At 39.4% G+C, this 576716-nt stretch overlaps 5 protein-coding genes and 1 long non-coding RNA gene across 23 annotated transcripts; 4 read left to right on the forward strand and 2 right to left on the reverse strand.

Moving 5' to 3' along the window:
* Positions 1-80275: 80275 nt before the first annotated feature.
* Positions 80276-380373, forward strand: MYCBP2 (MYC binding protein 2). Of its 10 annotated transcripts, XM_036296920.1 has the most exons (86): positions 80278-80861; positions 128583-128658; positions 136841-137056; positions 148819-148972; positions 154031-154227; positions 158566-158808; positions 159031-159102; positions 160773-160869; positions 164680-164753; positions 164892-165030; positions 166398-166474; positions 168914-169118; positions 170463-170627; positions 172616-172774; positions 178453-178657; positions 182079-182224; positions 184045-184146; positions 191032-191118; positions 193518-193625; positions 200083-200202; positions 201354-201435; positions 209186-209303; positions 214247-214451; positions 215589-215742; positions 218862-219034; positions 220196-220321; positions 220410-220537; positions 224530-224621; positions 225359-225493; positions 226233-226316; positions 227603-227699; positions 230587-230779; positions 231373-231647; positions 234891-235112; positions 236619-236810; positions 239129-239335; positions 240158-240289; positions 241885-242063; positions 250226-250368; positions 252539-252639; positions 253339-253557; positions 257336-257561; positions 259202-259320; positions 259917-260004; positions 262715-262767; positions 265100-265272; positions 268026-268170; positions 271294-271509; positions 275898-275953; positions 279352-279467; positions 290363-290460; positions 291163-291279; positions 292236-292376; positions 300922-300996; positions 303843-304067; positions 304918-305050; positions 308615-308737; positions 312135-312290; positions 328142-329785; positions 330633-330802; positions 331539-331780; positions 333702-333869; positions 335243-335400; positions 336899-337098; positions 337950-338099; positions 341544-341704; positions 343095-343251; positions 343376-343600; positions 345562-345627; positions 347389-347628; positions 347939-348037; positions 353364-353444; positions 355181-355447; positions 355940-356223; positions 357600-357696; positions 359194-359313; positions 364255-364356; positions 365335-365463; positions 365811-365943; positions 367417-367520; positions 368528-368716; positions 369418-369525; positions 371040-371249; positions 374142-374249; positions 374841-375006; positions 379540-380373. In XM_036296920.1, the coding sequence occupies exons 1-86, from the start codon at positions 80563-80565 to the stop codon at positions 379653-379655; spliced, it is 14352 nt and encodes a 4783-aa protein (XP_036152813.1). In that variant the 5' UTR covers positions 80278-80562; the 3' UTR covers positions 379656-380373. The 10 variants fall into 10 exon arrangements, with proteins under 10 accessions (XP_036152822.1, XP_036152819.1, XP_036152813.1 ...); XM_036296921.1 differs by lacking the exon at positions 191032-191118 and having other exon boundaries at positions 312111-312290; XM_036296922.1 differs by lacking the exon at positions 191032-191118 and having other exon boundaries at positions 262718-262767; positions 312111-312290.
* Positions 380374-390506: 10133 nt separating this feature from the next.
* Positions 390507-417656, forward strand: FBXL3 (F-box and leucine rich repeat protein 3). Of its 2 annotated transcripts, XM_036297310.1 has the most exons (5): positions 390507-390639; positions 395590-395938; positions 399265-399387; positions 402524-402695; positions 415178-417656. In XM_036297310.1, exons 2-5 carry the CDS (start codon positions 395591-395593, stop codon positions 415819-415821), a joined length of 1287 nt encoding a protein of 428 aa, XP_036153203.1. In that variant the 5' UTR covers positions 390507-390639; position 395590; the 3' UTR covers positions 415822-417656. The 2 variants fall into 2 exon arrangements, with proteins under 2 accessions (XP_036153203.1, XP_036153204.1); XM_036297311.1 differs by lacking the exon at positions 399265-399387.
* Positions 417657-422480: 4824 nt separating this feature from the next.
* Positions 422481-432793, reverse strand: CLN5 (CLN5 intracellular trafficking protein). Of its 2 annotated transcripts, XR_004966005.1 has the most exons (5): positions 432556-432793; positions 429315-429480; positions 428192-428417; positions 428018-428091; positions 425096-425233 (listed from the first exon to the last, which is right to left on the reverse strand). XR_004966005.1 is itself a non-coding variant. In XM_036298707.1 (4 exons), exons 1-4 carry the CDS (start codon positions 432708-432710, stop codon positions 424722-424724), a joined length of 1059 nt encoding a protein of 352 aa, XP_036154600.1. In that variant the 5' UTR covers positions 432711-432785; the 3' UTR covers positions 422481-424721. The 2 variants fall into 2 exon arrangements, 1 of the variants encoding a protein (XP_036154600.1); XM_036298707.1 differs by lacking the exon at positions 428018-428091 and having other exon boundaries at positions 422481-425233; positions 432556-432785.
* On the forward strand, positions 429477-432206 carry LOC118650337. The gene is made up of 2 exons (XR_004966006.1): positions 429477-431398; positions 431908-432206. It is a non-coding gene; the product is annotated as an uncharacterized LOC118650337 (long non-coding RNA).
* A 13287-nt stretch (positions 432794-446080) lies between the features above and the next one.
* ACOD1 (aconitate decarboxylase 1) lies at positions 446081-453178 on the reverse strand. Its single transcript, XM_036301607.1, has 5 exons — positions 453060-453178; positions 450862-451023; positions 450026-450115; positions 448635-448840; positions 446081-447797 (listed from the first exon to the last, which is right to left on the reverse strand). Exons 1-5 carry the CDS (start codon positions 453069-453071, stop codon positions 446852-446854), a joined length of 1416 nt encoding a protein of 471 aa, XP_036157500.1. The 5' UTR covers positions 453072-453178; the 3' UTR covers positions 446081-446851.
* A 59358-nt stretch (positions 453179-512536) lies between these two features.
* On the forward strand, positions 512537-551825 carry KCTD12 (potassium channel tetramerization domain containing 12). 7 transcript variants are annotated; one of them, XM_036297397.1, is made up of 4 exons: positions 512537-513762; positions 533320-533354; positions 545108-545133; positions 550955-551825. In XM_036297397.1, the coding sequence occupies exons 1-4, from the start codon at positions 512810-512812 to the stop codon at positions 551003-551005; spliced, it is 1065 nt and encodes a 354-aa protein (XP_036153290.1). In that variant the 5' UTR covers positions 512537-512809; the 3' UTR covers positions 551006-551825. The 7 variants fall into 7 exon arrangements, 5 of the variants coding, with proteins under 5 accessions (XP_036153290.1, XP_036153291.1, XP_036153294.1 ...); XM_036297398.1 differs by lacking the exons at positions 545108-545133; positions 550955-551825 and adding an exon at positions 534484-534575; XR_004965793.1 differs by lacking the exons at positions 533320-533354; positions 545108-545133; positions 550955-551825 and adding exons at positions 525937-526058; positions 531087-531454 and having other exon boundaries at positions 512540-513762.
* The last annotated feature ends 24891 nt before the right edge of the window (positions 551826-576716 follow it).

The raw sequence follows: 576716 nt of genomic DNA on the forward strand, positions 1-576716 counted from the left end.
GCTTTTGCTGTAGCAGATAGCCAAACCTGTGTTCAGTTATAATTATGCTGTACACCTTAAACTTATACAATGCTGCATGTCAATTCTGTCTTAATAAAAATGAGAAAGAAAAAAAAATTTGTCATAGATTTGTACAAACACAATGAGAGGACTGGGAGTCAGGATAATGGTTAAGGGGGTGGTTCTTAGGGAGACGCTACTCAACTTAGACTCATTCCAGACCCTACCATCAGCTACTTTTGAAAATGGTGATATATTGTTGCCTTGCAAGAGATGACTACAGAGGCTGGGCAAGAGAGGAGCCTGTTACATACATCCTCTGTATGGACAGCTGAATGGTTCTGGGATAGGCAGAAACAGACCAAGGCATTACATTTATTAATGGACAAGCATTCTCTCCCCACTATCCCACTCATACCCAGTGACCATATCCTAAATTTAAATATACTGCTTTAAAAACATTCATTTTAAGTAATAATCATCATCATACTCTTTTAAAGATGGTAGGAGTTGATGAGATAAACAAGGAGAGTAGGTAGAAATTTACGTAAAATGTGTAAAATAATTTGTAAAACTGATTTTATGGCTTTAATTACATGATGTAATGTTCATCAAGCTTATAAACAAATATATGAAGTGAATATCAGTATAAAGCTACCCTTGGGCCTATTCTATGAAATTGTCTTTCTGTGAACTAATTTATTTAAATATATATATATATATTAATATATATATATTAATATATATATATTAATATATATATATTAAATCCTGATTTCTGGGCTTCATCCTCTGGAAATTCTGAGTATATATATACAACTTTTTACACTTCACCCAATAAATTATGTGAGGTAGGATAAAGAAGATTCCATTTTATAGCAAATTTCCCTCCACCAAGGATTGTAACAGACTACCATGGACTGGATTCTGGAAAAAAGACCTTGGAACAGGAAACTAAAAATTACTATCATGGTAAAACACTCTAGGTCAAGGTCAGAAACCTGAATCAGAATAACCAGCAAAGTGAAGAGAGTAGTAAAACAGTACGGAAAACAGCCAAAAGAAGCAAAACTAGATTTAGATCCTAAAATACAGTAAGAGTCCAAATAAGGGTTCAAAATAACATGATTACTAGATCAAAATGCCAGGAAAACTAAACCAGTGATAGATTAAGAAGGTCTTTGGACTATCACTCATTACAGAGAATTCTGAGACTTGGTGTTTGTGAGAGATTGCTGAGAGCAGGTGTAAGACGACGGCTTACCATCCCCTTATCAGAACAGGCTAGCTGGTCAGCCTCAAAATAGTCTAAATAGTTACTAAACTTTAAACTTCAAAGAAAACAAAACAATTCCAGGGTATTTTATGAAAGTATATTAGAAAAGCTTTCAGTAAAATCTTACCTTTGCGTAACCTAATCTTATCTACCTCATTCTATAATATGAACCCACTAAACAGATTTACTCATATCTCCCAAACATGCCTTGTATCTTTCTACCTATATATCTTTTGCTAGATCTTCTCCTAGTCAAATAATGGCTTCAATCATACTCCCATTTACCCAAGCATTCTCTATCCAATAGGACCAATTCAAATCCCACATCTATCATGAAACCCTTTTTATTCATCCCAACTTGAAATCATTTCTCACTGCTCTGAACTCGGGTCAGTCCATGGACCTTCACATTAATTTTATTTTCCTGTTCCTGTGATTCACTGGATTGCTAGCCATGTGAGGAGACAGTGATTGTATATCACCACCTCTGGATCTCTATTGTACATTAAAGCACTCAATAAGGATTTACTGATCTGAACTGGAAGTCAAGTCTTAGAGTATATATCTCTATCTTTCCAGGCCCAGCACACACTTTGCTATAAAGCTAAGCAACTCAAAATAATACCCAGTACTGGCTGTGATACGTTAAAATACAAAATTTTCTTTTGCCAGTACATTTCATCTTTCCAAAACAACATCATATTGCTAGAATTTGAAAATTCTCTACCAAATGGAATTAGTCCAAAACTACATACTACAGAGGAAAAGGTAAAAATCATGTTGTAGTGATCTTATTTCCTTATTTCCAAAATCATAAATAATCATTACAGAAAAAAAAGTACATAGAGAAACACAAAAATATATATTTAAACAATTTATAATCCTACCACTCAAAAATTGCCACTATTAATTTTCTGGTACCTAATCTTTCCTTACTAAAGTTATATTATGTGGCCTATCTGCCTAGGTCTTTCTAAATGAAATTACACTACCTACACCCTTTAACATATGCAATTTAGCACCCCAGCTCAGCACCCCAGCCTCGGGTGGCATCTCCCTAAAGGAGGTAATCCAGAAACAAATCCAGACCAATAAAATAAGCCAAACAATAGGCTCTATCTTGAGAATTTAAACTAAAAACAGTTAGCAGTAAGATCTGAAACCAAAAGGTTATGAATTGGAAAAACCATAATGTGATACAGGTGAGTTAAATTTACAAAGAGCAGATTATAATGGGTAAATTGAAAGTACAACAGAAATAAGTCGTACTCAAGGGGAATATTAGAGGGAAGGCTCTGAACTTTGATCCCCCAGAGCAGTGGTCGGCAAACTGCGGCCCCTTGAGTGTGACTCTTCCAAAAAATACCACGTGTGGGCGCACACGTACAGTGCGATTCAAACTTCGTGGCCACACTCAAGGGGCCAAAGAGCCGCATGTGGCTCACGAGCCGCAGTTTGCTGACCTCTGCCCTAGAGCAGTGGTTCTCAACCTTGGCTGCATATTAGAATCATCTGGGAATCTTTTTAAAATGATTTCTGGGCCTCATCCTCCGGAAATTCTGTTTCTTTGTTATGGGGTGGGGCCACAACATTAGTAACAAAGAAACAGAATTTCCAGAGGATGAGGCCCAGAAATCAGGATTTTAAAAAAAATTCCCAGGTGATTCTAATATGCCGCCAAGGTTGAGAACCACTGTCCTAGAACCTCCTTAAATCCAGAACTACCTCTAACTCCATACACAATGATGTCAGGAGATTTCCTTTAAATTTTCTTATGTGGCCCATCACTGAGTATCAGTTGAGTAGTATCTTCCTAAGAATCACCCCCTCAACCATCATTCTGACCCCCAACCCTCTCAGTGTGTTTGCACAAATGTTGTGAATTATTGATACACTCCCCAACAAAGATGAATCTAAACTAATTATGCCAAGTGAAAGAAGACAGACAAAAAGAGTACATACTACACAATTACTCTTATATTAAATTCTAAAACATGCAAACTAATCTATAGTGACAAAAAACAGATCATGGTTTCTTAGGGATACAAGGTATGGAGGGAGGTAGAGAGAAGGGGTTATAAGGCACAAAAAACTTTTAGCTGTGGTAGATTTATTCACTATCATGATTATGGTATATAAATAAGCTAAAACTTATCATATTTTATACTTCAAATATATGCAGTATATTGTATTTCAATTATACCACAATAATGCTGTTAAAAACACACACACACACACACAAAACACACAAAAAATCTTTCCCAGACTATCAAATGGCAAATATCACTTGAAGTTTCAAAGTTGGCAGCAATATTAAAAATTGCTAATATTCATATCAACTTTCTAATTTCTAAATAGTCTGCAGTAGCCTGAAATAAATGGATATTTGGAATTACAATATTTAGAATCACTAAAAATCTTATTTTGCACCATAGTGAAACAGTAAAATGGTAAATTACTACTCTTTCTGAAGCAGTGATATATTAAATTACTACCTTTTATTCTTTTAAAATACATTTTTATTGATTTCAGAGAGGAAGGGAGAGGGAAAGAGAGATAGAAACATTAATAATGATGAGAGAGAATCATTGATCAGCTGCCTCCTACACGCTCCCTACAGGGGATCAAGCCCGCAACCCAGGCATGTGCCCTTAACCAGAATCGAACCCTAGAACCTTCAGTCCACTGGCCTACACTCTATCCACTGAGCAAAATCAGACAGGGCACTACCATTTAACTTGAAAGCCTTGAATGAATTAGGAATGAATGAATGACTATGGAAATCCTGGAGAAGGAGTCTACTCTCCTTGAAGGTTTAGCTTTAATGCAAAAAACATAGTGCATTTTCAGGGGGTTATGCTAGTAACCTGAGCTCTGAAGGTTTTAACCACCCACTAGGTACCTAGTAATCTAATCATTAAATGAGTAAAGAAAGCCATTGCCCTGACCGGTTTGGCTCAGTGGATAGAGCGTCAGCCTGCAGACTGAAAGAAAGCCATTGACTTAGCAATAGGATGGTAATACTTTTATCTCATCTATATTATAGGTTGTTCACTCTACTATGTGCCAGGCCTACTATGTATACCAAGCATACAAGAGTAATTACAAGGTCTCTATCTGAAGCAACTCATACTTTAGCATTATCTTAATATCAACAATCAATGCTATTATGTAATGAACATAATTTAGAAGACACATTGCTAAGAATAAGTTGCAACACTATAATTGCAGAAATAATTGCTTTGAATTTATAAGGAAGATGGTTTTATGCCCATGAAAGAATAAAGATTACTGGAGTATGGTTTTGACTAGGCAACACCCTGTCAATCAGGCACTTTAATACAAAAGAAACCAAGCACAGAACATAAACAGTGCAAAGAAAAATGAAAATCTAACATTGTGTAGTAAATTATCTGTTCACTAGGCCTAAATTAACTTTAAGTTGAATTTGTTCTTGGCAAATGCAAAGATTGCTGCTTCCATATAGGCTTTCTATTGACATCTGTAGGATGTTTCCAAGTTGACTCATTACCTTGGTGATAGACTTCAAATTCTATTTCAAGGCTTTTTAAAATTTTTGCAGATGCCAGGATGAAAACTAACTCCCCCTGTGATCATTTCTCAAATTAGAAAGTATATTGCATCATTCACAGAGATGTGTCCAAGATTATGACCAACAGGTTTAAATAAACAAATGTATCTAATGGGTGTAGTACTGGTAAATGAGTGTGATTAGGCAGGCATTTCCCTGTCATTAGTTTGTAACCTTTCACAACAACCCTCCCTCCTATTAATAAGCCTTTTTTTTAATTTTGCACTTAATCCTGCTTCTGAAATTTGAGTTAAATTCTAAATACTCTAACCATATCTACACAACACAGAGCAAACTGAAAATCCAGGGAAGGAAAGCTTGCTTCAGTAAATCTAAATGATTCACATTCAAGTATATTGCTAACATTTGAAAGCTAAGTCACTATTCAATCCTAAATTGTTTCTTCCACTAGAAGTTAAAAAATTGATTCAGCTAATGCAAATTAGAAATAATTATATATTGTACCTCTGGTTAACATGTCCAATCTTAATTCTAAGAGGTATCTCAGCTCATTCTATGATTTCAAATTTTCATTTCAAACACCAAATACTATAAAAAGAAAGTACAATAGAAAAATTATATTCTGAGTTTAGTAATACAAAATAACATATTATTTTCAAGACTAAGATTAGTTGAGCTAGAAACTACATTACCATACTCACAGAACACTTTTAAAGTGTTTCATTCTCTCATTCTTTTTCTTTTTTCAAAAAGGTTTTCCTTATTTAAAAAAATACTGTTTTTATTGATTTCAGAGAGATGAAGGGAGAGGAAGAGAGAAACATCCATCTGCTGCCTCCCACCGGGGATTGAGCCCACAATCCAGCCTTGTGCCCTGACTGGGAATCAAATCGGTGACTTCTTGGTACATGGACCATGCTCAACCAACTGAGCCTCACCGGCCAGGCAATTCTCTCATTCTTAGTTAACATCAATCATAGCAAGCACAGTGATGCTGTAAAAGCTTATTTTTAACATTAAGAACCAAAGTTAAATCAATACACACTGATTTAGTTTACTGGAGTACATTCTTAGAGTAAATAAACATCAACTTGACTTCAGTTTTTGTTTTCAACTTGCTTACACACTGAAAGCATGGTATACTGTTTTCAATGTTAATAAACTGAATACATGTAGAGAATTACAAACAGTACATTTATTTCTCCTCCAGTGTTCTCTGCCCTCTTAATTATATATTTCAATTGCATTAACATTACCTCTTTGGAGAATTTCCCATTAACTGATCAATCTGTCCATTAGGACATTTTCCCTAAAATAATATTGAGCTCCTGTTCTCATTTGCTATTTTGCCCCCATTAGTGTTAATTAGGTCCCCTTGGATCAGGGAGATAATACTGTCCCATCATGTCATTCTCTTTCAAATGCTAAAGACAATGATGCACAGCTTTATTTATTATGCATTGAATATTGTTAAATTGTCCTGAATAATTCTGTCTGAGATTGTAATTATGTTGACTTTACACTCTTCCTTGATAGTTCTTAAACTTTCTGATCTTTTCAAAGCTAAGGTATATAAATTTTAATATATTAGAAAAAGGTGTCAGCTTTCATACTTCTGATTGTAGCTAGAGAAGAAAATAAAGAAGGGAAGGGAGGAAGGAAGGAAGGAAGGAAGGAAGGAAGGAAGGAAGGAAGGAAGGAAGGAAGGAAGGAAGGAAGGAAGGAAGGAAGGAAGGAAGGAGGGAAGGAAATAAAGAAGGGAAGGGAGGAAGGAAGGAAGGAAGGAAGGAAGGAAGGAAGGAAGGAAGGAAGGAAGGGAGGGAGGGAGGGGAGGGAAAAGAAGGGAAAGGAGAAAGAGAGAAAGAGGGGTGGAAAAGTGTAATTTACCAAAGAAAATTACATAATTTAATACAAAATAAATTTATGACCATTTTAATTATGAGATTGATTAACTAAATCTTGAATTTAAAACAAAAATATTAGAAATTTAAAATTAGTTCAGGTCTTATACTTAATGAGCTTAAATAGTTGATGATTTTGTCTTTTTTCGTTTTTGTCTTCCTCCTTTCCTCTACTGTTATCCTCTCAAAATGTCTTTTGCTCAAACCATCTTAGAAATTCAACAAATATTGGTTAATTTATAAGTACATTTCTGATGGATAAGAAATACAAATAGGATTAAAATATCTTACTTTCATAGGATTTAATGTGTGCCAGGGGTTGCCATATAATTTAAGTATCTATGGGAACCCGTCTTTTAATTGTTTTAATTATTACTAAATTACAGCAAGTTAATGGCATGAAAACACTGAGATAGACTGTTCTAGGCTAAAAGAGGGAAGAAAAGATCTAGAAATCCTATATAATAAAGAGGTAATATGCAAATTGACAATCATGCCCTCGCACAAGATGGCCGGCAGGGAGGGTAGTTGTAGGCAATCAGGCCAGCAGGGGAGGGCAGTTAGGGGCGACCAGGCCAGCAGGGGAGGACAGTTGGGGGGGACTAGGCCTACAAGGGAGGGCAGTTGGGAGTGACTGGTACAGCAGGAAAGGGCATTTGGGGGCAAAATCAGGCTGGCAGGGGAGGGCAGTTGGGAACAATCAGGCCACCAGGGGAGGGCAGTTGGGGGCAATTGGGCAGGACGGGGAGTAGTTAGGTGTTGATAAGGCTGGCAGGGGAGTAGTTAGGGGCAATCAGGCAGGCAGGCAGGAGAGTGGTTGGAAGCCAGCAGTTCTGGACTGTGAGAGGGATGTCCGACTGCCAGTTTAGGCCTGATCCCACAGGCATCAGGCCTAAACTGGCAGTTGGAATCTCCCGAGGGGTGCCAGATTGGAGAGGGTGCAGGTTGGGCTGAGGGATAACCCCCAATGCACAAATTTCATGCACCGGGCCTCTAGTTAAATATAATATGAGAACCTTGCTTGAATCCTGTTTTAAATAAACCAACTATATAAAGACATTTTCAAGGCAATTGGTAAATCTGATTATGGATTGGGTGTTACATGATACCAAGGGATTATGGTCAATTTGTGAGGTAAGATAATGGCACTTGGTTGTGTAATAAAATTTCTACAATTCTTATTCATGCATACTGAGTTAGGAGTTAAATGGTATGCTGTCTGAGATTACCTGTAAGGTATTTTAACAAAGAAAAAAAAAACAAGTTGGGACTATATAAAGTAAATAAGGTAAAATATTGATAATTATTGATTATGATACATGCAGGGTGGGACAAAAGTAGGTTTACAGTTATGGGTATGCAAAACACAGTTTATTGTTATGTTATTATTTATTAACTAGAGGCCCAGTGCACAAAATTTGTGCATGGATAGGGTCAGTAGGCCTGGCCAGCGATCAGGGCCTATCTGTGGGGAAACCAGTGTGGCAATCAAGGGGCCCCTGTTGACATCCGCCTTGGCCGGCTCGGCATTACCTGCTCACCGGCCCCGCCCCCAATTGCCCTGTCACTGCTGCTGCCAGTTGCCTCCCTCTGTGGGGTGACCAGTGGGACAATCGGGGGACCCCCACTGGCACCCGCCTTGAGTGTCTGCTCCCTGGTGGTCAGTGTGCATCATAGCAATCAGTTGTTCCACTGGTGGTTGTTCTGCCGTTTGGTCAATTTACATTTTAGGCTTTTATTATATAGGACTAGAGGCCCAGTGCACAAAATTCATGCACAGGAAGGGGTGTCCCTCAGCCCAGCCTGCACCTTTTCCAATCTGGGACCTCTCAGGGGATTTCCAACATCCCTCTCATAATCCGGGACTGCTCCCCTGCCTGCCGGCCTGATCGCCCCCAACTACCCTCCCCTGCTATGACCCACCTCCTCCACCAGGACCTGCCTCTTCCACGTGAGGCAGCAGAGACACCAAGACCAGCCTCCTCTGCGCCGCATGTAGCCGTGGGACCCACAGGCCTCACCGTGCGAAGTGGCTGCCAGACCCCGCCTCCACTGTGCACACAGCCATCTTGTGGTGGCCATCTTGTGACAATGTTGAGCACGAGGGCCACCTAGGCTTTTATTAGTATAGATTATTGTATTATTTTCCATACAAACAACTGTAAACCTACTTTTGCTATACCCTGTATATAGAGATTCATTATTCTATTTTCTACTTTTGCACACATTAAAAAATTTCATTAAAGAATGTTTTAAATAATATAAAAGTGATACGTATTCAGTATGTGAAAGTACAAATAATACAAGGTATGTATAAGTTAAAATGCAAAAGTTCTCCCTCACCATCACCCAATCCTACTCATAGGAGGAAACCACTATTAACATTTTGGTATGTATACCAATATGAACATTTCTATCTACATATATACTCATATAGAGATATTTAATATTTTACCAAAATGCTTGTTCATTTTTTCTATATTAAAATTATATATTGGATATTTTACCATGTCAGTAAGTTTAAGTCTACATTATTCTTACTAGCTGATGCATAGTATTCCATTTTTTGCATATTTTTCATGGGTGACTTTATTTTTACAGTCTCAGATGAATGAATATTTAGTCTATTCCCAGTTTTTAATTATTGCAAGCAATAGTTCAGGGGAATGTTTTGTACATGCCTCTTTGTAATCGTGTGCGACCATGTCTGTAGAATGAGATTTTACAAGTAGAATTGAGAGGCAGTCTAAATTAGTGGACACTCCAGTTAGGCTGCCTGGGTCCTATTCTTAGAGCTGTCACTGACCATCTGCATGATCATGGGCATGTTGTTTAACTCTCTGAATGTTGGCTTTCCTTCTGAAAATAGGATCAATAATAATCTTATTCACTTCATAACATTATAATAAGAATAAACAATATATAAAGTGTTTAGAACAACTGTAAAATAATAAAAAATATATACATATTGGTCTGTGTTCCCAGTTCCTCCTACTATTTGGTCTTTGATCTCATTTCCTGACACAGAGCTCCTAAAATCTTTGTAACTTCCTGAGTGATAGGAGTATCTCACACAGAAAATCCTTTGGAATTTCCTGGGTAATAGCAACTTCTTTTGTTCTAATGTTGTGACTTGGTGGGCTCCTGCATGGGGGCTGGCCACTAGAAAGACCAAGCCATGATCATAAGCTTGAAACTTTCAGTCCCACACCCATGCCCTGTTCTCTGGAGAGAGGAGAGGAGCTAAAAATTGAATTAATAATTATTATCATGCCTACGTGATGAAGCCTCCATAAAAATCCCTAAAGTATAGGGTTTGGCGAGCTTCCAGATTAGTAAACACACACACTGGGAGGGTGGCACACCCCAACTCCACAGCCACAGAAGCTCCTGTGCTGAGAACCTCTTAGGCCTCACCCTATGTAGCTCTTCACCTAACTCTCCATCTGTATCCCTTATTACTCCCTTTATAATAAACTGTAAATGTAAATAAGGGGTTCTTTGATTTTTGTGAACTATTCTAGAAAACGTATAGCTAGTCATAGAGGTGACAACCTGGGACTTTTTTTTGGTGTCTGGAGTGTGGGTGGTCTTGTGGGATTGAACCTTTTGCTTGAGGGATCTGATGCTAACTCCAGGTAGTTTCAAAACTGAACTGAATTGTAAGACATGCAGCTGGTGTCAGAGAATTGGTAATGTAGCAAAAACCCCACACACCTGGTCATGGAAGTGTTCTGTGTGAGTGTAGTAAGTAAGGGGGGGGGGGGAGGGGAAATACCCATTTTCCCCTTAACTTGGTATAGAGAGTATTTTCCTTCCTATAAAACAGGTCGTGACACATACAGGAAGTGCTCAATAAATGTCAGTTATCATTATTGTTAATGTAGATTGGGTTGATGTACATTTCCACCTATAGTAAGAAAACATTTTTTCTCTGGTAGAAGAAAACTACCTCCTTGCTTCAATTTCTACTTTCTTAATATTTATTGAGGTTGAACATTTGTTTAGAGATTTCCTGACAACTTTTATATTATTTCTGTGAACTATAAATTAATTTCCTTTGCCCATTTTTTCACTGAGACAAAACTTAGTGATGGCACATTCCAGAGAGATGAACAGTCACCTGCAAGTTCTGATCAGACCTGAATTTCCAGGTAAGAGAATATGCATACATTAGCTTCAACCTGATTTTTAAAAATTCCAGAGAACATCTACTTCCAGGTATATAACAGATCAACACTCTCACCATTAATCTAGACAAATTTTTATAAAAGAAATAAACTACTTGAAGGCACTAGAGAGCAATATAGGCAGCCAACTCTTAGAGAAAAGATAAGGGAAGCACATAAATGTGAGATCACCATTCCCCTCCACTTTGTCCCTTTAAAAATTGGCTAATATTTAAGCAGCACAGGGCTTAGTAGCCAGGCAGAGCATTCACCTTTCCAGCTCAGAGCTTTCAGCATGTTAGTGGAAAAAAAAATGATGCTCAAGAACCATTAGGTACACACCTTGGCTTTTCCTTAGAAACCAGAAATGCTGTGTCCCAGCATTGAGAACAAACCAAAATATGCCAGACCCTACATAGACTTAAATTCCACCATAAATCATCTTAATCATGGATTAAATCAAAGAGATTGTCTGCCTTCCAGCAGAATAGTAAATCCTCTTTGGAAGAAATGTAAAATCATCCAAATGTCTATAAATTTTTATAGCTAATATATAACATTCAATAAAAAAATATTAGGCATTCCAGGAGACACGACCAAATTACTAACAACTAAAAGCCAAAAGAACAACAGCAACAGTAGGAACAAAACGGACAACAGAAATGAATCCACAGATAGTCAAATAAAAAATTATTATTTATGACAAAGAAACAAGAAACATTTCCTTCAAATAAGCAATAATAATATTGATGACTGATCTTTTATCATAAATGTTAAAAGAGAAAAATGTCAAGCTATATTTCTATACCCACCAAAATAATCATAAAAAGCGCTGGGGGCGGGGCCGCGGGAGCCGCTCCCCGGGGTCGAGCAGCGGCCGCCCGGCCGGGTGCGCGGGCCGGGGTTGCGGACGGGCGGGCGTGTGCTCAGGGAGAGCTCCTCTGGCCCCCTCTCCGCTCTCCGCTCTCCGCCCGGCGGTGTGCGAGGCGCGGACCCGAACCCTCCGCCGCCGGCCGCCGGGACCCGGGGCCGCCTGCCCGCGCTCCTCCCGCCGGGGAGGGGGTGGCGCGCCCGGGCCGGGGACCGCGTCTCTCGCCGCCGAGCCGAGCCGCGTGCTGCCCGCGCAGCCTTCTCCCCGCGGCGAGGACGGAGAAGCTGGGCCACCGCCGCTTTCTCGTCCACGTGCCCGATCCCGGGCACCGCAGACTCTTGATGAATCTTAAAGCCGCTCCGAGGCTCTCGAGCGGGGGAACTGACAAGTGGGGCCCGGGCGTCGGGGGGCAGCTCGTTCTGGCCTTGGGGTCAGACCTGAGTCCAATCCTGGCTCTGCCCCCCACGAACTCGGTGATCTTAGCAACTTTCTTAACCTCCCCAGACAGCTCGTCATCCGTAAGATGGAGAAAACGCCACCTCTTACACCTGCAATAATGAAAGGAGATGAGGTGCATACATCACCCCGCAGAGTCTCCAGCCCATACGGTTCTCATTAACCATCCTCCTTAAGGAGCCAGGTCACACGTGGTACAGGAGGCTCCTTAAATAATTTAGCCGCAGAAGGGACGCGCAGTCAATTAGCTGAGCGGCTGAACACAACCTCCACGAAAAAGATTGCGTGTTCTGCTTAACAGGAAACCACAGACGGGCCGGTGTCAGCTACTTGTGCCTACCCACTTACGGCTGTGTGACCTGCAGTGAGTTGCCTAACCTCTCTGAACCTCAGCCCCTCAGGTGCAATGCAGGCGATGATGAGCATTGCTGAGAACACAAAAAGAGATAAAGGCTACATGAATGTGCTGAGGGTATTACCCGGCACATAGTAGGCACCGGGTAAATGGTGATGGCCCCTTATTCCTCCCCCACCCCACAGTTGGATTCAGGGTAAAATTAACTGAACTCATTGAGTGAAACACAACCCTAGCATTACTTTATAGGCTTTTGAACGAGAATCATCTCTCCCTTGGATTTCCAACCTTCTCCACCGTGATACAGAGTAATTCTAATACACGGAGGGATTCCTGTAAAAGCAACACGATCAAAGGATATCAGATTCTCTAATTTTACCAAAAGGATGTAAGAAATAGAGTGTTGCCCTGACCGGTTTGGCTCAGTGGATAGAGCGTCTGCCTACGGACTGAAGGGTCCCAAGTTCGATTCTGGTCAAGGGCATGTACCTCTGTTGCAGGCACATCCCCAGTGGGGGGTGTGCAGGAGGCAGCTGATGGATGTTTCTCTCTCATCGATGTTTCTAACCCTCTATCCCTCTCCCTTCCTCTCTGTAAAAAAAAAAAAAAAATCAATAAAATATATTATTTTTTAAAAGAAAGAGAGTGTTTTTAAAGGAACATGGAATAAATGAAACAGCCTACCACTCTCAGCACCTAACATAAAAATTTTCCTTGCAATAGCTTCCATTTTAAAAACCAAGAGGAAAAATAAGAATTTCTCAGGTTGGCTGATTAAGGTACATCCCCTGGAAACATTTGTTTATAGAAAGGTTACTTTGTAAAGGCCCATACTAAGAACAGTTGATGGCTGTGGCGTTCTACCCTGCTCTGCCCTGGTGAGCAATGAACATCTGAGTCAGCCTCAGGGTCCACAGTTGTATGATAACCCCCTTAGACTGAGCTGACGGTATTGTCAATTGCAATGCATTTTAGGAAAATATCCTACTTTGGGAGTTCTTCATAGCCAGTCTGTCTGCTATTAAATTGACTTAAAACAACAACAACAACAGTATATGTTGACAGAAACTAGAAGAAAAATAGATTTCAGATGAGTGGACTCGGGAGGAAAAAGTTTATTTGTGTGCCTGGTTTTCCCACTCAGGATTCTATAAATACAGAATCTCTCTCCATGGCTCCTCACACAGCAGATGGTTACATTGGTCAACCAAAACGGTGGTGCTTTTTTGTTACCTTGTTGGGTCATTTTTCCTCCAGATAGATGGATTCCTAATCTTCGCCTTAGCTGTTGAGGACTATCTCAAATCAAATTTGCTTTGAGCTCTTGTTACATGACCCTGTAATTATTGTATATGTGGGAATTGAATCTTAGAGGAAAATCTACCTTTAAAAATAAAATGCAGGCCCTAGCTGGTTTGGCTCAGTGGACGAACTTCAGCCTGCAGACTGAAGGGTCCTGGGTTCAGTTCTTGTCAAAGGCACGTACCTCGGTTGCAGGCTCCTGCCCGGCCCAGGCCCTGGTCAGGGCTCATGCAGGAGACAAGCAATTGATGTGTTTCTTTCACACCGATATTTTTCTCTGTCTTTCCCTCTCTCTCCCACTCTCCCTAAAAGCCAATGGAAAAATATCCTCCGGTGAGGATTTAAAAATCTTACCTAATAATAGACAAACATGTAAATTGACCATCCTTCCACTACACTAAAAAAAAAAAAGAAAAAAAAATAATCATAAAAAGCAAAGGAGAAATTTTGCAAGATAAAAAAGTTCTAGATACTGGTTTCATGACAAAGTGGATATACTTAACACTACTGAACTATACAGTTAAAAATAGTTAAGATGGTAAATTTTTATATTGTGTATTTTATCATAAATTTTTTGAAGTGAAGAAGAGTTAAAAATAGAGTAAAGAATAAGGTAACTTTTGTGTATGTAAATTATACCTCATTAAAGCTGGGTGTGTTTTTTAAGTGAAGAAGAAATATACATTTTAAAATAAGAAAATTCATCATTAGCAGACCAACATTAAATGAAATAGTAAAGGTAGTTTTTCAGGCAGAAAAAAATAATCCCAGATAAAAACACAGAAATGTAAGACAGGATGAAATGCAATGGAAAGGAACTATATTAATTGTAATGGTAAGAAACAATAATACTCTTGAATATGTACATATATATGAAAATATAAGGAAACTATCAGGAGTGTAGTACATGCAGTCAAAGTATTCTAATGTCCTGACATTGTTAAGATGGGGTAAAAGTACTAACTTTTATACAATACTCTAGTAATCCAAGAAAGCATGTTGTAATGTCAATGGTAACAACTAGAAAATATTATAAAATAACATAAGCAACAATTAATATAGAAGAAAATAGATTTATGAAAATAATTAATCAATTTAAATGAGACTAGAGGGTAATGAAAGAAAACATAAAGACAAATAGGAAACAAATAATAATATGGTAAATTTAAAACCCAAAAATATCAGCAATTTGAATAAAATCTTCTAAATAAAGAAACCATCAGACTAGATTAAAAAATAAAACTCAACTATGTATTTCTTACAAGAGACATACTTTAAACATAAGGACAGAGAAGTGTTAAAAACAAAATATTGGAAAAAGACACAATGCAAAAAAAAAGTTGCTATATCTATATTAATATCTGGAAGAAAAGAAGCATTACTATAAGTAGCAAATATTTTATAAAGATAGAAGAGTCAATCCACAAATTGACTTAATGAATAAAAATGTATGTGCTGATAATAACACAGCCTCATAGAATCAAAGAAAAAATTAGTGCATCACAATTACGTTTGAAGATGTGAATGCATCTCTTCCAGTTAAGGAGAGAACAAACAAAAATAAATCATGGGATTTAGAAGATTTTAACAACATGATTAATGAGCCTCATTTAACTGCTGTATATAATACAATAGCATACATGTTTTTTTCAAGTGCACATAAACCATTTGCCAAAATTAACCAAATGTTGGACCATAAATCAAGTCTCAGCAAATTTCAAAGCATTTAAATTATTAATATTATGAAATAAGGCTGGGAGTAGATAATAAAATATAACTAGAAAAAGCCCAAATGTTTGGGTAAAAGGCAGTACACTTCTTAACCCACTGGTCAAAAAAAAACACAATTAAAAATTTTGAACTGAATTATAACAGAAAATATGACATATCAAAATGTATGAGATGCAACTAAAACTGTGATTTAAAGCCATAAATGCTGACATTTGGGAAACAAAGAGCTACAATTCAATGATCCAAGCTTCTATCACAATAAATGAACATCCGCTTTTAACTTCTCCAGTTTTAAGTAAGTATGTTCTACTTCAATTTTTAAAAGTTTACTTAAAAACTTTTTAAAAATTCTTTATTGTTTAAAGTATTACATATGTCTCCTTTTCCCTTTACCCCCATTGACCTCTCCCCAGCCACTCCCACCCCCCAGCACATGGCCTCACCCCCCTAGTATCTGTCCATTGGTTATGCTTATATGCATGCATACAAACCCTTTGGTTGATCTCTTACCCCCTAAAAACTTTATTTTTTAAAGAAAAGTAAGCTCCCCAAGGTCCAGTCTCTGGTTGTACACCATCAAAAGATCTCAAAATCTGTGAATGTGCTTGATAAGCCAGTCAGCTCTATACTCTCCTTAGCATGCATTTAAAATCTAATGCAGCCCAGCTGTCATGGCTCAGTGGTTGAGCCTCGACCTACGAACCAAGAGATCATGGTGTAAGAAATCACAGTTAGATTCCTGGTTAGGGCAAATGTCAGGGTTGTGGGCTCCATCCCTGTGTGGGGCATGCAGGAGGCAGCTGATCAATGATTCTCTCTCATCATTGATGTTTCTCTCTCTCTCTCTCTCTCTCTCTCTCTCTCTCCCTCCCTCTCTGAAATCAACACAAATATAGTTTTTATAAAAATAAAATAAAATCTAATGCATACTCTAATCTCCTAGTGTGTTGAGGGGCTTTTTTGGTGTGTTTCGGTTTTCCCCCCATTTTACATACGATCTAAGGTTAGGTTAGCCTATTTAGAACCATTCGGCAGCAGAATAAAAACAAAACAACAACAAATGGAAAAAAAAAAAAAAAAACACACAACCAAACACTGCATGGTTCAGGCTCATTGTTCCAGAAACATGCTTATAGAAAAAAAACAAACCAGTTACTTGCAAGTAGTCATCTCACCATACTCATTCAGCAAGAAATATCTGTTTAGCATATGTTATTACATTAGCTTCAAACCAAGATTTGCTTAGTATATTACATAGGCAGTATCTTTAAAAAGTTTCTGACATTTTTTCATAACATAATCTATATAGATAAAAAGCCAGTGACCAGAATGACTGGTCACTATGACACCCACTGCGGCCAGCAAACTGGCCCAATCTGGGGGTGGGGCTGGCTAGTCAATCGCCCACAACCCCTCCCCCAAGCCAGCCCCACCCCTGATACCCCCAATACGGGGCAGGGCCAGCCAGCCAACCTCCCTTCCCCCAGCCAGCCTGCCCCTGATGAGCCCCCACCACCCCAATTGGCCCGTGGCCCCTCCCCCCAGCCAGCTCTGCCCCGATCAGCTGCCCCTACACCAATCAAATGTGGGGATGGCCAGCCAACTTCCCATGGCCCCTCCAACAGCCCCACCCCAAATCATCCCCCCCCACCCCAATAGGGGATGGGGCCCACTGGTCAATCACTCTCAGCCCCTCCCTGCAGCTGGCCCAGCCCTGCTCGGGCCCCGATGGGGTGGGCTGGCCAGCCAACCTCCCGACATCTCCTCCTCCTAACAGGCCTGGCCCCCATCTGCCCTGATTGGGGCCGGGCTGGCAGGACCACACCTGTGCACAAATTTGTGCACTGGGCCTCTAGTAATATATAAAGTTAAAAGTCTATATTAGCTGCATGTTTTAAATTATTAAGCATCAGACATTTCATCACTATAATCTATTGTGATTGACCCTATTAATGTTCCTTATTCATGAAATTGAATATTGCTACAAGAAAAACAATTAATTCAGTATTTTAGTTCTAGAACTTAATAACCAAAGTACTAAAAGATAATTTTCATAATGTACTTTTGAATTTTAATTTTAAAAACATTTTTGGTGTGGCTGTGTGTATATTGTAAAGGTATCCAAATTTCTATCCCCATAAATAGATTTAGATGATCTGTGAATGCTAATTAGAAAGACTTGATTGAAAACATCAGATAAACATTATAAACATAATTTCCAGCTGCATTAAAAATTCAAGAGCTTCAATTTTTCTTGCTATCATTTCAAATACCAGTACAGCACTGGTCCATTTATATCGTTTATATTAAATATAATGCTAGGAAATTGCTTCTTCATTAAAATTACTAACTTCAGCCAGGCAGGCATGGCTCAGCAGTTGATTGTGAAACCAGGAACCAAGAGGTCGCACCAGTTCGATTCTGGGTCAGGGCACATGCCAGGGTTGCAGGCTCAACCCCCAGTGCAGGTGCTTGCAAGAGGCAGCCAATCACTTACCTCTCTCATCCATATTTCTATCTCTCCATCCTTCTCCCTTCCTCTCTCTCTAAAAATCAATAAAAGCATATTTTTTAAAATTACCAATTTTCTACTTATAGAAATAATAGAGGCCCAATGCACAAAATCTGTGCAAGGGGCTTGGCCCTCACACTCCTGTCTTTGTCCAGAAGGTGGTCCAGAAGGGCGATCGGCTGTCTGGTCTAATTAGCATGTTACGCTTTTATTATTATAGACTAGACTCCCGATGCATGAAATTCATGCAAGAGTGAGCCTTCCTTCCCACAGCTGCTGGCACCGGCTTCCCTTTGGCACCTGGGACCTGGGCTTCCCTCACAGCCCCGGCTTCGTCTGGAAGGTCATCCAGAAGGACGTCTGGAAGGTCCTTCAGCTGTCCAGTCTAATAAACATATTATGCTTTTATTATTATAGATTATTAGAAATAATACTCTTAATAAATCTGAGGTCAAAGCTCCCCACTGAGTACAAGCAATGTATTTCCTTGATCATGGAGGGTCAAAGAAACCTCACCCTGCCCTGCACCTTGATTCCTGTGGGACCAGGTCACCTCTGCCACCATTACATGACTTCTTCTTTAGTCAGGACAGAAAAATCGGGGGCAGGGATGGAGTCTCTGCTCTAGCCAGTTCTCCTTGGCAGGTTTCCGAGGCTCAAGACAACGTCCACTGCCCTGGGATGTTGGGAAACTATGAAAGAAAGATGCTTCTTCCCACAGAAAACACACAAAGATTCTCTCTGGAGGTTCATGACAGCTTGGTAAGCAGGAAGGAGGAGCTTATTTTATCCCAGACATTGATCATTGCCAAAGGGAAGATCTGTGCCCTTTTCGCAATATTCATGCATGGAGCACCACCCTTTGTTGAAAGATAAGCATCTCGCCTACCTTCGTCCACCTCCACCTATTTCCTCACTTCCCATCTCCCTTGCACATTTAAACAATTAAGACAGATAGGCACGCTGCTCCTACTGCTCCCACTAATTCTGATCTGACCTGCTCCCTCTCTGGTTTCTGCACTCATTTTTTAATGCACCCTTGTAAATTACCAATACCTTTCAGTGAAGCCTAAAGCTCTCTTTTTAAGCAATTTATCTTTTTAAAAAAGATATCTATTTCAATGCTCCTGCATCAAAATATATTGACTTTTAAAATCAAATATCTGTCCATTTGCAAATAGAGCCCTAAATACAGATAAAGAAAAGAACCCTACATATTATTCAAAGTATTAAGACACTATTTAAAAAGTCCTAAATGACAACACTTTTAATAGTTGTTGTTGTTGTTTTTTCATTTGCATCTCTGTGCTTCATTGAAGTGTCTTTAATACCATGGTAACTCATTCCTAGTTAAATGATATCTTTCAGAAAAAAATGATTATTTTTAGAAAGCTAGACAACTAGCTTAGGAGCAAGTCAACTAATAACACCTTGTGTTTATACGGCATCCTAGTAACACTTCATTTTCACATACGTCCTGTAATTTAACCTTTCAAATAACCACTGGAGGTGGGCAAGGCAAACCTCATCATTTGCATTCCAGCACCAGGGCCATCAGAATCTTGCGGCTAATACAGCATTCTAGTACTTTCACTTTAACACACACTCTGCCTTCTCAAGCATTCATAGCAACTCAAATATTCATAGCAACAATCCTTCACTATAGCTACTATCTAAGCAATACTAAACAAACATGACATCCTCATTTTCTGTAACATCTTTAGATCAGACAGGAAGACACTAAATATGAATTCAGCCCAAGGACTGTAGGACCTAAAGGATATGACAGCTTTGTCTCCAGGGAGGGTTGGGGGGGGGGCTCAATTGCCATAAACACATGACCCAGAATCTGCTATTTATTTTGACAGGTATGGGTCCACATCCTCTGCTAAGGAGAGGGCTTATGAAAAAAGTCATCATGGGTTTAGCCAGGTATGCTGGTTGGTGACTTTATTCCAAAGACTTGAGAGGGAGGAGGACTAGAACCTCAGCATGTGGGTCTATGTGCAATGAAGAGGTCATTTCTACTCTCCCTCTCTACCCCCATCCCTTGAAGAGAGAGCTTGGACTCTATTTTGTGGTGAGGACAAAATCCTAGCAAGGTTAAGCTTGCCTACAGAAGAGCCAAAATATAAATAAGAGAGTCACTCTCACCCATGATTGGAGCCAGTCTAAGAGACCTAAACATGAGTGGTTGAGTGTCTCTACCAAAATCAAGATGCTCCTTATGGCTCTCCAGCCTCCGCCACCCTGAAATCTTGAAGGTTCCTGAATGCATCATGCTCTCTCTGAAGTCACAGGCTTTGCACAAACCTCAGTTTAGAACAAGATTCACCTTTACTTGCCTACCTTTACTTATCCTTTTTGATCACTGCCTCCTACAGAAACCGTGCTTTACAATCTGCATTCCTCACCACCACCTTGCATGCACCTGGAGGACCGTGTGCTTATCTTTAGCATTGTGCTTACCACACTGGATGGCAATCAGCTTGTCTAGTTTACCTACTAGACTCTAAATTATTGGAGGGCACGGGCTATGTCTTATTTTTGTATTCCCAAAGCATAGCATAGACCCGGGCATGTACGGAGTGGGGCAAAAGTAGGTTTACAGTAGTTCATATGGGAAATAACACAACAATTAATGAATAGGAATATAAGAATAAACTGTGTTTTGTGTAGACACAACTAAAACCTACTTTTGCCCCACCCTGTATTAGACACTGAATGGATGAAGGAAAGCAGGAAAGCTTATCTCTGACCCCATTCCAGAAATTCTGATATCTCCTGGCCTTTCAGTTTGGCAATATATACACGTCTCTCTGAATCACTCCCTTTAGCTGTAGCTTTACTCTTGCTTGTACTCGCCCTGTATTTGGTTGAGAGGCTTTTGACAACACAAACCTGGTGGGAACCTCCCAGTTGGGGGAACTTGGTCCTCAAGCCAAAGGAGAGAAATACAAACAGCCCTTCTTGTTCCTTCAAGAACAAGAAGGTGTTAGTCCAGTTGCTCCTCACACCACTGCTCTCACCAGGCAGTTCCACCCAGTCCCAGAACAAACTGGGTTCCAGTTTGGCAGGTTATTCGTAGCTCCCTCTCCTCCTAGTGTGCTTTGTTAAAATAGTCGGGTCAGACACTCACTGTCTGGGGGTGTTTTGCTGTATTATCCTATCTGCACCCTGAGCTGCCAATTTGCCAGAATGGTCCTTCTGCCCGTATTTGCTTTTCCCAGTTTCTGCCATGAAGCTGAACTTTCTTTTGTCTTCCTGCACTCCCGATCAGATGGGCTTCCCTCTTCACAAGCTGTCCTTGAAACCAAGTGTGACCCAAAATTCCTGACGCCGTGTCTTTCTGTCTGTTCTCTTGGACTGCCTTCCCACTTCGCCCTTCAATTTCCACACCCCCTTTCAAACTCGGTTTATGACAGCCAGTTCTGCTCTGGGCCAGGACCTGGACTCCGCTTGGAGTTTTTTCCACTTATGTTTGCTTTTTTAAATTTTTATTCCAAATTCATCTTCTAGAAGCACATTCCCACTGAAGATAAGAATAATCAAACTGAAGGGTGACATAGGAGATTATATACTTCCAAAATACTTAAACCACCCCTACATATTCCCCTTAAAGTAATACAAATTTTATTTTTTGCCCATTCTAAATGGCTGACCCACCATTTAGAAGGTCACATAAATCGGATCAAAATTAAGAGTTTGAAATAGCTGGGGAAGTTTTCTCCGCAAACTTTCGTATGATGACACTGTGGCCATTGTATTTCACGACGGCCGTTTTTATAAGGCTATTTATGAGTCCTGGGAGCCTTCGCCGCCACCGCCTTGGTTGCCAGCTTGGACTGGCTAGGCCGACTGCTGCTATTTTAACCACATCCCCCTTTAGAAAGAGCACAGCCAACAGTTCCAAATTCCTGAGGGAACCATAACTGTTTATACTGAGAAAACCGAATGACACATCGTTGGGAAATTTGTTACTATTTAAGCCACTATTGACTTATTTTTTTTTTTCCCAGAATAATCTTTTAAGGGCCAAAGTGCCATACTTCCACCCGGACACTCAGGGTGATGGGTCCCAGGAATGGAAGACAGTCCTGGAAAAGAGCATGGACAACTGGACACCAGGAACCACCACACCCTAAAAAAGGAAAGTCTTGGGGCTCAGCTAACATTCCCCACCAGGCAAAAACACCATTTTCTCTTAAACACTAACAGTGAAAATGACTACAGCCTGCCATGTCTGGGGCTAAAAAAGTCCAAGAGCTTAGCAACTTTAAGAACTCAAAGTCTTACTTAAGGATCCCTTTGGAGGAGGGAAAAGAACCCAATCTGTATGAAAAGGAATCAGGTGGTTTCTGCTAACCTGTTTCCAAACCACTTGTGTCTGGGATATGTGCTTATCTGGGCCATCCTAACCTGAGGGCTACCCATTTCCTAGTCTGACTATTCCTCATTCCACTCTGAACTGAGCTGAGGTGGCTTTTCTTAGATAACATGTACCTGATAAGCCCTGTTTACTTGATATTTGCCTGGGTTTGCATCACAGCCAAGAAACTCTGAGCTTTGGAAACCCAATCCCTTTTTAAAATATTTTTTAAAATTGATTTCAGAGAGGAAGGCATAGGGAGAGGGAGACAGACCTCCTGCATGTCCCCCACGGGGGATCGAACCCACAACCCAGGCATGTGCCTGACCTGGAATCGAACTGTGACCTCCCGGTTCATAGGTTGACACTCAAACACTGAGCCACACCTGTTGGGCAACCCCAATGTTTACTATAAAAGATTGGTCCGACCCTAGCTGGTTTGGCTCAGGGGATAGGGCATTGGCCTGCAGACTGAAGGGTCCCAGGTTTGATTCCGGTCAAGGGCACGAGCCAGGTTGCAGGCTCAGTACCCAGTAGGGAGCATGCAGAAGGCAGCCGGTCAATGATTCTCAATGATTCTCTCTCATCATTTATGTTTCTCTCTCTCTCTCTCTCTCTCTCTCTCTCTCTCTCTCTCTCTCTCTCTCCCTTCCTCTCTGGAATAAATAGAAATATACTAAAAAAATAAAAAAGATTGGGCAGCCAGAAAACCCGTCCAAAGTTGCTCCAGAGGAAGATATTATTTTTATTATACTGGACAGCAAAAGAACTGACCCTCTACTCCTGAAGTAGATACTATCTACTAGTTTACCCTCTGTTCACTATCAAACATCTTTGAGAAGATCATCCAGAACAAATGGCTCTCAGTGCCTCTGCTAACAAGATACAAAGAAAAATGGGAAACCCATGGGAAATCGCCTTTTAAGAGTAAATTAAGCCCTAACCGGTTTGGCTCAGTGGATAGAGCGTCGGCCTGCAAACTGAAGGGTCCCAGGTTTGATTCTGGTCAAGGGCATGCACCTTGGTTGCGGGCACATACCCAGTAGGGAATGTGCAGGAGGCAGCTGATTGATGTTTCTCTCTCATCAATGTTTCTAACTCTCTATCCCTCTCCCTTCCTCTCTATAAAAAATCAATAAAATCTATTTTAAAAAAATTTTTTAAAAAAAGAGTAAGTTGAAAAAATGAGGGAATGAATGAATGACACAATTTACAGACATCTTAGAAAAACCAGACAGAGCAATGAGTACTCAATACCAATAGTACATTCATTCTCTACTTCTCTAAATAAGCACATAAGCATCTGTCAACAGAGGTCATTTCTGCTCACCAAGATTCTCATTTTACTTTATTATTTTAAATGTATGTCACTCTTCCAATAATTGGTACTCATTTGATAAAGCCTGAAAAACTTAACTTACCAAATACTATCTACTTCATGAAAACAAATTGTTTCAAATATTATTCCATCTCGTCACCCATAAGTTATATGTCTTTTGATTCTAAAAATGTTTATTTCCCAAACTTAAATGCAAGTGACACAGAGACTGAAATTAGCCAAAATGAAGAAGGAATATAGGAAACCTGTACTTAAAGACTGTGCTTCCAACTGCAAAGTAGAGAGCTGACCACAGGCCTTGGAGGGCAGACAGACATAGATTTGAGTCACAAAATTAGTTCACAAGTCCCCTCCATCTTTTATGCCTTCCTTCTTATCTGTGTCTTGGAATATTTTTTTGAGTATGAGTCCTTTTCTAAACAAATTAAGTTATTCCATTCAGAAGTGAGTGACATTCAAGACATTCCAAGCATTATGACAGCTAAACAAAGCATTTATAAACAGTATTCCAGGGAGCACAGTACTTTTATGGTGTTAATAAATATTCTATCATCCAAAAAAAAAATTCCTTGGCCAACTAAGTTTGGTAAATGATGCTGAAAACTGGTTTCTCATTGCATAATTCTTCAGAGCCTCTAATTGGGTCAATGTCATTCTAATTGGGCTAATGAGGTTAATTTATCATTGGATTTCCTATAGGTGGATTAGGGATGCGGTTTGAAACATTTCCTTAACTGGTTTCACCATGCAATATTTTTAACATCAGATGTTTTTGTCTTAGGGACATGCTTTATATTAGGGAACAGTAGAGTTCCACAGAACACAGAAAGACTCTGGACCGGGACCCAGGCTAGATGTGGGACAGGAACCATGAAGGCATTGAGAAAGCTGGGAGTCAGTTTTGCAAAGGACCTTGAATTATGCTAAGATATTTGGACTTTATCTGTATTTGGTATGTTTTGATATGTTCACTTTAGTCCAAAACATATTAAAAGATCCTAGGAAGTTTCTATTGTGTCATAGGTTCCTCCACAGAAGAAGAGATCTATAGAGGAAAATTACCTCTGTAAACATCCAATTTCAAAGCTTAGCAGCCTTCAATGTTAAGAAAGTCTTCTTTATGTCTAAGGATTCCTATTTAGTAGATTAAATTAATTTTACTTTTTTCATCTCTTCTGTGTTCATTGTACTTCCTTTTCTCTGAATTCTAGCTCTACAACTTAAGCTTGCAACAGGGACCAGCTGAGACACCACATCCATTTATGAATTGTCCCAGTCTGAATAAACTCACGCTCCAAGTTTTCATCACTGAGGCTTATTTTCCAAAGTTTGATCATAGCAGGACTATCTTGGATATTCTAAGCAAGTTTCTTTGTTCTGTCATTTAAGGAATCTTTAATGAGCCCCTATCTGATACAAAGTATTGTAATAAGAAATAAAGGAGGATTTAGACATATCCCCCTTAAAACTTGCATACATTTTGGAATATTTTGCTTTAAAATCCCCAATCAACTTAATTTATTTAAAGTTTGACTCATTTGTGCAACCAGCAATGACCAAGTATATAAAGAACAACTCAGTGCATCAGTCAGTGAATATTTATTGAGCTCCTACAATGTGCAAAACATCATGTTAGGTGTTGGGGATGCAGAATGAACATGACAGAACTAGTCCCTGCCCTCATAGAGCTCATTTATATCTAGTTGTGGCTAAAGACAATAAAATGAGTGTGAAATTTTTATTAGTTATTTGTTCTAAACACTTTTAAAAAGCTATTAATTGTAAAGGGAGATAAAACATGATGGCAAAATGTTAACAACTTGTGAACCTAGGAGAACAGGATATTGATACTCATTTTACTATTCTTTTATTATCTTTCTGCTGAGTTGAAAATTTTCTAAATAAGAAGATGGAGGAAAGTTTAATAAGTATAGTAAAAAATAAAACATATGGAGTCAGATTTCTCCCATAATTTAAGAAGACTCTTTGCTTAGTTGTGACATTTTAGTGTTCTATGACTTCTGATTTGGTTATTTCCATATGAGAACCCCCAAGGCAGAAGCCAAGGCATTATCATAAGAATACAAGAAAAGACTTGGATTACATTTTTCTTACCACAGAATGTCTTGCTACAAGTGAACACTGTGTCTCTTGAATTTGACCAGCACTTTCATTAAACGCTCTGTAAAATATGACCCCGTACTCAGTCTGTGTCTAAGTAAATAAGGAGAATTACAGTGACCAGACATGCTATTTGCTGTCATTCATTTGGCATTTCTTAAACCAGCAATTCAACCTTTTTCATCTCATGGCACACATAAACTAATTACTAAAATTGTGTGGCACACCAAAAAATATAATTTTTTGCCTATCTGACAAAAAACAATATGCATAATTTTGATTCTTTCATACCAGATGGCTATTGCTATTGTTGGCTGTTGTCATTTTTTTTTATTTGACAGTCTAAAGGAAAAGAGGTCAGTGCTCCTGACTAAACAGTCTGGTATTGTATGTTTTAAACATTCTTGTGGCACACCAGTGTTCCTGGTTGAAAATCGCTGTCTTAAACCATTCTCAAAGGCATATATATATATAAAATTTAATAACTTAAAACAAAGAACAAGCTCAATGTATTTGGTGTATCATGCTAAAATGCACAAAGCAAAAACTCTTAATTTTACTAAAGCAGGGACAGGATTAACACCAACTATAGTATATCCAAACAAACAATAGGTTAGAGAAAGTATGGATAAATTTTAATGGCTTTTAATAATGTCTTCCCATGACTTTTAACCCCCAATTCACCAAATAGATGTTATTATTTGCATTTTTATTTTCTTGCCATTTCAAGTTGCCAGATACAACTTTGTCTCTGATGCACAATATAGCTGTGTTTTCAGCAAGGAATGCATACAGAAAAAAAAAATTAAGTGCATAAAAGTGAAGGGCAGTGATTAAAAGGGAAAAGGAACATGAAGAAATTTTATGGGGGAAGTAAATGTGAAACCAAAGAGCTGCTACAGGTATTCCTAAAGAATAAAGTAACAGGCAAGTGACATTTTCCCTCTATTCATTTATTTAAAAAATGCATTCCCCCGTCTGCCTTGTGTCAGATACTATGCCAGTGGAGATTAAGCATGCAATATAGTCTCTACCTTTAAAAAAACTAACCAGATCTAAGTAATCAGACTGGCAAAAGAGAATTCAATGTGCATGGTGGAGATAAGAGAGGCGAAGAGAGACGGTAAGTGTAGTGGAAACAGCAACATGGGCCTACGACTCAAACTCAAATTAAGTTTCTGTCACTGATAAACTAAAAACTACTATGTTGGCCAAATTACCTAACCTTTCTAAGCTTCAAGTTCTTCATCTTTAATGCAAATAGTAATATCTGCCTTTTCCTACAGTTAAGAATTAGTCATAAGATATGCAAAATGTTGGGCATACGAAAGTACTCAAAAAACATTACTACAAATATTTCAATAGAGATATGTACATAATAACTAAGGAACACAATATTTGCCCCTCCTAAAATTTTATGACCTGAGAAATCCCAAAAGTTATGCTACCAAACAGTAGCCTAAAGGAAAGAAGATTTGAGTAGAAATTAATGAAGGGACTCTTTAGGGACGAGGGCAGGGTTGGAGGACCCAACAAGGCACACTGAGTCCTCCAGTGGCCAGCAATGCAAGGGGATTATTACCACTCTGAGGCCTGAGTCCAGTGAGAGGAAGACTCTTGGAAGAGGGTCATCCCCTTCACAGACATGACAAAATGAAACCTGAGGGAGCTTTTGCTCTTATAATAATGTGAAAGTAATAGTCTAACTATTGCCCTGATAGTGAACATTGAACTGATTCCAATTGAGTCTTAATTACTAATCAGACAGTGACAAACATCTTTTTGCATGGAGAGGTACTGTTTCCACCGTCCACTGTGCTGACTGAGCAGAATTCTGGAAATCATTCTTTCAAGAATGGCTTCCCACTACCATCTGCATTCCACCACCCTCCCATGTAATTATAAATTGATTGTCTTTCAGCCCGCAACTCAAAGTTAGTCCTCACTCGACATCCACTCTTAAGTTCTCTGGTGTCCCACCTTCTTAGAAACATATTCCTTTCCTTTTGAATTTTCATCTTTATAATAATATCTGTCTCCCCCATAAAATTTTAAAACTCCATGAGGTCAGAGACTCTCTCCATTTTTCTTATCACTGAATATTTAGCCCTTGTCAAAGTGTAAGAACATAGTAGGTACTAATTAATTATTTGCTAACGGCAGGAAAGTGAGCCAGAAGAAAGGAAGCCCTCTGCACAGTAATATATAAAACTATTTCCCACACAGAATTGTGTTACATTCAGACATTCTGTTCCTTGTAATGTGAATGAGTTTACTTCATTTACATGGTACATTAGCTAAGCTTTTTAAAATTGTAACAAACAAATTCTGGATAACTTAAACATGAAAAGTGGAGAGAGGGATTTACTGAATGAATACTCTGTCATTTCACGGGTCCAGTGGAAGAAGCCGACAATCAAACCCCAGGAAGACAGAGGCAAGGTCAACTTGGAAACCCCAGAGCAAGAGTTCATAGATCTTTACTCTGGGTACTGCCATTAATACAACGGGTTTCCAATTAGACTAGTCTACATGCCTCTCTCTTTGAAGTTTTAAATTTTAAGAAGAAAGAGTGTGATTTGTCCAGCTTGTGTCAAATGTCTGCCTATACTTGGATCAGTCAACTTTGGCTGAAGTCTCAGTAGTCACATTGTATAGACATGGCGATTAGAGGCCCACTCCTGTGTTTTGATCCATTTCCAGGAAAGAGAAACTATTGAGAGCAAAGTGGCCAACCTTGATGACATCCCTTTTAGATAAGGACAGGACAAATCATGCAAGAAGGGGTAATTTCAGGGGTCCATTCTGTTAACAAATGAGTATTTGCATTTAGAGGTTTTTTTTATATCTATTAATTATATATTAATATATATATAATTTATATTTATAATTTAACTTTTATTATGGAAATTTTCAAAAAAGTACAATGCCCCAATGTGCTCATCACCCAGCTTTAACAGTTACCAATATTTTATTATCCTTATTTTATTTTCTCTGTATCCCAAAATGTGTTTCCTAGGTACTCTTAAATAAAGCTCAGATATCATATTTTATCTTATAAATATTTCAGTGTATATCTCTATTGGATAAAGAATTATAAAACCATAACCATAATATCATTATCATACTAAACAAAGTAATAATAATTCATTAATGTTAGAAGTAATTGGTATACATCCAGTTCTATAAGACTTTCACCCTGCTATCAAAGAGTTTACAATTTAGAAGGAATAATATGAACTTTACTTAAATAAACAAGAGAAATGCTACAAGAAAAGTAGAGATGAATTGCCACGTGATGGTCAGAAAAGGGAGGCGGTAATGGAGACTGAAGAAGTAGAATATATACTACAATATAATACAGAGTACAGAAGTAATTATTTGACAAAAAAAGGAAGGGGGTTAGTAGACGCTGAAGAAGTGGAAGACTCAAAAATTCAGATTAGCACCTGGAATGAAAGAACTGAGTTACTTGAAGGAGCAGCGGAAGGTCAAAGACCTGGCACAGTCCAGAATCACAGGAATAGAGGACACAGAGGTAAGGGAGGGAGACCCAGCTGTCCTGGTCTTGACTGGGGGGCAAGTAAAAATCCCCAGTGAATGTCCCAGAGGCTACAAGTAATGAAACCCAGAAAAGTTAGGTCTTGGGATTCTCTGCTGGGATGCACTGGTCCATCTAAATCTGTTGTTCACTGCTGGCTTTGCTTCTGATTACATGGGACTGTGATGCATAGGTAGTTAAATATTCAAACATCACTCCTGATTACAAGTAATATTTCCATAACAATGGCTCTTATAGATCAGTATCTATGCTTGGCGCCTAGTGTGGGGCCTGGGACAGAGAAAGCACTCAAATATAATGTACTAAAACAAATGAGTGTATTAGTTTTATATTGCTGTTCTAATACTTTATTAAGCTATTTCTAAAGCTATATAGAAAAATACCATTCATTCATTTACCTTATGATTTTCGAACTCCAACCATGATAGCTTCTAGCTATGTTGAGAGACTTCCTCATTAACTCACGCATAAATTGACTCTAAGAAAACCAAAGAAAGAACATTCTAGAGAAATATTTTTCTCAATATGCCTCAAAAGTATACATTCCTAGTACAAATTAGAAAACAACCTTAAAAGAGAACCTTAAGATTACTACCAAAGCATCATTGCTATCAGGTAGATCTTTCTTTTATTTGCGGTAGTATGAGTATAAAAATTATACATCATAACATAAAATATCTGATAAATAAATGCCCTTAACTAAAAGAGAATGTTCCTTTTTTGAAAAACCATAACAACAGTAACATTTTAGGATTACCTTATTTTTCATAAATCAAGAATTTCCTAAAGATCAGATATTTTTGTCATTTCTTTTTTTTTCTTTTTTTGAGTATATACAACAAATATTTATTTCTCACAATTCTGGAGGCTGGGAAGTCCAAGATCAAGTTGCCAGAAGATTCTGTATCTGGTGAGAGCTAGGTTCCTGGTTCACAGATGATTGTCTTCTCACTGCATCCTCACAGTTAGAAAAGCTATTTTTGTCATTCTAACAGGACTGTGAACTTTCTTAGGACTCACTATTGAAAAAAACACCACGAAGTCAGTGTGACTATCACTTGTTATGCTCACAAAGGTTTAATTCACATTCTCATCTTCATAACTACTCTAATAGTCAAAGGGGATCCCTCAGCAAGCTTTATCTTGTATAAAAGGGCTGAGTCTTTAATTAAGCTTCTAAAACAATTAAAATGAATAAGGCTGGTTAATAATGACTCATTGGGCAGGAAACATCTTTATTACATAAACAAGCTTATAATAGTGCAGTGGTTCTCCAGAAATCACTGAAAGTCAAAATTTAAAATTATATGTACTCTCACCCTGGTCAGTGTTTCTAAGTGGTTAGAGCGTTGACCTGGGCACCGAAGGGTCTCAGATTTGATTCCTGGTCAAGAGCACGTACCTGGGTTGCAGGTTCATTCCTGGGTGGTCAAGGCATGTGCAGAAGACAACCAAGTGATGTGTTTCTCTCATATGGACTTTCTTTCTCTCACTTCCTCTCCCTACTCCCCCCTCCCTCCCTCCTTCCACTCAATCGTTGATAAAAATCAATGGAAAAAATACCCTCAGGTGAGGATTAACAGCAACAAAAATAAATAAATAAATAAACAAACAAACAAACAAAATTATACGTAGTCTCCTCAAGCATCCATCTCAGAAGATGCTTTGGTTTTCTGAGAAGTAGCTATTCATATTAAATTAGAAAACACTTTGCTCCACAACAAAAAATAAAATGTAAATTGTGATTTCCAGAGTTACTCAGAAAGTTATGGCTACCACCTGTATCAGTTAGAATCCTATCAGGATATAGTATAGAGAAAGTTTAATGGAGAGATCTTTAGAAAGGGTGGGCAGTGTGAAGGAAATCAAAAAGTGATAATGAAACACCCATGGCTAAAATAATTGGGAATTATTACCAGCCCTGGATCTGAAAGAGCCAGAGCAGCAACTGGAACCTGAAAAGGGTTCTAACTATATGTTGTGGAAAAAGATACTCAGAAGAAGCTGCAAACCCGGGTAGAGTAAAGCAGATGTGAGGCCCTGCAGAGAAGGGACTGAGTGAATAAATATACTAATCTTACTCCTGCCCTTCAGATTTCCTTCCAATGCTTCCTATTGGCTGAACCCAAGTGGAAGCCAGAGGACAAGGGAGCAAATTGAATCAGTCCATAAACATCAGTCAGAGTAGGATGGACACGGTCTCGAAGGGCAACGGGAAATCTCACACACATCCCCTTCCACCATGATAAAGCCAGTTTGACTAGCCTCACACTATTTTCAACAGTTTCTTTCAACCCTATGATGGTCAAATAAAGAAGCAATCTACTATGTATTTAGGAAGTCTATTTATATTCTAGCACTATGGATTCTTTCCCCAACATAAGGAGTGTGGAACAAATGGGATATATATAACAAGTTATAGATCATGAAAAGACTGAAGATTTGGTTTCAGGCAAGACCATGTGTGTCCTCTAAGGCAGTTTTTAGAAGGTTGTGTTGTGTAAGTTGCAGTTTTTGTAATTTTTATACATAATGCAGGACAAGAAAGTTTCAGAGCAAAGATGTTCTTTGGAAGTGACAGTAGCCTAACATCCTTAGGAACACTCTAGTACAGTGATGGCGAACCTATGACACACGTGTCAGAGGTAACAGGCGAACTCATTTTTTTGGTTGATTTTTCTTTGTTAAATAGCATTTAAATATATAAAATAAATATCAAAAATATAAATCTTTGTTTTACTATGGCTGCAAATATCAAAAAATTTCTATATGTGACACGGCACCAGTTAAGTTAGGGTTTTTCAAAATGCTGACACGCCGAGCTCAAAAGGTTTGCCATCACTGCTCTAGTAGCAATCTGGAGCTTTGCCCAGTCCATTTTGCTGAGTAACCTGTTCCAGGAGAGAAAAGAAGCTAAAGGAAATTGCCTATTCTTTTCGTCCTCTTAACATGAACATTTCCAGAAAGAGCAAAGACTGAGAATCATCATAATACCTGTTTTCAATAGTTGTAAGACCATCACATTAAAGCTAAAGCCAGCATCAACTGGTGAAGGGTATTTTCTCTATCCAAAATTCTTTCCCCACTTCCCCATTGTGCAGATGCCCACTCATTTTTCAAGACTCCACTCAAACATGAACTCTACATAGCTTTTTCTGAGCAGTCCAAGCAAAGCCAGACCCTCCTCTGATCTGCAACTTCTAAAATAATTAAAAAGAGTATCTTTTCAATAGTATCCTGGTTTGTATAATCATTTTTTTAAGTTTTTTTTTAAATTCTTGGGGTTTTTTTCCCTTTTATTAAGATATTACAAATGTGTCCTTATCCCCCCAATGTCCCCTCATCCCCCCAATCCTGCCCTCACCCTCACCCGCTGTTGTCCACATCCATTGCTTATGCTTATATGCATGTATACAAGTCCTTTGGTTGGTCTCTCCCCCTTCCCCCCACCCTCCCCTACTTTCCCTCTGAGTTTTGAGCATCTGATCGATGCTTCTCTGTCTCTATGTCTGTTTTTGTTCATCGGTTTATGTTGTTCATTATAATCCACAAATAAGTGAGAGCATGTGGTATTTTTCTTTCTCTGACTGACTTATTTCACTTAGCATAATGCTCTCCAGCTCCATCCATGCTGTTGCAAATGGTAGGAGTTCCTTCCTTTTTACAGCAGCATAGTATTCCATTGTGTAGATGTGCTAAAGGTTTTTAATCCATTCATCTGCTGATGGGCACTTAGGCTGATTCCAAGTCTTAGCTATTGTAAATTGTGCTGCTGTGAACATAGGGGTGCATATATCCTTTCTGATTGGTGTTTCTGGTTTCTTGGGATATATTCCTAGAAGTGAGATCACTGGGTCAAATGGAAGTTCCATTTTTAGTTTTTTGAGGAAACTCCATACTGTTCTCCACAGTGGCTACACCAGTTTGCATTCCCACCAGCAGTGAATGAGGATACCCTTTTCTCCACATCCTCGCCAGCATTTGTCATTTGTTGATTTGTTGATGATAGCCATTCTGACAGATGTGAGATGGTACCTCATTGTCGTTTTGATTTGCATCTTTTGGATGATTAGTGACTTTGAGCATGTTTTCATATGTCTCTCAGCCTTATGTATGTCCTCTTTCAAAAAGTGTCTATTTAAGTCCATTGCCCATTTTTTTATTGGGTTGTTTATCTTCCTTTTGTTAAGTTGTATGAGTTCCCTGTAAATGTTGGAGATTAAACCTTTATCAGAGATATCATTGGCAAATATGTTCTCCCATGCAGTGGGCTTTCTTGTTGTTTTGTTGATGGTTTCTTTTGCTGTGCAGAAGCTTTTTATTTTGATATAGTCCCATTTGTTTATTTTCCCTTTAGTTTCCACATAATCATTTTTGGAGAAGCTACCTGGTATTATTTCTTACTGTGGGATAAATGGGAGATATATACAACAAGTTATAGATCATGAAAAGACTGACAATTTCATAAAATATATATATGACTTGTTTGCTCAGGATCAAGCCATCGCCCCATGATCGCATCGCAGAGGGAGACCCAGGCCACCAGCCAGAGGGTGATCGAAATTTTAAATGAAAAATATTGTTTCATCATCTATAATAATAAAAGAATAATATACTAATTAGACCAGACAGCCGAACGACCTTCCGGACATCATTCCAGATGTCCTTCCAGACAACCTTCCAGACAAAGCCACAGAGGCGAGGGCCAAGGCAGAGGCGGTTAGGGGCGATCAGGCAGGCAGGCAAGCAGTTAGGGGTGATCAGGCAGGCAGGCAGAGTAGTTAGGGGTGATGAGACAGGCAGGCAAAATGGTTAGGGGCGATCAGGCAGGCAGGTGAATGGTTAGGAGCCAGTGGTCCTAGATTGAGAGAGGGTGCAGGCCAGGCTGAGGGAACCCCCCCCCCCCCCGCATGAATTTTGTGCACCAGGCCTCTAGTATTTGTATGAATTTTATTTAGCTTTTCATTCCATTTAGATTATTTTGCTCTATGTAGTTCCCTGACCTATTCTCCCCAGTTTCATCATGGTTGGTTTTCAACTAAAAAGGTAATTATTGAGAATCTATAAGTACTTTCTGTTTTCTCTCTCAAAACTAACCAGGGTTAATGATGGCTTTAAGTTATGAAGTCATTAGATCCTGTAGGTATGCTTACAAAACAAAAAAGTGACAACCTTATTGCTATGAAAAATCTATAAAAATAAATATCTGGTGGTTGGGTAATAGCTTTTCATTTGACAAAGAATGAGATATTTAATGGAAGAAGAGATTTTTTCTTTCTTTTTTAAAGAAATATATTTTTATTGATTTCCGTGAGGAAGGCAGAGGGAGAGAGAGATAGAAAAATCATTGATGAGATAGAATCATCAATCGGCTGCCTCCTGCACGTCCCACACTGGGGATTGAGCCCGCAACCCCAGCATGTGCCCCTGACCAGGAATCAAACTGTGACCTCCTAGTTCATAGGTCCACACTCAACCACTGAGCCATGCCGGCCGAGTTTTTCTTTCACTGCTACACCAAAAGCTTTCATATTTTAAATTTAGAGTTATTGTCTTAGAAGGTACAATTGTTATTGCAAGTTTTTATTTTTATCTTTTAGAAAATTTTATTAACCATAAAAAAGAACTATTACTACAGGCCCGATGCACGAAATTCGTGTAAGGGTAGGGCTTCGCAGCCTTGGCTGCCTTGTGGCCCTGCACCCTGCCCGCACCTGCCTTGGCCTGGCGCTGCTGGTGTCGGCCACACACCCCTGGTTCCATGGAGCTCCCCGCAGAACGTGGCCTGGGCCTCCCTCATTGGGGCTGGATCCCTAGTAGGGGGCATTCAGGAGGCAGCCGATGGATGATTCTCTCTCATCAATGTTTCTATCTCTCTCTCCTTCTCCCTTCTTCTCTGAAATCAATAAAACATACTAAAAAAGAGAGAGAAAACCAAATGCCAAGCTTTTCCAAAGCCAAGGAAATTATTGTTATGCAAATTGCTGTTGTGTTTCTGTTAAGCTTGTTCTCAGTGAAAAAGAAAAGTTATCTTGAAAAATAGAAATTAAACCAATTTTAAAGTATACAGTGACACTCAACAAAATTGCAAAGCCTGTTTTCTATAATTAACACTTTTTAGTGACCCCATTTTCTCCGCTGTCAGTATACAGTGTCCCCACAATTTGTATTGTGTCTTTTGTCATTCATTAATATTCATTAATATTCAGTAATTTAGTAATTTTGTCTTTCAGTAATAGTAAATCCCCATGATTTGTTAAAACTAATACAAAAAGCAAACAGAAGTTCATGTGGAAGATGAATAAGCATTTAACAACACTTTTAAAATTGTTCCCAAGCCAAAATATAAGGCTAGGATTTTTTAATTTATTTTTTTAATCCTGGCTAATTGGATCTGGAGTTAATTCTGTAACCTATGCTTAGTACTTAAGACAAACTTTTGAATTCCATGAGTTCTAAAAATGAAGAATTTTCCTCACACTCAATAATAGCATCTAGTCCAGGAGTGGGCAACCCCTGGCACGCGTGCCAAACATGGCACGCCAGTAACTTTTGCTGGTACGCGAAACCCTCTCTTATAATCTTCCATTTACAATTTTTTTCTTAATATCAACTTTTTTATTTTTCAGATAAATTCAGTGTAGGTGCATCTTAGATAAATAAATAATTTTACATAACAAGTTATCTTAAAGACCATAGACATGGCTGACTTTGAAATGCAGTTGATTGAATTTCAGAGTAGCTCAATTTGGAAGCAGAAATTTATTGACCTTAAAGTTGACTTGAAGCCGAAACCGGTTTGGCTCAGTGGATGGAGCGTCGGCCTGCGGACTGAAAGGTCCCGGGTTCGATTCCGGTCAGGGGCATGTGCCTGGGTTGCGGGCAGTTCCCCAGTGGGGGATGTGCAGGAGGCAGCTGATCGATGTTTCTCTCTCATCGATGTTTCTGGCTCTCTATCTCTCTCCCTTCCTCTCTGTAAAAAATCAATAAAATATATTTTAAAAAAAAAAGTTGACTTGAAAAACATTGAAAAAAAGGCGATTAGAGACAGGAGTACCAGAGAGAAGTGTCGAAAACGAACTATTGAGGACTTGGAATGCCATTCCAGAAAATTTTTTCTGTTTAAAAAACTTTGCAACAGCATTACTCTCCATGTTTTCATCCACATAAGCTTGTGAATCTTTGTTCTCAGTGATGAATTTTGTTAAGTCTCTTAATAGGAGTAGCCTGACAGATGAAAATAGTAGCTCGTGCATATCTCTGAAGGTCACGAAATATAAACCTGATGTAAAATCTCTGTCATCAGTGATGCAGCAGCAAAAGTCCCACTGATAATATCAAATGGAGTCATAAAGTATTCTGTCGGACTATCAGTGTACATGTATACATTAAAAAATAAATGTATTTTTCATCATCATATACTGTGTTTTTGTCGCTCGAATGAATTTTATTATTTCTTCAAGGTTCTTCACATACGTACATCTTAAGAGATATCAAGTAGGCATAACATGTTCTCAAAAAATTAGGGTTGGCAAGCAGAAGAATTTTGATTCAGAGATTTTGCTGGTTTTGGCACGCACTCATAAAAAGGTTGCCCACCCCTGGTCTAGTCTCTGTGGCTGGTCTTGTGGCCCAAGTCCTGTCTCCCGCATTGAGACAAAGGTTTGTACCCTTTCCTGCTAGGACTCCGGTTCTGATATTCTTGCCGGACCCTCCACTAGGGGAATGGACTGATAGCCAACTTCTGCTCCATATTGAGTATACCTTTGCAAATCATGATGCCACTTCTAGCCAGATGGTTTGAGTATCATCCCTGCCAAGATAATCCTGCTGCTATGCACACTAAGACTACCACTTGCCTGGCCAGCGTGGCTCAGTGGTTGAGCGTCCACCTATGAACCAGAATGTCATGGTTCGATTCCCAGTCAGGGCACATGCCCCAGTTGCAGGCTAGAGCCCCAGTGTGGGGCATGCAGGAGGCAGCCAATCAATGATGCTCTCACATCACTGATATTTCTCTCTCTACCTCTTCCATCCTCTTTAAATCAATAAAAATATATATTTTTTTAAAAGACTACCACTCACCCCCTCCTCACCCCAACTTCCAATCACCCTTCACCTGGCTTCCTTCTCTTCTTAATAGCAGGTACCCTGAGATGCCAGCAAGTCTCATGAAATCAGATGACTTTTGTCACTGTCACTAAGCTCATTTGACTTTGCTAAAAGTGAAAAATGTAGGTATTTTCTGTTTTATGTTAATGAGCATTAACATAAATGAGGCAAAGATGCTAGGCTGGCAAGGCCATAAGCAAAAATAAAAAAGTTGCTTTCTACTAGTCACCAACATTTATATCTTTGTATGATTGACATAAAATATTCAACCCTTCAAACCTTATTACTTAAAATACTTTTGCAATGGCAATAACATTTTTATTAGTTGATAGCCACCAACATTTTAGGATTATTTTCCTGGCATATTTTTTTATTGAGATATACTTTACATACCATAAAAAGAGCCATTTTAAAGTGAATTGCTGATTTTTAGTATAATAATAAGGTTATACGACCATCACCACTAGATTTTTGAACATTTTCTTCACTCCAGAAAGAAACTTCATAATTCTGTAACATCCAGCATTGGTCATTTAGCAAATATTGGCTCACTGGGTTATACAGATCTTTCCAAAGTTAGCACAGTTCATTATATAATATATTTTTAAATATCAGATCTATTAATTTCACCAACAATATCATTAGAAATTCTTTAAGTGTTATGATGCAGTCAGACTTATGGTGGTAAATAAAAGTTTTTCAAAATCCTAATTTTATCAATGGCAATAAAAAATATTTTTTTCCTAGAGACAGACTCATTTCATTCACTATCAAGAAACTAGCCGTAACTGGTTTGGCTCAGTGGATAGGGTGTCGGCCTGAGGACTGAAGGGTCCCAGGTTCAATTCTGGTCAAGGACATGTACCTTGGTTGCGGGCACATCCCCAGTGGGGGGTGTGTAGGAGGCAACTGATTGATGTTACTCCCTCATCGATGTTTCTAACTCTCTATCCCTCTTCCTTCCTCTCTGTAAAAAATCAATAAAATATATTAAAAAAAAAAAGAAACTATCTACCAACTTGCTAAGGGTAAAAATACTGATATGGCTGTCAGTTGTTCTCTCACGTAAAAATGATGTTCTATGGGGAGGGAAAAAGCTGGTTCAGTCTCACTCCAAACAATTGTGCAAGTGTTTTCCTTGAGAGGACTGCATGTGTTGATGGGAAGTAGAAGTGTTTTATTTGTGCTTTCAGTTTCATCACGCCGATTATAAAAAAGCTGCACACTTAAGGGTCAAGATTTAATAAAATTAATGCTTTTTACTCCATCGTCAAAGATATTCTTATGTGAATTAGCTGCTTTTTTCTTCCCACAAGTGTATGGGTGAAGAATACAATGATTCCTACGTACTACTGATACAGTTTAGAGCCACTTCCTTGATTTATGCTAAGGAGCAATTTTAGCCATTATCGCTTTTCACCATGGTCATATGGGCAAATAACTTCTTAGTATTGTTATGGATATAGCAGATTTGCTGCAAGTGTCTCAAGACCCCAGTTGTTCATACGTTGAGAATTACTCCCTTAGGCAGCCGCCAAATTCACGATGGAAAAGAATACTTCTGAATGAGATATATTGGTATGTATACTATCAAGAAAATTGAATGAGTTGCTTTGGAGAGAAGTGGATATTTTTTCTTCTTCTTCTTCTTCTTTTTTTTTTTTTTGTTAATCCTCACCTTAGGATATTTTTCCATTGACTTTTTTTCTTTTTTAATTTTATCTTTATTGTTTAAAGTATTATAGATGTCCCCTTTTTTTCCCATTGACCCCCACCCCCACTCCCATCCCCACTCTAGGCCTTCACCCCACTATTGTCTGTCTCCATGGGTTATGAATAGGCATACGAGTTCTTTGGTTGATCTCTTTCCTCCCATCCTCCTTCCCTCTGAGGATCCTCAGTCTTTTGCATGCTTCCATGTCTCTGGATCTATTTTGTTCATTACTTTATTTTGTTCATTAGATTCCACATATAAGTGAGATCATGTGATACTTGTCTTATTCTGACTAACTTATTTCACTTAGGTAATACTCTCCAGGTCCCTCCATGCTGCCTCAAAGGGTAAGAGATCCCACTTTTTTACAGCTGCACAATATTCTATTGTGTAAATGTACCACTTTTTTTTTTTTATCCACTCATCTACTGATGGGCACTTGGGCTATTTCCAGATCTTAGCTATTGTAAATAGTGCTGCTATGAACATCGGGGTGCATATGTTCTTTCTGATTGGTGATATATTCCTAGAAGTGGGATAACTGGGTAAAATAGCAGTTCCACTTTTAATTCTTGAAGAAATCCACACTGATTCCCATAGTGGCTGTACAGTCTGCATTCCCACCAGCAGTACACTAGGGTTCCTTTTTCTCCACATCCTCACCAGCATTTGTTGTTTGTTGATTTATTGATGACAGCCATTCTGACAGTGTGAAGTGGTACCTCATTATTGTTTTCATTTGCATCTCTCCGATGATTAATGACAACTTCTCCACTTACTTTCAGAAAGAGTGGAAGCGAGGGGGAGAGACAGAGAAACATCAACATGAGAGACACACATTGATTGGCTGCAACCACCGACTGGGGCCAGGGAACGAGCTTGCAACCAAGGCACGTGGCATTGATTGGAATAGAACCTATGACCCTTCAGTCCATAGGCCAGTGCTCTGTCCACTGAGCAAAACTGGCTGGAGGGAGAAGTGGATCCTTTAAGGAAGCTCTAGAATTTAATATCTGCAATTATCTCACCTATTCTTTCACCTACTTTGCTACAGATACTAAGTTCGGGTACCTATCACTTTATAATTGGATAACTCCTTGGATTGTTCGTTTCTCTGCCTTGAAAATCTCCTTTCTCCAGATGCTCTCCTACACAAACTGCAGTGCATAAGTATTCCTAAAACCCACTTTGATCTCTTTGTGCAGAAATTTCCAGTGACCTTTTCTGCCTACCAAATAAAATCTAAATGCCTTAGTTTGATTTCCAGAGTTCCCCTTGTTCTAGGTCCAACTTCCAGTGTTTTCCCACTCACTCTCCATGTTTTCCATCCCCAGAATATACATAGCATCTCCCAACTTGTAGTGTCTTTGTCTAACACCCTTACATGCCTGGGCACGCCTCACCTTTTGAATCTTCATAGACAACAGAGTCTACCTCTCGCTAAAGAACCTACAAAGAATGGATACTTGCTTTTCCAAACAGTGTAGTGGTTAGGACATGGGTACATGAGCAAGGCTCAGCCAGTCCTCAGGATCAAACGCCGGAGCTAGTGACAGAAACAGCCATAAAGACGTTGAGATGGCAGATGAATCTGCCAGTGTTGGGGGAAGGCAACGCACCACATTGGTTGCTCCAGTCGCACCCAGTGTCCAAGGGTCTACTGTGGCGTCAGTGCTGGCAGCAGTGGTGCCCAAGCATATCTGGTGGTGCCAGTGGCATTGGAGCTGCAAGCTGTAAAGCCTGGCTCTTCGCCTCCCCTGCGTGAACTTGGCTGGAGGGACTGCTCCTGCCGAAGAGGACATGGGTTTCGCTGCTGCACAGTAAAGTCAAGTGGCAAAATCAACGGGCCCCAAATAAATTTGTACTCACGTTTGCCATGTAAGAGAGAAAAGAGTGGAAGGTCATATAGAAGATTTTTATCTTCAGCCAGTTATTTCCGGATAGTTTATTCGAGCTCAGAACGAATGAGGGAACAGTCACTATTCTGAAGGCCAGGAAGTTAAGTCAGCTGTTCTGAGCTGTTTGGCCACACACCAGAGGTGGCATGTAGTCGTAGTATAGTCCCAGCATAAGGAAACATTTGGGTCAATGTCAATAGTAAGATCACATGCTAAACGCTTTTTCAGTGAATCAGTTTGAGTGTCTTTATATATGTGAACTAGAGTCCATTGACTACATCTGCCCCTTAAAACCTAATCTTGCAGAAAATTCCACTCATTTCAGGAAATTTGAATCGGCACTCACTTCCTTGCTACTTATACCGGTACACTAAGGGAAGAGAAACATTTCCCCACTATTAGGCTCCCAGGATGACAAACACAAAGGAGCCCCCGGTGAACAAACCCTCGGCCCTAGAAGGCTGATGCGGGCGGTTATTAGGCCTTTACTAATTTCTTTCATTCCCTGAGTTTGCTCTTGTTTTTATGATGCCATTGACCTCTGGATCCCACAAGTATACAAATGACTCACACTGTGCAAACAACAATGCATTAGTCAGAACTTTTGTAAAGTTCTGCTTGGCAATTTTGAGAAAGTCCATTCCAAAGGAGTAGATATAATTTAAAGTTTCATAGTAAGAAGTGTGAGTAAAGGAGTTGAATTTATATGACCTGAAGTAAAAATGTAAGAGAGACAGACTTTTATTTTTGAGTATGTTTTCTATAAGTGATAGAAAACAATTATTTGAAGTAACATATGGCAGACAAAAATTACAGCATGGAGAATTTAAACTAGGTATTAGAAGCTCTCTAAGAATTGTGAAATGTGGATATATATTGCCACAGGATTATAGTTTTTGTTTTGTTTTGTTTTAAATACTTTTATTGATTTTAGAGAGGAAAGGAGAGTGGGAGAGAGAGAGAGAAACATCAACGATGATAAATAATCATTGATTGGCTGCCTCCTGCACGCCCCACACTGAAAATTGAGCCCACAGCCAGGCATGTGCCCCTGACCGAACTGAACCCGACACCCTTCAGTCCGCAGGTTGACGCTTTATCCACTAAGCCAAACCAGCTAGGGCTATAGTTTTTTTAATATATCAATTTTAATTAAAAATAACATCTTTCTAGCCCTGGCCAGTTTGGTTCAGTGGTTAGAGTGCTGACCCTCAATTCCAAGTGAAGGGCACATACTTTGGTTGCAGGCTTGATCCCCATACTAGTTAGGGTGCGTGCAGGAAGCAACAGTCAAGGTGTGTGTCTTTCACATTGCTGTTCCTCTCTTTCTCTCTCCTCCTCCTCCCTTCCCTTCACTGTCTCTAAAAATAAAATAAAAAATCAATGGAAAAAATAGCCTAGGGTGAGGATAAAAATAAATAAGTAAATAAATAGTCTTTCTTGATAAATAATTACAACATTGTATTTTTGGATAACTGGAATAACTCACAACTGAGGGACAGACATTGACTCCCTTTGAAAAAGCAATTAAGTTATATTTTTTTTAAAAAACAGGATAGAGTTGATAGCTATTTTAAAATATTTTTAACATAAACTAAAAATAGGATGATCAGTTAAATTTTCTAAAATGAAAATCCACACCAAGACTCTTCGCAGGGATGGAGTAATGTGACATGTTTCTGCCCTCAGAGAGTTACAATATTGAAAGGAGATTGAACAGAATTAGCCAAATATAAAAGTAACTGCAAAATACAGCAAATTAACAACTGACAAACACCAAAAAGAAAATCCCATATTTCTGCAGATCATGTAATTTTAATAACAACTTATCAGGTTACAACGCTGGTGACGAAAACTATGATTCAGACGTCTCAGCCCAGAGAGCACTGTTTGCCTCTCAAAGTGGAGCTGAGCATTGGTGTAATGACCATTAGATGAACCCACGATAGAAAATAAAAAGAAGCTGCCATTCGACTATGCTGTACAGGAATATTATTTAACACAACTTGGTAAGCAGGGTTGAGCATTTTTGGTTTGCTCATCTTCGAGGAAGTGCATATATAAAGAAGGACGAGGTTTCAAGTTAGCAAAGCTTGTAGAAGGAAGATGTGCTTAAAGAAGAAATTTACATTTCAAAAATTCCAATTTTAAAAATAGGCCTAGAAGAATTATAATTTTAAAGTTTCTCCAGTATGTCCATGGATACGTGACTCTGATCATTGAAAGCATGACCATATCCAAAATACCATAAGGCAGTGGTTCTCAACCTTCCTAATGCCGCAACCCTTTAATACAGTTCCTCATGTTGTGGTGACCCCCAACCATAAAATTATTTTTGTTGCTACTTCATAACTGTAATGTTGCTACTGTAAACAATATGTAATTATACATGTGTTTTCCGATGGTCTTAGGTGACCCCTGTGAAAGGGTCGTTCGACCCCCAAAGGGGTCGAGACCCACAGGTTGAGAACCACTGCCATAAGGGCACTCTAGAGAGGGGACAAGTAGCAATGAAAGTAGTTTTAAAACTTGTTCCATGCTCAGTACTATGCTTTGGATCCTTAGTATGTATATATTCAGATTCACTGAAGAAATATTTACTAAAATCAAATACCCACTTAGAAATGGCATTGCCTTCGAAATCACTTAGCCTGCCTGATCCTCATATGTATGCGCTACAAACAAGCCTTCTGGAACCAAGATGCAGAGAAACCCTCCCGCCCCCTCCCCTCCCCCCCCCCCCACTTTCTAGTGTCCCTCTAGAGCTGGCAAGATCATGGAAACAGCCTTGTTCAAAAGTCAAACTGGAAAAAATAATTTGCATTGAAATATAATTTAACATACAGTTAGTCAACATTCATTGTACAAATTAAAACAGATCAAACATTTGAAGTCAAATGTCTGCAAAATTTTGAATTTGGAAAATTATGTCAACATTTCTTTCTTTCTTTCTTTCTTTCTTTCTTTTTTTTTTTTTTTTTTTTTTTTTTTTTTTTTTTTTTTTTTTGTAATGTTGTAGTCCAAAAATAAACATTGGGTTCATAAAAAAAAAAAAAAAAATACTGAAACTGCAGTAGAAAAGTTGGAAATGGTATAACCAAAATAATGTACAGAAAAGTTACACTTATTACAAAACAAAATGAAAAAATGTAAGCAAAGAAATACAAATAAAACATTTTTTCTATTATATTCAGAAAAGATTTTTAATTGTAATGATTAGCATTGAGAAGTATGATATTTAAAGGAACACTCACAAACAGCTGGTGTCAGTGAAACTTGGTACACTCTTTATGGAAAGCTAACCAGGAATTCAGATCCTAATCCTTAAATTCTATAACCTTGACCAAGTTTTTCTACTTTTAAGAATTTACCCTAATGGTGCAACCATTATGAAAAACAGTAGGAGAATCCTCAAAAAATTAAAAATAGAACTTCCACATCATCCAGCAATCTCACTCTGGGTAGATATCTAAAAGCAATGAAAACATGACCTCGAAGAGATATTTGTACTCCCACATATACTGCAGCATTATTTACCATGGCAAATAAATAAAAATAACTTCAGTGTTCAATGAATGAATGGATATAGAAAATGTGTTATACATATATATGTAATAGAGGCCCGGTGCACAAAATTCGTGCACTCGGTGGGGGGGTTCCCTCAGACCGGCCTGTGCCTACTCAGAGTCTGGGAGCCCTCAGGATGTCCAACTGATGGCTTAGGCCTGCTACCCCCATCAGTCAAACATCCTTAGCGATGCCATGGAGGTGGGAGAGGCTCCTGCCACTGCCGCTGTGCTCGCCAGCTGTGAGCCTGATTTCTGGCTGAGCGGCGCTCCCCACGTGGGAGTGCACTGACCAACAGGGGGCAGTTTCTGTGTTGAGCATCTGCCCCATGGTGGTCAGTGCGCATCATAGTGACCAGTCGTTCTGCCATTTGGTTGATTTGCATATTAGCCTTTTATTATATAGGATGTACATATGTATACATATACACACACGCTGGAATATTATTCAGTCATGACAAGAACATTCTGCTGTTTGCAACAACATTGATGGACCATGAAGGGCAGTATGCTGAAGAAAATAAGTCAGACAGAGAAAGCAAATACCATGTGATATCAAATACACATAATCTATAAAAGCCAAACTCACAGAAACAGAGACTAGATGGTGGTTCCCAGGGGCTGAGGGTGAGGGAAAGGAGAGATGTTGGTCAAAGCGTACAGACTGCCAGTTGTAAGATGAGTAAGCTCTGGGGATCTAAGATACAACATAGTGATTACAGTTAATACTGTATTATATACTTGAGAGTTGCTAAGAGACTAGATCTTAAATGTTCTCATCACAAAAAAGAAATGGCAATTATATGATGTGTTGCAGGTGTTAGCTAGCACTATGGTGAAAATCAATTAAGTATATCAAATTAACACATTGTACATCTTAAAGTTACACAACGCTATATGTAAATTAAATCTCAATAAAGGTGGGGGAGGAGAAAAAGAATTTATATTAAGTAGAAAGATCTATACTCAACAATATTCACTCTTTATTAATAGTGGAAAGTTGGCCCCATAAATGAGAATGCTTTATTTAAGATCACTTTTGTCTACACTGTAATGACTACACAAAAAATAGTTTCATTTCCTTCGAAATTTGGTATGAGTGGGGCTGGGACAAAGGGGTTCTATAATACTTAGAAAACTATATATTAGTATACTCAGGCTGCCATTTCAAAATGCTATAGACTAGGTGACTTAAACAACAGAAAGTTATTTTCTCACAGTTCTAGAGGCTGGATATCCAAGAGATCAGAGAGCCAGTATGGTAAGGGTCTGGTGAGAGTTCTCTTCCTGGCTTGCAGACAGACACCTTCTCTCTGTGTCCTCACTTGATCGGGGGGAGAGGAGGGTTAAGGTTAGAGAAACATGGGGAAGGAGAGAGCAAGAGAAAGAGAAAGAGAGCTCTCTGGGGTCTCTTCCTTTAAGAGTACTAATCCCATGAAAAGGACTCTACCCTCATGACCTCATCTAAACCTAGTAATGTCCCAAAGGCTTCACATTACGGGGTTAGGGCTTCAACATATGAATTTTGTGGGAACAATTCATTCCACAGTTAGCATTATATTAAAGAACTAGGGGCCCGGTGCACGAAATTCGTGCACTGGGTGTGTGTGTGTGGGGGGAGTGTCCCTCAGCCCAGCCTGCCCCCTCTCACATACTGGGAGCCCTCAGGCGTTGACCCCCATCACCCTCCAATCGCAGGATCGGCCCCTTGCCCAGGCCTGACGCCTCTGGCCCAGGCATCAGGCCTGGGCAGGGAACCCTCATTTCCCCCCATCACTGGTTCTGCCCCCAGCCCAGGCCTGATGCCTCGGCCAGAGGCGTAGACCCCCCATCACCCTCCGATAGCCTGATCGGCCCCTTGCCCAGGCCTGACGCCTCCGCCAGAGGTGTCAGGCTTGGACAGGGGACCCCCATTTCCCCCCAATCACTGGCTCTGACCCCCGCCCAGGCCTGAGGCCTCTGGCCCAGGAATCATGCCTGGGCAGGGGACCCCCATCTCCCTCTGATCGCTTGCTCCACCCCCCGCCCAAGCCTGACGCCTCTGACCCAGGCTTCAGGCCTGGGCAAGGGGACCCTCATATCCCCCCAATCCCCAGCTCCGCCCTCCACCCAGGCCTGATGCCTCGGCCAGAGGAGTTGACCCTCATCACCCTCCGATCACCAATCACCAGAGCGGCCCCTTGACCAGGCCTGAGCCCTCCGGCAGAGGTATCAGGCCTGGGCAGGGGACCCCCAGCTCCCCACGGTTGCAGGCTCTGCCCCTGCCCAGGCCTAACACCTCTGGCCAAGGCATTAGGCCTGGGCAGGGGACCCCCAGCTTCCCGCGATCTCCCGCTCTGCCCCTGCCCAGGCCTCTGGCCTAGCGTCCGGCTCGGGCAGCGGGGACCCGCAGTTGCAGTGGCCCCGCGATCGTGGGCTCCGCTTTAGGCCCAGGCAAGGGACCCCTAGTTCCCGGGACTGCCAGCTTCGACCGTGCCCAGCTCCCATCGCTGGCTCCACCCCTACTTCCTGCTATCATTGGCCAGGCTGGCAAAGGCACCTGATTCTCCGATCATGGCCCCAGGGCCGCCTTTGCCCTGCCCCCCAGCTCTTAGCTCCCCCCTGGGTTTCCGATCACTCTCAGGGGCAGGGGGCTTCTTCCTGCTTTCCCTTTCGCCTCCCTGCATTGTGCCTACATATGCAAATTAACCGCCATATTGTTGGCAGTTAACTGCCATCTTAGTTGGTAGTTAATTTGCATATAGCCCTGATTAGCCAATGAAAAGGGTAGCGCTGTACACCAATTACCATTTTTCTCTTTTATTAGTGTAGATAATATTTCTAGGTCAACCTAACTATCCTATATAATAAAAGCCTAATATGCTAAGTGTCCATCTGTTTGACTGTTTGCTATGATTCACACTGACCACCAGGGGGCAGATGCTCCGACAAGTAGGTTAGCTTGCTGCTGGGGTCTGGCCTATCAGGGTTTGGCGAGCGGGGCCAGACATGTCCTAGAACCCCACTGGTGCACAAATCTGGGCACTGGGCCTCTATAGAATAATAATAAATGATAATCATGTTAAATTTTAAGTCATTTATATAAACTAAAGACCTAGCACCCTAATGCAATTCTTTAAAACAAAATAAAGGTACTGAAAAGAAAAATTTTCCCTTTAGTATGACAGAATTAGAAAATCGAGATTTCACAATACCTAGTAGGTGGGTACTACAACCATTGAATGGGAGGCTATTGGGAAAACAGGATATTCCCACAGTGCCCACGTATGTATTACCTCTCAGATTGCTTATTAATTCCAAAGGTAAAAGGCACCTCTGCCATGTGGCAATCTGGCAGTAGCCATCCAAATTTAACAATCACACAAAGTATCACTAATAGCAGGACAACCTGACATTATATGTCTCCTGAAGAGATGTGAAGTCACAACATTACCTCTGTTGTGAAAGAAGGATTCTGGAAAAATAGGTTTTAGCTAAAATTAATCAAATCTAGACCTAAATTTCAGTCTACGTGAAATACAGAATAGGCTTAAGAACATCCTGGAAAACAATCAGGATATATAAAAACACTGGCCTGGATTCTTCAAGGTCATGAATAAAGGGGTCAAAAATTGTTCTGAATTAAAAGAGACAGCCATTAAATTCAATGTATCAAATTCAATGCATTCAAATATACATCTATAAAAAGCATTTGAAAATAATTGGGAGAATTTGAATATGGAGTGGATATTAAATAACAATATAAAATTATTATTATATTTTTCTTAGGTATAATAATGGCATTGGGATTAAATAACACATTCTTATCCTTATGGTTGTATGGTGAAATAGTAAGAGTGGAGTTTCATATTTCTGCAAATGACTTTCATATTATTCAGCAATAAATTAAATTTATGCATGTACATTGAAATATTTCTAAATTTGGTAACGTTAACAATTGTTAAATTTAGTGGGGGTATATGAATTTTTTTTGTATTACTCTTTCAACTTTTCTCTGTATTTAAATTTTTTAAATAAAAAGGTTATCAGTTAATTAAGAACTTTTTCATTTAAAAATAAATACTAAGTAAATAATATATACAGTATGTTGTTATAAAACATAAATACCCATAAATATACCACCCAACCCAAGATCTAGAACACTAACAATGTCATTAAATCTCTCTCTCTCTCTCTCTCTCTCTCTCTCTCTCTCTCTATATATATATATATATATATATATATATATATATATATATATGCTCTTCCCCATCCTATTCCTTAAACTCTTCTCCAACTACCTTGATATTTTTTTAATTTGTTATGGAAATTTTCAAATACATACAAAAAAGCTCTAGCCCCAGCTTTGAAGTTTTTGGGTGTGGCTTTTTATTTTTCATTTTAAGGGTTATGCTTAGAGACTTCCCCTATCATTTGCAAAATGAGTAGTAGTGCCTCTGAGGTTTATACTTTACACGTTCTGTAAAGGAAGACACTCTCAGAGCAATTTAGACCAAGTATCTGAAGGAGAAATCCATAATGCAGGTTTTTTAAACTTTCTGTGGACAGATATACATTATTTCTATTGTGATCAGTGCTAAACATCAGCATTGTTTTGGATAAAATGATTCTTTCTATGCAAAAACAAATAGATTTTTAATATGAAATACAGAATGTCTTGTAACTAACAACACTTGAAGAGCTGATCTAGTATTTCATTCAGTTTAATTCATTACTATGGTGAAATGAGCTTGTAAAACAGAAATGAAATTTAGTTCTCTGTTCTGAGAACCAATTGAATGGAAAGCTAGTAAGCCAATCAGAAGATTGATATTCTTGGCCTTAAGTAATTAAATAGCTAGCACTTAGTCAAGGATAAAAAAAGAATTCTAGTTAGTAAATGAAATGAATCTAGCAGAACATTGAATGATTAAGAACAAGAAGCATTAACAAAATGAAAGAAGGAACTAAGTCAACGTTTAGAGTACTGCTAAATCAGAAATTAGAAAAGGAAGTGGTTTATAAAGTCAGGGTTTTTATGTATTACCTTGAGATTTTTACCTCTATTTACAAGAAATGCACACACATATATATTTAAATATGTGTATAATACATATACGTACATATATTTTTAAATACCACTCTAGTAAACCAAAAATGACAAACATCACATCCATTTTGTCTATCAAGTTGGCAAATTTATTTTATTGTTGGCAAGATTGTTATGACATCGGTGTTTCCATAATTGCTCAATGGAGTCAAAATTGACATCATCTTTCTTAAGAGCAATGTATAGTATGCAAAAGCTTCAAAAAGAAAACCTGTTCATCTAGTATGTCCATGTCCAGGAATCTAGACCTATAGAAATAAAATTTAAGAGCATAATAAAATGTTATGGAAAAGAATGTATATTTAAATATTTTTTATAAGGGATGAAGAATGGGAACAATTGAACAACAGGGGAATTATTGAATAAAACATTGTACTTTCATACATTGCTTATTATGCAGCCATCAAAATAAGTTTCTCAATTATTAATTATATAAAAACGATTACAGCATAATTTTTAGGGGGGAAAGCAAGATACAGTGCTGGATAGCTATACTAATAAAAGCTTAGGCAGCCCTTGCGCCTTTGCGCCCTGGTGCAACATCCTCATGTCGTCACAAGATGACCGGCCCCATGTCATCACAAGATGGCCACCACAAGATGGCCAGCGGGGGGGGGGGGGGCAGCTGTGGGCAATCAGGCTGGCAGGGGAGGGCAGTTGGGGGCAATCAAGCTGGTGGGGAGCAGTTAAGAGGAGATCAGGCTGGCAGGCAGGCAAGTGGTTAGGAGCCAGCAATCCCAGATTGTGAGAGGGATGTCCGACTGCCGGTTTAGGCCTGATCCCACAGTGATCGGGCCTAAACCGGCAATCGGACATTCCCCAAGGGGTCCCAGATTGGAGAGGGTGCAGGCTGTCTTGAGGGACACCCCCCTGCATGAATTTCATGCACCAGGCCTCTAGTCTATATAATAAAAGCCTAAGTGACCGTTATGGAGGAATGACCAAAACAATTGGTCACTATGATGCACACTGACCACCAGGGGGCAGACGCTCAATGCAGGAGCTGCCCCCTGGTGGTCAGTGCGCTCCCACAGGGGGAGGCAGCTCAGCCAGAAGCCGGGCTCACAGCTGGCGAGCGCAACGGCAGTGATGGGAGCCTCTCCCACCTATGCAGCAGCACTAAGGAGCAGTGAGCTGAGCAGTAAGGAGCAGCAAGCAGGCAGTGGTAAGGAGCGAGGGCTCCCAGACTGCAAGAGGGATATCCGACTGCCAGCTTAGGCCTGTTCCCCGTGTGTGCCTGAGCGGCAGTCAAACATCCCCCTATGGGTCCTGGACTGCAAGAGGCGCAGGCCAGGCTGAGGGACCCTCCCACCCCAGTGCACAAATTTCATGCACCGGGCCTCTAGTAAAGTATAATCATTGAATATTTTTAGAAGTGTATACATACATAGAGAAGAAATATTAAACAAAATAAAAATTCACCAAAATATTAACATGTTATTTCTGGGTTGTGTAATTATGGGTGAATTTTTATACTGCATTCCCAAAATTTTCTGTAAGTGTGCACATGTTAATCTATACTAATAAAAGAGAAAAATGGTAATTGGCGTACGACGCTACCCTTTTCATTGGCTAATCAGGGCTATATGCAAATTAACTGCCAACTAAGATTGGCAGTTAACTGCCAACTAAGATTGTCAGTTAACTGCGAACAAGATGGCAGTTAATTTGCATATGTAGGCACAATGCAGGGAGGCGAAAGGGAAAGCAGGAAGAAGCCCCCTGCCACTGACAGTGATCGGAAAACCCAGGGGGGAGCTAAGAGCTGGGGGGCAGGGCAAAGGCCCCAGGGCCGCCTTTGCCCTGCCCCCCAGCCATGATCGGAGAATCAGGTGCCTTTTCCACCCTGGCCAGTGATAGCAGGAAGTAGGGGTGGAGCCAGCAATGGGAGCTGGGCACGGTCGAAGCTGGCAGTCCCAGGAGCTAGGCGTCCCTTGCCTGGGCCTAAAGCGAAGCCCACGATCGCGGGGCCGCTGCAGCTGCGGGTCCCCGCTGCCCGGGCCGGACGCCTAGGCCAGAGGCGTTAGGCCTGGGCAGGGGCGGAGCCTGCAACCGCGGGGAGCTGGGGGTCCCCTGCCCAGGCCTGACACCTCTGCTGGAGGCCTCAGGCCTGGTCAAGGGGCCGATCCGGTGATTGGTGATCGGAGGGTGATGAGGGTCAACTCCTCTGGCCGAGGCATCAGGCCTGGGTGGGGGGCGGAGCTGGGGATTGGGGGGATATGATGGTCCCCTTGCCCAGGCCTGAAGCCTGGTTCAGAGGCGTCAGGCTTGGGTGGGGGATGGAGCAAGCGATCAGAGGGAGATGGGGGTCCCCTGCCCAGGCATGATTCCTGGGCCAGAGGCCTCAGGCCTGGGGGGGGGGGGGACAGAGCCAGTGATCGGGGGGAGATGGGGGTCCCCTGTCCAAGCCTGACACCTCTGGCGGAGGCGTCAGGCCTGGGCAAGGGGCCGATCAGGCGATCAGAGGGTGATGGGGGGTCTACGCCTCTGGCCGAGGCATTAGGCCTGGGCAAGGGGCAGAGCCAGCAATCGGAGGGGTCTGGGGGTCCCCTGCCCAGGCCTGATGCCTGGGCCAGAGGCATCAGGCCTGGGCAAGGGGCAGATCCTGCGATTGGGGGTGATGGGGGTCAATGCCTGAGTGCTCCCAGTATGTGAGAGGGGGCAGGCTGGGCTGAGGGACACTCCCCCCCCACACACACACACCCAGTGCACGAATTTCGTGCACCGGGCCCCTAGTGTATAATAAAAAACTAGAAATCTGATATTTTAAATGTCAAGGTTTAGCATCTTTTATTGATATACCAGTAGTAGTAATAATGATTCCTATTAAAGAATAAAGTCTCAACCTTTGGATTCACTTACTTTTAAAATTTATTTGCCCATAACAACATTTTGTATATTTTCACTCTTCTTCCTAGTAATTATTCAAATCTTCTACTTCTTTTTGATTTGGTCATGGCATATTGTATGTTTCTAAGAATATTTCCATTTCTTCTAGGTTGTCCAGTTTGTTGGCATGTAGTTTTTCATAGCAGACTCTTATGACCCTTTGTATTTCTGTATTATCAGCTGTAATGTTTCCTTTTTCATTTTTAACTTTATTGATTTGTGTCCTCTTTTTTCCTTGGTTAGTCCAGCTAAGGTTTTGTCAATTTTCTTTATCTTTTTCAAAGAGCCAATTCTTAGTTTAGTTAATCTTTTCTATTGTTTTTCTGTTTCTATTTCATTTACTCTTGCTCTAATCTTTATTATTTCCTTCCTTCTGCTATCTTTGGGCTCAGTTTCTTCTTTTTCTAGTCCGTTAAGACATAGAGCTGGGTTGTTTATTTGGGATCTTTCTTTCTTCTTCTTCTTCTTCTTCTTCTTCTTCTTCTTCTTCTTCTTCTTCTTCTTCTTCTTCTTCTCCTCCTCCTCCTCCTCCTCCTCCTCCTCCTCCTTCTCCTTCTTCTCCTTCTTCTTCTTCTTCTTCTTCTTCTTCTTCTTCTTCTTCTTCTTCTTCTTCTTCTTCTTCTTCTTCTCCTCCTCCTCCTCCTCCTCCTCCTCCTCCTCCTCCTCCTCCTCCTCCTCCTCCTTCTTCTTCTTCTTCTTCTTCTTCTTCTTCTTCTTCTTCTTCTTCTTCTTTGTGATGCATTGATTATATATTTTTTATATTCATTTTTATTGTCTAAAGTTTCACATATGTCTCCTTTTTCCCCTCTTGACCCCCCCCCCCCAAGCCATTCCCACCCCGGGCAAGCCCCCACTGCCCCAGTGTCTGTGTCCATTGGTTATGCTAATATGCATGCGTACAAGTCCTTTGGTTGCTCTCTAGCCCCCCCTCCCCTGCCATTTGTCTCTGAATCTATTCTTGTTCATCAAATTATGTTGATCATTATATCCCACATATGAGTGAGATCATGTAATATTTATCTTTCTCCAACTGGCTTATTTTGCTTAGCATAATGCTCTCCAGTTTCATCCATGCTGTTGCAAATGGTAAAAGTTCCTTCTTTTTTATAGCAGCTTAGTATTCCATTGTGTAGATGTACCACAGGTTTTTAATCCACATCTGCTGATGGGCACTTAGGTTGTTTCCAAATCTTAGCTAATGTAAATTTCTTTCTTGCTTCTTAATGCAGGCATTTGTTGCATGAACTTCCTTCTGAGAGCTGCTTTGCTACAGCCCATAAGTTTTGGCATGTTGTGTTTTCATTTTTGTTTGTCTCAAGAAACTTTTTATTTCACCCTTAATTTCTTTCTTTCTTTCTTTCTTTTTTTTTTGGAAGTTTTTTAAATTTTATTTTATGTACAAAAAGATAGCATTCTGCTGCAAGGGTCAAATTGATACTAAGGTCAGAGTCTTTTGTTATGTTCCTAATCACTTTTATCCTTCATTTTTAAAAAACAAACAATTCTATATTTTTTTATTTCAAAATTTGAAGGTAACCACAATTATATGTTTTCCTCACAATAGTATATTCTATTCAAAAGAGTATATTCAAAAGAGTATAAAGGTGGCAGCTTTAGTCTCAATATTAACAAATATTCAACTGTTACAATGGATGTTATTCTTAAAAGATAATGTAACAAATTATCTCAGAAAGCAGAAACAGATACAGCAATATCTTTCCCACTCCAGACAGATAAACACTTCATTACAACATGAACAGCCAAAGAAATAGCAACAGTTTTACTGCATGCAGGCACACACACACACACACACACACACACACACATACACACTCACACACACACACAGAAAAGAACCCTCCCTTCTCCCACTGTACTCTGCTAGCAGTTCACCTTTTTCCCCCATAAAGTTTGTTATGAAATTACTATATATATATATATATATATATATATATATATATATATATATACACATATATATATGTAGCTAATGTGCAAAGTGTCCCTTTGGAAATTCAACCAGGAGAACAGTTCAATTGCTCTCTATGACATGTGCTGACCACCAGGGGATGGCGCGGAACATGACAGGCGACCAGCGGTGGCGGTGGGGTGCTGAAGGAACGAGGGAAGGAGGAGGTGTGGAGGCGGGGAGGGGGGGACCACACAGTGGCTGGTGGCGACAGGTGGCTAGGGAAGGAGAAGGTGGGGAGGCGGGGAGGCAGGGAACCTGATTGGCCCTGATGGCCGGCCAGGCTTAGAGACCCTACCTGTACACATTTTTCATGCACTGGGCCTCTATTCCTATATAATAAAAGTGTAGTATAAATTGTCCCCTCGGCCGAAGTTCTTCTGGGAGTTTGATCAGGCGGCAGGCAGCTGGGGAAAGGGAGGGAGGACCTGGCCAGCTGCAGTGGCAGGCGGCTGGGGGAATGACGGCAGGCCCTGGCTGGCAGTCAGCAATAAGCAGCCGCTAAGGACCCTACCTGTACATGAATTTCATGCACTGGGCCTCTAGTTAATAGTAAATGTCACTGTATATATCCATCTTGGCATCTGCTTCCTAGAGAAACCAAACTGACAAAGAATGAACAGGCAATTTACTAAACAAACAAACAAACTAACTAACAAAAAACTCTCAGTGTAAGTATACAAAGATACATATGCAAATGAAACTAAACCACTTTCTTACACTATATACAAAAATAAACTCAAAATGGATTAAAGACTTAAATGTAAGACCTGAAATCACTCCTAGAAGAAAACATAGGCAATAAACTCTTTAACAGCAGTCTTAGCAATATTTTGGAGGATATAGGTCTCCTTGGGCAAGGCAACAAACCAAAAATAAAAAAGGGAACTACATAAAACTAAAAAGCTTTTTCACAGTGAAGGAAACCATTAACAAGATTAAAAGGCAATCTAATGAATGGTAGAAAATATTTGAAGATGATATATCCAATAAGGGATTAATATCCAAATGTATATAAAGAACTCTTACAACTCAACATTAAAAGAACACAATCCAATTAAAAATTTGGCAAAGAATTTGAATAAACATTTCTCCAAAGAAAACATATAAATGACCAAGAGACACATGAAAAAAATGCTCAACATCACTAATCATCAGAGAAATGCAAGTCAAAACCACAAAGAGATATCACCTCACACTTTCCAGAATGGCTATAATAAAAAAGACAACAAATAACAGGTGTGGAGAAAAGGGAACACTTATGCACTATTGGTGGGGTTGCAAATTAGTTCAGCCACTATGGAAAACAGTATGTAGATTTCTCCAAGAATTAAAAATATAACTACTATACAATCAGCAATTTCACTTCTGGGTATTTATTTTATTTTTAAAAAACTACAATTCAGAAAGAAATATGCACCTCTTTTATTGCAGTATTGTTTATAATAGCCAAAATATGGAAGCAACCAAGGTGTCCATTAACAGATAAATAGAGAAAGAAGATGTGGTGTATATATATACAGGGGTGACCAAAAGTACATTTACAGTTGTGAGTATGCAAAAGAATTTATTCTTGCCCTGCTGTGGTGGCTCAGTGGACTGAGCACCGTCCCATAGACCAAGAGATTCAGGGTTTGATTCTCGGTCAGGGCGCATGCCTGGGTTGCGGGCTTGATCCCCAGTGGAGGGGTGTGCAGGAAGCAGCCAATCACAGATTCCCTCTCATCATTGATGTTTCTATCTCTCTCTCCTACTCCCTTCCTCTTGGAAACCAATACAAATATATTTTTAAAAAATAATTTATTCTTATATTATTTATTAATTATTGCATAATTGATTTATATTATTTGTCTTCTTCATATTATTATTATTTTGTATCCTTACTAATGGTTTATCTTTTAGATAATGATGGCTGGTAATTTACCTACTTTTGTATACCCCCATATATACAATGGAATATTACTCAGTTACAAAAAGAATGAAATCTTGCCTTTTGCAACAATATGGATTTACCTAGAAAGTATGATATTATTAAGTGAAATAACTTGGACAGACAAGGACAAACACCATGTGATTCCACTTATATGTGGAATCTAAAAAATAAATGAACATACAAAATGAAACAGAAACAAACTCACAGATACAGAGTACTAACTGATGGTTTCCAGAGGGAAGGGGAGAGGGAGGTTGTGTGAAAGGGGAAAGGAAATTAAGTGCAAGCTTCCAGTTATAAATTGCAGGGATGTAATGAACAGCATAGAGAATAAAGGCAATAATATTGTAATAATTTATGTACAGTGACAGATAGTTACTAGACTTATCGTAGTTATCATTCTGAAAGGCATATAAAAGTTGAATCACTATGTTATACAACTGAAACTAATATAAAACTGTATATCAACTATAGTCCTATATAATAAAAGGCTAATATGCAAATAGACCAAATGGCAGAATGACTGGTTGCTATGACACGCACTAACCACCAGGGGGCAGACACTCAACGCAGGAGCTGCCCCCTGGTGGTCAGTGTGCTCCCACAGAGGGAGCGCCACTCAGCTAGAAGCTGGGCTCACGGCTGGCAAGCGCAGTGGCGGTGGCAGGAGCCTCTCCTGCCTCCACAGCAGTGCTATGGATGTCCGACTGACGGCTTAGGCCCTCTCCTTGTAGGGAGCAGGCCTAAGCCATCAGTCAGACATCTCCTGAGGGCTCCCAGACTGCAAGAGGACGCAGGCCAGGCTGAGGGACTCCGCCCCCCCCTCCCCCCGAGTGCACAAATTTCGTGCTCTGGGCCTCTAGTTAAAAATAAATAAATAAATTTTTAAGAAAACAACAACACAAAGGTACACATATAATACATACACATAAGTAAAAGTATGGAAGTCATTTTTTTTTTTAAATCTATCTCAAATATATGAAATAAAAGGAAGAACATGGACTTGAACTTAGAAAAGTAAGGCCATCTCCTCAAAAGCAGGATTATTTATGAACCAAGGAAAAGAATATAAAATTTAGTTGTCTCAGTAATTGCAAAGGTTAACATTCACTGAGCACTGCTGTATGAGTCTCCATGAATTAACTCGCAACTATTTTGTGGGGCAGGATGACTACAATCTCCATTTTAGAGATAAGGACATTGAGAAGTGCAAAGATTAATAATGTGACCAAGCTGTTTAAAAATTTTTCATTCAAATTCAGTTGTACACATATATGGTTTAGGGACTCTATTCTACATAAATGTCATTTTTAAATATGTTGGGAAACAGAATGAAATATAGGACTCAGTCACATTTTAATTTTGTGATGTCTGGCACAATTTTTAACCTTTCTGGACTAAGTCCCCTCTTCTAGAATAGAGCAATGGTACTTCATTATTTGCAATTATATTTTGGAACTTATATTTAAAATTATAGCATGCTATACAAATATGAGACATACTATTAGTTTATTAACATTAACATTAATTTAGTGCTGCAGAAGCTAAATTTTAAAACATGGGATAGCTATAAAATACAATAAAATTCAAACTTGGAGGCATGTAATAAAGCCAAATATCAACTGAAAATTAATTTTAGCCAACTATTTTCATTCTTCCTCCCATATATATATATGTGCATGCATGTTTGTATACCTGCAGATTTATAAGTAAAATGCATCTTACCAGAACTGGAATAAGTAACAAAGTTTAAATGTTACTACCTTCCAAGTTCACAGCCTTGGGAAGGGAACCATGACAATGAATCACCTTATTGGGGGTTCTTTTTGACAAATAACTTATCATAGTCATAAAGAATAAGATACCATAATGATGCCATAAGATGCAGTGTGTAGAATGGAATGAGAGGAATGAGAATGGGATGTTTCATGAATTCTTCAAAATTCATGTTATCTCTATGTCCTATCCTCTCACATTTTATCTCTCCAATATGATTATTATCACTTTACGAACTAGGGTTGTTTTCTTTCTGAATTTTAGCTGTATTAAGGAGTCTAATAAATTAAATGGTACAATGGCCCCAGATGTATTTTGGCTTTTTAAATTTATTAATAGGGCTACTTCATGATCCCACACAGTAATTAGCTCATTTCATATAAAACTGTTTACTGTGGTATTCTAAAACTGTATGTTCTATCACTAATTACATAAGAGTATGGGATCATAGCAGTGAGCTTTACATCGTTTGTTATCAGAACTGTGCAATTATATAAAACTAATAAGTGAAAATCCATAAAATAACCTTAATATTTTGAATATTAAAATTGTAATACTACTATTCACTAATGTGTTTATTATTTTTAAATGACTCTCATGCTACACTTTGAATTTGGGGATGCATTTTCCCTGTACAGGATAGGAAGTTGATTCTTTCCTTTGTACTATTTTATGTTTTTATATCATAGTAAAGAAAGTAATGACGTAGGGATGGTGCTCTGTTCCATGATGGTGGCTAGAAAATGAATTAATGAGGCAAGACATTGTACACACACTTTGAGACAATGCTTCTGTTTGTCAACAGAATTAATTTTCTCTTGCATTCTGTAAACATCCTTGGAACAGGCCAATGTTCACTTCTAGAACCTTATATTGCTTTGAAATAATAAAGAATATCAGAGATATAATATTAACTCAAAAAGACTATGCACCCATATTATGAACAATATTGGTGTGTTGTTCTAAAATTTACTTTATTTGGTTTTCTTCTTATATTTTCCTTGGTTCAAAGATTAAGCAAAGTTAACTTTTTTCTTTTAGTCCTCACCAAGGATATTTTCCCATTGATTTTTGGAGAGAGTGGACGGAACGGATAGAGGGAGGGAGAAAGAGAGCAAAAGAAACATCTATATGTGTGAGAGAGACACATTAATTGGTTGTTCCTGCATGCACCCGACAGGCCAGGGATTGAGCTTGCAACCGAAGTATGTGCCCTTGACCCAGAATCAAACCCACAACCCTTTGGTCCTTGAGCCAACACTCTAACCATAGAGCAAACTGGCCAGGGCAAGCAAAGTTAACTTTTTTTTTTTTAATTAATTTTTTTAAGTTATCTTTATTGTTGAAAGTATTACAGATGTCTGCTTTGTTTGTGTGTGTGTGTGTGTGTGTGTGTGTGTGTGTGTGTGTGTGTGTTTTCAACATTGACACCCTCTTCCCCACTCCCTTCCCTTCCAAGCCTTCGCCACACTATTGTCTGTGTCCATGGGCTATGCATATATCATATAAGTTCCCCGATTAATTCTCCCCCCTCCAACTCCCACCACCACAAAGTTAACGTTTTAACACACTGATCTGTATCAAGGGGAGTAAAAAGGTGACAAAGGAAATGAGTATGTCAAAAAAATTTGTAATAGCTTTCAACACTGTATGTTGCCAATGTTTTAAGAATTAATGGTTAAATTAGTCACTATTTGCACTTATAAGGAGCCAGACTAATTTTTCTCTTACCACAACAGAACAGAGGCTGACCTAGTTCCCCAAACTAAAACTGAAGTAGATGCAGTGGTTGGCTTAGAGTGGGGATTTTCTCTGTGGTTGAACGTTCGAGGGGTTTTCACACCAGTCTTCAGCTTATAAACTATGTCAATAAAGCTTGATGAGAACCTGGATTTCTCTTGCCCCTGCTCAAACCAGTTTAGGAGGGAAATGCTAGTGTTTACCTGAGCCTACTATGGTAACAGTAGTTAAGTAATTATGTCTCTTCCGTCATTTTCATGATATACTTCGTAGGAGCCATTTATGCCTTACACCAGTGGAAACTAACAAAGAATCATTTACTCTGTTTCCTGAGCAGAAGCTGAGTGATGATTTATAGAATGGCTTTAGTTTGAGACCTTGCTCCTTTGCTGCTCTATCAGGCCAGAAGGGCAAAATCTGTCCACTAGACCAGGAAAGTAGCATCTTACCTAATAATAGACAAACATGTAAATTGACCGACCCTCCGCTATGCTTACCAGCCAATCAGGAGAGCATGCACATTAACCCAACAAAGATGGCGGTTAAGTTGCATACGTAGGCGTAAAGCGGCGGAGCGAAGACAGAAGGCTCCGGGCCAGAGCAAAGGCCTGGGTCCCGAGTGCCGGAGGAAAACCTGTGCTGGCAGCCAGGGGAAGGGAAGGCCTATTGCACGAATCTCTTCATGCAATAGGCCTCTAGTCTATCTATAAACAAGGAAGTAGCACATGTCTACCAGACCAGGAAGAGAGAATCTGCCCAGCAGACCAGGAGAGTAGCACCTGTCTACCAGATCAGGAGGTTATTATCTCCTAGACCAGGAGGGGAGTATCTGTATACCAGAACCAATCTATCTATCTATCTATCTATCTATCTATCTATCTATCTATCTATCTATCTATATAAAAGGCTAATATGCAAAGTGTCCCCTCGAGAGTTGGACAGGAAGACGGAGAGTTCAATCACTCGCTATAACGTGCACTGACCACCAAGGGGCGACACGGAATAAAGGAAGGCCCCAGCTGGCAGCCAGCAGCCGGGGAAGGGGCCCCCCCAGCCAGCAGCTAGAAGAAAGGCTCCGGCCGGCAGCCAGAAGGCCCTGATTGGCCCTGATCATCGGCCAGGCCTAGGGACCCTACAGGTGTACAAATCACTGGGCCTCTAGTGTCTAATATCTATCCAACAACCGGGAGGACAGCTTCTGCCTCCCAGACCAGAGTGAGTAGCATTTTTCAGAGCCCACGGCACAGGACATTAAGTAAATTTGGTTTTTATATTTGTCTACTCGATTAAAAAATCATGTTATAGGAAATTCTGGTGACTTAATAATCAGACTCATTGATATATTTTGGTATGAAAGTATAAATATTAGAAAGCAAACTTTTAAATATAGAATAATGTATTAAACCAGTATAAGTAGTACAAGGTCACAAGTACAGATTATCAGTACTTTCAGCTCTATAGAATTTAGTTTCAGAGAGAAAATATATCCTAAGTACAGTATTTACTCAGCTTGATATTTAAGGAAAGCTATGGAATAAGTACATTTGTAGGCTGGCTTCACTAAAAGGTATAATGATTTTTTTTCTTGAGGATATCTTAATATGAGGTAAAACACTTTGCAATGCCAGAAATCTAAAATAGTTATGTATAATTTCAGTCTTATTTCAAAAATATGATTATGTAGAAGATAAATCAAGGAATGATTCATATCCAGGTACATTAATAAAATATAAGTTATATGACACATATCTAGACATTCTTATTAATCTGGTCCAAATTCGAAAGTAACACACGACTATTTCTGTGGGAGAAAACACAGTTTTAAAAGATAAATGCCTTATTTTCTATAAGAATTATACATTTTAATAATTGGGGAAATATAGACACAGAACTGCTATTTACTTAATAATTCATTAATTTATATCCCTATAGCGATCCCCTTAGAGATTGGAGTTGATTTGTGTCAGGAGTACATACTCTGAGTTAACAAAATATAAATCAGAGTAAAAAATTAAGATCAAGAAGAAAACAAATATGCAAACTGAAAGGGAATCCTAGAGTATCAGTTCGGTTCCCATAGATCAGTGATCTTTCTCAACACTATTATATGATACTAGAAGCCTGGTGCATGAAATTTGTGCACTCAGGGGGTCCCTCAGCCTGGCCTGCGCCCTCTTGCAGTCCAGGAGCCCTTGGGGAATGTCCTACATCTTTAGCACTGCTGCGAGAGGCTCCCACCACCAACACTGCACTCGTCAGCCATGAGCCTGGTTTCTGGCTGAGCGGCACTCCCGCTGTGGGAGTTCACTGACCACCAGGGGGCAGCTCCTGCGTTTTGCATCTGGTGGTCAGTGTGCGTCATAGTGACCAGTTGTCCTACCGTTTGGTCAATTTGCATATTATCCTTTTATTATATAGGATTTGCTATAAGTAGCAGATGTAGTAACAACTTCTTTACTATCTTAATATAAATTAATAAATATAACATCTTTTGACAGCGGTTCTCAACCTGTGGGTCGTGACCCTTTTGGGGGTCTAAAGACCCTTTCACAGGGGTCGCCTATAGACCATCGGAAAACACATATATAATTACATATTGTTTTTGTGATTAATCACTATGCTTTAATTAAGTTCAATTTGTAACAATGAAAATACATCCTACATATCAGATATTTACATTACAATTCATAACAGTAGCAAAATTACAGTTATGAAGTAGCAATGAAAATAATTTTATGGCTGGGGGTCACCATAGCATGAGGAACTGTATTGAAGGGTTGTGGCATTAGGAAGGTTGAGAACCACTGCCCTAAGATAAAGAAAAACTAAAATGAAAGTTTGTAACTATCTACCTTTCTATATGTAAATATTTTGGTGTTATATATCCTATGTAATAAAAAGGATACTATGCAAATAGACCAAGCGGCAGAACAACTGAACAACAGGTCACTATGATGTGCGCTGACCACCAGGCAGCAGAGAGTGGAACATGGCGGGCATGGGCTGTGGCAGGATGGTGGAGCAGGTGAGTGGGGGTGCCAGACCAAGGCAGGCTGTCGGTCACTGTCATTGGGGCGAGCCTCTGGTGGTTACTGAAAATTCTTTATTCCCATGTGCCATGGTCCCACCCAGCGCTTGCACCACTGCCGGCCTCGATCACTCAGCACTGTCAGCGGTTGTGAATGGAGGCTGCCAGCCCCGATTGCCCCTGAGGGCTTCTCCACCTTGCCCTGCTCTTGAGGGGCAATCAGGGCAGCAGCTGCCACTCACACCTGCTGCTGGCACTGGCCCCAATCGGTCTTCACCATCAGCAATGCAAGCAGGGCCAGCGTGTCAGCACATGGGAGCAGCGGCGGCAGGAGTGGGACTGCTGGCAGACAGGGAACCAAGGGCCGTGGCAGGAGGGGCCGGGCGGGGGCACAGAGGATGGGCCAAGACCTGCCCCTGTGCCCACTGCAGCCTCAAGGCCCACATTTCCTTTCAAGGTGCACGAATTCGTGCACTGGGCTCCTAGTATATTTAATAAATAAAATAAATATAGTTATAGTTATAATTTTATAAAATATAATTATTTTCATATATAAATATGTCTAAACTATATTAAAGTGAAGTACATGCATATATCTATATCTATACTTATATTTAGGCATATATATATAATATTTATAAAGATTTCACTAGGAGACTTAAAGAAATAATCTGATACTTGGATGTAAATGTTGCCTCACCATGAATGTGACAACTACAAAGGCAGACTGATGCTGGTATGTTACAGTGGTGACTCAAATACAATGAATAAAATGCCAAACAAAACAAAGGTCAATTTCCTCTTGACTTATACCTTTGTTATATATTTGGAAAATTCTTAAAACAGGACAAAAATCACTTAGTGTCTACTATCTCTACTCTCCAAAGATTGCCCTTAATATCTTCTCCTTCCTGTATAGGCAAGCAGCCTCTCACATCAAGAGGGGGCGTTTATTTGTCCTTACCTAAATTTGGACTGGGCTTGACCAATGGAAAGCAGCCCAAGTGCTGTTCTGGAACTTCTGAGCCCAGGCCTGAAGGAGACTGGCAGCTTCCACGTGCCACCTTTTGGAACCAGCCACTATGATATGAGACACCCAGGCCATGTAGAGAGACCACATGAGGGAGGCGCTCCAATCAACAGCTCCAGGTCAACTTCCTCCCAAGGGCCAGTGGTTGTTCAAGCCCAACTGCAGCAAGTCAACATCCCCTGGAAGAAAACTGCCCTTCTGAGCCAGTCATGCCACAGGATCGTAGGAGACAATAAACGCTTGTTGCTTTAAGCTTCTATGTTTTGGGCTATTACACAGCAATAAAAACAGCATTTGTATGTAAAGCTGAAGTGGGTTCTAAGTTCAGGCCCATATGAACTGATTTTTTTCATCTATTTGAAAATCTAGTGGAACCTAAAAACGTCTTGCAGATAGAAAAGAGTTCTTCATTACGAGGGACTGCACTACATATGCAGGATATTTATTTTCTCTAGTCCCTACCCTATATGTCAGTAGTGTTTCCTGGTTACTATGACAACCAAAATCACTCCTACAAATTTCCAAAATGCTCTCGAGGGCAGTGATGGCAAACCTTTTGAGCGCGGTGTGTCAGCATTTTGAAAAACCCTAACTTAACTCTGGTGCCGTGTCACATATAGAAATTTTTTGATATTTGCAACCATAGGGAATGGAAAGAGAGAAATGAAATCTAATCCATGCCTTCAAGAAACTCACAGCTCAGTTGACAAGATAACAAAACGAATGACATTATAACAGAATGATAAAGATTTCACAGTGCCGAGAGATATTTCCCTGGCACTGTGGTAATACACAGAACCAGTAGTTAAACTGGCCTTGGGAAGGTCAGGATAAGTTTCCTGGAGGAGTTAATTATTGAGTTGAGTTAGCCAGGTGGAGAAGAGGTTGAATGGAAACTCAGGCAGAGGAAAGAGCTTGTGCAAAGGCACAGTGAGACACTAGCAGCCATAAGGGTAACAAGGTAGGCTGGGGCCAGATGGTGATGTATCTTTAAAGCTTTGCTAAAGAGTTCATTTAAACCTGAAGGCAACTTTGAAGTAATAGCCAGAGATAATGTCATATATTCATCACACCACGATCCCAGCCTCTCTTGCAGTTGGTGCCCTGTGACTTGCTCTGGGCATTGAATGTGGGTGGAAGAGATGTAAGCCAGTTGCAGGCCTAGTTCTTGGTAGCATCCCCTGCAATCCTCTAATTCACTCTTTTCCTGCCTTATGTTGGAGGCCACATGGTCCAGATGGCAAAGCTCCAAGAAGCAAGAAGGCTATCTGACTTGTATCAGACATGTGAGAGGTTTACTTTTATTGTATTAAGCCACTGAGGTTTTGGGGTTATCCCTCAGAATTCTGCCAGGAAACAAATCACTCCAGATGGTTCAAATGAAGAGACTCTAATGAAGGAAATCCTTTCAGAGGTGTGGACAGGGTGAGCAAGGGAAGAAACACGGGAGTCAGGAAGCTGTTCTCACTCTTAGAACTGAAGAGGCAAAGAGAGGAAATAGACTTGTTAGAGCCTGGGAGCTGGTGCCAAGGAGGAGGAGCCAGCAGCGGGAACTGTGGTCATGGAGCATGGTCACCATTGCCAGAAGGAGGCGGAGAGCTGGGCCAATATACCCTGACCTGCCTTTCTCCTGTCCTGTAGTCTCCTGAGAGGTTGTTCCCACTGGCCAAAGGAAATCAGAATGCAGCCCCAAGGGAGCCCAGGCGATGCTCCTGTGGGGGGTGGGGGGAGGGGGGTGGGAGGGTGTTAAAGAAGGTAAGCAGTTCCTGAGGTTTGTCTGTTGTGGCAACTAGCTTTAATTACACTAATACAAAATCACTGGAGGTTTTAAAGCAGATTTTTAAAATGAGTTTCCTTAAACAATTTACACACAGTAAAGTTCATCCTTTTGAAGTGTATAAGCCAGTGGTTTTTAGTATAGTCACACAGTTGTATAATCATCCACACTATCTAATTTTAGGACAATTTCATCACATCCTCCCCCCTCCCCAATCCCATACCCATCAAGTGGTCCCTCCCCATCCTCCCCATTCCCCCAGCCACTGGCAACCACCAATATACTTTCTGTTTCAATGCATTTGTCTATTCTGGATTTAAATGCAGTCTTATAGTATGTGGCCTCTATGTTTGGCTTCTTTAATTTAGCATAACACCTTCAAGCTTCATCCATGTTATAACATGTACTCCTTTTTAATGCTGAGTAATATTTCATTGCATATGGAACAGTTTTCAAAGATGACAGCTATGTAGAGAATAGGTTGGAGTGAGCCAAAAATCAATGGCAGAGGAATGTATGTAAGTTGGGGAGCGATCACATTCTCTAAAAACATTCTCTCAAATTATTTTTAGACCCAGAAATAAGTGAGGGGCGATAAATAGCACTCATCGTCTCCTATCCTAAAATAGCCTCCTTTTCCTGGGTTCCCTTCTCAATGAATGACATCATTATCCACCAAGAATCTGGGAGTCACGTCAGAATCCTCCATGTCTCTCACCCTCCACATTATATCACTTTTTTGCTATGCATCCTACCTCTTGAACATTGCCTTAGTTGAGACCCTCAACAGGTCATGGTGAACTACAACAATAAGTGCCTATCTGGTATTCTTTGTTCATGGAACCCAGGTACAGTCTATCCTCAGGTACAGCAATGATGACAGAAGATGGATGGATGGGTGGGTGGGTGAGGTGCAGAAATCAGGCATTTTATACCTAGCCCCTTCTTCCTTTTATCCAATCGAGAGGTAAGTGCCTTCGGTGAGCATCCAGTCTCTTCCCCATTGCTTAAGGGGGACTGCCCAGCTAAAATTGCTAATATCTGGGGTGCAGCAGAGAGAGATTGATTCTTAGGTTTTCCATTAAGCTCTGTCCTCTCACTTATTATTGTAATGAAGATGAGTTTTTGCCTCAATTTGCTACAGACCATTTTGCTTTTATTTTTTTTCAGAACTTAAAAAGGGACTATAGCAAATTTACTATTTCTCAGTAGCTAAATGTAAATGGAATCATGATCAATTATGAAAAAGAACAGGTTTTAGGAAAAGTAATGTTTTTCTGGGTATTTAAATGTTAGGTAAAATTTGGAACATGGCACGTCATAAATGTCATCAAAACTTCAAGCAACCTTGCCAACACTTGTTTGTTGATTTGTTGATGATAGCCATTCTGAGATGAACAAAAAAGGATCCAGAGACATAGAAGCATGGAACAGACTGTCAAACCTCAGAGGGAAGACAGGGGAGGGTGGGTGGGAAGAGATCAACCAATGAACTTAATGCATATATGCATAACCCTGGACACAGACAATAGGGTGGTGAAGGCCTGAGGTGCGGGGCAGGGGCAGGCTGGAAGAGATCAATGCGGGGGGCGGGGGGGCGCATATGTAATACTTTCAACAATAAAGATTTTTAAAAGCCCACAAAAACAAAACAAAATATTTCAAGCAAATGCAATGACAAATTTTATATATTTTAATCACAGTAATTACCTTAGGTTAACTTCCCCAGGAAGTCAGCTCTGAAACAAATACTTGAATGCAGGAAGAACACAAGGGAGTACACTTAGGAACAAAATCTGTAAAGAAGTGAGGGAAACAGTTTAAGTAGGTTTAGGGAGAAGTGGAACTGAAGATCAGTTAAAAAGAGAAGCATCAGCCAAACCCACAGAGTGCTCTGGACTTGCGATGATCCTTAGAGTTCTCCCCAAACTAAGGCAACAGGGCTAGGCCTCTGTACCTCTTCAATGTTAAGTCATTGAAGCAACTGCACCTCAGGGAAGAGATGTAACTATGGTTCAGGCAGCAACCTTCTGCTGAAGACAATGCTCATAGAGGGGCTCAGCTGTGAGCTGTCAGCAGCCAACACTTCTAACCAATGGGCCATAATTGACTCAGTCCCAAAAGGGCAATAATCAGGGCAATAATTATAGTATCCATTTCAAACCACCCATAGCATTGCTTCTTTAGAGAATTCACTTTATATCAAGGACCCTGGGTAGTCTTTTTTTTCTGCAGAAACCTAAAAGAGGAAGAGAAGTGGGGATGAAACACAGACCTAGTTGCTGGTCGGGACCTAGGTCTCGATTCTAAAACAAATTCATATTGAGCCTCCTCCACACCTGTTCTAGATTGCCTTCACCTCAATTAAAACCATTGCTAGTCTAGGTGCTTTACCTTGTAGGGTCACCTACACCCTCATCCTGATAGCTCTGGGTAAAGCCATGGGGACTGTACCTGTTCGTTTAACATCAAAATTGTGCAAGGAGTACTGAGAGACACACCCATGGCTCACCTAAGTGCTATACATACTCTTCTCTGCTCCCACATGTAACAGCAACGCTATCTACTTCTGATGATAGGGGTCAGTTACTCCTGCCAGTATAGGGACTCCTTTCTTGGTCTGCTGGTCTCTTGGACTGAGGAGCCTGAAGTGACTGAGAGCAACCATAATCTACCAAGCAAAACAGAGACAGTCTCATGCATACACAGAGCGAGCAGACAGCTCTGGTGGTTGTGTGGTGTGTGTGTGTCAGTGGGGAGGGGGGGGCGTTTGAGCAAAAAAAAAAAGAGAACTTATTGCCCAGGGGAGGAGCAGGGGGAAGGGGGTGGGGACTGGGGGGAGAAGGAGGTGTAAGAGGGCATCGAAGGGATAAACGGTGGTGAAAAAAATAAAATAAAGTCCAATCGGGTTCTTACTATGCTCTCTGATGAAAGCATTAGACATTTGGGAACCAGGAATTCTAAAGCTACAGTGCCTGAGCAGGACAAAAAGCACCTACTCTTCAAGGGGTCACTGGGAGTAGGGCCACTTCTATTTTCAGTTCTCAGACTCACATGTTCTACCTATTAGGGACCCAGCTGTTAATTCAAAGTGTATTATGTGTAGCTTGTGTCCCAACAGCATCTGCAATTCTATCAATAGCAGGTTCTGAGCGGCATTTTATGTGATAGAAGTGTATTCAATGGACATTATTAGTTTCCTTTTGCTGCTGGAACAAGTTTACTGGGTTAAAAAAATAACAAATTTACTAACTTAAATTTCTGGCACTCTGAAGTCCAAAATCAAGTTGTTGTGGGGCTATATTTCCTCAGGAGGTCCTAGGGAAGATCTTTTCCAGCTTTTGGAGGCCACCTATATTTCTTGGCTCATGGCTCCTCCTCCACCATCAAAGCTCCTCCTCCACCATCAAAGCTAGCAGCACAGTATCTTCAACAAATCTCTCTTCTCTGCTTCTGTCATCACATCTTTGCTAACTCTTTTCCCACTGTTACATTACCGTCTCTCACTCTGACCTTCCTGCCTCACTCTTATAACAATGGTTCTCAACCTTGGCTGCACATTAGAATCACCTGGGAATCTTTTTAAAATCCTGATTTCTGGGCCTCATCCTCTGGAAATTCTGTTTCTTTGTTACTAATGTTGTGGCCTCACCCCATAACAAAGAAACAGAATTTCCGGAGGATGAGGCCTGAAAATCAGGATTTTAAAAAGATTCCCAGATGATTCTAATGTGCAGCCAAGGTTGAGAACCACCGTCTTATAAGAACTCTTGTGACTATATTGGTCCCACCTGGATAATCCAGTATAATCTCCCCATCTGAGGATCCTCAACTTAACTATACCTGCAAAGCCTCTTTTGCCACATCCTATATAATCCTATATAATAAAAGGCTAATATGCAAATGTCCCCTCAACCAGGAGTTCGACCAGTTCAACCGGGAGTTCGACCAGTTCAACCGGGAGTTCGACCGGGGGCAGGGCCAGTAGGCCAACCACCCATGGCCCCTCCCCCTGGCCAGCCCGGCCTAATTGGCCCCGGGCCTCTAATAAGATAATATATTCCAAGTTCTGAGGATTACAATGTGGATAATTTTGGAAGGAGTCATTAGTCTACAACAGACATATACATGCTGGCATGCCTCATGGTCAGAGACAATGCTTTTTAGGATCCATACAGATCCTTCAGATAATGGTTTTGGTCACTGTGGGCAAAAAGGGCAAATCTGTAGCAGAATATGTGTCAATTCCAGCCAAGTTGAATCACTGGCCCATCCAGGTAGAATATAATTCAACGATCCAGTGAGTGGCTGGCTGGTCCCTTTGCGGGATTGTGCTGCACTGGGGGCTTAGTGTTGGTCTCTTGTGCTGCCATGTAGTGCACTTGGCACTAGCAGGAGCCAGGTCAGCACTGTGAAGAGCCCTCCCTGTAAATTCCACAAAGAGAACCTTCACCCTTGCCACCAGGCAGAGATTCCATCTCCATGGCTACTCTGCATGTGCCCTCTGTGACCCCACTAGGTGGACAAAAGCAGAGTCTAGCTGATATGACTGATGGAATCAGCATGTCTACGTGGTCATTTATTGTCTCTTCCATGATGGTATGTTACCTGATGGACACCACCATGTGATTCAGATAGCCACACTTTGTGCCCATTCCCATAGCTCCATTCACATGCCTCTTCCACGGGCCTTTTCCTCATTCACCCAACATTTCTACTTCCAGGCACCTTTGAAACAGCCAGGCCATATGCCACTACCCAGGAGTCTTACATATTCTTACTTTAGGCCACTTCTCATCATGTGCAAAATGGATGACCACGGGCAGTGCATGAAGTTTGAACCACTGGGAGGATTTTGCTTTATCACTACCAGGTCAGTGTGCAGCAGCAGCTCATTTCAGTTTGCACCTACTTACCAATTCAACCATGCTTGATCCAAGCTCAGCCTTTTCTCTTGTGTCAGTCATAAGGGACACCCCAACCCCATGCGGACATGTATTTGACCAGGTATCATTAATGACATAGTACTCTGGCCACACATTCATGCAGCTTACTTACATTCTGGCCCTGCTCATGTACAATCCTGGGTATATTACCTCCATCTTACCATAGGTTTTTGTTGTGTCCACCAGACCTCATGAGTTGGTGGGTCTGGCAAAAACCCACTTCTGATGGGTAATTATAACCACCTGCCATCTCATGGTGAGGTATCTCTACCAGGGCTGAAATAGCCTTCTAGGAATCATTTTTCAATAGTGATGTTTTTTGTTTGTTGTTTTGTTTTGGTTTTTTTTGGCTAAAGAATGTTTGCCTTTGGCCCTGGCTGGTGTGGCTCAGTTGGTTGGAGCATCATCCCATACACCAGGGCACATACCCAGGTTGTGGGTTTGTTCCCCAGTTAGGGCACGATCGATGTTTTTCTCTCACATCAATGTTTCTCTCTTTCTCTCTCTCTCTCTCCCCACCCTCTTCTCTCTGAGATGAATTGAACATCTTATTTTGCCTTGGTCCAGAACCCTTGGATTTCTCCATTGAAACTTCCCATTCATTCTACACCACCTTTCCCCACCTCTGATACATCTAATAGCATAGATTCTGTTGCATTGTATGGTCTGAGAAGCAGAAATGCTTGCCCCAAAGCTAAGAGATAATGTTAAGCGCTTTCCTGCTCTGGGCACCACTTAAAGTCATTCAGGAAATGTGTCAGAGCAATATTTTCAAGTAAATGTTATGCCTGCAGAACCCAGAGAAGCCTAGCGGGTATTGTCCCTCCTTTGTGGTAGGAAGTGCAAGATGTGATAAATTACCCTTCATGTCTCATGCCATCAGAACCTTAACTTTCAGCATTTCATTGTCTTTCTTCAGTGTATCTTTGGATGTCATCAAGAGAATTCTACTTCCATGTCTTTATAATGAACACTTACCTCAAACCTCTCAAAAGCTTGCAAGTGCATTTCCACCTGCAAGTGTCACATCTTAATTCACCTCCAGTGAAATTTCAGCAGCTGCACAATTCCACCCATCATATGTCAGGCCTATCAATGTTCCATCTACCATTGATGATAGTCTATTCGTTGTCTATTGCTGCACAGCAATATTATCACAAACATAGTGGCTTAATATGATGCACATTAACTAACTGTTCAGTTCCTGTGAATTAGAAGACGAGGAATGGTTTAGTTCTGTCCTCTGCAAGGCTGCAATCAAGGTGTCAGCTGGGGCTACAGTCTCATCTGAGACTTAACTGGGAAAGGAAATATTTCCAAACATATATGGTTTTTGGTGGAATTTAGTTCCTTGCCAGGCTGAGGGACTGGGTCCTTGTTGATTGTTGGCCAGAGGCTACCTTCAGCTCCTAGCCACATGTACCTCTCCATGTGCTGGCTCACAATATGGCAGCTTACATCTTCAAAGTCAGCAAGGGAGAGGGGTCCAGCAAGATGGGAGGGATGATATTATGTAACTTAATCACTTATGTGTCATCATGTACATCCTGTCACTTATTCTGTGTTCTGTTGGTTAGGAGAAATTTGTAGGTCCTGCCCACACATAAGGGGAGAAATTATACAGGGTGGGGATACGAAGAGATGGATATCATGGGGTCTGTCACCTTAGAAACAGTCTGTTACAGACTGGGTCCTTATTGCTATCTAACCACTGGATGATCCAGCTCCAAAACCCCATTTCAGAGTCCACTTCTTCCTAGTAAACAGACTCAGAGTGGAGACTTGCATATAAGAAGTTTTCTGTGGACACCCTAGCTGGTTTGGCTCAATGGATAGAGTGTCGGCTTGCGGACTGAAGGGTCCCAGGATCGATTCTAGCCAAGGGCACATGCCTGGGTTGCAGGCTTGAATCCCAGTAAAGGGCGTGCGGGAGGCAGCCAATCAATGATTCTCTCTTATCATTGGTGTTTCTATCTCTTTCTCCCTCTCCTTTCCTCTCTAAAATCAATAAAATATATTTTTTTTTAAAAAAGAAGTTTACTGTGGAGTGCTTTCAATAATGTTGCCTGTGAATGAGTGCGAAAAACAGGATCAGTCAAGAGAAAAAAAGAAAATGAATGGCAATGCAGTTGCAACAAAAGCCTTAGCTAATTTCATGGGGAGTTCTAGAGCTTGGTTGACTCTTCTGAGTCATCTTGAATTAAGGTCAGAGGGCTAGGTCTTTGCCTACCACATGAGGAGGGTTGGCACTTGGGTGAGACAGCTCCTTAAGGCCCAGAGCAATGTATGGGAAGAGGCACAGCTGTAAGCAACCAGCAATCAAAACTCAGCAGTCGGGGGAATCAGTGCCTCAGGCCTGGGAGGGTATCTGGGAGACACATCACAGTAGAAATTTTTAATAAACCAGAGGTATGATATAAAATAAAATGTAGGGAACTTCCTGATGGTTGACTTGAGTAAAACAAACAAACAAACAAACAAACAAATGTAGGCCCTAGGAAAGAGACTGGATTTTTATGCTTTTTTTATTATTTTCCATAAATACTTCCCACCCCACCCCCCGACAGACTACTGATAGAAGCTAGAGAGTATCCTCTTTGATAAGATGTTGGGGTTGGTACATCTGGTAAAAACATTTTTAATTACAAGTAACAGAATACTTTGATAACAGTCACTGAGACAATTTGGAATTTTTTTCTTGCACAAAAATAAGTTTGAAACTTTGTTCAATTGCCCCGCAATGTCAAGGCTAAGTCAGTGATGCTCTTGGCCTTTATCTCAGACCTAGTGTCTCAGGGCTACAAAATCAACCATCCTGCTCATCTTTAAGAAAGGAAGACAGAAGTAGTGCCAGCAGGCTTTCCTCCATCTGACTGGCCCAAATTGTGTCCCAAAGCCAACCCTAGATGCAGAAGAGGCTTATAGAGAGAATATTTCCTACATTTTAGTTTTTATAGTAGAGGCAGGCAAGGAAGAAGGGGATATAGAATAGGTACAGGTGAGTCTATCCATATTGCTTTCAAAGCATTTTTCTGTTTTTGCTGATTGAGGTAAGATCCATAAACTTCGAAGGCTAGATGAGAAATGACAGATACCATCATTTGGCTTGATAAGTCAAATCAGGTCTATTATTTGAATGGAAGATTCTCTGTATCATTCAGGATCCAAACCGGAAAACAGAGAAGTGCATGCCAGGTCATTAAGAGAGGGAACTGAATACATATGGGGAACTAATTGCAAGAGTGTTAAAGGAGCTGAGAAACCAAACAAGGTACCTAGAGACATCTCAGAGATTAACATCAGCAGGAAGCCACTACAATCCCGAGAGCTGAAGAGACCAAAGGAGGAGATGCTGTTACCAGATTCCAGGAGCGAGGGCTGCCCAGTGAGAACTGGTTCCACATCAGAGTTTACCTGGCTGGAGCTGGATCATGGAGGGAGAAGCTCCCCAGCAGGAGGTGGAACCACAGAGATGATATTGTGCAAGCAGAAAGAGGCAAAGAAGGGGGAGGAGGAACATGATTTCTCCCCTTCCCACTTTCCATCTCACCCACAGGTTGAGCCTAACTTGAAGCTAGCTGGCAAGGGAGCCTGGAAAATGTAGTTTGCAGGAGTCATTCCCCTGCTGTACACAGCAGAGCAGGGAAATGAAGAGGAAGGGACTCAAATGCAAACAAGCAAACTACTGGCACACCATCCCACACTCACGTAGAGATGGACTTTAGGAATACCCGTGGGGAAACCACCGTTTTTTCCTGGAAGCAGTGTGGTCTCTACCACATAAAGAATTAACTCAGTTCCCAATATTTGACATCCTACAGATAAGATTATTCTGCCTAAACTGAAGAAAACCTGTCACATATTACAAATTAGTTTAGAAAAAAATAAACAAATTTTCATAAATTGTGTGTTCTAAATACTTTTAAAATAGTTTCTGGCCCAGTTTGAAGGCAAACCTGACATGATTTGTAAAAAAAAAAAAAAAAGGGTGTGTGTGTGTGTGTGTGTGTGTGTGTGTGTGTGTGATTTGAACTATTTTTAAGAGAATTACTTATGAACAACTAGTAAATTGACTCCTTTTTACTCTCAAAATATAAAAGTAAAAATATTGATCAAAACAGGAAGTTGAACTAGGTGGGGCTAAGATTTTGATGTTATTACAAAAAAATTAACAGAGAATGTGAGTCATGGATGATAATTTTTGACCCTAAAAGTGTACTATAGCCACTTGAGGAGAAATTATAATCTGTTTTAATTATTGTGTGTCAAATTGTAGCCATCAGTTAAAATTGTAACAACTCACCCTTCACCCCCCTCGTGTTGTTCAGTGGTTGAGCACCCACCCATGAACCAGGGGGTCACGATTCCTACCCCCCCCCTTCCACATGCCTGGGTTTGGGGCTCCATCCCCAGTAGGGGTTGTGTAGGAGGCAGCCGCTCAATGAATCTCTCTCATCATTGATGTTTCTAGCTCTCTCTCCATCTCCCTTCCTCTCTCTGAAATCAATAAAAATATATTTTTTAAAAAACTCTAAAACCTCACTATACTGAAGAAGTTTTTGAAATTATAATGATGTGGTTCTTCCATTTCTCTCAAGGAGTTATACTTTTTAAAAAAATATATATATATATATTTTATTGATTTTTTACAGAGAGGAAGGGAGAGGGATAGAGAGTTAGAAACATCGATAAGCTGCCTCCTGCTCACCTGCTACTGGGGATGTGCCTGCAACCAAGGTACATGCCCTTGACTGGAATTGAACCTGGGACCCTTCAGTCTGCAAGCCGACGCTCTATCCACTGAGCAAACTGGTCAGGGCTCAAGGAGTTAATCTTTATATGACTTTCTATACCAGCTGTGAAAGCATCCTATGGTCTAAAATGCATCACAACACTGTGGTTAAAAAAAATGTGACACATTAAATATAGAGTGATCCAAAAATGTATACACACACTTTGAATAATCATAAAGGCAGTGTTTATTAAAATACATTTCATTTTCAAAATTGAGTGATTAGCTGTTTAAGTGTGTATATTTGTTTTGGGGACACCCTGTATATATTATTGAATTCACTACTTCAAAGAATACCCTCACCCACTAACAAATATTTTAGTATAAATTTTCAGCGACAAAAATGTTCATTTATAAGTCAGGCCCCCTAAATATAAATTTTTTACCTGTAGGAAAACTTGGACATATAATTTGTATATATTTAAAACTTTAAAAAGTAATATGAATAAAAATGAAAAAGATTCAGTCTTCATGCTTACAAATTACTGAATCTTCTAAGGCTCTAAAAATACAGCTGTTTAAGCAAGAGTCACGATTTCTAGGGAAGCCAACATATAATTTATGTTTAAAAGAATTTCAATTGCCATGTTGAATTTTCCTGTTCAGTTTTATTTATAAATAGATTATATAAGATATATTTTATTTTAAAGTGCAATATGGTCATATTCGTAAAGGATCCAGAATTCTGTGGCCCTTAAAAAGCAAAGATGACTGAGGGTGAAGCAGTTCTTCACTCTTTAAGCTTGAGCATTTTTTTCCTTTCCACATTGTTCTCAGCTACCCAAGTTTGTGTTAAAATTTTCTCAACTACCAATTTTATTTTTAATACATCATTATACAAACGGGAGAAACCAACTCAGACTCTTGTCCACAGCATTTTCAACAGTCTAGATCAGTGATGGCGAACCTTTTGAGCTCGGCATGTCAGCATTTTGAAAAACCCTAACTTAACTCTGGTGCCCTGTCACATATAGAAATTTTTTGATATTTGCAACCATAGTAAAACAAAGACTTATATTTTTGATATTTATTTTATATATTTAAATGCCATTTAACAAAGAAAAATCAACCAAAAAAATGAGTTCGCGTGTCACCTCTGACACATTTGTCATAGGTTCGCCATCACTGGTCTAGATGTTCCTGATAATATACATGCTTCCTGTGTTTGTAATCTTGAAACATTAGTACAATATTAACCTCTAGAATGAATCTAACAACATCAACCATTGTCCACTTACATACACTTCATGGTTTCTGCTATGTTTTTAAATGGCCTTCTTTAAAAAAAACAAAACAAAAAAACATACCCTTAAAAATACAGAGTGTAAAATCTGTAAATCTGTAGAGAGTTTAGAACATTATATAGTCGCAGGCTTCAAATTTCAATGTAAAGAGTGACAAAATCTGTGACCACACCAACGAAAGACGAGGCCATAGCCTTATATGATCATAGACTAGAGAGATAAATGCTTTTGAGAAATGAACATGATACCAACCACAAAGACTACAACATACTACGCATGTTTTTTTAAATAATAAAATGGTGAAAACCAGGATTTGCCTTAGTCCAATGTTGAGGGCAACTGTGCCCTGAACTCCCGTCTAGCCAATTCTGACACCCAACCTGCCCAGTGCTCGCTCCTTCCATCCACTCTCCCCCAAGCCTCTAGCCCCCCTCCTAACCCAAACGCACACACCCCAGCCTGGAGAGAAGATAAAGCTAAAATGGCAGCGCGGAAAGTGCAGGAGCCGCACTCAGTGGGACAGGAAAAACAAAGCAACGTTCTTTCATTCTGCACATTTCTTTAATAACCAGACCCCACCCACCTCACCTCCAGCACAGCAGCGTAAGACACTGAATAGTAGGGTGCGCAAAATTGGCGGGAGGGGACGCTTGCTTTGCATATTGCCAGAAACCCAAATCATCCGTCAGCGGGAACGGTTCAGGTGATCCTTGCGACTTGCCTTGGGGGCCACCCTCCCTTCAAGTCCCCTTGACAGTGGAATTAAAGGAGAATCCAATCTTTTTTTGTTTTGTTTTTTTCCTTCCCGGCCACCCAGGGAAGCCTTCCAAGGTGCCCAGCTGCCAAGGCAGAAGCTGTAGCAGTTGCAGTGACCGGGGAGTGCACACTTCAGAGGCAGGAAGAGGAGGAGGAGGAGGAGGAAAGAAAACGCAGCGTCTGCTATTAATTTACAGTATCGCTGCCGCCCGCTGTTGCTGCCGCGGTGGTGGAAGGATACACCACCCTCGGTCAGAAACCTAAGTGAGCAAGTGTGGGCATTGCGCACGCCTAGCTGCGCTGCTCAATGACAACGGGTTCCTTATGAAATTCTCCAGTTACCGGGTTTTGTGTGTACCCAGAGGCTCAGGAAAGGGCCTGCCTGGGACTGAAGGGTATGGTGAAGCCCCAGGTGAAATGAAGGAAGGGGTGGGAAGAACTTGAGACCTGTGCAGCCCATAGGGTCAGTCCCACTAGACACTGTACATGGACAATGACTGAACATGCCGCCACCTAAGTCTAAGCTGGAAATGGTTTTCTGGGTACTCATCATCCATCCATCCATTCAACCAATATATATTTCCCTCCTGCTTAGGGCTAGAGCCTGTGTAGAAGGATCTGGGAATGTAAGGGGGGGGGGGGGGGGGGGCTGGGACGACACAGACGCCATACTTGTCCTTATGAAAAATACTTAGAATGTTTTGTTTTGTGCGCTACCACTTGCACAAAGCCATGTGCCAAGGTGGACATCCTAGATGCTTGAGGCCCTCCCATAATATCATGTAGTATTATTTTGACCATTATTTATTCAGAAGTTGAAGCTTGCCCAAAGACACAAATAGAAGGGTTAGGATCCAAACCCTAGTCTGTCAGAGCCTTTTGGCTACCTCCTGGACTTCTGCAACAGCGAGGAGCCCTTACAGCAGCTCCTACATGCAGTTCAGGCCTTTAACTCCACCTGCCGTTAGCTGCCTCTCTACCTGTGTCTTAGCTCTCATCCCAGGGTTGGGGAAGAGGGCGTCCTGTTCAGTACTGAACTTGTAACTCTGCTGAAACGTGAGAACAAATACTAATTGAATACTTTCTATGTACAAGGGTCTGTACAAGAAGCTAAGGAAGACACACAGATAAATAAGAATGTCTGAAGGAGCTTATAGGATAGTTGAAGAAATAAGACAAAAATTGTTTAACAGGGCTACTCACTGTACGAAAATACTATAATTCTGCAGGCCTGCCCTTGGTCCCTATGTTTTCATTATCCCACTTCTGGCTATTTTGTTTTTTAATGTTATTAAAAATGACATCCATCTATCATTTAAAGCCCCAGAAAAAATGGATTCCTTTACCACTTCCTGCCCTCCCCTCCAACTAGAATTAATTTACTTACCCAAGTTTGTTTGTTTGTTTGTTTGTTTATTTATTTATTTTTTATTCTTTTTTAGTGAAGGACGTTCAGGGAAGAGGCACAGACATAGGAGCTAGTAATTGGATAAAGAATATAGTACTGGGAGGCCAGGACTTAATAATTTTGTCAGGAGTATAAATTTATACTCTTCAAATAAAGATAAAACTAATAGGAAACAGGATGCATTGGCAAATATAATTCTAGAGCATTTACTTAGAAGGGGTTCGTAGAATAGCTTGGAACAGGGAACTCAGCAAGTGTTACATTATATAGATAACAATGATAAGATCTTTGGTAGATATGACATTTCCAGATGTTGTACAGACACAGTCACAACTATAGTTTCAGGCCATATCCAAGAATTATCTTTAGTAATGTTAGTCTGGGCAGAAAAAGATAAGCCATTAAGTAACCACTCTTGAGAGATAAGAGTGCACTTTTAGGAGGAATGTGGAGTCGACAAAAGAGTATTTAAGAATAGAATAATGCCTTAAGATTTAACTCTGATGTAAATGTTGAGAACAATACTTTGGGAATGACTCTGGCTTGTGAACACTGTCCTAACTGTGAATTCTACTTTCACAGAAAAAAAAAAGAGAATGCACTAATTTACTACCTGTCTTTTGTAAGTAAATGCCATTTTAAATAGACTTAAATCCTAAAGACAAAAATTCTGCAAAGGGACTTGTAATCCGGTTGGCCTTCTGGGCCTTGAATTCGGCATTAATCAGCACTGCTCAGGTCGGGAGAGGTGGCAGGGTTACGTAACACTCTACTCTGGCGGGAGGCACGTTCCCTCTGCTTGCAGGTCCCAGCTCTCCCACCTGATCGGATACCATTACCTGAAGCCCAGCGTCTGCAGCTGACAGCCTGCCTAGCACTCTCCTTACTCTTCCTCAAGCTGCTAGTAAAGCCCGGAGAAGCGGATTTCTTTCAGGTTCCGTAGGGACTCACAGCCCAACACCCGAAGCCGAGAGGCAGAGGGAGTGGCGGAGGAGAGGGGGAGGGGACGGGGAAAGGCTGGCGTTACTGAGCATGTGCGGGGCGTAGCGCATGCCCAGTGCAGCCGGCAGCTTCCCATTGCGGGCAGTCGGGGCGGTGGGAGCGGTGGTGGCGGCAGCTGCGGCGGCTACGCCTCCTCCTTACACTCCCGAGGTGGCGGGGTTAGATGAGCGGCCCCGGTAGCGGCGAAGGCGGCGCGGGGGGGAGGAGGAAAAGAAGGAGGAGAAGAAGGAGGAGGTCGTCGCTGTCTTTGTAGTCTCCCGGCTGCTGGAGCGAGAGGCCACTGCCGGAGCCGTCGTCGTTGGAAAAGGGCTGTGTGTGCGCGCGCGTGTCTGCCTGTCCGGCCCGCGGGGACCAGGCAGCGGCGGCGGCGAGGAGGATGATGTGCGCAGCGACTGCCTCCCCCGCCGCCTCCTCCTCGGGGCCCGGCGGGGACGGATTCTTCCAAGCCGCCACCATCTCTTCCTTCCCGGCGCCGGGGGCGCTGTTCATGCCGGTTCCCGAGGGCTCCGTGGCTGCCGCGGGGCTGGGGCTGGGGCTGCCCGCCGCGGACTCCCGGGGTCACTACCAGCTGCTGCTGTCAGGCCGGGCCTTGGCCGACCGCTACCGGAGGATTTACACAGCTGCGCTCAGTGACAGGGACCAGGGAGGCAGCAGCGCTGGACACTCGGCCTCCAGGTGCGTGTCCGGGTGCCCTTCCTTGCGCCACATGCTGCATGCGCTCCCGTGTGCGTGTGTGTGTGTGTGTGTGTGTGTGTGTGTGCGCGCGCGCGCGTGTCTACGTACCTACTGACTGAGCTCCCTTTCAGCAATGCCTGATGCTGTGCGGTAGAAACACTCAATTGAAGTAGGAGGGTGCGGTGGCAGCAGTTTCTGCTTTAGTGTGTGTCTTTGTGGGCGGTTGGGTAGCGTGTGATGTTCCAGAAAAGGTGATGGCGCGGGTCGGTTTTGACACGTGTGTGTATTGTTGAGAAAGGAAGAGGGGTGGGTAAAGAGTAAGGGGGTAATTAATACATGGAGAGAATTTGCAAGAGTGGTGAAGGCAGTGGCGTTTCCAGTGTCTGTCGCAATAGGATTTGCACGAATTTCTCACCCCTCCCATCCCCCGTGACATTCCATCCTCCCCTTTCCAACTCCCCCTAAAATAAATAAATAATTAAAAAAAATCTGCCAACCTTTCACTTAGGGGTGAAATGGTATAGGCTAAAGATAGTGTCGTGTGTGTGTATACATATATCCATATATTTATGTATATGACGAGTTTTAGATAATCAGGCAGTTGGATAAGGCATGGAGTTTCAATTTAAGAGAATTAAGCAAGAGGGATGCAGATGGAGATTTATGTGGATGCCAAAGGTATTTGACTCAGATTTTTAGAGATGCACTTTGCTAACTGGTCTTCTAGAAATGTGGTTGCAGCTGCTCTTGTGTTCTGATGTCCCATCAGCCATTTCATTCGTCTGTCACTTACAGGCTTTAGAGTAGAGCGGGTTTTGTGGGAAAAGGGGAACGCTGAACTTCAAAATATGACAGCTGGGTAGGTAGTGTTCAGCTGCCACCAATGAGAAAATTTGAGTAGCTCCTAGATCTTTTCCTAGACTCCCTGTTCCTTTAGCTTCCGTGATATGTAGGAGATGTTAAATCACTTTCATTTTCTTTTTCTTAAAATATGGGTGTCTTTTTGCTGAGGGCTCTTCTGTGGTTTTCTTTTCCATGCCCTTACATGCCACACACCCTGAAGGAGGGTGACTGACTTGTTTCACCAGCTTGGCTTTTGACAGTGGTATTTGGGAGTTAGCATCATCATTTTTCTCACAGCTTCTTGCAATATATGGGGAAATGGGGAAAGCATTGTAGAATTTTGTTAAATGTCGCAGAGCTTACTCTATTTATTGAATGCGCAGTTTGTTAGGCAATAACCAGATGTCATTTTCTCCCATTATGAAAGGGGTAAGTTGTAAGTCAGGTATTGGAATTTTACCAGTATGTACTGTGGCTCTATCTATTGCAGAGTTGAAAAGGTGGAGCTTTGTTCACCCTTTTTTCTGGGTAAACCAGTTTTCTCATATCTGTGATTGTTTACAGGATTAGATGCATGAGTAGTTTATAAATGGTTATAAATGTATGTAACTACCTTATGCTATGTAAGCTGAAGGCCGTAATGGCACAAATCTGTTTCTTGCCAATGTTTTTAAAAATAGAAAACCTTACACTGCTCTGATAATTAGTTATAATTTTGAGCTGTTAGTCTCTGAATTATGGTACTAAGGATACATCTTTACAAAGCTCTTCCAAAGAATTTGAATTTACTTTGTGTGTTATTTCCTGATTTACACAATAACTTTCGACTGGTATAATCCTATTTTAACTTCTTACTATTATACTTGTGTAATGCAATTTCTATATATCTAGAATTGTATTCAAGTTTTAAAATTTGTGAATGTTTTTTTAGCTTTTGGCCCATTCTTGTACAAGCTGTCAGTTAAAATTAATGAAGAATTAGTTCAAGTATATCAAGAAGTACTCATGGAAACTGCCTTAAGTTGTATAATATTACCTTCAACAGCTTGTTCAGAACATTATTGTTTATTATCGATCACATTATTTTTTCTAAGTCTTTGCCTGCAACTAACCTTTATTGAGAATTTGCTTAAAAATTCAATCACATTTCTTACTAAATATGATGGGAAAGTGGAAATGGGAGTTAGGTACTGAATGGATAATATTATTATAACTAGCTGAGTTGGAGGAGCAAATGAGATATTTCAGAGACAGAGAGAGCAAGAATAGAAGACGAAGCTCTAGTGAGCATGAAGTTTAAAGGATGAGAGAAAGGAAACAGGAAGAAAGCTTCAAAAAAATAAAAATACTAGGAAGAGAGCCATGAGATTGTAGCATTTCTGGTCCTAAGAAAGTAGATTGAAAGTCCACAGCAGTGTTAAATGCTGAAGAAAGTGAGAACACTTTCCAGGTCACTGATGACTTTTGAGGAAGTGGTCATAGTAGAGAGATGTGGTGAAGAGTCAGTGGGAGATGCTGAGGAAATGGGGAGATTCACAGGTTATCAGTAAGTGGAGAAGGAGAAATTAAAGAAGTGAGAAGAAGGATAATTGATGGGGAGAGGTCAAAGGGAGATCTCAGGGACTGGTTTAAGATGTCAGGTGGAGCCTCGCAGGTGGGGATCAGTGGTTGAGCATTGATTATGAATCAGGTCACAGTTTGATTCCTGGTCAGGGAACATGCCTTGGGTTGCAGGCTCGATATCCTGTGCAGGAGGCAGCTGATCAGTGATTCTCGCTCATCAGTGATGTTTCTATCTCTCTATCCCTCTTCTAACCTTCTCCCTTCCTCTCTAAAATCAATAAAAATATTTTTTAAAAAAGACAGAGTGGTTACCTGTTGAAAAAAGTAAGGAGCTAGTCTTTCATTAATATACAAGAGGAGGAGGTGTTTAAAAATATAAAAACTAAGAGTTTATTGAGAATAAGAATTACATTCTATTTATTTTGGTAATTCAAATATCTAGAACAATATTTGGCATCCATCTGTAAATATCAATGCCTCCTGTGAGTCAGGCACTGGTTTAGATGCATACGATACAGCATTGAGCAAGATACACAAGGTCTCCACTCTCCACTCTCTTGGAACGTCTATTCCAGTGGGGAGAAATGAAAAACTGATAATATCAGGTAGTGATAAATATAGAGAAAATAAAACCAATTTCATTGATAGACAATTTGTAGGTGGGGAGGTGCTGTTTTAGGTAGGGTGGTCAGGATAGGTCTCTGGGAATTGACATTTAAGTGGAATTGTAATAATGGGAAGACAGATCTAGAGGAAGAGTCTTTTAGGTAATTATAATAAAGGCTCTGAGGTGAGGACAAGCTTGTGTTTAAGGAACAAAACAAGGTGAGTTATCAGTCAGTAGTGAATGAATTCATTACCGTGGATTATTTTTTAGGTGTATAGTAGAGACATTGAGGGATGCAAGCCTAATGGAGTTAATGACTTTGATGGTATTATGGTGAAGTGGGTAAGAGCTTAGATTCTTAAGTCCACTAGTTTTGTTTTTTTTTTTAAAATATATTTTATTGGTTTTTTACAAAGAAGAAGGGAGAGGGACAGAGAGTTAGAAACATCGATGGGAGAGAAACATCGATCAGCTGCCTCCTACACACCTCCTATTGGGGATGTGCCCGCAACCAAGGTCCATGCCCTTGACTTGAATCGAACCTGGGACCTTTCAGTCCACAGGCCGACGCTTTATCCACCGAGCCAAACCGGTTAGGGCAAGTCCACTAGTTTTAAATATTGGTTCTGCCACTTTTTAGCTGTGTGACCTTGCATACATTACATAACTTCTATACCTCAATTTTCTTATTTATTTTAAGGTGAGATGTAATTGGTATATAACATTAATTTCAGGTATATAACATAACAGTTCCTTTTTTGTATATATTGTGAAATGAATCACCACAGTAAGTCTATTTAACATCCATTACCACACATAGTTATAATTTTTTTCTTATGATGAAAACTAAGATTTATTCTCAGTATTTTCAATTACAAGGCAGGGCAAAAGTAGATTTATAGTTGTTCATATGGAAAATAATGCAATAATTAATAAATAATAATACAAGAATAAACTCTTTGTTTTGCATATTTACAACTGTAAACCTACTTTTATCTCACCCTGTATACAATACTGTATTATTAACTATAGTCACCCTGCTGTCCATTGCATCTCCATGACTTATTTATACCTGGAAGTTTGTACATCTTCACCCATTTTGCCCAATCTTCCCTCCCTGGCCCATCCCCCACCCCCTTCTGGCAACTACTATTTTATTTTCTGTATCTATGAGTTTGGTTTTTGTGTTCTGGATTTCACATATAAGTGAGATCATACGGTATTTGTCATTCTCTGAGGTATTTCACTTAGCATCATGCTCTTAAGATCTCTTATGGTGTTGCAAATGGCAGGATTTTTGTTTTTCAATGGCTGAGTAATAATAGTATTTTCTTTATTCATTCATCCGGTGATGGGCACTTAGACTTAGGTTGCTTCCATGTGTTGGCTATTGTGGATAGCTGCTGCAGAGAATAAGGAGGGAGGTGCAGATATCTTTTTGAGTTAGTGTTTTCCTTTCCTTTTGGATAAATACCCAAGAAGTAGAATTGCTGGATCATGTGGTAGTCCAATTTTTAATGTTTTGAGGAACCTCCATACTGTTTTCCATAGTGGCTGCACCAATTTACAGACCCACCAACAGTGCACAAGAGTTCCTTTTTCTCCACATGGCCACCCACAATTGTTATCACTTGTTTATTTTGATAACAGCCATTCTAACAGGTGTAAAGTGATACCTCCTTGTGGTTTTGATTTGCATTTCCCTGATGATTAGTGATGTTGAGTGCCCTTTTTCATGTGCCTGTTGGCCATATGTATTTTTTTCTTGGAATTCTTTACTGGGATTGCTTGTTTTGTTGTTACTGAATTATGTTAGTGTGTGTGTGTGTGTGTGTGTGTGTGTGTGTGTAGGATGTCTCCCAAAAATGTATAAACACACTTTGAATAATTATAAAGGCAGTGTTTATTAAAATACATTTCATTCTCAAAATTGAGCTATTAGCCCTGGCCATTGTGGCTCAGTTGGTTGAGCATTGTTCCATGTACCAGGAGGTTGCAGGTTAGATTCCCGGTCAAGGGCAAATGCCCCATTGGGGGGCATGCAGGAGGCAGCCAATTAGTGAATCTCTCTCATCATTGTTTCTATCTCTCCCTCTCACTTCCTCTCTGAAATCAATAAAAATATATTTTAAAAAATTGAGTTATCAGCTGTTAAAGCTTGTATACATTTTTTTGGCACACCCTGTATGTATGTATGTATGTGTGTGTGTGTGTATATATATATATATATATATATATATATATATATATATAAAAATTTGGATTTGGATATTAACCCTTTATCAGATATATGATTTGCAAATGTTTTTCACATTCTGTAGATTACCTTTTCATTTTGTTGATTTTTTTTTTGCTGCGCAAAAGCTTTTTAGATTGTTGTAGTTCCACTTGTTTATTACTTTTGTTTATCACTTTGTTTTCTTGTATGTAGAATGAAGTTAATAATAATAAGGATTGTTTTTTTAAGTATATTTTTTATTGATTAAGATATTACATATGTGTCCTTATCCCCACGTTGCCCCCTCCCCCCCCCCCCCCCCCGCTCATGCCCTCACCCCCCCGTTTTCCGTGTCCATTGGTTAGGCCTATATGCTTGCATATAAGTCCTTTGGTTGATCTTTCCCCCTTACCCCCACCCTCCCCTACCTTCCCTCCAAGGCCCGACAGTCCAATCAATGCCTATCCGTCTCTGGATCAGTCCTTGTTCATCAGTTTATGTTGTTCATTATTCCACAAATGAGTGAGATCATGTGGTATTTATCCGCTCTCCAGTTCCATCCATGCTGTGGCAAATGGTAAGAGTTCCTTTTTCTTCTTCCTCTTCTTAAAGAATACCTTTCAGCATTTCATATAATGCTGGTTTGGTGGTGATGAACTCCTTTAGCTTTTTCTTATCTGTGAAGCTCTTTATCTGACCTCCTATTCTGAATGATAGCTTTGCTGGATAAAGTAATCTTGGTTGTAGGTTTGTAGGTTCTTGCTATTCATCACTTTGAATATTTCTTGCCACTCTCTTCTGGCCTGCATGGTTTCTGTTGAGAAATCAGCTGACAGTCGTATGGGTACTCCCTTGTAGGTAACTGACTGTCTTTCTCTTGCTGCTTTTAAGATTCTCTCTTTGTCTTTTGCTCTTGGCATTTTAATTATGATGTGTCTTGGTGTGGTCCTCTTTGGATTCCTTTTGTTTGGGGTTCTCTGCGCTTCCTGGACTTGGAAGTCTATTTCTTTGACCAGGTAGGGGAAGCTTTCTGTCATTATGTCTTCAAATAGGTTTTCTATATCTTGCCCTCTCTCTTCTTCTGGTACCCCTATAATTCTGATGTTGGTACGCTTGAAGTTGTCCCAGAGGCTCCTTACACTATCTTCATATTTTTGGAATCTTTTTTCTTTTTTCTTTTTCGGTTGGGTCTTTTTTGTTTCTTCGTATTTCAAATCTTTGACTTGATTCTTGGGATCCTCTTGTCTGCTGTTGGATCTCTGTATATTATTCTTTATTTCAGTCAGTGTATGCTTAATTTCTAGTTGGTCTTTTTTCATATCCTCCAGGGTCTCACTAAATTTATCGGCGGTTTCCATAAAATTCTTGAAAAACCTTATAAACGTGGTTTTGAACTCTATATCCAGTCATTTGCTTTCCTCCGTTTCTGTCATTTGTGACCTGTTTCTTTGTCTCCGCATTTTTTATGCTTCCCTGTGTTGGTAGAGTGGCTTTGTGTGCTAGGTGTCCTGTAGGGCCCAGTGGCTCAGCCTCCCCAGTTATCTGAGGTGGACATTCTTGGTGCACCCCCTTGTGGGCTATGTGTACAGTCTTGTTGTAGTTATGCCTTGATTGTTGTAGGATCACTGGGAGGAATTGACCTCCAGGCCAATTGGCAGTGAGAATCAGCTGTGTCTGCAGTGGGAAAACTTCTGTGCTGAAGACACCCTTCTGGGGCAAGACTTGCTTCAGTGGGGATTTGGTGCTCACTGAGTCTGCCCCCTGAGTGTGTCCCTTATGGATCTGAGGAGTTGTAATCTGGATGGTCCCCCTCTGACCACTGGGAACACTGGCTCTTGGATCTAAGGAGGTGCTAATTTAGCCTCTGCCTAAGGCTACCCAGCAGGAGCTATGAAGAGAACTGCAGATTCCCCTTCCTTTTTTGGAGTTTGGAGGTGCCCTGATGAGGCCCAGCTGTGAAGCAGTGCAAGCTGCTGTGGGGCCTTGGGCCTTCTCTTGTAAGTTCTGGGTCTGTCTGGCCCAGCTGCAATTTGTTAGGTAATTTTCAGGTTGCAAAGGGCCAGGGCATTCATATGCAAAAGCCTCTGCCACAGCCTGGGTGGGGCGGGGTCTCAGGGAATCAAAGGGCGGAGCAAGCAGCTATGGCTGGTCCTCAGCCCTGCCCTAGGGGGCCGCACGTCTCAGTGTTCCGATAATTGCTGCAAGCACCTCTGAGGGAAAGCCACCCTCAAGTTCAGAGTTCTGCCTGCTGCCAGACAGTCCAGTTTCTCCCCGTATGAGTCCTGGGTCCCCAGAGACTTCCTGGAACCCGAGTTCAGAGCAGTCGGGAGCTTGTGACTCCCTCCTGATTCAAAAAGACAGCCGCGTCCTTAGGTACCAGCCCCTTTCCGCACGCTTGAGCCTCCGTACCTTTGCACTTTACTTCCGCAGCTCCTCTGAGTCTCCGTGTGCTTTTCTCTTTTCTTCTAGTTGTAGAATTTACACTCAGCCAGCCTTCCTGTAGTTCTGGATGATGTCTTTGTCTTTTCGTTGTATTTTTGAAGTTGTGGGAGGCAGCAATTTCCCGGTGTTTACCAATGCCGCCATCTTAGTTTCTCAATAAGGATTGTTTTTGTAGAGTAAATGAATCCATATATGTAAAGTGCTTGGCACATTAAGTGCTATTAAATATTAGTTACTGATTTCTGCTGAGAGTGAGGGGGCATATGGAATTTGGGGACTTAAAGAGAAGGCAAGGATCATGTCTTGTTCTTTTATTTTTGGTCTCAGTGACTGTGTTGAACGTGGGAATAAGTATTTCATTTATTCAGTGATTGAATACATATATTTTGTATCAATGAGCCAATCAAAATGAGAACATCAGTTGGGGAAAGAGATGGGAAAGAAATGAATAAAGTTATGTTTAATCAGTTCTGTGTGTGAATGGCAGCACAACAGTGCACTTGGACGAAACCATAGCTCAGTGGCTAAATCTACTCTGGAGACAGACTACCTTAGTTCAAATCCTAGTTCTACCTTTTTCTATCTTAAGTTGAGCAAGTTAACTAGTATTCCTTTGTCTGTTTCTTTACTTGTAACCTTATTAGTATTGAAAGGACATTGTGCCTGTGCACGACAAGTGCTTAGTAAGTAAAGTTAGCTGTTGGCTGCTGCTGTTATCATTATGGTTATTATCATCAAAATCACATATTTAAAATTCTAATCAGCATGGTAAGTTTTTCCACAAAAAAGAGAAATGAAGAAATGGCTAGTTGAGTTGATTCAAAGTTGAAGTGTGGGCTCAAATTAAAAAAACAACAGAGAGCCTACCAGCCATTTCTGCAAAGGTGCCTCTCATGCAAATTACACTTCCTGGAGAAGCCTGGGCTGAACTGCCTGCCTAGACTGTGTTTCTGCCATCTGAGCCAATCCTTACTAGGTGTACCAGTTAATAATGTGGATTTTTTTCAATAGATGGAGTTGCACATATGTTGATATATAAGCGATTTGATATATATGCTATTTTGTTGTATTGACAACAAGCTTCAAAACTTCATATGTCAAATTTGCTGAAGGTGTTAACATCATAGATATTTTTACACTTAAATGTTGAATTTCATGCCAAAAAAAGAGCATTTGCAGGAAGTTATAATTCATTACTTTATTTTGAAGAAAAGTGTTGCTGAATAGTTCGGGAAGCTTATGGTGAACATGCTCCATCTCAAGATACTTGTGAACTCTGGTTTAAATGCTTTAAAAGTGATGATTTCGATGTGAAAGACAAAGATGTCCAGGTCAACCAAAAAAGTTTGAAGACCAACAATTATAAGCATTGTTGGATGAAGATGCATGTCAGATTCAAAAACAACTTACAGAAAGATTAAATGTTTCTCAGCAAACAATTTCCGATCATTTATAAGCAATGGGAGAGATTTTAAAGGAAGGAAAATTGGTGCCACATCAACTGAACGAAAGACAAATGGAAAACTGAAAAGTCAGCAGTAAAATATTGCTTCAACGGCACGAAAGAAAGTCTTTTTTATGTCGAATTGTGACTGGTGATGAAAAGTGGATTTATTTTGAGAATCCCAAATGCACAAGATCATGGGTTGATCCAGGTCAACCATCAACATCGACTGCAAGGCCAAATCGCTTTGGAAAGAAGACAATGCTCTGCATTTGGTGGGATCAGGAAGGTGTGGTGTATTATGAGCCTCTAAAACCAGATGAAACCGTTAATACTGATCGCTACTGACAACAAATAATCAATTTGAACCACGCTTTGATCGTGACATGACCAGAATGTTCCAGAAAACACAGCAAAGTAATTTTGCTTCATGATGATGCACCATCACACTTCAAAACCAGTTAAAGACACGTCACTCGCTGTATTCACCAGGCCTTGCTCCTTCAGATTACCACTTGTTCTGATCAATGGCACACACACTTTCTGAGCAGCACTTCAAAACATAGCAAGAAGTAGAAAATTGGGCCTCTGAATGGTTTGCCTCAAAACAATAATAGTTCTATTGGGACAGTATCCACAAATTACCTGAAAGATGGGGAAATGTGTAGCTAGAAATGGACATTACTTTGAATGAAGCACTTTTGATGTTTCTCTTGAAATTACCATGTTTTCTTTGATTACAAAATCCGCATTATTAACCGGTACACCTGGTATAAAGGTTTCCTGGAATCTTATTTCAACCATTAGGATTGAGGCTTTCCTCATCTAATCATAGCTGTGCAGCTCTGACCAAACTGAGCCACTATACTGACCCATCAGGACAGTGCCTTTTGGACCAGTCAAACTGCAGGGTTTTGGAGTCCTCATTTGCATGAGCATGGACCAATCAGGGACCTGGGGTGGGAACTCCCGTCTTTATGAGCCAGCTTCTTGGAAGTACATTTTTCCCCCCCATTGATTAATGGAGACTGTCTCTGTGTCTGAGCTGAAACATGGAAGATGTCTCCTAGAGCAGAGTTAAGCACACTGGCACAAAGAGTAAGAGAGAAGACCATCCTGGTGCGGGGCAAACTCACGCATTGCAAAGCAGACCAGTCTAACTAGAGAGGGGTCTGGCCCCAGGGCCCTTCTACAGTTGTGCTGTTTTCACAGCTGTGCTGTATCACAATTGAACTGTTTTGCACTAAATCAAGTTTCCTTCTTCACTGCACCCCCTTCCCCCAAAGTTGAAGTGTGATGGAAGATCAAAGAAAAAAACGTGATATTGTGGTTAAAGGGGGGAATTGCTTTTCTTCTCTAAGCTAAACCCACTCAGTTCTGTTAGCTGCTTTATCTCTTTGTTGTTAAAAATTATATTTGAGCCTGTATTTCAGATGCATGGAATTTTGGTTGTAAGAAGTTAAGTAGTCAGTTAATCCAACAAAGGTTCAGGGATTATTACTATTGGCCCTGTAGAGATTTATAAGACAAAGTTTCTACACTTCAGTTTATTGTCTGGATGGGGGTGAAAGATACAAAGGAGGTACTGATAAAAGTGTTAAATGAAACCATTGTGAAAGCCTAGTGTTTTATGACAAAGGGATGGCATTCCCTGCTGGCTCAAAAGCATGAGCAAGAGGTGAGAAAGCATAGTTTGTGTGCAGGTAATGGTAAGAATCCCATTAGAGCTGGAATGTAGGTATTATGAGGGAGACCAGTGGGAATTCATTCTGGAAATGGAGACTGTGGCCAGAGGGCAGGGAAGATTGAACAGCAAGGTAAGAATTTGGTTTTATTCAGTAGACACTGATGGGTTTGAGTTGTTGGAGATTATTGTAGGAGTGTTTTAGGAAGTGATGTAGGATTGATGCTCTGTATTTGTGGATAGGTAGTAATTTATTTCATGTAGCTGTTACATCTATGGAATTGTATATCAACACGTTAAGACAAAAACTGTTCTTTTGGTGTATTGGTAGGTAGAAATATGAAATGAATTACTCTCTTAGCTTACCATAAGAAAAATCTTGCCTTTGCGCTTATAAAGTAAATAAAAATGTTAATTTAAAAATACTTTTGCACTTTAAGATACTTGTTTAAAAATATCAACAGAAAAGTCTTGTTTTATTCAAAAACATTAAACATTCAGGTTTTTGGAGGAGGGGATCCGTTAATCTAGATTTAATTTACATACAATAAAATTCGCTCTTTTAAAAGTATTCATATGAGGGGTCTTAGAGCTATCACTAGTCAAGTATAGAACATTTACATCACTCTAAAAACTTTCTTCAGTTAATTCCCTCCTCCTCCCGTTAACCCACTTTTTGTCACTTAATATTTTACCTTTTCTAGAGTATCTTATAAATCCAGTTCCTTAAGGACAGGTGTCACCAGATATTGTTAATCTCTGTCTTCCATCCATATTTCCTATAAGTGGAAGTTAGTTTTAAAGCTTCATTAGGTTTTGGTTAAGCATTTTTTTAGCAATTGTATTTTGTATGTAGCTATGGGTATTGCATATTGCATCCTATCCAGAGGTTGACTAAGGCCATCAGAGATTTTCAAATTGTCTCACTGTTTAATAATGCTCAGTCTAATTACTTGGGTAAGATGGTACCCTTTAGATCTCTTTTCTATAAATGTATGCCTTTTCCATTTGCAATGAGTAATCATGGGTAATAACTTTTGCATACTGTGTATATCTTTCACCTAATGGGTTTGACATCCTTTGATAATACTTGTCTGAGTCAATAATTTTATTAGGGGTTTCAAAATGATGATTTTTATAATTCTATTATTTCTTCTATAATTCTGTTCTGCAAAGAAGCGTTTCCCTCATCAACTAGTGATGAATTGTAGTTTCTCCTAAGAAATCAGAGTAAATGTTTAATTCTCTCCCTTCGTTAGCCAAATTGGTGTACTAGTCCAGTAGTGGTATAGCAGGTGCTGTGGTTCACCACCCAGATCCCTCTGTTCAGGTACAGGTTCCCCTAGCTGTTGTGAATATTGGCAGCTAAAACTGATTGCCTCCAAGTCCCTCTCCAGGCATTCCCCTTAGCCAACAGAGCTGCTTCCCTCTAAGTCAGTGGTTCTCAACCTTCCTAATGCCTCGACCCTTTAATACAGTTCCTCACATTATGGTGACCCCCAATTTCATTGTTACAAATTGAACACAATTAAAGCATAGTGATTAATCACAAAAACAATATGTAATTATATATGTGTTTTCCAATGGTCTTAGGTGGCCCCTGTGAAAGGGTTGTTCGACCCCCAAAGAGGTCGCGACCCACAGGTTGAGAACCGCTGCTCTAAGTCATGCTTCTTCTTCAGGGTCAGCTAGTAGCCAATGCCTGTATTGGCTATAAATACCTAGCCCTTTTACACTAAGACAGGATAACTTTGAAGATCCCAACTGCAAAGCCCACCAGGGGATTGGCTGAGGCCATCCTGTGATTTTATTGTAATTCAACTCCTTTCTCTGTTCAGATCTTACTTCCTTCACTCTCCCACAGTTGTTGATTTGGGAGGCATTTTTCAATAAACTTCTGGTGTGCAAATCTCCAGTTCAGAGTCTATTTCCTGAGGAACCTTACCCAAGACAATTATGGTACCAGGAATGGTCTGAGGAAGTAGACTTTAAAAAATGGAATTTTGGGGCTAGATTATCTGCTGGTGGCTGGCTAGCAATGTTTGAACCCCACTACAGGTTGTATAAGATGGAGCACTGGCACTGATAACCTTTGGCATGCCCTTTAGCTGTGCAACTGTTAAAACTTTCACAGGTGGTGAATTATAATGGGATACCTGTAAAAGGAAATGTACTGATTGGTATAATATCTCAGGCTTTTAAGAGGTTTGGGGAAGTTGTTAATTATAAGGATACTAGAGGCCTGGTGCATGGATTTGTGTGCTGGTGGGGTCCCTCAGCCCGGCCTGTGCCCTCTCTCAATCCAGGACCCCTTGGGGGATGTTGGACTGCGGTTTCGGAAACTGGCAGTCTGACATCCCCCGAGGGTTGTAGTAGCGTGCAAAGTGGCAGGTGGCCAGGGATGAGCCTGCGCCGCTCTGCTCATCCCAGCCCTGCTGTGCCTGCCACTGAGCTGCTCGTTAAGCTTGCTGAGCATTGCTCCATCTGTGGGAGTGCACTGACCACCAGGCAGAAGCTCCTGTGTTGAGCATCTGCCCCCTGGTGATCAGTGCACATCATAGTGACTAGTCAACTGGTTGGCCATTTGGTAGTTTGATTGCTTTGGCTTTTATATATCCTATATAATAAAAGGCTAATGTTCAAATTGACCGAACAGCGGAACGACCCGTCACTATCACACGCACTGATCACCAGAGGGCAGACACTCAACGCAGGAGCTGCCCCCTGGTGGTCAGTGCACTCCCACAGGGGTAGCACCGTTCAGCCAGAGGCCCTGAGCCAAGCTCATGGCTGGTGAGTGCAAAGGCAGTGGCAGGAGCCTCTGCTGCCTCCACGCAGAGCTAAGGATGTCCAACTGATGGCTTAGGCCCGCTATCCCCATGGGAGCGGGCCTAAGCCATCAGTTGGACATCACTTGAGGGCTTCTGGACTATGAGAAATCACAGGACAGGCTGAGGAGACACTCCCCCCCCCCCCCCCCTGCTGCAAGTGCACGAATTTTGTGCACCAGGCCTCTACTATAGAAGGTAAGGGTAGTGTGTGTGACCAAATGGCTGTTGGTGAGTGACATTGATAGAATGGAGACAGACAATGAAAGGCCGGAGGTAATTGGGAGGGAAAGTGAGAAAATTAGGTGATTTCTTCAGTATCATGTAAAGAAACTTACTTTTGTAGTAGGAAGAAAGAAAAGCTAATGATTAGGCCCAAGACTTAATTTGTAGAGCTCCTGGATGGGTTGAATTCTTAGCAAGTCTGCCATGCCAGTGTCTGTTCTCTGGTTAGAAGTGGGGGTGGACCCTGACTCTTAGAATGGAATATCTGAGTTGTCGAATATGAAAACTTTTTTTTGTTAATCCTCACCCGAGGATATTTTTCCATTGATTTTTAGAGAGAGTACAGGTGGAGAGACAGAGAGAGAGAGAAACATCGATGTGAGAGAGACACATTGATTGGTTGCCTCCCACTCAGAGTTGGAGCCTGCAACTGAGGTGCGTGCCCTTGACTAGACTTGAACCTGGGACCTTTCAGACTGAGGGCCAATGCTCTATCCACTAAGTCAAACTGGCTAAGGCTGAAATCTTTGAAATCCCAAATTCCCCTGAGTCCTCTGGGCTTACAGAAGTGAACTGCTTCCTCTGGATAGAGGGTAGTTGCTTGAAGACTATACTGCTGCTACAACCTCCATCTACTCTTGTCCTAACTACTGCTATCACCAAACCAATAATTAGAGGTAAGTTAAAACAAAATCTATTAGGAGGTGTTAGCCTGCTAAGGGAGGAAAGGGACTGTATATATGTGCTTATGGCCATACACACACACACACACACACACACACATAGATTCTCAAACTGTGTGCTGAGGCACCCCAAAACACCACAGCAGAAACACATGAATACCATGGGATATTTCAGAATTTCAAAGGAAACACAGCAACATCTATTGCAAACTACTAGCTTAAGGTAGTTCACATTTTTGACATTAGGTCATGCTAATATTCCTTTTGAGGATGTCCTAACTTTTCAAAGTTTTTTGGTACTTGCTGTGATACAAATCAAACACTGCACAGAAATCAGTGTGGAACAGGAAAGGAGTATGGCATGTTCAATATGATTCCAAGTTTGGGAAGTTGTGCAGTGCCTAGAAGGTGTACATGTCCTATTATTAAGGAACTATAGTTATTTAAGAATGAAAAAAAATACTGTTTTTCAATTTATGTGTATTTTTTTTCAAAGTTTTTAGGATATAATTTCTTTTTTTAAAGTATTTTTTTAAACATATTTTTATTGATTTCAGAGAGGAAGGGAGAGAGAGAGAAACATCCATGATGAGAGAGAATCATGGATTGGCTGACTCCTGCAAGTTCCCCACTGGGGATCGAGTCCACAATCCGGGCATGTGCCCTTGACCAGAATCGAGCCTGGGACCTTTCAGTTCACAGGCCGACGCTCTATCCACTGAGACAAACCAGCTAGGACAGATATAAATTCTTATTATTTGGATCTAATTAATTAACAATGCTGTTAGGTATTTCTTTTGACCTACTGGTGTTGCAGAAAAAGTTCTGATGGTAGCTGTGCAAGGACCAAATAATAGACCATTATTTAGTACCACTGATCTAGTAACTGAGCTTCTGACAGTCCAGCCTGGCAGTAGCCACCCTCGTCTGTGTTCTGGGAAGTACAGTGCTTATAGAGTATTTGATCTAACGACACAGGGTCTGTGTAATATCACTTCAGAATTAGGGACCCACTTTATGTATAGGAAAGGAGGATCCATGGGATTCATTTTTCTCATCATGCGCCACTCCACCCAGATGCTTTTAACTCTAGAGCAGTAAAACAATCTGTTGATGGCACAACTGATGATGATATCCTCAAGTTTGGACAGGATAGCTTGCAAGGATGAAGTCCCATCCTTTGGTGATCCCAGCAGGAAAAACAAATGGAAATGGGAGTGGTTCTGTTATTGAAGAAAAACATGCCTCATCTTTCCCTATTGTTAGTGGGAGCTTGGGGTACTGCTGGAAAAAGCATTTCTGGAGGTCCCCACGGGAGGATGCAATATAGTAGAAAGCTTTATTTCCATGAACTTATATCCTTGGTTTTCCAAAATTCCATTTCCCTATGTCCAGTCATAGAAGAAGTATAGCTGGGGTTTCAATAAAACTAGAAGTAAAGCCAGTGTCCAGAGTTTCCTTTCCATGTTGGAGCTGTTGGATCAAATACTCTGTAAACACCAACGTCCAGTACAGCATCAGGCTGGTTTGTGAGGGTCTGCATGGCTGTGGGCTACACAGGAGAATACCAGGAAGCCAAGTGTGAGACGTGAGCTAAGAGTGCCAAGAGCGCCCTAGCTGGTTTGGCTGAGTGGATAGAGCGTGGGCCTGCGGACTGAAGGATCCTGGGTTCAATTCTAGTCAGGGGCACATGCCTGGGGTGCCAGCTTGGTCCCCAGTGGGAGGCGTGCAGGAGACAGCCAATCAGTGAAACATCATTGATGTTTCTATCTCTCTCCTTCTTTCCTCTCTGAAATCAATAATAATAATAAAAGAGTGCTAAGAGGAACCAAGAGCGTAAGAACGCAAGTTTCTTTGTTTAGGGGATTATATATCCCAAATTCCTGAATGTTTGCAGTGGCCATGCCCATTCTGGCCAGCCGTCTCTGTCCCCAGATGTGATTGACAGGCAAGTATCTTCCCTATGTCACCCCAACTTTACTGGGCATGTGTTTATCTTTCCTTTGTCCAGTCCTCTTCCTCCAGTGTTTTTCAGGGACCATGCCTATACTGTCTGGCCTTGCCCTTGTTCCTTTTCTATTATTAATAACTAGCTAATTACAATGGTATCAGTTCCTGTTAACATCACTATCAGTGATCCATTGGGGGAATTTATGCTTCCCTTCCCTTTAGCTCTGAGCACAAGGATTAAAAGATTGTGGTTCCCAGAAAGGACTGGAATCATTTCCAAAAGAAGACACAAGAATCCTTTTAATTCACAGCTACAGCTGGGACTTGGCATTCCTTTTCCAAGGAAAGGAGTCACTATTTTGACTGGGCTAATATATCTAACTAGAGGCCCAGCGCATGATTAAATCACGCGCATGTAGGGTCCCCTAGGCCTAGCCTGCCATCAGGGCCATGTCCACAGCCCTGCAATGCCTCCCATGCTCCGCGGACGTCGCCGGGACGTCGCCGGCACCCCGCCCCGCCTGCTGCAAGAGCCGTTTCTCCTTTGGTCATGACCACAGGCCTTTTAGGATATAGAGATTATCTGGAGGAGGTAGGGCTGCTGCTTCACAATGGAGCATGGGTGTTTGGCTCACGGATAACTTATTAAGTGTCTCTTGGTACATCATTGTCCAGTCTTGACGGTAAGTGGTCATGAAAAAGGCCTGATGACCATTTCATGAGAACAGCCACTTGGACCAACAGAAATGCAAAGATGAAGGGAATCTAGAATGGCTAGCGGAGAAGATGTTGTGATTATCAGTTTTGGCCTTGAAACCAGTTGGAGGGGGTGGGAAGATGTAGTTTGTCTTGCTTTACTTCCTCTGGAAAGTTTCTCTAGGAAATGAGACCAACCAGAATTCTGAAGGAGCTTTATTTGAAGCAAGTGAATCCGAGTAGGATAATAGGTAGTCTATCGTAAATGCTGTTCATTAATTTAAATAACTGTTTTCTAGATTCTCTGGGATGTTATAATCATACTAGAGACCCGGTGCATGGCCGGGGGAAAGGCCCCTCAGCCTGGCCTGCCCTCTCTCCCATCCAGGAGCCCTCAGGGCAGTGGTTCTCAACCTTCTGGCCCTTTAAATACAGTTCCTCATGTTGTGACCCAACCTTAAACTTATTTTTGTTGCTACTTCATAACTGTAATGTTGCTTCTGTTATGAATAGTAATGTAAATATCTAATATGCAGGATGGTCGTAGGCGACCCCTGTGAAAGGGTCATTCAACTGCCAAAGGGGTCACGACCCACAGGTTGAGAACCGCTGCCTCAAGGGATGTTCTACTGTCCATGGGGAATGGGCCTAAGCCGAAGTCTGGCCTCCCTCTGTGGGAGGCGACCTGGCTGATCAGGGGAAGGTGCCACCCCCATCACCCCACTGCTGCTGCCACTGCTGGCAGCTGCTGGCCTTCCTTGGCCCCCACAGCCACTGCGGCTGCCTTCCCTTCTTGGCCTTCACAGCCACTGCAGCTTTGTCTGGAAGACATCTGTCTATCTGGTCTAATTACCATATTACCCTTTTATTAGTATAGATTATCATTCTTTCTGATCTCCAGATACCCCTGCACCCCCCCCCCCCCCCCCATTATTTTAATGGCAAGAACTTCACAGTAGTGCTAAACAGAAGTGGTGAAAGTTGCATTCTTCCTTGTTCCTAATCTGAGGGGGAAACAATTACAAATTAGTCTTTCATCCTTCAGTATTAAATATGATGTTAGCTGTAGGTATTTTGATGGCCTTTGCCAGTTTGCGAAAGTTTTTTAGTATTCCTACTTTTGTTGATAATCTATGATAATAAAAGCGTAATATGCTAATTAGACTGGACGGCCTTCCGAATGAAGCTGGGTCTGTGAGGGCTGAGGCAGCTGCTGTGGTTGCTTCAGGCTGAGGCAAGCCACCGCAGCTGTGAGGGCTGAGCCCCTTGCACGAAGTTCATGCATCGGGTCTCTAACCTATATATATAAAAGCCTAAAAGACCATTATGATCAGAATGACCGGTCAACCAGTTGCTATGATGCGCACTGACCACCAGGGTCTAGATCAGTTGTGGGCAAACTACGGACCGCGGGCCGGATCCGGCCTGTTTGAAATGAATAAAAGTAAAAAAAAAAAAAGACCATACCCTTTTATGTAATGATATTTATTTTGAATTTATATTAGTTCACACGAACACTCCATCCATGCTTTTGTTCCGGCCCTCCGGTCCAGTTTAAGAACCCATTGTGGCCCTCGAGTCAAAAAGTTTGCCCACCCCTGGTCTAGATGCTCAACACAGGAGCTGCCCCCTCGTGGTCAGTGCGCTCCCACAGCCAACCTCCCACGGCCCCTCCTCCCCCCACCCCCCGGCTGGCCAACCTCCTGCGGCCCCTCAACCCCTCTCCCGGCCAACCTCCTGCCGTCCCTTCCCCCGGCCAGCCAGCTCCCCTGATGGTCCTGATCACCGGCCAGGCTGAGGGACCCCACCTGTGCATGAATTTATGCATCGGGCCTCTAGTTTTTATTATAAATGTGTATTGAATTTTGCCAAATGCTTTTTCTGCGTTTATTGAAATGATCATATGTTAAGAGAGTAAAAGAAAAGGATAATTTTTGAATGTTAAGTCAGCCCTGCATTCCTGGGATAAAACCTTCTCATATGTGATGCATTGTTAAATTTATTTTGCTTATATTTTGTTAAGAATTTTTGGGTTTATATTCATGAAGCATATTGATCTATAATACTTTTTGTTACTGTATTTGGTAATGTCTTTGTCAGGCTTTAGTATTACAGTTATGTTTATCTTATAAAATGAGTTAGATAGTAATCCCTTCTGTATTTTTTAAAAGTTTGTATCAAAATGATCTTATTTCTTCTTGATATTTGTTAGAATTCACCGGGGACATCATCGGTCCTGGAATTTTCATGTAGGGAAGCTTTTGACAAATTCAGTTTCTTTAATAGATATAGGGATATTCAAATTTTTGTTATTTCTCATGTCAATTTGGTAACTTGTATTTTTTTTTTTGAGAGAGATTTACTTATTTCATCATTTTATCTAAATTGTGGAAAATTTTGGCATAAAGTCATTCATAACATTTTTATCCTTTAATGTCTTCGGGATCTGTGGTGCTAATTTCTTTTTCATTCCTTATGTTGGGGGTTTCCTCTTTTTTTCTTGATCAGCTTAGAGGTTTGTTAATTTTATCTCTAAGTTCAAAGAACCAACATTCTCTATTATTAATCTACTAGGGACCCGGTGCACGAAATTCGTGCACTGGGCCGGGGGTGTCCCTCAGCCCAGCCTGCCCCCTCTCACATACTGGGAGCCCTCAGGGGATGTTCTAGTGACGGCTTAGGCCCGCTCCCTGCTCCCCTTGGGGAGTGGGCCTAAGCCGCAGTCTGGCCTCCCTTTGTGGGAGGTGACCAGGCTGATCAGGGGAAGGCCCCAGCCCCATAATCCCACTGCTGCAGCCACTGCCAGTCACCGCAGCCAGCAAGGTTTTTTCATCAACACGGACTCCAGTCTCTTCACCATGAAAAACTGACAACTTTTTTTAGGCATTTTCAAGATGTGTCTTTCATATAATAATAATTTCTTTATTATTATCTTTTTTTATCCTCACCTGAGGATATATTTCCATTGATTTTGAGAGAATGTGGAAGAGAAAGGGAAAGACAGAGAGAAACATCAAAGTGAGAGAAACACTTTGATTGGTTGCCTCCTGCATGAGCCCTGACCTGGGCCCCGGCCAGGGAGGAGCCTGCAACCTAGGTACATTCCCTTGGTCAGAATTGAACCCAGACCCTGCCATCAGCAGGCCAAGGCATTATCCACTGAGCCAAACCAGCTAGGGCAGGATATGACATTTCTTAGCCCTCCAGCAGCAGACCTTCGTTTTTTTCGCCAGGTGTGTGGTGAAAAACCCTGGATCACCTTTTTGGATTCTTATTACCCAAGTTACTAAGAATATTACCAGTGGCATACAGGGAGCTTAGCCAATGAGTGGTCAGAAAAGGTGTTTCCTCTGTAGTTCACACCAATCGCTGGCTTGCCCCCCCCGCCCCCCCCGGCCCAGGCCTGACGCCTCTGGCCCAGGCTTCAGGCCTGGGCAGGGGACTCCCATCTCCCCCCGATCACCAGCTCCGCCTTTGCCCAGACCTGACGCCTTGGCCAGAGGCATCGACCCCCATCACCCTTCAATCACCGGATCGGCCCCTCACTCAGGCCTGATGGCTTGGCCAGAGGTGTCAGGCCTGGGCAGGGGACCCCCAGACCCTTCCAATTGCCAGCTCCCCCCCCGCCCAGTACTGACACCTCGGCCAGAGGCGTCGACCTCCATCACCCTCCGATCGCCGGATCAGCCCCTTGCTCAGGCCTGACGCCTCCGCCAAAGGTGTCAGGCCTGGGCAGGGGACCCCCATCTCCCCCCGATCACCGGCTTCTGGGGCTTCTGGGGCTGGCCTGCGGCCCGGGATGGCGGCTTGCGCTGTCAGCTGCGCTGTCCTGCCCTGCCTGCAGTATGCAAATTAACCGCCATCTTTGTTGGCGGTTAATTTGCATATTGTGCTGATTAGCCAATGGGAGGTGTAGTGAAGGTAGGGTCAATTACCATGTTTGTCTATTATTAGATAGGATTTTCTATTTAATTGACACTTCTCTCATTATAGTTTACTTCTACTTTGAGTTAGCTTTGCCATTTTTTCTTCATTCTTAGGTAGAGCCTTAGCTCATTGTCATTGATTTTAGGTATTTTTCTCTTCTAACATAAGTATTTAAAACCATGAGTTTTTATCTAAGCACTGCTTTAGTTCTATCCCACAAATTTTGATTCTCAGTATAGAGGGTGGGCCAAAAGTAGGTTTACAATTGTATGTGAAACTGAACTGTAGTACAAGAGTTTATTCTTGTACTATTACTTAGTAATTATTGTATTATTTTCCATATGAATAACTGTAAATCTACTATTACCCCACCCTGTATTCTTCGTCATTTTGTGTGAAATATTTTCTATGTAATCTCAGCTTTGCACTACGTATTGTTTAGAATTATTTTATTTAACCTTCAGATAGTTGGAGTTTCTTTATATATTATTGTAATTACTTTATAATGCACACTAGAGGCCTGATGCATGAAATTCGTGTAAGGGCTCAGCCCTCATAGCTGCAGCTTCGCCCAGAAGGTCATCCAGAAGGACGTCTGGAAGGATGCTCGGAAGGTCGTTTGGTTGTCCGGTCTAATTAACATATTACGCTTTTATTATTATAGGTTTTTTCTGATTTCTATCTTTTTAAAATTTATTGAGATGTGCTTTATCTCCCAGGATATGTATAGTCTTCCTTTGTGATTGTACCATGGACACTTGAAAACAGTTTTCTTCCATTTTTGCATGTAGAGTTGCATGTGAATACTTAAAGTTGGTTGATACTGTTATTTGAATCTTTTATGTCTGTACTAGTTTTTTGTCTAGTCTATCAGTTGCCGAGAGAGGGGTATTAAAAATATTCCACTGTAACTATAGATTTGTATTTGTTCCTCTAATTTTGTCAGTTTTGCTTCATGTATTTGGGGGCTCTGCTATTATATACGTTTATAATGGTTAAAACTTCCCTGGTGAATTACTTTTTTATTTCATTATTACACATCTCTCTTTATCTCCAGTAATATTCTTGTCTTGAACTTATTTTACCTGACGTCAAAATGGCCTCTCCAGCCTTCTTATGCGTACTTTTTGCATGATAAGTTTTCTCCATCATTTACTTTAGACCTATCTGCAACATTATATTTAAGTTTCTCTCCTGTGGGCAACATATGTAGGATTTTGCTGGGTTTTTTTTGTTGTTGGTGGTGTTGTTGTTTTTTAAATCCATCTTGTCAATCTTTGCTTTTTATTTGGGGAATGTAGAATATTAATATTTAATATAATTATTGATATCGTTGGCTTTGGGTAAACCATTTAATTGCCTTCTATTTCCCTCTTTATTTTTTGTTCTTCTTCTTTTTTTGAATTGTATTTTAGTATTATATTTTAATATAATTGTGGGCCTTTTTGGCTTTGTCCTTGTATTTATTTTATTTATTATTTATTATTATTTATTTATTTATTTTTATCTTTAAATTCTTTATTAGTTAAGGAATTACAAATGGTCCTCATCCCCCCCCTATTCACCCTCATCCTCCCCCCCCCCCCCCCCCCCCCACACACACACACTCATGCTCTCATCCCCCTGTTGTCCATGTCCATTGGTTTGGCTTATATGCATGCATACAAGTCCTTTGGTTGATCTCTTCTCTTTACCCCCAACCTCCCCTACTTTCCCTCTGGGGATTAATAGTCTGTTTGCTGTTTCTCTGTCTTTGGATCTGTCCCTGTTCATCAGTCTATGTTGTTCTCTATAGTCCACAAATTAGTGAGATCATGTGGTATTTATCTTTCTCTGACTGGCTTATTTCACTTAGCATAATGCTCTCCAGTTCCATCCAAGCTGTTGCAAAAGGCAAGAGTTCCTTCTTTTTTACTGCAGTGTAGTATTCCATTGTGTAGACGTAACACAGTTTTTTAATCCACTCATCTGCTGATGGGCACTTAGGCTGTTTCCAAATCTTAGCTATGGTGAATTGTGCTGCTATGAACATAGGGGTGCATATATCCTTTCTGATTGGTGTTTCTGGCTTCTTGGGATCTATTCCTAGAAGTGGGATCACTGGGTCAAATGGGAGTTCCATTTTTAGTTTTTTGAGGAAGCTCCATAGTGTTCTCTACAGTGGCTGCACCAGTCTGCATTCCCACCAGCAGTGCAGAAGGGTTCCTTTTTCTCCACATCCTCGCCAGCACTTGTTTGTTGATTTGTTGATGATAGCCATTCTGACAGGTGTGAGGTGATACCGCATAGTCGTTTTGATTTGCATCTCTCGGATGATTAGTGACTTTGAGCATGTTTTCATATGTCTTTTGGCCCTCTGTATGTCCTCTTTCGAAAACTGTCTATCTAGGTCCATTGCCCATTTGTTGATTGGATTGTTTATCTTCCTATTATTTTCATGAGTTCCTTGTAAATGTTGGAGATTAAACCCTTATCGGTGATATCATTGGCGAATATGTTTTCCCATGCAGTGGGTCTTCTTGTTTTGTTGATGGTTTCCTTTGCTGTGCAAAAGCTTTTTATTTTGATGTAGTCCCATTTGTTTATTTTCTTTTTAGTTTCCATTGCCCTAGGAGCATTATCAGAGAAGAAATTCCTTCGACATATGTTTGCTATTTCGCTGCCTATGGATTCCTCTAGTATTTTTATGGTTTCCTGTCTTACGTTTAAGTCTTTTATCCATTTTGAGTTTATTTTTTTGTATGGTGTGAGTTGGTGGTCTAGTTTCATCTTTTTGCATGTATCTGTCCAATTTTCCCAACACCATTTATTGAAGGGACTGTCTTGACTCCATTGTATGCTCTTGCCTCCTTTGTCGAATATTAATTGGGCATAGTGCTTTGGGTCAATTTCTGGGTTCTCTAGTCTATTCCATTGATCTATATGTCTGTTCTTGTGCCAGTACCAAGCTGTTTTAAGAACAGTGGCTTTGTAATACAGTTTGATATCTGGTATTGAGATCCCACCTACTTTGTTCTTCTTTTTCAGGATTGCTGCAGCTATTCGGGGTCTCTTTTTATTCCAGATGAATTTTTGGAACGTTCGTTCTAGATCTGTGAAATATGCCATTGGTAATTTAATGGGGATTGCATTGAATCTATAGATTGCTTTGGGTAGTATGGATATTTTGATGATGTTGATTCTACCAATCCATGAACACAGTATGTTCTTCCATCTATTCATGTCTTCCTCTGTCTTTTTTCAGTGTCCTGTAGTTTTTTGCATATAAATCTTTTAACTCCTTAGTTAAGTTTATTCCTAGGTATCTTAATTTTTTTGGTGCAATGGTAAATGGGATTGCTTTTTTAGTCTCCCTTTCTGTAAGTTCACTATTGATGTAAAGAAATGCCTTAGATTTCTTGGCATTAATTTTGTATCCTGCTACATTGCCGAATTCATTTATTAACTCTAATAATTTTTTGATGGAGTCTTTGGGGTTTTCTATGTACAATATCATGTCATCTGCAAATAAGGACAGTTTTACTTCTTCTTTTCCAATTTGGATGCCTTTTATTTCTTCTTCTTGTCTGATTGCAATGTCTAGTACTTCCAGTACTATGTTGAACAGGAGTGGTGAGAGGGGGCATCCCTGTCTTGTTCCTGTTCTCAGGGGAAATGGTTTTAGTTTTTGCCCATTGATTATGATGTTGTCTGTGCGTTTGTCATATATGGCTTTTATAATGTTGAGGTATGATCCTTCTATTCCTACCTTGCTGAGAGTTTTTATCAAGAAAGGGTGTTGAATTTTGTCGAAAGCTTTTTCTGTATCAATTGATATGACTCTGTGGTTTTTATCTCTCAATTTGTTTATGTGATGAATCACATTGATTGATTTGTGGATATTGTACCATCCTTGCATCCCTGAGATGAATCCTACTTGGTCATGGTGTATGATCTTTCTGATGTATTGCTGGATCTGATTTGCTAGAATTTTGTTGAGTATTTTGGCATCTATGTTCATGATGGATATTAGCCTGTAATTCTCTTTCATTGTGTTGTCTCTATCTGGTTTTGGTATTAGGGTGATGCTGGCTTCATAGAATGAGCTGGGGAGTGTTCCTTCTTCTTGAATTTTTTGGAATAGTCTGAAGAGGATATGTTTTAGTTCTTCTTGAATCTTTAGTAAAACTCCCCTGTGAAGCCGTCTGGCCCCGGACTTTTGTTTGCTGGGAGCTTTTGGATGACTGCTTCAATTTCCTCCATAGTTATTGGCCTGTTGAGATTTTTAGAATCCTCTGGATTGAGTTTTGGAAGATTGTATTTTTCTAGGAATATGTCCATTTCCTCCAGGTTGTCTAGTTTGTTAGAGTAGAGTTGTTCATAGTATTTTTTAACAATTCTTTGAATTTCTGAGGGGTCTGTTGTTATTTCGCCTCTTTCATTTCTGATTTTGTTTGAGTTCTCTCTCTTTGCTTCTTTGTGAGCCTGGCTAGAGGCTCATCAATTTTGTTTATCCTTTCAAAGAACCAGCTCTTGCTTTCATTGATCTTTTGTATTGTTTTTGTGGTCTCTATGTCATTTATTTCTGCTCTGATCTTTATTATCTCCTTTCTTCTGCTCATGCTGGGTTTTTTTTGTTGTTCTCTTTTCAGTTCTTTGAGTTGTAGAGTTAAATGATTTACTATCATTTTTTCTTGTTTTTTTGAGGTAGGCCTGTAGTGCTATAAACTTACCTCTCAGGACTGCTTTCATTGTGTCCCATAGATTTTGGGTTGTTGTACTGTTATTGTCATTAGTTTCCAGGGTGTTTTTAATTTCTACTTTGATCTCACTGGTAACCCAATCATTATTTATTAACATGCTATTCAGCTTCCAAGTGTTTGAGTTTTTTGGATTGTTTTTATTGTGGTTTATTTCTAATATTATGCCCTTGTGATCTGAGAAGATGCTTGGTATGATTTCAGTCTTTTTGTATTTGGAGAGACTTTGCTCGTGACCCAATATGTGGTCTATTTTTGAAGATGTCCCATGTGCACTTGAGAAGAACGTATATTCCGTGGCTTTGGGGTGAAATGTTCTGAAGATGTCAATTAAGTCCATCTGATCTAGTGAGTCATTTAGGATTGTTGTTCCTTTGCTGATTTTTTGTCTAGAGGATTTATCCAGTGATGTCAGTGGTGTATTTAAGTCCCCTACTATGATTGTATTGTTGTTGATCTCTCCCTTGTTATTTTCCAGGAGTTTTTTTATGTATTTGGGTGTTCCTGCATTGGATGCATATATGTTTATAAGGGTTATATCCTCTTGTTGTATCGATCCCTTTAATATTATGAAGTGGCCTTCCTTATCTCTTGTTATGGCCTTCATTTTGAGGTCTATTTTGTCAGATACAAGTATTGCTACCCCAGCTTTTTTTTCGTTTCCATTTGCCTGAAAGATATTTTTCCATCCCTTCACTTTCAGTCTGTGTGAGTCCCTTTTTCTGAGGTGGGTCTCTTATAGACAACATATATATGGGTCATGCCTTTTTATCCATTCAGCCACTCGATGTCTTTTGATTGGAGCGTTTAGTCCGTTTACATTTAAAGTTATTATTGAAAGGTACGGGCTTGGATTCATTTCTATTTTCGTGCCTGTGTTCTTTCTTACCTTTATATTTCTTCTTTTTACAGCATTCCTTTTAGCATTTCTTGCAGTGCTGGATTGGTAGTGATAAACTCCCTTAGCCTTTTTTTGTCTGCAAAGCTCCTGATTTACCCTTCAATTTTGATTGATAGTCTTGCTGGATATAGTATTCTTGGATTCAGTCCTTTGCTTTGCAACACTTTGTATACCTCCTTCCATTCTTTTCTAGCTTGATGTGTTTCTGTTGAGAAATCATTTGATAATCTAATGGGGGATCCTTTGTAGGTAACTCTCTGTTTCTCTCTTGCAGCCTTTAAGATTCTGTCTTTGTCTTGTACATTTGCCATCATTATTATGACGTGTCTTGGTGTGGGTCTTTTGGGGTTCATCTTGCTTGGGACTCTCTGTACTTGTGTAACTTTTTTCTTCCCATTATCTGGGAAGTTTTCTGTCATTATTTCTTCAAATAGATTTTCTAATCCTTGCTGCTCTTCTTGTCCTTCTTGCAGCCCTATTATGCATATGTTACTTCGTTTCATGTTGTCCCAAAGCTCCCTTAGGCTCTTCTCCTGTTTTTTAATTTTTTTCTCCAGTTGCTGTTCAGATTGAGCTTGTTTCTCTGCCTTATCTTCTAACTCACTAATTCAGTCCTCTGCTCCTTCTAGTCTGCTGTTGAAACTTTCCATGGTGTTTTTGATTGTAGCTATATCGCTTTTCATTTCTTCCTGATTCTTGCATAGGTTGTTGATTTTCTCATTCATCTGGTGAATGAATTGTACAACCATTATTCTGAATTCTTTTGCTGTCATGTTGCATGCTTCAACTTCATTAATTTCCTTCTTTGGCGACTCCTCATTGTCTTTCCACTGGGTGTTGTGTCGTCTCTTCATTCTGATTATCTCCCGATGGTTCAAACGTGGAGTTGCATGGGCCTGGGCCATGTGCAGTGAGAGCCTCCCACCACCCCAGTGTCACTGAAGAGCTCTGACACTAAGATGTGTTGTTGTGGGTTGGTGGGAACCAGGTTCGCTCAGAGTCAGTGTTGCCAGCGCTCAATGTGGCCTCGTGCGCGCCCTTAGAATCAGGGAACCTGGCTGCACCGTGCTGAAATAGAGACCCCCCTGGAGCGTGTTGAAAATCAGCGCCCCCTAGCATGCGCCAGGAGTCAGAGTTCCCCAAGAATCCAGTATCAGAGCCTCTGTTGCTTCGCTCCACCTCGCATTGAGAATCAGGGTCCCTGTGTGCCCTTGCACCAAGAATTGGAGTCCCTGGCTCTTAGTATAAACGCACAGGGAGTCAGGGATCTCAGGCGCAGGTGATAAGAAACACAGTCAAGTCACTGGTGCTTGGTGCTGCCTCCTGCCCAGAGAATCGGGGTCCCTGGGCCCCATGCTACGCAGGACAAATTCCCGGTGTTTGCGCGATTGCTCCCAGCCCAGGACTCCTGAAGCGGGCACTACGCTGGACAAGTTCCAAGGTGCTCGTGCACTTCCAGGCAATAGTTCCTGTGGCAGCACTGAGACCTGGGCAAGGGGTGGGTCTATCAGTTACTATGGTGATTCCCGCGCGCCTGCAGGGAGGGGGATGGGCTCTGTTACCCACGGATCTGCCACAGGGATTTCTGAACTTTTGGTGTCCGCAGGTCTGTAGCTGTGGTCACAGGTCTCTGTCCCCAGTGGCTGCAGGGTCCTGGTATGCGTCTGAGATCAGACTGGGTGGTGCTGAGGCCAGGATCCTAGTCTCAAGCAGCTCTGTTTCCCAAGATGGCATGGTTGCTGTGCCCGTGCTGGCCGCCCAGGATTGTCCACGCAGGGAGCGGGGCTCCTCCACCTAAGACTGCCGGTTTAGCAGCCCCTTAGAAGACCTGCAGAATCTAATTGTCCCTAGCTCATACACACACACACCACACACGTCCACACACTCCTCTATCACTTCCTTGCGCTCTCACACTCTCTCCCTCCCTACCTTCCTCCCGGTTGCCATTTTTCTCCCTTCTGTCCTTTTATTTTTAATGCTCTAAGGACTTATATATATACTAGAGGCCCGCTGCACGAAATTCGTGCACGGGGTGGTGTGCCCCTCAGGCCAGTCTGCACCCTCTCCAATGTGGGATCCCTCAAGGGATGTCCGACTGCCCATTTAGGATCGGGCCTAATCCAGGACAGCTGGCTCCCAACCGCTCACCTGCCTGCCTGATTGTCCCTAACCACTTCTGCCTGCCAGCCTGATCACCTCCTAACCACTCCCTGCAAGCCTGATCGATGCCTAACCACTCCCCTGACAGCCTGATTGCCCCTAAGTGCCCTCCCCTGGCTGCCTGGTCATCCCTAACCGCCCTCCTTTGCCAGCCTGATCAACCCTAACTGTCCTCCCCTGCAGTCTGGTTGCCTTAAACTGCCCTCCCCTGCTGCCCCGGTCACCCCTAACTTCCCTCCCTTGCCAGCCTGGTCCCCCCAAACTACCCTTCCCTGCAGGTCTTGTCCCCCCAACTGCCCTCCCTGCAGGCTTGGTCACCTCTAACTGCCCTCCCCTCCCTGCCGGCCTGGTCTCCCCCAACTGCCCTCCCCTGCAGGCCTGATCACCTACAACTGCCCTCCCCTGCTGGCCATCTTGTGTCCACATGGGGGTGGCCATCTTGTGTGTTGGAGTGATGGTCAATTTGAATATTACCTCTCTATTGTATAGGATATATATATACACACACACACATATATATCAATTTGTCCATATATATTTTATATATATATATATATATATATATATATATTTATATATATATATATATATATATATATATATATATATATATATTCATTTTTGCTTTTTAATGCCCCAAGAATGTTTGGATGGACACACACACACATACACACACACCATTCACAGCCTTCTTAGAGTTACTATTGTACTGCATCATTTAAAATGGAGAAAATTTACGGTCATATAGATCCTTTATTTGCTTTCTGCTGTCCCCCTCCCCTTTTATGTTATAGTTGTTACATGTGTTATGGCTACATACTTTGAAAACCTCAACATACAATTATAGTTTTTGCTGTCAAAAGTCATATATATTTTAAAGAACTTAAATGAAAAAAGTAAGATTTTATGTTTACTTATTTATTTCTTTTGTTCTTCCTTCATTCCCGAAGATGCTAAATTTCCTTTCAACCTAAAGTACTTACTTTAGCATTTCTTGTAGAGTAGTCTATTGGGGATAAACTCTGCTTGATATGAGAATGTCTTTATTTGGCTTTCATTCCTAAAGGATATTTTTGGAGCATATAGAATTCTGAGCAGACACTTGTTTCCTTTCAGTATTTTAATCATGTTCCAACTTTTCACTATTATGATTTCTGAGAGAAACTTGTAATTTGAATCATATTTCCTTCTATAGTATACCATTTTTTTCAGTCTGCTTTCAATAACATTTTTTTTTGTTTTTCAGCAGTTTGATTTGATCTGTCAAGTGATTTTCTTTTGAGTTTTATCCTCTTTGGAGAATGCTCAGCTTCTTGAATCTGGAGATTTGTCTTTCATCAAATTTGGGATGCTTTCTGCCGTTGCTTCTTTTCTGTTTGTTTCATGTGTGTGTGTGTGTGTGTGTACCAGTATGTGTGTGTGTTAATCCTCACCTGAGAATATTTTTTCCATTGATTTTTAGAGAGAGTGGAAGGGAGAGAGAAAGAGAAAGAGAGAGAGAGAGAGACAAAAACATTGATGTGAGACACATTGATTGGGTTCCTCCTGCATGCACCTTGACCAGGGCTGCAGGACCAGATTGAACCTGTAACCCAGGTAAGTGCCCTTGACTGGGAATCAAACCTGTGACCCTTCAGTGCAGGGGCCTATGCTCTAACCACTAAGCAACACAGGCCAGGGCCTGCTAATGTTTCCTAAAATATTCTGCCCTAGTTTCTTTCTTTACTTCTTTCAAGATTACAGTGACAATTACGATAAAACTCTTGAGATTGTCCCACAAGTCTTTGTTTATTTTTCCTTTGTCAATATTTTTTTCTTTTTGTTCTTCAGATTGGATTATTTTATTGATTCATTTTTAGTTTCACATTTTCCTCTATCATCTCCATTCTCTTACTGAGTCCAGGGAATTTTTTTATTTCAAATATTATATTGTTCAGTTTTAAAATTTACATTTTAAAAATAATTTCCCTTTGTCTTCCGAAAACTATTTTCCATTCAGTTCAAGTTTACTTGATGGAACATACTTACAGCAGTTGCTCTAGAGCAGTGGTTCTCAACCTGTGGGTCACGACCCCTTTGGGGGTCAAATGACCCTTTCATAGGGGTTCCCTAAGATCTTTGGAAAACACATATATAATTACATATTGTTTTTGTGATTAATCACTATGCTTTAATTATGTTCAATTTGTAACAATGAAATTGGGGGTCACCACAACATGAGGAACTGTATTAAAGGGTCGCGGCGTTAGGAAGGTTGAGAACCACTGCTCTAGAGGTATTGTTGGGTTACAGCATCTGGATCATCTCAGGGTTGGCATCTATTGTTTTTTCCTTGAAATGGATCATATTTTTTCTTGAGTTTTGCATTGTGAGAATTTTGAATTGTGAATGTTATGTTTTATAAACTCTGGCTTATCACAATTCTTTGGAGAATACTGATTTTTGTTGTTTCTAGTAGCAGACTATCAACCCATTTCAGTTCAGATGGCAAATTTGGTCTTGCCTTCTGTGAGTAGTGGTTCAAATTTGAGTTCAATTCTCAGAGCCTTTGCTATGTTTGTACATACCTGTACAGCTCCAAAGTAAGCCCAAAACTTGTGTTGGCTTATAGACAGAATTAGGGAATCCCCTTTTCGATCTTTTCTCCTTTCCAGGTTTTCCTCCACCTTCTCCAGCAGGCATGAGCCCCTTTCCCCCAATTTCTGTGGCCAGAAAAATAGGGTTTCTCTTGGAATTTTAATTTCTGGATTGTTGCTCTGTGTGCAGTGATTGCTTCCTGGCCTTTGGGCAAAACTATTAGAAAAAGAAAAAAAAAAGGAGAACAAAAAACAAAACCAGGATGGGAAGCTCACTCTAACTATGGGTCATTTTTCTAAGTTTGACTTCCCTCCACAATCTGCTTTTGTTTGCTTTTTAGAGTTCTCAAGTAATCCATCCTCCCTTCCTCTCTTTCTCCTTCCTTCTTTCTTTTTCTTTTTTCTTTTTGGTATTTTGTCTAGTTTTTAATTGTAAACAGTGGGAAAGACAAGCTGTATCACATTGGAAATAGAATTCCTTCTCTGGCTGTTTTGAAGATGTTCCTCTTTATATTTCATTTTTAGTAATTTGACTATACAGTGCCTAAATATTTTTTGTGTGTATATCCTGTGCTTAGTGTTCATTGAACTTCTTAGCTCTGTATAATGTGAATTTTTGTTTAATTTGTCACATTTTGGCCATTATCTCCTCAAATGTTATTTCAAACCCAACCTCTTATTTCCTTCTCAGAATCCAGTTATACATATATGAGACTGCTTGATATGGATGAGGGGTCAGCACATTTATTTTGTAGAGGGCAAGATACTAAATAGTTTAGGCTTTGAAGGCAATATAGTTTCTGTTCCAACTATTCTACCCTGTGGTTAAAGCTTGAAAGCAGCCATAGTCAGTATGTAAATAGAGGAGCATGGCTGTGTTTCACTATAATTGTATTTACAGAAATAGGTGGCAGGCTAGATTTGAACTGTACGCTGTAGTTTGCTGACTCCTGAGGTAGACAGTGAAAATTGTTGGAGCAATATTGTGAATACAGGGGTAAAATCAAATAAGTGAAGAACACAAATATTGGCAATAATTAATGTTTGGGGAACTGGGTGAGTGAGGATAAGGGTGTAGAAGAGACTAGAAAGAAAAGTTTAGGACCGGGTTATTATGTTCTAGGTAATGGTTTATTTGAGAACCGTAGTTAAACTTTCAATTTATAAAAATATCTCTAATAACATTGTAGAGGCTGAAAGGGTACAGATTCCCAAAGCAAGACTATCTTTAAAGTAGCAATTACAGTACTGACAGGTGATAATGAATCCTGGGAAATGGCAGTCGGAACAGATGAAATAGAACAAGTTTGAGAGACATTTTGGTATTAGAGGATGAAGAAAGAATGTGTAACAGGTACTAGATTTCAAGAAATAATGCCTTTCCTCTAGATAGCATGGGAGGAAGAACTAGTTTCTCAAGAGTCCATTTTTTGGTACCCTTCTATATAAATTTCTTTCTTGGCTATTTCAGCCAGTCCTAGGATTTCAATTATTGCCTAAATATTTCTGACTTCCTGGTCTGTGGTTGTAGCTAAAACCTTTCCCAGGATACCTGGATTTTGACAGTTCTAATGCTGGGAGTCTCTCAATCCTGTCAGTATATTCAAAGGTTCCTCATGAATATACTATTACTTAGAACCTACCTCTTTTTCTGTAGGTCTGAGACATTATCTTGAAGTTGGCATTAATAGATCATAATGATCTAACACCCACTCACTCCTACCTTTTGTACAGAAGGCAGGGAGAAGCAACATTTTATTGGGAAAGTGAATTGAGGTCAGAGAAGGGACTAGAGAATTTAGAAATTAATGTTTAAAGGGAAAGAGGAAGGAGACAAAGAATTAATTTATCTTTTGGATAAGAGACTTTGTAGCTGGTGTTCTTAGTGTCCTAGCCATATGTCTTTGACATTCATCTCCATACTGTCTACTTACATCTCTGACTTTCTGCCTGAGACCTTTCGTACTGCCTATGGAGACATCCTTGAAATACCAGAAGGTAAATCCCTTCAGAAAGACTTCAACCAGTGATGGGTGAGGAGTTGGTGGATAAATACCTCATTTTTCTCATCCTTTAGTTAGGATAACTGAGCCATGTTCTATACTAGCGGTTCTCAGCCTGTGGGTCGCAACCCCTTTGGCAGTCGAACGACCCTTTCACAGGGGTCGCCTAATGCCATCCTGCATATCAGATATTTACATTATGATTCATAACAGTAGCAACATTACAGTTAGGAAGTAGCAACGAAAATAATTTTATGGTTGGGTCACAACATGAGGAACTGTATTTAAAGGGCCAGAAGGTTGAGAACCACTGTTCTATACCATCTATTAGAGTTCTCCAGTAGGATCATGCTCTAGTTGCCCATCTCAGGATAACTGCATGGTCTAAAGTCAACTTTTCAGAGATTTATTTCCTTACTATCCTCCTACCCTCTTCCCCACCCTTTTGCTTTATCTTTTGTTCTCCCCTCCTTTTTATTTTTTTTCTTCTGCTGCCCTGCCCACTGCAATGGTAGCTTTATTTATAGTTCTTACTCCCACCTCTCACCCCTATGTGAAGATTTCCAAATAAGATTAAGAGACTGAAGCTATATATAGGGAATCAGTTTGCATCTTGCCCTTAGATCAACTTAAAATCTCATTTCTTGTTACTGATTATCAGGCTAGGATGAGTAAATAAAAGTTTTCTACTTAGTAATTAGATGACTATTCCTCCCTGATTTACTTGGTGATGCTTGAACACAGGGATGAAAATATCATTACATTAATTACACAGAAGTCTGCTTCTATAGAAAAGCTTCAGTTTACATGTAGTGTTTTATAAATTACTTGATTTTTAAAAATTGGTGTTATATTCAGTGACTTCGATAATTGACTTCGATAATGACTTCAATTTTTAATTCCTTACTGTTTGTGGATTATTTTAAAATTTCTATAAAAGTAATTGTTATGTTATCCTATATAATAAAGAGGTGATATGCAAATTGACCATCATGCCCTCACACAAGATGGCCGCCCCCATGTGGTCACAAGATGGCCGGCAGGGGAGGGCAGTTGTGGGCGATTAGGCCACTAGGGGAGGGCAGTTAGGGGCAACCAGGCCAGCAGGGGAGGACAGTGGGGCGACCAGGCTGGCAGGGGAGGGCAGGTGGGGGTGACTGGGCTGGCAGGGGAGGGCAGTTGGGGGCAATTGGGCTGGTAGGGGAGTGGTTTAGTGGTGATCAGGCAGGCAGGCGAGTGGTTGGGAGCAAGCAGTCCGGATTGTGGGTCCTAGATTGGAGAGGGTGCAGGCTGGGCTGAGGGACACCTCCCCCCCCAGCCCCCACTGCCAGTGCATGAATTTCGTGCACCGGGCCTCTAGTTTTACAAATAAAAGTGCTTTACTTTTTCCTTTCAACCATTATGACTTTTTTTATTTTTTTATTTTTTTGGCTTGACTTACTTCCAGTACAGTATTAAGTAGATGTGGTGGTGATAGTATAAGTCCATGTGTTTTTTTCCCATACTTAGTGGAGGTATTTAATTTTTCATCATTGAATATAATTAATGTTAGTACAGTTTTTTTAATAGATAATCTTTACCAGATTAAGTAACTTCTTTTTCTAGCTCACTGAGGCATGCCATCATAAATAGTGGTTTTAAAAAAATTTTTCTGCTAATATAGTTTCTAGTTTTTGAAAATACTTTTTATGCTACTATTGAAGTGATCATATTCTTTCCCCTCCCCCCATTCTGGTATTATGTTGAATTCCATCAATTGGATTTTTTATTTTACCTATTTTCCCTTTTGTATGTTTCTGGACATTGAGATTATTTTTAGGTTGATGACTTTTTTCCTCTTATTTTTTAATGAGATATAATTCACATAACCATAAAATATCTACACTAATAAAAGAGAAACATGGTAATTGGCGTACAACCGCTACCCTTTTCATTGGCTAATCAGCGAGATATGCAAATTAACTGTCAGCCAAGATGGCGGCCGGCAGCCAGGCAGCTTGAAACTAACATGAGGCTTGGTTGCCTCAGTGACGGAGGAAACCAACGTTCCCCGCCTGACGCTGCAGGCCTCTGAGTGGGCAGTTTAAGAAACTCTGTAACAAATACCACCGGGCTTCAGCCAGCAGATTCGCAACATTGTAAGCAAAGGCCAGAAACTTACTTTCAGGCGGAGGCCTAAGAGCTGGAGCCAAGCCTCAAAGCTAAAGCTGGCCCAGAATAAAAAAAAAAAAAAAAGAAAAAGAGCGGTTGGGAGCTTCAGTCACCCCCAGCCTGAAAACAGCCCTCAACCCCTCACCCAGACTGGCCAGGCACCCCAGTGGGGACCCCCACCCTGAAGGGTGTGTGACCAGCTGCAACAGCCATCATCCCCTCACCCAGGCTGGCCAGGCACCCCAGTGGGGACCCCCACCCTGATCCAGGACATCCTTCAGGGCAAACCAGCCGGCCCCATCCATGCACCAGGCCTCTATCCTATATAGTAAAAGGGTAATATGCCTCCCAGCACCGGGATCAGCGGAGCCATGAGGCCTCCCAGCACCGGGATAAGCGTGACAGAGGGCAGCGCCCAAACCCCCGATCGCCCTGCGGCACTGTGTGTGACAGGGGGTGGGGCCACAACCTTCCTATCCACCCTGCTCTGTTCGTGACAGGGGAAGGCGCCCCAACTCCCCTGATGGGCCCTGCTCTGTGAGTGACAGGGTACAGAGCCCCAACCCCCCTGATGAGCCCTGCTCTGTGAGTGACAGGGGGCAGTGCCCCAACCCCCTGATTGGCCCTGCTCTGTGCGTGACCGAGGGTGGCGCCGCAGCCTCCCCATCGACCCTGCCTTGAGTGTGACGGGACGGTGCCCCAACCCCCCAATCGGCCCTACCCTGATCGTGACTGAGGGTGGCATCACAACCTCCCAATCTCCCTGCTCTGTGCATGACGGTGGGCGGCGCCCCAACTCCCCAATCGGCCCTGCTCTGAGCCTTACTAGGGGCTGCACCTAGGGATTGGGCCTGCCCTCTGCCACCCGGGAGCAGGCCTAAGCCAGCAGGTCGTTATCTCCCGAGGGGTCCCAGACTGCGAGAGGGCACAGGCCGGGCTGAGAGACCCCCCCCTTCCCCCCAAGTGCACAAATTTTTGTGCACCGGGCCTCTAGTACCTTATAAAAGTATATAACTTAGTGGTTTTTAGTATATTCACAAAGTTGTACAAACAGACTATTTCTTTTTCACCCCAGAAAAGAAATTCCATACCTATTAATAATCACTCCCCTTCTCATTTCCATAGCCCCTGGAAACCACTAATCAACTTCTTGTTTCTATATATTTGTGTGTCTGGACATCTATAATAATAAAAGTGTAATATGCTAATTAGACTGGATGTCCTTCCTTCCAGACAAAGCCACAGCGGGTGGGGGCCAAGGCGGAGGTGGCAGTGGCCCCTGGCCTTGGTGGTGGGCAGGGGCCATAGTGGCGGGGGCCGGGGCCAAGGCCCTTGCATGAATTTCGTGCATCGGGCCTCAAGTTTCATATAAATGGAATCATACAATTTGTGACCTTTCCTGGTCTTTGTTTCTTTCACTTTGCATAATTTTTTTAAGCTTCATCTATATTGTAGCATGTGTCTACTTCATTCCTAATTATGGCTGACTAATATTTCATTAAGTGATGTCTCACATTTTGTTTATCCATTTATCAATTGGTGAACATTTGGGTTATTTCCACTTTTGTCCTGTGTGGCATTTTTTGCTTCTTTGTTTGTGGGAGATATTGGCCTGAAATTTCCTTATTTCAAAATACCCTTTTTAAAAAGTTTTGTATGATTTGTTCTGTATGAAATGTTTCTTCTTTTTATATTCTTAGGAAGAGTTCATCTAAGATCAGTATTGTTTGAAAGAATGTATCAGCTAATTCCTTAAATGTTTGGAGGAATTCACTGGCAAAGCCATCTAAGTCCAGAGTTATCTTTGTGGCAAGGTTTTGATTAGAGATGCTTATTTCACTTAGCATACAGATACTGTATTTTTTCCTTGGTTAGTGTTTGGAAGTTATATTTTTCAAGAAATTTGTCCATCTTATTTAAGTTATGCAACTTATGGGCACATCTGTAGTGACATCCCCCTTCTTATTTCTCAAATTGGTAATACGCACTTTTATTTTTTTCTTGATCAATCTTGCTAGAGGTTTATTATTTTTATTAATTTTTGGCTCTTTGATTTTCTTTCTTGAATGTTTGTTCTCCATTTCATTGATAACTGCTCTTATTTTATATTCCTCTCTTTTTACAACCTTTCCATTTAATTTGCTGCATTTTTGTTTTTACTAGCTTCTTAAGTTGTAAGCCTGGATAATTTATTTTCAGACTTTCTTTTTATTATATGCATTTATGTATTTGCAAAAAGCTATATAATTCCCATGGGCAAATACTTTGGCTGCATTTCATAAGTTTTTATATGTCATATTTCATTTTCATTTAATTGAACATATTTTCTAATTTCTATTGTAACTTTTTATTATATCTCTTCGACACATAGTTTATTTAGAAATCTGGTTTTTAGGTTACCAGACATTTGGGAATTTCTTAATTTTCTTTCTGTTGATTTCTAGTTTAATTTTCCAGTGATCACAGTCCTTGCAAATTTGTTGTGACTAGGTCTGTGGTCCAGCATATTGTTGATTTTGGTAAGTATTCTACATATATTAGAAAATAATGTGCATTCTTCAGTTGTTGGTTGTGTTTTTCTTTATATGTCAGTTATGTCAAGTTGATTGTGTTTATGAATTTTTCTGTATCCCTGCTATTTTGTCCTCTTCTTGTTCTGTCAGTTGGAAGATATGTTAAAATCTACCCTTTTGTGAATGTTTTTTCTCCTATTCTCAGTTTTGTTTCATATGTTTTGAAGCTATGTTATTAATAGATGCATTTAAATTTAGGATTGTTATGTTTTCCTTTTATTTGACCCTTTTAGCATTATGAACTGCTCTGCTCATCTTTAATAATACTTGGAGCCTTAAATATTACTTTGTCAAATACTACTATTTGGGGAGGCTGGTGAATTGAATTTATTGAGGTGATATTGGTTAAGAAAATTGTATAGGTTTTGAGTGTACAGTTCTATAATACATCATCTGTATATTGTATTCTGTGTTCACCACCCAAAGTCAAGTCTCCTGTCACCATAGTAATTATTAAAGGAAGATTTTCCTTTTGTTTTTTTAGTTTGTTTTATTTATTTTTTATTATTGACATTATTACAGATGTCCCCTATTCTTCCCCCCACTTCCTCCCTCCACCCAGACCCCACCTCACCCCATATATGGCTATGCCAATATGAGTATAAGTTCTTTGATTTATTTCTTCTGGTCCCCTCCCCCCCCCCCCCCCCCCCCCCCCACACACACACACCCCTCTCCTTTCTGAGATGTTAGTCTTTTCCATGCACCTGGACCTATTTTGTTCATCAATTTATTTTGTTCATTAGATTCCAAATCTGACTAGCTTATTTCACTTAGCATAATTGTCTCCAGGTCTATCCATGCTTTTGCAAAGGGTAAGAAATCCTTTTTTATAGCCACATAGTATTCTATTGTGTAGATGTACCATAGCACTTTTATCCCTGACTGGGAATCGGACCATGACCTACTGATTGGCACTCGGGCTGTTTCCAGATCTTAACTACTGTAAATAATGCTGCTATGAACATAGGGGTGCACATATTCTTTCTGATTGGTGTTTCGGGATTCTTCTTACCAGAAGGGGAATCGCTGGGTCAAATGGCAGTTCCATTTTTTTTTTTTTTTGAGGAGACTTCATACTGCTTCCCATAGTGGCTGCACCAGTCTGCCTCCCACCAGCAGTGTACTAGGGATCCCTTTTCTCAACATCCTTGCCAGCACTTATTGTTTGCTTATTATTGGCAGCAAACAATAATGGCAGGTGTGAGGTGATATCTGGCAGGTGTGAGGTGATATCTCATTGTAGTCTTTTTTTAAATCTTTATTGTTGAAAGTATTTCATGTGTCCCCATTTTCCTCTATTAACCCTTTCTAGCCCACTCCCACCCATTGCCCCAGGCCTTCACTATCCTATTATCTGTGTCCATGGGTTATGCATATATACATACAAGTTCTTTGGTTGATCTCTTCCCACCCACCCACCCACCCACCCCTGCCTTCCCTCTGAGAGTCAGCAGTCTGTTTCATGCTTCTATGTCTCTGCTTCTATGTCTCTGGAACTATTTTGTTCATCAGTTTATTTTGTTCATTAGATTCCACATATGAGTGAGATCATGTGATATTTGTCTTTCTCTGACTGGCTTATTTCACTTAGCATAATACTCATTGTAGTTTTAATTTGCATCTCTCTAAGTTTGTATTTCTGATAGTGTTGGCATGTTGATAATGAATTATATCAGGTTTTGTGGGTTTAAAATATCTCTATTTTTGTCTTTGTTTTTAAAGGATATATTTGATTGGTATATAATTCTAGATTACTAGATCCCCCCCATACCCCCCCCACTCCCCCCAGCCCCCCGCAAGCACTTTTCAGCACAAAGAATGGAAGTGATCAATCTTATTGTTGTTCCCTTGAGTCTATCTTTTATCTCTGGATGCTTTAAGATTTTTTTTCTTTATCCTTCAATTCAGCAGTTTGTGCCTAGCGTTTGGTGTGCCAGGGTGTAGTTTTTCTTTGCATTTTCCTGATTTTCTTGAATCTGAGTGGTTGATTTCTTCCCTCACTTTTGTAAAATTGTCATGCGTTATCTATCTCTTCACATAGTGCTTTTGGCCCATTCTTTTTTCCTTTTTGTTTTGTCTTGGATTCCTGTTACATAAATATGAGACCATATGACTGTGTCCCACATGTTACACTCTCTATTTTGTTCATCTGTTCTCTCTTTTTTTTAAATATGTGTTTTAAAGAATATATCTTTATTGATTTCAGAGAGGAAGGGAGAGGGAGAGAGAGAGAGAACCATCAATGAGAGAGAGACATTGATCGGGTGCCTCCTACACACGCCCTATTGGGGATCAAGCCCCGCAACCCCCGCATATGCCCTGACTGGGAATCAAACCGTGACCTCCTGGTTCATAGGTTGATGCTCAACCACTGAGCAACACCAGCTGGACATCAGTTGCCTCTTGTATGCACCCTGCTTGGGGATCGAACCTCTTGAGTATCTGTATCATTCTTTTGTTTCTTTGGATGTCTCGTAATGTTTACTGGTATTGTGTGCCTAACATTGTGTTTAAAAGAATAGTTATTTTCTTTCAGAGAAGTTTGTTCTTTGCTGTGTTAGACAGATAGGGCGAAGTATTGACTACCTCAGTCCAATCAAGGATTAAATAGACTTCTCTCTTACTGGGATTTTGTCTTTTAAACACTGGGAGACTGTGAGAAATTGACTTTGGCCTATTAGCATAGTCTTCTTCTTCTTCCTCCATGCCCCATCACTAAGCAGATCTACCATTGGGAAAACTGGCCACATATTTGGGGCTTTTCTTGATTTCAAGTCCATCATTCCAACCCATGCAAGACATCTAAAGCACCAGTAGCTTCTGGTTTCCCTTAGTAGAGTACCTTGTTTAAGCTAAGCTCGATTTTCACTTGTTCCCAAACTCTGCAAATGCCCCCTTGGAAGAATATGAATACCCTTGGAAGTGCTCTTTCATCTCTGGATTTTTAGTTCATCTGTCCTAAATTACTTCCATAGCTTCTTATGTTTAAATTTATCTTTATTATTGAAATATTACAGATGTCTCCCTTTTTTCCCCATTGACCCCCTTCACACACCCCCCAAGCCTTCATGGCACTATTGTCTGTGTCCATGGGTTTTGCATATCCTATATAATAAAAGCCTAATATGCAAATTGTCCCCTCTGGCGGTCGTTCTACTGAGAGACTGGGAGTTCGACCTCTTGCTATGATGTGCTCTGACCAGCAGGGGGTGGCGTGGAACATGGCAAGCATTGGTGACGCACTGTGACCTCTCACCGGCTACCTGGGGGTGGGGGTTATGGGGACGGAGGTGCGGTGAGAATGTGGGGTGTCCGCCGAGTTCGCTGTCACTCCCCCTGCTACCCTCCCCTGGGACACCAGGGTTCGTGCTGGGGAAGCCCCTGCGCTCAGGTGCCGGTGCTGCGAGGAGCCTGCCCCGCACCCATGCAGCCTCTTCAGGGTTAGCTGGACTGCAGCTGCTGGGACCGCAGGGCCGGTCAGGTGTCACGCAGGAGCCAGTCTGCGAGGCCGGCTGGGAGAGAGCGTTCTGCCGGCCCGGCTTCCGTGTGGCACCACTGGGTGGCCCAGAGGCCCACGCTGCACCCTGGCCCGCAGCCAGCTGCGCTTACCGCATCTCTGCATGGGGACTCTGGTGTTGTGACTCAGGTGGAGGAGGGTGCATGGAAGCCCGGGGGCCCAGGTGCTGCCCAGGACCCAGAAGTCAGCTGGGACCTTCCCTTCCACACTAGATGCTTGAGCTTCGATAGCTGGCCAGGCCTTAGGGACCACACCCATGCATGAATTTCGTGCACCGGGCTTCTAGTATACATATAAGTTCTTTGCTTAATCTTTTCCTGCCCCTTTTCCCCTTTCCTCTGAGACTTGTCAGCCTGTTCCATGCTTTTATGTCTCTGGATCTACTTTTTTCATCAGTTTACTTTATTCATTAGATTCCACATATGAGTGAGATCATGTGATACCTGTCTTTCTCTGACTGTCTTATTTTTGAAGGAAGAGTAGTGGCTTGCCCCTATCTAGTATCCTACTTTAGAAAAGTGGAAGTCAGGCGTTAATCTTGGTAAAAAGAAAAGGCAGATAATTTTAGAGTGCTTATTTGTATGAGCATAGTGATGTTTTGAATAGTTTTATCTGAGTTGCATACAGTAGGTCCTCGGGTTATGTCGGAGATCCATTCCTATGGCGTGACGTAACATGATTTCCGCCATAAGTCGGAACCCACCTACGTCATAAGCACCAGCGTCACTCACATGGAGCACATACACAGCAGTAATGAAGTGAAACAGTAAAAAAAAATTAAAAGAAAGATGACAATTCCTGACCTTTACTTGTGGTAAATAAATAATAAAAAATATAAAGCACATATGTACATACGTCAAAATGACGGAACTTTTTTTTTTTTTTTACAAATCGAGATGGCTATGTAACCATGAAACGATGTACATCGAGTCCGACGTAACCCGAGGACTGCCTGTACCATTAATTATGGTGTTTTTTTTCTTTCTGACATGAGCCTGTTAATCAAAATATGTTCTATACTGGGAGTCGTCAAACTAGTCCACAGACCAAATCAGCACAATTCCTGTTTTTGTATGACCTGTGAGCTAAGAAAACATTCTCCCAGAAATAAAGTGTGCTGTCTATGGCTGTTTTTATGCTGTAAAAGTTGAGTAGTTGCAACAGAGATTCAATGGTCTACAAAGGATAAAATATTTGCTATCTGATCTTTTACAGAAAAAAAAAATATTTGCCTTTTCCTGCCTTAGACCATAGACTCAGGAATTTTTAAATTTCTCATTGCTAAGGCAAATTAAACAAAAGATTGAAACCCATGGCTCTGTGGTTGAGCGTTGACCTATGAACCAATAGGTCATGGTTTGATTCCTGGTCGGGGCATATGCTTGGGTTGTGGGCTTGATCCCCAGTGTGGGGCATGCAGGAGGCAGCTGATCAGTGATTCTTTCTCATCACTGATGTTTCTGTCTCTCTCTCCCTCTCCCTTCCTCTCTGAAATCAATAAAAATATATTTTAAAAAAACACCCTCATATTCCTGAAGTTCTTTGAATTTGGATTTACTAAAATCCTAGCATTTTAGAATTAAAAGGAATCTCAGAGATAATCTCCTTAATCTTGTTATTTTCCAGATGAAGAAACAGATTCAGAGAGAGGTTTTACAATTAAATTATGACTAATTTTTGTTTTGTTAGAAAACAGATTCAGTAGTAATCTGGTAGAGAAACTAATGAACTAATCATGGAACAACTTGCAAAATTCATTGGTCCTCATATTGCAGAGTGTTTGGTTTTCCTTAAACAGTGATTGTCATTATGAATGTTCCTTCTTTGGCATTTTTAAAGTAAACATTTTAAAATAAATATTTAAAGCATGTTAATAGCCTTTGCCTTTCATTACTACACATAATTCTTTCAAATCTCATGGGTATGGGGTTCTTTGTATGAAAAGACTAAAAAACTTATAGGATCAATTCCAGACATTCTTCATTAAGCTCCTATTTGATAGAGGATTTAAAGTGCTAAATCACCAGAAATTCCAAGATGAATTGTTCATGTGTAAGACTGCTTTCTAGAGTTTTTCTTTTATCCATTCTCAGATATTATGAAAAATTTATTTAAGCTTAGTTTTCAAATGCAGTCATGTTATGGGATCTTATCCTATCTAATAAAGAGGGAATATGCTAATTGACCCTCATGCTGTTGCAAAGATGGTGGTGCCCACAGCCAATAAGGAGGGAATATGCTATTTGACTGCCCCGCCCTCAAAGATGGCAGTGCCCACAGCCAGTAAGGAGGGGATATGCTAATTGACTGCCATGCCCTCAAAGATGGCCACACGCCTGCCTCCAGAGTCCCCCAGTCCCTTAGCCCCCAGTCTCCTAGGGCCACCTGAGGTTCAGGCAAGCCTCAGATGGCGGCTGCCCAGCCACCCAGGGCCACCGGAGGCTCAGGTAACCAGGGCTGGCTGAGGCTTATGCTGCTGGCAGTGGCAGCAGCAGAGGTGTGATGGGGGCATAGCCTTCCCCTGATTGCCGGGTCGCCTCTCGCCCCTGAAGGCTCCCAGACTGTGAGAGGGGGCAGGCCAGGCTGAGGGACCCCCCCTCCAGTGCATGAAAATTCATGCACTGGGCCTTTAGTACTACTAGTAAATAGCATTTTTATTTTCTAATGTTGAAATGAGTTTTCATTATATAATGTTTAATTTATTGCTGGCTCTTTTTGATAGCCCTCTACTTCTAAAACAATCCAAATCAACAACACACACAGTAAAATTAATTTCTGGGGATTTGGGAAAGCTGATTCTTCAGCTGATCTATATTCAGGAATTAGTAGGTTCAGTTTTATTTAAATTGTTATAACTAATTAAATGTAAAATGCATGGAAAGAAATCTATCTTGTAATTTGAACATTCAAGAAGTCCATTAAAGCCCGCCTGGTGTGGCTCAAGTGGTTGAGTGTCATCCCAGGAACCAGGAGGTCACAGGTTCAATTCCTGGTCAGGGCACATACCCTGGTTATGGGCTTGATATCCTGTAGAGGGTGTGCAGGAGGGAGCCTTCCTCTCATCAGTGTTTCTATCTCGCTCTCCCTCTCCCTTTGTTCTCTCTGAAATCAATTAAAAATTTTTTGAAGTCTATTAAGCAAGGCAGATAAAAATATTGATGTATACTGGTGAAAATTTAAGTTCATGATAACTAGGCTTCAGGAAATTCATCTTAATTTGGATTTATATATTCGTTCCTCTGACAGTTCATTTTGAGTGAACTTTGATGCTTTTATAAATTGCATAAAAGGAGCTAACCTTTTAGCAGTTACATACTCCTGTTGCTCAGATAACTGATTTCACTCAAGTAAACTTTAGTATAAAGGGAGGTTGGTTTCCTAAGTCATATATGAGAAATATTTTCATTAATGTGTTTGTTCATCTAATATTTCTTGAACATCCATGATGTGTCAGACACTGATGCAGGTGCTAAAAGTGTGGAGTTGAAGTAGGCATTCTTCATGCTCTCACATTACTCGTAGTTGAATAGATTATGTAAGCAGGTATGTTTGCTCATGTGTAGCATTTGATAGCTGTTGGTCACTCTCTTTACTTTTGTAGCTTACTCTACTGAGGAAATCTCATTCACATACATGGTTTCCATTACCTTTTTTGCACCACAATCTGCATAAAATAATTCTATGGGTAACTCCTTAATGTACATTTCTGGCTAGATATCCTTTAATGTTTGTTCTATCTATGGATCTATCCTTGGTTCTCTCCTTATTTACTCTTTGTGTAAGGCTCATAGCTATAGCTCTGAATTTTCTTTTCAACCCTTTCTTTCTCCTCCATCCTACTTTGTCTTTCTCAAAATAGTATTGGGTTCCAGGTACTTTTCTGGGCAAAGAGCTAGAGTAATAAAAAAGAAAGACATGGTCTCTGCACTCTTGAGGCATACAGGTTGTGAGGGAGTGATGCATTTAACAGATAATCCCATACACAATTATATTTGTAGATTACACAATGAAACACAAGTACAAAATGAAATGAGGGTGTGTATTAGGGAAACTAACCCAGTCTGGGACATTCCTGAGTAAGTGACTCATATACTGGGACCTCAGAGAATAAGAGTGGTTAGCAGGGAATGTGGGAGAGAATCCCAGGTAGAGGGAGAACCTCTGTGAAAGTCCCTGAAGAGTTTAGCCAGTCCAGACCATTGAAAAAGATGTCTTTGTGGCTGGAGTATGAAGAACAAGTTGGAAATGACTGCAGAATGAGGCAGGAGAGACTGGCAGAGGTCAGATATCCGTAGAGGAGCTTTTAAGCCTTCATTTCCTTTAGACCAGTGATTCTCAACCTTCTGGCCCTTTAAATACAGTTCCTCATGTTGTGACTCAACCATAAAATTATTTTCGTTGCTACTTCATAACTGTAATGTTGCTACTGTTATGAATCATAATGTAAATATCTGATATGCAGGATTGTCTTAGGCGACCCCTGTGAAAGGGTCCTTCGACCGCCAAAGGGGTCGCAACCCACAGGTTGAGAACTGCTGCTTTAGACTTTATCCTAAGAGAATCGAGAAGATATTAATAGAGTTGTTTGGTGTGTGTGTGTGTTGTTGTTGTTTTCTATGTTTTTGGTGTGTTTTTTTTTCATTTGTTTCTTTTTGTCAATAGTTTTAAGTGGGGGAATTACCTACTCAGATTTGTGTGTTAAGAAGTTGGCTTGCGTTTTTAATGTGAAGAATGGAATGAAGGGGACGCAAATATCAATGTGCAGAAATGTGTTATGATGGTTTTGCAGTGGTCCAGGCAGGATGTGGTGGTGACTTAGATTATTAGCTTAGCAGCAGTAGGGACGTAGATAGATTCAAGAACTGTATGAGATACAATTGATAGGATTTTGTGATTATTTTGGTTTATGGAGTGAAGCTGAAGGAAGTGTCGAGGAAAAAATTTACATATGCTTGTTCACATCTATCTTGTTAACATTTTAGAATCTTCAAAAGCTTTTTCATTAGTTAAACATCTTCAAAATCAAATCCATTTTTTTCTTTAGCAAAGTAATTCTTCCTTTTGACTTCCATACTTTTGTGAATGACATCCCTGCCTCTAAATGACTTAGCCTTACTACAGCTTCCACTAATTGGTTACCAAGTGTTATGGATTTGAACTCTGTATCATGTAGAGTCTCTTTCTTCTCCTCTTCCTCCTCCTCTTCCTTTCCCCCTTCTCCTCCTGCTTCTCCGCCCTCTTCACCTTTTGTCTTTATTATAGCAATAGCACCCTCTTGCTTTTTATCCAAGTCTCTGAGCTCCTTGAGGGCAAGAACTGTCTTTTTTAATCTTGTATCTAAATTTAGTACCTAGAAGTGTGTACTTCAGCATGATAGACATAAAAAATATTAAATGAAATTAAAATAAAATGTTTTCTTTGAGTCATATTTCTTCCACTCTAATTCTCATTATTTGCCTCATTTATTTTTTCTTTCTCAGCGTCATTTAGGGACTTCCTTTTGCTTATAAGAATAATTTGGCCTCAGGGCTGTGAGGTAATGAAAAACTGGCTGCTGGATGTGAGAAGTCTATGAGTTGGGGTTTATTTATAGTAATTTGCTAAAAATGGACTCCTGGCCATTTTTGCACTGTAGTCCTCACTACTACAAAGAGCAGATTTTTCTGGGACGGGAACATAGTTGATATTTATTAGCATTTCCATGTTAAATAAAGTTTAAAAACCTCCATTTGATGCCTTTAAATTTTTTTAAATTTTATAAAACTATTTGCAGAATTCAAGTCTTTTATCATTTCCTGTGTATTGCTTAGATAATCTAGTATTGTGTTATTTCAATAGCTACATTATATGGTAGTATCTTACTGTTTCATAGAAAGAAAGTTTGTAGGATACAGATTTAAGTCTCTACTTTGGAAGTACCTATTTTTAATAGCTTTGTATATCCTAATATTGAACTTTCATAATTTTTCCCCGTTTTTGCATTTTTAGGAATAAGAAAATTTTAAATAAGAAGAAGTTGAAAAGAAAACAGAAGAGCAAATCAAAAGTCAAGACAAGAAGCAAGGTAAAACTGCTGGCAGTTTATCAGAAATAAGGAATTTTTTTATGTAGTAATTTGAATTACAATGCCAAGATTAAAAAGGTGTGAATATAATTAGCACACCATTTCACATCTCTGTGTTAAAGTAATTTTTTAGAAGCCTCTTAGTATTTAATTACACTGCTTAGCTTCATATTTCGATCAGTAGCCTAGAAGTTAATAACTAGATCCTGAAAATTGTTTATTATTTATTCTTATTTTTGATTTGGGGGAAACATAACCATTTCTCTTCTTTCTTACACTCTGACTACCTGTACTACAAACTGAGTAAAATTGGCTCGTGAGTTGGGACCTGAATTTGGGTTCATCATATGCCTATGCATGTGTCATGAATTAGGGAGAATCTTGGTGCATCTCTATTGCTCTGAGATTCTTTTGACTGGGTGGCAGTGCAAAAGAAAATGCAATATAGAATATTTTAATTAGGTGGGATCTTAGCAATCAAAGATCTCATTTTCTACCTAATACAAAACTCTTTGCTATAAAATTCATCTAGTTTTTTTTTGCTGAAACCGGTTTGGCTCAGTGGATAGAGCGTCGGCCTGCGGACTAAAAGGTCCCAGGTTCGATTCCGGTCAAGGGCATGTACCTGGGTTGCGGGCACATCCCCAGTAGGAGATGTGCAGGAGGCAGCTGATCGATGTTTCTCTCTCATCGATGTTTCTAACTCTCTATCTCTCTCCCTTCCTCTCTGTTAAAAATCAATAAAATATATTTAAAAAAAAAAAATTCATCTAGTTTTTTCTTAAACATTTTCAGGGTCCAGATTCTGCTTTCTATATGAGTCTCTTTTCTTTTGAACAGTACTAAGAAGCCTAGACAGGAGGAAGAGAAGAGTCATAACTATGATTTCTGAACAGCTCCACTTTTGGTTAATATAGCTTAGCATGGCCTGTATATCATATTTAAGTTCTAGAGACAGTTTCCTGCTCTTTCCAATTAGTGTTCTTGCTATTGTAACTGAGAGAAATCAACTTTAAAGTAGTAAACAAACAAAACACTTCCAAAAGGATAAGGGACAAAATTTATTTGGTGGCTCTATCTTGAGACAGAGATGGATTCAGGGATTAAATAATTCATCAAATCTATGTCTTTGTCTCTTGCTTCGGTGTGGGCTTATTGCCTGTGGCTGAGCACTAAGGCTGCTGGCAGCTCCATCTTCATTTTCTTTGAGCAAGAGACATCTCTCCTACTGGTTCTAGCAGAATGTCTTGGGTATGATTTTTTTATTAACCTGTATTATTTACATTGGTGTTGGAGATTAGGTACTTTGGTTAGAGGTAAGCACCCCAATGAGCAGGCCATGTGGAATGGGAGAAGGGTTACCCTAAGGAAAATGTTGCTGGGTGGGCAGATAATATATTTTCACTCTGTCACCTCTTACTACTTCTGCTTTTGAGATAGAAAAGTGGAGAGCATTCTTAATATACTTACTATATATATATATATATATATTAAAAACAATTAACAGATTTATATTCATTTAGATTTCCAACCTCTACCCCTTATCCACTTTTTGGATTTATGTGCAGAGTCATAGTATGGGAATCTTGAAGATCTTTTTAAGTTCTTTTAAGCTTTCATTTAGTGATATTCCTAAAGGTGGTAGTATATGATATCAGGATAATGTGGGATAGTCAAGGTTTTTTTGTCCCTTTCAATTCTGTCTCTATCTTTGTGCCCTTTGTAATTCTCAGTTCTTGTCTAGCTTCAGGTTTTATATCTGCTATCGCCTTTATAGGAGCAACTTGTAATAAGAATGATATAAAAATGCATTCTTATATTCCTCAAATATTAATTGCATACTGACTATGTGTAGGTATTATGCTAGATATTTGGGATAGGAAGATAAATAAGAAACATTTCCTACTTATGATAAACATATAAAATAGTAACATTTTTTTAGTCTCCTTGCCCTCTGTTACTGTTTTTGGACTATTTTTCATCCACCTTCTTTTTAAAAAAGTTATGTAAAAAATGCCAATGGGCTTTTTTTCCATATTTTTTAAAAACAAGTATTTCTTTTCAGCTAAACAAATAAACAAAAAATCCATTTATCTATACTACCATATCTCCTTTCTTACTGTCATTGACCCCTCTACTAGTATTTTTCCTCATCCATTAGCCATGTCCTTTATTTAATTCCTTCTTATTCAGTTTAGTTACCACAGTTGTTGGTTTTGTTTTTTGTTTTTTAGAATAACTCTTGCTTAATTAATCTACAGTATTAGTTCCCTATGGCTGCTGTACCAAATCACACAAACTTGCTGGTTTAAAACAATGCAAATTATCTTACAGTTCTCAAAGTCTGAAGTTCAAAATGAGTCTCACTGGACTAAAGTTAAGATGTATGTAAGGCTATATTCCTCTGGAGTCTCTAGGAGAGAATTCTTTTTTTTTTTTTTTTTTTTAACCTTTTCCAGCTTTAGAGGCTGCCTGTATCCCCTGGAAAGCTTAGCATTGCAAACTCAAAGCCAGCAATGGTTGGTTGGGTTTTCTCATGCTGCCTCACTCCAACACTTTCTCCTTCTTAGACTGTCCTGACACCCTCTCACATTTATAAGGACCCTTGTGATTAATTGGATCCGCCCAGGTAATCCACATAAATCTCTCCATCCTAAGATTTAATTTAATCGTGTCTTAAGGGCCCTTTTACCAGGTGAGGTAACATAGTCACAGGTTTCTGGGATTAGGGTGAATACATTTTTGCAGGCCATTATTCTGCCTACCACATCTTCCTTTCCTCCATCTATATTTGTTGCATCCATCTTACAAAACTCAGTCTTATATGAATTCAGCTGTTTTCTCTTCTCCTTCAGATGAATATCATGTGCTGCTAAGAGAAGTTTAAAAAAGAGTTTATTGGTACCAGTACATGTTCAAATGAACCTTCCATAGCCAGACTATCTTCTTATTTTTTCTGGTCAATTAGGTCTTTCATTTCCTCCTATTACTATTTCAGACCTTTGCCCGTCTCCTCAGACTTCTGATAAATCCTACCCTCTAGCAAATGACTTTACTTTTTTATAAGAGAAATAAAATCCATTACACAGGAAATTTCCTCACCATCCTGCTTCAAATGGTCTTAGGTCATTATCTTAGTAGCAGAACCTGAGACTGGGATTTGAAGTGTACATTTTAGTGAGTTTTGAATGATACAATCAAGGTTCAGAAAATTTTCATCATCCCTGGGAGTTTCCTCTTCCTTTGCTGCATTCCATTTCTCCCTGAAGCCCTGGATGTAGGCAACCACAGATGTATTTTTTTTGTGGTTATAGATTATTTGTCATTTTCTAGAATTTCATATAAATGTGATCATACAGTGTGTACTTTTCCATATCTGGCTTCTTTCCCTCAGGATAGTGATTTTGAGTTGTGTACATGTTGTGCATATTAACCAGCTTAGTCTATTTTTTGCTGATTAGTTATCCCATTATATGGATATATCCTGATTTGTTAATCCATTCACCCTTTTGACATTTACATGTTGTTTCCAGTTTATGGCCATTGCAGATGAAGCTTTTATGAACATTTATCTAGTAGTCTGTGTGAATATATGTGTTGGTGGGTTTTTTTTTTTGGGGGGGGGGGGTGGTGGTGTAAATATCTAGGAGTAGAATGATTAGGCAGTGTTTCCTTCCATGACTTGCCAGAGGATTCAGAAGACCCAAAGCAATTTATACTAATGACTAAGACTTAGTACAACAAAAGGTACATACACAGTAGGCAGCAGGAAAAAAATGTTTTGAAGGTGTCTAATGAGTTATGGCACAGGTTTCCTAATTTTTCCTTGGACATGCTTCCTCTTAGGCAGTGAACTACAGGGGTATGTGTAGAATGTTTCTGCCCAGGAAAGCTCATTAGAGTCAGGATCCAAGAATTTTATGGGGGTCTGGTCATATAGTCATATCCTGCTGTGCAGCCAGCATGGTAAGTGAATCTCAGGTGATATCACATAGTATATCACAGATTGAAACTCAGGTTCAATCTTGATATTTGTACAAAGCAATAGGACAAGCCAGAATCATCAACAGCTAACAAAGAAAACTCTAAAGACCACATTCCCAAGGATTTACCAAGGATCAGTCATGGTTCCCTTGGAGAATTACAAGGAATAAGAAGTCATACCTGCAATGTTAACTCTTTCCTCACAGGAGTACAATTGCTGGAATTTATTGTAAGCACATGTTTAATTTTATAAGAAACTGCCACACTTTTTCCAAGGTAGCAGTATCATTTTACATTCCTTTTAGCAATGTGTGAGAGATCCAGTTTCTCCACATTCTCACCAGCATTTGTTATCACTGTTTTTTATTCTAGCCAGTATGATAGGTATGTTATATATAAATAAATAATTTTGTTTTAATTTATATTTCCTAATGGCTTATGATATTGAACCTTTTTCTATGTGCTTATTTTATTTGTCTTCTGTATATCTTCTTTAGTGACATGTCTGTTAATGTGTTTTGCCCATTTTTTTGACTGGATTACCTGTTTGTTTTTTACTGCTGAGTTTTGAAAATTCTTTGTATATTCTAAATGCTAGTCCTTTGTCGGGTATGTGGTTTGCCAATATTTTCTCCCAGTCTGTAACTTTGTTTATTTTTAATCCTCACCCAAGGACATGCTTATTGATTTTAGAAAGAGGGGAAGAGGGGATGGGGGGGGGGGAGAGAAAGAGAGAGAACATTGATGTGAGAAGAACATCTATTGGTTGGGATCAAACTTGAAACCTAGGAATGTGCCCTGACCTTTTAATATATGGGATGATGCTCCAACCAACTGATTCAACTGATTCACTCTGACCAGGGCTCCCAGTCTGTAACTGTAATGTTATTTTAAAATTACATTTTCAATTATTCACTTCTAGTATACAGATATATTACTCATTTTTATATAGAGAGCTGGTATCCTGTGACTTGGCTAAATCTACACCTTATTTCTAATGGCTTTTTTTTTGCAGACTTCTTAAGATTCTTTAAGCATCTTCTGCAAATAAAGGCATTTTGTTTTCTAGAAGATACTTTCTAAGTATACTTTTTATTTCTTTTTCTTGGCTTATTGCACTGGCATATCTGGTACAGTTTTGAATCAAATTGCTTAGAATAGATATCTTTGCCTTGTTTGCAGTCTTAGTTTGCAAGCATTGTTTTTTACTGTGTTAGCTACGGTATGCATATGGGAAATTACACTGCTTTTCCAGTGTTGAGCCAACCTTGATTTTGGGTTATCATGATGTGTTACCTTTTTATATATTGTTAGATTTGGATTGCTAATATTTTCTTTTTCAAATATCTCTAGAGGACATATTCACATATTATGTCTCAATTAACATTAGTACATTTTTTATTTAATAAAGAGTTTTTCATTTTTCACCAATTATTTTTTTTTTTTTTTTATTATTTTAATTAAATCTTTATTGTTCAGATTATTACATTTGTTCCTCTTTTTTTTCCCCCCATAACTCCCCTCCTCCCAGTTCCCGCCCCACCCTCCGCCCTCACTCCCCACCCACTGTCCTCATCCATAGGTGCACGATTTTTGTCCAGTCTCTTCCCGCATCTCCCACACCCCTTTCCCCCCCCAGGAATAGTCAGTCCATTCCCTTTCTATGTCCCTGATTCTATTATAATCAACAGTTCATTCTGTTCATCAGATTATTTATTCACTTGATTCTTAGATTCACTTGTTGATAGATGCATATTTGTTGTTCATAATTTGTATCTTTACCTTTTTCTTCCTCTTCCCCTTCTTAAAGGATACCTTTCAGCATTTCATATAATCCTGGTTTGGTGGTGATGAACTCCTTTAGCTTTTCCTTATCTGTGAAGCTCTTTATCTGACCTTCAATTCTGAATGATAGCTTTGCTGGATAAAGTAATCTTGGTTGTAGGTTCTTGGTATTCATCACTTTGAATATTTCTTGCCACTCCCTTCTGGCCTGCAAAGTTTCTGTTGAGAAATCAGCTGACAGTCGTATGGGTATTCCCTTGTAGGTAACTGAGTTTCTTTCTCTTGCTGTTTTTAAGATTCTCTCTTTATCTTTTGCTCTTGGCATTTTAATTATGATGTGTCTTGGTGTGGTCCTCTTTGGATTCCTTTTGTTTGGGGTTCTCCGCGCTTCTTGGACCTGTAAGTCCATTTCTTTCACCAGGTGGGGGAAGTTTTCTGTCATTATTTCTTCAAATAGGTTTTCAATATCTTGCTCTCTCTCATCTTCTGGCACCCCTATAATTCTGATGTTGGTACGCTTGAAGCTGTCCCAGAGGCTCCTTACACTATCCTCGCATTTTTGGATTCTTTTTTCATTTTGCTTTTCCGGTTGGGTGTTTTTTGCTTCCTCGCATTTCAAATCATTGACTTGATTCTTGCGCTCCTCTGGTCTGCTGTCGGGAGTCTGTATAATATTCGTTATTTCAGTCCGTGTATGCTTAATTTCTAGTTGGTTCCCCAATATAAGATCGAGGGTCTTATTAGTTTTCTTGTAGATCTCATTAAGTTTATCGACGGCTTCTAAACAGTTCTTGAGAGACCTTAAAAGTGTGGTTCTGAACTCTATATCTTCCATTGACAATTTTGTCCTGTTTCTTTGTCTCCGCATTTTGTTATGCTTCCTTGGTGCACCCCCTAGTGGTCTTTGTTCACAGTCTTATAGTTAAATCTTGATTGTTGTAGCTAATTCCAGGGAGGGTTTGACCTCCAGGCCAAGTGGCTATGAGAATCAGCTGTGTCAGCAGTGAGAGAACTTCTGTCCTCTAGGGAGGTGCTAATCTGGCGTTTGCCTGAGGCTATCCGGCAAATGCCTGTGTGCAGGGCTTGGGCGGGGCGGGTCGCACAGGATCAACAGGGTGGGCCGGAGAGAGCAGTTATGGCGGCTCTCAGTCCTGTCCCCAGGGGCTCTGCCTCTCTGAGTCCCAGCTCCCGCTGCAAAGCTCGGAGAGAAAGCTGCACTCGCTCTGACCGAAGCCAGACAGTCCCGCTTCTCCCGTTTGAGTCAGGGTCCCTAAAGACTCGCCTGTATCTGGAGCTCAGAGTCTGCGACTCCCTCCCGATTGAAAACGCCAACCGCGCCCTCCGCCGCCAGCCCGCTCCGCGCACTCCGCACCTCAGAATTTGACTTCAGCACTGCGCCTCCTCTTAGTGTCCGCATGCGTTTCTCTTTCCTCCTAGTTGTAGGACTTCCACTCAGGCAGCGTTCCTGTGGTTCTGGGTGATGTCCCTTCCGTTTTTTGGTTTCACTTTTGAAGTAGTTGTTCAAAGCAGCAAACTCCGGCGTTAACCTATGCCGCCATCTTGGTTCTCCTCTTCACCAATTATTTATGGAAGAAGTATAGCATTTTTTGAGATCAAGTGTTTTTGGTACTTGAGTTATCATTTTATTTATCTTGCATACTTCCTAGAAATACTCTAATTATTGGAACTTGTATTTGTAGAATATCTTAAACCAATTGTCTGTATATTTATAATGTAAATGTTGATATAAAAGAGTGGTTGTGGTCTGCTGAATAAAATGCTGGGAGAAGACAAAAATTATTTAATTTTAACGATTAAATTACTAAGCATGTGATTTTTAGTATTTATCAAGACTGATAGCAAGGAAACAGCTTTAGGAAAGTGTATGTTCATAATCTATAGTTTTCATAGTATTGCCACTATTTGAATGAGAATGAAATTTGAAGAATTAACTAAAATTAAGGGTTTTTCTTTTTAGCCCTAATATCTGTTTAAATCCCTATATCTACTTTTAAAAGAAATAAAAATGTAATACAACATTTGTGGTAAGTTATTGAGACTCTACAATACATTTGGTGTCTCTTAGAAAAGCCCCCAATTAATGTCCTTTGAGACTATAGCAGTTAAGCTATATTGGCTCAATTCCCATCATGGGATAATAAGGTATTCCTAAGTTCTTCACCTGCCCCTTTCTAGCCCTTGTCAAATTGGTTATTGCTGTGTTACTCAGAAAGTAATGAAGTATAGTAGAAAGGGCACTATAAGTAGATTTAGATTATTTTTGCTCTGCCAATTATGTGACTTCTGAAGGTCATCTAGCATGTCTAATTCTAATATTTTTATTTTTTTATTTAAAATTAGAATTGATGATGGAAAGGAATATGAAATTGAAGTATTATATCTTGTATTTCAGTCTGAAAACTTGGAGAATACAGTAATAATACCAGATATCAAACTACATAGCAATCCTTCTGCGTTTAATATTTATTGCAATGTACGCCATTGCGTTCTGGAATGGCAGAAAAAGGAAACATCACTGGCAGCTGCATCTAAGAACTCTGTTCAGAGTGGAGAATCAGATAGTGATGAAGAGGAGGAATCCAAAGAGCCCCCTATCAAGCTTCCAAAGGTAAGTCACTAAATTCCACTTAGATGCATAATGTATGGGTGTCTTGGCTATTACACATATATTTGCATTGCTAAAATACCTTGCTTTTTATAAGATTGTGAACTAAAAATGAGGTGGCTTAAGAGTAAAAATAGGTTTGGAGCAGATCAGGAAAGCTCTATGCAACTTTAGAACTGGAGTGCTAACAAAGTTAATAATTGGTAACTCAAGGGAGCACTTGGAAAAACTAGGAAAGGGAGATCAATAAGTTGGAGTCTATACAGTGGAAATGGTGCTTTGAAGGCATGGAGTCATTGCTGATGGAAGTGGAGATCTGAGCCTGTAGGCTGCCATTATGGTGGGCCCAGAAGAAGTGCCAGCTACCACAAAGCCAAGAAAAGCCTGGAAAGCTGGGGTTGCTGCCCGCTGGGGAGGGAGCTCTTGTACATGTGCACATTTTTATTTTTCTTGAAATAGAACTGGAAGGGCTCCTGTCCGTGCAGTACCTGAGCTGAGAGCTTTTACCTTTTTTTCCTAAGGCTGTTGTTGTACTCTTGCTATTCTGGCTCCCTTGCCTAGGAAAAATTACATATGAACCAACAAAACTTTCACATTGTTCCAAGATTGCTCCCTTATTTACCAGAGGCATGTAAGCTAATTGATGTAATAGAAATAGGTACTATAGTAGAACAAACTATTCTTAAAGTACTCTGTTCTATTAAAGTATTGGTATATTTCAAGACTATAATTTTATAAATATATTTTTTTCTTTTCTGTATAGTAGGTGTAGTTAGTAATTCTAAAAAGAATGGGCAAAAATGTAAACATTTAAAAACTGTACCTTTGTCATAAATGATGTATGCATCTGTTTTTTCTAAATACAGACATTTTAGAATGATTTTTTTCATAAATGATTCATGTATGTTGTCCTTTTACCAAACTAATACCTTAAGACTATGCCTTGAAAATGTCTTTAAATGTGCATATGGCATCCTATCTAATAAAAGAGAAACATGGTAATTAGCCGTACATCCGCTACACTTCCCATTGGCTAATCTGGGCGATATGCAAATTAACTGCCAGCCAAGATGGGGGCTGGCAGCCAGGCAGCTTGAAGCTAACATGAGGCTTGCTTGCTTCAGTGACGGAGGAAGCCAATGTTCCCCACCTGCCGCTGCCGGCCTCTGAGCTTGCAGTTTGAAACATTGTTACAAATATAGAAGCTAAACAAAACCCCAGAAACCTGCTTTCAGCCAGCAGGGATCTCAGAGCTGGAGTTGATACAGTGTTTCGATTATAGAACCCAAACAAACCAGATACCTGCTTTCAGCAGCCGAGGCCTCAGAGCTGGAGTCAAGCCTCAGAGCTAAAGCTGGCCCAGAATAAAAAAGAAAAAAAGGAGCGGTTGGGAGCTTCAGTCACCAACCTGAAAACAGCCCTCAGCCCCTCACCCAGACTGGCCAGGCACCCCAGTAGGGACCCCCACCCTGAAGGGTGTGTGACCAGCTGCAAACAGCCATCATCCCCTCACCCAGGCTGGCCAGGCACCCCAGTGGGGACCCCCACCCTGATCCATGACACCCTTCAGGGCAAACCAGCTGGCCCCCACCTGTGCACCGGCCTCTATCCTATATAGTAAAAGGGTAATATGCCTCCCAGCACCGGGATCAGCGGAGCCGCGAGGCCTCCTGGCACCAGGATCAGCGTGACGGGTCAGCACCCAAACCCCCTGATCGCCCTGCGGCTCTGTGTGTGACAGGGGGCGGGGCCACAACCTCCCTATCCGCCCTGCTCTGTTCGTGACAGGGGAAGGCGCCCCAACCCCCTGATCAGCCCTGCTCTGTGCCTGATAGGGGGGAGCTCCCCAACCCTCTGATCACCCTGCGTCTCTGTGTGTGACAGGGTGTGGCGCCCCAAACCCCCCTTCCCCCGCGGGCCCTGCTCTGTGTGTGACGGGGTAGAGCCATAACCTCCCCATTGGCCCTGCCCTGAGTGTGACAGGATGCGGCGCCCCAACCCCCTGATCTGCCCTGCTCTGTGTGTGACAGGGGGCGGTGCCTCAACTCCCCTATCGACCCTACTCTGTGAGTGACAGAGGGGAGCTTCTTAACCCCCTGATGGGCCCTGGTCTGTGCGTGACAGGGTGGAGCTCCCCAATCCCCTGATTGACCCTGCTCTGTGCGTGACAGGGTGCGGAGCCCCAACCCCCCTGATGGGTCCTGCTCTGTGTGTGACGGGGTGGCACCACAACCTCCCCGTTGACCTTGCCTTGAGTGTGACAGGGGGCGGTGCCCCAACCCCCCAATTGGCCCTACCCTGAGCGTGACTGAGGGTGGCATCGCAACCTCCCGATCCGCCCTGCTCTGTGCATGACAGGGGGCGGTGCCCCAACTGCCCAATCAGCCCTGCTCTGAGCCCGACCAGGGGCTGCACCTAGGGATTGGGCCTGCCCTCTGCCACCCAGGAGCAGGCCTAAGCCAGCAGGTCGTTATCTCCTGAGCGTTCCCAGACTGCGAGAGGGCACAGGCCAGGCTGAGGGACCCCCCTCCCCCCCAAGTGCACAAATTTTTGTGCACCGGGCCTCTAGTATCGTATAAATATTTTATTACTTGGAAATAGCAGCTAAGGTACAACCTGTGTTTCTGATCTGGTTTCTTTCACACACTTCACGGTGGATATTTCTAAGGGTATCACTGTCCTTAATTATTACTGTTGATTTCTTCTAACCTTATTCTCAGCACATGACTTGCTTCCTATTTCATAGGGTAATAGAGGTTTGTGACTTTCCTCATTCAGCCTCTTAACAACCATCTTCAGGTGTCCTTATCTCTTCTCTTTCCCTTAGTCCCTGTCTCTTCAGTGTCCTTAATTGTACCTCCTCCAGTAGCTTTTTTCTTCAACTTAAAACAAACTGGCTCATCTTTCCATGTGAACCTCTCCAGTTAGAGATCCTGGTCTCTAATTCTTATTTCTTATACTTAATTAGGGGAGGTTGGGGAAAAATATATTGTTAATTTAGGATATGAGGCTATGTAATATACTTTTGATAACAATTCTATTCTGTGTGTGGGTAATTCACACTGTACTATAATTACCCAGCTTAAGTTTAGCATTGGGAAGGAAAATAAAAACACAGAGAAATCTTTCACACAGATCTTCAGATTTTGAACAGTAAGGTGTAGTTGAAATGAAAAGATACTGCACAGTTGAAAACAACCAACCCTTAGAATGGTTTTAATGAGTATTAAAAAAATAAAATACCAGGCTTTTTTTAAAATAGTTGAAACTATAAAAAGATTCTGAAACTATAAAAAGATTCTAAGTCAAAAGGGATCTTTCAAAGAAAATCAGATAATCCAAATAATTAATAAAGAGTTTTTCATCAAATACTGATCCATCAGGAAAAAGGGTATACAGATTAAGAACATGGGGAGTAGAGTCAAACTGCCTGGGTTCAAACACTCACCATTAAACATACTAGCTGTGTGAATCTGGGAAAGTTATTCAACCTCTTTGTGCCTTAGTTTTGACATGTATGAAATGGGGATAATACCTACTCATAGAGTTGTAGTGTGAAGATTCTGTGAATTAGTAAATGTCAAATGCATGCCTGCTCAATAAATGATATCTGTGGTTATAAATATCAGGTTAGGTACAAATAAGAAAATGTGTAGGTGCAAATAAATTTTATTACTTTTCAAGGAACTCTTCATTTTATTAGGAAATACTTTATATCCAGGGAAATGAAGCTTCTTGTATGCCCACCACTGCCACTACACTAATTCCAACCCCCATTAATACTTTTTAGACTACTGCCATATTGCCTAACTGCTCTAATCTCACCACTCTCTCATGGATCTGTCTTAACTAACAACCAGTATCTTTACTAAAAAATAGAAGTTTGAACAAACTCCTTTGTTCAAAATCTTCAGTAATTCCAATTCACAAGACAAAATCTGAAAGTGGTTACATGACATCTAGGCCCTTCATGGGCCAAACTCCTGCTCTCTGCCTTTGCCCTATTCTACCACTCCACTCTAGCCAAAATAGACCACTGGTACTTTCCTAATGATGCTGTTTCTTCGGCCTAAAAGTGCATCTTCAGTCAGTGTTGCATCCTTATTCCCTGGTGTGTTCCACTATACCTACCATGCCCCTATCAACCCTTAAGACACTAGATGTGCCTCCTATCCTTACTACACATAACTTACTTAAGGGTTGGGACAGTGCTGCATCATTTTGAATATAATATAATATAATCCTATCTAATAAAAGAGAAACATGGTAATTAGCCGTACATCTGCTACACTTCCCATTGGCTAATCAGGGCGATATGGAAATTAACTGCCAGCCAAGTTGGCGGCCGGCAGCCAGGCAGCTTGAAGCTAACATGAGGCTTGCTTGCTTCAGTGACGGAGGAAACCAACGTTCCCCGCCTGCCCTGCCGGCCTCTGAGCTTGCAGTTTGAAACATTGTTACAAATATAGAAGCTAAACAAAACCCCAGAAACCTGCTTTCAGCCAGCCGGGATCTCAGAGCTGGAGTTGATACAGTGTTTCGATTATAGAACCCAAACAAACCTGATAACCTGCTTTCAGCAGCAGAGGCCTCAGAGCTGGAGCCAGAGCTGAAGCTGGCCCAGAATAAAAAAAATGAAAAGAGCGGTTGGGAGCTTCAGTCACCCCCAGCCTGAAAACAGCCCTCAGCCCCTCACCCAGACTGGCCAGGCACCCCAGTGGGGACCCCCACCCTGATCCATGACACCCTTCAGGGCAAACCAGCCGGCCCCCACCCATGCACCAGGCCTCTATCCTATATAGTAAAAGGGTAATATGCATCCCAGCACCAGGATCAGTGTGACCGGGGGCAGCACCCAAACCCCCTGATTGCCCTGTGGCTCTGTGTGTGACAGGGGGCGGGACCACAACTTCCCTATCCGCCCTGCTCTGTTTGTGACAGGGGAAGGCGCCCCAACCCCCTGATCAGCCCTGCTCTGTGCCTGATAGGGGGGAGCTCCCCAACCCCCTGATTGCCCTGCGGCTCTGTGTGTGACAGGGTGCGGCGCCCCAACCCCCTGATCGGCCCTGCTCTGTGGGTGATAGAAGGCGCTACCCCCCCCCCCCCCCACAGGCCCTGCTCTGTGTGTGATGGGGTAGAGCCATAACCTCCTTTTCGGCCCTGCCCTGAGTGTGAGAGTGGCGGCGCCCCAACCCCCTGATCGGCTTGCTCTGTGGGTGATAGAGGGCGGCGCCCCAACCCCCGCCCCCCCCCCCACGGGCCCTGCTCTTGTGTGATGGGGTAGAGCCATAACCTCCCCATCGGCCCTGCCCTGAGTGTGACAGTGGCGGTGCCCAACCCCCTGATCGGCCCTGCTCTGTGGGTGATAGAGGGTGGCGCCCCAATCCCCTGATCTGCCCTGCTCTGTTTGTGACAGGAGGCGGTGCCCCAACTCCCCTATGGGCCCTACTCTGTGAGTGACAGGGGGGAGCTCCTCAACCCCCTGATCAGCCCTGCTCTGTGCGTGACAGAGGGGAGCTCCCCAACCCCCTGATTGGCCCTGCTCTGTGTGTGACAAGGTATGGAGCCCCAACCCCCCTGATGGGCCCTGCTCTGTGCGTGACAGGGGGTGGCGCCGCAACCTCCCCATCGACCCTGCCTTGAGTGTGACAGGGGGCGGTGCCCCAACCCCCCTATCGGCCCTACCCTGAGCGTGACTGAGGGTGGCATCGCAACCTCCCAATCCGCCCTGCTCTGTGCATGACAGGGGGTGGCACCCCAACTGCCCAATCGGCCCTCCTCTGAGCCTGACCAGGGGCTGCACCTAGGGATTGGGCCTGCCCTCTGCCACCTGGGAGCAGGCCTAAGCCAACAGGTCGTTATCTCCCGAGCGGTCCCAGACTGCGAGAGGGCACAGGCCGGGCTGTGGGACCCCCCTTCCCCCCCGAGTGCACAAATTTTTGTGCACCGGGCCTCTAGTATAATATAATTAATATAATATAATATAATATAATATAATATAATATAATATAATATAATAAATATAAGCTAAGCTATAAACTCAAGAACTTTTACTGAATTAAGAAGTAAATTAGTCTATGTAAGTCTGCTTCTTTTAATAAAATATCTGGCATGACTAGCCTCAAATATGACTAGATGGTCAGTGTGACTCCTAAATTTCATTATTACAAATTATGTAGCTACCCAGGCCAGTGTGGCTTAGTGGTTGAGTGTGGACTAATGAACCAGGAGGTCACAGTTAGATTGCTGGTCAGGGTACGTGCCTGGGTTGCATTCTCGATTCTCAGTAGGGGGCATGCAGGAGGCAGCTGATCAATGATTCTCTCTCATCATGGATGCTTCTATCCCTCTCTCCCTCTCCCTTCCTCTCTCCAAAATCAATAATAATAAAACAATTATGTAGCTATAAAACTTGGAACTCTTTAGAGGACCTGGAAATTAGTTAATTAAAGACAATTTGAGCTGTGTAAAAACTGTTTTGAGAAAAAAAACTTAATATAGAAACATTTAGGTGGGGATTAAAAAAAGTCCTTTTTAAAATGTTAATGATTAATGACCCACAAAAAACATAAAGCAAAAAAACCCTGACAAACAAGGTCTATATAACAAATTTATTTTAACTTTTAAAAGTCAAAAAGAGGAAAAAATTGTTTCAAAAGGATACTTTAACAACAACAAAAAACTCTCTCCATTATGTGAGAGAAAAAGGAAGCGAGAAAGAAACCTTAGGTGAGGAGAAGGAAAGTAAGTCACACATTCACGAGGAGCACGAGAGGAACAACAGAGAAATGAAAGAACTGACATAAAAGACTAGCATCTGGAACAAAGGCACAGACCTGTCAAAAGAAAAGCAAAATGCCAGCATTTCTTGCCTACCCTCAAATTCCAATCACTTCAAACCATAAAGACCTCATCATCTCTTCTGTGTCAATCCTTTATGTCATGTAAATGGCTGCCAAAAACATCACCTGTTTCACTCCCCACCCTGCCTTAACCCATAGCATTCTGACTGCCTCTCTCTCCCCTCTAGATTTTTATTTTTTGTTATTTGTAAATGTTGTCTGTACCAGATATTTACTTTATATAAAAAGTTTTTAAGAAACAGTATACTTCACTCGATAGTAGTATATAAATCTTCTTCTGTTTTCCTCTTGAACTTTTAAAAATGTATTTTGGAAGTTCTAGAACTGATAATCAGGATTGTAATAGACTAGGATACAAGTTCTAATGGCAGAGAGATAATTATTAAATCTAAATGTGATGTAATTAAATTCTCTTGTTCACACTTATTAGTGAAATAATAAAATCACCTTTGGAAATATATGACTGTAGGAGAGGAAAATAAAACTTTGAAAGGCTCATTCAGTCATTTTTCTTATGCCAAGTATGTTTTATCTCACTTTTCCCAGTAGTGATATTGGATTGGCTGTATCAGGGAGTTATTTGGATTTTGTGTTCTTTCAGGTATAATAGAGAGCCTTCATGATTTAATTATTTGAAAGCAACAGTAAAGGTAAAATTCAGAAAATTCACAAAAGACTGTTTTCTGAAGAGAAGTGGAAGACCATGTTCATTGGTAGTTATGGTTTATTATTGAACATATTAAAGCTTATTGTGTTATCTGATTATCATAATGAACTATTTAAAAGTTACATTTGTTGATTTATTTTGCTAATTATAAAGTTAGTACATATTGTAGATAATTGAAAAATGCAGAAAATTTTTTATAAGTTAGAACGTACTTCTAAAATCCTAATAACCAAAAATACCCACTAGAAACCTTTTTATATACACACATTAAAAATATATGTCTGCACAAATGAAATCATACTGTATTCGATGTATTACATAGTTTTCTCCTTATACACTCTTTCTTCCTAATATTGCGGGAGCAGGAAGTCTAGTGTGCTGTTCTCAGTGACTGTAAGTCAGGCTTCAGAGTGTCAAGTGTGTTTGCTGCACAACCCGCAGCTGGTGGATGAGTGGGGCCTATCCAGGCGTGAGGCGCAGCTCACCGCCTCGGCCCTGCTGCAGGCCCAGCAGCGCGGCCAGGACGCGGCCCTGCGTCTGCGAGGCCTCGCGGCTGGGCCACGGTGCGCTGCCCGCTTCAGAGACACCTTCACTCGGGAGCTCCGCCGCGGCCTCCGCGAGCGCCCGGGACCCCCTCCACCAGGTAGCCAGCGGGGCCGGGGCCCGGCTGGCCGAGGTCGCCCCTCTCCCTTCTGGCTGGACACGGGCCTCGGCGCTCCCAGCCCTGCGTGCGGCTTCTCCTCCTGACTCCTGTCGGCCTGCAGAGCTCCACGCAGCAGAGAGCCCAGGCCTGGCGGACACACCCGGTGAGCCCTGAGAGCGGCAGGGCGCAGGGAGTGAAGGGAGCCCCGAAGCCTAACAGAAATGAAGATAAGCTAGGCCCGGACCCACCACCTACCACCTACAGAGAGCCGTGGACCGTGCCACAGCCCGAAGGAGAGCCTGCCCTCTGCGTAGGAGACCAAAACTCCTGATGGATGCTGCTGCCTCTGCTCTGATGCAGTGGGGCTCTGCTTCCAGCGGAGATCATGGATGGAAAGCCAACCCAGTAGACGCCAAAACCCTCTGATTAAATGTGCGAGCTGAGAAACGGGTATGAGTGTGGTACTTCTCTGGCAGGATGGATTAGGATTCCTTGGGACTGTAGTTAACACATATTGAGTGCTTACTCTGTGTTGGCACTTGCCAATTGCACTCTGAATGGGTTATCTCACTTAATCCTTACCATTTATAAGGAAATGTAGGCTACTTCTTAAGTTGCCCATGGCCTTACGGAGAAGGATGTGAATACAGGTGCTTAACTCCAGGTCCCAAGTCCATACTCAGCTATCTATAGCATTTTCCAGGCCTGATCTTCAGTGCCTGCCTTCCCACTCCTTACGTCACCACTGGGTGTTTGGACTACTGCCTACTAAGGAACAAGCTACCTGGATTCCTGTTTCCCATTTTAGAGGGTCAGGTCATTTGAGGCTTCTGACTGAATTTCTGGTCACCTCTGGTTAGGCTACACGGTTATTCAAGCAGAAAGCTCAAAGCCACAGGAGAAGCTTTTAGACTGGCAGGTAACCAAACAGAATTTATACGCTGGCTTTTCTGGTAGTCACAGGAAGCTGGAGAGGGCTGGAGACCTAACCTGGGGATGGAGGAGCTAAAGTAGCTTGTCCTCCACTTTCCTTATGGTCAAACTTCTCATTTGGCATCCCATCCTCCAGTCTTCCCATCAGAGGTGCTACTTAATCCTCTTTGAGGCCAGAAGTCCCTTCCCCTAATGACCAAAGTCCTGGTTTGTCATTCTACCCTTCTCTCCCATCAGAGGATAAATCTTTTTCCCAAACTAGAGGCAACTTGTTGGATTTTCCTTGCAGCCTGGCAGCGATGAGCCTAAAGAGCTTGTTCAGTCTACTGTCTTGTCTGCCTCATTGGCCTCAGTCCCACCCATCGGTCTCTGGATATCAGAGTAGCACAATATTAGCCGTCCCCAGCTCAAATCCGTACCCTCAACATAAATAAGCACACTCTGTGTTTTTTTTTCTAGAAGAGATGAAAAGGGAAGAAGTGCAGGAAGCAATGAAATTTCTAGACAAACTGGCCATTTAGTAAGAAAGGAAGGAAATCAAGAGAAGGGGGCACTTGCTTAATTTTTGTGGAAGGAGTGTATAAGAATTAAGATACACACACACACACCCTCATTTCTGTAGAAGGAGTCTGGGAGCAGAGAAAATGGGGTCCTTTCTGCTCCTACTAGATGCCTCCCCACTTCATTGTAAAAGCCTCCAGTGTTTGTAGTCAGTGGCTTGCCTTCTCACCAGTTACCCTATTACTAAAGAAACAGACCAGGCCTGACCTGCTATTGCTCAGTGGTTGAGCATCAACCCATGAACCAAAAGATTCCCAGTCAAGTCATATGCCCCAGTTTCGGGCTCAATCCCCAGTAGGGGGTGTGCAGGAGGCAGCTGATCGATGTTGATATATACCCCTCTCCCTCTAAAATCAATAAAAATATTTAAAAAAAAAAAAGTGTAAAGTGCAATTTCAAAGTTCATCTATACCAGTGGTTGGCAAACTGCGGCTCACAAGCCACATGCGGCTCTTTGGCCCCTTGAGTGTGGCTCTTCCACAAAATGCCATGTGCGGGCGCGCACGTACAGTGTAATTGAAATTTCATGGCCCGTGTGCAGAAGTTGGTATTTTGTGGAAGGGCCACACTCAAGGGGCCAAAGAGCTGCATGTGGCTCACGAGCCGCAGTTTGCCAACCACTGATCGATACTAATAATAGATAAATATGTAAATTGACCATCCCTAAAGAAAGTTGTTATTTTTTCGTGGTGAAGGAACTGGAGTCCATGTTGATGAAAATAGCTTGGTGGCTGCAGCAGCCAGCAGTGGCAGCAGCAGCGGGGTGATGGGGGTGGTGTCTTCTTTTGATCAGCCCAGTTGCCTCCCGCAGAGAGAGGCCAGCTGCAGCTAAGCTGTCAGTAGGACAACCCCTGAGGGCTCCCGGACTATAATTTTGTGCACTGAGTCTCTAGTGTGTGTGTGTGTGTGTGTGTGTGTGTGTGCGCGCACGCGCGCACATATATATATATATGTATGTATGTGTGTATATATATATGTATGTATATATATAATATGTATGAATTAATGCACACATCTCAGTAGAGAGAATACTCTTCTATTGTTATATCTAATGGTATTAATGCTTTGATAAATTTATACTAATTGTTCTTACTTTAACTTTTTATGTTACTTCTCCAAATAATTTAACACCTGAAAATATCATATATCTGGCATTAACTGAGAAGTGGAATTTCATTATCTATTGGTATATCAGTCTGAAGCTACCTCCTTATACCAGTTCATCACATTTCTAATTCTTTAGTTACTGCCTTATTTATCTTTGGCTAGATCTTGATAAGGAATAATAAGATAAAGTACAAGTAGTAGTGATACTTTAGCTAGGCAGTTTTAAATTCTTTTCATGATGCGGCTCAGTGGATAGAGCGTCGGCTTGCGGACTGAAAGGTCCCAGGTTCGATTCCGGTCGAGGGCATGTACCTGGGTTGCAGGCACATCCCCAGTAGGAGATGTGCAGGAGGCAGCTGATCGATGTTTCTCTCTCATTGATGTTTCTAACTCTCTCCCTTCCTCTCTGTAAAAAATCAATAAAATATATTTTTTAAAAAAATTCTTTTCATGATAAAACCTAAAAGAAGAAGGGGCACTGTCTATAAGTAATAATATGACAATTGTGCCATAATAGGTTAGGGTAAGGTGAAAAACTCCTACTTTTGTCTTTTCACCATGTATGCTTTGTTGACTTTTTTTTCTGGCTCTAAGTAGCAATTAACATGATTATGAACAAAAAGAATGCCGATTTGCTTGAGTATAGCCAAATGAACTTTGTAAATTAATAGTTTATTTTTTCTGAGTGAATGCATTCTATAGTACTTAATTCACTGTTACGAACAGTTTTCATGATATTTTATTATGGCTTCATTCTAAAATTGCTTTTTAAACAGTGTCACTATTTTTTAACCATCCATGTAACTGAATGGTTTTTTAAACCTAAATCTTAAAATTAAACATATTGGGTCTTCCTTTTTTAAAAAAAAAAAAAAAGTGTTTCTTTTTGCTTTTAAAATATTGCAGCATTAATAATTTGCTTTGGAAGTAAGCTGTTCCTATTAAACTGTCTGGTTATAAGGTATACTCTTTTTTTTTTCATCTTAAATAGATCATTGAGGTGGGACTTTGTGAAGTTTTTGAACTGATCAAGGAGACACGATTTTCTCATCCATCCCTGTGTCTCAGGAGTCTCCAAGCCCTGCTGAACGTGCTTCAGGGTCAGCAGCCAGAAGGCCTCCAGTCAGAGCCACCAGAGGTCCTAGGTAAGAACTCAGGGGCATTGAAGTCTTTAATGTAAAGAGTTTCTCCTGAAGCACATACAGCAACCTGTAATGCAGTCTTTGTTTAATTATGGTATTGAAACAGCAGGGATATAAATTTTAAGGTATTTTGCTATATTCTACCATAGTTATGGTTCAAGAGTCACAGTTCATGTACAGACAGACATATTTTTATTATTCTGATGATAAATAGCAAAACATAAATCCTTGGTACCCAGAAGTAATCCTCAAGCTTTATAGTCGCTATTAACTTAAATTATTCTTATTAAACTTTTGGCCAAAATATCTAGTACTGACTTTTTCTAACTTTATATGTTGCTCTGGACAATTAAAAAGAAAAACAGGACAAATGCTACCAACCCAAACAGCGCAATATGTTTCTAAACAAAGGGCTTTTAAAAAAATTCATAATAGGTAAAAGTATAGTTTTGTTATAAAGCTTCTAAATTAGTAGCAACTTCTATTAAATAAAAATCTTTGCTTTCTTTTAAAGTGTATTAGAATTCTATAAATACTTGCTTACATGCCATTGACTTAGGAGTTCTTAAGAAATAGAAATAGAGATGGAGACCTAATTCTGAAAATGGTAATTGCTTTTCTCTGAAGCTATCCATCCCTTTGAAGAGTTTGCATTTTTTTAAATCTCAAGCATCAGCATGTATCAGTCACATGGGCCCTATCTGTGGACTTTCTGGTTTTCTAGATTTGGAGCAGGACCCAAGAATTTGCATTTGGAATAGTTTTTAGCTGATGCGAATACTCCCAGTCTGGGGATCACACTGCTGATCTGGACTAGAGTTTGATCCTTCTTCTTTACTTGACTGTTTGGATTTCATTAGATCTACATGTGAGAAGTAACTTCATGAACCTAATTACATGTCAGATTATTCTTTTTTGGTCATATATGATGATTAGTTTTTCTAATTGATGTTTGTTGTTTTATTTTAGTGGGGGAAGGGAATGCTGGCTATGAAAGCAAGCTGAGGATTTTTTAAACAATAGCCATCCCCAACCACCCCCGGCTTCCCACCCCATGTTATTAAATGCTACTACCAAATAAAAGCTGTCATGCTTGTTGGTTATTAACATGGTAGCACAAGTATTACTGTTGTAATGCACTATTTGACTTCATGGCATTTTACTGAAGAATTTATTGATTAATTGATTAATTTTACTTAAGAATATTTTACTAGTTATTCTTAGCTATGGTTTGTCAATTAACAAATTGAAATATTAAAAATATCCACTAACACCTGTATATCCTATTTCTTACTTTGAACAACATGATAGTCATTCTTCTCCTAGACCATTTACCATTCTGTTGTCTTTTATCAGTTGTTATATACTTTTTTCTGTATCCAGCCTATACCTAAATACTCCCTTTCGTTTATTATTTTAAAAATGGATCTTGTTCATAATACTGAGTTTTGAAATTATAATGTGTGCTTTAGCTTAATCATCTTCTATCAAAACTTTCATCTGATTAATTTGTTTGCCTTTATTTTCTTGTTAACCTTTGTTCTCTCTTCTGTCCTTTTTTTTAAATACTTTAATACTTACTCTTCCACATGTATTTTAGGATTCATTTAAAAGGAAAAACCATTTTTGGTATTAAATTAAATTCATAACTTAAATTTAGGATTGACATTTGATGATACAATATCTATTGAGGAAATATTTTTACTTGTTACATTATCTCCTGTATTTTAAAAAATTACATTGCTGGATTTGATTTGCTAGTCTCTTCTATCCTTTAAGTGCTTCTTTCTGATTACTACTTTGACTTATTTTTCTTTTGAAGGATTTATGATCACTTCATATATTTTATTTTGTTTCATTAGATCAAAGATGTAAGTAATTTGTTTTTTTTAAACTAAATTTATATTGAAATCTGTCTGCTTTTTTCTTTTGCTCTAATATAACCACATTAGTTATACTTTTTTTCTATTTTGGTATATTTCATGAAATGTATGTATATGTTTCACTTTTGCTATTGGAATAGCTTGATGATTATTATACACTAAGTTTCTTTTTTTTTTTTTTAAATGGATTTTGGTTTACAAATTGTATAGTTAAAAAAATATTCCTTTATATCTGTACTTCTGTTCAATTTAAGGTTATAATACATGTTCTCAAGTAGTTACTTAAATGTAATAGCACCTCCTATGTTCTGTGCTAAGAGCTATCATTCAAGGGTAATCAATCCAGACATTGTTATTGCTGTTATGGGACTTAGCATCAGATAGTTGGACACATATATGATTTCAAATGTGGAGTAGCATAGGAGAAAGCAGAGGGAATTCTTAGAGTCTATAACAGACTTCCCTCAAGATGTGGCATTTGAGATTTAAAGGGTAAGTAGGAAGCAATTAACTAAGTTTCTAGGCAGAAAGGACAGCATGCGGGAAGGCTCTGAGACAGGAAGGAAAATGACTAAAAAGAGAGACAGCTTTGTCAGAGGTGAGGAAAAAGTCAGGGACTAGATCATGTGGAGTTTGATAGGCCATGTTAAAGGAGTCTGATTAGTGCTCTAGGAGGAATGGAAAATTACCCTGTATTTTCTTATGCTTTTAAACATTATTTTATTTCACTAACACTGTTTCCTTTCACTTGAATCTAACATTTTGATGACAGAAGCATTCTTTGTCTTGTTTGCCAATGTACTATGCTAACCTTGAATAGTTCCTGATGTATAGGAAGAATTCAGCAAGTATTTACTGAATAATTAAAAGATTAATGGGCCGAAGGATAATAATAGAAGGAAGGAAGGACAAAGGATGGAAAGAAAGATAGATGAAAGGATGGAGGAAAGGAAGGATAGTTGGAGGGAAAGGTGGAGGGAAGGCAAAGGGGAAGGTTAGATGGAAAAAGGAAACACAAGTGAAGAAAGGTATGGAGACTAGAAAGAAGGAAGAGGAGCAAAAGGAATTAACAAAGAAGAGAATGGATACTAAGTGAAAAACCAGATTTTTGGTTTGAAAATTCTCTTTGGCTATAAAGAGGAAAAAGTGAATGGTAGGAGCTAAAATTTATGAATACTTTTTAGTAGTCTGATTAAGAGATGAAGATAGGCCCTAACCAGTTTGGCTCAGTGGATAGAGCATCAGCCTGCGGACTAAAGGGTCCCAGGTTCGATTCCAGTCAAGGGCATATACCTTGGTTGCGAGCACATCCCCAGTAGGGAGTGTGCAGGAGGCAGCTGATTGATGTTTCTCTCTCATTGATGTTTCTAACTCTATCCCTCTCCCTTCCTCTCTGTAAAAAATCAATAAAATATATTTTTTTTAAAAAGAGATGAAGATAGCATGAGTTGGGAAGATAGTAATGAGATAGAAAAGTAGAGGAATTAATTAGGAAGCAAAATTGGCAGGACTTAATTAAGGATTAGGTATGGATGATGAGGAATAGAGGAAGCCTAGATTTCCATGAGTTAGCAAAACCCCCCTTACCCCCCCCAAAAAACAAACTGAATGGCTTTATAATTTTAAGAGAATTGTGATACATTAATTCTCTTTTTCTCGTTCTCCTTCTTCCTTCCCCTTTCCTTCTCCCTCTCTTTATCTTTCTCAGTTTTTCTGTCTTTTTCTGACTGAGTAGTAACTCTTTAAAGATTTTCAAATTCCCCTTCCCTTCTAGAGAAGAGGTATCCAGAAGTCTGTTGATTAAATCTTGGGCAGAGTTGTTCAGGGAATTTTGTGTGGAGACTTCTGATAGCCATGGAACATTCATGTGTTATTTTTCCATCTTTGCCACTAAATGGATTTATGATTTAGGAGAATCTTTTAACCTCCCTGTGCTTTCATTTTCATTACTAATCAAAGGAGGAGGACATCGGTTTTTTTGGATTGGAGGTTTTTCTAGGGTATAAAATGAATTACACATCACCTCTGTAAGTGTGAACTGCTATGTTAGCAATAAAGGTAGTCTATATATATAAAAAGCCAGCGACCAGAATGATGTAACGACCAGAACAACTGGTTGCTGTGATGCCCACTGCAGCCAGCAAACCGGCTGGATGGGGTGGGACTGGCCAGCCAACCTCCCGTGGCCCCTCCCCCAAGTCTGCCCCGCCCCTGATCACCCGGCCCCCACCCCCATAGGGAGTGGGGCCAGCTGGCCAACCTCCTACAGCTCCTATCCCTGCCCAGCCCCACCCCAGATCAGCCCCCATACCCAAATCAGGGGCAGGCCTAGCTGGCCAACCACCTGTGGCCCCTCCCCCTGACCAGCCCCGCCCCATTGGGCTCTCACCACCCTGATTGGCCTGCGGCCCTCCCCTGAGTGAGCTCTGTCCCCAGTTGGCCCCAGATCAGGGGCAGGGCTGGCTGGCCAACTACCCATAGTCCCATCTCATGGTTGGCCCTGCCCCCAATCAGCCTCCCCACCCCAATCAGGGGCGAGGGCCACCAGCTAATTGCCCACGGCCCCTCCCCCCAGCTGGCCAAGCCCTGATTGGGCCCCAATCTGGGCGGGCCGGCTGGCCAACCTCCCACCGTCTCCTCCTCCAGATAGGCCCAGCCTGATCCACGCCGGTTGGGGCTGGGCCAGCTGGCCCCCCCCACCTGTGCACAAATTCATGCACTGGGCCTCTGGTTTTATAATAAAGTAAATTACAGCACATATTTCATGTATTCTGTTGTTTTGCAAATAAATACATAATTTTCTGTGCACTTAACATTTTAAGAAGCTCGTATTTTTCCCTTAAAGGTAAAATCAGTGCAATAAATAGTCTATTACTTAATAGGATGTTTCTGGCATATGTGAATGCCTCAAGGAAAGTTTCTTATAAATTACCTTGGATACATTCCATGTCTTTATTGATAAAAATGAGGAACTGAACTAATGTTTTCTAAGGTCCTCTGTATATAAATCTTCTAACTTCTTTGGAAAAAAGGATAACTAGAAGGAACTAATGCAAAATAAGTATTCAAGCTGCCTTAAATTTTTTTTTGTAATGAGGCAAAGGTAAAAATAAATAAACATATGCATATAATGTTCTGTCCATTGAGTGAATATAATTGAATTCTATTTTATCTACAGAGTCTCTCTTCCAGCTCCTTTTGGAAATCACTGTTCGAAGTACTGGCATGAATGACAGCACAGGACAGTCTCTGACAGCACTTTCCTGTGCTTGCCTCTTTAGTCTGGTGGCTTCTTGGGGAGAAACAGGAAGGACACTTCAGGCCATCTCTGCTATCCTCACCAACAATGGCAGCCATGCTTGCCAAACTATTCAGGTATTTCATATTTATAGCTGCTTTGAAAATGATAAGATGCTGAATTCATCTTGATTTCTATCAGTAGGAGTTCCTGATTTTTCTCAGTCTGTGTAATAGTTTGATCTGTCCAAAGTTGATATATAAGTAATGTATCATATTCAAGCTAAGCTACATGTGTGTTTAACTCTGTAGCATTAAAGGTAATAAATGAAATTTGGCAAAAATGCAAATCTTGAGCTTAGTTTTGTGTCAGCACCACAGCCTTATCTTTCTCTGCGGCATCATGCTCTCCAACCTCTCCCACCTCTCTTGCCCTAAATTTTCAAATATGGAATTTCTTCATAGTTTCCAAACATCTTTTCTCTGTTTAAAGAAAAAGATATGGTATTATTCTACTATATTTTTGATCGGTTGATTGTAGTTTTTCATGATTTGTTTCTGAGCTACTTTAACTTGCATAATACATTTTAAGCTTTTAATATTTATGGAATAAATTTTCTGTCATTGTTAGTGGTGGGAAATATCATCCTAATATGTAAAGTTGATTTAATTATTTTGGATGGTTTTGGAAATTGAGTAAGAAGTTACTACTTTTCTCTGGCCCCTTGGATAAGCTCCAGAACACATGGAAAGGCTACCTCCGTCCTGTTTTAAGCAGGCCAAAGATAGCAAAAGGAGTATAATGGATCATTTCTGGGACTTACTCAGTGATATGGAACTCTCCTTATCAAACATGAGTTGTGCCCTTACTTTAATTTTCTATCCTTACTCTTTTTCCTCTTTCTGTCCTGCCTGAAATCCTCTTTTCCCTCTTTATGATCCTTCATTTTTGTTGTTGTTAATCCTCACCTGAGGATATTTTTCCATTAATTTTTAGAGAGAGTGGAAGGGACAGGGAGAGACAGAGAGAGAAACATCGATGTGAGAGAGACACATCATCGGTTGCCTCCCATACAGTCACCCTGGCCAGGGCCAGAGATCAAACCTACAAACGAGGTACGTGCCCTTGATCAGAATCTGAACCCTTGACCCTTCAGTTTGCAGGTCAACACTCTATCCACTGAGCCAAACCAGCTAGGGTTATCCTGAATTAATTTTGAAGTTCCTCTATGCAGTGTTTTTCAAAATATGTTCTGCTGCTGTGCTTTAAGAGTTTGGCAAAAATTTTAATATAAATATATACTGAAAATGTATAAATACTTCTTAAATTTTAATAAAATAACAAACATTCTGATATCATATACCAAATTTTAAAAGTATAGTGAACATAAACACATGAGCTTATTAGGCATCCATGTGATGTGTGTGTGTGTGTCTGTGTGTGTGTGTGTGTTTTGTTTTTGTTTTTTTTTTACCAGGATATGAGGTGAGATTTAAATGATGAGTTAAAAATGAGACACTCCAGAGGCAGGAGGTGTTAGTGTTGGGGGTATGGAGAGAATATTCTTGGTATCACTGTGCTATGGCATTGAGGTAAGAATAAGAGTGGAATGTTGAAGATTGAAAAGCATTTAGTATAGTTGTAATATAGAAGATCAGGTTGAAGAGGTCCTCAGAAAATAAGAGAAAGAGAAGGGAGGTGTGGAGGAGAGACAGCGAAAAGGGGTGGGTAGAGCGGGGAGGAGAGGAGAGAGAATTGGTGAGTGGGAGAGAGGGGGAGAGATGTGTAACATAAAATAAAATTAGAGGATCCAACTAGGAAATCCAATATCTAGGTATCCAGCAGAGAGGAAGAAATTACCTCAGAAAATTTACAAAGAAAACTTATTCACCACAAATATAAACATTTCTTATTGACAAAAAAAAAAAAAATGCACTGAGTGCCTAATACAATGAATGAAAAAGGCTCACACTAGACATACCTTTACAAAATCAGAACAGTGGTAATAAAGAGATGATAAAGCTTTCAGAAAGCAAAAAGACAGGTTGTGTACCAAAAAGATCAAGCAGAATGGCCTTGCACTTCTCAGAAGCAACACTGACATAGAAAATAGCAGAACAGCGCCTTTAAAGAGAGGGAGGTGGGGAAATGATGTTCACCATCCCTAGCTCAATCATCGGTCATGTTTGGGGAAAGATAATGATGCATTCAAACATGCTAGGTATGCAACAATATTTACTTTTATGTTTGCTACTGTCCTTAGTCTCTACTAAAGCAGGGGAAAAATGGAAATGATGTTTTACTTTATTGAGAGGAGTATGGGTAACACTTAAAGATAGTTATAGAGATAACTTAGCATATGCAAAAATGGGTCAGTTGTTGACTGGACAAAACAAAGAAAAATTATGTGAGAAATATATGTTTTATAATTTGACTTAGTTCTTGAATATGATTACACATTCATAATAAAGTGACCTCTGTATACTGATTTAACCAGAAATTATTAACCCATTGTACACCATAAGCGTCTATTGACGCAAGCGGCGGACCTTCCCCACACGCCACATGCGTCCATTAAAAAAAAAATAAAAAAATCTTTTCCCTAAGTGGCAGCCTCGACTAACTTTAAATCATTTTTCCTGAGAATTTTCAGCTGAAAATATTCAAGAACACCCGAATTGTGAGTAATATATTTATTTTTATAATATTCATTGCAAATTGATTTTTAAAATTAAATTCAGAATATCTTGGCATGTGGGGATGGTTTCTATTTTGGATGCATGGTAGTTAACTGGTTAAGTAGCTCAATTTTGAGGATTAGGAAGGGGAGGGGCATCATCTTTCATAGTAGACATCAATAGAAATTATCTGAAACAAAAAGTAAAAATGGAAACTTTCATATGTTGTATGAATGAAACTCTAGGTTCATTGCAAGTGACAAGATTTCATTCTTTTTTATGGCTAAGTAATATTCCATTGTTTATATGTACTACATCTTTTCTATCCATTCATCTGTTGATGAGCACTGAGGTTGCTTCCATATCTTGGCTATTGTAAAAAACGCTGCAGTGAATATTAGGGTGCATATATCATTTCAAATTAGTGTCTTCAGTTCCTTTGGATAAATACCAAGAAGTGTGATTGCTGGATTGTATGCTAGTTCTTTTTTTAAATATTTGAGGAACACCTCTATACTGTTTTCCATAGTGGCTGTACCAATTTACTTTCTCACTAACAGTGCACAATGGTTTCCTTTTTGCCATATCCTTGCCAACACTATTGTTAATTGTTTTTATGATGACAGTCATTCCCACAGGTGTGAGGTGATATCTCATTGTGGTTTTAATTTCCCTGACGATTAGTGATGTTGAGCATCTTTTCATGTATTTGTTGGTCATTTGTATATCTTCTTTGGAAAAATATCTATTTAGGTACTCTGCTATTTTTTTTTTATCAGATTTTTTTTCTGTTTAATTGTATGGGTTCTTTATATATTTTGGATATCTGATATAGCATTTGCAAATATCTTTTCTCATTTACTAGGTTGCCTTTTCATTTTGTTGATGGTTTTCTTCACTATGCAAAGCTTTTTAGTTCCATATAGTCCCATTTGTTTATTTTTTTTGCTTTTGTTCTCCTTGCCATAGGAGACAAATCCAAAAAAAATATTGCTAAGAATGATGTCAAAGAGTTTGTTGCTTATGCTTTTTTAGAATAATTTTTTGGTTTCACGTTGCATATTTTAGTCTTTAATCCATTTTGAATTTATTTTTATATATGGTGTAAGGAAGTGGTCCTGTTTTATGTTTTTGTATGTGTCTGTTCAGTTTTGCCAACAACACTTATTGAAGAGACTTACTTTTCCCCATTGTCTCTTGCTTCCTTTGTCATAGATTTATTGACCATGTAAACATGGGTTTATTTCTGGGCTCTCTAATCTGTTCCATTAATCCGTGTGTCTGTTTTTGTGCCAGCATCATACTGTTTTGGTTACTATAGCTTTGCAGTATAGTTTGAAATCAGGACATGTGATATCTTTAGCTTTGTTTTTCTTTCTCAAGATTGCTTTGGCTATTCAGGGTCTTTTGTGACTCTATATACATTTTAGGACTATTTGTTCTATTTCTGTGAAAAATGTCATTAGTATTTTGATAGGGATTTCATTGAATCTGTAGATTACTTGGATAGTATTGGCATTTTAACAATATTAATTCTAATCTATAAACAGTATATTTTTCCATTTGTTGTGTTGTCTTTAATTTCTTTTATTAGTGTCTAATAGTTTTCAGATTACAGGTCTTTAACATCATTGATTAAATTTATTCCTAGGTATTTTATTCTATTGCTGCAATTGTAACAAGTTTATTTTCTTATAAATGATTATACATGATTAAAGTGTCTTTATTTTGTCTGTTTTATGTTTGCCACATTTAACAATGTCTTTTTATGTTTTTTTTTCCTTCTCTTTTGTATAGGTGCCAACAATACTAAATTCACTACAGAGAAGTGTGCAGGCAGTGTTGGTGGGAAAAATTCAAATTCAGGACTGGTTTAGCAATGGCATTAAAAAAGCAGCTTTAATGCACAGGTGGCCATTAAAAGAAATATCTGTTGATGAAGATGATCAGTGTCTACTTCAGAATGATGGATTTTTTCTTTATCTGCTATGCAAGGATGGATTATACAAAATAGGCTCTGGATACAGTGGAACAGTTAGGGTAATGTGATTTCTTATAGTTCTTAAACATAACAAGTTATATCCACACTGATTTGTGTTCTGTTTGTTTCTAGCTTCATTTTCAGAGTACCATCTAATTTTGATATAATAGTATTTCTTTGAAAAATTACAGTGGAAACAAATGTGTTAAATATCATTCATCTATTTTTTATTGGTTATTAATGATGAAACTATTGGTAGACTAACTTTTGTTATTTTGCAGGGCCATATATATAATTCTACATCTCGCATCAGAAACAGAAAAGAAAAAAAGTCTTGGTTAGGGTATGCTCAGGTAGGAGAATATTGACAAAACTTTTCTTTCTTATTTTTTAAAAACGTGGTTTGTACTTGTTTAATCAATAAATAATATCGCTTCTATTTAAATAGACATGGTATATTTTTAATAATATGTCTGTAACAGTGGCATGGTATAGTGTAAAGAACTTGGCTTAGAATTCATTAAATGCCTACTTTTAGTTTTTGCCCTGCTTCTTACTAGCTATGTGACTTTGGTCAACTCAGTTAAATTATTTGATTGTCTGTGATTTAGCTGTGAAATGGGGATAAAATGTCTTCTGTTGGACTTCTCTTTTAAGTGAGCCTCTAGATAAAAATCAAAGACTGCCTTTATCATTACCAAATCTGCAACAGGAATATAGCTGTGACCTGAGGCCAAGTTAGAACTTCCTATAAACTCGTTTATTCTTCATCTAAACCAGTACCTTACAGGGAACAGTGTATGGTCTCTCCAGTAGATAGCTACCTACATAGAGGATCATGCAAAGTATCACCAAAGAGAAAAAAGAGCTGGGCCTATGTTGCTTTCTTAATGCTGCTGTCTTATCACCTGACTAACATGGCCAAATGGGTGTCCACGATCAGATACATCACTCTTCCTCCTCTAGAGAGAAGCAAATAAACGATGCACAGAGGGGTCAGAAGTGTTGATTTCTATACTATCCCTACTTGAGAGGTGAAGCCAAAGTCCCTTGTGGAAGATAGAGAATAAAGATTTCCCTTGCCTAGCTCACTGTTTGTTGTTAGTATCAAATAGTAAAAGATATTCAAAAGCATTTTGAAAATTAAAGAAATTACTATTGTTAAATGAAAAATAATCCTACTATACAAACTACTGGGGGGCATTTTGAAATTAAAATTTAAAATGTCAGTTTCTCAGTAATTGTCTCTTAAAACTTAACCTGGTTTAAAATGTCTCATCGAATTTTTATTTGCCACTACTATATTTTATCTAATAAATAATGCCATGGAAAATAATCATTACAAAAATATGTTCAGGGGCATATCACTATCTAAAACTACTACTTTATTTATTTTTAAATATTAACTTAAATATTTCTGTTATTTTTCCTTAAAATATTTGTTAAACTAACAGTGGTCATTTCTCTTATTTACTTAGCAAGTGATATAATAATTTTGACCAAAATGTGCTGTCCAGTACAGAACCTATATATATAAAAGCCTAAGCAACTATTATGACTGAACGACTGGAACAGATGGTCGCTATGATGCGCAGTGACCATCAGGGGGCAGACGCTCAATGCAGGAACTGCCCCCTGGTGGGCAGTGTGCTCTCACAGCTAATCTCCCGTGGTCCCTCCCCCTTGGCTGGCCAACCTCCCGCAGTCCCTCCCCCAGTTGGCCAACCTCTCATGGTTCTCCCCACCCCCATACACGAATTCATGCACTGGGCCTCTGGAGTCTAATAAATGTATCTGAGAATATAACAGGTTAATTGATACCCAGTGATATACAATTTCTCCTTATTAAAGTTTACCCATGTTCTTATATTTTTAATCTTTACCCTATTTTACACATCAGTAGTGATGTATTATTATATCTCAAAAAACCATAATACACAACTGTATGACTACTTTTACTGCTAAGTTGGTAATGAAAAAAAAATTTAACACATAATATAGCAAAATTTTTTGTTGTTATCAGGGTTATTTATTGTATAGAGATGTGAATAACCACAGCATGACAGCCATAAGAATAAGCCCTGAAACACTGGAACAAGATGGTACTGTCATGTTACCAGGTATGTTAGTGAACACCTCATTTTTTTCTTCATATTTGATTTTAAGAGATGTGCATGTTAAGCTATTTAGACATATAAAGAATGAGTAGCAAGGAAGAGTGCCTGTTTACAAATAGGTTAAAAAAATCTTGACATGCAAAATATTTTATAGTCTATATAAAGTTAATACATCTAAGGAAAACAAACATCAAGGATATAGTAAAAGTGTTTTCTTATTTTATTTTAAATTATAGCCCATGTGCAGCCTGACCCCCCACCAAGGCTATTTCAGCTGCTGAATTAGTGGGGTGATGTTTGTTGTTCTTGATAAAACCGCAGCTCTGGCTCTCATATAGCTGGAATAAAGAACCTCCTGTTTATTTTTACTTCAACAATGCACTTTGGGTTTTCTTCTATTTTTAAAAGGTTTTCACAGACAAAGATTTCAGGGCAGCTCAGGAATTTTTAAAAATTTCATCATTTATACTTTTAATAATACTCTGATAAGATTCCTTTGGTTTAATTGTGAGGTTTTACTCATATTTATCACTCAAATCACTGAGCTGTCTAAATTCTGAGGGAGTAGATCTTAAATTTTGTGGAATATTGGGCAAATGTATAATATATTCTCAATTGGAAAGTCTTTGAATTTGCTTATACCTTTAGTAGATTCTGAAAGACTTTATATTAAAATATTGAATACTTAATATATTTATCAATAATTTATGGTAAGCAGCAATATTACCTCTTGTGCACTTTGCCATCTGAAAATGATAGAGAACTACTTCTGAAGATCACATTGGGAAGGATAGTTGTTCCAAGCCTGCTTGTTACTTTTTAAATATATTTTTATAACTTCATCAAACATTTCTTTGAGCATTGCTATATATACACATATCCAAATTAGTATAAATGACACTCTGTTAAAGAAAATGCCACATTTTATGTGTGTTTCACAAAAAAAGCTACTTTGGAAAACAGCTGACTTATTAAAACAATTTGTAAATAGTCATCTGTTTTTAGATATCTGTACAGAATTTTTTTTAATATCACAAGTTTGGACCATGTCTCTGGTTTGAATAACAGTAATAATAGTAATATTACATATTTTAAAGTAATAACGTGTGTCCCCATATAAAAGGGATTATACAGGGTGGGGGAAAGTAGATTTATAATTGTAAATACACAAAACACAGTTTGTTCTTGTATTATTATCTATTAATTGTATTTTCCATACAAACAATTGTAAACCTACTTTTGTCCCACCTTGTATTTAATGTATAGTATTATCTAAACAAAACGAACAAAATTCATTGTAACTCCACTTCCCATATATAAATATTATAACATATTGGTGAATGCCCTTCCTATCTTTCTCCTATGTATGTGTACATATTTGTAAAAAAGTGATTTTATGCTCCATACTGCTTTTTAACCTATCCTGTTCACTAATCATTATGAATAAATTTCCAGGCTATTAAATAGTCTTCCACAATATAATTTTAATGTTACAAAATATATTCCATTCATTAACATATTGAGATGGAAGTTTCTTCCAATTTTATGCAATATAAATTACACCATAATGAGTGTCCCTATTGCTATGTCTTTGTGCAAGTTATTTTAGGATAATAAACTGAAATTCTTAACCTTCGTCCAACAGATGGATACTAATATAAACAATTTACTTCTGAGAAACCCTCATTTAATAGAGATTGACTGAGAAGACCATTTTTAAATGGTCTATCTTCAGCTGTTGTATTTATGACACCATGATAAAAAATAACTTACTACTGTCTTCAGCTTACATTATTTAATATATGAAATGTGACTTTTTACCAATACAAGTGTGGCTTTCTGTGTTTCATAAATATGTATCGTATTCACGGTGAAGAATGAAACAAACTTTGGGAGGATAGTCCCATGTTGTGTGCCTTACGAACTGGCAGATGTTGCTTGATATTTCCCGAAGATGCTGTCTTATAACATTACATGATGGATAAAGAAAGGATAAAGAGAAAATCTTTTTGAAACCACACAGCAGGAAGACTTGCCCTCAAGCCTGAAGAAGCCTTTTTCCATCTTTCCATTTCTTTGACCTGGACTGCAATTTCTTCAACAGCACTATTTTTTCTCTCTTTCTAGCTACAGGCAGCTCTACCCTATAGCTTTATAATCAAGTACAAGCAGAAGTGAATTGTCTGGATATAGACAGAATTGAATACCATGTTTAAAATTGATATAAATATGGTAATTCTTTGAGCTTCATGATCCACCTTGTCTTATAGTCTAGTTCATAAATTAGTTGTTTTAAACCTAGTATTGATGAACTCAAAACGTAATTTTTCCCCTATTGTCATTTTAGCCTTTATGGTTGGCATATTTTTTGTATTGTATCCTTATGTCATTTACTCTCCATGTCTGGTGACAGGTTGCCTCAGATCATGAGGGTTTTTGCTACTCTTCTTGCGCCGCTTCAGTCCTCACCCCTGCAATTATATGAATTAAAATGAGTTTTTCTTCTTTGCTTTTTAGTTTAAAATCTTACTGCTTAGAGCTTGAGAAGCATCTTTCTTGCGCCTCTTTGTATTCTGTACAGTGGACTAGGAACTCTTTCTTTCGATTTCTCCTCTCTTTGATTACCAAGTCTCTTGGGCTACCAGTGGGCCTTGTCTCCCAGTTTCTATTTCCAGTTTGTGATCACTGAATTCTCTATTTGGTAAGGGTCTGCCTGTGTTTTGCATATTTATAATAAAGAAGTATGCTAGTATGAAGCTCCTGGGCAAAGATACAGAGTAATCCATCTTATTTGGGTGGGTTCCATTACTGCATTCCAAAAACAGAATTTTATGTTTTGTTGATTCAGGTGCAAATAGAAATTAAATATTATTTTCTTGGTATTGTAAATTAATGGAGTGATTCATCCTAGTTCTCTGCAGTTATTTTGGGAAGCGTGTGTGCTTTTTTACTTGCTTGCTGAACATTTATTTTTCCAAAAGGATACAGTTTATGCTTAGATGTTGATTTTGCTTGTAGATTCATGTTATTTAGTAGCAGTCACTAACACATTCCCCAGTGGTCCTTCTGTAATACTGGTATCCCTTGTTATAATCGCGCTTGTGCATTATTTTGATCAAAGTATGTAGTATACTGTTCCACATACGGACATATTGACAAAATATGGTATTCCAGCCAAAATTTATGAGCACTTTCAGACAAAAAGAACTACATAAGCATAAATTTGTCTGTTCTATGAAGGATGAACATTTAAAAATTGTATAACATGCTAACTGTTAAAAATGCTGGGATTAAGCATGAAACGTCTAAGTAGAAACTGTAAACCCAGTTCTGTTTTATAAAGCAAGGGATATCTGTAGTTGGGCACCATAGACTCAAGTACAGAAGTTTTAGGTCCGTCTGTATTTTTCTGTGACACTAATACCTGTTATGTATGTCCGAGGAAGAGTGTTGTTTACATTCGCATGTGATTGTATTGAAATGATTATAACCTATGACTGTAGTTTGTTTATTGTGGTGCATGTTTATGATCAGACTTTAATACTAATTCATTTTGAAAGTAGGTGGGCTCTGAGTTTCTTGATTATGGAAGATTTATAAATGTAAGCACAAAATGTAATAAGTATTATTAGTTGAATTATTTAGTTCCTGCTAATTTGTAATTCTTTATTAAAAAGCACAGTCTCCCTTTGAGTTTAAGTTTATCCTTATTGCGTGGAAAAGTCTCATTCTGACTTCATCAGAGGAGTAAAGTCATTTTGTGAGGTGTTGGTTTATAGTGTAAAATAATTACTGTTTCTTCCTTCTGCACAGATTGCCACACTGAAGGTCAAAATATTTTATTCACTGATGGAGAATATATTAATCAGATAGCTGCTTCAAGAGATGTAAGTACTCTGAATCATGAGTAGCTGATGTAAATGGAATCCCTTTCTTATATATTACTTGATTTGTGTTAAATGGAATATAGAGCCTTAAAAGATCAATTTATGCAACATAATACTGTGGATGTTTTATTGTTTTAGGATGGCTTTGTTGTCAGAATATTTGCCACCAGCACTGAACCTGTTCTACAACAAGAATTACAACTTAAACTGGCCAGAAAATGCTTACACGCCTGTGGTATCTCGCTATTTGATCTGGAAAAGGACTTGCATATTATAAGTAGGATGGTCAAATAAGCCTTTATTCCATATTTTAATTTTTAAGTTCTTTATTCTTTTGAAGACTAGCACTGTTTTCAGCAGTGTAGCTTATATTTTAGCAGCTATTTTGCTGTTACTTTAAAGCACACTTATGAATTAATATGTATAAGTATCTAGGAAATATGGTCTTTAAACAGTATGATATATGAATGCCATTTTAAGGAAGTGACTAATAATTTTCCATTTTCATTTTCAATAGATCAAAAGAAAATAAGTTTACATTTGATAAGACTTAGATGGACAATGCTTATGGACATCATTAGTTTATATGCTCCGTCTATATTCAATTGTTTAAAATTTGAACACTTCTTTTGTAAAATTTTACTACAGTGATATACATAGTTATCTTTTTGAAACATTTAATTTTGGTTTGAAAATATTTTCAGGATAGCCATAGAATGATCCTATAAATTGTGGAAATGGTAGTTGACCTAACAAATTGATTAATAATCTTTCATTTTGATACAGATATAGAGACAACTTCATTGTATTTCTCAGACTTAGTGTAATTTTCTAGCAGTGTTGTAGTAGTGATTAGTACTACTAGTTTCCGTGGGGTTTCACTTTTGGGTTAAACCTGCTGCAGGGTTAATAGTGCCACTTTTTAACATACAGTGATTTACTTTCATACTAATTGAATTTTGTAGTATTTTTTAATAGAAAAATATTGAATTGAAATTACAGTTTTTAAATTTAACAATGCTATGAGCTAATTAATTAGTAACTTGTATAATTGGACAAAATCATAAAATGTGCCATATATAATTATTTACTACTAGTTTTATAATTTGAAAATGCACACATATGTGCTCAAATTCATAAAAATTTTCTGTAGTAAAAAGCATGGAATGGAGAATTTGAAGTACCTTAATTCAGATATTTGCATGGCATTATTCATGCTCAAAGGTCTGGACAAACCTCATCAAGCTTTATATTTATTTATTTATAAACTAGGCAGTATAATTGTGAGGATCAAATAGAATAAGGTTAAATGCATTCTATAATGTCTGCGCACTAAAAATGTGTTATTCGTTCAGTAATTCAAGGGATATTGCTGGCATTGCTTTAAAAAACTTTTTTATATTTAAAAAATTAATCTGACACTAGTTTGGAGCAAATTAAGAAGTTTATGGTGACCATATCTTCCCTTGGAGTAATGTACCTATTGTTAATAATTTTCAAAAATTCAGGCATATGACATTTTGTCGTACTTGTTTTTGTTTATATTAATTGAATTGACTTTTTAATTACTCAAAATAGTGCAAATTGTGCGTGAAAATATTTCTATTAAAATAATAGAATTTATTAGTCTTGTTGTATTATCAGGTACAGGATTTGATGAGGAGTCAGCAATTCTTGGTGCAGGACGAGAGTTTGCACTAATGAAAACAGCAAATGGAAAGGTAAATTACTATTTTAGGATTAAAGATTAACATTCTCTGCTTTAAGAGATAGTTGGTACAATCAGTTGATTAGTTTATATAGTTCACATGTGTAAATAATCATTTTAAATTTTGATTTAAATTATTTCATGTTATATGGTAAAATTTTGTGCTCAAGTATGAAAGAAAATTGACATTTAAGAATATAAAACTTTATGAAATCTTATATTTTTATAAATATTTACTTTTTAATTATGGGACTCTTTGTGTAATTTTTTGAGTTGGGGATAAATTCACATTTTGTGTTTATTTTGATGAATAGGATATCCATTGCAAATTTCTATAAATGAGCAGAAATACATAGACTACAGGTTGGAGGAAGTAGGAGCATGTGTAATTCAGTTATAGATTGTAGAGGACAATCTATGGAGTTGAAAACTTTTTTCTTACCTAGTGCCTGTGAGGATAAAGTAAGGTAATTAAAATAATTCTAAAATTTCTATGCAAACAGTGTTTTTGTATGTAGGGCTTTTTATACTGGAGAAAATGACTTGAGAATTTTCTGAACTTGTTAAGTGTTTTGAGTTTTGAGTATATTTATTAAACATATTTTTCATATCTATTCAGGATACTTATAAAGTATCTTATAAAATTGAAAGATGATCTGTCAATCTGTGCCATGCTTCCATGCCTGTGGGCCTATTTTGTTCATGGATTTATTTTGTTCATTAGATTACACCTATAAGTGAAAGCATGTGATACTTGTCTTTCTCTGACTGGCTTATTTTACTTAGCATAATACTCTCCATGTCCTTCCATGGTGTCTCAAAGGGTAAGAGATCCTTCCTTCTTTTGTACAGCTGCATAGTATTCCATTCTGTAAATGTATCACAGCTTTTTTTAATCTTCTCATCTACTTTGGACAGTTTGGCTGTTTTCAAATCTTAGCTATTGTAAATAGCATTGTTGTGAATATAGGGGTGCCTGTATTCTTTCTGGCTGGTGTTTTGGGATTCTTAGGATATATTCCTGTAAGTGGGATCATTGGATCACATATTTAATTTTTTTAGGAAATTCCATATTCTTTTCCATAGTGGCTTACCAGTTTGCATTTCCACCATCAGTGTACTAGGTTCCCTTTTCTCTATATCCTTGCCAACACTTGTTGTTTGTTGATTTATTGGTGGTAGCCAATTTGGCAGGTGTGAGGTGATACCTCATTGTCATTTTAATTTGTATTCCTCTGACGATTAGTGCCTTTCAGCACTTTTTTATATGCTGTCCATATGTCCTCTTTGGAGAAGTGTCTACTTAGGTAGACACTTTTAAATTGGATTGTTTGTCTTCCTTTTGTTGAGTTGTAAACCAAGGAACAAAACAGGCCCAGAGGCATGGAAGCATGGCTGGGACTGATGGATCTCAGAGGGAAGTGTGTGTGTGTGTGTGTGTGTGTGTGTGTGTGTGTGTGTGTGTGTGTGTGTGGCGCGTCGAGCCAGCTCAGACAAGGGTTCGAAAGCCTGAGTGAGGGTGGCTAAGGATGAAGAAGTGACAGACAAAGAGAATAAGCTGGGTCTAGGTGGATCTCCTGTGCCTGGGTGAGGCCACAGGGAGAGATCCAGAGGCAAGCTGAGCTTTATTTTATAGCCAGAGGTAAACAAGGTAGTGGTCACCGTAGTTACAATGTTCTGTGAGTTTCACTTGTTTTGGCAGGCTTGCTGCATCTCCCACAGCCTATTAGCTTCCCAAATAAGGTCTAGGGAGCGTCATAAGGTCAAGCCTAATTATGCTAAGAGGACTGTGCCCTCTAAGCTGGGACTTGTTTGTGGCTTTGCCAGCAGGTCAGATCGAGGCTTAACCCTATAGCCGTGCCCTACATATATGTGGAGGGGGAGGGCGGGGGGGGGCGGGGTGTGTGTGAGGGGAGACACAGAGAATAACCAAATAACTTATTTGCATATATGCATATTCCATGGACATAGGCAATAGCTTGGTTAAGGCCTGAGGAGGGGCAGTGGGGAAAATGAGGGACATCAACAATAAAGATAAATAATTTTTCTTAAAAAAAGCTAAATTAAATTAAGGCATCAATTTAATTTTTGTAGATTTTATTTTTGTAATACCCTCAACAATAAAGATAAATAATTTTTTAAAAGAAATACTAAAAAATAAAATTGAGAGACAAAAGATAAGTATTCTGAATAGATAGGAAAAACCTATTATGTCTTTTTGGAAAAATATGCCTGTTTCTCTCCTCAGCTCACATAAGTCAAATAGTATTAAAAAAGAGTTTGGGTTCTTGTTATTTTTGTTCTTCAATAAAACATGGAAGGTTGTTTTTTTTCTGTCAAGTAAAACCTGGTACATTACTCCAAAAGTCATTTTAAGTCCTGTTTTCTATTCTTTCTTCTTCTTCTTCTTCTTTTTTTTTTTTTTTTTTTTTTTTTTTTTTTTACATATCAGATATACTACACTGGAAAATACCAGAGTCTTGGAATCAAACAAGGTGGTCCTTCAGCAGGAAAATGGGTTGAACTACCAATTACAAAATCTCCAAAGATTGTGCATTTTTCCGTTGGACATGATGGCTCTCATGCCCTTTTAGTTGCAGAAGATGGAAGCATATTTTTTACAGGATCTGCTAGTAAAGGAGAAGATGGAGAGTCAAGTAAGTTAACTAATTAACTGGATAGTCAGTAAAAATAGTGTAGAATTTATTAACATGAGGCATATCAATTTCAACTGCAGTTACCTCACCAAGTTAATAGAGGATTTTAAATTGGGGCTTATTCAGTTAATGGTGGTGGTATACTGTTTATTAAAGAACTGTGATTGCAGATTGTATTCTGCAGTTCATATGCATGAATTTTTATATGCTTTATGTTTACTTGGCTATTTCTCTGTTTTTGTCAGTTGTTACTATTTTTACAAACTTACTTATTTCAATATATTATTTTAAATAAACCCAAATTTTGAGAGTAATATATATTTCAGAATAAAGTAAACCTTATGTAACCTTCTGTATTAGTGTCAGTTATTGATGGATCACTGCTCTTGGTGTTATTTCTCTAAGATGAAAGCAAACCCTTAGCAATGAAGTCTTCCTCAAAGAGTCCTGTTTCTCTTTTTATAACTTCGCATTTACTTTATACAGTCTAGCACACTGGGGTAGCATCTTACGAGGAGTAGGTTTGAAGTCAACATCTAATGTAAAAATCATGTGTAAATAAAAAGACCTCGAAAGAAATCCCTTAAAATAGTCAGAAGCTTTAGCACAGCCACTTTTTCCTTCTAGCATTCAGAGTACCAAATAACACAGTTGCTGTGTGTATCTATGTGGACCGTGCTATATGAAAAGATATAATGGCATTTTTAAGTCCCAGAACTGTACCCCGCACAGCAGAATGTTTTATTCTGAAAGGCATGCAAAATTCGGGTTGAATAAAGAAACAGGAAGATGGATATTTCCCATATTTTACTGATCTTAGGGATTTAGGTTTGGAAAGCAGAGGTTGCTTGAATCCTCCACATTGAATTTATTTACTTTCCCTCCTTCTGTATATTTCCCTTTCTTACACATTGACTATGTGTAGCTACTTAATATGTTTTGAATGAATGAGGAACTGATTGTACTTTCAAGGTTCTAACATAAGAATATATGTAAGATAGAGTTTGAGAGAAAAGGGAATTTTTAAACATATGGTAATGAAATGGTTTTGATAATGTAAATAGCTAATCTTGAGATTGGGCTTCCCAGATGTGGTAGAAGATTGTGTTTCCCATTGGGAATTTCATTGTGCTACAAAGAAGAAGATATGACACTGATAGCCTAAATTTAATTAACTAGATGAGGCTTGTAAGGTTGACACATTTTAATTAACATGTTGGGAAACCTAGGCCTTTGTGAAAATAAAGTGTGTCATAAGTGCAAATAACATGTCTTTTTCCCTTGTGGTTTATATACAAATTATTTTTACTTGTACATTGATGCCTTAATTTAACTTTTTTAAAGCTAAGAGCAGACGGCAATCAAAACCCTATAAACCTAAAAAGATAATTAAGATGGAAGGAAAAATTGTGGTGTATACAGCCTGCAATAATGGAAGTAGTTCTGTTATTTCTAAAGATGGAGAGTTATACATGTTTGGAAAAGATGCCATTTACTCTGATAGTTCAAGTAAGTTAAATTTAAATACTATTTCACTTTTATGCAAAGAAAGTTCAAGACTAGACATTATGTATTGCATAGATATGTCTAGAAAACTAATATTTGTAGACTGCTTTCTCTACATTTTTCACATTTACTTACAAATAAAACATTTTGTGATTCCTTCCTGTATTATTTTTGGGAACACACTCTAGTTTTATCAGAATGAATTATGGCACTTGGCTAGTGCAGCTGTATTTCAGCTGTTACTTTATCTGGAAAGCTTTCCCTAAGCTCAGTTAGATGCTCATGTGACATGTTTCTGGTAGTGCTGTGGGGAAATTATTTTTATAACATAACTGATTTATATATGATAAATTACTTATCTCCTCTCCTCCCCCTGTTAGGTAGTTGGGGAGAGATTCTCTTTCCCTTATTTACTACTAGAGGCCCGGTGCACTGGTGGGGTCCCTCGGCTTGGCCTGTGGAGATTGGGCTGAAACTGGCTCTCCAACATCTCCCGAGGGGTCCCAGATTGCAAGAGGGTGTAGGCCAGGCCGAGGGACCCCACCGGTGCATGATCGGGGCGGGGAGGGACCACGGGAGGGCTCCAGCCAGACCCCAGCAGCAAACTAACCTACTGGTTGGAGCATCTGCCCCCTGGTGGTCAGTTTGCATCATAGCAACTGGTTGAATGGTCAAACGAATGATCAAGACACTTAGCATATTAGGCTTTTATTACACAGTACTAGAAGCCCATTGCATGAATATTCGCACAATAGGTCTTCCTTCCCCTGGCTGCCGGCACCGGTTTTCCTCTAGCACCCGGGACCCAAGCCTTTGGTCCAGCCGCAGCGGAGATGCCAAACCTCAAGGCTAGGCTTTTCCCCTCCGGCCGCAGTGAGGCTTGGCTTTTCACCTACTGCTGCAACGAGGCTTGGTTTCTCCACTGCGGCTGCAGCGGAAAAGCCAAGCCTCTTCAGTCTTCAGTCTTCACTTCGGCTGGAGCCTTCTGTCTTTGCTCCACTCCTGCATATGCAAATTAACCGCCATATTTGTTGGGTTAATTTGCATAGTTGTCTGATTGGCTGGTGGGCATAGTGGAGTGACACCAATTTTCATGTTTCTCTTTTGTTAGCGTAGATTATATCCCCAGTGCCCAGCACAGCGTCTGGTGCATAATAGGGGCTCAAGAATTACTTGTTAAGTGATTGAGTGACATGTAAAACAAAAGTTTAAGAAGTGAATATGAAGGATAGAACTAACCAGATAGTTTTTTATTTATGAATTTTGATTTTAAAAACATATTTGTTTGCTAGGTTTTCTTTCTGGCACTTAGAATTGAGTATAATGATTGGGCAACCCACTTAGAAGGTGTTTATATGAGGTAAATATGTAAAGCCTAGGGAAATGACATATAACAAACATTCATAGCAATTATTAAGTTGAACTGTGCTCAGGTGATTTGTGAGTTGCTTAATAATGCAACTGGTAATAATTAGATTTGTAGTTGGCCTTTATGTCAAATGAATCAAAATTTTGGGATGGGCTCATGTATAGTTTAAAAATAATACTCAGTGTAACTATTGCTTGCTAAAATCCTTTTGGCTAGGGATTCATTATAACATTACAATATAATTTAGTACCAGTCTTATGGCCACTTATTTCTCATTTTGGTGGGTTATTTTATCCCAGAAATGAAAAGTTCTGCATTGAGCCCTGGTGTTGTTTGGCTAAGTGGTTAGAGCATCGGCCCTTGGACCCAAAGGTCACAGTTCAATTCCCTGTCAAGGGTGTGTTTGATCCCCGGCTCCAGTTGAGGAGTGTGTGGGAGGCAACCAGTGTCTCTCTCACATCGATGTTTCTCTCCCCCCCATCTCCTTCCCTTCCATTCTCTAAGATCAATTGAAAAAATATCTTTGGGTGAAGATCTAAAAAAAAAAAAAGTTCAGCATTGAGGTGGTAGGCTCAGAAAGGCTTTTTTGTTGTTTCTTATTAAATTCATATCTTTCCTATAGGTTTGGTAACAGATTTGAAGGGCCATTTTGTAATTCAGGTAGCTATGGGCAAAGCACACACTTGTGTTTTAATGAAGAATGGAGAAGTTTGGACCTTTGGTGTAAATAATAAAGGACAGTGTGGACGAGACACTGGTGCCATGAACCAAGGTGGGAAAGGTAGGTGTTACTGTATTAATGTTAAATTGCGTGTAGCCTTTTCATTAGCTTTTCAGAACAACATGGTAAAGAATCTTACTATTTTCAAAACAAATGACTCCTTGATTTCACACTCACAAATTAGGAAAACCACTGAATTTCTTGTTTATTTGACAGTATATCACTGGAATAATCAAATATACTTTACACCTTTAATTTCTGAGCAAGTGTTTTTTACTTGTATGTTTTCTTAATTTTATATAAATATAAGAGCACTTTTTTGATTTAGCATCTTTGGTGACTAAATTTTTCTAAAAAAGCATTTTCAAACCATTTTTGGCAGCAGTCTGTCTGGCAAGTATTATCTTCCCGTTTAACAGTATACGCTGCCTGTAATTCAGTCAGTTCTTAACAATTAAGAATGATCCTTAAGAATATTTGACCCTTTATCAAGTCATAAATTGTGGATACCCCCCATCCACCGTATCCTTTGCTTAAACACTAAAGGTATTGAAGGTAAGAGAAGCACTGATCCATGCTTGTGATTTTGTTTTTGTTATAGTTTGTGTCTACTTCATTCTTGCTCTCAAGTTTTACTGTATCTGCTATCAGTGCCTTCTTATACCCTTCCTTCCAATGTCTGGTTTTCTTTTTTTAATTTTGTGTGGACTTGAGAATAGGAAATATATACCTATTATTAGAACTAAGTATTAAGCTGTGTTTAAAATACAAATACTTTAAACTATGGCCTACATAGGTTCAGGATTAATATTTGTATAAATTAACAAAATCAAGTTTAGTTCTTTGGGGGTCTTCTTGATGGCAGACTCATCTGGATATTAAAGACTACTGGTTTTTTCCCCCCTTAGCTTCTTTATATATGTGTGTTTTTAAAATTCTTTAGTTTTTTTTTTTAATTCTTTTGTTTTTAAAAAAGTCTGTTAGAGAAATATTAATTTTTTAAAAAGAAGGAAGAACAAAAGAAAAAAAAGAAATGGATAACTCCAAAATAGAAATATTGCTAAACTAATGAACCAAACTAAGAGGGGAGAACCCTTTTAGTTTCCTCTGTTTAAGTATGTATTCAAATTACGTTTTATAAGAGTTGTGAGCTGAACAAAATTGTTTCTTTATTATTCTGAAACTTTTGTGAAATTTGGCATACATTTACAACTATATTGTAGATTCTTAGTGTAAATTTTGTAATAACCAAAATTAAATTGTTAAAATATTTTTTATTTATTAGAAGTCACACCTATTCTGTAAGTATTGAATTAGAAAGCATACCAATATAGTAGTGTAAGACACATAATGAGTACAGATTGCTGACTCATGAAGAACATAAAGGGATTTTTAAAAGTTTAAAAAACTTGAAAAGTATAGAAAATAATACTGAAATATTAAGAAGTTGTATGTCTACCACCATATCTTACAATTTTTCAATCTAAAAAATTATAGATAAGATTCCAGTGTCCTGTATTCCTATTCCAAGGCTTAATATTATACTGTCTCTCCAGAACTAACCACATCATGACTTTGATTAATATTCTTTCAGTTGTGTTCTATTTATTTTTTCTTTTTAAATTTTATTTACTTATTTGTTTGCTTCTTTATTTTAAAATCTTTATTGTTGAGAATAGTACAGATGACCTTCTTTTACCCCCCATGTTCCCCTTCCATCCGGTTCCCTCCCCACCCCAAGCTTTCACCATAGGTAATGTCTGTGTCCATAGGTAATGCATATATGCATATAAGATCTTTGTTTAATCTCTTCCCCCCTTATCCCCTTCCCTCTGAAAATCATCAGTCTGTTCCATTTCCATGTCTCTGATTCTATTTTATTCACCAGTTTATTCTGTTCATTAGATGTTTTTAAAATATATATTTTATTGATTTTTTTACAGAGTGGAAGGGAGAGGGATAGAGAGTTAGAAACATTGATGAGAGAGAAACATCAATCAGCTACCTCCTGCACACTCCCTTCTGGGGATGTGCCCGCAACCAAGGTACATGCCCTTGACCGGAATCGAACCTGAGACCCTTGAGTTTGCAGGCTGACGCTCTATCTACTGAGCCAAACTGGTTAGGGCTCATTAGATTTTTTATTTCTTTATTTTGATTTTTAGAATCAATTGTTGATAGGTATTTATTGCCTTTTTATTGTTCATATTTTTTATCTTTTTCTTCTTCTTCTTCCTCTTCTTAAAGAATATCCTTTAACATTTCATGTGATACTGGTTTGGTGGTGATGAACTCTTTTTTTTTTTCTTGTCTGTGAAGCTCTTTATCTGACCTTCAATTCTAAATGATAGCTTTGCTGGGTAGAGTAATCTTGGTTGTAGGTTTTTGTTATTCATCACTTTGAATATTTCTTGCTACTCCCTTCTGGCCTGCATAGTTTCTGTTGAGAAATAAGTTTACAGTCATATGGGTACTCCCTTGTAGGTTGTTCTTATATTTTATGTGAAATACATTGCAAACATATATTTTACAAATAAAAGTAAAGTACTTTATAAGTGCTTATCTAGAAGCAACCAAACAACCAGTTGACTGGTCGACTGGTTGCTCTGACGCTCACTGACCACCAGGGGGCAGACACTCAACACAGGAGCTGCCTCCTGGTGGTCAGTGCGCTCCCACAGCAAACCCACCGTAGTTGGCTAACTCTTGTGGTCCCTTGCCCTGGCAGGCCGAGCCTCCCGCGGCCCCTCCCCAAGGCCAACCTCCCTTGGCCCCATCCGGGGCCCCTGAACGCCAGCCAGACTGAGGGACCCCACCCATGCACGAATTCATGTACTGGGCCTCTAGTCTATTCATATTTTTCTGCAAAATTTTTTTTTTTTGTCTTTTCACCATCATGTTTGAAATATGTCCATGTTGGTACACATAAAACTAGATGATTCATGTTAATTGCTGTGTAATAAAAACCATAACACTACCATACCACAATATATTCATTCTCCTGCTAATAAATGAATTTATTTCTAATTTTTCACTATTATAAATAATTTTAAAACGTTTATACATATTTCTTGGTAAACATGTGAGACTTTTTCTAGTGAAATTACTATGCTATAAATTTCAGCTTTGTGCTAGATTTTTCTTGGAAGAGATTGTACCAGTTTATACTCTTACTAATAGAGTTTGATTTTCCACATTACTCAAGTAGTCAATATTGACAGACTCTGATTTTTGCCAGTGTAATGGCTGTGACGTTGTAATTTTTTACTTGTTATATTGAAGTATAATATATATGCAGAAAAATACACCTAGCATAGGTATGTATTTTTAGAATTTTCACAAACTGAAAATATATTCTTGTAATCTGCACCCAGGTCAAGAAAGTTTCTTAACAGTACCCAAAGAAGGCCCTTTTATGTTCCTCTCCAGTTGCTATCCTCCTCTTCAGTTAACACTGTACATTACTTTTGCATACTTTTGTACTTTATAGATGGAATCATGTAGTATCAATTCTTTTATGTCTGGTTTCTTTTCATTCAGCTTTACTTTCATGAGATTCATCTATGTTGATATGGTTAGCTGTAAGTTGTTCATTCTCATCATTGTGTAGTATTAAATTGTGTAAATATGCCACAGTTTTAAAACTTTGGCTAGTATTATGGACATTTGGGTAGTTTCTAGTTTGGGTTATTATGAATAGTGTTGCTCTGAACATTTCTAGTAAATATTGGTGAAAATATGTTTGCATTTCTTTGGGGTATACAATTAGGAGGAAAATTGCTGGGTCTCTCATTTTTCTTTTAATTTGCATTCCATTGGTTATGAATTGTGAGTTAGACTATCTTTTCAAATTTTTCTAGCTTTTTCTTATTAATTTGTAGGAATATTTAATATATTATGTTGTATGTGTTACAAATATTTTTTACTAACTTGTGGATTCTCTCTTTTATATTTATGGTTTTACTTGTATATAATTTTTCAATTTTGATGGCAAGTTTTTTGTATGTTTTTTTTTTTTATAAATTTTTGCTTTATGTAGTTAGGTTGGGCCTTTTTTCCATATGGATGAGAGTGTGCTTTTCTACTTGGCAATTGATTGATATTGCTTTGAATTTTAGAGATTATTTTTAGGATAATAATTATAGTACAGTTGGGATGATTAAGTAATACATATAGACCCAGATAAGTGCTCAATATATTTTAGCTCCTGTTCTTATGAAAAATAGTCACTTTGGCCGTCTTTGGGATTGCTTTATTTTAACTGTAGACATGCATAGTTATCCAATACATGGTTATCTAATTTTCCAGCCTGTACATAGATTAGAAGTGGCAAAAATAAAAAAGGTTATATATCCCATGAGTTTATTTCTTGATTAGACAGACCTATATACTGAGTCTATTATAGGTGTAAGTGATAAAAGAGAATAAGGTTGACTAAGTTAAGAGGTAACGTGAGTAAGGTAATACCTTGTCTTTGAGGATCTAAGTCTAATAGAAAAGACAAAGATTAAAAATAATTACCTGATTCCCACAGATTTGTTCTTTTATTATATGCTCGTGTAGCACTATATGTTCCTTTATAAGTCTATCAAAGTTGTAGATTTACTCTTTTCTGTATGGTTGTTCAATTAATGTGTGTCTTTATCACTAAGTTATAAGGTTTATAATAAATAGTTCATTATCATAGTCCTCAGTGCCTAAAGCAGAGACCTCCAAGCCATCTGCTCAATAGCCTGTTTTTGTATGGCCTTCCAAGCTAAAAATGGATTTTATACTTTTAAAGGGTTATTTTTAAAAAGTGTGACACAGACTTAATATGACCCATAAAGCCTGTATTATTCACAATCTGTCCCTTTACAAAACATGTTTTGTCTCTGCCATCAAGGGAAATGCCCACGGCATTTAGGTAGGTATTCAGTAAAAAAAGAATAGTTGAAGGAATTATAACACAGTTAAGTTGTAATTGAGGTATAAACAGGTTTAAGAAGATAGTGACTGTTTCCTTCAGAAAAGTGGTAAGTGCTTTCCTTGGAAATGACTTCTGAGCTGAGTTTTTGAGGGCTGAAAACCTTTCTGGTTGAAGAGGTGTAGAGAGGCAGGTATATGAGGTAGAAAGAGAAATGGAGCAGGAATGAGCAAAGGCCCAGAGCATGAGAAAGGACACAGGATGTTTAGAAAGCAGAGGGAATTTAGGTTCGGGTAGAATGTAGTTTGCATCGAAGAAGTGAGTTTGGAGAAAATTGGGAGCCATCTTGTGAATGACTGTATCTTGCTGAGGAATTTTGTAAATTGTGAAGTCATAGGATCCAAGTATATGTTTTACAAAGCTGATTGCTAGCAGTGGGAGGATGTTCTAGTTGGAAGGACTCTTGGCTTAAAGTGTGGTTAGGAATCATTCTTTGGTCTATTGGACAGAAGTGTTGGCAGTGAAGATGGAAAAGAGGGACTAAAATTAAAATCCGAAAAAATTAAAAATATGATTGACAGAAAGCAACAGCAGCTAAGAGATGTTTCTGTCTTCACTCTTTTTGCAGAAAAGGAAATGGGGAGAGCACTTATTAGTAGCCCCTCAACTAAATTTTATTTTTCTTGCTCTTATATTTTAGCATTTCTTTGTATACTCATTTGGATTAGTATATGTTATATATACATACAGTATTTAATTGGGAAATATAAATGTCAGTTTTTTAGACATGGAAATAATCTACTAAAATGTTATAAATTGATCTCTCAAATAGGGTTTGGAGTTGAAAATATGGCCACAGCAATGGATGAAGACCTAGAAGAAGAACTAGATGAAAAAGATGAGAAGTCTATGATGTGCCCTCCAGGCATGCATAAGTGGAAGCTGGAGCAGTGCATGGTGTGTACTGTCTGTGGAGACTGTACAGGTTATGGAGCCAGCTGTGTCAGTAGTGGGCGTCCAGACAGAGTTCCTGGAGGGTAAGAAAAAGAATTAATATTGAAGAAATAAAAAGTTACTAGAAAATGCATACAACACATTTCTTTTCAAAATTATTTCAGAGTATTCTGTGTTATTTCTTTTTTTATTTTTTATTTTTAATCCTCACCTGAGGACATACTTAGAGTAGGGGTGGGGAATTATAATCAATTCTAATTTAGTGTCATTTTTATATAATTTGATCCATTTAAAGCATTATTTTTAAAAAGGCCATCTTTTTCAAGGCTTGGGCTGTGCCTTCATTTGTATTTTTTTTTTTTTAAAAAAAATGTTTTTATTGATTTCAGAGAAAGGAAGGGAAAGGGACAATGATGCGAGAGAATCATTGATGGGCTACCTCCTACATGCCCCACACTGGGGATTGAGCTTGCAACTGGGGCATGTGCCCTGACCAGGAATTGAACCATAACCTACTGGTTCATAGGTTGAAGCTCAACCACTGAGCCATTTGTATTCTTTCTAAGACTGCTTTAATAACACATATGAATTTTTTTCTGAGTAGAATTGTAAAAAAAAACACACATATAGAATGTTTTATTAGGGATATATCCTTTTAAATTGAATTTACTTTTTGTAATTTTAGGAGTTCTAGGAACTATCATGGCTCAAGTTGCATTGCACCTGTTATATATAGTTTTTATTCTTACTGGATCACTTTTTTTTTTTTTTTCAGGGTCTGTATTGTCGTTTTAAAGTTAAGGTGTGAGTTAGGCACAATCAGAATGCAGATTTTTCCCTAGAATGTTAAGGAAGATTTTGATTCTTATTTTTGTGTTGCCATTTTTAGCCAATGTAACATAATGGGGTATCCTTTGCAAGATTGAATTAATTATGGTAGATCTTTGTATTATGATATATCTGATCTTTATAAGATCAGATTTTGATAATTAGCTTACTTTGGAAATTAAAGGGAATCTTGTGGGAAAAATATCAGCCATGGTGAGGACAGCCAACCAACCCCTATAGTTGACCTTCCTATTTGACATCTCCTTAGTATAGTCAGGTGCTTCTTCTCAAATAATGTCTGGATCTACTCGGAGTACATTCCCAGAATTATACTATGGCTAACATAGTGAAACAGATCTTAAATAGCAGGTCTTTTCTCTTAAACTACTGAAACACTATGATTTTTAAACAGTACATTTGATTTGCCTTTTTAGTATATGTTAAAATATTTTGGTTCTCTTTATCAAAGGATAATTTTTCTTTTTTTCCTTTTTTTTTTTGTTAATCCTCACTCAAGGATATTTTTTCCATTGATTTTTAGAGAGAGTGGAAGGGAGAGAGAGAGAAAGATAGACTGGTTGCCTCCGGCACCACATGCCTGGACCAGGTCAGGAATTGAACCTGCAACCCAAGTATGTGTCCTTGACTGGGAATTGAACCTGTGACCCTTTGGTGCATGGGCCAGTGCTCTAACCACTGAGCAGCCAACCAGAGCTAAAGATAATATTTCTTTTATAAGGAGTTGAAATTTATCCTCCTGGAGAAGTCTCAGTCTATTTCCATTAAAATTAAATGTCTCCAATATCTGAACTTAAGTAATCGATGCATATTATAAATGAATTTATAATTCTCTTGTCCTTCCTGAAATTATTCATTCTTCTTTTTTTTTTTTAAATATATTTTATTGATTTTTTACAGAGAGGAAGGGAGAGAGACAGAGAGCTAGAAACATCGATGAGAGAGAAACATCGATCAGCTGCCTCCTGCACATCTCCCACTGGGGATGTGCCCGCAACCCAGGTACATGCCCTTGACCGGAATCGAACCTGGGACCTTTCAGTCTGCAGGCCGACGCTCTATCCACTGAGCCAAACCGGTTTCAGCATCATTCTTATTTATATGCTTCTCCCCCTGAGACTTACTGTCAGTTTTCAATAATTATTTATAGATCAAATGGACAATACCTAACCAAATACAATAATTTCTTTACTAATGAAGCAGAAATGAATACATGGATAAAGTCAACATAGGAATTTGTGCCGGGACACTAAGCACTATTAAAAATGACTTCAGTTATAAAATTATGACTATATATTTTAGAATAAGTTTAAAAATAAACATTATTTTTTAAATAGTGCCCACATACAATTCAGTAGGGCATTTTTAAAAAATATATTTTATTGATTTTTTACAGAGAGGAAGGGAGAGGGATAGACAGTTAGAAACATCGATGGGTGAGAAACATCGATCAGCTGCCTCCTGCACACCCCCAACTCGGGACGTGCCTGCAACCAAGGTACATGCCCTTGATGGAATCAAACCTGGGACCTTTCAGTCCACAGGCCAACGCTCTAGCCACTGAGCCAAACCAGTTAGGGCAGTAGAGCTTTATTTTTTATTTAAATATATTTCATTGATTTTTTACAGAGAGGAAGGGAGAGGAATAGAGAGTTAGAAACATCCATGAGAGAGAAACATCGATCAGCTGCCTCCTGCACACTCCTTACTGGTGATGTGCCCTCAACCAAGGTACATGCCTTTGACCAAAATCGAACCTGGTCCACAGGCTGACTCTCCATCCACCAAGCCAAACTGGCCAGGGCTCAGTAGGGCTTTTTATCCTTTTTAGGATAGGGAGGGAAATGGAGACTAATACATTAAGCTGGCAAGGTGGGCTGTCCACACCTCCCTTAACTTATCTGGTAGGTAGGAATATTCGTTTGTTTACTAACCAAGCCATCCAGACCACTTAATAGTAAAGCTGCTGGTCCTTCAATAATTGTGAAAATGTGAAAAATATTTTTTAATAGCAGCTTTGAAGATAGAATACGTTTGTATTTTCTGTAGAAATATGAGGAACTTAATAAACTTTTGTTTTTAATTATTCATCTATTCATACCTTTCCTTAAAAATTGACACATCATGCTCCTGATCTGAAGGGTTAATTTCATTTTTGCCTCATTTAATTTAATCTCAAAAATGCAGAAAAGTTTTTTTTTTTAGTTCTTTATTCTTGAAAGTATTACATATGTCCCCTTCCCCCTCATTGTCCTCTCTCAGCCTGCCCCTGCTCCCCAGCCCTAGCTTCCCCCCACCCCCCATTGTCTGTGTCCATTGGTTATGAACATAGGGATGCATATATCCTTTCTGATTGGTGTTTCTGACTTTCTGGAATATATCCCTAGAAGCGGGATTACTGGGTCAAATGGAAGTTCCATTTTTAATTTTTTGAGGAAACTCCATACTGTTTCCCACAGTGGCTGCACCAGTCTGCATTCCCACCAGCAGTGTACGAGGGTTCCCTTTTCTCCACTTCCTCGCCAGCACTTGTTGTTTGTTGATTTGTTGATGATAGCCATTCTGACAGGTGTGAGATGGTACCTCATATAGAAAAGTGTTTTAAGGAAAGAGTAGAAGGATTTCAGTTAATTCTTTTTTTTGTTTGTTTGTTTTAAGTATCTGTGGTTGTGGTTCCGGAGAATCTGGCTGTGCGGTGTGTGGATGTTGCAAGGCTTGTGCAAGAGAGTTGGATGGTCAAGAGGCAAGACAAAGAGGAATTCTTGATGCGGTGAAAGAGATGATACCTTTAGACCTTCTATTAGGTAATTTGCTTTATTGTACCAAACATCTTGTCCTCAACTCAGTAATAAGGATAGTTTATACAGTTTCTATTAGGTAAGTGCTAAAAAGTTAAGATGATCCTATTTAATGAAAGGCTAATATGCATATTGTCCCTTTGGGAGTTCGACAGACCAGAAGTTCGACCGCTTGCTATGACATGCACTGACCACCAGGGGGTGGTGCAGAACAGAGGAAGGCCCCGGCCAGCAGCCGGAAGGCCCTGATAGGCCCTGATTGCCGGCCAGGCTTAGGGAACCTACCTGTGCATGAATTTCATGCACCGGGCCTCTAGTAGTTAATAATATAATACCACATGTATTGTAACTGAAAATATGTCATTAATAAAGGGAAGAAATTCTTTTTTTCTTTTTTGCTAAGATTTTTGCATTAAAAATAATTTGTTTTAGACTATTTTTGTTAGCTTTTATGTTCTTGAATTTCATATAGTTCTGTTACGTCTCTTATCATATCTACTAGAGGCCCGGTGCACAAAAATTTGTGCACTCGGGGGGGAGGCGGGCCCCTCAGCCCGGCCTGTGCCCTCTCGCAGTCTGGGACCCCTCAGGAGATAATGACCTGCTGGCTTAGGCCTGCTCCCAGGTGGCAGAGGGCAGGCCCAATCCCTAGGTGCAGCCCCTGGTCGGGCTCAGAGCAGGGCCGATTGGGGAGTTGGGGCGCCGCCCCCTGTCATACACAGAGCAGGGCGGATCGGGAGGTTGTGATTCCACCCTCAGTCACGCTCAGGGTAGGGCCGATTGGGGGGTTGGGGCACCATCCCCTGTCACACTCAAGGCAGGGTCGATGGGGAGGTTGTGGCGCCACCCCGTCATGCACAGAGCAGGGCCAATCAGGGGGTTGGGGCGCAGCCCTCTATCACCCACAGAGCAGGGCCGATCAGGGGGTTGGGGTGCCGCCACTCTCACACTCAGGACAGGGCCGATGGGGAGGTTATAGCTCTACCCCGTCACACACAGAGCAGGGCCCGTGGGGGGCGGGGGGTTGGGGCACCGCACCCTGTCACACACAGAGCAGGGCCGATCAGGGGGTTTGGGCGCTGCCCCCTGTCACGCTGATCCCGGTGCCAGGAGGCCTCGTGGCTCTGCTGATCCCGGTGCTGGGAGGCATATTACCCTTTTACTATATAGGGTAGAGACCTGGTGCATGGGTGGGTGCCGACTGGTTTGCCCTGAAGGGTGTCCTGGATCAGGGTGGGGGTCCCCACGGGGGTGCCTGGCCAGCCTGGGTGAGGGGATGATGGCTGTTTGCAGCTGGTCACACACCCTTCAGGGTGGGGGTCCTCACTGGGGTGCCTGGGGGGCACTGAAGCTCCCAACCGCTCCTTTTTTTCTTTCTTTTTTTTTTTTTTAATTCTGGGCCAGCTTTAGCTTTGAGGCTTGGCTCCAGCTCTTAGGCCTCCGCTGCTGAAAGTAGGTTTCTGGCCTTTGCTTACAGTGTTGCGATCCGGCTGGCTGAAGCCCGGCAGGTTTCTGGGGTTTTGTTTAGCTTCTATGTTTGTTACATAGTTGGTTGCAGCTCTGAGGCTGGCAAGGCAGGCGGGGAACGTTGGAGTCCTCCGTCACTGAAGCAAGCAAGCCTCATGTTAGTTTCAAGCTGCCTGGCTGCCGGCCACCATCTTGGCTGACAGTTAATTTGCATATTGCCCTCATTAGCCAGTGGGAAAGGTAGCGGTCGTATGCCAATTACCATGTTTCTCTTTTATTAGTGTAGATTATATTATGTGTTTGTGTGTGTATAAACATATATCTATATATATTTATAAATTTTTTTGGTCAATCATTAGCTGTCCCAGTGCCTGGGGTTAACATTGAAGAACACCTTCAGTTAAGACAAGAAGAAAAACGGCAGCGAGTAATCAGGAGACACAGATTAGAGGAAGGAAGAGGTAAGATGTAGCTGCAGAGAAAAAGTATTTGAAAATCCATTTTCTTACCCTCCACTGAGACCACTAAAGATACAGAATAGGCTGATTTGGTAAGAAATTGAAGTTAAAGTTAGTAACATTCTAGTACTCGTGAAAATAATGTGAAAATATTCAGGGTATTTATGATTGTGCTAATTAATAACATTTAATTCAGTACAGTAAAGTATTTATGGCAAAAATCAATTGTTTTAAGAATTGTTGTGCCATCAGCCAAGCATTAAAAACTATTAGCAATGGCAATTATTTAAAAACTATAAATTCTAATAACTAGTTCTTCACCCAGATTTTGGAATCATCTATCCTATATAATAAAAGGCAAATATGCAAATTGTCCCCTCGGGAGTTCAACCAGCAGACAGGGAGTTTGATCGCTCGCTAGGGTGTGTGCTGATCATGAGGGGGCGGCGTGGAACATGGCGGGCGACCAGCGGTGGAGGTGGGGTGCTGAGGGAGCAAGGGAAAGAGGAGGCGGGGAAGTGGGGAGGCAGGGAGGCCGAGAGGCGAGGACCATGCGGTGGCAGTGCAAGGGCGGTGAGGGAAGGAGGAGGCAGGGAGGCAGGGAACCTGATTGGCCCTGATCACCGGCCAGGCCTAGGGACCCTACCAGTGTACGAATTTCATGCTCCGGGCCTCTAGTTTAATTATAAACTAGATTTTCTGTTTTCTAACTAATTTGTAATCATTATCATTTGGGCATAGTCCTACTACCTTACATTTCAATCCAGTGCATAGCTATGCTTTTATATGTCTTTTTTGTTTGTTTGTTTGAAAAATCTTATTCTGGTTATGTACAAGAAGGAGTGTATGCAGGTGTTAATTGTGAAGATAGGTTTATTATTTAACTAGTCCTCATTGTTTATGATAATTTTTCAGGCTAAGATACATTTAATGGTGGTTATAATAGGTGTTTGAGTATATATACAATAAACATAAATAAATATGTGTTACTAAAGCTCTTTATGCCTAATAGAATCTTTTTGTTGTAGGATTAAGATGGATTATTACAGAGGTTTGTGATTTTATTTCTCTGCTAGGCAAAAGATTGATTAGAAACATTTATTGATATTGTATATTTTAAATACTTATTAGAAATGATATATTATTTAATACATGATATAGAACCTATTATTCATTAACCATCATTACAAATTGTTTTTTCTAGGCAGTTTTTAATGTAAAATGTAATAAGCAATAAAATATATAGCACAAGTAGTATATTCCATTTTTATTACACTTAAGTTGTAAAATACATGCTTGGATTACTCTTTATCAGAGCCTGATAAGCAGTGTTGATTAATTGGTAACAGTGATAATTTGCTGTTGGTTTGGCTTTGTTTACATAAAATCTTTGCCTTTAAATGATATTTTAATGAGATTAATGTATATACTGTCATTATTTACATAATAAAAATACATGGAAAATTGCACATTAAATGTTTTATAAAAAATAGGGTAAAATTTAACTTTTGGTTCTTAATGACATATGGTAATTGGATGGTAATTCCTCAATATGATTTGCCTAAAGTTAATTATCAGTGTATCTTTTTACTACCTCTTTTTTCTCTTTTTAAAGCTATTAGGTTGAATCATATGAATTGACCTACAAAACTCACCAAATCCTTGTGATGACATTTTTCACTTGCCTAATGTTGTGTATTTTGTTAATCTTTTTTTTATAAAAAGCTGTTCTTCTCTCGCTAGAGTATATTCTGCATGTCAAAAGTAAAGACATTGATTATGCATTGGTTAGTCAACAAAACTTTGTAATTGCAGAATATTCTTTTACCATTTATTTTTAAAATGTAAACTCTAATCTTTTATAAAGATTTAAAACTCTATTATTTAAATATTTACAGAATTTATGTTGTTGTATCTGATTTTATAAGCACAGACTTAGGTTCCAGGTTGGGAGGCAACCGATAGCTGTTTCTCTCTCACATCGATGTTTCTCTGCCTCTGTCCCCCTTTCTCTCTCTTTCTCTAAAAAAAAAAAATAATAATAAAATCAGTAAACATCCTCAGGTGAAGATTAAAAGTATCTATTTATAGATATATATAGAGAGAGATTGGTTCTAAGGCATTAATATTTTAACTTTGTTTTAAAAAATACTTTTAATTGGATGGAGGAATCCCCTTTAGGTACTGTGCTTTAATTATTTCGGCTCAGGGGTTATTAAAGTGCTCTCAAAGGGACCGACTTGACTTGGGCTTTAGTTACAATTGCCTATTCTTGCCCTGGCTCAGTTGGTTGAACGTCATCCCATGCACAAAAGGTCGTAGGTTCAATTCTAGGTCAGAGCACATACCCAGGTTGTGGGTTTGGACTCCTGTCGGAGTGTGTGCAGGAGGCAGCCAACCTTTTTTTTTCCTCTCTCTCTTCCTTTCTCTCTCTCTCTCAAATCATTAAAAATATATTTCAAAAAGTGGACCCATAACAATTAACCAAGAAATGTAGTACTTAAAACACACACACAATTACCTTTTCTCAGGTCCCATCCCAGAATTACTGAATCAAAGACTCAGGACCCAGCAAACTATTTAAACAAGCCCACCAGGTGATGCTGATGGTGCTGAAGTGAGAACCACTGCTCTAGGGATTTTCTACATCAGCATCAAATGGGTCTAATGAAATAGAATTTCTGCACGAGCGTCCTGGATACAGATTTGAGTCACATGTACAGTACTTCAGGGCTCTTGTTTGGCTCCATGCTAGGATTGTTAGTCTTGTTTTGTCCTCATGAGGAACAGGAATTTCAAAAAAATTTAGTGTTCCAACTGCCATACATACATGTTTTTTTTCTTCTTCTTGGCTTCTGCTTGTTACTTTTTTAGATACTAAGAGTTTAGTAATATGTTAATAATTATGCTCATTAGTAATTGGCTTTTACCTATGTTGAAATTTCTTAACTTCAGGGTTATGTTATGTTAAATACTTTTATTTAACTTGTTTATCTTATCTTCTTTACCAAGCTTGTGTTAACTGTTTTAAAGTGGATCAAAATTTCAGGACCACACTTTTAACACAACGGTCTCTGTATCTTTGTGTCTGTTTCTGTTCTCCTTGGTCATTTTGTTTGTAGATTCAGTTGCTAGATATGTGTTTATTGCCATTTTATTGTTCATATATTTTTTATATTTTTTCTTTCTTATTTATTTATTTTTAATTCATCACAGAGAGAGGAAGGGAGAGGGAGAGGGAGATGGAAACATCGATGATGAAAGAGAATCATTAACCGGCTGCTTCCTGCATGCCCCCTACGGGTGATTGCGCCCACAACCCGGGCATGTGCCCTGACGGGAATAAAAACCATGATCTCCTGGTTCATAGGTTGATGCTCAACCACTGACCCACACCAGCCAGTGATTTTTTTCTTCTTAAATAAGATCTTTTAACATCCTATATAATAAAGAGCTAATATGAAAATGGTTGTCACGCCCTCACACTGTAACAGCTCAGACACTCAACACTGGCTAGAGAGGAATGGGGACCAGCCAGGCCCAAATGAGCTCTGAAGAGAGGAATGGGGACCAGCCAGGCATAAATGAGCTTGCGAGAGAGGAATGGGGACCAGCCAGGCACAAATGAGCTCTCAAGAGAGGAATGGGGACCAGCTGGGCTGCGGCCCAGGAGAGGGACAAGCTGTCCACCCCACAGTCCCAGGCGCCAGCGGCTGGGGCTGTGGTCTGGGAGAGGGACAAGCTACCTGCCCCGCGGTCCCGGATGCCAGTGGCTGGGACTATGGCCTGGGAGAGGGACAAGCAGCCCTCCCCGTGGTCCCGGGCGCCAGCGCTTGCGGCCCAGGAGAGGTATAAGCTGCCCGCCCTGTGATCCTGGTCGCCTGCGCTGCGGCCCAGGTGAAGACTCCTGCCCACGGTCCCCTGCAGCTGCGGTCAGCCTAGGTGAAGCTGGCCCGGGTCCTGGGTTCCTGTGACCGGCCGGAGGAGGGAATCCTGGGTCCCAGGTGTGGGGCGAGGCAGAGGCAGTTAGGGGTGATCAGGCCAGCAGGGGAGCAGTTAGGGGTGATCAGGCAGGCAGGGAGGTTAGGGGCAATCAGGCAGGCAGGCAGAGGGGTTAGGGGTGATTTGGCAGGCAGGCAGGCAAGCAGTTAGGAGCCAGCGGTTCTAGATTGCGAGAGGTAGCCGGACATCCCTTGAGGGGTCCTGGATTGGAGAGGGTGAAGACTGGGCTTAGGAACCCCCGCCCCTCCCCCATGCTGAATTTCATGCACCAGGCCTTAGTTTCATATAATATTGGTTTGGTGGTGCTGAACTCCTTTTGCTTTTTCTTGTCTTGGAAGATCTTTATCTGTCCTCTGATTCTAAATGATATCTTTGCAGGGTCAAGTAATATTGGTTGTAGGTCCTTGCTTTTATCACTTTGAATATTTCTTGCCACTCCCTTCTGGCCTGCAAGGTTTCTATTGATAAAACAACTGACAGTCTTATCGAAGCTCCTTTGTAGATAACTAACTGAATTTCTCTTGTTGCTTTTAAGATTCTTTCTTTATCTTTAAACTTTTGCATTTTAATTTTAATGTATCTTGGTGTGGGCCTTTTAGGGTTCATCTTGTTTGAGACTATCTGTGCTTCCCGGACTTGTATGTCTGTTTCTTTCACCAAGTTAGGGAAGTTTTATGTCATTTTTTCAAATAAGTTTACAATTTCTTGCTCTTCCTCTTCTCCTCTGGCATCCCCGTGATGTGAATGTTGGTACACAGAGGCTCCTTACACTATCCTCATTATTTATTACTAGAGGCCTGGTACACGACATTTGTGCACTGGGGGGTGTGGGGGCCCCTCAGCCTGACCTGCACCCTCTCCAATCTGGGAGCCTTCAGGGGAGCCCTCTCCAATCTGGGAATTTCTGTCTGTCTTTGCAATCATATGAGCGAACTGAGCAAATTGTCTGAGACCCCAGCTCAGTTTGGTTTGTTGCTCACAGAATAGTAGAGGCATTTTTTTTTGCTTCATTGGTGGAGATTTCCTGGAAGTTTTAGGATATCTTCCCTTTAATTTTCCTAGACACTCTGATTTTACTTATGTCTCTCACCTTTGCTTTCCCTCCATCCCCCACTGCAACATTAATTTGCTCCAGGCTCACTTTGCTCTAGTGCAGTGGTTCTCAACCTTCTGGCCCTTTAAATACAGTTCCTCATGTTGTGACCCAACCATAAAATTATTTTTGTTGTGCCCTAACTGGTTTGGCTCAGTGGATAGAGCGTCAGCCTGTGGACTCAAGGGTCCCAGGTTCTACTCAGGTCAAGGGCATGTACCTTGGTTGCAGGCACATCCCCAGTGGGGAGTGTGCAGGAGGCAGCTGATCAATGTTTCTCTCTCATCGATGTTTCTAACTGTCTATCCCTGTTCCTTCCTCTCTGTAAAAAATCAATAAAATATATTTAAAAATAAAAATTATTTTCATTGTTACTTCATAACTGTAATGTTGCTACTGTTAGGAATCGTAATGTAAATATCTGATATGCAGCATGGTCTTAGGCGACCCCTGTGAAAGGGCCATTCGACCGCCAAAGGGGTCGCGACCCACAGGTTGAGAACCGCTGCTCTAGTGTCTAGGACATCCGTCTGCCACCAGAACTACGATTCCCAGCATTCCTAGTGCTCCCCATGCTCTGGGCTTCTGGTCCTGGGGCTGCCACCAGAACTACTATTCCCAGAATTCCTAGTGCTCCCCATCCTCTTGGTTTTCCCTTCCTGCTCTGTCTCCGTCCCATGGCCTCCTCTCTGCCAAGTCCTCCAAGCCGCCAGCTGTCCTTCTCTGCTCTCCCTCTGGCAGCTTGGGGAGCCAGGTTTCCCAAGCCATTACACTTTCCGCCAGTTCTCCTGCTTTGCTCTCTACCCAGTGGCTTGCGGGGAGCGACTGAGGGAGTCATGTCCCCACAAGCCGCTGGCTCTCCCACTCTGCTCTTCGCTTGGCACTTGTGTATGCAAATTAACCCACCATCTTTGTCAGGTTAATTTGCATACTCCTGATTGGCTGGTGAGCATAGTGGAGGGACGGTCAATTTACATGTTTCTCTTTTACTATATAGGATTTTTTTCTTTTTGCCATTCTCATTGGCTATTTTTTGCTTTCTTATATTCCAAATTGCTGATTGAATCTCAGCTTCATCTACTCTATTGTTGATTCCCTATAAATTATTCTTTATTTTCATTAGTGTAGCCTTCATTTCTAAATGTTGTTTTTTTTAATGCTGTTGAGGTCCTCACTAAGTTCCTTGAGCATCCTTATAACCAATGTTTTGAACTCTGCATCTAGTAGATTGCTTATCTCCATTTTGTTTAATTATTTTTCTGGAGTTTTGTTCTGTTGTTTCATTTGGGCCACGTTTCTTTGTCTCCTCATTGTGGCAGCCTCCCTGTGTTTGTTTCTATGTATTAGGTAGAGCTGCTACATCTCCTAGGCTTGATAGCTTGGCCTAATATAGTAGGTGTCCTGTAGGTTCCAGAGGCACGGCCTCCTTGATCACCCCAGCTGGGCACTTGTGGTGGGCTCCCCATGTGGTCTGTACACCCTCCTATTGTCGTTGAGTCTTGATTGCTCTTGGCATGTCAATGGGAGGGATTTATCCACGCCAGTCAGCTGCAAGGACTGGCTGTGACCTCCTGCCTCCTTGGAGGTTCAGCTGTGCAGGGGCCCACTACACAGAGCAGGACTTACTTCATCAGGGCTCTGATACCCACTGAGTCTGCCTTGAGTGTGTTGCTTATGGAAGTGGTTGGGTGGTGGTGCTTTGACGTGGTCTGAAGCTGTCAACTGGGTGTGCTGGCTCTGGAGCCTTCCAGGTGGTGCAGGCCAAGGTCAACTGCTGCCTGTGTTCTGCCCAGGGCCACCAGGCATAAGCTACAAAGCGATCTGCAGACGGCTGCTTCTTGTGTTTGAAGGTGCCCAGGCAAGGCCAACCTATGAACCAGGTAAGGCCAGCTGCTTCTAGTGCCAGTCCTGGGGCCACTTAATTAGAGGTACAGGGCTTGCTGAGGCCAGATGCTGCTCATTTGAGAGATTTTAGTTAAATCTGAAGCATGAGCCAAGACAGGCCATTCCAATGGGAAAGACATTGGAAACAGCTTGGGTGGGCCTGAAAGTTGGGTGAGCAGGGTTTCAGGGAATCAACAGTGTGCTGTAAACCCTATGTGCCAAGTTGATGGAGCCTCAGATATGGCTCTGTAAGGGAGGGCTCATCAAGGGAATAAAGACTCTGTCAGCACTTCTGTCTAGGAGAAAGCTGTCCCTCCAGCTCTCACTCTGATCCCAAACAATTCAGCTCCTCCCTGTAGGTCTCTGGTGCCTTTCAAGCTGCTGTCCCTGTGTTGGGGCTCAGAGGATTTGACTCTATGTGCTGGCCCTTTAAGAGGAGCTGCCTGGGACTGCAGCAGCCCTTAGTCTCATTCAGCCTCAATCCCCACTGGTTTTCACAGGCAGAAGTTAAGGGGACTTACTTCCTGGGACTGGGACCCCATGCTCCTCAGGAGGTCCCTCCTCAGGGGGGACCTCCTCAGCCAAGGTATCCCTCCTGATTTTTATCCACCACACATGGGTGTGGGACCACCCCATTGTGAGCCTCTGCCTCTTGTACCAGTCTCAATGCGGCTTCTTCTTCCATTTCTTAGTTGTAGGACTTGGATTCAGCCAGATTCAGGTGATTCTGAAAGAGGGTTGTTCTGTATTTTAGTTGTAATTTTGATGTGGTTGTGGGAGGATGTGAGTACTGCATTTACTTATGCCGCCATCATGGGTCCTCCCCATTTACTACATTTTTAAAAAAGCTCAATTTAAATAGCTTTAGTCTAAAAAGAATTGGTACTGTATTACTGGGAAATAATACAGGGTGGGGAAAAAGTAGTTTTACAGTGTTTATGTGCAAAATAATACAGTAATAAATAATACAAAGCATAAACTTTTGCATACTCAAAACTGTAGACCTACTTTTGCCTCATAGATATTGGATTAGCATATTTCTTTGTAATAATCATAGAATGTGTTTTTTATTCTTGTTCTCTGTATAGAACTGGTACTGCTTGTATTTTTATCTATATCTAAAGACATAATGAAATACATTTTCTGTACCCATTTTTAAATGTTTATAAAGGTTATTTTGGTATTTTAATTTGACATTTGTCAAATTTTATAAAAGGGCAGTAGTTTTCTTTTAATCCATTGTTAGAAAAAGTAATTATAGCTGAAGATCTCTAGAGAATTATGAAGAAAATTGCTTAAATTAAAAATGTTCACTGTTTTACAGTATGTAATGTCAATTTTCTTTTCAAATACTTAACTGTCAAATTTAGAGTGTTTTGAAATTTGTAGGCATATTGCTAAAACTTAAGGAAGCTGCAGTTCTGTTCTATTAAAAAAAAAGAACTGAAAATTTAAGGTATAATTTAGTTTACTTTCTTTTCAAGGGGAAAAGCAATTTTTAAATTTTATTGAAATTAATTTGGCTACACATTTTTTTCATTGAATACTAAAAAGTGGAAATAATGGTACTCTATGTGACTATGTATTTGTGTATGTTTGTGTATATACATAGTGGAGCTTCAGAAGGAAATTATTTTATGAGAGATGACTACTGTTCCACAAATGTTACTGGGTTTAGATTCCCCTCCTTAGCAACAATATGAAGCTCAGTTTATCTTTGTTTCTGATTTTGTGTATGTGGTTAAAGAAATTATAAAGTTAGATTTAATGTTTTTAGAAAGTGATATAAGTGTGTATGCGATCATACTAAAATTTTTGTGTGTTTTTTTGTTTTGGCTGTCTTGTTTCCTTACTTCTGTGACAGAATGTAGTTAAGTCAATAACACTTACCTTAGTTTTGTAGTAAGACTGATATGGATATTAAATCTTCAAGACCCAATTTAAATTTAATCCTGAATTTAAAAATTAGTTGGTTTTTGGCATTGCAGTTTATTTCATTGCAGTATGAAAGATATTTTTTAATGATCGTGTAGATTACTAAGTTTGAATATATATAATGTTAAAATATTTGTAAGGTAAAATATTTCATTTATTCTATTTGAACTTTCTAATTGTTTACTTGAGACTGTTAGTAGCTACCTGATAATTTTATAAGTATAGAAGATAGAATTTGTACTGTATAAACTAAAGACATTAAAGATATTAAAACTTGTGTGTGGAATGGTAAATAGGTTATGGTTGGGGGTGGGAGAGTTAATGTGGGGGAATTGGGAGAAAAGTATGATGTCTAAAACAATAAGGATTAAATTTCCATGCTTTTTAGTTTGACTTTTTTTCATTGTAGTGTTTTCATTTTGTGAGCTTTTCTATGCACATACAAAATGTTTCTCCTCAGGCCCCCTTGTATTTGCTGGTCCTATTTTTATGAACCATCGAGAACAGGCTCTAGCCAGACTCAGATCCCATCCAGCACAGCTAAAGCATAAACGGGACAAGCACAAAGGTATTTGGTCTTCCTTATCACTAGGTGGGACACTTTCCCAATTTCTTCCACTCATTTGAGTTTCATCTCGGGGAAAATGCACAAACCTAATTCTTCCACTTTGCTTCTCTCATTACTATATATAGCCTGAGGAGAAAGAACATGCTGAATGTTGTACTGTTTGTTGACTGTCAATCTTATTTCTTTTTTTGTTGTTAAATTTAAGACATTTTATGGTATATCTTCTTCTTTTCCATTTCTTTTCAATTTTCATACAGTTAAGGGAAGGTGGAAAAAGTAATTATTGCTTTCCATTTTTATCCTTTGTTATCTGTTCTTAATTGACTGCCATCTGGCATTTTACTTGTTTAAAATGCTGTTTATTTGCTTTAGAATTAACAAAATTCAGTTATAAAGTAATAATGAGTTGACTGCGATTAAGCTTTTCCATTGTTTTAATATTAAAGTTTATGTTTTAATATACAACACACATGACTTACTTGATAGTAGAGGGTTAAGTAGTGATAGGTGTAAGAAACAGTTATGTAGACCTACTCTAGAGCTCAGAAAATGACAGAAGTCTAAAAAAGTTGCTGAGGAAGCTGTTTATGCACAATTCTTTGAGGTATCAGAGTTATATATTAATTAAAAATATATAAAGCAAGCTTATTTACTTTTAAACTACCGATTATGGGTCAACTAAGATCAGGAAGGAATTGAATATAGAGAATTTATAAATTGATATATAAATTCTGCCTTGACTCCTAGCATGTGAACCAGGGGTCTTTGACTAGTGAAACTTATACTTGCTATTTTCTTAAATGCCTGAGATAAATACCACCAAATAGAATAGAAAGTTTTAAAATCACACATTCTATATAGTCAAATTTATCTAATGTGTCTGCCTTAAAATTTGGGGGGATTGCAAAACTGTTATAGACTAATTTTATTTTTAAACTTTCACATAAAATATAATCAACTTTAATTTTTTTTTAAATATATTGTATTGATTTTTTACAGAGAGGAAGGGAGAGGGATAGAGAGTTAGAAACATAGATGAGAGAGAAACATCGATCAGCTGCCTCCTGCACACTCCCCACTGGGGATGTGCCCGCAACCAAGGTACATGCCCTTGACCGGAATCGAACCTGGGACCCTTGAGTCCGCAGGCCGACGCTCTATCCACTGAGCCAAACCGGTTAGGGCAATCAACTTTAATTTTATTTGTCTGTCTTACTTTGTCAGTTTGCCACTCAAAGCAAAAGCCAAAGAGACAAAACCCCTGTTTTTAGTACAAAAACAAGTAGAGCAATCCTTAAGATGCTTTATTTACTGAGTGCTGTAACAATACCATAAATATTTAAATATAAGGAATGATATTTGGGATATGCTATGAAAAAATATTTTAGTATTTACTAGAATCTCTGACCTCATATTTTCCACTCTGCCACTAATTAGAAAAGATACTCTCAGTGTCTCCCCCTCTGCCCCTAATTATAGAAAAGTGAAGTTTTTCCAATGCTTTACCTGAGGTTAAATATTGACAATACACAAAACAGTTTAAAACTTTTTCAGCTCCATGTTTCAGCTCCTGTGGACAAACATCTTTATTTTTTTCCAAAAATTTAAAATGAAATGCCAAATGAAGACTAAGGTTACAAATTTAAAACACATTTTACATTGTCAAATTCATTAGCTATAGAAATTACTCAACAATAGGCAGCCCTCCATCTTTTCTGCCACAGGGTTATTTTATAACAAGACTCTTTGTTTATTCGTGGCAGCCTTTTTGGAAGGACTTATTTTATAGTATGGTGGAGGGCCAGTTTTTTTAAAATCAGATTTTATGGTTTCATTGTGTGAAACAATTTATCCCTTTACCACCAAAATTTAAAGTAATGGTGCCCTATTTTATATAAAGAGTATTAACTCTTTCTAACTAAATCCTATATACCCATAAATTCCCTCTCTTTTACCCCTATAGTATTCACTATTAATAACTGGCATTTAATTATCTAACTATTCACTGCTTTTTACTCTTTTGATACATATACTGTCTTTTTAAAAAATTTTATTGGTTGACTTTCTAAATTTTTATTTTTAGAGAGTGAGAGAAAGAGACAGACAAACATTGATTTATTGTTCCACTTATTTACCCATTCATTGGTTGATTCTTGTATGTGCCCCTAGCCAGGGATTGAACCTGTAACTTTGCATATCAGGATGATGCTTTAACCAACTAAGCCACCTGGCCAGGGCATAGTCAGTCTTTTAATAATATTTTTTCTATATATATTTTTTTCTCTCTTTCTTTAACCCTATTTGTCTTCCAGTGAAAAATTCACTATATTAATTGCTGTGTTCTGTTTTACAATCAGTTATGTTGATGGTACAAATTGTGGGATAATGATAATTAAAATTTTCTAGATTATGATTTTTTGGGGGTATATGGAGGGTAAGCACTGTGGATTTATTGTTAACAGGAGTGAGTTCTAAGATGGAATGTTGGAGAGCTTCTGGCTGATTGGAGAGAATTCAGAGAAGGTCACAGAATCCATCCTATGCATGCAAATTTTGATTAGAGGCATAATAGAGTATTTAAGGCTGAATCAATAAGTATAACATATAATCCATGTAACATATAGTAAGTTATTTTTTAAATGTAACCATAGACTATATTTCAAACAGATATCTAGATTAATATATATATTTTTTAGCACTTTAGTGCCTTACATATAAAAGGATATTAACATAATATTTTAATTAGGAACATCTGAATTGTTCTGGAGGTAGTCTTGAAAGGCCTTAGTTTTAATCCTAAATTTTTCATGTACAAGAACTATATGGCCATTCATAAATTTCTTAAATTTTTTGGCTTTAGTTTTCTTATTTTAAAAATAAGAATGATAATTTCTGACTATGTTGATATGAAGATTAAATTAAGATACAGATGTGGATGTATATAAATACATGTATATATATTTTGCAAATAGAAATCCTCCATGAATACTTTAATTCTGTAAATTGAATTCTTTGCTTTCTCTTTTATTATTATTCTAAAGTTACAAAATTTGTGATTTGTTAAATACACAATAAGTTTATTTTTTCAAAAAAGTTTAAAATGTAAGTCATTTGATGGTGGTAAAATGCATGAGCCTTATTTTTTAACAGTCTCTAAAACTGCTCTATTTATAAGCCATAGTTTTCCCAACTGCAAAATGTAATAACAGTACCTATAATTAGATTATTGTATTGACTAAAGAAAGCAACAGTAGTGAATATTGATTGAGCACTTTCCGTACATTATTTTACTTAATCTTCATAAGAGCCTTGTGAGGTGGTGTACCATTATTGCGATTTAATAGATGGGAAAGCTAACTAAGACTTACAAAATCCAGTCATCATACAACTAGCGAATAGGAGAGCCAGAATTCCAATCCAGGTCTTTTAGGCCCTAGTGCCCCAAAGCACTTATCCACCGTGCTATTTAAGTTTTCAGTGTATAGCACAGAGCTAAGTGGTTAGCAAATTGTACTTACTACTGCTTTGCTCTTTTATTTAGTGATTTTGCTTAAGTACTCACTGTGTTCTATATACATTTTGTGATATACATGACCATAAGGTTACCCCCAAAATAAATAGATTTAAAAAAAATTAAAATAAGTTGGAGTCCTTTAGATACTGAGTCTTTTCTCTATGTATGTATACAAATGTGCATGAACTATATATATACATATACATATCCAAACAATATTTTAGATACATCTGTCAAAACTTTATTATATCTGTCAAAAACTATTATAATTTCAGTATCATATAATGTATATATGAACCTACTTATATTAGGGAAAATATAGATATTCTTATACCTAAACGGTCAGTTATAAGAATATTCAGAACAATGATTTTTCTAACAAATGTGAGATTAATTTTACTGCTGCTTATTAACACATTACTGAATAATGAACTTGAGCAGAATTAATCTCCCTGAGTTTCACTTGGAATTTACACTAAATTTTTGCCTACTTATTAGACACATTTTTTATAAACTTTAATAAATTTCTAAATTATTAGAATTGTATTGGATTTAATTGACATCAATTACAGATATCTTTTTAATTCTGCCACTGATGCTGATAATGATCAAAAGCCTCATCCTTATTTTTTTGCTTCTTAACCAACTATAATAATATTTTAACCAACTATAATAATTGAGAAATTATATAGATATAGGTTTGTTTAGACGAACTTGAACAGAATGTTTCTAGTATTATTTTTACTTTTAAATACTAGCTGAAACTCTTTTAATCACTATGGTTTTAATCGGTAAATTACTAGGCTTTTTTTTCTCCTTCCCTGATGCTGTGTCTCTATTGTGGGATTTGTATCTATATTTAATCTCTGACTTAAGGAAGAGGGCAAATTGCTAAATTCAGAGGTAAAAGATTGTACTAGGCCTCAATCCATTTATATAAAGTGGAATGATACTTGTAATATTGAATTTAGTTTAAGTTTGGTAACATCGTATGAACACAATTTGTTTTCTATGTTAAATCAGATTTGGTTTTAGTAATTAGATATTTTTAACAATGTAGATAAAGTTGTGAAATTTCTATACATCTTTCATCTTCTTTAAATAGTCTTTGGAAGCTGGTTGTTTCTTTTGTATTGGCCTTTGTTTATGTTTAACCATTCCACTGTCTTTCCAAGTTGAGGAGTCTTTGAACTAAGAGTATATTTTGTTTTGGGTGAAGTGAAACTAAATGTTGTAATCTTTTTTTTTGTAGTCCATCCAGCCTTGTCAAACCCACTTTAGATAATTTAGCAGAAGTGGAATCGTATTCTTTATCCTATTAAAGTAAAACCTCTCACTAATTCAGAATTTATTATACTACAGATGCAGTTTTTGTGATCTTTTTTGAGTAAAAATTCAAAGTAATTTCTTCCTCTGAATTTTCAGGGTCATACTTATAAGGGGAAACCTGTCTAAAATCACTAGCTTTTCAAACCAAGGGCTCAAGAAATGAAGGATTCCTTCAACGTGCCTTCAACCTCTGGGTCGAGCAATTAATTCTTGTATGTTAAAGGACTTTTATGTTTATGGTACATTTTTATGTAATATAGGCCTATTTTGAGTTATAATATAGGTAATCACCTTTCATTTATTGTAGCATTTAGTTTATAATCTGTACTTCTTCCAGGTAATAAAATTGAACTTTTTCTTAAATGTTCTATGACAGACCTTTTCAGGAAGTCATATAGGCCAAATCTTTCAATGTTATTCCGAATTAGTGAGGTTTTACTGTCCTAGTGTTATAAGGAGTGGAAAGCTTTTCAGAACGATAGTCATTTTGTTATAGAAAGGAAAGTCATAATTTAGGCCAATTTGGTCTGACCTGGATATTACTAATGTGAGAAATAGGAGATAAAAAAAGAAAGGATAACATGAACATGATTTGATGTTATTCTGTTTAGCTTTCTAAAATGGGCAATGAAAATGTAGAATTAAAAATGTGTGTGTCTGTAGATCCACATGTTTACCTGCATGTTATATAGATTTGTTTAGAGTTGCTATGCCACAGTAGAGTGGCTTAGATTGATATTTATTCCCAGGAATAAATTCCTTATACAAATGTACAAGGAATTTGAATCTTGATGATACTGAGGTCATGTTTTAGTGATGTGTAGTTTTAGATTAGGAAAAATAGATTACCTCCCTTTTTTATGCATTCTAAATTAAAATATTTATATTCTGGTGTGTGTTTAACTTTATAGTTAGAATGCCAGAATATTAAAATCAAATGTAGAAATCAGGGAAGGTGTAAAGCAAGCTTAAGGGAGGAAATTATAAGAAGGGAAGAGGAAAAAAGAAATGAAAGCAGAAAGATTTGGTTGAGAGTAGTTAGTGGTTGGGGGCCAGAAGGTGGGACAGGGAAAAAGAATGAGCTAGTTAGTGTTCATACATTTTTTAAAGTTTAATTGAGTTTAGCAATACTGATAGAGAGGGTAGCCTTTCTAAGATTGGGAAATATAAGTTATTTTTGAGTCAACTAGGAATTTTTTTTTATGACTAGTACTAACAATATCACTAAGTATAAAATAATTGTTAAATGACATTGCATGCAGTTATTTTTTGTGCAAACTAAATTTTCCCATACAAATGATTATATTTGTAATTTTATTTTTATAACACGTGGATTTATTTATATTATATAACTGATTAGCTTAATAGGTTTTATTCATAATTAGATTTCTGTTTTTATTGATTTAGCGATATTTGCAAGCAGAACTGTATAGTACTATATCTCTTCAAAATTGCTTCTTTGCAGGTAGATTCTTGATCTATCACTTCTAACAGTTGCAGATTCTTCTTGCTTGTTCCTTTTAACATTTTTCTCTTGTTCTTCCATAGTAAACTGATTTAAAATTTTATTTTGAAGATGAATAATAGCTTACTTACAAATTATAACACTTACAGATGGAAGTGGAGAACGAGGAGAAAAGGATGCAAGCAAAATCACAACATATCCTCCAGGCTCTGTGCGATTTGATTGTGAGCTCCGGGCAGTACAAGTCAGCTGTGGATTTCACCATTCAGGTAGCAGCTGGAACTTTAGGGTATAACTGCATTTTTACAATTGTGCTAAATCAATTATTTGTTTAGTAGAGACCAGTGGTCGGCAAACTCATTAGTCAACAGAGCCAAATATCAACAGTACAACAATTGAAATTTCTTTTGAGAGCCAAATTTTTTAAACTTAAACTATATAGGTAGGTACATTGTTATTAACTTAATTAGGGTACTCCTAAGGCTTAGGAAGAGCCATACTCAAGGGGCCAAAGAGCCGCATGTGGCTCACGAGCCACAGTTTGCCAACCACTGGAGACGAATGTAGTCTGTTAAATGTGTGTTAAAATCTATAGTGTGGCCATACCTCTCAAATATAAAAAAAAAAAAGCTTTGTATTTATTACAGAATTCCTTTTAAAAACTAGGGCATGATGAAATAAGTACTCGTCTAGAGATCTAACTTTTATTCTGTCTTCTGATGGATTTATATTATAATTCAACTCAGAAAATTCCTGAAGATGAAATAATCTCTGAAATATTTTTAGACTCTAGAATTCTTAATTTTTATAATCAGGTCACCTATTTTGTTACTGTTTAATGAAAAATGTATATCAATAAATTTCTTTATTTTTTAAATTTAAAAAGTAATTAAATGCTTAGTAAATTATTGCATTTAGGTTATATAGCTTAGGTTGTACTATTCAACCTTTATAAAAATAAAAAATATTAAATTTTTCTTTGATGCCAAATATATTTCCTTATTCAATAAGGCATTGGCAGTTATTGAAGTTCTGACTGTTCATTAACATTGTACGTAATTATGCAGAGCTCAGATCTGTCTGTTACCTGTATAATTATCCTAGATCTGAGAGAAAAATATTTTATATGTAGTTACTTACTATTACAAACTTTACAGTTGACCCAATGTTTCTTGTTATTCAATAGCATTTATTTAAATTTTACAGTATTTATTATGAAAAACACTGCATTTTTGTAACCTACAAAAATATCTTTCTGACCTAAAATTATATTTTTTATTAAATATAAACATATTTCAATTGCCTATTTTAATGGCTCTATAAATTTTAAATAGTGAAAATTGCACTGCTTTTACTATAGTGGATAGAAATATAAAATGTATATAATGAAATAATAAAACTCTTTTTTTGTTTGTTTCAGTGGTTTTAATGGAAAATGGAGATGTCTATACATTTGGATATGGACAACATGGGCAGCTAGGACATGGAGATGTCAATTCCAGGTACTCTGACTCAGCGATCGCCCACTGGTGGTCCGCAGACAGGTCCGAAAGGTTGGCGACCGCTGCTCTGACTTATTGTTTGAAGATACTGGGATTGTTTTTTTTCTTTTCCTTTCTTTTTTCTTTCCTTCTTTTTTGTCTAAATATATATTTCCGTACTTAAAATAGTATTTATACCACTGTTTTATAGAGTGTGGCCTGTAAAATTATAGGTGATTCTTGATTTTATGGTTGAGTGTTTTTGTGGAGATAGATTTGTAGTTTCAGTAGAAAAAATTATTTACATTCTATACATTTAAAATATGTGATTATGATTATCACAAAAGTCCTATGTTTTTAATAATTATCTTTTTAAAGGTTGCTCGTGGCAATAAAAAAGACAGTGAATATCCCCAGATTGCATTTTTAAAAATCAGTAATGGATTTATTTATATTACTTGATGTTGGTCCAGAATTAAAAAGAAGATATTGAAGCTTTTGAATAATTTTTAAGTAAAACATAATGGTCTCTCAGAGAAACAGTTTTGACTTACCCAGAATAGTGAAGAGCTAATTGTGGTGGAGACAACTAGACATTTCCTAATATCCATTCTTTTCAATTCATTGGGTAGTCAAGTAGTAGTGGTGACATAACAAGGTAGCTAAAGACTTCAGTTCCCTACTTATTGCAGCAAGATAAGGCCTTGAGAACTAAAGAGATAGATGCAACATTAGAATCATGCAGTTAAAAGGAAGGTGGAAGCCCTTCATTTTCCCTTCTCCTCTCCCAGCTTGCTGCCTGGAATCCATGCACAGTTGCAGTTGCAGGAACTGGAGAAGTCGTAATCATAGTGATCATAAGTTGGAAACCATGTATTGAGAATACCAGAGCTACATAATAGAAATAGCCTGGATCCCTGAAACCATGGAACTGCCACCTCAGCTCTTTGCAATTGGATGCTTAACTAAATTAAAAATAGACTTCTGTCTTAAGTCCGTGTTTTTTGGCTTTCCTTATAACAGCTGAATCCATTTCCTGCTTACTACAGTGAGAGTGCTTTTGGTCAAAAGTATAGAAAATCCTTCTTTATTAGTTCAGGTCTTCCAAGAAGTAAATTCTAAGACAGGATTAAATGTTCAAAGAATTTATTGGGAGAAAACTCCTATGAAAGATAAAAGGGAAAAGAGCAGGAATAGGCAGGGAAAACCCTCTAGGCACGATGTAGGTCTGACCCCTGTGAAAAGAATGAAGAAAATGGAGTAGGCAGAATCTAGAATAGTGTGCAGTTCAGAGAGAGTTCAGCCAGGCCAGTGGGTGTCCTCAAGCCAATATGACCTCTGAAAGAGGCCCAGCTTGGGCAGCATGGGCAGTTTAATACCCTCACTGTGCTCAGTCACAGGCTGTTAGCATCCCGGGAAAGAATGGCCTTATGAATCCAAAGAGACAGCCTCTGAGGATCAGTTAGCTATGCTCCCTGCAGCAGATTGGCTTGAAGATCTGAGTGATCCATGTGTGTGGCTGCCCACCATTGAAACCAGGCTTCTTCATCAAGTCTGGAGAGATATAGGGTGGCTTCAGGCCAGACCTGACTCATTAATGCAATTTACCACAAGAACCTTCTTTCTTTTTGCCTTTCCACAATGTCTTATTCTTCCTATAGTCTTAAGATACCCCCAGAATCAACTGGGCCTACATGGCTTCTCGTTTACATACTTGAATTACTCTAATCTATCTATAATAATAAAAGCATAATATGCAAACAGACCCAACTACCAAACAGCTGAACGACCGTCCTGACAACCTTCCTGACGACCACGCTATGACACGCACTGGCGCCAAGCCAGCCAAGGCGGGTGCAATGCGATTGTTCAGGGGGCCCTGCCATCACCCCAAGATCACCCTGCTGAGGGAGGCCCAGGACACCCTCTTGCGGCGATCGATCATGGAGTCCCAGCTGGGTGGGCGGGGCCTCTCTCTGCACGGTGATTGATCGCGGAGCTCTGCGGTCAATCACCCCAAAGCAGGAGGCCCAGGCCACCAGCCAGCGACACTGTGGCGGTGTGCAGGGCCGGCAAGTGATTGCCCCGCAGAGGGAGGCCCAAGCCTGCCAAATGATCACACCCATGACTGTCGCCCACAGAAGGTGGCAGGGGAGGGGGGTAGCATTGCACAAATGGCAAGCAGTGGCAGCGGTGGGGGTGGGGGCAGCTGTTGGCAGCCAGGGGAAGGAAAGCCCCGATAGGCCCTGATTGCCAGCCAGGCCTAGGGACCCTACCTGAGGGGTCCCTGATTGCGAGATGGCATAGGCCAGGCTGAGGGACACCCCCCCCCCCATGCACAAATTTCATGCACTAGACCTCTAATATGTACATAAAGGCCTAAGCGACCGAACGACTGGTCGACCGGTCACTGACACACACCACCAGGGGTCAGTGTGCTCCTACAGTGGGAGCGCCGCTCAGCTGACCAACGGGCGCCATATGCCTGGTTCTCTGCTGGCATGAGCCTCTCTTGCCTCTGTAGCAGCACTACTGAGCAGGAGCAGTGTGGCACCCGACCCAGGCTTGGGCTCCTCCCCGGCTGCCTGCCGCTTCTCACATTACTACATCCTCGGGAGTCCCGGATTGCGAAAGGGTGCAGGCCAGACTGAAGGACCCCACCAATGCACAAATCTGTGCACCGGGCCTCTAGTTATTGCATAAAATCCATATTGCCACTTTGGTCTGAAATCATTCCATTATGGAGACAGGGATGGAATTATGCCACCTACATAGTAAAGATTCATGATTCTTAATCCTGGCTGCACACTAAATTTACTTGGACAACTTCAGAAATACCATGTATAGATTCTACAGCTAGAATTTCTAAGAGGTTTGTGTTGGGGGTGAGGGTTGGTATTAGAGGCAGCTAGTGCAGTCCTATATAGGATGGCAGCAACTGTCTTTTAAAAGCCCCAGATTCTAATGCTCATCCAGAATTGAGAACTCCTGTTTATCCCGAGAGGATTGGGTCAGGTTCATTTGCAATGCACAGAAAATGAGGATGAAACAGAATGTCCTCAGTTACTTTGATGAATGTTGTTGCTAATGAGAAGGGATGATTGAGGTATAATTGAGTTAAGCTTCTCACTAAAAGGACCAGAGCAACATACATTTCACATTATTGTCAAGAGGTTTGTAAGACTGTCACAGTCTTAATGACAAATACTGTGGTTGTAAAGAGAGCAAAAGGTCTTTGGCAAAATTACTTTTATCAAATGTCATTGGACATGACATTTGGATATTGGACACTGCATATGACAGAATATGAATGGCTTGCAAGGTTGAACAATTACTTTCACAGATGTTAGAGGCAGCAGATATTTTGCTTCACCTTTGAATGGCCTCACTGATGTGTAGAGACTGAGTCAGGGCTTATCGTTTGTGTGAAAGAGAATTTAGCAACTTTTTGTTCTGTTTCTCACTGAAGACTCACAACATAGAACAAGAGGGTTTATTATGATGACATTATCAGTATTGCTGCTGTTATTTAGCTGGTGATTATTTTGTAAGTCATGATATAAACTGGGAAAGGTGCATTGTAGTTAGACATGATGGAGCATTGATCATGTGTGCAGCAAGGAGAGCAGTTCTCCACAGATCAGACTGTACTTGGTTGTCATTCCACAGAAAATGGGTAAATTGTTATATTTCATGGTCTTCTTGGAAGGGAAATTGTGAAAATCATGACTATAATAAAAATCACAGACCTCTGGTAACTGTGAAATATAAAGAATGAACAGCAAAAGCCAAGATCCTGCCATACCACATTCAGGTGTAATTGCTATCGAAAGGGAAGGTGCTCATGTCAGTTTTTAATATGAAGAGGTTACCCAAAAACTTGACCTCAATGTCCTGATTATACCAATGCGCACCATCCTTGATTAGCAGTGACTTGTTCAGGTGATAATACCAACAATCTTCTGAGTATGTTAAATAGCTTGAATTTATCATTTTAATGAATATGGTAGCTTTTGATGTTAAAAATAAAATATTAGGATTTGTTAAGAAAATTAAACTCTAATGAGTTTTGCTTTAACTGCCCAAAGTTGTTCTTTTCTAATGTGTAAATGTCCACTTCTGTTTCCATTGATTGAGTTGTAACTGTAAGGCTGAGTATATGTGCTGTATGGAGAGCTAAGATGGATAGCCCAGTGAAATAATGCCTACACACTGTGCCTGGTGGATCAAGCAATTATTCAAAACCATTTTTGCTGTAAACATTCTAGTTACCCTCTTTGTCTTAATGTATTAGGACTTGGAAGGCAGGAGTAAAGAGCTGGTTATTGATTCAAAAAGGAATTGACCCACTTTTATGGTGGAGCAATCCCAGGAGGAACAAAGCCCCTATAGCCAACATATTAACTACCACAAAGCAAAACATTTATAGACAGTTGAAATAAGTATAGAGTTGGTGGGTCTTTTTTTAAGTTTCCAGTAATCAAGTGCTTTTAACTGGAATTTATTGTATAGCACACATTGATAATATGTGATTAATGTCAGATAAATATTGCAGTGTGCATGATGATAAAGATAGATAAATATTATTTGTATTTTCTTTATTTAATGTATTGACTTGCCAAAATGACTGAGCTCAATCTCTAGTTTGGGTCCTGATTCTATCACTTGGTACCTATATGACCTTGGCCAAGTTACTTGACTTTCCTGTGTCTCAATTGCTTTCTCTATTAAATGGGAGTAAGTATATTTCCCTCAGAAGGTTGTTGTGAGAATTCAGTGAGATGATGAATGTTATTTACTTAGCACAGCTCATAGCCCATAGTAAGTGCTCAACAAATGTTAGCTGTTACTATTGTCTCTTCTTAAAGTGAATGTAAGAAAAGTTTATGATGGCTTTTATACATTCACTCATGACATGAGTCTACCAACCCACTTTTTTGCTTATTTTGTCCAGTATGCTTCTAAATTTCTGAATTCCAAATTCTTTTACCATTTTCAATAAATTTAAACCTGAATGTTGGGAAATAGATTATATAGTTTAGATGTTTTTATTCTTCTTTTCCAATAGAATTTTGCTAGTTTTTATAATGTTTCTGAGTTTCATCTTTTTCTTGCTATACTGTTCTCCTTCTGCATTACTATTGTATACCATCATTGTGTCTGGAACAATTTAGACAAGGTTCAAATCTTTGCTTCATCTCTTACTGACTATATGACTGTAATTTATTAAGCCTTAGTTTGAATAAAGATTGTTGAGAAATTAAAATTCATCTTTTACACAACCATAATCTGATCACAATTTCTCCTTCTTTTACTTAGCTTTACTTAACTTTACTTGGCCATTGACATTATCAGTATTCAGTTCCCTATAGCCCTCTGCTTTTTTACTCTTTCACCCTTTTCATTTTATTTATTACCTAAGTTAGAGATTTTTTATTCTCTTCACCTATACTCTTGCCAGTATCCTCAATTTCTTTACCCTCTTGGTCTTGATGCTAAGGCATGGCAAAACTTCAGGCATAAATCAGTCTGTATATTTTTCATGTCTAACTTAGGTTTCAGAAAAAAATTCACACATGTACAGTTTGTTATATGGTTTCCAGGTTCAATTAATTCCACTTATGATGGGCAGTAATCCTCCTGTTTTGTTGTTTTAAACTATTTGGTTTAAGATCTTTTGAGAATTTGATGAAAGATATGTGCTCTCTCTTCAGAATAGATACAAGAGCATATACACAGAAATTGACTTACAGATTTAAGAGATTCACAGATCTCCTGAAGCTCATTAAAAGACTGTCCAGAAGCCCTTTGGATCGGGTTTAAAACTTCTGATCTCAGTATTTTATTTGTTCCATTCAGCATCGTACCTTTTCTGTAATCTTCAGATTCTCTACTCACCTATTTCCTTTTTCATCTCAGCATATGACCTCTATTAGAACAAAAATACAAACTGTTAGGTGGGAAATTCCTTATCCCACCAACTCTACAAACATACTTGCATCTATACTACTACTTTGCTACTTTTTAATGTAATATTTATGAAGCCTATCTACACCTTTTCCTTAGGGATCAGGTTCTGTTTCTTGTCTCCTCTCTGACCTGTATCTTTAGCCTCTTCGTTTTTATTCTTTTAAACTTCAACTCTCCATCATTTTAAAGGACCAAAGTCTCTCCTTCAACTTCATTTTCCCTTTAGCTGGTGGTTCTTTCTTTTTCTCTTTCCCGCTGAGATGCCTGAAGGGATTTTGCGTAGTCTCTGACCCCACTGTTAACTTCTCATCTGCTACAGTGTTGTGCCTACTCCTACCAGAGACTCTTCTCGCTAAAAAGTTGAGTGGTCAGTTGATATCTCTCTAAAGCATTTAGCATGCAGATTATTTCCCCCTTCTTGAAACCTTCTCTTCCAAAAACTCACTTCATTTTCCAGAATTCATTATTCCTCATTGGTATATCATAGATTTCTACTGGTTTTTCTTTCTCTGTCCATACTGACAATGTTAGGAGAGACTCAGAATGAAAACCACAATTTCTTCTTTTCTCTTTTTAATCATCTTCATTCTCATAGCTTAAGAATGTTACCACTGTGTACCTTGTTACATAAGCAAAAATCCCTCCTGGCCTCATATCAATCATTTGCCAAGTCCAATCGTTTGGCTTTGTTTGTTTGTTTGTTTGTTTTTTAGATAGCTGTCAAGTTCATTCATTGCTTTCAGTCCACTCTGTTCCTAGTTTGTGCCTTCATCTTAACTCACCCAGTTATTGTGAAATTTTTTTAACTAGGTTTCTAGCTGTTAATCTTGCTTCTTTCATTTTTCATTGTAGCCTGAAAATTATTAAAAATGTATTTTATGTAATTTTTAAAGTTTAAAGTATCATAATAACATTGTCTCAAAATCAGAGCCCTTCGGTTATGTGTGGATTATATCTATAGTGATAATTATTCTAATTACAGACAATGATTACTAAAAATGGTTAATAAATGGTAAATAGAGTGATACAAGAATCGATATAAGGATGTTATTTGTCATAATTGTTTATCATTTATTAAGTGTTAACTGTGTGCCAAGCACTTGACATATGTGAGCTTCCTTATTGTTCATAAGAACCTTATGGATTATTAGTGTGTTCTGTGTTATAGCAGAGAAAAATGAAATGCAGAAAGGATGAGTAACTTGTTCAAAGTCATGGTCATGTTGGTGTTACTTATTGGAGCCAGGATTCACACCCATATCTTTAAGCTTAAGCTTTTAGCAACTGCTGCAGAGCCTCTCATGATACTGTATTCTGATTCATTAACTACTGTGTTAAAATCTTAAGTTATTGTCCAGTGAAAAAAAGTAGAAAAGAGGACATAAAATCAGTTGTTTCTTATAGTTCCTGGATTGAATTTTGTTAAATTATTGCATGATTATATCATCCAATAAATATTTATAGAGATCTTGAGCATGCTATTCACTGGTAAAGATTAAAGAAATTTTCTTCTACAGCAAAAGTAGCACCAGTCTTTCAGAACAATTAAAAATTTTGTCTATAGTTAGGATAATAAATTCAGGAAATCTTTTAAATAATCTCCTTAAAATCAGTGATTATGTCATTTTCATCTTTGTGTCCTGAGCACCTAGAATGGAGACAGGAATATAGCACTTAAATAAGTTTTTACTGAATATTCATATTAGTGCCTATTTCCTCTTTTCCTTATGCATTGTTTGTTTATGGTTTTTTATTTCAGTTGGGTCTTTTAAGATACTGACTTAATTTTTTTTTAACCTAGGGGATGTCCCACTCTTGTTCAAGCATTGCCAGGCCCTAGCACACAAGTTACTGCAGGCAGCAACCATACAGCAGTACTTTTAATGGATGGACAGGTCTTCACATTTGGAAGTTTTTCTGTAAGGAATTTTTAAAGCATTGATAATATTCATTGTACCATTGTCTTACAATTTGTCTACGTAAGCTATTTTTTCTGGTTTCAGTGAAATTCTTGTATTATAATTATTGCATATGCATATTTCCTGTCTCCACCCTCAATATACACAAAACTTGAATGACATTACTTTGAAATAATTTACTTTTCTAGTTTAGCATTAGAATTTATTGAATTTAACAGCTGTGTTATAATTAGAATGTTTATTCCACGTCAAAGTCCTTTAAGCTTTCATTAGACCTAATTCTGTCATTTGAAAACTCATTTCTCATCTAATTTGTAAAGATTCATTTTTCTTTAACATATAGAATTCTATCTTAGAACTTTTTAAAAGTCTAGTTTTATTAGATTTGTTTGAAATTATAGCTTCCTTTTTCTTCTTTCTCCATTTGCCTGTCTGCTTCATTCTCTTTCTATTGCCTACAGTAGAGATCAAGGAAAAGCTCCATAAGATTGCTAATAAACCTGTATCATCTCTGACATGGATAAATATTCAGAACTTTGTAACCTAAGTCCTTGGGATGCAGTTTGCAACTCTTGATTATTTAAAAATTTTTAATGTGAACTTTAAAAAAATATTTTATTTGGAAATTATTTTAAGCATATAAAAAGGTTGTTTAGTTCCTCTAGTTATGTCCCTGGAAATTTTGAGCTGCTGCCTCTGTGCTGGGAGTGAGTTTATGAGCGAGCGACTTCATGGGCCAGCCCTTTAAGGGGAGCATCTCAGTCTCCCACAGCTCTTTGTCTTTCTCAGATGTAACCCCCACTGGTCTGACAGCCAAATGTTATGGCTAGTTCCTGGGCTGGGGAGCCCGGTTTGAGGCTGAAAGCTCTGAAGCTGTTATCCCTCCTGATTCTTTTTTTTAAAAAAATTATTTCTTTATTGATTTCAGAGAAAAAGGGAGAGGGAGAGAGAGAGAGAAACATTAATGATGAGAGAGAATAATTGATTGGCTGCCTCCTGCACACCCCCTACTGGGGATGGAGCCCACAACCTAGGCATGTGCCCTTGGCTGGAATTGACCAGCTGACGCTCTATCTACTGAGCCAAACTGGCTAGGGCCCTCCTGATTCTTAATCACCATACTGTGAGTGTGGGACCTGCCCAGTCTGCATCTCCACCCCTCCTACCAGTCTAGACATGGTTTCTTCTTTTTATCCTTAGTTATAGGGACTCTGTTCAGCTAGTCTTCAGGTGGTTCTCAGTGTTAGTTGTTTTAGAATCCTATCTAATAAAGAGGGAATATGCTAAGTGACCCTCACGCCGTCGCAAAAATGGTGGCACCCACAGCCAATAAGGAGGGAATATGCTGATTGACTGCCATGCCCTCAAAGATGGCAGCACTCACAGCCACAAGATGGTGGCATCCAGTCCCCTCAGCCCCGCCAGGGTGGCAGGCGTGTGGCAAGGCTGGGCCCACCCCCAGGCGAGCCCAGCCACTCCACGCGCCTGCCTCCGGAGTCCCCCAGTCCCCTCAGCCCTCCAGCCTCCCAGGGCCACCTGAGGTTCAGGTAAGCCTCAGATGGCGGCTGCTCAGCCGCCCAGGGCCACCCAAGGCTCAGGTAACCAGGGCCGGATGAGGTTTGTGCTGCCGTCAGTGGCAGCAGCAGAGGTGTGATGGTGGCGTCGCCTTCCCCTGATCGCCAGGTCGCCTCCCACCCCTGAGGGCTCCCGGACTGTGAGAGGGGGCAGGCCGGGCTGAGGGACCCCCTCCAGTGCATGAATTTTCATGCAATGGGCCTCTAGTTTAGTTATAATTTTGATGTGGTCATGGGAGAAAGCTAGCTCAGAGTTTACTTTCTCTGCCATTTTGACCGGAAGTCTCAAGATCTCTCTCTTTTTTTTTTTTTACATCTACATTATACTCCACTGTGAATATATACTATAGTTTTTTCAATTAATTTTTTATATAGTTAAAGGACAAAATTTTATTCAGGGGTCTGAAAATTTGCAAATCATAAAACAGGAGCAGGTAACACCCAGAGTATTTTGAAGGGAAGAGAAAAATTGATAGTTTTTATAGTAAAAAGTACATTTTGAAATGAGTAAGTCCTATAGTCTTAGCTTCTGGATTAGTTTTAGATTGTAATCTTCCAGATATCTGGTGGTATGGACACATGAACATTCTTTCCTAAATTCTTCAGAGCATAATCTTTAGGATTTATATACTAGTACATATCTCCAGGAATTGATATACACCAGAAAAGTTCAAAAGTTTATGTCTTTGGGCTACTTATCTACACTAATAAAAGAGAAACATGGTAATTGGCGTACAACCGCTACCCTTCCCATTGGCTAATCAGGGCAATATGCAAATTAACTGTCAGCCAAGATGGCGGCAGGCAGCCAGGCAGCTTGAAACTAACATGAGGCTTGCTTGCTTCAGTGACAGAGGACTCCAACGTTCCCCGCCGGCTGCTGCAGGCCTCTGAGCCTGCAGTTTGAAACATTGTAACAAATATAGAAGCTAAACAAAACCCCAGAAACCAGCTTTCAGCCAGCTGGGATCTCAGAGCTGGAGTTGATAAAGAGTTTCGAGAACCGAAACAAACCAGATACCTGCTTTCAGGAGCGGAGGCCTAAGAGCTGGAGACTCAGAGCTAAAGCTGGCCCAGAATAAAAAAAGAAAAAAGAAAAAAAGGAGCAGTTGGGAGCTTCAGTCCCAGCCTGAAAACAGCCCTCGGCCACTCACCCAGACTGGCCAGGCACCCCAGTGGGGACCCCCACCCTGAAGGGTGTGTGACCAGCTGCAAACAGCCATCATCCCCTCATCCACGCTGGCTAGGCACCCCAGTGGGGACCCCCACCCTGATCCAGGACACCCTTCAGGGCAAATCAGCCAGCCCCCACCCATGCACCAGGCCTCTATTCTATATAGTAAAAGGTAATATGCCTCCCAGCACTGGGATCAGCGGAGCTGAGAGGCCTCCTGGCACCAGGATCAGTGTGACAGGGGGCAGCGCCCAAACACCCTGATTGCCCTGCGGCTCTGTGTGTGACAGGGAGCAGGGCCACAACCTCCCTATCAGCCCTGCTCTGTTCGTGACAGGTGAAGGCGCCCCAACCCCCTGATCGGCCCTGGTCTGTGGGTGATAGAGGGTGGCGCCCCAACCCCCCCCCCCCTCCACGGGCCCTGCTCTGTGTGTGATGGGGTAGAGCCATAACCTCCCCATCGGCCCTGCCCTGAGTGTGACAGTGGCGGGGCCCCAACCCCCTGATTGGCCCTGCTCTGTGGGTGATAGAGGGCGGCGCCCCAACCCCCTGATCCGCCCTGCTCTGTATGTGACGGGGCGGTGTGCCAACTCCCCTATCGGCCCTACTCTGTGAATGACAGGGGGGAGCTCCCCAACCCCCTGATGGGCCCTGCTCTGTGCATGACAGGGGGGAGCTCCCCAACACCCTGATGGGCCCTACTCTGTGCATGACAGGGGGCAGCGCCCCAACCCCCTGATTGGCCCTGCTCTGTGCATGACAGGGGGTGGCACCACAACCTCCCCATCGACTCTGCCTTGAGTGTGAAAGGGGGCGGTGCCCCAATCCCCCAATCGGCCCTATCCTGAGTGTGACTGAGGGTGGCATCGCAACCTTCCAATCCGCCCTGCTCTGTGCATGACAGGGGGTGGCGCCCCAACTCCCCAATTGGCCCTGCTCTGAGCCCAACCAGGAGCTGCACCTAGGGATTGGGCCTGCCTTCTGCCACCCGGGAGCAGGCCTAAGCCAGCAGGTCATTATCTCCCGAGGGGTCCCAGACTGCGAGAGGGCACCAGCCGGCTTGAGGGATCCCCTCCTCTCTCCACCCCCCTCCCCGAGTGCACAAATTTTTGTGCACTGGGCCTCTAGTAGTTTATAATTCCCATTACTTGTAAATATCCCTGGGTATTATGATGCAGCATTTTCTGCCCTCTAGAGGATTTTTGGAAGAGGGACACTATGGGGAGAGAGAAAGATCCTGTGCCAGGGGGTGGATAAATATTTACCAATCCATCTACATTCTTTTACAGCTAGTAGCATAGAGGAATTTCCTATTACTTTTCAATTAAGTTCTTACCAAACCAGGTACATATAGACAGGAAATAAGTGAGTTAGCAGTTATTTGCTTAAGACATCATACCTTACTGTTGATTCTGTTGTTTGTATTGAACCATAAATTAAATGACATGATAATGTGAAAATGTACTTTTCTAGTTGTATTCACAGTTGTGGTATTTTTATTTTGGTCTTTTACTCAAATGTTTCCAGATTGTGTGAATTCAATAGATTTTCTGTGATGCTGTCAACTTAAAATGTCAAAGTGATTTTTTAAATGTGCTATTCATAATACTAATTTTTAAATATATTATGCATTTATATTCTTTTCATTTAAATATAAATGAAGACAGTCACAGTATTTCAGGGAGATTCTTACATGGAAAAGTATTTCAAGTTTGTTATTATTTTTTTAATAATACACTTTGTGCCTGGCCAGCATGGCTCAGTGGTTGAGCATCTATTTCTGAATAGAGCATCTATTTCTGAGGAGGTTGATGGTTTGATTCCTGGTCAGGGCACATGCCCAGGTTGTGAGCTCGATCTCCAGTAGGGGGCATGCAGGAGGCAACCAATCAATGATTCTCTCTCATCATTAATGTTTCTATCTCTCTCCCTCTTCCTTCCTCTCTGAAATCAATAAAAATATGTTTAAAAAATAATACACTTTGATTTCTTAGCAGAAGAATTCTAGGAATAATAAAAATTATTTTATACCTTTATAAATATTTGGTATAAATTTCACATGAATTTATTTTAAAAATTAACAATTGATGACTAATAATGTCTTATAGAGCTGTTTTTAACTACTGTCTCACTTTATAAAAATTATAGATTGTTTGTTCAGTAATATTGTTAATATGGTGCATTTAATCTTTTAGAAAGGACAGCTGGGCAGACCAATCCTGGATGTGCCATATTGGAATGCAAAACCAGCTCCCATGCCTAACATTGGATCAAAATATGGAAGAAAAGCTACCTGGATAGGTGCAAGTGGGGACCAGACTTTCTTACGAATTGATGAAGCACTTATTAATTCTCATGTGCTTGCTACATCAGAAATTTTTGCCAGTAAACACATAATAGGTAATACCCAAAACAAACTGACATCCCCACTGTAAATCCTTATCTTGATTAATAGTAAATGGTTCATTTTTCCCTATTATGAGATATAATCTTACAGCTTTTTTGTTTTCTTTCTGTCTGAAGAAATTTAAAAGAAGCTTCTGAGTGTCTTTTTTATATTTGTCTGTTTGCTGGAAGATTGCAATAATTGGGAGATCAAGAAACAAAGTATAAGCTAGAGAGTGGTAGAAATATAAGCTACATTGTAACCTAATTGAAAGGAGGAATTTTTCTATATTGGTTCTTATTAATTATAGAAATTAATTTTAGAGGGTTTCATAAATCAAACTTATCAATCCATACTTGTTTCCATGATATCATCCTATATAATAAAAGCCAAGTGACCAGAAGGACCAGAGACCAGAACTACCACAGCCCCTTACCCCAGTGGGCAGCCCCCCAGTGAGCGGATAGGGACGATCAGGCAGGCAGGCGAACAGTTAGGGGTGATCAGGGAGTCAGGCAGAGTAGTTAGGAGCGATCAGACAGGCAGAGTGCTTAGGGGCAGTCAGGCAGAGAGAGGTGGTTAGGGGTGATCAGGCAGGCAGAGGTGATTAGGGGCAATCAGGCAGGCAGGCAAGTGGTTAGGGTCAATTAGGCATGTAGGCAGAGGCGTTTAGGGACGATTGGGCAGGCAAGTGAGTGGTTAGGGGTGATCAGGCAGGCAGGTGAATGGTTAGGGGCGATCAGGCAGGCAAGTAAGCAGTTAGGAGCCAGTGTCCTGGATTGCAAGAGTGATGTCTGGCAGTTGGACATCCCCTGAGAGGTCTTGGATTTTGAGAGGGTGCAGGCCGGGTTGAGGGCCTCCCCCTCTGCCCCTCTCCCCCACCCCTCTCCCCTGGTGCATGACTTTCATGCACCGGGCCTCTAGTTAATTATATAATAGAGTAGTATAGTGTAGAAATTAACAGCATATGTTGTAGATTTAGACAGCCTGAGATTTTAGTCCTAATTCTGCTATTTAAAGGTTTTTAGTTATTTAACCTCTTTAAGTTTCAGTTTCTTCATCTGTAAAATGGAGAAAATAATAATACTTATAAGTTGGGGAAATATAAAAAAGTAATGCATCTTTAAAATATGTAAATATTTTTTCTCAAGGCTTGGTACCTGCTTCTATGTCAGAACCTCCTCCATTTAAATGTCTTCTGATAAATAAAGTGGATGGGAGTTGTAAAACGTTTAATGACTCTGAACAAGAGGATCTGCAAGGATTTGGTGTGTGTCTTGATCCTGTATATGATGTCATTTGGAGGTAAGCTTCTCTGTTTATAAACTAGAGAAGTAAATACATTTTGATCAAATTCCTTTCTTGTGATACTATGAAATTTATGTATGGATAGATTTTTCATACCTGAGAACTCCTGTTTAACTATTAACTACACTTTTATCATAGTGATTCATAGGGACCTTTACAGTATAGTGTATTGACTAAGAGCAAGTGTTCTGGGCCAAACTGCCTAAAGGTGTATTCCAGCTTCATAATTTACTTTCTGTGTGCCTTTGGAAAAGTTATTGTGACTCTGTGTTCATCACTTTTTTCACTGATAAAATAACTAGTGTCCTGATGCACAAAAATTCATGCAAGAGTAGGCCTTCCTTTCCCCAGCTGCTGGCACCGGCTTTCCTTGGGCACCCAGGACCCGGGCTTCCCTCCCTCCACTGCCCGCAGGCACCCGGGGCTGCGGGCGGCTTTCCCCGGGCCAGGCCCTGGCTTTGTCAGGAAGGAGTCAGGAAGACAGACCAGGTCTGTCTGGTCTAATTAGCATGTTACCCTTTTTTAGTATAGATAATAGTCTACCTCCTAGATTGGTATGAGAATTGGGGAACTTAAAACAGAGGCACATAGTAAGTGCTGTAGAAGTGTTTGCTACTGTCTTTATAATTAGAAGTTTTACTTTCAAGAGTTCTGTTGTTTATTTTAGTCTTTCAGGAATGTTATCTAAAATTGTATAGAATTCAATGTTTATTGATGCCATAAATATCTAATTATTACTAACTGTAGCAGTAATTATGCAAAGACATTCAAGAATAAGATATGAGCTTGCCCTTCAGGAATGTACATAACCAAATTCCCATATTAGTAGAGAAATATGCAGGGTTATTAAACTCTAGAAATTATAAAAAATGGAGAGGTGGATATAGGTACTCAAGAAATTATATTGCATTTGTTTATGATTTATTATGGCGCTTTATATACAAAATGAGTAAAGAAAAGAATTATCCTCAGAAGTTTTAGCTTTGAATGCTATAGGAAGTGTACCCTGCCATTACCAGAGTGGCTCATCAAAGCATTTACTATTTTTTGCCCCTCTTGCTTAGTTTATTTGGCCTGCATAGTTTAGTAGGCCAGAATTCAGATAAGTTGAAAGGTCGAAGTGGTATGAGTGAGGAGGGGGAAAGACTTTTTCATCATCTTCCTTCTGCCCGTGACTGCTTTCACTTCTATCAGTCCACCAAGAGGGATGTTTTTTTTTATCAGTCCTGAGGCCTGCATTCAGAGTGAAGGATTACAGTGCTCCCCAGGTTGCTGATCAGCTTACTATCTTATTTGGGCATTTCATTGGAAGTTCTGGAGGCCAGAATTGAATTGGGTAGTGCTTTTGGATCTCCCTGGAAGCTTTATACAATATAAATTAAATAATAAGAGACTAGAGGTGAGTCATGTGTAGTAATTCTTATGAAGACAATGAGGTACTAAGAACCAAAATTAGAGTGTTTACAGTGCAATAGAATGGATAGAATGGCGGGGATAGAGAGGCGAATTGTGTACAGATAGAACTATTTACTGATTAGAAGTCAATATACAAGAGATTTAGTTTTATTTTCTATATTCCTTATATGTTTTATTTTTAAATGAAGTAAATTTGCATTAACAAAAAGTAAAAATTGGCAGTTTTCAATTTTTTTCTAGGTACATTCACTAAATTAGAAATTCATTCTCTGAACTAGAGATTATAGAACTAAGGTTCTACACAGCCATTTCCCTGGGGTCTTAGCAGAACTCTGAAGTGTGAAGTGTAGTGCCCAGTTAGTTGAACCTTGCCTTTTTCACAAATGGTGGCAGCAATGGGACAGATGATCTTAAATACCTTGCCAGGTCCTTGATCCAAAATAGATATTAAAAGATGAAGGACAGTCTTCTCCGTGTTCTAGTAAACTAGCTAGAATGTGTTTTTCTTTCATTAGGATCAGACTTCCATTTTATTATCCTAACTTCTGGCTGCTTTGTGTTTTTTAGTAGTGTGTTTTTGTTTTACAGCTCTTAAGGCATTTTGGATTTCTTATAATTTTTACTAGAGGCCCGATGCACGAAATTCGCGCAAGAGTAGGACTTTGCAGCCCTGGCTGTCTCGGCCCTTGCAGCCCTGGCTTCATCCAGAAGGGGTGTTCCACTGTTAGGCCATTTGGTCGATTTGCATATTACGCTTTTATTATTATAGACTAGTGGTCTGGTGTATGAAATTCATGCACGGGTGTGGCGGGGAGCTGTGTCCCTCAGCCCAGACTGCACCTTCTCCAATCTGGGACCCCTCGGGGGGTGTTCGACTGCTGGTTTAGGCCCAAACCAGCAGCTGGACATCCCTCACGCAATTCGGGACCGCTGGCTCCTAACCACTCACCTGCCTGCCTGTCTAATCGCCCCTAACCACTCTGCCTGCTGGCCTCATCGCACCCAACTGCCCCCCACCCCCCACCCCCCCGCCAGCCTGCTTGTCCCCAACTGCCACCCCCTGCCGGCCTGCTTGCCCCTACCTACCACCCCCTGCTCACCCCCAACAGCCCTCCCCTGCTGGCCTGATCGCCCCTAACCACCTCTGCCTTGGCCCGACCACCATGGCTTTGTCTGGAAAGATGTCCAGAAGGTCTCCCTGAAGGTCTCCCTGTCTAATTAGCATATTACCCTTTTATTAGTATAGATTGCAGCTTTACTGTTAGTAGGGTTGAACATCTGCATAATTCTGTTTGTGCTTGCTTTTTGAGAACAGCATTCCATGTCTTTTGACCACCTTTGATTGTCTCTTACTGGCTTTCAGGAGCTCTTATAATTGTGGATATTGTTTTACCTCATATTTTCTTTTGACATGTCCTTTGTCTTTCTACTTTTAAAATGGAATTTTTATTGTACACATGCTTCATACCTATATGTATGCATCAGTTAAGTATATTCCTGAAGTATTGTGATCTATATTACTATTTTGTTTAAATTGTTTTACTTATAAGTGGCATAAGTTCTTTATATGTTTAGTTCAGATATGGAAAATAATGAGCTATATTTGTCCTGTTTAAACTGCCTTATTCTCTTTGTATCATCAATTACATTTTACAAATGAAACTGTATGTTGAGGTGCTGTAATTATTCTCACTTGAAAGGTTTCGACCAAATACTAGAGAACTGTGGTGTTACAATGCAGTGGTTGCTGATGCCAGACTTCCTTCTGCAACAGACATGCAGTCCAGATGCAGCATTCTAAGTCCTGAACTTGCATTACCAACAGGATCAAGGGCTCTCACCACCCGATCTCATGCAGCTTTGCACATTCTAGGTAGGGTTGCTATACGATGATCAGATAATTTTAGCTAATTTTCATTGTGTGCCGAGTATTTTTAAAGAGAATTTAATTTTGTATATTATTTTGTCATGTTTGTTATACATTATGCTAGATGTAAAATAGGTTATATCCTATTAAGAGATTTATCCTACAGAAAACAATACCTCAAACTTGTACCAACACCATGAAAGATTCATATATACCAAATATAAAGCAGCCTGGATATAATTTTCCAATATAACTATTGTAGATTTTTAAAACTAACTTTAGCTCAACCCAAATACATAAAGTTTAGAGATCTACACTGGATATTCAAATGTAAAAGTATATTTAATTTATATACATTATTTTAAATTCTATAAAATATTATATTAATTTTATAGATTACTTCTCTTTATACAATACAGTTTTCCACAGCACATCAACTTCATTTCTATTTAATTAATTTGGGATATAGCATTCTCTCTCTCTTTATATATATGTATGTGTGTGTGCATATATATGTATATATATGTTTATATGTGTGTGTGTGTGTGTATATGTATATACACACACACACACACACACACACATATACACATACACGCTGTTGTGGAAATTTTTTACTTTTACGCATAACTGCTTATTCCATTTCTTTAAAAATACCCTTAAAAAGATTTAATTATGTTTATGTAGAATTTTCAATTGTGAAATCGTATTTCTAAGCATAATTACTAGATCACAAATATAATTGCTTGCTTTTTTCACAAATTTCATCTGTTAACCATTGTGAACATCCAGAACTACCATCAGTTGAAGTTATCTCAGACTAATGTGTCTTCTTCAAATAGTATTTTAAAATGAAACTAATATAATTCAGAGTTTCATAAAAGGAAGAAGTTTGTAAGGACTCAGAGATTAAGCAATTTCATCTTTTCAGAGATACGATTTTGTGCAGTAAATTGTCATACCATGTATTTTTAAATATAATAATGACCCAATGGAGAGTGTTTATTCATTGCATATGTCCATGAAATGCTGTTCAACGCTTTGAATACATTTGTTGAGCACACTTACAGTTTATTATTTTAATTTATCCCCTATAGTATCTCATCTCATTAATATAATGGGAGATTATAACTTCAAGGAATTGAATGCTTACTTACTTGTTTTTAGGTTGTCTTGATACCTTGGCAACTATGCAGGATTTAAAAATGGGTGTTGCAAGTACGGAGGAGGAGACTCAAGCAGTAATGAAGGTTTACTCCAAAGAAGATTATAGTGTAGTGAACAGGTTTGAAAGTATGTATATTTACATTTAGGAGATATTGTCTTCTAACTGAAATATGTCTGACTATTTTAAAACATGAATCGTCTTTTTTTTTTTTAGGTCATGGAGGGGGCTGGGGTTACTCTGCTCATTCAGTAGAAGCTATACGTTTTAGTGCTGACACTGACATTTTACTTGGTGGTCTTGGTCTGTTTGGTGGTAGAGGAGAATATACTGCTAAAATTAAGGTAAGCAGTTCATTGACACTGTTACCTTTTTTGTTTAAAGATGTTTTGACTTGGTTCATTCTTTTCATATTGCTTTCGTTTAAAAAGGACTTGCAGAAACTGGTAAAATCTATAAGTATTAATACTTTATATACTACTAAAATCTTCTCTACAATAATACTAAGTCATTCATTAAAAACTTAAAAGTTAAGTAAGAAGGGATCAAATAAGTGGAAGATGATTTTTTTTAATAGCCTTGCTGGATATAGTAATGTTGGTTTCAGATACTTGCTTTTCATTTCCTTGAATACTTCATGCCATTCCCTTCTGGCCTGTAGAGTTTCTGATGAGAAATCACTTATAACCTTATAGGAGCTCCTTTGTAGGTAACCAACTGCTTTTCTTTTCCTGCCTTTAAGATTCCCTCTCTGTCTTTAATTTTTGGCATTTTAATTATGATGTGTCTGGGCATAGATCTGTTTGGGCTCTTCTTGTTTGGGACTCTTTGCCTCCTAGACTTGTGTGACATTTTTCTTCACCAGGTTTGGGATGTTTTCTGCCATTATTTCTTCAAACAGGTTCTCTAGCCCTTGCTCAATTTCTTCATCTCTTGGTACTTCTCTGGTGCAAATATTGGTATATTTCTTGGTGTCCCACAGCTCCCTTAAGCTGTCCTCCTGTTTTTTTTTTATTGTTTTTTTTTTCTCTTTTTGGTTCTCTGATTGAGTGATTTTCTCTACCCTGTTTCCAAATTCTCTGATATAATCCTTGACTTCCCCTAATCTGCTGTGTATTCCTTCCAATGTATTCTTTATTAGTGCTATGTCATTCTTCATTCCTGACTGGGCTTTTATTTGTTACCATATCTTTTCTCATGCTATTGAGCATCCTTGCTATCATTATTCTAAACTCTGTATCTGTTAAAGTTCTTATCTCTATTTCCTTTAGCTCTTCTTCTAGAGAATTTTCTTGTTCTTCCATTTGGGGCTTGTTTTTTTGTCTCCCCATTTTGGCTGCCTGTTTGAGTTTGTGTCTGTGTATTAGATAGATCTGCTATGGATCCCAATCTCTAGTGCAGGACAGTGTCATACACTGTTTGTGACTGGCCCTGAGTACCTTTTTTGGATCTATCAGCAATTCACAGTTGTGGCTCTGTCAGCTGGGACTGGAAACTTTTGGAAAGGACCAATATGTGCACCAGGATCTGCTTTTCCTAGCCCCTAGCCCTCAATTAGATCAGGCAAAAACTCAAAGCCTCCAGAGATCCACATCTCTCTGTTTTCTGATTGTTACTCAGTTTTGATTAGCCTGAGGCTATCCACCACAGGGTGGAGCAAGAGGTTTTCCAACAGGGTGGGGAAATTGCATCTGCCTGCAGGCTGGTTGTTATTCTCAGTCTCTTACTGGGCCTCAGAAACTCCACAGGGTGGGGCAAAGGTGTTTCCAATAGGGTGGAGCAATTGCTTCCCCCTCAGGCAAAACTGCCTGGATGGTAAAGGTCTCTAGAGAAAGGTGTCCTTTGCAGTATGAAGAATGACTCAGCACAAGAAATCAGGGTGTCTGCCTTCTGAGTTCTAACCCCAGACTCTCCAACTCTGGCTTTTGCTCACACCGCTCCATTCCACTCTGCCCTCCCTCTGCCAGAGCCCAAGGTGAGCAGCTACAAACCAGATTTTGTGGCTTGGCCCTTTAAGAGGGTACTTGCATTTCCAACCCCCATTTTTTGTTTGTATCATTCACCCCTGTATGCCCAGTTCCTAGAACTGTATGTATTCAAAGAGGTTTGTTAAAAATAAGCAAGGGAGCCAGGTTGGGGCGACTTATTAAGGAGTTTTATATCATGCTGCAAAGACAGAAATGAGAAACTGCTACATAACTTTAAGGAAGTATGCTGATCAATTGTTCATTTTAAAACATTAAAAGAAGAAATCCTCAGCTTTGTGGAATATGGGTTAGAGCAAGGAGAGAAAGGAGATAAGACTAATTACTTGTTGAGCTATTCTAGCAAGAACCAGTGGATATGGGTGAACCAACCACTTTGGTACCAGGAATAGAGTGGACATAGTGATGGTAGAGAGGTATAGAAAAAGGGAGCATTCCAGGGCTCTTCTCTCAGTAACTAGCAAAGAATGATAGTGCCATTTATCAGAACGTTGAAGGCAGGAGGAGGGAGAGATGAGTCACTTCAGAATGAGTAAGATGGAGCTGCTGGGGGATATCATTGGACTATGGAGATTAAGATCTGCGCTGAAGATGGATTTCAAAGAGTCCTATATAATAAAAGCCCAGCAACCGAAATGGCGGAATGACCAGAGACCAGAATGACCACTGTCCCTTGCCCCAGCCAGCCCCGCCCCCCAGGAGGGACCCCACCCCAATCGGGGGCATGGCTGGCTGGCAAACCATCCCCGGTCCCTGGTGCCCCAGCGGGGACCCCCACCCTGACCGGGGGTGCGGGCAGCCCCTTGCTCCTGCCAGCCCCGCCCTTCAGCAAGGACTCCAACCCCAATCCAGCGCCCCCATCAGGGCAGGCCGGCCAGCCCCCACCCATGCACTGGGCCTCTATCCTATATAATAAAAAGGGTAATATGCAAATTGACCCTAACAGCAGAATGATCAGAACAACCACTCAACCAGTCACTGTGAGGCACACTGATCACCTTTCGGTCCCTTTCCCTGGCCAGTAGGTTCTGATCGCCCAATGGTAAACATGGAACCGGGGGTGGATGGCAGGGGACCTGGGTGGTGCCAGGCCAAAGCCCCCACCCCACTAGTCGCCCCACACACAGGGGGCAGGGCCGGTGAGCAGGCAGGAACGGCTGACTTCTTAGTCCCTTCCCCCAGCCGTCAAGCTCCGATTGCCCAATGGCAAATGGGGATCCGGGGAGGGTGGCGGTGTGGGGTGGGGCCGGCAAGTGGGTGGAACGGCTGACCTCTTGGTTCCTCCCCCTGGCTCCAATCACCCAATGGAAAACTGGGAACCAGGGGTGGGTGGCGGCAGGGGGTGGGGCCAGCTACAGGTAGCTGGGGAAGATTGCAGGCCAGGCCTAGGAATCGTACCTGTGCACAGATTTGTGCGTCAGGCCTCTAATTAGCATATAATTGAAAAATCAAGACATGCACACAATAATTGTGCAGTAAATTTTAATACTCCTTTTTTTCCTTCTGAGTATTTTATCCACCTTTCTTATAGTTTGCCTGCTATAATTCTTCAGAGAAATAGGGAGTTTTTTATATGTATTAGTTCATTAAAAAAATAAACTCTTCCTTATAATTCTCTATTTTTACTTGATCTCATAACCTTTGCTAATTTGATATCTTCTCTTTTATTCCTTTTCAGAAACTCTGTGTCCTCTCCTTTTTTTACAACCATTTTATTCACACTCTTCATCTCTCCTTTTCCCATGCCATATTATTTTGAACTGTTTTTTCATTACTTATGTTTTTAAGGATTTTTATTTTCTATTATTCCTCTCTCTCTCCATAGCTAACATTTTCTAGCCTTTTTTGCTGGGCATTTTTCTGAGCATTTTTCCACAAATATTATTCCATTTAATTTTCACAGTTATTATAGAAGTAGGCTGTGTTAGTATCCATCTCTTTTTTATGGATAAGAAAACTGGTTCCTAGGATCTCTCAGCTAGTAAATGTTGAAGCAAGATTCAACCTCACTTAGATATATACTTTGGTTGAGTGCTCTCTTTCAAATTATAAACTTCTCTCCTTCAGAGGTTTATATTTGGTACAGAACTATTTGGAGCACTTGACTTTAAATAGATGAATATATAAGGAAGGAAAATCGATTAATATAGACTGTAAGTCATGGTATGTGTTTCTTGACTTAATTATATATGTCTGTGTATTTTACTTAATAACGTTTAAAAATAGGTACTCTGATTTTTCACATTTTGTAGTGTCCAGAAAATATTGACACATGCAAAATTATGAGCATATTATTCAGCAGATTTATGTGACGAAAGATTGAGCACAGTATGTTTTTCCCCTTTCCCCAGCTGTTTGAGTTGGGTCCTGATGGAGGAGATCATGAAACTGATGGAGACCTTCTTGCAGAGACTGATGTGCTGGCTTATGACTGTGCTGCTAGGTAATGATTTCTTCATTATTCAGTGAAGTCCTTTCAGATACTTAATGTGAAAAATTCATTATAAATAAGTAAACATAATTTTAACAGGAAGTTTTAAGTAATCAGTGATCACATACTTGAGAAATTAAATTATATATTAGATAATGTGTTGCTTTTAACAATGCTGCATTAAAAATAATATTATTTCTACATTGAAGATAAGATGAAAATATTATACATACATTTTGCACACTTTATTTTTATGCATTGCTTAGAAAACACAATATGCTAACGTTCTATTGATGCGATACAATTACTTACTACTTAACATTATATATATAGTGTCAAATAGACATACTGGGCCATAATTCAGATCAACTGTATACTCTAACGTCATGCATATAATATCTGCTTAATTATAACACACTTGGAGGGAGTAGTCGACTTTACTGGGTGTTTTTTTTAAAATAATTTTTAAAAATTTGGTCTTATTTTAATATAAAAGTTTTATAGCACTTAAGCAAGTTTTAGAATTCAAGATGGAGGAGGAAGAAATGTCATGTTATGACCACAACACAAGTAAATATTATTTGTGTTCTTGTCTAGGCATTTTTAAATAAAGGGTTTTAAATACTTGACACAGGTCTTATAATGCAATGGATTTCATGTTTTATTTATAAAGGATTTTAAAAACAAATGTTTGTAGTGGAAATGCAAAGGCATTGTTTTTGACTCACTATTTTTTTTTTTTTTCGCAGAGAAAAATACGCAATGATGTTTGATGAACCAGTTCTTCTGCAAGCTGGGTGGTGGTACGTAGCCTGGGCTCGAGTGTCAGGACCCAGCAGTGACTGTGGATCTCATGGACAAGCTTCTATCACCACAGATGATGGGTAAGTGGAATGTTTAAGTGTTCCTTAAGCAGCTCTCATTTTTGCTAGTGGAATATTGTTTAGAAATCTCAGAAATTTTTTTGGTAGGATAAAATCTTAGTAAGGCTAGAGGATAATATGACTTCTAAAATTAAATTCATATAATCTTATGCCAAATTAAAGTCTAGACCAGTGATGGCGAACCTTTTGAGCTCGGCGTGTCAGCATTTTGAAAAACCCTAACTTAACTCTGGTGCCATGTCACATATAGAAACTTTTTGATATTTGCAACCATAGTAAAACAAAGACTTATGTTTTTGATATTTATTTTATATGTTTAAATGTCATTTAACAAAGAAAAATCAACCAAAAAAATGAGTTCGCGTGTCACCTCTGACACGCGTGTCATAGGTTCGCCATCACTGGTCTAGACAGTAAAGGGAGATAACGGCACTGCAATTTTTAGCTCTTGTCAGGTGGCATTTGTGTATATTTCTGGGTGTTACATTACTAAATTAGAAATTATATTGAGGAAAGTGACAATGATAGTGAGGAGTTTGGAAACCATAAAAAAAAGAAATATATACGTGCTATAAAATTTGACAGTGCTTATGAAAAACAGTTTATTAATTGCAAAGCTTCAGTAGTATGAAATGGTATGGTGTTAATAAAATGTTGGGGGAACATTGTTGAATTATTACTTTTAATTAATCCTGAACCATGTTGGTTTTGATATCATTGTTATTTTTTCTCTTCTTAGGGTTGTTTTCCAATTTAAGAGTTCAAAGAAATCAAATAATGGTACAGATGTTAATGCTGGTCAGATACCTCAATTACTATACAGGTATTTAGCATACTTATTGTTAATTAATAAGGTTTATTGTTTTGCTATAATGAACTAGGATCACCATAAAATATATACACATTTGAAGCATTCAGAACATTTTAATATAATAGAAATATGGGTGCATTTAACAAAATCATTTAATGTTTTGTATATTTTAAAATATTTTCTGCATCAAGCTTAATTTTAAATTTTACCTCATAACTCAGATTATTCATATTATGCCAGTAACATTTTAATGACTTACACAGGGCAGGGCAGATGTAGGTTTACAGTTGTATGTGAAACAGAGTTTATCTTGCATTATTTATTAATTATTATTTTCCATATGAACAACTGAAAACCTACTTTTATCCCACCCTGTATTTTTAATGTCTTTATTATTTTACCAGTTTCAGAATGTTGTAAACTAATAAAATTTGTCTTAGAGAAATTAAATTATGGTGTTAGATGGAGACTTTGGAGTAGGCCTGATTTATTTGCTACAGTCTTATGTTTTCTTGCTCATCTTGTGATGCAGTGAATTGGAAAATCCCTTACTGCTGAAAATTTTTACCTTTGCTTGATATATTAAATAATAACTTGCTTATGTATAATATTTATTGTATTTTACCAATATGTAAGAGTTTTAATTACATTATGGTAATTGACACATATATGGAGGCGTATGTCTCCACCTACTTGGAGACATTTACTGCAATAATTTTTAGAATAAAGTATGCAAATAGATATAAAACCTCACTAAAAAATGTCATTCTTTATGTAGTAAAAATCAAAGGAAGTACTTCTAGAACAGTGATTCTCTGTCTCCTATATCTTCCTTTCTAGTAATCACTTCAAGAATCTGGATATGTATAAACTTAATTTACCCAAGAAGGGATTTTTGTTTATTTTTATGCTCTTTATTATAGTTACTATTTGTAATATGTAGTATTATGAACATAACAAGTTGCTGGGTGACTTCTGGGTACACTTGTTGAATAACTTTTAAATAGTAGAATTTAGTAGTGGCATTACTACAGAGCATAGGTTACATATATTGTCTAGTAAGAGATTCTTTACTGCCCAGTCTTACAAATGTGGGATTTAAATGCTGAAATGCTCAGATGCTAAAAATTTTGCTTAGCATTGGAAAATGTTTTTTAAAAGCCCCATATTGTAATTTTACCTAACAAAAATATTTAAATACATAATTCAATTTTTTATTATTGCAAAAATGTGTATTATGAACAGAAAAATGTCATTGGCCTTTGCAGCATAAATTTATGTTTGTCTGCTACCTTCAGACTTCCAACTAGTGATGGCAGCGCTTCAAAAGGCAAACAGCAAACAAGTGAACCGGTACACATTTTAAAGAGATCTTTTGCAAGAACTGTCTCAGTGGTGAGCCATTTTTAAAATTTCAGCTTTTCTGTTCAATGCTCAGTTTCATTTTGATGCTTTAGCATTTAGCCACTCATCTCAGTTGTTATTTCAGCATAGCAATAAGCTTTATGAACTCAGATTTGTTTTTGTATTGGCATTGACAGTCTAGGCCTAATAGCATGCACTTTAAATAATGGGAAAATAGAGATTGTGACTGATTTTAACATGTCTTGCTATTTCTGAAATAACTGGTCAATTTTCTGATAAAGCATGTATGAATGAATATATATGCTGAAAGAGTTAGAAAGTGAAGGATAACTTAAGGGTGGTGTTGACCAAAAAGTTTTATTTTATTGCCTTAGGAAATAGAAGTCTCATATCTAACTCTAGGGACTTTATTGAACTACTTGACATCACCATTCTACATTTAAAGATACAACATGCTATTGGGGCTACCTTTGTAGAATGGAAAGTCAGCATGATGTAATTGAAATATGGTATGTTCAGGAAGTCTTGCTCTTTCATTTATTAGTTGTGGATGCTTACACAACTTATCTGCATAAATATGTCACAGCATCATTATGAATTTTAATGACATAAGGGATACAAAAATTCTTTTTAAATTGTAAGGCACTATATGACTGTGATTTACCAATGTAGCTGGTAATCTGTTCTATTAGTAAAAGGCTTTGAGAAATGCTTTTCTTCTTTTTTATTAATTTTTTAAAACAAAATTAATACATATCCCTTGTGAAATAGGGTAGAGTAGGAATAAAACCAAGCCAAATGTATATTAAACTTCCCCCTATAATCACCCTGTTATTACTATATATAACTACTATTTACATTTTGATGTATATTCTTCCAGACTGTATTTTTATACATACACATATTTATTATTCTGCATATACAATATGCTGTGAACCTTCTTATTTATGTTTGATCATACTTCAGGTTTTGCATTTTCCTTTTTAAAAATTTCATAGTACCAGGGGTCCTCAAACTTTTTAAACGGGGGGCCAGTTCACTGTCCCTCAGACCGTTAGAGGGCCGGACTATAGTTTAAAAAAAAACTAGTTGGCTGCTAAGCAACAGGCAGCGGTGGCAAAAACACCCGGCGGGCCGGATAAATGTTTTCCGCGGGCCACAGTTAGAGGACCTCTGGATGCTGTGGACACATTTGGCCCTATTTTAATCTTTTCTAATGTTTGCATCATATTCTATAATATGGTTGTACAGTAAGTCCTCACTTAATGTTATTGATAATAGGTTCTGCACCTTAAGCTAAATGATGAATAATGAAACCAATTTTACCATAGGCTAATTGATAAAAACAAGAGCTAAGCTCCTGCACATCTCATGAATGTTAAAAGAAATGATATTGAATGAAATGACATTATTTGAAGACCCTCTGTATTCTAAATTATTGGACTTTATTCCTATCAAAGGACTGTTTATTTCTCATTTTTACTATTATATTCATACGTATGTCTTTCAAATTACTTATGCATTTATGTCAACATTTCTACTGGAAGTGTCATTTAAAATTTGGTATATTATGCCGCATTAGCCTTCCAAAAGAGATAGGACAGTTTACAGAGAATGTGCTTTGAATAAAAGAGCACAAGAATTTTGCTACTTGGTAACTTGGATCCTTTTAGTATTATGGTCAGTTTGGTATCTTTTGATTCAAATAAGTATCTTTGATTCTGTTGTGAGTGTTTTTTAGTGATCTTTTATTTTGTGCTTAGTAATTTTTTTGTATTTATGTATGAGTGGTTTTATGGTTATTAGGTAATTGAAATCTTTATATAGGAAACTTATAAATCATTTCTTTAAAAGTTAAGGTATAAACTCTTATTCTTGGTATTACTATACGAGAGGATGAGAATTTGGTGGGAGTGAGAGAATAAGTGCTTTTCTTTAAAATTCATCTAGTATCCATTATCATGTAAGCATGATAAAACCTGCAGACCAACTAGAACTACAGGAATGCTCAACCCCCCAAACCCATATTTTGGAATTTTAAAAATATCCAAGTAAGAATTTTTATTATTTTTATAGTCAATTTTTATCTTCTATTAACTTGTTTATCAAGAATTGGCTTAGGTTGTATTGTAAAATTTAATAGGTGGATATAAAATAAGCTTTTTATGTTGTTGATATGCTAAAATGGTTTATTATATTAAAAATTATTTAAGTGTTAAAATACTTTGGGTTTATTTACACATTACTACCTTGAAATTGTAGAGTGTAATTTTCCTTTCAAGTAAACATCCTATATAATAAAAGGCTGATATGCAAATTGTCCCCTTGACCAGGAGTTTAACCCCAGCCAGCCCCGCTCCCGATTGCCCCCCGCACCCCAATCAGGGGCGGGGCTGACTGGCCAACTGCCCACGCCGCCGCCGCCGCCCCCCCCCACTGGCCATGCCCTTGATCTACCCCTCCACCTTGATCGGGGGTGGGGCTGGCCAGCCAAGCACCCATGTTCCCTCCCCCAAGCCAGCCCAGCCCGATGGGCCCCGATTGGGGCAGCCTGGCCAGACCCCATCCATGCACAAATTTGTGCACCAGGCCTCTAATATATTTATAAGTGATTTTCTTTTATTTCTTTACTTATATGACAAACTAGATAGGTTGGTAGCAGAGAAACTTAGAAATGTATTTTTAAATAAGAAAATATTAAAGAATGTTGTTTTATAGATGCCTAACTACTTTACTATTTTTGTCAAGCTTCAGAGGTGCTCCTAATGGTAATTTAATGAATGAACTAATAAGATGTCTTTTAATTGGTCTACCAAAACCAACAAAAAATGTCAAGTTCAAATAAAGCTTTTGATTTGATTCATCTTATAGTATAATTTGGACTAATTTGTATCTAATTCTTCATGTTTTGGATTAGGAATGTTTTGAGTCATTGTTGAGTATTCTTCACTGGAGCTGGACCACCTTAGTCTTAGGAGTTGAAGAACTTAGAGGATTAAAAGGATTCCAGTTTACAGCTACCCTTCTAGATTTGGAGAGACTGCGCTTTGTGGGTACCTGTTGTCTGAGGTTACTGCGTGTCTATACCTGTGAAATTTACCCAGTGTCAGGTATGACCTTTTTTTTAAATGTCTTTGAGGAGAAAATATGTGAGAATTGAGAAGGTTTATGTAGGGATCGCCAAGAGTTTAAGATCCCTTGGTGAACACACAATACAATATACAGATGATATATTATAGAATTGTACACCTGAAACCTATATAATTTTATTAACCAATGTCACTCCAATAAATTCAATTTAAAAAAAGCCCTAACTGCCTCATCTTGCTTCTTAAAAGAGGGGAGAAAGTCAGCTTGCTGGAATGCTTGTAAAGAATAAAATACATGTCATTCTGATAACAAAAAATCATGTTGGACTAAAATTAAATACTCTTAATAAAGTGGTTTTTTAAACAGGTTCTGTCAAATAGAAATTTTTGAACAACTGATTTGGATTTACATGCTGAAACCAGTGTTTTGTTTATTTTTCTATATAGGTTTTAAAAAGAAACAAATTTGGACCATACTTAATTTCTAAATTGTTTCCTTTCTTGGTTATGAGTACTTATGATTTTTAGTTATATGGGAAATTACATGAATTATATTGAATGTTTTCATGCATATTTATTATTCTATTCAATTAGCAGCCTATTTTTCCTTAAAGCTACAGGAAAAGCAGTTGTAGAAGAAACTAGCAAATTAGCAGAATGTATTGGAAAAACCAGAACTTTGTTAAGGAAAATCTTATCAGAAGGAGTTGATCACTGCATGGTAAAGTTGGATAATGATCCTCAAGGATATCTCAGTCAACCCTTGAGTCTCCTGGAAGCTGTCCTTCAGGAGTGTCATAACACCTTTACTGCCTGCTTCCATTCCTTCTACCCAACCCCTGCCTTGCAGTGGGCTTGCCTCTGTGATCTGCTGAATTGTTTGGATCAGGTAATTTAAGTTTATAAAATGTTAATTGATATAAAGTAAGTATGGTATACTTACTTAATAAGTACTCTTCACGATAATAAATATCAGTTGCCTCAGTCTTTTAACTTTTATAAAAGGTAAATCAGGAAATCAGTTTGGTATGTGAGATTTAATAATCAATGTTCAAAAAATATTTTTCTATTTGCTTTATTATTATTTTTAGTTATAAAATTGGCAGGCACAATGTGCAGTTGCTGACTTGCTCTTTAAACCTGTGTGTGTGTGTGTGAGAGAGAGAGAGAGAGAGAGAGAGAGAGAGAGAGAGAGAACAATAGTGAGTGAATATGTGAGAGCCAGTACAGTACTAGAAGGGCAGCCCCCACCACTCCATATCTGCAAAACTGTCAGGAGAGAAAGCTGTGAGTGAACTTGCACATTGACATCCGTTCCCTCATAAGGAAACCACAACCCTCATAAATGCATATGCCCCAAGTCACAGTTTCAAACCATCTGAGGCAAAACAGTTATAAAACTACAGGGAAAAATAGAAAAATTCACATTGATAGTTGGAGACTTCAATACTGCTTCTTCAGTAATTTATAGAACAACTAGACAAAAAAAAATCAGTAGGTTTATAGGGATTTGAACAGTACTATCAACCCCCTTGGTCTAAGTGACATTTAAGAAGCAGAATATGCAAATGCAATATACATATTCTTTCCAACTATATACATAATATTTACAAAGATAGATCATAGATGAGATGGTAAGTCATAAAATGTCTTGGTAAACATAATATTAAAATTTTAAGGGAAATGCTTTCAGAGCACAATAGAATTAAATTAGAAATAAATAGCAAAATATATCAAGAAAAGCACCAAATATTTGGAAAATAGACACATTTTTAAAAACCAATAAATCAAAGAAGAAATCCAAGTAAATTAAAAAATATTTCACACTAAAAGATAAAAATATAACATAAAAATTTGTAAGAAGTAGCTATAACATTACTTATAGAGGAAATGTATGCTTTTACATGCTTACTAGTTAGTATACAAAGAAAGGTTTAAAACCAATGATCTTAGTTTCTACCTTAAGCCAGAAAGAAAAGCAAATCAAATCCAAAGAAAGAAGAAAGTAACAAAGAGAAAGGAAGGAAATAAAGGTAAGGACAGAAATTTGTAAAATAGTAAATAGAGAAAATTAATAAAGTCAAAAGTTGGTTCTTTGAAAATGTAACAAAATTTTAAAACTCTTAGAAAGTCTGATTGAGAGACAAGAGAAAGAAAAAACATAAAATACCATTATCAGGAATAAGAGAGGAAATATCACTATAGATCCAACAGATATCAAAATGATAAAAAGGGAATATTATGAACAAGTTTATACCAATAAATTATAACTTTGAATAAAAAAATTCTTGAAAAATATAACTTAAGCAAGTCTTGTGCAATAAGAAAGAGAAAATCTGAATTGCCTTATATCCGTTAAAAATTGAATTCATTATCAAAGACTAATACAAAGAAAATTCCAGGCCTAGATATTGTCATTGGAGAATTCTTTTAAACATATAAGAGAGAAATAATAACAATCTTTTACAAACTCTTTCAGAAAATATAGGAGGCAACACTTCCCAACTAATTCATCAAGTTAGCTTTATCCTGATACCAAAACTTGACAAAGATATTAAATTTTTTGAATGATTCTTAACCTATAAGAAATTTAAGAGTGTTATCTAAAATATTAGGATAGACAAATATTACTCAGAAACATAGATGGAAAAGTTCTTAAAAATATTATCAAATCAAATCGAACAATATAAAAAATGTATCATACCAAGTGAGGTTTATCTCAGAAATGCAAGGGTAGATTAATATTCAGAATTCATTGTAATTCACCATATTAACTAAGTAAAGGGGGAAAATTATATGATCCTCTCCATAGATGCAGAAAAAGTAGAGTTGACCCTTGAACAATATGAAGGTTAGGTGGGCTGACCACCCACACAATGGAAAATTGCATGTAACTTAGGTCAGCACTTCAAATATGCAGATTCCCAACTGCAGATTGAAAATAGTATTTAACAAAATTTTATTCAGCGATAAAAATTCAGCAAACTAGGATTTAAGGGAACTTTCTAAATCTAATAAAGAATATCTACAGCTAACATAAAAATTAATGGTGAAATATTTATTGTTTCCCTAAATTTGGGAACAATATACAAGGTATCTATTCTCACCACTCCTACTCAACATTGTACTGGAAGTTATAGAGCCCCCTCTCAAGCTCACCCCTCCCACAAAAAAGAAATTCACTGACATCAATCACCAGGGTATCCTAGCCTAGTGGAAAGGTATTCTAGTAATGACATCTCGGTGGGCAACTTCGTTTTTATTTTATTTAGCCATTTAGATACTGACCTTATTTTTCTTGGCATTTTTAAAAAGTGTTATTGTGGTAAGGACACTTAACATAAGATGTACCCTCTCAACACATATTGAGTGTGCAAGTACAATATTGTTATCTGTAGGTACAATGTTATGTGGCAGATCTCTAGCACTTACCTTGCATAGATAAATGCTGCTGAGTAGACTGACTTTGACAAATATTGGTTTAACATTTAGAATATTGTTTTATTTTTAGCCTGTCTTTGTGACACGTGTTTAATGAACTAAGTAATGTGTGCAGTGCGTACACAAATTCCTTTGTGAATTAGGATATCCTGTGCAGATAACTCTTTAAATCTTTGTTTTAAAATTTTACATGTTTGCTACTACTTTTCCTGAATAAACTGTGCAATGTGATGGCATAATTTTGTGATCTTAGTGAGATGTTAACATTAGTGAAATGTTATAGGAGCATAGAATTACAATTTAATTTATTTGAGGAAAGTAGTTTCAGTGCTTGTTACTGGAAATGCCTCAGATATATACTAATTGGGGCCTTTTTTATGTCTTTGAGAATACTGCTGGACATAACTGTGATTCTGAAGATACAGAAATATATATTAGCTCATTTACTAGAGAACAGGAGTTGATTTTTCTTGACCATATTTAATAATTTTCCATTGTCGTTGGGTAGTAAATTAAACAAGTGTTTAAAAGTATTGGTGTAATATTATTCTGTAACAACACAATTACAATGATTGAACTCAAGAAAATTTTGGTATGATTTAAAATGGTGTTTCCCATTTGTATATCCAGAAACTTGGATTATATTGATGCAGTATTTTTTTTAGTGGTTACATATTTTTGTTTTTAAAAGGACATTCAAGAAGCAAACTTCAAGACATCAAGTAGTCGACTCCTAGCAGCTGTTATGTCAGCTCTGTGTCACACCTCTGTTAAACTGACTTCTATCTTTCCTATTGCTTATGATGGAGAAGTACTACTACGATCAATTGTTAAACAAGTTAGCACAGAGAATGACTCAACACTAGTTCACCGTTTTCCCCTTTTGGTAGCCCAGATGGAAAAACTCAGCCAGGTAGGTTTTCTAAAATATCTTTTATATTGAAGCAGTAAAACTGTCAAATGGAGACATATTTAGCTTAGTGCTTATTCTTCTATATCAGTAAATATATTTACCAAATCATTATGTGTTTCACAAAAAAGACTAAAATTAAGGCAAAAAAAGTCCTATGTTTACCTATAAATAAGTACTCTTTTTTCTCTAATTTTTTTTGAATGATTCTTAACCTATAAGAAATTTAAGAGTGTTATCTAAAGCATTCTGTGTAATTTTTTTGGCTGAACCATTGGAAAATTGCAGATATTATTAAAAAACTTGTATCTTCTAATATATTTTATATTGCCAAGATAGAATTCTAAGGAAATAAATAACTTTTAAAACATTTTCTATAACATTTTGTTACATTAAAATAAGCATTACAAAACAATAGTCATAGAACATTCTTTATAATTTTTAATTAAATCTTTATTGTGAAAGTACTACATATATCCCTCTTTTTCCCCCATTGACCCCTTGAAGAAATTAAATACATTTTGCTTTCCATCCACAATTGGCTAAGAAATATTGAGGGTGGTAAAGGAGATAAATAATGTTCATGCTGGATATCAATTAAAATCAGTTATCATCTTTTTCCTTTTTTTTCTGGAGGAAAAAAGTATTTTCCCATTCATCTTTTTTTAAAAAAATATGTTTTTACTTAGAGAAGGGAGAGGGAGAGAGGAAAGGAGAGAGAGAGATAGAAACATCAATGATGAAAGAGAATCATTGATTGGTTGCCTCCTGCCCACCCCCAACTGGGGATGGAGGCCACAACCCAAACATGTGCCCTGACTGGGAATTGAACCATGACCTGTTGGTTCATAAATCAACACTCAACCACTGAGCCATGCCTCTTGGACTTCCCATTGGTCTTTAGTGAGAGTCTGTAATTTCTTATTTTGATTTTTTTCCATTGGTAGGTGTTAGAATTTTTCTGTCTTTGTTTATGAAGTCAAATACATAGAAGTTATAAAACTGTATCGGAATAGTTATAGAATTCCATATTTTTATTACATACACATACAGAAAGAATTTTGTTAGAAAATAGATTTGCAGAGATTACAGTATTTCTTAGTTGCTTTACCTCTAAATATACCAGAAATAATTATCTGAGATTGGAATCTGGTCTATAGAGAAAGCTTTTTAAATGGGAAGAGTTTTATTCTATTTGTCATAAAGAATTGTTACTGAAAAGTTAAGAAAATAAGTTAAAATGACAAAAAGCTAATAAAACATAGCTTGTAAATGTGTGATACTCTTATGATACACAGAGGCTAATAATTTAAAAAGAACTGCTAAGTGAAAAATGGATATAATGACTCCACGCACAACTGGATAGATTTATGGAATTAGACTCAAGTCTGAATTTTAAGGTTCTCTTCTAGAAAGACAAGATTTTGAAACTGAGTGCCCCTGAGAAGGAAAACAAATCAGTATCTTGGAACTGTTTTTGTTGTTGTTGTTGTTTTTAATGTATCACAGAGTGAAGAGAACATCTCTGGGATGACAAGCTTCCGTGAAGTTCTGGAGAAAATGCTGGTTATTGTTGTGCTCCCAGTCAGGAACAGCCTGCGGAGGGAAAATGAGCTGTTCTCCTCCCACTTGGTCTACAATACCTGTGGATTACTGGCCAGCATTGTCAGTGAACTGACAGCCTCAGCCCTGGGATCTGAGGTAATGTTCTACTTTGAGATGGGATAATAAGCACATGCTTAAACTTTCCACATAGTTTCTTTTTTCATATATTTTGGTTTCATAGAAACTGATTTCAGTCCCACTGTTGTTGTTTCTTTACTTTAAAAAAATACATTTAAGCTAACGAGGCTGTTTTCCCCTTTCTTATACCTCTTCTCTGCTCTTTGCTTCCTCTCTCACCAGTTTACCCATTATGTCACACATATACAAATATATATGTTTTCCTCTTAGCTGCTTCATTGCACAACCCCACTGTCATATCCCTGTAAATGCAAGTTTGGCCCTGGCTGGTGTTGCTCAGTTAGTCGAGTATCGTCCCATGCACCTAAGGGTCATTAGTTCGAGATTCCCAGTCAGGGCACATGCCAGGATTGCCAGCTCCATCCCCATTGGGGGGCATGCAGGAGGCAGCCAATCAATGTTTCTCTCTCTCTCTCCCTTCCTCTCTCTCAGAATCAATTAAAATATATAATATATATATATATATATATATATATATAAAATAAAATATATAATAAAATAATTTGCATTGCTGCATAATGAGTAATGGAAGTAGGCCTATTACTAATGAATGCATGGCATGGAAAGGGTAAAAAAGGAGCTATGCCCACTTGATTGACTCTAGACAAATACACATGTAAAATGGGAATAATAATTTTTATCTTACCTAAGTCACAAAGTATTTTTAATGTAGTAAAATATAAATAACATAAAATTTATTCTAATTTTCTGTGTATAGTTCAATGGCATTGAGTACAGTACATTCACACTGTTGTGTAGCCATAATACAAAGTTTTAAAAGGATCAAATATTATGTTTGAGAAAACCATTTTAAGTACCTTTACATTTTGTAAAGTAGCATTATATTTCACTATTTCACTGCTCTATAGTATCTGTTTTATAATTTATCTAAACATTTTGGCTGTATTTGGTAAGTGATTTTATTTTTCCCCCCAAAAGTAGATAGTACATTGGTCTTGAAAATCATGTCATGATATGATGAATTTTTTTATATTATTGGAATGAATATTTAAAACTAGCATATATTCAGTGGTCCCAGGTCTCAGATTTTTTACAAAGGAACTTTTTTCCTCTATTTTACTTTCATAATTCCTAGTCTTTGCATTTTCTTACTTTTAAGTTTATTTTAGAATCTATTCTGAATTAGCCCATTTAGTCTACACTCATTATTGATTCATTGTGACAGTTTAGCCTTTAGGACTTCCTAGTGATTATATGCACCTAAGCAGTTTAGTGTCTCACCTGGGAAGCCTTCCCCCAGTCTTAGTTAGCTTAGGCTTTGGCCTCAGGTGCCACTGAAGCCCTGTCAGAACATCAAAAAAAAATTTTAAGTTATTAATTCAGTCTATATAATATGCTTATCTTCTGTAGTAGATCTGATAGAGAAAGTTTGTAGTGCACACATAGGTCCCACCCAGAATGTTACTATATAGTTATCCCCTATGAACTAACCTGTCTAATGAAAAGGAATGCTCAAAATTACAGGTTCCTAATATACAGCCTTTGGAGTTCCCAATGGTCCTGTCTTAGACATTCGTATATCTTTCTTTCCCAGAGCAGTTTTTCTCTCTCTTCAATTTTCTTTCTCAAATTTCTGAAGCCAACTTAGATCAGCAACAAGGTCTATAATTAAAAAGCGTGGTTTTAAACCAAAATAAGTCCTCTCTAATGAAAGTCTGTGTGGTTGTATTTTTGTGTGTGTGTATTCAAAATTTTTTGAAGTTTTAATATCACTATACATTAGTGTTCTTCAGACCTAAGACAGAACATTTTCTGCAAATGAAGTCTTACTTGTAAACTTACAGATAAAAGGAGTGGTGGTCTGACTGAAGAGGGGAACCTGAGTTTACTACTTTCTTGAATACCTATCTGCAGAATTCCTAGAGCTCTGTGTGGTATAGTTTGCAATTTGTTGGTCTATAGAATATTGATGACGGTTTTTGCTATCTGTTTTCAAAGTGAGTGATCATTCATATGGTATGACTGTAATAACAAGTTTATAGTTCTGGCATTATAAATTAAGTGAAATGCGTCATTTAATATGCCTAAGAGCAGAAAATACTCTCAAGTGATAATGATGTATAAATATAGAATGAGAAAATCTGCTTTTATTGCTGGCTATCTTTTAATAGAAATGTACCATTTGGAAGGTTTTACCTCACTTATTAAATGTAGGTTACTTAACTGAACTTAGAAACCTTTGCATAGATTTTTTTTAAAGGTATGTTATTAACACTCAGGTAGACTACTGTTGTAATTGCTTTTGTTATTCACAGATCGATGGACTTAATTCTCTGCACTCTGTTAAAGCCAGTGCCAACCGATTCACAAAAACAAGTCAGGGAAGAAGTTGGAACACTGGGAATGGTTCCCCTGATGCAATCTGTTTTTCCGTTGACAAGCCTGGAATAGTTGTGGTTGGTTTTTCTGTCTATGGAGGAGGTGGGATTCATGAATATGAATTAGAGGTGCTGGTTGATGATGTAAGTACCACTCTCACAGTGTTCATGTTGCTGTGTGGGTTGTGTATCAGGATGTCTTATCATAGTATGATAGTCCAAATCTTTGAGGGAAGATCAATCATAGATGGAAGATTTTAAGAAAATCGAAAGAGAGTGATTCTACCCAATTGCTATGTGCCATCTTGGATCACTCCTGCCTCATATTTTTTACACTTCCAGGAAAGATTTTAAATGATAAGACTAGAAATTATATAGCTGAGCCTCTGATTACAGTCTTGAGTAAATTTTTTTCTGCTATTGTAAGTTCTCCAGAAACAAGAACAATATTCTAATATCACTACCTGTATCTGTGGTTAAGCAATTTTGTCATAGTGTGCTAATAGATGTTTCTTAGTAAAGATACTTATTGATTTTTTTAGCTGTATTTTGCTATATGCTCTAAATAGAAGTACCTGAGTTTTCACAAAGCTTTATTAATGGAACAGAAAGTAGTTTTTTTCTAATATATAGCAATTTGTCTGTGTTTTATATTTTTAAACAGTTAAATTAATTCTTTATTACATTAGGCTTTATTATTAGATATAGCATAATTCTTATGAAGAACTAGGAATTCTTTGAGGACATCAGATGAGAAAAGTGCATTTATATGATTTCAGTTTTAGACTCCACAAGAAATCAGATAAAAGTAAATAGTTCATAGAGTACAAAAAATTTTGTGTGTGATATATATGAGGAAATGCTAATACCTAATGTTATATGCTTTAAAACAGTTATGGATTATACATCAAAATTGTTCTTGTAATAAAGAGTGTGGTGGCCTTTGTTTTGTTTTATTTTAATTAGAGCGAACATGCAGGAGATTCTACTCATTCTCATAGATGGACATCTCTAGAATTAGTCAAAGGAACCTATACAACAGATGATTCACCCAGTGATATCGCTGAAATCAGACTTGACAAAGTTGTTCCTTTAAAGGTAACTTTACTAATATGTTTCTTTTGTAAATAATAGATATTATTATGTAGTTTACTTAAAAATATCAAAAAGTACTCCTTTATGTGGTGCTTTAAATGTTTAGGGAGTACATTTATATTCTTGTCATTGTACTGTATAATATTCCTAATTGCAAAAGATCTCTTAAAGTCTGGTATAGTAAAAAGTACAGTATAATGAAAGGTATTGTTAGATTTGGGGTCAAACAGATCTAGCTTCTTCAGATACCTGTTCTTTCACATATTAGCTCCAAGATATTGGACATGTTATCATTTAACCATTTTGAGACATACCTGTAGATTGGGAAGGATAATATCTATATTGTAGTGCTGTTCAGATTAAATAATGGAATAAAGTACTTACCTCAATGTCTAGTACAGTTTAGAAACTCAATAAATATTAATTCCTGCCCTTTCTTCTCTTCTGTGCCAGAACTCTTTTAAAAAATAATTAATATTAACAAATAGTATTCACTATTAAAATTACATTATATAACTTAAATATCTAGCAGTAAATAACTTTAACTTTATCAAAACAGAAATTTTACTTAATACTAAAATACTTATTAATAAAGTAATGCTGCAGTCAACTATAATAATTTTCATTATAGTGCAGAATTTTAGGTAAGTTCACCAGAAACCAGAGTTTAGATACCAGAAACCAAAAACCTTTATTGTGAATTTTATATCATAAATCATAAGTTATCAGTATCTGCATCTTACATTTTCTATATACAGTGCATCATATTTTGGACAACTTTTTCCTATGGATATTTCTTCTATATCTGCCTATTTATTTCTGTCTCTGAGTATATTTTCTTAAAATAGAAATATAATGGACTCACCATTATTTTTTCTCTCTTTTAAATTATTTCAAAAGTTAAATTCAAAGAAAAGTATTGTCTTATTTATTTTTAATCTTTTAGTATGGCTAATTCTTGGTAGTATTATTAAGAGCAGGAACTAGAATCACACTGCCTGTATTCAAATCCTAGTTCCATTTTTTACTAGCTTTGTGACTATAGGCAAGTTACTTAACTTCTCTGTGCCTCAAATGCCTCATCTATAAAATAGGGATAATAACAGGACTTCATGAGGTTTTGTTTTGTTTTGTTTTGTTTTGTTTGTTTTTTAATATATTTTATTGATTTTTTACAGAGAGGAAGGGAGAGGGATAGAAACATTGAAGAGAGAGACATCGATCAGCTGCCCCCTGCACATCCCCCACTGGGGATGTGCCTGCAACCAAGGTACATGCCCTTAACCAGAATCGAACCTGAGACCCTTCAGTCTGCAGGCCGACACTCTAGCCACTGAGCCAAACCAGTTAGGGCCATGAGGTTTTTTTAATGATTAATTTAATTAAATCACACAAAGTACTGAGGACAGCTTCTGTTAAAAAATAAATATCAATAAGTGTTAGTTACCCTGTTTGATTTATTAAAAACTCATGTAAACAAATTGTCTATATAAATGACAATGAAATTCAATATATTTGCCCAGTTTACTTCAGAGTTCCTTCTGTATATTTCTACACATTATGAATAAACATAAACATGTTTTACATTTATTGTGAAGGAAAATGTTAAATATGCTGTGCGCTTGAGGAATTATGGAAGCCGAACGGCCAATGGAGATGGAGGAATGACCACAGTTCAGTGCCCTGATGGTGTGACGTTTACATTCAGCACGTGCAGCTTGAGTAGTAATGGCACAAACCAAACCAGAGGACAGATTCCACAAATACTTTACTATCGGTAGGTGTGTGTATAGAAATCAGGAACTATTTTAAAGTAGTAGAACATACATAATTTACTCTCTAGTTAAAATACGCTGAATGGGTAAATTATAATTAAATTATACTTTATCTCTTTCTGGCACATAGTACTTGTGCTAATTCATATTTAAAAAGTCTCGTTTTTAATATCTAAATTCAGTTTAACCTTAAAGGTAAATACTTTGAAATTTTCATTATTTCCATAATATATTTGAAACTTTTATGTTGTCACTTTTATAGTTTGTGGTCTGCAGTTTCTAATTTAAATGGAATGTATTTTTTTCCAAAAATACCTAAAAATGGTGATCAGTCAATTCTACCTGAGTACTAGTATTGCCTTGATTCTGTTGTCCCGTCTGCAGAATATTTTTATGTCTGTGACTCTAGTACTAGAGTATAAAATTATATATTTCTTATGTGTTTAACAAGAACCATTTCTTATGTAAATAGTGAGACATAAAAAAATATTATTTGGGTTTAAAAAGCTTCTAAGTATACATTTCTGAATCTAAATTTTTGTTTTAACAACTTAGCTGGAATCCTAAGGAGTAGTGTGTACCAATCACATTTGTCCTCAACCTGACTTTGCATCAAATTACTGAAATTGCATATCACTTTCAGAGATTTGCTGTTTTCTGTTTCTTCATAAACAATCTGGAGAAACTGCTTGGGCAATTAGCACAAAATAGTTTCCCTGAATGTAGACTTTCTGCCTCCTTTCTCCATGTGAAATAGGATACAAATAATACACATTAAATAGCTACATTGGCATGTTGCTGCTGAGTACAAAAGGTTTTTTTAATCATTTCACCCGTCATGAAAACTTTGTCACATAGCACTACAGTACATTATTCTTTTTTCAAATCATAGAGTAAAAACTATGTTATACACAAGAGAAGATATATCTTTAATTGTCATATCTTCTACATAGTACAGTGCTTCAGATATCTTGATTGTTTTTTACCAAGCTTTAATATAAATACACTTAGCTTCAATTTAAAAAAAATAGTTAAGTTTAAAAAGATTAAAATCTCTTAACTTTAAATACCATTTTACTCTGAGGCTCCCAAGGTTATATCTTTAGTTTTTATCTCGTCTAAGCCCCAGACTGAATATCTAGTTTCCACTTTGATATCTATTTGAGTGACAGTAATAGAAATGATGGTGATAGTTAATGTAGGATGAGCACTTACTGTATGCCATGTTTTTACCTGTGCTGTCAGCTAGTCCTCACAGTAACCTCATGAAGGGTAGGCTCTTTTCCTATCCCTGCTTTACTGATGAGGAACTGAGACAGTGATTAAACACCTTGCCTACAGGCATGCTTCTAGTAAAATTGTGGCCCTGGGATTGCAGGCAGGAAATCAAACACTCACTCTTACCTCTATGTCATATATCCACTTTAAGGCTGCTCTAGGTAGTTGGCTAATAGAAATCTTAATGTGTCCAAAGTAATTCTTCTCGTCTACAGTTTCAGCCAAACTCCTTGGAGTCTTCTTTTTTCTTTTAGTTTTTAAAATAACATTTTTTTAAAGTTAACATGTGCATATAATAGTAAACTGAAAACACAAGAAGTAAAGAACAAAGTCATCCATAACCACAAGCAGCTTACAGTCTGACTTATTTTTTTAATTCCCCTGTGTGTCTACACAACTAAGCTTCCATTTTTATGTAATTAAGATAGTACAGTTATATATCATACTTTTTTTACACATCATGAATATATTCCATTTCAAAGTCCAGAACTATATGAGTATTTTGATAATCCAGAAAACACTACACTAACTCAACCTGGAAGAAAAAAAAGTGTAATCCTGCCTTTTGTGGTGAAAAGATATTGGCAAAGTTACAATTAAAATACTGCATTCCCTAATGCTCAATAAAAAATGAGACACAGAGAAACAGAGTATACAAAGTATGATGCTTCTAAGAGAATTCATTATGATCTATACTTTTAAAATACTAGCAAGGAGGCAGGTTTGACTTAATAACTAACAATGTATTCCGATTGTACGGTACACAAGAAGAGGTGCATGCTCATCAGTAGTCGTGCCTTCTTTTTTTTCTCTTACCTTACATCTAGTTCATCAAGTACTGACAGCTGTACCTTTAAAATGTCAGATTAGGCTTGTGTAGCCTGCCCCCATCCAAGGAACAGCAGCCTCCTGATCACCACACCCTCTGTCTGAGGAACAGCAGCTGTGGGTGAAGCCTCCCCCCACCAGCTAGAGGAGCCACCACAACTGTGAACAGCACCCACCAGAGGAGCTGCTACCAACTGAGGAGCAGCTGCTACCACAACCGCCCGAGGAGCAACTGCAGCCCGAGGAGCCACTGCCACCCAAGGAGCAGCCACTGAACAACTTAACATCTAGATATGCCGGTACAGTCAAACATGGGTAGACGAGAAATCCCCAAAGGCAAGAAAAGGAGTACTCACCAGAAAAGCAGCTAAGTGATACTGAGGCATGCAACATGACAGAAAAAGAATTCAGATTAAGGGTCCTAGAGTGCATAAACCGGATGGAGGAAAAAATCAACAACTTATGCAGGAAGCAAGAAGAAACGGATGAAAAAAAATCAACAACTTATGTAAGAATCAAAAAGAAACGGATGAAAAAATCAACAAATTATGCAAGAACCAAGAAGAAATGAAAAGTGATATAGCTGCAATAAAAAACACCATGGAAAGTTTCAACAGTAGACTAGGAGAAGCGGAGGACCAAATTAGCGAATTAGAAGACAGGGAAACAAAACACACCCAAACTGAACAGCAATTGGAGAAAAAAATTAAAAGACAATAGGAGAGCCTAAGGGAGCTATGGGACAACATGAAACGAAACAACATACGAATAATAGGGGTGCCAGAACAACAGAAAGAGGAACAACGGTTAGAAAACCTATTTGAAGAAATAATATCAGAAAAATTCCCAGAGGTAGGGAAGAAAAAAATCACACAAGCACAGAGAGTCCCAAACAAGGTGAACCCGAAAAGACCCACACCAAGACACATCATAATTACCGTGGCAAATGTTCAGGACAAAGAGAGAATCTTACAGGCTGCAAGAGAGAGATGGAAAGTTACATACAAGGGATCTCCCATTAGTTTATCAAATGATTTATCAACAGAAACACTTCAGGCCAGAAAAGAATAGACAGAAATTTACAAAGTGATGCAAAGCAAAGGACTGAATCCAAGAATACTCTATCCAGCCAGGCTATCATTCAAAATTGAAGGGGAAATAAGAAGCTTCACAGACAAAAAAAGGCTAAGGGAGTTTATCACCACCAAGCCAGCAATGCAAGAAATGCTAAAGGGACTGGTGTAAAAAGAAGAACTAAAAAGCTCAGAAAGAAAACAGCCACACACAAAAAGAAATGGCTACAAACAAGTACCTTTCAATAATAACTTTAAACGTAAACGGACTAAATGCTCCAACCAAAAGACATCGAGTGGCTGAATGGATAAAAAAACATGACCCATACATTTGCTGTCTACAAGAGACCCACCTCAGAAGAAGGGGCTCACACAGACTGAAAGTGAAGGGATGGAAAAATATCTTTCTGGCAAATGGAAATGAAAAAAAAAAGCTGGGGTAGCAATACTTATATCGGACAAAATAGACCTCAAAATAAAGGTCATAACAAGAGATAAGGAAGGCCACTTCATAATACTAAAGGGATCAATACAACAAGAAGATATAACCCTGATAAACATATATGCACCCAATGCAGGAGCACCCAAATACATAAAAAAACACCTGGAAGATATCAAAGGAGGGATAGACAACAATACAATCATAGTAGGGGACTTTAATACACCACTGACATCACTGGATAAATCCTCTAGACAAATAGTCAGCAAAGAAATAGCAATCCTAAATGACTCACTAGATCAGATGGACTCTTTGACATCTTCATCTTCAGAACACTTCACCCTAAAGCCACGAATATACATTCTTCTCAAGTGCTCATAACACATATTCAAAAATAGACCATATATTGGGTCACAAGCAAAGTATCCCCAAATTCAAGAAGATTAAAATCATACCAAGCATCTCCTCAGACCACGATGGCATAATATTAGAAATAAACTACAATAAAAACAACCCAAAATACTCAAACACCTGGAAGCTGAATAGCATGCTATTAAATATTGATTGGGTTACCAATGAGATCAAAGAAGAAATTAAAAACATCCTGGAAACTAATGACAATGAAAACACAACAATCCAAAACCTATGGGACACAATGAAAGCAGTCCTGAGAGGGAAGTTTATAGCTCTACAGGCCTATCTCAAAAAACAAGAAAAAATGGTAGTAAATCATCTAACTCTACATTTCAGAGAACTAGAAAGAGAGCAACAAGAAAAAGACAGAGTGAGCAGAAGGAAGGAGATAATAAAGATTAGAGCAGAAATAACTGACATAGAGACCAAAAAAAGAATACATAAAATCAATGAAACCAAGAGCTGGTTCGTTGAAAGGATAAACAAGATTGATGAACCTCTAGCCAGGCTCACCAAGAAACAGAGAGGACCCAAATAAACAAAATCAGAAATGATAGAGGCGAAATAACAACAGACCCCACAGAAATACAAATGATTCTTAAACAATACTATGGACAACTCTACTCCAACAAATTAGACAACCTGGAGGAAATGGACATATTCCTAGAAAAATACAACATTCCAAAACTCAATCAGGAAGAATCTAGAAATCTCAACAGGCCAATAATGATGGAAGAAATTGAAGCAGTCATCAAAAAGCTTGCAGTAAACTTAAGGACCAGATGGCTTCACAGGGGAGTTTTACCAAACATTCAAGGAAGAACTAAAACCTATCCTCCTCAGACTATTACAAAAAAATTCAAGAAGAAGGAACACTTCCAAGCTCATTCTATGAAGCCAGCATCACCCTAATACCAAAACCAGGTAAAGACAACACAATGAAAGAGAATTACAGGCCAATATCCCTCATGAACATAGATGCCAAAATCCTCGACAAAATCTTAGCAAATCAGATCCACCAGTACATCAGAAAGATCACACACCATGACCAAGTAGGATTTATCCCAGGGATGCAAGGATGGTACAGTATCCGCAAATCAATAAACATGATACATCACATAAACAAATTGAAAGAAAAAAACCACATAGTCATATCAGTTGATCCAGAAAAAGCATTTGACAAAATCCAACACCCATTTTTGATAAAAACTCTCAGCAAGGTGGGAATAGAAGGATCATACCTCAACATAATAAAAGCCATATATGACAAACCCATAACCAACATCATAATCAATGGGCAAAAACTAACACCATTTCCCCTAAGAACAGGAACAAGACAGGGATGCCCACTCTCACCACTCCTGTTCAATATAGTACTGGAAGTATTAGCCATTGCAATTAGACAAGATGAAGAAATAAAAGGCATCCAAATTGGAAAAGAAGAAGTAAAACTGCCCTTATTTGCAGATGACATGATATTATACATAAAAAACCCTAAAGACTCCATCAAAAAACTATTAGACATAATAAGTGAATTCGACAAATTAGCAGGATACAAAATTAACGCCAAGAAATCTAAGGAATTTCTATACACCAATAGTGAACTTACAGAAAGAGAGACTAAAAAAAAATCCCATTTACCATCGCACCAAAAAAATTAACCTACCTAGGAATAAACTTAACTAAGGAGGTAAAAGACCTCTACTCAGAAAACTACAGGACGTTGAAAAAAGAGATAGAGGAAGACAGAAACAGATGGAAGAACATACCATGTTCTTGGATTGGTAGGATCAACATCATTAAAATGTCCATACTACCCAAAGCAATCTATAAATTCAACACACTTCCCATTAAAATACCAACAGCATATTTCACAGGCCTAGAACAAACTCTCCAAAAATTCATCTGGAATAAAAAAAGACCCTGAAAGCTGCAGTGATCCTGAGAAAGAACAAAGTAGGTGGGATCTCAATACCAGATATCAAGCTGTATTACAAAGCCACTGTTCTTAAAACAGCTTGGTACTGGCACAAGAACAGACATATAGATCAATGGAATAGAATAGAGAGCCCAGAAATTGACCCGAACCGATATGCTCAATTAGTATTTGACAAAGGAGGCAAGAACATACAGTGGAGTCAAGATAGTCTCTTCAATAAATGGTGCTGGGAAAATTGGACAGATGCATGCAAAAAAATGAAACTAGACCATCAACTTACACCATTCACAAAAATAAACTCAAAATGGATAAAGGACTTAAATGTATGACGGGAAACCATACAAATACTAGAAGAATCCAAAGGCAACAAAATCTCAGACATATGCCGAAGCAATTTCTTCACTGATACAGCTCCTATGGCATTGGAAACTAACGAGAAAATAAACAAATGGGACTACATCAAAATAAAAAGCTTCTGCACAGCAAAAGAAACCATCAACAAAACAACAAGAAAGCCCACTGCGTGGAAAAACATATTTGCCAATGTCATATCTGATAAGGGCCTAATCTCCAAAATTTATAGGGAACTCATACAACTTAACAAAAGGAAGATAAACAATCCAATCAAAAATGGGCAAAGGACCTAAATAGACACCTTTCAAAAGCGGACGTTCACAAAGCCAAAAGACATATGAAAACTTGCTCAAAGTCACTAATCATCCGAGAGATGCAAATCAAAACAACAATGAGGTACCATCTCACACCTGTCAGACTGGCTGTCATTAACAAATCCACAAATGACAAGTGCTGGCAAGGATGTGGAGAAAAAGGAACACTCGTGCACTGCTGGTGGGAATGCAGACTGGTGCAACCACTATGGATGACAGTATGGAGTTTCCTCAGAAAACTAAAAATGGAACTCCCATTTGACCCTGTGATCTCACTTCTAGGAATATATCCCAGGAAACCAGAAACACCAATCAGGAAGGATATATGCACCCTATGTTCATAGCAGCACAATTCACCATAGCTAAGATCTGGAAACAGCCTAAGTGCCCATCAGTAGATGAATGGATTAGAAAACAGTGGTACATCTACAATGGAATACTATACAATGGAATACTATGCTGCTCTAAAAAGGAAGGAACTCTTACCATTTGCAACGGCATGGATGGAACTGGAGAGCATTATGCTAAGTGAAATAAGCCAGTCAATGAAGGAAAAACATCACATGATCTTACTCATGCATAATAAAGACCATTATAAACTTAGGAACAAAAATAGATACAGAGGCAGAGCTGCCTGGAACAGACTGTCAAACTACAGCGGGAAAGCTTGGGAGGGTTGAGGGGTGGGTGGTTGGGGTAAGAGATCAACCGAAGGACTTGTATGCATGCATATAAGCATAACCAATGGACATAAGACACTGGGGGTTAGGGGAGGCCTGGGAATTGTTAAGGGCAGGGGAAAAAAAGGAGACATATGTAGTACTCTTTGTAATATTTTAAGCAATAAAACAATTAAAAAAATAAAATGTCAGATTACTCCCATGATAAACAGTTACTTCAAGCCATCACTTCTACCTGGATAACTTTAATAGCCTCTAAACCAGTCTCCCTCCTGTTGTGTTGCCCTCCTACAGTCAGTTCTCCACAGCACAGCCAGAGTGATCTACTGGAAATGTAAATCATTTCAAGTTCTGCCCTTGCTCAAAATCCTCTCATAAATTTCCATCCCCATTGAAGTATAAAATGTAAAGTTGTTATTTGGCATACTCATTTCACATGATCTAACTTTCTCATCTTGTCACTTGTTCTCTTTTCATTCCAGATATCCTTATCTGCATTCTGGTCCTTGAACTCACCAATCTTGTTCCTTTCTGAAATTGTATCTTCCTGTTCCTTTTGCCTGAATACTTTTCCCTCAGAATTTTTTAAAATACATAATTCAGGCCTTTATTTAATAGCAGTTTTAAAATAGACTGTCCTTGATCTTATTTAAAATAACTTTATATCCTATGTTCTTTTTTTTGATGCCCTGTTACTCCTTGAAATTATATAATTACCTACTTACTTTTTTAAATTTTAACTTTTTAAACTGTATATGAGGACCTCTGATTTAGATATGATTCCTAGAGTTAGGTCATGTTTTGCCTACCATGTAAAATAATCTAATGTGTTATTCATGTTCTAGGAGTGAATTTGATGGAGATTTACAGTCCCAACTTCTGAGTAAAGCCAATGAGGAAGATAAAAACTGTAGCAGAGCTCTCTCTGTGGTAAGCACCGTTGTTCGAGCTGCAAAAGACCTTTTGCACAGAGCTCTTGCTGTGGATGGTAAGACTTTTACTTAATAATCATCATATTAGGTTAATTATGCACAGTTACTGAAGAGGAACCATCTGGTAGACTTCCAGGGTGTTTTGTTCATTGTAGACCTACACATACACATACAATCATTTTGGATCAGTCATACACTTCATACAGCATTGCAGACTTTTTTAGAATGTTCAAAAGCCTGGTAATTATTATTTTCTTAAACTAGTCAAAGAAAAACTCTTGATTAAACTGAGTGTTTACTTTATCTTTTCATAGTCAAAAAGCATTTTGTTTTCTCCTTTAGACCAGTTTTTCTTCCTATATGTGTTATTTCCAGTAATGTTATTGCCATTTACCCAAAGTCTGAGTAACCCTAGACATTTCCCCTAATTCATCTGTCTAAATTGAGCTTTATGAGTTCTCCCACCGGAAACTCCAGTTTATATTCTCCATTCTGTCTGTTCTCTCCTAGTTCAGGGTGCCATGGTGCAAGCATATGTCCTCTTTTTTATGGGTGGATCACAACCTAATAATCTCACTGCCACCTTTCCCTTATTCCCTGTCTAGTTATCGAGGCCTCTTCCTCACTGGCAATAGAGTTATATTTACAGAAACATTCACTGTTACCCACCCCACCTTGCTGTTACTATAACACTTGTTCCTAAGCCTATTTTCATATCAAAATTACCTGAGAAACTTGCTAAAAATGAAGAATATTTGGCCCATTCAAATGATGGGTTTTGGCTGAGTTAGGGATCTGTATCCTATCCTATCTAATAAAAGAGAAAGATGCAAATTGACTGTACCTTCATGACATCCACCAGCCAATCAGGAGTGGGTATGCAAATTAACCCAACAAAGATGGATGGTTAATTTGCATACACAGACACCGAGAGGCCAGGGGAGGGGTGGGATGCTTGTGTCATCGCCATGGCGACGATGCAGGAGTTCTGCACCACCCCAGCCACTCCGGGCCTCTGGGCAGTGTGGAAAGGCAAAAAGGCAGCTCCAGGCTAGAGCGAAGGCGGTGCTGGCAGCTAGGGGAAGGAAGGCCCATTCTGCACGAATCTTCGTGCAGTGGGCCTCTGGTCCTATTATAATAAAAGGCTGATATGCAAATTGACTGAACAGTGGAACGGCCAGTCGCTATGACACAAACTGACCACAAGGGGGCAGAAGCTCAACGCAGGAACTGCTCCCTGGTGGTCACTGTGCTCCCACAGGGGCATGCCACTCATCCAGAAGCCCTGAGCTGGGCTCACAGCTGGTGAGCACAGTGGCAGTGGCAGGAGCCTCTCCTGCCTCCATGGTAGCACCAAGGATGTCTGACTGCCGGCTTAGGTCCTCTTTCCCCGGGGAACAGGCCTAAGTTATCAGTTGGACATCCCCCAAGGGCTCCTGGGCTGCGAGAGGGCACAGGCCTGGCTGTGGGCCAACCCCCCCCCCCCCAGTGCATGAATTTCGTGCACTGGGACTCTAGTTTTTAAATAAGCACCTAGCCTATTTGGATGCAGTAGCTGACTTAAAAACAAGTATTTTGGAATAATTGATTGGCTTTCAACATAAAAGTCTTTATAATGTAGACTCAGTTTATCTTTCAGCACCATGTTCATGGGTAAAAATGAGTAAAATGTCCATCAGCAAAGTGCTTTTCATGGGAAAACAGAAGGCATTATATCTTAACAGCAAACATTTTTGGAGTGCTTAATATGTATAGGAATTGTTCTAAGTATTTTAGTTATATTAACTCACTTAATCTTTATAACTTCATATAAGGGGAGTACTGTTAGTATCCTTTTTTACAGGTGATTACTGAGGCATATACAGATTAAGTAATTTGCCTAATGTCACAAAAAGCCAGGTGTGATACCAAGATTAGTGGTTTAAAATCATGACTATTACTCTAGGTTTTAATCCTGGCTCTATCATTTTACAGATGTGTGATTTTGGGCAAGGTACTTAAACACTATGTGCCTTGGTTTCCCTTCTAAAAAGTAGGGATAATAAAAGTTTCTTATTGATTGAGATAATACATGTAAATAAAGCCCTTACAATAGTGTCAGGTCCTAATAAGCACTCGTCGACATCAACTATAATTTTGCTTAAAATAATAAAATATAAATTTAGTACAGCATATATTCATTACAGTGAAATTACTTTCTAATTATAGTTTTAATACCCTTTTTAGCTGATGACATTCCAGAACTGCTTAGCTCTTCCAGTCTGTTTTCCATGCTGCTTCCCCTTATTATAGCCTACATAGGACCAGTAGCTGCTGCTATTCCCAAGGTATGTAATTTAATTTTATAACTTTGAATCTTTTTTTAAACGAAATCATTTTTTTAGACTTTGTATCCTTTCTTTAAGAATATTTTAATCTTTGAAGTACCTGGGTTACAGGTAACAAGCAGAGATAGACACGTTAATTGATAGAAATTATTAAATCTCTTTGTGTTACTGGTATTGTTTACTGCATTGTTATGCTTACTTATTGGCTTTATATTTGAAAAATTTGGGAATAGGAAATATATTTTAGAAATATGGCATGTAAGGAAAGCTTAAGTTAACTGAGATTTTTAAATTTATGAGATAGATGCCAAATTTCCATTTTGAATAAAAATAGCCAGTATAAAAGGAGAGGAGTATTTTTTAAATTGTGAAATTGTCAAGACAAGGAAGAAATTATAAACTATTGATGCTTTGCCATAATTATTGAGTGAAACTTAGTTTACTGTAGATCACAAAAAGGCAAAAGTATTTAAAAATACAGACTAATTTATCTTCATATAACATTTAAGACATCTATGATAAATCTTTCTTTATCATTGAACAAATTTCTTGTTAAACAAACACTTAGCTAGAAGAAACTCTAGATGGGAATTCTTAATAATAATAATAACCAATAATTATAGTAATTAATAATTTCAAAGCAACTTTCACATTTATTATCTCATTTAATCTTTTCTTTTATATATGTAAATGTACTAGGTTGCTGTAGAAGTCTTTGGCCTTGTCCAACAGCTGCTTCCCTCAGTTGCCATTTTGAATCAGAAGTATGCTCCTCCTGCGTTCAATCCTAATCAGTCAACTGATAGCACCACAGGAAACCAGCCCGAACAAGGCCTCTCTGCTTGTACAACCTCTAATCACTATGCTGTCATAGAGAGTGAACACCCCTATAAACCTGCATGTGTGATGCACTACAAGGTAGGCACCGATTTTTAGGGAGAGTTTAAAACTTGGTTTGATGTTCTATAATGATATCTTAAAGGATGCTTAGCCTCTGCTCAGAAGTGTAACCTCTTCTATAGTATTTAAACATAGAGAATCACAAGGTAATTAGGCATTGTCAGATACACAAAAGAACGGAATTTTTATCATTAAATAGCAGTTTTGCAGGGTTTATAAGAGTCATTCTCATAGTTTTTACAAGTACAGTGCAGTATATAATGCTTAACTGCATATTATATATTTTAATAGTAGATATAACCATTAAAACTTAAAAAGCATACTTTTGGAACTAAAATTATTTGTACTACAGCCTCAGCTCTCACAATTTATATACATAATGTAGGATTTAAAGTACTCTATTAATGGGAGGTTAAAAGTTTACTGCTGTTGCCAGAAAAAGTATTTATACAGATTAATGGATGAACTACACCTTTTTAATAGTACAAATCAACCTCTTCATGTTCCTTTCTTTTTTTAATCCTCATCTGAGGATATTTTTCCCTTGATTTTCAGACAGAGTGGAAGGGAGGGAGAAGGAGGAAAGAGAGAGAGAGAGAAACATCAATGTGAAAGAAATACATTGATTGGTTGCCTTCCACACATGCCCAGACCAGGGCTGGGGATTGAACCCGTAACTGAGGTATATGCCCTTGACTGAAATTGAACCTACGACTCTTCAGTCCTCAGGCTGACACTCTAACCATTGAGAAAACTGGCCACGGCCCTCTTCATGTTTCTTAACCATTCTTTGTGGGTGGCCTGTTTGCTTTTTAAAGTGTAAATAAAAGTGCCTGGGTTAAAAAAGAAAAAGTACTCTTTTGTACATAATGTAAAAAATACATATGAAACATTTATAAATATTATATAGAGTATTCAAAATCTTTATTTCTTGCTTTTTAAATTGTATCATGTAAATTGAAGAGAATTGAATTATAAGTTTATGTGTTTATAAAGTATTTAGCTTTTTATTGTAGACTATGGTAAACATAAAATGACAAACTAGTACAGTTACCTCATTTTATCCATCATCCTAGATTCAACAGTTAGTTATCACCTCTTGGCCTAACCTATTTCATTTATTTTCTGCCCATTTTGTTCTTTCCTAAATTGTTTTAAAGCACAACCATGGATATTTCATTATGTATCTTTAAAATATGAGGACCCATAAAAAATAGCCATATTATCACACTAAAAAACTAATAGTTCCTTTCTAACACCAAATATGCATATTTTAATTATTTGAATTACAATCCAGATAAGATCCACACATTGTGATTGGTTCTATCTCTTAAGTTCATAGGTTTCCCTCCATCTCTCTTTTTTTGTTTCCTTGAATTTTATTTAAGAAATTAGATCATACGTCTTTGTTGGATAGGAGCCTCTAGCTTGCTTCCTGCGTTCATTAGACACCCTGTTGTCATTCATAGCATTCTTTCTCTCTGGTATGATAAGATGTTCTAGGATCATTTTATACATTTCTTGCTTCATATCTGAAATCAGCCATTTTTTTCAAAGTGCCCTGGTTCCTTTTAAGGGTGATGGGTATTTAAAAGCTGAAATCTAGCACTAGAGATGCTCATTTCTCCTGGGTTGGTCATTGTTTTTAAGTATTTATAGTGCCATAACTAATACATACACTCACACATAAACACATGTTTATATACACAGGCAATTGTTATTTTATATATGTATATGTTTATATATTTCTATACAAACTTATGTAGTCATCATTTAAAAATATACAATATGTGTATATGTATATACACTTATTTTCCTTCTTTATTTAAAAATGGTAGCACAATATATATACTATTTTTACTTTGTTTTTTTAACAATGTGTATAGAAATCTCCCTATATCCATTTAAAGAGATTTTTTAAAAAGTTTATTCATTCAGTCTTATGGGTGTGTGCATTCAAGGTGTTTTTAGTATTTTGCTTTTTTTTTTCCTTTTGCAATGAATAATTTGTGTATATGTTTGGGTGGTTTTTTTTCATGTTGTTGGAAGCATATCTTCAAAGTAAATTTTAGAAGTGGGATTGCTGGGTTAAACAAATGTAAAATGAGGAACCTTGTGTTTCATAGATCTGGGATAGCTGATTCAGAGTGTGAATGCATATATAGTTTTTCTAGTTGTGGATAAATTCCCTTACACAGAGGTTTATACTGTCTGTGTCCCTCCCCCCCGCCCCAACCCCAACAATGAATGAGAGTACTTGTTTTTTCAAGGCCTCCCTTAACACAGAGTATGTGCTTAAATTTGGGGCTATTTGCCAATATAATGGGAGAAATGGTATCTCAGTTGAGTTTTAATTTACATATATGTTATTATGAACAAAGTTGAACTTTTAGTTTAAATGGATAATTTTAAAAATCCTTTACTAAAAATGTTTGCCTTAGTTCTAGGTAATTTTTTAGATTAATATTATACTTAAGAAATAGTTAAGGCTCATTTTATACTCTACAACCAATTCATAGTTTACTATTTCACATGGACCTACTTAACTGTAATTTGACTACCATGACAGAATTCTCTCTGTGGTGAGGTGACCAAAGCTTAAAAGTGGCCTTAAAAATACATGTAATTCTGTGCCATTATAAACTCATATATACAGTAAAACTCCAAGTTAGGTAAATATAAAAATCTAAGTTTTTACCATGTGTGTAAGTTCTGTGTGTGTGTGTTTACTAGTATATTTTCATAATATATGAAGGTTTTTTCCTAATGAAAAGAAGCATTTGTAATAGATACTATGAATGCTAGATAACTTAAAAGTGACTAAAACCTTACATTTTAGTAATTTATTCATTTTCCATTAAATCTTTATATTTTATAGGTAAAATCTTATTTTAATTTATCTACTTATATTCCTTAAATGTATACTTACTGAAATGGAAAATTTATTAAATAAGTAAACTATTCCATAAAAACTCATATAGCTGAATGTTTACGGATATTAAGTAGCTTTGTAATGTTTTTTATGATATCAATGTGTATTTACAAATATTATTAATGTTTTTTTAATCTTTATTGTTCAGATTATTACAGTTGTTCCTCTTTTTTACCCCCATAGCTCCCCTCCACCCAGTTCCCACCCCACCCTCTGCCCTTACCCCCCCCCACTGTCCTTGTCCATAGGTGTACAATTTTTTTTCCAGTCTCTTCCCGCACCCCCCACACCCCTTTCCCCCCTAGAATTGTCAGTCCACTCCCTTTCTATGCCCCTGATTTTATTATAGTCACCAGTTTATTCTGTTCATCAGATTTTTTATTCACTTGATTTTTAGATTCACTTGTTGATAGATATGTATTTGTTGTTCATAATTTTTATCTTTACCTTTTTCTTCTTCTTTCTCTTCTTAAAGAATACCTTTCAGCATTTCATATTATACTGATTTGGTGGATGAACTCCTTTAGTTTTGCTTTTTCTTATCTGTGAAGCTCTTTATCAGACCTTTAATTCTGAATGATAGCTTTGCTGGGTAAAGTAATCTTGGTTGTAGGTTCTATGTAATGTCAACCAAATATTAGGTAGAGAGCAATAAGTATTGCAAGTGGGGAGTAGGAACAGTTTATATTGAACATTAATAACTTGAGTTCTTATATTAATGTACTTTATTAGTTTTCTACGTAAAAATCATTTTTTAAATGTTGAAAACATCGTCTTTGAAGTATGATGTCCTGTTTTAAAGTGAGAAAGCAAAATCTAATTCTTCTTAACAAATGCAAGTGTCCTGTTGCCTGCTGACCTCAGGTGACATTTCCAGAGTGTGTACGGTGGATGACCATCGAGTTTGACCCTCAGTGTGGTACTGCACAATCAGAAGATGTCCTACGTTTGTTGATTCCAGTCAGAACTATTCAGAATTCAGGATATGGACCAAAATTGACATCTATTCACGAAAATCTTAATTCCTGGATTGAATTAAAGAAATTTTCAGGATCTTCTGGGTGGCCTACTATGGTTTTAGTGTTGCCAGGTAAGTTATATTTTTTCTCTTCTGTTTAATATGGTAAAATATATACATTTATGATAATTATGATTAGTACAGATAAATCAATAAAAATGTTTATTTAAGTTTTAAAAGAAATTCTTCAAGACCTACTATGTATCTGGATTACAGTGGAAAAGTAAGGAAAAATGGATAAGGAGTGGCATATCATGACCAAGTTTTAGAAGAGAGAATGTTAGCTTGATTGGAGCAGAGGCTTAATATTGAGGGCGTGCTGTTTATAATTGAGATCAAACTATAGACAAAGTGGATTAGATCTTTTTTCCCAGTAAGTGTCCTGTTGCCTGCTGACCTCAGGTGGCATTACTCAAGAACTTACTAGAATTCCTTTCTTTCAAAAAATTGGTGAACCATGTAGCCTACAAAGCTATTGTTTTGATTTTAAATACTTTTATTGATTTCAGAGAGGAAAGAAGAGGAAGAGAGAGATAGAAACATCAATGATGAGAGAGAATCATTGACTGGCTGCCTCCTGCATCCTCCACAGTGGGGATCAAATCTGCAACCCTGAATGTGCCCTGGCCAGGAATCAAACTGTCACCTCCTGGTTCATAGGTCGGCGTCCAACCACTGGGCAAAGCCATCACTTGTAGTTCTTAAAATGTATGAGTGTGTGTGTGTAAGAGAGAGAGAGAGAGAGAGAGAAGAACCTTTGTTATTGCTATTGCTGGTGTTTTTCTTTAAAAGAAAGTTTGTTTTTAAAAGTATATGTAGTCTATTGTGTTTTTAACCAGCTAGCTATAACTACTCGTATAATCCCTCAAACTAATAACCAGTTTGAATTCAGAAGCTTTTTTTCTTCTAATCAGACCTGTTTTGTTTGTGAAGACATCCGACTAAGTCAAATGCGAGGGTATTGAATAACTCAGTTTAGTAATTGACAGATAATTGATTGCTCATGTAACTTAAAGGTAGGATGTTTGATTAAGGAGAATTTGATCATAAAGAAAAATAACAGTTCACTTGGGTGGTTCCATTATTTCTAGGGTTGTTTTAGCACAGGTTTATTCAAGTAAATACGGGAACCCTTCCAAAATGACTAGGTTTTTATTTTATTTATTTCTTTTTTAAATATACTCCATTGATTTCCCACAGAGAGGAAGGGAGAGGGACAGAGAGCCAGAAACATCGATGAGAGAGAAATACCAATCAGCTGCCTCCTGCACATTCCCCACTGGGTATGTGCCCGCAACCAAGGCACATGCCCCTGGCTGGAATCGAACCCGGGACCCCTGAGTCCGCAGGCCGACGCTCTATCCACTGAGCCAAACCGGTCAGGGCATGACTAGGTTTTTAGAATCTGATTGGCATTGCTACCAGCCCTGGGATGGATAAAAGATACAAGTTGAGCCCAACCAGTGTGGCTCTGTGGTTGAGCATCGACCTATGAACCAGGAGCTTACAGTTTGATTCCCAGTCAGGGTACAGGCCTGAGTTGGGGCTCAATCCCCAATAGGGGGAGAGCAGGAGGCAACCAATCAATGATTCTCATCATTGATGTTTCTCTCTCTCCCTCTCCCTTCCTCTCTGAAATCAATAAAAAAAAATATTTTAAGAAAGTAAAAGTTGTTTGAGATTTTGAATTCAGTGTTACCTTTTTTTCTTAGGAAATGAGGCCCTTTTTTCATTGGAGACTGCATCAGATTATGTGAAAGATGACAAAGCTTCTTTCTATGGTTTCAAATGTTTTGCAATTGGGTATGAATTTAGCCCTGGACCTGATGAGGTAAGAATGAATTATCTCATTCTGTTAAGGAAGATTATGTTTCTGTGGCTCCTATTGACTTAAATTTATTTGTAGCCTATATTTAAGAAGTCTGAAGTGTATTTTAAGCTAGATTATATACGTTAAAATAGTTTGTATTCTGTGCAGTAATCTGTTTTTGCTACTTTAAATACATGAAGAGATTGGAGTCTGTGCAACATGACCCAGCCTTTGACAACTTAGTATAGTTGCACCTGTTCCAAACTAGCTCAGGTGTTTATACCTTTTTGAGTAAATAATTGAACTTGTTAGTAACTCTTCTGAATGTTTTAATTCATACAGTAAAATATAATCAAGGTGAAAAATGATCATGTTTCCTCAAAGAAAATGAAAAATTCTTTGGATGATGAACCTGGGGGCCCAAACTTTATAACCAGCATAAGACATAAAATTTAACCTCTTTCACTCTTAATTTAGCCATTTGCTAGCTAATGACATGCAGTGTCATTCCTTCCAGTTTCAAAAGTTATGCTGAATGCAAGTCACATTTGTTGATTATCCACATTATATTTCAAACATTTTTTTAAAACAGCTGATACGTTTTTGCAATTCTACAGGGAGTCATTCAGTTGGAAAAAGAATTAGCCAACCTTGGTGGAGTTTGTGCAGCAGCTTTGATGAAAAAGGATCTAGCACTTCCTATTGGTAAGTCTAGTCAAATACTAGGTGTTTGTTTATGATTTTTTTAATTTTAGGAATAGAATATGTGTATTATAGAACATTCTGAAAATTGATAAATAGATTGGCAAATGACTTTTATAGTCACACACACTCATGAGCAATAACTGCTTAATATATTGATAGTTTGGGATTTTTAAAATGGAGTCTAAAGACTGAGGCGTATTCTCTAGTCCAGTGATGGCAAACCTATGACACGCGTGTCAGAGGTGACACACAAACTCATTTTGTTGGTTGATTTTTCTTCGTTAAATGGCATTTAAATATATAAAATAAATATCAGAAATATAAGTCTTTGTTTTACTGTGGTTGCAAATATCAAAAAATTTCTATATGTGACACGGCACCAGAGTTAAGTTAGGGTTTTTCAAAATGCTGACAGCCCGAGCTCAAAAGGTTCGCCATCACTGCTCTAGTCTTTTAAATACACTCACACACACACACATGCGTGCGCACACGCAAGCACACACACATCCTCCCTCATGCATATACATGCTTTGTGCCAGGCACTGGTTTAGGCACTAGATACATAGTATGAAACCAAAAGTTTGACCTATTTTTTAAATATTATAGTGGACATACCAAGTGGACAATTGGAACTCGTCTGGAGTTCGGGGAACAAGTCAATGCAAATGTCACATAGTTGATACTTAAACACTTTGGGCCATATGAAAGATGATTAGGAAGAGAATGCAAATGAGAAAGAAAGATAAGAGCCCAGGATCAAAGCTGGGACTTTCCAAAACTTCAGAGGTAGACAGAATAGAAAAAAGAAAGTGCAACAAAGATTGGGAAGGAACAGTAGCCAATGTGGTAGGAGTAAAACCCAGAGAGTGGGATTTTCTCATGCTGCTGAGAAGTCAATTAAAATCTTTCCTTGACTGATAAATTTGCTGCTTATATACTCAGTAAGAAATACATCATTAAGCCCTGGCCTGTGTGGCTCAGTTGGTTGGGCATTGTCCTATCACTGAAGAGTTGCTGGTTTGATTCCAGATTAGGGCATATGCCTGGATTGCAGGCTCAATCCAAGTAGGGGGCATGCAGGAAGCAGCTAATCAATATTTCACTCTTGCATCAGTGTTTTTCTCTCTCCTCCACCCCTCTCCTTTACTCTCTCTAAAAATAAAAATAAATATTTTTTTTAAAGAAATGTATCAGTCAAATGAGAAAGAGAGATAAGCCCTTTTAAAGTTCAGTGAGAGAATAGAAAGTCAGGAAGGGGAGTCAGGCTGAACATGGATAGCTCTTTGGAAGAGTTTTCATGATAGCAGAACAGAGAAATGAGGCCGTGGCAGAAATGGTACCTCCTTCTAAGGTGCAAATATGTATGATATGTAAGTAGACTTAAAATCAAGGTAGCAAAGACAAAAATAAAGTTAAAAATATTTACTAATTCTATGATGTTTATACATAATTTAGCATTTTATCTCATAGTATTTGGGGAATAAAAGGTATTATTATTTGATTTCCCTAGTGCTCATCTCCAAAAGTTTATATGTATCTCTTCCATCAGGGACTACCCTTCCTACTTGATCCTTCCTTTCTTCCCTTCACTTTCTCTACTTTCGTCTTCTCTATTTCCTTTCTCCTTCAGCTCCCTTGTTCCTACTTAATATTGATATATATGTGAGGAAATGAGAAATCTTATGTTCTGTTCATATGAGGAAAATTAGTACAATGTCTTTGGAGGCTATGTGTCAATAACTGTTCAAATTTTACATGCTTATAGTTTTTGATGTAGCAATTTTTTATACATACTTGTACAAGTGCTCAAAAATATATGTTGTAAGATAGATTAATGTAATAATACTGGTGATTGTACTATGTCTAAGTAACCAAAATGCGTATCGTTGGAAACTGGTTAAGTAAGTAATGTTATAGCTATGCATTGAAATGTATGCAGCTGTTAAAAAACAACAAAAAAGTATGTCCTAACCAAGAAAGATGTCCAAATTGTATTAACCGAGAAGAGCAAGTTGAAGGGTCCCATTTTTGCCAACATTATCTTATGTATGTTATTTATTATATATATGTAAGTTGACACATACATATATACATTTATTATTTGCAACAAAATCTCTATATCAATATATAAGAAACTGTTGATACTATTTATGTTTGGGAGGGGGCTAGTAGCAGAATTATTCTGTACCTTAATATAATTTGAATATTTTCCTTTAAACATGTACTACTTCAGTAGTAATAATATATACATTATACTATCAAAGAAAATTCAATAAATATGTTCTATATTAAGCAATAAAAGAGAAAATGACTAGAGGATGCAATCACTATCTCTGTTTTCCTGCAAGTTACTATTGTTTACTAAAAGTATATCTCTTTTATAAGACAACCAAAATAAAAAGGCTCAGATTCTGAATAGTTTCCTTATATTTTTTTGTAAAAAAGTAAGTACTCAAAATTACAAATTTATATGCATAAATATAGTGTAAATCTTTTATACATCACTCAATGGATGCATTTTGAGTATTATTTTGAGAATTATAGCTTGTATTCACACTGAAAATTTATAATGTAAACCACTGAGATTTATCCAGAATGATAATAATTCCTTTCCTTCTGGGATATTAGAATTGTGAACAAAGTATAAAGAATGCAAAAGACTGGAAAATTAAGTATTGCTTTATTTTAGTAAAACTTTTTATTTATACAGCAGGTAATGAATTAGAGGAAGATCTTGAAATTCTTGAAGAGGCTGCATTACAGGTATTGCCCCAAACATTATATGGATAAATTTTGTACATTAATGTAAAACCAATCTATTCACTTAGATCAACCCTATTTTTCTTGAACATAGGACTCATTCATTAAACACTTCATGCTATTCATTGGCAGTTATAAAGATAAATAACTTATAATTGTCCCCCTTGATGGGAGAGACTATGTGAGCCCTTGCTTTACTGCATGATGGGTTTAATTCCACAGTGAGACATATCCTTTGGGAGAAAGAAGCCCTCCCAAGTGCCAAGGGTCTCAGGGAAGGCATTGCAGAGCTGTGGGCATGTGAAATGGGTCCTGAAAGTTTTATTAACCACTTAGAAAAGGGGGAAATGAGGTGTTGGTAATTTAAATAATATCTGCAGAACACTCTCAAATTTACATTATCTATTTTTGCAGTTTTACTTTGAGGTCAGTATTATCTCTTGTATTTTACAATTACAATAACTGAAGTTCAGAAAGTTATACAACTTGTCTAAGAATTCAGCTAATTGGGAAAAAGAGCCTAGCATTTAGGTCTTCTAATACCTACAACTAGTGGTTAAGTTATATTGTATTTCCTGAGATAAACTTATCACAGCAGTAATAATAAAAACAAACATTTATTTGATCTTAATTTTATCAAGTACTATTTCAAACATTTTGCATATTTTTAACTCATTTAGCCTTCAACAACCATATGAATTACTCTTATCTCCATTCACAGAGAAGAAAACTGAAGCAGGGAGAACTTAAATAATTTTTAGGCATCAGACAGCTAATGAGCAACTGGGCTAGAATTTGACCTCTGGCAGTTTGGTGATAAAGTGCATAACTTTGATCACTATGCTTTAATCACAGAGAGTCATGGTGTCCTCATAATGTTAAAAAAAAAAATAGCTTTTTTTATAAAAAAGAAGTTAAATCTTAGTATATTAATATACAAAAATAAAAATTAATTTAATAAAAATTTAATAAACACAGTATTCTAGTTAAGGAGAACCATCAAAGAGTGCATATATTATTCATAATTATAGGGATTATTATTTATAAAATGTCATTTAGGCCAGATATAAATAGATCTTTATTGTACTGTGATTCAACAACAACAAAAAATGATGTCCAAAATTGCCCACCTTTGACGCATATAAAGTAGTTGTGATGGTGATCTAACATATTAAACAACTTCTACTTCTTAGGCAAAGCAGTGTGCATTTTTTTTGTGTTATTTAATTTAACTTTTATAATAACCACAAAAAAGAGATATTATTTGGTCACCAGTTTATAAATTTTACAGATTTAGGAAGGTCTATAACTTGTTAGCTCACGAGCGCACAGCTATAACTTGTCCAAAGTCAGGATTCAAACTCAAGTCTGTTTGATTTTAAAGATTATGATTTTTGAAATTGCATAGATTTTATTTTATTTTTTAAAAATATATTTTATTGATTTTCCACAGAGAGGAAGGGAGAGAGATAGCTAGAAACATCATCAATGAGAGAAAAACATCGATTAGCTGCCTCCCGCACATCTCCCACTGGGGATGTGCCCGCAACCCAGGTGCATGCCCCCGACCGGAATCGAACCTGGGACCCCTCAGCACGCAGGCCGACGCTCTATCCACTGAGCCAAACCGGCTTCGGCATTTTGCATAGATTTTAGAATGCAAAAGTTAACGTTGTATAAATTAGATAGTACTAGAAGTATAATCCTTTTCCATGAAAAATGTTTTGTTTTGAAATTTATAGTATAGTCATTAAAAAGTTTCTAGAGTTTTCAGCATTGAAAGCAGGTCTTCCCAAAACATAGGCTTGCTTGTCAGATAGGTGAGAACTAAAATTTCAGTTTTATCTGCCTCTTTCTTTACTTCAGCCAGGCTTAGACAGACTACTGCAATTTATATGCCACCACAGTAAAGCTTCCATCCACTTTTTGCCCAAGTCTAGACCGTGGTACCCACCCATCCAAGACAGCAGACACAACCTACACATAACAGCTGCCAATAATGGGGAGACAAAAAGAAAGAGACTTCCACAGCTGCCTACAGGGGGGAGCCATGGCCCTGACAAAGGGGATGTAGCATGTAGAGGGCTAGAATGGAAGGAGGAGATAACACCGTTTCAACTGACATGCAGAACTCATAAGTCACTTTTTTGTGGAAGGAGATTGAAAGTATTTTTTCATATTTTTTCCTCATGGAAGATGTCTACTATATAGGCTAAAGGAATACGGGGAGAAAATTATTTCCCCAAAAAGGCCTAGCAAAATTTGTTTGCAAGTTCAAAAATTCATGAATTTAAAGTTTTATATTTTAAAATAAATGTTCTCTTTTATCCAACAGGTGTGCAAAACCCATTCTGGTATTCTTGGAAAGGGATTAGCTCTTTCTCATTCACCAACTATATTAGAGGCACTTGAAGGAAACTTACCACTACAAATCCAAAGCAATGAACAGTCCTTCCTGGATGATTTTATTGCTTGTGTTCCAGGCTCAAGTGGTGGAAGGCTTGCAAGGTAATATGCTTTAAGTACTACGATTACTTTTTTTCAGGGCTTGTCTCAGTTGAAAGGGGAATCATTAGGATGTAAAAATGCTACCTAAAATAGTCATATTTTTGTGTTTTGAACCTATTGAAACATAAAATGGTAGTTAATATTTCAAAATATTTTTTAAATATATGATAGTTCTTAGTTGATTATCTTAAAGTTTTTCATATATGAACTTTTATTTTAAAAATATGTGGAATATGTGGTGTAATTGAGAAGTGTTGTGTTTTGGATAGTGACATTTAATAATTCACTAAACTAAGTTTATCACTATATTTTATTTTAATGATTTTTTTTCAAATCTATACCTAATAGAAGTATAAATTTATAATTAAAATCAAATCATTTGAGATTGTAGAGTTCTCATTTTTTTTTGTTTTTTAAGCTAAAGAAAAAAATATTTTTCAATATGGAAACCTAACTTAGTTCTGATTTTAACTTTTGTGGGGAAGCACGGGGCTTGGTTGGAAAGTCTGTAGGGAGAAATCACCGAAAGGTCGAGGGCCCCTAGTGCAGTGATGCGAACCTATGACACGCGTGTCAGAGATGACACGTGAACTCATTTTTTTGGTTGATTTTTCTTTGTTAAATGGCATTTAAATATAAAAAATAAATATCAAAAATATAAGTCTTGGTTTTACTATGGTTGCAAATATCAAAAAATTTCTATATGTGACACGGCACCAGAGTTAAGTTAGGGTTTTCCAAAATGCTGAGAGGCCGAGCTCAAAAGGTTCTCCATCACTGCCCTAGGGGGACCTTGCCAAAGGCGGTAGCCCTTCCCTTGCCTTTTCCAAACAAGTCTGAGCCCCTCGGTGTTTTATTGGAATCTTTGTTTCGTCTTTAGATGTCCTTGCTTAAAGGACACTGCAGATATATGTGTTTTCTCAAGGATGCTTACCCTGCTGATAGTACCTAGAAGTTAATTTTAGTTTAAGCTGTTGTTACAATAAAAGCCTAAGGAGGTAGGCGAACAGGGCTGTTTGGTTTCTCAAGCCAAGCAGTTCCTTAGTCCTCTCTATCACAGAAACGTGTGTCAGAGTAATCATTCATCCGTTGCTCAGGGTCTGCCTGTCAGCCCTGGCAAGGAGGCTCTGGCTCCTGGCAATCCCCATGGAACTGGGCATTGGCAAGTTTACAAGGATATATTGGGACGTCTGTACTTGGTAAGGCCTGGGGGCAATTAACAGCAGGTTAATCATAGTCTAAGATGCCCACTCACTTATTTACTTAGTCATTATTTGATGAAGTCAATAACTTTTGGATGGATTTTTAATCCCTGTGAGTCACCTATGATGTGAAGGTGACCATAGGTAATTAACAAGGCAACATGTGACAAATGACAGTGACTTACAAGGAGGAGAAAGTCCTGTCCCCAATATCTTGGTTTCATAAACAGAGAAAATATTTTGAGAAAGTTAGAACCGGTGATACAGAAGATGCCAAGAGAGAACATCACTTTGTAAACCTCATTGTGACTGATGCAGCTTTAGAAAATGCAAACTTTTTTTTTTTAATATATTTTATTGATTTTTTATAGAGAGGAAGGGAGAGGGATAGAGAGCCAGAAACATCAATGAGAGAGAAACATTGATCAGGTGCCTCCTGCACGCCCCCCACTGGGGATGTGCCCGCAACCAAGGTACATGCCCTTGACCGGAATCGAACCCGGGACCCTTGAGTCCGCAGGCCGACGCTCTATCCACTGAGCCAAACCGGTTCTGGCTAGAAAATGCAAACTTTTATCATCTTTGTGGCATTATTAGAACTAGAGACTCAAGACTAAAGAACTATAAGCTGTTGCCCTTTGTGTTGGAAGCAATCAGACTACTCTAGTCACTCTCCCAGAGAGGTACAAGGGCAAATCTGAAGCTAGTGATGTGGATATTTAGGAAGAGGGCTGTGGTAATAAACCCTAGCTCACAGGGATTGATGCCAAGGTAGCTCAAATTTAGGGAGAACCAAGCACCTGCTTGGGAAGGCAAAGCAAGGACACACGTGAGAGACCCCTAGTCCTGGAGCTCAGGATGTCCATGGCTGAGATTATCTCCTCCTCTGGCCTTCGCTGGAAGCAGTGTCCTGGATGGCCTGTTGATGGCACAAGTCTGGTGGGCTTGCCTGCTTTGCAGTCTCAGAATATTGCATGGATGAGACAGCAGTTGCCAAGTCAGACTCCAGGGGTAGAGTAGCTTAAGAGGTTTCCTATAGAAAGGCCACTAACCAGGCAAGCCACCAGGAGGCCACAGGAGAACCAGCTTGTATTTTGCCAAGAACCATTTATCTGTGCCTTAGTCCATCATGGCTGAATAGCTAATCTGTGCCTGATGCCAGATTACACATCTGCCTCAGATTAAATCCCAGGTGGGGGGTATAAGGCATTTACCCTTCCCAGAAAGTTGCTGCCAGGTAGTAATGAAAAAGTAGTTTCAGGATTTCCAAAATAAAACAGCTTATTTGAAAAATTTTTGATAGAGAAATGATAGATTTGCAGTGCAGGTCACACTGTAAAGTGGCTGTAAATCCCCGGGGGATCTTGTTTAAATGCAGATTCTGGCTCAGCATGTCTGGGGCAGGCCTGACGTGCTACACTTTAACAAGCTCCCAAAGTGATGCTGCTACTAGTGATCCCAGGCCACTGCTGGCTTAATTTCAGGTTAATCATTGAAGATATTGATGACTTTTTTATTTGTTTGTTTGCTTGTTTTTTTCATTACTGCTAGGTGGCTTCAGCCAGATTCCTATGCAGATCCTCAGAAAACATCTTTGATCCTGAATAAGGATGATATTCGTTGTGGTTGGCCTACCACCATAACTGTTCAAACAAAAGACCAGTATGGGGATGTGGTGCATGTTCCCAATATGAAGGTAATTATATCAAAATTAAAGTAGTGGACATCTATGCACTGATTGTGACTAATAAAATTTTAGAAATGGTAAGTGTCTAGAAGCCATTTACCAGACCTTTACATATATATAATGGAGGAAGAAAAAAAAAATTTGTTTATATTATTAGCATCTGATTCTCCAAGTTATATGTTTTTTTTGTTTTTTACATTTTGCTGGGTGCTATCGTGATGTAAAGGAAGGATAAAAGAAGTGTCCTTAATAAAGAGTGCCAGGCACATAGAAGGAAGGCCCTCAATGCATAATGATAGAATTAATCAATAAAAGAAGACATTGTAAAATTTTATGAGTGTATATATATATATTTTTTAATATATTTTATTGATTTTTTACATAGAGGAAGGGAGAGAGATAGACAGTTAGAAACATCGATGAGAGAGAAACATCGATCAGCTGCCTCCTGCACACCTCCCACTGGGGATGTGCCTGCAACTGAGGTACATGCCCTTTACCAGAATCGAACCTGGGACCCCTCAGTCCGCAGGCTGATGCTCTATCCACTGAGCCAAACCGGTCAGGGCTGTATATATTTTTTAAAACTCAAATACATTCTGCATTCTGTGCTATTGAATAAACATTGAAAATATAATAGTGATACTTATTAAATAAATTAGAAATAAATGAATTTGGATTGTAAAAGAATGAAGAATATAAATAATCATGTGCTGTATTGATGAATATAGTTCTTTGGATACCTTTTCCCCAAGACATTAATTAATAAAGACATTTAGACTATATTGTAATGTATAAAGTTAAGTCCTATGTGATATAATCTATTAATGTAAATATCTCATTTTAAACTTTTATTATATTTCTGAGAAAAATCAATATTGAATGAAAATTTGTAGAGGCAAACCCCAGCTGCCCCCACACCTCACTCAAAGTTACTGTATTACAAAGTGATTTGATTGTTTGGAGTGTAGCATTTATCAGTCCACAAAATCCCTTTTAGTTACATAGCAGATAATTTTACCTAAATATTACTTTTAGTAGAACTATTACAACTACTTGGTATATTCTTTCTTTGATTAATATCACAAAGAAGTACAATACCAGTGGAACCTTTTACCTGACTCATAGTAAAAAAGACAAGAGCCATATGGTTCACATGTATGAAGACCAATAAATAAAACTGTATGGGAAAGTATTTCAACCTGATACTAAACAAAAAGCAGGCTTTACCAGTGTCTTTTAAAGTTTTGACAATGACTCACACCATTAGGATTTGCACCAGGTCCCAAACATACATATATAGGATGGAATATTATATGCTCTTATTTATATACAACATATATAATGCATATTTACACAATATGTTGCACTATGGTTGTTTTCTATTTGACTTTTTTATGAAAGGTAATGCCCCATCAAAATGATTTCATGGCCACTGTGAATTACTCTATGGAATGGAAAAAGAAAATTATAAGGAAAAAATTGCAAAGAGAAAAAAATAATCCTGATAGTGACACACACACACAAAAAAGATGCTTGAGGAAAGAATTTTTACCAAAATACAATACACATTAATATATTGAGGGGAGACTGTATTATTCACTGATGAATTTCTCACCTAATTATATGTAGTGAGTTGTTAAAATCCCGTCTGTGAGCCCACAATAAGTTCCTTATTTGTATGACTACATTGTAATAACATTTTCCAGGTCAGCATAACATTTTAATGTTCATATTGTTATGTGTATAGTATTTCGTTGTAGTTGTATTGTTTTGTTTCCTCCTTCATACCTTTTATTGTATTTTATTCCATTTCGGTATCTGGGTTATTATATCTTACATTTCAAAATCAGACTTTATGCTTTTATCTTTTGCTTTCTTCCTTTTTGGTTTCTTTTTTTGCCCACATGATCTATGTATCTTTCTGGACTCCCTTTTTTTTCTCCTACTGTGTCCTCCTTTATACTAAAGTTCTCATTCATTATACTCAAAATCCATATCAGATTTATCTCTAATTTGGAAGCCATATATAGGAAATTTCTGTAAATACTATTTAGGAAAAGTGATTTCCATACCTATTTAAGTTTAATTTATCAATATATTATCATATTAGCTGAAAAATGTGTTTTTAGTTTTAGCAGCACATGAAGTTTTAGGAACATTTTAGACTTACCAAAATTATTGAAGGATCCTTACATAATAATAGCCAGTTTTTGAAACATAAAAATTTGCAGCTAATATTTTATTGAGATCTGAAATGCTTTTTTAAGCAGCAACTGTTTGTTATTTAGTGAACAAAAAAGTCACATAGGAAATAAAGCATAACAAAAATTCTTTAAAGGAAGCACAGTTTGTAAAAGAAAGCAGAGTACTTATCATTCTATAATATCTTAATACTTAGTGTGTAAAAGTGTTCCGTGGTTTATTTCAAGGTTAATGGACAAATACACTTCTAATGTTAATTTATTTAGGGTGAATATAGTTGTTTAAAACAATATTAAATCAAAATAGCATATATAAAAAGTGGCTATAATTTAAAATCAAATATTTTGAAATATGAAGCTTTTTCTTTTTAAAAAAGTTTAAAGCTTTTAATGGTGGCCATGTATATATGAGTTTAAGAAGTATACTATATATCTTTAAACTTCTGTTTTAATTTTAGATGGATTTTTTTATATTTTTAGGGCATTATGTCAGTTCAGATACTGATCTGCTTGGGTGTTTTCTGCTACCTTCCAACCCACTGATTCAGTCCTCTGCTTCATCCCCTACACTGTTGATTCTCTGTAATGTATTCTTCATTTCAGTTATTGCAGTCTTAATTTCTCATTTTTATGGGTGGCTCATTTTTATAGTTTTTATCTTCATTGTTATGTTTCTTATCTCTTTGTTGAAGTTCTCACTTAATTCATCTACTCTTTCACTAAATTCATTCAGCATCCTTATAATCAGGGTTTTGAACTCTGCATCTCATCTGGCAGTTGAATAAGCTTTTGACAGGAATGCCCAAGATGGACCAATGATAACATATTTATAAAACTATGAGCCCATAATTATAAATTGCTTCTTTTCATATGTCACAGACAATTATATAATATAATATTTGGGTTTTTTTTATAATATCATGGTTAGGTGGAAGTGAAAGCTGTTCCTGTTTCTCAGAAAAAAACATCTTTACAACAAGAGCAAGTAAAGAAACCTCAAAGGATTCCTGGCAGTCCTGCCATAACAGCTGTATCTTCTAATACTGACAAGACTTTTGGTGGATTGGCATCACCAAAGCTAGATGTTTCATATGAACCAATGATAGTGAAGGAGGCCCGATATATTGCCATAACAATGATGAAGGTAATTTATTTTTCTTATCAGAAAAATTTTATTTCTTACCAATTATTCACTTAGTAAACATTTCAGTCATTCAAATTCATACATAAAATTATAGGACTATAGAGCTGTTGGTAGTTGGAAAATTTGTAACATATTGTTGAGGATGGTGTTATTTTTCTTCAAAGAGGGTTTTCATTTGTTTTTGGAAGACATCTAGAAGGGATTGCCAATAATAGATCAAATTGATTCAATCAGAGATTGAAATGGTTGAAAATTATATTTCAGTTCCTACAGAAGTAGAACTTACCATTGCTCTTAGGACATAGCCCTTCAGAGATTCAGTTTACCTAACCAGCCCCCTTCAATTTTGGGATTCTCCCAACTGCCACCTTCATATCTTTTGGTTTCTTCAGGCTTTTTAGCCTCCTGATATCTTCAGACAGATTTTTAAAAAATATTTTGTCCAGCTTTTTAATTCGCTTCAGAGGCAGTTTTAGTCTAAATTACCAACGTGTTATTAATTGAAGCAGAAATTGTTATCATTAATTGAAACCGAAACTGGTAATTTTGCCATCATTAGAATGAAGTGGTAAGCCATTCAAGGCTTTCATTTAGAGGAATGGCATAATTAGGTTTGTGGTTTATAAAGATCATGGTGGATTATAGAGAATGTGATTGGGTAGATGATCAAGAGTCATGGTTTAGTTTAAATCTCTTTAGGAGACTCTTGATTTAGTCTTTTGAGATATGCTGATGCCTTGGACTACAGAGTTGTCAAAATAGATTCCAGAGATATTTAGGCTCAATGGGAATGGTGGCTAATGGGGTTGGAGTAAAGAGAAAGAGATAGGAAATAAAAAATGAAGTTAACATTTTGAGCTTCAGCAGTGAAATCGATAATCTAGGAGGAGAGGCGTCTTTTGGTTGAGGAAAATAATAGTTATGGATGTGATGAGTTTTAGATATCTCTGAAATAACCATATGAAAATACATATAAAAGGAAGTTGGATAGAAACCTGGAATGATCACAGTCTGACCACAAGAACAGAATTTGAGGACAGTCAGCACTTGAACTGCTCAGGAAGGTAGATATCTATTTTCATGCGTTAAAAGAGAAGTTCTAGGACAGGATCCTGAGAAAAACCAGTACAGTGATTCTCAAATTTTGTCTACATCATATAAATGAATAAATAGTTTAAGAAAACAAACTTTTGTCTATGTCAGAATAATCTGAAGCACCTATTTAAAAGAAAAAGATCTTTCATTCATCCAAAGATTTAGATCCATTAAATCTAGAGAGAGGTTCAAGAATTTGCTAAAAATAATATGCATAGTGTTTCAAGTTTAAAACCTAAACTTTGAGAAATATTGATTTACAAAGATAGATAAGAAAAAGAAAGAAGGAAAAGAAAAAGCACACACAAACATTGATAAGAATACCAGCCAAGGAGCTAAGACATAAACTAGTACCAATGATTACTATTGCCACTTTTACCACCACTTTACATATGGTAATTCATTTACCCCTCATAAGAACCCTATAGATTTTGTTTTTATTCCCATTTTACATATGTGGAAACTGAAGCATGGAGAGGTTAAGTAACTTATCTACAGCTAGGAGTCTAACTCCAGATTTAATTTTCCTACCTGACCCTAACTGCCTTATGGCATGTTTTGATAGTCAAGGAAAGAATCTTGCAGGAGTGAAGTTTTGAAAAGGATCTAGCAACAATGAATTCATCAGTTTTCTTGGCAGTAGCAGTTTTACAGGCATAGTGGATTGATAAAGAGGAAGAGAAGTAGCTAAAGGCAAAATGCATATAGTTTTTTAAGATGTCTGGTTATAAAAAGAAACAGGAAACAGAATTGAGTGAAAACTTTTGAGGCTGGGATTGAATATAGAAAGATAAGTTTTAATACTGATGAGGAGAAAATTGAAAGGAATGAAACCATGAAGACAGTCTGGGAGAGATTAAAAAAAAAATAGAGTTTAGGTGGAGAGATTAGCCCTAAATAGAAGGAATATTGCCTCTTTTCTTCAACCTGGAAATAGAATTAATACAGATCCTAGTAAATCTGGCGGTTGTGCAGTAATTTACAATTACTTACAATAGTAATTGTTTTTTAGGTGGGAGAAGGAAGTAAGGAATCTTAGGGTCAGGAATTTTAAACAAAGGGAAAAAATGAAATAGTCATTGTGGAGAATTAAGGAGAACTGATTTGAAAGATTTTCATTCATCCTTGAAGAATCAGTTGAAATTGAAGATCTACAGTGCAATGTGAGTCACATGAACATGGGTAATAAAATTATGGGATTGATTCAGAATTGAATATTGTCAGCTAATTCAACACATAAATAGTGAGAGAAGGGAGTTGAGCACATGGTGGTTAAAGAAAGCAACAGCGACCTTAAACAACACACTAGATCTGATGGAGTTAATTGATATTTACAGAACATTTAATCCCAAAGCAGCGGAATATACATTCTTCTCAAGTGCACATGGAACATTCTGAAAAAAAATAAGTCTTAACAGATTCAAGAAGATTGAAATCATCTCAAGCATGTTCTCAGATCACAATGCCTTGAAACCAGAAATCAACTACGATAAAAAAAAAAACACTTCAAACACATGGAGGCTAAATAGCATTTTATTAAACAATGAATGGGTTACCAATAAAGAAATAAAAAATTACCTGGAAGCAAATGAAAATGAGCACACAACAACCCCAAATCTATGGGACATAGTGAAAGCAGTCCTGACAGGAAGTTCATAGCATTATAGGCCTACCTTGAGAAGCAAGAAATATCTCAAACAATCTACCCCTAAAAAGAACTGATAAAAGAACAAGAAATATTCAGAGTAAGCAGAATGAAGGACGTAATAAAGATCAGACTGGATATAAATGACATAGAGACTAAAAAATAATACAAAAGATCAGTGCAACCAGGAGCTGGTTCTTTGAAAAGATAAATAAGATTGATGAACCTTTAACCATACTCATCAAGAAAAAAAAGAGAGAGGACTAAATAAATGAAGTCAGAAATGAAACAAGAGAAGTAACACCTGACATAGAAATACAAAGGATTGTAGGAAAGCATCATACAAAGATATGCCAACAAATTAGACAACCTGGGCAAAATGGACAAATTCCTAGAAATATACAGTCTTTCAAAACTGAATCAGGATGATTCAGAAAACCTGAGTAAGCCAATTTAAAAAAGCAGTAAACAAAAACCTCCCAGCAAACTAAAGTCCTGGACCAGATGGCTTCACAGGCAAATTTTACCAAACATTCAGAGAAGAACTAACATCTCCCCTTCTCAAATATTGCAAAAAATTCAAGAGGAGGGAAGACTTCCAAGCTCTTTTTACGAGGCCAGCATTATCCTAATTTCAAAACCAGATAAATTCACTACAAAGAAAGAAAATTATAGTCCAATATCCTTGATGAACATACATGCTAAAATCCTCAACAAAATGTAAGCAGATTGGGTCCAGCAATGCATTAAAAAGATTATATACCATGATCAAGTGGGATTTATTCTGGGGTGCAAAGTTAGTACAATATTCACAAATTAGTAAATATATATGGAACCAAAAAAGATCCCAACTATTCCAGTATATTAACTATTCCGTCATTTTCACATTCTCCTGTTGATGGACATTTAAGTTGTTTCTAGTTTTTTTCACTATTATAAACTGTACTGAAATAAACATCCTTGTATATGTTTCCTTTTCTATGTGTGCAAGAGGGTTTTTTTCTCAAAGATATATCTAGAGGTAGGATTGCTGGATTATAGGGCATGGCTGTCTTCAGCTATATCAAATATAATCAAAATTTATACTCCACCAGCATTGTATAAAAGTACTAGGAACTTAATATTCTCATCAGCATATGATTCTTACCAACATAGTTTGATAACTGTAATATGATTATTTTGTTGTTTTAATTCACATTTCCTTCATTCCCAGTATAGTTGAATCAGATTTCTTCTTCACTGACATGTCTTTACACACTTTTCTTTTGTTTCTCTTTTTTGTATTCATTTATTTTTTTATATATTAATGATACATATCACATTTTAGTTATGTGAATTACAAATCTCCTTCTTCCAAGGGAAAACTTATCTTTGCCCTTTCTTTATAGTGTCTTTGTTTTAGAGAAATTTAAATTTTAATGTACTCAGATTTCTTCTAAATTTGTAGGTGCTGTTATTTTTACATTTGGGTCTTAAACACACCTAGAATTTATTTTTGTAAATTGTGTGATGTAGCTAATTGAGGTTTTACTTTTTCACTTATGCCGATAACCATTTCTCTCAGCACCATTTGTTGGATGTTCTATCACTGAATTAAACAAGAATGTTCCTAATGATTTTGTGATTCTTACTGGTCTCTTTCTTAAAGGTTTATGAAAATTACTCATTTGAAGAACTACGTTTTGCATCACCAACTCCTAAGAGGTAAGGATCCTTTCCTCCACACATATCCAAAACATGTGTTGTCAACTGGATTTCAACTTTATTTTCCACAAATAAATATAGCATTTTTAAAGTTTTTAAGTAGAGATCTACTAAAAATTGTATAATGTGTAGATTATCAGCTACAGTACTGCCAATATGTTACATAATTATTAAGGTAATAGAGAACAAATAATATCTATATAGTTGATGTGCTATAGAATTGTACACCTGAAACATAATTTTATTAACCAGTGTCGCCCCAATAAATTCAATTTAAAAAATAAATATAAATTAAGAAAGAAAGAAAAAAAAGAATGTAAAAAAAAAATCTCATGAATAATTTTTAATATTGATTACCTATGGGAATTTTTTGATATATTGGGTTAAATGAAATATATCACTAAAATTAAAAAAAGAATAACATCTAAAAGATATAATTTGGCTCATTGAGGGCTAGGTGTTGTTCTTTTTTCTGTTTTTGCTTCCTTCTCTCCGTCTGATGAGCTGCAGAGCACTTAGTGTTTTTTTTATTATGAAGTCTTAATTTTTCAGCCCCTGATTAATTTTGTTAACACCAGATTTAAGCATATATTTTTACCTACTGTTTTAGTTGGTGGTTAGGAGAAATGCTTTTTAAAATAGATGCTTGGGCGGGGGGTGGGGGGGGTGGAATTTAGATGGATTATACTTTAAAGACCACATCCATAGAATTTAGAAAAAGGTCTAAAGTGAGTCTGAAGAAGTATAATTATATGTTTTATTGTATCATATCACATGACTTACCAGCAATTAGCAGGTTACTATGACTTCCTTTTGATGTATGCACAGTAGAGTTTTAATGCATAGTCTACAGCCCGTGGGCCGGATCTGGCCCGTTTGAAATGAATAAAACTAAAAAAAAAAAAAAAAAAGACCGTACCCTTTTATGTAATGATGTTTACTTTGAATTTATATTAGTTCACACAAACACTCCATCCATGCTTTTGTTCCAGCCCTCCGGTCCAGTTTAAGAACCCATTGTGGCCCTCGAGTCAAAAAGTTTGCCCACCCCTGGTCTAGAGAGTTTTTTGTCAAAATAGCCCAAGTTTTGAGAATGTATCTTTGTCTAGAAATAGGGAAGTAGTATTTTCTTCTCTAGTGTAATTTTAGTTACAAAATGTCTATATAGTGGAAGTATATGCTTTTTATGAAATAAATATTAACTGTATATATGTATATAGCATGTTAAATAAGAACTAATTGACCATTTGCTAGTAAATAAGTTTTCATATACATTGTGCATTTTAAACCTAATTAAAATAGTATTTTATCTAAGTAAATACATTTATTCATCAAATACTATTAAGCATCTGCTCTATGAAATACACTGGTAGAGGCCATTGCATATATTTCTGAACAAGATAGACAAGGTACTGGCTGGTTCTCATAGCATTTATGTTGCTGTAGAGAAGCAAACTATGAATAAGTAACCAAAATAGTAATAATAAATAAGGTTACTTAATAGTGAGGGGGTTGGGGAAAGTTCATTCTAGGCAGTGAAAAAATTGGTGAATGAAGCTTTTGATGTGTTTGAGGAACAGAAACATAATGAGGCCGGAAAATAGTGAGCAAGAGAAAATGATCGAAGATGACACTAGAGAACTATATGATGGCCATATTATATAGAAACTGGTAGGCTATTTTAAGGAGTTGACTTTTTCTAAGTGAATATATTTGGAGGGTTTTAAGCAGGGGAATTATATAATCTGATTTATAATTTTAAAAGATTATTCTGGCTACTTTCTGGAGAATGAATTATAGGGGATCAAGAGTGGGAACAGAGAGATTAGTTTGACTATTAAGGAGTGGAACGGAACTGAAGAAATGGGTGGATTTGGGATATACTTAGAAGGCAAAGCCAGTAGCCTTGCTGCTAGACTAGAAATAGGGGATGAAGGAAAGAGAAGAATCAAGAATGATTATAGATTTCTTCAGCTTTAGCAGCAATATAGCGTATTTGCTGTAAAGGGGTCAACCAACTTTGACCTGCAGACTAATTCGGACCTGTTTTTTAAAATAAAGTTGTATTGGATACAGCCTTACTCATTAGCTTAAATTTTGTCTATGGCTTCTTTCCCACTATGTAGTAATTGTGACAGACTATTTAGCATTGTAGATTAAAGTATTATTACAGAAAATGCTTTTGACCCCTGGTATAGATTATCATGATTTTTACGAGGATCAAAAAGCCTCAGAAATTAACAAGTGTTTTTTATTCTGTTTTGTTTTGTTAGGTGGTAGGATGAGTAGGAAATAAGAGTCCTTCTTAGGATATATTGCAGTTGAGATGCCAGGATGCCTCTTAGTTTTCTAAGTAGGGGTATTTCCAGAGCAACTGGAAATAATCAGTTTGGAATTCAGGGGACAAATAATTTTGGAGTCCTCTATATAAAGATAGCATTTAAAACTGAGTAATAGGTGAATGATCAACTAGAGAGATGCCATTCAAAGGGAGAAAAAGCAAAAAGACCTAGACCAAAATCTTGGGACATTCCATAGTTAAAGGGTGGTCAAGAGAGAGAGAGCCAACAAAACACTTAGAATGGTCAGTGAGATTAGAGGAACCAGGAGCAAAAAGAAGGCATTTCAGGAAATTAAAAGTTGTCAGCCATCAATTGTTACTGAGAGATTGCTGAAGACGAAGAAAACAACTGTTTAAATTGGTGGTGTGATAATGACTTTGCCATAAGCAATTGCAGTGAAGTGTTGGGAACAAAAGCCTAGTTAGGATAAATTGTGGGAGAGAATTGGAGATGAGGAAATGAACATGGTGATTATAGACAATTGTTTAGGTAAGTTTTGATATAAATGGATAAAAAGAGATAAGACTTTATTTGAAAGGGCTGAATATCAAGAAGTGGTTAGAATAAGAGATTCTGAGGTTTCTTTGTATAGAAATAAAAGAGAAAGAGAAATGATCCAGTAAAGTGAGAGAAATTGATGATGAATGAGAGAGAGCAAGGTAATTGTAGCATGGAAGTGCTGAGGGAATGAGATTCACAACACAAGTGAGGGGCTGACTTTGAATAAGACCCAGGATACTTCTTCCATTGTAACAAGATAGAAGGTAGAGGAAAGTAGGTTTATTAATCTGATTGCAACTTTGAGGTTGTATCTCTAGCTTCTGCTTCTCACTGAAGAAAGTGATGTCATGATCAACAGAGGAGGTTTGAAGTGAGAAAGAAAAAAATGAAACTCAGTCATTTTGGAGAGTAGGAAAACATACTATGGCAGAACAGTAGGATTGTCATTTATTGTAATAATTCAATCAGAAATTAAATGTTTGCTGATATATTTTAATGGTATTGTCAGCTGTTTAACTAAAAGTAAATTTTCCAATATTCATCATTTCTTTTCAGACCCAGTGAGAATATGTTGATCCGTGTCAATAATGATGGCACTTATTGTGCAAATTGGACTCCAGGGGCTATTGGACTCTACACTATTCATGTTACCATTGATGGCATTGAAATAGGTAATTTTTTTGAAATAGGTATTTTTTTAACGTTATGAGTTACTAAGTGCAAAGAACTAGAATCAAAATTATCTTTCTGTTCTATTTTGCTCTTTAACTTGTATCATAGACATGGACAAATTTCATAACTTATTTGGGGCTTTGTTTTCTCCTTTATAATGAGCAGCAAATTAGTATATTCATAAGGTCTTAAAATTTTGTAATAATTTATGGTGTCATTATAGCCCTCATAACTCCTTCACTTCATTCCCTGATGTGACTGATTAGGTATGATCTCCTTCAAGCTGCCATATAACTGTGCACATACCTTGCATCCACCTCATGGTATATCTGTCTTCCTTTCCTGTCTGTGAGCAGAGACCTTATCATTCATCTTTGGATCTCCCAATCTAGCTCAGTGCCTGGCACATAATGGCTGCCTGATAAATACTTGTTGCATGAATGAATTTTCTTTATCAACTACTAACTTGGGATAGTTTACTGCTTTTACGTTGGATATTAATCTTTTTTATTTTTTTTAACTATCCATATAATAGGATAACAGTAGAATAAGAAAACTCTAATAAGTGTCTGTCAATATGAATTCCTTGTGGCACCATCTTTCCTAATGCTCCTTAAGAAAAAGAGCTCCTATGATCAGGTAGATTTAGAAAACCTAGTGTATTGTGGTCTCATCTTAGACATTCATACCATGCACATTAACATATTAGATATTCCAAGAAGTTCTGAAATTAAGAATCTTGTCTCAGATGGGAAAAGTCAAGAACCACATGAGTTCACTGATATATAGGATATAAAACTGAAAGCAACAAATGAACAGACAAAATAATTATAAATAAGAACGTATAGACAGAGATAGCAGTATGGTCATTATCAAAGGGAAAGGTGGGATGAGGGGTAGTAGAAGAGTGTAAAGGGGGAAAACCTGTGATAGAAGAAAACTTGACTTTGGGGTGGAGAACACACAATACACTATACAAATGATGTATTACAGAATTGTATGCTTGAAAACTATATCATTTTATTAACCAATCTCACTCCAGTAGATTTAATAAAAAAAAATTATAAAGAATATTTGTTTAATCCTTACATGAAACCCTTGAATGTGAGGAAAAGGGAGACAGGTAGAGATAAAAATAATCCTGATTAACATTCCACCAGGATATCCTTTGGGAAACTAATACAAGTAGTTTGTTTTTACAGTGAAGGTAAAGGGGTACTTTACATTGATGTAACTATAAGGAATATACATTAATGAGATATCTCAAATTCATCTATCTCATTCCAAAGACCTTTATCCTCAGCCTTTGTTACACTCTCCTTTATTTCAACATATCCATAAAACCTTAATTCAGCAAACTTTTTGGTTCTGAGGTGTACAAACTGTCAATAGACTGGGGCCTTATTTGACCATAGAAAAGGGCAGATATTAGAATGAGCTTTAATAATAAAAGTGTAATATGCTAATTAGACCAGATGTCCTTCCGGATGTCCTTCTTTCTGGACAAAGCCACAGCGGGCTGGGGCCACGGCAGAGGCAGCAGAGGCCCCAGACACAGTGGCGGCAGCGGGCAGGGGCTGAGGCCAAGGCAATTGCACAAATTTTGTGCATCGGGCCTCTAGTTATAATAATAATAGCTAACATTTATTTAGCACTTAATATATGTCCAACCTTATATATTTTAAATAATTTCATTCTCACAACAGCATATTCAGGTAGGTGCTGTTCTTGCACAGAGGATCACATAGCAGCAGATGTGGGTACAAACAAAATAGTCTAATGTATGCACTCCAGTTCTTAACCATCATACTGTTACACCTTAGTGATAGAGGTGATTGCTATAGATCAGGGGTCCTCAAACTTTTTAAACAGGGGGCCAGTTCACTGCCCCTCAGACCATTGGAGGCCGGACTATAGTTAAAAAAAAAAAAAAACTAAGCCGAAACCGGTTTGGCTCAGTGGATGGAGCGTCGGCCTGCGGACTGAGGGGTCCCGGGTTTGATTGCGGTCAAGGGCGTGTGCCTTGGTTGCGGGCATATCCCCAGTGGGGGATGTGCAGGAGGCGGCTGATCGATGTTTCTCTCTCATCGATGTTTCTGGCTCTCTCTCTCCCTTCCTCTCTGTAAAAAATCAATAAAATATATTAAAAAAAAAAAACTATGAACAAATTCCTATGCACACTGCACATATCTTATTTTGAAGTAAAAAAACCAAAATGGGAACAAATACAATATTTGTATTTGCATGTGGCCCGCGGGCCGTAGTTTGACGACTCTTGCTATAGATAATGAGTCACACTCTGATCTGATGTTGCGAGATAATGTTTAATCATGCAAGGGTTTCTTTTTCTTTTTAATTTTTTCATTATGATTTCTTTCTGTTTTGGGGGGGAGAGGGCTCGTAATTTATTCTTTTTTTTTTTTTTTTTTTTTTTTTTACTGTTTAAAGTATAAAAATAGTAGTACCTATGTCTCCTTTTTTCCCCTATTTACCTCCCTCGGACTCCCGTCACGTGCCCTCACCCCCCCAGTGTCTGTGTCCATTGGATATGCTTATATGCATGCATACAAGTCCTTTGGTTGATGTTTTATGCCCACCCACACACATACCAACTCTCTCTTGCCTTCCCGCTGAAGTTTGACAGTCTGTTCAATGCTTCTTTGTCTCTGTATCTATTTTTGTTCATCGGTTTACGATGTTCTTTATATTCCACAAATGAGTAAGATCATGTGATATTTATCTTTCTCTGACTGGCTTATTTCACTTAGCATAATGCTGTCCAGTTCCATCCATGCTGTTGCAAATGGTAAGAATTCCTTCTTTTTTTACCGCAGCATAGTATTCCATTGTGTAGATGTACCACAGTTTTCATCTGCTGATGGGCACTTAGGAAGTTTCCAGATCTTAGTATGGTGAATTGTGCTGCTGTGAACATAGGGGTGCATATATCCTTTCTGATTGGTGTTTCTGGTTTCTTGGAATATATCCCTAGAAGTGGGATTACTGGGTGAAATGGAAGTTCCATTTTTAATTTTTTGAGGAAACTCCATACTGTTTTCCACAGTGGCTGCACCAGTCTGCATTCCCACCAGCAGTGCAAGAGGGTTCCTTTTTCTCCATGTCCTCTCCAGCACTTGTCTGTTTGTCAATTTGTTGATCATAGCTATTCTGACAGGTGTGAGATGGTACTTCATTGTTGTTTTGATTTGCATCTCTCAGATGATTAGTAACTTTGAGCATGTTTTCATTCTGTATGTATCGGCCTTCTGTATCGGCCTTCTGTATGTCTTCTTTCGAAAAGTGTCTATTTAGGTCAGTGGTTCTCAACCTTCCTAATGCCGCGATCCTTTAATACAGTCCCTCATGTTGTGGTGACCCCCAATTTCATTGCTACAAATTGAACCTAATTAAAGTATAGTGATTAATCACAAAAACAATATGTAATTATATATGTGTTTTCCGATGGTTTTAGGCAACCCCTGTGAAAGGGTCGTTCGACCCCCAAAGGGGTCGCGACCCACAGGTTAAGAACCGCTAATTTAGGTCCTTTGCTCATTTTTTGATTGGATTGCTTATCTTCCTTTTGTTAAGTTGTATGAGTTCCCTATAAATTTTGTAGATTAAACCCTTATCAGAGATAACATTGGCAAATATTTCCCCTATGCTGTGGGCATTTTTTTTTTTTTTGCATCTTTTAAACTTTATTATATATTACCATCTTTTTTTAAAATTTTGTTTTATTGCTTAAAGTATTACAAAGAGTGTACATATGTCTCCTTTTTTTCCCCCCTTGACCTTCCCCCGGCCTCCCCTACCCCCCAGTGTCTTGTGTCCATTGGATATGCTTATATGCATGCATACAAGTCCTTCAGTTGATCTCTTACCGCCCCCCCCCCGCCCCAAACCTCCCCGGCCTTCCCGCTGTAGTTTGACAGTCTGTTTGATGCTGCTCTCCCTCTATATCTATTTTTGTTCATCAGTTTATAATGATCTTTATTATCCATAAATGAGTGAGATCATGTGGTATTTTTCTTTCAGTGACTGACTTATTTCACTTAGGATAATTCTCTCTAGTTCCATCCATGCTGTTGCAAAGGGTAAGAATCCCTTCTTTTTTACAGCAGCATAGTATTCTGTTGTGTATATGTACCATAGTTTTCTAATCCATTCATCTGTTGATGGGCACTTAGGAAGTTTCCAAATCTTAGCTATGGTAAATTGTGCTGCTATGAACATAGGGATGCATATATCCTTTCTGATTGGTGTTTCTGGTTTCTTGGGATATATTCCTTAAAGTGGGATCACTGGGTCAAATGGGTTCCATTTTTAACATTTTAAGTAAACTCCATACTGTCTTCCATAGTGGCTGCACCAGTCTGCATTCCCACCAGCAGTGCAAGAGGGTTCCTTTTTCTCCGCATCCTCTCCAGCACTTGGCGTTTGTTGATTTGTTGATGATAGCCAGTCTGACAGGTGTGAGATGGTACCTCATTGTTGTTTTGATTTGCATCTCTCGGATGATTAGTGACTTTGAGCATGTTTTCATATGTCTCTTGGCTTTCTGAATGTCCTCTTTTGAAAAGTGTCTATTTAGGTCCTTTGATTGGATTGTTTATCTTCTTTTTGTTAAGTTGTATAAGTTCCCTATAAATGTTGGAGATTAAACCCTTATTGCTGGGGTCCAACCCCAGCATGTCCTGGAGTCCCCAAAGGTGTGGATGGAGTCGGCGAAGAAGGAAGGACACGGAGACAGCGTTCAGTTGATCAGCAGCCTAGCCAGGATCTCCAGCCAAGTTCTGGTCTGGATCTCCAGCGAAGTTCTGGTTCGGATCTCCAGCCAGGTCCTGTGTCCATGTTCTCTTGCTAGGTTCTCCAGGTTCTCCAGCCAGGTTCTGTAGCCATGTTCCCTCGCTATGTTCTCCAGCCAGGTTCTGTCCAGGTTCTCCAGCCAGGTCAGTCACCAGGTTCTAGTCAGGTTCTCTTGCCAATTTCTGTAGTCAGGTTCAGTCCAGGATCTTGTGCCATGTTCTCTCGCTAGGTTCTGTCTCTAGGTTCTGTTGCCAGTTTCTGTCCAGGATCTTTTGCCATGTTCTCTCCAGCGAAGTTCTTCTGTCTCTAGGTTCTGTGTAGGTTCTGTCTCTAGGTTCTGTGGCTAGGTTCTGTGTAGGTTCTGTATTCTAAGTTCTGTCTCTCGCTGTCTTGTTACATCTGTATTTATACCAGTTGATTCAATCCTATCAATCTCTATTACAAAGGTTAGGGCGTTTCTTATCTCCATTCCAGGGAGTAAAGATTATGTAGCCTAAGCATGATTGTTCGTAGTTAAAGTGATTAATTACCCGCCTGGCACTTAGTTGAGGGGTTTTATTCCCTCCCTAACTTCAGGGGAAAATCCCTACCTGGGGAAACAACCTTTCTCAGAGAGGAGACCTTGGTTAAAACACATAGTGCCAAGAAGCTGAGCAAACATTTTAAGAACAGTATGCCATATATGCCAGGTCCTTTGAAACAGCAAGGATGGACCGACTCCCGGCACCTTATCGGTGATAACATTGGCTAATATGTTCTCCCATGCAGTGGGCTTTCTAGTTGTTTTGTTGATGGTTTCTTTTGCTGTGCAGAAGGTTTTATTTTGATGTAGTCCCATTTATTTATTTTCTCCATAGTTTCCATTGCTCTAGGAGCTGTATCAGTAAAGATATTGCTAGGACAGATGTCTGCTATTTTGCTGCCTATGACTTTTTCTAAGATTTTTATGGTTTCCCTACTTATGTTTACGTTTTTTATCCATTTTTAGTTTATGTTTGTGTATGGTGTAAGTTGGTGGCCTAGTTTCATTTTTTTGCATGTTTCTGTCCAATTTTCCCAACACCATTTATTGAAGTGACTGTCTTGACTCCATTGTATGCTATTTATTGCCTCCTTTGTCAAATATTAAGTGAGCATAATGGCTTGGATCAATTTCTGGGTTCTCTATTCTGTTCCACTGGTCTATATGTCTGTTCTTGTGCCAGTACCAGGCAGTTTTGAGAACAGTGGATTTGTAGTATAGCTTGATATCTGGTATTGTGATCTCTCTAACTTTGTTCTTTCTCAAGATTGCTGCAGCTACTCAGAGTCTTTTTTTATATCAGATGAATTTTTGGAGAGTTTTTTCTAGGTTTTGGAAATATGCCATTGGTATTTTAATGGGAATTGCATTGAACTTATAGATTTCTTTGGGTAGTATGGACATTTTAATGATGTTGATTCTACCAATCCAAGAACATGATATATTCTTCCATTGGTTTATGTCTTCCTCTATCTGTTTTTTTCTGGGTCCTGTAATTTTCTGAGTACAGGTCTCTCACCTCCTCGGTTAAATTTATTCCCAGGTATCTTAATTATTTTGTTGCAATAGTAAATGGGATTTTTTTTAGTTTCTCTTTCTGTGAGTTCATTATTGGTGTATAAAAAAGCCATAGATTTCTGGGTGTTAATTTTGTATCCTGCTATATTGCCAAATTCATGTATTAATTCTAGTAGTTTTTTGATGGAATCTTTAGGATTTTCTGTGTCAATATCATGTCATATGCAAATAAGGACAGTTTTACTTCTTCTTTTCCAATTTGAATGTCTTTTATTTCTTCTTCTTGTCTAATTGCTATGGCTAGTACTTCCAGTACTATGTGAAACAGGAGTGGTGAGAGTGGGCATCCCTATTTGTTCCTGTTCTTAGGGGAAATGATTTTAGTTTTTGCCCACTGAGTATGATGTTTGCTGTAGGTTTGTCATTGATGGCTTAATATGTTGAGGTATAATCCTTCTATTCCTACCTTGCTGAGAGTTTTTATCAAGAAAGGGTGTTGGATTTTGTCAAATGTTTTTTCAGCATCAATGATATGATTATATGGTTTTTATTTCTCAATTTGCTTATGTGGTATATCATGTTTATTGATTTGCAGATATTGTACCATCCTTGAATGCCTGGAATAAATCCCACTTGGTCATGGTGTATGATCTTTCTAATGTAATGCTGGATCCGATTTGCTAGAATTTTGTTGATAATTTTGGCATCTATGTTCATGAGGGGTATTGGCCTGTAATTCTCTTTCTTTGTATTGTCTTTATCTGATTTTGGGATTAGGGTAATGCTGGCTTTGTAACAAGAGCTTGGGAAGTGTTGCTTCCTCTTGAATTTTTTGGAATAGTCTGAGTAGGATAGGTTTAAATTCTTCTTTGAATGCTTAAGAAAACTCCGCTGTTAATTTGTCTGGTCCAGGGCTTTTGTTTGTTGGAATTATTTTTATTACTGCTTCAATTTCCTCCATAGTTATCAGCCCACTCAGATTTTTTATTCTTTCTGATTGAGTTTTGGAAGGTCGTATTTTTCTAGGAATATGTCCATTTCTTCTAGGTTTACCAGTTTGTTGAAATAGAGTTGCTCATAGTATTTTTTTACGTTTCTTCTTATTTCTGTGGGGTCTGTTGTTATTTTGCCTCTTTCATTTCTGATTTTGTTTATTTGGGTCCTCTCTCTTTGCTTCTTGGTGAGCCTGGCTAGAGGTTCATCAATCTGGTTTATCCTTTCAAAGAACCAGCTCTTGGTTTCATTGATCTTTTGTATTGTTTTTTGGTCTTCATGTCATTTTTTCTGCTCTGATCGTTATTGTTTTCTTCCTTCTGCTCAATCTGGGATTTTCTTGTTGCTCTCTTTCTAATTCTTCACATTGTAGAGTTAAGTGGTTTATTCTCAGTTTTTCTTGTTTTTTTGAGGTAGGCCTGTAATGCTATGAACTTCCCTCTCAGGACTGCTTTCACTGTGTCCCATAGAGTTTGAATTGTTGTGTTGTCATTTGTTTCCAGGATGTTTTTAATTTCTTCTTTGACCTCTTTGGTAACCCAATCATTGTTTAATATCATGCTATTTAGCCTTCAAGTGTTTGTTTGTTTTTCATTGTTTTTATTGTAGTTGATTTCTAATTTTATGCCATTGTGATCTGAGAAGATGCTTGATATGATATTAACCTTCTTGAATTTGAAGAGACTTTACTTGTGTTCCAGTATGTGCTCTATCTTTGAAAATGTCCCGTCTGCACTTGAGAAGAATGTATATTCTGTAGCTTTGGGTTGGAATGTCCTGAAGATGTTAATTAAGTCCATCTGATCCCATGAGTCATTTAAGATTGCTGTTTCTTTGCTGAATTCTTGTCTAGAGGATTTACCCAGTGTTGTCAGTGCAGTATTAGTCCCATACTATGACTGTATTGCTGTAAATTCTCTCCCTTGATATCTTCCAGAAGTCTTTTTATGTATTTGGGTGATCCTGCATTGGGTGCATATATGTTTACCAGAGCTATATCCTCTTATTGTATCGATCCCTTTAGGATTATGAAGTGGCCTTACTTGTCTCTTGTTATGGCCTTCACTCTGAGATCTATTTTGTTGGATATAAGTATTACTACCCCAGCTTTTATTTCATTTCCATTTGTCTGAAAGATATTTTTCTATCCTTTCAGTCTGTATGAGTCCCTTGTTCTGAGGTGGGTCTCTTGTAGACAGCATATATATGGGTCATGTTTTCTTATCCAGTCACTTGATGTCTTTTGATTGGAGCATTTAGTCCATTTACATTTAATGTTATTATTGATAGGTACTTGTTTGTAGCCATTTATATTCTTTATGCCTGTGTTCCTTCTTCCCTTTCTATTCTTTTTACAACAGTACCTTTAGCATTTTTTGCATTGCTGGCTTGGTAGTGATAAACTCCCTTAGCCTTTTTTTGTCTGTGAAGCTCCTGATTTCCCCTTCAATTTTGATTGATATCCTTGCTGGATAGAGTATTCTTGGGTTCAGTTCCTTGCTTTGCATCACTTTGTGTACTTTATTCCATTCCCTTCTGGCCTGATGTGTTTCTGTTGAGAAATCATTTGATAATCTGATGGGAGATCCTTTGTAGGTAACTTTCTGTCTCTCTTTCTTGCAGCCTTTAAGATTTTCTCTTTGTTGTTAATGTTTGCCTTTGTAATGATGACGTGTTTTGGTGTGGGTCTTTTTGGGTTCATCTTGTTTGGGACTTTGTGCTTGTGTGACTTTTTCTTCCACATCTCAGGGAAGTTTTCTGTCTTATTTCTTCAGATAATCCTTGTTGCTCACTTTGTCCCTCTGGCACCCCTATTATATGTATGCTACTTCGTTTCATGTTGTCCCAAAGCTCCCTTAGGCTCCTGCTTTTTATTTTTTTTCTCCAATTGCTGTTCAGATTGGGCTTGTTTCTCTACTTAATTTAACTCACTAATTCTGTCCTCCACGTCTTCTAGTCTACTGTTGAAACCTTCCATCGTGTTCCTTAGTGTAGCTATCTAACTTTTGATTTCCTCCTGATTCTTGCATAGGTTGTTGATTTTCTCGTCCATCTGGTTTATGAACTGTATGACCATTACTCTGAATCCTTTTTCTGACATATTGCATGCCTCTTTTTTTAAAATATATTTTATTGATTTTTTTACAGAGAGGTAGGGAGAGGCATAGAGAGTTAGAAACATCAATGAGAGAGAAACACCGATCAGCTTTCTCCTGCACACCCCCCGCTGGGGATGTGCCCGCAACCAAGGTACATGCCCTTGACCGGAATCGAACCTGGGACCATCAGTCCACAGGCCGTCGCTCTATCCACTTAGCCAAACCGGTTAGGGCTTGCATGCCTCTTTTACATTTAGCTCCTTTCTTGTTGATTCCTCCTTTTCTTTCCTTTTGTGATTGTTTTGTTGTCTCCCAATTTTGGCTATCACCAGAAGGCCCAAGTGCAGAATTGCAGGGGCCTGAGCCACATGCGGTGGGAGCCTCGGGCAACCCGAGCACAGGCACTGAGGCGCGTGGCTGCCTTGGGTCGGCGGGAGTCACGAGCACTGCGAATCAGAGTCCTCGCATGCATGAGCTGAGAATCAGAGTCACTACTGCTTGGTTCAGCTTTGCACACGTGCCAAGGATCAGATTTCCCACACACACGTGCACCGAGAATCAGAGTCCCCGCTCACATGCACCAAGAGTCCAAGCCCCCGCGTGTGTGCACCGAGAATCAGAGTCCCCGCTCACATGCACCAAGAGTCCAAGCCCCCGCGTGTGTGCACCGAGAATCTGCATCACTGGTGCTTGATGCGGCCACGCGTGCACTGATTATCATAATCCCTGCCCACGCATGCTGAGAATCAGAGTCCCTGTGCACTCATACGCCGAGAATTAGAGTCACTGGTGCTCAGTGCAGCCTCTCCTGCATGCCAAGAGTCAGAGTCCCCATATGTATGCACTGAGACTCTGAGTCATTGGCGCTCCTTGCAGCCTCGCTCAGGTGCCAAGAATCAGAGTTGCAGGCCTGCTAGGAGACTGGGTTGCACGGGCGCCCTGTGTCAGCGGGAGGCCCACTCATGCACTATGGGTTACACAGGCTCTATGCTGCTGCAGCGGGCCAGCAGGAGGGGGATGCACTCTGTGACTCACAGGAATCTACGGCCAGGATGGCTGGAGTTTCGGTGTCCGTGGGTCTGCAGCTGGTAACAGGTCTTTGTCCAGAGAGGCTGTAGGGTACCAGTTTGCATCTGAGGCCAGTCTGGGTGGTGGTGAGGTTGGGTTTCCCTTCACAGAAGTTCTGCCCTTCAAGATCTCATTATGATTTCATGTGTCCAGATAAGGAATGTGAACTCTTTTCCTTGAACTCTAAGACACCAATTTGGAATCTCAGGGCCATTTTTCAAATACTTCTCTTTGTTAACTATAAATATCAGTGACCTTAAAAGAACAGAATTCAGATATTTGTTTCAACTGTTTAAAATAGCCTGTGATAGTTTATACGGTTAGGTACAAGAATCCTCCCTTTCTTGTAGTCTCAAACATTACAGTTCACTTCCTTTTCTTACAGATGCTGGCCTAGAAGTAAAAGTCAAAGACCCACCTAAAGGGATGATACCACCGGGAACTCAGCTGGTCAAACCAAAGACTGAACCTCAACCAAATAAGGTTAGGATAGGATGAAATCAGAATCTGAATCAGTCAGAGATTTCTTAATTTTCTTCATTGTTGATGCAAAGTGGCCATCAAACATCTGATATTTTATTTGACTTTAATATTTGAATTCTAAATCTCCCTCAATAATTTTAAATAGTTGTCCATGATAATTCTAATCATTTCTAAATAGTATAACCTGTACTTTTTGGCTTCTTTGTGTAAGACTTAAGTAATTTATAGGCCTTGTGTACTTTCTGTTCATTGAAAATTTACAACTAACAAAAAGTCTACTGCTCAGAAGTGTATAAAGTTTGCAAAGTTAAAGTATCCTTGCTACTAAGAAAAATTAATTTCCTAACATTGAAAGTAAATAGAGGAATTTTTGTAAACTTTATTAAAAAGGAAACATTGGTAAAGAATTTATATTATACTTTTCTAACAATAAAATTATAGTTCTTTTCTCCTTTTTATCATGTCTTCAAAATTTAGAGAGGAAAATATAAATATATATTAATAATTTTCTAATTTTTTCAGTAATGTACACTTTAATACTTTTGTTATAAATAAACCACTGTTACTTGCACAAGGAAAGCAGCTACCAGTAATTTTAGAAACTTTATTAGAATTAATAATACATTCAAATCTGTTTAATTTTATCTCTTACTGCTTATGTGATCTCTATCCCATGATTTTCCCTATCTTTGCTTTTCTCAGGTTCGAAAATTTGTGGCCAAGGACAGTGCAGGGCTCCGTATCCGCAGTCACCCTTCCCTTCAGAGTGAGCAGATAGGCATAGTGAAAGTCAATGGAACGATCACTTTTATTGATGAGGTAATTTATAACGAGACACCTGGTAATCTTGAACAGAAAGTTTTTGAATTTGTTTGCGCAATAATAAGGTTACTAAATTTTTTGTTAGAATATCTTTTAACTAGTTTAGGTAGTGTTTGGAAAATTGTTTTTCAAAATATGTTCATTGAGTTTTAAGCATTTCATTTATTTTTCTTTATCAATAAAAAAATAACTAAAGAGATAGATAGATAGATAGATAGATAGATAGATAGATAGATAGATAGATAGATAGATAGATTTCAGAGAGGAAGGGAAAGGGAGAAAAGGAGAGACAAAAACATCAATGATGAGAGAGAATCATTGACTGACTGGCTGCCTCCTGCAAGCCCCTCACTGTGGATGGATCCCACAACCCAGGCATGTGCCCTGACTGGGAATCAAACTGTGACCTCCTGGTTCATAGGTTGATACTCAACCACCTAGCCATCCTGTCTGGCTAAAATATATTTTTAAAATGAAAGGAACTTAGTTAACATAGCAGTCAGAATCTGTATAAGCACTCATTGAAAATGAGTATAGTTCATGTTGTTTATTTTTAAATGTGTTTATTGCTTTAACTTTGACAGTATATTTTTCTAATAAAAAACAACAACAAATAAGTTCTGATTATTAAAATCTAAATTGAGGGAAAGGAAGACATGTTCTTTTGGGAAACATCTGGTTTTATGTTTCAAGTTTTTATTTTAAAGTGTAATATCTTTGTACTTTTACTCCTACGTGACATTATTTTTACAATCTCATCATGTGAATTATATTGCTTGGTGTGCCCTTGATGCTTTTTTCCTTAAAGGTTCTCTCATACTTACCTTCTGCAAAACTAGATGCTTAATCTCCATGTCCACCATTATTTGCCTGCTTTGTAGCCTTTCAGCCCCTGCTAGCCTCATAGGAGTTACAGGAGGCCATGGCTCGTTTCTGATGCTTATTTCTCACAGATCCACAATGATGATGGTGTATGGCTGAGACTGAATGATGAGACAATAAAGAAGTATGTTCCTAATATGAATGGTTACACTGAAGCCTGGTGCCTCTCTTTTAATCAACATCTTGGCAAGAGTCTTCTGGTCCCTATTGACGTAAGTAAAGGGTTATTTTTAAAAGCATTATAGGTGCACTCTGTCCTCATCACAGGACTTTAAGCTAATTAAGGCTTTTCAGTTCTGAGGTATACCACAACTAAATAACTTTTACTTTAAAAGTTCTTGAATTCTTGAGAGCTTCTGTGTAATAAAGGTGGAGTTGGCAAGGCTGAGCACCTTAATACTATGATCCATCACAGGCAGAAAGTAATAAATGAAAACTGGGTCTACTGAGTTCCTTTCAAAGAGGTGGGAATGAGAGTGGTTGCATTTTCTTTTATTTTAACTTTCTTATTCACACTACTGTTTGGAATGAATTCCGCACTAAATTTATGAATTCAGTATTATTATATACATTTAAAAAATATGTATAATTATTTGTTTCTTATGTTGGCATTTTGTAATTAGTTCTCTGTGTTTTGTCTAAGTTTGAATGTTTCCTTCTTAGCTTATAATATTGTGTTAAAATAAGATGGATTTTTAGACTTGTGGTGCTCCAGTGTTCTAGCTGAAGCTAGATCTTACTGTCTGAGAGAATTCATTGAACCTCTTTAATAAATGCATTAGAAAATTCACAAGATTGCTACATCACTAAATGTGATAGTAATCCACAACTCTTTATAATTTAAACATAAAAGTATGATTTTTTTCCTTTTCATCACAGTCAAATGTATGTATTCCTTATGACACTGCGAATAAATAGCACTATTAAAATTTTATTTTTAAAAAACCTTAACATGTTAAACAGATGAATTTCTTACAAATCAATGTATAAAGTTAGTGTGATATCAAACCATTCAATATATTGTTTGTTTGTCTTCTTGGTAGTCCAGAGTAATCTTCTCTAATGGGGCAGTTATACATGATGATTCTTTGGAAAAGAAAATACAAGAACTTCTATTTATATTTATTGATCAAATTCTTTTTTATATTTTATTTATGCTTTATAGTAGCACAGTAAGGAGAGATGTATCTATATATTTTTACTAATAGGTCTGTTATTCAAAAAAAGCTTGGAGTGTGTTGGCCTCCTGTTTTACTGAGGTTAAGCTAAAAAATGACAAATCTATAATTAAAATATTAAATTTTAAATAAATGAGATCTTCTTAAATTTTCCACTGATTTGTATCTGCAGGTAAAAATGAAAAGGATTTTGATCCTCTTGAAAAGAGGTACTTCTCTGAAAGAGAAATAAGAATTCTTTATCATCTATGGCTAATAGGTTGGCTTTAAATTGTTTGAAATAATTTTTCCATTATAGTAACCAAATATTCCTGAGGATTATGAAAATTATATTTTAAATGAATAACTGTAACCGCCATTTTATTTCTTCTGTTTAGAGCTTACTTTTAAAATTTTCACCAATTTAGACTTTTGTGTATTTAAGCCCCTAATAAGGCATTATCTTTACTACCTCCCCCATCCAAAATTGTTTTCCTAATTCCTTTGCTTGTTCATTTGAAGAGATGCTTTTGAGAGAGGAAGGCAGTCATAGGTAAAACAAGAGAATAAACAGGAGAAAGGAAGAGCAAGAAGTGCTGTGTGTTGAAGTTCTAAATGCCATGGTTCATTTTGGAACATTGGTGTTCCGTTATTTGACAATTTGAAACCCCATCTAAAAGACCTTTTTTAGTAGACAGTATTCTTGAGGCCAGAGAGAAAAGGACAGTAACAAAGGTAAGAAAGAAAGCTAAATGGAGTGAGCCATACAGATACTTGCTGTGGGTTTTCAGAGTGTTTAGTATCACTAAGAAGACTGAGGTTTTTCTGGTTCCTTTATTTTAAAGATGGTAGCGACTTGAGATTTTTATAAATTGAAGACACCAGTAGGAAAGGGCTTAATTAAAGATGTACATAGAAATCTGAAGACTGAAAAAAGGAGGAGAAAATGGAATTAAGGCCATATTTGGAGAGGTGTTTCTGTGAAGGATGAGGGGGTGTATGTGGCAGTAGATATGTTTTTAGGGAAGGAGGGAAGACAGGGAGAGGTTGAAGGAGGATGCCATGATACTTCATAGACTAGAAGAGAGCAAGCCATCAGTTGGGATAGAAACAAATGAGTTATGTTAAAGGATTCAGAAATGTCATAATTTGGAATAATGTTTGATAGAAGTAGAAGAGGTATCTGACTTAGACACTACTTATTTGGGGGTTATTGGGCCACTAAGGACCCAGTGAGACCACTGGATCGATCCATTCTGGACGACCTTCCTCCCACATAGCCGTAAGTGTTCAGAATTAAAAGAGCCAAGAAAGCAGATTCTAGCACTAACTGGAATTATCCAGAGTGCTGTGACAGAAAAATAGGGTTGAAGAGGAATTTCAGATGGTGATGGAAGAGCAGTTGAGATCACCAGCTGGGATCTGGCCTAAGTTATAAATGTGAAAGGACAAATGGAGGGCCCAAAGGACTTGGGGGACTTAATACAATCCCAGAACAACATAGTGAGTGCACTGTAGTTTAAGAATTGGAAGGATATAGGCAGTTTGTGTGTTAAAGTAGAATATTTTAATTTGACTTAATAGTTAGAACATTTTATTGAATTGATGGCCCATTAATGTGGCCACGCAAAGGTAGCTGAAGTGCAGTGAAAGTCGTTGGAACTGCTTTAGTCTAAGAACTAACAGGCAAGGCAGCTGGATGATCATTCACATCGATAGGAAGACACATATGTGATGGCAACACTGTGACCTGCAAGGTTTAAGATAAAAGTGAGTTTGTTTACCATTATATACAGTATAAAGTTATGGGGCAAAGGGAAATAGTTTGATACTGGATCAGGAAAAAGCATAGAGCAATTTTGGTGTAAAAATAAGAGAAGAGGTAGATGACATAAGGGTTTTGTTTTTGTGTGGTGACTCAAGATGGCAGGATACAGTGTAGCAAAATTAACTGGTCTAGGGCTCCAAACAGATCTAATATAAAGTTACTTCAATGCAGGTGTTAGATGAGGACCAACACAGAGTCAGAACCTGGCATCGGTAAGGAAGGGCTTCTTTTCCAGGGCTTTGTCGTAGGGAATGGGGCAGGCCCTTATACAGTCAATAAGTTTTTAATGAGTACCTTACTCTGCAAGGCTAAACGTGATAGGGCACAGGGGAATAATGATATTTGCACAGAGGAAATAACAGTTCCATCTCATCCCCTAAAGCAGTGGTTCTCAACCTTGGCTGCACATTAGAATCACCTGGGAATCTCTTTAAAATCCTGATTTCTGGGCCTCATCCTCCGGAAATTCTGTATCTTTGTTACTAATGATGAGGCCCAGAAATCATGATTTTAAAAAGATTCCCAGGTGATTCTAATGTGCAGCCAAGGTTGAGAACCACTGCCCTAAAGGAACTAATACAGCCAAATAAATGCATTGTATTACTTTTCCCTTTGCATCTCAAAACATTTACTTCTGGAAAAGCACTTTACACTACTTTTCCTTTTTACTTCAGTCCATTTGTAAATAAATCAAATATAATTCCGGCTTATAATTGCAAAACACTGATAAATTAAAAAATGAAGAACCAATGTCACTAACTTAAGATGCAAAAGTACAGAAAAGTTGCCCTCAGCAATCTTTACATCTGCCCTTCAACCTGTTCTAGTTTAAAAAATTTTTCATTTACTTCAGTGTTTTTTCATATTTGGGTCCTGACTCAAACAAACTGTTGGGAAGAGTGTGGATAAGGATTGGAAATTTAAATAGTGCTTAAATACTTGATTAACTACTATTTTTTTAAAAAAGATGAACATAGTCATATTTAGAATAAACTTTAAAGTTATTTTTGTTGCACTCTCTTGTTTATTTACTCATATTATAGAACTTTTCTTTTCATTGCAGATATGTACTTTAGCTAAATTTTAGCCACCTAGCAAGTTCTATTTAAACATCATTACTTTACTAAGAAACAATGGCATCCTAACTTAGTTCAAATGGGATTTTAACTAAAGTTTTAGCATGTTATGTTCTAATTTAGAGATTTAATGGCATTAGACATTTGTATTATAACTATGTGTTTTAAAAATATTTTTAAGTAATGGGAAAAATAGGGATAAATATGAAGGATGCAGATTCTTTTCTGTGAGGTGCTCATGGTCTATTAGAATTTCTCGCCCTTTTAGATCATCGTGTGCAGTGTTCAATTTTACATCCTACAGTCTTTGTTTATGTTGTTTCATTTGTCCAGAATGCTTTTGCTCCCATTTTTCCCCCTAACCTTGCTAATATTTTCCTAGTTGACAGGGCTAAAAGTTTCCCTTGACATTTTTCTTCTCTGTAATTCCCAATAATTCTGTAGTTATTTATTAATTGTTCATTCAACAAATATTTATTGGGTCCTAATTATGTGCCAAACACTAAGCTGAGAAGTAGGTGTTGGGTGGAGAGGCAGAGGAGAGGGATACAAAATAAATAAGATGTAGTACAGTTTTTGTTCTTGAGGTACTCGCTATCTGGTGTGATCGACATATGTGATAGACATACTATATTCAATAATTAAGTTGCATTTTGATAAGTTTTAAAATGGCTTCACTTAGGAGGACATTTGAAGAGGTCCTAAAGAAAAGTTGCCAAGAAAAAGAGAAGGAATTTCTAGACATAGACTCAAATTCCAAATTTATGGAGGTATACTATGTTTGGGAAGTGATAGTTTATATGAATGAAGCAATGAATTGGGGATGGAAAGCATGTAAGTACTAGGGAAATTAGGTTTCCCTCTCCTTTCTCAGGTAGCACTTTGTCTGTAAAAGTAGAAAAGCCTTACTTCTCTTTCCAGCTACCCATAATGTTGTTTTCTTTTTTCTTGCCTTGAGCTCATTTGTATTTATATACCTTTTATTTCTGTTAAGGACTTACAAAGGTCCCTTCTTACTCATATTTGTTTCTTCCCAGTGTTAAGTATTACACATTTTGCTCAAGGAAGGCTTTCAGTATTTGTTGAATACTAAATTTGAATTCTTGGTATTTGGTATGATCATACTGTTTTAAAGAATACCTAACATATATGCTCTTTATCTTAATTCTCTCACTTAATTCCGTGTGATTTTGTGATGTTAAGTATTTTAACATTCTCATTTTTTTATGATAAAAGGTAGCTCCTCCCCCAAGATCACAAGTAGAAAGTAGTGGAGCTACCAGAATCCCAGTTGATGTGATTAAAGCCCATGCTTTTATGTATAGTCTACCTTAATCTAGTAAAGAGAAAAGGATAAATATAGTTATAAAGAGATAAAGTAAATATACCTATAAAAATCATATTACTTTTATTACATCTCCCAAATTAAATAAATATGAATATTCATGACCTTAATAGTTGAATGAGGACTGTGATATATGTTGAAGGTGACATGGATGAGTTTAAGAAGGCAAATTAAAATTGTGAACATTTGGAAACTACAAAGTGTGAACTAGTAGAATGTTTCATCAAGGAAAATGTAAGTAAAAAGAAGAGAGAATTAGTTAAGCACATGACATGGGAGATATTTGACTGCCTAGGACTAGAACTTAAATTTTTGGAAAACCATTTTACTTCTAGGATAAGGAGATTTGGTGATTTGAAACTTAGAGGCACAATTCTATGGATACTTAGTCAAAAATGAAGTATTGCAACATTATGAAGTAAGTTGAATAGTAGAGAAAGTTTATATCAAGGAAAGTAGACGGTACCTCATTAGAAGTGTTCTAAGATATCTTCATAAAGTCCGTATTACCTGAATTCTTGCAGAAACAACACTAGTCTCTGAACATCTCCATGCATTATTTATACAAACCACTTCTTACCTACTTAAGCTGAATGGAATTCAAATATGGAAAGTAGGTTGATTTTTTTTCCAAAATTGAGAACCCTGAAGATTTGAAGGAGAAATGAAGGGAAAATATTTGGTAGTCTCTCTTAGAGTATTGCCCAGGGTAATTGGTAAAATTAGAAAAATGTTTCTTGCATTTTATGTTCAGTTTCATGCTTTTGGGATACGTACTGGTGTCTGATAGTCACAGCTTCAGCATACACCAAGTTTCTTGGTTTGTTTTGTTAATAGGTCTGTGTGTATGTGTATGCGTAACCTGTTTTTCAATCTTAGTAAATTATAAATATTTACTCAATGTAGCATTAGTAAATGCGCTGTCCTTGATGATTATTATCTTTTTTTTTTTTTTTGCATGAGCATTTGACATGTTTGGTCATGTATTTTCACCATGAAAATTTTTCACTTATTTGATCTCTTCCATGCCTTGAAAGATTATCAGCTTAGAGTTGCGATTTGGTAATCATTAATTTACTTAGGTTTTTAATATGCTTTACTTTTCTTCACACAACTCTTTTTGCCTTTAAAATAATCTTTGAGAATAAAATGATTTAAATTTTGGTAGCTATATGTGTGTATATATACGTGCATATATACTAAACTTTCCTAAATATTCAAAAGAACACTTTGCAAGTACATTTTATTTTTAAACTATAGCTTTCTATTTGGTAAATCTTTTATTTCTAATAAATGCAATTTTGTCAGGTCACTACATTTTGAAAATAACCTTAATACTCTTATAGTAAACCACTGCAGACTAAGAATTTTCTATAAATGCAGAACAAAGGCAAAAAAAAAAGTGTGAAATTTGAATCCACACATAATTAACATGTATAAAATAGAATTTTATTCACAATATATAACTGTGATTAGCAGTTACATGACTTTGACATATCCTTGTACATATTAACTCATGTACTCAGACTTAGAAAATACTTGTTTGCACTTTGAAATTTCAAAAAAAAGGTGCAAGCTTTAATATTGTCAGTCGCCACATTGCTTCTTTATAACTAACTCCATCGGCATTACTTTTCACATTATTTTAATACTAAAAAAATTAAGCTAAAAAATAAAAAATGCTTTAAAAACTCTTGATACTGTTTTGTCAAAGATCTGCAACACCATTCCCTGTGAAGGAGAAAAACCATTGAGCAAACATTTCACAAATTCTTTTTTTTTTTTTTAAATATATTTTATTGATTTTTTACAGATAGGAAGGGAGAGGGATAGAGAGTTAAAAACATCGATGAGAGAGAAACATCGATCAGCTGCCTCCTGCACACTCCCCACTGGGGATGTGCCCGCAACCAAGGTACATGCCCTTGACCGGAATCGAACCTGGGACCCTTCAGTCCGCAGGCTGATGCTCTATCCACTGAGCCAAACCAGCCACGGCAACAAATTCTTATATAGTACATGGATGCGTTAGTAAGGGCATTTCTTCCCTCCCCCCCCCTCAAAAAAAACCATAAACAAACAAAAAAACAAAGAACACCATTTCAAATGCTTTGAAACATGTTTCCAGTTCACCTAAAGAGAAAGGACCCTATCCTCTATCCATTTTTAAATGTGGAAGGGGATTTGGTTTGGGGGTTTGATTTTGTTTTATATTTATTTGTAGGTATATTATTAGAAACTCGTTTTTCTGGCTTTTATGTGTCTTATATTTATGAATTAGCATATATGTATTTATATGGGTGTGTATCTATGTCTGTACACATATATACATGAGGAAATTACAGAACTAGAGCATACTAAATAAAATCTTGTTATCTAAAATGGTTTATAATTGGATGGGAATTATATTCTTTCCTTTGTGTTGCAGTCTTGGGTGATGACAGCTTTTATTAACATTTTGAATGTCCTCATTTTCTCCAAAATAACCATTTATGACAGTATTTACATAAGCAGTAAAATGTATAATTACCACTCACTGGGAAGATTTTAATTTAAGATCAGATAAATACAATAGAATGATATATTTATGTAAAATGTATATCATTTACATTTTCTTTATGGATTTGTGAAAATATTTCTTCTGGGACTATGCTGTTTTAACAAAATATTTTTAGACTTTAACATAGTGACTAAATGATCTGTGTATTTCCTAAACTTTGAAATGGAGAAAACTTGGCCTGTCTTTTGATAAAAGATTCAGATTGTGTGTTTTTCTCTATGCTTGCTTACCAAAATTTGCTAACAGCTTTCAATAACATTTCCAAATGATTTTTTTTCCATTTATAGAAGACAGAAAAATTACTTAAGGTTTTTTTATTTATTTACTTTTTTGGGGGGTATTTTAAGAGGTGATAACTAGTTCACATATACTACATGCCATTATTATTCATAGTAATAGTTGCACTATCTATGCAATCTGTATTCACATTTTCTTTATAAAACTGCACTGTTTTCTGTCATGAAACAAATCTGGCTATTTTGGAACAGATAAGTTGTCAGATAAGGGGTTTTAAGGTTTCCTTCTTGCATTGATGGTGTTAAGCTTTCAGTCAATTTTAGTAAATGGCATGACACACTATATCCATGGAAAGCTTTTGACAAAACTTATTTATCAGAATTTCCTTGATGTGTGGTTTACTCAGGTGGCTTCAGTTTCCCTTTAATAAAATAATATTTCAGTGCTGGTGCTAGAGTACAGAACAATGTTGTTACTGTGAACGCATCTTCTGCAGCTGATATCCTGTTCCCTTTCTTTGTTGATATTTTTCTTTCTTAAACTTTGTTGCTCAGAATATCTTTAATGCTAGCCAAGGAGTCAGGGATTTGGACGTATTTTCATGGACTTCCAAAGCTTTTTCCCCCGAGGTGAGTTAACTGTAAGGAACAATCATATATTATTCAGGTATTTCAGCATGTATAACAATTGTACATGATATCCTTTGAAGTCTTTGCTTAAAATTAGTAATTTTTTTTAACCAAAAAAACCTATACAAAGTGCTGCAGTTGAGTTTCCCCTGTAACCCTTTCCCCTCTACTTCTCCCAAAGAGTGTATTATTAGTTTAAGTTAAACTTTTACATGACTTCAAATTCATTGTTTAATTTTATGACTAGTTTCTCCCACAATTACATCCAAGTCTAGCTTTTTCAGAACTAGCTTATTTAGGTGGGAGAAACTTGACCCTATGATTCTTCTGTTTTTTTCCTATTCTTTCACAATGCCTTCTTGAATGTTTATCTGAGAATGAGGAGGGACTATAAATCATATTCTGGTACCAGTCTTACTTTACTGTGTTGAATTAAACATGTACTTTAGGATTGCTTGAGAGTGAAAAGCACAGTTCTGACTTTATGTCTGTCAGTTCTTTTTATACTGTTTAGTATTGAAAAGTTGGATAGACTTTGTTTTACATTTATTAATTAATATAGTTTATTCAATTAAGTATTTTAATAAAAGTTCTCACATATTACCTTTCAGTGAATAACTTGCAAATATTATTAGTTTTTGCCAACACACCTGTCATTGTTTCCCTGAATAACCAAAAGTTGGAAATACTATTATACTTATAATAAAACGCTCCAGATGTATCATTAAATACCAATGAGATTATTTTTTCTCTAAATCTATTAATATTTGCTTGTGATTTTTGATCTTATACTATGTAATTTTTGAACTTCAGTTGTAATAAGGACTAACTTGCCTTTATCCAACTTTGAAATAGCATGATGTATTTACTAAAATTGATCACCAACAACAAAACGTTATTAAATGTTTACTGAAATCCTTGTGAGTGCAGTAGCACAATTTAAACTTTAGACCCTACTCTCAATTCGTGAGTGCTCTGTATTCATATTGAAGTGTTTGCAAGTATACATGCATGGGTATATAAAATGGATATTTTAAGCTTATTTTAGATTGTGAATCTAGTCTGAATTTTTCAAGTAAAATTCTTATTTCCATTAAATTGCCAATATATAGCTAAAAATTTTAGGATAAGTAAAGTATGATAATTATAGTAAATGTAAATAAATATTGTCCATAGTGCATATTTGTATAATTACAAAGTAATAATTATTAACACCGCAATGATATATACAAAATATAATGTGAAGGTTGCTAGTTGCTCTAAAATTTTCCCTGCCCAAACATACTGAATTAAAGCCACAAGTACACAGAATTATTGAATCTACATTTTTTTTAACCTCAGGATTTTATTTTTATTTCCTACTACATAACGAACATATTTACATAACTCTTAATATGAGACTATTTATAGTGATAGAGCTAATTAATAATATTTTATCTTGTATAATGTGTTACTGTTTTTTTATTTTATTCTAACATTACTAAATATTAATTCTTTAAAAAGTTGATTTTTTAAATCCTCACCCAAGGATATGTTTATTGATTTAGAAAGAGAGGAAGAAGAGAGAGAGAGAGAGAGAGAGAGAGAGAGAGAGAGAGAAGGAGAAGCATAGATGTGAGAGAAACATTGATCAGTTGCCTCCCATACAAGTCCAGACCAGCCAAACCCGAAACCCGAACCTAGGTATGTGCCCTGACTAGGAATGGAACCTGCAACTTTTTGGTGTATGGGATGATGCTCTAACCAACTGAGCCACCCAGCCAGGGCTACTAAATATTAATTTTAACTTCATGTTTGAGTAAGTATCTCATTATGATAATCTTTTACTGACTTTCTATATAGAGCAATTTATAAAGTGCATATTACTGTATTTAAGATTGTAGTTTAAATCTGTTTTAAAGAAGTAATGATGAAAATGGAAGAATTCTTGCTGTGGAACTTTGATTTACAGTTAGTCGGGAGAACAAAACATATGGGAAGGTTGTTATTCCTCTTCATTGCATTTACATAAGGAACAATTCATCACAGCAGTCAACAGAAAATTTAGGGCATGTTCTTTTCTTTCATTGTGGAAATGACTCTTTCATATCCAAATGCATTATATTTATGTAAAAATGTCTCTTTAATGTTAATCTGTCCTCTTTACTAAAAGTATAATTATTTTCTAAAAGTCCTCTTTACTAAAAGTATAATTAATAATGGCCTAATCTAGCCAGACATTTTTATTTATACTATATTAAGAAGTATGAGTAGCTAAAATCTTATAAACATTCTTATTTCATTCATAACTAGTAAATATTAACATGTAGGTATATTTTATGTACATTTCATCATTGTTATCTCTGTTTATAGCTAACCAGAGCCTTCACACTTATTTTCTCTATTTTTAAATAATTATTACAGACAAAAATGGAAGGAAATGAATATTTAGGCTTTTTAACCCATACCAACAATACAGTAATGCAGTAATAATGATTCAAAATTATTCAGTTGGTTCACATAGTAAATTATTTTTGTTTCTCCTGCTGTTAAATATTTTATTAAAAGAAAAATCAAGTACTATTATAGTTCTCAAATTGTGGTATGGTAGTCAAAAGTCTGGGGTTCATTAGCTGTTCTGCTATATTTTCTTCAACTTTATTTTAATTATTATTTAGCATTGAAAAACTGAATGACTCTTTAATGGTAGTATTGACTAATACTTCAGTTATCTTTGTTTGTATATTCTCTTTCTTAATTGACAGTACCTGCATCATAGAATTGTTGTGAAAGCTATTAATAAGAATATGTTGCAAGTGATAATAGATTGTATTTTGTTTATTTTCTTCTCCTATTCAAATTTTCAGGAACCTAAAACTAATACTGATGACTTTTTCAAAGACATAAACTCCTGCTGCCCACAGGAAGCAACAATGCAAGAACAAGATATGCCGTTCTTGCGAGGAGGTCCGGGCATGTACAAGGTAGTAAAGACGGGACCTTCCGGCCACAACATCAGAAGCTGCCCTAACCTTAGAGGTATCCCAATTGGAATGTTAGTTCTGGGAAACAAAGTCAAAGCAGTGGGAGAGGTATGGATTCTTGTAGCTTCATGTCTTTAAGATATTCATTTTTAATGTAATACAACCAAAGCATCTCTTTTTTCCAAAGGTTGCCATTTCTATCCCAGGTTTTTTAATGCTAATGTTATTTATCTTTATTTGTATTGGAAATACTAATGTAATTTTTCTGTGCTTTTCTAATAATTTTGTTCTCATAATTATCCTTGTGAAACAATATTTATATTAACAAAATGATGTGTCTGTATAGATAAGTGTTTGGTATTACATATATCTTTTTATTATTATAAATGTACTATACTGTCATGGATTAACAGCACTTTAAAATATTTGCTATGGATCAGTATGGAGATGTGATATATATAAGAGGTTTCAGTTCTTTGTTCCCATTCATGTGTCTTACTGAAGTCCTGAGCAAATAAAATTACCATTTCATCAATTGTGGCATTTGCCTCAGATGAGGAGCTTGAAGATGTAGTGTGTCATGCTATTTCTTAGTGTCAGAGTCATTTTCAAGTTGCATTATAGGCACTACCAACCTAAATAATGGAGTATGTTGTGTTATGACATTTTAGGTGTCTAAAAAAAGAGCCATGTGTTTTTTGATAACATTTAAAATTATTTAGGGATTATCCTTGTGCCTTAAAAATTATTTTAACAAGTCATAATTAAGCAGTATTTTACATAACTTTTATTGATTTTTGTCTTACCTTGGGCAGTGGTTTTAATTTCAGAAACTAATTTCATGGTAGATATTCATTGGAATGATTACAGTATTCAAACTCTTAAACTTTTGCTGCTTTTCAGCCAGAATGCCCTGAAAGAATCAAGCCAATCAATCATGCTTTTTGTTATGTGCTAGGTAACCAATTCTGAAGGTACATGGGTGCAGCTGGATAAGAACAGCATGGTAGAGTTCTGTGAGAGTGATGAAGGAGAGGCATGGTCCTTAGCTAGAGACAGAGGCGGAAACCAGTACCTCCGACATGAAGATGGCAAGTTGGCTTACATTTGTGATTTATTCTGATTAACCTTTGAAAGCAGAAGTTTAAAGTGTATTTCTTTTATCATAAAGAGCTTTTCACGTGTTTATTTTTTTTAAATTTATTTTATTGATTTTTTACAGAGAGGAAGGGAGAGGGATAGAGAGTTAGAAACATCGATGAGAGAGAAACATCGATCAGCTGCCTTCTGCATACTCCCTACTGGGGATGTGCCCGCAACCAAGGTACATGCCCTTGACCAGAATCGAACCTGGGACCCTTGAGTCCACAGGCTGACGCTCTACCCACTGAGCCAAACCAGTTAGGGCTCGCGTGTTTATTTATTTATTTTTAAGTAAAAGCAAAGCTAAGCGTAATAAAATCTTGCAATTGTTAATATTTATTTGTAAAATACATGGGTACTAAATGAATGCACATCAAAGAAGAGAATTAAAAGAAAATGTAGAACATATGAATCCATCTCTGTAAGAAATGCTTTTCATTAATATGGATTTGTGAGATCATTCTTCTGTGCCAGTCCAGGACTGAATTTACCCTTCCTTCCACTAAATGGAAGTTTGGTTCTCAAACCATCAATCATAGCACTTCTCCCAGGCAGTTTCATTTGATTGAATTTTGTCTCAGGAAAAAACATTGAATAAATGCAAAGCATCTTCTGGGGGTTTCCTATTTTGTTGTTAGAGTTTCAACTTGAAACTTCATTTACCTTTTTCAACAGTGATCTCATTTAATAAAATATTTTCCATTTTGTCTCCCTTTCTATTCACATGGTGGAAAAACTTGTTCTTCAGAGTTCAGCCCACACTGATCTGACAGAGTCAAGAATTCCCTCAGTGTTCCTAAAGAACTGTATTCACCACTGGAGCAAAACTGATACTATATTGAAGTTAATTTTTACTTCTGCATACCCAGATTGTTCCTATGGACAGGCGCAGAGTTTTTTGCTCACTAAGTTTATAACTTTAAGTTGAGGCACAAAAATATTATTAAGGACATCAAAATAAATGGGTAAATTAAGCATATACTTTTCTACCAAATCCCAAAAATATAGAATAATGTCAGATAGATAATACTATATGCTTTTTTATCTAAGAAAGAATAAACTTGAAATATTCATTATCTAAGACGCAATATGGCCATAAATATAAATTCAAAAAAGTTTTGAAACCTGCTTGAATGATAGAGTACATTTAGATGTATTAGAATTATAAATAAAACATTTCCCCTTTTTTCCACAATAAGCCTTTGAGATAGGTTATATAATCTTCATTTTACTGGTAAGGAAACTAAAACTCATAAAATTTAAAATTACTTGCCTACGGTTATACAACTGGATAGATGGCAGATATAAGACTTGAGCCAGAATCTTCATTTCTGTTTCAAAATCTGTGCTCATTACACCATACCTACTGTATCAGTAATTCATTGAACGCAGGGAGAGGTCAATGGGGAAAAAAGGAGACATATGTAATACTTTAAACAATAAAGAATTTAAGTAAAAAATAATAATTCATTGAACATTATTTGGGAACCTACTCCCTTGTCTTTACAGATAAATTTTTCTTAGAGATGATGTGGTCATAAAATGTTGACATGGTAGAACTATTTTGAAAAAGAAAAAGTCTCCGTTTGATGTAAATCTGACATTTTACAAAATGACCTCGTTTATAACATATTACATATTACAGTATATTAACTACATATTCATAAATTCTCAAAGATTTTCATTTTATAGGCATATTCAGATATAAATTAAAATACCTGAAGTGAGATCAGATTTATGTAGGATATAGTTAAATAATATGAGAATGGTTTAAGTGACTAGCAAAGGGTCTTTTCTAGCTTAATAGTCATTTTACCTGGCCATATAGTTTAATATGTAAGAGAGGACTCTGGAGCTGGACTGCCAGGGCACAGACGCCAACTCTACAACTTTTCTAGTTATGAGACCTCAGTCCGTTTACCTAATAGCTCTGTGTCTCAGTTTTCTCATTTACAAAATGAAGATACTTTGTGAGTTTGATATGAAAGACAAATGAACAAATAACAATCACTTAATGCTTTGCTCTTTATCTATACATATAGTCATAATGTGAGTCTTAATATTTTTTTACATAAACGCTGAGGTGAAAAGGAAAGAAATGATAAGAAGTTAGTGCTTTAAAACCACTAAGATTATTTGATACAGTATCCAAATAGTCTGCTCATTGGTATTAGTATGTAACTAATATGGAAATAAGAGGACTTGACATTATAGTAATTTATTTCTATAAAGTAGTATGAGCAAAACAAAGGCTTTCCTCTTTGTAAAAATTCTTTATTGGTCTTTGGTATCCATAGTTAAAACCTAGTAAGCAAAGTTACTGCTATGGTCAAAACAGTTTACACTTGGTGCCAGACCATTTGAGTGTACAGGGTGAAAGCGATGCTATCTTTTCCATTCAGATGACTGTTCATGAGTGTTTTCCAGAAGAAATATTCCACTGCTGAAATATCTTATACTAAAGAGCATTGCCTAAGGGAAGTGCTATGATTGGTTTATTGAAAAAAGTCTAAAAATGCTGGTAAAGGGTAGATTGTAAACTACCATAGTTACAGCAGAATTCTGATTTACTCCACCATGTTCTTCTAGTTCTGTTTTCTATTTAAAGGGATGTTGACTTTTAAAAAATAAATTTAAAACTTTTTATTATTTATAAAGTTATTTTTAAAGAAGTACTTTTCCTTTTTACCTTTCATTCAGCAGTTTTTATTTTTTGCTTTTTTTAGCTGGCATTATATCACTTTAATTAAGATATTAGTGTTTTTAGTATTATATCAGTTAGAATTTTATAGCCACTGGATTGTTAATAGAGGATTAATTTAGCTTACCAATTTTATGTTGTATTGTTGTAATTGGTAAACTAGGTAAAATATTTGCCATTTCTTTCTTGAAATAAGAATTCTGATACATTTGTTGACTTCAGGATGCATTAATAACTCTGACTACATGTCTTGGCTTATTATCTTTTTATTTAGGGGAAACTATCTTTATATAATAAGTAAAAATAAGTTAAAATTTAAATTTTCAATAATTTTTGCATTCAAAACTTAAAATATTTTACAAGTGAAAATTTCTTTTGGTAACATATACTTAGACATTTTGAAGATGTTTTTCGTGTTTGAATAAAAATATACAAAATATTTTGATTTCTGGTTATAGGGCATCTATTTTTGTTTTGTAAAATGCCCTTGTTTAAATTTGTTATAAATATGAGTTTCTGGTCCAGAAATATTAGTGTACTAAATTCAGTGATGTATTTCTACCACAATAAAAGTAAATTGGCTCCATAAGAGAATATCCCATTTATAGATTTTACTGTGTATTTAATAAATGAAAAAAAAGATTTGTTATGTACTTTGTCAGTAACCTAATTGGTAAACTTATTATCAAATCTAAATGTGAGGTATTTTTAAATCTGACTATCATAAACATTTTCTTGAATTATCTCTTTGTTCTTTGAATAGGGAATAACACATAAAAAACTAATTTTATAGCTTTGCCTTTTATTGTAGAACAAGTTCTTCTGGATCAAAATTCTCAAACTCCTCCTCCAAGCCCTTTCTCAGTACAAGCGTTTAATAAAGGAGCAAGTTGCAGTGCCCAAGGATTTGATTATGGACTTGGAAATAATAAAGGTAGGTTTTTAAAAGTAGTCTTTGACATACCTTATTTTAATATTTTTATTACCTTCTCTTGTACGCATTTTAATTATTCTTGACCTACAAAACTTCATTAAAGTTTGTTCCTAGAAAACTAAGAACCAAATGTTTACAAAGATGTTTCTTTAGTATTTGTGTTTTTGTCAGTTTTAGTTTAAGTTTATAATTAAGTTTACTTATTTGTTACTATTTTAGAGACACTCATTTTGAACTTGCATCATAAAGATTTTGTGTCACTATAGTCAAAGAATTCTAATTATTAGGAGTAATGTTAATAAGCAAAAAAGAACTTTCTAAAATGATCCACTTAAAATAAAAACATTTTAAGTAATATTTTTAAATAATATTGTATATCAGTTTTATTAAATTTGTGGGGTTTTGAATGTCTAATCAAGTTATCTTAGTTCATTTACAATTGCATTACATTATATCTTTGGGTTTGGTATGTATAATGAACCCTAAGCCATCTATAATAATCTATAATAATAAAAGCATAATGTACTAATTAGACTGGACAGCCGAAAGACCTTCCGGGCGTCATTCCAGATGACCTTCTGGACGAAGCTGCGGTGGCAGGGCCCGAGGCAGAGGCAGCCGCCACAGTGGGCAGGGGGCCAAGGCAGAGTGGTTAGGGGCAATTAGGCAGGCATGCAGAGTGGTTAGGGGCGATCAGGCAGGCAGGCGAGCAGTTAGGGCAGGGGTGGGCAAACTTTTTGACTCAAGGGCCACAATGGGTTCTTAAACTGGACCGGAGGGCCGGAACAAAAGCATGGATGGAGTGTTTGTGTGAACTAATATAAATTCAAAGTAAACATCATTACATAAAAGGGTACGGTCTTTTTTTTTTTTTTTTAGTTTTATTCATTTCAAACGGGCCGGATCTGGCCCGCGAGCCATAGTTTGCCCAGGGCTGAGTTAGGGCGATCAGGCAGGCAGGCGAGCAGTTAAGGGTGATCAGACAGGCAGGTGAGTGGTTAGGAGCGATCAGGCAGGTAGGCAGGCCAGCAGTTAGGAGCCAGTAGTCCTGGATTGTGAGAGGGTGCAGGCCAGGCTGAGGGACCTCCCCCCGCCCCCCATGCACTAATTTCATGCATCGAACCTCTAGTATGGATATAAAATGTATGTAACTTTTGGGGCTGCATGAATGGAAAAGAGCAGCATCATGGACAGTTGAAACAATAGTTATTTTGAAACTAGAAGCCCAGTGCATGAAATTCGTGCAAGGGGCTCAGCCCTCGCAGCCCTTGCTGCCTCGGCCCTCACAGCCCTGGCTTTATCCTTAAGGTTGTCTGGACGTTCGTCCGGAAGTTCATCTGGACAGTCGTTCTGCTCTTTGTTCTAATTAGCATATTAGCTTTTTATTATTTTGAAATAATTTATACCTGAATTTTAATCAAAATTTCATTTGTATATAAATTCAGACACATTCATGTTCTTTCCTATGAATCTGACTTCTGCAAAATTAGCCATATAGTCAACAGGTAGCATTCAGTTGGATGATAGGTAAGAGGGAGAATAATTCATGGAAATAATTTTAATTTAAAGTGTTATTTAAACTAATTCTCCTGATGATTTCAAGAAATAAATAGTTTCATTATTCCTTTCTTACAGAGCAAGTAAAATAAAGAGTCTATAAAAAATAAAATTACTTCAATGTAGAGGAAATATTCAATTTAAAATAAAGCCACTTCATATATTATTTTCCACAGAATATTTTTATGAAGGAAGCCTAACCACAAGATTTCTTTTTGGTTTGGCTCTCCCTGCTCTGTTGTGCTGATCTCTCCTACAGGTTTGCGTACCATATGCTTACTCATTTCTGGTAGTTCAGATTTCAACTAACTTTAGCTAGATCTTCATATTTAAGTAGGGTAAATTCTTGGTGGTGTTTTCTTTATGTCCCTTTCTAACTTTGTCAATCCTTAAGTTAAAATCTCGACGCTTACTTACCACTACTATACTTCTATAGTAATCTGTTTTAAAGCCATGTTTAGTTCAATTTGTATGTTTTCAGTCTCTAAAATGTCTAAATTGTACTGGTGGCTATTACTTTAAAATCAGTATTTAAAATGTAATTTATAGGGCATCCATAAAAATCAACTTTTAAGAGATACAAACATTGCCGACAACATGTGTTATTAATAAAAATGATATATTACTTTTTAGAAATGTGATTTGCTAATATGGCTCAAAAATAGCATGTAATTATTAATAGGCTTTTAAAGTATTTAGGTGAAGCAAAGAAGTATGAAGAACTTTAATCTGAATAAATATCTAACATTTATTTATTATCATACCTTTAATAATAGTTCCCATTTTATTTAACTCATACTATTCAAGATCAAGAAATTATTTTTCTTTATAAAATTCATCATAATCTTTAAAATCCTTTTTTAACCTACAGCATTAATTTTTTTAAAAAAGTAAAAATGTACAGGTTGTGTGCACAGCTCTTTCCATATAAAGCTATTCCTGTTGGTGCTTCATTTGAAATGTTCATTCATGAGGTTTATTATACATAAGGAATGTGGCTCTGTGAGGTGTTGTTTTCCAGTTGTGCCTATGTCTGGGAATATTTTTTTCTCTTTAGCATCATTTAAACTATTTTATATATATATTCTCATAAATGAGAAACTATTATCTATCCAGTTATATTACTTCATATATTTTAAAATGTTCTTCTGTTATTTTCCTTTATATTTATGTTTAAGGGAAAATGTCAGAATTCATATTTGAGATACTATTCTAATAAATTAGATACCTCATATTCCTTTTTATCTTATTGTCATAGATTTTATATTACTCATTAAAGCAAAAGAGATCATGCTTTTCAAAATGTACAATTTCTTCAACATAACTTTTAAAAATAAAAATTTTAACTATAATATAAATATATTACTAAGTTAATAACATATACTTTGCCACCCTTGAATTCCACATTTAAAAAAAACAAAACCTCATCTTATTTGCTTATTCTTTGCATGAAGTGTACTGTATATGAGGTAGGGTGATATTTAGTTATTGTCAGGTACTACATACAAGACATTTAGATCTTCACTTATTCTTACATGGTGTTCAATGTATCATACGTTCTTCATAGACTTGGTATTCTCACATGCTGCTGCTAGATGTTGTATATGAATTTAAATGGATTTGGGCTATTCTAATAGATTCTGTGGGGTACTTCCAATAGTAAAACAACATGAAACTTTTGGTCCCTAATTTCAGGATAATGATCACCAACTTCCACGTATTTCTGAATTGGCATAGTTTTATTTAGTGTTTGACTATCTGAATGTCATAAAACACGGCTTACTTTGCCATTTTGGGTGTTAATAACAAGTTGTAGTTTTGACTGTTTTGCCCACTGCAGGTGACCAACTGAGTGCCATATTGAATTCAATTCAGTCACGGCCCAATCTCCCAGCTCCTTCCATCTTTGATCAAGCTGCAAAACCTCCCTCTTCCCTAGTCCACAGCCCATTTGTGTTCGGACAGCCCCTTTCCTTCCAGCAGCCTCAGCTTCAGAGTAAGTCTGTCAGTCTTACCTGCCTCATTAAGCTATTGCTGAAGCTTTGTTTTGAGTTGTTTATCAGTTACTAATTATTTATCAACTCAACAGATTGTTTTTACTTAATGAGGACTGTTATTCCTTCCCACATTTTTTAAGCATTTAAGCTATTCTGAGCTAAGACATTCTGCAGCTAAGAAATTTGTTTTTAATCACACTTTTTTAAGTGTAGTTATTAAAATATGACTTACACTTTCTAATTCCTGTATTTGCAAATATGTACTATAAAACATGTTAGAAAAAACATATTTAATTTAAAATTTTATTTTATAATATGAATGACTATGCTAAGCACCAGTTATAGGGATAATGTTCTTTGTTTTCTGTAGGATTTTTGTTACTTAGAGATTCCCCAAGAGAATAAACCTATTTCACTATTCCAGTAGGTGGAGGAGAGAATGTACTGGGCAGGTTTGTTTCATTTAAGTGAATTTGTTGCTCATAAAAATGTATAGCAATTTAGGTTTCCAAATTTTTTCAAATTGGTTTTTCTTCTCTTGCTTTTTATTTTTTTGCTGCTGTTCTCATTCTTAACACATTAAACTGATCATTTGATTCCAGTTCAGCCTCCTAGGATTACTCTAGCCTTTCATCCATGATAATACCTCACACCAATATGGAAAATAAACCCCAAAAAATTACACTTAACTGAGTGTCCCTTTATCTTAATGACCTCCTGATGCTTCCACATAAACTTCTCTAAGTTCCTTACAATATGACAGTATGTTCTTCTTAGCCTTCAGTTCACATGTTGGCTATATAGTATGTGAATACACTCACTGAGTGAGACAGTTTATGAAAGTCTTAGCTTACACAACCATTATTTGGATTCAAATGCATGACCTCTTTGCTTTAATAAACTACATCCACACTGATGTCTAAGTTATTTTTCTACAAAATTACTTTGATAACTGTTATTAGGATTACTTAAGATAATGCTAGTTCATTTAGTTTTTATTAGGAACCAGGGTAGTATATATATAGTTAGCAAATGATGGTATTCACTGTGATATAATTATCTAACTAAGGTAAAACACATGCAAGATTATAAACTTCTAGATTTGTGCTATATATTAGGTAAGTTCAACTAATGAAGTTAGTTTAGAAATATAAGCAGTATCAATTTAGCTAATCATCTCTATATATGACATTCACTTGAGTGTCTCTTAAAAGAATTTTGAGGAAATACAATAGTGTCACATGTATGAAATAGTGTTTTTTCTTTCTTGACAAGCATTATTGAAGGATAAAGAGGAGTAAAGACTAACTTAGTTTATTCATTTTATGGAGCAATAGACTTTTTTATTTAGATGTATTCAGGTTGCAGGAAGTTTTAAAGGTAATAAAAAGGGAAAAAAAAAACAAAGGAAAATAAGTCATAATCAGAAAACTCATATGTATAAAGTTTTAAACAGAAATTACTCTGATAATGTCTTGGTGACAACAGGCAGGAGAACTAAGAATAAGGAGCTGTTTGTTCTATCTAAAGTAGGGGTAGGAAACCCTTTTTTCCCCCCAAAGACCATTGGATATTTATGTCATTTGCGAACCATACAAAATTATCAACTTAAAAATTAGCCTGCTATATTTGGTCAAACATTTAATTAATTCACTCCTAATGGCTTGGCAGGAGCAGTCCAAATTATTTTGTAAGTTTTTTGCAGATGTTTCCCACCCCTGATCTAAAGGATCATTACAAGTCTTCTCAAAAACAAGTGTAATACTATTTTTATTTTACCAAGTTATTTAATGAAATATTTCAAAATGAACTATAAAGACTAAGATAAATCAGATTTGTCTCTTCGAAAGGATAAGTTTCCTGCCGGCATGTGTCAATATAATTTTATGCATATTGTGTCTAAGTGTTATCAATACCCCCCCCCACTTCCTTTGCCACCGTCTTGGGATAAATTTGAAATTGTTGCCTAGAAATGTCTCACCAATTTTCTGAATCATTACTTGCCTGTACTGTAACAGGAATTACTTAGATCTTTTTATATAGCTCTTATTCTCAGCAGCATTTCACTGAAGTTTGACTTCCAAATTCCAGAAACCAGAAGATTTAATCTTTAGCATAACTAAAAAAAGGCTATGGAATCCAAAAATAGTTTTTAATATTTTGGAAATAAATTAGAATTGTATTCATCATATCTTATTAGGAAAATTAAATGTGGCAGAGTGCCCATTATTAGGACTACCTGAGTAAGTTATCCTTTCCTGAACTTCACTGCCATCCATTCCACCAGCATTTCATCTTGCTTTAGAAGGTGGATTACGTATACTCCCTTTACTAGTTAGTAAAATGAGAATCACTTTTGTCTTATACTTTTGTGATACTAAAATAAAACGTATAGAAAATCATATTGTTAATTTTTGCTAGTATGGATCATCACCACTGTGTATTAAACACTGTACTTAAGCACTCTAATGCATCCTCATTTGAGATGATGTCTCCATTTTACAGATAAGGAAACAAGCTTAGAGAAGATAAATGATTTATTATAGAAACAGTCATAGTAAGATGGTATATCCAGAACATGAGGTAGTTCTACTAACTACAAAGGCCATGTTTTTAAATATTCAACTTTGCTTACTGATGATTAATACAAAATCTATTCATAAATACATAATTTCTGCTTACATTTAGTTCTAGCATCTAGAGCAGTGGTTCTCATCCTTCCTAATGCCGCAACCCTTTAATACAGTTTCTCATATTGTGGTGACCCCCAATTTCATTGTTATAAATTGAACATAATTAAAGCATAGTGATTAATCACAAAAACAATATGTAATTATATATGTATTTTCCAATGGTCTTAGGCGACCCCTGTGAAAGGGTCGTTCGACCTCCCAAAGGGGTCACGACCCACAGGTTGAGAACCACTGATCTAGCGTATTAGCCTTAGATTGGTTATTTTCCCCTTTATAGTTTAATTCTAAGAATGTAGCTTGGTTTGAAAGGAAAAGATTTCCAAAATGTCATAACTCAAGTTCCCAGCTAAGTAGATGAGCTCTACAGAGATACACATGAACTACCCCCATGTCAACTTTATCTAACATTTCTATGAGCATTCTTATTAGTAACTAGAGGCCCGGTGCATGAAATTTGTGCACTGGGCGGGGGGGTGGGGAGGGGAGGTGTCCCAGAGCCCAGCCTGCACCTTCTCCAATCTGGGACTCCTCGGGGGATATCCAACTGCCAGTTTAGGGATCGGACCTAAACTGACAGTCAAACATCACTCTCACAATCCGGGACTGCTGGCTCCCAACCGCTCACCTGCCTGCCTGCCTGATTGCCCCTAACCACTCCCCTGCCAGCCTGATCACTGCCTAACTGCTCCCCTGCCAGCCCAATTGCCCCTAACTGCCCTGCCATGCTGGCCCAGTCGCCCTCAACTACCCTCCCCTGCCAGCCCGGTCGCCCGCAACTGCCCTCCCCTGCCGGCCCAGTCGCCCCCAACTGCCTTCCCCTGCCAGCCCGGTCACCCCTAATTGCCCTCCCCTACAGGCTTGGTCCTCCCCTACTGCCCTCCCCTGCTGACCTGGTTGCCCCATCTTTGAGGGCATGGAAGTCAATTAGTATATTCCCTCCTTATTGGCTGTGGGCGCCGCCATCTTTGTGACGGCATGAGAGTCAATTAGCTTATTCCCTTTTTATTAGATAGGATTCTTTAGGATGTGTTTTTTCTGAAGCATAATTTTTTTCACTAATCTCTGCAATTTGAAATAATATGGCAAATTAATTTGTTGATTTTTTTTAATTAGCAAAATTATTTTATTATAAATGTGCACATACCTGTATATATAAACAAGTTACTTCACCAGTTATTCTAGTGAAATAGAATAATTTCAGAAATGAAAGTTATAAGTTTTCCTTGTCTTACCATGCATGAGTGAGAAAGAAGTATGTTCTATAATTTACTTTTTTATTCAAAATTATTTGTGTAGTTTTTAGACCTAGTAAGCAAATCGGCAATAAGATTCTAGTGGACTGAGGTAGAGAATGACATCTGTACCTGCTCTCTTAAGATTTACTCTACAGGGAAAAGAAAACAAAGTGAAACTAGGAGAGATGATGTGACGTCTGGAGATGTTTTTGACTTACTTGTTTTTTAATGGAAAAAAAATAATATCAAGATTGTTTTCTAAGGAGAATGATCCAATAGAGAAAGTGAGAAATTGATGATGCAGGAGACAGGAGAATTGCTTGAACAATATTCTTGCATAGGAGAGAGGATGAAATCTAGCACACGGTTGAAAGGTCAGCTAAGTAGGAGACACATCGCTTATCTGTCCTAACAGGAGAGAAGGAAGAAGGCACAGCGTTAGGAGCTTGAGGATGTTCTTCTGTGGTTTTTTGTTTGTTTGTTTCAGTAAAAAAGGAAGCTGGCAACATCCCAGAGTTAACATATGGAGGGTATGTTGGTAGTTTGAGGAAAGGGGGAAAAGGTATGAAATTGAAATGGTGAACACATTTCAAACATTTACCATATAACAGACACCATTTTAACCACTTCGTATGAATCAGCTCATTTGATCATGCTAGAAAACGTGCTTCAGTTGAGAAACTTAATGCATTTGTAGCTGAGAGTGTTACTGCCCTAGTAGCAGCATTTTAAACTAGGGAGATTGGGGCCATTGTAATTGGTCTTATAAACCATACTTAGTAGATTAGATTTTATCCTCTAAGTATAGGAAATAAGAGGGAGGGAGCAGAGGAGGGAAATATGTAGTTCCACAGAATTTTAAACAAAAGAGTGACAGGATCAGTTTTACATTTATGCAAGAACTGAAAATATTATGAAAAAGATCCTGGAGAAAGGGTGAAAGTTAGAGGCAGGAAGTCCAAAGAAAAGCTGAGTAGGGTTTTTAAACTAAGTAAATTATAGTGGGAATGTAAAGGAAGAAACAAGTTTAGAAATACTTAAGCTATAAAATGCACAGGACATGCTAATCACAGTTGGGGGAGCCAGTCTAGAAGGAAGTCAGTTTTCTTGTTTTTGTTTTGAAAGATAAAACTCTTACCTAATATCATTAACAGAATAAAAAGTAGATTTTAAGAAAAAAATTAGGTTGTTTGGGTAATTTAGCTCCAGTAAACTGTAATATAATTTGAATATGAAAAGCATATTTGGGGAAAAAAGCATACTTGGCATTTTCATAACTAACAAATTGCTGACTGATAAGTTGTAAATACACCATCAAATTATTTCTATGTACATTTAGAGTAAAAATCACTAAAGCATTTTCATGATTTGCAGTTAATTTAATTTAGAATGCTTTTTTTTTCAATCCTCACCCAAAGACATTTTTTTTTTCATCAATTCCAGAGAGAGAGAAAAAGGGGGAGAGGAAGAGAGAGAAACATTGATGTGAAAGAGAAACATCAATTGACTGCCTCATACACCCTAATTGGGGATAGAATCTACAACCTGGGTTTGTGCTCTGACCGGGAATCAGACCCATGATCCTTTGGTGTGAGGACCAATGTTCTAACCACTGAGATACATCAGCCATGACTAGAAAGCAGTTCTCAAAGAATTTAAATTCTACTTTCATATTAGGTCTTCCTTATTTCTCACTCTTCTCTAAAACTTCTACACTGTAGTATATCTCATTGCTTAGACTTAGCAAAATTAAAACTATATATTGTTACAGCTTTATTGAAATTTAAATGTATACATTTTGATGAGTTTGAACATATGCATACACCATGATACCATCACCAAAGTCAACTAAATATTTATCTTTTTAAATGAGACTTTTCATCACTTATCATTAGGGAATGACTTTCTTCTCCCTCTCCCTTCAGTTTATTTAAGAAATATGTCATATGATGGCATAATTAATTGCTAGTGTTCAAGGTGCCCAAAAAGTCATCTAGCTCTTATTTTGGAGATACAAGAATTCTCAGTGACTTGCCCAAAGTTATACAGTTAACTAGTAACTGGAAAACCTAAGACCTAAATAAGAGAGACTTAACTCCGGTAATTTTATTTTTCAATTACATCTCAATTACCTTACATAAACTGTAAAAATTGGAAAAGCCAAGAGGTCATTTCCTCTAACCTTCTTATTTGTACCTTAAATCCCTTGGCAACATCCCTGATAAACTACCAGATGGGAAAGTAACACTGCCACAGGCTGCTCTGGTTGTCTGTTCTCAGTTTGATAGAGAATATAGAAGCAAAGTCCTGCCCCCTGCCTCCCAACAACAATGAAAGAATGGAACATGCCTCTAATTTATCTGTGATTCATCCTTTTCCTGGGTTCGAGGCAGTGACTGGTTCTTGCTTTTTTATTCTTTCTGCAAACAAGTATTTTATCCTGAAAGCCTTTTAGTTTTGTTTGCAACTTTAGCTGTCTTTGTGCTACATACATGTTGTATCCTTCTAAAGGCAGGACATGGTTATGGTTATTGTCAATCACCTGAACAAACACGTCTTGTTTCTCTGATGTATAAAAACTATTTTTTCCTTTGCAACTAATAAGCAATTTTGGAAAACTAGGTTTTTCTTTTTGTGTGTCTCCAGTCACTGTTCAAGGAGCAATCTTTAATCTTTTATTGGAATTTTTTTAAATATTCTAAGGCCTAGGATATCTAATCTAATAAAAGACAAATAGGGTAATTAACCGTACCTCCGACACACTGCCCATTGGCTAATCAGGGAAGTATGCAAATTAACCGCCAACCAAGATGGCGGCCGGCAGCCAGGCAGCTGAAGTGAACATGAGGCTTGCTTGCTCCAGTGATGGAGGAAGCCAAGGTTCCCCGCCTGCCGCGGCCGGGCTCTGAGCTGCACTCTAAGAAACAATGTTGCAATTATAGAAGCCAAACAAACCCCAGATACCTGCTTTCAGCAGCGGAGGCCTCAGAGCTGGAGCTGCAACAGTGTTTCAATTATAGAAGCTAAACAAACCCCAGATACCTTCTTTCAGCAGCCGAGACCTCAAGCTGGAGCTAGCCTCAGAGCTAAAGCCGGCTCTCAGCTAGAGTGACAGCCATAGAAGGTAAATAAATCCCAGAATAAAAGAAAAAAAGGAGAGGTTGGGAGCTTCAGTCACCCGCCAGCCTGAAAACGGCCCTCAGCCCCTCACCCAGACTGGCCAGGCACCCCAGTGGGGATCCCCACCCTGAAGGATGTGTGACCAGCTGCAAACAGCCATCATCCCCTCATCCAGGCTGGCCAGGCACCCAAGCAAGATGCCCACCCTGATCCGGGACACCCTTCAGGGCAAACCAGCCAGCCCCCACCCGTGCACCAGGCCTCTATCCTATATAGTAAAAGGGTAATATGCAAACTGACCCTAAAAGCAGAAAGACTGGGAATGACTGGTCACTATGACCCACACTGACCACCAGGGGACAGACGCTCAATGCAGGAGCTGCTCTCTGGTGATCAGGGCACTCTCACATGGGAGGAGCTCTGCTCAGCCACAAGCCAGGCTGATGGCTGCCAGTACAGCGGTGGTGGTGGGAGCCTCTCCTGCCTCCTCAGCAGCACTAAGGATGTCCAACTGCAGTTTAGGCCTGCTCCCCGCTGACAAGTGGACATCCCCCAAGGGCTGCCGGGCTGCCAGAGGGATGTCTGATTGCCATCTTAGGCCCAATACCCCAGGGAGCAGGCCTAAGCCAGCAAGTGGTCATCCCCTGAGGGGTCCCAGACTGCGAGAGGGCACAGGCCGGGCTGCGAGAGGGCACAAATTTTTGTGCACTGGGCCTCTAGTATATCATATTTTGCTCCGAATTTTTCTATCTCATCCACCACAAACTCTGAAATGATATGCTTTTCCTTAATGTTATATCTCTTAACCATATTTACTAGGGATTTACTGTGTAATCAGTAATATGTTACCTATGTTTTATCTAAGTACAGTTACATCTAGAAGTCATTTAGAGGCACATCATGTTTGAGGGTTAGCCATCTTACATATTTTCATTCCTCTTCCTTTCTGCATTCGTATCCTGTGGGTTACTGTTATTTTCTAATGAAAAGCTTATTTCTGTTTTATCCTTATTTGGAAATTTTGCTCTATCTTTCATTCTTTTATTATTCATTTAGTATACTAACATTTATGTAAATAATTTTTAGTTCCTATTCCACATCTTAGGTTCCTTTATCATTCATATAATTCCACTTTTCTCCCAATACATTTATAGGATTCTGGACATACATATATATTATGCAGTGATATTGCTTACTATCAGTTTACTTTCTTTTTTAAAATTGAAAAACATGAATCTTTTAAAAAGTTAACTATATCAAAGTATATTTAAATGAGCAAACTTTATTAAAAATTATATGCATAGCACAAGTGTTATCTGTAGTCACAGCTTAATTTATTAGGCATTTAACAATAACCTTTTGCCCTAGCCGGTTTGGCTCAGTGGGTTGAGTGTTGGCCTGCAGACCAAAGGGTCCCAGGTTCAATTCCGGTCAATGGCAGTTACCTAGGTTGCAGGCTTCTCCCTGGCCCGGGCCTGGTTTGGGCTCATGCAAGAGGCAACCAATGGATGTGTTTCTCTCACATCGATGTTTCTCTCTGTCTTCCCTCTCTCTTCCACTCTCTCTAAAAATCAATGGAAAAATATCCTCATGTGAGGATTAAAAAAATAAAGTTTTTCTTCTTACTCACTCTGAATAATGCCTAGGAATCCAATCTCTCTAGGCTTTTTAAATTGAAAAAGACTTAAAGTCTATTTTGTCTTCAAAACCTTTTCCAGGAGTTTGTTCTTAAACCTCTGCCACTGGGAGTGACCAGTCATTCCCAGTCTTTCTGCTTTTAGGGTCAGAAAGTAGGGTCCTAATTAAGATAGTATTCTGATTTCCTGCTTCTGTGTCCTTCTGAGAGGCTCACTTTTCACAGACTTTAGCGGCCAAGCCACAAGACTGTATCAAGACTATATCCAAGACATTGGCTTTTGGAATTCCCCTTGAATTAACTCTTCCAGTCAAAAGCTAACATCCTTCTAACTATATTTTCAATGATAGTTGGAGACTATTACATGATATTTAAATAGCATAAGAATTTCTTTTGCAATGCCTGGTATCTTTTGAGTTTTATAGTCTTCAAACAGAAGGATGCTCAAAAATATTAAAACTTGAAAATTTTTTGCCTGACCGTTGTGGCTCAGTGGTGGAGCATCAATCTATGAACCAGAAGGTCACAGTTCGATTCCCAGTTAGGGCACATGCCTGGGTTGCAGGTTTGGTCCCCAGTGAGAGGCATGCAGGAGTCAGCCAATCAGTGATTCTCTCTTATCATTAATGTTTCTATCTCTCTATCCCTCTACCTTCCTCTCTCTGAAATCAATGGAGACATACCTTAAAAAAAAAGAAAAGAAAAGAAAAGAAAAGCACTATAACATTTTTAAACTTTGTTTAAAATGATTTGGTGGCATGTAGTACATCTCTATCCTCCTGCCATTCCCTTTTGAACCCACTGCAAGTTATTCCTGTAGTTGTCCTTACCCACAGAAATTGCTAGAGTCAGTCTTTGGCTTTATTTATTTATTTATTTATTTATTTATTTATTTATTTATTTATTTAACTAAATTCACTTGTCAATTCTAAGATCTCATTTTACTTGATTTATCAACAGTGTTAGACAGAATTGACTTTCTTCCTTGAATTTCCTTCTTTGCCTGTTGAATACTTCTTATCTCACCAACTGTTCATTTCCAGTCTCTTTTTTATATCCTGCTGTATTCTGTATTCCTAGAAATGTCACATAGCTTTGGTCTCTTCTAGACCTCACTCCGTAAGTGGTCTTATCCAGGCATGTAATAGTTTCCAACATCTGCATGCTTATGACTCCCAAGTTTATCACCACTTGATCAAGTGTGTATTTATTTGTTAATTTCTTACTTCACCTTAAGATAAGCTCCATAAAAGCTGGGACTTTATTTCTAGTCATCATTTTATCTTCAGTGGCTAGAACAATGTATGATACATAATACCTACTTAGTATCTTATATGGGATAACTTTTTGGTTTATGAGTAGTTCACCTTTAATCTTGGCCGTAATAATGAATGAGTCAACTATTTTCTGTTTTTAGCAAAATATATGTTGTATCCAGTTTTCTTTATTTCAATAATATTAAAAAAGTTATCTCGTTACCTGAATGTATTTCAGCTCGATTACTTATATTTATTTTAATTGCTAAAATTTAAATTTTAAATAAATGGATTTTTTAAAAGATTTAGATAGAGATATTTTTGGCATACTGCTTTTAAAAGACTATACTTTTGCCCTAACCAGTTTTGTTCAATGGATAGAGCCTTGGCCTGCAGACTAAAGGGTCCCAGGTTCAATTCCTGTCAAGGGCATGTACCTTGGTTGCAGGCACATCCCCAGTAGGGGGTGTGCAGGAGGCAGCTGATCGATGTTTCTCTCTCATCGATGTTTCCAACTCTCTATCCCTCTCCCTTCCTCTCTGTGAAAAATCAATAAAATATATTTTTTTAAAAAAAGACTATACTTTTAAGATTCTATTCTTTCTAAAAGATAAATTATTTAACTTTACTTCATTTTTGGCATGGTAAATCATGACTGTTTAACATATTTCATTGACTTGTAATTTCTTTTGCTGTGTTTGTGTTGTGAAATGTATAAAAAAAAGTGGGTACCTCAATAATAAGATCTATAAAAAAGACACTAAATGTTTGGATTGGTACTAACATTTTTCACTAAAGATAAACTAAGAAAAATAATCATAAATGCTAACTTGAGTCCATTCTGAGATACATATTGGAATCATCATAGTCACATGTCCCTACAGAAATCAAGGGGACAATAGATTCAGTTATCCTATCTAATAATAGACACACATGGTAATTGACCGTACCTTCGCTACGCCTCCCATTGGCTAATCAGCACGATATGCAAATTGACCGCCAACAAAGATGACGGCTAATTTGCATACTGCAGGCAGGGCGGGTCAGCACCATCCCGCCTGCCCCACCGCCATCCGGGCCTCCTATTTGCCACCCAGGGCGGCGGGCATCCCATGTGCGATATGACCCGGGGTGGCTGGGCGGGGCAGCAGTGATCCGCCGGCCTGCCGGGCATTCCGTGTGTGACCCGACCCAGGGCGGTGGGGCGGGACAGCATGGCTCCTCTGTCACCCCAGCTTCCTCATCACAGCTCCCTTGGGGGCCTAAGCCTTTAGTCAGACATCCTCCGAGGGCTCCCTGGCTGCCAGAAGGATGTCTGACTGCAAGCTTAGGCCTGATCCCCCGGGGAGTGGGCCTAAGTCGACAGGAGGAGATCCCCCAAGGGGTCCTGGACTGCAAATGAGCGCAGGCCGGGCTGAGGGACCACCCTCAAATTTTCATGCACCGGGCCTCTAGTAATTATATAATACATCATCTGTATACTGTATTTTATGTTCACCATTCCAATTCAGATTTTCTTCCATCACTATTATCTCCCCTTTATTATCATCTACAACCCCTATCCCTCACCCCCTTACCTCTGGTAATCTCCATGATGTTGTCTGTGCCTATGAGTTAGGTTGTTTTTATTTTCCTTAATTCCTTCACCTTTTCACCAAGCCCACAACCCCCCTCTCTGACATTTGTTCTCTATCTATGAGACTATTCTGTTTTTGTTAGTTTATTTTGTTCATTAGATTTACATATGAGTGACATCATATGATTCTTGTCTTTCTCTGACTGGCTTATTTCACTTAACATAATACTCTCCAGGTCCATAAAGAAAAGCGAGTTTAAGTAGTATTAATCTAAAAAGAAATGCTCAGATTTGATTTATCAGAGCTATAAGCCTTATTTAACTTTTAAATTACCACATTTAAAGCTATCGTTATTTATCTAAATTAACTAATTTGACCTTTGTTTTCTGTTTGAATTTTAGAAAAATATAAACTTGTTGAAAAATCTAGCTGAATAAACTTTATTAATAGTTAAGTCATGCATACCATTTGAAATGCTTTGTTGCTGCTTGTGTTCTCTGCTAACTTTTTTTCCATTGAATCTGTGCTGCTTCTTTGCCACTGTTTTTCACTGTAGAATCTCCATCTCGCAACCTTGCTTCTCGTGAGCGCATTTACAAAAATTATGGTGTAGCTGGGCCTGCCTCTGCTCTTTCATCTCTGTCTCACAAACTGAAGGGTGGGTATGCGTGCATTCGTGGATGGGCCATTCTTAATGAACATAGGCGGTATCAATGAAGACGTTTTAGTTCACTTCAGTCATGTTCATCCCATTCCATTTTTTAAGATTAAAGTTTATTATTTTATTTAAATTTTGATATTTGGGATTAATTTGTGATATATCTGCTCAATGCTATAGTAGCGATTATCCTGACTGATATGCATGTTGACAACATCTATAGGTTAAATATTACTCTTATTTAATTTCAAACCTATATGAGGTCTTAAAAAATAAAATAGTATATAGAAAGATGTGCCTGATTTGAGGAATTGTAAAATCATTATTTTCAGAAAAAAGTGGAATATACAGGGTGGGGCAAAAATAGGTTTCTAGTTGTGAGTACATGAAACAGAGAGTTTATTCTTGTATTATTATTAATTATTATATTATTTTCCATACAAACGGCTGTAAATCTACTTTTGTCCCACCTGCATATGTCATGAGGCACATTGTGAACTATAAGAATATAATATCTTTTGTAACAAACTAGTCTTTAAGTCATTTTTCTGTTATATAATGCAGGATTTACTTTCCTACTTTAGTATTTTATTTGAAACACAGATAATTAGGTTAATTTTTTTTTTTAGCTTAACTTAGTTATCAGTTACCTGTCCTGTCTAACATGAGTCTTCCTTTTAGTATTTTGTTAGTCACTTCATTTTAAAAATTTAAACTTAGTAATGCTTAAACTATATTGACAATTGATAAAATTTCAGACAATTTAAAAATGTTTTAGTTTTCTAAAATACTATAGCTGCCTACTTACATATTTTTGTGTGACAGTAATATTTAAACTTTTAAAATCCTGTATTTTAGGAAAATTTTATTAAAAAATGTTGTAGCAATGGCTAATATACTGTATACATTTTAAAGGTAATATTTAGATTTCTTTTTTTCTTAGAAATGGATAAAACATTTCTTCTTTATATAGTTGACAGTGATACTTTATAATACTGTAGTATATTAAATAGTGTTATAGAAGCTGATCTTTATAGGACCTGATCTCTATAGTATATACTGTTATGTAACCTGATATATACTACATATTATGCATGTAATGTTACAGTGTAAGATATTGTTATAGTATGGATCATACAATTTGAGGATTTACAATTTTGGCATAAAAAATTATGCAGGTCGTTACTGAATGAATACTTAAGATTAAACATGATTACTAATTTTATTTGAATGTACTAAACTTCTATTCTGTCCTGTATTTTTTTCCAAAATTCTTTTGAGGTTAGAAAATGTTTTGCCTATTATTATTTAAATTTACATATGACAAATATGATCATGAAATTAGTTTAATGATGAATTAGTTAAGTGATGAATGTGAAAGTATTATGTGACATAAAGATTTTTAGCAAAATATTTGTTTATGTTTATTGATCTTTCAAGCAGCCATAACATGACAAATTTTAGTAATATTTACTACCTGCCTCAAAATTTTTGAAACCCAAATGAAGATAAACATCGGTTACCATATAGTTTTACCACACATAACAAATGATATATTCTTTTTAAATATATATGGTTCAGCTTCTGAAATAAATGTGATTATGAAGGCATTGTCCACTATCAGATTACAAAAAAACAGTCCTCCAAATATTACACACTCAAAATTAGTGGCAAGGATTCAGTATATATGTTTACAAAATTTTCTCTTTGGTTCTATTACTAGATCAGAAAAATGGGCAGCAATTTCTTAAACTACTTTTATACAATTTGAAAGCACTTAGCAAGTTTGTAACATCTATTTATCTGTTTTGTGACAGCATAAATATCTGGATTATTCTTGTGTGTGTTGTGGTTTGTTTCACCACTTTTCCTCTGAATTTAGCCCAGTCTTTTATATTGGCTTTATAATACATATATGATCAATGAAATTGATGGCAGAATAATAAAGAATTACAAGAAACTGAAGAGCATTATATTTAGTAGTTATTTTTATTCATCCAGAGAATGAGTAATTATTTTAAACACTGGCATGATGCAATTAAAACATGTTCCAAATATGCTGTTTGGCATACTTAGTTATTTCAGAATTACTTAACTTGCAAGCATCTGACTCTTACACAACAACAGTTACTGTTGCCTCTGCCCTGTGGCCTTGGGAGCCATAATTGTAAGAAGTGGATTTTTGGAGAATATGAAGATTTGGGACTAGCAGAAGAAACATTAAGAAAACAAGAATTTATTTACTCATTCAACAAATATTCTTTGAGCACTTATTATTCCAGGGACTCATTCCTGATATTACATCTGTGAAGAGTAATAGATAAATATAACAGTTCTTGCAGACCTTCCATCAGAAGCAACATTGCCTTGAACTGTAGATAGCTAGAGTGTGATTACACACACATATGTGCACCTGCATGCACGGACACACACACACACACACACACACACACAAGCAAGCCAAAAAACATTACCCTAAAAAATACCTGAAATGTAACCAGTTAACAGATGTATTTGAATTTGCTAAGTACCCTTTTTAAAAATATATAAATGCATCTAGCAAGCAAGATTTATGAATTTTCAGTTGTTTATACCACATGCATCACTTTAATCAGATTGCTTTTCTCATAACAACTAATTAATATCACTTGCACTAAGACTGGAAATTTTTATTTTAGGGAGGAAAGGTAATGTCGGTTGTACCACTTACTTGTGACAAATGCCTCAAAGGGAAGCAGGAAATAGTAGAAAGGAGATACACCGATTGAGGCTCAGGATACCCAAAACAGTGGTGTCCATGTAGAAATACCTAGTGTTTTTACTAGAAAAGAGGTAGAATATTTTTCTTTTATCTTTTTATCTGTTATTTTCCTGACTCCTTATTTCAAGGTCCCCAACAATTCAGATTTGAACTAATTCTGAGGATCCTTTTATTCCAAGGGGACACAAGCTCAAAATTCTAAGCAGCTAAGCTTAATAAACTAAATAAACTTTTAGAGTACGATCTTTTTATAAACACTGTCTGAATTACATGTAATTAAATAATAACCTTTGGGCATTCATATGTTAATTATAAATTGTTGTAATTCAAGCATTAAAATTTAGTGTCTCTTTAGCAGTTCTATTTTAACCTCATTCTATCTGTCTGTGGACTTGAAAATGATAAATGTGTTTATAAATTCAGTTTCCTAATTTAACAAGACTTGCACCATTAACATCCCTAATAAGGATGGGAGATATCATTGTACTGGAAATTTAGCTCAACTAATTCATATTTAAAAAACACATATGTTTTCCCAATATTTTATTCCAAAAAAACGTAGTTAGGTTTTTTTTCTTTCTAGCCTCTCACTGAATTTAAATTCTCACTAATTCTTCTAAGGTTGAGGTTCAGATATGGTGGATAATTCATATTGGTGCATAGCTACTGTTTGTTCAGTCTTTTTTGCATCCATGAAAATTGTTTTTGGTGGAAATGGTTGTATAATTATGTAATAGAAAATATTTTGAAAATATTTTCCTTTATTATGAAAATATTTTCCTTTGTTTTTCAAGTCTTTTTGTCTGTGACAAGCAATATAAATGTTTTAGCTATGTTTTTTTTAAAATCAGTGACTACATTATCAGTAAGTTGTAATTTTATTAACAAGTTTTACTATGAAATGGACCACACAGGTGACAGAGGAACTATCTCAACATCTTCTAGACCAGTCTCTACATCAGGAAAATCAGAAATGTCCTCCAAGCACAGCAGATCAGTTAAACCTGATGGACGTATGAGCCGGACTACTGCTGATCCAAAGAAACCAAGGGGCACCGAAGGTTTATCAGCTAGTGAATCCCTCATGTTGAAATCTGATGCTGCGAAGTTGAGGTCAGATTCTCACAATAGGTCGTTGTCCCCCAACCATAACACCCTGCAAACGCTGAAATCTGATGGGAGGGTGTCTTCTAGTTTCAGAGCTGAATCCCCGGGACCAGGTTCTCGGTCATCGTCTCCTAAACCAAAGACTCTCCCAACCAATCGGTCTAGCCCATCTGGTGCTAGTTCTCCCCGCTCCTCCTCACCACATGATAAAAATCTACCTCAAAAAAGTACCACTCCTGTTAAGACAAAACTTGATCCTCCTCGGGAACGTTCCAAATCAGACTCTTACACACTTGATCCAGATACCCTCCGCAAGAAGAAAATGCCCCTCACAGAACCATTAAGGGGACGATCAACATCACCAAAACCAAAACAAGTACCAAAGGATTCAAAAGATTCCCCTGGATCCGAAAATAGAGCTCCTTCTCCCCATGTGGTACAAGAAAACCTTCACAGTGAGGTGGTTGAAGTCTGCACTTCAAGTACTTTAAAAACCAACAGTCTAACAGATAGTACCTGTGATGAAAGCAGTGAATTTAAGAGTGGGGAAGAAGGTTCAAATAAAGTTCATTTCAGCATAGGAAAAGCCCCACTGAAAGAGGAACAGGACATGAGAGCATCCCCCAAAATAAGTCGAAAATGTGCTAATAGACACACCAGGCCCAAAAAGGAAAAATCCAGCTTTCTCTTCAAAGGAGACGGAGCCAAACCTTTAGAGCCAGCCAAACAAGCCATGTCTCCCTCTGTGGCCGAGTGTGCCAGAGCAGTCTTTGCCTCTTTCCTGTGGCACGAAGGCATAGTGCACGATGCAATGGCTTGTTCTTCTTTCTTAAAATTTAATCCTGAACTTTCCAAAGAACATGCCCCTATAAGAAGTAGTTTAAACAGCCAACAACCTACAGAAGAAAAGGAAACCAAGTTAAAAAATAGACACTCATTGGAAATATCATCTGCTCTGAATATGTTTAATATTGCACCTCATGGACCAGATATATCTAAAATGGGTAGTATCAACAAAAATAAGGTGTTGTCTATGCTTAAGGAGCCACCTCTGCATGAAAAATGTGAGGATGGGAAAACTGAAGCCACTTTTGAAATGTCCATGCACCACCCAGTGAAGTCTAAATCTCCTCTTCCCTTAACTTTACAACATTTAGTGGCTTTCTGGGAAGACATCTCTTTGGCTACTATCAAAGCAGCTTCCCAGAATATGATTTTTCCAAGTCCTGGTTCTTGTGCAGTCCTTAAAAAGAAAGAGTGTGAAAAAGAGAATAAGAAGGCCAAAAAAGAAAAAAAGAAAAAAGAAAAGGCAGAAGTTCGGCCCAGGGGTAATTTATTTGGTGAGATGGCCCAGCTGGCAGTGGGAGGACCAGAGAAAGATACCATCTGTGAGCTGTGTGGAGAGTCACATCCATACCCAGTGACGTACCATATGAGACAAGCTCACCCAGGTAAATGAGATTATTAAACATATATAAGTACTTTTTGTAAAAATACTAAATAGGTATTTTTAACTTGAAATGTTCTATAAATTATGTTAAAATACAGAGAAACTGGCTCAGAATTTATAGTATCTTATAACTTAGGAGTTTTTTTGTGAAAAATAGGTAAGGCAATTTAGTACTATTTTATTTTAATATATTACATTTTGAAACATTGTTTATTTTTTAAATGTTCTGTGTTACCCAAATCTTGCTGTTAAGGCATGTCACACAGTAGAAATCATGACATGTCCATACACAGAGGAAAGATCCCAGTATGAGGTTTACTTTGGTTTCAGGTTTTCCTGCTCAAAATTGCAAACTAAATTATGTTATACTGATTTAGGGGAGTGATATCAACTGTTTTATCAGAAGACTGTATTTTAGTTAAATGTAAGGATTTCTATAACAATTGATTAGTATTCCAAAATTTACCCATTACAAGTTTGGTTAAAAGGTTTCTCTTTCTATATATTATACCTGAAACCTTTTATAAAATATGTGATTCCTTAAAATATATCACTTTTACAGAATATTTTATTCCTCTTTTGTTTAATTTTATTGGCATACTTACTTAAATCTAAATGTACCCAGATTGCACATTGTATATTTCTTTCCATCTGCCTGTATGGACCATTTTAGCTATCATTTAATTGATTACTTTTTGGTAATCAGTTTTTCTGACATAGTTAATAGCCATAAAAAAAGTGAGATACTTGCTTCAGTATTTTGCTTACTTTAGAAGGTAAATCCGTCATTAATGTATAAATGGCAGGGATCAGACTACTAAGGTCACTTGCTTTGTTCTTGTTTCAAGGTTGTGGTCGTTATGCTGGTGGACAAGGTTACAATAGCATTGGGCATTTTTGTGGAGGATGGGCTGGTAACTGTGGTGATGGTGGCATAGGAGGAAGCACTTGGTATCTGGTATGTGATCGCTGCAGAGAAAAATACCTCCGGGAAAAACAGGCTGCTGCAAGGGAAAAGGTATTTTTATCCTGTCCTGGTTATACTGTTAATGATAAGGATAAACCTTATAAAAATATTTTTATGATCATATTATATCAGATAACTTCACATAAATTCAATTAAAGACCAGATTTATAACTGGACTAATTTACAAATTTAATATTTGTGCTAGACCAGCTATTTTTATTACAAAAATAAATTATATCTATAATACGACAACTAGCCTGTGGCACATATGCCTTATTAACAGTTGTTTATTATGTAATTCTACACATATACATAGCTTTTCTCTTCACCTTCCCCTCTCTCTCAACTTTCCCTCTTTTCCTTTTTCCTTTTCTATTTGTACTCTTTATCTCCTCTCTCTTTTTCTTAATCCCTAATTGTGTTGTGGAACTCATGGAAACTCAAGATCATTCACAATAGTGCTACACCTGACTAAAAATTTTTGCTGAATATGTACACACACAGAGAGATTATTGATTCTTTTTTTAAAATAATTCCATTTAGATATTACTAGTTAGCTTTTTAATTTTCCCAAGGAGATAAGAGATGTATAGTTTATCTTCAACATAAAATAATTTCAATCAGTTCAGGACAAGCATGAAGTGAATGTTGTTTTAGTAGTCACTGTTATTATTTTTAAATGATTCTACAAGTGTTTAATTTGTATTACAGACTCAAAATACTTAGGTTATGAAATCAGATTTTGAATATAAGTAGGAAAAGACCACTACACATTTTTCGTTGCCAGGTCAAACAATCTAGGAGGAAGCCAATGCAAGTCAAGACTCCTCGTGCCTTGCCCACTATGGAAGCTCACCAGGTGATTAAAGCAAATGCACTCTTCCTGCTGTCTCTGAGCAGTGCAGCCGAGCCGAGCATTCTGTGTTATCCTGCAAAGCCATTCCAGTCTCAGCTTCCCAGCGTGAAAGAGGGTATTTCTGAGGATCTTCCTGTTAAAATGCCTTGTCTTTACCTGCAGACATTAGCTAGGTAATATAACTGGGTTTTTTATTTAATCGCTTGTGATTAACAGTTGTTGTTGATTAACTAATGTCATGTTCTGAATATCCATGCTATATTAACACATTGTGTAGAATAAAGAGACCTCCAGGAATTCATATTCTGAGTTGCCTTGACCAGCATTTGACTGGTAGGGACACACCTGAAAGTACTAGGTGTGTTTTTTTAAAAAAAAAAAAACTTGTAAATAACTATGTTAATTTGTATTATTATTCATATAAAAATATGTCTTAGAAAGTAAGACTTTAGCTGTCTTTTGTTCTTTGGTAGGCTGACTTCATTCTGCTAAAAGGGGGCAATGCTAAAGTAGAAAAAAACTATTTCCTAAAAAATTCTTTAATTTTTTAAAATTATTCATTCTGTTATTTAAATAAATACCAACTGGGTACCAGCTTTGTACTAGACCTTGAAGATACCAAGATGAGTATAATAAAATTCTGGCTTCCTTGTGCTCATACTCTGTGGACATTTAAGACATGTAAATAAAATATTAAAAATATTATATAATCAGTACTATATTAGAAGTATGTACAAGAGGCTCTTAGAGCATACAACAGGAGAGTTACTGAATCTTCCCCCAGGAGATTAGGACCAGAGAATCTGACCCTTTACAATAGTCTTAAAGGATAAATAGGAATTAAATCAAATAGGTAATGGGAGGAAAGTGTTCCTGACAGAGTAAACCGTGTGTGAAAGCACAAATGATGAAATAGCATTACACATTTAAGGATTCACAGGCTTATTAAAACTGGCTACTGGGAGAAATATAGAAATGCCACTCGAAGTGGTTACCCAAGACCCAGTAATGTGGGGCCCTATCGCCCATGCTAAGGTTAGATTTTACCCCACAGAGGAAACAGTGGAAGAATCTTAAATAGGGAAATACATGAACTGGTTTGCAGTTAGATCACTCAGCTACTAATGTGGGAACTGGATGAAAGGGCATCACTGAAGATGGAGGGGAGCCTATAAATAATATGCCATATTGGATTTGGGTGGTACAGTCTGTGCTTTCACACTCCTAAACACTGACACTCTAAAACAGTCTTTCATATACCAAGTTCAGATTTTTTTCATTGGGTGACGAAGATTTTAGAAATTCCCTGCCGGCATAACTTGCCAACCAACAATTTCATTTTGGCAAGGTTGTCCTCTTTGTGTAGCAGAGTTATGTCAGGGTATAAGACTAAATATATTTGAGACCAAGATGGAAATCATCAGATATCCCAAATCTTTAGCTTCATTCAGACCACTTAGTAGACTTAAATTAACAACTCTGTTCCAGTTTGAAAAGGAAAGAATTGTAAAACATGTAAAAATGCTAGCATACCATAATTATGGATTTTATAATTTTAGCTCTCTGGGGAATGGACATTCCCTCAACCCATGGAACATTTTACATATCTAATCTTCCTCAAATTTGACTCATATACGTTCCTACCAAAAAGGTGACTGTGCAAGAAACATGGGCCTAAACCAAGGCAGTGATGATAGAGAATGAGAAGAAAGTATGGTTGTGAGAGGAAACCTACCACTCAGAGGCCTGAGTGATGGGTCATGGTTGAGGACTAAGCCTACTACAGCACTGAGATACTTTAACTTAGGCCCCTGGATAATTGGTGGGATCATTCACCAAAATACCAGAAGAGATAAAAGCTCTCAAAAGGAAAGAAAATGAATTCAATTTAGGTTTTGAAATGTTTGTGGTACCTGGAATATCTATGTGTAAAACTGTCCGACTTTTATATCCTTCTATTTACATCTGTGGTTAGTTTAGTACTTCACTCATATAGATTTAAATGTGCTGCTTTTGCTTTTACGAAGGAAATTGAAAATGGAAACTGTCTGTATTGCCTTCATACTTAAAGTTACTGGGTTTGATTTAATGTAGGCATCATCATGAAAATTTTGTGGGCTATCAAGATGACAACCTATTTCAGGATGAAATGAGATATCTCCGTTCAACATCAGTGCCTGCCCCGTACATATCAGTAACTCCTGATGCAAGTCCTAATGTATTTGAAGAGCCAGAGAGCAATATGAAGTCTATGCCACCAAGGTATTTGGGTTCTCTCCTCTCTGTTGAATAGCCAGTGTTTGGTTTGGAAGAATGACAGCTGGAAAAGAATGGTCTAGAAGTTTTTTAGTACATCCTTCCATCTCAAAAAGGACATTGAGTCAGCTCGGCTATTAGAGCAGTAAGAAAAAGCCTTACATACATGAAGTAAGGTACAAGGTCTTTGATAGCAGAAGCAGACTAGTTGGAAAAAACCACTAATGAAGTAATAGTAAAACTTCCCATTATATGATGTCATTTAGTGCTATTGTAAACCAGAGTAGAGAAAGGTCACTTTGAGGCAGTATTTAGGGAAAGTTACATGAGAGAAGAAGCACTGAAAATAAATCTTGAACTTCTTGAAATATTGCTTACAATTTTCTCCTACCCACTCACCCCCAATTAGGTATAGTAGTATCAGAATAAAGAGCTTTTTGGAAACTGAATAGAAGTATATAAATGTAATACAGAGCGAACTGGGTACCACTAAGACTTTTAAAAAAGAGGAATGACATGGTAAACATGCAAGGATAATCAGACAGTTCAATTGAGAAGCTGATACATTTAGTCAAAGATTTCAGCTAGCTATGTGGAATTGAATAATGTTGACAATGATTATGAAACAAGGTAGATAAATGAAGTATTTTGTAGGAAAAATTAAATTAACATATCCCTATACCCTGGTCATTCAGCAATCAAGCAGCCCAAACCAACATCTAGGCACATTAACCCCAGTCAGTTATGTACAACATTTATAGTCCATTCAAACAAGAACGTACACACACTTAGAGAGGTGGTAAGTTAAGAAAATGTCCAGGGGAGGGGGTTAGCCACTAACTAGAAAATATATAAGATTTACTGAGGGACATAAGATTCAAACATGGCTTGAATGATGGAAAAGAAATAACTCCAGAACTCAAGGTGAGCATAAATGTCACATTTTGGAATGAGGTGACAGAAAAAAAGAACACATGAAAAGAACAGTTTGTAAATTTGTCTTAGAGGAAAAGGAAGGGAAGCTACTTCTCTTTTTAATAAAATGCCACATAAAGGAAATTATATAACCATCTTAATAACTTTACAAGTGTTTTTTAATGGTGGTATAGTTAATAGAAAAAATTGTTAGTTTACTTTAACCTGAATGAAAATCACTAAGTTCTCATATAGACTGTTCTATCTATAATATAACTGCAATGCTAAAAATTAGTTTTTTACCTCTCATTACACTACTTAAAGAGAGAATATTAAGTTGGCTTTGAATTTGTGTTTTTTCATATGAAATACAGGTTCACATATTTGATTACACTATTATAAACTAAATATAGTTTTTCTTCATTTACTTTTTCACCTAAATTTTTATCTTATTTTATCTGCAGTTTGGAAACTAGTCCCATAACTGATACTGATCTTGCAAAGAGAACTGTCTTCCAAAGATCATACTCAGTTGTTGCTTCTGAATATGATAAACAACACTCCATTTTACCTGCACGAGTTAAAGCCATTCCTAGAAGAAGAGTTAACAGTGGAGACACTGGTAAGTATAAAGATAAAAAGGGAAGATTGAATAACCCAAATAGTTTTATTTGCAGATATTTTTTTCTTTTTTCTTTTTTTTAATATATTTTTACTGACTTGAGAGAGAAAGGGAGAGATGGAAACATCAATGATGAGAGAGACTCATTGATTGGCTGCCTCCTGCACGCCCCCTACTGGTGATCGAGTCCACAACTCTGGCATGTGTCCTGACTGGGAATCGAACAGTGACCTCCTGGTTTCATAGGTCGATGCTCACCCACTGAGCTACACTGGCAGGGCACAGATAATTTTTAATATTCAATATTTGAAGGGAAAGATATGGATTAATTTTAAATTGTGGTAGACATTCCTTCTATGTAACATGGCTCTAAGTGTGCCTCTCTAAATTTTGTTTCGTAGTGGGGTTTTTTTAATCCTCACTGAGGATAATTTTCCATTGATTTTTAGAGAGAGTGGAAGAGAGAGGTAAAGAGAGAGAAATATCAATGTGAGAGAAACACATCAATTGGTTGCCTCCTGCAGGGCCCTGACCAGGGCCCCGGACAGAGAGGAGCCTGCAACCAAGGTATGTGCCCTTGACTGGAATCAAAGCTGGGACACTTTGGTCTGCAGGCTGATGCTCTATCCACTGAGCCAAACCAGCTAGGGCATAAATTTTGCATCTCAGTTTAAAGAGACACCCAAAGATCATCCAGTGATTACTCAAGAATAAATTGACATTTAAAATCTTACTTGTTAGGCATCTAAGCCAAATGTTGCTACCATTATCCCTTCAACTAAGCTTCAGTGAACCAGCAGTTCCAGGGACTTATCTTCTCCCTCCCAATAGAAGCTTAAACTCTTTACAGCTAAGAGATAATAAAATTTGTGGTTTTGAAGCTCTTAATCAGTAAAAAAGTTAGGTAACCTGGAGGAGTTGGTATCAAGACACAAATTGGGGATGGTTGACTCTGTCCGAAGAGTAAAGAAAGAAAACCAAGAGAAAAGATAATATGGTTATTAGGTAGGTCACTAGTAAAATGAAGATATGGCTTAATATTTATAGGTAGATGACTTTTTATCTTATTGAAGATCTTCAAGAAAAATATTGAGCATCCCCCAATGATTTCTGTGTTCATTTAACAAATATTTTTGAGCTTTTATTGAGGCATATTCATTACAAAACATTTAGAAAATGTTGGGGATGAAATACAGATTTCATTTAAGGAGGAAAATCACTTAGTGTTTAGTGTTTTCAAAGCATGAACTTTAGATTCAACCCGGGATTCAAAACTTGCCCCCTACAACTTAATAGCTGTATGATTTTAAGAAAGTAAGATATTTAATCTTTTTAAGCCTCAAGAAATATTTAAGTCATTGTGATTTATGTGAAGTGAAAAAAAAAAATCCCAAAGCTCTAAAGTGAATAAGTTAGATACTATTATTTTTAAATATAATCTTAAGTATATTAACCTGATGTACTGCCTATGAAAATTAATACCTTTTTTTCTTAATAGAAGTTGGTTCTTCTCTCTTGAGACATCCATCTCCTGAGCTTTCCCGGCTAATCTCAGCCCACAGCTCTCTTTCCAAAGGAGAACGAAATTTCCAATGGCCAGTTTTAGCTTTTGTTATACAGCATCATGATCTAGAAGGTCTTGAAATAGCAATGAAACAGGCCCTAAGGAAATCTGCTTGTCGAGTTTTTGCTATGGAGGTATGAATACATCAGCGTGGTTATTGATTCATTGATCATACAAATCATGTGATGATTCTATTTAATGATGTCACCTTTTTACCAAACAGAAATTGCAATAAGTTAAGAGACATTAGCCAATTGAAAATATCAAATGTTCCCATCAAAATTAAACTCTTAAGTTTATGAATAGAAATGATTTTAGAGTTCCATATGTAAGCATTCGAAAGAAATTTATTTCTACATTGCTTTATTATTTGAATCCTTGTATTATCTTTTTTGAAAAAGTTTTTCTCATCACAGTGTTATTTCAGTTAGAATGATCATGCAAAGGGGATAAATATGCTTTTGAGTTATAAACCTAACAATTATAATTTATCTGAGTCTCTGTTCTCTGGAAATCATAGGATTGCTGAATATCATAGACTTACATATAGTAAATTTTTTTCTTTATTACACATATGATAACCTACTACTTTATTGATGGGAACAAATAAATATATTTAATTAAATGGTAGCTTGTGTTGAGCTTGAGAAATGGTCTGTGTTGATACTAAATGCAAGCTGGGGGGACAAAATGTGTTTGAGTAAATTAAGACAAATTTTTAAAATAAAATGTGGTTTAAAAAAGTCTTTCGGTATTGCATTTTATAAGTATTATTTTTCCTATTATTATTAGTTTTTAAAATTAGGACCAAAATTTGTGACTATTTCAAGTTCAGTGTATTTCAGTGAAACAAAGGTCAGGCTTCCTAGTCTTCCTTGAAACACTTAATCTGGAGGTACTTTGTTTCCAATTAAGAAAAGCCCTGAATTTTTTTACTTATATATTTTCTTTTCATCTTGAACTCATTTAACCATTATTTATTCAGGCTTTCAACTGGCTTCTATGCAATGTCATCCAAACAACTTCTCTCCACGATATTCTATGGCATTTTGTGGCATCACTGACTCCTGCTCCAGTGGAACCAGAGGAAGAAGAGGATGAGGAAAATAAAACAAACAAAGAAAACGCAGAACAAGTAAGACAGATTTTTGTTTTTTTCATTGTCAGTATTTTTATAGGACAGTAGAAATACCTTCAGATAGTATAATAATTTGCATGAGGTCATGCACAGATTATATAACCTAAAGAAAAGAATACAATTTCAATGCTATGAGCAACATATTAAATATACTTAGTGTTCTCTCTGGCAAAAATTTGGTCAGTCAATTCTGATTTCTCACTAAGCATCATTATCATTAATCAACTGGAAGAAACTGTTACAGTACAATATTAAATAAACAGGGCAACATTATTACATAGATCAGTCTACTTTACAATTCTGTAAGATATCAGCATTGATTCTGTGTAGGGACATGAAATTCCAATGTTTGTTTGTCTTGAAGGGACTTGGATTTTATTGGAGACAGCCTGCATAATGGACAAATATTGAACTAGGACACTGGAAGCCTGGGACCAGCCTGGTTTTTACCTCTGGGCTTCATTTCCATATCTGGAATAAAATTAGAGGACTAAATCTTTCACTTAAATATCAAAACTGTCACAATAGATAGAGAATAAAAAAAAAACGCTAGTATCACAACCCAAACAGTGATCCAGGAAGGTTAAAAGTAAGAAAAAAGATAACAGCAGAAAAAATAGACTTCGAGAAAAATTATTAAGAGGGATAAAGAGGCTGTCTACAAAATTATAAAAGATTAATTTTGAGCATGTATGTGCCTAATAAAGCCTTTAAGAAATAAGTAAAAATTGACAGAACTATAAGGAAAAATAGAAAAAATCCAGTTACAATGTGAGATTGTTACATACCTGTAACAGCATTCTATCCCCACATAACTAACCACCACAAAACTCACTGAGTTAAAACAACTACTTTATTGGCTCACAAGTCTTTGGCTCAGCAATCTGGGTGAGGCTCAAAGAGAAGAATAGCTCATTTCTTCTGCTGATAGATTTGTGATTACACCAGAATAGATACTTTTATGTGGTTTACATTCCTACAAATAATACAAACATGATTAATCTTTTTTTTCATTCTTTATTGTTTAAAGTAGTATATATGTCTCCTTTTTCACCCATTGACCTCTCCCCAGCCACCCCAGCCTCCCAGCACATTCCCTTACCCCTCCTAGTGTCTGTGTCCATTGGTTATGCTTATATGCATGCATACAAGTCCTTTGATTGATCTCTTACCCCCCCGCCCCCGCCATGCCCTCTCTGTATCTATTTTTGTTCATCAGTTTATGTTGTTCATTATATTCCACAGATGAGTGAGATCATGTGATATTTATCTTTCTCTGACTGGCTCATATAGCTTAGCATAATGCTCTCTAGGTCCATCCATGCTGTTGAGAGTGATAGGAGTTCTTTTTTTTTTTTTAAGGGGAGAATGATGATTTTTATTTTTTTTATTGTAAGATATTTTATTGATTTTTTTACAGAGAGGAAGGGAGAGGGATAGAGAGTTAGAAACATCAATGAGAGAGAAACATCGATCAGCTGCCTTCTGCACACTCCCTACTAGGGATGTGCCCACAACCAAGGTACGTGCCCGTGACCAGAATCAAACCTGGGACCCTTGAGTCTGCAGGGTGATGCTCTATCCACTGAGCCAAACTGGTTAGGGCGTTTTTTTGTGTGTTTTTTTTTTACAGCAGCGTAGTATTCCATTGTGTAGATGTGCCACTTTTTAATCTACTCATCTGCTGATGGGCACTTAGGCTGTTTCCAAATATTAGCTATTGTAAATTGTGCTGCTATGAATGTAAGCGTTTCTGATTGGTGTTTATGATTTCTTGGGATATATTCCTAGAAGTGGGATTACTGGGTCAAATGGGAGTTCCATTTTTAATTTTTTGAGGAAACTCCATACTGTTTTTCACAGTGGCTTCACCAGTCTGCATTCCCACCAGCAGTGCAAGAGGGTTGCTTTTTCTCCACGTCCTCTCCAGCACTTGTCATTTCTCAATTTGTTGGTGATAGCCAGTCTGACAGGTGTGAGATGGTACCTCATTGTTGTTTTGATTGGCATCTCTCAGATGATTAGTGACTTTGAGTATGTTTTCATAAGTCTCTTGGCCTTCTGTATGTCCACTTTCGAAAAGTGTCTATTTAAGTTCTTTGCCCGTTTTTTTATTGGATTGTTTATCTTCTTTTTTGTTAAGATGTATGAGTTCCCTATAAATTTTGGAGATTAGGCCCTTATTGGATATAACATTGGCAAATATGTTCTCCCATACAGTGGAATTTCTTGTTGTTTTGTGATGGTTTCTTTTGCTGTGCAGAAGCTTTTATTTTGATATAGTCCCATTTGTTTATTTTCTATTTAGTTTCCATTGCCCTAGGACAGTGATGGCGAACCTATGACACGCGTGTCAGAGGTGACACGCGAACTCATTTTTTTGGTTGATTTTTCTTTGTTAAATGGCATTTAAATATATAAAATAAATATCAAAAATATAAGTCTTTGTTTTACTATGGTTGCAAATATCAAAAAATTTCTATATGTGACACGGCACCAGAGTTACGTTAGGGTTTTTCAAAATGCTGACACGCCGAGCTCAAAAGGTTCACCGTCACTGCCCTAGGAGCTGTGTCTGTAAAGATATTGCTCCAACCAATGTCTGCTCTTTTGCTTCCTATGACTTCTTCTAAGATTTTTTATGGTTTCTCATCTTACATTTAAGTCCTTTATCCATTTTGCGTTTATTTTTATGTATGGTGTAAGTTGGTGGCCTACTTTCATTTTTTTGCATGTATCCAATTTTCCCAACACCATTTATGGAAAAGACTGTCTTGACTCCATTGTATGCTCTTGCCTCCTTTGTCAAATATTAATAGAGCATAATGGTTTGGGTCGATTTCTGGGATCTCTCTTCTGTTCCATTGGTCTATATGTCTGTTCTTGTGCCAGTACCAGGCAGTTTTGAGAACAGTGGATTTGTAGTATAGCTTGATATCTGGTATTGTGATCCCTCCAACTTTGTTCTTCTTTCTCAAGATTGCTGCTACTATTTGGGGTCTTTTTTTATTCCACATGAATTTTTGCAGAGTTTGTTCTAGGTCTGTGAAATATGCCATTGGTATTTTAATGGAGATTGCATTAAATCTATAGATTGCTTTGGGTAGTATGGACATTTTAATGATGTTGCTTCTACCAATCCATGAACACGGTATATTCTTCCATTTGTTTATGTCTTCCTCTATCTCTTTTTTCAATGTCCTGTAGTTTTCCACGTACAGGTCTTTTACCTCCTTAGTCAAGTTTATTCCTAGGTATCTTAATTTTTTACGTGCAATCTTAATGTATGTTTTGAGTATGGTTTGGTCTTGTTTTTTACATTTCTGTTACAGGAGTATCTTGAAAGTAACACAATATTTTTAAGTATACATAAGATTCTTTTGTGGGGGAAATTCCTTTCAATACAACAACTAGTCAACTTGCTTTCAATTTCTGTCTTAGGACAAAGATACAAGAGTATGTGAACATCCACTCTCAGATATAGTGATTGCAGGTGAAGCCGCTCATCCTTTACCACATACATTTCATCGCTTACTTCAAACAATCTCCGATCTTATGATGTCTCTCCCCAGTGGCAGTTCATTACAGCAAATGGCCCTAAGGTAATTTTATATCTAAATATTCTAGGTACATTGGAGAGGATATTTTATGGGCTATTCAAAGTTCAAAATGCTTGGAAGGCCCTTTAAATAGTAAGATATGAAGAATCCCTATATATGTGAATGGTGCCTCCCTCATTCCTATCATAAGTAGAATTGTTCCTCTTCTTAGCTTACACCTGTTTGCTCCTCTATATAATATGGATCTTCTTCACTTTTCCCTCTTTCCTAAACAAAATTACTTTTCTGAGTGCTGCCTAAGAGTAGAATCTTAAATGTCACAAAATGAGAGAGGGAGAATGAAATCTGAAAAACATAAATCAAAACAGGATTTTGAATTGAAAATAATCTTAAGAAAAATGAAGTTATATATAACTAATCTTAAAACTTCCTTGAGGAGCATCACCTCGTTTTAAGTCCAAACCTGCTGAGTTTTTAACATTTACATTGTGAACCTTGTTATCAGATACACATATACTGGAGACTAACATATAAATAAATCCTCTATTGATTTTTATAAAAGATAGGTCATTGCAGTGATTTGGGCTACCCATACCCCTAATGGGTAAGACCAACAGAGGGGGGATTTTGTTATCTCTTCACAAAATTTTTGAAGTGCAAATAGTATGGAATTGTAAGACTAATAAATTTGAGAATCTGTCATAGTTTGTCTACAAAACTGATTTATTACATTTTTTGCTTCTATAGCTTTTCACCTTCCTGTATACAATCCTCCTATATAATAAAAGGGTAATATGCAAATTGATCTTAACAGCAGAACAACCAGAAACAACAGTCGCTATGGTGTGCACTGACCACCGGGGGCAGACGTTCAACACAGGAGCTGCCCCCTGGTGGTCAGTGTGCTTCCGCAGGGGGAGTGCAGCTCAGCCAGAAGGTAGCTCATGGCTGGCCAGTGCAGCAGCAGTGGCAGGAACCTCTCCCGCCTCTGCGGCAGCACTAAGGATGTCCAACTAATGGCTTAGACCTGCTCCCCCCAGGCTGTCAGAGGGATGTCTGGCTGCCTGCTTAGGCCTGGTCCCCCAGGGAGTAGGCTTAAGCCATCAGTTGGACATCCCCCTAGGGGACCCGGATTGCAAGAGGGCACAGGCCAGGCTGAGGGAACCCCCCTCTGCCCCCACCAAGTGCACAAATTTTCATGCACCAGGCCTCTAATTGATCTATATTTAAAATGAGTGAACTTGCCTTAGAACTTATCTCATTTTTTCTTAGAAATTACTTTTACTTTATAAAAGCACCAATACTAATGATTTGTTTCCTGAAGTTTGTAAATTTCCATTTTTACCTCGATCATTACTATTTCTTTAGATGTTAGAATTTCTTAGAAATTCCTGAAAAAGAATTATTTAATATATTGCTTATGTCTTTTTAGATGCTGGAGTCTGAAATTCAAGCAATCTGATCACCAGTTCCTCCATCAGAGCAATGTATTTCATCACATTAACAACATTTTGTCAAAATCAGATGATGGAGATAGCGAAGAGAGTTTTAGCATCAGTATACAATCTGGCTTTGAAGCTATGAGTCAGGTCAGTCATTTAACAATTATCTTGTTTCTATACAACAGCATATTATTTCTCATCTCATGACTGTTTTATTATCATGGGAGATTTCCATTTGAGTATTATAATTACTTATCATTGTTTCCGGTAGGAATTATGCATAGTAATGTGCTTAAAGGACTTAACCAGCATTGTTGACATAAAAACTTCAAGCCGGCCTGCCATGATTGGCAGTTTGACAGATGGTTCCACAGAAACCTTTTGGGAATCAGGAGATGAGGATAAAAACAAAACTAAGAACATCACCATCAACTGTGTAAAAGGAATCAATGCTCGCTATGTTTCTGTTCACGTGGACAATTCCCGAGATCTTGGGGTAAGAAAGGAATTTAATTTGTGGCACATTGGTTCTTTTCAGACAGTTAGTAATCATGTACTCTCATTTCTGAGTTTAGCAAAAAGATGGAACTTTACAACCACACAGCATTTTGTATTTACCAAAGAAACCGTAAGCCTAACAACAGATTAATGTGACTGGGGATACTGTGGAATACCATTTCAAGAAAGAGGTCTTATTACAAATATAGCATGGCTACATCTGAGCAAAATAAATGTCTCCTCTATATTTGTCTACCTCTATCCCCTTGTTTTAGCTAGTCCCTTGGCCTGAAGTCATCCCCTTAAACTCTCTCTCATATCCTCCACATCTCTAGACCCAGCAGAGAAAGCCTCTCCCAGCACCTCCTCTATAAAAATTACTCTTTCCCTTCTCTGAGTTATTTGTATATTACTCTGATGGCACTTAATACATTTTGACCTATCGGTATACTGTCACAGTTTTCTATTCCTAAGCCGCACCCCCAGCTGTCATGGAGGGAGTGAGGGGACTTTCTGTACTAACCCAAGTAATCATGATTTATACTTTACCTAGCCCTGCCTGTCCATATGTTTCAAATGGGTGAAGCACACTTTTAAAAATTATTAAACAAAGGGGAAAGAGTCCTATTTGAGTGTTAAGAACCACTGTCAAATCCCCATACTTCTAACCCCATTCCTAAGGAAGGTTATTTCTGGGAATTATTTTTCCCAAAAAATAGATGTGGCTTGTTAGCAGATACAGTGTTAATAAATCTCCTTGGATCATTACCAAGCTGCTCCCATCCATTTGCATATTTCCTTTTCCAGGGAGAGCCAGAGTAGGGGGTTGGGTCTCGGAGAACCTGGATGGAATATGCCAACCACGGAAGTCCAATACGCAAGTCAGAGCACTCCTTGCCATTCTTAGCCGCTCCGAAGCCTGTCCGTCAGTGCAGATTCAGTTCTTCACTGGAGCTGGCTAAGAAAAAGGGGCATAGCTAATATATCATGAACTTACCTTACTAGAAGGTCAAGTGTAATAAATCAATACATTTTCCTGATGAGAACTCACTGCTCATTACAAACTTATCTTTGATTCATTGTCCATTTTAAGCCAGGAAATATTCTCCCTCAGAACAGTGATTCTAATCAATTTGAAATGTCCACCCTTTAAAGGAGATCATCTTAACTTTTCATTTTTAAAAGTTTCAGTAGGTAAGCTGACATCTGCTTTTCTTTTAAGAAATTTCCTCTAAGTTACGCATCCTTGAGGCTCACTTACTTCTGTGTCCCCCAGCCTGCCCACCAGAGTACCTTATAGACCAGCATTTGTTGATTTGAATTCCATCAGCCTATAGCACTTAAAGTATACAGTTCCCCAAGGAAGTAATATTAATCTGTTTCTTGATGTACTTTACATAAAATTTATTTAACCTTAAGGTCTGTGGCTCCAATGCCAGCATGACTCTTTTCACTAAAGAGTATTGAACTTCTATTGTTTGGCATTTATTTTTTGTATTAATGTTCCTTCTCTGGTTTAGCAAGGGTCTCCAGAGGATAGAACCCATCATTCTCATATATCCTTCTCCAAGTTCATAAAGGCACATTGTGACAGTCACAAGTATTAGTTAAGCCTTCCTTCTTTTTACTTAAAGAGAAAGTGGGACATGAATGACAAGCAGAATTATTGAAAGACTTCATGATAAAGAATTTAAATGTTTAGATTTTGAGTAAAAAGGGGGAATGGCAAGCAACTCTCAGAGCTGATGGAGAAAGGTTGAAATGTGAGATTTAAGGTAGAATTGGTGAGAATAAGAAATTACTGGAGTTGAGAAATTATGGTTGGTTGGATAAATGGAGTGAGGTTAGTTGGGAAGGACCATTAAAGACAGACAAAAAAGTTGATGTAGCCTGTAAGAAATCATTGAAAATTCTGGAAAAGGAATATGGCATAATAACTATTTGAATTGTCTATTTCAGAATAAAGTTACTTCAATGACCTTCTTAACTGGCAAAGCAGTAGAAGATTTGTGCAGAATAAAGCAGGTAATTAAAATTGTGTCATTAAATGTTTTGCTACCTAGGGAGAAATTTCTTCTCAGTCTCCACTGTTGAGTTCTAATTTTGGCATTATAAGAAATCATCTATTTAAAAATGCTAAATTGACAAGTGGACCATATAAAGGAACAGTTACAACCATCCATGTACTAAAATTGTACCCAGTACTGCCCTAATTTATCATAGATTTGATTCACAATTGACACCTGAATTCACCTACACGTCAGGTTAAAACATAGGTTGTTGTCCTCTAAAAATCTGTCACTTATAATATTGCAACAACATCCAGTTTGCAAGTCAATTTACAAACCAACTCTAGAAACAGGTTAGATTTTATCTGGGAATGTATATGAGATTATAAACTCAGATGGGAGAAATTTTATCAGAGCTGTTCTTCTATAGCTACTTTGTCCCATGGACACTGACCATTTATTGTTGGTTTGTAATCATATTGAAAGAATGAATTGAGATTTAGATTAAACAAACAATAAATTTTGTTTAAATTGTTAAAGAATTTGGGGAATCCAAACGGTGTAACTCAGTGGTTGAGCATCGACCCATGAACCAGAAGGTCACGGTTCGATTCCCTGCCAGGGCACATGTCTGGGTTTGGAGCTCTATCTCCAGTAGAGGGCATGCAGGAGACAGCCAATGGATGATTCTCTCTCATCATTGATGTTTCTCCCTCTCCCTCTCTCTCTCTAAAAAATCAATAAAAACATATTTTTAAAAAAAGAATTTGGGGAAATAATCTTATTCATTGAGATAGTGTTTGTTTATACATAATGCTCTTTTTAGGAAATTGACATCAATTAAAATTATATCAAATTAGATGTCTATAATATAAGTACTGTAGACATCTTGGATTATTTCTTGAATATCAAATGCCCTAAGAAAAATTTTCATTTTTCAAGTGAATAGTGTCAAAAACCATTTCACAGTGCATTGAAATTTAATCTTTGAATAAAGGCTATATTCTCAATGAAATATCTATATATATAAAAGCCCAGTGACCGAATGGTGGAACGACCAGAACGACCGGTGGCTATGACGCGCACTGCAGCAGCCAACCAACCTGTCCAGATCCGGGCCCCGATCGGTCCCCCAGTCCCCCACACACACCCCCGGCCAGCCTGGCCCCCAATCGGCCCCCAACACCCCAATCGGGGCCGGCCAGCCAACTGCCCACAGTCCTTCCCCCCTGCCAGCCCCACCTGATGGGCCCCCATTGGGGCAGGCCGGCTGGACCCCACCCATGCACAAATTCATGCACCAGACCTCTAGTTGTAAAACAATCACAAATATGAAGTTACTTATATAATTTTTTAAAATAGTAAAACAGATAACTGCACATCAAAATGCTTATCTTTAAACGGATTTAATGTGAAAATGCACAAAACAGAACCTCGTTGTGAGAGTTTCTACTTATGGTCAGTATAGATAAAGTACAGTCATATAAATTGTGTGTAATGGTTTCACTTCTGTAACTTGTGCATTTTAATTCTCAACTCCATCCCTTAGTGACAATCCTTCTACTTGTGTTAACTTACTTTCTTCATCTGTATAATAGCTACTGTAGTATTACTTATCCTGACAAAGTTTAAATAAGATAATCAGTGTGAAATTACCTAGAAAACTTTACTCTGGATACAATTATGTGTATTTATGCTGTTATTGGTGCTAAGTCTAGGACAGTGATAAAAAGTGATACAGCTATGTCAGGTTTCTGTGCCCTTTCTGCTCTGCCAGGTTGATCTGGATTCCAGGCACATTGGTTGGATAACAAGTGAACTTCCAGGAGGGGATAATCACATCATCAAAATTGAATTAAAGGGCCCAGAAAATACACTGAGAGTTCGACAAGTAAAGGTCTTGGGCTGGAAGGATGGCGAAAGCACAAAAATTGCTGGCCAGATCTCAGCCAGTGTAGCCCAGCAAAGGAACTGTGAAGCTGAGACTCTGCGAGTGTTCAGACTCATCACATCACAGGTGAGTGTCCTCACTACGAAACCAGCACAGGATATATTATTTCAACAATAATATCAAGAGGGTTGACAAAATATTTTGTAGAACTTACTAGAGATTGCTGGCTACAAATGTGGCCCATTTTTCGTCTCATAGCCCTAAACTCCTCTTATATTTCACTTTACCTTCATAATTCTGAAAAGCAGTGGTATAGTGCAGGAACAACATGGTAATATTAATAAAGCCTGCACACAATCAGCTGATGAGTCTTCTACCTTTCACCGTGGTAATTCCTGCCATTAATTTCTTCTCATACCCTTGTCTTCTTCATCAGGTATTTGGAAAACTCATCTCTGGAGATGCTGAACCCACCCCTGAACAAGAGGAAAAAGCACTGTTGTCATCACCTGAAGGAGAGGAAAAAGTATACAATGTATTTATTTGTATTCTAAAAATATTTTTATTTCCCTTTTTCATTTTCTTTTGTTCAGTGAAGTAATCCATGTATTGCTGTGTATTTAAATAGATATGTAATAATTAGTTTTAGGGCGGGGGGATAAAATAGACACATATATAATACCCTTTGTAATACTTTAAGCAATAAATAAAAATAAAATAAAAATAAAAGTAAAAGTAAAAAAAATAAATAAATAAATAAAAATAAATAAATAAAAAATAAAAAAAATAGATATGTAATAATTAGTTTATGTGCAGTTCATATTTTTTACTTTAATTAGAAGATAAAGGAACTATCAAAAGAAATTCATTATTCAAGTGTGATCTAGCTAGTATTTTAAGTAGCAACAAAATTTACTCTATACTTTGGGCTGTTGTATTCAAGTGTTAGCATTTGTAAAATTAACTTAGTCATTTACTGTGCAGTATACCATCAGTCATCTTCTTCCTCCATTTTCTCTGTCTTCACAGTATAGCCTAAAGATCGTCTTCTCCATGAACTTTCTTCATGCTTTCCCCCATAGTTTCCCTCTGCTAAACTTCTTAGTAACCTCTATATGTCTCTTGGTTTCTCACTTGTTATGCTTATTTGTATACATGTTTTATCTCTTCTTCTACTGAATCATAGTCTCTTAAAAACTAAGTACATGTCTTGTTTGTCTTTGTATCCACCATGGCATAAACACCCATGTGTGAGTAAATTTTTATTGGAATAACCTTTTCTTAGCACTATTTTTGAAATTTCTTCTAAAATGCAGTTGTGTTACTTAATTTGGTCAAAAGCACTGTACCTAAGAGGAAACCCTCACTCGTTTCCAAAAAGGGAAGTCAACTCTGATTAATCTCATTATTTTTGTGCCTTTAGATGTTACAAATAACCATCTTGGCAGCCCTTTGAAAGATAATTTAAAGGATTACCTAGTTTAACACTGCCTTCTGAATCACCCACATTTTTCTATTAGGGGTCTGTAAAATAATAAGATTTCATAAACAGGTCATTTCTTTCAGCACCTTTTGCAGATATCATTTTAAAGACTCCAAGACTCTGTAACTACTCATTAAACCAACTGAATTTTAGCAAGTGACAATTCTATCCTTTAAAACCTTGAGAACTGGCCTCAAAAACACTTGCATTCTGTCCTAAATATTAAACCCCTTGCCCCCAATAAATCAACAAGGATACTATATATAGTATATAATTAACTTATTAAATATGTGAAAGAATTGCACTTGTGATAGGATTTCAGAGTACACTGAGATAGACCATTGTGCCCTGGAGTGATCAGAGAAGGCTTTTTGGGGGAATATTGGACATGAGTTAGACTTGAAAGAGAATGGATGAAAGTTAGATTAATTGGGAAGATGGGCCCAAGAGTTCATTGGAGAGGCTGGCCTAATAGGAGAGTACATATTGAGCTGTTACAATTGAATAGGAAAGATTATACCAGCAGTTGGATGCCTATGAAATAACATAATTTTTAAGAGAATCATTTTACATCAGTTTTTTTAAGTAAGGTTTAGACAGAAAAATTTTATCCTTTTCAACTGTATCATTTGATGAATTTTGACCAATATTTATACAGCAGTGAAATCATCACTGTGATCAAGTTTTAAAGCACATCACCCCCAAAATTTCCCTCATGCTTCTTTGTAGTCAGTCCCCTCATCGCATGCTTAGGCCCTGTCAACCACTTTAGTGTAGCATCTATTTGGATCTTTCACTCATGTTTTTATATTGGGTTATTTGTGTTATTATTGGGTTATAAAATCTCTTTATATATTCAGTATATTCAGGCTATGTGTCCTGTGTGTTCAAATATTTTCTCCTACTCTGAAGCTTATGTTTCAGAGAGCAGAAGTTCTATTTAATGAAGTCCACTGTATTTTTTTCTAAATGACTCATGATTTTTGTGTCTTACCTAAAATGTAAAATCACAAATATTTTTACCATATTTTCTTCTAGAAACAGTTTTAGTTATTTTATTTAGAACTATGTACATTTTAAGTTAATTTATCTGGATTCTCTATTTTAGATCTTCTATATATATATATATAAAAGCTTAATATGTAAAGTGTCCCCTCGGGAGTTCAACTGGGAGACCAGGAGTTTGATTGCTCGCTATGATGTGCACTGACCACCAGGGGGTGGCACAGAACGAAGGAAAGCCCCAGCTGGCAGCCGGGGAAGGGAGGCCCTGGCCGGCAGCCAGAAGGCCCTGATCAGCCCTGGTTGCTGGCCAGGCCTAGGGACACCACCCATACACGAATTTTGTGCACCGGGTCTCTAATATATATATGTAATGTTACACCACCATCTGACTGTCTTGATTACTGCAGCTATATAGAAAATCATGGAATCAAATCCCAACCTGGTTCTCTTTCAGTGCTGTTTTCTAGGTCCTTTGCATATTCATATAAAGCTTAAAATTAGTTTCTCAGCTCCCCTCCTGCCCCCCAAAATATATTCTTGTATATTGATTGAAATTGCACCAGATTGATAAGTCAGTTTGGAGAGAATCAGTATCTTAGTAATATTGAGTACTTTTATCCACAAGCATGATATAGTCTCTCCATTTATTTGGATCTTATTCCATTTCTGTCAGTAATGTGCTGTAGTTCAGTGTATAGATCTTATTAAATTGTTCCCTAAACAGTTTATGGTTTTTATACTATTGTAAATGGTCTTTTCTTTTTGCTTTCCAGTTGTTCATTTCTAGCATATAGTTGACTTTTGTGTGTATTGAATTACATCCTGTGATCTTAAGTCCACTTATTCTTGAAGCTTTTTTGTGGAACCTTTGAGATTTTCTTCATAGATAATCATGTACTCTGTAAGAGTTGGCTTTACTTCTTCCTTTCCAATCTATATGCTTTAAATTTTTCTTGTGTCTTTGGAATGTTGAAGAGCTTCAGTACCATGTTGAATAGAAGTGTTAGGATCAAACATCTTTTCCTTCTCTGGATCTTAAAAGGAAAGCATTCAGTCTTTCACCATTACGTGTGATGTTAGCTATAGATTTTTTTATAAATGCTCTTAATCAGATTGAGGATATTTCCTTCTGTTCCTGGCTTGTTAAGAAATTTTGTCATAATGGATATTTTCACATATTTCTCTTTTTGTATTTTCTTTTATTCAGTAAAATAATCCGTATATTATTATGTCTGTTAATAGATATGTAATATAAGTTTATATGCATTTCATTTTTCTTTAGTAAACAAGAAGGTAAACTAGGGGAATGGTTGTTAAATGGTACAGTGTTTCTTTTGGGATGATGAAAGTGTTCGAAAACTGACTGTGGTGAGGTTTGCACGTATCTGCGAATATGCTATAAACCATTGATTGCACATTTCAAATGACATGGTATAGTATGGTATGTGAACTATATCTCAGTAATGCTAACTTTAAAAACCACAAATTATGAAGAATGTTAAAAAATAAGAAAGCTCATTTGTTTCTGTATGATTTAGCTAGTATTTTAAGTAGCAAAAAAATTATTCTACAAATTTACTTTCTTCAATTGATACAGGGCTATTGCAGTTATCTATTATTCTTGAGGGGGGCTATGGTAGTTCTTTATGTAATTTGTCCATTTCATCTAATAGACTGAGTTTATTGGCATAAGTTGTCCATTATATACTCTGGTTATCTTTAATATCAGTAGAATCTTTGGTGGTATATCTTCTTTTCTTATTCTTTTCATCTGTTTACTTTGGGTTTGATTTTTTTCTAGTTTTATAATAACCAAACATAGAGCATAGACTAGGCAGTGATGGCGAACCTTTTGAGCTCCGCATGTCAGCATTTTGGAAAACCCTAACTTAACTCTGGTGCCGTGTCACATATAGAAATTTTTTGATATTTGCAACCATAGTAAAACACAGACTTATATTTTTGATATTTATTTTATATATTTAAATGCCATTTAACAAAGAAAAATCAACCCAAAAAAATGAGTTCGCTTGTCACCTCTGACCCATGTGTCATAGGTTCGCCATCACTGGCTAGAGACCTTTCTTTTCTCAAGTAATGCTGTGATTTTTCTTCTAACCACTGCTTTAGTTGAGTGTCACAATTTTAATGTGGTGTGTGTTTGTGTGGCTTTTTTTTTTTTTCATTTTATTCAGTTCAAAATATTTTCTGACTCCCATTTTGATTTCTTCTTTGACCCCTGGATAAATATTTAGAAGTGTTTTGTTTAATTTCTAGATATTTGGGGATGTCACTCATAGCTTTCTATATTAATTTCTAGTTTAATTCCATTGTAATAAAAATATATACTTTGTATAATTTTGGCTTTTTTTTAATTGTTAAGCCTTAGCTGATTTGGCTTAGTGGATAGAGCATCCACCTGCAGACTGAAGGGTCCCATGATTCTGGTCAAGGGCACATGCCCAGGTTGCAGGCTCGATCCCTAGTAGGGGGTGTGCAGGAGGCAGCCGATCAATGATTCTCTCTCATCATTGATGTTTCTATCTCTCCATCTCCCTTCCCCTCTGAAATCAATAAAAATATTTAATAAATAAATAAATAAAAGAAAATTGTTAAAATTTTATTTCTGGCTCATAATATGATATATTTTAGTGAATGTCCATGTGAACTTGAAAAAAATATGAACTCTGTTTTTGTTCTTTGATGGGGTTCTATAAATATCAGTTAATTCAAGATGGTTGGTAGTTTTGTTCATGCCTTCAAGAGCCTTTAAGCAAAAGAGTGCCTTGCCTCAGTTTTCTTACCTGTAAAATAGGCAGGACATCAGATTTTACCTTATGGGGTTGTTGTAAAGATTAAATAAGAATATATTTATATATCCAATTTACATTCCCAACAACACGGTGCATAAAGGTTCCTTTTACTCCACATCCTTGCTAATACTTGTTATTCTTGTCTTTTTCATAATACCCATTCTAACAGGTGTGAGATGGCATCTCATTTGTGGTTTTGATTTGTATTTCTCTGATAATTAGTGATGTAGAGCACTTTTTCATGTACCTGTTGGTCATCATCTGTATGTCTTCTTTGGAAAAATGTCTGTTCAGATCTTCTACCTATTTTTTAATCAGTTGTTTGGGTTTTTTGCTATTGAGTTATATTTTAGAGATTAGTCCGTTAACAGATACATGATTTGCCATTTTTTTTTTCCATTCATTAGGTTGCTTTTTCATTTTATTGATGGTTTCCTTTGCTATGCAGAAGCTTTTTAGTGTGATGTAGTCCCACATGTTTTATTTTGATACCTTAAAATGTCAAATGTACAAGTTTTATTCACGGAGCTTGCTTTTCTTTTTCCTTTTTCTATCTAAAGGCAACGTCAGATGCTGACCTGAAAGAACATATGGTTGGAATCATATTCAGTAGGAGTAAACTGACTAACTTACAAAAACAGGTTGGTTCAGATCCATTTCATTGTCTTCATCAGTTTTTTATCGTTTTCCAAAATCTATGGAGGCTTTCTTATGCTAACTCTTTTATAGATCCTGCAGAATATATCTGCCTTTTCCTAGAGAAAAAAGAGTATATTGGCATACCTGCATCACTTTAAAGATTTCTTTTGCGTGTTAACTTTCCTACTTTGCTGCTCTTTGTTATGTATTTTCAGGTAGATTATTTCATTTTGGTGACAAATGCCTAATTATATCAGATTTCATTTGCATGTCTTGTGTTCCTTTAACCACCTTTTTTTGTTTGTTGATTGATTTCTTTTTAATTCACTGAGCAATTATATTAACTAAACCAGTGTTAATATTTTTACACTGGTTGTAAGAGGATTGAGAAGTACCACAACATTGTTCAAATGTGCCCAAATAACATAAAAATTAGCCCTTCAGCCCTAGCTGGTTTGGCTCAATGGATAGAGCGTTGGCCTGCGGACTGAAGGGTCCCAGGTTCAATTCCGGTCAAGGGCACATGCCTGGGTTGCGGGCTTGATCCCCAGTAGGGGGCATGCAGGAGACAGCTGATCAATGATTCTCTCTCATCATTGATGTTTCTATCTCTCTCTCCCTCTCCTTTCCTCCCTGAAATCAATAAAAATATACTTTAAAACAAAATTAGCCCTTCAAAAGTCAAGTAAAATATTGGTTTTAAATTAGCCCATTATTGCCTGGCCAGTGTAGCTTAGCAGTTGAGTGTTGACCTATGAACCAGGGAGTCACAGTTTCATTCCTGGTGAGGGCACATGCCTGGGTTCTGGGCTCGATCACTTGTGGGAGGCATGCAGAAGGCAGCAGATCCATGATTCTCTCTCATCATTGATATTTCTCTCTCCCTCCCTCTCCTTTACTCTCTGAAATCAATAAAAATATATTTTTTTTAAAAAAAATAGTCCATTATTTTAACTTTAAATACCATTAAATAAATGACAACTTTATTTGTGCTTTATCTTTTTAACAGCTTTTTGTTGAATCTTAGTTGTAAAATGTACTGTTATTTTATATATCACTTAAAAAGAAAATTTGCTGCGTATTAAGTTGTGAATGCCATTAATTATAAAATACATTATGAATTTAAGTGTTATAATTGAGATGATAGAAGTGATAAAATATGGTCATTTATGTTTGTTTGATGTCTTAAACCAGCAATTTTCAACCTTTTCATCTCGTGGCATACATAAATTAATTGCTAAAATTCTGTGGCACACCAAAATATGTATTATTTGTGGATCTAACAAAAAAATAGGTATAATTTTGATTTATTCACACCAAACAGCTCTTGTTGTGTTGGCTGTTATGTTTTTATTTGGCAATCTAAGGGAAAAGAGGTCAGTGCCCCTGACTAAATAGTCAGGTATTGCATGTTTTAAAAATTCTTGCAGCATACCAGTTGAAAATCTCTATCTTAAACTATAGGCAGGGGCATTAGTAGCTTGTATATAAGTAGATTAAGTAAATTCTGCATATCAGTTGATTTAGATATTCAGATTTTTAATCATGGTTCCCCTAGTTTTTGAAAAAATTGTTTTTTAAGACGAGTTGAGAGGATGATATGATGTAGAATTAACTGGGAGGAAAAGTATTGAGTATCAACTATATTGTCTTTTTATAAGAAAACTAAGAGTAGTAAATCAAACTTACAAATATATTTTTATGTTTTCCTTATGTTGCTATGTCACCTTTTAAATAGGTATGTGCTCACATAGTCCAGGCTATTCGCATGGAAGCCACCAGAGTTCGTGAAGAATGGGAACATGCCATATCAAGCAAAGAAAATGCCAATTCTCAGCCCAGTGATGAAGATGCCTCCTCTGATGCTTACTGCTTTGAGCTGCTCTCTATGGTTTTAGCATTGAGTGGCTCTAATGTGGGCCGGCAGTATCTGGCTCAGCAGCTAACTCTGCTCCAGGATCTCTTCTCACTGCTCCACACAGCATCCCCTCGAGTCCAAAGACAGGTGACTAATCGTACCACTACCCTTTTGTATTAGTATTTTCTTACTTGAAACATTGTTAAAAATTAAACTAGTAAAGTATAGAACTTTATCAATTTTGTTTTATTTTGTTATGTTTTAGGTTTTTGGAATGTATTTTAACTCCATGCTTTTTATTTTTGACTCATTGTGATGAGAATACGGAAGAGGAAAATACAGTTTATTTTACTGATGTGCTGTTGTGATAAGAGTGTTCTGGCTATGAGTTTCTTATTACCCTGAGATCTATAATTGAATTTTCCCTTAATCCTAACCAAATAAAAGACATCTTTTTTCTTGCTGCCCTGAAGTGGTAATTACCATCTGGGACATTTTTTTTAAATAGTGTTTAAATTGTATTTCTTTGCTTCTCAAATATTTGAAGTCATAGAATGGCAGTTATATTCATTTAAAAAGTTGAAAACTTTAAAACACTAACCTTTAAATGGATTTCTTTCCTTTTATTTTTCTTACCAGGTGACCTCCTTATTAAGACGAGTTTTGCCTGAAGTGACGCCTAATCGTCTGGCCAGCATCATAGGAGTGAAATCTCTCCCCCCAGCAGATATCAGTGATATCATTCACTCAACAGAGAAAGGAGATTGGAATAAGCTAGGTATTTTGGACATGTTTCTAGGATGCATTGCCAAAGCCCTCACAGTACAACTCAAAGCCAAAGGAACCACCATCACAGGAACAGCTGGAACCACCGTGGGCAAAGGAGTTACAACAGTTACCCTTCCAATGATTTTCAATTCCAGGTTGGTCATTATGGCTGTTTTATACTAAAATAAAACAGAATGAGCTACTGTTTGGAGAATTCAGACATGAATTCTACCTTGTCAAATTCTACCTTATTTTCTTATTCACCAAATAAACGCCATATATACTGACCCATGTATAATAAAGAATGCTGTATATAAAAATAAAAATCATTTTGGGATTAGTGGGGAAAAGAATCTGCTAAATATATTTTTCCCATGTAGAAAAATAATTATAGGCCCTTACCTCACACCATATACAAAAATAAACAAGATTAATTAAAGCTTTATATATTTCTTTTAAAATTCTACAAGGACAAATCATAGAAGAATATTTTTGTAATCTCCAATTTGGGAAAACTTTAAACGAAACACAGAACCCAAAAGTCAGAGAGGAAAAGATTCACAGATTTGACTACATAAAAATGGAAATTAATTGATAGACAGTACTTTTAAAATACAAGCAACTGACTTGGAAAAAATATTTAACATTTATATAGTGGACAATGAATTATTAGGCATAATATTAGAAGAATGAGTACAAATCATTGAGAAAAAGACAACTGATAAATGACAAGAAAAGTAAATTCAGAGAAGAAAAATTACAAATGCCAGGGAACAAATGAAAAGACACTTCACTGGTAATCAGAGAAATATAGATAAAGCAATAGAGAATATCTTTGCATTGGCAGCATTATTAAGAAATAGGCATTTTTTATTATATGTAATGTAGATTGCTACAGTTTTTTGGATATCAGTTTGATAGCATATCACTATATTTATAATATGCATTTCTTTTGACCTACCAATTCTACTTCTACAATTGTTTCCATCAGAGGTGTCCATACATGTGCACAGATACGCAAGAGTTTTTATTCCAGAAATGTATGTTACAGCAGAAAATTGGGAACATGCTAGTAAAAGAGACAATCCATGATATTAACAAAAAACATCAGAATGTAAATCAGCATATTGCTTCCTTTATCTCCATAGACTTGCTAAGGAAAAAAATGCCAGCTGAACTCAACAGTAGTTTACTCAGTGATATAGTTGACATATTCTGGTGCAAACTCTTTATTATCTCTGTGGACAAAGAGTTTGTGGACTATGGATATACATTGAATAGCACTGTTCTAGAAGATGCATACACAAATAATAGATAAACAAATATTTCAAAGGGAGCACATATCAGAATAACTAGTCTCTTGATGTTGAAGACACAGATAATGGGTAATGTGTTGATTAATATTCATTAAAAAGGCTTTACTTGACTATCATTTAAAGAATTAAAATGCTACATATTGAAATAACAGCTTTCATCTAATTCATCTGTAACCATCACTGACTGGCTTGCAAATGCTGACTTTTCTTTGTAGTTATATTCGACGAGGTGAAAGTCATTGGTGGATGAAGGGCTCGACTCCTACTCAGATCTCCGAGATCATCATTAAACTTATTAAGGATATGGCAGCAGTAAGTTCCCATCCTCCTGATCGTTGTCAATGAAATGCAGTGGAAATCTTATTAACAAAACAAGCAGCTTATTCTACTGACTTAATAGGAGAAGTACATTAGTGTTATTTTGGTTTACTTAGAGGCTCTGTTTAATAGGTTAACCTTTTTACCATTTATCTTTTAGTTATAAATTTGTCCGTTGTGTAAACTACGTTCATTTCAAGCTTCCCAGTTCATTTACTTGAGAATTGTAACATAAGTCTTCCAAGACTTTAAAACAATATGTATATATTCTTTGAACCCTAAAAATTAGCCTGATTCTGAAACAAAAAGGAAAAAATGGGTTCCCAAAGTGGACATTTCTCCTCTTCAGTTTTCATGGTTTATAAAAAATTGTACTCTTTTTTTAAATATGTTTTTATTGATTTTAGAGAGGAAGGTAAAGGGAGAGAAAGAGAGAAACATCGAGGAGAGAGAAACATCCATCAGCTGCTTCCTGCATGCCCCCTTCTGGGGGCAGAGCCTACAACCCGGGCATGTGCCCTGCCCAGGAATAGAACCAGCAACCTCTTTCTTGGTGCATAGGACAACACTCAATTCACTGAGCCACACCAGCCAGACTACTCTTTTTATTAATGTCTGACACCACTATCTTTAGATGTTGGCTTTGTGGGAAGATCTGGGAGTGTGGAGGAAAGGGAATTACTGGGTGCTCCATAACGTTAGTTTACTTACATTCCATTATATCCAGGAGTCTATCCAGGGGAGGGCAAGATACTCAGATTATAGATTCCTAAGAGGTAGAATAGATGGCAGGCCATTTTGAAGGAGGAGAAATTTGAACTGCTCCTTAAAAGACTGATAGAACATGGATATGAGATAAGAAAAGTTATTCTGGGGAAATATAAAATCCTATCACTTTTCCAACAGCATGGACATTTCCTCAATCAGAGAAATGGAGAATTGTTTCAGTTCTCAAATAGGCTTTCTCAATAGGTTCACTAGATGGAAATATTTAGGAAAACTGTTTAGGAACATCTAAATTCTATAGAAATTAAAAAGTGATGGTGATTGGTAAAAATCAAGTTAGCAAATTAAGGTAGTTGTAATTTGAACCCATTTATGCTCTTGGGTTCCAGTAATTCTCATCTAAAGCAATTAGCTGTATAAATTTCATGTTAAGCAACAATGTTTCATAATCAAAATTTCTCAAGCATAGAAACCTTAGTACTCTGTTATATATTTATCAAAATGTAAAAGAAAATACCCTTGAACTCTATAGAGTATTGAGAACCTAATTTATATACTTTGATTTTGTATTATCAAAATAGTGATTAGAAGTTGAATTTTTTAGAGGGTGGTGAAAAATTTTTATTTCAAAACTATGCCCCTTGATTAAAATTCCATTAATAAATCTTTCCTTATGGGTGAGAGATGTTATTTCAGAGAGTAGAATTTGCTACCATGACTATACATTTCTGGTTGCTTGTTAAATTATTGTGCCCTGCTCAATAGGGTCATCTCTCCGAAGCATGGTCCCGAGTGACAAAAAATGCCATTGCAGAAACCATCATTGCCTTGACCAAGATGGAGGAAGAATTTAGATCTCCAGTGAGATGTATTGCAACAACTAGGGTAGGTTTTTTTCATTTGGTCTATATCCTTGCATGTTCTTTTTTTCAGTAATAGGTTTGAATTAATAGGCCAGCTATTATTTTTACCAAATATTTATTTAAAAAGCATGAAGGTTTTTTGAATTATGAAATAAGTGTAGTGGTTATTAATATTCCCTGTTACATGTTCTTTATCACTTGTTTTTGTTATCAATTACGGAAACTCAGGATATACTGGTTAGATAGGGCTAACTTTCCATATATGTCACTATATTATCTTTTTAATGGTGTATTTACCATAGCTTACACAGTAAGTTTAGTGTCGGCATTATGCTGTGATACACTGAGGTCCTTTGAAGACAAGGTCCTCCCTATTACTTTTGGTATGGCCCAGTTGTCCAAAATTAGAGCCCTATAGCATACTCATTGAGTATACAGGCCTTGCTTTTTTAAAAAGCAAAAAAATTTTGCCTGCAGTGGGGTAGGGCAGAATCTTTTAGAGCAAGCATGTCAAACTCAAAGGCTAACACAGGCCAAATGAACAAGGTTTAAGTTTATGTGTGCTGCAAAAAAAAACCAAAAGCTTAAATTTTCATAGAAACATAGGTTTATTTTGATAGAGATGTGCTGAATACAAAAGGCTGAAATAAATGAGTAATCGTTAAAATAATAGAACATTTTAATAAAAATTAATATTTTTTTCTTGAACATTAAGTTATCAGACACTCAATAACTGCACAGATTAATAAGTGTAATGCACATAAACCTATTTTTCTTGTTCTCTGAAGCGAAATATTTTCTGTTGCACACTCCAAACAGGTCAGTACAAGACTAATGACGTGGCAATCGGCTGCAAAATATTCACTGATAGTTTTAGTGGAGAGAAATGGTGTGCCTGCGCGTAAGGGAAATGAATGCAACATGATTACAGTAATCAGTCATTAATGACTGTTGTCGTCATTATTAACTAGAGGCCTGAGGCACTAAATTTGTGCTCTGGGGTGGTGCAGGGGGGCGGGGGGTCCCCTCAGCCCGGCCTGTGCCCTCTCACACTCTGGGAGCCCTCAGAGGATGTCTGACTGATGGCTTAGGTAGTGGGCCTAAGCTGGCAGTCGAACATCCTTAGCGCTGTTGCGAGGCAGGAGAGGCTTCTGCCACCGCCGCTGCACTCACCAGCCGTGAGCCCGGCTCAGGGCTTCTGGCTGAGCGACACTCCCCCTGTGGGAGCACACTGACCACCAGGGGGTAGCTCCTGCGTTGAGCGCCTGCCCCTTGGTGGTCAGTGCACATCATAGTGACAGGTCGTTCCGCTGTTCAGTCAATTTGCATATTAGCCTTTTATTATATAGGATTATGTATAACAGGATATTGTAAAATTTAAGTTATGAAATTTTTATTAAAACATTTCTTACACATCATTATATTGGCTAGGCAAAAGAAATATTCATTGTGGGCCGACAAATTTGACATGCTTGTTTTAGAGAGTAGGATTTCATTCTTCAGATGAGACATCTGCAGGAATTTGTAACCTACCAAATTTCATGTCCCATGTGCTTCCAAAAGAGATTTGAGATCTTGAAGCAGGGCAATGTGACAGCATTGGGAAGAAGTAAACACTGATGGATAGTGCTTAAGTTAATTCTCATAAGTCTGAAAAAGAAGATAAATTATATTTCCCTAGGGCAGAAAAAAACCAATTTGGGCTATGTTGCTAGTAAGTGTGGCATCTGAAGCACTTTTTTTTTTAAGTTTTTTTTTTTAATTAATCTTTATTGTTGAGATTATTACAGATGTCCCTCGTTTTTCCCCCCATAGCTCCCCTTCACCCATTTCCTACCCAGCCTTAGGCTCTCACCACCCTATTGTCTGTATCCATAGGTAATGTGTACTTGTATATAAGACAGGGGTGGGCAAACTTTTTGACTCGAGGGCCACAATGGGTTCTTAAACTGGACTGGAGGGCCGGAACAAAAGCATGGATGGAGTGTTTGTGTGAACTAATATAAATTCAAAGTAAACATCATTACAGAAAAGGGTACGGTCTTTTTTTTTTTTTTTTTTAGTTTTATTCATTCAAACGGGCCGGATCCGGCCCGCGGGCCGTAGTTTGCCCACTGCTGATATAAGATCTTTTTCTAATCATTTCCCACTGCCCTTCTCTCCCCCTTTCCCTCTAGGTATTGTCAATCTGTTCCATTTCCATGCCCCTGGTTCTATTCCATTCACCAGTTTACCCTTTTCATCAGATTTTTTATTCGTTTGATTTTTAGATTCAGTTGTTGATAGGTATATATTTGTTGCCACTTTGTTGTTCATATTTTTTATCTTTACCTTTTTCTTCTTTCTTCTCTTTTTAAAGAATACCCTTCAGCATTTCATATAATACTGGTTTGGTGGTGATGAACTTCTTTAGCTTTTTCTTGTCTGTGAAGTTCTTTATCTGACCTCCAATTCTAAATGATAGCTTTGCTGGGTAGAGTAATCTTGGTTGTAGGATAGTGCTATTCATCATTTTGAATATTTCTTGCCACTCCCTTCTGGCCCGCATAGTTTTTGTTGAGAAATCAACTGACAGTTGTATGGGCACTCCCTTGTAGGTAACTACTTTTCTCTAGCTGCTTTTAAGATTCTCTCTTTGTCTTTTCCCCTTGGCATGTTAAGTATGATGTGTCTTGGTGTGGTCCTCTTTGGGTTCCTCTTGTTTGGGATTCTCTGTGCTTCCTGGATTTGTAAGTCTATTTCTTTCACCAGGTAGGGGAAGTTTCCTATCATTATTTCTTCAAAAGGTTTTCAATATCTTGCTCTCTCTCTCTTCTTCTGGCACTTCCATAATTCGGATGTTGGTACGCTTGAAGTTGTCCCAGAGGCTCCTTACAACTATCTTCATATTTTTGGATTCTTTTTGCTCTTCTGGTTGGGTGTTTTTTGCTTCCTCATATTTAAAATCATTAATTTGTTTCCCAGGATCCTCTAGTCTATTGTTGAATCCTTGTATATTATTCTTTATGTCAGTCAGTGTATGCTTTTCCATTTTTTTGGCTTTCTCACTAAGATCCTTGAAAGTCTCACTAAGTCCCTTTGAGATTTCTAGAAGATTCTTGAGTAACTTTATAACTCTGGTTTTGAACTCTATATTCAGTAGTTTGCTTTCTTCCATTTCTTTTGTGACATGTTTCTTTGTCTCCACATTTTGTCTGCTTCCCTGTATTTGTTTCTATGTATTGGGTAGAGCTGCTAAGTCTCCTTGAGTTGATAGAGTGGCTTTGTGTGCTAGGTGTTCTATAAAGCCCAGTGGTTCAGCCTCCCAATCACCTGAGGTGGACACTCTAGTGCACCCCTTTGTGGGCTGTGTGCACAATCTTGTTGTAGTTGAGCCTTGACCTCCAGGCCAATTAGCTGTGGGGACCAGCTGTGACTACAGTGGGAGAGCTGCTGTGCAGGAGACATCCTTTTGGGACAGAACTTGCTTCAATGGGGCTTTGGTGCTCACTGAGTCTGCCCCTTGAGTGTGTCACTTATGGATGTGAAGAATTGTAATCTGATATGGTCTCACACTGACCACTAGGTACATTGGCTCTTGAGTCTCCAGGGAGGTGCAAAGTCAGCCACTGCCTGGGGACACCCAGCAGGAGCTACAGAGAGATCTGCAGATTCCTCCTCTTTGTATCAGCCAGCTTTCAGGCAGTTCTGGATGATGGTTGTTCTCTATTTGAGTTGTAATTTTAATGTGGCTGTGGGAGGCAGCGAGTACAGGTGTTTGCCTTCACTGCCATCTTGGTTCTCCTGAAGCAGTTATTCTGACTAATCCTCACCCACCCTGCATGTGTTCTTCTCTTTATTCTGTGCCCCCTTTTTTTTAGCATATTTTATTTTTATTTTTCTGGCTTTTCTTTCCCTAATTTTTCCCCTTACTCTTCATATCCAGTGACACTCCCATATACTTCTGAGTTACAACAGTTAAATTATTTTTTTCAGTAATGAAGAAATATTTAATTCTGTGTAAAACTGAAACTTATTCTTTAAGCCTCAGAAAGTGTTGGACTATTTTTTAGGGCAATTTTCTAGAGTTGTTAAATACTTGCTTTATTTGTTAGACATTTACTTATTTCTGACAAAGTGCACCAAGCATAGTGCTAGGTGACTAGGGGCATACAGAGACTTGCGAGTAACTGTTATTACCTACAAGAATTTAATATGAACCCAACTACTCATGGGACTCTACAAAATTAAACATCCATTGTACCACCTTCCTTGGAATTTAATGTCCCTGGCAAATGATAATGGAAGGAAAAATTTGCAGGAGTCATTGGAATATTAAATATGAAAATTCATATATTGCTATATTATTTTTGTAGTAGCCCAATCCTACATAATAAAAGGCTAATATGCAAATTGACCAAATGGCAGAATGACCGGTCACTATGATGAGCACTGACCACCAGGGGGCAGAGGCTCAATGTGGATGCTGCTCCCTGGTGGTTAGTGCACTCCCACAAGGGGAGCGCCGCTCAGCCAGGAGCCGGGCTCATGGCTGGCAAGCACAGCGGCAGTGGCAGGAGCCTCTCCCGCCTCCACAGCAGCACTAAGGATGTAGGACATCCCCTGAGGGCTCCCGGGCTTTGAGAGGGTGCAGGCTGGGCTGAGGAACCCCCCTCAGCCCCCCCCCCCGAGTGCATGAATTTCGTGCACCAGGCCTCTAGTAAAGGATAATTTTATATATCAGGCAGGAAATAGAGTGCTTAATCAGAGAAACGTTTATTCAGTAAATATTTGAGTGCATACTGTGTGCATGGCACATACAGCAATCATGTACGTGTCTGATGCCACATCAGGAAATTTTGAGTACCACTGGGTATTTACATAACTTCAGGTACAGCTGGAATTTATTAAACTATTATCATGTGTCAGACAGTCAACATTTTATAAGTCTTTCCTAAGTATTCAGTGCCTTTCCTTTCAACAGCTCTGGCTTGCTCTAGCATCACTGTGCGTTCTTGACCAGGACCATGTAGATCGTCTCTCCTCAGGGAGATGGATGGGAAAGGATGGACAACAAAAACAAATGGTAAGATGAAAATTATCTTATATAAAATGATCTTGTTTTTCTTTATAGTCAGCAGTAGCTTAGCTTTAAAAAAACAGTACTACAAGTCAAAATACATAATTAGTGGAACTCTTGAAAAATTGTGTCACATTGCCAAAGTTCATCTCACAAGGGTTCCTTCTTTATAGTATATTAGGGGCCCAATGCACGAAATTCGTGCAAGAGTAGGTCTTCCTTTCCCCCCTAGCTGCCAGCACCGGCTTCCATCTGGCACCCAGGACCTGGGCTTCTTCTGGCACCCAGGACCCGGGCTTCCCTCCAGCCGCCAGCACCCAGGACTGGGGCTTCCCTCCAGCCACCAGTAGGCACCCAGGACCCAGGCTTCCCTCACAGTCCTGGCTTCGTTCGGAAGGTCGTCCAGAGGATGTCCAGTCTAATTAGCATATTACACTTTTATTATTATAGATTAGGTATACAAAAGAGCTTTCCCCTTCTCTGAGACATGTTTGCATAGTATCAAAATTTGTTTTTAGCCAGACTTTAATTTCATATCTCAATTTTTGTAGTAAAATGTAATCAATCTTATGGCAAGGAGAAAAAGCAGTAAAAGAGGCAATATGACATACCATTTTTTCAGAAATGTACTTAAAGTAGGTTGGATATTTATCATTTCATTCACTGAAAGAAGGCTTTATATGGCTCTTTCAACACTTTCTTATTAGTGGTTAAAGTTTCAAAAATGAATGTTTGAATATAATGGGGAGAAATTTTCTCAATCACTAAGCAAAGTATCCTATTTATTTTATTAATCATTGATTTAGGCCTTTGAGGAAATTTTATAATTTAATACACTTGCCATCATTCAGTTTAATGTTCAGATTCCAAATTCTTAATAGACTTCAGTTACTGTTACTGGTAAAAATAAATTACATTCAATTTGTGTGAATATTGGTACTTTCTTATTAATCTAATGTAACCTATGGAAATGTTTTATTTTAGCCTATGTGTGATAACCATGATGATGGTGAAACTGCAGCAATCATTTTATGCAACGTATGTGGAAATCTATGTACTGACTGTGACAGATTCCTTCATCTTCATCGACGAACCAAAACTCATCAAAGACAGGTGAAGATTTCTGTCTTATACACAGAACAGTATCTAGAACATAAAGTATATTCAATAACTTTTGTGGAAGACTTAGGGTAATGAGAAAAAATGGACTTGGGAATCACAGCAGCTGTTTCACTTACCAACTGTGTAAATCAAGCAAGTTGTTTAACATCTCTAAAACTTAGTTTCCACATTTATACAAACAGAACTGTTGTAAAGATTAAAGAAAAGATTGGAAATATATGGAACTTTTTGGAATGCTTTCTTAATAAAAGCCATTATTTTTATTGAATAATTAAATTTGTACTTCTCTTTCAGGGTCATAAATAAATATATTTTCCCTTTTCTTAATGATATAATAGGTCTTCAAAGAAGAAGAAGAAGCTATAAAGGTTGACCTTCATGAAGGTTGTGGTCGAACTAAATTGTTCTGGTTGATGGCACTTGCAGATTCTAAAACAATGAAAGCAATGGTGGAATTCCGAGAACACACAGGTAAAAGAGGATTTAAGATTGAACCATGCCTGTTGGTTACCATTAAATTAGATGTTACTTTAAAATTACTTAATGTGATTAATTGAGTATATTCTGATAAGTAATTATCATGACATCATTGATCCCTGTCTGTATTATTATATTTATGAGACAATGTTCAATGGTAGAAGAGCATCAGGCTAAAAGTCAGGAAACCTGGTTTGCCACTAACTAGTTATGTAATCTTGAGCCAGTTATTTTATCTCCAAAACATGTGGGTTTTCATTTTGATTTATTTTTGAAAAAGTAAGTCTGCTATATTCCCAGTTTAGTTATATTAAATCTTACAAATTCTCAATTTTCAGTACCTTTGTCATCTGCCATTTGACTAACATGAATTCCGAATCTTAGAATTAGGTATAAACCTGAACAAACTTAACTCTAGATGGGAGTAACTTTTCATGCTATAAAAGCATCGTCTTTTTTTCTCAGAGCTGATTTTTTTTCCCTATAATCTTACCATGACATACATAACATTAATTAATGTTCTAATGTTGAACCATCATTGTATTAATGATATAAACTACCCTTTTTTTTAAAGAATATTTTTTAAAATGTATTTTTATTGATTTCAGAGAGGAAGGGAGAGAGAGAGAGAGATAGAAATAGCAATGATGAGAATTACTGATTGGCTGCCTCCTGCAAGCCCCGCACTGGGAATCGAGCCCACAACCTGGACATGTGCCCTGACTGGGAATCAAACCATGAGCTCTTGGTTCATAGGTTGACACTTAACCACTGAGCCACACCAGCCAGGCTAAAAAGGATATTTTTAAGTTCAATGTATTACTATTATATTTTTAATTTTTCTATCTGTGTTTATAAAATGATCTTAGTCTATATTTTTCAATCTTCCTGTTCTTTTTCATATTATTCTGTTCTTTTTTTTATGGGTCTGTTCCTTTTTTATTTCAAAATGTAAATTTCTTTCCAAATTATTCTATTATCTCTACGTCCTTGGGTGGGAATTCTGTTTTTCAAGTTTCATATTCTCTGATGAGGTTTTCTCCTATGAATTTTAATATTGCCATTGTGGAAAGGTACTTAAAGCTTTATTTCCCTTTGTTTTAAATACTTTTATTCAGTTTTGTGTTATATTTTGTCTGGTATTGTGTTTTTTTAGTGGGGGGCTTGCCATATCTGCTCAACCTGCTATCTTGACTAGAAGTCTAGTCTATTTCTTTTTACTGAAAAAGTATAAATAAATCAGTTAATAATTCATTTGGCTTTAAGTATAGCTCTTCAGTTTCATATCCCTTTTCTTGTGTAATTTGTAATTAGTGTAGCTTACAACCCTTCGGCTTGTAATTGCCAGACTGATTTCCCAGTGATGACAACTGACACAAACCTGGTTTGCTTGTTTGTTTTTAATGAGTTATATTAAAATATGTAGAAAATATTCTTCAGGAGGATTTTTTTTCTGCTTGAACCTAGGCAAACCCACCACAAGTAGCTCAGAAGCATGCCGCTTCTGTGGTTCCAGAAGTGGAACGGAGTTATCTGCTGTTGGCAGTGTTTGTTCTGATGCAGACTGCCAGGTGAGTATCCCAGTAAGGAGAGCATGTATTCCCACATGACATCTTTACTTCATATAAGTAAGAGTTCCAACTCAGCATCATTCGTGTTCTAAATTAGTGTAGTACTCATGTTATGAGTTAAATGCTTTATCAAAGCTGGAAAATGGGTCAAATAAAGCACTCAAGCCCAAACCAGATTCCTTTTGTGTGTGTTTCCCATCGACCATCGGTATATATAATTAACATTTACTTATGTGCTAGAAACTTAAAAATCTATGGGCTGTATTTTCTTTGCCTCTTATAGATATTTTATTCACTTACTTTCCTAAAATAAATTTCCAGTACCTGAAAGTTCCTTAGTCTTAAACATCTATGCACATTTCATGTTATGCAGATTTTTTGTTGTTGTTAATCCTCACCCATGGATATTTTTTCCATTGATATTTAGAGTAGAGGGGGGTGAGAGAAGATCAGAGAGAGAGAGAGAGAGAATGATAGACACATCGCTTGGTTGTACGTGCCCTTGACTGGGAATCAAACCCACTACCCTTGGTGCACGGGATGATGCTCCAACCAACTGAGCCACACTGGCCAGGGCTATCCAGATATTTGTGATGCCTCAATTTAGTTAACAAGAATTTAGATAGTGCCCAAATAGTGAAAGATATCTGTATTTTATTTCATCCCCATTTTGGCCCGAGGGTGGGTGGTGATGGGGAGATTATAAGGCAGTAATTTTTTGTTGATCTGTGGCTATGCATAATAACAAATAGATTAAATTTGTAATTTACTTTTAATCAGTATTCCCTTTATGTGGAATGAAAATTTTTAAAATCACATTAAAACAAAAATAGACTTTGTTAATAATCCTAAATTATATTCAAAGAATAAAAATCACTTTATTGTAACTTAGCCTTAATATGTATTTCCTGTGGGGAAAATATTGGAAAACTACTATAATAGATATGATTACTAGGATGTGTGCTTTTTTTTACATTTTGTGTGCCATTGTAATTCATTTTTAACAGGAATATGCTAAGATAGCCTGTAGTAAGACACATCCTTGTGGCCATCCATGTGGAGGTGTGAAAAACGAAGAGCACTGTCTGCCCTGTCTGCATGGCTGTGATAAAAGTGCCACCACACTGAAGCAAGATGCTGATGACATGTGCATGATATGTTTCACTGAAGCACTCTCAGCAGCACCAGCCATTCAGGTGGTCTCAGCTTTTAAAGTATTAATTGTGTCTAGATTGTCATTGAGAGAAAATGTCCCATTAATACCTACCAGTTTATTAAAGAGAATATTCTGTTTACATTTTGTGTGTTTAGCTTTAATTTGTGATTTACATAATCAATAAAATGTTCATAAGGAATGAAAAACAGATTATCCAATATCTACTCTTTTCTTAATTTTCAATCCAGAATGATACTTAATAGCATTATATAACTGATCTGTACATAATGATGCAATGATACATACCTCCATGCATAATGTACATACATATTAGTAATATAGATGTTACTATTTGCTAAATATCTTTTATATACTTTTACTGGTTGCTTATTTATATTTCCAGTTCTTGTAATTCCAAGGTAGTAGTCTCCAAAAAAGATCTTAAATCTCTAAGTCAGTAGTTTCCTCTTCTTTTTATAAAATACAGAGTTGAGTAATTTTGCATTTTTCCTAACCCAGCTTACTCTCTATAATGTGTCATTAATATATGTATGCTAAAATATTGGGAGCACCTGAAGACTTAGTTAGTGTCTATGAATAGTGGGAAAGTGCTAAAATATCATTGTACTAAATTGCTTGCTTTTTCTCTTATCTCCTTTCAGTATACATTGAATAATCTGCTAGTTACTGGTGTTTATCACTGTTACCTTTGCTTATATTCTTCTCTTTTCTTTATTTAAGCTGGACTGTAGTCATGTATTCCACTTACAGTGCTGTCGACGGGTTTTGGAAAACAGATGGCTTGGTCCAAGGATAACATTTGGATTTATATCTTGTCCCATCTGCAAGGTATGGAAAGAATCAGAAATTATCTACTTTCTATTTACTTTCATCTTTATCTTCATCTTTCAGAATAAACTGTCAGTGTCTCTCAGTGTCCTTCCCAGCTTACTTTTTTTTTACCACCATACCCCATCTGCTCTCTTTATCCAAGTGGTACCTAAGAATATAATAGATCTATTATGATACGTTTCAAAATAGTAATTGTCAATTAAAAGCTAGTTAAATTAAGCATACTGCATCATAAAATTCATTCAAACATCATCAAGCATTGACAGGCATGCATCTCTGTTTTCAGACCCCCTGAAAATTCAGGTCATGTGACATGACAAGGGGTAACTACCAAAAAGAAGAATGAGTCTGTGGTGCTTGTAGGTACTAATACCTGCCATTGAAGAGTAAAAGCTGAACTATCAGTGCCATTAAAACACTTTTAGAGCTCAAATCAGAAAATTTTTGACACATGTCTACAAAGATAGTAATAAGCAAAGTAGCAAATTGTTTTGGCAAGCTAATAATGATTAACAAAAAAAAACATTTAAGAATGTGATTAGCAATGCCATCTCTATTAATTCCTTTTTTTCCCCCCTATTTAGTTCTCCCTGTTTTCTTCATATTTGCAGACTGATATATATAAGGAAAGGCTTAACACAAACAATCCTTGCTTAGGTAAACTGAGAAATAATAAAAAAAGATTGTAGTATTTGTTCTCCCATCTCATATAGTGCCACCAGAAAAAGTCACATTTAAGTGGTATAGAAAATACTACCTGCTTATTTCTACCACCTGACATTCTACCATAGCTCCAAGGAGCACACAGAGAAGAGGTGTCTTATTTGTGGCAGCAAGGTAATAACCTTTTATTCCCAGAACAGCTAAGGCAGCAGGAGATATGTTCCATACTCAGGAATATGAAGCTAATAAAGTGGAATTTTCACATTCTGTGCCCCACTTACCTCCATTTTCCCTGTGAGGCTTGCGAGAACTTTACAAGATTATTTTTTTTTTAAATATATATTTTATTGATTTTTTACAGAGTGGAAGGGAGAGAGAGAGATAGAGAGTTAGAAACTTCGATGAAAGAGAAACATCAATCAGCTGCCTCCTTCACATCTCCCACTGGGGATATGCCCGCAACCCAGGTACATGCCCTTGACCGGAATCGAACCTGGGACCTTTCAGTCCGCAGGCCGACGCTCTATCCACTGAGCCAAACCGGTTTCGGCTACAAGATTATTTTTAAATGGCATTTTCTTTAGAAACTAGAGGCCCGATGCATGAAATTCATGCAAGGGGCTCAGCCCCCACCACTGCAGTGGCTGCCTCAGCCCCCACCCGCCGCGGCTTTGTCCAGAAGGTCATCCAGAAGGATGTCTGTCCGGTCTAATTAGCATATTATGCTTTTATTATTATAGATTTTTGAGTTACCTCCTAGCACAGTGCTTTGGTACTTTGGTACACACTGTTTGTTGAGTTAATAAATAAATGGCTTTCTTAACAGATGTTCATTTTTTAAATTTCAGAACAAAATAAATCATGTAGTATTAAAAGACCTACTTGATCCAATAAAAGAACTCTATGAGGATGTCAGAAGAAAAGCCTTAATGAGATTGGAATATGAAGGTCTGCATAAGAGTGAAGCTATCACAACACCTGGTGTTAGATTTTATAACGACCCAGCTGGCTACGCCATGAATAGATATGCATATTATGTTTGCTACAAATGCAAAAAGGTATGCTATAAATTATACTAAGAATTTTTAAGAACTAGAGATTATCTATATGATTAAAAAGTTGAATTCTGTATACTGATAATTCAATTCTTACATCTTAAATCTGAAGTTAAAAATGAGAAAGCTTGGTACTGTGTTTCAAGTTTAATTTATTTACTTAATTTGTTTTGGGATATTTGTTAACCTCTACAGGCTATTTCCAAAACATGAAATATTTCTGTACATAAGCTACTTCCCATCAGTAAAAACCTCCTGTTTTCCAAATCCAGGTGGTTCTTGAATAAATTTCTCTTACTTGACTCTTTTGAGCATTTCCTCCTTAAATTCTTACTTCCTTGGTTTCTAAGAAAACACTTTTTTAATATCCTCCTTCCTTTCCGGTCATTTGTCTTTAATCCCTCCTAGGGTTTCTTTGCATTCACCTACCTTTTACCATATTTGTTTCCCCAGCACTCCATCCTTGGCCAATAATACCTCCTTATCTTTGATTTACTTCCTGTACACCCATGCCTTTGCCAACCATCTATAATATTATGACCTTCCAAAATCTTTGAGATTTAGATACAAATGTCCATCTGCCTTTCAGACATTTGGATTTCTCACACATACTTCAAAGTCCACATGTCCAGTATTATATTCAACTTGGACTCTCATCTCCAATGTTAATTTACAAAGTCCTGTCAATTTTGTCTCCAAATGTCTTGAGGGTTTTTTTCCCAAAGATTTTCTTTGGTAATTACAGCAGCTTTCTTTCCTGAACTGCTTTTGTGGAGCCCCTAACGCCTCCATGCCATTGTTTATACTTACACTACTACTCATAGATAACTATTTCTCAAATCTGATTGCATCGTTGTTTTGCTTATAAGCCTTTAACCCTGTCCACCCTTCATCTCATCCCCCAAGCTGCTACCTTTTGCACCCTATGCTATAGAATACTGAACAACTCAGCTTCCCAAACTCGGCCATGTCTACTCACTCACTAACACTTCCATGCCATCACATAGGCAATTTCTCTTCATGAAATGCTCTTCTCTACCTCTCTATCTCCTGCTCTGCGTTTTACTCTCACCTGCCACCTACTTACACACATGCTCAGGTGCAGAGCCAAATCTATCTATCATACTTTTAGATTCATATCAAGTTTCACCTCCTCTGCAATGTGCCCAGGCTTACCCATTACCACCACATGATTTAGAAATCTGGCATACATCCATCATAGCCCTCATTATCCTGCATTATGATTACTGGTTCACTTACTCTCTGCCTCACTTGATAAGTTCCGTGAGGACAAAGACTATTTTTTCATTTCTCTGTCTTCACTACTGGTACTTTATTAGACACTAAGTTAATTAGAAAATGAATAAATGAACAAAGGAATCAGTAAATGGAAGATGCACTCCCCGTTTAGCAAACAAAAAATACAGATAATAAAGAGAAGGATAAATAGATAGATGGTAGCCAGAAAGGAAGACAAATATACATACACCCAAGAAAAACCAATACTGTATGTTTGTGAATTTTATTGTTACAAATAATAATACATTATTTCTGGGTGTTTAATGTACTAAACATCATAAATGAATATTGTGCCACCACAAGGATGGCAATCAAATGTCCAGGAAGCCACACAGGGAATGCAGAGAAGTAAAACAGCCGGAATAGACCCCAAATGGAATATTTCTGAGGCCATATTCAGCTAGTGGAAGACCATTTAATAACTCTGTATCAATGCAGCCTGTCTTTTGGCCTGTTTTCTAGTACAGATAATAGATTTATATTGATTCATCTTGTTTATCCTCAATTTTTTGGCTATGGGACATATGCATATAGATTGCCCCAATTATAATTGACCTCATTTGTTTTGTGCCCAGAGCAAATTCAGATAAATTATTTGTTATGATAATTTCATTTATTCAAATATCTGTATTAGATACTGTTCAGTTCTTGCATATAGTATAGCTCTATAAGTATGAGCAGTATTTTGAACAGAATTACCCAATTTGCCTTTGCTTTTTAAAAAATGTTATATGATTAAAATTGATTTTTTTTCTTTCCCATTAGCCTGAGGATTATAATTCTGTACTAATATTCACTTTAGGCATATTTTTTGTTCTCAGTATTAAAATTGGAGAAGTTCTAAACATATTTTTAGAGCAATAAAAAGAAAGATGTTATTTACAATTTCAAAATAATGAAAGACTTTAAAATTTGCTCTAAAAACACATTTTTTCTTTATTACTTAACTAGAGGCTCAGTGCACAACATTCATGCACTGAAGGGGGGGTCCCTCAGCTCAGCCTGGACCTGTGCCCTCTCACAGTCCAGGACCCCTTGGGGAATGTCCACCTGCCGGCTGCAGTCGTACATTCCCTGAGGGGTCCTTAGAACGCATTGAGGCGGGAGAGGCTCCCGCCACCGCTGCTGCAGTCACCAGCCATGAGCCCGGCTTCTGGCTGAGCGGTGCTCCCCCTGTGGGAGTGCACTGACCACCAGGGGGCAGCTCCTGCGTTGAGCATCTGCCCCCTGGTGGTCAGTGCATTTGGTCAATTTGCATATTAGGGTTTTATTATATAGGATATCCTATTTTGATATTTATTTGTAATATTGTATATTATTTTTTTATTTTGCTTTGACAGTACAGTGTTTCAACTTCCTACTGTAAGCATAAATTCATTCCAGAATTGAAAAACCCTTTATTTCTTTAAGAATAAATATAGCTTTATTTCTTACCCTGCTCTGCCCTCTGGGCAGCAATGGGGCCATCCACTTGACATGTAAGGGAGTGTCTGATAGACAATGCTATTTCCTAAGACCTCTTGATCTTATGTCCACTGTGCCCAAAGTATACAGCCGAGTTCTTCCCTGCTGTAATCTCAGTGCATTGTTTCCTAGGCATATTTTGGTGGTGAAGCTCGCTGTGATGCTGAAGCTGGACAAGGGGATGACTATGATCCCAGAGAGCTCATTTGTGGTGCTTGTTCTGATGTGTCCCGAGCTCAGGTGGGTAGACCATTTTATTAGAAATGACAATTTAGAAACATTAAACCTCTAATTTTTTTAAATAATAATATAACCAGCATGGTAGAAATGGCATAGCAGGTTTTCCCACCAACGTTTTCTGGTGTTTGTACAGCAATGTATAATTTTCCAACTTATTCATATATAATATCTATTTTGGATGGGATTTGCATTTTATACTTTTGTCTCCCATAAAATAATTACCAGATTTCACACGTCTAGATTTTCTCCTCTTCAATGAAATCTTCATAGTACATCTATGAGATTGATAAATGAAATATTAATTTTTTAACTTGGCTGACCAGGAAACATTCACAAGGAAATTAAGAAGCTAGCTTATAAGTAAAATTAGTTATAATGGAGCTGGGATTAGAACTTGAAGCTTGTTCAGATCTTTTGGGCAAAGCCACACATTTATTCATTGTTTTTTTAATGTGGGTATCATCAATTTTTGAATCAGTTTTTAGAGTTGTGTATACTCTTAAAATATGAATCACTGAGTTATATATATTGCTACCTTAAGTATAATGAAATAGGTTCACTATAATCTTTATCTGTTTTCTTTTGCTATAGATGTGTCCGAAACATGGCACAGACTTTTTGGAATATAAGTGTCGCTACTGCTGTTCAGTGGCTGTCTTTTTCTGTTTTGGAACAACACATTTTTGTAATGCTTGTCATGATGATTTTCAAAGGATGACTAGCATTCCTAAGGAAGAACTACCACACTGTCCTGCAGGTATGCTTTTAGCTTTTTAAATATGATTATGGTATCCAGTTTTATTTAATGACTAAAGGCCTGGTGCATGAAAATTCATGCACTGGAGGGGGGTTCCCTCTCTTCCATTGACTGCACTGGAGGCGACCCGGCGATCAGGGGAAGGCAATGCCCCATCACACCTCTGCTGCTGCCACTGCCGGCAGCACAAGCCTTGGCTGGCCCTGGTTACCTGAGCCTTGGGCAGCTGGGCAGACGCCATCAGAGGCTTGCCTGTGCCTCAGGCCGTCCCTGGGTGGCTGGGCAGCTGCCATTTGAGGCTCAGCTGTGCCTCGGGCCAACCCTAGGGGACTGGGGGCCTGAGTGGACTGGGGGTCTCCGGGGCGGCAGGCACGCAGCAAGTGGCAGAAACCTAGTTGACACTATCCTGAAGAATCCAAGGGGTTCCTTGGCTCTATGACCTTCTGACTTTCTGAGTGAAGTAAAACGATCCTCATCATGAGTTAGGTTGGGAGCTGTAGTGGAGCAGATTGCTTGGAGGATGAGAAGGAAGTCAACTAAAGATTAGTAAAAGGATTGCTATTTGGCACTAAAGGGCCATGTGACGTTTGAAATTATAATGGGTAACAGAACCATTTAAAGGGATTTTGTGATTTTTATTTTTTTTAAGAAGCCTGGAACAGGCATCATCAAATGGACAACTGATTTAATCTAGAATGACTGGGAACTGGCAGTAGTGAGCATCAGACAGCCAAGGGAATTAAAGAAGCTACTGAAAATACAGTAAAATGATAATCTGTGCAGATCAGGCTGAGAAAAGTCAATATGAAACTAAAAAGAGACTGAAAGTTTGGAAGAGGTCAGGAGGCTGGTGATCACAGTGAGGTGGAATAAGAGGCTTAATGTAGTGGGAGAAGTGGAAGAAGAGCTAAATGTGACCATAGAAGAGAATTTTGCATGAGATGTATCTGAAATTAGTGAAAATACATACAAAACTAAGTACTCCACAATAGACAATGTTGTTAAATCTGGGAAACACACACTTTCATCCATTGCTTATCAGAGTGCAAATGGTAGACCCTGAGGTGCCTCTCAAAATTTCAAATACATCTACCCTTCACCAATCCCACTTCTGGGGGACATACCTACATATGTGAAGAAAAGAAACAAGGAAAAATGTGCAAGGTTATTCACTGCAGCATTGCTTATAATGATAAAAATTCATAAATGATACAAGTATCCACTGGGCGGGGGGGGGAGGGCGGTGATTAAACACTAACTAATATGCACCATTAAAAAAAGACTGAGGATGAAGTTTCTATATACTGATATGGAAAGATCTATAGAAGAAAGTATTAAATGAAAAATTAAGTTTTAAAAAGTACATATAGTATGCTGCCTTTGTAAGAAAGGATAAAATTAATATATATATGTTTATATTTGCATAAAAACACTAGAAAGCTATACAAAAAATTAATAAAATTGGTTAATACTGGGGAAAACGGAAGATGGGAGAGAAATAGGGGAAGAGGTGACTTCTTACTGATTTTTAAACTATGAGAGATAAACAAAGATGGTAAGGTAAAGAAGGTTTTTAAAGTAAGGCTACTGCCCTGGCTGATTTGGCTCAGTGGGTAGAGCGTCGGCCTGCAGACTCAAAAAGGTCCCAGGTTCGATCCTAGTCAAGGGCATGTACCTTGGTTGCGGGCACATCCCCAGTGGGGAGTGTGAAGGAGGCGGCTGATCGATGTTTCTAACTCTCTATCCCTCTCCCCCTCTCTGTAAAAAATCAATAAAGTATATTTTTTAAAAAATAAATAATAAAGAAAGGCTACTTTTTGCTACTTGCTCATGTCAAATGAAAATTGTTACACTGTTCCACACCTAAAAACCTTTTGAAAAAATAGAAGTGGTGGGCTTTAAAAGAAGCAAGATCAGAATAATGTGAGGCTAGAGTGTTTAGGATAATAACCAGAATAGAGACGTGAGCCATCATTTAGTAGGAGGAAGGTCTGGAAGTGAAGGGAGTGAAAAGGGGGCAGGCAGTGTTCTCTCTCATTTGAGCTTAAAAGGAAGAGGGATTATTGAATGAAAGTTGTACGTTAGTGGTCTGGAAATAAAGGAACCAGAAAAGTCGATCTTGCTTCTTGCCCTTATGCCATGCTAGAACTGGGGAGATAAAGAATTTTTAAAATACTAAAAACAAAAAGGAAGTTTGCTAGTCTTGAAACAGGTGTTGCAGAGAACACAGTGGCAGGTAGTCACTGAGAGAAGGAGGATGGGCCAGGCAAAGGCAAGGCCTCCAGTCATACATGCACATGCACGTGATCATCCAGGTCTGCCAAGAAAAAGGACTTTGCCCTATAAACAATTGTGAATCACAGGAATGAGGCAGGAGAGGTGGTAGAAGGAGGAAACTGACGTTGATCCTGGGCATTTTCACATGTATTTTCTCGCCTAATTTTTACAGCCTACCAGGTAGATAGTATTATCCCCCACATTCACAAATGGAAAATCAAGGCCTAGAGAGGTTAAATACCTGGCCTAAGATCATACACTTAGATTAAGGTATGCTTTTCCTGTCTCTCATATTCCGCTCACTCATCCATTCATTTAGAGAACTGTAGATAATTAAAGGAGAACTAACAGTGATATTAGGGGAAATGGTTGTGCAGTTTACTTAGAAAGACAGAAGGATCAATTCTCTGACCACTGTCAACCATTAATTTTAATTAATATGTAGATGAAAACAAGAGTCTGTTTAAGAAGTTAAATAACCCCTCTGTCCATTCCTTTTTAAATTATTTACTGACAACCTTCTTTGGTTCCAGGATACTTGTGCACATGAGCAAAACAAGTCTTTTAAATAATAGAAAAATAGGGGGGTTTTTTTGTCCATTTTTAAGCCTAGTTTATTTGATTATCTACAAATGTATCTTTCCCAAAGTGTTGCTTCCATATTATCATTCATATTTTAGGCTGATTAATTTTTTTTAAATATATTTTATTGATTTTTTACAGAGAGAAAGGGAGAGAGATAGAGAGTTAGAAACATCGATGAGAGAGAAACATCGATCAGCTGCCGCCTGCACATCTCCTACTGGGGATGTGCCCGCAACCCAGGTACATGCCCTTGACCGGAATCGAACCTGGGACCTCTCAGTCCGCAGGCCGACGCTCTATCCACTGAGCCAAACCGGTTTCGGCTAGGCTGATTAATTTTTATTTGCCTATAATCTCCCTCCCATATACTTTTCAAAAGAACACTGATAATATCTTCCCGTTTTACCAATGTATGCCTTTTTTTCAGAGAAAATGGAAGGGTAGCATGGCTTATTTACACTAAAATTTCTTTTTACCTGAAAAATATCCTATATAATAAACCCGAATATCCTATATAATAAAACCCTAATATGCAAATCAACCAAATGGCAGAATGACCAGAGAAACGACCAGTCACTATGATGCATACTGACCACCAGGGGGCAGACACTCAATTGAGTGTTGAGTGTCTGCCCCTCAACAGGGAGGCGACCCATGGCAGTGTCAGATTGGGGGGGGGGGGGGGGCGGCCAGCAGACAGCGGCAGGCTGCCAGCCTAGGTGGGTCCAGCGGGGGTCCCCCAATCACCCTGCCCACCAGTTGCCCCACAGGTGGCCCTGATCACCAGCCAGGCCTAGGGACCCTACCTTATATATTGGGAACAGTCTCTTAGATTTAAAAATTAACACCTGGGAAGGCTACTCTAACCCTGAAAAAACAGGATGATGCAGCGATGACCTGCATAGACTCTGGCTTGCACATTTTGTGGTCAGCCCTGACTCTGATACTTATAACTGTGTGACAAAGCCAATTACTTAACTTCTCTCTGCTTCAGTTTTTCCACCCATAAGATGGGGAAAATGGTACTATTGCCTCAGAAGGATCATGTTATGTACTACTTTTTATAATCAGGGCAAAAAAAATGTAGCTGCCCATACAACAGCAAGATGCCTTTCACCTGTATGAAAAGTATGGTCACTGATGCATGCAGCGTCCCAGATTGTGGGAGAGATGTCCGACTGCCGGTTTAGGCCCGACATCCCCCAAGGGGTCCCGGATTGCAAGAGGATGCAGGCCAGGCTTAGGGACCACCCCCCACCCCAACTCCAGTGCACAAATTCCGTGTACCAGGCCTCTGGTTTTATATAAAAGTCTGTATTTTCTCATCCAGAATAATTTCCTGCTAGACTAAATTGAGGAATTTTTGTGACCATTTTTGTTCATTGCTCTGCTTTAAAATGATGAACCAAATTCATCATTAGGGCTTATCGCTAGTCAGGATGCTATGGTTAAGGGACCATGTCCCTTCTTCGACATATATATCTGGTATGTTGAGTTTTTTATGGAGAACATTTTTACTTTTGTGGTTAGAAAACAAATAACTTTGTTATTTTATATTTGCATAATCATTGTCATATTTCTCTGAATAACTTAGCAGCGACTTATATTTACATTAGGTTTATGTGAATATATTTTAATTATATTCTTTTGCCTCCTTCAAAACTTACACAGGTCCCAAAGGCAAACAATTAGAAGGAACTGAATGTCCACTCCATGTGGTTCACCCACCTACTGGGGAAGAATTTGCTCTGGGTTGTGGAGTGTGCAGAAATGCTCACACTTTTTAAAACACTCAGATTCTTTTGTCTGTGGATAGAAAGGTTGCCTTCATCCCCCAAGCAGATGTGGTGAAGTTTAAACGGCTCAGGATAAGGACGGGACCATTTTTACATCCATGAAAATGAACCATTCACACACAGTGCAAGAAGGATGCCAAATACCATGTACATAATTCTTGCTATGGAAAATTTCCCCATTAGTTTGATTTCTTTTCTTTTGAGCCAAGACATCAAACTTGTGAGGTGTTTGCATGTGGCCATTACCGTCATTGGCCTGTGAAGCATTGGGCACTTATAAGTAATTGATATAGAAAGAATCTCCATGCTCAAGGACTAAGAATGATGTTGGCTTTCAAGCAAAAAAGAAAAATAATCATTGTTTATTGTATACTGCCTTTTTGTAATCCTGTACAATTGCATCACGGGTGGGGATAAAAAGAAGAATATTCTGGTTTATTTCCTAGACTGTTATTTAAATAAAAATTGTGTTAGGATGGCATATAAATGTAATAAGTATCACAGTGTAAATAAAGATATCAATGTTTGTCCTCTATAATAATTACTAAATTACAAATGCAGTTTCATTTAAACTTCTAGGTTATGTTTGAGCCTGAAATTTTAATGAAGTGCAATACTGAGTGTGCCTCATTATCTTGCAGCTGTAAACATATTGGAATGTACATGTCAATAAACCACTGTACATTTTTATACAGTGATAAAGCATAAATATTGTGTGAAGTATTGCTTGAAACAAAATTTAAATATCTTTAAGGTCTAAAACTCCATCCAATTTTCCTTGGAAAGAAAGTTACTAACACAGCACAATCATAACGTGTATAACTATTGGGGAAAATAACAGTAGTAATGAAGTACAATGTTGGATCTTAATTGAACACTGGGTAGAAGATATATGTGTTTAGGAAATTGACCAACCTCTACCTTATTAATCAGTACCTTTTAGTACTTTCGAAAGAGTAATAACAAAAGGTCCCCGTGTCTAAATAAGATGCATCTGAACCATCACTATAAAAGAAATAATGCTTTTTAAAAAATACATATTTCAAGAGAAGATTATACAAACTTTTTTCCTTTGTAGTGTGTAACAGTGCCTTAACGTTACAAGCAATTTCTAATTGCCCAAAGTGTGTGAAAGCAAGACTAATTTGTTGTCATTTAGGGCACTATGGTGGTCCCAAACCAAGCTGAAAGCATTGCGGGCAGAACTCGTTCAAGTCCAACCTCTAAATTACTTTGGGTTAATATTTTGTGGAAAAAACCCTGATACCTGAAGCTGAAAAGGGTCCTAAAGGTATTCACATGTTTATATTCTCTCACATTTTTGTTTTTTTTAATCTTTTTTTCAATTACAGTTGGCAATCAATATTATAGTTTCAAGTGTACACCTCAGTGATTAGACATTATAAAACTTACTAAGTGATCATCCTGAAAAATCTCATACCCATCTGACTCCATACATAGTTATTAGAATATTATTGACTATATTCCCTGTGCTGTATTTAGACCCCCCATGACTACATTATGACTACTAATTTGTACTTTTAAATCTCTTCACTTTTTTCACTCCTCCCCCTCCTGTCTGGCATCCATCAAAATGTTCTCTGTATCTATGAGTCTGTTTTTATTCTGTTTGTTTATTTTGATTTTTAGATCAATTGCTGATCGATATGTATTTATTGCCATTTTATTGTTCATATTTTTATTTATTTCTTCCTCTTAAAGAAAACCCTTTAACAGTTCAAGTAATACTGGTTTGGTGGTGATGAACTCCTTTAGCTTTTTGTCTGAGAAGCTCTTTATCTGATCTTCAATTCTAAATGATAGCTTTGCTGGGTAGAGTAATCTTGGTTGTAGGTCCTTGCTTTTCATCACTTTGCATCTTTCTTGCCATTCCCTTCTGGCCTGCAAAGTTTCTGTTGACAAATCAGCTGACAGTACCTACAAGGTGCCTTCTTGTAGGTAAATAACTGATTTTCTCTTGCTGCTTTTAAGGTTCTCTTTTTGTCTTTAACCTTTGGCATTTTAATTATGATGTGTCTTGGTGTGGTCTTTTTTGGGTTCATCTTGTTTGAGACTCTGTGCTTCCTGGACTTGTATTTCTTTCTTTCACCAGGTAAAGGAAGTTTTCTATTTTTTTTTTTTCCAAATAGGTTCTCAATTTCTTGCTCCCTCTCTTCTTCCCCATGATGCAAATGTTGGTATATTTGAAGTTGGCCCAGAGGCTTCTTACACTACATTTTTTAAATTATTTTTGCTATTTTGATTGGGTGTTTTTTGCTTCCTTATATTCCATATCAATGGTTTGATTCTCGGCTTCACCTACTCTACTGTTGATTCACTGTAAGTTATTCTCTATTTCAGTTAGGGTAAGGTACTCTTCATTTCTGACTGGTCCTTTTCATGTTGTTTATGTTCTCAGTAAGTTCCTTGAGCATTCTTACAACCATTGTTTTGAACTCTGTATCTGATAGTTTTCCTGCTTCCATTCCATTTCATTTAGTTCTTTTTCTGGAGATTTCTCCTGTTCTTTCATTTGTGACCTATTTGTCTCTGCATTTTGGCTGCTTCCCTGTGTTAGTTTCTATGTATTAGGTAGATTTGCTGTGTCTCCTGGAATTGGTAGTGGCCTTGTGGTAGTAGGTGTCCTGTAGGGCCCAGTGACTCAGCCTCCCCAGTCGCTTGAGCTGGGCATTCCAGGTGCACCCCTGTGTGAACTGTCCTATTATAGTTGAGCCTTGATGGATGTTGGCATCACTGGGAAGGATTGACCCCCAGGCCAATCAGTTGCTAGGATCTGCTGTGACCACAGCTGAAGAGCTGCTGTGCAGAAGCCAACCCTATGGAGCAGAACTTGCTTCAGTGGGGCTTTGGTGCTCACCAAGTCCACCCCTTGAGTGTGTCATGGTGGAAGTGGTGGGGTTTAATTCAGTGTGGTCAAAGTTGACCACCAGGTGCACTAGTTTTGGGGTTTCCTGGAAGGTGCAAAGTCAGTCACTACCTGTGCCCTGCCTGGGGCCACCCAAATACAAAGCAATCTGCAGATGGTTACTTGTGTTGGGCTTGGAGCGGCCAACCTGTGGACCAATGTGCAGAGTCTGGGGCCACTCATTGAGAGGTACGGGGCATGCTGAGGCCAGCTGCTGCTTGTTTAAGAGATTTGAGGAAAGGCCAAAATATGAGGCAAGAAAGGCCAGTTGTATGTAAAAACCACTGGAAATGGCTTGGATGAGTCTGCAGGTAGGGAGGGGTGGGAACTCAGGGAATCACAAGGTTGGAAGGAAAAGTGTGAACCAGATGGAGATTCAGATATGGTGCCCACCTGCTGTGTCTGTGGCGGGGAGCATTCAGCAAAGTAACACTGGCCTCTGCCAGTACTTCCTCAGGGAAAAGCTGCCTTTACAGCTCTCACCCTGACTCCAGACAAGTTAGTTCTTCCCCGAATGCCCCAGGTTCCTTTCAAGCTGCTGCCCCAACGCTGGAGTTCAGAGGAGTGAGTCCGAGTAAGTCCAGGTATGGGCCTTTTAAGAGGAACTGCCTGGGATTCCCACAGCCTGTGTGTCACTCAGCCACAATCCCTGCTGGTTTTCACAGCCTAAAGTTTTGGGGACTTCTCCTTCTGGGAATGGAACCCTAGGCTGGGAGGCCTGGTGTGGAGTAGGGACCACTCGTTCCTCAGGGTGCCGGGAGCCGGTCCATCCTTGCTGTTTCAAGGGACCTGGCATATATGGCATACTGTTCTTAATATGTTTGCTCACCTTCTTGGCACTATGTGTTTTAACCAAGGTCACCTCTCCGAGAAACGTTGTTTCCCCAGGTAGGGATTTTCCCCTGAAGTTAGGGAGGGAATAAAACCCCTTAACTAAGTGCCAGGTGGGTAATTAATCACTTTACGAACAATCATGCTTAAGCTACATAATCTTTACTCCCTGGAATGGAGATAAGAAACGCCCTAACCTTTGGAATAGAGATTGATAGGATTGGAATCAACTGGTATAAATGCAGATGTAACAAGACAACAGGACACACAAACTGGAGACAGAACCTAGAGACAGAACCTAGCGAGAGAACATGGCAAAAGATCCTGGACAGAAACTGGCCACAGAATCTAGAGACAGAACCTAGCGAGAGAGCCTGGCTGAAGAACCTAGAGACAGAACCTGGCTATAGAACCTGGATAGAACATGGCAAGAGAACCTGACTAGAACCTGGTGACTGAACCTGGCTGGAGAAACTGGACAGAACCTGGCTGGAGAACGTAGCGAGGGAACATGACTACAGAACCTGGATAGAACATGGCAAGAGAACCTGACTAGAACCTGGTGACTGAACCTGGCTGGAGAACCTAGCGAGGGAACATGGCTACAGAACCTGGCTGGAGAACCTGGACAGAACCTGGCTGGAGAACCTAGTGAGGGAACATGGCTACAGAACCTGGCTGGAGAACCTAGCAAGAGAACATGGACACAGAACCTGGCTGAAGATCCTGACCAGAACTTTGCTGGAGATCCTGGCTAGGCTGCTGATCAACTGAACGCTGTCTCCGTGTCATTCCTTCTTTGCCGACTCCGTCCACACCTTTGGGGACCCCTGGACCTGCTGGGGTTGGACCCCAGCATCAGGGAAACCTCCATAGCCAAGGTATCCCTCCAGATTTTAAACTGCCACACATGAGTGTGGGACCAACCAGTTCCCCTCCTACCAGCCTCGATGTGCTGCTTCTTTCATTCCCTACTTGTAGGACTTCTGTTCAGCTAGACTTAAGGTGGTTCATTTCACTAATGACATAGGTAGCTTAGAAAAAAAATACTAGACTCTAAAATATAAATACTGGAGGGAATTACAGTGAAAAGAAATTATGAAAGAAAAGAGAAGCCAAGATTCGCGATGAGTGTCCAGTAAAGAACCAGACAGTCTTACATCATTGCTGGGGAACAGGCCATCAATTTCACAATAAGTTTCTTAGCTAACAAAGCAAGACAAGAAACTTGTTCAATTACAAATTACAATGTCAATTTCCTAAAAAAATTAAATGCAGATATTTGAGCCTAGTCTTAAAGGAAGTTTTGACAAGCAAAAGTGGGAAAGTATTCATTCCAGGAAGAAAGTGTGGTGAGAACCAAGGCATGATGTGTTCCTCAGAAGTGTAAGGAAACTGTTTTGCTTCATTAAATCATTTAACAAATATTGGAGCACCTGTTCTATACCCACACTCAGCAGTACAGAGTGGTAACTACATTCCTGGTTGCTTAGTAACCATGACTTACACATAGAAGGCGAGTGTATGAGTTAGTGAGTAAATAAAATGTGTGCAGTGCTGTTGCTGGGGGTGTGACATTCACAGAACACAAATACAGAAGAAAATAATACAAAGTTATTAAGAACTATAACCAAGGTTTTCTAATAGAGATAATTGTTTAGGGCTGACAGTGGCCAAGCACTGTGCTGATGCATGGGTGTGACAGGCAGAATAACAGGCCCCAATTACACCCATGTCCTAATCCCCAGGATATATAAATGTGTTGTCTTACATGTCAAAAGGGACTTTGCAGATGTTATTAAGGGTACAGACCTAGAGATGGGGAAACTTTCTTGGATTAACACAATGTAATCACAAGGATCCTAATATGGGAAAGAGTAGGCAGAGTCAGACATTGCCTTGATTTTAGCCCATTTCAGACTTTAGACCTCCAAAACTATACAATGATATATTTGGGCTAAGCCACTGATTCTGTGGTCATTTGTTACAGTAGACACTTCTCCATTATTTTCCTTTTGCAGAGGAGGCAGCTGAATCTCACAGAGGTTAAATTACTAGCCCAAGGTATTGCAAAAAAAGTTTTTAACACATTGTATGCGGGAAACGTATTTATACGTTTTACGTTGACTGGTAGTAGAGTGCGGGACACATATTAATATGTTTTTTATAGACTAGCGGTAGAATGCGGGTAACGTATAAATACGTAAACTAAAGTTACCGTAATTTTACTGAATGTTGCCATTTGCGCAAAAAATTAGCAAAAATGGCCCACGCCACCTGTTAGCGCGCGATAAAAACTACCTGCAAACAATGTGTTAATATCTCAATAATTTAAAAACTGCTTACATACTGAGATGATATTTTAGATATACTAGGTATATCCTCCTATCTAATAACAGACAAACATGGTAATTGACTGTACCTTTGCTACGCCTCCCATTGGCTAATCAGCAAGATATGCAAATTAACTGCCAACAAAGATGGCAGTTAATTTGCATACATAGGCACAAAGCGGCAGAGCAAAGACTGAAGGTGGCTCCGGCTGGAGCAGCGAAGGCTTGAAGGTGGCTCCGGCCGGAGCGAAGGCCTGGGTCCCAGGTGCCAGAGGAAAACCGGTGCCGGCAGCCAGGGTAAGGGAAGGCCTGTTGCACAAATCTTTTCGTGCAATAGGCCTCTAGTATTTAAATAAAATTACTACTAAAATTAATTTCACCTGCTCCTTTTTACTTTTTAAAAAAAAATGTGGCTTCTAGAATATTTTAAATTACACATGTGGCTTGCATATATTTCTAATGTACAGTACTGGCCTAGAATCTCTTTCTCAATATTTTGAATTTTATCACCAATCTTGGATTTTTTTGAGCAAAAGACATGTGGTTTAGGAATATCATTCAGGAAGCGGGTCAGGAGATCACTGAAAATCACTACCCCTGGAGACCCGTTGGAAAGTTCCAACTGATCTCGGGAAGAGTTGATAAAGGTTCTTGTCAGAGTCTCAGAGCATACTTCTTTCCTTTGAGGAACTCACAGTGTAATCTTAGATAGTGTTAAAATTCAAAGTGATGGCTTAAATGGAGATGGTTTAGTTAGGCTAATTCTCTAGAGAGGGGTGTATATGTTGGAGAAACTAAGGAGAGATTTGGGGTTGTTGAAGCAAGATGCCAAGGAGAAGTGTGTGTCCTCACTCATCATGCAGTTAGAGCAACAACAGCAGCAATGTAGCCAGCACAGCCAAGGGTTCAGTGAGCCTGAGGGGGGGCAGCGAAGGATGAAGAAAAGACAAAGAGAATAAGCTGGGTCTAGGTCAGGGGTGGGCAAACTTTTTGACTCGAGGGCCACAATGGGTTCTTAAACTGGACCGGAAGGCCGGAACAAAAGCATGGATGGAGTGTTTGTGTGAACTAATATAAATTCAAAGTAAACATCATTACATAAAAGGGTACGGTCTTTTTTTTTTTTTAGTTTTATTCATTTCAAACGGGCCGGATCTGGCCCGCGGGCCGTAGTTTGCCCACGGCTGGTCTAGGTGGATCTTCCTGTGCCCAGCTGAGGCCACAGAGAGAGATCCAGAGGCAAGCTGAGCCTTTATTTTATAGCCAGAGGTAAACAAGGTAGTGGTCACCGTAGTTACAATGTTCTTGTGAGTTTCACTTGTTTTGGCAGGGCTTGCTCCATCTCCCACAGCCCATTAGCTATCCAGATAAGATCTAGGGAGCATCATAAGGTCAAGCCTAATTATGCTAAGAGGAAGGTGCCCTCTAAGCTGGGACTTGTTTGTGGCTTTGCCAATAGGTCAGTCCCAGGCTTAACCCTATACCTGCTCCCTACAATTAACTACTAGTATATGCCTGCAACTGCCCTATGTGATTAAGTTAACTCATTTACTACTCGTGCCAACTTTTTGGTAGTTGTTGCTGTTATTTTACAGATGAGGAAACGGAAGCACAAAGAACTCAAGTTGGAACTTGTCCAAGCTTGCATTTCCAGTGCAGGCAGAATCAGGGTCAAAACCTAAGCTGCACACCTTCTCCCTCCAGATCTGGAGCAGCTTTGACTAAGCAGTGGAGACTTGTGGCTCTCAAAATTTGCAAGATCCAGGAAGGGGATGAGGAGACAAGAGCTCCTCCTCGATACCAGATTGGAGGAACCGAGAGAAGAAAACTTTAGAAAAAGGAGATTTGGGGAGAGAGGAAAAGAGGTGGGAAAGAACACTCTATAAGGCCCTTTCCTTGTATGATTCAAAGGAATGATTAAAATTAAAAGCTCTGCTCCTCTTCAGCTCAACTGCTTTTCAACCTGCCCATCAGGAAATAACTTCATGTACCTTTCTCACAGTAAGATCTATGGTTCGTCTGTCAATTTAGGCAGAAAATCCATCCAAAGGGGGTAGTTGTCATGCCCATTCTCCTGGGGCTCCATCTAGACTGGCCCAGCCCCAGTTACCAGCATCCCTAATGTTACAAGGCAGAATTAGCCATGGTTAAAGGCAGCTATGGAGATGTCCAGCCCACCCTCACTCCCAGATGCAGGATGCAGTGAGACCAAATTCCACGACTGCCTTTCAGTTAGAAGGAAAACTCATTTGAGACCCAAGGAGGAGCCTCCCAGGTCAAGTGTACACTGGTAAGGAGTTTTGGTTGCAAGCAAAAGAAAACAAATTCAAAATAACTTCAGCAAACAAGAAAAAAAAATGCAATCACTGTGATTCCTCCAGTCAGTGGAAATAGAGTAGAATCAGGGCTGCTCTGAGTCAGCCCTCCTGTAGGTCCTTTCTGCATCTCTTTTGCTGTTGTTCTTTCTCATCACAGGACACCTTTTTCTGCTTTCCAGATGATGTGGTAGAAAATGACCACCTATAGCTCCTGGGTTACAAATTCAAGCACCCAAGGAAGGGATAAAGCTGAGTTAAACGGTTTGCTTTTTATTATCACATGCATTGGCAATACTAAACAGGGTCAGTAATAAAATATTTTTTAAAATATATTTATTTGATTTTTTTACAGAGAGGAAGGAAGAGGGATAGAGAGTTAGAAACATTGATGAAAGAGAAGCATCAATCAGCTGCCTCCTGCACACCCTCTACTGGGGATGTACCCGCAACCAAGATACATGCCCTTGACCACAATCGAACCCAGGACCCTTCAGTCTGCAGGCTGATGCTCTATCCACTAAGCCAAACTGGCTAGGGCAGTATTAAAATATTTTTCCTTGCTGGGCCAAACTATTCAGTAGCTATCCTCCTCCCCCCACCACAATTGATAAATGTAAATAAGTATCTACTGATTTAAAAAAAAAAAAGTACAAGTTTTTGTTTTGTTTTTTCAAAAAGATGAAATAACATTTTTAAATAATAGGAGGAAGCATTTGATAGGTTAAAGTGTTCCAAAATCCTTGTCTTCTTTAAGGAGAGGATAGCTTGTAATGAGGAATTAAAAAGGGACTACAGTTGGAGTTGAAAGTGTTAATGTGGCATAATATACAGGGCATCTCCAAAAAATGTATACACACACTTTGAATAGTTAAAAAGGCAGTGCTTATTAAAATGCATTTCATTTTCAAAATTGAGATATCAGCTGTTAAAGTATGTGTATACATTTTGGAGGGACACCCTATATACTCTTTATGTTTGCTGATTTAATTTAATGTGTTTTGCTGATCATTTATAATGTTAACCTAGCTTTAAATAAATGGGCCTGCATTTGATTTTTTTTCTCCCTCTAATAATTATCATTGCCAGTCTTAAAACTTCCTATTGTCCTTCATCATCCAGTCACGGAGGAACCTAAAAAATGTTGCAAAAACAGGTACAAGCACATTTTTATGTTGCAGAGACTTTGTTCAGTTCCACTTGATAATCAGATCGTCAGGTTTCCCCCCACAAAAAAAACCACTGGCACTGGCCCACAATGAATCTGAATGTAATTTTACACATGACTTCCTAGCTCAGTTTTCCCGGGGAAGTGGAAGAGTGGAGGGCCCCCTGGGCATCCCTGCATTGTAGTATCTTACACATGGTTCAAATGATTGAGAAGACATCTTTAGGTGGAAAATACTCTATTTTTGAGGGAGGCAGGAAGGATGGTGCATGATTCAAGGTATGATTTTGCACCTAAGGACATTATAACTTTTTCAGAAATCCCAGTACCCCCAAATCCAAACAGTTAAAACAAGTAAGTAGCAGTTACAAAGATGCTTGGATTTACAAAAAAGCTTCAGCGGAGGTTTTTCTTTTAAATAACCATCTACTACTCCTTTACCCTTTCCTTATTGGGTTGCACAAAGCTATTCACAAAGTTCAGGAGTCTATCCACCTTACAAAGTAGAGGCGGTTTTTTTAAAAGTAATAACTCCTTTTTAGGAAATACAAACATTTTAAATCTAAAGTTCATCTGTACTCCCTGCGTTAACACAGTCACCTGCTGGTATATTTCCTTGCTGTTTTTAAAAACACCTTCTGTACACAGGTCTGCACACGTTCAGAGCCTGTATTACCTGCCGGGTCCGTGGCGCAGGCGTGGCCGCCCGAGGCCCCGCCCCCCCGCGGAGGTGTGTCCCGGCGCCAGCGGTCCGCGCGCCTGTTTACCCCCGGCCCTGCCCCGGCAGCAGGATCCCGGGGCTCCGGACACTCCCTCCTCCCGTCCTTCCGCCCCGCTCCCTAAACTTTCCAGTTCCCCCCGCACATTCTCTCTTGGGCTCCAGCCCGCCCACTACGGATTCAAATCGAAAGATCCCTAAAGCTGGAGGAGGAACGCCCCGACTCACGCTACGGACCCGGGAGGCGGAAGGACCCGCTGCGCAGGCGGCGCGTGGGAGCGGCCCACTCCCGCCCTCGCGCGGGGACGCGCCGGGGAGAGAGCGCGCCCGCGAGCCCGGCGCCATCTTGGAGACGCTGTCTGGGCCGTGGCGCGGGACCTACGCGGCGGCCGCCAGCTCGCAGAGGGGCGTCTGTCAGCGCGACGAGGACTCCCGGGAGGAGGACGCGGGCGGCGCGGGACCGAGAAGGCAGGCTTCTCGCTGGGCAGCCGGGGCCGCAGAGGTGGAGCCGCACTGGCGCCCGTCGCGGGACCAGCGCCTCGGATGCGGGCGGAGCGCGGGGGGCCGCGTCGGCGGGAGCCGGAAGCGCGGGGCCAGGGGGGTCGCACGTGAAAGCCGCGGACCCAGCAGCCGCCGTCCCTGGAGCCCCGGGTGGTGCGTGGGGGCAGCCGCCCGCGACAGCAGGTAACGGCGGGGGCAGAGCCGGAGCCCGCGGCCATCGCGGGGCCGGGCGCTCTTCCGACTGGGCGGGCTGGCAGCGCGGGGTTTGGGGGGGTCCCGGGCGCGCGCGAGCCGCCCCTCGGCGCGCCGGGCAGGGCTGGGGGCGCGGCGGGCGCCCGGACCTTGGAGCCTGCTCGGGGGCGGTTCCCGCTCGCCTGCTTCACAACATGTCAGCCGGGCGCGGTGCGCGTGCGGGGCGGCGAGCCCTTCCGCGCCGTCGCTGGCGTTCTCGCGGGGCGCGTGCGGGTGGCGGGCACCGTGCCGCTCGCGCCCCGCCGGGCTCCTCCCGGGGTGGGCTGCGCCCCTGCTTGGAGCATGAGAAACGGGGGCTTTGCGATGTCAACACAGTCCAGGGCGGGGCGCCGGAGGAATGTCAGCGAGGCGGCCGGGGCGGCGGCGCGGGGCGGGGCCCAGTGGAAAACTTGGTCAACTTGCGCCCCGCGGGCAGCTTCCCTGCTCGAGGCCACGGAGTGGGATGGGACGCGGCCTGTGAAATGGCCTGCGTCTCCGAGCCAAGAGCTGAAATTTCTATTTTGTTGCTGATGATACCCAGTCGAATGGCCCCGATCTTTATTTTTTTATTTTCATTTTTTTTACCATCCCTGAAATAGCTCTAAAATTGCCATCGCCCCCAATTACCTACAGATGACCACTAGGCAGAACGCCATCACTACGCTTTCCCCGCCGGCTAGCTCTGAGAGTCATCCCTTTCCACGGGCTTATGCTTGTATTCCAGCCGGAGAGTGCGTGTTCATTTTAATGTTAGTGAAGGGAGAGCGTAAATGGGGAGGAGCTGTGATGCCAAAACGAGCTGTTTAGAGCTCAGTCCAGAAGAGCTTCTAAAACGACCAGGAGCCCAGGGCACTGGCAGTGCCTGATGAGACGAGGGGCACCCAGTGAGCGGGGCACCCAGTGAGCGTTCTCCGCTGCTCGCCCCAGCCCCCGGGGAGGAGGTGTGACTGCTCGCTCTGCAACCCCCTGTGCTGCTCCGCTAGTCCGCAGTCTTCCCGCATTCCTTTGCTTTTTGGCCGTTGGTGGGAATATCAGTCCCCCACCAAATGCTCTGGTGGCCCAAGTTGCATTAATTATTTGGGGCCAGGAAAAGTTGCAGTTTGAAATTGAACTGCCGGAGCCCTGAAGAGACTTGGTTTTTGGTGCTCTACAAAGTCTCTCTGACATTTATTGTCCAGCTTCCATCTCTGCGCTTCTCTTTATTTTTTTAAGTATATTTTTATTGGTTTCAGAGAGGAAGGGAGAGGGGAGAGAGAGAGAGACATCAATGATGAGAGAGAATCATGGATCGGCTGCCTCCTGCATGTCCCTTCTGGGGATCATGCCTGTAACCCGGGCATGTGCCCTTGGCCAGAATCGAACCCAGGACCCTTCAGTTCGCAGGCCAACGCTCTATCCACTGAGCCAAACCAGCGAGGACTGCCCTTTTCTTTAAATAAATATATGAGATGCTTCACTTTGGCTAAATGTAGGAAATAGTTCATTGATGTAAATTCTTTGCAGACTGATGGACGCTTTGAATTAATTTTTAAAAATACATGTATATGTATGTATTGATTTCACAGAGAGAAGGGAGAGGGAGAGAAACATCAGTGATGAGAGAGAATCATTGACCTGCTGCCTCCTGCACATTCCCCACTGGGGATCCAGCCCACACCCCGGGGATGGAACCCTGACATCCTGGTTCATGGGTTGACATGCAACCACTGAGCCACACTGGCTGGGTTGAATTAACTTTTGATATAGCAGAGCTTCATATGTAAGTAGATTTAATAAAATACTTTGGAAAGCAATGTACATTTTTGCATTGATAAATGAGATCATCTTGGAAAAAAATGATACTTAAAAATTTTATTAGGTGCCCACTGTGTTCTGTTATTTTCATGCATAAATGAGGACGATGCAGAGACCATTTTTATTGGCATTTGGCTTAGAGTTTTTTCTGTTGCTAGATGTACTATAATTCTGACATCTTACAATCATTATATATAATAAATTACAGATTTTTTTTGGCTAGTTATAAACTAGTAAATGCTTAAAATATACTTTGGTGGTCATTTAGTCTTAATATCTAGATCAGTGGTCGGCAAACTCGTTAGTCAACAGAGCCAAATATCAACAGTGTAACGATTGAAATTTCTTTTGAGAGCCAAATTTTTTAAACTTAAACTATATAGGTAGGTACATTGTTATTAACTTAATTAGGTACTCCTAAGGCTTAGGAAGACCCACACTCAAGGGGCCAAAGAGCCGCATGTGACTCGCGAGCTGCAGTTTGCTGACCACTGATGTAGATGAAGAGATACTACTCCTCAGTGTTGCATACTTGTTTTTAATATGTCAACTTTTCTCCCCTCAACTTGGAAAGGTATTGAAATATACTTTATTTAAAACAGAACTGTAACAGACAAAAGAATGTGTTGTTAGGAACAGCAAAGTATTAACAAAGATATTTGCTTGGATAAGACTGTCATTTTTGTTTGTGTGTCCATATACTTAAAACACTGGTTCTCAACCTTCTGGCCCTTTAAATACAGTTCCTCATGTTGTGACCCAACCATAAAATTATTTTCGTTGCTACTTCATAACTGTAATGAATCGTTATGAATCGTAATGTAAATATCTGATATGCAGGATGGTCTTAGGTGACTCCTGTGAAAGGGTCGTTCGACCGCCAAAGGGGTCACGACCCACAGGTTGAGAACCGCTGCTCTAAAGTAAGATGAATCATTTCCTTTTTAAGTTGAACAGTTCTGGTTTTAGAAGACATTTCTCCAAAAATAGGCGTTCAGCATTCTATGATAGGGAGTAGAAATTATAAACATGGCTTCATTCTTTTTTGAATCTCTGTATCTCAAAAAACTAAAGAGTTTTAGATAGCCAGAAGAGAAATTACAAGCCCTGGGTGGCAAACTCTTTGTTCTTTGACCCAAATTTTATATGCTAAAATTAAAGTAAGCCTTCAGGATAAGCTAAAGCAGAAAAATGGGTCATAATGACAGTGTTATTTCAACCTCTAGTAGGACATCATTACTGGGAGAGATTTTTTAATATTAAAGGTTACATTGTAGTTTATACTATCTTTTCTCTAAACACATTTTAAAATATGCATTCATAGATTCACACATAAGTTTTAGTCTTCCATACAACTACCCTCTTTTTTTTTTTAATATGTTTTTATTGATTTCAGAGAGAGAGATAGAAACATCAATGATGAGAGAGAATTATTGATGGGCCTCCTGCAAGCCCCCTGCTGGGGATCAAGCCCGCAACCCAGACATGTGCCCTTGACCGGAATGGAACCTGGGACCCTGCAGTCTGCAGGCCGATGCTCTATCCACTGAGCAAAACCAGCCAGGGCACAGCTATCCTCTTGCCATCACCTCTGTCATTCTGTTTTTTCCCTTCTCCCTTTGCTCAAAAGGATATACATCATTCACTTAACTCGCATAGTTGGAAATAGGAGCAATGAGGAAAAAGCAGTTTATTGCACATGGGCTAAGACCTCCTGGGCTGATTTTAATGCCATAAAGACCAGGGGGTCTCTGTCATGCCCTTTCCCTGCATTCCCCCTTCCTTTTTCACAAATATTGCTAGCTATTGGATAGAGAGAAAATCTGGAAACATATTTGGTTAAAATTCATGTATTTGCACATCCTTCATCCCACACAGGAATTGGAAATTCTTATATACTAATGTGCCAAGAAGAAAGTTGGAGCCAGTCATTCTTTTCAAAAACAATGACTCCAATTCGAACCATTATCATGCCACAATTGCCGTTTAAAGACAAAAATATTGCAGGCTCTGAAGTAAATAAGACCCATTTAGTTTAGAGTCTGCAATACTTTTCAAAAACAACTAAAAGCCAAATTGAAACAAGATCTTTTTATCTGATTATAGTGTAATTTATTGAAATTAAAATAAATGTGTATAATATAGAGAAGCATATTGGAAAAAAAAAGTTCACCTGTAATTCCACCACTATTAAATTCCAATATAATACAATATTCTATTAATATAATTAATATAATCCCACTATTATAGTTAGTTACAATATTAATGTGGTGAACCTACTTCCAGAGTGTTTCTCATACATAAATGTGTATTCATGCACTCTCACACACACACACACACTTTGTTTTAAAACAAACAGGATCATTTTTTCTATTTTGTGTCATGTACTTTGATGTCTTTAGTACTGGACTGCTTTGCTGTAACTGAGTTTAACAGTTATCTGTCTCCTTTCAAAAGCCCTAGTACTATTTAATTCCTCACAAGAACCCTGTGTGTTATCTTCATTTTACAAACAAGCACAGGGAGGTCAAGTAACTTGTTCAAGGCCACATAACCAGTGAGTCATAGAGCCAGGATTCAAACCCAGGGAGCTTAGTTCCAGAGCCACACCAGTAAAGTGTCATTGCAGGTTCTCTTTTAGTTAATTGACTAGAACTTTTTTTAAAAAAATTGGTTTTAGAGGGAAAGAGAGAAATTGACCGGTTTCCTCCCATGCGTACCTAGACACGGAATTGAACCTGCCACCTTTCGGTGTACAGAACGACACTCCAACTATCAGAGCCACATCAGCAAGGGCAGCTGACTATAACTTTTAAAACATAAATTCTTGGTTTTGTTTCAAAATCATGATCAACTTTCCCCCCAAAATAGTACAATATAAATACAAATGTTTAAGCACCTGTATAAAATTTGTAAGATGATAGTTGGTCTCCACTTATGTTTTCATTATATTTTGTTTTGGTACTCTTGGAATTACTGGCCTAGTTCTTTCTGCATGTTTGTTTTTGCAAATACATATATACACATCTCAGTGACAGAAAAATGACTTTTGAATTTACTTTCTTCAGAAGTTTAAGTATGAAAAAAATTATGCGTTTTTCTGAATAGGATGAAACGAGGAGGAAGCGATAGTGACCATAATTCATCAGAAGAAGATACTGCAGAGAAATCCAAGAAACTGAGGACTATAAATGAGCATTCTCAGACTTGTGATTGGGGTAATCTTCTTCAGGACATTATTCTCCAAGTATTTAAGTATTTGCCTCTCCTTGATCGGGCTCATGCTTCACAAGTTTGCCGCAACTGGAACCAGGTATTTCACATGCCTGACTTATGGAGGTGTTTTGAATTTGAACTGAATCAGCCAGCTACATCTTACTTGAAAGCTACACATCCAGAGCTGATCAAACAGATCATTAAAAGACATTCAAACCATCTGCAATATGTCAGCTTCAAGGTAATACTTTAAATCCTTCTTTTAAAAAAATAAAGCATATTTAGTGACCTTTGTGTCTTAAATCAATTCATCTTCTCATGTCTTTGAAATTGCTTTTCAGGGAAACTGCTTAAAGATTTAGAATTATCAGGTTCCTTAGAAGCTGTAGCAAATAATTATACTTGAGCTTAATTACTCCATTTTATTATAATTACTAATTTCTTAAAAGAGCAAAAGCATCCACTAAATAAGCATAAGTCATTGACCAAAGCTGTCAAACACATTATTGAGGACACTTTGAGGGAAAACAAATATACAGTAACATTTTTTAGATGTGGAGCTTATAACTAACACTTAATTCTTGTTCCTACCTAATAGGGACTGAGTTTGCTTATTAATGGCTTTATGATATGGGGTCTTCAAAGAAAAAGGAGATACAGAGCTCTTATGTAAAAGATTTAAAGCAATGGTTCTCAACCTTCCTAATGCCGCGACCCTTTAATACAGTTCCTCATGTTATGGTGACCCCCAATTTCATTGTTACAAATTGAACATAATTAAAGCATAGTGATTAATCACAAAAGACAATATGTAATTATATATGTGTTTTCTGATGGTCTTAGGCGACCCCTGTGAAAGGGTCGTTTGACCCCCAAAGGGGTTGCGACCCACAGGTTGAGAACCGCTGATTTAAAGAACATATTTTAGAGAGGTATAGAAAAAGGTACACAGAAGAATGCCAAAAGAACTGTTTGGTTCTTTTCATTGCTGGAAGGGACATACTGAAATCATGCAGTGATGAGATAAAGTGGGGTGGCTTTTTGAGATGTCTAGAATAATTTAAGGAATCACGGTGGTTTGTATAAGGTCAGATGTTTGTAATGTTTTGTTTGGGGGATGAATAATGGAATATGGGCATGCTTATTTACTAAATGAGTAACACTGGTAATTGTTGAAAAGTGACATCTGAATACCTGATTTAATTATATGTAGCAGTTATTAAACAGGTAAAGTTAAACCTAGATGAAATCGTGATTCTTACCCAGTGTTCCTTACCAAAACTGAAGTCTTATCTGCTCCCAAAAATGTTATTCCTTCGATGGAGATGACCAGCTTATTCACCCAGTATGTGTCCAAGAATGAGGAGAGAACTGGTGATGGGAATGGTTGGGTGTATAATGGCCTCCTTCCTAGAAAAATGCATAAAGGCTCATAGGCCTCTGAAGGTAGGATTGTTAGACTTAGCAAATAAAAATAGAGGATGCCTAGTTAAATTTGAGTTCAGATAATCAACAGATAATTTTTAGTATAAATATGTCCCTTGCATTATTTAGAACATACTTCATACTTATTCATTGGATGTCCTGTATGTTATCTGGCAACCCTAATTGGGGGAAAGCGTGGGAGAAGGTAGGAGGATCAAACAAACAAAAAGCTGGAAACTTCTCATGTGTTGTCTCTCCCCAGCTTCCTGGTTTAGAAAACTCAAGAGCCTTCCCTTTGGTTTCATTCATCTTTGAGTTGTCTCAGAATGTTCTAATGGTAAATTCTGTAAAAAAAAATTAGTATAATATGTTAATCACATAGGTCAAAAGATCAAGTCCATCCATTGAATTGGCTGGATCAGTGTTAATCTTTTACAGCCCTGTGATAATTCAACTGCATCCAACTTGTATAATCCTCACAAAACCACTTGTCCTATAAGTTTAAACATTTTTATTTTATTGTTTATTTTGCTGAGGAAATAATTTCTGATTTGCAAAAAGAGCCACATCACAGGATTTTTCTGACCTCCCCTGATAAAATTTGTATTTAATTCATTACTAACTTTGGTCCGTTGTTAGTGTAGAACAGGGGTTCTCCAACTTTAGGGGCAATCAGAACCACCAAGAGTGTGTGTTGCAATAAAGATTGCTGGCTCCCACCTTCAAGGTTTCTGATTCCGGTGGTCTGGATTGACCATGAGAATTAACATTTCTAACAACTTTCCAGGAGATATTTGATGCTGCTGTCCAGGGACCACACTTTGAGAACCACTGGTGTAGAGAAACTTAGCCAAAGGATATTATAAAAGGCTCTGAAACTTTAACACAAATCAGTACGGCAGTTGTACAACCAGATCCTCAGAACATTTTGGGGTTAAGGTAATGTACATCAATCTGTAATTAAAGTAAACACAATACTTTAAACTATTCTTTTTAGCCCAAGGAGGAACTTCCTTTTTGAAAAAAACAAACAAAAACTCTTGCGTTTTTTGGACATGTTACCCTTCTACCTAGATATATCTATGCAGAAGTGTGTGTAGGAGCAGCTACTTTGTTTCACATTTTCATGCTTGACTGGTTGGAGTCCCTAATTTCACTTTGCATTCATTTTTTCAGTAATATCATTGACAGTGAATCCCCAGTTGAGATTTATTTGAACCTTCTGAGTAAATACTTCAGTTTCTTGTGTCTTGTAACATGGGTATTATACATAATGTACTTATATGTATGATTGTACCCATTACCAAATATATAATTATTTTTCAAAGATAAATTTTATGCATTTCATTAGGTTATATAGTCAGTTTGGAATAAATAAACTCAAAGCCAAGTTCTTTTAACATTAAATATATATCTTTTCATATTGAAAGTTAAGTTCTGCCCTTATAATTTCTCAGGGTGACTCAGAAAAGTCCTACAAGAGACAAGGTAAAACTGAGAAACAAGTATATTAGAAAAAGAGGCATAGCCCTAGCTGGTTTGGCTCAGTGGATAGAGCATTGGCCTGCAGACTGAAGGGTCCCAGGTGCAATTCCCGTCAAGGGCACATGCCTGGGTTGCAGGCTTGATCCCCAGTAGGGGGCGTGCAGGAGGCAGCTGATCAATGATTCTCTCTCATCATTGATGTTTCTATCTCTCTCTCTCCCTCTCCTTTCCTCTCTGAAATCAATAAAAATATATTTAAAAAAATAAAAGAAAAGAAAAAGAGACGTGTAGGTGTGCCATTTTGGACATTTGGAGCAGATTGGTGAAATTAAAAAATCAAAGAAAAGTGGACAGTGTCAGTATTGAAAGCAGGTATGCTTGCTTATAAACATCGTCTGGTACTGTAAAGATGTATTCTTGAGCAAAGTTAGTGTCAGTACAGCTTGGATTAATTTACAGATTTTATTTAAAGAAAACTTTGGTGAAGAGTTAGGTTGATATATATTCATATTTATGTGAGGGTGGGTGATCAAAAGAATATAAATTCTTTAAGTTATAATGCAATAAACTAATAACTATTTTTTGCTTTTGTAAAGTTAAGAAATGCACAGAATAATGTAAATATACCGATGGGTAAATGGTGTTTTCTCTTCTAAGGTGGACAGCAGCAAAGAATCAGCTGAAGCAGCTTGTGATATATTATCACAACTTGTGAATTGCTCTTTAAAAACACTTGGACTTATTTCAACTGCTCGGCCAAGTTTTATGGATTTACCAAAGGTATCTTGCTGGTTTTCTTTTATTAGCTGTTACTGAGAAATCATTGAAACCCTATCCATTTCTTATACTGACATTGGGAATGTAAGAAAAGTAGTAGTATAATAGAAAATCAGTTACTATGTAGAATGTAAATAGGATTTTTTAAAAAAAAACTTCCTTTTTTTATGAGTAAGGTTGAAGAGTGAATGAAGTTAGATTCTATAGTTTTAAAAGAGACTAAAACTGAGAAACAAGCATATTAGAAAAGAGACATATAGGGATCAGGCCTAAGCCGGCAGTTGGACATTCCTCTCACAGTCCGGGACCCCTCCCTCCTTACCACCCTCTTGCTCACTCCTTACCGCTCTGTTGCTGCTTCTTAGCCTTGCTGTGGAAGCAGGAGAGGCTCCCGCCATTGCTGCTCTGCTCAGCAGCAGTGAGCCCGGTTTCTGACTGAGTAGTGCTCCCCCTGTGGGAGCGCACGGACTATGAGGAGGCAGCTCCTGCGTTGGGCGTCTGCCCCCTGGTGGTCAATGAGCATCATAGTGACCGGTCATTCCTCCATAAACAGTCACTTAGGCTTTTATTATATAGATGGGCCTCGGATGCTTGTACTGTTTTTCTTTTTTTCTTTTCCTATTAGGGCTTCTGTAGAGATTGAAATAAAGTGTTGCTATAGTTTGGAAATCTTGTGAGAACCAAAGAGAACATGAAAGAAGTCTATTTGATCAAAGCTAAATCTGAGGGAAATGGGAAAATGAAGGCAGTGATGTGGTTATGAGTATACTAATGAAGAAATGTGGTTGTATGAGATATAATTGAGTTTGATAGGAAAATATTAGCATTTAAATAGTAAAATAGTTAATCAAAATATAAATAGTAAACAGTTATTTAATTACAGTACAAAAAAGGAATGTGACTAAGAAGATAGTGTTTCATTTTCCATTTGACCCTTGAACAACATAGGGTTGGGAGTACCCACTCCTGAGCATTCTAAAATCTGGCCTTCAGCATGTTGGGATTTCCAGCTGTGGATCGAATATAATTGACCCATGAACAACCCCAATTTAACCTGCGCGGATCCACTTACATGAAATTTGAGATTTTTCAGTTTAAAAAAAATCCACATATAAGTGGCCCTACACAGTTCAAACCCATCTTGTTCAAGGGTCAGCTGTACTTTGTGACTATTAGCCTGCCCTCTTCCCAGTTTACTGCTGAAGTAAATTTATAAAGCTAAAGGGAAGGTCAGATTGGCTCTGTAGAGAAATGTTTGACCAAGTATTGACCTCTCTTTCCCCTCCTGGATTCTTTATCCACTGGTTATGGCTTCTTAGTTTTTATTCAAACTCATATACTTTGACCATGCTTTTGTTTTAAACCTTTTTTTAGAAATCATCATCCAAGGCTATGTTTTTATTGATTTTGAGAGAGGGAGGGAGAGAGAGAAACATTGATTAGTTGCCTCCTGTACTCGCCCCGACTGGGATTGAACCCACAACCTATTATGTGCCCTGACTGGGAATCAAATCCACAACCTTTTGGTGTATGGGATGATGCTCCAACCGACTGAGCCACCCAGCCTTGACCATGTTTGAATTCCTGTATCCCTACAGTGGTTCCTTTAGGTCAGATTCTGTATCCAGCTGATAACTTAGTATCCTATATAATAAAAGGCCAGCCATGTAAGCAGATCGACCAGAGACCAGAACCACCACGGCCCCTCGCTGGGCTGGCCCCGCTCCCAACAAGTGGTTAGAGGCAATCAGGCAGGCAGACCAGCAGTTGGGGTAATCAGGTAGGCAGACAGCCCCTCGCAGGGCTGGCCTTGCCCCCCAGCAAGCAATTAGGGGTGATTAGGCCGACAGAGTGGTTAGGAGCGATCAGGTAGGCAGGCCAGCGGTTAGGGGCAATGAGGCAGGCAGAGTGATTAGGGGCTATCAGGCCGCAGAGGAGAGTGGTTAGGGGCATCAGGCCGGCAGGCACAGGCGGTTATGGGCAATCAGGCTGGCAGGCACAGGCGGCTAGGGTCGATCAGGCCGGCAGGCAGAGTGGTTAGGGGCGATCAGCTCGGCAGGGGAGCAGGTAGGGGCATCAGGCAGGCAGGCAGAGGGGTTGGGGCGATCAGGCAGGCAGAGTGGTTAGGAATGATCAGGCAGGCAGGCAGGTGAGTGGTCAGGAGCCAGTGGTCCCAGATTTCGAGAAGGATGTCCAACTGCCTGTGGGATCAGGCCTAAACAGGCAGTCTGACATCCCCCGAGGGGTCCCAGATTGGAGAGGGTGCAGGCTGGGCTGAGGGGTCCCCCCACACCCCATGCACAAATTTTGTGCCCCGGGTCTCTATAATAATAAAAGCATAATATGCTAATTAGACTGGACAGCCAGACGTCCTTCTGGACAAAGCTGCGGCAGCTGCGAGGGCCAAGGATAGGCAGCCACGGCGACTGGCAGTGGCAGCAGTGCTGGGGTAATGGGGGCGGTGCCTTCCCCTGATTGGCCTGGTCACCTCCCACAGAGTAAGACATACCCTGAGGGCTCCCAGACTGTGAGAGGGGGCAGGCTGGGCTGAGGGACCCTTCTCCAGTGCATGAATTTTCGTACATCAGGCCTCTAGTTATAGATAATTTAACATATTTAAAGGCATTGTAAACTTGGAATTTTATTTAGGTATGATTTTTATTATTTTACAATCAAATTTTATATAAGCTTTCATATTCCAAATGAGTCTTTCCTAGGTTGTGAGTTGATTGTTATTTTAATTTTTAATGATTATGCTAATAGTTATTACTGTTTTAATGGTCATTACTATCAAACCAAAAATTAATGCAATTTAATTGTTTGTAAAACATGAGAGTAGGGTTTCAGATAAGGTGATGTGAAATGTCTGAGAGGTATTATCAACCTGAATTCCAGAATTCCTGTTTTTCCTTACCAATAACTGTGATATAAACACACATCCTGAGGCTTGAAGTCTTTTTTTTTTCTCCCAAAGGTAAAAAGGTGCTTCAACAGAGTGAAGGGGATGCTGTCCCCAAAATAGTTATGAAATAATATCATTAGGGTTCAAATGAACCATGTGTGTATTACAACTCCCTCAATTTGCATTTGTAGAATTGAAACAGTTTTCTTTCTTTTTCTTTTTTTTCTTTCTTTTCAGTCTCACTTTATTTCTGCGCTGACGGTAGTGTTTGTAAACTCCAAATCCTTATCCTCACTTAAGATAGATGATACCCCAGTAGATGATCCATCCCTCAAAGTACTGGTGGCCAACAACAGTGATACGCTCAAGCTGCTAAAAATGAGCAGCTGTCCTCACGTGTCCCCAGCAGGTATGTTTTGTTTTTGCCAGATAACATTTTAAATGTATTGATATTTTTATCAAATTAAGAAAAACTATGATCTCTAATCTTGAAGGTGGATTAATGTGATTATTTCATCTCTTTTTCAAAAGTGTTCTTTTTAAATTATATATATATATATATATATATATATGTATATACACACACACATATATATATATATATATGTATACACACACACACACACACACACACACACACACATATATAATGTTTTTATTGATTTAAGAGAGGAAGGGAGAAGGAGAGAGATAGAAACATCAATGATGAGAGAGAATCATTGATCTGCTGCCTCCTGCATGCCCCACAATGGGATCGAGCCTGCAACCCAGGCATGTGCCCTTGACCGGAATCGAACCTGGGACTCTTCAGTCCGTAGGCTGATGCTTTGTCTACTGAGCCAAACCAGCTAGGGCTACAAAGTGTTCTTAATGTCATAAATCAAATTTTGTAGCATTGACACTTCCAAATTATTTTTTAATCTTATTCAGCAATTTGTGTCCAACCTGTGTTAAAAACAAAATGGATAAATTTAAAAAATGAAAGGCCAAGAGTGTCCTTTAGTAAAATAGAACTTTCTCTTACTGCATTTGAACTAACAGGGTAGGTTTTGAGTCTGTGTAATCTCATAATTGGATTTCTTCTCACTATGTAGAGGACAGGAGTTGTGCTGAGGTTGTTGCCTTATATTTTGCAAGATAATGCTTTTCCTAAGTTGAAGTTTGGAGCCAAAGGACGCTTCAAATGGAGGAATAATAGCATTATAAACTCTCTATGCTTCTCATATAGAATTTAAGTGTTCTACCTTATTCAATTTTATTTCATTTAAATTCCAAATGGCTTGTATTGTAAAGTAACTATAAGCCCGTACTTTATACTACTCTCTGATGCTTCACTCCTGACTCAACCTCCCACTGTTGACTTTCCCCCCAACTCTTTGACTATTATTTGGGAAACCTATTATTTTTAAGGAGCAGTGGTAAGTTCTTGAACTCTTTAAAGAACACTTCCCATTTTCTTGCCATAACTAAAGCCTGGCTTTTTCCCCAAGAAAATGAGTCTCTCTTGGATGGAGATTATTTGTTCATTCTCCCCTATATCCCACACAGAGGATCTTGGTGATGGGAATGAATGGCTAGATTTCTTGCAATACAGTGGGCCCTCCAAGTCCATGGATTCTGCATGCATGGATTCAACCAACTGTGGATTGAAAATATTCAGGAAAAGTAGAAAGGTTATGTTGTTGCTGATGTGTACTGTGTCTGTACTGAACATATACAGACTCTTTTTTGTCATTATTCCCTAAATAATGCAGGATAACAACTATTTACATAGCATTTAGATTGTATTAAGTATTATAAGTAATGTAGAGGTGATTTAAAGTATATGGGAGGATGTGCATAGGTTATGAGCAAATATTACACATCCTATCTAATAATAGAGAAACATGGTAATTAACCGTAACTTCGCTACCCTTCCCATTGGCTAATCAGCAAGATATGCAAATTAACTGCCAACCAAGATGGCGGCCGGCATCCAGGCAGCTGAAGCGAACAGGAGGCTTCCTTGCTCCAGTAATGGAGGAAGCCAAGGTTCCCCGCCTGCCGCTGCCGGCCTCTGAGCTTGCACTCTAAGAAACAATGTTGCAATTACAGAAGCTAAACAAGCTCCAGAAACCTGCTTTCAGCCATCAGAGCTGGAGTTGCAACAGAGTTTCAATTATAGAACCCAAACAAACCTAGATACCTGCTTTCAGCAGCCAAGGTCTCCGAGCTGGAGCTGAGCCTCAGAGCTAAAGCCGGCTCTCAGCTCCAGTGACAGCCATAGAAGGTAAATAAATCCCAGAACAAAGAAAAAAAGGAGAGGTTGGGAGCTTCAGTCACCTGCCAGCCTGAAAACAGCCCTCAGCCCCTCACCCAGACTGGCCAGGCACCCCAGTAAGGACACCCACCCTGATCCGGGACACCCTTCAGGGCAAACCAGCCGGCCCCCACCCGTGCACTAGGCCTCTATCCTATATAGTAAAAGGATAATATGCAAACTGACCATAACAGCAGAAGGACTGGGAATGACTGGTCACTGTGACACACACTGACCACCAGGGGGCAGACGCTCAGTGTAGGAGCTGCCCCCTGGTGGTCAGGGCACTCTCACATGGGAGGAGCTCTGCTCAGCCACAAGCCAGGCTGACGGCTGCCAGCACAGCAGTGATGGCGGGAACCTCTTCCGCCTCCTCAGCAGCTCTAAGGATGTCCAACTGCAGCTTAGGTCTGCTCCCCGCTGGCAAGTGGACATCCCCCTAGGGCTGCCGGGCTGCCAGAGGGATGTCTGATTGCCATCTTAGGCCCAATCCCCCGGGGAGTGGGCCTAAGCCAGCAGGTGGTCATCACCTGCGGGGTCCCAGACTGCGAGAGGGCACAGGCCTGGCTGAGGGACCCCCACCCCAAGTGCACAAATTTTTGTGCACCGGGCCTCTAGTTTTATATAAGGGACTAGAGCAGTGGTTCTCAACTTTCTTAATGCCGCGACCCTTTAATGCAATTCCTCATGTTGTGGTGACCCCCAATTTCATTGTTACAAATTGAACATAATTAAAGCATAGTGATTAATCACAAAAACAATATGTAATTATATATGTGTTTTCTGATGGTCTTAGGTGACCCCTGTGAAAGGGTCGTTCGACCCCCAAAGGGGTTGCAACCCACAGGTAGAGAACCTCTGGACTAGAGCATCGTGGATTTTGGTTTCTGCAGGGGGGAAAGGAGGAGTGGTATGGTATTGTGTGTTTGTCCTAGAACCAATCACCAAAAGATGACTATATTTTTCGAACTCCTGCCTCTTCTGGATTATCACAAAATATGATAATCTAAATTAAAAAGAATGGGCTTTGGCAGTTAACTTCTTATGTAACCTTGGTCACATTTTACTATCTACTGTATAGATTGCTCTGAAAGTAAGGTTCATAATTCAAAGCTTCATCATGTACAAGGCCCTTTGTATCCTGATCTCCACCTATCACTTTAATTATGTTTGCTGCACCCTCACATGCAGCTTTTACTTGAGCCCTATGAAAACTATAGTTCTTTATACCTGTGTGTCATCAGAACATTGTACCTTGTGGAATACCTGTTTTCCCCCACTTCATGTAGATTCTAGATAACTCCAGCTCAGCTTTCAAAATTCAGCTCAGCTGTTTTGATTTTATTCCTGTTTCCTCCTCCTCCTCTCTGCTTTTGCTGCCCTGTCGTTTTTATAGTATTCTCAATGTAACTCGTAGCACTGTGTGGGAGCCTTTGGGTCTCTGGTTTCTCTGTGAGACTGAGCTCAGTATTCTCTTTATCCCAATACATCCCATGTTTATTTTTATTAAATATACACATCAGTTCTGATAGTATGGTATAAGCTTCCTTAATGTGACCTAATGACTTTTGGACTAGTTATTCAGGAATGAGACGGAACACTTGTAATACTTTTTAAAAATCCTCTTCTAAGGATATGTATGCTTTTATTGATTTTAGGAAGAGGAAGGGAGAGAGAGAGAAAGACATCAATGTCAGAAATATCAACTGGTTACCTTCCATACACAATTGGACCAGGGATCAAACCTGCAACCTAGGTATGTGTCCTGACCAGAAATCTCACCTGCAACTTTTTGGTGTATGGGATGACACTTTAACCAACTGAGCCACCTCGCCAGGGCTATAACCCTTTTTAATTTAAGAATATAACTGTAGCACAACTTGGCTGGAGATCCTAACCAGAACTTGGCTAGAGATCCTGGCTGGGCTGCTGATCAACTGAACGCTGTCTCCATGTCATTCCTTCTATGCTGACTCTGTCCATACCTTTGGGGACCCCAGCATTCAAGCCCTGACTGGTTTGGCTCAGTTGATAGAGTGTTGGCCTGCGGACTGAAGGGTCCCAGGTTCGAATCCAGTCAAGGGCACATACCCAGGTTGCAGGCTCAATCCCCAGCAGGGGGTGTGCAGGAGGCAGCCAATCAATGATTCTCTCTCATGACTAATGTTTCTATCTCTCTCTTTCTCTCCCTTCCTCTCTGAAATTAATAAAAATATATATTTTAAAAAGTAAAAACAAAAAAAAGAATATAACTGTAAAGGATTTTAATTTAAAATATAACATGTTTGTATATTTTCTTTCTACCCTTGTTTTGCACATTTGGGCAGTTTCTCTAAGTTGAAATTACAGGCTATTTTCTATTTTGCTTTCTTCACTGAACATCTTATCAAACTTTTTTCCCATTTCCTGTCCTATCTAATAAAAAGGGAATATGCTAATTGACCCTCACACTGTCGCAAAATGGCGGCCCCCACAGCCAATAAGGAAGGAATATGCTAATTGACTGTCTTGCCCTCAAAGATGGCGGTGCCCACAGCCAATAGGAGGGAATATGCTAATTGACTGCCCAGCCCTCAAAGATGGCGGTGCCTATCCTGTCTAATAAAAAAGAAACATGGTAATCGGCGTACGACCGCTACCCTTCCCATTGGCTAATCAGGGCAATATGCAAATTAACTGCCAGCCAAGATGGCGGCCGGCAGCCAGGCAGCTTAAACTGAACATGAGGCTTGCTTGCTTCAGTGATGGAGGACTCCAACGTTCCCCGCCTGCCTTGCCGGCCTCTGAGCCTGCAGTTTGAACATTGTAACAAATATAGAAGCTAAACAAAACCCCAGAAACCTGCTTTCAGCGAGCTGGGAACTCAGAGCTGGAGTTGATACAGAGTTTCAATTATAGAACCTAAACAAGCCAGATACCTACTTTCAGCAGCTGAGGCCTTAGAGCTGGAGCCAAGCCTCAGAGCTAAAGCTGGCCCAGAATTTAAAAAAAAGAGCAGTTGGGAGCTTCAGTCCCAGCCTGAAAACAGCCCTCATCCCCTCACCCAGGCTGGCCAGGCACCCCACTGGGTACCCCCACCCTGATCCAGGACACCCTTCAGGGCAAACCAGCCAACACCCACCCGTGCACCAGGCCTCTATGCTATATAGTAAAAGGGTAATATGCCTCCCAGCACCGGGATCAGCGGAGCCGCGAGGCCTCCCCACACCGGGATCAGCATGACAGGGGGCAGCGCCCAAACCCCCTGATCGCCCTGCGGCTGTGTGTGACAGGGGGCGGGGCCACAACCGCCCTATCCACCCTGCTCTGTTCGTGACAGGGGAAGGCGCCCCAACCCCCTGATCAGCCCTGCTCTGTGCCTGATAGGGGGGAGCTCCCCAACCCCCTGATAGCCCTGCGGCTCTGTGTGTGACAGGGTGCAGTGCCCCAACCCCCTGATGGGCCCTGCTCTGTGTGTGACAGGGGGCAGCACCCCAACCCCGATTGGCCCTGCTCGGTGCGTGACAGGGTACAGAGCCCCAACCCCCCTGATGGGCCCTGCTCTGTGAATGACGGGGCAGTGCCCCAACCCCCTGATTGGCCCTGCTCTGTGTGTGACAGGGTGGCGTCGCAACCTCCCCATCGACCCTGCCTTGAGTGTGACGGGGTGGTGCCCCAACCCCCCAATCAGCCCTACCCTGAGCGTGACTGAGGGTGGCATCACAACCTCCCGATCGCCCTTCTCTGTGCATGACAGGGGGCGGCGCCCCAACTCCCCAATCAGCCTTGCTCTGAGCCCGACCAGGGGCTGCACCTAGGGATTGGGCCTGCCCTCTGCCACCCGGGAGCAGGCCTAAGCCAGCAGGTCGTTACCTCTCGAGGGGTCCCAGACTGCGAGAGGACACAGGCCGGCCTGAGGGACCCCCACCCTCACCCCCCCCCCCCCAGTGCACAAATTTTTGTGCACCGGGCCTCTAGTAGTCGATAAGGAGGGAATATGCTAATTGGCTGCCATGCCCTCAAAGGTGGTGGTACCCACGGCCACAAGATGGCCGGCAGGAGAGGCCAGTTGTGGACAATCAGGCCAGCAGGGGAGGGTATTTAGGGACAACCAGGCTGGCAGGGTAGGGCAGTTAGGGGCCACCATGCCTGCAGGGGAGGGCAGTTGGGGGCAACCAGGCTGGCAGGGGAGGGCAGTTGGGAGGGACCAGGCCAGCAGGGGAGCAGTTAGGCGTCGAACGGGCTGGCCGCGGAGTGGTTAGGGGCAATCAGGCAGGAAGGCAAGTGGTTGGGAGCCAGCAGTTCCAGATTGTGAGAGGGATGTCCACAGGGATCGGGCCTACACCAGCAGTCGGACATCTCCCGAGGGTCCCAGATTGGAGAGGGTGCAGGCTGGGCTGAGGGGGGGACACCCCCCCCCTCCAGTGCACCAATTTTGTGCACCGGGCCTCTAGTAGTCCTTATAATTGTCTATTACTGGACCTCTAGGGACCACTTGACACCTGTGTCTTGCCTCTTTGATATCATACTCCTGATTTTCCTCTTTCCTCTTGCATTGTTTCTACTATGTGTTCTTTGCTGGGTTTTCTTTTCATTCCTTAAACTTTGATGTTTCACTGTCTTCTATATTGGGTCCTTTTTTGTTTTACTGTGTAAACTCGTGGCTCTGTTCTCATCGCCTATGGCTTCAGTTACATTCTATATGTTAATACCTCCTACTTTTGGTGTCTGAAACTCTAGAGCTGTGTATTGAGCTGTGATGGCCCAGTGCCTCTAGAACAGCCGTGGGCAAACTATGGCCCACGGGCCGGATCCGGCCCGTTTGAAATGAATAAAACTAAAAAAAAGAAAAAAGACCGTACCCTTTTATGTAATGATGTTTACTTTTAATTTATATTAGTTCACACAAACACTCTATCCATGCTTTTGTTCCGGCCCTCCAGTCCAGTTTAAGAACCCATTGTGGCCCTCGAGTCAAAAAGTTTGCCCACCCCTGCTCTAGAATGTCTCACAGGTACTTCAAACAAATGAACTCCCCCCCCCCCCCCTTCCCCGTCCAAATTTGCTTTTCCCTTTTTACCACCTTATTGAATGGCATCATCCAGCTGGTTGCCAGGGACCTGATAGACATCCTTGATTCCTCCTACTCTTTGTACATTCCTTCCACTGAGGTCCGGTATCCCTGAAGTATGCTTTGAATCTCTATGATGCCATAGAATGAATATTTGTGGTGTTCCCTCTCCCTCAACGCCAATCTTGTGTTGAAACCCTAATCCTCAATGTGATGATATTTGGAGGTGGGTTGGTAAATAAACAGGTCATGAGAGTTGAGGCCTCATCAATAAAATTACTACCCTTATAAGAGAGACTATCTGTTTCCACCATATGAAAACACAATGAGAAGTGGCCATCTACAAGTGGGGGGGGGACTTCTGGCCCTCACCCAAACCTGATCATGCTGGCACCATGATCTTGGACTTGTAGTCTCAAGAACTGTAAGAAATAGATGTTTATTTTTAAAGCCACTCACTTCTGTTAAATAGCCCAAACTAACTAAGACACTGTACCTTTCTTTATCTCCACTCTTACTGCTCTAGTCTAGGCCCCACAATCTTTGGGCTATTCCCTCTTAATTGATTTCCTGACTTGCAGCCTTGCTCTTCTCTAATCTGATTTCCATGCTACAACCAGAGTAATCTTTCTAAAATATAAATCTGATGGGTTTTTTTCCTCCACTTTCTTTAGAAACTTCTTACTGTTCTTTAAATAAGATCCAAACTTCTTACTGAGGCTGGCAAGATCCTATATGATATTGTCCTTGCCTGTCTGTTGGGCTTCAACCTTTAAAATAATCTCTTACTTGGATAATCTGTGTTGAACTTCTGTCAGTTCTTAGAATGCTTGTGCTTTCTTCCATGTCTGGGTGTTCATACAGGAAATACCGTTCACTTCCTTTCTTCACTGGAGTTTTAAAGGGGTCATTCAATTACATTAGGACTACCTGAATAATCTTGTTTTAAAGCCAACTATGCTATCCTATATATAAAAACCCTGGGTCCATCACATCCACAATGACTGGAGGCTCGACCGAACACCAGGCTAGGGAGCTGAGGGAGGGGGAGGTGATCAGTCAGTGGCAGCGGTGACTGGCAAGTGGCTGGAAGGCAGACCTCTTGGTCCCTCCTCCTGGCCCTCAGACTCCAATCAATCGGTGGTGGAGGCTGGGCAGAACTGGAGACTGGCTCTCTTAGTAGTCCTGCAGGGTCAATCTCAAGAGGACAGGCCAGGCACCAACAGACCAGCACTGCCAGCATGATCCAGACAGCACTGCTGGCCTCCTAGAACTCGACCTCAGGCACTGAGGCTGCTTTCCCTCATTAGACGCGCAGCGGGCTCGGGTGGGAGGGGACTTGTGGCAGTGGGGATGGGGGCAGAGGAGGCAGGGCCTGGCAGAGGGCAGCCTGTACTCCCCACGTGGCCAGGGCAGCTGTGAGTGCTCCTGATGGCCCACAGGTGCTGCTTCAGCTCAGCCTGCAGGCTCCACTTGGCCCAGATCACAGAAGCGCAGGCACCTCCTCCATGCCACACCCCCACTTCCGTCAGTCCCACTGGCTCTGAGGCGCCCTCCCCGAGCTGTTTCTGGCTATTTCCGGGAAGATCCCGCCCTCGGAATGCACCTGGCTCCTGAGGAGGCTGGTGGAACCACAGGCAACATTTGGTGGCCATTATTCTGCCTACCACAGTATGAATCAGAATAAATCTGGAAGGCGGATGAATGTGGTCCATGCCTTAGCAGCCCAAGAACATTGCCCCTGAAATGAACACTAAGCCAGGAGTGAGAAAAGCGAAGGGTCACCAGGGGTTACCCAACAAAACCTCCAAAGGCGCCTGTGTTAATGAACTAAGTACCCCTGGAAGTGGGAGCAAAGCTGGGGCCAAAAACGAGGATTGGTCTACAAAGGGCTCTAATCCTCAGATTTCCTTCTCCACTCAGCACAGCTGGGCAGCTGCCCCAACCCCGCCCCAACAAAGACAGAAGGTTCATTGTCCTGAGAGGATAAAACAGGGTCTCTGAACCCAGGACGCAGCAGGACAACTGGGAGGGGCAGCCCTGTGACCCACCATTTTGCTCCATTTTGAATGCATGAAGCCTGCCTCCCATCCCATCACCTGTGGCCCCCTCCCCTCTGGCTCCCAGACAGTGAAGTCAGGGCTAACCTCTCCAGACAGGACACTCCAGAATTTATTCCCTTCAATCTCTGACTATATTAACAAAAAGTATTTTGTTGTTTCATTTCCTGTTTGTTTTCATTTTCTTCTCCCTGCGTACTGTTTTCTCCAAATTGTTTGATTTTTTTCCTGTTTGTATTAGTTCTTTCAGAGCCCAACTCACCAAGAAAAGAATACCTAAATAGGTTGGCATCAAAGATTTCCCAATGAAACAGCCCAACCCCAACTCTTTGTATTGAGCCTCTGAGCCAACCAGCCCTCAAACCCCCTCCCCCCCCCCATAGGACTACTCAGCAACTTGCTTTCATAAACCGTTTTTTATATTCTTTAAGCAATTATAGGAAAATGCAAAGGTCTTAAGTGGTCAGTATAATGGCTCTTGACATTTGTAGACACCTGCACAATCCATACCTCACTCAAGATATAGCACATTTCCATCTCCCCAGAAAGTTTCGTCATGCCCCAGTCAACACCTCCCCCACCACAGAGGCATCCACTATGCTATTCAATCTCTTAGACATGAGCAGATAATCAGGGGTCATCAATATTTGAGAAAAACCTCTAATATAACAAAAACAAACAATTTTGAGGAAACAATATGCAGGGGGGGAAAAACTTAAAAACAAACTGTTATTACTGTATTCAGGCTTTGGAGAATCTATGGCACATGTGAAATAAAAATTAGATGTTGTTTTTTGGGGAAGAACATTGAGAATGAACAAAACAAAACAAAAAAATTCTTAGACTTAGATAATATCCTAGCAGAAATGCAAACTTACTTAAAAGGAGTCAGCAGCCCTGACTGGTGTGGCTCAGTTAGTTAGGCATCGTACCCTGCACCAGGAGGTTGCCAGATTCCCTGTCGGAGCACATGCCCCAGTTGTGGGCCTATTGATGTCTTTCTCTCTCTTTCTCTCTCTCTCTCTCTAAAAATCAAACTATTCTTTAAAATAAAATGGGTCAGCAAACTACAGCCTGCAGGCCAAATCCAGCTCAACCTGCTTTTTAAATAAAATTTTATTGGAACACAGCTACACCCATTTGGTTTTTTAAAAAAATCTTTATTGTTGAGAATATACAATGTCTCTTTTTGCCCCCTCCACCCTGTTCCTGCCCTGCCCCAGGCCTTCACCACCCTATTGTCTGTGTCCCTAGGTAATGCATATCTTAATAGTAAAGGGCTAATATGCAAATGGTTGTTACGTGCAATCAGCAGGAGGCTTCATCCCCAGCCTGCAGGGCTTGATGTGGGGACCTGAGGCTCTGTCCCCCACCTGGTGGGGCTTGAGGTGGATGGGGCCAGCCGGGTCTGGGTCTCATGTGATTTTGAGGCAGGAACTTGATTCTGACAGGAGGGAGATTTTCATATACATTTCACTAGTTTTCTTTCATCTCTAACACTTCCATTATAGAGAAAGGGCAAATAGCAATATTAAAGTATTTTCTTTAATTCCCTTTTAATGTGCATGAATTTTGTGCACCAGGCCACTAGTATAACATAATCATGGGAGTGGTATCTTAATCACATTCACAGGTTCCAGGGATTAGGACATGGAATCTTAGGGACTACTTTGAGAATTAATGTCTACCATACTGTTTTAGTAATTACTACAAGGTATCTCCAGGTTTCTTTTACAGTGGGGCTTGACTTATGAGTGTCCCGACTAACGAGATACCAGCTGTCTCTCGGCCGATTTTTTGCATTGAGTTGATAGGGTAATTTGAGTTAACGAGCTCAACTAGCTCGGTCTTGGAACGAATTAAACTTGTAAGTCAAGGCCTCACTGTATTTGCATCTTAGGTTACCATTTCCCATGTGTTTTTCTTTTTATATTAGGTTTATGAGATTGCAAAGAATGAAAATGTGTTCAGGTTACCTTGGGTGGTCAGAGTTTATTTTATAGTATATACACACCTTGTGGAGACAGAAACTTGGCAGTGACTGAACATTAAAGCACAGATATCTTGTACTCCCTCTTCTGGTGACTCTCTTAAACTGGCCATTCTGTTTATCTCTTCACTAATTCTGTTGCCTGTATTCTCCTGCTCTTAAAAAATTTTTGGCTTGCCCTGATCAGTTTGGCTCAGTGGATGGAGCGTCGGCCTGCGGACTGAAGGGTCCCGGGTTCGATTCCGGTCAAGGGCATGTACCTTGGTTGCAGGCACATCCCCAGTAGGAGGTGTGCAGGAGGCAGCTGATAGATGTTTCTCTCCCATCGATGTTTCTAACTCTCTATCCCTCTCCCTTCCTCTTTGTAAAAAAATCAATAAAACATTTAAAAAAAAAAGTTTTTGGCTTATTGGTGATCTTAGTATTGTCACTCCTTAAGTAGTAACTACTGTGTTTGAATTCTAGTTGTGCTCTTTGAAGTTAGCTGCTTCAACTTCAAAATAGGATACTTACCTTGCTAGACTTTTTTGAGTATTTGTAGGATAACATATCTAGTACCTGACATATCATTGTTGTACAATAAATAGTACATAATATGATGTGGGTTTTGTTGTTCCTATTCTTGTTTCTGAACACACAAAGGAAATGGTTTGAATGGGTCACTTATCAAGTAGTATACCAGTCTATAGCGTGTGTCTTGCTAGGCCACTTTGGAGATCGGATATTAGCCTTGGTAATCATCTGCTGCTAGGGTTTTGGAGCAGTTTTGAAGCATAGTGCCCTACACATTGGAACCATTTAAGGAACTGCTTTGTGGGTATGTTAGAGCTTTCAAAGTCATAATGTATATTTCCACTAATGTGAGTTGGTAATTACCTTTTGACTTATTTATCTTGGTATTTTTTTTAGAAATGTGACATACTTATTATGTATACTATTTAGCAGTTAAGTTCATTTGATGAAAATCTCTTTACCTTTTTAATATTTTATTTCAAATGGTTTATTTACATAAATCGTATTTCATATGGTTTCTCCCTTATTTTCATTTTAATTAAGATTTATTAAGGTTTTGTATTTCAAAAAATGCCCTTCGGCTTCTGTTGCAATGATCATATAATTTTTCTTGCCTAACCTGTAAGTTTAGTGCTAGTAAACAGTTCCTTAAAAAATATGGATAAACCTTGCTTAGTCATTGTATATTTTTAAGTGACATAATTATTTATTAATTTTTCTGAGTTGATAAGTGAGCTTCATTTCTTTCTAAGGTGTCATATTTAAATTGGGCTCATTTTATTATGGACAAAATTAGTAATATTTAAATACTGGTAACTTACCTTCTGCTAGTTCAATCATATAACTAAATTTTAATTGTATAGCTTTGTATAAAGGAAATATGGTAAGATTTTATTGTGGGACATGTATTTGATTAAATTTTTGAACAGATGACCTTGTGCAGAAATTTGTAAATAATTAGGTCTTTTTTTCTTCCAAGGTATCCTTTGTGTGGCTGATCAATGCCATGGCTTACGTGAACTGGCCCTGAATTACCACTTGTTAAGTGATGAATTGCTGCTGGCTTTATCTTCTGAAAAACATGTTCGATTAGAACATTTGCGCATTGATGTAGTCAGTGAGAATCCTGGACAGACACACTTCCATACTATTCAGAAGAGCAGCTGGGATGCTTTCATCAGACATTCACCCAAAGTGAACTTAGTGATGTATTTTTTTTTATATGAAGAGGAATTTGATCCATTCTTTCGGTATGAAATACCTGCCACCCATCTTTATTTTGGGAGATCAGTAAGCAAAGATGTGCTTGGCCGTGTGGGAATGACGTGCCCTAGACTAGTTGAACTAGTAGTGTGTGCTAATGGATTACGGCCTCTTGATGAAGAGTTAATTCGAATTGCAGAACGTTGCAAAAATTTGTCAGCTATTGGACTAGGGGAATGTGAAGTCTCATGTAGTGCCTTTGTTGAGTTTGTGAAGATGTGTGGTGGCCGCCTGTCTCAGTTATCCATTATGGAAGAAGTATTAATTCCTGACCAAACGTATAGCTTGGAGCAGATTCATTGGGAAGTGTCCAAGCATCTTGGTAGGGTGTGGTTTCCAGACATGATGCCCACGTGGTAAAGACTAAGTGATGTAGGGAATGATGAATAATATAGCACCTTAACTTTAAGCATATTGTATTATAATAAAAGTTTATTTCCTATAGCTCTGATATAATTCTATTTTGTGGAACAGAAATTTAATATCTGTATTGAGTATATAAGGACTGTTTATTGGAAGACCCATGAATCATTTTTGGTCGGAAAACTTTGTTTCTTTAGTCAAATTACAGATTTTTTTTTTAATTTGGTTAAAATCTGAAACCTGTTATAAAGATTGAATATTTTACAGTTTGAAGGAACAAAACCAATATATTATAATATCCAATAAGTGAGTACTAATAGATTTTACAAAATGTGTTGTCTATGCATTTTTTTTTTAAATGTAAACTTGACATTTTAGGGTCTTCAGTTATACATATACCTGTTATAAGGTGTTTAATATAGCTCAGGAAAGTAAGCATTTTGTGAGAAAAAAATGTAGGTTATTTTGTATCTAATGAAAAAGATTGGTTGGATGTTCTCAAATGTTACAAAGCCATTTAATAAGGTATAAATATAATTGTAACTCTTGGACATCTGATATATGTCACGCAGTAGTTATATTAGAAGGATAATAAACAGCCAAGATAAAATTAAAAGAAAATAAACACCAGAAGGGAGGCATTGTCTAGTAGAGTATAAACTTTTAGGTTTGCTCTGTAACCTGCTAAACCTTAATTCTTCTCTGCAATACATCACTCTATGTGGCACTTGAGGCATTCATTGTATGTAAAGTAAGGAATGTTTTACCAATTCTCCTTGGTTTTGTTTGTTTAAACTAGTTTTGAAGTATTAATAATTGAAATGAAAAGTTTATTTTTAAAACGCTAAATTCAAATAATTAAAGGTAGAACTTTAAAATACTTAAAAATTATTTCCATGAAGGAATATATTTTTAAGTCTCCAGTTAATTTCATTTTTCCATTTTGGAATTATATAGTTATGTAAGTAGGACTTTCAAAAATCATAAAAGAAGCATCAGTGTACAGTTCAGCATAAACTGTAAATTTAAAAGGATATATTTAAGTTCCTAATCATATTTTTAAGTAAATATTGCTCAGTAGACTGGAAAATGGTAATAAGACAATGTTGATAGTTTTGTGATTGTTAATTTGGTTGAACTGATATTTTATATTATTTAAGTTAGCATTTTTATTACTTTCCTTATGAATGAAGGTAATCCACAGATTGTAGAATCTGTAAAAATACTAAGTTTTGGGCTAAGTTTTTTTTAGATATTATATAAACTTTGATTCTCAGCACTAGTGCTAGTAGATATTACCTTCCTAAGGGAAATTAGAAGTGATTTACCCCCCGTGGAATATATTAATGCTTCTAGAAAGCATTTTTGGTAATTATGGAAGTTAATAGTCTTACAGATCTAATCTATTTTTTAAATCGAATACCTTCCTAAGAATAAAGTAAAAGGTGACATTCTGCGTAATTTTTGCTTTTTAAAAGTGATGGTATTCTGGTCACATATAAATGATATAGACTTGGAAATTAAAAGTTGTTGTTATACTATTTCCCCCCTTACTAAATAATAAAAAGCTTTGTACAGAAATACCTGTGTTAGTGAATGAAGCTTTTTTCCTTGCACAACTTTTGGAAAATGGATTTGACAGTACATAATCAGTTCTACCAAATAACCAAAGTTTTATTTGGAAATTTACTTTTTGTAAAAATGGAATTATATAATGCTTGAAATATTTTAAGTCACTTTATAAGCAAAATGTATAGCACTTAATTTGTTTATACTGTAAACTATGTGTTAAATGCTTTTGTCAATTTAAGAATAAAGATAGTTACTAATGCTGTTGTATTACAATTTTTAAAAACTACCCTAACATATATACTTGACTGATTTTAAAACATGTTAAACTGAAACTTATTAGTTTCAGATTCATAGTTGATGGATATAATGTTAAACATTAAATAATCTTTATAGTAGAATGTCTTTTTTGTTAGTTAAATGGAATCCTTAAGCTCTGATGCCTAAAGTGATAGGAAATTAAAATTTGACCATGAAATGTAAATTTATTCTTCAAATTTTATGAAGAAAGTGGTTAAGTTGAAAATAAAAAATGGGTTTTTTCTACATTTAGAATAAGAATTTATAAAATAGATTATTTAGAAATATAATTCTTAGGGTCCTTGAACCCAGCTAGCCTTTTTAGAGAAAAATGTCTATATAATTCCAATTAGGATGGTTTTTAAACTTGAAATTATTTTCATCTCCTGTCTTAACAGCTCCCATTAACTTCAATTTACCTTAATAATCTGGGCTATTTTAACAATATTATCAGAAAAAAAATAGGCGTGATTGAAGATTAAATAAATTTACGGCATTTGAACAATCCCATGTAATAATAGAGAAACATGGTAATTAACCGTAACTTCGCTACCCTTCCCATTGGCTAATCAGCGAGATATGCAAATTAACTACCAACCAAGATGGCGGCCGGCAGCCAGGCAGCTGAAGCGAACAGGAGGCTTCCTTGCTCCAGTGATGGAGGAAGCCAAGGTTCCCCGCCTGCCGGCCTCTGAGCTTGCACTCTAAGCAACTATGTTGCAATTATAGAAGTTAATCACCAGAAACCTGCTTTCAGACGTCAGAGCTGGAGCGAGCAGGACCGCAACAGTGTTACAATTATAGAACCCAAACAAACCCAGATCCCTGCTTTCAACAGCCAAGGTCTCAGAGCTGGAGCCGAGCCTCAGAGCTAAAGCAGGCTCTCAGCTCCAGTGACATCCATAGAAGGTAAATAAATCCCAGAATAAAAAGAAAAAAAGGAGAGGTTGGGAGCTTTAGTCACCCGCCAGCCTGAAAACGGCCCTCAGCCCCTCACCCAGACTGGCCAGGCACCCCAGTGGGGACCCCGACCCTGAAGGGGGTGTGACCAGCTACAAACAGCCATCATCCCCTCACCCAGGCTGGCCAGGCACCCAAGCGGGACCCCCACCCTGAAGGGGGTGTGACCAGCTGCAAACAGCCATCATCCCCTCACCCAGGCTGGCCAGGCACCCAAGCGGGACCCCCACCCTGATCCGGGACACCCTTCAGGGCAAACCAGCCAGCCCCCACCTGTGCACCAGGCTTCTATCCTATATAGTAAAAGGGTAATATGCAAACTGACCCTAACAGCAGAAAGACTGGGAATGACTGGTCACTATGACACACACTGACCACCAGGGGGCAGATGCTCAATGCAGGAGCTGCCCCCTGGTGGTCAGGGCTCTCTCCATGGGAGGAGCTCTGCTCTGCCACAAGCCAGGCTGATGGCTGCCAGTACAGCGGTGGTGGTGGGAGCCTCTCTTGCCTCCTCAGCAGCGCTAAGGATGTCCGACTGCAGTTTAGTCCTGCTCCCCGCTGGCAAGTGGACATCCCCCAAGGGCTGCCGGGCTGCCAGAGGGATGTCTGATTGCAGCTTAGGCCCAATCCCCCGGGGAGCGGGCCTAAGCCAGCAGGTGGTCACCCCCTGAGGGGTCCCAGACTGCGAGAGGGCACAGGCCAGGCTGAGAGACCCCCCCTCCCACCCCCTGGAGTGCACAAATTTTTGTGCACCGGGCCTCTAGTCTATATATATATAAAAGCCTAAGTGACCATTATGACCGAATGACATGCACTGACCACCAGGGGGCAGACCCTCAATGCAGGAGCTGCCCCCTGGTGGTCAGTGCGCTCCCAGAGCAGGAGCATCGCTCAGCCAGAAGCCATGCTCATGACTGGCGAGCGCAGCTGCAGTAGCGGGAGCCTCTCCCACCTCCGTGGTAGTGCTACTAAGCCATGGTGGCAGGTGCAGCAGGGCCAGGATGAGTGGCAATGGAGCTATGCCCTGCCCCAGCTGGGGCTCCTCCCTGGCCACCTGTTGCTTTGACATTGCTATATCCCTCGGGGGGATGTCGGACTGCCAGGTTTCAAAACCCCAGCAGTCCAACATCCCCTGAGGGGTCCCAGATTGCGAGAGGGCACAGGCCAGGTTGAGGGACCCCACCTGTGCACGAATCCTTGCACCGGGCCTCTAGTTTTTTATATTTACAGAAAAGCGTTAGGATAGAAGGGAGGGGTTGATGTGAAGAAGGCTCAGGCCTGAACTAAAGTTCTTTAAGGAGATAGAAGTAATCTCTCCCCTATACATAGCTGGGGACAATCTTTGCACAGACTCCAGCCCCAGTTTATCTGAGAGGCTGTTTTTGATTGAATTCATTGTCGTTTTTTTAAATAAAATTATGTTTACATTCATTGTAGTAAACTTTATAAAGTTCTTTGCACAATATAGACTTACAACTGCAAAAACTAATATCACTGGAAATACTCAGAACTCTTCATAAATTAAAAAATAAAACCAAGACAGCCCAGACTGCATGCTCAGTGGTTGAGCATCGACCTGTGAATGAGGAGGTCACAGTTCAATTCCTGGCCAGGGCACATGCCTGGGTTGCAAGTTCAATCCCCACTGTGGAGTGTGCAGGAGGCAGCTGATCAATGATTCTAGCCCATCATTGATGTTTCTATCTCTCTTCTATGAAATCAAAAAATATATTAAAAATAACCAAGACAGAAAAATTGGGCTAGTCCATTTCCGTTTAAGAATTTGAAATATCAGTTGTGAGTCAAGATGATGAGAGATAACTGTGGGGCCATTTGTTTCTAATTTCTAGCCCTTGATCTGGGTTGCATAGACTAGACACAAGGCAGAATGATGCATAAAATACCACTAAAAAGTCCATACTATAGTCCTAAATATCATACCTTATTTGTAGAGCAAGCATGTCAAACTCGAGTCTGGTGGGCCACATGCGGCCTGTCATCCTTGAGTTTGACATGCTTATTATAGACAAAGTTTTAGAAGATTTCAAAATTTCTTTGATTTAGAAAAACTGGTCGTATTTACATAAAAAAGGTCCAGGCTCTTTATTGTAATAAGAGTTTTAAAAATTGAAAATGCATAGTGAAAGGCTAAGCAGCAGCTATGCTGCTGTCTTTGAAGATGAAGGAAGGGGCCATGAACCAAGGAAAGGCAGCCTCTAGAATCTGGGAAAGGCAGGAGGATGAGTTCTCTCTTAGTGTATCCTAAAGGACTGAATTCAGCCTTCCAGTGAAAGGTCATTTTATTAATTTCAGTTGACATTCAATATTATTTTATGTTAGTTTCAGGTGTACAACATAATGGTTAAGACAATTACATCATTGACAAAGTGATCCCTGATAATTCTACTACCCACCTGGCACCATACTTAGTTCTTACAATATTACTGACTGTATTCCCTATGCTGTACTTTACAGTATGACTACCAATTTGTATTTGTTAATCTCATTACTTTTTCTCCCAGTCCTCTAACCCTCATCCCATCTGGCAACCCTCAGTTTGTTCTCTATAACTGTCAGTCTGTTTCTGTTTTGTTTAGTTTTTTTCTTTAAATTCCACATATAAGTGAAATCATATGGTATTTGTCTTCCTCTGTCTGACTTATTTCACTTAGCATAATATCCTCCATCCATGTTATCACAAACAGTAAAATTTCATTTTTTTTTATAACCGAGTAATATTCCATTGCATAACGTACCACCACTTTTTTATCCACTTTTCTGTTGATGGGCACTTACATTGCTTCGATATCTTGCCTATTGTAAAAAATGCAATGAACATAAGAGTGCATATATCTTTTCAAATTAGTGTTTTGCGTTTCTTTGGATAAATACCCAGAAGTGAAATTGCTGGGTTGTAAGGGGTCCTACTTTTAATGTTTTGAGGAACCTCCACACTTTCCATAGCAGCTGCACCAACCTGCAAACTGTGGGACTTCTTTTAATACTACCAAGCAGCCAGAAAAGTTTTACCTGTTTGCTCACACTCAACATTCCTTTTAAAATGGCCATATATGACATGTATAAAAGGACACAAAACCTTTTTCCTCCAAGTGAATTAAGAGCTTATCCTTAGAATAATCAGTCCAGTAAAAGAATATATAATTAATATCCTCTCTTGTTTTAAATAGGGGAGAGGAAATGTAGAAAGTTTAAGGAGCAGGAAGCTACTTGGACAATAAAGGATAAATGTGAAGAAGATGCTGGGAACAAACTGGCCAACCGTTTGGCTGTGAAACAGGGAAAAAAAGACACGTGATTTTGGAGCACTGCTCTTTGTACAACATGCCAACAATTTATTTAAAAAAATGAAGTCATCACCTTAAAGGAACTGCAATCCCAGAGAAGTCATTAAATGCCACCAGAGCAGATCATAAAACGATAAACTTCCTAATACTGTTTTTTCTGATTTCTAAAGAGCCAATTTTGATTGAGGGTTTCAAATACTTAGAGTTCAGTAATTTCACCTTTTGACTATATTCCTCTATAACAGTGGTTCTCAACCTTCCTAATGCCGCGACCCTTTCATACAGTTCCTCATGTTGTGGTGACCCCCAATTTCATTGTTACAAATTGAACATAATTAAAGCATAGTGATTAATCACAAAAACAATATGTTATATATGTGTTTTCTGATGGTCTTAGGTGACCCCTGTGAAAGGGTCGTTTGACTCCCCAAAGGGTCACAGCCCACAGGTTGAGAGCCACTGCTCTATAAGAATATATTTATGCCAGTTTGTGGGTATACTTATCTTAATACTGAGCCAGAATTAATAAGTGAGGGTATATTTATTGTAATGTTAAGCCCTTATATAATTCAAACTTCAACAAAATGGTTTTTCTCTTAAGAAACAGAGGAAATTTTATCAATTTACAACTTAACAAAAAAGTAGCAATAACACTGAAGTTATACAGTATTTCAAAGGTCTGCATTTAATTGGTAAATTCCTGCGTGGCCCAACTCCTATTTTGAAAACATTGTTGAGCCATCTCTATTGCAAAGCCCTACTTCATCTTTTAAGGACAGTTCGAGAGGTTTAGAAAATTCTTAAGAAGTACTTACTTATATGAATGTTATGCTTTTTGTGATAGTCACCTGAGTCTGCTACTTTCACGGAATTTCTTCATTTATTAGTATTCTTAGGAACAATTAAAAATCTTGAATGCTTTTTTAACGTAACTATTAGAATATTGCTTAAAAATTCAAGTTCCATCTACAGATGTCCTCATTCAGCTTTGCTCTGGAACCAAGTTCTGTGGTGCACAGCTAACAAACTTAGCACAGGAGTTTGCTTATTATCCCAATGCAACTCTGTAAATCTAAACTACTGTTTTCCTGGAACAACTCTCCTAAGAACCCAGTAAAAGATGGCCTTACCCAGCTGTAGCAAGTAGATAGAGATAATGCAAAGATCCAAGTTCTCCCTATGTACTTGAGTGAGGCTCTGCAATTTCTCAAGCTATCTGTAGTAAAGGGCTGGGTTTTTCTTTTCAGGCTATCGTATAGTGCCTATAATTTGAAAAATAAAAGTGAATTCCTAGACAAATGCATTATAAAATGACATAAAATACAAGCCCTATTTTTTAAAAATTAGATTCAACAGAAACAAAATTACTCCAACGAGTTGAAGTTTCTAAATGCTTCCTATCAGTATCTGTACTTCTCTCCTAAGGGCCATGATGCAGGCATTGGTCTGAGGACACACCAGTGCTGACAAAGCTTGCTTGAGAGTGCGTCCCGTTCAGTCAGTAGAACTTGGCTCAAACGTGGCTCTTAACGCTCGCTGGGTAGCCATGGAAAAGTCACTTACGCTTTCTAAGGCCGACTTACTCGTGTGGACCAGGTAGGTAATATCCAAGCTTAGGCTTTTTATGAGACCCCAGAGATCATGTACTAACCTCTCAGGAAGCACTCAAATGTTAACAGAAACTGAATATGACTGGTACAGTAAACACTGAACACAGGGTTTTTTCTCTCTGATTCTCGCTTCATCATCTTACTGTTTTTTCCATGAATAGAGACAATGTGTTCAGCTGATCATCAGACACTTAAAGGACCCTGTAACCTTGTTTGGTGGCCCTAATTGGAAGTACAACTACTTGGAGACCCTGCCAAAAACCCGTCCTCTTGATGAGAAGTTTACCCTCTTCCTCCAAGCTGGCAGCTACAGTGGGCAGAGGGGGGGCTACAGTGGCAGTGAAGGAGTCAGGGCACCTATGACCCAGACATGTCTGCAGTCAGTAACGCCCATTAGTTTCATTAGGCAAGATCCAGTTCGTTCTTCGATTAATCTTTATAGCTACTATTTATTGTGACCTACTATGTCAAACATACATGGCTTCAATCTTTACAACAGTCCTCACAGATGAATCATTTTAGAGCTAAGGAAACTAAGTTCGAAGGTATTAAGTTGCCTATATCACACAATGCCAGTTACTAGCTAGTTCTAAAATACTAGCCAAACACTTGTGCTCTTTTTCATCTGGAACCACAGCCACTCTACATATGGCGTCCAGATTAGTGTTTAGCTTTAAGTGGACGGAACAAAATCAAACTAATAGAGCAGTTCCAAAAGCTGCAAGAGCTGTAAAGTCAGTCTAAACTACCAAAGAGTACTTAAGTGTCAAAGGGTAACTACCATACCAGAAGACAATAGCTCCTACCATGAAAACGTCACTGGGGCTAATTTTAAAATCTTGGTACACTATATTCATGATTTTAAAATGTTGGGTATAAAAAGCCTATCTAGCTGATATAAACTGTAATTCTCCATGTTAATAAAGGGTTGGGAGATTGAAATCAAGATCACATAATGTGCTCACTTTGGCCAACACTATTAGAGTTTCAGCTTCTTTCCAAAAAAATTCCTGAGATATTATTATGCAGCAATTCTGCCCCTGTGCATTTTACCCCAAGGAAGAAAGGCCTAAAAAGTACACAAATGTAAAACAACTCCATGAAAGACTGATATGCTGGTGGTAGAAGGATACAAATCAGTAGAATAAAGATTTTATAAACCAGAGATTGTATTGTTTCTGTTAGGTAAAGGGATTTCTTCATATGTTATTTTAATAAAAGGAAATTTCATAGGTAAAAACCAATATTCAAAATTATAAAACAAATAGAACTGTCTGTGTATAACCACTGCATCAAAAATTTTCACAAGACTCAAGAGAAATTCTTTAGTTGACAAATATGGTTTGAAGGGGTAATAAAACCTTTTTATGGCTAAAGCAAGAGTCTCATTTCCAGTTGGCCCAAAAACAGATGTTTCATTTCCCAAAAAAGTAGGTTCTCCACTGTAAAGAAATATTCTTGTGTAGTTGGTTTCTATCTTCTTGAACTCTGCTCCAAGTTCCGCCAACTTCTTATATGTCCTTAACACAAATTTGGAACAGTCGTAGGATTCAAACCATGTCTCTGCCCCTTTTTCTGGGCTGGCTTGGACAGTCCATGTCTCATAATAAATCCCTGTTTCATTGTCCTGTTTTACCCACTGTGCCATTTTGTTAAACATGTTTCCTAGTGAAAAAAAAAAAATCACTTATGTGAATATTAAAATTAATCATGTTAGTTTTAAGTCAAATGTTCTAACCAGATTAAGGCTATAGATGTACATACATAAACAATAGTTTTTGAATTTCCAAACCTGCATCTCACAATAGGACTCCAAGCTCCGCCAGTTTTTATTCCATGTTCAAGGCACTAGCTATTTCTTAATTGTAAACATTAGATATAATAATAGGCTGTATAAAGATGAGTTTTACATACACTAATTTTATAGTTATTTAAGCTATAATCAAAAGCAAAACTATACACATACAGAAGTTGTCTTTCTTTACCCCTCTCAACCTTGTATTCAGAGGCAAAAGAGAAAAAGAAAGCAGGGGAAATTGTGTAAGAGGAAAGAGTGAATGGGGTAAAGAGTTCAAGAAGAACTGAGGAGGGTGAAATGCGGAGCTCAGTCACAAGGCATGGCATGCGTGCAGTCTGCGTGGCTCCTGGGGAATAGCTAGAGAAGGCTGCCTCCCAATGTGATAAGAGGACGCGCTGTACCCCGCCCGCCTAGAACATTTGGTATTTGCCTTCCTTCCTGTACTTGCAGCTGTTGAGATTCTGCTTACAACCTTCCTACCCACCACACATTCTTCCAGTAAATCAACTAAAACTGGAAATGTTTTTGGCCAAGTTCATGGACTATATGGACTCCTGGATGGCTAACAGTCCCTCCTACCACCTTGTACCAGAGCACAGGAGCCTCTAAATCAGCGGTTCTCAACCTGTGGGTCGCGACCCCTTTGGGGGTCGAACGACCCTTTCACAGGGGTCGCCTAAGACCATCGGAAAACACATATACCATTACATACTGTTTTTGTGATTAATCACTATGCTTTAATTATGTTCAATTTGTAACAATGAAAATACATCCTGCATATCAGATATTTACATTATGATTCATAACAGTAGCAAAATTACAGTTATGAAGTAGCAACGAAAATAATTTTGTGGTTGGGGGTCACCACAACATGAGGAACTGTATTAAAGGGTCGCGGCATTAGGAAGGTTGAGAACCACTGCTCTAAATGGTAACAAAGCACTGTACTCTGCATGTTTACATCTGGGCATTTGTAAAGCCTAAAAGAGCCTGGCCCCAACATTTCACTTTGTCACTATAGATGATTCTTAGGTTACTCCAACTGGAATCTGTAAAATCAGTACTTCATGCTATAAAATAGAGTGGCTATTTTATCAATTTCTTGGTGCCCTTGACCGGAATCGAACCTGGGACCCTTCAGTCTGCAGGCCGACGCTCTATCCACTGAGCCAAACCAGTCAGGGCCGATTTTATAGAATTAAAATTTTATAGAATTAAACCTGTTTTCTTAAAACTGGGGAGACTGTTCTTAGCATTCTTCAACTTGGAAAAGCCAGTCCTGTGATTAAAAGATAAGAATGCTTTGAAACACTGTTTTGTAACATGAGAAAAGGCTAATGGATATGATTAATCGCAGAGCAGATGGATAACTTAAAAAATTTAAGTACTGGCATATTACAAAATATATTCCAGGAAATAGTGATCTCTTGTTCATATGACAGTATGTTTATGACAGAAGGAAGAATTTTCAGATAATGAGGTGGGAGGAAATGAGAAAGGAGAGATGTGAACTGGCCTAGAATGAAAGAAAGAGTAGCTATTTATTATACCGAACACTATTTTAAAAAAAATGAACTTTTATATTATTGGAATGGTTTGTAGCAATTAGAAAGTAGAAAACGGCATGGTATATAGTTGAAAGAAAGATTAGAAAACAGCACAGCATATAGTTAAAATATCCCCAGATGACATGTAAGAGACACCAATTCTATTCCTGGTTCTACATTAACCTATGTGACCTTAAAAGACAGGTAGGTCATGCCACCTGGCTGAACTTTAATTCCTTATTTGTAAAAAAAAGTACCTTATCTTCCCCACTGAACACAATCCAATATGCTCTGTAAAGAGCTGTACAAGTGGAAAGCATGGTAATTTCCTCAAGTCCTGTGGTTCATTGAATAGTTCTTATAACAAACAGTGGTTTTGTTATTTTCACTTTTGTGAAGAACAACAATTTATAATGTAGAGTCCTATAAATTATATGGGCAAGCTCCCTACCTCTAAAAGGCTCATCCTCATTCTATACACAAGCAATGAGTCAATAAGATAAAATGTGACCAGTTTCTGATACAAGTTCTGCTGAATTCCTTTCTTTATCACTAACTAAATGCAACACGCACACAGTAAAATTCCAACTGTTTTAGCAACTTTCAAATACTGGCACATGCAAGAGAACAGAAAATCTCAGAGATAAAATATTTAAATTGCTCAAGAGGCCTCAAATATGTGAGATCATATGTTTTAGGAGGCAATGTACAAAGTAGTTAAGAAAAGAGTTAATAAGGCTTGACTGCCAAGTTTGCAGTCCCACTTCCTTAGTTGTGGGACTTTTAGCTCATTGTGCCTCAGTTTCCCTATCTGTAAAATGGGAAAAATAATAGCAACTATCTCAGGGGGCTGCTGTGATTATAAATGCTGTGATATATGTAAAGTACTCAGAACATGAGTGGTGGCTATTATTATTTTAATGTATCATCACTAAAAGCCTCTTCCCAGATTCAGTTAACAGGTCCTTCAATGAATTATTTTTTTCAGGCATTTTATGTATTTCCCTCTATTATTTAAGAAGTCCAATTAAATTGTGTAAAGTGTTTTATCATGTCATTTATTTTTACCATAGGAATAAAAGAGATAAGCTACTCATCACTTACAGTTGAAGTTTTGCATGATTAACAGTTTGGGTCAAAGGTTGGTGGTTCCAGAAGTACATTTTATAAATTGACCCCTATAAAGTAAGACATTACTGAAATGCCTCAATGAAAAAAATTTCTATCATTTAGATATTGATGCAATCATCAAATAATGCCGTATTTTTTTTAACTTACCTGATATGGTTGCTACTTGAACTAACGTCCCATTCTCCTTCCAGTGACCATCATCAATTCCTTCAAAAAAGCAGGCAGCTCCTTGATTACACCAGAATGGGGCATTCATTTCAGGTCGGAGATGGGGAAATGTGCAGTTTCCAAGTTGGAAAAGTTCATACCATTCCATTGTGTAGTTCTTGCCAGTTAAAGTACTCTTGAATCCAATGGCATCGTGCATAATTTTCTGTGTAAAGATCATACAGGCATAAAAGTATCTGTGAAGCAACCACTGGTCCAGGAACCAGAGGGAGAAAATGTGATAGATATACCACAAATGCAGGTCAAGCAGAACAACTGTTCAGCTGTTCCTTCTTCCATGATGCCTCTCGGTCCACTTTATAGCTCCTCAAATTTCAGACCCTCATCCACTCTGATTGCCACTGCAGCTCACCTCAGATCAGGAAAACGTATGCTATGTGGACTGTTCCTAATTTCCTTATATCTTAGAATGAGTGTGAGAGACCCCCATGCCACAGTCTCAGGAAGGAACTCTATGTACCTCACAGGGGGTGAGACACTCAAATGGTGGACTAACCCAGGAAAAGTACATTCAACAGGACCTGAAAATGAAGAAGTGTTTCCTGACTGCTTTGCCCTTTCCTCTGGGCCTCCTCCCTTCCTACTTTTCCAGGAGCTGAGTACAGGAATTGGGTTTGGATTCAGAATATTAAAAGGAATGAGAGCAACTGCATTTACTATTGTCAGGATCACGAAACCTGATAATGTTGGGTTTTTTTTGATTATTCATTTTTTAAAAAATATTTTATTGATTTCAGAGAGGAAGGGAGAGGGAAAGATAGAAACATCATTGATGAGAGAATTTGATTGGCTGCCTCCTGCACACCCCCTACTGGGGATCAAGCCCGCAACCTGGGCATGTGCCCTGACCGGGAATCAAACCCTGACCTCCTGGTTCATAGGTCGATGCCCAACCCCTGAGCCACGCTGGCCGGGCTTGACTACTCATTCTAAATACACGCAGAGCAAAACCAATAAACATAATCTAAACTATTTCCTCAAATCCACTTAATAATGACATAATTTAATTAACTAAACTTGTAAGATCAAGATACATCCTTACCAAGTGTCCCAGGAGGTCTCCATATTTAAATTCCCATACTGGGGCTTGTAACCGAAAGACTTCAATGACATCATCACCCTTCATAACTGGGGTAGGGGAGCCAGTTGGACAGAAAGTGTATTTAGCTTGACAGTAAGGATCTGGTGCCGGACGGAAGGAAAAGCGTCTAATAAAGAAAAAGAAACCATCAACTTAGGATGCTTCTTCTTGCACATTTTAAAACCCAAATTTTAACTTCACTGTCAATAACATTTTTAGAGAAAACATTTAAAGCTAAGCCCATAGCATATAAATATACATTTTATTTATCCTGTGAACAAACTCCAATGATTTCTTTTACAGCAAAAGATACATTTAAAACACGTGGATAATAGCATGCTTCCCTGTTTCTTGCTCCCACTGGGAGAATTTTGAAGATGGGGACCATACCTTAAAGTTATAGCTCTAGATCTTATTTAGTAGACAAATGTTTACTAAATAAAGGAATAGTTTTCAAATGATACTTAATTTCCCAAACAATCCATATGCTAAGTGCTAAGATTATTCAAAGATAATTATGATTAAATAGAATATGTTTACTATTTTCTTAAAAATTCACTAATATTCCTTAAACCAGTATTTATTGAGGACTTACTATGTGTAGGACACTATACTAGGAAGGAGGGAAATAGAAATTATAATGTCATTCCCTTCCTCCAGGCGCTTTGGGTCTGGGCTGGGAAGACATTAAACAATGAAGTAGGTGCTGGCCAGGGGTGGGCAAACTTTTTGACTCGAGGGCCACAATGGGTTCTTAAACTGGACCGGAGGGCCGGAACAAAAGCATGGAGTGTTTGTGTGAACTAATATAAATTCAAAGTAAACATCATTACGTAAAAGGGTAGTTTTATTCATTTCAAACGGGCCGAATCCGCCCGCTGGCCCTCATTTGCCCACGGCTGTCTAGACCAAAGAAATACACAAAGTCCTATGGACACAAAAGAGGAAGAAATCATTTCCACCTGTATGGGATAGGTGGGCGTGAGGAGGTCAAAGAGAGAGATGAAGATGTGGCCTAGGTTTTTAAGCTACTTTTGAAGATTAGGACAGAAAGGGAGAGAAAACACTAAGTATTATAAGCACAACACACTGGGAGAGTCTCTGGTAGGTAATTAAGACCGGCCTTTAGGCTTCCAGGCAGGAGTGGTGAGAGGAGAGGGAGGCAGCCGAACCCCCTGAGTCCTACCACCGGGAGGGCAGAGTCGAGGAGTCAGCATAAAGGATTTTAAGTAGCAGATCTGATATGACTGATTTTGCTGTAAAATAAACCTTATTTTATAAATTAGAAGAAGGTAGAGAGGCCAAATTAAGGCTGAGAGGTCAGTTTTAGGAGGTTACTTAAATAATGCAACAAGAAAAGAAAGTGGCCTGAGAAGGCCTTGGCAATAGGACTACAGCTGAATTCAGCTCAATGTTTACTGGTCACCTCCCATATTAGACACGGGGAGAAAAGGTGAAAGGGAAAGAAGCTACCTATATCTGTGCTCTAAGAAGCCTAGATCCCTGAGGTTCCAGCTAGAGCTGCTGTTTTACAATCCTAGCACATCAACAAAAATTCTTATTTTAATTGAAATCTAGATGTTAGCCAAAAAAAGTAACAACCCTCAGGAACATTGCCCAGATTCAGGTATACTCACCTGTTTGATAGGTGCTTACCTGGTTTAAACAAACGTTTAATTATGTATGTCTCACCTGCCCACTGCAAAACCTATTTTACGTCTAAGGTAATTTCTAAAGCATAATTTAAGTCCACACTTAATAAATTTTCTTGTATACAGGTGAGGTTATTAGATAGCAACATATACTTAATATTTGAAACTGTTTAACATAAGAAGTCATACTCAATACCCTGCCCTTAAATCAAGTAGTTTCGCATTTACACTTTCCTCCTTGTTTTATTGAATATTTAATTTTTACTTCCTATGAACATTTTATTAACATTTCCCAGAGCACCAGCATCAACCCCAAACTTCTCTTTTCATGTACAGCAAGCAAAACAAGAACTGGTGAAAAACACTCCGTGAGCAAAATCCACTAATATCCAGGTTTGACAACAGTTGGCATTTACTAGGTTTAATCCTCCCAACAAAACTAAGGTAGTGCTACCACTATCCCCACTTTCTGACGGAGGACATGTGGGCGCAGAGGTACTCAACAACTTTGCCAAGATCTACACAGCTAGTCATGATGGTGCCGGATCTGGCCAGCGGCAGGTGGAATCCGAAACTCACTCCCAACTCACTATTTTGTCATCTAAAATAGTTGTGTTTTCTTTCTATATATAGTATGATTTTACTTTTTTTATTGATTTCAGAGAGGGAGGGAGAGGAAGAGAGAGATTGAAACACCAATGATGAGAATCACTGACTGGCTGCCTCCTGCACCCCCACACTGGGGATGAGCCCCGCCTGCGCCCTGACCTGAATGGAACCCTGATGGCCATGCTCACCGGCTGGGCTGAGCCTCACCGGCTGGGCTAGTTTTTATGCGTTTTCAAAGCTGCTGGCCTTTCGCGAGCCCCATGTGACAGCATGTTTTCTTTCTCTTTGTTTAGCCACCTGACAGTATCGGGCCAAGTAAATACTCTTCTAGGTCAAAGGCTGGATTCTGCCTCAAGGTTTTGCAGCCCCCGCGCTTGACTTGCGACCAGCGTCCTACCTCCGGGCTTAAGACGGCGGGCGAAGGAAGTGTCACCCGCCCGCCTGGGACTCCCCGGGACATCGGACTTTCAGTGCTAAAAACGGGAAGTCCCCGCGAACCGAGCCCAGGGGATGCTGCTGTAAAGTCTGCCAAAGGTTATGCACTCACGGTAGCTAATGATGGCGTAACATAATAAATGTGAAGTTAAAAGTCCCCACTGTTCAAAGAGTCTAAAAGTGACGCGATAAAATAGCTTTACTTCCCTTTTCTTCCAGCATTCAGGTCAGCCCTGGGTCTGTCCCCTCCTCACTGACGCCAAGAGTCCCTAAGAGAGAGGCCCCAGGGCGGCACGCAACAGGCAGGAGCCACTCCTGCGCTCCCAACTTCCTTCCACACCGCGCCGGGGTTTGCCCACCGCCCCGGGACCCGGACGCCACGCCCCCCGCGCGCGCCCGCCGCCCCGCGCGCGCCCGCCGCCCCGCGCGCGCCCGCCGCCCCGCGCGCGCCCGCCGCCCCGCGCGCGCCCGCCGCCCCGCGCGCGCCCGCCGCCCCGCGCGCTCACCTGTAGGGCACAGGCCACTGGCGCCTGGAGGGCGCGCCCGCGGCTGCCGCCAGCCCGAGCAGCGCCAGAGCCCAGAGCCAAGGCGCGCGCCCCAGGGCCGCGCCCGCGCGCCGCAGCCCCCGGGTCCCCAGGCCGGTGCCCCCTGTCTGCGCCATGCGACGGCTCCCGGTGTTTCCGGCGCCTCCGGAGCCCGGCGACTGCGGAGGGCCGTGAGCTGAGCATGCGCGGAGCCACACCGCCGCCCCGTGGGCTCTCGTGACTCAGTCGCCAGTCTGCGCGTTCTGCCCTCTGCCCTCTGCCCTGGCCCTGGCCCGAGACTCGTTCGCCCGGCGCAGGAAGCCTTCCTGAGCTTGGGGGCGGGACTCTCTCGGCCCAGTTCCCTTCCTCCCGGGTGTCCTGAAGCTCCATCAGGTCTTGGCCTCTATTCTTTCTGAACCCACTGGGTGCTGGGTGCGGGGTGGGATGGGGGGGCGGGGGGCAGGGTTGGGGGAAGGGACTGGATGTGTTGGGTCTTCTGACCTAACTTCTTGGTTTAAAGATCACCTTTCCTTTGGAGCTTCTTCTGACTGCCCCCTTCCCCCCCTTTTTGGGCTCCTTTCTGCCCTGTCCCACAGGCCCAGAGTAGGTGACAACGAACATTTGAGTGAAGGAGAGTCTTTGGGATGTTGGATGCAATGGGAAGGCAATCATGAGATCGGTGTTACAATGGCCAACACTAACAAATACAGCAGGGGCTGCTGCTCCAGGTGTGGGAGACAGACAGACATGAGCAGAGCAAGGAGGACGGGCCAGTTACAGGTCACCAGGGTGGAGCATGGGTACCTGGTAAAGGGAGCATTCTAAGAACAAGGGTCTCCCCCCAGCGTGACTTTTCCTCCCCTGGCATGTCGCTAGTCATGCTGATTTGCCCCTTTAGAGAGGCACAAGGGGGCTGAGGACAGCCTTTAAGCACGAAGCCCCAGGAACAGTGAGGTTCTGACCCTCATCCAATACATTTAGGCCTCAGTTGTGTTTCAGCTCCGGGCTCAGAAAAGCAGCAAAACCCGACAAGTAACTTCACAGCTGGCCACAGGGCCAGCTGCATTGACTAAGACCTGGTGCCAACCAATCAGGGCACACCTGGCAAGCTGATGAATATTCTGTTGGGTCATCCCCTGGGATCTCTCCTAAAATCACCCTTAAAAGCCCTTCGGACAGCGGACCCAGCATGGTCGCCCCGCTCAGGAGCAGGCTGGTGTCTTTCCCTGCCCCCTCTCCTTCCCAGGGGTGCATTACCTTTACCCTCTTCTCCTAAGCTCCAAGGGTTGGTTTTTTGTTGTTGTTGTTTTTTGCCTCTGTAACTTGTTTCCTGAGACCATTTCTTCTAGAAATTACTTTTTCTACCTTTGTGATTTGCCAAATAAACGTTCTCTTATAGTTTGAGTCTTGGCTCTGAATGCTTTCCTAGCCAGAACTCAAGTACTGAGGTTATTGAACCCAGGTCCGATCTGACCCCATGGGTCTAACACCAGGTGCCATTCTCGAAGCCTTCAACATAAACTCTAATCTACTCACTCATTCCCCCCCCCCCCCCCCCCCCCCCCACGTTCTTCCTTGTTTGGCTCTACCACTTCAGTAGGGAAGAAGATTCTATATTATCCTCTTTTCTTTGACACTTCAGCCACCTCAAGAAAACTACAGATCAGCTGCCCTGCTTTATGACTTACTATGCTGTTACACACAGATGTTGGGTTATGTCTATAAATAGAACATTAAAGGCGTCCCTTATAGTCACTTGTTTTACAAGAGATCAGCAGCCTGCTGAGCTGTTAGGCCAGAGCTTTCCAATACCCTCACTTCACTCCGAAAGGAGTTTTAGGGACAAAATAGGCAGGTTTCGGGAGTTTTAGGAATAAAGAGGGCCCATGGGAGAGGAAGGCATAGGTGAGGGCTTGGAGCTGCCAGAAGGCATACATTCACAGAGAGAGTTAAAAAAAAAAGTGCCACAGGATAAGGGGAGAGGAAGACATCCATTCACAGAAGATAAGGAAAAGCCACAGCATATGGGGAAAAAGGGGAACAAACTTTCACAGAGGATAGAGAAATGCCAGCCGATATGGGAGAAAGAGGAAAACAGATTTTCACAGGCGATAGAGAAATGTTACAAGATAAGGCGGAGAGAAAGACAGGGGCACCAGGTGGGGTTTGGGCTTTGAAGGTGATATTCTGCCCAAGGAGTGACCAATTAGAAGGGAAGTATCAAGAGACAAAGAACTACAACCTTTATAAACCTTTACAAAAAAGAGTTTAGTGGTCTACCCCTGGGACCCCCTCCTTATGTGGGAGTCTGTATTTGCTCCCAATAAATTTCCACTCTTCATCTATCACCTTTTGCCCATGGCTTCAGGCTTCCAACCCATCTGGACAAGAAACCTAGAAAGAAATCACCCTTGCATCCTGCTCAGGAAAACAACCCAAATCAACTCACATGACTGAGCCATCACAATGCTTGTAAGTATATAATAAGCGAGGTGACTACAATGGCCAGAGTTGACCACCTAGGTGAGACCATCACTGGCTTCTCCTGGCCTGCCAGGCCTTCTGAGGGCTGATGGGAAGTGGTTCTGCTTCCCTTCCTGCCCCCACCAAACACCTTTGCCCACTTGCTGCACCAGGTTGGGGAGTTCTGTTGAGGTTCAGGCAGGGCCCCATTTTAACACCTGCTTATCTAAGCATTTAGGTGGCTCCAATCCTAGCCCTCCTCCACATATAAGCCTAGTTCAAAGTCAAGTCTAAAGACCTACCCAAGATGAGAGGGAACAAATCCTTGCTGTGAAAGCTGAAATGTGATGTTAGATTTGTAGGGCACCTGCAGGATTTCCTGCGGACTAGCACTTGAGGACGGCTTAAGACTAATTAAAAGAAACAGTTCTTCAACGCAATATTGTATAAATAATGGGACCATACACTAGACCAGTGGTTGGCAAACCGCTGCTCAAGAGCCACATGTGGCTCTTGGGCCCCTTGAGTGTGGCTCTTCCACAAAATACCACTTGCGGGCGTGCACGTACAGTGTGATTGAAACTTCGTGGCCCAAGCACAGAAGTCGGTTTTCGGCCTGGGCGAGTCTATTTTGAAGAAGTGGCATTAGAAGAAGTGGGGGTACGTTTGCTGAGGTCGACCCCTCAGGTTGAGGACATTTCTAGCAAAGGCCAGCTTAGGAGTACCCTAATTAAGTTAATAACAATGTACCTGCCTATATAGTTTAAGTTTAAAAAATTTGGCTCTCAAAAGAAATTTCAATTGTTGCACTGTTGATATTTGGCTCTGTTGACTAATGAGTTTGCTGACCACTGCACTAGACGGTCACAGTCAGTGGAACTTCCAGTCCTGCTCAGGACTTTCCAGAACTACAAAAGTAAACTTCAGGCTGACCTGGATTGGTGATGGGATTTCCTATTTTGGGTCTACAGCTCTAACGGTGAGAAAGGGGTTTCTCATATTGGCCCTAACTTAGCATCTTACTAGCTGTCATCTGCTCTGGTCTGGTTCTGCTTCTGTTCCTCTTGGTGATGACCCCAGCACCCCAGGATAAAGATGGTTGTAGAATATTGTTGCCTAATCCCTCCCTGTGCTGGTTACTTCTCTCTGCTCCGTGGCTGTTAAACCTTGAGGGCCCATTGAAACTAAGGGCCCTAGCAGGTTTGGCTCAGTGGATAGAACATTGGCCCATGGACTGAAAGGTCCCGGGTTCAATTCTAGTCAAGGGCACAAGGGCATGCACCTTAGTTATAGGCTCGATCCCCTGCCCCAGTCAGGGCATTTCTGTCTCTCCCTCTCCCTTCCACTCTCTGTACAATTCAATGAAAAAATATCCTCAGAAGAGGATTAACAAACAAACCAAGATAAACCATTGAAACCAAGGGTCCTTATGACTTTGACACTTTACAACTCTACTGTGTTACTATGCTTTGAAGAAATACTGTTTTCTGCTAATTTTGCAACTGGTTTCTATCTGCCTTTTATTCCTGGCTATGAATTGCAGGGCAGATTTTTACCGTCCAAGCCAATTTTTACTTTCTCACTTATAATGTGATGGTTTTGAATTATTCTTTTAGACATTAAAAAAATAATAAAACAGTCTGCCAAAGAGGTCCACAGAGAAAAGTTAAGAGGCCTTGCTCTGAGCACACTGATTTTCTCTACTAATTTTAGTGTAAGAGGTTAACAATATCTTTTTAAAATATATATATATTTTTATTGATTTCAGAGAGGAAAGGAGAGGGAGAGATCGATTGAAACATCAATGATGAGAGTGAATCATTAATTGGCTGCCTCTTGCATGCCCCTTACTGGGGATTGAGCCCGCAACACGGGCTTGTGCCCTGACCAGGAATCAAACCATGGCCTTCTGGTTCATAGGTCAATGCTCAACTACTGAGCCACACTGACCGGGCAACAATATCTTGATGTTAACAAAATATTAACCACTTCCTCCCCCCTGACCCAAAGCCTATGAGACAGGTATAGTTACCTGTTTTATAGGTGCTTAACTGGTTTAAACAAATACATCAACTATATATAGGTCCTATTTTCAGATTTTTATTCGCAGTTTCACTTACCTACAGCAGAATTTATTATAGATCAAAGATAACAAAGAATAACTTAAGTGTGAATGTAATAAAATTTAAAATTATAATATTTCTTTCAAGGAATTAGAGGGGCAATCTATTTAATATGCAATACTTTTAAAACAAACAACCAACTCTGGAACTATAGTTAACATCTCACCCTAATCCTAAATCAAGTAATTTTGGATTTACACTCTTTTGATACCACTGTAATAATCTGGTCACTATTTAACAGGAAAGGAGTAAAGGGGAGACTAGATAATATAGACATGCTATTTACACAGCTCTGCTAATTTAGCACTCTCCAAGTCTGTTCCCTGATGATTGATGGAGGAAGGGACTAAACAAAGGCAGTTTGGACACATGCCCCATAAGGTCTGAGTGGTGTGGGAAGGTTCCTATTGTCTGTCAGTCACACCTGGGAGTGAGTCAGTGGCCAGAATAGGTGTGGCCACTGCAAGGGCTCGAAACCTAAATATTTAAACTTATGAACAAAGGGAGCTCCTACCTTTTTGCCTCTCTTGGCCTTTGGCCCACAGGCCCTCTTGGGACTCTTGTTGTAGGGGGCTCACTCCCCTGTGCCCATATGGCCCACAGCCGTGAGGGCCCCACACATAATGGCCTAATGGACTGTCACTAGCCTGAATGCTAAACTGGACCCAGCTGCAGCATGGAATGGAAGCTCTGGCATTGCTTTTGGCTCTGCTGGAACCGCAGCTACACCTCTTTCAGGACCAGATTAAGGGTCCTGGGACTTTATAACCTGAGGAATGCAACTCCATGCCAATAAAGTCATCTACCACACCTCACTCTCACATGGGGGCTTCTGAAAATGCTCATTTTAGCTGTACCCCAAGAACCCCATTCCTACTCGTATCTGGGAAATGTGGCCCATTAATTCCTCCGGTAACACTTTTACTTGTTGCATTAAATCTCTTAAACCAGTCTTTACAATTCTGTATGTATTTACTGAATAAACAGGGGTGAGCAAAAGTAGGTTTATGGTTGCATTGTAACATTCTTTTGAGTTAATGCTATTGTAATAATCATAACCTGCATGTTTTTTTCTATACAAACAACTGTAAACTTACTTTTACTCAACCCTGTAAACTGTATTTTTTACAGTTTATTCTCAAGAAAACCATCTTTAGAATGAAAACTTAACTTTTCTTCAAGTATATCAAACAAAAAGAAGCAGTGTCTACCACTCAGTAGAGGAAATACATTAGTATTGAGGTTTCGACACACTGGCATTTACTATATTTAATCCTCCCAAAAACCCTATGACAAAGGTGTTATTACTTCCTACTTTCAGACTGAAGAAATGTAGGCAGAGATATTGAGTAACGTTCCCAATATCACACAAGGTATAGATGTCCAGCAGTCAGACCCAGAACCTGCTCCTAACCCCGTGTCCTGCTTCTCAGGTTCACTATTACATTCCTCCTCCTCTCACCCTTCCACCCATCCTCTTCCTTTGCCTCACCCCTCTCCTTCCCTTCCCTCCCCCTTCTCCCTCTCCCACCCTCTCCTCCTCAAAGAAGTGAGTGGATACATATGTGTATTCACAGCAGGGGATCTTTCCCCTTCCTGATATTTATACCCAGTTTATTTCCTCTTTCTACATGTGGGCATCACTGACAGCCATGTAAGTAGCCTTCTAGTTTAAGAATTAGAAATTGCCTCATGGGTTTGCAATTTTCCATCCATGGATTATTGGGATTTTAACTCAGAGCCGTGAGGCTGTCAGTGTTAGCTCCCATTTGCTTTAGATCCAGAGGTTGCCAACCCTGACAAGTGATGGAATCACCTGTGGAGATTTTACCACATCCCAATGCCCACTCTCATGCTTCACTCACATGTAACTGGTTTGTTTGGGCCTCAAACAACTCTGGTGATTCTAATATTTAGCCAGTGTTGAGAATCATTGCTTTAGAATGGTTTCAAGGGCAGATTTTATTAATCCTTTAATTTAAAAACTATGGTTTTTTTTATTGATTTCAGAGAGGAAGGAGAGGAGAGATAGAAACATCAATGATGAGAGAGAATGGTGCACTGCCTCCTGCATGCCCGCACGCGCATGGGACTGGGAATCAAATTGTGACCTACTGGTTCATAGATCAATACTCAACCACTGAGTCATGCCAGACAGGCTCTCTCATGTTTTTGAGACCCATATAATCTGACCTATAAAATCATATATTCTATTCCATCACCTTAAAAAGTATGTATTATATGGTATATACATGTGTATTTGAAAACCTAACTCTGTTATGATTTCTCTTTCTTCCTTCCTTCCTTCCTTTCTTTCTCTCTCTCTCCCTCCCTCCCTCCCTCCCTCCCTCCCTCCCTTCCTTCCTTCCTTCCTTCCTTCCTTCCTTCCTTCCTTCCTTCCTTTCTCTTTTTTTTTGATTGGCATTTTATTTTATTTTATTGAAAGTATTACAGATGTTCCCCTTTTCCCTCAATGTCTCCATGTCTCCTTCTAGCTGTTCTGGTTTCTTTCTAGAAGCTAACTTATAGCTCTCTTCTCTCTCTCTCTCTCTCTCTCTCTCTCTCTCTCTCTCTCTCTCCCCCCCCCCCCCCCCCCCCCGCAATTTCTTTCTTGAGATTGAGCTGCAGTACTTATTGTTGATGTTGACCTAAAGGCATATATAGTAGAATTACTTAGTGGTTTTCTGACTTTCCCTTCTGATTTAGACTCGGAGATTGATTTGCTTGATTGTTTCACAAAGGCAATGACATCATTTGTTTTTATTTCTGTTTTTGAAGGTGAAGATATGTGCTCCAAATGCCGAGCAGCTGCACATGGTTAATCACTTGAAAAGTAGCCCAAGAGCGGAGAAGAGAAATGCGCTGGAGGGAAGTGCCAGGAGAGCCTGGGACTCACCTGGTCTGGTAGGCCTGGGCTCCAGCAAGCTTGATGCTGTCATTGTGCCTGGTGACTTAGCTGAAAGCGGTCAGGTCAACTGTTCATTTTAATTGCTCACTGACTTCAGAATCCTCTTCCCCAAAGGGTAGTGCAGGCTCAGCTACCATCTTGAACTCTCTGTGTCAGGCTCTAGGTCTGCGGCTCTCAAACTTTCCTGCACATGAGAATCATTCAGGGAGTTTAAAAAATTTCTAGTGCTTGGGCCACACTTGAGATCAGTAACATCAGATTCTTTGGGGCTAGAAACAGATATATATGTATTTCAGAGAGGAAGGGAGAGGGAGAGAGAGGAAACATCAACGATGAGAATCATTGATTGGCTGTCTCCTGCACACCCCGCACTGGGGATGGAGCCCGCAACCCAGGCATGTGCCCTTGACCAGAATCAAACCCGGGACTCTTCAGTCCACAGGCTGATGCTCTACCCATTAAGCAAAACCGGCTAGGGCGAATTTTATTTGCCGCATCAAAAACACACAGCAAAATAAGGAATGGCATAAAAGAAGCAACAGGAGAGCTCAGGCTGCGCTGCTTTGGCTCATTGGGAAGTCAGAGAAATGGGGGCCTCGAGACAGGTTCAGGGGGTTAGTCTGGGACAAGCTGTCACTGCCCATTGCTCCCCTGGTTCCAAGTATCCTGAGGTCCCTTAAAGGGACGAAGTGAGGAAGGAAATGGCTTGGCATGTTTCCCTGGGGAATAATGTGTGCTGGGTCCTTTGTGTTAAGGGTATTCATCTCTCTCTTGAAGGTGGGACTCTTAGGGGAGGTTTCAGGGGAGGGTCCTGTAGATTATTCATCAGCTTTCCAGGTGTGCTTTTTTTATTTTTTATTTTTATTTTTATTTATTTCAGAGAGGAAGGGAGAGGAAGAGAGAGATAGAAACATCAATGATGAGAAGGAATCATTGATTGGCTGCCTCCTGCACATTGGACCAAGCCCGCAACCCAGGCATGTGCCCTTGACTGGAATCGAACCTGGGACCTTTGGGTCCACAGGCTGACACTCAATCCACTAAGCCAAACCAGCTAGGGCCCAGGTGTGCTTTTTCAGGATCATGGTCTCCACTGATTGGTCATTGAGAGGGCAGGGGGTCATTTGTTAATGCATCTGGTCCTGAGGCAACAAAGGCATCTGGTTTTGCTGCTTTTCTTGTCCTGGAGCTAAAATACAACTGAGACCTTTTCAGTTCAAGGATCACTGATAGATAGGTGACCCTATCTTTTAAAATAAAAAATTGACTTACTAGTATAATTTAATTTTTAAAACTTAATTCCCTTCATAAAAAGCTATCCTATCTAATAAAGAGGGAATATGCTAATTGACCGTCATGCCCCCACAAGATGGTGGCACCCACAACCATAAGATGGCGGCGCTCAGTCTCATCAGCCCTGCTGGGGTGGCAGGTGTGCAGCACAGCTTGGCCTGCCCCCTAGCAGGTCCGGCTGCTCCATGCGCCTGCCTCCAGAGTCACCCAGCCAATGCCCGAGGCACAGGCAAGCCTTGGATGGCGGCTGCCCAGCCTCCCAAGGCCATCCGAGGCTCAGGTAACCAGGGCTGGCCGAGGCTTGTGCTACCGGTAGTGGCAGCAGCAGAGGTATGATGGAGGTGTCACCTTCCCCTGATCACTGGGTTGCCTCCCGCTCCTGAGGGCTCCCAGACTGTGAGAGGGGGCAGGCTGGGCTGAGGGACCCTCCCCTCCAGTGCATGAATTTTCATGCACTGGGCCTCTAGTATGTTATATATTTATATTTTCCAAACTAAACAATAAAATCAATTGTATTTTAAAATTAGAGGCCTGGTGCACAAATTTGTGCATGGGTGGGGTCCGGCTGACCCTCCCCAATGAGGGCCAATCGGGGCAGGGCTGGCAGGGGAAAGGGACATGGGATGTTGGCTAGCAGACCCTGCCCCCGATCGAGGTGGGGGAGCTGATCAGGGGGCTAGGCTGGCCGGGCCATGGGAGGTTGAGGGGGGTCGATCAGGGCCCCGATCAGGCTGGTTGGCTGCTGCAGTGCACATCATAGTGACTGGTCGTTCCAGTCATTCCATTGTTCCAGTCGCTTGGTGTTTATATATGTAGATTATTCTAAACATAAACAATATTCTTGAAATATTTGGAGGCAATTTGGAGCTGTTCCAGCGAGAACTGAGAATCATTGCTTTAGATCAGGAGTGTGTTGCTTGTGGATACTTACACATATTTATCTAAATAGGTTGCTTCTTGTTATTTTACATATAAAGTAGTTCAGATATCAATTGCTATGTAACAAATATCACCAAAATTTAGTGGCTTAAACAACAGCTTAGTATCTTCCTGGTTCTGTTGGCTGACTGGGCATAGCTGGGCTTTGCTTGAGGTCTCTCGTGCAGCCGCAGTCAGGAAGCAGCGGGGAGCTGCAGACATCTGAAGGCTTTACTGGGCTGGAAGATACCACAGTGGGTGTGGGCTTGGGCTGGGATTGGCTGGAACAACTGAGGGCTGGCTGGGTGGCCATTCCACCTGGTGAGCTTGGGCGTCCTCATAACGGTAGCCCTTGGGAAACATTTTCTCCCACTCAGATCTTCTTTTCTGATAGGTTTGCTGATGCAGCCCAAGCAACTGCTGTGAAAGAGCCGAGATGCCAACACAGCTGCGGGGACGTGAGTGAATCTGCCAGGATGCCACCAACAAGCGGTGCAGACATGCGCTTTCCTGGCACGGCCCCTCTGCATGAAATTTGTGATGAAATGAGGGAAAGGGTGGGGATGTTTTATAATGTATTTGAAAAATGATGCTTTAGTTATAATATTTAGAAGAAATTATGCACGTGAAAATATTTTTGCTTTGACCAAATGAATTACATACACACCCTATCATGTGATGATAGATACTCTCAGTGTGATCTTGACCCAAAGATGAAATAACCATTATTGAATTTTTTAGACACATAGTGTTCCTATACAAACACATTGTCATTTTTATTTACTTATCTCAAAGGCTTTTTCCGGAACCTCCAGGTTGGTTCCAATATTGAAAGGAATTTTTAAGGGTAAAATAGGCAGGTTTAGGAAATCTTAGGAATTAAGGGGTCCGTGGAAAACGCACAGGGCTACAGAGCAGCAGAAGATACATTTCCATAAGATAAGGGAGCTGGGACCTGCAGAAGGTACATTTCCATAGAAGAAGGGAGCTGGGAGCTGCAGAAGGTACATTTCCATAGAATAAAGGAGCTGGGAGCTGCAGAAGGTATACATTTACAGAATAAAGGGAAGGAAGCCCCTCATTCAGAGAGGAAGAGGAGAGCCCAAAGGGAATAGGAAAACAATAAGGGAGAAGAAGAGGAGAACTTCACACACCTCACCTGAGGTTTGAGCTCTGAAGTTGCTATAATGACCAAATTAGAGGGAATAGTGACCAGTCAGAGGGGATGCCAGGGCACAAAGAACTGCAGCCTTTATAAACCGTGGAAAAGAGGGACTTAGTGGGACTCTCCCTCCCCATGTGGGAGTCTGTGCTTGTTTCTCAATAAATTTCCATCTTTTGCTATACCACCTTCTATCCGTGGTTTCATTCTTCGACTTCACGGGACAAGAACCCGAAAGAACACCACACGTTCCAGTTTAATTTTCCCATTTCAATATGAGCAACAAGTATAACTGTGGTGGATTGACTTGTGTTTAATAATAATGACAACAAAAAGCAAGGAGAATTTTTTAAGTGACAGGATGATATCTGAAGGTTGGTTTCTGCATTTACAACTGAACAAGATGACTAGACTAGTTTTCGTTGTTTCTGCGAAGGTATTTGTTCTGCTCTGTGCTTCAGGTAAGGCCATGATCTATTTTTACGTTACTGTGGATCATATGTACTTCTGAAGTGCTATGTAGCCCTCTAGAGTTTAGCAGGAGCCAGTGCAGCTACTGCTGAAACATCCCCTGCCTTGAAGATGTTTTGAATGATCACTTCCTGTGAACGCTCCCTATGCTATTTTTATTTTTAATCCTCACCAGAGTGAGGGTGGAGGGGCTCAATGGGGGGAGGGGCGGGGGACGGGGACATTTGTAATACTTTCAACAATGAAGATACATTTCAAAAAAGAAACAATTGGCAAAAAATGTGCAAGAATTAGTCATGAAGGAAATGCAAATTAAAATCACCATGAGATACTATTGCACACTTACCAGACTGGTTAAAATGTAAAAAAGTGACAATTCTGAGGGTTGATGAGGATATGGAGAAACTAGGAGAAACTAGACATTGCTGGTGGAAATGTAACATGATAGAGCTAGTTTGGAAAACAGTTTTTTATAAAGTTAAACATATACTTACCAGATGGCCCAGCATTCCCACTCTTAGGTATCTACCCAAGAGACATAGAAAGATATGCCTACAGAAGGACGTGCATGAGATTGTTCATGGAGGCTTTATTCACAATAGCCCCAAACTGGAAACAACGCTACCCATTAACTAATGACGGGTAAACAAAGTGTGGTACCTCTGTTACAGGCAGCCAGAGACCCCTGAAAAGGTATCATCAGACAACCCCCTCAGTTGAAGGGAGAGGGCTGTCTCCTTCTCAATTCTTATCTTCTAGTATAAACGAATTTAAAGGAGAGACCCTGATTGTATTATGACAAAGCCATCTTATTAAAGCAAGCAAATTTATTAAAGAAGCAAGGCAAGCAAGTCTGTTTCAGTTCATTGGGCTCAGAGGGCAGACAGGCTTTTCCAGCTAACCCCGGAAAGCAAATGCCATGTGCGGGTTTGAGGAGTTCTATACTCTATGGGTTTCAAAAATTCCTCTGTTGAATATCTTGGTATAGATTAATTTTCAAGGTCCCTTTTTACTTCTCAGAATTCATGAGAAGCACCTGGCAATTTTATCTTGCCAAGCCTTGAGACTGCTGGCTTCTCTGTTAGTGAGTTAAACAAAAAAAATAATAATAAAACTTCCTTTTGTTCCTTTTCCCTTCCTCCCTGTTTTTCTGCATTCTCTCATTAGGGAGGTTTTTAACCATTTGCTCTCAAGTGTCCTTGGCTGGGAAGATAAAGGCTTGTTATTTACAAGCCAGCTGTAAATTGCCCACACTGTTGGCCTTGTTTTAACTTCTTTATCTCAGTTTCCCTATTCATCTTGCTCTGGAATTTTCCTAGCTTTTCACTGCCCTGCAACATATCCATTCGATGGAGTGTTACTCAGCAATGCAAGGGAATAAAGTGCTCTGTTACATATGTAGAAAAATCTTAAAACTTTATGCTAAGTGAAAGAGTCAGACATATAAGACTACATATTGTATGATTCCACTTACTAGAGAAAATATTTGGAAAAGATAAAACTATTGAGATAGAAAGCAGATTATTGCTTGCTGAGAGCTGGAGATTGATTGCAAGCAGTCATGAGGGATTTCTTAGAATGATAGAAGTATTCCAAAAACTGAATTGTGGTGATGTTTGCACAAATCTATAAATTTACTAGAACTCATGAACTGTACACCTATAATGGATGCACTAATAGTATGTAAAGTTGATATTAATGAAGCCAAGAAACATTTTTAACAATGTGTTCATGCTCTATCTTTTTAACTGAGCATTTAGTCAATTTACTGTTTTTGTAATTACAGATATACTAGAGGCCCAATGCACAAAATTTGTGCACTGGGGTGGTGGGGGAGGGTTGTTGTCCCTCAACCCGGCCTGCACCCTCTCTGGGACCCCTTGGGAGATGTCTGACTGCCAGTTTAGGGCAGGCTGGGCTGAGGGACCCTCCCCAAGTGCATGAATTTTGTGCACCGGGCCTCTAGTTTACTCTAAAAGTCCCTGCTAATGTTACAATTTTAAACCCATAAGACATTTGATTATTTTATACAGTCAATATTTATTTAATTATAGACATATACATTTTTTGTTGTCATTCATATATATATATATGTATATAGTACAGAGAGGAAGGGAGAGGGAGAGAGATAGAAACATCAATAGTGAGAGAAAATCAATAATTGGCTGCCTCCTGTACACCCACACTGGAGATTGAGTCCGCACCCTGGGAACATGCCCTGACCGGGAATCGAACTGTGAGCTCCTGATTCATAGGTTGACGCTCTTGTTGTCATTCTTTTATTATATCTCGGACTCTTCATTCGTTATTCATTTCCCAAAAACCTTTCTTTTTAATAATGAAAGGTGACATAATGCAGTGGTTAAGAGCGTGGCTTCTGAAGCAAAGCCGCTTTGTTTTTTTAAACTGCTTTTTATTTCTGCTTTACAAAATAGAGAAACTATGGCAGAAGGACACCTAGTAACATCTAGTAAGTTGCAGAGGCAGGATTTTAACCCACTAAGCTCTTATATTTAAACTCAACATCATCCCTTCCACCGTGGAGAGCTTCTATAACCCCTGATCTAAGAAATCTGTCGGTGGCACAGCAGACCAGAGCACTTCTCCACTGTCAGCAAAAAAATGTACAGGTTCAAAGTCTTCTCACACCTGAGGTTCATGAAGTTCATACAATTCCTCTGAAAATATTAATTTTATAAGGAAGTCACAGGTGACTTGAAATTCAGCTTTATGAATGCTTGTAGGTCATTGGAACAGTCTTGCAAATGAATAGGACAAGACTCCTTCATAGATACCCAGTTCTGTCTGGACTCCCTCCACCATGCTGCATTTAGTTCTGGGCAAACCAAGAGCAGACCTTTGCTCTGCTTTGCAAAGCCAATCATTGAATTTCCCCAAATATAAAGTCATTTAGATATTGTACTATGGAATTATTAAATGCTAGATAGATTGTGAAATCATCTCTGATGGAGAGGGTCCTTTCAGAAGTGAGGTTAACACAGAACAGTCCTCTAGACCTTCCAGGTTGTCTACTATCTTTATAAGTCTTTCTACTGCATCACAGGACAGCATCCCGGAGGCATTGGCTCTGAACTTGGCCTCTAGGTCCTTCTGGCTCAGTGGCTTCCTCCAGTGACCATAGAAGGTATCCGAGCGCTCCGTGAAGGTGGCTCCATCCTTGAGGGTGATGCTTATCTCACAGTATAGTGTGTTGAAGTTTGGCAGGTTGTCCTGAGGATGCTCCAGCTCCACCTTGCAAAGTAACTCTCTCACCTGCGGCCTGTTGATCTGGTGTTTGTGGAATGATGAAACCGTGAGGCCGCCATCGAGCAGCATGGCACAGGCCACATACTGGAAGGAGTGACGGGCTTCATGCTCCGAGTCTGGGAAAGGCCGGTTTACATACTGGACATCTGGAATTCTGAGCACAATTCTCTCAATGTGGTCAATGGGACACATGGCTCTGTCTGTTACAATGTGCTTCCTCACGGATGCAGCGGCGTCTGCCACCCAGTGGGTGGCCAGATGTGCAGGGAAACTCTTGAAAGCCACATCCTGCTGGTCCAGGAGCCAAGTGTAAGAATCTAGGTTTGGAAGGACTTTGGGGGAGTAGTTGGTATAGAAGGCCCCGAATCCAGTCTGCGTGTCCAAGACCTGCTTGTTTCCCTGGAGACCCAGCACTGCCAGAAAAACAGCTTCTATCCCATGCCTGGCAGCATTGCCCATATGAAGAGGCTTGGTCTGAGTGGCGGCATTTGCCATGGGTGCCCCGGCATGAGAAACGGCAATAGCCAAGGCCTTTTGGCAGTTTGTCATGCTGAGCCCTAAAATCTTGGATGCAGCAGCAGCACTACCCAAAGTTCCTACCACCGACGGGGGATGGAATCTGAAAAGCAAAAAGGCAGTATTAGAGATTTACAAACCTCAACCACCAGGAGGCAGTATAGTATAGAGATCAGGAACTTAGATCATGGGGCTATATGCCTGGGTTCAAATCTCGGCTCTTCCACTTACTAGCTGAGTGATCTTGGGGAAAGTTATTCAACTTCTCTGTACTGTTTTCTCTTACTAAAATGGCAATAATAATAGTATCTACCTTACAGGGTTTTGTGAGTTTTGAATGGATTCACATGCTTACAACAGTGCCGGAGACAGTAAATTCTTTATAAATGGTACTTTTATAATTATTGTAGAAAGGTGAAAGTTGTTGATTGCTGAAAGATCATGTAAGTAACTATAAAAATTAAAGGCCTTTTAGAAACTGTGAAAGTTCACTCAGTATTCCAATTTACACCTTTCCTAGCAGGCTGGACCAAGTGACAAGATAAATATTGTATTGAACCATATGATACAGCCCGCATTTGACCTTTTTTGCCCTATGGCTTGAACAGTCAGGTTTGGGATATTCTGTGTGTTCTCATTAGTCTGAAGAACCCGAACAAATATCAAAGTAGATTCTGCTTTGATGAGATCAGGAATATTCAGGGTACCCACAGGTCCTGGATGATGCTCTAAACCCAAAGGGGAATTTTCATGAGCACTTCTGAAGTCCTATCTTTGTATATATAGTTTGATATGTGACTGGTGACATGACTTATCTGCCAGCACTAATATTAACATCTTCAGTTGAGCCACACTTTATGCCAGAAAGCTCTACAGAAGTAACGATTCATAGATGAAAGGGAATATGACTGTCTCTTCGTGGGGCAAATATTTTCCATACCTTTTCGGTATGTCATTGGCGTCCTTGGAAAAATTCATTAGTCGGCCTTGCACTTCAATCCCAACATTGAAAGCAAGCAGAAGGTCAAGACCAGAAAACTTTGGACTTGGAGGTAGGGCTTCTGATAAAGCCATGAGGACAGGAAGGACAGCTCCAGAAGGGTGGGTGGCAGGATACCACGTGTCATCAAAATCCATTGAGTGAATCTATGAAGGCAGACACACAAACAACAACCAAAACCAAAATGTATTTCTCTGAATGCAATGGCTTTTGGACCAGTAAGCATTTAGTTTAGTAATAGCCTTGTTGGATGTGAGATTTTAGATCTGATTCCTGAAAATAAAACCTATGAACAGGCTGTGATTCTTGATCACATAGCTGGGCATTTGACAGACTGTCCTCTGTCAAAAGCAGGCAGTGCCTTGAGGAGCAGCTAGTGAGCCCCAAGGAACTCGAGTCTTACCCAGGTGACCAGAGCTCTCTGCCATAGCCCCTTAAAAGATCTATATTTCCCTTATAAACAAAGCAGTGGGATTAGGTGGTTGCTTCATCCTTCCCTCCCCTACTTCCTCCTCCACCCTTCAAGAAAGTTGCACTAAAATTTTAATGTCATTTATTCCATGTCAGGCCATATATTTGTGTACTTTTTATTATGAAATAATTTTAGACTTATGGAGAAGTTGCAAGAACTTTTGAACCAAGATTATATACTAAGCTATATTTGAAAATCATTATTTTCTGCTATGAGGTTTTAGTCCTCTTTAACCCCGCTATTTACTTTTTTCTTATATGAAATAGTAATAACCAGAAGTTCATTTAAAATAGATTTTTATGTTTATTGGATGTGTCCGGTGCACTTTCTACTGCTTACTGGACATTTATTCCTTGGATGCACCATTGGGTTTGACTTTCAATATTCTGAGCTACTATCCCCTCAAACCATAAATATATCTCAAAAACCCAACATATTCACGTCCAAATTATATCTTCTAGAAAGCATAAAAATTGTCTTTTAGACAAGAAATGCTGATATTTGTTTCAGAAAATAAAGATATCATATAGCCATTATTTCTTTTTCAGTAAATATTTGTTGAATGAATCAATTAATGAATAAATAAATAAAAGGCTGGTTACTGGATAGAAAGTGGTACTCAAGAAATTGAGTCTGGATATTGGGTTTTATATTCTTTGCTATATACATTCAGAGTTTAGAGTTTGAGCTACCTCAAACTGAGATTACTATATAGGAAGGAGGGCAGTCCATGTCATCTCTATGAATTTCAATGATGTCATTAGTAAAATATGGAAATTTAGCAATTTCTGAGATATTTCCTGACTCTGAAAATTATTGTATTTGTCTAACAGTGGAAAAGACATGGAAATCTCCTTACAGCCACACCGTTGACAAAAGCAGCATATGTCGGTGGGAGTCTCAAGGTTGGCCGCCCCCAAACAGTGCTGGATACATTGGAACTGTAGATCTGGAACAAAAGATATAGTGTGTGAACACAGCATGCCAAACCCCCATTGCAGGAGTCATTCTTCATCTTTGGAGGCATTACATTAATAGTCCTTAATTGAACCCTTTGTGCTATGTTAAATCAAAGCCTTAATCATTAGATTCTTCTCTTCCTTGTAGGACAATACATAACTTTCTCCGTTGAAGTGAGAAGAGATATTGTTGCTTGACCCAGACCATGATTCATAAGTGCTCTAGGGAGTAGAGTCTGAATTTACTCTTATTTACTCCTTGTGGGTGAGTACTAGGAAAAGTGAGCTAACTGCCGATACCAAGCACATCCTCTGGAGGGTGGATGCTACGTCTTCCCCCCACACACCCCTCTCTGCTCAGAGTGCTGGCCCAGCCTTTCCCCCAGAGACTCTCAAAGTCTTTGCATGAAGAAATCATCTGGGGTAGGTACTATTGCTTCTAAGACTCTCAGATAAAAAACGCTTTCAGTCATAATAAAAATATGAGCTATTACTAGTGTTAAGAATGGTAAAGCCAGTGACTTAGTGAAATATATGGGTTAATATTAAAACTCAGATAATAGAACATAGAAAAGCATAACACTATATACAACAATGCTGTATACACCAAGCAGTATCCCTAACACGAGGGGCAGAGCAGTAGAACACACACACAGCTCTGGTACACTCACGGGTACACCCATAAGCAGGCATGTGTGCACATTGGCTTTTACTTCTAAAGCAGGCATGAACTTACTTTACTATATTCGTTGGCTTTGTGAAACACTTCTGTACTGGTTCCCAGGAATCCAACGCCCAGCGTATCCAGAATCATCCTCTTGCTCCTCTGAATAACATGATCTGTCAGGTGTCCCACTTTCAAGCCATGGATCACTTTGGCAAAGCTTTCTGTGACGGACTTAAAAGGGAAGAGGGTTAGAACAGCGATACACTCACTGTGTATCTGCATACGTCTTTTCTAGATGAAAACTCAAGATACTTTTATGTAAAGAGTTTATTCCACTAGAGAGAACCCAATTGATCAAATTAAGTTTAATTTCTAAAAAATGAAACTAGACCACCAACTTACACCTTACACAAGAATAAATGCAAAATGGATAAAAGATTAAATGTAAGTCAGAAATCATAAAAATCCTAGAGAAAAACATAGGCAATAAAATCTCAGCCATCTCTGGCAGCAATATTTTGCCAATATGTCTCCAATGGCAAGGGAAACTGAGGAAAGATAAACAAATGGGACTACATCAAACAAAAAAAGCTTCTGCAAAGCAAAAGGAAACATCAACAAAATAAAAAGGGAACCCAATGTATGGGAGAACATATTCACCAATGATACATCCGATAAGGGGTTAATTTCCAAAATACATAAAAAACTTATATAACTGAATACCAGGAAGACAATCCAGTAAAAACATGGGCAAAGGCCCTAAATAGATACTTTTTGAAGTATCCATCTTATATAAAAACTGTTGTTTGAAATTTTAACCCTGATTGTATGACTTCTGTCTTAAATAATAAGGAAAATAAGACTACTCCCATTCCAGAGAGGCCGTAAACTATGCCCCAGACAGAGGTGTCAGTGCTGACACCCAGACAGTTGCCAGGCCTTGAGATATAGTCTCATGGCCCCTTCCCAGCACACAGGCCTTCTTTCTCCAAAGGCCCGGAAGTCTCATTCCAAATTTGGGAGACAAAGGACTGGAAAAAGCATAAATAAAGAGAGTTTCCTCCATATTGGGGCCCAGAATTTGAAAGAAACATTTTTCTCTGGGCCTGCACAAAATTTAATAATAAAATGTAACTCCTGTAGTCAGCACTGCAGTTCAGCCTCTGCTTTGGCAGGGTGCTGTAACTGTAGTCACTGGCCAGATTAATAAAGGCTCCTAAATTTTGATCTGAGTCCCTGGTGGTCGCCTCTGCGGGTCACCCCATTACACTTTTCTAAAGAGAACATACAGATGGCCAATAGACATATGAAAAAATATTCTAGGTCATTAAATTATCAGAGAGATGCAAATAAAAACTACAATGAAGTACTACCCCACACTTGCTAGAATGGCTACCATGAACAAATCAACAAACAAATGTCAGCATGGATGTGGAGAAAAGGGAACCTTCATGCACTGCTGGTGGGAATGCAGACTTGTGCAACCACTGTGGAAAACAGTATGGAGCTTCCTCAAAAAATTAAAAATGGAACTGTCTGTTGACCCAGCGATTCCACCTCTGCAGTATATCCTAAGAATCCTGAAATAGGAATCAGAAAGAATCTACTGTGGTTGCAGGTGCCTCCCTGGCCTGGGCCCTGGTCAGAGCTCCTCTGGCAGCTAAGGAAGAGGCCATGAGGAAATAGACATGCAGCTGCTCAGCTGTCTATAGACTGGGTGCCCATCTATTTCTAAAATATTATTTTGGTCTTTTTGACTTTCTCCTGATATTTACATCTCTTTTTAGTAAAATACTGTGATAATGTATAAATTAAGACAAAATATGCAGTCTTAATAAATATTTCACAAGTTCTTGCTATGTGTCTGGCATTGTGCTAAGGTCTCTAGAATAGCAAACTGAAATGTTATGGTTCTTTCTGTAGAAATCTTATCTTCTCTGGGGGACTAAAGACAGTAAACATATCATTATAAATACAATCTGGCAAAGCCAATGTTAACATACACAAAACTAGGAGGTTAAAATTCAATGAACGTATAATGATTCATTTTCTTCCTAACCTTATACAGCAGACGTAAGTCTGTCATTGGTAAAACATTGCTAAAAAAAACCAAGGTGTAGTTAATTAGATATCCCAGAGGCTACGAGAAACAGTAAAATGCCATTTTTGAAGTAGAAGCAGGTGGCTCTTCAAGGGAGAGGAAATTGAGACAATAAGAGGTAAGCTAGAAAACCAATTTAAATTAGCCACATAAAATAGAACAATACCTTGAGCTTCATGGTCTAAAGAAGAGGTTTATCTCAGGAGTGAATCCAAGGAGTAATTCCTTTTCTGTGTGATTGCCTTTTATACCCGTCACTCCTCTCAAACCCAACCTCTTTCTCTTTGTTCTAACCTTAAAAATTTGTACCATTTCAACACTTTCCACTTAAACTCATTTTGAGGAACCAGAGGTTTCCAGGGAGATAATGAATGACCTAGGTCATGCCTGATCACAAAGAAGAATAGTAACTCTGATGCAATCAAGTCTCCACGTAATAGGGAAATGATTAACTGGATACCAGCTGTGTGGGCCAGCACATAGCTCCTGCTGTTTCCCTCCCTGCCTCCCTTTAAAACTCTTCTCCTTGGTTCAGAACTTCAGAGATGGTTTTTGGACGTTAGTCCACCATATTTCCAGGCTGCTGGCTTCCTGAATAAAGCAACCTTTCCTTTCCACCCAACACTTGTCTCTCAAGTATTGACTTTCAAGCAGTGAGCAGCTGGGGTTTTCAGTAACAATTTGTCAAAATTAGGAAAAATTCATTCCTTTATGTAAGTATTACATTTCTAAAAAGTTATCCTAAGAATATAAACATGGATGTATGGAAATTTGGGCTAAAAATAAAATTTATAGCCTTGCTTCTTATTTAGTTAAAAATGAAACAGTTTCTTCTCAAGGTGATGGAGCAGGTGAATGCTGCACTCACTTCCTCCCATGACTGCATGCAAATTAAAACTAAGTTATAGAACAGTTAACCTGGATAGTTGACTAGCTGAACAGAAGTCCTATAACTAAGGATATAAAGAAGAAGCCATGTCAAGACTGGTAGGAAGGGCAGAGACTTGAAACAGGCTGGCCCTGCACCTAAGTGTGACAGTGGAGAGTCTAGAGCAGCCGTGGGCAAACTACGGCCCGCGGGCTGGATCCGGCCTGTTTGAAATGAATAAAACTAAAAAAAAAAAAAAGACCGTACCCTTTTATGTAATGATGTTTACTTTGGATTTATATTAGTTCACACAAACACTCCATCCATGCTTTTGTTCCGGCCCTCTGGTCCAGTTTAAGAACCCACTGTGGCCCTCGAGTCAAAAAGTTTGCCCACCCCTGGTCTAGAGCAATGGTTCTCAACCTGTGGGTCATGACCCCTTTGGCAGTTGAATGACCCTTTCACAAGGGTTGCCTAAGACCATCCTGCATATCAGATATTTACATTATGATTCATAACAGTTATGAAGTAGCAACGAAAATAATTTTATGGTTGGGTCACAACATGAGGAACTGTATTTAAAGGGCCACAAGGTTGAGAACCACTGGTCTAGAGGGATATCTCAGCTGTAGAGGTCCCCCTTGAGGAACAAGGAGTCTCAGTCCCATGCTGGGCTCCTCATCCTGGAACACTGGTGTAGGAAGAGGAGTTCACATAATTTCTGCCTGTGAAATGTCAGGTAGGATAGAAGGCTGCTGGAAACCTCTTAAAGGGTCAGTGCAAACACTCTGGCTGGCAGGCACACACTTTGGGATCTAGCAGAGGGATAGTGGCTTGGGTCAGGAGGTGGCGGAGACATCTAGGGAGAAACTGAGTTGTGCGGCTTTGGGTGAGGGCTGGAGGAACAGCTGCCATTGTTCCTGTCTCAAGCCCTTGCCTCAACACGACCAAACCTGGATCTGTATCAGTCTGGTGAACTCTATTAGCTCCACCCTGAAAACTCCCTGAGATTCAGCCCAACATCCAGGCTGGTCTCAGGGTGCCTTTGGCCAACACGACCAAACCTGGATCTGTATCAGCCTGGTGAACTCTATTAGCTCCACCCTGAAAACTCCCTGAGATTCAGCCCAACATCCAGGCTGGTCTCAGGGTGCAATAGGCACCACGATGAAGATCAGAGCTTATTATACTTAGTGTTTTATACACACCAGTTCCCCCAGTAAGTGCAAATTTAACAAAATTTAGACATGTCATATGTTCAAAATGCTCATGACAAACAATCATTTTGCATTCCTGCAAATAAAATTGTTTTATACTGTAAGCTGGAGGTGAGTGTAACTTATTTTTGTAATAAAGTTTTTATTTTTTTATGTGTCATTAATATAAATGTGTGTTAGTATACAGATATTCTGGTTTAAACACTTAGAATTACACACATTTCAGTATGTTTATTTGTACTTACATAATTTTAGAATAGTGGCTGCCAATAGCCTGTAGGTTTCACATTAACTGGTTTTTTTATGTTATCTTAATAAACCATTTTAGTATGTTGTAAAAACAAAACAAAACAAAACAAAAAAACCCCAAAACCTACCTCAGGCCTGGTACTGGTGACAGTCAGCCTTGGTTTGCAAAGTGGCCCCTCTCACCTGCATCCAGGCCTAGGACAGGCAGCTACCAAATGCATATTGCTTTATAGCTCCCAATGGGTAGCCCCAGGCCAGTCACAAGCAACATTTGACATGACCTGCGTTGGAGTTCCTCTCAAGAGGCCTCAGAACCAACACACCCAATGGCTGGATTTAGACCACAAGAGAACATTATGCAATTAGCTATACAAGTGGCACACCCAAAGCAATATCTCAGAAATCATGGATCCTACTGGGGCAAATCCCATTCTGGAGCCCCCTCCCCACCACCGCCCCCCCTACACACACACACACACACACACACACACACACACACACACACACAGCAATTCGTATACTGTTGTTGTGGCCAATTCGCACAGCCAGCCAGACAGAGGGTCAATCTCCCCAACTGATGTGCCAACAGCAATCAGAGCTCAACAGGAGGTCACACACAACCAACACAAGGGACACTCTTGGAGCAGCTGGCTCAGGTAATCAGGGAGACAAAATCCATATTATTTCACTTATATGTGAAATCTAAAGAACAAAATAAACAAAACAGAAATAGACTCATAGATACAGAGAACAAAACTGAAGGTTGCCAGATGGGAAGGTGGATGGGGAATTGGGTGAAAAAGGTGAAAGAATTAAGAAGTAAAAAATTGATAGTTACAGAATTGTCATGGGGATATATGGTATAGTATATAGAATATAGTCAGTAATATTTTAATAACTATGTATGGTGCCAGGTGGACGCTTGAATTATTGGGAAGATCACTTCATCAATTATATAATTATCTAACCACTATATGTACACCTGAAACTAATATAAAATAACATTGAATGTCAACTGTAATTGAAAAATAAAATTTTAAAAGCTTAAAAATGTAAACAATCAAATTCACCCAGAGAGTGGATTGGTTAAGTTATAGTATTTAAGACACATTTTCAGCTTCCCCTTCTACTTCATCCCTGCTGGTTACCATTGTCTAGGGCAGTGATGGCGAACCTATGACACGCGTGTCAGAGGTAACACATGAACTCATTTTTTTGGTTGATTTTTCTTTGTTAAATGGCATTTAAATATTCTATCTAATAAAAGAGAAACATGGTAATTAGCCGTACCTCCACTACCCTTCCCATTGGCTAATCAGGGCGATATGCAAACTAACTGCCAGCCAAGATGGCGGCCAGCAGCCAGGCAGCTGGAAGCTAACATGAGGCTTGCTTGCTTCAGTGATGGAGGACTCCAACGTTCCCTGCCTGCCTTGCCGGCCTCTGAGCTTGCAGTTTAAAACATTGTAACAAATATAGAAGCTAAACAAAACCCCAGAAACCAGCTTTCAGCCGGCTGGGATCTCAGAGCTGGAGTTGATACAGAGTTTCGAGAACCGAAACAAACCAGATACCTGCTTTCAGGAGCAGAGGCCTAAGAGCTGGAGACTCAGAGCTAAAGCTGGCCCAGAATAAAAAAAAAAAAAAAAGAAAAAAAGGAGCAGTTGGGAGCTTCAGTCCCAGCCTGAAAACAGCCCTCAGCCCCTCACCCAGACTGGCCAGGCACCCCAGTGGGGACCCACACCCTGAAGGGTGTGTGACCAGCTGCAAACAGCCATCATCCCCTCATCCAGGCTGGCCAGGCACCCCAGTGGGGACCCCCACCCTGATCCAGGACACCCTTCAGGGCAAACCAGCCGGCCCCTACCCATGCACCAGGCTTCTGTCCTATATAGTAAAAGGGTAATATGCCTCCCAGCACCGGGATCAGCATGACAGGGGGCAGCGCTCAAACCCCCTGATCGCCCTGCGGCTCTGTGTGTGACAGGGGGCAGGGCCACAACCTCCCTATATGCCCTGCTCTGTTTGTGACATGGGAAGGCGCCCCAAGCCCCTGATCAGCCCTGCTCTGTGCGTGATGGGGGGAGCTCCCCAACCTCCTGATCGGCCCTGCTCTGTGGGTGATAGAGGGCGGTGCCTCACCCCCCCCCCCCCACGGGCCCTGCTCTGTGTGTGATGGGGTAGAGCCATAACCTCCCCATCGGCCCTGCCCTGAGTGTGACAGGGGGCGGTGCCCCAACTCCCCTATCGGCCTTACTCTGTGAGTGACAGGGGGGAGCTCCCCAACCCCCTGATTGGTTCTGCTCTGTGCGTGACATGGGGCAGTGTCCCAACCCCCTGATGGGCCCTGCTCTGTGCGTGACGGGGTGGCACTGCAACCCCCCAATCAGCCCTACCCTGAACATGACTGAGGGTGGCATCGCAACCTCCCAATCCGCCCTTCTCTGTGCATGACAGGGGGCGGCGCCCCAACTGCCCAATCGGCCTTGCTCTGAGCCCGACCAGGGGCTGCACCTAGGGATTGGGCCTGCCCTCTGCCACCCGGGAGCGGGCCTAAGCCAGCAGGTCGTTATCTCCCGAGGGGTCCCAGACTGCGAGAGGGCACAGGCTAGGCTGAGGGATCCCCTCTTCCCCCCGAGTGCACAAATTTTTGTACACCAGGCCTCTAGTATAATATAAATATCAATAATATAAATCTTTGTTTTACTATGGTTGCAAATATCAAAAAATTTCTATATGTGACACGGCACCAGAGTTAAGTTAGGGTTTTTCAAAATGCTGACACGCCGAGCTCTAAAGGTTCACCATCACTGGTCCAGGGACACATTGCCAACCGGAATTTCCTGGTAGCTTGAGATGAAGGGCATTGGGAGTTAATCATGCTTCTTCCCAGCTTGTTCTCTTGTGTGTTTGTCAACTGCATTTTCCATATATGCAGATCTCTGGTTCCTGGTCTTCTACTGCCTTTCTCCCTTACCCCCAATCATTGCCCAAATCTGCTTCAACACAGCTTGTCCAAGCCCTTCTCTTGTAATCAGTCACCATGGCTTGTCTTGTCTGGACCTAACTCTGCTCCTGTGGGTAATTGTCATTTCCTTTGGGCTGTCCAGTCTTGGCCAATTGGTTTGTACTTATAGTGGATACAAAAACCACTATACTATTTAATTTAATATTTGAGCCTGTTGATCCAGATGTAGTGGCAGAACATCTTTAGGGAAGATTGCATTTCAATTTTGGAGGAAATATCCATGAACCTTGTTATTCTCCCCCAGTCCTATTACAGAAGGGAGAGTTTGGGACAAGGAATTAAACTGCTCTGCGTTAAAATGTAGAAGGTGGTGTCTCTGGGAGAAGAGGTTAATATTTTTCTTCTCTTGGTTGGAGCCTGTGGAGAAAGAGTGTTGAGGCCCTGAAGAGAGGGCCAAGGCAGGGCCATGGATTGGGGGTGAGGGGTGAGAGGGTGATGCCCTGGTTATAAGCCAGAACCATATGGGAAAGTGGGAGAGGTGGTCAGCAAGGTACTCCATGTGGAGGGATACAGGCAGACACATTTAAGGAGCAGTAAGATAAAATATCCAATTTGAAGTTTTTCTTTACAACATGATAATTCCTTATGTGATCCTTAGGACATTTGTTAAATACTACAAGCTAGTGTCAGCCGTGCTTTGGAGAATGAAGGGTTGAAAAGTTGTTTGGACATGAAGGGCTGGAGAATGAAGCTCAAGGTACCAATCAGAGGGAGAAGTGACTAGCGACTTGGGAAATGGAGGTGCTCTTTGGTTATCCGACATAGTTAAGGAAGAGTCACAGGAAAGGGGTATGATTGTACCTACTTGGTGGTATAAGGAAGAGGGACTCAGAAACATGAGGACTTGGGGACATTTGGATTCTTAAGTCCATTGCTGCTTAAACTATGGTCTAGACTGGGGAAACCAGATGTAGGTTCAGTATTTACACAAATGGTGGTGGTACCATTTCAGATGATCTATATTTTATATCATTGGACTCTAAATCCACCAGTGGAAGGGTGGATTTCTATATTCAAAGAATCGATGGGCATTTGGGCATGAGGTTCAAGAAACATATTTTCAGGTCATTTGCATAGACTCCAGCAAGTAAGAACAATCACAGATTTTGTGATTTATTGCTGGATAGTCTACATATATTGGTAAAAAAAAAATAATAATCTGACTGAGTTGAAAGAAAATAGACATCTGATTTGACAGACACTTAAAATAGAACTATCCTAAGCATGATTCCTGTTGGGATTTCTGGAGTTTTCAGCTTACATTTCTATGCTTAGACATTTAGGGAGTCCTAAGACCACTTTTACATGAAGAATGGGCTATGATGACCTCCACCATCTCACCGTGGACAAGCTTGATACATGAGGAACTTTATTAAATCTGGTGAGCTTTAACGGAGGTTTTCTTTTTCAGCTTCTCTGGAGCCTCAGGTTTTGTCACTATTGACTTCAGAAGAAGAGTTGGTTCAATTATTTTCTGGTTTAATTACTGTGTGCTTTTTATGGAATTGTGATCAATTTAAAGACTAAGGCTCTCTGTAATTAGTCACTTTCTAACTATCTAGGGGCTTAAATAATAAACTGTATATTGATGGCACCTCTCCAATCAAAAACAACTGATGACTTCTGGCTGCCTTTTGCTCCTTGCTCTAAGTAGAAGCCAGAGCAATTGTTTCTAAATGCAAATCTACTCTTCCATCCCTCTCTGGAGGGAAGCAAGGGCAGTGAGCAGCCAGAGATGTGTTTGTCCCTGAAGGGACATCTGGCCATGTCTGGAGACATTCACCAAATTATGACCTCTAGTGGATAGGGTCCAGGGATGGGGCTAAACATTCTACAATGTAGAGGCCTGCACCCTCACCCCTCAACAACAACTTAGCTGGCAAAAATGCTGATTGTATCAAAATTGAGAAATCCTTATGTGTAGGGGTTAATTCTAGGAGCCCTTCAAAATATCCTAAGCTTAAAGTGACTGCATGTTTCTATGGGGCAAAAGAGTTCCCAGTTTATATTCCTTTTAAAATCAGAAAGTTCTGTTTAGTGAGGAATCTGATCTACTCTGTTGATCATTCCTTCCAGGATCTCAAGCAGAGTCCACACATAGTAGGTATTCAATAAATTTTTGTTGAATGAATTAATACAAACCTGATGTTCTCATTAAGTCAGTCATACTAACGCATGAATGAAATTTAACCCCCTGTTTTTCCCAGTAGAAATGTGTCAAGAAGATATATACCTTTTTTAATGGTGATGGCTTGTGTTCTACTATGAAATGCTGCTCTGACAGCAGTAAAATACAGTGAAGAGATCTCTCTTTATATTGGCAAGAGCAACTCCAGCTACAAGATATTATTTATGAATAAATTATTTGTGAATAAATTAAGAATATTTGAAACAACAAGTCAGGAATGTAAGAATGTAGACTATTTCTAAGAAAGAGAAACTATTTAATGTTGCCCAGAGTAGTTGATTTGGGGAATTTGAATTTCAGTTTTTCTTTTCCTGCCTTGTACTTCCTGTGCCACTATTGAACAAAATCTTGATGAGTCAGTCTCTGGATTATAATTATTGTTTCATTTTTTTTGAAAGCTTATGTTTTATCAGAGATCACAGTGGTAGTGTTACTCAAATGGCAAACTGGAGTTCTGATTCTAGGTCTTCGTCCTATGAAGAATAAAATTTGTGGACTAAAAGATTTTAAGCAAAAGAGTAGAAATTTATTGCAAGCCTATGCAAACTCCCCGCCTAGGGGCTGGGGTCCCAAAAAGAGTAACCCCTGACCCTCTTTGTCTAAGGGTTTATGAATGCTGGCTGCTTCTTTGCCTGTCTATGCTACTGTCTAATTGGATCCCTCCTCATTTTATGTCCCCTCCAGTTTTTTCCTAATTGGTCGATTCCCTGCTCTTGTAACATTCTGCTGTCCTCTGTGCTTGTAAGATAAACATTCCAGCCATCTGGAGCTGGCTCCACCCATCATGTATGCATTCCTTCCCCATGACCCTACCCTATCTGCCTCTCCTATCTCTAAATCCTCTCAGTAGCAACCAGGGTGTTTTTTTTTCCCCTGATTAGTTCTTTGTTAATTCATTTGACATATTGAAACATACAATGAAAATATTTTTGTAAAAGAGGAAACTCTGGGGCAAAGTATATTTAATTTCCTTAAAACAACAGCAGCAACCACAATAACTGTGGTACATCTACAGAATGGAACACTACACTGCTGTAAAAAAGAAGGAATTCTTACCATTTGCAACAGCATGGATGAACTGGAGAGCACTAGGCTAAGCGAAATAAGCCAGTTGGAGAAAGAAAATATCACATGATCTCACTCATTTATGGAATATAACAAACAACATAAACTGATGAACAAAAATAGAAGCAGAGACATAGAAGCATTGAACAGACTGTCCAACCTATGAGGGAAGGTGGGGGCTGAAGGGGTAAGAGGTCAACCAAAGGACTGGTATTCATGCATATGAGCATAACCAATGGATACAGACAGTAGGGGGGTGAGGGCATGTGCTGGGGGGTGAGGGTGGCCGGGGAGAGGTCAATGGGGGACAAAGGTGACTCATGTAATACTTTAAACAATAAAGAATTTAAATAAAAAAAAATAACTCTCTATCTATCATTGTTCTGGCTCCATTTTTCCCCAACTCTAGGCAATAAGAGAAAATCAGACTTTTACAAGGATGCTGAAAACTTCAATAAAAGAGCAAAAAGAATATTTTAAAATAATATTTAAGAGAGTGCCTTGCAGAGTCAATGGCTATTTTGTATGTATGTGTTCTCCATATGTTCTTTTTTTTGTGTGTGTATATGTCTGTGTATGATCCTTTACTGCAAGCCTATGCAAACTCCCCACCTAAGGGCTGGGGCCCCAAAAAGAGTAATCCCTGAGTCTCTTTGTCTAAGGGTTTATAAATGCTTTCTTTACCCAGTTATTAAACTTTCAATGGAACTTGTTAAGTGCACAGGAAGTGAGGAATTTAAACTATTGAATTAATGTGTGACTGTAAAAATCATTGCTTAAATACAATCGATTCAACACATTTTCTTGTGAAGAAATCTTTCCATTTGTGAAAGCTCAGGATGGTTATAATTTATTCTCTAAATCACTTTATGTAAAAGAAAAGTATTGCTTGTAGCTTTTCTCATAAGCATAAAATAGCCCGCCTGCATTTCTTAGTTAACTAGCAAATACTGAGTGATTATCCACTGGCTATATTACTCTGCACCAGATGTTTGCTAAAAGCAGAATAAAATGAATGGATATCTTATTTGAATACATCTGGCAGACATTTAAAAAACTTTCATGCAGAAATTGTATATGCACAGTTAACAGACAGAATAGATTCTAGGTAGTTCTTGCTCTTTTGAAGTTATATTTAAACTAGAGGTCCGGTGCACAAATTCATGCACAGGTGGGGTCCAGCCAGTCCGATCAGGGCCCGATCGGGGCCAGGCCAGTCGGGTGTGGGGCTGCAGGACATTGGCTGGCCCTGCCCCTGATGGGGGTGGGGGGCCTATTGGGGCTGGGCTGGCCGGGGAAGGGGCTTCAGGAGGTTGGCCAGCTGGTCCCACCCCCTATCAGGCCAGTTGGCCAGCTGCCATGCGTGCCATAGCAACCAGTCATTCTGGTCACTTGGCTTTTATATTTATAGATAAAGATTTGTCATGGACCTCAAAAGGAATGCAGTTAAGTATTTCAGCAGCAAAGATCTAGGTATCCCCTTTTGATTTTGTTATAGAACAGTAAGAGTTCATCCACCCAGTGTTACCAGAGGCAAACAGTAGACACTGAAAATTGCAGTGGAGAAATATTGGCTATTTTATTATGAATGTTGCGAAGGAGGATGAGAAGCTAATGCTCAAAAGCCCGAACTACCCAATAGCATGTAGATTACAGATTATATTGGGCAACATTACAAGACACTGTGGGTTAGGGGTTTGGGATCCTGCTGAGATGATTGGTTAGAAGTGAGGTAAGTGTAATGACTCATTTCTTCAGGTCTGGAGGATGGCTCTGAGGTCTTTCCTGGCATCCCTCTGTCTGGTTTCAGGGGAAAGTAGCCAGAGGGTTGTTCCACCTTAGGCTCAGGAACTGAAGCATAACTTGGGTCAAGGTATTATGACCTTGTGATCATTAGTTAGGTGTGGGCTACAGTCTTCTGCTGCTTTGGTGGTTGCTGATTACCTGGGGAAAAGGCTAGGTTTCTCTCTCTCTCTCTCTCTCTCTCTCTGAAATAGATTAATTTTTAGAGCTAGGATTTAAAACTCATTTAATCAAAGTCATAAGGACCCTCAGTTTCAATATTCCTATTTCACATCAGAGGCTCTTTTCCAAGTGATCTTTCTTCAGCTCAGAGAAATTTTCTTCTGCTGTTTTCTTGATCCAGTTTCCTCTCTATTCTTCTGAACATATATTAATGGGCCGATTGCATTTATCCTCCATGTTTCCACTTGATTCTTATAATTTCCATATTTTTGCATTTCTGTACAATGCTCTGATAAGGATTGCATGACTTGGTCTTCCAATCACCAACTTGATCTTAAGTTGTGCCAATTCTGATATTCAGCTTTTATAATGAGTTTTTTATTTTGGCAATCATGTTTTTATCTTATAAGAACTCTATTGTTCTCTGGTTAGTAGTTTACATATCAGCCTTATCTTGTTTTATAAACACTACTAGAGGCCCGGTGCACAAAAATTTGTGCACTCGAGGGGGAGGGGGGGCTCCCTCAGCCCGGCCTGTGCCCTCTCGAAGTCTGGGACCCCTTGGGAGATAACAACCTGCTGGCTTAGGCCCACTCCCGGGTGGCAGAGGGCAGGCCCAATCCCTAGGTGCAGCCCCTGGTCGGGCTCAGAGAAGGGCCGATTGGGGAGTTGGGGCGCCGCCCCCTGCCATGCACAGAGCAGGGCGGATTGGGAGGTTGTGATGCCACCCTCAGTCACACTCAGGGTAGGGCCGATTGGGGGGTTGGGGCACCTCCCCCTGTCACACTCAAGGCAGGGTCGATGGGGAGGTTGCGGCGCCACCCCCTGTCACACACAGAGCAGGGCCCGTGGGGGACGGTTGGGCACCACCCTCTATCACACACAGAGCAGGGCTGATCAGGGGGTTGGGGTGCCGCCACTGTCACACTCAGGGCAGTGTGTGGCTTTGCCCCATTTAGTTGAACATAGACCACTAAACAGGATATTTTGCTGATGTCTCAATGATTTTTTTTTCTTTTATCTCATTTCCATTTGCATATTTTCTTCATGGTTAATAAACTCAAGTTCTAAAACTTGGTTTATGAAGTTAGAGAAGAGAGAGAGAGAGAGAGAGAGAGAGAGAGAGAGAGAGAGAGAGAGAGAGAACAAAGAGTCATTGCCAAGGCTGGGCCTCATGTAACATCACCTTTGGGCTCACCTTGGCAGATGATGACATTCACAGGACTGATTATCTATAATCTACCCCACCATTTTTGACATTGTTTCTGTAAATGATGACCTATTAACTAATATGTGACTGCAGATAAACAGCCTCTTTGCTTAAGAATTCTAGGAACTAACTTCAAAAGAATCAGACTCCAGCCTTCAGACATTTAAGCTCTGGGAGATTTGCTGACCTTCAACCAGTTATCTGAACAGACTGTACTGACTTGCATGCCCCCTCCTTTTAATTCCTTTGTTCTGTTTTTTTTCCCCCTACTCCTCCCTTCTTACAAAAACCCCTGCCTGCATCCACTTATTAAGATGGTCTTTGCAATGTTAGTCCCCCATCTTCTTAGGCTGCCAGCTCTTGAATAAACCTACTTTCCTCCTACGAGTCCTTTTTTCTCCAGGCTTTTGAGCGGCAGGCAGCCAAACCTGGGTTTGATATTATATCAATTTTGCAAATCTTGATTTTTATCTGTGCACCCAAAGATGACTAGCATCCTAGAGACTGACTCTCACTAACCCAAGTTATATGAGAATGAGGAGTTAATCACAATTTCAATTTATTAATTTACATCAATCAGAATTTTATAATTTCTAGTGTCCATAGAAGCCTGGTATTTAGGCCCTTTTCTGTATCAAAGTGCCTGAGAAGGGGATTTAGCAATGCTCACTTGGTTAGTAGCAGAGGCATGGATGGAAAGCTGCCTTATACAGATCATGAAAAAGCCAGATGCTATCCTTGCTCCTGAAGTCATCCACCTCTCTGGTGCCCAGCGTATATGGGCTCACCAGGTTTTCTACTAGATGCACTTGGCCAAATTCTTATTTGTTTCTCATAAATTACCTTTATTTTGTTTACCTTTTACTTTGCTCTGTGAAAACATGATACTTACAGCACAATGCAATCAACATTCCATTTAAGTTTTACATCTAAACATAATATCCTGGTCTGTCAGTGGGGTGGGTGAGATTTGTACCCTCCAAGTTTACCACACAATAAAACATAGAATCTGGATATGAAAGGGATGACAACTAACAGGTAAAATATACTATTGTCATGTTTCAATGAAAGAAAACGTCCTGTCAGCTGAAATATCTGTCATGACTCATCCAAAGCATACAAATTAGTTAGGCATTTCCACATCTTAGGATTCCCTCAAACTTACAAATATATTTAGGATTAATGTGACCTCTTGTGTAGTTAGACTATTTGGGTTCTGCTTTTCAGAATTTCTACTGAGCCCTGCACTTTTCCTTCCTCCTTCTATATCCTTGATATCCACAAAGAATATTTTTCCATTTTCTACAGTTTAATATTCACAATAGAATCTAGTTTGCAAAGATTTTCAAACCTTCTGACTATGGTTTCATTCTTTGAATCAGTATTATTCTTTTTTCCACCAACTAAACTTTTTTTTTTTTTTTGCTTAGTCTCAGATGTGTAAAAGATGGGGAGAGGAATGGGTAAAATCAGCAAAAAATCTCCTAAATGTGAGAAGCATTGTGTTAAGAACTGTGGATGTGGAAGAATAAGATGTTGGGGAAATATAACTAAAAGCAAAATCTCTCAGTCCAGAATCATCTCCACAGAGGTAAAAGAAAAAAAAAAAGTCACTTTAAATATTGAATAAGCTTCAAACCAGAATGTGATGAGCATCACAGGCAATCCCCTAAGAGATTGCCAAGAAAAGAATCTCACCCTTATACAGCCAGGCAGACACAACCCTATGACAGTGTGGCTGGTGCGTCAGATGAGTAATGAGGTGCTGTTTGCTGAGTTTGGGACTAAGGAAAGCAGTGGCAGAAATTTGATGGGCATTTACCAAGGCTTCGGGAGAGCTAGATGGAAGTTCCTGCATCCATACAATGGATACTTCTCTGTCGGACTTCATCAGGTGCCAGGTCTACCCAGGACATGGGAGTCAGTCTTTCCACTTCTTTTTCTTTGTTCTTCTTTTAAAATTCTGTGTTGATCATCTTCCTGTTGTTGCAACACTCAGACACATGACAGAATTTTCTTGTTTGTTCACCACCTTTTCAGTGTAGTTCTTAAGAGAATTAAATTTGAGTTCCTGTAATTCGTAAGATGGCAGCTTACTCCACAGCCCGTCTTCCTGAAGTATCCTCACAGTCCCGAGACCATGTCGTACGTCTTAGAAATCGACCATTTTATCTCTTCCTTAGCAGGGGTCCTTGGTGCAGCACTCAGTCGCTTCCTGTGGATTTTGCTAGTTTAACTTTGAGAGGAAATCTATGTGTTCTGGTCCGGGGGGCACCATATGTGCCTCCAGTGTGCTAATAACAAGGATTCAGGCTTATGAGTGTAAGGGGCTAATCATATCTAAAAGTATCAAAATCTTAAGGCAAATAACTGGTGAAAAGTTGAGGAGGAAGAAGGAAACTGATTAGGAATACCATGAATGAAAAAAATACATGTCTGAAAGCAAGGCTGAATAGGAAACAAGAATAGAGAAGAAAAGCAAGATAAAAATATACAACGGAGCCCTAACCGGTTTGGCTCAGTGGATAGAGCATTGTCCTGCGGACTGAAAGGTCCCAGGTTCGATTCTAGTCAAGGGCATGTACCTTGGTTGTGGGCACATCCCCAGTTAGGGGGTGTGCAGGAGGCAGCTGATTGATGTGTCTCTCTCATCGATGTTTCTAACTCTCTATCCCTCTCCCTTCCTCTCTGTAAAATATCAATAAAATATATTTTTTTAAAAAATATACAATGGAGACGCAGTGCCCTGGGGTACAGCTGTGCAGGTTGTGAACTGCTCAGTGATGCCATATGTAAGAAGTCTCCACTCACATCTTAGACAGTGTAATTTTGCATATTTATTCTGTTCATTGCACAGAAGAGGACATAGTATTTTTCATTCTAATGAAATCAGTGTATTTATAACATTTTTCTGACAATGAAAGTAAAGTGTGCTGGACTTCTCCAGGCTCTCACATGTTTCTTCACATTTTGCCAGCAAAAGCAGATTATTTTATTTCAGATGATCTTTTCAAGGATGTGTATAGCCACCAGCCTTGGCGGGCTTACTCCCCCGATAAAAGATTTATGCTCTTTAATTTCAGGGTTTCTCTCCTGTAATAAAACTTACTAAATATGCAGCTGCCACCTGTCTCTCTTCCCATTCATGTGGGAAAGGGACCTTGGGATCTTAGTGCAAGAAAAAGTTGATATCTGGCTACTGCTATTTCTGTGAGTAATAAAGTCATTTGTTTCTGACCCAGGAGTCTCGTATCTACTGCCACCATCCATGAAAGTGTGGCAGGAATCTTGTTAGCTTGCATGGAGGGTAACCTCACAGACCCTTCTCAATTCTTGACAGAGTGTCTTGAAGAAGAGGAGCATTTTTCTGAATAGTAAAAAGACACGTTGGACTACCAGCAACCAGGGAGGAGGCAAGTTCAGAGCATTCATGCAGAGAGGAGAGAAGATGGGGATAAGTTAGAAGGGACAATGTTTTCTTAGCCTTTTTGTTTCACATTTACCAACAGTTGGGTCCCTCACACCTTCAGAGATGAATACTGATAAACTTAAAGGAGTGTAAAACCCTCAACCTTAGTTATCTAATAAATTCACTAGGGGAAGGATTTCAGAAATCTCCTGCCCTGGCAATTCCCCAGGTCAATGAAACAGACTGTCTAGGGGTGAGACCCAGGCATCTGTATTTTTTAAACCTCCCAGGTGATTCCATGTGCAGCCAAGGTTAGAGCCAGTGATCCACCTAAAGTTCTGAGATTTACTGATGACGTTACCACCCCGGTGGGTGGCCAGCACTTACCATCCCCTGACTCACACGCCAGAACTTAAGTTTGCTTCTTCTCCTGACATGCACCTGACTTTGTGGAGACCCTTGGCTTCTCTAGTTCTATTCTGCTCTTGCTGGTCTTCCCTTGGGACCCAAGAGCCCTCTAAAGGCTGTCTCTCTCTTTTTTTTTTTAAATTGATTTTTTACAGAGAGGAAGGGAGAGGGACAGAGAGAAACATCAATGAGAGAGAAATGTCGATCAGCTGCCTCCTGCATACCCCCTACTGGGGATGTGCCCGCAACCAAGGTATATGCCCTTGACCGGAATCGAACCTGGGACCTTTCAGTCTGCAGGCCGATGCTCTATCCACTGAGCCAAATCGGTTAGGGCTAAAGGTTGTCACTTATTGCCTTAGATTTCTAACTTTTGTCACAAGCTGTGTGAAGTTCTATCGGTGAACAGATTAATTCTTCTAAGACCCTAAACACTGAAAAATATGTGGGAGCCTTCTTCTCTTTCTGTTCTCATGTAATAAAAATAAATATTTATGAAGCACTTATTGAATACCAAGCACTATTAAGAGCTTTAAGTATACTAATGCAATGGTTGATTCTCATAACACATCATTGTGCTCATTTCACAGATGATGAAACCGAAGAAATGAGCGATAAATACCTTGCCTGGGATTCCCCAGCTAGTACATAGTACAGCCGGGATTTAGAGACAGGCAGTCTGATTCCAGAGATGATACTAAGCCACACTACACAGTAACTGAGGGTGAAGAAATTGGTTAATGGGATTTTCCCCTTGATGTCTACTTTAGTGCTCTTCTTTTGAAATGTTAAATTATTTCCAAAATATTTTTTTCTCATTATTTTCATGTCCCTGTTTCGCAGATACTGTAATCACGTACCTATTTCCTCAGTTGGGCAACTAAGCACTTTGTTAACTCATGTCAGACTTCCTTGATGCTGAGTGCTGGTGTCAGTGCTTGACAAGGTGTAGAGAATGTATCTGCTTGACGAGGTTTCAGCCAGCAGCTGGCAAGCTCTGTCTCGCCAAAGCCCATTCACCAGTGTGGGCCCATCTGTGTTCCTTTCCTGAGGTCAGACAGTTAACTGAGGGCAGTTAACTGAGCATTGCCCTGTCTGGCCTCAGACCCGGTATCTCACACCCAAGGCAACCTTGGTTCCTTTCCTCATGGGAGCTAACAATACATAGGCCAACTAGGGAAGCAGACTTATTGTCTGCAGTGGTGGTTCTCAAACTGTGTGTTTTGGAGTCACCTAGAGGGTTGTTCAAACTCAGATTAGGGAGCCTCACCACAGAGTTTCTCATTCAGAAATCCAGGGCCTGAGAATTTGCATTTCTGACAATTTCCCAGGTGAGTTCCATGCTGCTGGGCCCGTACCCACACTGAGAACCACCCCTGAGCCCCGGGCTGCTGCAGTGTGGTCCGCAGACCAGCACGTCAGTGTCCCCTGTGAGCTTGCTAGAAACGCAGAAAACGGGTCCCCACTCCACACCTGTAGTATCAGAATCTGTGCTTAACAGGTTTCCCAAAATGTGATTTGTGTGCACATTTGAATCTGAGAAGCATGATTGGCATCATGTGTTTTGATCCCAGTTAGGACTTTTAATGACAAACAAAGATAAACCCTATTTGACAGCAATATCCCAAATAGTCATCACATTAAACTATATTCTGCCACAAAGGAGACCAAGTAAGATTATATGGGTGATTTGGGGAAAATCTATCACCTCTCACTCCAAATGGCTCAGCATGATGTCCTTCTAACAGAGGGAGGTGATGTCTTCAGATCCATGAAGTAAAACTGTCCTTATTTGCAGATGACATGATACCGTACATAGAAAACCCTAAAGACTGCATCAAAAAATTATTAGACTTAATAAATGAATTCGGCAATGTAGCAGGATACAAAATTAATGCCAAGAAATCTAAGGTATTTCTTTACACCAATAGTGAATGTACAGAAAATGAGACTAAAAAAGCAATCCCATTTACCATCTCACCAAAAAAATTAAGATACCTAGGAATAAACTTAACTAAGGAGGTAAAAGACTTATATGCGAAAAACTATAGGACACTGAAAAAAGAGATAGAGGAAGACATAAACAGATGGAAGAACATACCGTGTTCATGGATTGGTAGAATCAACATCATCAAAATGTCCATACTACCCAAAGCAATCTATAGATTCAATGCAATCTCCATTAAAATACCAAAGGCATATTTCACAGATCTAGAATGAACATTCCAAAAATTCATCTGGAATAAAAAAAGACTTCGAATAGCTGCAGCAATCCTGAGAAAGAAGAACAAAGTAGGTAGGATCTCAATATCAGATGTCAAGCTGTATTACAAAGCCACTGTTATTAAAACAGCTTGGTACTGGCACAAGAACAGACATATAGATCAATGGAATAAAATAGAGAACCCAGAAATCGATCCAAACCACTATGCCCAATTAATATTTGACTAAGGAGGTAAGGGCATACAATGGAATCAAGACAGTCTCTTCAATAAATCGTGTTGGGAAAATTGGACAGATACATGCAGAAAGATGAAACTAGACCATCAACTCACACCATACACAAAAATAAACTCAAAATGGATAAAAGACTTAAACGTAGGAAGGGAAACCATAAAAATTCTAGAGGAATCCACAGGCATCGAAATCGCAAACATATGCCAAGGAATTTCTTTTCTGATACTGCTCCCAGGGCAATGGAATCTAAAGAGAAGATAAACAAATGAGGCTACATCAAAATAAAAAGCTTTTGCACAGCAAAGGAAACCATCAACAAAACAACAAGAAAGCCCATTGCATGGGAGAACATATTTGCCAATGATATCACCAGTAAGGGTTTAATCTCCAACATTTACAGGGAACTCATACAACTTAACAAACGGAAGATAAACAATCAAATCAAAAAATGGCAATGGACCTAAATAGACACTTTTCGAAAGAGGACATACAGAAGGCCGAAAGACATGCTCAGAGTCACTAATTATATGAGAGATGCAAATCAAAACGACAATGAGGTATCATCTCACACCTGTCAGAATGGCTATCATCAATAAATCAACAAACAACAAGTGCTGGAGAGGATGTAGAGAAAAAGGAACCCTTTTGCACTGTTGGTGGGAATGCAGACTGGTGCAGCCACTGTGGAGAACAGTATGGAGTTTCCTCAAAAAACTAAAAATGAAACTCCCATTTGACCCAGTGATCCCACTTCTAGGACTAGATCCCACGAAGCCAGAAACACCAATCAGAAAGGATATATGCACCCTTATTTTCCTAGCAGCACAATTTACCATAGCTAAGATCTGGAAACAGCCTAAGTGCCCATCAGTAGATGAATGGATTAGAAAACTGTGGTACATCTACACGATGGAATACTATGCTGCTGTAAAAAAGAAGGAACTCTTACCATTTGCAACGGCATGGATGGAACTGGAGAGCATTATGCTAAGTGAAATAAGCCAGGCAGAGAAAGATAAATACCACATGATCTCACTCATTTGTGGAATATAATGAACAACATAGACTGATGAATAGGGACCGATCTAGAGATGCAGAAACAGCGATCAGACTGTCAATCCCCGGAGGGAAAGTAGGGGAGGCTGGGGGTAAGGGGAAGAGATCAACCAAAGGACTTGTATGCACGCATAGAAGCCAAACCAATGGACACAGACAACTGGGGGATGAGAGCATGAGTGTGGGGGTTGGGGGTTAATGGGGGGATGAGGACACATTTGTAATACCTTAACCAATAAAGAAATTAAAGATAAAAAAAAGATTGTTAATAAGCACATGCTCAATGCCGCCTAAGGCCAGGCAGTGGGGGCAGCAGAAACACGATTTTTATTCTATAAGTAAAACAATGCCCAACATAAATGTACACTCAATTGAAGGGTATTCAGAGTTCGAATGCTTTGAAAATCAGCCAGTTCGAAATGAAAACTGTTAGTTCTGGGTCACTGGTGATGAGGTGGGAAGAAGGGAAAGCTATTCTCAGTGGCTTTTGCATTTCGGGAAAACGGGATAAGCAGGCAAGATAAAGCAGATCACGTTTGTGTTCTAAAAAGTGAAAACAAGCCATTGATATTATTGTTATTTCTCCCTAAATCTTCATAAAGGTTTTTGGATTTTGAAAATCAAAGGTTGAGCGGTCAGTTAAATGTCCAAACAAAGTAAGAGAAAATATTTCTCATCTGTCAATAGATTCTGACTTGCTGTGCGAGTAAAAATCCAGCAGTATAAACAATGCTGCTACTTCAAAGCAGAAATGTGGAAAATCGAAGCATTTAGTAACTGTTTCCAAAATAGTACATCTAAGTGCTACAAAAGTCTTCAACTTAATAATCAAAATAGCTACCATTCTTGAGTGCTTACTACGTTCCAGGAACTAAGCTAAGTGCTTTATCTACATTCTATACAATTTCATTAATCCTCACCAAAGCTTTATGGTTGTGTGTGTTTGTGTGTGTGTGTGTGTGTGTGTGTGTGTGTGTATAATGTTATTGTTTGTTTGTTTTGTTTGGATTTTGCAGATGAGGAAACTGAAGCTCAAAGAAGCTTAAGAATGTATGTGTGTGTATATATATATGCATATATATATGCATATATTTATACATTGTAAATATGCATACTTATATACATATACAGCAATTATAGACATTCCTGCATAATCTGCCTCTTGAAGAAATAATTATTAGCTCATTTTGCCTGAACATTGCTGACAATGTTCTTTGCAGATCTGCCTTTTATGAGGAAGAAAAAGAAATGTTTCCAGTGACCAGCTGTCTGGATTTGCTCAAGATGAGGTGTTTCAGTGTGAAAACCTGGAAAGTCCCAGGGAACTGGATGGTTAATGCGTCCACCAAAATTTCAGGGAAGGAAAACACTGGGGCCAACCCTTTGAAAGCAGATTGCTCAAGCTTTGCTTGCATTGATTGAGCAAGTGGCTCTTATGAGAAAAGGAAACCAGCGATATTTGAAGGTCTATTCATAATGGAGTAATGAATGCTGACTCTGCCATCACTAGAACTGGCTTTGTTTTGTTTTTCTCTGCAGCGGTGATGGAGTTATGTGAGACGGTTGGCTAGAGAGAATCATAGTCTGAAATCATAGAGCTGAATACTGTGACATGCCCCACCGGAGGGAACACAGGGAAGAAATCAGCTTTAAATGACCCTCAGACTGCAGGAGTCTGGAGGCTTCATGCCCTTGGACTTATTTAGCTGGCAGGTGAAAGAGCCCGCATCGCCTGCTATACACAAACTACCACTCTCACCTCTGTTTGTCACTTTGGGTTGTGAGTTCATCCTTTAAATATATATATATATATATATATATATATATATATTTTAATTGGTTTTTAGATAGGGAGCAGGAGAGAGAGAGATAGAAACATCAATGATGAGAGAGAATCATTGATTGGCTGGTTCCTGCACCCCCTACTGGGGATCAAGCATGTGCCCTTAACCCAGGATGGAACCTGGGACCCTTCAGTCCATAGGCGGATGCTCTATCCACTGAGCCAAACCTGCTAGGGCAGGTCGTGAGTTCATCTTTAGCGAGGCCTTGTCTGGTGACCTCCACAGTGGCTTGAGTAGAGAGTGTGACCTTCCCCACCCGGAGCAGGTGTGTATTTGCCTGTTAGGAGTCCTGGGGTATCATGGTCTGGGGACATTTCTTATGTTCATGTCTGGCTTGGTAGATGAAGATTGTGCAGGCAGCAGAAAGTTGCATCATAAATCCATGTAAGGCAGAACTATGATTGCTAATTCCTGGGGGGATACCTCCCCCATCCCACTCAGAGCCCACATGGAGGTAGACAAGCATTCTTGTTGATTCCCTCTACTAGAGGGTAATTTTTCTGGCGTACCCATGATTGCCAGATAAAATACAGAATTTCAGATAAACAACAAATACTTTCTCTGTAAGTGTCCCAAACAATGCACTGGGCATACTTATGTTAAAACTTTATTGGTTGTTCATCTGTAATGCCAATTTAGCTGGATGTCGTGTATTTTTTTTCCTGGGGCGGGGCAGGGAGGAGAGGAATGGGAAGGGAAGGACACGGAGAGCTCCGGGGAGGGCGAGTGCTATACCTGGATGTCGTGTATTTTTATTTGCTAAATACGGCAACACTGTTTGTATCTTACACGGGCTGAGTTCCCTTGGGGGCTTCAAGCTTTATTTGGGGTCTCAACTAAAACTCCTCACACTTTCTTCTTATTTTGCCTGAATGTTGTTGGTGGGAGGAGAAAGAGGAAAACCTCCACAGATGTACTTGCTTAGCCTTTTATTAAGATCTCCTGCTTCCGGAAGCCTTTAAAGCAGTGGTTCTCAACCTTGGCTGCACATTAGAATCACCTGGGAATCTTTAAAATCCTGATTTCTGGGCCTCATCCTCCGGAAATTCTATTTCTTTGTTATGGGGTGAGGCCACAACATTAGCAACAAAAAAACCAGAATTTCTGGAGAATGAGGCCCAGAAATCAGGATTTTAAAAAGATTCCCAGGTGATTCTAATGTGCAGCCAAGGTTGAGAATCACTGCTTTAAAGCCTCAGCCCTGGGCGTTGCCCTGGGCCCACATGACTGCTGCTGGCTGGCTTCCTGCCCCAGTTCTCAATTTCGTTTTCTTTTTGGCCTCTGGAGTTCCATTATCTTCTTCCAAGCTCAGGCGTGCCTTTAAGATAATGTTTGTCTAATCTGTCCAGTTTTTCTGGTGTTTTGAAGTGAACGGTTTCAGGTTATCTGGCCTACCCTATCCCAGGAGCCGGAAACGGACACAGCCTCTGTAACCATCCACAGAGGCCTCTGATGGTACATTGGTGTTGGGAAAGGAAGCATGCTACTCGTAGACTTTCTTTCTTTTATTTTATTTTTTTCACGACCCTTTAATACAGTTCCTCATGGTGTAGTGACCCCCATCTCGTAGACTTTCTGAGTTCCTTGTGGGAGGGAGATATTATGGGGGATGAGGCATATTTGACCTAAGTATAACCACGTTGTAGTATGGAGAGATACTTTGCAGTCAGGTTATACAACACACAACTTTCAAATGTAACAAAAGTAAAAGATACATGGAAAGACATAAAGAGCACCTAACTGATTTAAGAAAAATGTGATTTGTAAGTCCAGATGACTAAATTCCTGGGGTGGTGTTATAGATGGTATTACTATTCATCAAATGTTATGTTGCCTCCCTGCAGGGCGCCCTCCTGGCCGGGTTACACACCCCCTTCCTGGCCCTTCGTGGGGTTTGGCTAGTGAAGTGAAAATACTAGCAAGTGACTTGTGGTTTGTCAGATCTCTTTTCTCTTTGCCGTGGTAATCTTCTAGGGTAGTGGTTCTCAACCTTCTGGCCCTATAAATACAGTTCCTCATGTTGTGACCCAACCATAACATTATTTTCGTTGCTACTTCATAACTGTAATGTTGCTACTGTTATGAATCGTAATGTAAATATCTGATATGTAGGATGGTCTTAGGCGACCCCTGTGAAAGGGTCCTTTGACTGCCAAAGGGGTCGCGACCCACAGGTTGAGCACCGCTGTTCTAGGGGCTATTAGGTGGGGCAGACCTGTGGCCAACCTCGACCACAGAAATGTAGAGTGAGCAAGAAAAACCCTTTGTTCTTTGAACCCACAGGGGTCTTTAGGCTGCTTGTTACTACAGCACAGTTCCTTCATCCTGACTGACCCAGGCACCATCGGCCAGCTGGCATGATGCTGGGCATGAAGGTACAATAGTGAGCCTATTACATGGAGTTCTCCCCTCATAGAGGCAACAGAAATTAATCAGGTAGAAAAACGAATTTAAAAATATAACTGAGATAAAGGTTTTAAAAGAAACCAATTCTTGGTAAAATTAAAAGGCATTTTAAAAAAAAATGATAGCCACCTATTTTCAGGAAAGCTGGGGACTGCTGACAAAAACAAGCACAAGGCACAATTCAGACCAGAGGCACCTAATATCACAGAGCAATCAGTGTCAGGGCGCTGGGCATAGATCAGCTACTGCAGGAGGGCACAATCACTCACTCCCGCTCTTCTTGAGCTAAGGCAAAGAAATACCTGAGTTGGGTAATGTAATTCTCAATGTTGGACAGCAGGGTGCAGGCTAGCACTTTGAGGAACTGAACGTTTTCTTGCTCTGAAGCAAAGAAGCAACTTAGCGACTGGGCCCTCCCGTGAGGAACATTTCACAACTTAACTGGCAATGACTCTAAATGTGGCCTTGCAAAAGCCATGGGATCGTTGTTTAAATGGATTTTCCTTGTAACAGTCTATAAAGTTGAAGAGAACACAGATTGTAGTTAAGGGAAGCCACTTTTGTATAGAGCTTAGGGAATGTGAGCAGGACTGGTTGCTTTCTGCTCTCTAACCCATTGGTGGGGGCAGTGCCGGAAGCGGGCAGGAAGTGGTGCATCTTCTATGACCCTTCGGACTCCAGCACAGTCCCCCTGAGCCTTGCGGAAGGGCTGGGTTTACATTGGTTTGTGATTGGGGATTTTTTCCAACCCAGGCTTTAAATTAAATTATGTTCTGTGTTGTTGGCAGAGGACCCCATCCATTCATTTTAGAGACCAGGAGGAGGCGTCGTTGCCAATGTGTCACTGAAGGTCAAGAGCCCGATTTCTGCTCTTTGTCAGATGACAGTCTCACAGGGTCCTGCTGGAAGGAACAATGTTCTCCTTAAAAAGGAGCATTTGCTTTCCTGAAGTACTCCAATAGGTTAGGTAAGAAACCAGCATTTGGCACCATAAAACATAAAAATTTGGGGGACTAAAATTTTAAGGGCTTTAATTTATAATGGACTACTTCAGCCAAACCAGAAACCCGCATTGTATACCTGGCTCATCAAACAGAAAGATGGTGAACACTTGGTCTAGATCTGTATTTGGTCTACATCAGCACTTGGTCTACTTCAGAACTTGGTCTAGATCTGCACTTGGCCTAGATCAGTGCTGATGGTAGAAGAAAAGGCCTGCCACAGTCAAAGTCATCTCACTTCCTTCTTGGAAAGCCAACTGGGCTCTGTGGGGCAGGGTGAGGCCATGGACTTGACCACAGTGCTCTGTGATTTTAGCACTGATCTCATGTTAAGTGTTCTTACACTCACGGGCGTGCACACTCATTGATACAAGGTGACTTTTGGAGGAGATGGATATTTCTATTGCCTCGATGTGGTGATTGTTTCATCTATGTATGCGTATGTCCAAACTCATCACTGATACATATAAAACATGTGCAGTTTTTTGTATATCAACTGTATCTCAATGTGGGGGCCCTGACCAGAGTACGCTGGATGGTAAAGGCCCATGTGCCATACACATGTGCAGAGGCAGTTTTACTGTATGCACTGCGCAGGTGCAACTTTACATCATGTAACACTGATGTCACTATGTGGCAAGAAGCCTCTTTTGTCTGAAGTAGTGTAAACACATGCTCCTAACCATCTGGGGCGGCTTTAGCTGCTTTGGGCTGCTTTTGTTTGCCATGGCTGCCTGGTTTGCAAAAAAGCATGTCCCATATACCCCTGGCCGCTCTTGTCTTTTTCCAATTCCCAGTGACCAAGGAGGACCCATCCCTAGCAGAAGGACTCAGATCCAACACTCAAGAAAACTGTTTTTAAAAAGCTGTTTAAAAAAAGAACATAATAATGGGCAGGTAGTAGTCTAAATGCTTTTTATTTAAACTTATTGCACTATCACAATTACCGGAAGAGATGGATACCCATCAGTATTTCCATTTTACAGATGAGGAAAATGAGACACAGAGTAGAAAATAATGAGCTCCATTTCTCTACTAAGTGCTGGAGCTGGGACCGGCGTGGCGTCTGGCTTAAGAACCTATGCCCTTAATCCCTGCACTGTGCTCCCCTCTCAAACACCCTTATTTGGATCCCGTCAGAGCATGCTCTCCTGGTTCTCTGCCCCCCAGCCCACCCCCCCTCCCCCAACCTCTTACACCATGCTCCTCATTTCCCCATTGCTTCTCTTGCTCAGCCAGCCCATTTCACTTGGTGCTTGCTCTCTGGAGCTCTGCCCAGGTTTTCTTCTGCTCATGCAAACCCTCTCACCGGGGGCTCTTGACTCCCAGATCTGTCTCCTTCGTGCATCTGCTTCACTAAGCTTCAGGGCAGACATTCAGCTGCCTCGTGGATATCCCTTCCTGGATTTCCTTAGGCCGCCGATGCTCTATGTGAAAAAGACCGAATGCATCCTCTTTCTCTCTAAATTGACTTCTCCTCTGTACACTGTATCTCGCAGGGGCTCCTCCCAAGCTGGAAACCTAGGAGCCACCATCGAGTTTCTCATTCTCCAGCCCCGCTAGGCACCACGTCAGAGGAAATTCATTTCCCTTCTGGTTGGGGCCCTTGTTATTTCTTACTTGACCACTGAAAAGGCCTCTCAAGTGGTCCCCTCCTCACAGTCTTGTTCTCTTAAATGCATCGTCCTTTAACCCACGAGACTGTTCCTTCTCAAACCCAAGTCTTTGTTATTTGTTTGTGTAAAGCCTTCAAATGCTTCTCATCATTACAGAAGTGTTTCCTCTTTAAAGAACACTTTGTTGATGTTTAGAGAGAGATGAGGGAGAGGGAAAGAGAAAAAAATCAACGTGAGAGTGAAACATCATTGGGCTGTTTCCTGCACACTCCTCACCGGGAATCAGGCCCGCAGCCCAGGCATCTGGCCTGGACCAGGAATCAAACTGACAACCTTGATGCCCAACCACCTGAGCCACACCAGCCAGGGCCAGAAGTGTTCCTTAAAAACGTGGCTCTTAGACAAGACGCATCAGAGCCACTTGAGCATGTGTTAAAATGAAAGCTCGCTGGCCTTCACCAAGACCTACTAAATCAGCGCCTCTGGGGCTGTAGCCTAAGGATGTACACTGTTACGATGCTCCTTGGGTGATTACTCATCTGCCATTTGGATAAAATCAAAGCATATTAAAAGGCTGGGCATGTTCTGATCTCTGTTCTTCTCTCCAACTTTATATCTTAACCAGTCTTTCCGAATTCCCCCAAACACCCAGCTTTTTGTATTTTCCACCCAACCCCATGCATGCAAAATCCACCTATAAACCTTGCCACTGTCCCCTCTACCTGCCCTGCCTGTCCCTCTGTCTCGGGCATCCCTGCCTTTACTTAGGCACGTGGACTCCACCTCTCCCAGGCTCCTCTGCGCTTCCCGGGTGCTCCGTGCGCGCGCTTTGTCCATCCTTAGTCACCATCCTGCAATCACGTTCCTGTCTCCTGTCTAGGTTGGCGGCTTCATCTTTCTGTTTCCAGAGCCGGATGCAATGTCTGGTCCGTGACAGATGCTCAATACATATCGACTGAAGAAATAAGTGGATGAATATAAAGGGTCAGTGCAGCAGAGGTAGGAAGGGAGGGAGTGCTGAGGACCTTGGAGAAAGGGTCACACATTCTGCCTGGAAGACCTAATAGGCGTCCCAGGGGAGGGACATTTCATGAAGGCCTGAAAAGGATGACGTGTGCTGGGTAAAGGGGGCAAAGGCATTGGCAGCAGAGGGAGGTTTGGGGGTGGCAGTGGATGAGCCCGGAGGCAGCTTGCAGCAGGACTGGGAAACCAACCCTGGCCCCGGCCGGGCTCTGTGGTGGCGAGAAGACCCTGCTGAGAAACCCAGGCTGCAGTGCCACCTACTGGGCAAAACTGGCTTTCCGGCCCTGGGGGTGGGAAGAAGCTAGTAAGTCACTTATGATCTAGTCAATACAATGGAAGTTTTAAGTTAAAACCTCTCATAGAATTAGAAAACTCACACATATGACATATGGTCCACATTCGACAAACAATAATAAGCATTACTCAAACTTGCGACATTTTCTTGCCATTAAGCATTTTAAAAAGGTCCAGCCCTGGCCGGGTGGCTCAGCTGCTTGGAGCGTTGTCCCGGATACCAAGAGGTTAGGGTTCCATGGTCAGGGCATATACCAAGGCTGCAGGTTTGATCCCTGGCTGGGACGCGTACTGGAGGCAACCGATGGATAGTTCTCCCTCATCTCTCTCTTCTCTCTCTCTCTCTCTCTCAATCTCTCTCTCTCTCTCTCTCTCTCTCTCTCTCTCTCTCTCTCTCTCTCATCAATAAAACATATCATTGAGTAAGGATAAAAAAAATAAGCCTGTCCTTTATTATTTTACGAAACGTGTCTCACTTTCATGGTTTTCACTTTAACCTTCTTGAAATTTTCACTCTTATAAGCATCTGAGGCTTAATTGCTGCTGCTACTTTTAATAACCTGCATTTACTGCTGAGAATTTTAACTCCGCATAACAGTGACATCCCAAGAATTAAACCACAATGATTGGTAAGGTTAATTGGGACCTGGCTCTTCCAATATTTCTTGTTTGATCAGTAATTCCCACAGTTACGACTGTAACTCTGGCATCTGACTCAGTTTCGAGCACCTAGAGGGCACTCAGTAAACTGCAGTTTATTAAAGAAAGCAGTGCTTTCAGTCAATGTGATCTTGTGATTTCCAAGTGCTTGCCTGGTGCTGTGTCTATGCATGGATTGAGCCCTTGATCACGGATGCTAGGTTGAGCCTTGTATCCAAACTATGGCTGAGCACAGAAAAATAAAAAAGCAATGTCATGTTCTTTAAATGTCAACAATGTTTCTGTCCATTCAAAATAACTGAAAGTTTGTTTCTCACTTTCAAGATGTTTTAAATTTTTTCTTCCTAACGCATCCATTTTACCAGTGAGTGATAAATGGCCCTTTTGGACTTGCAACTAGTAAAACTCACCTGTTTGTGGGGAGATGGTCTTCTCTTGGCCAGATCATGCAGATGTAACCACAGCCTGATGTTCATACCTTGTGGGGGTACCTGAGAACAGAGGGACAGGACCAGGTCCTTTCTCTCCTTCATCTAAGAAATGCAAGAAGTTGTGGTCTCTCCATCTAAAGCTGGGTTCAGCAGAGCTTGCTAATTCAGTTCTCAATTTATGTATCATGCTTATTTTATAGGAAAATATTTCAAGGCCACTGAGCTCCATTGATATGTAAGGACTAACAAAATAGAAAGAAAAACCTAATTCTATCAACATAATTGTCATAGCAATGGATAACATTCCAATAACTAATAAAGCTAAAAAACTTCAATGAAGTTTAGTAAAACAAAAACATTTGCAAAGGTACAAATTTGGCAACTATTAACTTGACCCTCAATGTAATGTTTTCTTTTCTGAATTTGTCCTTTAGTTTTTTTTTTTTAAATATTTTATTGATTTTTTACAGAGAGGAAGGGAGAGGGATAGAGAGTTAGAAACATCGACCAGCTGCCTCCTGCACACCTCCTACTGGGGATGTGCCCTCGACCAAGGTACATGCCCTTGACCGGATTCGAACCTGGAATCTTTCAGTCTGCAGGCCGACGTTCTATTCACTGAGCCAAACTGGTTAGGGCTGTCCTTTAGTTTTCAAACAGGTAAAAATTTAAAAAGAAGAAAGTGTTTTAATTTTAAAATTATTATCAGTATTAAGTGAAATATTGCATGTGTAAATAAACATTTTCAGTCTCCAAACAAAATACATCCCACAGCTTGCACCCTGTTTTGCTGTTTTAAATTTAAATACAAAACAACTCTAAGCAGTTACACAAAATGAAAGAGTTGAAGTAATTCCATTTCTGTCTCCTATACTATTATTATTCACATGGAGTCTGCTGTTTATATGCAAGAAAGTCCCACTGGAGTTGGAGACACAAATTGTGCTTGAAGGGAGCTCAGAAGATTTCAAACCATTATGAACTTATCCTTATATGTAACAAATTCTTATATGTTGGGAGCTAAGTTGCTTGGATTACTTTCCAATAGAGTACCATATTATTAGGGGATAAATAATAAAAACATGTTAACTTGAAATGTTTTTTGGGAAAGAGTATTCTATCAATGGATCATTTAAAATTGTTGGTGGATCGTGGCAAAAAAAAGCAAACAGACTTTAAGTTTGTTTTATTTCTTCTTAATAATTCCTCTAGATAATGCACCTGTTACTGCCTGCACCCTAGGCTTAAGAGGTTCGCTCTGCTGTGTGAGACTTCTGCAAAGTCTGCTTACAGGCAGCTGGCCAGTTGGGAGAAAATACTCCTTCTCGCACTGTTTCTTTCTTCCTCTCTGCAATGTGTTAAGTGGATATGATAGAGTTCTAGCAGCCCTTGTGGACCATGAAGGCAACTTGGATGAACGTTAGTGATAGGGTAGAGCAGAAAACAGAGAGGACTCGGGTCTCTGATTTTGTGGACACACACTAAGGTGACTCCCAATGAGTTATGCCCTTGTAGAATCCCCTCTCACTGAGTTGAGATAAAACCTAAGAGTTGCTTCTTCTAATCAATAGACTATGGCAAAGAAGACGGGATATTTCTCTAATGATTATGTTACATTATATGTCAAGGGTGAATGAATTGTGCAGATGTAATTAAGGTCTCTAATCAGTTGACTTTAACTTTATCAAAAGGGAGATTCTTCTGGGTAGGTGTGACCTTTAAAAGAGGGCCTATACTTTCCCTGGATTCAGACTCCAAGCAGTAGAGGTGCTTTTTCTCTGTTGCTGGCCTGAAGACATAATGCTTCCTGAATTTTACAGCTACAAGGAAATGAATTCTGCCAATAATTCTGTTCTGAGGGAGCCTGGAAGTGGATTCTTTCCTACTCTGTAAGTGAGAATGCAGCCTGATCAACACCTTGATTTCAGTCTTGTGAGATAATCCAGCTAAGCCATGGCTAGATTCCTGACCCATGGAAATTGTAAGATAATAAATGTGACTGGTAAAAGCTGCTAAGTCTGTGCTAATTTGTTATGCAGCTCAGGACACTAATACATAGATGTCCATGTTGTTGCTGTCACAACCCAGTACCTCCACTTCTTTAAGTTGTTGTGTGTAGGTTCTTATTTATAGGCAGCTAAACCTTAACTGATTCAGTAATGAGGAAGGATTTATGGAAGATCAATCACTTGTGGGTGAACTTGAAAAATGGGTACAGTTGTAGAAGGTGGAACCTGGATTGCTGAAGGTGGAAAATAATTTCCATGGTCAGAATCAATAAGGGAAAGTAGTAGGTATTTTGAAAAAGTAAAGAATAATAAAATGTCACTAGATTGAGTGAGATGAAGCTGGAAAGGTAGATTAGAGCCAACTCACAAAACAAACAAACTTGGAGATTATTTTCAAGCAATAAAGAGCATGGAGATTTTCTGACCAGGGTGGTAGCATGATCAGAGCTATGCCTTATTTAACAAATGCAGTATGAGTCAGTTCTCTTTAGGTTGCAGGAACATATCTATAGGTAGATTTTGTTTTAAAGAAATTTATGGGAAGAGAAACTGGGGAAAAGAAACAGGAACAGGAAATTAGAGCCAGGGACTTCAGAAACCAGAACAAGAGACTCATACCTTAAGGGTTCTTTCACCTCTAGTCCATCCTATTGGATTTGGTTCTCTTCTGTGGTGAGTTTCCTACAGCTGGAGCATCACAGGGTTACAGCTGCCTACCACCAGGAAAGAAGGCATTTCCTGGTCAGCTCTGGTTTAAGATATGGCTGCTGGAAGCTGAACTTTGATTGGATAACCTTTGAAAAACCCCAAAGGAAGGGCGAGGGGTGGGATATGGTGACTGGCTTGGCCTAGGTGTGTGTGTGTGTGTGTGTGTGTGTGTGTGTGTGTGTGATGCGGTTTTAGGTGTGATTTGAATTTCATAATTCTATCTTTTTATATTAGGGTCTCAAAGACAGATGATACATTCATATGATTGTATTCCCACCAAAGGAATAAAATTTTAATTGAATTTACATTTAATTTAGGAATTGAAATTTGTATGCACAAATAATTATTTATCTTTACCACCATCAATCTCAATAGAACTATAAGCTACATAATTAAAACTAGTTTACACTATAGAAATTTTTTTTAAGGGAGATTCCATGAGGTGGCCATGAGGATGGCAGTAAGGAAGACAGTGTGAGTGAGTGAGGGAGTGAAAGGTGAGTGTGTGGACGTGTGGTGTGTGTGTCTGTGTCTGAGTGAGGGACAGCTAGATATTGCAGGACCCTCAGGGGCTGGCGGACCAGGCTCGCGTAGCTGGGCAGCCTCTGCCACTGCTGTAATCTCTCCCAGAGCACCTGCTCTACCGCAGAGGCTGTGCCATCTTGAAGGGGAGAGCTGCTGTGACTGGGAGCTCAGTCTCACCTCCACCCAGGGTGCCCTAAGACACCACCCAGGATCCTACAGCTACTCTCACCCGGGACCTTCTGCCTTGGCTGCCAATTCACAGACACCGGGACTCCAGCTTCTCCAGCTGAGGGCTCCTGTGAGTTCCAGAGGGTGCTCCCCTCCTGCCAGCCAGATGCTTTAGGCCCAGGCATTGCAACCATGTGTGTGAAGAGCCGAGCCTTACACAGCAGCCCCAGGCTCTGTGACCACACACACAAACAGCTGAGCCTTACACAGCAGCCCCGGGCACCACGACCACTCTAGCAGCCATGTGAGCAGCCGCCACCCGTGACCACCAGAGGAATAGCCACTGCCCAAGGCCGCACGAGGAGCAGCTGCCCTGTGATCCAACCCTTCCCTCAGGAGCAGTCGCTGCCCCACAACCACATGAGGAGCAGCCACCCCACAACCATGAGAAGAACAGGAGCTCTGCGACTGCATGAGAAGCAGCCACCTCCTGCGACTGCCTGAGGAGCAACCGCTGCCCATGATTGTGTGACCTGCCACCAAGCCCACTGCTGCAGCCACAGGCCTGGCAAGATGCAACACCTAGATCCTTTAGTGAAAGCAAAAGTGGGGAGACAGAAGAACAACCCCCAAAGGAAAGAAAAGGAGGAATCACCAGAAAAGAAAATAAATGAAATGGAGGCATGAAATAGGTCAGAAAAAGGGTTCAGAATAAGGGTCATACAGTTCATAAACTAGATGGATGAGAAAATCAACAACCTAACTAAGAACCAAGAAGAAATAAAGAGTGATATAGCCACAGTAAAAAAAAACACTATGGAAGCTTTCAACAGTAGACTAGGATAAGTGGAGGACCGAATTAGCAAATTAGAAGACAGGGAAGCAAAACACACCCAATATGAACTGCAACTGGAGAAAAAAAAATCAAAAGACAGGTAGAGAGCCTGAGGGATCATTGGGAGAACATGAAACGAAGCAACATACATATAATAGGGGTGCCAGAATGACAAGAAGATTAGCAAGGGTTAGAAAAAATATTTGAAGAAATAATATCAGAAAACTTCCCTGATTTGGTGAATAAAAGTCACATAAGCACAGAGAGTCCCAAATCAGGTGAACCCAAAAGGACCCACACCAACACATGTTGTAATTACAATGACAAACGTTAATGACAAAGAAAGAATCTTAAAGACTGCAAGAGTGAGACAGAAGGTTATCTACAAGGGATCTCCCATTAGATTATCAAACGATTTCTCAACAGAAACACATCATGCCAGAAAGAAATGGAAAGAAATGTACAAAGTGATGCAAAGCAAGGGACTGAATCCAATAATACTCTATCCAGCAAGTCTATCAATCAAAATTGAAGGAGAAATCAGGAGCTTCACAGATAAAAACAAAAACAAAAACAACAACAACAACAACAACAACAACAACAAGCTAAGGGAGTTTATCACTACCAAACCAGCAATGCAAGAAATGCTAAAGGGACTGTTGTAAAAAGAAGGGGGGGGGAGGGGGAAGAAAGAAGGAATACAGGCACAAAAAATAAAAATGGCTACAAACAAGTACCTATCAATAATAACTTTAAACGTCAATGGCCTAAATGCTCCAATCAAAAGACATCAAAATGGGTGAATGGATAAGAAAATATGACCCATATATATGCTGTCTACAAGAGACCCACCTCAGACCAAGGGACTCACACGACTGAAAGTGAAGGGTGGAAAAATATCCTTCAGGCAAATGGAAATGAAAAAAAAAATTGGGGTAGCAATACTTATATCTGACAAAATAGACCTCAGAGTGAAAGCCATAACTAGAGATAAGGAAGACCATTTCATAATACTAAAGGGGTTGATACAATAAGAGGATATAATTCTGGTAAACATATATGCACCCAATGCAGGAGCACTCAGATACATAAAAAATCTTTCTGAAAGATATCAAGGGAGAGCTCAACAGCAATACAGTCATAGTAGGGGATTTTAATACTCTATTGACATCACTAGATAAATCCTCTAGACAAAAAATCAGCAAAGAAACAGCAATCCTAAATGACTCACTAGATCAAATGGACTTAATTGACATCTTCAGAACATTTCACCCACGAGCTACAGAATATACATTCTTCTCAAGTGCACATGGGACATTTTCAAAGATAGACCACATATTGGGTCACAAGCAAAGTCTCTCCAAATTCAAGAAGATTGAAATCATATCAAGCATCTTCTCAGACCACAGTGGCATAATATTAGAAATCAACTACAATAAAAAGAAACACAAAAATTCAAACACTTGGAGGCTGAATAGAATGCTATTAAACAATGATTGGGTTACCAAAGATCAAAGAGGAATTTAAAAACATCCTGGAAATGAATGACAATGAAGACACAACAATCCAAAATCTATGGGACACAGTGAAAGCTGTCCTGAGCCAGAATTTCATAGCATTACAGGCCTACCAAAAAAAAAAAAAAAAAAAAAAAAAAAAAAAAAAAAAGCAAAACAAGAAAAACTGGTAATAAATTATCTAACTCTACAACTTAAAGAATTAGAAAGAGAGCAACAACAAAAGCCCAGAGTGAGCAGAAGGAAGGAAATAATAAAGATCAGAGCAGAAATAAATGAAATAGAGTCCCCCCAAAACAACATAAGAGATCAATGAAATCAAGAGCTGGTTCTTTGAAAGGATAAACAAGATTGCTGAACCTCTAGCCAGGCTCACCAAGAAGCAAAGAGAGAGGACCTAAATAAACAAATCAGAAATGAAAGAGGCAAAATAACAACAGACCCCACAGAAATACAAAAGATTGTAAAAAAAAAAACAAAAAACTACTATGAACAATTTTACTCCAACAAACTAAACAACCTAGAGGAAATGGACATATTCCTAGAAAAATATGACCTTCCAAAACTCAATCAAGAAGAATAAAAAAATCTCAACAGGCCGATAAGGAAGGAGGAAACTGAAGCAGCCATCAAAAAGCTTCCAGCAATCAAAAGCCTCAGGCCAGACTGCTTCATAGGGGTTTTACCAAGCATTCAAAGAACTAAATTCTATCCTTCTTAGACTATTCCAAAAAATTCAAGAGGAAGGCACACTTCCAAGCTCTTTCAATGAAGCCAGAATTACCCTAATTTCAAAACCAGATAAAGACAACACAAAGAAAGAGAATTACAGGCCAATATCCCTCATGAACATAGATGACAAAATCCTCAACAAAATTCTAGCAAATCAGATCCAGCATTACATTAGAAAGATCATACAGCATGATCAAGTGGGATTTATTCCAGGGATGCAAGGCTGGTATAATATCCAGAAATCAATCAACGTGATACATCACATAAACAAATTGAAGAATAAAAAAACACATAATCATATTAATTGATGGAGAAAAGGCATTTGACAAAATCCAACACCCTTTCCTGATAAAAACTCTCAGCAAAGTGGGAATAGAGGAATCATACCTCAACATAATAAAAGCCTTATATGACAAACCTACAGCTAACATTATACTTAATGGGCAAAAACTAAAACCATTTCCCCTAAGAACAGGAACAAGACAGGGATGCCCTCTCTCACCACTTCTGTTCAACATAGTACTGGAAGTGCTAGCCATAGCGATCAGACAAGAAGAAGAAATAAAAGGCATCCAAATTGGAAAAGAAGAAGTAAATTGTCATTCACAGATGACGTAATATTGTACATAGAAAACCCTAAAGACTCCATCAAAAAACTACTAGAACTAATAAATGAATTTGGCAATGTAGCAGTATACAACATTAACACCCCCAAATCTATGGCTTTTTATACACTTATAATGAACTCACAGAAAGAGAAACTAAAACAAAACAAAACAAAACAAAACAAAAAAAAAACAAAAAACCAAAAACAAAAAAAAACAAAACCAATCCCATTTACCATTGCAACAAAAAAAAAATTAGGATACCCAGGAATAAATTTAACCAAGTGGGTAAAGGACCTGTACTCAGAAAAATACAGGACGGTGAATTAAGAGATACAGGAAGATATAAACAAATGGAAAAATATACCATGTTCATGGATTGGTAGAATCAACATCATTAAAATGTCCATACTACCCAAAGCAATGTATAGATTCAACGAAATCCCTATTAAAATACCAAAGGCATACTTCAAAGACCTAGAAAAATCTCTCCAAAAATTCATCTGGAATAAAAAAAGACCCTGACTAGCTGCAGCGATCTTGAGAAAGAAGAACGAAGTTGGAGGGATCACAGTGCAAGATATCAAGCTGTACTACAAAGCCACTGTTCTCAAAACTGCCTGGTACTGGCACAAGAACAGACATAGAGAACAATGGAACAGAACAGAGAACCCAGAAATCGACACAAGCCATTATGCTCAACAATATTTGACAATGGAGGCAAGAGCATACAATGGAGTCAAGACAGTCTCTTCAATAAATCGTGTTGGGAAAATTGGTGATGGAAAAATGAAATTAGACCACCAACTTACACCATACACAAAAATAAACTCGAAATGGATAAAGGACTTAAACGTAAGATGGGAAACCATAAAAACCCTAGAAGAAGCCATAGGCAGCAAAATAGCAGATATTTGTCGTAGCAACAACTTTACCAATACAGCTCCTCGGGCAATGGAAACTAAGGAGAAAATAAACAAATGGGACTACATCAAAATAAAAAGCTTCTGCACAGCAAAAGAAACCATCAACAAAACAACAAGATTGCCCACTGCATGGGAGAACATATTTGCCAGTGTTATCTCTGATAAAGGTTTAGTCTCCAACATTTACAGAGAACTCATAAAACTTAACAAAAGGAGATAACCCAATTAAAAAGTGGGCAATGGGTGGTATGGAGAAACCAAGATGGTGGCATAGGTAAACACCGGAGTTAGCTGCCTCGAACAACCACTTCAAAAATACAACTAAAAGATGGAACGGACATTGCCCAGAACCACAGGAAGACTGGCTGAGGGGAAATTCTTCAACTAGAAGGAAAGAGAACAGCATATGAGACTCAGAGGAGGCGCAGTGCAGAAAATACAAAGGTGCGGAGGTACGCTTGGAGTGGGCTGGTAGCTGAGGGCGCGGTTGTCGTTTCAATAGGGAGGGAGTCTCAGATTCTGAGCTCCAGGTCTGAGCGAGTCTCTAGGGACCCAGACTCAAACTGGAGAAGCGAGACTGTCTGGCATCAGTCGGAACGCGAGGGCAGCTTTCTCTCCGAGGTTTGCAGCGGTTGCTGGGACTCAGAGGCAGAGCCTCTGGGGACAGGACTGAGAGCAGCCATAACTGCTCCCTCCACCGGCTCTGTTGATCCCGTGGGACCCGCCCCACCCAAACCCTGTGCAGAGCCTTTTGCCGAATAGCCTCAGGCAAACGCTAGATTAGCACCTCCCTAGAGGACAGAAGTTTTCCCACTGCAGACACAGCTGATTCTCACAGCCAGTTGGCCTGGAGGTCAAATCCCCCTAGTATTAACTACAACAATCAAGGCTTAACTACAACAAGACTGTGCACAAAGACCACTAGGGGGTGCACCAAGAAAGCATAAAAAATGCGGAGACAAAGAAACAGGACAAAACTGTCAATAGAGGATATTGAGTTCAGAACCACACTTTTAAGGTCTCTCAAGAACTGTCTAGAAGCCGCTGATAAAGTTATTGAGATCTACAAGAAATCTAATGAGACCCTCGATGTTATGATAAAGAACCAACTAGAAATTAAGCATACATGGTTTGAAATAACAAATATTATACAGACTCCCAACAGCAGACCAGAGGAGCGCAAGAATCAAGGCAAAGATTTGAAATGCAAAGAAGCAAAAAACACCCAACTGGAAAAGCAAAATGAAAAAAGAATCCAAAAATACGAAGATAGTGTAAGGAGCCTCTGGGACAGCTTCAAGCGTACTAACATCAGAATTATAGGGGTGCCAGAAGATAAGAGAGAGCAAGATATTGAAAACCTATTTGAAGAAATAATGACAGAAAACTTCCCCTACCTGGTGAAAGAAATAGACCTACAAGTCCAGGAAGCGCAGAGAACCCCAAACAAAAGGAATCCAAAGAGGACCACACCAAGACACATCATAATTAAAATGCCAAGAGCAAAAGACAAAGAGAGAATCTTAAAAGCAGCAAGAGAAAGAAACTCAGTTACCTACAAGGGAATACCCATATCACTGTCAGCTGATTTCTCAACAGAAACTTTGCAGGCCAGAAGGGAGTGGCAAGAAATATTCAAAGTGATGAATGCCAAGAACCTACAACCAAGATTACTTTATCCAGCAAAGCTATCATTCAGAATTGAAGGTCAGATAAAGAGCTTCACAGATAAGGAAAAGCTAAAGGAGTTCATCACCACCAAACCAGGATTATATGAAATGCTGAAAGGTATCCTTGAAGAAGAGGAAGAAGAAGAAAAAGGTAAAGATACAAATTATGAACAACAAATATGCATCTATCAACAAGTGAATCTAAGAATCAAGTGAATAAATAATCTGATGAACAGAATGAACTGGTGATTATAATAGAATCAGGAACATAGAAAGGGAATGGACTGACTATTCTTGGGGGGGAAACGGGTGTGGGAGATGCGGGAAGAGACTGCACAAAAATTGTGCACCTATGGATGAGGACAGTGGCGGGGGGGGGGGGGGTAAGGGCAGAGGGTGGGGTGGGAACTGGGTGGAGGGGAGCTATGGGGGGAAAAAGAGGAACAAATGTAATAATCTGAACAATAAAGATTTAATAAAACAAAACAAAACAAAACAAAACAAACAAACAAACAAAAAATGTGGGCAATGGACCTAAATAGACACTTTTCGAAAGAGGACCTAAGGAAGGACAAGACACATATGAAAACATGTTCAAAGTCACTAATCATCCGAGAGATGCAAATCAAAACAACAACGAGGTACCATCTCACACCTGTCACAATGGCTATCATCAACAAATTAACAAACGACAAGTGCTGGCGAGGATGTGGAGAAAAAGGAACCCTCTTGCACTGCTGGTGGGAATGCAGACTGATGCAGCCACTGTGGGGAACAGTATGGAGTTTCCTCAAAAAACTAAAAATGGAACTCCCATTTGACCCAGTGATCCCACTCCTAGGAATATATCCCAAGAAACCAGAAACACCAATCAGAAAGGATATATGCACCCCTATGTTCCTAGCAGCGCAATTCACCATAGCTAAGATCTGGAAACAGCCTAAGTGTCCATCAGCAGATGAGTGGATTAGAAAACTGTGATACATCTACATAATGGAATACTATGCTGCTATAAAAAAGAAAGAAATCTTACCATTTGCAACAGCATGGATGGAACTGGAGGGCATTATGCTAAGCAAAATAAACCTGTTGGAGAAAGAGAAATATCACATGATCTCACTAATTTGTGGCATATAATGAACAACATAAACTGATGAACAAAAATAGAACCAGAGTCATGGAAGCATCTAAAAGACTGGCCAACTTATGAGGGAAGGCAGGGGGTGAGGGTGATGGGGTAAGAGATCAACCTAAGGACTTGTATGCATGCCTATGAGCATAACCACTGGACACAGACAGAGGGGGTGGTGAGGGTATGTACTGGGGGGCGGGGGCGGCCAGGGAGAGGTCAATGGGGAAAAAGGAGACTATGTAATACTTTAAACAATAAAAAATTTAAATTAAAAGAAGTTTTTAAACGCTCAAGTATTAATATGTTATGTGTCCAAAGTGTGTAAAATATTCTGTTTATAGCACCCATCATTGGAAGAAAAGAGAATTTCAGAGTAACTACTAATTACTAGTAGTAATTAAGGTATTTCTGAGTTCTTAAACTAATCTCAGTGAAGTACTAACTTGTTTAAGAAAGCAAAACGCCTGGGCCCTGGCTTTGTGTGTGTGTTGTGTGTGTGTGTATGTATATATGTGTGTGTGTGTGTGAGTGTGTGTGTGTGTGTGTGAGTGTGAGTGTGTGTGTGAGTGTGAAAAAAAAAGAAAGCAAAACGCCTTCACTTAAATGTACTATTAGACTTGGATAATTGTTAAATAAAATCTCAGACCATCTAATAAATATATTTAAGCCTGCACATTTTACCAGATGTACTTGAGGTACCTGTGAAACATTTGGAAAGTTTGGGGTCTTTTTCTAAATTCTTGGATATATTGATTATCTCTAATTTTATTTAGAAATTTCATACATACAAAGTTTACTAGAATCTTTAATTGATATGGTAAATATCTGTCTCAGGAATTGAAGATGACTGCATTTAAAATGCCTGAAGTGCATTTTTAAAAATGTGGCAGTAATACTTCCAGTCGGCTCCCTGTTAGGTGCAGTGTATACTGTCTACCACTAGGTGGTACTCTTTCTCCACCTATATGAATCTACCTTCTTAAGCAAAGTGGCTGCAAAACCAACCCATTTTTTTTTTTTTTTTTTTTTTAAATCTCCTGGCTACTATTTTAATACAGGATACAATTTTACCTCAAGTATTTACTCATAATTGTAACCATACAGTATTTTGAAAGTGGTTGGCTAAGCACAAAGCACTGTGAAAAGTGAAATTTATATCTGATTTCTGTAGTATCATCCCACACCACATTTCAGAAAACCAAAGACTGTCGATACCTCTAGTTGCTGATGAATTTGCAATTAAAGAAAGCTACAGGGTTGTCATCTCTTTAAAAAGACAGTTGGCATACCCATGATTTTTCCACGATAAGGTCACATATTGCAGTAACTAAACAATTTTACATGTGAAATAAAAAAATACAAAATTCTAAGTTATTGGTTATATATTACTAATCACTCAGGGTATTATTATTGGTAGACTGTACATCTATGAAGGAGGAAAACACACGGATTCTGTCTGTGGTCTCATGCTGAATGCTTGCTATAGATCAAGCAGATGATTGATATGGCTAGGAACGCCTGATTATTTAACCTTCCTGGGAGTGGTTCTCCCACCACTGCTTGTGAATGCACCGTCGTACACATTTCTGAAGATGAAGAGGACATAAACCTCCTTCACATTCATGTCCGCTGGGCCCTCTGGAGAAGAGATTTATATGTTTTACTTCAACATCTGATTTTATTTATTTTTTTATTTTTTATTTTTTTATATATTTTATTGATTTTTTTACAGAGAGAAAGGGAGAGGGATAGAGAGTTAGAAACATCGATGAGAGAGAAACATCGATCAGCTGCCTCCTGCACACCCCCCACTGGGGATGTGCCTGCAACCCAGGCACATGCCCTTGACCAGAATCGAACCTGGGACCCTTGAGTCCGCAGGCCGATGCTCTATCCACTGAGCCAAACCGGTCAGGGCTCAACATCTGATTTTAAATCCAGCAATTCTAAATATTGAAACTTTAAAATTTCTCTCACCAACGGACTAAAGATAAGACAGGAAATAATTCAAAGCTAAATAAATTATGATTTAAAAACTAAAACAAGCCAACTGGGCGAATTAATGCTTGGAACATATATATTCACTTTCCCCCTCAGATTCACCTATCCAGTTTAGTTGTTCATTCACTGACTCATTCAATCATTTATTCATTGAACAAACTTTTATTGGGCACGCTCATGCATTTCAGATACAAAAGTAAGAAAAAAATGGCCTCTATTTGTGGAGGCTTAACGTTCAGGGTAAAGTGGAACCGCTAAGGAGGAGAGGGAGAATCAGATTTGTAAACGGAAAAAATGACACAGTGGTAGCTCATAGGTGATCTTTCATTTGGACATAATGGCAGACATGAATGGAAAGATCTTGTGGTGACTTAACAGGCCTTGAGGCTAAGTGGACAAAAAGGTTCCACTGTCTGAATAGATGCGTTGCTGCACCTGCTGTGGCTTTGCTGTCCGTTGCCTGCAGGTCGGGCAGACAGAGTGCTCCCACCTGCCCATTGTGCTGCATGTGGCCACATGACCAAGTTTTGAGCAGAGGGACGGATGTGAAAGTGTTGGGAGAGACTTTTGGGGACAGGTGAGTGGACAGGTGCTGCCCACCTCATCTGAGCCACCAGCACACGCCACAGTCAGGGGTGGTGAGATCTACTCCCTTTCATTCGAATTGGACCAAGCATAAGCCGGGCATAAAATCAACACCGGTCTTTATTTTACTCATATCAGTTGAGTCTAGTTTCCCTGGTAAAGGTTTATTTAATTATAGGAACGAGAACCTGCTGTTTGTTCTAACTTTGGAAATAGAATATTCGTTTTTAGCCAGACAGAAATAGGTAGAAATAATGATCAAATCTAGCAATTTAACCTCTTTCACACAAGCAAGAGTGCAAGTCTTAACAAAGGTTAAGGAAGAAATACCGATGACTCCATTAGAAGCTGACAGCCCTGCTCTCATGGTGGACGCTAAGCTGCAGGGGTCAGACATGTAATGTTTATAATGGAAGCTAGAGAGGGACTGAGAGACAGTAAGGGTGGGAAGTGATTTTCCAAGGATCTCATCTTGATTAGAAATCCCATTTAATGCCCTATGGACGCCCTGAGCGCCTCCTTTGAGGAGAAAAGAGTATTAAAGAGTAATCTCATGTTTTTAAGTGCTATTTTTGAGAAATCCCCACTCATGTCCTCTTTTCCTGCCTTACATAGATTGGGTTCATTCCATCAGTGGAATCACTCCCTTGTCTACTACACTTTCCACTCCCTCCCTGAGTAAATCCAATGCTTAGCTTTATTGGAGGAGCTGAAGGCAGTGGAAGGAAAAGCTGAAAATAGTGGGAGGAAATGCACGATGGCTCTGACATTCCTGGACAGCTGTGTTGCTGCTTCTCGTCCTGCTGGTAGCACAAAAAGACCGAGTTCACTCACTGCTCCTCGTGATCGAACCTCTGAGGTTTGGTCAGAACATTTAAATACCTAACACGTACCCTCCTAAAGTTCCCTAATGAGGCATTCATAGATAGTAATTATTCGGTCAGTAGAAGCTGCTTACTAGGGAAACTATTTTAAATTAAAAATATGGCTTATCTGAAATACAATATTAACTCAATGACTGTACCAGTATTTTAAAGAGATTCAGTATAAGCAGGTTGAATAAGCATACATTGTTCTGTCTATGATATTATTTGTTCTTAGTAAACACTTCCTAGGTGGTATAAAGAAAACAATTAACGGAGTCTACGTTCTTTTCTTAATCAGATGGGTTCATTCATTCTTTTAACCAGTGTTTGTTGAGTGCATATTATGAATGTGATAAACCCAGGGTTGTTTACTTATTGTAAACTTTGTTTAATGTCTGCCTTTTCTACTGAGGACAGTAACTCTGTCTGCCTTAGGCATAGCTGCATCCCCAGAACCCACCAAAGTGCCTCACATGTGATAAGCACCTAACGAATGGAGACAGCTACCTCTGCTGACCAGACGAGCATCCTCGGATACTTAGGGCAGCTAGGATGGGTTGATATCAATTCTGGTTAGAGTCAGGAGGATAATGGAGATTGTTTCAGGAAAAAGGATCAGGTGATCCAAATATGTATAAAACACTTATCCATGGAACAACATTCCCCTTGTCCTTGGAATATATTAAGGACATCTGCTTTTATATTCAACTAGAGGCCTGGTGCACAAAATTTGTGCAGTGTGTGTGTGTGTGTGTGTGTGTGTGTGTGTGTCCCTCAGCCCAGCCTGTGCCCTCTCACACCTGGGGATCAGGCCTAAGCTGGCAGTTGGACATCCCTCTTGCAGTCCTGGACCCCTTGCTCCTTACTGCCTGCCTGCTCGCTGCTCCTTACCACTCAGCTCACTGCTCCTGATTGCTGCCGCAGAGGTGGGAGAGGATCCTGCCATTGCTGCTGCACTTGCCAGTGGTGAGCCCGGTTTCTGTCTGAGTGATGCTCCCCCCTGTGGGAGCACACTGACCACCTGGGGGCAGCTCCTGTGTTGAGCCTCTGCCCCCTGGTGGTCAGTGCGCATCATAGTGACCAGTCATTCTGGTCATTCCACCATAGTGGTTGTTTAGGCTTTTATTATATAGACTAGAGGCCCGGTGCACAAAAATTTGTGCACTTGGGGGGGAGGGGGGTCCCTCAGTCTGGCCTGTGCCCTCTTGTAGTCTGGGACCCCTCGGGAGATAACGACCTGCTGGCTTAGGCCTGCTCCCAGGTGGCAGAGGGCAGGCCCAATCCCTAGGTGCAGCCCCTGGTCGGGCTCAGAGCAGGGCTGATTGGGGAGTTGGGGCGCTGCCCCCTGTCACACTCAAGGCAGGGTCGATAGGGAGGTTGCGGCGCCATCCCCTGTCACGCACAGAGCAGGGCCCATCAGGGGGTTGGGGAGCTCCCCCCTGTCACGCACAGAGCAGGGCCAATCGGGGGGTTGGGGAGCTCCCCCCTGTCATGCACAGAGCAGGGCTGATAGGGGAGTTGGGGCACCGCCCCCTGTCACACACAGAGCAGGGCCCATCAGGGGGTTGGGGCACCGCCACTGTCACACACATGGGCAGGGCCAATGGGGAGGTTATGGCTCTACCCCGTCACACACAGAGCAGGGCCGATCAGGGGGTTGGGGCGCCGCACCCTGTCACACACAGAGCCGCAGGGCGATCAGGGGGTTTGGGCGCTGCCTCCTGTCACGCTGATCCCGGTGCCGGGAGGCCTCGAGGCTCTGCTGATCCAGGTGCTGGGAGGCATATTACCCTTTTACTATATAGGATAGAGGCCTGGTGCATAGGTGGGGGCTGGCTGGTTTGCCCTGAAGGGTGTCCTGGATCAGGGTGGGGGTCCCCACTTGGGTGCCTGGCCAGTCTGGGTGAGGGGCTGAGGGCTGTTTTCAGGCTGGCGGGTGACTGAAGCTCCCAACTGCTCCTTTTTTTCTTTTTCTTTTTTTAATTCTGGGCCAGCTTTAGCTCTGGCTCCAGCTCTTAGGCCTCTGCTGCTGAAAGCAGCTATCTGGTTTATTTGGGTTCTATAATCGAAACACTGTATCTACTCCAGCTCTGAGATCCCAGCTGGCTGAAAGCAGGTTTCTGGGGTTTTGTTTAGCTTCTATATTTGTAACAATGTTTCAAACTGCAAGCTCAGAGGCCAGCAGCAACATCCGGGGAACGTTGGAGTCCTCTGTCACTGAAGCAAGCAAGCCTCATGTTCGCTTCAAGCTGCCTGGCTGCCGGCCACCATCTTGGCTGGCAGTTAATTTGCATATCGCCCTGATTAGCCAATGGGAAGGGTAGCGGACGTACGGCTAATTACCATGTTTCTCTTTTATTAGATAGGATTGGGTAGGGCAAAGTTAAACATGAAGATTGTAACTAAGTCACACAGTGGGATAATTTCTGAGATAAATGAAAGATGTTTCTTCCTATCTTTAGCATTTCTGTATCTCTATGAATGAGCTATTCAACAAACAAATATGAACTCAGGGTGATAGATCCTCTTAGGGCCTGACCCAAGGGCAAGTAATCAGAGGGCTGGTGAATGTTTGACTGCTCACTTTTTTAAATTAACAGACTTTATTTCTTAGAGGAGTTTTAGGTTTACAGAAAATTTGAACAGAGAGTACAGAGTTTCCATATATTCCCCCCATGCCACAAATTCTTCTATTATTAATGTTTTGCATTGGTGTGGCACATTTGATACAATTGATAAACCAATATGTATACATTATTTTTAGCTAAAGTCCATATTTTATCTTCTGGTTTTACTCTGCATCATGCAATTCTATGGATTTTGCCACATGCATGATGGCTCCAAGTTTTATCCAGCATATGGGCTAAATAAGACAAGATTTTAGTAGAATGAACAGGTGAGAAACCAATAAAATTTTAAAAATCTATGTGTGCAATAAAATGATTTAAATTATGTAGATTGGTGCTGTATTATTTAATAGGTTTTTACTTCCACTGTGAAGTGCTTATAAAAGTAGATTTATTAGTAAATGTTCACCTGTTATACTTATATAGTTGGATTTATTTAAATCAATGAATAAAACTAATTATAAAACACTTTGGAAATATTTGATAATAGTGAGAGTATTGCCCTTACATTTAGTTAAAGATTTAACAACAAGAAGACAATTATGCCATTTTTTCAAATCTGCTAACTTCTGGGTATTCAGATATTTAAGACATGACTGGTTTATGTTTGCCATATATTTTGGCACATAAGAAGTACATAAGACATGCTAGCTATTGATTATGATCATAACTTCTCTAATATAGAGGTGTTAAATCACATTTTTATCCCTGAAAATGAGAGAGAAAATTAGAAAAAAACACCAAACACCCATTTTTGCATGAGAAGTCGCTGAGGAAAATTGTTCTCTGAACAGAATCTTACAGATAGAAAGGAAGTAGAGGTCACCCAGTGCAGCTGCGTCACCTGAGTCATAGGGCCCTTCCACGCCGCCTGCCTCCGTGGGCCTGCAGCTTAGGTCTACAGCAGGAATGGAACCCAGTTCCTGGGGAAGTGGTCTTTCCCATCAATGGGTAGCTGTAGTTGTCCAAGAGGATTTTCTTAAGCTAAACCTGAACTTTTCCTGTTAGTAATTCCTACCTGTAGGTCCTAGTTTTGCCCTTTGGTGTTGGAAAGAATGCAGCTGTCTTCTGCCTCTAACACAGCGGTTCTCAACCTTGGCTGCACATTAGAATCACCTGGGAATCTTTTTAAAATCCTGATTTCTGGGCCTCATCCTCTGGAAATTCTGTTTCTTTGTTACTAATGTTGTGGCCTCACCCCATAACAAAGAAACAGAATTTCCGGAGGATGAGGTCCAGAAATCAGGATTTTAAAAAGATTCCCAGGTGATTCTAATGTGCAGCCAAGGTTGAGAACCACTGGTCTAGAGTAAAATTAAAAAAAAAAAGAAATCTTGCTGTTATCTTGTTTTTGGATTTCTCACACCTCACTTACACTCCTGGAAATGACCCTTGCCTATTAAAATAACTCCTTTTTTTCTTTCTTTATTGTTATTTGTGATAGGAACACTTAACATAAGACCTACCTTCTTAACAAAACTTTAGGTATGATTGTCAGAGGGAAGGGGGTGGGGATTGGGAGAGGTAGAAGGTAAACAGGGGATAAATGGTGATGGAAGGAGACTTGACTTGGGGTGGTGAACACACAATACAATATATAGATGATGTATTCTAGAATTGTATACCTGAAACTGATATAATTTTATTAACCAATTTCACCCCAATAAATTAAATTAAAATAAAAGGAACCTTTGTATGAAGAAAAAAAGATTACTATACAGTATTGCTAACTATACGTAGTATACTGTAGATCTCTAGGACTTACTCATCTTGTGTAACTGAACTGTTGTGTCCTTTGACTAATATGCCCTGTTTCCCCTCCCCTAACCCTTGACAACCACTATTCTGTTCTCTGCATCTATGAGTGTAACTATTATAGATTCTTCATAGAAGTGATACCATGTGGCATTTGTCTTGCTGTGTCTGACTTATTTCACTTAGCACAATGTCCTCCAGGCTCATCCACTTCCCAAATGACATTATTTCCTTTTTCTTTAAGGCTGAATAATGTTCCATTGTATGTATATAAGACATTTTCTTTTTTCATCCATTGATGAATACTTAGACTATAAAAGCAAAAGTAGACAAGTGGGACCACATCAAACTAATAGCTTCTGCATAGCAAAGGAAACAATAAACAAAATTAAAAGGCAAACATGGAATGGAAGAAAATATTTGCAAACCATACATCTAGTATCCAAAATGTGAAGGAACTTCTATACCTCAATAGCAAACAAACAAAACGACTACAAAATGGGCAAAGAAATCAAATAGACATTTAGATATTTCCCCAAAGAAGGCATAAAGATGCTCGATAGGTACATAAAAAGGGGCTCAATATCACTAATCATCAGGGAACCACAAATCAAAACCAAAATAAAATTATTCTTAAGATTGTGAGTTCCACAATGAAACATATATCGATACTAGATATAGTTTTACTATCACTTATTGTGCTTCTATTGTTGAATGCTCAACTTTTACCTTTAAAATGAAGGATTTGACTTAAATAATTTCTAGGGTCCTTTCCAACTTTTAAAAGATAATTTTATTCAGTGTGTGTGTGTGTGTGTGTGTGTGTGTGTGTGTGTGTTCACGTGCATGTTATGGACAGGCTTCTTGAAATTGCAGCTGGTTCAGAGAACCAGATAAATTTTCACATGAACTTCTGCTACACTGCATCCCAAGCAGCTTCCTGACTGTACATTTATGCTTATTGCACCTCCTTGTTTGTTTCTCTTTGTTGCTGAAGCCCATGTGCATAATTTTGAATGTTAATTCCATATTTGTTGGGTTAGTTAGCCCACCAAGATCTGTGTCATCTATGGATTTTATCAGCATGATTCTTACATATTCATTTAATTTGCTTATAAAAGTTCAGGAGAAGGGATAACACAGAATCTTGTTCCCAGCCCATTCTCTACAGCTCAACATCATTCTATCAATCAACAATCTTTGAATACTCCTGTCTAACCACCCCAATGTTTCTAATTGATATCATTATACAGCCTACATTCCCCTAAATTGTCCAAAAAGAGATCATGAGTGGACTGTCAAATACCTTGCAAGAATAGAATATACTGTGTCTCCGGTACTACCATGGACTCCTGAGATTACCAATGCTGCCCAAGGAGGAAAGGTTTTTGTTTGACCTGACTCGAGGTGACCTGCTTCATACTGTCTCCTAAAAGTCACTGTTCATTCTCTCTCTTTATTAAGCTCCTAAGCCAAGTTTAATAAGCTATTCTGGGATTTTTTGGAAAAGGAATGTCAAGTTTTCCAGTCTCTATTTTCTGGGAACCATCTTTCCTCTATCCTTGGAAAGCAGAACAACATTTGTTTGTCTCCCATTTATGGGTAGAAAAGGTCAATCCTTTTACACTTGGTTCATATAGTGCCTAGAGATTAAAGGTACTAGTGGATCGGAAAAATGATTTTTAAAACAACATATTTTATTGATTTTTTACAGAGAGGAAGGGAGAGGGATAGAGAGTTAGAAACATCGATGAGAGAGAAACATTGCTCAGCTGCCTCCTGCACACCCCCTACTGGGGATGTGCCTGCAACCAAGGTACATGCCCTTGACCGGAATAGAACCTGGGACCTTTCAGTCCACAGGCCAACGCTTTATCCACTGAGCCAAACCAGTTAGGGCGGAAAAGTTATTTTTGAAGGGGACTTGACTTTGTCAGTTTAGTCATGAAATGCTTCCTTCCTCTATGATTCTTCATGCCCCTTTAGTAGAGTCAATAAATGATGCATAACCAAGAGAATAATTTCATTAGTAAGGGAGCTAATTTAAGTACCCAATGCAATGCATCCAAACACCTAGTTTATTCTGCTCATGACACAATGAATAAAGTTAGGGCCTCCCTCACCCCTATTCACTAATAAAGCTGTGAGTGGAACCACTCAGGTGGCTCCTGCCAACAAACAGCTTGGGTTCCACAAGTCTGTTTGAAAATCCACGTGGTCCTAAGAACGAAGTGACTATGGGCTACACTTGTAATCTCAGGTGCTCTTACACTAAACACGAGTGTAGCATCAGTTCTTTACAGCTTAGGAAGCCGTGGCTTCTTGCTGATGGACAGGCATCTTTACTCAGAGGCAGCTGTTTCATCTCTAATGAAACACTGTTTAAGGAGTATGATGGTGAATTTTATGTGTCAACTTGGCTAGCTTATGGTGCCCAGTTGTTTAGCCAAACACTAGTCTAGATGCTGCTCTGAAGGTATTTTAAAGATGTGATTAACATTTACAACCGGTTGGCTTTAAGTAAAGGAGATCAGCCTGGATAATGTGGGTGGGCCACATCCAATCAATTGAAGGCCGTAAGAACAACAAACTGAGGGGGAAAACAACAACAACAACAACAACAACGAAAACCACTGAGGTTTCCCAGGGAAGAAGGCATTCCATCTGAAGACAGTAACATAGAAACCCCGCCTGAGTGTGTAGCCTTCCCACCTGCCCGCCATCCAGGTTTTAAACTCAAGACTTCAACTCTTGCCCGAGTGTCCAGCCAGCTGGCATGCCTTGCAGATTTCAGACTTACTGGCCCTCACAATCAAGTGAGCCAATTCTTTAAAATAAAACGATTTCTCTCTCTGCAATTATGTCTATGCATAGATATAGATATCCATCCTATTGGTTCTGTTTCTTTGGAGAACCCTGCTTTACACGGGAAGGTAACTTCCCTCCTTATGATCTTCGCATGTGACATGTGGAACTGTTTGTGGCTCTTGCCATTCCTGGCCACTCACTCTGATGCTGTGCAGAATCTCCTGGGGCAGGGACCTGTGGCAGCCATCCACAACGGCCAGCAAGATCAGGCACATAAGCAGGCACTTCATAAATATTTGGAGGCATGTTGAATTCAATGTAAAGAGAAGCTAACCCGCTCTTGTGCTATTGACATGCCTTCCGGTAACATCTGCTACAATCATATAAAGCGTCTGTTTCCGGTGCAGCGTGCACATGTGTTCTTTCTCTGAGGACCCATTGCAGCCCGGGAGCTGTGGGGAGACACCACAGTTGCTGTTGCAGTTGGTGCTCTGGCTGCTGTGCCCTGTTTTAGGCTCAGTTCTTCATCATTTCCTGGTTCAGGCCCCTCGGTTGGGAGCAGAGAGGAAGCCACTCTCTTTGGAGTCTAAGGACACTTGTTTTTAGGCCCCTTTGGAGCACCCCTGCCCTTCACCCCCCAGACTTTACCTCCAAGACATTGCCAAATTTCTAATGAGATAAAAGTAAACAATTTTACCGATTGTCACTCAAGTTGCGAAGTCTAGGCTGAGAAATAAGTTCTGAAACGGAGAGTTCCAAACTGTCTGGACTTTGATTAAATTTTCAACCAGAGAGAAAATTTGTGTTAGAAATGAGTGATTACTGGGAAGAATGGGAAACTGCAATTGAAATGTCATGTACCTTGTCCGTTTTAGATACTGCTGAAGCAACGTCATCCAAGAGAAAGATAAGGAAAACTAGTGAAAGGCCAAGGTAAGCACACTGAGGAAGGAACTGGGTTACAGAAGTGCAGACACTATCGAAGACAGTATGGAGATGTATGAAAAAACTAAAAATAGAACTACCATATGACCCAGCAATTCTACTCTTGGGTATTTATTCGAAGAAAACAAAAACACTAGTTTGAAAAGATATATGCACCACTATGTTCACTGCAGCATTATTTATACTAGCCAAGATATGGAAGCAAACTTGGTGCCCATTGATAGATGAGTGGATAAAGATGTGATACACAATGGAATCTTACACAGCAATATACAAGAATGAAATTTGGGCCATTTGTGGTGACATGGATGGGCCTAGAGAGTTTTATGCTAAGTGAAATATGCCAGAGAAAGGTAAATACCATATGGTTTCACTTATATGCACAATCTAAAACAAAACAAAGTAAGCAAACACACAAAACAAAAACAGATTCATAGAAACAGAGACCAAAGGGATGGTAGCCAGAGGGGGAGGGGTGGGTGATGGGGAAAAAAGGTGAAGAGGAATATAGTGAATAATATTGTGATAAGTTGCAAGGTGACAGATGATTACTAAAATTAGTGGGTGATCACAATGCAAGGTATTAAAATGTTGAATCACTATACTGTACCCATGAAACTAATATAATATTGTATACCAACTATTCTTAAAAAAAAAGACAGAAATGCAGGCAGAAACTTATGTATATGATGTGAAGTGAAATACTTTGTATCATCTCATTTAATCTTACAAGGACTTTTTTTGCTCCATTTTAAGATAAAGAGCTCAAGTTCAGAATATTTACATAAGTTTGCTCAATATCCTAGATTTTAAAGTAACAAATCCAGGAGAAGAATAAAGGTTTATCCAACTCCAAAGCCCATGGTTTTCTCATCTATACTTCATTGTAGAAAAAGAAACTTATTTTCTGAAAAGACATCATATTAAGTAATATACATTTAACGTTTAGCATAGTTTGAGGCCATTTTCCTACTGTGAAAAATCATGCACATTTCTGCAGTAACAGGAAAGCAAACTGGGGAAATATAGTTTTTCCCCCTTAATTATATCAAGCAAATGATCTTACAATTACATAAGAAGTCGCCCATTATAGTCTAGCCAGTGGCTTGGCTTCTTGTCCAAACCTCACAGTGAAAAAATACGCAGACTTTCTGGAACCACATATTAAAGTCTCCGCAGTTGAATCAGCCCTTCTTTCTGCGTAACCTAAACTCAATACTATTCAGCACATTAGAGAACTCCAGGGAGGAGATCTTTAAAGCCCAATGTCAAAAGGTGACTACCTGATAATCATCACCTTGGCTTCACACTCATGAAAACTGGCTCTGTCCTCATTTATTCCCAGGCATGTGGGCTGTCCTGCAGCGAGGTGCCCTGTTTCACAGCCTTGTAAAAAGAGATCAATCCACAATTTGGCATGAGTACAAAGTAATGGTATGATGTTCTCGTGTAAACTGGCTCTGAAGAAAATTCCTAATCAGATATGCCAGAAACGGTGAGTGGTTCTGACATCTCTCAAATAGGCATAGTCTCCAAGGTGATTATTATGAGTGACAGCCCTCATTTGAGGCGTTAAATTGAGTCGATTCGATAGGGGCTGCTGGAGAGCCGGAAGAGCACCGAATGTGGAGCCAGAAAGCATCTATCACAGCCCTGCATCCCAGCCCACCCAGGGGCGCCCTTTGCACTGTGGTGCTGCCTGCGGCGTCAGCCACCTAACTTTCTGAGCTTCCTTCTTCCCTTGTGACATTGTTGAGTAATAACCGCCCGGCATTGCTGAGATAGTCAAGCGAACCTGACGATATGAAAACTCTCAGAATAGTGGAGCGCTAGAATAGAATGTGAGAACACATTCATAGGTAACCTTTAAGTTTAACACCACAATTGGAAACCAAGGCCTTCAAATTCTTAGAAAATATCAGTGACGCTGATAATGAGCTGGAGCTGGTCAGAAATCCCAGAATCACCCGTGTGTATGAGGTCTAGGTTATGTTTGGCACATAAAGCCCCGTTTGATATGTATGCCCAGTTTGGTAGGTAAAGCCACAGAAGACGTTGGTTCAGTTTTGCAAGCCCCAGAGGCCAGTGCACACTGCTGGCTTTGAACACTGGAAAACAGATCTCAGCAGTTTCCATGGACTCACTTTATCCTGGCCTCGCGTTCATGAGATCAGAACAAAGCCGAATAAACATACTAGAAACCTGGTGCTTTGCAAACCATAGTGGCATTTTAGAGAGCCAGAAATAAAATCAGATTTATTGTGTGTAGGACTGCACTGGGTAAGAGGACAACACTGTGTCCATTCTATCTGTGGCTCAAATATGTCCTTGGAGAGAGAGTCTTATTTGAGGCAGGATTGCGACATCGATAGAAGACAGAAATGAGAGCCAAGGGCTTAACTCCTTCCTAATCCTAGTTCTTTCACGGTGACTACTTTGAGTTTCTCGTTACTAATGCTGTAGGTATATCCACATGGATGTTAGGAAACCCTCTCTGACCCGTAGTAGGGATAAATAGTTGAGTTTTATTGTTCAGGTTATCTAACCTCTGTTTGCTTTGGCTTTGTCATCTGAAAAGTGGGGAAAAATAATAGGACCTATTTATTAATACACCAGTGCCCCGGTGTACGGATTCGTGCACATTGAAAGGAAATTAATTAGAAGGTGGCCAGTGGGGTGGGTCTGGGCGAGAAGGGCGGCACATGCCCTGGAGCCAACCTCCCACAGTCCCTCCCTGGCCTGTCGCACCTGGGGCGGGGCAGAGGCTTGAAGGTCATCTGCAGTGAGTGGGGTCCCTCCGGCAGGTGGGGTCCCTCAGTCTGGCCTGCAGGGATGAGGCTGAAATCAGCTCTTCGATATCCCCTGAGATTGTGAGGGTCCTGGATTGCGAGAGGGTGGTTCTTGGGTGATGCACCCTGGAATGGGTCTCCCTCCTTTCTGGTTCTGGGTGCATCACCCGAGAACCACCCCTGCCAAGTCACCGCAGCTCAGCAGCTCCTGTGTTGAGCATCTGCCCCCTGGTGTTCATAGCTACCAGTCGGATGGTCGGATGGTTGGATGGTTGCTTAGCCTTTTATATATACAGATGTAAAACACAGAAGTGAGAGGCTGTGAAAAATAGTGTCTAAAAGCACAGATTCTAAAGTTTTACTGTCTGGGTTAAAATCTCAGCTTTACCTTATCATTTGCTCATTAGATCTTCTCAAAATTGGGTAAGAATAGAACCAACCTCATAGAGTTATTGTTAGGATTAAATGTGCCATTACATGGATAATTCTATGAACAGGGCTGACACAATAGTAAGTACTATATAAATGTTTGCTATTATAGCATTACTTGTTTCCTGGAAAAGCTTTAAATACTATTTATAAGAATATGAAAATAATTTAAAATTTATAGCATTACTAACATTTGTTTCCCTGGTTCTATTAGGTATACAAATAATATAATAGCAATATTGGGGTTTTCTTTATTTTTTAGACCTAATATTTTGGCAATGTCACTCATATAGTATTTTCTCTCTCTCTTTTTTAAAGATTAAGTATTGGCATACCTTGTACCAAATCTTTATTGAGATAACTTTATCCCCTGATTTACTGAAACTAATGTTATTTAATCTCTCTGTTTCCAATCCCTTTCTACTTCTGAATGCAAAAAGTCAATGATTTTTAAAGCTTGCATACAGAGAAGATTCATACACATTGGGAGGATGATAAGTCAACTAATGTTTATTTGGGACAATTTCAATTTTGTCTCTTCTTTCCTCACAGCATTCATTTGAATGCACTTGCCATTCACTTATTTATACGGTATTAATTGAGCAGACTTGTCAGGCACCATGATAGGTGGTGGAAATTCATGATTCTGACCCTTGAATGGTGTTTTACAGCTTACAGGTCGCTTTCACATAAATTAACTCACTCCCAGAGGCGCTCACTTCATTTCACCCCAGTTCTTCCTCCCCATTTAACATTATATTTCTCTTAATCTTCCTCATTCCTTTGTCAAATCTTTATTGTACAGAATATTTACTAAATGAATTAGGGGTGGGCTGAGAGGGGAAGCTGATTGGAGAGAAGGTAGTAGGTGGGGGAGGAGAAACCAATCAGATGAGATGAGGAACCCCTGTACCCCACCCTTCAGGTTACAAACACAAAGTCCTGTCTCTTATTAAGAAAGTACACAGAGTCACTTGCGGTTTCCCACATCCTCCACTCCCCCCTGACAATGAGCATATTTAACATATTGAAGAAACTATGGCTTTCTTTTTGTCCTTCCTTTCCCTTATAAACAAGCACTCAGGTGCTTAAGTCCCATAATTAACGTTCCATAATTATAATTCCTCTTGAATTTCATGACACCAACCAGGCAAAAAACCAAAAAACAAACAAACAAAAAGAACATACAAAATCAACCAGAAAATTATTCTTTCAACCTCAGATCAGCACATTTCATTCATTATGATGCCTCTCATCCACAGGGAAGGCTTCTATAAGAAAACACCAGTGGCTTCCTGCAGTGGGGCTAGCTTATGGTGGATGGAAGTTACACCACGTGGAGCAGGAAAGGAGTAGGCCGCTTAGGTCTAGGCACGCAGTGCCTCTCACATCTGAGCTTGTGCGGATCTCTTCAAGGGTCCTCTGGGGATTCACGGGATACAAGCAGATGATACAATACACAAACTTCTACTGTGAGACGCATCTAGTTCATTTCTAACAGACCCCTTTGAACTTGCTTTGCTCTCTGCCCGGAATCCTCTTCCTCCGGAATTCCCATGGCTCTCTCTGTCTTATCAGCTCAATGTCACGTTCATGGAGAGGCCTTCTCAGCCAGTCTGTATAAAGCAGTATCCCCACTCTCAGGCCCTCTATCTCACTTCAAGTTTTATGTTTCATGGCATTTATGTCTACCTAAAGTGAACTTACTTATCTATAGATATATAGCTCTAAGAGGGCAGAGGCTATTTTTTAACACACTGCCTGGAACATAATAGTAGACCCTTCATAAATATTCGTGGAGCAAATGAGTAAGCAACAGAAATTTATTGAATGTCTATTATATGCCAGTCCTGCTCTAGGCACTGGGGATGCACAGTACTCCTCCCCCCTCCCCACCGCTTATCTATGGGGGATTCATTCCAAGACCTCCTGTGGATGCCTGAAACTAAACTCTATATATATTGCTTTTTAATGCAAATGATAACATTTAATTTATGAATGAGGCACAGTAAGAGATTAACAACTGATAATAAAATAGAACAATTCTAATAATATGCTATAATAAAAGTTATGTGAATGTGGTCTCTCTCAAAAAAATATCTTATTGTACTGTACTCACCCTTCTTCTTGTGATGATGTGAGATGATAAAATGCCTCAAGTCGAGAATTTTCACCTTTTCACTTAAAAGAACCACTTTATGATTTCTCTTTGGCATATCCGAATTTCCAGCATCAGAACTCTTACACTTTGGAGCCATTATTGAGTAAAATCAGGGTTACTTGAACACAAGCACTGTGATACCTAGGCAGTCTGATAACTGAGATGGCTACTGAGTGACTAACAGGTGGGTAGCGAATACTGAGTGAATATGCTGGCTGGACAAAGGGATGATTCACGTTTGGATGGAATGACGTGGGAAGGTCCCAGATTTCATCACACTACTCAGAATGGCTCACAATTTAAAACTTACGAATTATTTCTGTAATTTTCCATTTAATATTTTCAAACTGAAACCCTGCAAAGCCTAATGGCAGATAAGGGGGGCCGCTGTTGTAATGAATCAAACAGACCCAAATCTCTTGAAGTTTATATTCTAATGCAGGGAAATACAAGAAGTAAAGCAGAGAAGGGGATGCTGCTTGGGTGGGGCTGTGCTATGTTAAACAGGTGATCAAGGAAGGGTCTGGCTGCAGAGACTTGAAGACGGTGAGAAGGGAGGCACCTGAACAAGGTGAGGAAGATAAGGGCAAGGGGAAATCAGACTTTTAGCAAAGGGAACAGGAAGTGCAAAGGTCCTGAGAAAAGTGGGAGAATAATGTGGTTAAAACCAGGGAGCTCCTGGGAAAGTGGGAGATGGATCTGAGACAGCGGTTCTCAACCTGTGGGTCGCGACCCCTTGGGGGGTCGAACGACCTTTTCACAGGGGTCGCCCAAGACCATCGAAAAACACACATATAATTGCATATTGTTTTTGTGATTAATCACTATGCTTTAATTATGTTCAATTTGTAACAATGAAATTGGGGTCACCACAATATGAGGAACTGTATTAAAGGGTCACGGCATTAGGAAGGTTGAGAACCACTGGTCTAAGAGGTACTAGTGGGGCAGCGCCAATCATGTAGTCTCGTAGGCCCCTGAAAGGACTCTGGTTTTTACTCTTTTTTGTTGTTGTTAATCCTCATGAGAGGATATCCCCCCCCCCCCCCACATTGGTTTTGAGAGAGAGAGAGAGAGAGAGAGAGAGAGAGAGAGAGAAACATTCATGTGAGAGAGACACATCGATTGGTTGCCTCCTCTAGGAGCCCTGCCTGGGCCAGGAATTGAGCCTGCAACTGAGGTATGTGCCTTTCACCGGAACTGAACCCAAGACGCTTCAGTCCCTGAGGCTGACACTCTAACCACTGAGCTGAACTGGCCAGGCGGCCAGAGCTGGTTTTTTACCTGATGGGAAGCCATGGAGGGGCACTGAGTAGAGTGAGATGATCTGACTTAGGTTATAATAGGATCCCTTCTTTTGTTCTGGTGATAAACACACACACACAGCCCTGTAGGGGGCAAAGGTGTAAGTACTAGTAGTTAGGAGGCCACGGATGCACTAATCCAGGCAAGAGGTGATAGGCGGCTTGGTCCAGGGTGGTGGCAGGGAGGTGGGGCCACATGTTAATAGCCTGGAAGTGTTCGGAAGGCAGACCTGACAGGGATTGCTGATATAATGAGCAAAGTAAGGGTACAAAAATAAGTACAGAATTGATACGAACAAGCCTTTTTTTAGATTCATAGGAAAGAGACTGGTTTTGTCAAACCGGTGCCACTGATACAAGTAGTAGTAGCACAACCACCTAGAAATTCAGCATTGGAACTTGGAATTTTTATGTCATCTATTATCACAGAGAACAAACGAAAAAAGAGTGATCAAATATACTCAGTGTCAAAATCTGTACTTGCAATTAAGTGAACTAGTGTGAGGCTTGATCTTATTTCAGCACAGTGACATGAATAATTGTTCAGCAGACATAAAGATTTCAAAATAAAAATGACACATAATCACGAGGAGACTGTAAATCTCAGTGGGTAGGTACACTAAAGGGTAAACAAACATTATCAAGAACAAAGATCTCACCCCTGATTGAGGGTCTGTACTTCCAGCTGGTCTGATCCCCACTCAGACTTCTGACCCTTTGCCTCCCAGGTTACACCGAATGCTGCCTGGGGGCTTGTTCAACCTTGCATTCTTTACCAACTGGGAAGTAGCAGGTGCACAACAAATATTCCTTGACCTGGTGGTTTCTTAACATCCTTCACTACCCTCTTTTGTGCCCGTTTTCTGCAGCGCTCAGGAACACTTTATTTACCGAAGTCAGAGATCAGATAATCACAAATATGAAATTTCACAATGAGTTGCGCTTCAGGCGGGGCACGTGGAAGGAGCAATCCGGAAGAGCCCCACCCCCCACCCCACCTCCCGCCCCTCCTGGGAGCCAGGGAAGGCATCCTGGGGGAGGCGGAGTCTTCCGGGGCTGCAATGTGACAGGTGAACGCCAATGTGCAGGGAGCAGGCCTTAGAAGGCCAGAGGCGATTTAGGAAAAGGACTTCAAGTGTAAGGCCCTGAGACTAGAGGGAACCTGGAAAGGACTGAACGGAATGAATGACCCAGGCGCGCAGGAGAGCAGGGTCGCCTGGACCTTTGGGAGGGTAACAACGCAGGGACCGAAAGGTAGTTTTTGTAAATTACGTTAGATCCGCAAAACCTCTGAGTTTTATGGCGCGACTCAGCAAGGGTTGAGAGGGACCGGGAGACGGAGCCTTCCCCCGGCCTCGCTAGACTCCTTCCGCCGGGCCTCAGAGGCGGAGGCTGCGGGAGGAGGTCGCTCTCCCGGGAAGGCACAGCGAAGTCACTCCCTTTTTTTCACCTAAGTGCCCCGTTGCCATTTCCGCTTACTTCCTTCAATTCAGAGGTCTCCCAACCAATGCGTTTGCCCGATCTTAACCCAGAAAGTAAACCATCGGAGAGCGTCCTATGGCAGGTCACCGAGGCTAGCCTGCTTTTTGTTTCTAGAGGGGGTTTTCCTGGCTACTCCTCGATGCGAACCCAGTGGCTGCCTCTGGGCTGGGGCGGCCCCCTCGTATCTGCAGATGTTTTGTCTCCCGAGAACTTTCAGCAACGCGACCACCGACTAGGGCAGTGCTACAGCCCCAGTGTTGAAAGCGGCCCGTTCCGGAGGCCGCCGCCCACTTCCACACGCCGGGGAGCCGGGAAGTTGACGTCCTCCTTCCAGTGTCCCCTGGCGCCGGGTGGGGCTGGGACGGGAAGGGGGTGTGGGGACCACCCCTCCGAAGCAGGCTCCCCTTCTGCAGGGGCCTGCACCAGCTGTGTCTGCTCACTTGGGTCAAGAAAGAAAGTTGGGCGGGAGTGGGAAGGGGCTGGAGCGCGGGGCGGGGAGGAGAGAAAACCGGTACTCGGCCCGCCCCCACGAGCTCGCGAGTCTGGGTGGAGCCAGCGGCCGGGCGCGGCTTCAGCGTTTAAAATGCAAATCGATTCCCCTCTCCCCCGCCCCCCTCCCGCCCCGGGGAGCGAGGCTCCGCCGCTCCGCAGCCGCCCCCGCCTCCTGCGCGCCGCGGCGCCCCGAGCGGGCGGCTCTACTTAAGCGGCGCGCGGGGCGCGACCTGGCACTCGCCTGGAGCGCGCGGGCGAGGCGGGCGGAGCGCACCGGAGCGCACCGGAGCTCCCCGGGCTCACAGCGGCGCGCTCGCACCGCTCGGCTCCCGGCTCCGGGCTGCGGAAGTGGCCAGGGCGCCGGGCTGAGCGAACGTCCCGGAAAGGCGGCTGCAGCTCCCGTGCGCGGCCCCGCTCCCTGCACTACCCCAGCCCGGCCAGCTCTTCGCCATGGCTCTGGCGAACAGCACCCGCGGATTACCCAACGGGGGCGGCGGGGGCGGCAGCGGCTCCTCATCCTCCTCGGCAGAGCCGCCGCTGTTCCCCGATATCCTGGAGCTGAACGTGGGGGGCCAGGTCTATGTGACTCGGCGCTGCACGGTGGTGTCGGTGCCGGACTCGCTGCTCTGGCGCATGTTCACGCAGCAGCAGCCGCAGGAGCTGGCCCGGGACAGCAAAGGCCGCTTCTTTCTGGACCGAGACGGCTTCCTCTTCCGCTACATCCTGGATTACCTGCGGGACTTGCAGCTCGTGCTGCCCGACTACTTCCCCGAGCGCAGCCGGCTGCAGCGCGAGGCCGAGTACTTCGAGCTGCCCGAGCTCGTGCGCCGCCTCGGGGCGCCCCAGCAGCCCGGCCCGGGGCCCCCGCCGCACCCGAGGCGCGGGGTGCCCAAGGAGGGCTCGCTGGGAGACGAGCTGCTGTCGCTGGGCTACGCGGAGCCCGAGCAGCCGGAGGGCGCCTCGGCCGGGGTGCCGTCGCCCACGCTGGAGCCGGCTAGCCGCAGCCCGTCCGGGGGAGCGGCGGGCCCGCTGCTCACGCCGTCCCAGTCGCTGGACGGGAGCCGGCGCTCGGGCTACATCACCATCGGCTACCGCGGCTCCTACACGATTGGGCGGGACGCGCAGGCGGACGCCAAGTTCCGGCGAGTGGCGCGCATCACCGTGTGCGGCAAGACCTCGCTGGCCAAGGAGGTGTTCGGGGACACCCTGAACGAGAGCCGGGACCCTGACCGGCCCCCCGAGCGCTACACCTCGCGCTATTACCTCAAGTTCAACTTCCTGGAGCAGGCTTTCGACAAGCTGTCCGAGTCGGGCTTCCACATGGTGGCGTGCAGTTCCACGGGCACCTGCGCCTTCGCCAGCGCAGACCAGAGCGAGGACAAGATCTGGACCAGCTACACCGAGTACGTCTTCTGCAGGGAGTGAGCTCCCCAGGCCCCCTCCCGACTCCAGCGCACCCATTCCCCCCTCCTTCCCGCCCGGCAGAGGATTCTAGACTCCCCTTCCACCCCACGCCCTCCTGTTCCCCCTGTTCCCCACCTCCAGTAGCTGGGCCAGTCCTCCTCGTCTCCCACTTGAGAACCTGGAGTCGCAAACCCTTTCGGCTTTTTCGTCTTCTTTGGACCCCACTTAACCGAGAGAGCCCAGATATACTCCCCCCCGCCCTTGCTTCCTCTGCCCCCTGCCTCAGACCACCCCTCCCCCAGTTTTGTCCTTCAGTCTGGATCTAGTGGGGTAGTGGGGTCCAGAGTCACCAAGTACCTGGGAATGATGGAATTGTTCAGAACTTGACTGGACCCTGTCCAGCGTGTAGAAGATTTCTTGAAATCTTCTCAAGCCCTTATGACTCATTCCAGGTTTAGGAGATGAGAATCGATAACACTGGGGACAGTGTTTTTCGCCCTCTTCAAAGGTAGAGTTTTAGAAGGCTGGATGAAAGACTGGACCTGGAATGAGGATCCCCTGAAGGCAGTTCAGTGACTGTAAATGAATAAAGTTTCGAAAAGTTACAGGTAGATGTAGGAGAAGAATCTAGTGCTGGCACAGTGAAGGATCATATCTTCTCCACGCAGAAATAAAGGCCTTCGCCTGTGGCCTAAACTTGTTACTCGGAGAACGTGACTTCCAGCCTGAGGAGGCACCCTTTTTCCTCCGCTCACTGCAGGAAGCCCGTGGTTGGACGGGTGGACATGGCAGCAGTTCTTGGCAAGAGGGAGAAAGAGTCCTGCAGCTGACAGGGGCAGGACAGGCCAAGTCACCAAGCTCTTCGGGGGAGTCACCCCGGCAGTACTCAGTGGAGCTGGGTAGTAATGCACGTCCTGGGGATTAGGAAAGCCCAAGTATTCTTGCAGTGAATGGCAGTAGCTCTTAAGACTTGGGGGGTGGGGTGGGGAGGGAGGAAGGAGAGAAGGAGGGATGGGAAGGGAGGAACAGACATACTCATTTATTATTTGGAAGTTGGAAGTTTGTACCATCCGTTTGAGTACATGCACATTAAGAAAAAAAAGTACACAAAAACACACAAAGCATTTTATAAAGATGAATAACATCTACTCTTCACTGGCAGTTGATTGAACTGTTTTGAGTCCTAAACTTAGAAGTTGCTAATACTTATATAACCTAACCAAAGAGTTACCCAGTAGGGTTTACGTTATTGAACTTTATTTTCTGGTTGATAATACATCCTGAATTTTAAAAAAAAAATCTTATTTACTTGAGCAAACAAAATGTGTTTGATTTTGATTACTTAGACTTAAGATCTCTTATTAAAAACCCTTACTTTTCCCAAGCCCAGTCAACGCTGACTTCTGGGCAAACCTGAAAATTAGAAAATGCCACTTCTTGTATGTGGATTATTTGAAGTGAAGGTGGAATCTTTGTGAGTGACAGAGCTGCAGAGAAATAGAAACACCAAGGGCTGCCCATCTGTAGAGAGCTGTAAAAGGGGATGTTTTAAAATGAAGACAAGCAGTGAAAAGTGAGCTGAGCCATAAAATGGTGTTTTGGGTAAATGCAACAGAAACAGAAGGAGACCTGGTTGCCTTACACCTTTTCTCTAACATGGAATAAATTCCCACTGCATATCCCGTCTATACCATACGTGAAAGGAAGTGAATCCTTATCTTCCATGCTGTGAGGCTCCTTTGAGTATTCTGTGATGACTGAGAAGCCTTTCTTTTTTCAGTTATTTCAACATTTTTCTCTGGAGTATGTTTTTTAAGATTTTGTAAGAGTCTCTTTTCACTGTTCAAATTAGTGCTATTTTTCCTTCTTTTTAAAAATAAATCTTGTACTGTATCTTACTAGGTCCATAACAGATGTTAAGAATTGGAACTGTTTTATTCTTAGACTCATGTGATCCAATATGTATATACCATATGTAAACATTTTACACAAATCATTTAGTTTTTTAATTCATTCACTAATGCTGTAATATTTCCTGTATTTGCCCCCAGTAACTTGCATCAGATGGTGTTTATACTAAGCAACAGGTTTTGATGAGTTTCTTATGTCCTTATCAATGAAGAAATTGGGTTAGGAAAAAATTCATAATTATGAAACTGAGTTTGCTCCATATTGTTTTGCTTGGATATTAGTTGTATACTAATATGTCGATTAGCTGTTTACTTAAATCAAGGTACCTGTATTTTTAATCCATTGATTCTTTTTTTTTTTTTAGTTGCGATAGAGAAAGTTTTGAGGTCTTTTATTGTGGTTGCATTTTTAGAAAGGTAAAGTTGGCTTTATATACAGAGACAGTAATCCTAAGGGAAGTGGAAGCAGACAGCCAGGAAGCCGTGTTTGCTTCCCTGTTGAGTGTGATCTCAGACTAGGTAATGCATCAGAACTTATCTCTGTTTCAAGCCTGAAATGATTTAGGAATGTTGCTCTCTGGCCAAATATGAGTGTCACAGAGACTTCTCTGCCCATATGGTATTCTGTTAGATTACTCAACAAAAATCACATAATTGAGAACATCTTAGAGGGCCAGATAAAACCACCGACATATGGCAAGACTCTGAGGTTCTGATTTTTCCTTGTTAAATCTGTACAACTCCAGGAGTGATGGGAAACCGCTGAAGTTTTGTCTCTGCCACGTAAGTCATAAGTTTTATCTTGTAAAACTTTGAGTTGTACTATTCCATACCAATTTTACTGTGCCCCCAACCTTGCTGCCCTGTAATGCTCCCCTCCCCCATTTCATTATCTGAAAGACTGGGAATGTAATGGTTAGAAATAGTAAAGTGACTTCTTTTTCAAGGAATGACTGTCCCCTCTAAAGTTGGGAGTGGATACCAGAGAGCATTCTACTTTTAGCCCAAAGTAAAGGCTGGGTAAGAAACTCATTTTACATTCGGTAGAGAGTATAACAGGTAAGGATGACTTGACAGGGGCACTTTTGGGCTCTTCCCTCCATGTGCTTTGGGGCAGAGAAGGACTACAAAGTGGCTGCAGTGTTTGTTGGTTGTCACCTGTGAGCTTAGATGGAATATTGAGATTTGAATAAACCCTGTGAAGACACCACTCAAATAACCTGGGAGAATGTCATAAATTATTCAGGTAATTATGACTGCATTATCCTGATTCACTGTACATGCATTTACATATGTAATGGCTTTAATTACCATTTGACTCATAAATACAACTGAGTGACATTAGATTTTAATAAATTAAATTTTTTTTAATTTTTTAAAAAAGAAAACATGTTGACAGTGGTGGTTAAAAAACCAGGTACCATGTTTAATGCTTTTGCACCTAGTGTTTAACAAGTTGTCTGTTTTTTAATACATGTAGAATATGAACCAATTCACTCTAATTTTTCAAATTATATGTTGTGGAAAATATTCCTTGAAGATGTGAGACTTAATTTTTTTTTTTTTTATTTCCTCTTCAGTACTGTTTTTGTTCTTGTGTTTGTATTTGGCTTTTTGTATTGATCACAAAGTGATAATTTACAATACAAGCCAAAATTGTCTTCTCTTTCAATCCAGAACCATATATATGGGGCCTATTGCTTCTCTGAGGAAATGCCTACTCTGAATTCTCAGACAAAATAGGCAACTGGCCATGCTCATAACATATTCCAATTTTTATTGGAATTTTCTATGGAATGTTATTATTGTATTGAAGCCATGTAAGGTGAAGCTTTGATAACTTCTTACTTTTTAAATTATGGTAAATTTCAACCTAAGATTCAAACATTTTTGTATTCCACATGAAAAATGCTAAATTATACTGCAGCATTTAGAAAGTGTTGACTGGAGGGGTTGAATTCCTTAAGAATTTCTTTTGCAGTTTAAATCATAAATACTTTCCTCAGTTGACTTAAATTTCTAAAATAGTAAACTGACTATTTGTATTATAAACCTACCAAAGTAAACCCTTTGGAATTCTCTCTCTTTTTTTTTCTTACTGTAAGTCATTTAAAAACTCAATTAGTTTTCTTAGATGACTAATCTGTCTCTTAAGAAATAAATAAAATACTCTTGTGTTTCCACTGGCTATACTACCTGAAATAGGGTTTCCTAGAGCCAGAAACAAGTTATGTTGAAGTTAATTTTACTTTGTCACAAGTTTAGATAATAAAAATCTAAGAGTATTAAAGTTTGAAGATTGAGATTTTTCTACTGGGGCCCTTGAAACTTGGAAGAAATTCAACCAGAATATCTACGTTACAGTATCATTTTGTGTGGTAGGAAGATGGACTCTAGTTGACTAAGAATTCTTGTTACCTTATACATTTTGTGATTCCCCCCCCCCAAGCCAAGTTTTTAATTTTACATGTATTTTGACGTGTGTAAACATTAATTGTAATGTAAACTATTATACAACTGTCTTTGTGACTTTATAGGCAGGCAGATTTTGCTATTACTATTGAAAATAACTGATGACAATTCATTTATGACCACACAAGCAGCATTAGTGACATTTAATGATAAAAGGTTAAAACATTCATCATGGATGTTAATTTTGAAGATGTAAATTATGTATTATTTCCAGGCATCTGAAAAACTTTATCTACTAAACAATGTAAGATTCCCACAGAGCTATCTGGAATTATTAAATTGTTAAAAATGTTGTCTTATATATCATAGAGCCGTTTTCTCAAAAGAGAAGGGGAAAGGGAAAAAATTGATTATACGATTACTAGGCTTTTCTAACAAAATGGAAAGCCAAGAAAAATATCCCTCTATGTTTTTAGAAAGGCACTGATGAAGTCGCTGTAGACATGCCCAAAGTTTAAGTGAGGATTTATTCAACTATCTAAATGCTCTAGAGATTTTTGTTCTCCCTGTTCACAACCAGTTGTATAACAGAAATACTCAATACTGTTTTCCTCCCAGTGTGTGAGTAATGAATCATTGATTATGTGACTTGTTATATATTCTATTAAACACTAAAGAATAAAACATTCACTCCTTTATTTCTTTTGGCTCCTGGGTATGGATTGGCTTACACACTGGTCTGATTTCATTTAAAGGGTTTTCTGAATACTGGAAATGCTTCCCAAATTGTTGTGGGGCTAATGATTAACGTTTTCCATCCGAAGAACTCTTCACTGTGTAATTGGCCAGCTGGGCCAGTAGTCAACAAGCTGTTTCCTCAGAGTTTATTGTCAAGAACACCTGTTGTCAAGGTGGTTTGGTACTCAATGTGGAGGGGAAGTTTTTCACAAACATTTTCCCTGACCTCAATCTTTGCAACATATGCAAATTATTCTGGACGTGGGGAATGTAGGTAGATATGACCTCTTAAAAGTTTGTAGGGAAAAGGAAATAGAAACTGTGAGATAGGTCTTAATAAAAAGTACAATTCATGAAGGTAAAAGTCTAAAGAATGTTGGGGGAGGTTCTGCATTTTGGATATAGGGGTGCATTCTTGAATCACCTCCACTCATTAATGTCCCTCCTCTTGCAAGAAAGCACAGTGCTTCCCAGACTGAGAAACCTCTGAAGCTGGAACCAGGCCACACCAGCCTGGGTCTGCTGGGTCCTGGCCCAGGAAGCTGTGAGTCGGGCAGGGAGAGTGAGCCAGGCTTTGCCGTTCCTGTTTGCTTTTGCCTGTACTTCCTCTAGATAGCTTTTGTTTTAAAAGTGTGCATGTGTATGAGTATAAATAAACACACATACACAAGTTAATTTGTGAAAAATTTAAGCAATACAAGGCTAATAAAAAGTAAATCTTCCTCCTTCAATAATCCTTTGTTTTTTTCCCCAGGGGTAACCAGGGGTAGCCAGTCAGCCAGAGGTATATCATTTCTTGATAGGTGTTCAAGTTTCCAGGTATTTTGGTTCCCCAGAGCGTACTGTATTGAATATCTCTTTACATATATGCTAGTATGTCTCAGGCTTTCTTTTTGGATGAAGTTGGTCTAAGAGAGAAATCACCTGGAGGTACTTGTTTCTTTAGGGGCTATGGAAACTAGGATTCACTTGCAGTTCTCAAGGGAATGGGGAGGATGGTGCTATGAAATAACCCTAGAATCATTTTAGGTATACAAGTATGAAGTTTTATATAAATTTAATATTGAGGAAAAGTCCACCTCCCTTTTTTCTATTTCTGAAATTCCTCCTCCTTCCATTTCTATTCTAGTTTTTTAAAAAATAATTATGGCCAACACTTGTTTTTTAGGAATCTACACTAATAAAAGGGTAATATGCTAATTAGACCAGGAGACCTTCTGGACGTCCTTCCGGACAAAGCCATGGTGGCGGGGCGGAGGCAGAGGTGGTTAGGGGCCATCAGGCCAGGAGGGGAGGGCAGTTGAGGGTGGGCAGGCCAGTGTGGCGGGGGGGGGGGCATTTGGGGGTAAGCAGGCCAGCAAGGGGGACAGTGGGGGCGAGAGGCCAGCAGGCAGAGTGGTTAGGGGCGATCAGGCAGGCAGGCAGGCAGGCAGGTTAGCGGTTAGGAGCCAGTGGTCCCGGATTGCAAGGAGGATGTCCGAATGCTGGTTTAGGCCTGTGGGATCAGGCCTAAACCAGCATTCGGACATCCTACGAGGGGCACCAGATTAGAGAGTGTGCAGTCTGGGCTGAGGGACACCCCAACCCCCACCCCCCGTGCATGAATTTCGTGCACCAGGTATCCCAGTCCAGGGTTCCAGTGCCAGGAAGAGAAGTCACCATAACTTCTGGCTGTAAAAACCAGCTGGTATTGAGACTGAGTGAGACAAAGGGCTGCTGGAGTCCCAGGCAGTTCCTCTTAAAGGGCCCACATATGGACTTACTCAGACTTACACCCTCTGAGTTCCAGTGCTGGGCAGCAGCTTGAAAGAGTTTGGTAACATACAGGGCATAATTGAATTGTCTGGCATAAGGTGAGAACTGGAGGGGAAGCTTTCTCCCAGGTGGAAGTTCTGGAAGAGGCCATTGTTTTCTTTCTGAGTCCTCCTCCACAGAGGTGGCAGGTGCCAAATCTGAGTCTCCATAAACATAGCTTACCCTGTTCACCCTGTCCTGGTGATTTCCTGAGAACTGCCCCAGTAACTTGTGGGCCCACCTAATCTATTTCCAGTGGTATTTCCATGTGAATGGACTGTCTTGGCTTATGCTTCAGACTTTCCTAAAATCTCTCAAACAAGTAGAATCTTGCCCTGTACCTCTCACCAAGTGGCCCCAGGCCCAGCACTAGTAGCAGCCAGCCTTAGTTAGCAGCCTGGCCTCTCCTGGACACCTCTAAGCCCAGCACAAGTAGCAGCCATCTGCAGATAGCTTTATTTCAGATCGTCCTGGGCAGATAATAGGCCATGGCTGACCTTGGCTTGTACCTCTCAGGCAGCCCAGAGCTAGCACACCTGGTGGATAGCTTCAGACCACATCAAAACACCACCCAGCCACCTCTATAAGCGACAGACTCAAGGGCTGGACTCAGTGGGCAGCAGAACCTCTCTGAATTAAGTCCTGCTCTGTGGGGTGGGCTCCTATAAAGCTGATTCTCCACTGTGGTTGCAGCCAGTCCTTGTAGCCAATGGACCTTGGAGTACATCACTCCCATTGATGTGCCAACAGTAATCAATGCCCAACTACAACAGAAGGGTGTACACAGACCATGTAGAGGGAGGTGCACCTGGAGACTCCAGCTTGGGTGAACAGGGAGGTTGTGTCCCTGGCCCCTACACCTACTACATAAGCCTGGGAGACATAGCATCTCTACTTAATACATAGAAACAAATACAGGAAAGCTGCCAACATGAGGAGACAAAGAAACATGTCTCAAGTGAAAGAACAGGACAGAACTCCAGAAAAATAACTAAACAAAATGGAGACAAGCAATCAAGTAGATGCAGAGTTCCAAACACTGTGTAAGGATGCTCAATGAACTCAGGGGAAGAGTAGATGAACTTAGAGAAAACTTCAACAGCATAAAAAAAAACCCCATGGATACCATAGAAAAAGCCAGTCAGAAATGAAGGACATAATAACTAATATGAAGAATAATTTACAGGGGATCAACAGTTAAGTGAAGTCAAAAATCAAAATAGTTATCTATAATAATAAAAGCATAATATGCTAATTAGACTGGACATCCTTCCGGATGTCCTTCCAGATGATCTTCTGGACAAAGCCGGGGCTGAGGAAGCCCAGGTCCTGGGTGCCTGCTGGCAGCCGGGAGAAGGAAAGCCTACTCTTGCATGAATTTCATGCATCGGGCCTCTAGTTTGGAATATAAGGAAGCAAAAAACACCCAATCAAAACAGCAAAAAGAAAAAAGAACCCTGGCCCCCCTCCCAAATGAGAATAGTGTAAGGAGCTATGGGACAACTTCAAGTGTACCAACATTTGCATCATAGGGGTGCCAGAAGGAGGAAAAGAGAGCAAGAAATTGAAACCTATTTTAAAAAATAATGACGGAAAACTTCCCTAACCTGTCATGCAGTTTTACCTGAGATTTGTTGTTAAGGGCCGTTAGAATACACTGGGCTTAATTTATGTCAGCTGGGACTCAGGGGGAGGGCAGAGCCACTCCCTGAGGGCGGGACCAGTCAAAGACTGGACGCCACTCAGTCTGACTCTCCCACCCAGTGTTAAGGGGATGGATCTCATGATGTCAAAGGCCCACCCTGATGTGATGTAACTTCCTGTAATTCGAGCATATAATAAATCAGCTTTCGGAGCTGGCTCTCTCTGTGTGTTCTGTCCCTCCAGAGGGCTAGTACCACACCCAGCCCAAGCTTTTAATCTATTTTATGTCTGTCTTTCATTATTCTTTAATCCTGAAAGCACTTCCTACTTGCACGAACCGGTTCAAGTCTCCCCCTCCGTGTGGGACTCAGAGAGGAGACCACAGCCCAAACACGCCTGTCATATTTGTTTGCAATAATATAGAGAACACCTTGTTTCAATGAGGAACTCTTTTCTCCTGTTAATCTTTGGATCTCATCAAGAGACATTTGGAGTCTTTATTGAGACCTAGTCAATTGTAAGTACTTTATAGAGCACTGGTTCTAATGCATCAAGAATCCCGAAATAGCAATGCATTCTTTCAGCTTCCAACAGTCATTAATTGAGCCCCTAATATATTTGAGACATAGCCCTCTCCTTTCAGGTGTTTTCCTTTCCTTAAACAACAGAGAGCAAAATTATGAACTGCCAGTTAAAGGGCCTTTATTTCTGGAACAATCAGATATCACAGAAAACAGTATTGTTGGGCCTTATACATTTTTCATGTTTGGAGTTTTATGACCATTATCTTTCCTCCCGCAATTAATAAAAATACATCTAATAATTACTAAGAACGATTCCCCTCCCCCCATTTTTCAAAGTGAAAAGGGTGAAGCATAATAATGGAAAATTTTAAAATTAGTCTTTGGACTTTTCCTTTATGATAGTGACTGATAATATTTCTTAAGTTATTTATAAATTATTCCTCATTAATTCATTATTATTCTCCATGCTAATACTTTTTGGGTGAGTGAGGAGAAGAATCCAAAGCCTGAGCAAGCTCTCATTTCTGTGTACAGAAGGAAAAGGAAGAAATAACTTTTTGTTCAACCTTTTTCTTTCTTCCTTAGAAAGCATTGACTAAAAATCACAGGGTAGAATGCAGAACCTGAAGGAAATGAAAGTAGGAATTTAGACTCCTGGGTGACTTGGGTTGTTTGCTTCTACTTTATGGCGTGGTCTTAGTTTTAGTCTTCATTCATTTTTGACATCTATTTGCACATTCATAGGCAGGGAAAAGTGCCTGTTTATATTTGCCTTAAAGCTCAACACAGTACCTAGCAAATAATAGATCATTAATAAAAACTTGTCGAATGAATGAATGCTCATGTTAATTTATTCTTTTTTTTTTTATGTATTAGGAAGAAAAAAGAACTAACTTAAAATTTGCTCTTTTTTGTTGTTGTTGTTTGGTAACACTACCAAGAATCAATACTTCTTCTTTATACATAAACTAGAGGCCCGATGCATGAAATTTGTACAAGAGTAGGCCTTCCTTCCCCCAGCTGCTGGCACCGGTTTCCTTCTAGCTCCCGAGACCCGGGCTTCCCTCCAGCCACTGGCAGGCACCAGGGATCTGGGCTTCTCTCCAGCTGCCGGCAGGCACCAGGGACCTGGGCTTCCCTCGCAGCCCTGGCTTCATCCGGAAGGTCGTCTGGTCTGATTAGCATATTATGCTTTTATTATTATAGATATATTTCTTGGAGGAATTGTGACTACAGTTTTATAAATAAATACATAAAAACGACTATCCTTTTTTTTGACTTGAAAGTCAAAGAGATTGATATGAGACAAACTGATTTGGGTATTTTTTTTCCGAATAGTTATTAGGTGGTAGCTACTTCAATGCCTGAAATGCTTGACAATGTCTTGATTTTATGATGGAAGTCAAGTTCACTGACAGTCATATTATAGGTTTTTCTCTGGGGCTGTTATTTGTTACAGAGTTTTGAAAATATTAACTGGAAAATTTCAAGAGGTGCCTCTTAAGAGCTGTAGAAAAGAAATTTGATCTCCCTGAAATGCTAGAGTATACTGTTCCAAATGTTCTGCTGGTGAGAGTTGTGGGTTTTTAAAATGATAGTAGCAAGGACTATTAAAAAAAAATAAATGATCTGTGCAATGATGCTCTGACCTTAGACTAGCTGCTATGTTCTTTTTTTTCTCTTCTGCTTAGAACCATATGTTTTCTTATTTATTTATTTATTTATTTATTTATTTATTTATTTATTTATTTATTCTTTATTGTTGAGAGTATTACAGATGTACCCGCCCCCCCATTTTTTCCCCTCATTGTCCTCCACCCCCTGGATCCTGCCATCCCCAGGCCTTCACCACTCTATTGTCTGTGTTCATGGGTATTTATTGACATTTTATTGTTCATATTTCCTCCTCCTCCTCCTCCTCCTCCTCCTCCAGAAGATCCTTCAACATTTCATGTAATATTAGTTTGGTGGTAATGAACTCTTTTAGCTTTTTCTTGTCTATGAAACTCTTTATCTGACCCTCAATTCTAAATGACAGCTTTGCTGGGTAGAGTAATCTTGGTTGTAAGTCCTTGCTATTCACTGCTTTGGATATTTCTTGCAACTCCGTCTGGCCTGCAAAATTTCTGTTGAGAAATCAGCTGATGGATGGGTGCTCCCTTGTAGGTAACTAACCACTTTTCTCTTGCTGCTTTTAAGATCCTGCCTTTGTCTTTAACTTTTGTCATTTTAATGGTGTGGACCTCGTTGAGTTGATCTTGTTTGGTACTCTCCTGGACTTGTCTATTTTTTTCACCAGGTATGGGAAATTTTTTTGTCATTACTTCTTGAAATAGGTTTTCAATTTTTTGCTCCCTCTCTTCTCCTTCTGGCATCCCCATAAAGTGAATGTTGGTACCTTTGAAGTTGTCCCAGAAGCTCCTTACATTATCTTCATATACTTGGATTCTTTTTTTCTTTTTGCTATTCTGATTGGGTCTTTTTTGTTTCCTCACATTCCAAATTACTGATTTGATTCTTGATGACTTCTACTCTACCATTGATTTCAATGGTAGAGTAGAAGATGTAAATTACTCTTCATTTCAGTTAATGTATCCTTCATTTCTGACTGGTCCTTTTTCGGGTCTCACTAATTTCCTTGAAATTCTCACTAAGTTCCTTGAAGGTCTCATTTAGTTCTTTGAGCATCCTTATAACCATTGTTTTGAACTCTGTACCTATTAGTTTGCTTGCTTCCATTACATTTAGTTCTTTTTCTGGAGATTTCTTCTGTTCTTTTATTTGTGACATGTTTCTTTGTCTCTGCATTTTGGCTGCTTCCCTGTGTTTGTTTCAGAACCACGTGTTTTCAAAGTATAAGTTCTCTCCAAGTTTATGTCAGAAACACAGCTGTTAGGTCAAAGTTTTGCCGACTAGATCTGAGAATGTTACTTTTAAAATGTGTGCAAGAAACAGCAGCAATACTATAGGTTGAATGTTTATGTAACACGCGCCCCCCCCCCCCCCAATTCATATGTTGCAATTCTAAGCCCCAATGTGATGGTACTTGGACATGGGGCCTTAGGTCATAAGGGTGGAACCCTTATTAAATGGAATTAGTGCCCTTATAGGAGAGACTCCAGAGAGATCTCTTGTTTCTTATTCCATGTAGATACAGAGAGAAGACATCCATCCATGAATCAGAAAGTGGCCCCTGATCAGATGCTGAATCTGCCAGCTCCTTGATCTTGGACTTTCCAGCTTCCAGAACTGTGTGGAATAACTGTTTGTTATGTAAGCCACTCAGTCTATGGTATTTTTGTTAGAACAGGCCAAAGTGACTATAATAAGGTTTCACAACAGTGAAACTTCATTATATTGTTGTTCTATGTCTTGTCTATAATGTGTAGTTTCCTTCTCCCAGTGTCTTAGAAGAATTCTCAATAAAGTTTTATGTAATTTAATTCTAGATTTTACTCAATGTGAGGAAAGTAAGGGAAATCAATACTTTTGTTTTAGTTTCTGATTCTAACAGATGAAAAGAGTCTTGAGCTCGAAACTTTTGACCTTTGTCTTTAACCCACTCTATTTTATAAACTAAGATGTAACTGATAAATCTATCAGTGACTGCCCAGTTAAAAGGACAATATTAGCTTTCACTTAGCTACAGGAAAGTAACCAGAAATTGTCATTAGCTAAGAAAGAGCAGAGAGAAGGGAGTCACCGTCTCTTTAAAAAAGTTGAGTTAAATTTGCCTCACACTATAGTGAAGAACTATGGGAAACTTACTCTTTAAATGTGACGTGCCATTTCTATATAGGGAAGTTTTATAACTAGGGCTAGAGTACTATAAAAGGAAATTGATCTTGGAGATATGATTATCACCACCATTAACTTCAGTCATTGTCTCTCAGAAAATAAGAGTATCTGTAGTTCCTATAAAAAAACCAAACAATGAAGAAATGTTTTTCTTAATTTCGAACTTTTGTGATTGTTGGATAGTATGCTATATTACAAAGAATTTCCATGGTCTTTATGAAATACATACAGCTAAAATAAACATTATTAATAAAACCAGACTAAGAGATGCTAAAATAAAGTTTATTAATAAAGCCAGGACTAAGTGAAGTTAAAATAAACGTTACTAATAAAGCTTTAAGAAACTCCTATCTTCTTTGTAGTTAATGCTTTGCATCTGTTAAACCAGAGACAGTCTATTGTAAAAGCTAAAAGCTTAAAAACAGCAACTGGATGAGCATACTTTTGTCTTAATATAATTTAACCAATGTCCATAATATCTTTTAAAGCAAAGTGAAGTATATTTGTTAAAAATAAAAATTTAATTTTGCAGATACAAATACATACTTGTCTTATCAATAACCCTGTAGTCTATGTACTATTCAAGGAAACCAGAAGCTGTTTGCACATGTTAAGTTCCCCTGGGCTGTTGCCTGGGCTGTTGAGGAATAAAGAAAGGACAGGGTTAGTTACGCATTGAATAGTGGGAATATATGAAGCATATTTATGAAAAGAGAAGAATTCTCTTTCTATATATGAAAGTTGAATTCATAAACCTGTATAGATGCTGTCCTTCAATCATTCTGGTAGACTTTACATTTATTTCAATAAGAGCTATAAGAAATTAACTTAGAACATTAAATAGATTATTAGTAGACAGTAGGGAGGGAATATCTACTAAAAATTGTCAATGTTGGAAAATATGAAAAAGTTTTGGAGATGAATTGTGGTGATGGCTACACAACAATATGAATGTACTTGGTGTTGCAGTACAGACAGTTAAAATGGTAAATTGCATGTTATGTATATTTTATCACAATAAAAGTACTATGAGTTTAGCCTGGCTGGTATGGCTCAGTGGCTGAGTGTCGACCTAGTAACTTGAAGGTAACGAATGGGTTCGATTCCCAGTCAGGGCACATGTCCAGGTTGCAGGCTTGATCACCAGTGTGGGGTGTGCAGGAGCCTATCAATGATTCTCTCTCATCATTATTTCTCCTGCTCTCTCCCTCTTCCTTCCTAAAAAAAATTATATGAGTTTAAAGAAGATAACATGAGAAATATAGAAAGTTATAAAGAGAATAAAAATTCTTATGTAAACCTACCAAAAGTGTCGCTGAAATCACCTCTAATTATAATGAATAGCTATGGAAAGTCACCCCCTCTGATTGTGTGATGCCAGTGATGTAAATGCTCAAACACATTAGCAATTCTTCATTCGGTTGAGTTATGAATCATGCAGTAAAATCAGTCTAATAACTCTTGGTGATCTTTTAATTTCTTAAAATTTGAGAATATGTGTTTGTATCATTATGTGCTTAAATTTGTATTATGTGAATTTTCTATTTTTGATGCTTCATCCCTCTCCATTAGCTCAAATAATTAAGAGTTGCTACTCAAATTGAATTAAAATGAAATTCCACCCAATTTGGAATTTCAAAAGGCTTTGCAAGAACATTATAATTCCCATTACACAAGTGAGAGGAAGAAATGAATACTTGTTCAGGAAGGTAAGTATGCTTAGAGTTAGGAACCAACTTAGCATTTCTAAAGTTAAGAAGGGTTCTGGCCTATGTGCTCTCTACTAACACTCTCATTGTTATATAAATTAACTTAGTGCTTACAGGGCTTATAAGATAAAGCCAGTATTTATGGGACAAAGGTATGTAATGGAGAAATCATACTCTATCATCTGTAATGGGAAGATTAAGAATAATAGACACAAAAATTTGTGTTAGCTGCATTGGGGCTGGTATCATTTGGAAAGCTGAATCAAAGCTGAAGGGTGCTAACTCAGGAGGAAGAAGATGCCTCAGAGTAACAGATTGTAAACTTGGGTGAAATTGGAACTAGGAGGATTATATATATCAGATGGCAGAGAAGCCAATTCCACTGAAGTAGTTTGGGAGGTTAGACAAATAGAACAGTGGTTTTCAATGGAGTGGGGGAATGCAACTTCTTCCCCCTTCCCAGGGATCATATGGCAATGTCTAGAGACAAGCTGGGGGAAGGGTGCTACTGGTATCTGGTGAGCATGGATCAGTGATGCTGCTAACCATCTTATTAATGTACAGGGGAGTGGGAACAGTTGAGGGGTCCCAGATTGGAGGGTGCAGGCTGGGGTGAGGGAACACGCCCCCCCCCCCAGTGCACAAATTTTATGCACTGGGCCTCTAGGCTATAATAATAAAAGTATAATATGCTAATTAGACCAGAGGGCTGAAGAGTGGAACGGCCTCTGGATGAAGCCAGGGCTCGCAGCTGACTGTGAGGGCTGAGGCAACCGCTGAGGCTGTGAGGGCCAAGCCCCTTGCATGAATTTCTTGCATCGGGCCTCTAGTAAATACATAAAACAGTAACATAGTCGTTTATTATCATTATCATGAATCATGTACTGTGTGTAACTGTATGTGCTATACTCTTATACAAGTGGTAGTGCAGTAGGCTTGTTTGCATCAGCATCAGCACAGACACATGAGTAATGCATTGGTTTACGCTGCAACTCATGTTGGCTATGACATCACTAGGTGATAGGACTTTTTCAGCTTCATTAAAATGTTATAGGACCACCGTGGTATATGGTATATACGGTCCATCATTAACCAAAACATTGTTAGGTGGTGTATGACTGTGTAAGAATGAGAATGACAGTATGAGAGGAGAAATGAAAAGCCATCAAACTAGAAGTATCTTGGAGAAAGTGCCCAATATTCTCTACAAGTACCTGGTAAAGGCAGCTTGTTTCCCACCTGGATGAACTGGCCTGAAAAATGCCTCTCACAGCCTTTTCAGAGGGGTATCCTTTATCTGCTTTTCCCAGTTTGGAAACCTTCCGGAGAAAACATTCCTTTCTAGTAGAAAGAGAATGAGAGTGAAAGCATTCTTTGTCTGCAGATTCCCGGGACGGCTTTGAGGAGACTGAGTAAATGACTGGTGGTGAGAATCTGCTCCATTTTCATTTGTCTCTGGCAGGGCCTGGTGGCAATTTAATATTCTTTATTATTATTTTACATGCAACTTCCTTCCTAGCTTATGATTCCTGTCAGAACTGTGTATTAGTAGCCATTAGTCATTTTTCTTGGGTTGGCCCATAATGCTTCAAAGGAGGGCTGGTGTATTTCAGTAATTTTGCTTGCAATTTGATTTGCGATTTGCGTTCTCTAGAATCCCAATTTAGTTTCATCAGCACATTTCAACATACAACAGCTGGGCCCCTGGATGGGCTCATTTACATACATTAGCAGCTGAAAGCCAAGCTCCAGCGACCCAGAAGATAGACTGATATTTTCTGGGAGATTCACCTGACATTTTTTTTTTCTTTTTAGAAATAAACCCCGCCTCCCTATTTGTAACTGTGTCAGTGACAATATCCTGTGAATGATTAAAACAGAACAAAACAAAAAAACCAAAACTGTTGGTCTCCAGACAACTTTTAACCTAAAATGCTCTGATAAAAAGCCTTGCAGGACAATCAGAGGATATGTTCTGTCCTACTCCAGAGTCAGGTAAGAATATTGTCCCAACCCATTGATACCATGACAATAACCTGGTGTGTGATAACAGGAAAGGAGCAAAGGGGAGACTAGATAATATAGGCATGCCGTTTATACAGCTTTGCCAGGACGCTGCAGTTAACATTCTCCAAGTCTGTTTCCTGCAGATGGCTGGGGGAAAAGACTGGACTAAGGCAGTTTAGACATGTGCCCAGGAAGGTCTGGATGATGTGGGAGGATGCTTACCTGTCAGTCACACCTGGGAACAAGTCAATGGCTAGAATAGGCCTGGCAACTGCAAGGGTGTGAAATCTGAGATACTTAGGTCCTGAACAAAGGAAGTTTTCTCTCTTGCTCTTGGTGCTCTTGGCCCCCTCGCACTTCTGGCTTGTGGGGCTCACATGCCCTGCATTCTCCCAGATGGCCCATAGCCATGTGGACGCCACATAATGGACTAATGGACTTTAACTGGCCTGAAGCTACATTGGACTCAGCTCCACCCTGGAAAGGAAACTCTGGACACTGGCCTTGCTTTCAGTTCTGCTAAAAGCCCCCGCTGCACATTTTCTAGGACTGGCTTAGAGACAATGGTACTTTGCAAATTAAGGGATATAATTCCATGTAAATAATAACCACTCATTCTCCCATGTCAGTCTTAGAAAATTCCTTTTCTCATGATATCACAAGGACCCCGTTCCCACTGGTGACGGAGTAATTATGTTAGGGGCAGAAATAGAATAGCAGGGGCTAGTTATAATTATAAAAAATATTAATCATGCTCTGTTAACCGTGATTGTTCTGTTTGGATTAGAGAAAGCACATTCTAACCTGGCTGAGAGTTGCCCGCCCTGGGACAGGAATGCAATCCATTCTTCTTTTTCTGAGGATGGCCTGTCATCATGGAAAGATGAGCAACCTTGTTGCTGAACCAATCTGGTCTCGGAGGGCCGGCCATTTACACCCCCCACCAGCCTGCATCACCTATAACCTGTAACCATTATATCTTGCCTACTTCCCCATGCTTGTAATTCCTACTTTTCCATGCAATCTTTGTCTGTTCTCCCCTCTACTCAATATAAGCAGCTGGCTTATGGGAAGGGGACAGCAGGATTTTGTGGACAATCTACTGCTCTCCTGTACCGTCAGCTTCATTTAAATAAATGTTCCTATATGATTCAACTCTGTCTCTGCTTAATTGGCTCAAGTTGTGACAGGGAGCCCAGACTCATAGGTTATCCAGTTTCAATTCCACCCATCCAATCCTCTGGCAACACTATTATAAATATTTTTATTATTAGATAAATGGTAGAGGAACCAGCTTCTTAATTGGCCAGTGGTTGGCGAAAGGCAGATAATCCATTAATCCATAAACATCATTGTCACTGAGACCCTGAACATGACACTGGACAGTCATGGCATGAGAAGGACATTGTGTAAGCTTTGTGGAAAACTTGGAATTCTTTTCACCATTTCCTTTGCTTATGTTTAATTCTTGGACTGTGGTCTTGGTTTGTGTGGTAGGCTGAAAAATGCTTCCCTCTGCCCCACCTCCCTCAGAAATATCTCCATCTGAATTCCTGGGCACTGTAAGTATGATAAAAGTATCTTTGCAGATGTTGATTGAGTTAAGGATTTGAGATGAGATTATTTGGATTATCCTGGGGCCCCCAAAATGCCAGGATAAGAGAGAGGCAGAGGGAGATTTGAGCACAGACAGAAGAGGAGTAGGCCTGTGACCACAGAGGCAGGGACTGGCCACAGGGCAAGGAATGCTGCAACCACCAGAAACCGGAATTGGCAAGGAGAGGATTTTCCTAGGGCCTGTGGAGGAAATGTGGCCCTGCCAGCACTTTAATTTCAGCCCAGTGAAACTGATTATGGACATCTGGCCTCTGGACTGAGTGAATTACTGTTGTTTCAAGCCACCACGTTTGTGGTGATTTGTTACACAGTTATAGGAGACTAACATAGTCTATAAAAGAATCTATCCTGTGGTCCTTGGACAGGTTGTTTAGTTATTCTAGTATATCAGTGTCAGTGTTTTTAGTCCCCCCCCCCCCCCCGGGAAATGAATTGTTAATTTACTTGATATTTTTCATTTGGTATCTCATTTATGATCCATTTATTTTACTGAATCCTGACTGTTTGGGCAAGTAGGGACCAGAAGGGTAGGTGAATAGCAGGATCATTTGATCTCCTGAAGGAGGTCGCAGACATGGGACAAAACGATTGTGAACAAGTAACCTGGAAGACTCAATATCCCAGGAAGGAGAGAGAATATTATCTGCTATATATTGAACATTTATAATTTCATCATTTCACTCCACTTTCCAGTTTCTATGAGAGAGATAGACCCACTGTATTTTATCAACATAAATTGTGTTGTACAGGATACCTTAGAATTGGATTACACTCTACGGAATGGCTATTGGTATGAGTTACAGATTACTATGATTATGAACTGAAGTGGGAAAATACAATTGTGCCATCCTATTCTCTTTGGCCAATAGCAGAATACTGTCAGCCTTCACCTACACTCCCTCTGTTGTTATTTGGGATTCACTGGGGCCAGTTCCTTAATGATGAGGCTCTGTATTATAGGTGTCACTGAGGAGAATGTGGGCCCTTGGGGAAGTCTGTTTCCATAAAGTTGTGATGTCCAGTGAAATGTTTCAAGAAAAGCTAATGAATTTTTGGTTTTGGTCAAAGATCCTAGAAATATGGATGAAACAAACTGCTAGAGATTTAAAAAATGTTCTTTATAAAAGCACTTCCTGAGTTTTTCTATTATGAAATTAGAAAACATAACTCCTTTTATAATCATTGACCCCCTCATATAACATTAACTGCTCTTAAAGAGGACAAGTTAGAACATAATCAAGTTGGAAAAACTGAATGGTTTTCTTTTGCAAAGAATTCTAATACGTACTATATGCGCCAATGCATTTGCTAAAGATATCATAAACATGTATTTTTGAAGACATATTTTATAGCAATTATTGAATGAATTCTCAGTTAAATGTAAATGATTCTGTTTTCTCTAGTACCTTCCTGATGAAAATGGGAGCTCTCTGCAAAGGTAGGTTTGAGCCATGGGTAGAGAAAATCTATACTTAAATCTTAATTTTCTTTGTAAGTACCTAGGAGTTTATAGTTTTCATGTGCTCTCTTTTTTTCTTCCATAATTTATTTCAGGGCATTGCGGTAGATACTGATTGAAGTAAATAAGACAATGTCTTTACTATCAAGTATTTTATTACCACCCTTTTGAATTCTGAAATACAGAGCAGTTGTAACCAAGGTGGTCCTGATATCAGAATAAGAGGGGAGAGCTGTTTACTTCAGAATGGATCCTCAAACCTCTAACAAAGCTCAAGAATAAGTTAAATTTTCCTATGTTGGGATATGGGTTATGCATATATAATTTTTATTTATAAAATAAACCTTTGATAATGAAAATACTGAAGAACAATTACGGGCTTTGCTCTGAAGGGTCAATGTGAGAATTGACGAGAGAGATGGCATATGAATTATGGATTTTCTTTTTCCAATGAAATCTCCTTTATCACAATTCCCTGTGAAATGTTATATTGTGCATATTGAAGAGAATGAGAATTAATTTAATTACCCACCCTCTGTTGTTCATTATTTATTTATTTATTTTTATCCAGAAGAAAACACTGAATTTTCTTGTACAACTAATTCAATGCAATTATCATATGACCAGTCGAAAGATGTGACAGAATAGCATGCTATGAATATTTGCTTTATGTGATCAGTGTTTCGAAGTAGGTGTAAATGCAATTTTGTTAGATGAAACTATGATAAAAGCATATAGAACATTTTTGTTATTTAAGATGTTCTAATGTATACAAGGAGCATGTTTTCTTTATCTAAGGCAATACATATTGACTTACCTGTCTTAATACTACATACTAAAAATATAAGAAGAAGGATAGTAAAATAATATCATCTAAAGTAGAAATCTACCAAGCTAAAGTGATTACACGGGTGGTTGGGTTCTGGAAAGGAAATTAAAATGAAGGGAAATAGAAAAGTAGTCTCTTTGAATATGGGATAAAATGGCTTTTATGTTTGAAGAAGTAATGTGGGTGCTTGGTCTGTGTGTGGAGAGAAGGGGAGGGGCATTGGGTTGTGGGGAAGGTGAGAAATCACAGGGTTTTAAAATTCAGGCTTTAATATTCCAGTGGTTCTTCCTGCCTTTGCTACACACTGTGAGTCCTGCTGCTCATTTCTGACTTCACGCAGTTTTGAGCCCTTCTGACCACACTTGGTCAGGAGTCTTGGCTATCTAAGAATTCGGTGCTGGACCTGAGGTTCTCATCTGATTGTCAGTCAAAGGAGGTGTGACAGAGCGCAAAGCACAGGATTTCCACACAGAAGACCCTGGTTTGAATCCTGGCAACTAACACTTATTAAATCTGCGACCTCGGCAAGTGATTTATCTTTTTTGTGCTTCAGTTTTTTAAGCCTACTCACTATAAGACGAAAATACTTCTTAGTTTTGTTTTAAGCACCATATAAAATAACATCCTATCTAATAAAAGAGAAACATGGTAATTAGCATACGACCGCTACCCTTCCCATTGGCTAATCAGCAAGATATGCAAATTAACTGCCAGCCAAGATGGCGGCCGGCAGCCAGGCAGCTTGAAACTAACATGAGGCTTGCTTGCTTCAGTGACGGAGGACTCCAACGTTCCCCGCCTGCCGCTGCAGGCCTCTGAGCTGCAACTCTAAGCAACTATGTAACAAATATAGAAGCTAAACAAACCCCCAGAAACCTGCTTTAGTCCACCGGGCTTCAGCCAGCAGGATTGCAACATTGTAAGCAAAGGCCAGAAACCTACTTTCAGCAGCGGAGGCCTAAGAGCTGGAGCCAAGCCTCAAAGCTAAAGCTGGCCCAGAATAAAAAAGAAAAAAAAAGAAAAAAAGGAGCGGTTGGGAGCTTCAATCACCCCCAGCCTGAAAATAGCCCTCATCCCCTCACCCAGGCTGGCCAGGCACCCCAGTGGGGACCCCCACCCTGATCCAGGACACTCTTCAGGGCAAACCAGCCGGCACCCACCCGTGCACCAGGCCTCTACCTATATAGTAAAAGGGTAATATGCCTCCCAGCACCGGGATCAGCGGAGCCATGAGGACTTCCAGCACTGGGATCAGCATGACAGGGGGCAGCCCCCAAACCCCCCGATCGGCCCTGCTCTGTGGGTGATAGAGGGCGGCGCCCCAACCCCCTGATGGGCCCTGCTCTGTGCGTGACAGGGTACAGAGCCCCAACCCCCCTGATGGGCCCTGCTCTGTGAGTGACAGGGGGCAGTGCCCCAACCCCCTGATTGGCCCTGTTCTGTGCGTGACAGGGGGTGGCGCCGCAACCTCCTCATCGACCCTGCCTTGAGTGTGACAGGGGATGGTGCCCCAGCCCCCCAATCGGCCCTACCCTGAGTGTGACTGAGGGTGGCATCACAACCTCCCAATCCGCCCTGCTCTGTGCATGACAGGGGAAGGCGCCCCAACTCCCCAATCTGCCCTGCACCTAGGGATTGGGCCTGCCCTCTGCCACCCGGAAGCAGGCCTAAGTCAGCAGGTCGTTATCTCCCGAGGGGTCCCAGACTGTGAGAGGGCACAGGCCGGGCTGAGGGACCCCCCTACCCCCCAAGTGCACAAATTTTTGTGCACCAGGCCTCTAGTATACTATAAGTAGCAGGGACTCAAAGCTTGGTTTTTTTGTTTTTAAAGAACACCTTGTTTGGCCAGTCATTGAAGCACCTCCTCTTGGTGGTACTGAGTGTAGATAGCTTAGAGATATTTCACCAATATTTTATTCTTTTGAAATAATAACAAGGAGCAGAAGAATTAAGGACTTTCATGTGCATATGCCTGCATAGATACCCATATACACACATACATGTAATATTTTTTTGAGGGGACATCTTGTCTTTTCCTTCTCTTTTTTAAAAAATATATGTTTTCTCAGATTGGCTTCTACACCGCCCCCCTCCCCCCTTCTCCCCCACAAACACACAACATTTTTTTTCTCAGACTGAGGTTAGTGAGCTTATTTCAAATTTGGACATTGGCATAGGATTGCCAACAGGGGCCCCAGACAAAATTTTGGATTTTGCTTTGGTAGAAACTTTTTAATAACTCTTCATGGGTGAGCCCCACTCTTGCTTCCTATGACTTCCTGTTTCTAATTGGGGACAACCAGCGTATGATGCTGCTTGTGGCAGTTGACCCGGCCAAGGATTTAAAAACCTATTTCTCAAGAACTAGGACATGAATTTGGTTTGTGTTTCTTGGGAGGAATTTCTCTTTGTGAAGAGGAGTGGGTTAGCCCATTTGGGAAGATTCTCAGGGCTGGAGGACGTTTTTAGTTGTTTTCTTCCTCCTATGTGAAATCTCCTCCAGGATTTGTAGGTGGAGCTGAATGTTTGCAAATGAAGGTAACAGATGTGATTTATTTGACCTGCATAGAATTAAAAAAAAGAAGAAAAAGAATTAGCTGCTAATTTTCAAAATCAGTAGATTTCCCACCCAAATCTAGATTTAGGTTTCTCCTGAAAAATATCTGGCAACATTCAAATAGGGAAAAAATTGATCAAGGACAAGTTAGAAGGGCAAGTGATCCCTAGTCCAGACAGTTCCCTCCCACCTGTGTGATCGCTTAAGTTAGCTGTTTGGCCCTTGAAGGCATTTGGATTCGCCATATCCACCCTACACTGAGCATCGTTTATGCACCTCTACCCCTCCTCGCTGCATCTTCCCTCTTCCTGCCCTGGCACCCACCCACACATGTATGTTTTTCCAGCATAGCCCATGAGCTCAGTGAAAACAAGAACTGGTCTTTAAAGAAAGAATAGGGCTTACCATGGGAAACCAATGATATTCAAAACCACAAACCATAATTCCAGAGGTGTCAGTTCTGTTTCCTGTTTCTTTTGAGATGTGAATAATCTTAGTTTTGAAGCTAAAACTCTAATTAGAACATTATAGTGGTAGTAGTATTATGGAATCATGTAAAAAGCAGTGGAGATGGCAAATAAAGGTTGGAATGAAAAAGATGGAAAAAGATAAATCAGGCAAATTTTCATAAAACAAATGCAGCTGTATTAATTTATTAAAAAATAGACTTTAAGACAAAAAAGCCTTACTAGACATAAAGACACCATGTTCAATCTCTTGAATAATATAACAATTTAAAATTTGATGCTCCAAATAATACAGTTTCAAAGTAAGTAGCGCAGAATTGCTGGAACTATGAAGAAAAGGAAACAACTGTGTGGCCATAGCAGGAGAGTTTAACAGCTCTGTCTCAGGAGGTAATATAATTAGCTAACAACAAAACCAACAAGGAGAGGGAACATTCTGAGCAACATATTAACAAATTTGATCCAATGGTCACATATAGGACATCCAAGAACTGATGAATATATTTTTTTAAAAACAGATGGGTTATTTATAAAAATTGATACATAATGGAAATCTAAACAAATTTAAAATATTACCAAAGAACTTACATACTTATATGCATAGCCCATGGACACGGGCAATAGGGTGGTGAAGACATGGAGGTGGGTGGCTAAGGGCAGGGAGGAGAGGGGGTGTGGGGGGAGGAAACGGGAGGTATCTATAATACTATCAACAATAAAAAACATATATAAATAAAAAAATAAAAAAGGAAAAAATTAAATCATACAGAGCATGTTTTCTTGCTTTTTAAAAATATATTTTTATTGATTTCAGAGAGGAAGGGAAAGGGAGAGGGAGATAGAAATATCAATGATGAGAGAGAATCATTGATTGGCTGCTTCCTGCACGACCTCTACTGGGGACTGAGCCCACAACCCGGCATGTGCCCTTGACCACAATTGAACCCAGGACCCTTCAGTCTGCAGGCCAACACTCTATCCACTGAGCAAAACCAGCTAAGGCTTTTCTTTCTTTTTAAAAAATGTTTATTGTTGAAAGTATTACATATGTCCCCCTTTTTCCCCTGACTGACCCTCTACAGCCTGCCTCCAAGCCTCGCCCCAGGCCTTCACCACCCTATTGTCTATGTCCATGGTTTATGCATATATGCATAGTTTTTTGGTTAATCTCTTCCCACTCACCCACCCATCCACCCACCCGCTCCTTCCTTCTGAGATTCATCAGTTTGTTCCATGCTTCTTTGTCTCTGGATCTATTTTGTTCAACAGTTTATTTTTTTTCATTAGATTCCACATATGAGTGAGATCATGTGAATCTTGTCTTTCTCTGACTGGCTTGTTTCACTTAACAAAATACTCTTCTAACCACAAATTAATGAATTAGAAATCACTAACAAAAGGATCATAGAAAAAAAATCAATACATATGGAAATAAAGAAAAGTTTTAAGTAATTCATGGGTCAAAGAAGAAATCATAATAGAAATTAGAAAATATTTAGAATTACACAGAAATAATACTACATATAAAAACTCATGGGGTACAACCAAAGATGTACAGATGGGAATTTTTAGCTATAATTTTATATTTCAGAAAACTTTAAGCTAATACATTAAAAAATATAGATGAATTCCTAGAAAAATATAAATTCCCAAAACTGACTTAGAAGAAATAAAAAGCCCTTCTACAATGAACACTATAAACTTTTACCATTAGTTTTATAAAGTCTTTAAGAAAAAAATATCCATCTGGAAACAACCTAAGTGCCCATCAGTAGATGAATGGATTAGAAAACTGTGGTACATCTACATGATGGAATACTATGCTGCTATAAAAAAGAAGGAACTCTTACCATTTGCAACGGCATGGATGGAACTGGAGAGAATTATGCTAAGTGAAATAAGCCAGTCAATGAAGGAAAAATACCACATGATCTCACTCATTCATGGATAATAAAGACCATTATAAACTTAAAAAAATATCCAATACTATGCAAAAATAGAGAATAAAAAAAGAGGAATAGTGTCTAGAATAAAAAACTCCTTAGAATCAATATGAAAAAGAAAAGTCATAGAAAATGATGCAAAAGACTTGAACATTTCACAAAAGAGATTTTTCTTTTGGTATTTTTGTATTTTTAAAAACAGCTTTATTGAGGTACATAATAAACTGGACATATTTAATGTATACAAACACTACATCACTACAAACAATGTAATAAGATATTCATTTCCTGCAAACATTTCCTCCTGCTTCCTCTTCCTCTACTTTCTTCTGTGATAAAAACACTGCCTGGGATCTCTCCTCTTCAAAGATATCTAAATTTATAATACCAAATTGTTAAATATAGACACTATATAGTACAGTAGATCTCATGAGAAGATCCTTAATCTCAAACCCTCTCCTACCCTTGCCCCTCCATCCCTGTCTCCTCTCTCTCTTGTCCAGGGACCTCAATGGTCCTGTTCATTAGCATACTCCAGAGCATAGAAAATAAAAACAGGATCTCATTCATAGCTTATTTTCAGTAAATATTTATGTAAACTGTAATAAATGCACATAGTGAAAATCATCCAAATGGACAAAAAAAGCGCAAAGAGAAAGTGAATGGAATAATAAGAGAAGGAGGCCAAAGATGAAACTAGAACACTGACATGCAAAGCATTCAAGAGTTCAGGAGAGGCCCAAAGGGTAGTAGGCGGGATGAAGAAGGGTGTCCGGGATTGTACATCAGAATCAACTGGAATATCTTTGGTGGCAAGGAACTGAACATCTAACTAAGAGTGGCTGAAATAATGGGCTTTTATTATCTCACTAGAGGCCCTGGTGTACAAAATTTGTGCACGGGGTGGGAGGGTGTCCCTCAGCCCCACCTGCACCCTCTCCAATCCGGGAGCCCTCAGGGGGTGTCCTACTGACAGAGGGCCTAAGCTGCAGTCTGGCCTCCTGCAGGAGGCAACTGGGCTGATCAGGGGAAGGTGCCGCCCCCATCACCCCACTGCTGCCGCCACTGCTGGCCACCTCAGCCACCAAGGTGTTTTCGTCAACATGGACTCCAATTCCTTCGCCATGAAAAAATGACAACTGTCTTAGGCAATTTAGCAGGATGTCTGGAGAGGCTATGAGCAGGGTTCTTGCGGGCTTTTTTCTTGTTTGCTTTCGTTCCTCTTGTCTCGCTCCTTTCTCTTGGGAGAGAGCTCTCCTCTTCTCCCCTTCTTCCGTCCTTCCTTCCTTCTTCCTTCTTCCTTCCTTCATCTTCCTCTCTTTCTTCTTCTTCCTTCCTTCTTTCCTCTCTCTCTTCTCTCTCTCTCTCTCTTCTCTCTCTCCTTCCTCCTTTTCTTCCTTCCTTCTTTCTTTTCTTTCTCTTCTCTTCCTTTCTTTCTTTCTTTCTTCTTTTTCTTTCTTTCTTTCTTTCTTTCTTTCTTTCTTCTTCTTTCCCTTCCTTTCTCCCTTCCTTCCTTCCTTCCTTCCTTCCTTCCTTCCTTCCTTCCTTCCTTCCTTCCTTCCTTCCTTTTTTTCTTTCTTCCTTTCTCCCTTTCTTTCCTCACCTGAGGCTATTTTTCCATTGATTTTTAGAAAGCATGGAAGAGAGAGGGAAAGACAGAAACATCAATGTGAGAGGGACACTTTGATTGGTTGCCTCCTGCATGAGCCCTGACCTGGGAGAAGCCTGCAACCTAGGTACATGCCCTTGACCAGAATCGAACCCAGATTCTGCGGTCCACAGGCTGAGGCTCTATCCACTGAGCCAAACCAGCTAGGGCAGGATATGACATTTCTTAGCCCCTCCACCAGCGGACCTTCATTTTTTCCTCCAGGAGTGAGGTGGAAAAACCCTAAATCACCTTGTTGGATTCTTATTACACAAGTTACCAAGAACACTGCGAGTGACATACTGGGAGCTTAGCCAATAAGCAGTCAGAAAAGGTGTTTCCTTTGTAGCTCATGTGCAGAGGCAGGACTGCCGGTGTGCCCCGGCTGGCAGGCCTGTTCTCTGCTCTCTGCGGGCCTGCCTGCTTGCTGAGGGTGGCAGGCAGCCCTGCTCCCAGCTCCCTGCTCTCTGCGGGCATGCTGCACCCTGCTCTCTGTGGGCCCTGCTCTGCCCTGCTCTCTGTGGGCCTGCACCATCTGTGGCTTGCCTCATGGCGCAACAGTCCCCTCCTGCCCACCTGCACGCACAGCCTCCTTCTGAGCAGTTGTGACTGTTATGGCATCTTGGCTAATTTGCATATTACCTCTTTTTATATATATGTATTAGCTTGGGAGTCGATAGTTCTGGGATTGATTAGTTCAGTACTTCTTCCATGTTAAGGCTCTATATTAGTTTTTGGTGATTGTCCTGGCTTTCCTCTTCTCGCCACAAAAAGGCTGTCACAGCATCAAATATCAAAAACTCAGTTCAGGAGAAACAAAGATAGCGGCATAGGTAAAAACCGGAAATTGCTGCTTCCCACAATAACTTCAAAAATACAATGAAAAGACAAAACTGACATCATCCAGAACTACAGGAAGGCTGGCTGAGTGGAAATTCTACAACTAGAAGAAAAAGAAAAGCACACAGAGACTCAGAGGAGCTGCAGAAGTAAAGTGCAGAGGTATGGGGGCTCAAGCGCGCTCGCCGTGGAAAGGGGTTGGTACCTGAGGACGTGGCTGTCTTTTTGAATCGGGAGGGACTCACAAGCTCCTGACTGCTCTGAATTCTGGTTCTGGGAAGTCTCTGGGGACCCAGGACTCATAGGGGGAGAAACTGGACTGTCTGGCAGCAGGCAGAACTCGGAACCTGAGGGCGGCTTTCCCTCAGAGGTGCTTGCAGCAATTACCGGGACACTGAGACACGTGGCCCCTTAGGGCAAGGCTGAGGATCCACCATAGCTGCTGGCTCCGCCCTTTGATTCCCCGAGACCCCGCCCCATCCAGGCTGCGGCAGAGGCTTTTGCATATGAATGCCCTGGCCCTTTGCAACCTGAAAATTACCTAACAAATTGCAGCTGGGCCAGACAGACCCAGAACTTCCAAGAGAAGGCCCAAGGCCCCACGTCAGCTTGCATTGCTTCACAGCTGGACCTCATCTGGGCACCTCCAAACTCCAAAAAAGGAAGGGGAATCTGCAGTTCTCTTCTTAGCTCCTGCTGGGTAACCTCAGGCAGAGGCTAAATTAGCCCCTCCTTAGATCCAAGAGCCACTGTACCCAGTGGTCAGAGTGGGACCATCCAGATTACAACTCCTCAGATCCATAAGGGACACACTCAGGGGGCAGACTCAGTGAGCACCAAAGCCCCACTGAAGCAAGTCTTGCCCCAGAAGGATGTCTTCAGCACAGAAGTTCTCCCACTGCAGACACAGCTGATTCTCACTGCCAATTGCCTGGAGGTCAATTCCTCCCAGTGATCCTACAACAATCAAGGCATAACTACAACAAGACTGTGCACAAAGCCCACAAGGGGGTACACCAAGAGTGTCCACCTCAGGTAACTGGGGGGGCTGAGTCACTGGGCCCTACAGGACACCTAGCACACAAAACCACTCTACCAACACAGGGAAGCATAAAAAATGTGGAGACAAAGAAACAGGTCACAAATGACAGAAATGGAGGACAGCAAATGACTGGATATAGAACTCAAGGCCACGTTTATAAGGTTTTTCAAGAATTTTATGGAAACCGCCGATAAATTTAGTGAGACCCTGGAGGATATGAAAAAAGACCAACTAGAAATTAAGCATACACTGACTGAAATAAAGAATAATATACAGAGATCCAACAGCAGACAAGAGGATCTCAAGAATCAAGTCAAAGATTTGAAATACGAAGAAACAAAAAATACCCAACCGAAAAAGAAAAAAGGAAAAAGAATCCAAAAATATGAAGATAGTGTCAGGAGCCTCTGGGACAACTTCAAGCGTACCAACATCAGAATTATAGGGGTACCAGAAGAAGAGAGAGGGCAAGATATTGAAAACCTATTTGAAGAAATAATGACAGAAAACTTCCCCTACCTGGTGAAAGAAATAGACTTACAAGTCCAGGAAGGGCAGAGAACCCCAAACAAAAGGAATCCAAAGAGGACTACACCAAGACACATCATAATTAAAATGCCAAGAGCAAAAGACAAAGAGAGAATCTTAAAAGCAGCAAGAGAAAGACAGTCAGTTGCCTACAAGGGAGTACCCATACGACTGTCAGCTGATTTCTCAACAGAAACCATGCAGGCCAGAAGAGAGTGGCAAGAAATATTCAAAGTGATGAACAGCAAGAACCTACAACCAAGATTACTTTATCCAGCAAAGCTATCATTCAGAATAGAAGGTCAGATAAAGAGCTTCACAGATAAGAAAAAGCTAAAGGAGTTCATCACCACCAAACCAGCATTATATGAAATGCTGGAAGGTATTCTTTAAGAAGAGGAAGAAGAAAAAGGAACTCTTACCATTTACCACAGCATGGATGGAACTGGAGAGCATTATGCTAAGTGAAATAAGCCAGTCAGAGAAGGATAAACACCACATGATCTCACTCATTTGTGGAATATAATGAACAACATAAACTGATGAACAAGGACTGAACCAGAGACGGAGAGGCATTGGTTGGACTGTCAGGCCTTGGAGGGAAGGTAGGGGAGGTTGGGGGTAAGGGGGAAAGATCAACCAAAGGACTTATATGCAAGCATATAGGCCTAACCAATGGACACGGACAACAGGGGGGTGAGAGCATGAGCGGGGGGTGGGGGGGGTAGGGGGTAACGTGGGGATAAGGACACATATGTAATATCTTAATCAGTAAAATATATATATATTAAAAAACAAACAAACAAAAACTCAGTTCAAAGACAGCAATTGTGCATGCAAAGAACTTATCCTCAGGTTCCATTGGCCAATACCAATTCCTAAAAAAACTACAAAGGGGAATGATATTTTCTTGACTGCTTTAGGCCGACATGGTTCATCTTCTGAGGCTGGGGGAAAGGCCTGCTTTCTCGGAGTATCCTGTTGTCCCACACCTGGACACAACTGTCACTCTTACCAGGGAAGTAGGTGTGCGCGCACACGATCGAAATAATACAGCTTGAGAGACAACCACGAGTGTACCTGCCACAGAATTTAAGTGAAGAGATGCACAAGGAAGGAGTCAGTTGGGTCAATTGTAGCTGGGTGGCCATTCGTATAAGGTAAGGATTAAATGTGACAATTGGGCTGGATAACAAAGTGAACATTCATGGCAGTGGTAAGAGCCACTTCTGGGGAGGAAATTAGGGGGATCAGACCAGGTTATGAGTTAAAGAGTAAATGGGAGAGGGGAGTGGAGGTAGGGAAGAAAGGCAACTCTTTCAAGCATGTTGGCCATGAGGGAAATGAGAGACAATGGAGCTGGCTTGGGCCTCTATTCTGTTCCTAGCTGGGAACCGCATGCATTTCGTTCCTCAGCCAGAACTGTGTCAGGTGTGGCATTCCCTGCCTGTGTATTTCAGAATTTTTAAAATAATTTCCAGATCTGATAATGTTAGCTTATTTCCCATTCATCTGACTATCCTAGTTACTTTGACCCTTTAAAAAAATTTTTATTGATTTTATAGAGGAAGGGAGAGGGAGAGAGAGATAGAAACATCAATGATGAGAAAGAATTATTGATTGGCTGCCTCCTGCATGCCCCCTACTGGGAATCAAGCCTGAAGCAAGCTGGGCGTGTGCCCTGACAGGGAATCAAACCATGATCTCCTAGATCATAGGTTGGCACTCAAACACTGAGGCACACCGGCTGGGCTGACTCTTAGTTCCAACAATTCCTTCATGAGATGTGTTAATGAGAACTATGTACAGGGTGTTAAAAAGAAACGTATACACTTTTCTTCTGATAGCTCAATTGATGTTTCTTTCTTTTTTTTTCAGATTTAACCCATTGGAAAACATTCAAAGTGTGTATACATTTTTTGAACATCCTATATATGCTTTTGTTTAATGTATAAATGACTCTTTCCTCATTATAAAATTATATCTATTCATCACAAAAACTACAAAAGTGGAAAAGATGCAGAATGAAAAAATATATATGATCCTAATCCACAGAAATAATGAGAGATAACATATAGCTATGTTTTTCCTTTAGCCTTCCCCCAACCACATATATATTTATTTTATATAGCAAAATACTATACATTCTGTTTTATGACCTCCTTTTTCTTGACAAGTTGTCATCTCATAAAACATACATTATGAATACATTCTATTTGTATGAATAGATCATTGAATATTCTTCAGTTGTTGAACATTTAAATTGCTTCCAATTTTTTATTGTGTATTTGTGTCTGTCTATGACATATTATCTTGAGATAGGTTTGTTGCCATGGGATGAATGGGTCAAAGAACAAAAAATGATTTCAAAGTTCTTGGCAGGGCAGGGATTTGGTTAAATATATGTGCTCTGGGTTGTGCTTGGTTCGAACTCAGATTCTGGCATTTTCTTGATGTGTGACTTTGCATAAGTAACTGACCCAAGTCTTAGTTTTCTAATCTGTAAAATATGAATCATAATATATAGCTCACAGGGCTCTTAATAAGCTAAATAAATATTTATAAAGTGCTTTTATTACAGTATTTAATGATAAATATGAACCTTTTCTAGAGATGGTGCATCAACTTATGACTTTCAGCAGAGTCTATTTTATTTTAATCTACTAGCTATCAAGTTTAAGATATGGGTTTAAAAAATATACAATAAAATCTATGGCTAATGTTCCCAAAGACACTTATCTTAATGACTTTGGGATCAGTACATCTTTAGCCTTCAGGTTTTCCCCCTTAGGCCAAATATCTCAGGTTCAGATGTAACATTGTGTTGGCCACAGAGTGTTCTCTAAAATATATTTGCTTTACCCTTCACTGGGTGTCTTTAGCTAGTACATTCTGTGTAGAATCTCGAACACTTGATTAAAACATTTATATAAATGTGAGCAGTTCTTAAACTATTTATTCCTCAAAGGACTTTTCCCACTTTTAACTTACTTTAGTTTCTTTTATATATTAAACCACTAGGACTAAACAAAGCTATAGATTGGCTTTGAATAAAAATAATGCTTAGATCTGTGAAAAAAATCACTGATCCCAAATGTAACCTTTATGTCTTCTGGAAGCTCTCAGAACAAAGGAAAGGCAATCTTATAAATTTGCTGAATGCTAAAGGATTTTCAATAACTAGTAAGGTGTTTCTTAGCTCTGATTGTGTCTGACTTTTTTACTCTGTACCCTGAGGCTCAGTTCCAGCTCATGAAAGTTTTCCAGCCCATGGATTTGCTTTAGTCAGGCAGTCATGGAGCCTGGAGTCCAACCCTCACATAATAATGTTGATGGAGTTTGAGAGTAATCTTTGGAGGGATAGAGCCAAGTTTGTTTACTTGGCACATTTATGTACCTGAAATAGCCTCTTCTGAATGCTTAGTTACCAAATAGAACTTAGATGTTATTTTTAATATATAAGCTTATTTTCAATATAAGCTTATTTTATTATTTAATAAACTTCATATATAAGCTTATTTATATATATATATTTTTTCAATATAAGCTTTTATGACAAAACAAAATTCAAATAATTAGAATAATTATTTATGAAGTGATTTGTTTTTCAGAACTTTAATTTCTGTATCTCTGTAAAGGATTTTGCAGTGGTCTGCTGGATTTGGCTTGCACAGGCTCAATCAGAGGCAATTGCTACTTTCACACATTGGTTAAGGCCATGTTGGTAGCTTAAAATCATCCATGGTGGAGTTATTTACACCATGGTAATCAGCAAACTCCACAATGAGGTTGTTCCCCCACCCATGCGCCAACTCCCCTGACCCCAAGCTGGTTAGTAAACATTTACCAACAGGCCACTGCTTTTACTAGTAAAGGCACTAGAAGTTTTAACCTATCAGGCCAAGTTTAACATATTTAGAGTAAGATAAAAGGTTAGTTATCAGGTATTGCACATTCTACCAGGGGTTGTTTGTGAAATGTTACCATTTAATAAAAAATACTAGTAGTCATTTAGAACATGACAGACAAATTGAATGTGGGGAGAAAGGAGCCACACATTAGGAGCCACAAATAGGAGCCACACATTACAGTCAATGTAGAAAAATAGACAACAGACCTAAGAAAATAGAAAACCCAAGGGGAAAAAATCTTGAAGAATGAAGGACAGGAAGAAGACAGTGCTAAGCAAAATTGACACTAAAATTGAATTTGAGAGCTTAAAAAAGGCATCGAAATGAAATAGTTTTGAAAATGGTCAACAATGCCAACTTGGTGAAGTAATGTCTTTCCAAGGTGACATTTGCTGACATGGAAAGTGGCACTAAACACAGAGGCCTCTGAAAAACAAACACATTTTGCCCTTGGCATTTTGGAACACATTTAGAGAATAACATTATGGGTAGCTAATCATCTATTTATTGTCCAAAGTAGGACTTTTGTGAATGAAAGGGGGCTGTATGAATAATTACTTCTGAGAAACAACATAAGCCAAAACCATTGAGGCAAACCAGGATATATGTACTAATTATAGGCCACCCAGTTTCCAATTCAAAGGGTTAAAATAATTTGACTGATAAATATTACAATGAAAATTTTTAAATAAGTATTTTAGCCTATAATTATATATAATTAGGCATTTTCCCCTAATGAGAAGGTTAAAAAAGTAAAAGGAGGTGACTCAGAATAGTGTTGACTAAACAATAAAAAATGTGAGGACCTGGCCTCACGTCATTACAGCACATTCCTGTGGCCCCATCTGCCTCTTGTCCCTTCTGATTGTGGTGGGGTCCTGAGGTAATTGTAACTGTCAATGCTGGAAATTGTAGGTCCAGAAACTCTCCAACTTCCAGTTACTTATCAAGTCTTCTTCATTATATTGTGTCCTGTAATGTTTCTAACCTTTTTTCTTTGTCCTGCTGAAGTGGTTAAGTTTCTCACATCTCCCAACGCCTGGGTAGGAATCCTTAGTATTGTGTGAGAACATGACTGCCTTTTAAAGAAGGGCTCACAAACTATTAAATTCCATGCATGGTTTTCCTTCCTGAAAGTTGCTGTCCCTCATCTTAGCTGTATCCTTTAGCCAGCTATGAAAAAAATCTTTCTCAGAGACTCATATGATTTCTCTGGAAAATCACCAATTTTTTGATTTTTTGTGGCTTTTATAAGAGCCTTGATGAATTATGTACCCCACTTGTGCCCCAATATCTGGACATACCATTCTCATAATATAATAGAGCTTAGGACTGCAAGGGTGATTTCATACTCTAGTGCTTTGACCATATTTTACAGCGTATTCATTTTACTTTCTAGGAAATGGGTCAACGTCTTTAAAAATTCAGTGCGTGAGGCAAGGGACTCAAAATGCTTTTTCCTGGAGCTCTCTTCACAAGTATATTTCTAGAAATCTTATGGTCATCCTTCTGTAAGGAAAGTGGTCATAAGACTATGTTCCCATTCCCTTCACCCTGAACATCACAGTGAGCATCCAATATACCTTTCTGTGATGACAGAAATGTCCTACATCTGTGCTGTCCAATATTATAGCCATTTGCCACATGTGGCTATTGAACACGTGAAATTTGGCTAATATGACTGAGAAGTAAATTTTCAATTAATTGAATTTAACTTCATTTAAATGTAAATAGCCACGTACAGTGAGCAGTTACTGATCAATGGTACAGCCTTGTACCAATCCACTGGCGATAAAATCTGTCTATTCAGTGATGCCATTGCCACAGTGATGCTGTTGTCACAGTTCAGTCCAGCAACATTTCCCCAGTTAGGAATGATCTGTAAAGGCCCATATTGATCTCACTGAGATAATTTAAATCTCTCACTGCAATTTTCCACAGTCTCAAGAAGCTGAATTCAGAGGGGGCAGCTAGTTTGTAGTATAGATAAAAACTACACCAGAATTTGAACTACTTCTGGCCAAACCCCTTCTCCCCCAAAGATTATAAACATTTTTGAAGGATCTTCAACCTAATGTAAGCATAAAAGAATACAGTAATCCCACTTCTAGGAATATATTCCAAGAACTCAGAAACACCCATCAGAAAGGATATATGCACCCCTATGTTCATAGCAGCACAATTCACAATAGCTAAGATTTGGAAACAGCCTAAGTGCCCATCAGCAGATGAGTGGATTAGAAAAGTGTGGTACATCTACACAATGGAATACTATGCTGCTGTAAAAAAAAAAAAGAAGGAATTCTTACCAGTTGCAACAGCATGGATGGAACTGGAGAGCATTATGCTAAGCAAAATAAGCCAGTCAGTGAAAGATAAATATCACATGATCTCACTCATTTGTGGAATATAATGAACAACATAAACTGATGAACAAAAATAGAACCAGAGACACAGAAGCATTGAACAGACTGTCCAACCTATGAGGGAAGGCGGTGGGTGTGGGGATAAGAGATCAAGTAAAGGACTTGTATGCATGCATATGAGCATAACCAATGAACACAGAAAGTAGGGGGGTAAGGGCATGTGCTGTGGGGGGGGGGGGGCGATGGGAGCTGCCAGGGAGAGGTCAATGGGGGAAAAAGGAGACTCATGTAATATTTTAAACAATAAAGACTTTAAATTAAAAAAATAAAATAAAATAAGAGGGATCAGGACAGTTCATAGTACTGAATACTAATGTTTATACTATTCATAATAATACTATGAATAACTGTCATCATCTCTGACTCAATCCCTCTCATTATTGTAACCATTAGAGCTTCCAAGTCTTCTCTGTCCCTGATAGTGACAGAGTACAGGTCAGAAGTGATTCAAGCTGTTGTCATTGATGGTGCCGATTGCTCCTTCCACAAGGGTGGGCAAGACAGCCTACTCTAATCATCTGTCTCTGCTCTCTTTTCTGCCAATGTACTTTTTTTCTCTCCTAGACATGTCATCATGTACTCACATCTCCTTACAGAGGAAACATTGTTATAGTTCCCCATGAGAAACATTCTTAGATGACCATGCTAGGCATGACATGATTCTTATCTCCAGTCTTGGCTCATTGTCCCAGTGGTGGGCACCTGTCCTAACGACAGACAATTCATAGGTTTTGCAGAGGCCTACACCATGTTCTGGCCTCCAAAGATAAGCTGTGTGTGCCATCTCAATTCTGTCTGTCAGGAATGTGATCTGTGAATTATAATTATAGGGGAGAGATCAGCTGTGGGAGCAGAAACTGAAAGATTGCTTAGAAGAAAGCCATGGAGTACGTTAGTGTTGGCGCCCTGAGGATCATGACAAACCAAAGTCACGAGGAAGCAGGAATGATGAGGAAGATGAAAAGGCAGAAGCTATGAGTAAGCAGAATATACAAGGCAGGGCAGATAAACAGATTAGCAGTCCATCTCTAGCCACTGAATGGTTCTGGGGAGACAGAGTAAATAATTAAAATATATAATAATACACTTATTTAATATAATAATTACATAAGATTAAGTACAATGTCTTATATAATAATGCATTAAATGTATTTTAAAGATAACAAAAATAAAAATATAAAATATTTACAATATAAAATTAGACCTACTGTAATAATAGATGAGAGTGGAAGGCACGGTGAGGTGGGGCTGTGGTTTGTTGCTGCCTTTAGAAACCAAAATACTGATATCACAGATCTCACCTCATATAATGATTCTTGTTCTTTCAAATAATTTTCTTTTGATGCTGATATTTTAAGTGATTGTTGCCCTTTCCTCTTTCTGCATAGATAGTCAAGATGTGTCTGACTGTGAACGAGGTAAGCAGAAGAGGAACCTGAGGACGATATTGAAACTTAGGCCCAAGCAATGGAATGTTGCAATCAACCGTGGAGGAACAGCTGTCACAAACCGCTCCCTCTGGCAGCCAGCAATTAGGAAAGAGGCATCTTGGAGTTCAGTGTGAACACAACAATGGGCCATCTGGAGGCCAAAAGGCAAGGCGGTGACTCATGATGAATATTGCAAGAAGCAGTGTGTGCATCACACGTGTATGAACACATATGTCAGTGTTAGGAATTTCTCAGGTCATGAATATTTTTAATTTAAAGGAGTGTTAACTCGGAGTAGTGATGTGGGGACTGTTGGCCTAAATGATATTCGAAAGCTTTGATCTTTCAACTATATATTTTAAAATTTAGAAGGAACTTAATAGTTAGGTTGAATTCAATGCACTGCTTAAAGGCAAAAATATATAAGATTTTCCCCCACATCCCAATAATCTAGCACACATGACATCAACAAGTACACACTATCAGAATGTATAACCATAACTCACTTCCCCTAACTGTAATCTTATAGTAAAGAATAGTCCACAGGTTTACATGGCAGTCAAAATTCTTCTCCAATTGATATTTTTAAGGCTCTAAGCTTGAAGCTACTATTGACAATTTATTAATGAATTTTTCAGTTTTTCTGAGCCATAATTTCTTCATCAGAAAAGTGGGAACCAAGTAGTTGATCTTTCCAATTCATAAAATACTGTATTCATCAGATAAGTTCATATTAAAAAAAAAAAGTACTTTGAAAAGTGTAACACCTCATCCTATATAATAAAAGCCTAATATGCAAATAGACTGATCGGTGGAATGACCTGAGGAATGACCGGTCGCTATGATGTGCATTGACCACCATGGGGCAGACTCTCACCACAGGAGCTGCCTCCAGCCCACAGGCCCTAGGCCAGCCAAGGTGGGTGCCAGCAGGCCCCCCCCCCCCCGATTGCCCCGCTGGTCACCCCACAGATTGACCCTGACCGCTGGCCAGGCCTAGGGACCCTACCCATGCACGATTTCATGCACTGGGCCTTTAGTACATATATAAAAAGTAAAGCAAGATTTCATTCATTCATTTATTAAATCTACTGCATATATTACATTGTTCACATATGTATAATTATATTATACTAGAGGCTCAGTGCACAAATTCATGCACCTTGAAAGGAACTGTGGGCTGTGAGGCTGCAGTGGGCACAGAACTGGGTCTCGGCCCATCCTCCACATCCCCGCCTGGCCCCTCCTGCCATGCCTCTGGTCCCCTGTCTGCTGGCAGCCCCGTTCCTGCCGCCATCACTTCCATGCTCTGATGGCACTGGTCCCACTCACATCCACTGATGGTGCGGAGTGATTGGGGCCAGCTCCAGCAATGGGTGCAAGTGGGGCCAGCACCATCAGCAGGTGCGAGCAGCGGCTGCTGCCCTGATCGCACGTCAGGAGCAGGGGGAGGTGGAGAAGACCTCAGGGGCGATTGGGGCCGGCATCCGCCGTTTGCACCTGCTGATGGCACTGAGCAATTGGGACCAGCACCGAGCATTGGCAGCAGGTGCGAGTGCCAGGCAGGACTGTGGTGCGTGGGAGCAAAGAATTTTCAATAACCACCAGAAGCTTGCCCGATGACAGCGACTGGCACCCCACCTTGGTCTGGCACCCCTGCTCACCTGCTCCCCCATCCCACTGTGGCCGACGCCTGCCATGTTCTGCGTGCACCCCGTGGTGGTCAGCTCATGTCAGTGACCGGTTGTTCCGCTGTTCAGTCTATTTGCATATTAGGGTTTTATATATATAGATTCTACAGACTATGCTAATTGCTAGGGTCACATTGATGAAAAAGACAGGTTCCTGTTTGTGTGGTCTCTACAGGGGGGCAAAAGCAATTGGAAAATTCTTGTGAGTTTCTATGTTACATGTAGGTGTGGAATGTAAGGTAATCATACATTTCAGGACTATGTCATAGGATGGCTGTGAGAACCAAATGTGATAACTATTATAAACAAACAGGACCCTACTATGAAATATAAAGTGAGGAGAGAAAAGAAATTGGAAGAAGGTTGAATCTTGGAAATATCCCCAAACTAAGGATAGGTATAAAGAAAAAAATAAAAGAGAGAAGAGTAGAAAGTTAACAAAGAACGAGATAGAAAAATGAGAGAAAGTAATACATGGGAAATATAAACAAATTGTATGAAAATATATTTTCAGAATTTACTTAGTTCAATATGTTAAATTCATAGGTCTTATTCCAGTAATATTTCCTTCAAAAATTGGCTGAAAAGTACATTAAAAAAAAAGAAAAATAAATCTCTTTGACTTTTACATTCAAATTCTAAATTAGTTTGCTTCTAACTTAAAGAAATACAGGTCAGTTCTACAAAAATGTCTGCATTTGTCCTTTATCCTGAGCCTGTCTATTCAGCAACTTCACTCAAAAAGATCTTTGCTCTGGAGTTGGAGAAGGACAAAACGCTGTTGTAGAAGAAGTATTTGACCCCGTTGCCCATAGATTTCTACTTGTCCGTGGGAGCACACATTCTGGCTAAGATTAACACCAAAGCTTCACATTTCTAAAGAATAAGTCTTGCTGGTCTATGTATGTAATGTTTCATTGGTTTTATTGAAGGAAGTCAGACAAGATTGAAATGCTTTGTTGATGCAAGAACAAAGTAAGCTAGGGAATTTGGAAAATGTGGAGCAGTATATTTTCAAAGTGAATGTACCTTTCTCCTCAATCTTTATGATTCTGCTAGTCACATTCTGGTTGAAAATCTAATCTTGTTCCAAGACTAAATGTATAAATTGATACTCTCTTGATAACATATAAGATGTTTAAAGGCAAAGTTATTTGATTATTTTTACTCTGACATATAGAGAAACTGTCATTGTAATCAAATCGAATTAGTATGACTGTATTTGAAGCTTTCACAAAAGTAAAATACTTGTTTGTAAGCAGTAGTTTTGCTGGTATTATCTGTTCATCTCTCGTCTTTGCTCTCCACCATTTTTACTAATGCTTTGTCGTCCTTGATTTAAAATCTAATCATTACCTACTTGATTCACTCATGAATCTCAAAATATTTTGCTGAAGTAAAAACCTTGGTATTTAGGGCAAGGTTTAATAGTTTTTCTTCTTCTGAAGTGACTAATTTTAAAGGAAAAAATTCTGAGTTATATTCACACTTTCCATGTGTGCATTATTTTGTGACAAATTTTCTCTGAGCATGAATAATTTATTTTTAGAACAAAAATTTGGAGGATCAGAGGTGTCAGGGCCAAAGCATCTACAAGTGGATTTTCTACAAGGGGAACAGCTTATCTTAAATTTATGCTGCAATCAAGAATACAGGTAGATAAAACCTTCTTACATTGTCACCGTGGGGAGGAAAAGGACAAATGAATACTTACTGCTCCATATCTCTTCTTATATATCTTGCCAGAAAAAGATTTTTTTGGTCAAAGCATCTTTGCTAAATTTATCTCCAGAGGGACACTGGTGTTCAATAGAATCTTCTGGTGTTCCAGAAAGAAAAATTACTCAGTGTGATGATATGTTTTATTTCCTTTCAAATAATTCCAGGAATAGGTCATAAAAAATTTGGTCAGCAAGTGTTCCAGACCGAATCTTGGAGATTAACTTGCTAAATTAAGACAGAGAGGTTACAGAATTCTTTTCTGTGATGGTTTAACTCTTACTGTGTCAAGGTGAAAAGTAGCTTTATGTTTATTTCAGAGAATGAAACATGGAATAAATACAGTTTTGCCTATGCTCAGCTTTCTCATTTTTAAGTGAGAGGGTAATCTTTTGTGAAAATATTTTTAAAAATTGAGATGAAGCACAGAAAAAAATAGAAAGACTCATGGATACAGACAACAGGATGGTGACTGTCAGAGGAAGTGGAAGTGGAGGGAGGTAGGAGAAGGTAAAGGGGGGATAAATGGTGATGAAGGAGACTTGACTTGGGGTAGTAAACACACAATACAATATACAGATAATGTATTGTAGAATTATATATCTGAAACCTGTATAATCTTATTAACCAATGTCACCCCAAGAAATTACATTAAATTAATATAATATAGTAATTGCATTGAAAGAAAAAACACACACCATTGAGTTAACTCCTGAGATGCATGGTGAAAAGGTATAATTAATTTTTTTCCGCAGCACACACACATCAACTCTTTATTTTGTTCTGCAAATATATATATATATCTCCACTTGGTCTTTTTTTTCTTTTTTGACCCATTATCCCCTCCTCAATTTTTGAAGCTAATAGAAAAATGTCTATTCTCCCCTCAAAATTTCAATGTGAGGAAAATATTGGCATACTTACATGCTACCCAGAAATAAACTGATTGATAGGTAGTATCTGTGTCCCTTTGGGAATTAGAAGAATAAAACAAAAACTTCTTTGTGTGTGTGTATACTTTTTTCTTGTTATTTTGCATAATTTATTAGTTGTAATTTTAAAATTGAAACTCATTTCAAACCTCATTATCAAAAATTGACTCACCTGTTAAGGTTTATGAGCCCTCAACAATTAAATTGTTATTCATTTTAAGAGTTTTTGTACTTAGAATTTAATGTCTCCATCTCTATGTACAAAATATGAAAGCAGGGTGAATAAAAATTGTTTCTCAAGTTAAAAAGAATAATAAGCCCAACCATAACTTTAACAGAGGGAACTGCGTAGTAAGATAAGTATTAAAAAAGTTTTTCTGCCAGGAATCCTGGTTCTACCAGAACTGTGATGAAGATCCTTGTTCTCCATGGTAAGTTCGTGGGGTGATACTATTGTAATAATCTGGTTATTATTATTTTGAATATATTTTTATTGATTTCAGAGAGGAAGGGAGAGGGAGAGAGAGATAGAAGCATCAATGATGAGAGAGAATCATTGATTGGCTGCCTTATGCATGCCCCACACTGGGGATTGAGCCCACAACCCCGGCATGTGCCCTGACTGGGAATCGAACCATGACCTCCTGGATCATAGGTCAACACTCAACCACTGAGCTATGCCGGCTGGGCGTAATCTGTTTATTATTTAACAGGAAAGGAGTAAAGGGAAGACTAGGTAATATAGGCATGGCTTTTATACAGCTTTGCTAATTTAATACTCTCCAAGCCTGTTCCCTGCAAATCGCTGGGGGAAGAAACTGGACAACAGACGCATACTCAATAAGGTCTGAGTGACTTGGGAAGGTGCTTACCTGTTTTCCAATCACACCTGGGAACAGGGAATTGGCCAGAATAGGTTTGGCCACTGCAAGCACGTGAAACCCTGATATTTAAATTTTTGAACAAAGGGAGTTCCCTCTCTCAGCTCTTGGTCCCCTTGGGACTCCTGCTGCAGGGGAACACCCCTCCGCATTTGCCCACAAGGCCCGTGGGCCATGGGGACTCCACACGATGGACTAATGGACTTTAGTTAACTGGATGCTGGACTGGATCCAGTTGAAACATGGAATGGAAGCTCTGGATACTGGCCCTTCTTTTCCAAGACTGGGTGAAAGTGCATGGGACTTTGCAACCTGAGGAATATAACTCCATGCCAATAAAATCCATTCATTCTCCCATGTGAATCTTAGAATATTCTTTTTTGAAGATATCACAAGAGCCACCCCATGCCCACTTGTGTCGGGGAAATTGGACCCACTAATTTCTCTGGTAGCAGTAACAGTGCTCTGACCTTAGCAGAGGATGTGGGTAACCATAATTACCTTTCTCTTATACAGTCAGTTGCTCAAATATACTCATATATACTGATGTTATAGATGGTATACAACTGTAGAGTGTTAGGAGGTCTGAGGTATGAATGAACAAGAGAAGTAGAATTTTACCTTGTAGTAGAAATTAAATGCCCACGAGTCAGCCATAGTTTGTTCAGTCTCTTCCCCTCTCCCCCGACCGAAGAAATAGTCTATTTCCAAGTTTTTATAAACTTAGTGTATGAATAGTAGTCAGAAGCATACTTGTAAATTACTTGTTGAAAACATTTTACTTTAACCAAAACTAGGAAAGACCTTTTTCTTGGATCAAGAGTGGGGGGGTTTCAAAGCAATGTCATTTAGTTTGTCATGTTTTGATAGTGGACTTTAATCTGAACAAGTTGGAATTTAAAAAATAAAATCAGCCTTTCAGTTTCATTATTATTTAATTATTCATCAAAGGAATCAGGACCAGCAGAACTTTACCTTTTGCTATTCTGCACTGGAGTTTTTATTTTTGGGTTGTGGTTAGAATGTTGGTGCTTCAGTACAGCTTCTGTGTCCATGCTGAGCCTTGCTGATTAGAAAGACTCCTCATAAGTAGAGAGGTGCCATGAAAGCTCAGTGGGTTCAACTGGATTCTCAGCACTTCTTTGCCTTGATTCCTGGCCACACCCAGGAACATGGCTTGCATCTTCATTTATTTGGGATTCCTTTTATGCCTCAGAAAAGGAAGGCGAGGCTTTTTATACATGGTTTGCATATTTCTTCTTAGCAGTTCAAATTGTGATGTTGAAAGACCCAGGGTAAATCTGAGTCCAATCTCCAATGTGCTGGGAGATCCTTAGGCGGCAATGATGATAGGGAATGTGTTGTGGCTGGTGGCCTGATGCTTGGAGATTTTCTGGCTGATGGCAGAATCCTGGGTGGTAACTGAATAACAGGTTTCTAGAGATGGTCTGGGAAAGTTGTTTGGGCCTCAGTTAAGTGTCTGGGCTTGGGACAGAGCTTCACCTCCAGTAACGGAACAGAACGCTCAGTCAGAAACTGAATTAGGAGGCCACACATATGCTCAGTGGTAGGGTAGGGTCAGTGTCCGAGAAGGGACAGCTCAGCTCTGGTTCCCAGAGTTTTCCCAGGCACACTATATGTTGGTGGTCTTGCCACAGGATTGATTTGAGGGTTTACCTACTGTCTCCTTTGTCAGGGTGGTTTGGAGAAATGGGTGGAACTGAGGGTATAGGTGGGTGGGACTGGTGAAACCCTAGGTCTGAGTGACATCAGAGATGAGTGAAGAGAGGTAAATTGTGGTCAGCCTGTAGAATGGGCCTTACCTGGTAGCCCTGGAAGTGAGTGGCCCAACTGTGTAACCAAATGGAGACTGAATAAATAGGAAAGGGTTAGTTATATATACATTTTGGATAATATTATTGTATTCATACAAAAGGAATGGGAGGAAACTTTTAAAACCAAAGAATAAACTCGTGGTTTGCCATGTGAGGACTGTACACTTTAAGGACATTTTGACCTGGACATTGATTTGAAGTCTGTGGCCTCCTAGCTCTCCCATTTGTATGCTAACAGTCTGGTTTCAGTAAATTCAGGAGAATAAACTAATTTTAGTATTATCCTAATCAAAGTACAGGAAGACAGATCTGCTGTAATAATGTAATATGTTATAATCCAAAGCTTAATATATTTGTATCCTGCTTCAGGCAACTATAATACATTAATAGATAGTTACATAAAAAAATCAATCGGAGGATAGTTATTTGCTTTACAAAATTTTCATCACAGGTTCCTGTAAAACATCCCAATTTCCTCGAGGGCATCCAGAATCTAATTGGGTGTACTAATATTCCATTTGCACACACATTTATCCTGATTAATAACCACGTGAGACTTATTCATATGCGTTTGGGATAAATATTCATTTTGAGCGTAGATGTGAAAATGGCAGTGTGAGGATGGCGCTGAGCACTCTGGCTTTTCAGCAGATCGAGGCTAGTTTATTAACTGGAAGCTTCAGATAAGCCAATAGGGTGACACAGTCGCCCCCAAACAGGAATGCAATCTGAGCCTCAGTTAATAGAAATCAAGGTCCAGAATGAGGGTGTCAGATACACCCACAGACTGTTTGTGGTACTTCCTGCCCCACTTTATGGGGGACCTGACATGCTCAGTGAGTGCCTGTAGAGGCAGGTGTCAGCGATGGTGAAGGAGCTGGGGCTCCATCAAAGTCATAAAGGGTGAAGACCCAGAGGATGCTTGGCTTGAAGAGAAGACAGTGATGATTCCTAAAAAAGTGATGGGTTGCTCTGCTCAGTGGTTAGAGCACCAGCCTGTGAACTGAAGTGTCATGGGTTCCATTTTGGTCAAGGGCACGAAACGCGGTTGTAGGTTCAGTCCCCCGCCGGGTCAGGGCACGTGCTGGAGGTAACCAGTCGATGTGTCTCTCTCACATCAATGTTTCTCTCCCTGTGTCTTTTCCTCCCTTCCATTCTCTCTCTCTAAAACAAAAAACAAAACAAATCAATGGAGACGATATCCTCTGGTGAGGATTAACAACAACAAAACACTGATGGGTTATCATATGGAAGCTGTGTTGGATTTGTTGTTGTTTCAGCTTTATAATTCAAGGTAGGAATTACAGGGAGGCAGTTTCTTCTTCCTCACAGTGTATCAAGTGTTTTCTGTTTTGTTTTGTTTTGTTTTTAAATAGGGGATTCTTGTATGAGATAAAAAGTTTGGAGGCGGCTATGGTTCCTTCCACTGACTGATTAGCTTAAATCGATCCCATCTGATAAGCTACTCAGCTCTGATTATTTGTTATTTATATTTATATATTACCTATTATGTGTCTGGAACTGTTCCAAACACTGTAAAATATCAACTTATTTCACTTAAATACAACCTTACACATTTTATAGTTTTAAAAAAACAACAATGTGATTACTGAAGCCCAGAGATGTTGACTTGTTTGCACAGAGTAACACAGCCAGAGCCAGATCCCCCACCCAGGCTCTGCCTGTTTATTTTAGAAATATGTGTCTTGAGGGTTACATTATGCTCGATTATGCATGTGATGGCTCCATTCTTGGCATATTGTTGAGCTTGGGCCTGAAAATGACTTTTATCTTTATTATGATGATGATTTAATTTTTTCCTTATCTGGGAAGATTTTCTGATTCACTTCATCTCATATATACATGTTTTACTAGAAAACAAAAAGGCTTTGTGCCCCTGTGGCCTCAATCATTATAAAATCCTAATTTGGATGATTTGAATACTTTATCCGTTTAGCCCCCTCCCACTTGTAAATTATAGAGATTTTTAAAGGAAATGACATCTCTCACAACTGCTTCCTTCCCAATCCATGTGATTCCTTATGTCATGTCTCTATGACTTGGGAGAACGTTTTTTTTCTTCTCTAAATTTGAACTCCCTGTCAGGGGGAATCTCAGTACTGGAGGGCATATGGCTTATTAAACACAGAATGTCTGCTGTTCCTTCAGTTCACAAACTCAAAGGCCTCCTCTGTTAGCAGACAGCTGTAACACACCCATACAGCCCTTCCCTGTTTGTGTTTAGTTCATGAAGCAGAAAATACCACAGGTTCTGTATCTTTCAAAACATCTCCCCCCAAATGCTGGTTAATCCCCTAGCTTTCAGAGGCCAACAAAATTTATCTTTCTGTTGCAGCAAGAATATAGTTTCTCTTTTTTCAGTCTCATGTAGAAGCTCTTTACTGACACTATTGTTTAGCCAAGATGACTATATAATTTTTCATATGATATTAAACAGACAAGCCCTTGTTTCCGGAATATGAACCAATTTTATAAAGGAAAATGTATCAATCACCTAGTCGAAGTTCCAATTTTTTTTCTTTTTTGTTTTGAACCGGTGGAATAATTTTAGATCTGAAGGAGCACTATCTTAAGTACACAGGCAATTTTAAAATAGTTTAAATGTATTTATTTCAGTGAATTATTTGATTGTCTAACAATAACACAAAATGACAAATGTATACACTCCTTTGTAGCACTGTTCATAAACTGTGTCACTTTTACCAGATTTATCATATGTACAGATGTAACTAGACTTCCACAGACAGCAGGAAGGGGCTGAGGATTGATTGGGCTGGAGGGCTTTTTGAAACCCACTGGGGACTGGAACCACAGTATAACACAAGGGACACAGTGGAGAGAGACAAGCAGTGGGGGACACTGAAGGGAAATCTTGTGACATTTGTGTCGAGAGTAATGAGTAGCACCAGTAACAGGTCCACTGGTCACCCGGAGGTGGCTCTCTGGAAGGCAGCACACAGAAAGCCTGTGGCAGAGGCAGCTGCAAGTGGAAGCAGCACCTGAGAGCAAGAAGACGGACTAGCACCTGGCCTGTGTGGCTCAGTGGTTGAGCATCGACCTATGAACCAGGAGGTCACAGTGCCATTCTTGGTGAGGGCACATGCCGGGGTTTTGGGTTCCATCCCCAGAGGGGTATGTAGGAGGTAGTCGATCAATGATTCTCTCTTGTCCCCCTCTTCTTCCTCTCCCTGAAATCAATTTAAAAAACACATTAAGACAAGGAAGAGGGACTGGCAAAGACCCAGAAGGAAGGACTCCCTGCTTATTTTCAGGATTCAACGTATGCTGGGTAAGGTGGAAGGCTGACTGCATAGGAGCACAATTGCCAAGGCCCTAGTTTTATCCCAGGAAAAGAAATCAGGCGTCAGTGGCAATGGGTGAATAAGAGTGCTGTTGTCTCTTGGTTAGTATTAAGAATAATGTAGAGCAAGCATGTCAAACTCAAGGCTAACACGGGCCAAATAAACAAGGTTTAAGTTTATGTGGGCCACAAAAAAACCCCCAAAAGCTTCAATTTTCATAGAAACATAGGTTTATTTCGATACAGACATGCTGAATACAAAGGGCTGAAATAAATGAGTAATCGTTAACATAAAATAATAGAACATTTTGATAAAAATTAATATTTTTTCTTGAACATTAACTTACCAGACACTGAATAACTGCACAAATTAATAAGCATAACGCTAATAAACCTATGTTTCTTGTTCTCCGAAAGTGAAATATTTCCTATTGCACACACCAAACAAGTCAGCCTAAGACTAATGATGTGGCCCATTGGCTGCTAAAATACTCGCTGCTAGTATTAGTGGAGAGAAATGGTGTGCCTGCGAGTAAGGCACGTAAGGGAAATGAATGCAACACGATTACAGTAATCAGTCATTAGCGAACGTTGTAGTTTGTTATTAATAACTCAATGCCTGATGTATGAAATTCTTGCAAGGGGCTCGGCCCTCGAAGCCCCCGATGGCCCTCGCAGCCCCGGCTTCATCTGGAAGGTCATCCAGACGGGCATTCTGCTGTTCGGTCTAATTAGCATATTAGCTCTTTATTATATAGGATGATGTATAACAGGATATTGTAAAAATTAAGTTACGAAACTTTTATTAAAACTTTTTTTACATACTGTTATATTGGCTGGGCCGCAAAAATATTCGTTGTGGGCCGTGATTTTGACATGCTTGATGTAGAGAGTGTGTAAGTGGATGGCTGGGGAATGCTTTTGGCTTCGTGTATCAGAAGACTTGGATGTGAGGTCTTAATTGTGAAGGGGTTTATTTTCATACAGGATGAAAAATCTGTGGGCGGGTTGTTGCTGGCCCTGGTTCAGGGGCCCAGTAATGCTAGTGCTGATGTCTCTGATTCTTATGGCATTTCCTTCATTGGCCAGGGAAGCCTCTTGCAGCCCAGCCATCATTTCAGGAGGAAGAAGAAGGAAGGTGCCTTTTCCTGCTGCCCTGTGTCATGTGGACATTCCAAGTGGGTAGAGGACCAGTGAAGAGGCTGGAGTAGGGTTGGGTCGTTCAGCCAACAGCGCCTACCACATCATACTTTTCTGCCAACTGAGCCTTGTAATACAGTCTCTTGAGGAGAGGTTTTTATACTCTTGTATTTCAAACACTCCAAGAAGTGCTGGAAAAGGTGGGGGTGGGGGTGAGTATGAGATATCCTGTGATATTCCACGAAACTACTTTCTGAGAAATGAGATTAATGAATTATGCTGCCTTGTGAGAATGATTATGATAATACATGAATAGCCAGCACATACAGTTCCCTATGTGCCAGGCTCTGATTTAAATGCTGCATATACATTACTTTCTAAAATCTTGTCTCCACATCATGAGATAGGAACTAGGATTGTTATTCCCATTTTGCACACTGGGCAACTGAGACCTTTGAATGATTAAAGGACCCATCCAAAATCATGGAGCTGGCAAATGGGGAGACCAAGAGTCACCCCTTGCAGTCTGGCCCCGGGGCCCGTTTGCTTCATCACTGCTCTACTTGCTTTTTTAACTTTTATTTTTTTAAGTATCAAAGTTGCCTCTTTCATATTATTCTAAGTTTTATAAGATTATTATTTTTCCTAATGACAACTTAATAGTCTTGAAAAGACGAAAAAGACTGTGAATATGGCACATGCCCCTTCTCCAACAAGCCTTGTCACTGCTAGGAAACAATTTCTGCACAGGTGAGATGGAAAGGGGAGACTGCGTCTGAAGAGGGTGAGCCGGCAGGAGGGGCGCCGTAATCCAGTTTCACCCGTTTTGAAAAGTCTGTCCCAGATCAGGACCCGTTAGGTTGCTCAGTGTGCAGGTGAGGCTGGAGACAGGACATGTTTAGAAGGCAGGCAGTTGCATTGTTCTAGCTTATACTAACCTTGGGAGTAAAACCTGCCTGAGCCAAAGGGAATTACTTCCAGCTAGTGTTTTTTTTCCCCTGTGTTAATGGTTTTGAATATCTAGAGTAAACAATTTACTTTTTATACTGAGGTAAATTATCACACAATGTCAACATTCATATCAACCAGTCTCTCTCACCTATCAAAATCGAATAAAAATCTGTGTGAGTTGGTCTGTGTAAGTATAAAGCAAATAACTGAACTGGTTGGTTGCTAATGAAAAAAAAGTAACATTTTAAACTAAAGTATTAGAATAAAGAAGAAATAGACATATATGTTTGCTTGACATAATGAGCTATAATTGGAGAAAAGCATAGTTTGTTGGAAAGTGAAGTTAGCTAGGAGCGAGAAGAAGCAGGCTCCTGTTCTCAATTGGCCTTTAATTCTATGGTACTTTTAATGCTCTTTGCATCTCATTACCCTGTCTTGATAACACTGTGGCATTTGTCATGTGGTGTGGTATGAATTAGTGCCTTCACCAGGACAGATCTGTGTCATAGGTCCATCGTTTTCTTGGCCATTTGGAATCAGAAAATAGAATATTGGCTAGAAAGGATTTATCTCAGAGATCATTTTCTCCACTACCCATCTGTAGAGATGATCTATGAAATGTTTGAATCAGTATCTAAGTAGCCATGTTGACAAGGATTCTATGGCACTGAATGTAGTTTATGTAGAATCTCAGCTGTTTTTACTTTGCATATTAGATCTAGAAAGCTGCAGGAAGTCTTTCAAGTCTAGAAATTCTCCATCTGCCTTTAGGATAAAGTCCAAGGTCCTTTGGACCTTTATCAACTAACAAGAGGTCGTTACTTCTATGGAAGAAACATCATCACATCCTGCCTCTTACTCTGCAGAACTATCCAAGCTTCTTCCACATACCCTGCTATCAGTTACCTCTTCCTTCTCCTTCATGCCTCCCCTACATGGAATATCAATCTTCATCTTTCATTTGGCTAATTCCTTTGCTAACTCCAAGGCTGAGCTCAGGCATCCCCTCCCCATCCAAGAAAGCCCTTCCTGATTTCTTCAGGTTGAGTTAAGCAGCCCCTCCATGTGTTCCAATAATGTGCTGTATGTGTGCTCTAGTGCTATATACTCTACATTGTATGAAAATGATCTGTTTATGTCGCTTCCCCCTAAGACTGGGAATAATTTATCAGTAAGGACATGTTTAGTTGTCTTTGTATTTCTGGGCCCTACTATAGGACACATGGTTAATTCTCAGTAATATTTATGGACTTTATAAAGGATAGAAAAACCACTCCTGAATTTTGCTACCGCAATATATGAGGTCATTCTATGCTGAAGGGGAATGTAATGAGCTCTGGGACTGCCCATACCCTGGGAGAAACCCTATATGCAGAAGCCTTATGTGATTTTATGTTCAAATTACAGGCCCTGAGTTGGCTGCAAATAAAATTTGGTCAATAGCAGTCATTGGTAGCTATAGGATTTTATTTGATTAGTTTTCCTGAGTAACAATGATATGAAATGTTTCTATTTACTTCTTAGTTGATACCTGATATTATGTTGTCTTGCTTTCATTTTTGATATTTATTTTCTCTAGTTGTTTAATGTAGCCCAGTACCTGTTTATACAGCATGTTATTTTGCAACTTCTGTGTTCAGCATATTGGAAGTTTTAACACCAACAAAACTTAAATGTTGTAAAATTTGTACTAATTTCTTGACTCAGATGTATAGCTTTTATGTATTATACTAGAGGCCCGGTGCACGAAATTTGTGCACTCAGGGCGGGGGTGGGGGGGGGGAGGGGGAGAATTCCACAGCCTGGCCTGTGCCCTCTTGCAGTGCAGGAGCCCTCGATCGATCTCCCCAAAGAGGTAGGCCCCACCCACCCATCCAGGGCTCCTCGATGGATTGCCCCAAAGAGATAGGCCAGAGGCGGGGGACCCCATGCCAGGGGACCTCTGGCCTTGCTGTGTGGAGGTGGAGCCACCGGGGCCTGCCTCCGCAGCTCCAGGCATGCAGCCCTGCCCACCCATGCCCGCCCGCAGCCTCCTGGTGATGGATTGTTATAGCGTGAGGGCATCACGGCATGAGGGCGTGTCAACCACATAGGCTTTTGTTAGTATAGATAGTTTACTATCAGAGATCTATGTAAAAACCAACCAGCACACACTTGTATTTATTATGTGCAAAGCCCCATAGCAGGTAAAAGGTATGTAAGTGATGGGAGACAAGGCAAATGTACTTGGAAATTTAAGGGTGAAGTAATGGTTGCATAATGAAACAAGAACATTGGGTGGATGTTCTTGCTTTGAGTGAATATGTAGTTAGACAAGTGCTATGCAATTAGAGGCAGGTGAGAACCCTAGGGCTGAGGAGATCTGCAAAGGTTTTGGAGAGGAGAGGCTCAATTGGGACTCTGAGAAACAGGAATGCTACTTTTAGGCAGAATGGAGGGGGAAGGGCTTTGCAGATGGTAGGGGAGAGGGTTGGAAGAGCAAAGGCCTTGCAGCTGAGGTGGTCCAATTTGGTGGGAGCAGAGTATTCTCGGAGGTCTAAGACCGCGAAGGGAGAGTCTTGAAAGAAGTTATTCCAACACCAAGACTGATAAAGAGCAGGCTACTGGGTGGTGCTTCTCAAAGTTGAATGTAGCTGCAGGTTCTCCTGAGGGTCTCATTAAAATGCAGTTTCTGATTCAGTTGGTCTGGAGGTAGGGGTCATAGATTCTGCATTTCTAACATGCTGCTAACCCACGGACCTCACCTCCAACACCAAGGCATTGGAGGACTAAGGGAACAACTGTGAAGATTTAATTGGAAAAATTCTTAATGACATGCTTATTATATAACTGACTATTTCAGGGTTTTACATAGCACTTCAGAGGTGTGAAAGAGTTACAGTCTCCAAAGGTGCATGATATTCATCCAAGGAGTCTCACAGACAAAATCTACACTTAGTGGGTAATGATGCAGTTCCTTGGAGAATTGAAAATTGGCTTGGTTTTTATAAAATATCATTATACTAGTAAGATATATTTTACTGAATGTTAGGCGAATTTAAAAACCTGGAGTAATTACTTGTTTCAGTCCAACTGGGGTATCTTCTTCGTATTTTTCTGTCCAGTCATTATTAAGCAATTATTTTTTACATGTGGAAGCACGCTCAACACTGTGAATTTTTTGGGTTAAATCATAACTCTGGTAGATGATAAGAGCTACTTGCAAAACTTTAAAAAATTACTGCTTTACCCCAGACCAACAAAATCAGAATCTCTCGGGCTGGTGTCTGGGGGTTAATAATTTTTAAGGCTTCCAGAGGATTCAAATGTGCCTGCAGCAGTGAGGTCTACTTGGTTAACTGCTCAGATGGTCTAATACTGAATTGAAACGTTGCAACTAGGGATTTGGGCTAACACTCTGTGAGCTTGGCAGGATTGAAACCGGAGTTGGTGCTGAGAGTCTGCAATCTGAGAGGCAGAATGCCTGGGCCCCACCTCCATGTGGTTCTAGTTCCCTGGGGAAGCTGCAAACACATGGGGGTGGTGTGAGAGGTGTGCTGGAGACTGGGGCACTGGTAACTAGGGAAGCAGGCAAAGGAACCAGTGACAGGGATGTGGGAGCAGTTGCTAGGGGGAGGCAAGAGCATCCTGGCAGATGGTGCCTGACATCTCCATGGTGTGAGCTATTTTTCACAGGCCACGCTTGTTCTTGCAATACAGTCTTCAAACCGCCATCTCGGGTGGGCAGTTCAGGGCTCAGAGCCTTTGATGTGGACAGGCCCCATAAAGACGGGATCTGCAGATGGAGAACAAACAAGCTTCTAGGGGGTTCTACACAGTGGAGGAGGGGGCTGCTACGACAGAGGAGGAGACACCCAATGCCAACCTCACATGCGTGCTAATCTTCCTTCGTGGCGCTGTGGTGAGTCCATGCTCAGTGCCTGAGGCTGTGCCAGTATATACTGCTCATTCATAAAACACAGGTCCTGGTTTCCACATTCTTGCCGTGAGCTGATGGTGTAAGGCCTGTGCCAGGTGTTTGTTAGGTTTTAATGAACTTGCTATTGGAATACGCCAAGCTCAGAGATTTGGTACAGGGCAAGTCTTTCAAAACAAAGTGAAACTAGATAGCTTAGCTTAGTTCTTTTCTCTTGAGTTGTAGATATGTTATTTCATGTAAGAAATAAGTTCTTATTTTTCCAAGATTTATGGTGGCAAGCACTAAAAATGTATTCATGTCTACCAACACTGTGGAAGTGAACCTGAGGACCCAGCCCCGGTGTCCGCCGGCACCCGCATGTGTGGTGATGATGACGTGGGCCCTACTGAAATAAGAGAGGAACAGTTGCCATGGAGCAGATTTGATGTGTTGGTTCTCCTCGGGGGTCCCAGGAACAACAATCAAACGAGCAGAAAGGTAAAGAAACGCACTTTCCAAGCTGTGGAGGAGGTAGGCAAACAAATGATTATCTGCTCTCGGTTTGAGATTGAAATAGACACAGGCCTTTATGCTTAGCAAAAGGTTTTGGCTTGTAAAATAGGTTTTTTGCAGAGATTCATGGGAGCCCTTCTAACATAGGACCCTCAGCCTGACATCTTCTGGAGGTGGGGAGAAAATATCTGAGACTTTGGTTTGGTGGAAGGATTGCGGCCAGGAGCTGAGCTGCTGCTGTCCACCTCATGCCCTGCCTTTGTCCTCGGATGTGTGGGGGACTCCTGAAGCCTGGGCATGGCCATAGCACAGCCTTATTGGGTGGGGGTGGAGGCTGGGAATGGACAGTTAGGCTTCAGGTGAGGAAAGCCAGTTTTGATGAAAAATTTTAAGGATGTGAAGAAAAATGGGTGGGATTTGTCTATCACATTTACAGCCAATGGTAAACTCAGTAGTCCCTTGGTTATGAGGCCTTGGCTATTAGTTTATTTATTTATTTACTTTTGCTATATTTTTATTGATTTCAGAGAGGAAGGGAGAGGGAGAGAGAGAAACATCAATGATGAGAGAGAATCAGTGATCGGCTGCCTCCAGCAAGCCCTTCACTGGCGATCGAGCCCGCAACCCAGGCATGTGCCCTGACTGGGAATTGAACCATGACCTCCTGGTTCACAGGTTGATGCTCAACCACTGTGCCACGTTGGCTAGGCAGCTGCTTTTTTTTAAAAGAATCAGTTGTTCTGCCATGCAGGCCTAGACAAAGCCAGGTTACAGAGAATCCCCCTTCTACTTTTATTGAAGCACTTGACTCTTCGTATTAAAATCTGTTACCTGGGATAAGGTGTAACTAATAAGAGTTTAAAGTGTTCTCTCTCCAGGGATTACTTTGAATAGGAATCCAAACCCTAGGCCAGGTTAATTCCGAATTGAGTAAGGAGGGGCTTTCACTATGCTCCCCGTTCCTATGACTTGGAAAACTCCTCCCAGGGCAGGGGGAGGAAGTGAGACCAAATCACGCTGCTTGTTTTTATGCCAGAGCCTTTGTGGATTATGGCACCATGCTCCTTTCCCTTCTTGTGCCAATGGAGACCTCCTTTTCTCCTTTCCTACACCCAGTTCTTTGAGAAACTGGGATCTTTCCTAAAATAAATTCAGTGAATCCTATCTACCTAAAGTGAGGCCATGGAGTCCTGAGACCCCTTAAAGAAAGAATCCATTTGGGGCTTCAGGGAGTGTATAAATCCCTGAAACTGCAGGTAAATGTTTTCTTTTTTCCCCAAAAAAGATTCTCAAAAGCCTCTGCAACACCTCCCACACCTCCCTTACTCCCCACCAACAGCTGAGATGCTCCATGGTGGCACCTCAGGAGGCAGGTAGTGGGTGGAAGAACTTATCTGAGGTCTCTGGGGTCTTCTCAGTGCACAGATCCCAGGGGTCAGGGTCAGTGGGCAGGTCCTGCTGGCACCTACTGATGCACGGTCATCCACTAGTGTCCTTCCACAGTGGTTCTCTGTCAAGTGTGGGCTCAGCATTAACACTGTGAGTCTCTTAATTGAGCCTCACAGCAGCCCTGGGAATCCCCAGATTGATGTCTGAATTATTCAGCACTCTTTCAGTTGCAAGTTAGTTTAAACAGAAGAGAATATTTATCGGCTCTCTATTTTGGGGGATAAAGTGGACTTCAGGGATGATTCAGCTAATGCATCAGGAATTGTTGTTTTCTCTGAAAGATGGAGATGGCTGCCAAGACTGCAGGCTTCTATTTTGCCACTTTAATAACCACAATGTAAAGACTTTCCTCGCTCCCCCCTGCCCTTCCTTTCTTACTTATCTGCTAGCTCTAGCATATGTCCTAGAAAACACTTTCATCAACAGCATGTCATCCATGCTTCCTGCCTGTGGCCAGGGAGTGAAGTATTCTGATTGGTAAGTTGGGGGACATGCCTACTTCTGGAGATGGTCAACTTTTCTTAAAATCTATGGACTACGAATAGAAATGAGGTTATTTCACGCAAGGAAACTAGTGCTGTTACCAAAAGGAAAGGGAAGGAAGGCAAAAGCAATGGATATCTACCACAAAACCTTCCAGATTAGGTATAGGCTCCGTTTGAGATACGTTTTTATAGAATTTTTTAGAGAGAGAGGAAGGGTGAGGGATAGACAAATGGAAATATCAACGATGAGACAGAATCATTGATCAACTGCCTCTTGCATGGCCCATACTGGGGAATGAGCCCACAACCTGGGCATGTGACCTGACCAGGAATCGAGCCCTGACCTCCTAGTTCATAGGTTGACACTCAACCACTGAACCACACCAGCTAGGCAGGTACATTCACCATTTTAGAAATGGAAAGGAACTTGTGTTGGGGTCCAACCCCAGCAGGTCCAAGGGTTCCCAAAGGTGTGGATGGAGTCGGCGAAGAAGGAATGACACCGAGACAGCGTTCAGTCGATCAGCATAGCCAGGTTCTTTTTTTATTCTCCTACTAGAGGCCTGGTGCACGAAATTCATGCACTGGGGGGTGGGGTCCCTCAGCCCAGCCTTCCCCTCTCACATTCCAGGAGCCCTCAGTGGATGTCCTACTGACGGCCACAGTCTGGCAGCAGAGGCTCAGAGCAGGCGTCCCGTGTGTGTGTGTGTGTGTGTGTGTGTGTGTGTGTGTGTGTGTCTGCTGGAGGCCTGCCCCCAGCCACACCATGGAGGCTTGGAGCAGGAGCCCCTCTGTGTTGATCTCTCAGGCTTCTGGCCACCACTGCATGTTGTACTCTCCCTTGAGCTATGGCCAGGATGGGGGTGCTGCTTGCAAGCCGGGCTTTCCTGCTCCCGGACCACCATGGCAACCGGGGAGCAGGCCCAGCTTGGAGCTGCCTGCAGGCTGGGCTTGCTTTCCTGCTCCCAGATCACCATGGCAACTGGGGAGCAGGGAAAGTTTGGGGCTGCCCGCAGGCCAGGCTTGCTCTCCTGCTCCCAGATCACCATGACGACCAGGGAGCAGGCCCAGCTGGGGGTTTTCTGCAGGCAGGGCTTGCTTTCCTGCTCCTGGATCAGGCACAGCTGGGGGCTGCCTACAGGTCGCAATTTTCTACTTACTGATGGCCGGATCACCACAGCATTCCAGGGTCCAGTGGCACTTTCCTGCTCTCCCATAGTCATAGGGTCCCAGCTGGGGGCGGGGCTTAGGCGGCACAAGGGTCCTGGCTGGGGGCTCAGGTGGCACACAGGGGTTCCGGCTGGGGGCGGGGCTTATGCCCCGCTGCCCAGGGCTGCACATGGGGCCCGGATGGCAGCTCATGCTGTCCCGCCCTGCCTGTAGTATAGGACAGGGGCCTGGTGCACGGGTGGGGGCCAGCTGGTTTGCCCTGAAAGTGTCCCGGATCAGGGTGGGGGTCCCGCTTGGGTGCCTGGCCAGCCTAGATGACGGGCTGATGGCTGTTTGCAGCTGGTCACACCCCCTTCAGGGTGGGGGTCCCCACTAAGGTGCCTGGCCAGTCTGGGTGAGGGCCTCAGAGCCATTTTCAGGCTAGAGGGCAACTTAAGCTCCCAGCCTCTCCTTTTTTCCTTTTTTTTTTTTTATTCTGGGATTTATTTACCTTCTATAGCTGTCACTGGAGCTGAGAGCCAGCTCCAGCTCTGAGGGCTGAAAGCAGGTTTCTGGGTTTGTTTGGCTTCTATAATTGAAACTCTGTTGCCATCACAGCAGCTCTAAGCTCTGAGGCCAAAGCTGGATGAAAGCAGGTCTCTGGAGCTTGTTTAGCTTCTATAATTGCAACATTGTTTCTTAGAATGCAGCTCAGAGCCCAGCAGCGGCAGGCCGGGAACGTTGGCTTCCCCCGTCACTGAAGCAAGCAAGCCTCCTGTTTGCTTCAGCTGTGTGGCTGCTGGCTGCCATCTTGGTTGGCAGTTAATTTGCATATCCTGCTGATTAGCCAATGGGAAGGGTGTCGGGTTATGGTCAATTTGCATGTTTCTCTTTTATTAGATAGGATTACATCTGTATTTATACCAGTTGATTTTAATCCTATCCATTCTATTCCAAAGGTTAGGGCATTTGTTATCTCCATTCCAAGGCCACTACTCTATTGTTCTGTTAAGCTATAAGGAAGTAACTGAAGGAGATTATCCTAAGTAAAAATTATGTAGCTTAAGTGTGATTGTTTGTAGTAAAAGTGATTAATTACCCACCTGGCACTTAGTTAAGGGGTTTTATTCCCTTCCTTAGTCCTGATAATCCCTAACTCCAGGGAAAAATCCCCACCTGGGGAAACAACCTTTCTCGGAGAGGTGACCTTGGTTAAAACACATAGCACTAAGAAGGGGAGCAAACATATTAAGAACAGTATGCCATATACGCCAGGTCCCTTGAAACATATGCTGTGTAGATGTTTCTTCCCTGCAACGACTGTGTCAAGCAGCAAGGATGGACCAGCTTCTGGCAAACTTGGAACATTTTATAATCAAGAAGGGATTTATGATTCCCTGAAATTGTTTGAAAACAAGATGTTTGGCTCATGTGTAAGATGTGCCTGTCACAGAGAGAGGGGTCCATGGCTTGTACCAGCTTCTCAGCTAAAAACCACTGATGGAGTCTCTTCATTTTTCAGAGAAGGAAATCAGAGCTGGGAAACTCTAAGGTGACTCTTCCTAGGAGATGCTCTGTCCAGCATTTGTCAACAACCTCTGGGATTTCTAGCAGGACGCTAGTCTCTGGACACTGTTAAAAATAGGCCTCGTTGGTCAACTACATTTGGAATCACCTTGCACAGTATCCACTTCTGGAGGTTCATATGCATTTAGGCATCTTAAAAGCTCTGAAATTCCACCCTAAAGAAATATGTATAACCCAGAAACCTATTTGAGTCACTCCCCCCACCTCCCCATGAGCCACCTGTGACACTTTGGGAAACTGTGCTGTGTCACTTTGCCTCTCCTTTAGGCTGCAGAGTATCCCCTGGGCCCTGTTGGGTATCCAGGACACCTAATTTCCAATGCTGTGTGCTCCCTATTTATCTAGTTCAGTTTCAGAGATCTGAGGACAGCCACTTTCTAATTTGTGGGAGCTCTCCCTACTGCACCCTCCTGAGTTTTATTACACCTCAGTGGCTCCAGAAAAGCCATTAGACAAATGCTTCTGGCTCACTCCTGGAGGGAAAGGATGGCCACAATCCAGTGCCAGGCCCTCGGTGGGCCTTGGTAAGTGTCATGTGGCTAGGGCACAGGCAGGGTCCCCAGGGTTGTTCTGTATTCCCAGGTGTGATTGACAGCAATTATCTTCCTTATGTCACCCAACTTTAGTGGGCATAGATCTATCTCCCCTTTGTTGGGCCCCGAGGGAGTATAAAGTTGTAGCTTTCTGGCAAAGCTGCCCAAATGACATGCCTATAATATCTGGCCTTCTCTTTGCTCCTTTCCTGTTATTGATCACTAGTCAATTACAATGGCATCAGGAGAATCAAGTATACTTACAATGGGGACATAGAGACAATGCTTACAGATCCATTTTTGTCAACCCTTTTGGCCTATAACCAAATTTAGGAATTCTTCTCAGTTCTCTGGTTTAACTTGGCTGGGGCCAGATTGAATAAACATTGATCGGTCTGCCCACACATGTGTACACCGTCTATGCTCCTTCCTTTATGGTTTTTCTGTTCCAGAGAGGAGTCCTGTGCCCTAATATAACCCCTACCCTTGCAATTCATACAAAGAGGTTGGTGGCTAAACGTGGCCTGCCCCTGGTTCTCACATTTCAAACAAGGACTTCGTCTTCAAAAGAGGAACATGAGAGGCTTTCCTTCAGATTTACTAAAATGGCCTTCCTACCATCTCTGCCATTTTTTTTTTTTTTTGTACAGATTGCTCTTGTTTGGCACAGTATAGAGATTTTAATGCGGCTGCTCTATGGTTATGAGTCTTCAGGGTAAGGGATCAGATTAAGGGGGGAGGGAAAGGGAAGGGAATCTGGTAAGTGCAGCACTGGCAGTATGAGCAGGAACTGGGTATGGGGTGGGCATGGAGTGGGCATGGATAGAGACCAGGAGAGGCCAGTGTCCAGAATGGGAAGGTAGAGAAGAGTTAGGAGGTCTCTAAGTTACAGACTTGCCTGTGCTTTACCACACTGAGTATATGATATATATCCTGCATTCCAGAGACGGTGGTAAAGCAGAAATTGTACTCTAAGTAGTTGACTATGGGGGAAGGAGGTTAGCTTGTCACCTCTGGGCAGAAAACTGAGGGGGTATTTTGCCCCCCCAAAACTGAGTTGAATTTTGCCCTGCCCCCTCCCCCCCAAAAAGTTGAAGTCCTAACCCTCAGTACCTCAAAATGTGAACTTATTTAGAAATAGAGATTTTAGAGCAGCCATGGGCAAACTACAGCCCTCGGGCCAGATCTGGACAATTTGAAATGAATAAAACTATTGAAATAAAAGACCGTACCCTTTTATGTAATGATGTTTACTTTGAATTTATATTAGTTCACACAAACACTCCATCCATGCTTTTGTTCCGGCCCTCCAGTCCAGTTTAAGAACCCATTGTGGCCCTTGAGTCAAAAAGTTTGCCCACCCCTGTTTTAGAGAGTTAAGGTCATTAGGGTGGGCCCTGATCTAATACGATGCATATCCTGATATAAAGGGGGGATTTGAGCGCAGGGACCAACGTGCTCAGAGGGAAGACTGTGTGAAGAGACACAGGGATGATGCCACGTGAAGATGGAGGCAGAGATGAGAATTATGCTGCTACAAATCAAGGAATGTCTGGGCCTACCAGAGCTGGGGAAGGCAAGAAAGGAGCCTTCCTCTCTGGGTTTCAGAAGAAGCATGGCTAAACTGACACCTTGATTTTGGACTTCTTGCCTATAGAACCGTGAGAGAATAAATGTTTGTTGTAAGTCACCCAGCTTGAGGTACTTTGTTAGGGCAGCCCTAGGAAACTAACCTCAGGGGAGAAGGTAATTACATCTGCTAAGACTTCCTATGTGCCAGGCACTAGGATAAGGGCATTCATAGTCAGTGCTTGTTTTCATCCTCCTGGGAGGTAGGCATTGTTATGGTAACTGAGGTTAAGGAACTGCTCAAGGACATTTAATTAGTAGGCAGCAGAGCCTGGGGTTTCAAACCAAAGCCAGCTCCTCTCACCACAACACAGCTCTCAATTCCCTTGGTGGTGGTAATGGAATTGATGGTGAACCTGGGAAGTTTTCAATTTGAGGTCACCATGGGAATTTGGTCTGAGATTTTACTTCTTAATAATTACAGTGCTCACTAGCCTCTCCTATGCGCATCTGAAATTGTCATCCTCTGCTCTGTTACACTGGATTGAAAAATCTCTATTCTGCCTCATTACAATTTTCCACATCTATTTTCACCCACCTCTCCGGGTTTTAATACCTCCTGAATCAGTTCCTAGCCTGGGGCAGGACACATATATATTTCAGGAAATGTCTAGGAAAAGAAAGTTTTGATTTGAGAAACACAGTGATGAACTAGTATTATCACAGATCTAGTAGCTTTGTTATTCTTTGTACTAACACCTAAACTTTTGTTGTTAGGAAAGTCTAACCTGGAATGGAAGAACATAGGGGCATCAGCCTCATTATCTTCATAAAAAATAATTTGTTTATTGCATTGAGCCTTGTTCCTTTCTGGAAATGGTTCGGAGCAGGTTAAACAGGCGTGGCCTTCATTTGTGTATGTATTTCAATTATTTAATAGGCTCTAAATCCCACAAATAGTTTAAAGTAGACTAAAGAAAGTAAATACACAAGAAACTAGTGCTATATGAATTTTAAAAATAATAAAAACAAGGGGTAAAAACTATTTTAGTAGATATCAGGATAGGAAGAAAATACAAAATGCTCACATGCTAACGTGGATCTGATCAGAAGAGAGAAACCACAGTCATTTGAATATTGGAAAGGTTACTATAAAGAATTACTAAAGGTAACAGGGCATTGAAGCTATAAGGGGTTGCTTGGGAAGAAGTAACGAGAACTCCACAGAATACCAGAAAAGCGGAGAAAACAAAGGAGCAGGCACTATAGTGAGGGCTGAGCTGGAGCAGGAAGGACCCCCTAGAGCTGAGATCCAGACCTCCTTGGGGAGGGCGCAGCGGCAGCTGACTGGATAGCGGAGAAATCACTGAAATGCTGTGCTGTGAGAATTATCCAGAGATGCTCTGCGAAAATTAAAAATGTTTAGAACATATTCCTTCTGTAGAGAGCATGATTAAGCTCACAATATGAAATGGAGCCTCTGCAGCCAGCTTGCCTGGGCTTGAACCTGGGTCTGTCCCTTCCTTGCTGTGTGACTCTGGCTGAGGTACACAGGCTGCCCATCTGTAAAGTGGGGATAACGGCATTTACTTGATGCAGTTGCCATAAGGATTTGTGAACTCTTGGGATGTACCTAACAATCAGCACCAGCCAGATAAATATCAGACCAATGTTCCCAGATTAATGAGAGCTGCTGAGGTTTTTAGCTCTGTTCCTGCCAGCATGCGTGCTGGGGAAGAATCAACTGCTGACTTCTTCCTCCCTGGCTCCTCTAAGAAAGATGTCCTACCTGAGAAAATGCACAAATGTCAGCATGTGGAGCAGGGCCATGCTAATAAGCAAGGGCATCCATAGTCACTTAGATAGATACACACTCTGTGGAGTAAATGTAGTCACATACCTTCATTGACTTGCCTGTAGTGTGCAAAGCCTTATGTGAGATTCTGTGTGAATTCCAAGAAGTCTAACAAAGCATCTAGGCCATCAAGGACTTCAGTGGTTAACTGGGGAGATAATGATATCATTGTAATAAACCCAGGTATTAATAACTGGGAAAGAGTAAAGGG

Source organism: Myotis myotis, unplaced genomic scaffold (assembly GCF_014108235.1).
Source record: "Myotis myotis isolate mMyoMyo1 unplaced genomic scaffold, mMyoMyo1.p scaffold_m19_p_3, whole genome shotgun sequence".
Taxonomy (NCBI): Eukaryota; Metazoa; Chordata; class Mammalia; order Chiroptera; family Vespertilionidae; genus Myotis; species Myotis myotis.

What these genes read in the sequence shown, in the direction of transcription:
- MYCBP2 (XM_036296920.1), top strand. Translation starts at nt 80,563, where the DNA reads ATGATGTGCGCAGCGACTGCCTCCCCCGCCGCCTCCTCCTCGGGGCCC. An exon ending in TGAAAACAGCAAATGGAAAG is followed by an intron (nt 166,475 to 168,913) that starts GTAAATTACTAT and finishes TTTACATATCAG; the next exon opens with ATATACTACACTGGAAAATA. An exon ending in CCTCAGCCCTGGGATCTGAG is followed by an intron (nt 236,811 to 239,128) that starts GTAATGTTCTAC and finishes TGTTATTCACAG; the next exon opens with ATCGATGGACTTAATTCTCT.
- FBXL3 (XM_036297310.1), top strand. Translation starts at nt 395,591, where the DNA reads ATGAAACGAGGAGGAAGCGATAGTGACCATAATTCATCAGAAGAAGAT. An exon ending in TGCAATATGTCAGCTTCAAG is followed by an intron (nt 395,939 to 399,264) that starts GTAATACTTTAA and finishes TTCTCTTCTAAG; the next exon opens with GTGGACAGCAGCAAAGAATC. An exon ending in TCCTCACGTGTCCCCAGCAG is followed by an intron (nt 402,696 to 415,177) that starts GTATGTTTTGTT and finishes TTTTCTTCCAAG; the next exon opens with GTATCCTTTGTGTGGCTGAT.
- CLN5 (XM_036298707.1), bottom strand. Translation starts at nt 432,710, where the DNA reads ATGGCGCAGACAGGGGGCACCGGCCTGGGGACCCGGGGGCTGCGGCGC. An exon ending in CAGTGGCCTGTGCCCTACAG is followed by an intron (nt 429,481 to 432,555) that starts GTGAGCGCGCGG and finishes TTTCTTTATTAG; the next exon opens with ACGCTTTTCCTTCCGTCCGG. An exon ending in TCAAGTAGCAACCATATCAG is followed by an intron (nt 425,234 to 428,191) that starts GTAAGTTAAAAA and finishes TTTTTTCACTAG; the next exon opens with GAAACATGTTTAACAAAATG.
- ACOD1 (XM_036301607.1), bottom strand. An exon ending in CTTTTGTCAACGGTGTGGCT is followed by an intron (nt 448,841 to 450,025) that starts GTAAGGAGATTT and finishes CTGCCTTCATAG; the next exon opens with ATTCACTCAATGGATTTTGA. An exon ending in GCCAATGACATACCGAAAAG is followed by an intron (nt 447,798 to 448,634) that starts GTATGGAAAATA and finishes TTTGCTTTTCAG; the next exon opens with ATTCCATCCCCCGTCGGTGG.
- KCTD12 (XM_036297397.1), top strand. Translation starts at nt 512,810, where the DNA reads ATGGCTCTGGCGAACAGCACCCGCGGATTACCCAACGGGGGCGGCGGG. An exon ending in AATGGGAGCTCTCTGCAAAG is followed by an intron (nt 533,355 to 545,107) that starts GTAGGTTTGAGC and finishes TTTTTTTTTCAG; the next exon opens with ATTTAACCCATTGGAAAACA. An exon ending in CCCATTGGAAAACATTCAAA is followed by an intron (nt 545,134 to 550,954) that starts GTGTGTATACAT and finishes CTTTCTGCATAG; the next exon opens with ATAGTCAAGATGTGTCTGAC.